We start from the raw sequence: 576,716 nt of genomic DNA, 5'->3' as shown, positions 1-576,716 counted from the left end.
AGGGCTATAAAGGTTAATTTTCTTATTTAACCCATATCCACGTGAAAAAGTCCTCCTTTTATTTGGAGAACTATGATAAAATCATTACTTACATGCCCACAAGCTATTGCCCACAGGAGAGAAAAATTTACAGTTCGCGCGAACACACTAGTTCTCCTGTGGGCAATAGTTAACAGCTTGTGGGCATGTAAGTAATGATTTTATCACAGTTCTCCAAATAAAAGAAGGACCTTTTCACGTGGATAAGGGTTAAATAAGAAAATTAACCTTTATAGCCCTTAACTCTTGTGTATGTCTACAGGAAAGACGTAACACAGTTTTCTGTTTGACCCATAAACATGAAACAAAAAGCCGCTCCCATACAATCAGTACCGCTCTCATTTTAAAAGGCCGCTGCTCAAATTAGATGCATCTTTGTAGAAACATTTATGTAACCATAGAGAAAAAAATACATAGAGTGGTCACTCCATACATCAGTTTTAGTACCAAATGACTATTATTTTCGTAGTCGACATTTCGCATCGAGGAGCGGAATTTGTATATTTGCGGGCATCCATTTTTTGGTACAACCAAAAAAATAACATGGCTACCTACACCCATGTCACCAGAGTCAAACGAATTGACGCAACAAGTCAAATGTGTTGACATTTCACCGCACCTTTTGTCGCAGACGTATTTATTAACAAATGTCAACATCTTAATAAAATAAATTTATATAACAAGACAAACGATTTTGTAAAGCCGCACCTCTACCGACAACCGCGAATTCTTTTGGAGAAACATACGTTAACATCCACAGCATTTTGTGACACTCGTTTAAAACATTCAAAACTCATCCCTAAACATTACCAATTAAGGTAGTTTTTTAAACAATGCGATCGGTTAAAAATACGAGCTCTGATGTTAGTCACTATGATCTGTGATGCAACTGCAAGCGAGCGCTTAAACTCTTACGTTCAGTTCGATGATCTTACAAAAATGAATCTTATTGTGCACGTCTTATAATTGAATTTACAATGGAACATAAAGTTGATATAACCTTATGAAAATTATTGAACTGATCATGCAAACTTGACATTATTGGACATACAAATAACATGGCATAACATTTGTATGGATCGTAAAGCACTCAAGCTTTTATTTGACGAGCACGTGTCCGTCAATAATTGAATTTGACGTTTCACTCTCCATTTAAAATAACAAACATTCCAATCATATTATAAAGTCTCTTAGAGTTTATGTAGGTACATTTATAAGTAGTTACATAATATTTCCTGTGCGTGGAACTCCATAACTATATTTAAGTACCTACTTAGGGTTAGTTCTACCAACCACCTTAATTTGATAAAAAACACTCAATTTTACGTATTCCATTGTTTAATTAAAATAATGAACTCAAAAAATGCACAGATTATCACGCAATATAAACAATTATACTTTCAACAATCCCTACTATGGCCGACATATTAATAGTATCCGCAATTCGGACCGTATCTTGCAAAGGTTTTTTTTTTTACAAAAAAGTGATTTAAATTTTCCAAAGTTTTAACAATGATTAGGCGGTTTGGAGCAACCGACCCTTGGCGTTTGAAAGCTGCTCTAACGATTTTGATAAAAGTTGTAATTGAAGGCTTGTGTAAACAGTTTTCTTGAAAAAATATTGCTTGTTTTGAATGTTCACGTAGTAAGAAAAAAATACTTTTTCTGCTTTTTCTCGCTAAACTACCTCCTGTTGTTCAGATTTTACATAAAATAATTGTAAATTGGATTACTAACAAACTTCATTATATCTCAAAGGAACACCGCTAAAACCCACTTAGTAGGTAAGCTACCATGACGACAAAGAAACTAAAAGAAGTCATAATTTATACAGAACAAGCAAAATCATGCAATTTATGATACATTCTACGTCTCAGTTAAATATAAACAAAACAACAATAATTGCGGTACAAAATGATACCATAAACTAAACACCTACAAACCATAAACACCCTAGAAACCTAGAAATATAACTTCTTAAGCCCATTGTTGCGTGTGGACAATTATTTTTTACTCCGTGTCATATATGAAGGACAATAAAACTACCATTAGCGGGCCTAGTGTGCTTTTAACAGCCGCCGGACAGCTAGATCAAGAATAATAAAATAAATTGGATAGCTAAATAAAAAACTCACTTACCTAGTAAGCATCATGAAAAACAAGCTAAGAAAACATAATTTAAACAGAACAAGCAAAATCACAGTTTTATACGCAATTTAACAAAAATTATACGTCTCAGTTAAAACTAATAAAAAAAAACAATAATTACGGTACAAAATGATACCATATTTAAACACCTACAAAGTATAAACACCCTAGGAATATTGTAGCGTGTGGACAATTTTTAGGGTTCCGTACCTCAAAAGGAAAAAAAATCTTCAGTTTTTTCCTATCACTCGTGCGTCTGTCTGTCTGTCCGACCATTCCCCCCATTTATCTCTGAAACTTCTGGGTCTAAAATTTTGAAAAAATGCACAATACGGTACTTTACCTATAGATGATCGACACCTATTAAAGAGGTGCAGTCTCACGCTTGAGTTGGACTTATGTACGGAACCCTCGGAACGCGAGTCCGACTACCCGGTTTTTTTACCCCGTGTCATATAAAAGGACAATAAAACGACAAATTTAACTACCATTAGTGGGCCTAGCGTGCTTTTTACAGCCACCGGACAGCGATATCAAGAATAATAAAATAAATAAAGTGTTTAAAGTGAGTGAAAAAGATTCTTGTGATAATTGCGAAGGGAAGATTATGAGTTAAATAATGAAGTATAATTTTATTCAGAGTGAGCTATGCAGGTGTCATGAGAAGTCAGTGGCATATGACATTACTCATTAAAATTTTAATGTAATGAATACAAAACTTTTTTTACTCGGCTAGGCGGCTGATTATGCATGTTTTGTTACGAGTAGGTACCAACTGCCCGATCCGAACTTTAAGATACGTCAAATAATAGATCTAGAAACGATATGGATTAGATGTGTCAGTGTCAAAAGTGACGCTTTTGTCAGAAGAAACGAATCGGGCCTCTAGGTATCAACTACTCGATACTCGTACCTATTTATGTATCTGAGTGGTATTCTCTGTATTCTTAGCCTCCAAGCCTATGTAGTGACTGTAGTGAGTTAGTGACTCTGCCTACGAAGCAGTAGGTCCCGGGTTCGAATCCTGGTAAGGCCATTAATTTGTGTGTTTATCACAAATATTTTGTTCCTGAGTTATAGATGTTTTCTATGTATAGGTATACCTATGTAAGTATTTATATATAAAAACTATATATCGTCGTGTAGTACCCGCAACATGAGCCTTTTTAAGCTGACTATTGGATTAGGTCGAACGGTGTAAAATTGTTTCATAATAGGTATTTATTTTCTTTTTATGCGTTTACCATTATATTATTGACATAATACAATTGTTATTCTGCAATATTATTACTTAATAAATGAGTTGTGCTGGATGTTGGTGCTCAGAGGCTAGAGAGTTTTTTAAGGAGGTTGGGAACCGGTTGCGAGATAGAGGCCTGGATCCCCGCTCCGGGTCATTCCTGGTGCAGAGGTTGTCCATAGCGATTCAGCGCGGTAATGCGGCAAGCGTTTTGGGCACCTTTGCGCCAGGGATGACGCGGGGTGGGATATTTGACTGACGGGTGACTGTTTTGTTTTTGACTTGTGTGTGTGTTTTTTTTTATGTTATGTAATTTGTAGTTTGTAATTATGTGTTGTTATTAATAGGTTTTGTAGTTTTGTAATTTGGGTGTAGTGTAGTAGTTAAGTTGTATATTACCATTGTGAGTACGCTGTGATAATGATTTGTAATTTATTTTATAAATGAGTTAGTGCAGCTTATAAGTTCCTGCGTACTTGTATAAGTAAGTACGGGTACAAATTAATGTTAGCACACATTAAAACATGCAATGCCGAATGTACTACACCGAGCACTAATTAAAGTACCTATATGTCTAATTTTATATTAAACTTAATAGCGATTGCTTCACCTGTTTATGCAAACTGTGTCTTTGTTTGCACTCTCGGCTCGAATGGCATCGTAAACACCTCGGGACACACATTCGGAAACCTGGCCCATTAGTTGCGCGGACGCAGCGAGTTGCGATCTCGGAAACCAACGTAAGGTGACCTTGGGATCTTGGAGATGATCAAATACAAATTTTCCGTCCGCCTACCTATATACGCACTCGGCGAGTGTGCGCCGTTGTAGTAAGAACTATTATATAATCTGTGGTGGTAGCCTGTAGCCCATCGTCCTGCCTATAGTACCTGCCTGATTAGTAATTATTAAGTTTATTAAAATTTTAATCATTTTCAGCGGTGGTAACGTTGAGCTCTTAAAATCGAACTATGCAAAATCAAAAAACGCAGTTAGGGTAACACCCTTTTTTTAAACTAACTGGTTTTCGTAAAGTATATCGACTTGCATCTTAAATGTGATTGGAATGTTAGCAAATTGCAACTTGCATGCGAGTTCTTCAAATACGAACCGTAATAAGTAATACTCTGGTTGTTTTTCTAATACTACAATAAACTAAGATACGAAGTTTTGATCGTTACCTATACCGGGTGTGGCCTGTAACAGGAGCAAATTAAAACATGGATTATACTCCTTAAACGGTGGCACTTTTGTTCAACAACTTTTAAAAATTATGAAGTATTTAGACTTCCTAATTTTCATACAAAATAAATATTATCTTCAATGGACGCCATCGCCATGCCATATCATTTGTAATTGGCGTTGCTTGTCATGCCTTAAGCATAACAAAATTCGCAATACATTGCGTCTTAGAATAAACTTTAAAGGGTATTAAAAATCAAACCGCAACCTCACTTGCTGAACAAATGTTGGTCAGTATGAGGTGTACAGCCTACTGTTAAATTTTTTGCTCATATTACAAGCCACACCCGGTATGAAGAGTTATACTTGGTCAAGCTGATCTTGTCAGTAGAAAAAGGCGGCAAATTTGAAAAATGTAGGCGCGAAGGGATATCGCGTCATAGAAAATTTGAATTTCGCGCCTTTTTCTACTGACAAGATTTGCTTTTAATAATTTTTTTAATATTTTATAATTTTTGCCTTTTTGGTTAGGAATCGCTTAAATTAAGATAAAAGTGAGTAGTTTTAATGGCATAGTCGGGTGAACAATAGTTTATACTGTTCATACAGATAAGGACTAATGTTAAGTAGAGTCTGCAATTAAACATTGCACTTATTTATGTGAAAATATAATTCTAATCTAGTTCTGATATTACTTAATTAACTGATAATAATTAACGACCAACGAACTAGAAATTTGCGCTGGTGTCATAGCCATTTGATCAATAAAGACTTGAAGTCGGTTTTACTTTTTTTTAAACATTAATTATTCCGTTAAAATTTCTTTGTAGTTTTTACATGTACATATGTAAAATGTATAATTATTGGTGAAATAAAGAATATTTACTTGTTTAAGTTTCGATTGGCGTTTTCTATCAACGATTGTCATCTTGGCTAGGACCCCAGGGCGCGTAGCCAACGTGCCAATCGTTAACGTATCGTAATCTCTCTCTATCACTCTTCCACACTAGTGCGACAGCGACAATTGCGTTTCGTTCGCTACGGAGCGTTAACGATTGCACGTTGGCTACGCACCCGTGCTTTATGCTCGTAAGCGTAAAGCGCCGGGAGCTATTGGCAGTAGCGTCGGCGAGCGCAAGGCCGGAGAGGTCACGCGCCGCACTTGTTCCCACCGGGACATGTACAAGCGTTTACACAGTTTAACAATGGTACCCAGTATTACATCTTATGACAATAGTAGTACTGATGGTACCTACTAGCGTCGGCGAGCGCAAGGCAGAGGAGGTCACGCGCACTTGCTCCAAGCGCAAGCGCTGATGACAAAGTAACAATCATACCCAGTGCCATCTTATTACAAAAGAGGCGTGTTCAGATATTTGTGAGCATCTCGGCCGCTCCGAGATATCTGATGGCGACTCTACTGCGACCACGCTTGTGTAACACGGGTGTTTTGAAGGGGGGAAAAATAAATGAATGAAAACTCCGGCTTGTCTAAAATGGAAACAGCCATGTTAACAAAATAAAATTAAATCAAAATTAAATTAAATAAACTAAATGGAAACCTTGCTGTAGGAAAGCTAGGAGGAGAAACAATTAAACAAATTGATATCTAACAAACTTTATTAACCTAATATTATTATGTAAAAGCTCAGTGGTATAGCTGGGTCGCTTCACAGGTTCATGTTATAAGGTTTACACCAATTAATTAATTACTAAAGACTAAATTTCGAAATACCTAAGTTTTATGCACCAGAACTTTCAAAACTTTAAATTAAATTTTATTAAACCATTTTAAATTTGTAGTTGAGCGCTGATGCTACTCAAAAGTTATGCAACGGACCGACCTCAAAGCTGCTGCTGGAACCGGAGCAGCGGGGAGCGAGCTCGCCTTTCCCCGGGCAGCTGGCTGCTACCCAGGTTGGAGCAGGCCGCTGCAGATGGCGTGGAACAGATCCCACAGCCCCATTTTAAAACTTCAAAAACATCTTCAAAAGAAATATAAAAACATCGAAAGCTTCTAGAAACATCTTGAAACATCTAGAAGCATCGAAAGCTTCTAGAAACATCGAAAGCTTCTGGAAACATCCCGGCTCCTGCAAAGCGAGAAAAGGATATATTAGCCGATGCCCTTTATGGCCGCTAGAGAAAAAATGAAACAATTGGAAATTTAGCTCACCGCACTGGAAGCTGTTAGGACTTCTGGCGGAGCGCTCCCTTCCCTCGAGCAGGAGTCAACTCTGTAAAGAACCAAAACTTGGTTAAGAACAAACCCACAATGTTTCGCGCCATTGTGGAATTGATCACAACTAAATTCCATTTGTACTTACTCAGTGGAACACACCGAAGGACTCGAACTGCTTCCACCATTTTGACCACCATGTGGAATGTGTGGTCTTATCACAAAATAGGGCTCATGCGAGCGTGCGTCCCCGGAGGGGTCCACACATCAAAAGTGCATGTCACCTCAGAATGACCTCCTTATATCTTGAGAACAAAAGGCAAAAAACAAAAGTAGGGTGCCAATCCCTGAAGACACAAATCCTTCGAAATTTCTGAACTGATTAACTTAACAACTCACTCTTGAGCCTAAGAACTATATTTTTATCATTAAATCTAATAATGTTTCATTTCAGAGCCCCTTTGCCAGTCTGTAATTTCTATGTTTTGTTTTACATCAATATTATTCTTTATCTAAAAAAGTCATACCTAAATCATACAAAGTTTTCCTGGAGTGACAACATAAATATCTCAAGTTTTAATTATTTTTACTTATATGACAACCCCGACAACAGATAAGCATCAAAAGGTGCATCTGAATGCAACAGATTGTGCAAAGAAGTGCAATCAATCGAGTTAGTTTGGGATATTGTTAAAAACGTTGAAATAAGAAAAGGAATTCAACCCAAAAAATATTAATTAAAAATCTAAGAAAATGTCTACGTTACACTTGTTCCAACCGGGACAGCCAGTATAGCATAGGATCTAATTGCGTATGAAGCTTTTGCTGATTCGAAGGTGTGTCGTCGGTAGTGAAGTTGGTATATGTAGTTAGTTCGTGTATTTTGAATCTTTATTTGAAGAACTTGTCTTTTTTATGAACCTCTGCGCTAAAAACTTCCGAGTCTTCTTTAGGCTTCTTAAGATGCTTTATTGCATCTTTGTTCCTCCTTTATTATAAACTAATATATGAATATTATGATGATGATTGATAAAAACTACCCTATGTCTTTACTCTCCTTTCTATATCCATACTAAATGTTGTCCAAATCGGTTCAGCGGTTAACCGTGAAAAGACAGGCGCACTTTTGCATTTATAATATTTATTGTTTTATCTAAATACTAGTCACTTCACAGTACAATAATATGAGATCACTAGCGGTTTTTTTATTGACCTTTGTAACAAGTAGTTAGAAAGGGACATAGAAATCGAACTCCTTGAGTCTAAGTCTACTAAGTACATTACACTGCTACCAATATTTATACTGTGTTGTGGGCGCGGCAGATCGAGCGATTACCGTCAGTAGATGGAAGTTTGCCTTTATTAGTAGGTTTATATTTTAGTAATCTGACCGAATTGCTCGAGTTCCACCCGATTTGGCTCTAGTCCTACTAGTATGGCAAAATTAGATTAAATATTAGAAGGTAGTCGTGTTGATATTTGCTAAAATAAAATGTACGTGCATTTTTTATGCAAATTTGTTCTTAAATGTATGTTAAAATGTTGGGAAAATTCACGTAAGGTTTGTGAACAAGATTTTTCTTTGGTAGGTAATATTTAAATGATTTGCCAATGAAACCCGTTTAATGTTTGCCACATACATTTAACACGTTTGGTTGCATGTATTTGTTTTTGGCAAAATATTAAACTTTTTACCAAATATTCTTCTTTGTCGTTCCACTCTTGTCAAAATCGCATACAAAATGACACCAGAGATATATATAACTCCGTATAAGATAAATAAAGTCTAAGAAAAAAACGTGCCTCGGACGGCCAAGGAAAAGTAATACTCGAATAGATGGCGCCATTACCTTTGGCCTATCCTCGGCTAGATGGCGGTAACGACACCGTTTGGTATTTAACAATTTTAACACATATCAGTGAAAGAACATGGGTCAGTATGGAACAATAAAAATTAAGAATCATTTATCCGTAAACATATTTTGATTATTTTATACATTTTCAATTTTATTTTAAGTTTTAATCGTGTGTCGATAGATAGCAGTAAATGTACCGTGACTACAAAATTGTCAATGACAGGACCCCTCTATACTATCTATTCTTTTTGATGACACTTAACGCAAACGCGTACGTTACGTCACGCTATCGAATGTACTATAGCGGTACTGTAGAAATATAACAGGAATGTTGTAAGGGAATTTTAGCGATTAATAGACGACGAGCTTCACAACTCACAAGTCACAGCACGACGCCATATTTATCTGTTGGCTGCCTTCCTGACACATTATTCGTGTGCTAACCCATCCACTGCAGCTTTGACCTAGTCCATCCATCCACCTCATAATATAATTATTTAGGTTTTATAGTAGAAAAAGTATATTTTTATTGGCTCGTAGATAAAATATTGTATACAATAGTGCTATAAGAAATCAAGCTTTTCAGTCTTATATGTACCTAACGTAGGTCTCTCAGCAAGCTTCGTAGCCTTAAACACTATACTCGACTGAAATGCTCCCTATTATATCACGATTGCATAAAATACTATATACTTGCCGCCTTAGTAGAACTATAGTAACCAAAATAGGCACGTTAACATTCAGCTGTTTTACTATAATGGTTTCTATTTCACAAACCTACATGTTATCTATGATAAACCTTATTCGTACTTGACAGTTCATTGAAAACGAGAGTAGTAAATGAAATTCCCATGCCTTTATTAATAGAATTGCGAAAATATAAACAAGATCAAAAAGACCATAAGCGACGTGTTTTCCGTGCTTTAATAGGGCTTTTTGGATACCGCTGGCCGCGCCTAGGCTTTGAACAAGAAAGGTTGCGACAGTGTACTCTGTGAGACCATTCACAATGCACTCAAACGTAGCTCTACAATATATACAGCTTAATCACCGGTCCACCACTAGTATATACTAAGCGAATTTACACTGCATTTCGTAAAAAAACGTCCTAGTGCCAAAACGTATCATTTTCAACCCACTTTCATAGCATGAGAAATGAAACAATTTACTGGAATTTGTTTGTGTGACACACATTTTTTGCTGTCTGTACATCTCATTTACGTTCAATACGCGAGTGACGCCATTCTTAGTGCCCGTAAGGCCCGTCCTTAGATATATGTCTGGAGATATGAAATACCTATTAATTAAATTAGCACGAACAATTTCATGTTCATGTCATGCGCAAAGTGTTCCCGTATGAGTCTATTATCTAAGTCTCTACTTTCCTATAGAAATATCACAAGAATGTTTTAAGCGAATTCTATTGCACACCTAGTTTATACTATACAAATAGTTACGGTTACGGCCTAAAATCGTGTAAATATCTCGAGTGTCGTGTCTACAAATCAGGATTATGTCGTATTTAGGGAGTGTTTGGGCACATAGAACAGTAATTACTATTTATTAGTATATTTAATGCAAATTGTGCGCATTGTGACTGTGACCAATCCACAATGGGCCTCATAACAGTCAAAATTACATAAAGGGTAACATTATGCACTGAGTTTAGACTTAGAAATGTGGACAGACGCAGGAGAAATGCCGCAAGTACAATACCAATGGATTGATGAGGTCCAGAAAGACCTGCATGACATCCAAGCGGCTGAATGGCATCGGATCACACAGGACGGGGACCAATGGTGAAATCTAGTCTCGGAGTAGTATAAGTACCTAGTATAAAATTTTGCCAAGCAATACATTTACGAACTCTGTTGAAACTGAACAGTATTAACACCTTTTAAAGATTTATTTGAAAAAAACACATCTGAATTATGGTTTCAGAATAATTACCTGTATTTCCGTAATAAAAAATAACTAAAACAGATAAATAAATACGAGACAGTGTCAAGTTAAATGTTCCGCCAAAGCGGACTGACGGAGCCATTTCGGGCATTTCGCAATAGCGTTACAGGTTCGATTCCATTGGAATTCACTTGCCTTGCGTGGGCGCAGTTTGGGAGCGCCCTAATGGCCAGCCCTTTCAATCTATCGATCATGGTGGCTATATAGCCATAACCCGTAACGTAAAATCTGTAGTTGTACTTGTTTAATGTTTATGGTTAATACAAAGAGCGTGCGACTTTCAATCCGGGGGTCGCGGGTTCAAACCCCGGCTCGTACCAATGAGTTTTTCGGAACTCGGAACTTATAATCCCAATAAGGCCTAAATAGTTTCCCCTCTGGGTTGGAAGGTCAGATGGCAGTCGCTTTAGTAAAAACTAGTGCCTACGTCAAATCATGGGATTAGTTGTCAAGCGGACCCCAGGCTCCCGAACCGATGTACTAATGCCGGGATAACGCGAAGAAGTAGGTAGTTAATACAAAGAAATAAAAGCGAGTAGGTACCTACAAGTTTTGTATGTACTTACATAAAACTATTTTCTTTGTATGACTACTTTTAGCAACGAAAACCGATAGCAGACTAATTAGTCTGCTATTACTCTTCAGCAGACTAATTACTCTTCTCCAAAAAGCAGCTCCCATACAATTGTATGAGAAGAGTTCGTGTGACTCTTAACTTGTCATTCTTGAATTTTGTATACCTTGTTATAAAGACAAGGTCCATCATATTCATTTAGGTAATGATGCTTTCAACATTCCGGCTATTATAATCATTGACTCGTATATTACCTACTTCGTAAAGGTGGGCGTTACGGGCACTAAGAATGGTGACAGTACAGCGGTGTCACACACACGAATTCGAGCTAATCGTGCAGTAATGCCAAAACGAGATTGGTTGATGAGTTCGCATAAGGGTCTCCCCAAATATATCGACGCGCATTCGGCAAAAGCCGATAGGAAAAAGCTTTATGTCCGCGCGATAAGAGCGAAAAAGTCGTCGTTCGGCTCGGCTCGCATCGGCCGGCGCCGGCCGACGCGTCGTCGGCTTCTTCGCTCTTATTGCGTGGACATAAAGCTTTTTCCTATCGGCTTTTGCCGAATGCGCGTCGATATATTTGGGGAGACCCTAACGCGCGCGGTTGGTTATAACTAGTTTCGTTAGACTGCACGATCGGCTCGAATTCGTGAGTGACACCGCTAAACTAGCACCACTCTAAAGATCGGTTTTTTAGGGTTCCGTACCCAAAGGGTAAAACGGGACCGTATTACTAAGACTTCGCTGTCCGTCCGTCCGTCCGTCCATCTGTCACCAGGCTGTATCTCACGAACCGTGATAGCTAGACAGTTGAAATTTTCACAGATGATGTATGTCTGTTGCCGCTATAACAACAAATACTAAAAACAGAATAAAATAAAGATTTAAGTGGGGCTCCCATACAACAAACGTGATTTTTGACCAAAGTTAAGCAACGTCGGGAGTGGTCAGTACTTGGATGGGTGACCGTTTTTTTTTTGTTTTTTTTTGCATTATGGTACGTAACCCTTCGTGCGCGAGTCCGACTAGCACTTGCCCGGTTTTTTTTCTAGAATAGCGGTGCCATCATATAGCGGCCGTCTTCATACTAAATAATACGATACGGCTAAATGTGGATGTCGTAGTATTTGTATGGAAACGCCCGCTATATGACGGCACCGCTATCCTAGGAAACCAGACCATAAGTGTCCGTATCTTATCTTATCTTATTGTTTTCGGGGGCCCTTGCGGATACACTTCGACCCATAGGGATCTTTTGTGCAGTTACCCCCTAGAAGAGATCCGTCAACTACTCAAGAGCTTTTCCCACCATATCCATGTGTCGGATGATGGAGCTCATGGGTAGCGTTTTAAAGTCCTTTGGTTCCAGGTATCCTGCTCCAAAGTCCTTCATTCTTTGTCTGGCGAGGGCGTGACATTCACACATTAAGTGTCTTACTGTCTCTTCCTCTTCGCCACACATACGACAATCGGTGTTGTCAGAGTGTCCCATCTTGGCCAGAAATCCTTTGACCCTGTAGTGGCCAGTAAACACCCCCGTTATGATTTGGAGTTGTCTTTTGCTAAGTTTCCAAAGCTTTTTGCTCCAGCCGGAGTCTATTCCTTGCATAAAGAGCTTTGCATGCTTTAGACCCGTCAGACTATCCCATTCTTCCTGGTGTTTAGTCTTGGTATGGTCTTTAATAGCCGTTGTGATGGTTCCCTGTGAGAGCCCCACGAATGGTTCCGGACCTATAAGGTTACTTACAGATCCGGCTCTGGCGAGTTCATCTGCATTTTCATTGCCTATGAATCCCTCGTGCCCTGGGATCCATACCAGTTGCACCCTGTTTTGCCTTCCAAGCTGGTTCAGAGCTTGGACGCCATTATATACCAGTCTAGAGTCCACTCTGGGAGCTTCGAGCGCTTTGAGAGCGGCCTGACTGTCGCTGAGTATATAGATATTCTTCCCTTGGGTTCGCCTAACTATATTCTCATGAACACAGGCAATTATAGCGAATGTCTCGGCTTGGAAGACAGTGGCGTAATTGCCCATGCTTATGCTACTACTAAAGTCATTTGCATAAATGCCTGCCCCCGTACCAGATTCTGTCTTAGACCCATCTGTGTACCATATAATGTTGTTTACATCAGAGATTGGTGCTTCAAGACCTTCGGTCCACTCAGCCCTTGTTGGAATTTTAACGTTAAAATTCTTATGGAACACAAACTTGGGTTGCATCTTATCGCAGCCCATGTCCGTAATCCTTTCCATGAAATTGTCGCATTCCATGTTTGTGTGTTTGGTCTTTGGCTTGCTATCGCTCCAGAGTCCTGTTAGGGTCAACCTGTGTAGCGATTTCCGCGCCTCAGATTGTATCACTAGGTGTAGCGGCGAGAGGTCTAGCAGTACCTCCATCGCCGCTGTTGGCGTCGTTCTAAACGCACCAGTAATAGCCATGCATGCCGTTCTTTGTATTTTCATAAGGGCATCCCTGCATGTGCTCTTTAGTGTCCTTGGCCACCATGCCAGGCATCCGTACAAGATGATAGGCCTTACCATCATGGTATAGATCCATCTTAGTACCTTTGGGTTTAGACCCCACGTTTTGCCATAAGCCGATCTACACATTCCAAACACTCTAAGTGCCTTGGTGGTTGTTAGTTCGACATGCTTTCTCCAGTTCAGCTCTTTATCTAGTGTAACGCCTAGATATTTCACTTCATTGGACATTTCCAGTACCCTTCCATAAAGCTTCAGCTGCTTCATGCCATTAAGGGTCTTTTTCCTGGTAAACGGTATTACTACTGTTTTGCCTGGGTTTATGGAGAGTTGATGACAATTGCACCATCTTTCCACTTGCTTCAGTGCTTTATTCATGATTTCCGATACTGTTCCCGGGAATTTCCCGTTTACAAGAATCACTAAATCATCTGCGTACCCTACCGTATGTATTGGGCCTTTGTTTAGTTCTTCCAACAGTGAGTTAACTACCAGACTCCAGAGAGTTGGTGAGAGAACCCCACCCTGTGGACAACCCTTCGTAGCCGTAGCTAATATTTCATCTCCCATAAGGGAGGATTTTATTAGTCGGCTATTTAGCATAGTACCAATCCATCTACAGATTGTTGGTTCTATGCCATGTTTAGATGCTGCAATATTGATTGCCTGATACGTGGTGCGGTCAAATGCCCCCTCCACGTCTATAAAAGTGGCCAGACATAGTTCTTTGTTCTCTATCGCCTGTTCCGCTCTGGTTGTCACCAGGTGTAGTGCCGTTTCAGTCGATTTACCCGGCTGATACGCACACTGCAATTGGTGCAGCGGATGCCTCTTAAGAGGACCATCCCTTATGTGTCTGTCTACCAGTTTCTCCAGTGTTTTGAGGAAAAACGATGACAGACTTATCGGCCTGTATGATTTGGCTTCTGTGTAATCTGCTTTGCCTGGTTTAGGCAAGTACGTTACCTTTACCATCCTCCACACACGCGGTACGTGTCCGAAGGCTATGCACGCTCTGTACAGTCTACCTAAGTGCGGTATTAGTACATTAGCGCCCTCTTGTAGTAGTATGGGGTAGATTCCATCTGGCCCCGGGGCTTTGTATGGTTGAAATGTGGATAGTGCCCATTGTATCTTATCGTGATCTACTACCTTTTTAGACGTGTCCCAGTTGTACCTGGTCGTGCTGATGGATTGTTCCATTGCACCGGTTGCTACATCGTCCGTTACGCTCTGATGTATTATCGAGCCTGGGAAGTGTGTGTCACACATAACTTTGAGGGTTTCTAGCCCCGTTTCAGTCATTCTTCCGTCACTTCTTCTGATGGAAGTGAGTGGAACTGACTTTGTTGCAGCTAGTGCCTTTGTAAGTCTCATGCCTTCCGGTATGGACCTGATTTGATCGCAATGGTTCATCCATGCTTTCCTTTTTGCTTTCCTCACAGCTTTGCTGTATTCCGTGAGTTTTCGCGCGTAATGCTCGAAGTCATTGGTCCTTTTAGCATCATTGAAGACAGCTCTGGTTTCCTTCCGGAGTTTTGCAATCTCCGGGTTCCACCAGGGCACCTTCTTCGCCAGGATTTTCTTTTCCGGGCAGTTGTTTGTCCAAGCTGTATAGACAGCTTGTGCTATTCTGTCTGTTTCAAGTTCTATGTCAATAATAGAGTTTAACTTGCCTTTAGGGTCTCCCAGTTCCACCTCCAGGTCACTTTTGAATGCTAACCAGTTGGTGTTCCTGGGATTCCGTTTGCGTATAGTTTCTAATTGGATTTTAGTCTTATACCTGAAGCATATATATCTGTGGTCCGATAAAGAAATCTCCCCAGAGACATGCCATGAGCTAATCTTATTACTCGCGTTGTTGGACGCTAGCGTTATATCAATAACCTCCCCCCGCCTTGCATTGACGAATGTCGGTTCATTGCCTTTATTTAATAGTTGTAAAGAAGAGCTTACCAGAAAATCCAGTACCTTCTCTCCTCTTCTGTTGACATCCGAGCTCCCCCAGATGACGTGGTGAGCATTTGCATCGCAGCCGATGATCAGGTCGGTGTTCGCCTGGCTGCCGTAAGCAGCGAGATCCCTCAGTTGCCCAGTGATTGGATCCGCTGCCTCGTAGGGAAGGTAGGCTGATGAGATGATTAGTGCCTTACCCCCCCCCCTTGTTTTGGATCTTGACCGTAGTCAGATCCCTGTAACAGAAAGCATGTAGAAGCAGAGCGTCAATGCCATTTTTAACATAGATACATGTCCTCATAGTACTCTCAGGACAAACATATAACAATGTCCCGCCAGTACCGTTTAAGCCTCTTATCTCACCTTTGTAAATGTATGGTTCTTGTATAAGAGCAATATCGAATTTATCGCTTTTTAACAGCTTAGCCAGAAGGGCAGTGGCTGCTTTATTGTGCTGGAGATTAATCTGTACGCACCTTAAGCCCTCCATTGCGGCGTTTATTGTTTGGTGGTGCTGAGATCAGCAGCCACCTCCTGGACCGTGTCGTCGAAGGACATAGGTGACATGGTACCCTCCAGGTAGAGTTCCGCCAGACCACGCAGATCCTCTGAGCCCGCCATCGATGAGATCGGTGACGATGCTCGAGTCATGCGCGGTCCAGCATGGTCCTCTCCTAGCTGCACCATGCCCCCCGCCTCCTCCGGCTGGTCCTCCGCCACCTCCACAGGTGCGTCACCGGCTGGTGGCGCCTCCCGTTCCGGGGCCCCCCCTGTCGCCACAGCGACCGTAGCCTTCTGGGCTACCTCCCCCCCCCTCTCCCCCCTCCCTACACGGCTCGACCTCAGCCACCCCAGGCCCCTGCTCCCGCACTTCCTCCAGAAGCTTGAAGTGGCTGGTGTCGAGCCCCGTGTGCAGAACGTAGTCGGCCTCCTTGATGACGGCGGCCGACACCCGGTCCATCAGTACGATTCGCCTGGTGCTCGGCCCCGACTCCACGGTGTCGACTACCTTCCACTCGCTCGTGCGCAGCCTAGGGTTCCTCCTCTGCAGCACCCTGAGGGCTCTCGCCATGTCCTGAGTGCCATCGACCACCGTTCTCCAGGCCATCTTGACCGGTTTCGGCAGATCTTTGGCACTCACGACCTTCAGGCGCAGCCCGGCAATCTCTCCACCTCCGATTACCGTGCCGAGCCATGCCGCGGATTCCCTCCCCTTGCAGGTGACGTTGAGCGCGCCCCCCACGAGGTTGCCGAGTGTGATGTCGGGCATGGGTTCTTCGGCCTTGTCAAGAAATAGGAGCAGAGCTCCTACGATGGCCGACATATGCTCCTGCACCACTTTCTCGGCAGGAAAGGCCACTGGGACGATGGCCATCTTCTCGCTCGCCGTGACTTCCGCGAACGATCCCCCTACCTTCGCTCTCTTGGAGTCACCGGCGAGCAGAGATGAGTCGCCACTGGCCCCCAGTGACCTCTTATTCTGTGGCCTTCCCGCTCCACTTGTGGAGGGTCCGGCCACCGATTCCGCGTCCGTTCTTAGTCGCGCCTTCGCACGCCTCTTCTGCCTCCTGGACTTAGCGGCTCCTCCACCCGACTGCACGTCCACGCCCTTAGGCATGGCCGCGCTGTCGAGGGCGCCCGGAGCAACGCCAGCAGGATTTGGAAGCGGTGCTCCCGTTTGCCTCTTGCAGTAGGCCATCGTTCCGCTGCCTACTCCTCCGGCACCTGCGCTAGTCGGTCCCCCTGGGGGAACTTGCTCGGCGCGAGTGGTACCTTTGGAGTGGCCTGCTCCACCATGGCCTCTGCCTTTCGCGCCGTGCGCGTCCTCCGTCCTCGCGGACCTCCAAACCTTACCGCTACCTACTCTCGCGTTCCTGTCAGGGACAGGCCCACTAAGAGCTGGTGCAGCAACTTTTGCGCTATGCGCCTTTGCCTCATCCCGTACGGGTCCGGCTTCTCCTCCTTCCGTCGTTTTTGGTATTATGTTGTCCATAAACCACCAGTGAAAATTTCAGCAGCTTGGCTCCCCACCCTCCTCGGAGCCTCACATTTGGGATGCTTTGACGCATCAGGGATACCAAGCTGATATAGCGTCCCAAAGTGCGTTGCCCATGAATCCGCACGGTGCCAAAACCCTAGTCAGCTCCACAGCCGACATGGGAGTCGTGCTCCGCCGATTATGGACCCCTACACCCCAGGACACTCGCCATGTGGCCATCTGACTGGACACAACAGCCGATTGATCTTGACTGGCTAGGTCTAGACCTCCCGTGTGAGATGAATCTAGAGCCAAAGGAACTTCTTCTAACGGGGATAACGACAACAGACCCCCGCTTCGCGCCCGCTCCCAGGATCTCCTTCTCCACCCGTACGGGTCCCCGCGCACGGCACAAACACGCGGGTGGCATTCTACCGCTAATCATCCTTCTTTGTGGATGAGAAGCCCGCTGCGACATGCCACATCATCGCTTACGGCTGATTACGTAGGATATGGATCGTTATTTGCGGCCACCAATCTTCCCGCCCCTGCATGCTCGCCTCCGTCAAAGGAGACGAACCTACAGTGGCCTCTCGATGTTGGCACACAAATACAGATCCATCTGAGGGATAGGGCTAGGTTGGGATTACGTGAAGGGTGTTCTTTGCACTGGTTCACTTACCTGGCCCCGTTGTAGATGAAGTCATACGGATGACATCATCGACTTCCGAGCCCGGCGTTCGATCCGTTGCAAAACTCACCCTGAGATAGTTCAACTGGTTGTTTCCGTTCTGCCTGTTTCTACGGTAGAACCAGGCAGTTAACAGGCAGTAACCTCGGGAAGGAGCACAACCAGTTTTGCCTCGAGGATCTCTGCAACTTGTGCTCCCCCCGAGACCATTCACCATGCCAACTACCGGACAGGTAGCTACCATAGAGGCAGACCCATCGCAAGCAGCGACCGGCCGCAAATTATTCCTTGCATATGGACCCGCCTCCGCCCATAAGTGTCCGTAAGTATTGTCTTTATTCAATTAAGTCAATGCCGGCTATCTATTGCTGGCCTGACACTATCTTTGGAATGACATTACTTGTCATGATATCCCAACTTTCGGTCCAGTCATGACAAACGATATCAAAACAATCTACTTAATCTTCAAATCTACGCATACCATAAAAAACTGAAAGTTCAAGGCTGACAATTAGGTATGAATTAGATTATCAGGTTACAATTATTATACGGATGTCGAATACTGTTGCCAGAGATCGTTATCGAAGTTGCTATTAATGTCAGGGTCTGGATGACGTCCTATCATACTGAATAGTGAGTGGAACTTTAATTCTTACAGTAAACACTTCTGAGCGGCTACCGCGAAAACCGAAATTCGCAAATTGCGGGGATCTTTCTCTTTTACTCCAATGAAGGCGTAATTAGAGTGACAGAGAAAAATCCCCGCAATTTGCGAACTTCGATTTTCGCGGTTATAGCCCTGAACTTTTCTGTTGGACGAATTGTGGTGGACAAAACTTCGTGTAGATTCGTACCGCAGGCGGCACGAAAATTCTATGGCGGTTGAAAGGTTAACAAGCCAATTGACAGTTGATTAATATTAAATCTGGGTAGCCATTACTAAATAGTTGTTGCAGTTAAATATGCCGCCTACCGATAGATCGCAATCGGGCAATGCCCATACTATAATGTCAGGGCCTCCAAGTCCAAACATTCCGCTGTGTACCAAACGTTGACAGGTGGAGTACCTGCTGCATTGATTAAGTGGGTAAGGGCTGATTTATACGATGCGAGAACTCGAATGCGAGTTTCATTACATTGCGGGTTTTGATCGGTCGGTTGAATTGGACGTAACCAACAGTCCGCAATGTAATTAAAATGGCATGCGAGTTCGCGCGCCGTCTAAAGGATAACTCATGTTAGACCGGGCCGTGTCCGGAATCAGCCTTAATTTGAGTGCTTCAGGTATAAGTAGTAAAAGGTAATATTTTTTAAGCACTCTGGGACTAATAAAGACTGAAGATTTGTACTATAAATACCTACATTTTCAGCATCCTGAAACCCTGTGAAGCATCCTATATATTATCCCTCTGGTGTTGCAGGTATCCATGGGTGACTGTAATTACTTGCCATCAGACGATTCGTCTGCTCGTTTGCCTCTTAAATCATAAAAAGATCTCGTAGTTGAGATCTGCACACATGTCAATGGAAAGCCAATAGTTTTCCAGCTATCTGGAGCACATTTCTAGTCATCATCATTACCGATCATTACTTGGACCGCACCGCGGTCGGCGTTTCTTTTCCAACTTTTTATGTGTGAAGTGAAACATCTGGCAGAAAGACTCAACTGCGTTTTTAATGTCGTCCGATTTTTAACCTAAATTGTTAGATTATAAGGTTGAGTTTAGTGGCAATGGAAGGAATAATGTCGAGATGATGTTACCTAATGTGGGCTAAGGTTGACAGGTGTCGATTGTCTTTTGTTATTTTTAATGCAATGCCGTGACGTATACATGCCTACATATGTTAATGTGCTTACTAGGTAGCTTATTTTAGTTTTCCAGAGTACAATATTTATTATTTATTAATGGTTTTAGTATACAAAATCGGCATTATGACTAAACAATGAGGCCGTTTGTGTTTAGCAGTTGTTAAACACTGCGTGAAAATTGGTCTTATTTTACATTATCAAACTGCACAACGGGACTTAATCGCGTATTTAAGTTTTAAAATTTACCTCCGACGTTTCGAGGACGGCGTTGTCCCCGTGGTCTCGGAGAAGACTGGCTCAAGTTGACATCAACATCTTCTAGCCGCGCGAGTTTTTCGAACTACCCGCACTTGGTCTTGTTTATCAGTTTGAACGTTTTGCGCACTAGGGATGTCACTCCCTAATAGTAGTATGATAGTAGTATGGTATGTAGTTTGATAATGTTTAATAATCGTGAAAGTTTAAATCAGTGGTCTTATTTTAGTCGCGTATAAGTTCATTCATAATATAATATTTAAATTGGCCTTATGTCCGTATCCGTACAATATCCATACATATATTATACATACATCATCATCTCAGCCATAAGACGTCCACTGCTGAACATAGGCCTCCCCCTTGGATCTGCATACGTGCCGGTTGGAAGCGATCCGCATCTAGCGTCTTCCGGCGACCTTAACAAGGTCGTCTGTCCATCTTGTGTGTGGACGCCCTACGCTGCGCTTGCTAGTCCGTGGTCTCCTCGAGCACTTTTCGACCCCATACATATATATACATAATATATAAAAAAAATATTATCAGAAATATCAAAGCACACCTGTTTGAATTTGCACGTAAGTATTATAAGTAATCACACAATATTCTCTATGACTGTACCTGTCATCATTTTTCATTTACTACTTGTACCAAAATAAATAAAATCCTTTATTTATTAATTTACCACCTAGTTAACATCATATTAATATTATAAACAAGCACCTGTACTTACTTAATTAATAAAAAACAAATGCATTCAATTAACACTTTTCATAAACGCATTCAAATTTGCATTTATCTCATGAACTTGGAACGTATCAATTTCATTGTTTAATAAAACTTAATTACATTGTTCGACCCGTGGGTTCTCATGGCAATTACTGAACAATAAATGATGCGTCTAGGCAGATTAATATGCCGATTAGCATGAAGGTTGTTCATACAATCGGTAAATTGATTTGGTGTTATGAAATGTGTATTTTGTGTTATTGAGATGGATAATAGGGTGATTAGTGTACAATGTTTGTGTTTATCTGTAGTGTATCTATTGGTTCTGTTGAGCAACCCAAATAAATAGTAACATAGTATGTATGTAGGCCTGTGGTATTTTTTCATCATATGTACTCTTTACCAATGAAGGATTGACTATGAAAATAAACACAACCAGTCACAAATAAAGTCAATATATGTATTAAAAATATATCCCAAACCCTTATATAGGTCGTTATCGCCGCTGGCGGTACAGCGCCATCTTGCGCGATATTTGATAAGCATCTTTATAATTATGAAAGCTATTCGAAGTACGGACGCGAACATTCATTACTGTGGGGCTAGGTCGATTTGTGTAAGGTTGTCCCATAATATTTATTTATAATACAATACACTAATAAAAAAATTATTTGTTGCAGGTAAAGAACGACGGTGACAAGATATACCAATTTATAATTATCAAGATTATAGAGTAAGTTCGATTATCAGTAAAAATAAGTTAGTATGCGACTGTGCGTGCACCACACCCAATTAAAGGTCATCAAACTACATTATTTTCAAACTGATTTTTTTTTTCAAAAAAGTTAAATTGACCGAATCATTATTGAGCCAAAGCAATAGTGATACTGAATTGAACTGAATACTGATTTAGGTACTAGTTAGTTCAGTTTAATACAAAATTAATGTTAAATACATACACAGAATTTGAAGGCGCAGGTCCCACGCGCCGAATCCTGCCCCACAGCCGCAGGCGCACCTCACAGTCGAAATTAGGGTAACAAATGGGCCCAAATCACGGCAATTTGTTAACGGGCCATTATCGCATGAGGGCTTTAATATTTTGTGGGAAACCGGCTTCGCTCCAGTGTATTATTTACAGGTATTGTACAGTCGACGTCAGAGATATGTTTACATTTTTCGCCTTATTACAAGGGAGTGAGGTGCAAAAGTGTAAACATATTTTTTACGTCGACTGTACGCATAGAGATATACTCCATAAGGCCAATAATTTTTTTATAAGGTAACTTCGTAAAATTTTGATGTTAAAAATTAGTGGTTATCGTAGGTATTCACGCCGAAACACAAAATTTTGTCCCTTACCACAAAATATAGTTCCTAATTTCTAACCAGTATCGCCTAATAGCCGTATTCGAACAATGAGATTCGTCAAACACATAATAAATAAAAATAAAATAAAAAATAAAAATAAAAAAGCCTTTAATTCCACACAATATGAAGAAATAACTTAAAAAAAATAACAATATAGCTAACATACCTAATTAAAATTATTGATATTAAAATGAAAAACTTAATTACTATGATTGGTGGACCTCTTCGCGAGTAAAGGCCTCCCCCAGCCTCCGCCATTCTGAGCGGTCCTGCGCTACCTCTTGCCATTTGTGCGGTATGGTGTCGGTGACGTCATCGACCCATCTTGTGATTGGTCTGCCAGGTTTTCTTTTTCCTTGTGGCCCTTTCCAAAGTGTCACACGTTTGGTCCATTTTTGGTCGCTCATTCTCGCTATATGGCCTGCCCATTGCCATTTCATTTTCAGACAGTGTTCTAATGCGTCGATGACTCTCGTTCTCTCTCTTATTTTTGTGTTCCTCACTCTGTCTAGTCTTTTTAAGTTTAGTATGCTTCTTTCTTGGGCTCTTTGGCAAGTTTGAATCTTGTGTCTTATGTCTTTGGTGTAAGTCCAAGTCTGACAGCCGTAGGTCAAGCACGGCAGTAAACTAGTGTCTAGAACCTTTTTCTTTAGACTTATTGGAAGATTGCTTTTTAGGACCTCTTTTAGGCTCCAAAATTTGCTCCATGTTTTTGTTATTCTTCTGTCCAGTTCTTTAACTCCTCTGTTCTTATCGAATGAGATTTCCTTGCCTAAATATATATAGCTCTCTACATATTCTATTTCTTCTGTATCGATATATATTTTGTCTCTTCTTCCGTCAAACACATACTAGATATTAAAACGACATGGATTGGATATGTCAGTGTCAAACAAGTGTCATAAGTGACGTTTTTGTTTGAAGAAACGTCAATTTTGACGCTTGTTTGACACTGACATATCCAATCCATGTCGTTTTAATATCTAGTATGTATTTGACGAATCTCATTATTGGCTGTAAATCTGATCATGACATAAATTTTGGACTGTAAATATTGTAGATTGTTTCATCAATATTCTTAAAATTGAATTAATAATAATAATAACTTTATTATTTCCATTTATTTATTTTTCTTCTTAGGCTAGGTCATTTATAACATGAATATAAAAGTAAAATACAAAAACACATAAAAAACAACAAAAAATAAGTATAAACACATTATAAAAAACCTAACTTTATTATTATTATTAATTCAATTTAGACAAGCAACTGATTGATACTGGTACTTACGCCTAAACAGGGGTCGGAAACCGGTATTTGCTCCATACAAAAATACCGGTATTATTACGTTCGTTTTCGTTCTTTGGTTTATTATTTCATTTTTAATGGCACAATCTAATAATACGAAGTTGTTACCTAAATACATGATTCAGTCCTACGTACAGAGCATAAAATAATTCAAAACATTAGGCTATTTCGGGGTTTAAAAAAAATACCGGTCCCGAGCCCTGCGCCTAAATCATAGTTCTCTTAGCACGATTTCACTATTTAGCATAAGTTTCGGAATTTTCCAAAAAAATAAAAGAAATTAAAGAAATTTTGAAAATGAAATGTTTATAGTCCTATAAAAAACTGACCCTTTTTTTAAGTTGTTAAAACCATAAATCCTCTAATTTCTCTTGTAGAAATTCAGCCGCTGCTATTTATGCAGCCATTACTATTCAATTACTAATAATACATTAAAATCCCATAACCGTTTACATATGTCCGGCGCAATGGTGTTAATACAGTTATAAATTGCCAGTGTGACAAAGGGCAAGGTAAAAGCTACGCATACCGGACGCTGATTCCGATTTAATATTTTATAAAAATTTTGAAATAATAGAAAATGAATTCTTTTTTCTTTCTGACAACTATTGGCCCATAGACAAAAATCTTAAAAGTTAGCAAACAAAACTCAATAGTTTTAATGTGTATTTTTGAATATGTATATGTACATGTACATATGCACATGTAGACGATGTAGTGCATAAATTGTTTTCCATCGTATTTTCTCGGAAACGTTCGTATTTGTCATGCTACTTCAATCCTCAGTACTTTTTGTTCCGAGACTGACTGAAATAGCAAGACTCGTTCGAACGTTTCCGTGAAAATACGATGGAAATTAACTATGCAAACTTGTTATGGCTGCGATATGGCCGGCCGCGGAACCTCCGAAACTTGATACCCTTCGGCCAAAACTCCTGAGCGACTCAATCAATCGGCACCAATCAGTCCTGGCTATTGCGATTACAGTCTACTCATTAGCCATCTCGATCGCACTTATTGGTACACGTGAGATGCGTAGATGTTATCAAAACAAGTTTTTTTTACAAATGGTTAGATCAGAATCGCTTTCCGCCAAATTGTACTGAATTAGGAACCTGTATTGTATGTGTGTCGCGCAGGTCGGCTGAGAGCACAAAACACGTGGTAAACTCGTTTTAAATGGCCCTTCGAGATGCGGTTTTTCGGACAGAATGTATGTGAATGAAGGGCATATGAATATTGAATACCATGAACTCTCTAAATACTTTTTCTTTACAATAGAAACCCCCATATTTTATAGTAGTTAATCTGCTAATTTACAATATCATAACATTAATATAGGTTTTATAAGCCCCCCTTGTTGTTGGGCAGTCGTGTAAAAACCAACAAAATTTGATCCTGACCTACTAATAACAGAAGTCATAAAAAATGAAAAAAAAGAAACACTCCAGAAAAGTTCATAGCACCTCTATTACACCCTGACAGCTAACGCGTTGATGTCGGTGTAAAGATCTATAGATCTTACGCAACCATAATGAATGATCTACTCCAAATTAGATTAAGCGTCTGACAGACAGGCGGTAATCAACCGTTTGTTATTAGATTTCGTAATAATAAAGGTAAACGGATTTTTGAGGTTAAATTTGAGGTAGTTTATTAAAGAAAGGGTCAAGGGCGTTAGTGAAAGAGCTTATTGTTTATGAAGTATTATTACGAATAAACATAGAGTTGGTGGGAACCCAAGGCTAAAAATGCCTAAATTAGAGGACAGTACACCTCGACATTCGTGAAAAGTAGGTACGATGAATTATGTACACTGAAAATCTTTTTTTAAAAGGAACCACAAATAAGTTATTTGTTTTATAAGGGAGCAAAGTTGTTGTTTAACCGCTCGTGCTAATATTGATACCCAAGCAAGCGAAAGATCCCAAATTTGAACCACGAGCGTAGTGGTTCGAAAAATGGAATCTGGGGCGTTGCGAGGGTTTTAAGGCACGAGGGTTAAACAAAATTTGCCCCCGAGTGAAACACAAAATTTTTCACCACACCAACCCGAAGCAAATATTAAATGTAAAATATCAAACAAAATCAAATCCAAATGAATATTATTAAATATGTATCATCCAAAATCATCATTTAAAAGTCAATTCTATTAGCAAACATAAGAAAACACCTCAAAATCTGCATTTGATTACTTTGCCTCACATGTGAATAAAATGCAACTTTGCTATCAGTTTTTGAAGTGCAAAGTAAGCCTGTCTGTCTGTAAATTAATAGTATAGAAAATATCTAAAAGTAAATACTTACTAATCTTAAACACCTGAGTTTTTAAGGTATACTGGATCAAGCAAATCTTGTCAGTAGCAAACGGCGGCAAATTTGAAAAATCGTGGGTTAGCAACACTGTGTTCGAATAATTCGAATATTGCGTGTCATCTGTGTTTTATCTGTGGATCGCGAATGACAGCCATCATCATTGTTTATGTTCGGAATCGATTCTAATTCAAGAGATATTTCTGCTGAGTTACCATTAAATACCAATATATTAAATAAGATTGTGCTTAATCAAAGCTAAGGTACCTACAATGCCTACAGCGCCAACTGAGGAATCTAATAAAATATTAAAATCCAGTAGGACATCTACCTGCTGAAGCAATGATTTTAATCATACATTCTTGTTTAGTGGCATAGTCCACTTCTAATTTTATTTTGAGATCTTTAAATTAGTTAATCATTTTTATCAACAACACACACCGCTTTTAAATTGTCCGTCCATACCTATTAATAACAATTTCAAACATTTTCAATAGAGAATCCGCAACTGACAATTTGAATTGACGTACGTAATAGGGCGCACTCGGCGGAAAAAAAGTTTTGGTTCGATGTACATTGTACATTGCTGCTTTTCTTAGCGCAATACTACTCTTTGAGTGTTGCCCTACTTTAGTTTGCTTTACATTGCTACTGACAAGATTTGCTTGACGCACATATTTAAAATTACGATTTGAAAATTGACAATTCTCAAATCGTGCGTTTCGGAGTCGTCTAAGTATTTTGAGTTGTGAGCCGAGTCCTTTTTCGAGTCTTTACATAGCGACCTATCTCAAATACTTCTAGACACTTGAGTGTAAAGGGGCCTACGGACTATCAGTCCGCCGGACGGTATCGGCCTGTCAGTTGTTCGGAGCTGTCAAAATTTTGTTCTAACTGACAGGCCGATACCGTCCGGCGGACTGATAATCAGTGGGTCCCTTAAGTAGGGCTTTGCCCTATGATAAATAAACTAAAATTATTGACGAAATTATTATCATTGATAATAATTTCGTCAATAATTTTAGTTTATAATTTTAACAAGACATTAAATCAAATAATGAACTCACTACACACTAGTTTTAGTTTAGGTTCTTTGGCATCCCAAGTATGGGCCCGATTCGAATTTTGAAATAGACATCTATTAGATATCTTTTAGAAATCACCAAGATACGATAACGATATGATTAAGATCTAACCTGTCAAATTTGACATTTGCGCGATTCGGGAGATACTCTTGAACGATTTCCACAGGATATGACTTAGAGATCCAATTCACATCTAATAGATCTCTTACTCTATCTAACGTAAAAGTGACATTGGTTGCCCGAATTGCGCTGCAAAAGAGAACTAGTTGATATCTAAACTATAACGTATCTAGAATGGATCTAGTACGTGTCGTCTCTTGTGAATATCTTGAACTTCGAATACGGCAGAGTAAATTCAATAATGAACACACTACACACTAGTTTTAGTTTAGGTTCTTTGACATCCTAAGTAGGTATATTGTTTATAAAACTTTACCTTAAGTAACCAGTGCTAAGAACGCGACCTTCTGACATACTGACACATCTAACTATTGACTCTCACTGTTGACTAGTCTGTGAGTCTGTTTGCTCTCGCTATTGGCTCACGTTCGGTTATTTAGTTGGGTTAGAAATTGTTTGAGCATTGAGTTTCTTAAATCGTTTAAAGCGCGGCTATATGTGAAGGTAACGCACAGAGTCTTACCATATTTTGAAGAGTAGGAAAATAAATAGAATATAGGTACCTATTTATATTGTTCTACTTTTATGTAGGTACTGATCATACCCCAAAGTGATAATGATACCTTAAACTTTAAGGTACACTCGGGGGTACACTTTAAGGCTTAAAGTGTACCCCCGAGTGTACCACAAAATATATGAAAATATTCATTTTAGTAAAATTCCGTGATGATGAAGTAAATACTTCATCATCACGATAAAGTAAATACTTCATCATCTGTAGTTAGTGGAGGATTGTTTTTATTTTTCATAATGATTTCATTATGGACACGTATGGATTGTTTTTATTTTTCATAATGATTTCATTATGGAAAAAAAAACAATCCTCAAGCAGACTTTTCACGCTGATTTTTAGTTAATTAAACAAACTGCTTAAACATTAAACAAGCCGCAACTCGCAACCGTCCAAAGGCTGCGAAGTCCGCTTACGATCAGGCAAGCTGTACAAATGCCTGCGTTGTACATTCAAGATAAATATAAGACAGATACTAATAACGTAGATGCCAAAAAATATGTACGAGTATTAATATAACATTTCCACCATGAATAACCATAATTCTCCTTATTATAACTCCACTTATATTTAATAGATAGAAATAAGCGAAAGCAAACCATTTATCATGTAAACATCACGCGCAAATCAATAACCATATAATTACAACGTTAATAAATACATTAATACTCTCTATTAGTAATTACACCTATAATTAAACGCAATAGAAAACCATCCAAAGATGGCGACGGACATGGTTTCACATCCTCTAGCAAAAATAAGTACATATGTCTTATTAGAATGGAATAAGGTTGCATATTGTATACATATTTTTGACGTTGACATAGCGAAAACAATTAGATAATGAGAGGCGTTATGGCTAGACCAGTAGGTACCTAGTGGTGAGATGGACAGGCCAATTCGATCGTGCACCTGATCTCAAACCAATATTTGAATGATAAGCTCTAACTTGTCCGTACAGTCGCCATCAGATATATCGGAGCTGCCAAGGCGCTCACAAATATCTGAACACGCTTCTATTGTCAAGGCTCTAGAGTGCGTGTTCAGATATTTTTGAGCACCTTGGCAGCTCCGAGATATCTGATGGCGACTGTACATAATTGTTGTAGTTGTAGTGCGAGCGAGACGCCCGCGCGAATGACAGCTAACTAGGGCCCGTTTTTCCAACGCTTGTAACGTGTAATACAAGCGGATGTCACTTTTTGACAGCTTTTGTTTGGAAGGGACTTCCACTTGTATTACAAGTTACAAGCTTTTGAGAAACGGGCCCCTGATATGATTCCAATATCATTAAAGTGCAAGTTCGAATTGACCTGAGAGGTAGTGCAAATGTAGTAAAAGTGTCAATAAATCGTATGCGCTTGCAACCTTTTAGTATTTTTAATGAGGATGATTGGAAATGAGCTGTTTAGGAGTTTCTTCGTAACTTGTCTTTCTTCTTACCCAGAATGGTCTGGAGATGTGGTCTGGAGCCATTTCCAAAGCTAAAAACCCACACGACGGCCATATCTTCCGTTGCAACGTTTCACGCGGCGTAGCATATATTTTGTTTCTTTCTAATTTCCTGGCATTACGCCTCTTAAATAGGATTAGTAGCCCAAACCTGTATCACCCACGGAAGTTACATTTTGGTTACCTGGTGACACTATTTAACCCTTTTGTTTTACGTGTACCATTGGTCGGTTAACCCTTTTGCAAATTTGATTAAATCCGCATATTATTCATATAATCGGCTACTGACCAACTTTCGCTTTCCCCAGTTTGTTTTTAATTTCACAATCTGATAGCATCTATAAAACAATGAACACATTGTTCGGATGTATGGATGCGTAGCGCTGGTCAACACAGCTACATCACTGGCCATCTGGCCTACTGAGAAACCAGTGCCCAGTTTATCAAAAGCTTGTAACTTGTAATACAAGTGGAAGTCCATAAAAACTGACAAAAAGGGACTTCCACTTGTATTACAAGTTAGAAACTTTTGATAAACAGGGCACTGGCTTTTTAATAAATACATCATGCAGATTTTTTTTATTTTTTTTTATTATGCATGGGTTTACTCATGGCCACAGACTAGCCGAGGCGTAGACGTGGCCTACGATGGAGCGAGCTCGCCCAGAAGGTGCCTGTTCACTCTTGATTTGAAGGTTGCCGGGTTATAAGAGCACGGAAATATAGACGCCGGCAAGGAATTCCATTCCTTGGCAGTGCGCATAAGGAAAGTCATGCAGATTTTTTATTTATAAGTATATTTGCGTGGTGTCTTTACCCATCACGGAACCATGCATCTATATTCTATAGTATTCCGTATTTACGTTGGTTATTAATTTATTATTAAATTCAATTACATGTAATATCCATTTATCTTTCTTATTTTATTTAAGATTATCTACTTAACATTTTTATTGTTAACAGTTAAGTTTATTTAAACATTTTCTTAATTAATTAAAATTATTCATAGTTTGAGTAAGTTTACTTTCTTAGTTCTTTATGATATTATTGCGAAACCTGTTTACGATAGGTACTGAGCAGGTAACTAGACCATACTTTTTGCCCATATATAGCTATAGAAGAGAATAAGAGTGACATTCCATTTCCAACTGCAGCTGCAATACTGTTCATTTTACTATGGAAACGCGTCGCTGTCATTGTCAATTTCCATAGAAAATGAACAGTATTGCAGCTGCAGTTGGAAATGGAATGTCACTTTAATAAGTAAGTAACCTACATTAATTGCAAAATTCATGCCCAATTATAAGACCCCCATTCAATAGATTTACCACCATCACGGATCTCAAATAGTAAACTCAAGTAATAGTGTCTGCTTGTCACAGTGACTCATCTGTAGCAACGAAGCTGTGGCATTAATTAAATGTAGTATTTGAGAGCAAATCATGCTCTGATTAGCAACCGGGCACCGGTATGGCGTGCCACTGCGCAGGTGGCTTGCCTTGCTATACTTGCTATACTTAAGTATCGACTTCATTATGAAATCTTATCGAGACGAACTGATATAACTATGTCAACTATTGTTTCCGATCGTGAGTGAAGGTCTCCGTTTCAACTCGGTTAAAAATGCTTTCCGTTTCGGATAAAAAAAATATATGTATATGCGGATTTTCTCTTGTACAGAAGCGGTATCATGGTCGCATTACTTACATATTTGTTAGAACGACAGGCATGGTGACAAATGATAAAGAGCCAACCATAAGCCGGCAGGTCGGATATTCGTTTAGATTTCTTTGTCAATTTAGTTATTGGAAATTTTTAAATATGGCGGAGCAATACATTTATTTATTTAGTTTAAAGTTATGATCGCGAGGGCTACAGCTCACATAGCCACTAGTTTTATTGTGCTTTTTACCAACTTTAGGATACACGCCAGGCCAAAATTATGGAGACAAACTTATTTGAAAATAAAAGACTGTGATTTTCTAAGAATGGAAAAGGATCGCGGCGCTAAAAGGGCATACCTGTGACGCTCGGTAGGTCGGAGGCCGATCGGACGTCCCAGGTACCGCTGGGACGATGCTGTTGAAGCGGACTTGCGCGATCTCCATGCCGATAACTGGCGGGAGATGGCACAGGGCTATATAAACCGCGAAAAGTTCGCTAATTGCGGGGATCTTTCTCTTTTACTCCAATGACGGCGTAATTAGAGTTACAGAGAAAAATCCCCGCAATTTGCGAATTTCGGTTTTCGCGGTAGCCCCTCAGGATCGAGACAACTGGCGTGTACCTACTCGTGTCGGAGGCCAAAACTCATTTTGGGTCGCAGCGCCATTATGTAGACTACCTAGTAGTAGTCAATTTTCTAAGTACATACATACATATTTAGTGGATACATATTTAAATCATACATACAACGCTGGTATGGTATGCCACCGTGCCTCCGCGTAGTATCGTACAGGTGGCTCGGCCTTGCTATACGAGTAACGGCTTTGTTATGAAATCGAGACAAATGTACCTATATCCTCCTAAGGCCCAGCCATACAAATGAAAAACCCATAATTTGCCACAACTGTTTGAACCTTTAGTGCAGGAAATAGAGTTGATTTTGGTTTTGTTTGAAATTTGAACGAAAAAAAACAAATGCGACTCTGTTCCAATTGAATATGATTTAAATTTCATCGAACTGAATAAGTACTTTAGGTAGGACCTTGGGCCTTAAGAGGTTATCTTAGGGCCTGTGGTTGCAACAGTTTGTTTACCGTGGGACTGTAGTAGTCATTTGGGTAAGAATGTACCTATAATATTTATTTACATATGTAGAAGCGACAAACTAATTCCATACAAAACCGTAAAAGCTCCACACGAAGAGTTAATGTGTTAATAGCTATACTTATCAGATTATTCTTCTTCTTCCTCGCGTTATCCCGGCATTTTGCCACGGCTCATGGGAACTTGGGGTCCTTGACAACTAATCCCATGATTTGACGTAGGCACTAGTTTTTACGAAAGCGACTGCCATCTGACCTTCCAACCCAGAAGGGAGACTAGGCCTTATTGGGATTAGTCCGGTTTCCTCACTATCTTTTCCTTCACCGAAAAGCAACTGGTAAATATCAGATGATATTTCGTACATAAGTTCCGAAAAACCCATTGGTACGAGCCGGGGTTTGAACCCGCGACCTCCGGATACTGTTGCGACGTTACCGGTGCAGCACTACTGCAGTCGGTATCGTCATTCATTTTACTAGGTACGTAAATTGACAATAACACCGACGTGTTCAGGCCGCTACTACAGCAGAGTGCAGCTGCGGTCGGAAATGGAACATTACCTTAAGAATAAACAGGTATGTTATAAATAGGTTATGTAGGTACCTACTTGATGTTATTCTGCAGCCTTTGTTTTGAAGACATAATGAATTCAGACATTTTAATGTCGATACAGATTTAATTGTTATGCTAATATCGTAATTACAATGTGGGAATACTTGTTCCAACTGAATGGAATTGTGTTCAACCTTGGTGTGTTATAGTAACTGGCCGTTTTGTGATTTTGCAATATCACAATCGATTGTTCTTAAAGCTCTTCGTTTTTAGGGTTCCGTTACCAAAATGGCAAAAGCGAAACTCTTACAATTTTGTAAATGTGTGTCCGTATGTCACAGTCATTTATTTATCACAAAAACTAATGTTCACTCGTATTATAAACCTAGAATATATTATGCTGAAGCGTTCGACATCAAAATCAAAGTGATACGTTAAGATTTAGTTGGTGGAAAACATTTTCTCCCGAAATAGGTACCAATTGTATGAAAAAGTACCGTTTGTCAGAAGCTAAGATACTTCCCTCTTTACAACAAAGATATTCGAGTTAAATTTGGACCATATTTGTCAGATTTTGGACTATATTTGGGTAATTTGGGTGGTATTACAGTAGCTTAAACTTCCTACAAAAGACATCATGCCATCGCCATCTTTAAAAAAAACCGGGCAAGTGCGAGTCGGACTCGCGCACGAAGGGTTCCGCACCACAATGCAAAAAAAAAACAAAAAAAAGCAAAAAAAAACGGTCACCCATCCAAGTACTGACCCCGCCCGACGTTGCTTAACTTTGGTCAAAAATCACGTTTGTTGTATGGGAGCCCCATTTAAATCTTTATTTTATTCTGTTTTTAGTATTTGTTGTTATAGCGGCAACAGAAATACATAATCTGTGAAAATTTCAACTCTCTAGCTATCACGGTTCGTGAGATACAGCCTGGTGACAGACGGACGGACGGACAGCGAAGTCTTAGTAATAGGGTCCCGTTTTACCCTTTGAGTACGGAACCCTAACAAAGTGCAAACAATTATGACTTGTCTAAATCACCTCCCGCCATTATTCCCACTATCTGCCCATTCAACATCGCATCCGAGCAAGAATAATCGCCCGCTCTCCCATGATCGAGGATCACTAGAGATTTCACACGCTTATAAAACACACACTTACTATACAAACCTCACATCTACTTTCATATGCTTCTTTAATTTACACTCTATCTATTTAATCATACAGCTCTTTTTGGAGTGATGTTTTTGGTTAAGTAGAGAGGTTTTGTAAAGTCGAAGGTGTAAAGGCTGTCGCTCATCCAGGAAGCAGCTAATGTGTTTGAAACATGGTCATTTACTTGCTTAGCTGATAATTTCTTAATGTTCAATTTGCGAATTAATCATTTAGAAACATCTAAAATCACAGTCATTGCGTTTAATATTCATAGTAAGTAATACATTAATGTTTTTCAGTTAATGTTATTTATTGTAAAGAGTTTAGTTTATTTTGTGACACCTACCAACAGGTTGTTAGTTCTTTTCAATGTGTGTGCAAAACGTATACTGCAACTTCGTAAAAACAAATGTTGTATATCAGTAAGAAAATAAATATTATTGCAGATATGAAAGTTACGCAATTTTCCAAATTAACACGTAAAATTTCACAAGAAATAGAAGAAGTTACAATTTTGGAATTATAAAAATTTCATTTTCCGTATTTGAATTTACCTTAAGTATATGAATTTGTTTTCTTACGTCGTATATATCGTATTTTTGTCATGTTCTATTTCCGGTTCATCTGTACGAAACTTTAAAATTGCGTGCCAATCTCACCCCCTCCACGGATCTCACCCTTTGAATAATCGCCCGCGATCCACTCCCGCGCAGCCATTAACAGAACGGTTGCGCGCACGGACGCGGAAAATTATTCGCGCAGCGCTTCCGTCCTCAGGGCAGGCACAAAGCTTAATTGTTTTTTACGAGTAAAATGTTTTTTTTTTAATTTCAGATGCAATTTTCATACAAAATCCTCAATATGATCGCTCTATCGATTTAATTTATATTTTTAGCAGACTTTTCAAGAGATTTCGATTAATTAAAAAATCACCGCGCTAAAAATTAAGCTTGGCCTATTTATTAAAGATTTTTTTTTATGTAGGTACCAGTGGCGGCGCGTCCATAAAAGGCGATTCCCACCGGCTTGCCTGTCTTTGGACGTTTGAGCACAGTTGTAAAGGAAATATGTACCTAAGCCGAATTAGCCCCGGCTTGCCTATGGATATGTTTGACGCGCCGCCACTTATTTAAAGAAATATAGCCGCCGCATATTTTAAAGAAACTAGTGCATTTTTTTAGGTAAGTAGGCGACATTTGTTGAAGTGAAGCTGCTGATAAAAACTTCTCTCTTTGCTTAAGAGGCGTAAATCTAGAAAATTAGAGGGAAGCAAAAGATATGGTACGGCGCACCCCGTGAAAGTTGCGACGGAAGATTTGGCTATACTTCTGCATAACAATTTAATCTACAAACCCCTCGATTATTCTATACTAAAATTACACTGCTATGGTATGCATGGTAACTAAATATCACTGAAAATAAATGAAAATTTGACTTTTTCGTGATTTTTATAACGTTTTATTTTTATCGAGCCCACTTTAACCTTTTCAGGTTTTGAATGGAGTCTGCCATTGCAAATATAGTCTAGTTTGCATGTGAATTTTTCCACTATATTGCCCTCGATTAAAACATTTCAAAAATTCAATATGAAACATTATTAAGTCCGCCTTTTGTACATTGTTGTAAGTTGTATGTATTTTGTACAATAAAGTTTAAATAAATAAATAAAACGACAATTTTGTTTTAGGCATCTTAAAGTTATGCAAGTGACAGCCCTGACGAAACCGCTGCGGGCAGAGATGCGTTCATCAGCAACCGAGATAGCTCGGATACTTCTGTTGTCTAGCCTGAGCGTTTTAATTGAAAGTTCCGTTCAACACAGACCATAAGTATATTAAATATAATTACATATATCACAATTCACATTAAATCATCATTTTATTTTATTTCAACTATTTTATGTCGCACTTAGGGTTAATATTATAGGACAATATTATAGGACAATTTTACACAGATCGACCTAGTCCCACACAGTAAGCTCTTAAGTAAGAATTTCCTGACACAAAATTCCTGATTTCCGAATATTTTTCATGACATTCATATTTTTGACGACGACGGGAAGAATTATTAAATTAAGTAATAAAAATCTATGCTTACAATAATAAAAAAAGTCTATCAATTAAAAAAATTCCTCACATTTTCGTGTTCCGTCCCTAATCCTGACAAAAGGCCAAAATTCCTGACATGTCAGGAAAATTCCTGTCATCTGGTAACCCTAATCGCACTATACGTAACCTGAACTCTGATGCCGATAGGTACTTATAACATAAGTAGGTATAAGGGTAATGTGAGAACAAGACTCCGTGGCTCAGGCTAAGGCAAAGGCACAAAATACATGCAATAGACGTGGACCAAATTGTACGAACGATATAAATTAGCGTCTGATCAAAGGCCACGTGAATCCCGCTAGGAGTTGTTATACAGGGTGTCAAGTAGATGTTTTATTTTATTTTCTTTATTTAGGATTACCAACAGATAATACATCTTACATGCTCTTAAATCAATATAACAATCATGACTGACGCTTATCTAATTATAGGTAACCACAACTTATATAGATACCCCTAGTGTAAAAAAAATCATTCGATAGCGTTACGTGTGTTTGCGTTTGCTATACGTCTATCTTTGTATGGGATTGAGAAGAGCGCAAAGCGGGACGTTTTGGAGACTCAAAATCCCATACAAAATGACACTACGCAATCTCGTACACCTACGTCACTATATCGAACGAAATTTACACTAGGGATAACTGTATGTGTGCAATGTATTAACGCGAAATGTACTAAACATCATCGGTATTTTGTAGCGTGATCGTTAATTATACTATTGCTAATAATATATTAAGTTTCCTTTCAATGATTAAGATCTAGAAATTTTACGTTTTAGTACTTTGACTCGCGATGGAATGGAAAAAGTAACCAAGTGGAAAATTATCAGAGAAAGCCATTTTTTTATTAACGTAGAATATATATTGAATTCCTTATGGTAATTGTTATAGGTTCCCCGGTGTAATTAAAACATATGTTAATTTAATTGTACTTAACAAGGCGTCATTCTAAAGGAATGCATCTAGTTAAGTGTAAAAATATGTATAATAATAATTTATTCTTACCGATAAGTGGTAAGTCGTTGTTTAGCACTGTAATATCATATACAGAAAGTAAACTTGTGAGTATTATTTAAAAAGCAGAATAACATAAAACTTATGATTTACAATCAATGCTTTAAAAAAAAATCTAATGGTAACTAAATATTTGCAAGGACAGACTTCAGCCAAAACTTTAAAAGGTTAATGTTGGCTCTGTAACAAAAAAAAATCACGATAACATGTCTAATTTTTATCTTTTATCAATCGTATTTGTTACTCTGCATATCATAGCAGTATATGTGTTTTTGTACAAAATTAGCTGGTGACATACAATATGTATATCCGAGGGATCGGAAGACCAAAATTTTTAACAGCAGTATAGTATCGAATAGATTTTCAGAGTAATTGAGATTAAACGTAAAAAAACCCACGCGACGGCCATATCTCCGTATCGCAAGATTTTTTATATCTAAAAATTTCTTACTTACTTTTCATAGCCGAGTGTGCCATGATCATGAATTTACTGACACCCCGTATACTAGTTACACTCTTACATACCGGGTGTGGCCTGTAATATGAGCAAAAAATTGAACTGTAGGCTGTACTCCTCATACTGACCAACATTTGTTCAGCAACTTTTAGTAATAACTTATCGTTTGATTTTTAATACACTCTAAAGTTTATTCTAAGACGCAATGTATTGCGAATTTTGTTATGTTTAAGGGATGACAAGCAACGTCAATCACAATGATATGGCGTGGCGATGACGTCCATTGAAGCTAATATTTATTTTGTATGAAAAATAGGAAGTCTAAATACTTCATAATTTTTAAAAGTTGTTGAACAAAAGTGTCACCGTTTGAGGAGTACAATCTATGTTTTAATTATTTGCTCGTCTTACAGGCCACACCCGGTATAACCCTCACACCCCGCAGGCACGATGATCAGTTCACATGTCGCGTCGATAAATCATATCGGCCTAATACTTATTTATCGCATTCCTGCGCGATATAAATCACGAGCGATAATTGTCACGGCCTGGAGCTTAGCTATACTTTAATGGAGGCTTTAAAGAATAGCCCTGTTAGGTCAACTGGGAGTAAATTATGAAGTATTATAAGAGATGTATCGAACAGATTAATGTAGTAGTAGTAGTAAAACACTTTATTGTACAAAAATAAAAACAAAACAGGAAAAATAACATTCGTCATTAGTACAAAGGCGAACTTATCCCTTTAAAGGATCTCTTCCAGTTAACCTTTGAGCAATTGAGGAGAATCGGAGACGGTAGACATCCGTACTGTACCAACAGCAAATGAAAGAAAAAGAAAAAAGAATAATAATAATAAATACGAAAAGTTTCTTTGTTACTTATAATATTAGCAGCTTACCTGCAACAAATATATCCATATATACCCAACTAAATACATATATATTCCTACACTTGTATAATACATATTACACATATACAAAACCTACAATACCGCACACATCCTTTAAATTAAGTTATTCATTTGGCCAAGTGCGAGTTAAATTCTCTGAATCTGACTGTACTGTTTTCAAATCCTTTTAAAATCGACAACATTAAATGAATACCCCTCAAGCTCCATACAAAATCACTGAGGAAAAATGGGCCGTGTCAGGAGGGGAGGAGGTTTTCAGGATGATACTATTGTTAAGAAAAATCTATATTTTTTCTAGATTCCTCAGTGCCGACTGACTAAACAGGCTAGCAATCAGTAGGCGTTACACCATTTTTTATCCAGGAAACCCGCTATTCCCACTGAAGCGCGATAATTAAACGCTCTTTACCAAACACTCATCAATTCTCAACCTTCTCACTTTAACTTAAAGTCCAAATTCCAATATTATTTTCTTGTGAATCCAGAATTCGCACTTAAAAAGTGTATTTCATAATTTAAACTGTGTTACTTAAAATATAAGGTCGATATTACACTGATGAATATTAGAATGCCTAAGCATCGCTGGACCGTGCTGAGTCCGTTCTGAGATCACATTTAATTAGACATAGGTATTGAATACCAGGCTAATAGGTTTTAGTCAACCGTGGCTGTATCGATGGTTATGGAATGTGTTAAATGTGTAGTAATGGTAGGAGAAGTTAATTGTACCTCGTTGTTACGGCGATACTGTGATGCCTTCTTGCCTGAAAATAATAAATGTAACTTTTCGTTAAGCTAAAGTTACTCATTACTAGCCGGAAGACGCTGGATGCTTCCAACCGGCACGTATGGAGGTCCAAGGGGAGGCCTATTTCAGCAGTGGACGTCTTATGGCTGAGATGATGATGATGAAAGTTACTCATTAAATGATGATTGATGGTCCAGCCACCAAGTCAGAAACCTACGCGTCAGAGTCTCAGTCATGTAGACCGTTTTTGAAGTCAAAAATGTACTAAGAGTTTCGTTTTTATATTCCTATATGGTTTACGCCTATTCAAAACGAAGCGGAGTAAGGTTCAAAACAAAACAAACTTACTGCCGTAATCAAACTTCAAGATATATATTCACAAGAGACGACACTTACTAGATCCATTCTAGATACGTTATAGTTTAGGTATCAACTAGTTCTGTTTTGCAGCGCAATTCGGGCAACCAATGTCGCTTTTACGTTAGATAGAGTAAGATATCTATTAGATGTGAATTGGATCTCTAAGTCATATCCTGTGGAAATCGTTCAAGAGTAATATCTCCAGAATCACGCAAATGTCAAATTTGACAGGTTAGATCTTAAACATATCGTTATCGTATTGGTGATGTTTAAAAGAAATCTAATAGATGTCTATTTCAAAATCCGAATCGGGCCCTGAATATTTAATAGTATTAAACATAGTATGTTTTGGAACATTAATTTTACCTACGAGTATTGCTACGAGTACCCATTTTTAATTTTATACTTAGTCGAACCGGTGGACCGTTCTCTATGGCTCGTCCCTGTTTTTACACCATTCTCGTCGAGAATTTCTCGAGCACGTGTGGCCGTGGAAAGTGTTTTCTCCTTATGTAAACCATCGAACTCCGCTATTAGTTGAGATGCATTGGCTCGCCATTACATTGTTAGGGTTGTTCGCGATAGTTTTAAATGTATTGTAAAGTAAAAACTGCTCAAGAAGAGAAAAGCGTGTTGAAAGTGAAAAAAATTACGATATCTGTAAAGTTGCCGGGATATACGTAATAATATCCAGTGTGTATTTTAATAAGTAGTTACAACCGCAAGTTGAAACGAGACAATTTTTTGTATTTCGTATGTAATACTTATGTAATGAACGAGTATATATAGTATGTGTTTATCACATTACTTAACCAATAAAATGGTGGCTATGATTGTAGGCCTAGCACAGGAGGGTCGCGACAGTATCTCGCCTTTTTCTAACTGTATTAATTTAAGAGGGACGAATAGTCTATCACTCGGGCAGAAGTTTACAAGGAAAAATAAAACTCATATTTTTTTAGTTACCTGAACATATGAACATACATCCGGGCCTATACTAAATAGTAAATATTTACCCTAAGAATATACGGTCGTTTCAAAACTACACACTGTCTATTCAAGTAAAGCACACGTTGGCGGCCCTACGCTATATGAAGGCAAAAGTGCATGCGCGCGCATCATTCTCGGGAGAAATGGCGTCGGCGCCGGCGCGGGCGCACCTTTCTTTATGCTAATGTGCCTACGCCAAATTTACACGCGCAAGTATATGCCTAATGCACGCATAAAATGTGGGTGAGATTTTGTATAATTTGATGAGTATATGCAACTAGCTGTTGCCCGCGACTTCGTCCGCGTGGAATCTTATCTTCAACATTTTACATCTTTAGTACCTATAATTTTCATATCCAAGCAGTGTTGAAATTAAGTATGTACTTTTCTGTTTTAGCAAGTTGTATGAAGTTTTAAGTCAAGTGGATTTTGATGTTGGTTGCTGAAATTACTTTTCTTGTATTCTCATAATAGGTAGGTAACCTATGCCCTTATACAAAGATTCAAGTTCCGCATTCCGCACTCACAAAATATCGGATCTCCATACAAACTTTCAACCCCTTTCTCACCACCTTGGGGGATGATTTTCAAAAATGCTTGAATTAGTTTTCATGTTTTTTAATTTATTACCTTTTTTTCCAAAAAGTTAAAGTTCCTAGCTTAAAATTAAATTTACACCCCAAGACGAATTTTCATCCCCTTTTTAGCCCCCTTAGGGATTGAATTTCCAAAAACGTTGCAGTTACTTTTTTTTGTAATCGGCTATTATGTCTTTCTAAGAAGTTTCAAAGCATTTGTAATGGATTCAAACTTTGAACCCCATTTTAACCCTGTTAGGGGATGAATTTTACAAATCGCTGAAATCACTTTTATTGTCTTCTAATAATATACCCAAATAACCCAAACACAAAGATTCAAATCCCGCGCTCGAATAAATGCATGATATCCATACAAACATTCAACCCCGTTTTTACCACCATAGAGGATGAATTTTCAAAAACGCTGAATTTAGTTTTCTTGAATTTTAATATAATACCTTTTTCCAAAGTTTTAAGTTCCTAGCTTCAAATAAAATTTGCACCTGAAGACGAACTTTCATCCCCTTTTTAACCCCCTTAGGGGTTGAATTTCCAAGAACGTTGCAATTACTTTTTTTTGTAATCGGCTATTATGCCTCTCTAAGAATTTTCAAAGCATTTGTAATGGATTTAAACTTTGAAACCCATTTTAACCCTGTTAGGGGATGAATTTTACAAAACGCTGAAATTACTTTTATTGTCTTCTAATAGTATCCCCAAATACAAAGATTCAAGTCCCGCGCTCGAAAAAATGTTTGATATCCATACAAACTTTCAACTCCTTTTTCACCACCTTAGGGGATGAATTTTCAAAAACGCTGAAATGAGTTTTCTTGTATTTTAATTTAAAACGTTTTTACAAAGTTTCAAGTTCCTTGCTTAAAATAAAATTTGCACCCGCAGACGAACTTCCATCCCCTTTTTAACCCCCTTAGGGGTTGAAATTCCAAAAACGTTGCAATCACTTTTTTTTGTAATCGGCTATTATGCCTTTAGTTCTAAGAAGTTTCAAAACCATTTGTAATGGATTCAAACTTTCAACCCCTTTTTAACCCTGTTAGGGGATGAATTTTACAAAACGCTGAAATTACTTTTCCTGTCTTCTAATAATATCCCTAAATACAAAGATTCAAGTCCCACACTCGAAAAAATGTTTGATATCCATACAAACTTTCAACCCCTTTTTCACCACCTTAGGGGTTGAATTTTCAAAAACACTGAAATTAGTTTTCTTGTATTTTAATAATATATCTTTTAACGAAGTTTCAAATTCGTAGCTCAAAAGAAAACTTTAACCCCATACAAACTTTCATCCCCTTTTTAACCCTGTTAGGGGATGAATTTCACAAAACGCTGAAATTACTTTTATTGTCTTCTAATAATATCCCCAAATACAAAGATTCAAGTCCCGCGCTCGAAAAATTTTTTGATATCCATACAAACTTTCAACCCCTTTTTCACCACCTTGGGGGATGAATTTTCTAAAACGCTGAAATTAGTTTTCTTGTCTTTAAATTTCATACTTTTTTACAAAGTTTCAAGTTCCTAACTTAAAATAAAATTTGCACCTGAAGACGAACTTTCATCCCCTTTTTAACCCCCTTAGGGGTTGAATTTCCAAAAACGTTGCAATCGCTTTTTTTGTAATCGGCTATTATGCCTTTCTACGAAGGTTCGAAGCATTTGTAATGGATTAAAATTTTCAACCCCTTTTTAACCCTGTTAGGGGATGAATTTTACAAAACGCTGAAATTACTTTTCCTGTCTTCTAATAATATCCCTAAATACAAAGATTCAAGTCCACCACTTGAAAATTTTTTTGATATCCATACAAACTTTCAACCCCTTTTTCATCACCTTAGGGGATGAATTTTCAAAAACGCTGAAATTAGTTTTCTTGTATTTTAATGATATATCTTTTTACGAAGTTTCAAATTCCTAGCTTAAAAGAAAACTTTAACCCCATACAAACTTTCATCCCCTTTTTAACCCCCTTAGGGGTTGAATTTCTCAAAATCGCTTCTTATCTCTTGTACACTTTATAAATGCCATCTGGTGTGCAAATTTCAACTTTCTGGCTTTTGTAGTTTCGGCTCTGCGTTGATGAATCAGTCAGTCAGTCAGTCAGTCAGTCAGTCAGTCAGTCAGGACACTTGCATTTATATATATAGATTATAATATGTAAATATATTTTTCCTTTTTTATTGTGGGACGTACCACATTATTACAATCTATAAATTGTAAATACAGATGTCAATCACAATGAAAAAATCAACGACGATCAACTCTGGCCAACGTGGGACTCGAACCCACATCCTTGGATTGCCGGTCCAATGCGTTACCAATTCCGCCAGCTGACCTTCCGTCAGTAAATGTGAATTTAGTCATTGCAACTATGACAACGTCACTAGCGACACCTGCATTCTAAAGTTCACAACCTTTGACTACCTCTGAGCCAGAGCTGATCATCGTTGATTTTTTCATTGTGATTGACATCTGTATTTATAATTATTTTTTTTTTATTAGTTAAGTAGTTAAATATGTATTTTTATTTTTCATGTGAGTGTAGAAAATTTTACCCAGTTAAGGTCAATATAGGGAAAGACCGTTTTGTAAAATTTTTAGTTGGGAAATCCGCCATAAGGCTCACTCTTGTAGGTATTTCAATACGCTTCGTTTCCTCTGTGAAGAGTGGTGTGTGGAGTGGAGAATGTGTAATCACAAGAGTTAGGAATTTCGTTTGTTTTAAATAGCAACAAAACAAAAGAAATGCTACTTTATTTGGTTCATGAAAGGTTCAAATTAGATTGCAACGAATATGTACATTCTAATGTCTACCTACATTTATAGTTTTATTTTTAGCATTAGAAAGAACTTCGCTGAAGTAAGCTTGTGGTTCCGTCGAATCCGATACTTTTGGCGGTAATAATTTGAAGTAAATTTCATGTATTGACCATGCTACATTGTATAATTCAACAATTATTTACTAAAGAGCCTAATAAAAACTGCACGCTTGCTTCTGTGGAGTTCTTTCTAATGCTAAAAAAAAACAACTATAGTCTCAGGAGGTTAATCAAAACTTGTCATATAACGTAATTACTTACCGAAATCAGAGAAATTAGTATACTTATACTTAGATTTATGTGATTTGGTGATGTTTTCCTACGAAACTATTACATCTAAGGGTGTGGACAATCACGCACCTTTTCTAACATCGGACGTGTTCTCTCTTCTATAATTACAATTGAAACTGTATTTATTACCATAGAAAGTTACCCGTCCTAAAACATTTAAAATAACTAAGTACTTACATTCACATTCCGAGAAAATTCTTCTAAACAATTTACGTCGAAAGTAACTCTTAGGTATATCTTTATTCAATAAAGGCTACCCCACACTAGCGTCTCCCTAGCGTCGGCGTCTAGTCTCTATGGCTGCTGCTCGACGCAACTTTGGCGCAAAGTACTGCGCCGCGACGCCATTTTCCATAGCGCTGACTAAAGTTCGTTTTTTTAGCATTAGAAATAAGGTAAACAATCTTGATGTGTCTTTTAATTGAAAAACACATTTTAAAAATGAGCTACGGCAAATATGTAACAATTATGAATCTAATACAGTTCTGCTTTCATAAGCAATAATTCATGATTTTTAAAATGTGTTTTTCAATTAAAAGACATGTCAAGATCGCTTACCTTCTTGCAAGTTCTTTCTAATGCTAAAACACCGAACTATAGACGCCGACATCGACACTCAAAAGACGTTAGTGTCGAGTGGACCTACAAGTCCTATAACATTCGAAAGTATTTTATTTTTGATTTCGGTATTAGTCGATAGATTAAAAGGGATTTTCATAAAATGGGGATTAGTATGCAAATGTGATTGCTTCTGGAGATTTTAATTTTAATGTTATGTTGGGAGAGGTCAGTTATTTCCAGTTTTATAACTTGTGTTTTATGTTAGTTAATTTATTCATTTGTATGGTACTGATATTGTGGAGTTTCTGATACTAGAGGATATAAAATGGAGTCTAATAGGTATATTTATGTATCAGTAAAGATATAGTTTTATGTAGTTTTAATAGTGTACATAATATTGTTTTAAACTAAGTTTGAAATACTTAGACGTATATAAATTGTTGATACAACTATGTATTTTCTTATTACTTACGTGTTTTAACGTAGAATCAGAAGTTAAAAACTATACTAGAAGCCCAATTCTGGTTTTAATTTCTTGCTCAGAAACTGTTATGGATTTGACCTGTTGGTTGTCAATAAAGTTTATCAAAGAAGTGTCGCCGCGTTTTAAAAATATTTTATGGGTATGAGGACATTATGAATTCTGTACAAAATTAAATAATAATGTCAAGTTTTTCCTTCAATGGGTACCTAATCACTCTAACATTATTCTCAGATGAGAATGTATTAGTATTAGGCATACTGTTGTACATCAATACATTGAATATTCCAATATTTTCTAATCGTTTAGAGAAAGTTAATCCCAACTAATTGCCCTCCCAGGGTGTGTCGAGAAATATGACCCGGCAATAGATTCCACAGATTTAGAGGCGTCATAATATTTAAGGATACTTGTAAAAGTTTCGTGGGTTGCCGAGCTTAGGTTATTAAAATGATTTATCGTTGTTTATAGCTTCAATTTATTCATATAATTTAATAGAAAATCTATAAGCAGCGGCGTCCATAGAGCTCGTTTAAACTCCTCCTCCTTAGTCGTACACTCTTGTCAGAGTGGTCGTGGTTATGGGTTGTCCTTTTCTATGCTTATTGCGGCTGTTGCGATACTCCTCCATCTCTCTCTGTTTGTGGCACTCCGAGCAGCCTCAGTCCGGGAACATTTCGTCATGGACTTTATGAGATCCGTCCACCTTGTAGGAGATCGGCCTCGAGAACGTTGACCTTCCACTCTACCCTGCACTACCAACCGCTCCATCGACTTTTCGTTTTTTTTTTATTATGAATGGGCTTACTCATGGCCACAGACTAGCCGAGGCGTAGACGTGGCCTACGATGGAGCGAGCTCGCCCAGAGTTGCGTTGCGGATGATATGTCCAAACATTTTCAGTACGCACTTGCACAACGTTTAAACTGGCCTGCCTAATTTTAAGGAAGTGAGCACGTTATAAAATTTTGATTGATACAAATCGTAATACAGAGAAAATTTATCGAATACAAGTTTCAATTTTCTTTTGATACTGACAGATCATATAAGTAGGTACATGACAAATCCAGAGCAAATTCATAACCTGTTATTACGATTAGAATAAGTCTCAAGGTATTTTTCACGAACAGGTACAGTCAGCTGCAGAGAAAAGGTACCACCGCTACATAGAAGTTTGTATGCAGGGGTGGTACCTTTTCTCTGCAGCTGACTGTACATTTGGAGCGCATTCTGGATGTGTGTGTAATGTAGGTAGCTTTAGCATGTCTAAGCAATTATATATGTATACGTTCATAAATAATAATTAGTTCTTTGATCTTTGAAGTAATCGTACATAATAATAAGTAATTACAATGGAATGTTAAGGCTAAGACAAGGAAAATCAAGCTCACCGAATAATCAGTCATCACTACAGAGTCCACTCTAATGTTCTAAATGAAAAACCGATCTAAATAAAGGGTGGTGCCAAAGGTTAATGACACTGTGCGAGCGGGACAGCAATATAATTACGCGCGTGTGATAGAAATAGTAACAGACGGGTCAATATACGAAATTCCTTGTTCTAAGCGTCCTTTCTTTAGTTCAAGATGATTTCGATCATCGGTGGTTTTTACTTTTGTCTGAATTTTGCGATTAATAACCATCATGAAACATGAATAACGCACCACATAAGAGGCTGAGGATACATTATTTGCTATGGATCTCTTCTAGAGCTTGGTCGTCTAACAAAAATGTGTTACTAATAAATACCTGGACCAACTTCAGATCAAGACGTAACACTTGATCTTTCTATCCAGCTTGCTGATCTTTGTATTAATGCCGACATATAATTAGTAGAATTACAGTTATATATTCACTTGACATTGATAATCGCAGAGCATTCTGCGCAGTTAACCAACACATTTATCTAACCTTAAATATACCTTAATCCAACGACATAAGATCTAACAATCGTCAGCGAAGTATGTTTGATAACACCAGCTGTTCACCTCGCATAATGTGTTTGGTGGTCGTTCGTACTGGTCCATGTACGGAGTAATTTTATTTACTTTAAGAAAACGTTTATACGCACGTGTTTTGTGACGATTTCTTGTTAAATTCCAGATGTTTTTATTATAAATATACCAACCCAATTGGATGTATTTTTGCTTACTTAAATCATGATTTAAGTAGAACTGTGACTTATATGTAGCGTACTTATGAAAGGATGACTCACGCTAGACCAAGCCGGAGCCGGGCCAGGGCTTAAAGCGCTTCGTTTTCTATGGAAAGTACCACGTGACGTCGTCAGTAACCACCGATCAGCCGTCATAGAAAATGCCATGTCGGAATTTTGTTAAAACTCCTATTTTCTCATCTTTCTGGATTCTTTGTGTCCGATTTTAGAAGTAAGGGGTCGTCCATGATCACATGTTTTCTGGACGACCCCTTAACACGTTATTAAAGGAACTTTATGTCTCATATATTTTCATCAGTTATCAGAATGTCAAGGGCCTGGGAAGACATTTCTGTCACCTCCGTGCCCTCAGCCATTACGAAACTATGAGCTACTTGCACCATTCCACTAACCCGGGGTTAACCGGTCAAACCTGGAGTTACCATGGTTACCAGTACAACTTTACACTGAGTTAATGGTTTAGCCGGTTAACCTCGGGTTAGTGACGCTTAGATTTACCAACAGTTCTATCAACAGTTGTTTAACTGACGATTTTTTCTTCTCTTCAGATGCTGATAAAATAGCGCAATGGGGCAAGCGGGCAGCCAGCAGCACGCGCCGCTGCGCGCGCACCGTGCGCACACGCTGCCCCACGAACCGCTCCGACACGCGCCGAAGGTAAACATTTTAGATATTTAATGTCGGCTGCATGAATGAATTATTTCAAATGATTTTTCGCCCTAGTTAACCCTAAGCGGTTAAACAAAAAGCATTGTTACTTCAACTTCTGTCAAAAAAATCACGCCCGTTTAAAGGACAACTCACTTTAGACCGGGCCGTGTCCGGGCCGGAGCTTCCGGTGCTTGCTTTTCTATGACACGACAGGTGATCACGTGATGCTTTCCATTTAAAACTATGCACCGGAACTGCCGGAAGCTCCGGGTCGGAACGGCCCGGTCTAACACGAGATCCTTAAAAGGTAGTACTATGTAGATATGTTAGTTAGTGTGGGTCAAATCTTGAAGCTAAATTTGACCCACTTCCCGATTTCCGATTTATCAGAAATTTTGCATACATAAATATATCGGATGACATTATGCAATATTATGATGACATGGAGCAGATCTGGGCTATAACCGCGAAAATCGAAGTTCGCAAATTGCAGGCATTTTTCTCTGTCACTCTTATTACGCCTTCATTGGAGTAAAAGAGAAAGATCCCCCCCCCCTCAATTTTCGAATTTTGGTTTTCGCGGTAGCCCCTCTGATCGAGGAGACAGTAGGTGGCCATGGGAACTCTGAAATAAAACAACGCAAACTAATTTTGTTTGGGGTCGTAAGAATTGTCTCGATGAGTATTAGTTGGGATCCTATCTCATCGCATAATACTTAATTGATTGTCATAATGTAATGTTACGCATAAATCTCTTTACGCATATTTTTTCTCCAGCTGAAACAGAAAGTATTTTCGAAAATATTTTGCATTAGTTTGTGTAGAATAGGGTAGGTTAGGTTAAGTTTGTATTATATTTTTTCAGAAATGTTAATATTTCCAGTACAATAACAATTATGCGAAATGAGTTTTGGGGCATTCCACGAGACTGTCGCTTACATAACGCAATTCTTCTAATACTTCTGGAAATGCTGAGTAAGCGATATTGGGTCAGGTAATATTTCAGGACTTGGCTAACAAATTGGCAGTATATTCTCGAGATTCACGTATTTTATTGAGGTAGCTGCCATACAAGGCAAAAGCGTTATGTAAGCGACAGTCTCGTGGAATGCTCCTTTTATGCGTAACATTACATTAGGACAATCAATTATTATGCGACCCAATATGGACACGTATTAGTTGCCTGTGGAAAGAAAAGTACAGTCAGCTATAAAGTATTGTACCAAAATTTTCATTTTTGACAAAATCTTATTAACCAATCCTTCCAACTTCCAGGTGCTCCCGTCCTTGACAGAGTCGCCGCGGCTGCGCAGTACGGACAACGGCGCCATTTTGCACTCCGGGGGCACCATCAGCGGACGAAGACCGACCTCTGTAGTTCCCGAGACCACCAGGACCTCACATGGGCATGTGGTACGACATTTATTTATCTCATCAATTATTTTATAAACATAAGGAAGAGAAAGATGGCACAACGCAGTAGGACAACGAAGCCATTCATTATTCGGGATAAAAAGAAATCAGTTTTCATCATATTTTCCTTCTCTTTGCATACAATCGTGCATCTGATACTCCCTGTCAGTATCATAACTCTTATCCGATCCTCTGGCTGCTTTATCCGGTTTGCAGTGGCTAGGTACGAGTATACAAGAACCTTTGTGCCCCAGTAGCCATGTTCTACATTTTACGAGCATTACCTACTCCAGATGTCGGTAAACCGCGGCTATTTGGTGGTACAATTGCGGCTCTTCAAGTGACCCAAAAAATTAACACTTGGAGACAAAGTAATATAACAGTTGGCTTTTTTTCTAAAAAGTTTGCCGATTTCTGACCGACACCACTAAAGTATAGCAGCTCTCAATATAATTCTGCCTTCATTATTACACCTACACTCTGTATCACTACAACATTGTCAGGAACAGAAACAGCTGACGAAAAACAATCACTGAAACCAATCCCAAATAAGGCGCTAGCACGCAATGAATTTCGATTATTACAAAAAATCGCCGCTTCCTTCAGTCGCGAGGAAAACGGTTATTAAAGGTGTTAATACTTTTGCGGAAAATATACCTCAACATACTGGTAAATTATATATGTACTTAAAAGAGGCCCAATAGCTACAATAAAGCATTGATATGATAGAGTAGCGACCCGCCCTGGCTTCGAACGGTTTACCTACATAATACCTTAACAAATTATACACCTAAACCTTCCTCAATAATCACTCTATTGATAGGTGAAAACCGCATGAAAATCCGTTCAGGAGATTTCGAGTTTATCGCGAACATACATACACACAAACAGAAAGAAGCGGCGGGGGACTTTGTTTTATAAGGTCTAGTGATACGGGTAGGATACAAAAAAATGTTTTTAAGAATTTTTCAGGTCAGTTGCTTAATTTAGTGCCTAATTATTATAAAGTCATATATTTTTACAAATTGGTTGTATATCTACGAATATAATTTGTATCAAACATCTACCTATCAATATGACCCTACTGAACCTATTTCATATCACAAAGATCTTAATATTTATATAAATAAATGTAATGATAATGATGTTTAATATTTCAGCACTCCAACGCATACCGGTCCCGGTCGGCAGGGGCCACGAGCGACAGCGAACTGCGGGCTCGCGAGAGGGACCCGCTGCATCGCTCTTACACAAATCTCGACCTTAGGCATAACGAGAGTGAGTACCTTATCGATTGACAAGTACATCCTGATCAGCAGCACAAGTGACATCGAGCTTCGGGCCGCTGCATCGCTCTTACACAAATCTCAACCTTAGGCATAACGAGAGTAAGTACATTATCGATTAACAAGTACATCCTGATCAGCAGCACAAGTGGCAGCGAGCTTCGACTCGCTGTACCGTTCTCAACAAATATTGACCTTAGTGATAACGGAAGTAAGTGCATTATCGATTGCTTACTGTGTCCCAGCAGGCACCACAAGCGAAAATTTACAACCAATATGACACCATGGGCACCAGAGTTCCCAGGAACTCTGTGATAAAACAACGCAAACTAATTATGTTTGTGGTTGTTAGAATTACTCGATGAGTATTAGTTGCCTGTGGAAAGAAAAGTACCTACAGCCAATTACAGCGATAAAAGCTTGTATCAATTTTTGTTTGCCAAAAACTTAGTATCTAATAATGGCTAATCAGTAATATCTGTATTTTCAGATGGCGGTTTGAATAAGAGATTCGGCTCCGAGCCTGATCTGCGAGAGGAGGAACCGAAGCAAAAATCCAAGAGACATTTCAGGAAGAAGTACCGAGCACCGCCACCGCCTACCAATGATGTAAGAGAATTTACTTGTCATAACACTGATACTGATCCTGATGATGACTGGTCCTATACTTACTACGTGTCCCACGGAGAGGGGGGGGGGGGTCTTCAGAATACCACATTTGATATTTAATTACACAAACGGGTCTACCGCGATATAATTTAATTGCTTTTACCTTTAATTCCGACGTTTCAGCTGAGTTGCACCAGCTGTGGTCAAGGAGAGACCACTACTGGTGGTGGTGTGGTTTGTGTAATTAAATATGTGTACAAAACGCGAGAGTTTAAAGTGTTATACCACATTTGATCACAAGCGAGGAGGGGTTTAGGTTTTTGTCAGGTAGTCAATAACATCTAGGGAAATCTTGGTCTTTTTCGTGCTGTAAATATTCAAACATGGCAGTTTGATATCTACGGGCGGTCACCGAGGAAAGCGGCTATTGTAAAAAATGGGTCACTTGTAAAAATGGGTCAAAAGTGAGCACAACATACTTGTAGCTACCGAATTGTCAAGTGTAGTGTAGGTAAATAAGAATTGTGATCACTTATATCTACCTAACTAGCCGGCAAATTCAGACTAAATTTGTAAGTCATGGTCTTGTGTCATAAAAGTCATGGTTTCTGGGAATTGAGGGGATAAATCGAAGTAAAATCATAACAGGAGTAAATAAAGCCATCTCAGTGCTCAATAAGCATCGACACAAATGTGATTAATACTTAAATGATAGTAACTTACAAGTTTTTTAATCACACTTAACACTTTCCAGCAGCACCGTGAAGGTTCATCGCCAGATTCCAGCGAAGGGAATGCGAGACCGGAACCCCAAAGGAAGCTCCGGCTCTTCAGGACCAGGCATGAGACCAAGAAGCTCAACCATGAGCCTGAAGTTGCCAGGAACTCGTACACGGCCTACAAGTCCTTGGACGACCAGTCCTTCGAACGACGGTACAGGTCACCCTACAAGGACAAGGAACAACACTTCAAATATCCTGATACTCAAAACATGATTCAGAGTACAGCCTCCTTGAAGAGAGAAGAACATTTACTACAAAAGCAGGATTACAGGAAGAGAATAGACAGAGTCAGCGGATGTAGAGCGAAAACATCCAAGACAAACGACAGCGAAGCATGGAAAACACCGTTGCTAAATAGAAACTTTAGACATTCAGAACGATTTATAAAGGTTGACACAGAACAACCCGTATTAAGGAGAGAAAAGACTTTTGACGCGCTAATCTCGTGTGAGCGAGACAGCGAATCTCCAAGAACAACGCACGAAAGCAGGATGAAAGCTATAGGCGAACAGCTGAAGGGATCCAGACTCCAACCGAGTGAGCCTTTGAGAAAATCTCTTCCTTCACTATTACCTAAAAATAGTGAAGAAAAAGATGACTTTCAAGCGGAACTAAAGAAGGCGACAAGTAGAATAAGAAACGAATTAGGGACTAAAATTAATGTAAGTGAAAATAAAACTAGTCAGAACAAAACGACGCAGAAACCAAACCCAACGAAAATACCGAGCAAAGTCAAAGAGTCTAGTCTTAAAACGAATGTTAGCAAGCCAGAAACTAAAGCAGTTGTTAGTAGAAGACCTCTAACCAGAGCTACTGAAAGTAAAATCAAGTCAACTGTAACTCAGATTAAAGTCAATGGTAAAACGAATGTAATAACACATGGAGATAAAGTGAGTAAAGAGAAAGGTAGAGCGATACCTGACAGAGGGCAGGCGTCTGGGAAAGAGTCAACTCCTGAACACTCACCTACGAGAAAGATCTCTCCGATAAGAAAGATTTCGCCCGCGAGAAATAAGACGTCGAATCATATTATATCCAAGGAAAAGTAAGTACCGAACACCTACCAGAATTCATTAAAACCATTTGCAGAATAGATTCATATTCGGTCGTGTCATATTTTCCATGATCAATTGGTTGTAGATTTAACTACGGTCATTTGATATTAAAGAACTTTTGCAACCGGAAACTCAATCAAAATCTACAGTCATTTTTGCAAGAATACTTTCTTTCATCTCACTCTTTCTTGGTTACAACCAAGAAAGTTATTTGGAATAAATGCCTTATTTATTTACTTCATTACGTAAAAAATGAGTAAGTACAAAAGACGGACTTAATGAATTTACTACACAAGATCGATTTCTGTAAGATTGTTCCATTAAATTTACTGTTACGAATGTAGACTGACCAGCGAGTCTTAACATCAAATTTCTAGTAAATCTCATAAGCACTGTGATATTCCAGGCACACACCAGCTCCCTCAAAACAATTCTACTTCGGCATGATCGAGAGCAAACAGTTCGAGGTCCAAGACCACCTGAAGGACTTCCCCGGCCTCGGCAGCCCCATCATCGAGGAGATCACCAACTTCCACGCCATCGAGCAGAAGCTGCTGGGCTACCATGCGGAGGATGCCGAGTTTGAGGAGTTCAATGCCAAGCTGAAAGAGGACTGTAAGGTTAAGAACTGTGAGTATTTTTTTTATGGTTTGCCTCCTATGCATACGGGAAGATTAATCGCTTGATGGTAAGTCGCCCACGGACACCCAGAACGCAACACCAGAAGGGTAGTAAATGCAATGCTGGCCTTGAAAATGTAAGTACGGTTTTTTCTTGAAGGTTTGAAGACCGTACCGGTCCGGAAATACCGCAGACCACAGTTCATTCCACAGTTTAGCTGTGTGAGGCGGAAAGTTTCTGGATAAAATACAGTTTCTCCAGAAAAACAATAAAGAACTTTCAAAGTGTTGTATTTTTTCTTGTTTCACAGCATTTCACCAAAGGATGTCCCTACAATATTAGCTTAGGAGAAACCTTTGAATACGATTAGCCTTTGATTACGCTTGATACTTTTACAAACTTGTTGACACTCGTAACTTACCTCCTTTACCCTTTTCCAGTGTCTTCAGAATCCGCGCTTTCCTCTGACGCGTCAGACTCGGACGGCTCTCTGGGAATAGCGCTGCGCCTGCGCCCAACGCTGCCTAAGAAACAACGCGCGGTGCCGCGGTTCTCTCCCGCGGCAGCGTGGAGGCAGCTAGCGACGTTGGACGCTCTTCTAGCTTCAGGTAAGACTGCATATGGTAATTTTACTCCATTTTATTTTCGAGTCGATAGTGTCTTTGTGTGACGTCCGTGCCTTTGAACGGACCAATCACGGCACGGGACTACGCTCACCTCGTCTCGCGCACCCCCGCATTTTTGGCATCATTGGTTGCATGAAATAATTGCTCTAAACTCGGTCTAGAGGATTCAGTATTCATTTATTTCTTGCTTCCATGGTACATTTTTAGGTGGTATTTACATTTCTTATGGTATCACATGGACCCTGAATAGGGTGTAGCAAACATAAGTACATACATAATTCAATTAAGTTACAGGTACTTAATACATCTCTAACATAACTCTAGTGGCTTTTACAAACTTATAACTAACTTATCATTATATAGATATTTAGAATATTCCTAGTCTATGGCAAGACCCCTGTTGTATTGTAGGATTCCGTGCCCTCTTCAGACGGGTCGCATAATTGCCCAAATAACAGTGCCGTATGGAGGTATTTGGATGATTCTTCATCATGTTTTCTTTTTAAGCAAGCAAGTTTTGTTAATTGAAAGTCTGGCAGCGAGAGGCATCTCTAAGTTAAGCTCTCCGATTAAGTTGTACTTCATCTGTACTTAACCTAGAATGTTCCGTTCGTGTATCCATTAATAAAGTATTCAGGAGTACATGAAAGAGACATGATTTTACTTTCCAATGGTCTCAACTTTATACCTAAGCCTTTTCACTGCTGAGAAAACCTCGGCAGGGAATTCATTCCACAGCTGGAGCGTATTAACAACTTATTTTTCCGTTCCAAACATGTAGTTATTAGTTTCTAGTTCATAATACACTCTCAATGAAACGACACTATGCTAGCACAGCTTGTTTATTTTAATCTTTCTTTCCAGCTAGTACGGTATTCAATGTATGCGGATATCATTTATCGGCTTTCTGTGTTATATCTTTAAGTTTAGCATTTTCTGTTTGTATTGCTGTTAATGGCCCAAAAAAATACCCTGCATTTTTTTCAACAGAGACCCAACCTCTAGCCGTGGAGACCAAAGTGTCAGCCGACATAACAGCCGAGTCCTCACCGCGGTCTGACCAGTCTGCCGACAAGTCGGGAGATTCCGGCATATCGGGAGACCACGCGCACAGCGATCAGCGGATCGAATCGCCTTCAAGACAAGTAAGAATCTACTACCTTTTGAGTATCACGTCGGTGGTAAACAAGCACACAGCCTGATAGTAAGCAGTCACTGTAGCCTATGAACGCTTGCAAGTCCAGGGGTGTTACATACGCAATTACGCATTGCGAACCTTTTTAGTTAATCCTGTAGGTACACTCCTTTTTTGAAGAACCCCAAACTGTTGTCCCTCGAGGAAACCTCGGCAGGATTGGGCAGGGCTGAAATATATTTAAAAATTGTAGTTAATGTTCTCAAAGATGCCTTTTTTGTGTCAGGAACTCTTTGTTACTATGTGTCGAAGTGAGAAATTTTTTTGTATCCCATTTGTAACAAAATGATATGCTAGTATGTACTAACTTAGCATATCATTTTGTGAAATTCCATAGTATTGGTTTTCACGGTAAAAATGCTAGAACTATTGCTAAAAAGTATCAGGAACTCTAGAACGACGGTGCATGCTAATAGAACTCCAATAAAAACGTGATCTGCTAAACTTTGATATGCCAACTTCACAGACATTGAATTTTGCATATCAGGTTAGATTTATATTATGTTGTGTACAAGAAAAAGTCGATTTTGAATAATTTCAACCCCTTGGTTAAAAAGGGGATGGAAGTTTGTATGTAGTACAGGTTTTATAATTAAAACTTGCTTGCTAGAGTAATTTGAAACAAATTATTATGAACCCTATATTTACCGTATCTTGCTTCAGAATAATCTATGTTCATGTATTACATTATCACAAACACCATACATCACCACGCGTACGAAAACAGCTAATAATTACATAAATGAGAAAGTTCAAAGTTATTTTATTTGTGAGTATAATTAACTGATTACAGTGGCGGAAAATTCCGTACAATAACTTGAATAAATTCCTTACATAGGTAATAACATCCGAAATAGATTTACATCTATACATATACAAGGTACGTATGTACTTTATACATACCTAGTTATCATTAAAAGTGATGTCAAATAAAGTTAAAACAATTATCAAGCATATGCTCAACAACGATTATCAATATGCTTTAATTATTTATGCTTAAATTGACATTGTGATATTCTAAAATGGACAGGCAATTTATTATGATATAAATCTTACTAGCTAAACATAATAATACACTTTTTAATGATTTTTTATTTTGATTGGTTAGTTGCCTATACAAGCCTTTTTTAATAAAATTTAATGAATTGAATGGTAGGTACCATTTATTTCTTGTTTGGAAGTTAAAAAAATATGGAAATTTTGTAGGTCTTTTATTATCATTTCCATATACATTTTAACGCTACGTCTTACGTAGGCGAACAACGCGCGAATGCGGCGCGGCGCGGCGCGGCGAAAGCGGCGAAAGCGGCCGCCGCCGCGCCGCGCCGCGCCGCGCCGCCTGACATTCGCGTGCAAATCGCGCCGCACCGCGTTCGCAACGAGATCGCTTACGTAGGACACTTCTATGGGCATCAAAGGATTGATTTCGCCGCGCCGCGCCGCGCCGCGTTCGCGCGTTGTTCGCCTACGTAAGACGTAGCGTAAGTGTCCAATATATTGTGATAATTTGCTCATTTTCTAAGATGTATTTAACTTAGATTTTTTCTATAAAATTAAATATGTGTCATCATCCCTTATGTTAATAACTTTACAATACAATATAAATACTCTTTATTGCAGACTTTAATACAGAAAACAATATAAAGAATACAAAAATATCAAGAAGAGTTAAACAACAGGCGGTCTTATCGCTAAAAAGCGATATCTTCCAGGAAACCTTTAACTTGACCTTTAACTTTATGTTCTGATAACACAAACATATCGTTTCGTTACATAACTATGGACGTTATCTTTATGTTACATAACGATTGCACCATAGTTACTCCATTGTAAACAAGCGAATATTCTAATCATTAAGATAATGCCCCCTTTAATAATATGACACTATGCCCCAACAGTTCAGTCTTTTGCCGACTTCAACAAGAAGCAGTCATGTCGCAAAAGCTAGCTGTTGTTACCGGCTCCAACAAGGGTATAGGACTAGCCGTGGTCAAGGCCCTCTGTAAGCGCTTCAATGGAACAGTCTACCTCACATCCAGGGACGAAAGCAGAGGCAAGGCAGCAGTAGCAGAACTCAACAAACTCGGACTCAAACCAGCTTATCATCAACTTGATGTCATCGATAGAAAAAGCATAGAAAGATTCAGAGACCACTTCGCCCGCTACCGCTAGCGCAAAGCAGTCACGCTATCTCCGTCTCCGTTGTTATTAAATCAAAACCGTGTAAAAACTGGAATTACCATAGTCGTGTGATATATTGCGTTATAGCCAATAAATCAAGCAATCTAGTGTAAAAAACCGTTTTAAAAAGTGACCTATACTTCTAAAGATATGACGAAAATAATTTCAAATATTGTATTTTAACGTCTGTGCTGTGTAAACGAACCGGTCAGCGGTGAGTCATCCGCATGACGTGCGGACTCACTGCAGCGCGCGGCCGCTGACACATGATCGCAGAGGACATTTCAACACAGGAGCAGCGGACATCAGGTAAAAATGGCTAAGTGCATGAAATGTGATGAAAACATTATTGACAGACTATATCTTACATGCTGCAAGTGCAAAAACCGGTATCATGTAAAATGCACAAAAATCTCTGAAAAACTTTTTAACCTGATGCGTATAAAGGAAACCAATAAATGGACATGCGAAAAATGCCCGAGAGCACTAGAGGACTCCAGCCCAACAGCAACGTTAGCAAAGCCATCAACGTCATCCACACTGGCCCAGTCGAATAACGTACGTAACCGACATACACCTACAAACTATGTAACAGAACGTGTTCAACATACTGTTAATGTTTCGACAGAAAATTCATTTGAATCTCTGCCGTCGGATACTGATAGCGAAGAAGACTCTTCTGCCATTCTCAATAGAAGCTGTCCTGCCGCTGGGCATAACATAAAAGAGGAAATAGAAGAACTTAAACTTATAATCTCTACCCTAGAGACAAAATTAGTATATGCTGAAAATGAAATTGAAAACTTGATACTGGAAAATGGCTCACTTAAAAAACAAATAATGACATATGAAAAGAAAACTGAGAATTTAACACGTATTTGCAAATCGACGCCAGTAAAAAATAAAAAAGGGCAGAAAAGTATAGACGCAACTAGCCTAAACCATACACACATAGAAAAATCAGACACTGAAGTAAGAAGTATGCTCTTAGAAAATAATACTAGTAACACAAAATCAAGAAAGTCACAACCTGATTCTGAGGCAATAGGAATTATGGAAACACAGACACTAGGAAGTACATATCCAACTCAAAATGTCGTACAAGAAGATAATCCTGAAATGCAACGCAGAGTGATAATATTCAGTGACCAGAGCGGCAGAGGAATCCGCAAAGTTCTTCAAGACTCATTAGGTGATGAATATATCGTGACAGCAGTTATCAAACCCGATGCCCCAATCGAACAAGTACTGGTAACAAGTGAAAAACTGTGTAAAAACTTTACAAAATCAGACTATGTCGTGATTTTAGGTGGGTCTAATGATCAGAATCCAATTAGTTTTAAATGTTTCCTGCACAATTATTTATTCTTACTGGAAAAGACAAATGTACTTATTGGAGAAATAGGCTATAATAAGCTTCTAAATGTCCAGAAACAAAATAATTTGTTACGCTTAGTTTGTTCTCAGTTCTCGCATACTTCATTTGTACCATTTGACTACAAGAACTTAACAAATTTTCGCAAACATATTAGTGGAATGTTATTGAGGGAAATACTGCGGATTAACTATAAAAATAAACGGTTAGCCCATATGTGTAGAAGAACACAGAATTACGTAAAAAACCACCAAGCAATTTCATGTCAAAAATTAATTACAGACTACTTTTTAAGCAAAAGTGAATCTAAAAACCAGGAACATAAAGTTACAACTGTTATTAAACGGCAAGTTACCATTCCATACTTATTTAGCAAACTTAAACTCAATAAGACCAAATTAAACAGTAATACGGATGGAGTAACAGACATTCACAATAGTGAAACGAATTTTTTTCGTGGCTAACAAACATACTTACTACAATAATAATGAAAATAATCTTGTGATAATGCACTTTAATACACGAAGCCTTAAATCTAAATCAGACCAGCTAGAATTATTGGTACACGAAAAGAAAGTAGATGTTTGTTGCTTTAGTGAGACTTTTTTGAAGGATAATGAAGTGGCAATTTTGCAATTACAAGGCTACAAAAATGTTGCTCATTTTTGTCGAAAACGGAAAAAGCAGGGCGGTGTTGCAATATATGTGAAACAATCAATCGAAAACTATAGTAAACTGGATTGGGTGGCAGAAATGTCTGTAGAAAGTCATTTTGAATGCTGTGGGGTTGCATTATGTGGTCTCAACTGTATAATTATATGCGTGTACAGAGCACCCAACAGTAAACTAGACATATTTCTCGTGAACATGGAATATCTTCTTAGAAAATTAGCATCAAGATCCAGAAATAGCTACAAAAAAATTTTTATATTAGGTGATTTTAATGTCAATATTCTCGACAAAACTAACAACAGTGAGCTTTTACTCAACGCGTTTCGATCTTATAAGTTACATCCAACAATAACAGAACCTACTAGAATAACAGCGAATTGCCAAACATGCATAGACAATATTTTTACGAATACAAAGCAGTTTAAGGTAGAAGTGTTAGATATCGGTTTATCTGATCATAGTTGTCAAATTATTTCCACCCCATCTGACTTAAGTTTCAAAGAACAGTATTGGTATGTTTACAGAAGAAACCCTGATGCTTACGTGGACATTTTTTTGAAATATATATCACAGATTACGTTTTCCGATATTTATTCTATGAATGATTCCAACAATGCATATAAGGCTTTCATTGATAGGTTTACTCTCATTTATGATCTTTGCATACCATGCAAAAAAATTAGGGTAACACACAAAAGTAAGCTAAATTGGAAAACAAGAGGAATAGTAATAGCTAGTAAACGCAAAAGGCAATTATACTTACAGACAATGCAGACAAATAGCGATACATTTAAAAACAGGTACAAGAAATACTGCCAGATCTTGAAAGCAGTAACAAGGCAATCTAAACGTAATACAAACATAAACTTTATTAGTCAGAGTGAAAACAAAAGCAAAGCAACATGGTCAATTATAAAAAATAACACAACTCAAGTAAGCACTATAAAAGAAACAGTAGAATCCATAAAGAAAGACAACATTGTAATAAATGAACCTATCGAAATAGCAAACACATTTAATAATTATTTCATTAATCTAAATAATAACCATACCTTGAATGACGGGCACACTAACAGACCAATCTCTGAACCATGTTTGACGAGCATTTTTATGACTCCAGCGACCGTCCAAGAAATAATAAACATTACGAAGCAGTTAAAGAATAAAAGAAGTACGGGATATGACCTAATTCCAATGAGGTTAATTAAAGCAAGTGTTGAATATATTGCGCCACCCTTGGTTCATATTATAAACTTAACTTTGGAAAATGGAGTTTTTCCTGATGATTTGAAAAGGGCGCTAATTAAACCCTTGCACAAAAAAGGTTCTAAACAAGACGTCAATAATTATAGACCTGTTGCATTATTACCAAATTTTTCTAAAATATTTGAAAAGGTTATCTTAAGCAGAATACTGTCATTCTTTAAAAAATACAATATATTAAATGAAAATCAGCTAGGATTTCAAAAAGGGAAGAATACTACATTGGCCATATTTAAATTTTTGCAGCAATTGTGGGCAGATATACATAAAAAAACGACGTCTATTGGGCTCTTTATAGACTTATCTAAAGCTTTCGATTGCGTTTGTCATAAAGTACTATTTAGTCAGCTTGAGCATGTTGGAATTCGAGGGCCTGCTTTAAAACTCATTCGAACTTACCTTACGGATAGAACACAAGCAATCGTACTGGACTCATATAATAGAACAACGAAAACAGTGACAAGAGTACAGTCTAATTACGAACATAATCCTCAGGGTGTGCCACAAGGAAGCGTCTTAGGCCCATTATTGTTTTTAGTTTACGTAAACGAGTTTCCCCTAATAATGGACCACTTATGTGTTATGTTCGCAGATGACGCTACTATATTTATTTCTGACAATAAGCTATGCGGCGGTGATATTAGTGACGAGATATATAGGACTGTGAGATTAGTTACACATTGGTTATCAGCTTTAAATTTAAAAGTTAATCTAGAAAAAACGAAAATTATTCAATTTACTAACTACAAGCAGGAGTTGCAAAGTATAAATATTACCATTGACAATAAAACAATTGAGCAAGTTGATAGTACTAATTTTCTAGGAATTACTATAGATGGCAACCTAAATTGGAAATTACATATAGAAAAAATAAACAAAAGAATCGCCAGTAACTGTTATGCAATATCTATCCTAACCAACATTACATCAACAGAGGTTGCCAAGCAAGCATATTACGGTAATATTTATCCATTATTAACCTATGGCATCATATTCTGGGGTAACTCAGTAAATGTCCAATCAACATTTGCTCTCCAAAAAAAGTGTTTGCGAATTATCTTTAAAATGAACACAATGGAATCCCATAGACCTTTCTTTAGAAATTATAGAATATTGACCTTGACATGTATATATATATTGGAAATTTGTTTATTTGTTAAAGAACAAAGTGACATATTTATTAAAAAATGTAATTCTAAGGGAAATATACGATCTCAATACAGATATGACATATGCACAGTCCGTCCGTCAAGTTATATTCTAAAGAAGAGCACTTATGTTAATGGAATAAAAATTTACAATCACTTGCCTGAGAGTATTAAGTCGTTGGATGGAGTTCAATTTAAACGCAAGTTGAAAGATTGGCTGCTGTATAAATGTTATTATGATTTAAATGAATATTTTTTGTAATTTAGACTGACTTTATTTAAGTATTTCTTAGACATTGAATTTAGTTATATAAGATTTATTGTACGCTCGAAATGGGCAAAATTGTTGATACCTTTATAATTTATAACATGTTATACTTTTTACACAATTTTGACAATAAAACATTATCTTATCTTATCTTATCTTACCACATCAAGAAGAATCATGGAGGTATCGATATTTTAGTCAACAACGCAGCCGTCGCTAATAGTGTCGAACTGTATAATAACTACGAGGAATGTAAATATATTGTCGACATCAATTACAAGAGCTTGCTGACCATTCAAGAATTACTGTTCCCACTTATAAGGGATAATGGAAGAATTGTCAACATCTCCAGCGATTGTGGACATTTGTCTAACATTAGAAACAAATACTGGATCGACAGACTATCGAAGAAAGACCTCACAGTTAAGGATGTCAACGAATTCGTCGATTGGTTCTTAGAAGGTGTGAAGAATGGTACATTTAACTATGATGACATTGCTGACGGTGGAACTGTGGCTGCGTACAGAGTTGCAAAAGTTGGTGTTAGTGCATTAACTATTTTGCAGCAGAAGGAATTGGAACCCCGCAATATCTCGGTCAACTCTATGCATCCTGGATTGGTCAGAACTGACATGACGGTCGGCGCAGGATTCTACAGTACCGATGAGGCGGCAGAGACGCCTGTATATTTGGCGCTGGACGCCCCCCAAAGCCTGAAAGGGCAATACGTGTGGTATGACAGGAAGGTGCTAGATTGGTACGACTATAAGGCGGATTGGTTCTTTAAAACTAGCACCTTGAAGTCTTAAAAATACAGAGGTTTAAAAAGATGATGATGAGATGAGCAGTGATGGTGTTTTCGATACATAAATATCTGCACAGGAAATGGTTACCTTAAACTCAGATAACGTTATTCTACAACTTACAACTATGGTCCAAATTCAAGTTGGAGTACCTACCTAAAATTTCATTGCCTAAAATATATTTAATAAGTACCTACATACATAATTATAACATTATCGAAATTAAAATGACTAATTTCAAAAAAGAAATATAGAAAAAGTATTAAGCAAGTTCAATTCAACATTTTTCGTCAATAATCAAGGTTGGTAATTGGACTATAGTTGTGGTTGTTATAGTTACAGGATCTATAGTAATACTAATAACCACTATAACTTGGATCTTTTCAAATCGGGAGTGAATAGACATCTCTCAAGTAGGTAAGCGTGATCCACACCACATCGGCACTTACCATCAGGTGAGATTGTGGCCTAATGCTTTCCTTTATCCAACAATAAAAAGTTATACGAATAACTAAAGTTTCCCGAGTTTACAATGTTTAAATATAATAATATAAAGCAGCTTACCTACACTTTGTTTTTATAAGAATTGTTTTAATTTGTGTAAATAAAGTGTTTTATATTCTGATGTATTTTTCTTATTCTTGCCTTGTAAGGCCCGCCATACGAAAGTTTCCTATTTTTAATTTGAACCTAGTTGTACGAGTATAGTCAGTCGAGATGAACTTTGTTTATTTGAGAAATCAATGAAACAAAAGAAATGGTACTTTATTTGGCATTTGGAAGGTTCTAATTACATTGAAACGGAATGTGTACATTGTAATGCACATCGGACCTCCCGATTCTAGACATTCTGAGTGCTCATTTTTTTTAAACTTCATTGCACTTTTTTACGTGCTAATACTATTTAATGGGTTCCATTGAACAAATAAAGAAAAATGCACAATCCACAGGCTGACTGCTGGGTGTTTAATATATTTCAAGCAAATAAAGTCTAATAATAATTTAATATATGTACCTTCATTTTATTAGAAAATAAAATAATCTTACTTCCTATGGTCAGCCAACCAGGCTCAAGACTTTATGAAAAAAGTAAATAAAATAATTAATGAGCTTAACTTCCAAAAAATGTTTACAAAATGTTTACAGTGACAGCTTCTTCATATAAAAATTAACTATCATAGGAATCATCATTTATTTATTTATTTAAAAAACTTTATTGCACAAAAGAACTTAATGTACAAAAGGCGAACTTAATGCCATGAGCATGGCATGATCATTCAACGCGAGAGATATATGAGTTGCAGAAAAAGTGTTATTTTAATCTTTTGTCCTTACCGTAAGTACCTACTCAACACTTTTTGCTATCGCTTACTACTAAAAAGTATAGTGTCATTCTATGGAACTCGCTATGTAAACAAACCGCCATATTGAAATTAGTAGTAGTAATAGTAGTAATCACTTTATTGCACACATCACAGGTTTACATAATATTTACAGAAATAGAGGTACAAAGGCGAACTAATCCCTGTAAGGGATCTCTTCCAGCTAACCTTCGAGTGAGAGGAGAATTCAAATTAGATAGACAAACTTACGGAATACACAGTAAAATTTTAAAAGTAATTGTCTCTGAATGATGAATTTACTAGTGACTTTTGTTTACAATGTATGTAAACTTTACATAGTTAGCAAGTTCCATAGAATGACACTTTACTAAGAATAATAAGCAAGTGTAAGTAAAGATAGACGTACTGTGATGTGATTCCCCTATACTCATAGTCCCCCAATCTTGGGGGAAAACAAAAATACTTGAGTATAGGTACATACGTAGATTGATTATGGTATATCGTAAATTAGTCTCAGAGTATAAAGTAAAGACTCTAAGGACGAATAATTTCGTACATTAACCCTCCTGCTCCTATTTCTAATTGCCACGCGTATATTAGGGTTGTTGACACATGTTGAATTTTATAACTAAATCTTGTTAAATAGATAGAAAATGAGCAATTTATCACAATACATTAGAAACTTAAAAAATATATGGGAATAATATATATTTTTATTTCCAAATAAGAAAAAAATAATGGTACATACCATTGGATTCCTTATATTTTGTTTAAGATAATATTGTACACTAACAATATAGATAAACGCAATATTTATAAACTGAAATAAATGTCATATACTAAGAAAAAGTGTAAGTGGAGTGGTTCGATTCCAGCCTGGGGCACTGGAGGCCTTGGTCACTTTTTCTTAGTATATGACATTTATTTCAGTTTATAATTGATATAGTAGTGTTTCTACTTGATAAAAACAAATTAAAATATTTTCTGAAAATAATTTAATTTGTTCAAATAATAATTATTTTTTGAACGCAATATTTCACCGACAAAATCACTATTTCATTGTTTTTCATACATCAAAACGGCTTCTAACGTTACATGGTGACGTCACGATGTATTGACATTTTGTTCGGTGTGCGGGTGCCAGAGTTTGACGATCATTTGTGAGTTTTGTATTGCTTTAAGACAATGGGTCCCATACAGACATTTGTTCCTCAAAATAAACCTGATCGATTGATACCATTCATTAAAAAATGTCAAAACCCTATTATATTGCCGCTCCACATGGGTATGTGCCCCTTAAAGCTGGCCATTAGTCGACTGTAACGTCAAGATGTAAAATCAGTCCAAAATAAATTAGTTTAGTATATTAGGCATATTTAAGTATTAAAAACGTTAAAAAGAATTTTGGCCAGCTTTTTGGCGCACATAGGGGTAATGTGCGCGCTCTGCGAGCCGGAGAGCAATTAGGTACTTTTGTTCTTGAGCCTTTGAGACAATCAAAATGCAAATTGCATAGGTGCCCGACACAACCCCAGCCTGGACCCCGCAACAGGACCTCGGTGACAGCAGCTCTGACGGCGTCAGCGGAGCGCCCGCGCCACAGGGCTCCAGCCTGGCCACGTACAGTCCGGGCGCGCAGCCCTTCAGCCTGAGTCTGCCGCGCGACGACAAGGTAGTGGGGTGAGGGGTTCAGTACGCGGGGGTAGGGGAGGTGGGAACTTTGGTTGAACGATAATCTAATACATATGTGAATATATTGATAAAAAGATAAAGATAAAAAATAGTTTATTCAAGTAGGCATATTACAATGCGCTTATGAACGTCAAATAAACCTTTACCGGCTCCAACCGTACACCTCTGCCCCGAGAAGATTTAAATCCCCCCTCAATTGGAGGAGGGTATTGAAGACATAAGGTTTAAATTTAATATACTTTAGTGAAAAACAATCATCTGGGTAAGTTTAAAATACGCACCTAAGTAAGTAGTATCTCAATGAAATGAAGTGATACGTTCAACCAAAGTTACCAATTTTATGACACTAAAATTATTCTAAATTTTGACTAACATTGTAAACTAACAGACTAATACTTGGCCTTAATTACCCTAAACTCTCGCGTACTCGCTGAGGAGGAGTAGAGGCAATTAAAACTCACTACTAACTCTTCATCATCGTACTAACCAAAGTAGCCTTAGAATTTTTCATACTCATTTTAATTTTTTCATTGTTTTAATTTCAAATCATTGTCTGTAAAGTCATCTAAAGCTCACGTACCTTCCGAAAATTTTCTAACATTCAGGATGATTCATCCCAATGAATTGGAGGAAAAAATCTAAAAGTATGAAAGGTACAGAAATTTGTTAATCGCAAAAGCGATCAGCCTCAGAGAGCCTATCGGAAAATATTTAAAATAACTTTTTTTATTTCAATTTTCGTTATCTCCTTAATTTGGTTACGCTACTCCAAATAACAAATTTCATATATTCTCTCATTGCGTTGGCATGAAACATCCCGTATAATTTCTATTTTTGAATTTTATGTAAGTACCTATAGTAAAATTTTAAATAAGTTATTTATTTCCTCGACCGATTCAATACTTTACTATTATACTTCTTTGTTGACTTATACTTCTTGACCACACATTTCTTAAAGTTAATTCCAATCGAACCTTTATTCCTCTTCAGCTCATCATTGCCATTAAGAACACCTCCATTCCCGCATAGTTTAAAGGCATGTCGTGCTTCTACGAATGTTTCCAGGGCAAGCAGATCCAACAAGGCTTCAATAGCCTCCAAAAACTACGGAAATCCGTCTCAGGGGCTTTAGGAGCGGCCTTGGGTTCCAGAAGGTTCGATTTGGAACACGAGCCGATGTTAGAAGAGCCTGAACAGAACTGGTTCTTGACGAAGTCCGCGCCGAATTCGTTGAGCAATCCGTTGCTGTACCAACCGCCAGCGAGAGCGAAGGTTGCTGAAGATGATATTAAAGAGGAGAATTCTACGCCGCCTTCGGAAAAGGTAAGTTTTTATACTTATTATCATCTATCCATCCTTTATGTTCACTTGGGAGCCTTAGAAGGTGTTGGGTTCTCGAAGGTTCGGCTTGGAACACGAGCCGATGTAACAAGAGCCTGAACGTCTTCTTTTTCAAAATGTCTTTCACAGGATCCACTCTTTCCCTTGGTTTGCATTTCTTTTAACCTTTACTAATAATAAAATCTCTTTTCCACCAGGAGGAATCCATAGCCTGGCGGCCTGGCATAAACTACCTCTCCTGGGGCGGACACGTCATGTACCTGCCCCCCGCGCCCTCCGCACCGACGCAGCCTCTGTCCTTGCTGGGCCCTATTGACAGACCTGTCAGGTAACAAAGAACTACTATTTTTCTTGTTAAAAATAAAGAAGAAATAAAAAAAATTGCCTCGGGTGAGACACAAACCAGCGACTCCAAGTTTTTGGCACGAAAACATATATTCAGCCGCTAGTGCCTTATATTAATTATATTATATTATATTAATTAATAACTACAAGTAGGGAAGTGTAAGCAAAACAACCTGTGGAAGGGCGGTGTTCTTTTAACACAAGTATCTTAAATACTTAAAAAGAGGCGCCAGCACAGCTATTGTAAACCTAATATTTTTTACTGAATACAAATATTTTATTTATTTATTTATAACCGTAGCCAAAATCAATTATGGAATTATTCGCTTGCTCAGTCTCGTACGAACAACTTCATGTGGCATAAGGCATATCAATTAGTTTTATTCCATCTAAGATCTAAGTTAACTTTGCTCCGACTTGGCATCGACAAATTACCACCAGCCGCAAAAGTGCGTGACGTGTTTAGACTCTGTCACTTACTAAGTTTGTTGCTCTTAGTCATTAATCTGTGCAGATTTTGCTTAGACGTTCGGTATAATCTCTCGCTCAATAGGCTACCCGTATCTTTCTATAAGTCATCCTCTGCTTTCTACACGGTCGTCAAAGACGCGTTGTCTCCACCGGTGGAGACAGATCAGACACTCCAGATGCAACCCTGTCACTAACTACGATCCTCAGACATGAGGGATCGACCAGAGAGAGATCTTTCTATATGTGTAGCTCAAGGTATGACCTGATACTGTTGTTTTAGGAGTAAATCCAGCGGCTCATTAGAAGTGGCAGCGAGAGCGGCGCGCGCGGCGGCGTTAGCGAGCGAGATGCGCGAACGGGAGCGCTCGGCATCGCCAGAACTCGCACGCGCATTGCCAGCGCGAGTGCAGCCGCAGCCTGAGGTTAGTACATTATTATATTCTAAATCTACGGTCTCCAATAAGCGAAAAGGAGGCAGGAGAGCTGAACCTACCTACCTTGTGCCGTGGAACGTCACGTATCTTTACTATTTCATATATAGTAAATCTCTAATTCATTTCCCGAATCGCGGCGCCAGCCACCATAAGGTACCTTTTGCCGTGGAACGTCACATATCTTTACTATATCGTATCTAGTTAATCTCTAATTCAGTTCCTGAATCGAGCCGTTAGGTTCTATTCTAAACAATAAAGTTATGGCAAGATCAAGCGCCCACACTTGCCCACACCCACTTTTTGGAATTCACCATTTTTTAATGCTGTTATGTAAACTTACAGTAGAAAATTGAATCTAACACCGTAGCCCAGGTGTACCCAAGTGGGTACGATGGGCGCTAATGGGCTACCTTACCAGCTTAGTTACATCTGTTGACTTAGTTGACTGTATGTTATCTGTAGAGTACCTAATATAGCAGTATTACCCTGTAGAGTACCTATTATAGCAGTATTAACATAAATTAAACTGATTGAATTATCAACTTCGCAATTAGCACTAATGATGACATCCCATTGCCCCTAGAGCTTGTTTCGCGTCGTTCAGTTAGGTATACTCGTATATAGGTACCTAACTATCTATTATGTTACGTATGTGTTCTATTGCCTTACGCGTCTTGATCAGTTAATGCACACCGTTAGAGTTATTGTTTTAAGTCACGCAATATCGATCAATCTATGAAAGAAGACGTTACGTTTGACAAGTGTAAGTAATTGCGTCTTCGTAAAATATGAGTTAAATACGTTCTGATTCTAATAATGTACTTGTGTATGTATATGGGTTGAAAGGTTTAATAACACTTTATGTGACTTAGGATCTTTTGTTTTATTCATTCATAGATTTTATAACAAAAGGTTACAAATTTACAAAACCTTATATCGACAGCATATGTTTAAGCTATGAGTTCTTGTGAATGTAAGCAGCCATTAGACGACCAGTCTGGCCTAGTGGGTAGTGACCCTGCCTGTGAAGCCGATGGTCCTGGGTTCAAATCCCAGTAAGGGCATTTGTGTGATGACACAGATATTTGTTCCTGAGTCATGGCTGTTTTCTATGTATTTAAGTACATATATATATTATATATTATATATATCGTTGTCTGAGTACCCACAACACAAGCCTTCTTGAGCTTACTGTGGGACTTAGTCAATCTGTGTAAGAACGTCTTATAATATTTATTATTTTAACTCTCTTGATTGCTAAACCTAATAAGTAGTTGTATGTAGACCAAGCAGTTGTAGAATTCAATTTAATTTTAATGTTTATTAGTCCTAATTAATGACGTGCTGTTATTGGCTTACATAGCCAGGAAAAACGTTGTCTCGCTACCTGACACAGGATGCATAGTCTGTAATAGACTCGCAGGCCGATGATGATGATGATGATGTTGTGCTATGTGTCCAAAAACGCGAAACTTCCACATTCGTTTTCTTTCAATTTCTGTATAAAGAATCTAAACTATCGATACCTTTTGCCGTGGCTTTTACCAAAATATGAGGTCCCTTTGTTTTCTGTAAATTATTCCTGAAATTTCCGAGATTTTTTATAACTTTTTTGTAAACTTTTCACAAACTTGCAAATCTGAATGTAATTATGGAGTATACTGCTTAGGGACCTTAGGTACCTATCTGTTCTACTAACTAAGCTAAAAAACTGTAGGTAGGTTGTATGTCCAAATTTATTCATATTTTTTTTTGTTATCTACTTCAAGACGGAACTGCAACACACAATATCTTAATTAATTATTACCAAAAAACTTTAATTGCGGTACAGATTACCTGAAGCTCAACGACAGTATTCCCACGACACTACATAATACCAACTACATTGTGTAGCCTTCCGTGTGGGTTTTGTGTATAACAGTATTTTGACTTAGCTTCGAGTAATCAGAGCTGGGCACCGGTAATCAAAAAGTTAACTTCGTTAATCGTTAATCCGTTAAATAAAAAGTTAACTTCGTTAAACGTTACCTTTCAAAAGTTTTAACGGAAGTTAAAGTTAATCGTTAATCTTTAACTCGAAATCGTAAATATACGCAATAGGAAATAAAACTAGTAGAAATAATCATAAATTTTGATTTTTATTAAAGACTAATCTACTAATTGACATGGTAATCATTACAAATTAAATAGTAGCATACTTAGCCAATAAAAAAATCATTAATTGCTAGCATCTGCCATAAGGTGCATGTTCCCCTTCATTGACATGAGCATATTAAAATTGTCGTCTGATACCGACGCCCGTTTTGGTGTCAGTAGATACTTAGGTATTAACGATTAACGGATTTAAGGAAAGTTAACGGAAGTTAACAAATCCGTTACAGGTTTTTAAAGTTAACTTAAAAGTTAATCTGTTACCCAAAAACTTAACTTCGTTAATTAGGGGTCATCCATTAATTACGTCACACGAATTTCTAGTTTTTTCGACCCCTCCCCCCCTCCTTGTCACACTTGGTCACATTTGGCAAACCCCTCCCCCCCTCCTTGTCACACTTGGTCACATTTGGCAAACCCCCTCCCTCCCTATTTTTTCTACGAAATCGCCGAATCGAATTAAGTAAGTCCCTAAGTATTATTAATATTTTATCAAAATATTTTTGACGATATAAATATTAGTAATTTTATAATCCAAAACTGCTTAGGAAAGAAAATTAAATGAATAAAAAATGATTATCGTTTTAAAAACTTGTTATTTAAATGTACAGCGAATAAAATAATTTAAATAAATTTTCGGTTACTGATAAAGTTAAAGTGACATCACAAAGTTTGTGTCTCCCCCCTCCCCCATGTCACAATATGTCACATTTTCTTGACCCCCTCCCTCCCCCTACACGTGTGACGTAATTAATGGATGACCCCTTAAGGATTAACGGATCGGACTTCTGTCCAGCTATGCAAGTAATTATAGTTGAGTAGATTGGAGAAATGGTAAGAGTAGGTCGAGTAGCCTTTAGGGCCTTTTCAGAGTCAGAAGTAGAGACTATCAACAACATTATGCATTATTAGCAAGAAAAAATTATGTACTTATGTGTGATGTTAATCTATGAATACATGTTGAATATCTATTTTAACCCTTTTGAATATACATATATCACTTCATTAATTCATAATTAAGCTTTGTCTGTGGATTTATGATTGATTTGGCTTGTTATGAAAAATAACAGCATAAACCGCCCGATTCAAATTTTAAGATACGTCAATTATTATAAATCTAGAAACGATATGGATTAGATGTGTCAGTGTCAAAGGTGACGTTTTTGTTTGAAGAAACGTCACATTGGACAGTGACATATCTAATCCATATCTTTTCTAGATCTATTAACTGATGTATCTTAAAGTTCGAATCGCGCCCAAAGTGCCTGTTACTGCTACGAGTAGTAAATATTTAAATACTGTGGTTTAACGAGTATTTTGAAGTTACACGATCCGACCAGAGCGTCCTTGGTTGACGGAAGTTATTAGACACTGGGGATCGAAGCTTATTTCTGACAGTGAAATATGATGCGATCCTTTTTCGGTGATCATTCAGACGTTTTTTACATCGTTAGTAATTGTAACGCTTCGTACAAAAGACTGCAATGACATCTAATAAAAAATAACATCTTCCTATTTTGTTTCAAAAGGAATAGAATCGCGTTTAAAATATGATTTCATATATGGATCCAATATGGAGTAAGTAAAACTTGGACATAAAAACATAAATATTACTAAAATAAATTAATTATTAATCGTAGACGTTTGGGCCTCTCCGATATACTTTACAAATACCAAATATACAACTAATTAAATTGAACAATAAGTGTATATATGTACTTAGTGCATAATGTTGATTACTTATGCTTAGAGACAAATGCGTAAGAAATAGGTATATTTTATATAATTCCACGACACTCATAACATAGCTACTATATTACGCTGTTGATTTCTCTCTCGATCCAGAAGTCAGATAATCAAACAATTAATACAACAATACATTAATAAGGAAATAAACTAAGACATTCACATGCTTAAGCGAGATAGCATCATCGCATTATGCAAATATGCATCGCGGACGCAAAGCTAGGATCTTAGTGAAGCATACATACATTAACATCATCATAACGACTCTGTCATAAACGTCTTAAATTCGACCCTCTGTCGTAGGACAATAAGATTCAGATTCGAATGCGCGTGAAAATTCCAATGCGGCTTTTCGAAAATTCGCTATACAATGAGACTTAGTGACAAAAAAGTTCAAGCCCTGTGCAACACTGTTTCAAGTCAGACCCTAAGACATTATGGATAAGGGTCATATTGGAATAAACATGTGAATGAAGTTCAAAGAGTATGTTTGTATTCTTAGCAGGACGTTATCCGATTTTGACGAGACGCCAAAAGGCCGGATCCTGTATTAAGTAATTGTTATGCGTTGTGTGTGTTGTTGTTTATGTATAATTTGTTGACGGGAAAACTAAAGGTGTGTTTATCTGAACAAACGTTTTGGGTTCGGTTTCTGCAGGATCCGACATAAAAATCATGTTTCAGGCGAGATTTCGGCTACACTAGTTTATTTTTGGAAGTGTCCGGCCTGACGTTTCAGTTTTGGTTTCTGCCGGCATAAAATTAATGTTTTGGCCGAAACTAGAGCTATAGAGGATGAATGGAAAAGTTCACAGACACTCAAATTTAGACTTTTTGGAACATCAGTCTAAGCGCTCTTAACCAACTCAGCTATCGAAACTTACCAGAAGCGTGCAAATCCTTTTATTCATATAACACTTTATACTCTCGCGTTTTGTACACATATTTAATTACACAAACGGGTCTACCGGTCTACGGGTCTTTCTATTCCTTCCTTTTTGTTTGTCGGTACTTACGCCTTAAAATAGGGAGGCGCCAAGGTTGCAAGATTCGGCGCAACCGAAAATTTCGGCAGCTTTTTTAGCCGAAACCGAACCCTCGGTCGAAACCTGATTTTTATACCAAAACCTGCCAAAATCGAAACTTCGGTTATACACTAAATTATTCATTTAGGATGTAAAAACAAGGTTTAATTGTAAACCTTCAAATGACGTGTACAAAGTGATTCTTTGTTCTTGATTACGCTTTTTATCTCTGTTAATTAAAATAAGGCCGAATGCTGTAACGAATTTAGTATCATTGCACTACTACTACACAATATTGTTAAAACTTAATACAGTGTTAAATTTTGAAACTAAGATGGTTTAGCTACGAAAATGAGATCCTAACATTTTTGTAAAGAAGCCCTTCATCTTTTTTATGGTACAATTCTGTCCGTCTGTCTGTCTGTCACATTGCTATAATTGTACAAACAGCATCACTCCTAACTGTTCAATTGTTCATCGGTGGACCTTATTACAAAAGGCATAAGGTCCATCGATGGATAGTTAACTGGGTGGGCGATGGTACAATAATAGGTACAGTTGCCATCAAATATCTGAGCACGCCTCTATTGTCAAGGCGATAGAGCGCGCGTTCAGATATTGTGAACACCTTGGCCGCTCCGATGTATATGGTGACGACATTACATAGGTAATGAAGTGCCCTGAATATTTCGAAAGGTCAAAGCAAACTCATTACCCATACAGTAATTCCATAACATTCCTTATTCGGTTCCACAATACGTCCAGCAGGCCGGTATGATGGTCGCGGTTATCGATGTAATAGAGCAGCCTTCATTTTTAACACTGAATATGTTTTTTCGATCGCTTCAGTATAGCCAGGCGTGGCTCACTCCGCGATTTAACCGCTTTGCTACAGGTAGCTAAAAGCACATCCGTTCCGCCCCAATTTTGGGGAAAGCCATAAGCCGCGCGTGGCGCTGTCGCCACCTAGCGGCCATATCTGTGCTGATCGTAACAGACGCGTTTTGTTAGAGAGTGAGTCTTCTGTACCTAGTACTATTATTTATTCTGCGGTATAGCGCCCCAATTTCAGCCAGAGTGAGATATCGCCCTGGCCCCAATTTCACCTCGGTGACAGGTGCGACTATTGTAAAACATCACTGTTGCTGACGTCACAGGCATCCATGGGCCACGATTACCACTAACCATCGGGTGGGCTGTATTCCTGTTTGCCACCATCATTGTATTATTTTAAAAAACTTTATTATTTCGGAAAAAAACAGATATCTCTCTTGCGAAGTTGCTGACAATGTGGGAATGTGCGCCAATCAGCAAGACGATCGTCGAGGTCGCATCAAAACCAATTCAAACCCGTAACAATTTGTTGAATCTGAATCGGACTCCTGTTATCTGACTGGTTGGCATTTTAGTTGCTGTAAATTTTAACATAAAGATGAGTCCTATTAACCCACAGAGACAGATAAAAGCAATGTTTATCGCGCTTCCAAGTCGATAATCGCTATATGTATGTATGTACTTCGTTTTTTTTAGCATTAAAAAGGTAAACAATATTTACGTGTAGTTTTATTGCAAAACATTTAAAAAAAAAACAAATTATATAGATGATCATATATGCCATATAATTGTTACCATCGCCCACACTATATTCACTGTCCATCTGTGGACCATATGCCTTTTGTAATAAGGTTCACCGATGGAAGGTTAAGATTAAGGGTGTTACTGTTTGCACGTAATCATCATCAGCATCATCATCTCAGCCATAAGACGTCCACTGCTGAACATAGGCCTCCCCCTTGAATCTCCATACGTGCCGGTTGGAAGCGACCCGCATCCAGCGTCTTCCGGCGACCTTAACAAGGTCGTCTGTCCATCTTGTGGGTTGACGTCCTACGCTGCGCTTGCTAGTCCGTGGTCTCCACTCGAGCACTTTTCGACCCCATCGACCATCTTCTCTGCCGGTGTGCCTGCTCTGTCGGTAACTTTAGTTCGTTTACGGTTCTCCTCATTTCTGATTCGATGATGATGCTTGCACGTAATATTTGCCGTGAATTATTTTTCAATAAAAAGACACGTCAAAATTGTTCACCCTTTGTCTAATGCTACAAAAACTGAAGTACCTACCGTAAAACGGGGTGAGTAGGTTTCGCGGGGAGAGGTGGGTTATGAATGGGGAGAGAAGGTTTGAGAGGGGGGTGAGAAGGGATTTTAAGGCTACTGCTACATAAATAATGTATTCCAATTTAAAATGGAGCTATAGTAATACGCATAATAAAAAAAAATCGATCCAACAATCTTCCAAAATCACCTTTGTATGAAAACCCCTCTCACCCCAAATACGAGGCACTACGGGGTGAGGTGGGTTTTCCTCTTCATCGTCAAAGTTATGAAATATATGGAACCACCCAAAATAAAATAAAAACTAAAATACAAACATTCAGTTCACCATTCAGTTTTCATATGTGAAAATGAAATGTTATCGAGGTTGGAATTTCAGTTTTGACTCTACTCACCCCATTTTATGGTATACCATCATAGGCATCATGTATCAGTTAGCCAAGTAAGTGGACAATGCCGTCCGTCCTTCGAATACTAATCGATCAATGGTCCGCTAAATAGGCACGATTCGAAATGGTCGCGAATCGCGACAAAGAGTCATTAAGTCATTGTCAAGGTGAATCACGAAAACCGGGCAAGTGCGAGTCGGACTCGCGCACGAAGGGTTCCGTACCATAATGAAAAAAAAAACAATGAAAAAGCAAAAAAAAAAACGGTCACCCATGCAAGTACTGACCACTCCCGACGTTGCTTAACTTTGGTCAAAAATCACGTTTGTTGTATGGGAGCCCCATTTAAATCTTTATTTTATTCTGTTTTTAGTATTTGTTGTTATAGCGGCAACAGAAATACATCATCTGTGAAAATTTCAACTGTCTAGCTATCACGGTTCGTGAGATACAGCCTGGTGACAGACGGACGGACGGACGGACAGCGAAGTCTTAGTATTAGGGTCCCGTTTTACCCTTTGGGTACGGACGGAACCCTAAAAAAGTGATGGGAAATACCTACGCGTACTGAGAGCCGGCCGTTTCTGGTGGGAAATAACTACATACATGGGTGTAACATTTCTAGAGACTGTGCTGAAATGGTAGTGTTATCTAAGTGATCTACAATTGAGTTATTATAATCGCAAATCTGGATTAACCCTTTTCCATGCATAGTACGTCCCAATCCGCATTGGGCTAGCGTGGGGACTATAGCCCAAGCCCTCTCGCGCTCGAGAGGAGGCCTGTGCCCAGCAGTGGGACGTATATAGGCTGAGATGATGATGATGATGATGCATATCGTACGATTTATCGACCACATACACGCCACTAGAATTTCAACTTTAGTATTCTGTTTCAAGATTTCTGATTTAATGAAATTCCTACAAATACAGTTTTTAAACCCGCAAAAATATTGTTAATGTTATTTACGAACTAGCTCCTGGCCCGAGACTTTTCCTACATACGAGTATTTAGAATAATGATTTTCCATTGCACTCCATACCACATTTCACCTTTTGCAGGCCGGTAACGCACTTACGACCTCTCGGGTGTTACGGGTGTCCATGGACGACGGTATTTGCTTATCATTACGCAATTTGTATGCCCCATAAAAAATTGTAAGGATGCCAAAGTCATAAACTGAAATTAATGTCATATACTAAGACATTTATGTTATGACATTTATTTCAGTTTATAATTTATATAGTAGTGTTTCTTCTTGATAAAAACAAATTAAAATATTTCCTGGGAAATAATTTAATTTGTTCAAATACTTAATAGTATTGATTGATGCCAAAGTCGTTACCTACCATAGAAAACATTATATTGTAACGCTTCGGGGAGCCCTATAGTGGTATAAAATAAAAGTAATAAAGAAATTTGTATTAACAAGTATATTTACCATTCCGACAAGACATTTAAGGTAATATTATAATAATAGCTAGCTCAGTCGTAACTTAAATAAATGGGTATTAATTTTAGAGCACAGGGGGTGAGTCTGTGTTTCAATAGGCTGGAAGACCTTGGTAACTAGGGGTAAAAAAATATTTAAATATTGGGCGCCTTTATAAAATAATAAAAAACCGTCTGACCTCCAGTTAGATAAGGAATGAGAACCGAGCCCTGCAGCTTCGTGGTGGTGAGCTCAACCACCCCGGTGCCGGTCCATGCTAGTTAAGCCGCCAAGGAAGCACCAGCTTCGCGCGGCCTGGAGCACATCCTCGCCCATGCCGACGCCCTCGACTAACTAGGGTACTGAAGGGGTAAACGAAAACCTCGTCTTGAGATACCTCATCTTAAAAGCCCTGCCTGAAGGCCCTGGAAATAATTTAAAAAACAATAAGTATGTGGCTTTGCCGATTCTCGACGAGAGTTAAAATTCACCAGAACGGTTGAGCAACTTACCCAATGCAGAAAAGAAGCCGGCTTGTAAGTCCGTGCTTTCATGTCGATGCATGGGGCCTTCAGAGGTTATGGTACGAGGAACATAATATTCTCCCTGAAAATAAGTAATAAAACAATAAGCACTGAACACGTCTCGAACAATTTGATACGTAGATCAAGAAAAATACTTACGATTAAGCGGTTTAAGCCGCGATTTAAACAATATGGCTCACTGGCCTTTGAAGAAAACGGATCGACATCCTACTCCATCACATCCGAAATAAAAATGACAGCTGACAGATCAAACCACAGAGGCTTCCACTGCTGCGCCGCGTTTCGTTGCGCGCACGATGTAAATACAGCTTCCAAAACTCGTTTCAATAATAAAAGATACTTAATAATAATTTCCAAAAAGGAAAGAAGAACAGCAATTATACTTTTAATTAGGTTTTAATTTTTGTAAATTAATAAAAGAAAACCTTTTATTTAAAAAAATGCAGATAGCGAGCTACCTCACGCCCTCTGTTGATCAATGCAAGTATTAAAACCAGTATTACCAACGCTCAACGCTAGATGGCCTTTATATTAGAAACGAAATATATTAATGCCTATGAGGCTTTAAAAAAATGTTGTTACAGTACATCCCTCCCCGAATAAAATTTTGACGTAGGCAAAATTTTGAGCTGGTCTCCAGCTCCAAACATCCATCCGCAGAAAGTAAACAATAGTTACCCCGCACAAAATAATAAACTTAATAAAAAACAACCACCCAAATCGAACCCACGCACTAAACCATACTTACTTTATAAGGACTTGACATTCGCAAGTAAAGCTCTAAGCTACATTACTACGAAACGTCGCTTCGCATATATTTCTTGGTGACATAACGAACGGCCCAGGCCGCGGGTTATGCGTCCAAGTGATATAGCGGAAAACGGCATATAGCCAAGTGAAATTTACTATAACTAAGATCGGTGACTGTACTACAACTAATTTAAATATATATACAGCGCGCATATCAGGCCGTGACTGTCAGACGTCACAGGTCTGAACGCGGTAATCAGACAATAACACAACAACAATGATACGTTGACCAGCTGTGTCTGAACGACAAGCAGACGGTAACGTTCGAAACAACACGAGACACAATGAACTCGACTGTACAGGCTCCATTTCAGGCAATGCAAGTCTGTCAGTCTGACACACAAAAATCCGATGTTTACGGACAACGCTTTAAGGCGTGTACCACATAACAACCCCCTAACATCAACATTAACGTTCACGCATATGATTTAAGTCATACCGCAAAGCGTTAACAGAGAAGATGGCACTGCTATTAAGAGCTTGACGGTTTAAAATCCGCCAAAACCCGACCAGCCAGTGCCGATTGGAATGCTGGTTTAAAGCGCCAGCACCCCGGTAAAACACACGAAGAGTCTTTAAATCGTCCTCTTCGCCCACCAACAACAAACAAACCACATGCCTGAGTTACGTTTGCTCAGACACGATCGAAAGGTAATAAGTACGCGTGGTCGAAAGGTAATTTTCCCTTCCGGACACTATGTAGATAAACACCTGCACGAAACACATAAATAAAAACTCCTACCGAACATCAACAAAAAAAAACGCGCAATCACCGATAGTTAACTAATAAGTAAATATTTACTCCATCTAAAGTAACAACAATAAGGAAAAACTCGATTTAAGTCGAGATAATAGATAAGGAAAAGCAGGTAATTAACATAACTCCCGTACGAAACAACTACAATAAGATTCAACCATAAAGACAAACCTCAAAGAAATGAATCCGGATATTGTTAAATGCGCACGTTGGACTAAGTTAAACGATTAAAGAACTAAGAGGTCAACCAGTTATTCAAAACTTAAATGGATGTTACATTTTTTTTAGAATCACCCTGTATGCTCTTCACATGTTTAACTTACTGTGTTAAGGTTCCAAAAGTACTACATATTTAATGTGAATATCTTGTGCCACCATTTAAAAAACCGCAATTCACTATCATTAAGCTAGTAATAATATATTTAAGGTAAAAACAGCACCAAATATGTGACTGACTGTACTTAATTATTCTCCTACACATCTATAGTAAGTAATATTATTTAATATTAAATTAACCACCTTCCGGTACAAACAGTAATAAAACTAATAAATTTAGTACAACATTATAAAAAAATAAACTGCTGACTGTACCTCGTTCACATCAAAAAGACAAATTCATCTTCAACCATTAAGCATAAAAAGAATAGATAAGCTTGCGGTACTATTTGAAAGAAAATTTAGGTATAACTTGCTTGCACTTCACTTCGGTAAAGGAATAAAATAGGTATGGTTAGCATTTTAATAAATAAACTGAATAATGTAACCGGGGATGGTCAAAGAGGTCCTGTGATTTACACAAAATAGCTAAGAAAAGGATCACTCACTGAAAATAATTATCATGAGGTCGCGTGCGTTGCATCTCTATAGGCCAACCGAATCGGACTGCTATCATGGCGCACGCGAGGTGATTGAGTGATTGGTTGAATGAATGTGATGAATGGTGAGTGTATGAAGATAAGGGGGTTCACAGACGTGTGTATGAGGGTGTGTCTACACGTCTGTGTTTGAACTAAGGGCTGTGCTACAGGCTCCCCCTTCGGGCCATGGGGACGTCCTCGCCCATGGGTCGACACACAGGTTGCTTCTTGCGTGGTCTTCCTCTCTTCTTCTAACAGCACCAAATATGTGACTGACTGTACTTAATTATTCTCCTACACATCTATAGTAAGTAATATTATTTAATATTAAATTAACCACCTTCCGGTACAAACAGTAATAAAACTAATAAATTTAGTACAACATTATAAAAAAATAAACTGCTGACTGTACCTCGTTCACATCAAAAAGACAAATTCATCTTCAACCATTAAGCATAAAAAGAATAGATAAGCTTGCGGTACTATTTGAAAGAAAATTTAGGTATAACTTGCTTGCACTTCACTTCGGTAAAGGAATAAAATAGGTATGGTTAGCATTTTAATAAATAAACTGAATAATGTAACCGGGGATGGTCAAAGAGGTCCTGTGATTTACACAAAATAGCTAAGAAAAGGATCACTCACTGAAAATAATTATCATGAGGTCGCGTGCGTTGCATCTCTATAGGCCAACCGAATCGGACTGCTATCATGGCGCACGCGAGGTGATTGAGTGATTGGTTGAATGAATGTGATGAATGGTGAGTGTATGAAGATAAGGGGGTTCACAGACGTGTGTATGAGGGTGTGTCTACACGTCTGTGTTTGAACTAAGGGCTGTGCTACAGGCTCCCCCTTCGGGCCATGGGGACGTCCTCGCCCATGGGTCGACACACAGGTTGCTTCTTGCGTGGTCTTCCTCTCTTCTTCTCACCAGCTGCAGGTGGAGTAGGGGTAGCAGGTGTTCGCTTCGGCGGTCTACCTCTCTTCCTTTGTGGCATGATAGGTTCTGCAGTTTCATCACCACTCTTCTGATGGTATGTAGTCAAGTCTGACACGTGATATTTACCAACAGTTTCACCATTGTTTGTTAACATATAAGTAGTCGGGCTGACTACCTTTGATATAGTATACGGTCCGTCACGTCGGGGCGCAAATTTGCTAGTTATGCCCTTTGTTTGGTTACTTAGGACGTGTGTTTTCAAAAGAACCTTATCGCCAATGTTATAATTTTCATTGGGTCTACGCTTCTGATCTGCGTAGGTCTTCCTGCGTTCCTGTTGTTGAAGATTATGTTCTTGAGCTTGGGCGAGATTATCGCTGAGTCTCAACAGGTAGGGTGTTATCTGAGGTATAAAGTTCTCTGCTTGGATAACTGCCCGCAGGTCGTGTCTATTCTCTACCGGTGATCGCATCTCTCTCCCGAAGGCGAGGTAAGCAGGCGACTTCGCGGTGCTTTGGGTGACAGCGCTATTCATGGCGAAGCGTATAGCAGGTAAGGCGCTCGGCCAGTTAGTATGGTTCCCTTCAACTATGATAGCGAGTTGGCTCTTGAGGTCTCTATTTTTTCTCTCTACTGGGTTTGCTTCTGGATGGTAAAGAGGCGTTAAGTTCTGTTCTACTCCTAGGGTGTGCATGACTTTCTGCATGACTTGTGACACAAATTGTACACCATTGTCCGATATAACTCTCCTGGGAAATCCGTATCTGAGGAAAACTTCTTCAACCAGGGTTTTGGCGCAAACTTCTGCAGTTGCTGTAACTAATGGGAAGAGCTCGACCCACTTAGTCGCAATGTCCTCTATAATAAAAATCCATCGTTCGTCATTCTTTCCAGTAGGTAAAGGTCCAAATAGATCTATCGCTAGTACCTCGAATCTCTGAGCCGGTACAGGCGTTTGCAGTAAGCCTGCAGGTTTCAAGTTGGATGGTTTGTAACGCTGGCACTCATTACAATCTCGTATATATTCAGTTATATATCTCTTCATACCAGGGAAATAATATCTTTGGCTCACCCGTTGGTATGTCCTTTCAACTCCGTTATGTCCAGCCGTAGGAGCATCATGTAATTCCTTTAAAATCTCCTTTCTCATGGACTGTGGTATGACAAGCTGCGGATCGTCGCTCTCGACGTCAGGGTTAAAGTGGTATAGCACTCCCTGTGACATATAATAACCGCGCTCAGTCCAGCGTGTAGCTGCTTCTATGTTGTTGTTTTCGAAGTCTTTGGCGATCTTCCAAATTTCTGGATCTTCTTCTTGAGCTTTCCGTAGGTCAGTAGGAGACACGTGTGGCATATCTACTATGACTGTGCATAAGTTACAGGAATCCTTAGTGGTATCATCACACACAGGTCTGCTCAAGGCGTCAGCAACAACATTCTTATTTCCGGGTTGATATTCAATTTTCAAATTGTAGGCCTGTATCTTCAGAGCCCATCGCGCGAGACGTCCTGTAGGTGTCTTTAGAGTCAGGATCCATCTCAGCGGTTGGTGATCGGTGACGAGGGTGACTTCAGAGCCTTCGATATACCCACGGAACTTGTCAAGGGCCCAAACGGCAGCAAGAGCTTCACGCTCTGTAGTCGAGTAATTCCGTTCGGCGCTCGTGAGTAGTCTGCTCGCATATTCTACGGGTCGCTCGTCATAGCCTTCGCCTTGAAGCAGTACGGCTCCTAAGGCGTATCCACTCGCATCAACTTTTAGAATAAAAGGCAAGGTGTAGTCAACCTGCCGTAAAATTGGTGCAGATGTGAGGCGTTTCTTCAAATCTTTGAAAGCCTTGACTTGATCTTCTCCCCAGATCCAGCTTTGGTTCTTTTTAAGTAACATTGTTAGTGGTCTTGCTATCTTGGCGAAGTCGGGTATAAATTTCCGGAACCAGGAGCAAGTCTGGATGAAGGTCTTCAGATGTTTATCATTATGTGGTTCCTTCATCTCACTAATGGCCTTAGTCTTCTCAATGTCAGGTTGGATTCCATCGGCTGACAGGATGTGTCCGAGGTACTTCACTGATTCACAGGTAAAAGTGCTCTTTTCTCTGTTCACTCGCAGCTTGAAAAGTTTGAGTCTCTCAAATACAGCTTCCATGTCTTGGAGGTGCTTCTCAAAACTATCTGAGAGGATCAGGACGTCATCGAGATAGGCCAGTATTGTTACATTGGGAAGGTTGGAACGAAATCTATCCATTAATCTTTGGAATGTGGATCCAGAGTTTCGCAATCCCATAGGCATTCGCTTAAAGCGGTACGTTCCTAATGGTGTTACAAATGAGGTTTTATCACGATCTTCCATTGCGACTGGTACTTGCCAATATCCAGAGCGAAGGTCTAAGGCAGATATGTATTTGAACTTGCCAGTTCCATGTAGTATATCATCCACTCTCGGCAATGGGTATCGATCGGGCTTGGTCACTGCATTTAATTTTCTGTAGTCGATGCAAACTCTTATAGTGTTGTCTTTCTTCGGGACTAGTACCACAGGTGCAGACCATGGAGACTCGCACTCTTCGATGATGTCGTCTTTCAGCATCTTCTCGAGTTCCACTCGCAGGGCTTCTTTCTTAGGCTCTGGTAATCTGTAAGGTGGTACAGAGATAGGTTGTATATTTTTATTGATCAACTCAATACGATGGACGGGTGCGCCAAAGTTCATATAAAATTGCAAATTCGATTATTGAAACTCCGAAAATGTATCTCATATAATTTTACATCCTAATGATCATTGTACATTTTCATTTTAAACAATACTCATTGGAACTTCGAATTTATTATATTCATAATGTCATTCTACATAAATATCTCTATTACTAAAATTTATGCATATATTATTACTCGACATGTCGATTTTGACATATTTGATTTTATTTATAACAGAATGCACCTGTAGGTCAAGTCAGGTTAAAATCCTGCCAGAAATGCTGCCAGAAAGGTGGGTTAGGTTAGGTTAGAACTGCGACCCTCACAGAACTGAAATGCTGCCAGAAGGGTGGGTTAGGTTAGGTTAGAACTGTAACCCTCACAGAACCGAAATGCTGCCAGACAGGTGGGTTAGGTTAGGTTAGAACTGCGACCCTCACAGAACCGAAATGCTGCCAGAAAGGTGGGTTAGGTTAGGTTAGAACTGTGATCCCCACAGAACCGAAATGCTGCCAGACAGGTGGGTTAGGTTAGAACTGCGACCCTCACAGAACCGAAATGCTGCCAGAATGGTGGGTTAGGTTAGGTTAGAAGTGCGACCCCCACCGAACCGAAATGCTGCCAGAAAGGTGGGTTAGGTTAGGTTAGAACTGCGACCCTCACAGAACCGAAATGCTGCCAGAATGGTGGGTTAGGTTAGGTTAGAACTGCGACCCTCACAGAACCGAAATGCTGCCGGAAAGGTGGGTTAGGTTAGGTTAGAACTGCGACCCTCATAGAACCGAAATGCTGTCAGAATGATGGGTTAGGTTAGGTAAGAACCTCACAGAACCGAAATCCTGTGACCCTCACAGTGAGCGAGCGTAGCGAGAGCAAATGCTCGCCTTAGTCTTCGAGAAATTCTTACAAATAACATTATGGGCACAGATACATTCTCAGTGACAATATTATGAGTAAAAAAAAACGGATTATGTATCGTTATGAATAATGTAGGTAGTAGCACAAAAAACTATTAAAAAAATATATGAGTAACAAGTTTCGGAGAAACGATGATTATGACTACAAAGCGGTATTATTAGAAATATTCGAATAATGAATTGTATATGAGCCAATATGGACCCACGATGGACAGCATAAGTGGTTGGTTCTCCCCCTAAATTGAAAGTATCCCGGTGACGGTTAAGGAGTGAGGACAACTTGTCCCGTTGTTCGTTATTGAGTGTAACACCTTCATTGTCGCGAAGTGTCTGAGGTATCTCAGTAGGTTTGCATGCGGCTATAGCTACAGGTTCATTTTCATAATGCAGTTCATACTGAATGTCAGGTTCACCTCTGAAGCTCCAGGTATGGTTGTCAAAATCAGTCTTTAATCCTGATTTGAATATGAAATCCATGCCTAACAAGGTTTCATTATCAGTAGCTTCGGGGAAGATTATAAAGTTCATAGGTATAGGTTTACCTTTTAACGTGACGATAATGTTTACAGAAAGTATATCTTCTACTTCAGAACGTCCTTTAGCATACTTAATATTCAAAGTGGAAGGGGTAAATGACTCACCACAGTTCTTCATTAGATTGTACAGACTTTCACCTGCAACGCTCCTCTTCGCACCTGTGTCGACGACTGCACGACCTTCGCGTCCGCAGACGGTAATAGGAAGAATAGGTCGTGGCCTGTCGGGTTGCTGTCCCAGTAGAAGGTCGTATTCACTTGGTGTAAATGTAAGTGTATGAATGTGTGTGTATGTCTCGCGTGCGCGCGTATCGACAGGAGGTGTGGTAGACTCCGTCGTAGTGGTTGAGTCTTCAGTCGAGAGTGCGCAGAATGCGACACCACCGCTGCTTCCCGGAGCGCCGGCGTCTTGCTTACATCGCGGGCAGTTGGCGCGTACCACGCCTGGATTTCCACATCCGTAACACGAAAACTTCTCACTTTTTGTATTGTCACTGTTATCGGTAGAAGTAACCGTCGTATCAGAGCGTTTCGCGAGTAACCATTTGCAATTATCTTTATTATGTCCGAATACCTTGCAATAATTGCAGAAACGACTAGATTTTGGTTTCGCGTTGGAATTCGCATCGTTCGGCACTTTATTTTCACTTGTAGCATTTTGTCGCGTAAAGGTTTTCTGTTTTATTTGTTTATTATCGGAAGACGCGGTTTTATTTTCAGAATTCCGGTCGTTATTTCCACTATTTCGGTTGACAGTTCGGCTATTGACAGCGTTGACGTTTGACGCATTCACGGAGGTCGTTCCGTTCTCGTTCACTTCGGCCAGTGAATCTTCGGCTGAACGAGTTTTTCGTAATAAATCGTTGAATGCCTTAACGTCATCGCGGGGAACTCGCTTCCGTATCCGTCGGTTCAGCAGACCGTAGACAATGTCAATTTGAATATTTTCATCGAACGAATATGGCAGCTGAGCTATCAATGCACGAATTTTACATATGAAAATCTCTGTCTTCTCATCGCTTTGTTCTTCGCGAAATATCTCTCGAAATATGAGGAATGGAGCCTTTCGCTTGCCAAATGCATGTTGTAGGTCGGTAATGGCTTCGTTCCACGTTTTGACGGTTTTACGAACGCCATTCCACCATGTTGCCGCGAGTCCGGTGAATAAAAATGACAATCCGCGTAATGCATTTTCATCGGATATCTTAGCACAATCTTTGTATGTTTGGATGCCATCGACAAAAACCTCTAAGGCGTCTTCGACCGAATCTTCAGCTCCGCTAAAGCTGAGTTTGCAACCGGCGAAGTGTCTGTCGCGTTGATACGTTGTGGCTTGGGTTGCCGTCACTAACTTCTCACACAATTCGTTGTGCGATTGTTGCATTTGTTGCAACAAAATGGTTAGGTACTCTTGGGGCATCGTTAAATTAAAAGATGGCTCCGATGTCGCCAATGTCGGGGTCGACGGTGTAGATTTTGCCTTCGCACCGTTTCCCGTGTTTGAATCGGCGGCGGCCATGTCTTTTTTCGGTGGCATTTTGAACGCGATTCCCGTCTAATTGCTATTTCATAACACAATCCGAACGCTGGGCGCCACGTGTAACCGGGGATGGTCAAAGAGGTCCTGTGATTTACACAAAATAGCTAAGAAAAGGATCACTCACTGAAAATAATTATCATGAGGTCGCGTGCGTTGCATCTCTATAGGCCAACCGAATCGGACTGCTATCATGGCGCACGCGAGGTGATTGAGTGATTGGTTGAATGAATGTGATGAATGGTGAGTGTATGAAGATAAGGGGGTTCACAGACGTGTGTATGAGGGTGTGTCTACACGTCTGTGTTTGAACTAAGGGCTGTGCTACAATAATTATATTTGGTAATAAACTCACTAAACAAGGGTAAATAATTCCAACTGACTGTACTTTTAATACATAAGAAACCTCCTACAACAAAACATTCTAAATTAATTAATTATGTTTAACTAATATTTTAACAATTATTTTGCCAACCATGCCAATGAGGATAAATGTACACTAAAATAGGTACAGAAATACTTGTAACACCTGTTCATAACATTCTACTTGAAATTATTTAACTTACTACCTTCATAACTACAAGATAACACTCTCAAAAGTACAAATAAAATATTTAGTTTTAATTACACAGTACCGCAACACTCTAAGATAAATTGATAAGTAATTGTAAGAATACAAGGATGGCTATTGCTTTATAACCTCCATTATACACAACACATGGTACTTAACCGCGTTAACTAACAAAGGAAATAATAAAAAGAATAATGGTCTTCCAGCTTGAACACACTAGAGCCCCACGTTGGGCGCCACTGTAACGGTTCGGGGAGCCCTATAGTGGTATAAAATAAAAGTAATAAAGAAATTTGTATTAACAAGTATATTTACCATTCCGACAAGACATTTAAGGTAATATTATAATAATAGCTAGCTCAGTCGTAACTTAAATAAATGGGTATTAATTTTAGAGCACAGGGGGTGAGTCTGTGTTTCAATAGGCTGGAAGACCTTGGTAACTAGGGGTAAAAAAATATTTAAATATTGGGCGCCTTTATAAAATAATAAAAAACCGTCTGACCTCCAGTTAGATAAGGAATGAGAACCGAGCCCTGCAGCTTCGTGGTGGTGAGCTCAACCACCCCGGTGCCGGTCCATGCTAGTTAAGCCGCCAAGGAAGCACCAGCTTCGCGCGGCCTGGAGCACATCCTCGCCCATGCCGACGCCCTCGACTAACTAGGGTACTGAAGGGGTAAACGAAAACCTCGTCTTGAGATACCTCATCTTAAAAGCCCTGCCTGAAGGCCCTGGAAATAATTTAAAAAACAATAAGTATGTGGCTTTGCCGATTCTCGACGAGAGTTAAAATTCACCAGAACGGTTGAGCAACTTACCCAATGCAGAAAAGAAGCCGGCTTGTAAGTCCGTGCTTTCATGTCGATGCATGGGGCCTTCAGAGGTTATGGTACGAGGAACATAATATTCTCCCTGAAAATAAGTAATAAAACAATAAGCACTGAACACGTCTCGAACAATTTGATACGTAGATCAAGAAAAATACTTACGATTAAGCGGTTTAAGCCGCGATTTAAACAATATGGCTCACTGGCCTTTGAAGAAAACGGATCGACATCCTACTCCATCACATCCGAAATAAAAATGACAGCTGACAGATCAAACCACAGAGGCTTCCACTGCTGCGCCGCGTTTCGTTGCGCGCACGATGTAAATACAGCTTCCAAAACTCGTTTCAATAATAAAAGATACTTAATAATAATTTCCAAAAAGGAAAGAAGAACAGCAATTATACTTTTAATTAGGTTTTAATTTTTGTAAATTAATAAAAGAAAACCTTTTATTTAAAAAAATGCAGATAGCGAGCTAACTCACGCCCTCTGTTGATCAATGCAAGTATTAAAACCAGTATTACCAACGCTCAACGCTAGATGGCCTTTATATTAGAAACGAAATATATTAATGCCTATGAGGCTTTAAAAAAATGTTGTTACAATATGAACATATATTTTTTGTGTTTAATGTTAGTGTTTCTGTTACTAAATCGACATTTTGTTATGGCACGTCATTATTAAATATGAATCTAAAAGCCATTAATAGCTAATGATACACCATCGATCGGTCCATGTAAACAATGCTTGTTTATCCGCACGTTTGCGCATAATTTTATCGACATGACATCAACTGACAGGCCAATTCAAACCACAATGATATCAAAATTACATCTAACTGAAGTCATTCAGTTATCGTGTATTTCGCTCGTACTTGGCCTTGTATTTGGCCGCGAGACGCACGACTAAATAACATGACCACAGAATAAATAATAGTACTACCGTACAGAAAGAAAACTTCCTACAAAACCGAAGTTTGACAGCGCTTCAGGATCGAATCATGCTGTCCCTTTCTAATACATCGCACTATTCCTTTCGGGCCGAAAGCCGAAAGCCGAAAGCCGAAAGTTTCGGCTATTTAGGGTTGTCAAAATTCAAGCATTATCTGTGGTCGTGCAGGCAAAGCGACGTCAAGTTTTGTTAACCATAATCATTGTTCGGAGTAATGCCGAGCCGAACAGAGCCGAGTTTGCCCGAAGGGAGAAGTTTCGCACCCCGACATGATTCAGATATCATTCTGATGTCAGTGTACGTTCGAATTGGCCTGTAGTATAGTTACGTAGTGCCACAAAAACATGCGACATACATTTTCATTAAGATGTGCTACCTTATTACGTAAGCGATCGCTATGAGATGAGACGTCATCAACTCATCACTATGGAAATGTGTCAAAGCATATGTGAAAATTAAATTAAAATGCAAAAAAAACTGTTATAAGTATTTCATAATATGCACACAGTTTTCTACTTAACTAAAAACATTATAATTAAAACACGAGATAACTAAAAACCTGTCTTCGTGTGATCATTAATTATATAATTTAATAAGTTATGCTTCTCTTGACATGGTTATGCTTTAATTTTGAAATTTAAATCCATATAAAATCAAACAAACTTGTATTTAAGTTTAAGTGTAATGTGGAATAATGCATAATTAATAGAATCAGACGTTACCTACTTTGCTGAAACTCATACTAATTAAAACAAACTTTTGCTCTACTGATCAGCGAAGTAATAACATTTTAGTTCTAGTGATGATGATGATGATGATGATGATTTATATGTAAAAGGGTTCACTGGTAGAGAATGCCGTATGACATTAAGTATGCCATTTGTAAGTGTATATTTTTTGGAATAAAACGAATAAAGTTAAAATAATTAAAATAAATTTCATACAAAGCCCGATATCAATAGCGATAGCAATAGCCACACGAAGAACCATTCTGGTGGGGAGCCGCGTCGTCTGCGCGCGCGCATCCCACGTGTCGCACACCTGTCGTGCGCGCACCGCGGCTTACCTGCCTCTATCTCTCGTGTTCTTTTTTCAAACGCGTGCTTTACTTGACTAGCATTGTTTTTTAACCGCGGTTTTGAAGGCGGCTTATTGGCCAGTATTTGGTAAGTTAAGTGGCTATTTTATTTAAAAAAAATAAATTTAATCATTTGCGTGTTTACGTTTTTGCTGATTAGAATCGAGTGGTGTTTACGTGTTTTTTTTTTAATAATATTCTTTGTAAATATTGAAGCTAAATTTGCAAGATTATTTTTGCTAAGTTTGATATGTATAATGTGTTTACGATTATATTTAATAAATACCACTGGCCAGTACTTATACATATTTAGGTGAGTTAAGTGAGTATTAAAAAACATATATATTTCTTATGTCAATACGGTAGGTAATGTTTACGTTTTCTACATTGGAAATCAATTGGTGTTTACGTCAATTGTTTTATTTATATAATAATGTTATTGCTAATATCAAAGCTAGTTCTACGACATCGTTGTTGTTTTTTTTAAGTTTTGTATTTTTACGAAACAATAATGATACTATAATAATTATTACAATAGAGTTTTATTGTAGATAATTTTTATGTGTGCCGATTTAATAAACAGCTAAATTTTGTACTTTCAAATTATAATACAGCAAATTATCTTTTTATCGAGAGACGAATCTTTATTTGCAATTAAAATGAAATGACAGTACTTTTGCTAACTTTCAAGGGCAAGTTAGCAATAAAACCTGCAATAAATTAATTATAAATGCGTTAGTAACTTCTCAGTATTATCTAACTTTATAATTCAACATAAATATTAACTAACGTTTGCGAACAATATAAGCCAACAGAAAAATGTAAGCCGCAGAATTCGTGACTTGGTAATCTTGGGAGATACATATCTAATGGACCTTTGGACATTTTTCACGGCATTTTCCCATGCCTACAAACAACAACAACCTAATATACATAAACATAACTTGGCGTAGGTACAATCAGCATTAATTATCAATATAGTTTTTCAAACAGCTTGGTACGGAGACGGATGTCATCTCAATGACAATTCTGCGAGATTTTGCGTTTTAAATTTATAAACTGTGTGGAGATGGAAATGACATATTATATCTACGTAAAGCTGTTTGAAAAATAATATAGTAGAGGATACAAAACGAGCCTAAAGTATCTTATATAATACCTAGTATTGAAAATGAAAAATACACGGAATACGGCCAAGATAGAAGAAATAGGGTATTATACTGTATTTAAAATAAATTATCTTACACCATGCATGAAATAAAGCACTAGATAATTATTAGAAAAACACAGATAGGAGTTATTTTTAAATACAAATTCTAGTTAATAAATCGGATATAAATATAAAAAAGTAGGAGAGTTGACCGTGACGTCACGATGTAATGTTTCATATAAATTCCATATTAGCAAATCGTTTTGACAGTTCTAAAAAAGTAACTGATTTGACTAGTAGGAAAATACCCTATTATACGTAGTAGTAAGTATACTGTATGTAGGTAGTATGTAGCTTTGGTTGTAATTACTACGAGTAATGTGTATCAAAGTAGCGCCAAATCTGCTAAACCAATTTTGATGACAGAGTAATTGAAAAGAGTAGTTGACGAAGGTTGTATATTTAATCGACTACTTTAAAGTGGTGGTTCTTTACAACAAACTAAAGTTAAAGTTTTTAACCGCTTTACCTGTTACTTAGTAGTCTCAGTAGCTACACCTAACATACATATGCAAATACACTTTATATAATTAAGTAAAAGCGTAGTTTTACTTTCGTAACCGCTTTTTTGTTGTGCATAAGACAGTCACTTTCCAGTTTCAGCGATGTGCAGCTAGCCGTGTAATGGCTCCTCTACACGTTGGCCCAACCTATTGGTCCAATATGTTGGGACAACGTGTAGAGGGGGTATTGGTGTCGGTTGGCTTTTGGCGCGCGGGTTGGCGATGAGTTGGCCGCGGTGTCGGTTTTTCGGCCGCACATCAAAGGGATTGGCCAAGCGATTGCGGTACGCATCTACACGTGGCCCAATCGGCAGTGCGTGCTCGGACGCGGTCGAGGGTGGACCTTCATGCTTTTTGTGTTTTTTTAAATTAAAAATGACGAATACGTGGCCACATGTAGTAGTGTTCCGACCAAGGCACGGCCAACTCATGGGCCAAACGTTGGCGAAGCATTTGGCCAACGTGTAGAGGAGCCATAATGTATGTTGCCATCCTACATACATACAACATAATTATATTTACGTTATATTTACGGCCCGATTCGAACTTTAAGATACGTCCATTAATAGATCTACAAACGATATGGATTAGATATGTCAGTATCAAATTTGACGTCTCTTCAAACAAAAACGTCACTTTTGACACTGACATATCTAATCCATATCGTTTTGATAGGTCTATTAATTGACGTACTTATCTTAAAGTTTGAATCGAGCAGATAGTTTCCATTTTAAAACTAAATTTTGTCTACAGTTTGCCTAACTTTCCACCGATTCGAACAAAGTGAGGGAGTGTCATTATTATAAATTTGACACTCAATGATGACATTACCACATATTGTCATTGCAAATGTCATGCAGTTAGCTAGTTACGTCCGACTCTATGAAACAGATGTGGCTAGTTTACGGAAAAGGGACGTAACCACAAAAACTGATTACTGAAAGTGAAATTTCCTACGAAATACCTATATTAATTTCAGTGATTACTTCTACAACATTGATTTTTAATAAAACATTGAAATAATCCTTGTCATGGCTTATAAAAGCATATTTTACATGTAAAATTAGATGAGTCATTTATTTAATTTAATTCTAAATACAAAATAAATAGTTTTCAAAAATAGTTTGTAATAAAGTAAACAGGATATTACAATCTGAATATTTTGCGATAGTCGCAAAATGATTATACTTTCTCAGAGCTAGACATCCGCGGAATAAAAAACGAGGAAATACTTAACAATCAACTTCCCTGCCGGAACATCAGCGTAAAGAAGCATACAATCAATTTTTACAACGCAGTTGTACAAGGAACGAGTAGCTGTTAGTATTAGTAAGTGGATAGATGCGTTATCACCTGAATCTTAATATATAAATCAATTGTTTTATATAAATACTGACAAACAATACACAGACTAAACTATTGAAGGTAGGATCTGGAATTTGATCCTGAATACAAAATATTTTTTTCTAATGTATATTTCAAATATATGTAGAGCTCCACTAATAAAGGGTTAAATACAATCCCTAATGAGATCAAAATAGGGTTAAAAAAAATTAACGACTTCCTTTTGTACTTAGTTGTAAGCGTAGGCCTATTCATTAAGATGTATTTGGTAACATTACCCCACTTAATTAAAATAACATTATTTATTTATTTCAGCATTAGAATTAGAAAAGAATATACATATTATATGCAGATTTTTTACTGATTTATAACCTATATTTGATAATTTGTTTGTAATCAAAATATTGAAGAGAACCTGTTCTAATAGTTCACGCCTCAAACATCCTTGACCTTATGCAAATCCAGATTCCCGTTTAGTTTATCTAAAAACTTGGTAATATATTACAGATCGAACTTGAGATTATATGACAAAAACTTATACTTTTTATCGGACAGTAAAAAAGTCGACGAACACCGCGTAAGACCCAAGCCAATTTTTGGTATTTTGAATTTAAACTTTCTTTTGCTTCTATAAGAGTTCTTAACTCGAATTTAATTTGTACCTGTACAAGTACGCGGGGACTTACGAGGTTATAAAACAGATCAAAAAACTTTTCCATAAAATATATACAGTGGAACCTGGATAATTGCAATCTCAAGGGACCGGCCATTTTTGGTCAATTAACCAGGTTTTTCATTTAAGCAGGTCGTGTCAATTAACGAGGTTCAAAAAATCGTTGTGTCAATTATAGAGGTTTTCATTAATAGAGGTTACGTTCTGACAAATTTCTTTTATGGAGGTGCAAATAACCTTTGAAAGTAGATTTACACGCTTACGTTCTGAGTTTTTGGTCTATATATTGCTTATTTATGTCTATACTTGTATTTTTACACTACATTAATTACTACTTTATTTTCTTATTAATCATTTCGGTTAAAAAAAATCTAGTATGTTAAATTATTGTACCTGTATTTATTGTTATAACTCCATGAAGATGAACTAAATAATAAAATGAAAACAACAAGGCATATAATACAGTACTTGTCAAAAATCTAGGTCGTCATAATTGTCAAAGGCGACATTTTTTTTTTTTTTATGAAATAGGAGGCAAACGAGCAGACGGATCACCTGGTGGTAAGCGATTACCGCCGCCCATGGACACCCGCAACACCAGAAGAGTTGCAAGCGCGTTGCCGGCCTTTAAGATGGGAGTACGCTCTTTTCTTGAAGGTTTGAAGGTCGTATCGGTCCGGAAATGCCGCAGGCGACAGTTCATTCCACAGTTTGGCTGTGCGAGGCAGGAAGTTTCTGGAGAAACGCACAGTTGAGGACTGCCAACCATCCAAGTGATGAAGATGGTAATGTTGTCGCGTAGGGCGATGGCGAAAAGAAGCGGCAGGGATTAATCCGAACAATTCCTCGGAGCACTCCCCGTTATACATGCGATAGAAAATGCAGAGCGATGCCACATCTCTACGCAGCGCCAAGGAGTCAAGCCGTTCCGAAAGCCGCTGGCAGTCGACAATTCGAGCCGCTCTTCGTTGGATGCGGTCCAGAGGGAGAAGCTGGTATTGGGGTGCCCCTGCCCACAGATGAGAGCAGTATTCCATGTGTGGGCGAACCTGCGCCTTATAAAGCTGTAGGCGCTGGGCCGGTGTGAAATACCGTCTCGATCTGTTGAGCACACCGAGCTTCTTGGAGGCTAATTTAGCCTTACCCTCTAGATGACCGCGGAACTGGACTTCACTCGAAATGTCGACACCAAGGATTCCGATACTGGCTGCGGCACTCAGGGGAGTGCTCTCAAAACGAGGTGACGCGACAAACTCTAACTTTTTTGCGGTAAACGCGCAAACCTGTGTCTTGCTAGGGTTAAAACGGACTAAGTTAAGTCTACCCCATTCAGAGACTTCCTTTAGGGAAGTCTCAATTTCAGACACAAGTTTGTTCCGGCTCTCGTTGACATTTTCCCGAGAGATATTGGTGCGGCCGGTGTAAAAGGCATCACCTGTACTATCATCAGCATAACAATGAATGCCGCTGATTTGCAGCATGTCATTGATGTGCAGAAGGAATAGCGTGGGTGATAGCACACAGCCTTGGGGGACACCAGCATTCACAGACATGGGGTCTGAGCATTCACCGTCAACTACGACCTTTATGCTTCTGTCTGCTAGAAAGCTACTGACCCATACACATAATCTCTCGGGAAGCCCATAGGATGGTAGCTTCGAAAGAAGTGCTTTGTGCCAAACCCGATCGAAGGCCTTCGCAATATCCAAGCTAACAGCCAATGCTTCACCCTTTGTCTCGATCGCCTGTGCCCAACGATGTGTCAAGTAGACTAGAAGATCACCAGCCGAGCGGCCTTTACGGAAACCGTATTGTCGGTCACTAAGCAACTGGTGATCCTCTAAGTACCGAAGGAGCTGGCAGTTGATAATGGACTCCATTATCTTCGAGAAAAGGGAGGTTATAGCGATTGGCCTGTAGTTGGACGGGTTTGAGCGGTCGCCTTTTTTAGGGATCGGGTGCACCAAAGCTGACTTCCATGAGGTTGGGACTATGCCAGAAGTGTAAGAGAGCCGGAAAAGACGCGTTAAGACCGGTGCCAACTCAGGAGCACACATCTTCAGCACAATCGCAGGGATTCCATCAGGCCCACTTGACTTATGAGTGTCGAGGGAAAGAAGTGCTTTACGCACTGAGCTTTGGTTTAACCGGATATCCGGCATACAGCTCTCGCACCGCGGTATGGTCGGCGGCGCGTATCCCCCGTCATCCAAAGTCGAATTGGACGCAAAGAGTTTGCCCAGAAGATCGGCTTTGTCTTTTGCGTCGTGGGCCAATGAATCATTCCCCATGTGCAGAGGCGGAAAAGATGGCGTGCAGAAATTCCCCTGGATAGCTTTGGCCAGAGACCAGAACGCACGAGTTCCCGAAGGGAGGCGCTCTAATTTCTCGCCAATTCTACCAATGTGCAGCGACTTTGCTTTGGCAATAACTCTTTTGAAGGACCTGGAGGCAAAGTTATACTCCTTTTTTAATGCGCTAGTCTTTACATCCCGTACTGCTGCTGCATCTACCCAGGCTTGGTAGCACTCTTGCTTTCGGCGAGAGGCCCTTTTGCAGAAGCGACCAAACCAAGGTTGGGATTTGCCACCAACAGGAACCACAGAGGATGGAATGAAAAGCTCCATTCCCTGCAGCACCACGTCAGCAACAGAATCAGCAACGACATTGGGATCATCCGGCGTGAAGCAAACCTGCCTCCAAGGGTAGGATGCAAAGAAGGAACGCATCCCGTCCCAATCTGCTGACCTGTAGTGCCACACGCGGCGGCTACAAGCAACTCGCCGACGCGGCGGGCACGCGAGTGGCACCGTACTCCGGATCAGGCAATGATCCGACGAACCAAGTGGGGCTTCAACGGATACATTGTAGTCAACCGGATGAGAGGTCAGCAGAAGGTCCAACAGGGAAGGTTCCTGGCCTTCCACATCTGGGATTCGCGTAGGCGCAGTGACCAATTGTGTTAAGCCATGTGCCAGAGCAAAGTTATAAACAGATCTGCCCGCATGATCAGTCTTGCTAGAGCCCAGCCATTCGGCGTTGTGGGCGTTGAAATCACCAAGTATAATGATCTCAGCGGATGGGATCTGTTGCTGCACCGAGTCTGCAGCCGTTTGGATCTGCTCAATGAGTCGGTCAGTTTCGGCATCACCGCTATGGGACCTATATAGGCATGAATAGACACGGGGATGATCATCGTTGTCTATACGCAGCCATAAGGTGGAGAGGTCCCTACCTTCAAGATTGCGGAGGCGGCGAGAACTGATATCGTCTCTAACGTACACGCACACCCCAGCCCTAGGCGAAAAGGAGTGTTCCAGTCCATACCCAGGGTAGGAGAGATAAGATGTGTCCGCTGGAGACGATATCTGCGTCTCGGTCAAAAAGAGCAAGGCCGGCTTAGCTGTCTCGAGGTGTAGATGGACAGCATTAAGGTTGGAATGTAAACCCCTGATGTTGCAGAAGTCCACGGCCAGTGTGGCAGGGGGTGCCGAAGTTGCTTTGCTCTTGCCTCGGGCGGATGGCAGATGATTGAGCGCGGTTTTGCCCCCCCCAGAGTACGACGTGGGGCGGCCTCGGCGTCCACGCTCAGGCATAATGTTACCTGAGCATGGAAGCCCAGTGAGGGGTTCTCCAGCGCTAGCGCAGCTGGTACCCTCCTGGGGTAGCCTCTTTAACTGCGACATCATCATTAAGAGAAGAAAGGGGGGGGAGGGGTTAGAGCTCTGGGAACCTTACTCACCATCAGAAACACAGCACTACATACCTACAGAGTAAGCAGCAGTGCTATTATGGCTGTGGTCTTCTGTAAGGTGGAGGTACTTCCCCAGCTGGGCTGCTCCAGTTTCAAGCGTGATGACATTACGCTGTGCCCTACCTCTCTTGTTGGACGTAGTTTAAGGACATACCCGGGTCCAAACATAGAACATCCCAGACATAGAACTCGGTACTTCGTCCTGCGCGTACGCCGGTCGTCCTTGCACTGTGACGTCATCGGCGCATCTGATGTACAATGTGCACTCCCATGACTTTAGTACAGGGTGACACAAAACAGGTGTCATTGAATGAAGTGCTGAATTCAAAATATGTCGTATTGATATTGACTCGTAGGAGTTACTAAAGAGTAAAAAATAGTAATAAATATTTGCAATCAGTATAACAATTTCAAAAACGAGATTAATTAGAAAAATGTGAGCGCAGATAGTTCTTCTACGGATAAAATTGCTACTTGTCTCTTTTTGTTGTAATTGAAAACGCACTGTACCTAATTAAGTGTTTTGTCACAGAATAAATAATAATACTAGGTACAGAAGACTCACTCTCTAACAAAACGCGTCTGTCACGATCAGCACAGATATGGCCGCTAGGTGGCGACAGCGCCACGCGCGGCTTATGGCAAACCCCAAAATTGGGGTCGAACGGATGTACTTTTAGCTACCTGTAGCAAAGCGACGAAATCGCGGAGTGAACGACGCCTGGTTTTGTCAAGAGCAATGTTTTCTGGCAAGACTCAAATAGATATTCTTTTAATGACAAAACTGACTAAATTTGCTAAATGTATTTTGTTATTAACAGAATCAAAATACGCTAATTCGTCAGAGCATATTATCTACATTTTTCATGTCACCCTGTAAAACGATCATGTCTATATAATATAGTCAACAGTCCTGCCATGATCATAGATCAGACAAGTGATTAACCTTGTCCTAATGTACGGGATATTATTTGTAGTGATATAATATTGTTATATACGTGGGGACAACAATTAAACTTGAACAATGACCAATTAAAATAACATTAGGTTCTACCGAGCCATGCTAAAACTATAGCAGGTAGTCAAAAACTTTGCCATGAACTGAAAATGTCTTTACTTTGCCGACTTTTAGGTTGAACATTTAACAATAAGCGTATTAAATTAGTTAATTAACATACCTAAAATAGTTTGTTAGATTTCTTCTCTTCTGAGAGACAAAACATAATCGCCCAATGTATCTAAGCACCACTTGCACCATCCCACTAACCCGGGGTTAACCCGTTAACCCAGTGTCAAATTGTACTGGTAACCATGGTAACTCCAGGTTTAATCGGTTAACCCCGGGGTTAATGGGATGGTGCAAGTGGTGCTAAGACAATTAAAATCTAACCTGACGCATTGTACAAATAAATCAATAAGGACTAGAATACGTTTTAACCTTCATATGATACTGCATACTTTTTTACAATACCTATTACCTACTGATGGACCAAATCAAACAGAGTTTTTAACCCATAATGACACAAACATATGATGTGATGACACTGATGACGCATTTTAGTTTTTGCGCATTTTTTGCGAATGATCATACAAAACAGTGTTTTACATTTAATTAGGTGGCCATATCTTCTTTTTTAAATGCAACCACTAGTGGGTGAAAATGAAAACGTGGTTGAAAGTTATTCTAGCCAGCGGTCGGCAACCTTTTAGCAGCCAAGGGCCACATAGTAGTTACGGAGGTGACGCGGGCCGTACTTTGTTAATATTTATGACTTTATGAGACATTGTCGTTTGTCACTATTACATACAAAATAGCCAAGGCGGCTCTCGGGTCGCAAGTGACAGATTCACGAGCCGCATGCGGCCCGCGGGCCGCAGGTTGCTGACCGCTGCTCTAAGCCATTATTCAAATGTACCTAGTTTTGTGGAGCTTAGAACTTAACAAAAAAAGTTGTAACTTCTTGTGTAATAAATAACTAAATAAATAAAAAATCTGATCAGGTTACAAGCATCCATTACCTATTTTATATAAGCAATTTTACACAAAACCACGCAATATTTAAAAGATTATTTAAATGAGTTACATCTCGCAGTAACCTTTTGCTAACCAACTGCATAAAATTACCGTTTTAAATACGTTGCATACGTTACGAACAAAGATCATAAGAATCCGCATTGCGAAGAATACTGATTGGGATTCTATTAGTTAATAACGGCGCGATTCGGGAAATTAATTAGAGATTAACTAGATACGATATAGTAAAGATAATCTTTAGGTACTATATCGTACCTATTCATTTCCCAAATCGCGGCGCCATCGCCAGCTGCCATGAGTTACCTTTTTCAGTGAAACGTCACATATCTTTACTATTTCATATCTAGTGAATTTCTAATTAATTTCCCGAATCGAGCCGTAAGTAAATGATAATAAAAACTGGTTCTTCGCGAACACGAACACGTTATTTAATAATTGTGTAAGAAAATAAATACATACTGAGGGCTTACCGCGAACCACGTTCGACGTGTTGCGTCCCTGTCACACTTACGTACGAATTTACAAATGCGACAGAGAGGCAATACGTCGAACGTGGTTCGCGGTAGGCCCTCTGTTTGCGAACTCAGAAGTGTTTTTCGCTGATGGAAAATTTTAGCAATTGTTTTACTAGTAAGTAGTAAGGTAAACGTACTGGTGCTCAACGCGGTCCCAGTACATGTCATCTTGAAACTTAAGTCATTGTAAATAGAGGTGACAGCAAGGTGTCATCTATTGGGCATTACCATGTCGAGCACAAGTACGTTTACCTTAGTAGTAGTGAATTCTGAGCATCACGTACTTTGAGTCCAAATATTATGGAAAATCTTAATTGAAACTTATACATGATACTTCGTACTATGTACTGATAAGTATCATGGTGCTTCTTATTTCCAATATTTTCCTTGATGACTTCATAGTTCATGATAATGTTATTTTATGTCTCAAATGTTGTAAGAAATAGTAGAAGATGGACGCGAAATAAGCACTTAAAATTATTTTAAATTACAACATAATTATATACTATTATTATCGTAACCACTTACTAACTATATGTGCAAATAACTAAACATAACACCACAGACTCGTTAAATAAATAAACAGACCGACTCTCAAACGAACATAGACACCATTACATAAGTATTTGCTATGATTTCATAGTTAACACCGTGATCTTACTCGATACTAAATGATCTTAAGTCACTGTATATATTCAGTTTTCTGCAGAGGGAAAAGCGACCTTAGTGTGAAAACCGCTTACATCTAAGACTGGATGCGATTCGCACGTGTCACGCGTGTGCGAGCGGGATGTCGCTAATATACGCATAGCGTTGTCTCGCTCATACATCGGAGCGACGTGCGAATCGCATCCAGTGATACCCGCCATAAGGTCCATTTTCCCTAAGCGAAGTTATTTTAATACCTTTGGCTTTGGAGCAATATTTTTATTATAATGGGACTTGTAGCATCTTGACACTATTTATAAAACTTACGCAAGATTTGTGTCAATTAGTTTTAAACCTTAAAAGGGCCCCAGGGTACATAATTTTTTCATTTAATGAACCGTTGATCATATTTACCTATAAGAAATTTCCCAAAAACCTTAAAGGGACAATATTTTAGCATTCTTTTTCACTAACCTTAATTTTTTTTTATACGCCCGGTTCATAGGGCACAATTATTTTACTTTCGAAGCGATTCATTTCAAAAATTTTACATACTTAATCACAAAACATTTTTCTTCTTCTTCTTCTTCCAGTGCCATCTCCTACCGGAGGTCGGCTATCATGAGGGCTATACGAACTTTAGACACAGCTGCGTGGAATAATGAGCGTGTGCTCTGTTTGAACCATGTTCGGAGATTTTTGAGCCATGAGTTACGTCTTCGTCCGGATGATCTTTTCCCTTGGATCTTTCCTTGTATAATGAGTTGAAGGAGTTCATACTTCTCGTTTCGCATGATATGACCAAGGTACTGTCTGCAGCTTGCGTTTTTTGACAGTCTTTAACCTTTTGACAGCCACAGACGGCTACGGCCGTCGTCGGTAAGTCTTGCCACGGACGCCAACGACGGCTATAGACGTCAGCTGCAATAGGGACCGCAGGACTGACTCCGTAAAGTTCAATTTCGCTTAAATAATGGCGATCGCCTGGCGTCCGGGGTACGGAATATTCCTTCGCCGTCTGGCGTTCAAAAGGTTAAAACCTCGACCTCTTTATTTACTAAGTGCACTCTTTCGTTAGTTATTCTATCCGTCCATGATATTTTCAGGGTTCTTCTGTACACCCACATTTCGAAAGCCTCCAAGCGTTTACACATATTCTTGGTCAGTGTCCACGATTCTACATAACATTTGTAGAAATCCTAAAACTGTAACTAAGACCTTATTAAATGATACACGGGCGGGATGGTTGCGTTGCCTTTTTGGCTACGAAACCCTAAATCTCACTGTATCTTCTCAAGTCGATAATTTAGTAGGTTCATATAACGTATACTCGTACGTTAGAAGTCCGAAGCGTAAAGTAGTGATAATTAATATAATTATGTGGGAGCATTGAACAAACATCCTTGATATTTAAGAATAACAAGCCGAATACAATACGACCTGTTGTTGATTAGAAAAGACTAAAAGATCTAACAATATCAAAACGAGATTGAAACATCAATTTGTAAAATATCAGCCTTCAGAAATTATAATGTGTAACTATTAATTCGAGTATTCTTTTTACATACATACATATAATCACGCCTATTTCCCGGGGGGGTAGGCAGAGACCACGGATTTCCACTTGCTACGATCCTGACATACCTCTTTCGCTTCCTTCACATTCATAACATAAATTCACATTCATAGTATTCTTTTTATACATAAATTTTCCGCATCATTTGACTCTAGGCAGGCGTGGCTCACTCCGCGATTTCGTCGCTTTGCTACAGGTAGCTAAAAAGTACATCCGTTCCATTCCACACTAATTTTGGTAGCTAGCCATAAGCCGCGCGTGGCGCTGTCGCCACCTAGCGGCCATACCTGTCCTGATAGTAACAGACGCGTTTTGTTAGAGAGTGAGTCTTCTGTACCTAGTACTATTATTTATTTTGTGCTCTAGGCCAAAATATTAACATAACTAATTTAAACGATTGCACCATGCAGAATAATAAAACTTCTTTCTGACATTTAAATAAATTAAACTCCACTTCACAATGTATTGATAAACGATTCATTACAGAAGCGCCGCCAATTAAATTTCGAAATATCTACCGTTAATATATTCATTTTCTAATCGTGCGCACTCATAAAATAACTGACTAGTTATTAATCTTATTTCCAAGACATAAGGTTCAACAATGATAAGTTAAAAGCTTGGCTGTTCAATACAACTTTATAAACTATACGAACGAAATTAAAAAGAACATCAACATAATAAATTCTTTTCTACGAGTATAATAACAACGATTTATGATATAACTGACCATTTATAGGGCCCATGCGCGTTGGAGGGTCTGCCATCGTGTGGCCTAAATCGGAATCATATGTGCACATGTACATTGCCAAAGTAAGTGCTACCATCTACCGTTCTCGTCGGTATGATTCCTTGTGCTTAGTAGGTTCTGCCATCTTGTGGGTTACATCGGTAGCATAAAAGTCACATTTACGCCTCGCGCCAAAAATCTGACGACTCCTATGCTGCCCCCTATAGTTCATGCACGCTCCCTATATGGCCTTTATCAGGCCAATTCGAGTTTTAGTTATTAGATCTGTTTCCAACATGATATTCTGTCAGTGTCAAACAAAAACGTCACTTCTGAAACTGACAGATCAGTAACATATCGGAAACAGATCGAATAGCAAACTCGAATTGGCCTCTATACGTGTCTTGCGGCTAACTTCATTTTGTCGCGCTATCATGATGAAATTAATCAATTGGGTAATTTATCGTTGGAAATATATCTTTAATAGACGCTGTAACATTTTACTATGCTAATTAAATAGGTGAAATGTGCCTCATTAAGACCCTACGGATTGGTGCCGATATCAGCCAAAGTGTGTAGACTTATCGTTTGTGGAAATACCTATAAATCAGGGCTCCAGATAATCTGGATGGAATTTATATTCGATGCACACTCAGCTTTCGCACTTATCTGGGGTGTGTGGAATATAATTTATAGAATGTGGCAACAAGTATATTTTATGTCTGTTATTTTTTACTTTGGCAACAGTATGGCCGAAAAACCTAAAAACAAGTTGTCTTTGGTTAAAATTCTTAGTTTTAACGATTTCCCGCGCTTTCTGACTTCTGATATATCGATAATCGTGCTTATTCTAACGTTGATGATTGTTTTGATCGCGATTTTATTGTTGTTTTATAATAACAAGTTTAAAAACTATAATTTTTTGTTAATATTAATTATTGATCTTGTTATTTTCCGTTTGGTGTTTTACCTGCGCCAACTTAGCTTAAAAACAGGTTGACGGGTACTTCATCAACATCATAATAATTACTGCATATTATGTAATTTTCCAAAGAATCAGACCTTTATATTATAAAATTAATATAAAGATTGAATTTTGACTTAAAAATCAATGCAATCTTTGTCCACTTACCGTAATGTTTGTCTTGTCTCGACGACCGCGACACAAATCGCCGAGTTTGGTTCCAAATCAAAGAGAAAACGACAATATTTACTCTTTACACCAATATTTGGAATTAAACTGGACCATTGAGATTGTTTTGTAAACTGTTTATCATAATAACACTTGAGTATGTGTAACCGTACTGTTTTAACTGACATGTCTAACAGGGGACCTATTTGTCAAGATTAGTTTTTTTGATAATTATAAAAAAATATTTATACTCAAGCAAATGGCCCCTGGTTGTGTAGTGACATGGCTGGCTGTCATGTCTATTGTCAAATTCTCGTATTCATTTATGAGAAAAGTAGAGCCATGTCGGCCACATCGTAGCTGTTATTCTGAAGAGTGTAATGGGCCCTCTGACTCTATGGGCCCATTTCTCGGACGGTATTACGTAGTCTAATATTATTAGTGTGTTGCCATGGTGATAATACCGTTCGAGAAATGGGCCCTATACCGCTCAGTTTAGTATATAATATAATTATAACACTTAACACTAACGAATTTTTGCTAATTTATAGTTTCTTTCCATTTCGTTTCACAAATCATAACCGATAACTAGTTAATGGTGAAGAATTTTCAAAAGTCCCAAAATTTAAAGCTTTTAATTTTTTTTTTTATTGTATATCTTAGCTTAGTCAAGTCTAACTTCAAATCCTTTTAAAAGTTAACTGCCATATCCATTTGTGCTCCTAAACTTCGTTAGCACTAATCTTAGAGCATTTTGTAACTGGAGACGTCATGGCCGTCATTTTCTGTTCGAAACTGTCTGACGATTATTGCGCGGGGGATGTCAAATGTATTGCTATTTCCACATGATTTGTACGTAACGTACAAAGTTTTTCGGCAAAGGGGTAAGCTCTTAAAGGCGACTCCGGTTATTAAATGCTCTAAGGCACCAATACACCTGCCCTTCAACGTAATGGCGCCGTATCTCACGCAGCATCCCGGCCCGAGATTCGCGTGCCTTATCGAGATGCACGTGTGGACGGTAACGTGATTCTACGGTTTGCTTAAATTGTTTTAGCTGTAGCGGAAGAAGTGTAAAAAAAATAAACAAAATAATATGGTGTTTATATTGTTTGAAACTTACCTACTAAATTTACTCCGTTGGCTTAGTAGCCCAATCTGAGTCTTGGCCTCCGACACAAGACAGCAGCGCTACTTTTCTCGGTCCTGTGCGGCTGTGCGCTACTTCCCAATCTCGCCAATTTTTGCGACTAATCTTCTTCTTCGCGCTATCCTGGCATTTTGCCACGGCTCAAGGGAGCCTGGGGTCCGCCTGACAACTAATCCCAAAAATTGACGTAGGCACTAGTATTTTACGAAAGCGACTGCCATCTGACGTACCAACCCAGGGGAAACTAGGCCTCATTGGAATTAGTCCGGTTTCCTCACGATGTTTCAGTTTTTGCTGCTGATACCGGTCTGATGTGACTCACGGGAGTTTAAGGGTAACATTCCATTTCTAACCGCAGCTGCATTACTGTCAATTTTACTATGGAAATTGACAATGACAGCGACGCATTCAGTACCGATAGTGCAGCTGCGGGTAGAAATGGAATGTTACCATTTGGAGTACAAAATAGTTATCGTAACAATCCTGTAAATATTTCAAGGCAAAATATAATAAGTGTATTGTAACTTAAGATATCCGTGACAAATCATGTGACATCACCTTGTGGCGTAGACAAACTCAGACAAAGTAACAAGCATACTGGAACGGCAGAAGCTTGGCCAACCGTTGTGAAAGTGAACAAAAGACGATGAAGTAATTAAAATGTTTTTTGTTACGCCAAGCGAACATACAGTAACAAAAGCACATTCCACATATCTAGGCAGCTACTTAATATTTCACATATTAATGGTATTAACCTAAACTTTTTAACCGCCATAGAATTTTTCATCGAGCGTGCTCGTGTCGTCGGCGGTACGAAATTACACGAAGTTTCGTCATATTCTGTCCCCAATATTTTTTTTTTTTAACAATAACAATATTTTTATTCACAATAAAAGTTTAACAGGCACATTACAGTGAACCCCGCACTAGGCATGGCCTGTGTCGCGGGGGTCATGATCATCGCGAGATACCAATATAATAAACATAAGAATAGGAATTATATTAAACATAAGAATAGGAATTAGGAAAGAAAGAGGAGTGTGAACTTGTGTGTGTGTAAGCTTGTAGTGAGAAGGGAGTGAGAAGTGTGGGAATGAAATCTAAGAATGTAATGACTGCAGAAGTTTGTTAGATTTAAGTGTGTCCGAAAAGCGCTGTGAGAAACTAAAACTGAACTAGATATATTTATTTATTAGATCGCGATGAAATGAGCCCAATTTTGTATATGTTGTATATCATGGCAGTGTACGGCGGTTAAAAGGTTACTAATATGTATATAGATATTCCATTTCATAAATAATTTACCTATATTCCTACCTAAAGCACCATTTCATGTATCTTCTTCAAATGTTATACTCGTAGAGGTCCAGCAAGAAACAGCCGTATTCGAACAATGAGATACGTCAAATACTAGATATTGAAACGATATAGATTAGATATGTCAGTGTCAAACAAGTGTCAAAATTTACATTTCTTCAAACAAAAACGTCACTTTTGACACTTGTTTGACACTGACATATCTAATCCATATCGTTTCAATAGCTAGTATTTGACGTATCTCATTGTTCGAATACGGCTGAAAGGATTTTTTTGAACTCATAAAGGGGTGAAAATGGGTGGAAGTTTTAGGAGCTTCTATAGTAAAATATCAATCACTTGATTACTTTAACATTTGCCTACTCTTCTTCAAGATTTGCTTTTTTTGGCAATTTTCAAGAGATAATAACCTAATATCTCGTACAGTCGCCATCGTCGTAGTCGTAGATATATCGGAGCGGCCAAGGTGTTCACAATATCTGAGCACGCGCTCTAACGCCCTGACAATAGAGGCGTGTTCAGATATTTGTGAGCGTCTTGGCCGTTCCGATATATCTGATGGCGACTGTACCAGAGCGTATACCTACACAACCACTTAGGGCCACTGGCCCCATGCCACTAGCCCGGGATTAACCGGTTAAACCGTTAACCCAGTGTCAAATTGTACTGGTAACCATGGTAACTCCAGGTTTAACCAGTTAACCCCGGGTTAGTGGAATGGTGCAAGTGGCGCTTATAAAAATAACAAATTTATATGAAAAAAAAACAACTCAAGACTGGAATAAATAAACAGAACAATTATCCTGCTATAAATAAAATAATTCATTATTAATAGTTATTCAAAGCAGCCATGGCGTTGATATCCCATTGTGCGCAGGAGTGTCCTTGCTGTTCTATACTGAAAATATTGTTACTTTTGTCATGTCTTTTGTTGAAAAGTTATACATATAAGAGATTTTTTTTAGATAATAAAATAAATTGGCAACTTGGATATTGAAACTCCATCTCAAATGATAAATACAAAAAGAACATTGATAGGATTAATTTGATTTTTTTTTCAAGCCTATTTGAGTGTCCCACTGCTGGGCAAAGGCCTCACCCCTTAATTTCCACGACTCCCGATTTGGTGAATTTGAAATTACTGATGTAAAAATTAAATTAACTTATAAACCCACGAATTCGCTATTTCCTTCATCCTTAGTATGGTATAGGTAAACGTAACTATGAGCGAAAGATTTTGACACCTAGCACATAATGAAATAAACATTAGCTGTATAAATGTCACATCATTATTCTAACTTCGTCTCAAAGATAACATACCAAAACAAATGTATCTATTACTATATGCAAAATAGTTTAGCACTCATATCATGTACAATTTTGCCACTTAACATTCCAATATTTTTCATAGTAGTTCCTAAAAACGCGCACGAACGAATCTATGCCAAGTACATAACCAATATTTATGCTACACACGTCTTCTTGTGACCTTTATTTTGGACCTTAAACTGCTTATAATAGAGGCCCTATTTGCTTATTAAGAACACAATAAGTTATTGACTCTTAAGTAGTGATATTAAGGTTTATATTTGGTTGTTTTAAGGTGTTTGTTCGTTAAGTATATCGACGCACAGCTGTGTAAGCATAGTATTTGCGCGTTGCTTAACTGCTGAACTGTTTTGAAGCAGACTTCGAAACAGAGTTCGATATTTATTTTAAGTATTTTAAAAACACCAGTACCTACTAAAACACACACAGTCCCTAGTAGTTTGTAGCAGTAGTAGTAGTAGTAATCACTTTATTGCACACAACAAAGGTTTACATAACATATAACGTACAGTCAGCAGCAGATATACCTGAGCGGGCAAGGTGTCCAAGAAAACATATACACTTCAATCGTCACAAAAATAAGGACATCTAAGTTGTCATTTTAGCGTAGGCTTTCAGTTCGTCACATATATCTTAACTTCTGAGTTTTTCTTTAACACATACACCCTTATTTAATCACAATGACAATAACGGTTAGAACGTCAGTGGTAACTAAGCACTCAAATTCAAGCTGCTGTCATTAATACCTACAGTCATTGCCAATCACGTACGTCAGCAGCCAGGGTGCCACCAGTTGCTAAGCAGTTGTTATTTCAACGGTAACTAAGCATCAACGTTTTATCTGGTTAACTTTTTAAAAAAATACTGTAGCAGCTACGAATTGACACCTCCTTTCTTAAAGAAGTATTTTATCGTCAAGTGTCAAACTTAGACAATAAATAAGTACTTAGGTTCTACGAGAATGATCGGTTTTTTATTTTAACTGTCATAGGCCGTTCTTCCAAACCGTAGAGCATATTATATTTAATTATAATTATTATAGTTGATATATTTATTTAGCCCGCTTATTGTACTAAAATATACTATATAGTACTAAAATACGATGCTCCGAATCGATCAAAGAAGGAAGGAGAAAATAATAGAATTGAAACTTAACACGTTCACTGTCCCAATCTGACATGTAAACCTTATGGCTTTGTAATGGAGGCTAGCTGTGGCCCCACGTGTGGAGCACGGGCAGTAAAGCATATCCAACTATGACTCCTCTCTTTATTTTGTTGGCTGGACTCATGATCCGCAATCGCAAGAACGGTGCCTCCTCTTCTATAGATGTACCTATGCGATAAAACCATCACTGCCATGCATATACCTACGTAATATGCTAACTGTTGACCATAGGAATGACGAATTTTGTTTTTACAACTTAGCAGAGAGGATAGAGTATACGGAGTTATATACAGTATGTATCAGAACGAAAGGCCAAGAAAGAGACCCATTAATGTTTAGGTCATATACTGAGCAACTTTTAGTATGGGACCAACCCCGAAACCCCGGAAAAAAATTACTCTTCCATAGAAAATTTCAACATCGGACCAGAAAATGTATGAAACTTCCAATTATTTGTCCGCGTTTTCGGGGTTGGTCCCATAGTAAAAGTTGTTCATTATGACCTAAACATTAATGGGTCTCTTTTTTGGTCTTTCGTTCTGATACATACTGTATATCTTTGAACTTATTGTTAGTATAGCCTAGCAGTAAACATCAAATGGCATTCCACACAGGAGTAATCTAAGGAACGCCCACTCCGGGTTCAAACCTACAATGTCCTGTTAGAAAGTCGTACATACGCTACATGTGACATATCTTCAAAAAACATAAACTTATACGAAATTATTATAAAACCACAAATTAATAATAAAAATGAAACCCAAAATAAAAAGCTGTAATCTCTAGGTGCGTCCGACTGAGATTTGAACCCGCGGTCTCTGCTTTGAAAAGCAAACGCCTTAGTAACAAGACCACAACGTGCCTTGACAATTGGCTCTAAATTCAGCTTCAGTTAGCTTTCGCTATGTGTCACTCATTCGTTTTGATGATTCTATTATATAAAAGAAATAGTTTGCAGTAAGTTGACTGACAGGCCCCTGTCAATGGCTGAAGAGCAAAACGTGAGATAGATGTATGTGGTGACAAGACTGTACTGCTTTCGATGATTGTCAAAACGCTTTACCTGAAATTAGCATAGCTATTATTCATTCAATATACGACCATACATGTATGCTTTAAACGTCTATTTTTCCATATTGTTCAGATATATTTGACACGTTGACCGCTTAGATACCAGTGGTTCTTTGACAGCTAAGGTATCAATGATTTGTTGTAAGTGTAGAAATTAATGAATAGCGACTGTTTAGATATTTGTGACATGTTGAGCGCTCACAAGTAAATGCTACCATGACAGTCAACAACTTTTTGACAGTTTAAACGTTAACCTCTCTTTGAGCACCTGGAGTGTATAGCGACTTCTGCTGCTGACTGTACAAGCAAAAGTGAGTAAAACAACATTTATTTATACATTATAGGAGAACAGTAAGAATTTACCAAGTAAGTACAGTCACCTGCAATAATATGTTACTCTTCGAAGGCCGCAAAAATATCTGACACGATCTTATTTGTAGAGCCATAAGAGCGTGTCACATATTTTTGCGGCCTTCGAAGAGTAACAATATTATTGCATGTGACTGTACTCATGTCATATCTCGTTAACAAAGTCATAACGTACATAATTGCCACAACCCGTTAAAAACTGTCACGACATTAATATGTTAGTTAAAACGGCACACGCACGTCTGATAGTCGCAGTTACCGGTTAACAGTGTTAACACGTTCGCCGCGGTCGGTTAAATACCGCTTTAACGGTTGTGTTGCGATTTTGGTTATTGATAATGTTTAAAGCTAGACTAAATCTTGTTAGTTAGAATAGAAAGTACAATTTAGATGATGGCAAGATTATTTAGACGGCTATTTGCGAATATTCACTTTAAATATTTTTGTTTTTTAAATAAAGGTTTATAAACAACTTAACTAGCGACCCGCCCCGGCTTCGCACGGGTTACACACTGCCGTATTCGAACTTCAAGATATTCACAAGAGACGACACGTACTAGATCCATTCTAGATACGTTATAGTTTAGATATCAACTAGTTTTCTTTTGCAGCGCAATTCGGGCAACCAATGTCACTTTTACGTTAGATAGAGTAAGATATCTAATTCACATTGGATCTCTAAGTCATATCCTGTGGAAATCGTTCAAGAGTATCTCCAGAATCGTGCAAATGTCAAATTCGACAGGTTAGATCTTAAACATATCGTTATCGTATCTTGGTGATGTCTAAAAGGTATCTAATAGATGTCTATTTCAAAATCCGAATCGGGCCCACAGAACCTTAACAAATTATACCTAAATAAACAAGAATTGCTCGTTTAAAGGTATAGGTATACACATACATATTATATATATTTCGGGGATCTCGGAAATGGCTCTAATGATTTCAAAATTTGCTACATGGGGGTTTTCGGGGGCGATAAATCGATCTAGTTGGGCCTTATCTCTAGGAAAACGCGCATTTTTGAATTTTAATATGTTTTTCGAGCAAAGCTCAGTCACCCAGATATTCGTGTATTAAATGAAATAATTGTCTAACATATTATTTAGAATAACATATTAACATTGAATAACTTCTAAAACCAACTCACTGTAATTCAAAATGTGATATAATATGATAACACTAATGACCGCACCATGATTAATAGACCCTTAAAGGTTGCTTGCATCACGCAGGATGCACTCGCACAATAATATTACATCCACTGACAATTCTAAACCTTATTGCCATGTATATAAGGTCTACCTATGGTCAGGCAAATGTTGGTACCATCCTACACACATTTAAGAGGAGGCTAACGCTGTAGTTTTTATATTGAACTATTTATACAAGGGTATCTTTGTAAACACTCTACTTTTCATTTCGAAAACGAGGAAAGTAAAATGCTTTTGTTTTTGTTTTTAAACATGGCTAAGTACAATTTTTTACAGTATTTCTTGAGATTACTTTCAACAATTCAGGCAAAAGTAACGTTATTTATGGAATGGGGAGTTAAATATCAGAATGGAAATAGTATAACATTTTGCCATTTGGCATTAAGTCCGCCATTTGTACATTGTTGTATATATTTTGTGCAATAAAGTTTAAATAAATAAATAAATAACAAATCCATTTAAACCCAAATATGTATTACTTATAAAAAAGTTAAAAGTTTTACTTGGAACGTAAAATGCTCTAGTGCAGAAATATATCATTCATGCACACCTTTTAGAACAACAATGACCCTCTTTTTAGACCATGTGTAAAGTTGGCGCGATAGAAGACCAAGCTGACAAGGCAAGGCAATGACAAGGCTTGTGTGGAAATGTCATCATTGATATCATATGTCTATAAAAATATGACTATTAGAGTGACATCTCCTCACTTTGCTTCCACAATTTTCATTTTTTATCAATTGTACTAGATGACACATAACTAAATGCATATTTAGCTGCATATTAAGGTTATAGGTAGGTAAAGCTGTATATTTTAGTATGAATATTTTCAGAGTTTTGAGATAAAAGGTAAAAATCCGCACGACAGCCATATCTTTCGTCACAGGTTTCACGCAGCGACCCATATCTTTTGTCTCCTTCTAAGTTGCTCGCATTACGCCCCCTCTTAAGAGTATTTCCATTATTACGTCCGTGCGAGTAATATCGCATCCTCTGATAACCAAAAACTCATATAATACATATCCGCCACGATTGCAGATTTCGATCACCATTAAGGTATAGGATTTCCTTTATATTAGGTTAATTGGTCTATAGGAAATTAGATTTTACTCATAATAAGAACCTTGTAACATTGAAGATAACGAACTTTATATCGTTTTAATTATGAGGTTTAAAAAGAAAACTCACTCATCATTTAGACACACTGACTGCTGTATTCGAACTTCAAGATATTCACAAGATACGACACGTACTAGATCCATTCTAGATACCTACGTTATAGTTTAGATATCAACTAGTTCTCTTTTGCAGCGCAATTCGGGCAACCAACGTCACTTTTACGTTAGATAGAGTAAGATATCTATTCGATGTGAATTGGATCTCTAAGTCATATCCTGTGGAAATCGTTCAAGAGTATCTCCAGAATCGCGCAAATGTCGAATTTGACAGGTTAGATCTTAAACATATCGTTATCGTATCTTGGTGATATCTAAAAGATTTCTAATAGATATTTATTTCAAAGTCTGAATCGGGTCCTGAGTCTTTAAGATTGAATAGGACCTATTTATAGATATAACAACCTATAAAACAAAGTCCCCCGCCGCGTCTGTCTGTTTGTGTGTTTGTATGTTTGTTCGCGATAAACTCAAAAACTACTGAACCGTATTTTCCTACGGTATAGGACGTTACAGACAGTTTCGGTAATCTTCGCGCCGTTACTCATAACTCATAACCAGATCAAATGCGATGGCCGTTTGTGCGCTATTACTATTACCTGCGAGTGATTCACACCTGCGCTTCCGCTGATTTGAAGACGACTGCCACACAATTCCGTCTTTAGTATTTTCTTATTGTGGAGTTGAGGGTGATGCTACCCGTAGCCGTAGATATTGTCCGCCCTATTTCAAGATGTACAGCTCGTATCAATAATAGCGGGTGAAAAAACCAAAAGAATACCAAAACCAAAACCATTTCAAAACCCAAAACTAAAACCGCACCAAAACCAAAAACCAAAACCAAAAGCCAAAAACCACCACCGCTACTACTACGCTACGGCACACGGTACTACGGTACGGTACGGTGCTACGGTACTTTTGGTACCGCGGGTGCCAAAAGAATCTGGCGCCCTGGAATACTTTTTCGAATCCTCAGGTGACAAGCAAAACTCACTAAATACTAAAAAAATATTAAACAAAAATCAACCTTATTTGAGTACTAATATTGTTTACTATGGCTATGACCTTGTGGTGTTAATAAGTGAGTTTTGCTTGTCACCTGACGAAATAGAGATACCTATTTGCGTTCAAAAATATCTGTTGTCATCCAATAGTTACTGCAATGTACTACAGATTAATTTAGAAATAAGACATGCACAATCAAAATTTTGTCAATATAACCATTAGGCACTGTCATAAGAATTGATCTTTAGGTACTACATTTTTCCAAATAACGGCTAAGTAGGAGAAGATGATTGATGGTCATAATATCGTAATCTTCAATATTTTGCTAAACTACTTTTACCTTTAAATATTTACTCATCTTTTATAGAATATAAATGAATTCCTAGAAATCGACTTTTCAACCGTGAAAACCTTTGTATGGGCGGGCGGCCGCACGCATTAAGGCAACCCACATACGATCCGATAACAATGAAAGCAAAAGCCAGTGGCTCCAAACATTTCTTTGTGCGCCAGCATTCAGAGCGTGAGAGCCGATGCAGAGATAGCAAACCGCCGGTCCAGTATTTTATTCGCGGGTGAGGCAATTCTAAGTGTTATGTGTGAAAAAATCTTTAAAACGAGGATCCAATAATTCCAATTTTGAGTTTTATGTTAACAACGGAAGGTCTGAATTAGAATGATAAGGAAACTAGAGTGTTTGAAAGTCTTCCTAATGTACATTTAGCTTGCAGTGATAGGCAACTTGTGGTCTAGTATTTTTACAAAAATGAAGCAATAAGCTAAGTGTTATGTGTGAAAATGCGAGGCTTCACAATAATGTATTGTGTTGCCCTAGCCTAGTCTATCTTTCACGGAAATAAATTGCGTATCCAAAGGCAGGGATGATTTTGCCTCGTCATTAATGCGGTATCGCAACTATAGCATGTTGTTTCTTGTTCGGACCTTTTCCCCGCCCAGTACGGATATGATGGTCTTATTTGTCTACGTGACAGCGTGATAAAACGGAGTCCGTCTCTTTCTATCCCGCAGAGTTAAAAAGTGACAGTTGTTTTATCACGTGGATAAATGTGGATAAAGCGATCCATAATAGGCTTGCAGGATGATTTTTCCAAGATTTTTCCATTTCCAGTGTTACGAGCTTACGAGTGCCTCTATCCAACGTTTTTTTTCTCTTTCCAGCGTAACGCCCGCAGTCGCAACAAGCGCTTCACCTTCCAGTCAACAGTTCGTCAGCTGGAAAGGCGACGACTGGCAGAAAAGCTGTCCAAGGAGGCAGACCTGAAGGAGCAACAGAGACGCACCGAGCTGGAGGCCATGAGAAGGTAGATCCTAGATTATCATAATATTTGGTTTAAACTTGACTCCAAGCTGGAGACCATGGTGAGGTAAGTCCTCTGTATTACTACTAACCGGTTCAAAACCAGATTCCCTTCGATCATATTCGTTAAAGATTTGATCCTGTTTGGAAGGACCATATCTGGTTGGTACCATATCTGATTCAAAAGAACGTATTTCAACTAATAGATCCGGCTCTAAGGCTCCATAGTCTAAATCTGGTTGGAGGGACCAAAAGTCTTGATCCGGTTTGAAAGACCAATAAGTGGTTCAGGTTAGAGTCAACAGTTCGGCAGCTAGAAAGGCGACGACTGGCAGAAAAGCTGTCCAAGGAGGCAGACTTGAAGGAGCAACAGAGACGCACCGAGCTGGGGGCCATGAGAACGTAGGTTCTAAAAAATATGAGATTATAAAAACCAAAAGAAGAGTCGATCGTGTTTGGAGGATCTAGTTCAAAGGACCATATCTGATTTGAAGAAGTTAAATCTTCTTCGTAGAACCATATCTGGCTTGAAAATCTGGCTCAGCTCAAAGGATCAGGATCATATCGGGTTTGAACAGCCATATCTGGTTCGACCAAATCTGGCTCTACAACAACACTCTTTGAGGAAACATGGACCACCTGGATATATTGTGTAAGCCTAATCCAACCTTTTTAAAGAACTTCTCTTACGCTGACTGTTTCATTCCAGAGTCGAGGAGGAGTTCCAGAGAAAGCGTGCGAGGGAGAAAGCGAACATCAGGCAGCAGCTACGGCTGGTCAGCAGCGGTGCAGCCAGCATGCCGCTCTCCACACACCATGGAAAGGTAAGACATTAGAAATTAATCGTCAATTGGTCCCCAACAGAAGGACACACAGAGGCACATACACATAATGCGAATTTTAATTCGTTTGTGCTGAGCGTTCCGACTGAACATCTAGCGACCTTCACCAAGGAGGAATTTTGGCCGAAGGGTGTCAAGTTTCGGCGGTTCCGCGGCCGGCTCCCTGACACTGCCGGGTTGCGTAATTCATCGCAGCCATAATGTGTTTTGCAGTGTTTAGTTTTAAAATACATATATTTTTATAATATGTATGCTAGTTTTAAGGTATTTATGTATGGGCCACTAGTTGCCTGAAATAAAGATTTTCATTTCATTTCATAAACGTAGATGTTAATATGATGATTACAGGCGCGCGATGAGCCAGACGGCTCATGCCGGGCATCGCCGGCGCCGGAGCGGCCCCGGGACCGGCAGCGACACAGCAACGCGTCCTCAGAAATCAGTGCCAGAAGCAAAAGCACTACTCCAGTAAGTAGCCTGTGTCCAAACCTAAATAACCTTCACAACCCTGGTTTTAGATCAGACGCTGGCGCTTTAGTAATTAGAATTTTAAATCCACGTTTTATGGCTACGTTAGTTCCGTACGCAATTGCCATATTAAGTAAAGAAACGCCACAGGCACAGGGTTGAAAGATAAACTAAGGCAGTGCGCTTAAGACAAAACTCTGACTTAATGACAAACCGATTTTGTACGCACAAATACTAATAGTTAGGGAGGCGAATAGGGGAATTTTCGGCAATACTCGAGCGTGGCAGTTTAAGATATGAGAGATACCTTAGACCTAATAGAACAACCTTGTAAAGTATTTAGCTCTATATGTAGTGACGCGCGCCTAGGATAGACGATCAGATTAGTAAAAAAAAATGGATAGTCTGAAATACTCGAGCGCGTCAGATTAAGATATTGGGGGTTGATTTTAGTGTTTATAGACTAAATTTAACTAATCTGACGATAAGTCCTTGACGCCGCCGAGTTATAGGGTCGCGAACTTGTAAAAAAAAAAACGTTAATCCGGCATTCTCGAGCGCGATTTTTTTATTTTTTATTTTGAAGAATATAATCTAAAACTTACTAAAAATACAAAATCTGCCGGTTTCCGCATGACCGGAAGTGTGGAGGAGCCATTTCGTCTTCCTAAGAACGCGTTGCGGCATATAAGTCGCGAACGATACATTTTACAAAAAAAAAGTTTAAATAAACAAAAAAGGTAATTTTATTTTACACAAAAAAGGTCTCTTTACATAAGAAAGGAAAAAAAAGAAACCAAACCAAACCAAAAAACCTTTTTCGGTCAGATTAAGAGAACCCACCAACATTTTTGTCAGATTAAAAAAATATGCTTTCAGGATACCGAGATAAACCTCCCCTATGAAAATCTGACGCGCTCGAGTATTTCAAAAAAACTTTTTTTTTTTGCATTTTCAAAAATTCATCGTAACTTATCGTCACGCCGAAATCGTCAGTTTTTTTAAAGGAAGCTTCCTTGGGGCCTACTTAACACCCCTTCCGAAAATATGACGCGCTCGAGTAAATTTTTTTTTTTTGCATTTTTGACTACTTTATATGCCTACCCCCACCACGCAAACCGGCAGATTAGTATACCGTTGTTATCAGAGGCACTCGGGGCATACGTAGTAGGAATATCTGACGCGCTCGAGAATGCCCAAGTAACTGTTTTTTTTAACATTTTTGAAAAACTGTACACGCCAAACCCACCGCTAAAATGGTTTTTGCCATACGAGCTTTTCTTTTCGAAATTATTTTATCTTTCGATTTTGATAGGTCTCGACGGCGCCGTTGAATTACGCCATTTAGCTACCTCGCCTCCCTAACTATAATCGGGATTCACCGCTCAGAGGGCCTACCGCGTGTTGCCTCCCTGTCACACTTACGTACGAATTTACAAGTGCGACAGAGAGGCAACACGTCGAACGTGGTTCGCGGTAGGCCCTCAGCCCTCGAGTTATGAATGTGTGCGTGTCGCGCGTAAACAAGAAGATATCGGTGACGGTGTGTTTATGAAGTCACAGTTTTATCTTAGCGCCCCTGCTTCTGCATATTCTGTCAGATATGTGGCAGGTATATTAAAAAAATCGGCCATAAGTGTTAGCTGTAGGTATCCAAGAGAAATATCAACAGTTTCATGTCCTCAGGTCCGCTGCGTGGAGTTATCAGAATGGCGCACAGACAGCGCAGCACGCGTGTACCGCGACTGGGGAGGCTCCGGCGTCGGTCTGCCGGCGCACGCGCACCCGCCCGCCTGCGCGCGCATGCCCATCGCCAGACAAGGTGAGGACTACCTGGGGGAGAGAGATGGATGGATGGAGAGAGAGCTTCGGATTAAGAATGGCGTACGTGACTAGAACCACCTGAGAGAGGTGTCTCTCTATGTAGATGAATGGATAGATGGATCAAGAATAGGCGAACACCAGCTGAGAGGTAGATAGACACAATGGATAGACGCGCCCGCCTACGCGAATACATCGAAATCCCGTCAAGATACTAAAATTTAAAATCTTATACGTATCAAAATATCTTGTTCTCTTTCCAGCACAAGAAGTAGAAGCGTTCAGCGGCTCCCCCCGCTCAGACAACTACCGGCTAGAGTTCGCCCGCGGCCGCTCGCCCCGCTCCCCGCGCACCCCCCGACCCCCTCGGCTTGTATCCACGCGCTCGCCTTCCAGCTCTGGATCAGAACTGTCGCTGAGACAACCTATCAAGATCAGGTGTGTTTTGTCTCTCTCTAAATCTTAGGGAAAGCGTGCGGTCTCAGGTCTTGGTCTTCGGTTTGACGCCATATGCTGTATTTGAAAACACGGTTCATATAAAAAGACAGCATCATTTTCTTAAGAACCAGAGATGTGACTTATTTGAAATAGTTGTATTTAAAATGCAAATACAAAATGCAAAATACCTATTTTGTATTTTGTATTTAAATACCTTTTGAAGAAAACTATTTTGTATTTTATTTTAAATAGTTTTTTGGACCTATTTTCAATTTTCAAAATACAAAATACTTTATAGGTAATGTAGGTAGGAGTTACAATCTCTTCTGATGTTACAATCCTGGGAACTCTCTCATTCTTTTAACATGGAACTGTTGAATCTGTTTAGTAACGTCGCACATGACCATAAGCGTAGCGAGTGGTTAAAAAAGTAGAATCTTGAGGATTACTAGACGCCTTTTTGCCTCCCAGGCTAGAAATGCTTATCATCATCATCATAACTTAAGAGCTTTGCTCTTTTCGGTGGAGCAATCGCCAATCATTTCTTTCTTGTGCCAGTCTTTTAATTTCCACATACGACGCATTATTTTTTATTTGGCTGAGATAAGTGATTCTAGGTCTCCCTTCTTCTCTTGTCTTTTCAATCCTGCCTTCCAGGATAAAAATAGAAATAGAAATGCTTAGAATTACTCAAATATCAGATGTGATGAAACTCATAGCTTAATAAAAAAAATTTGGGTCATGTATGGCAGCGTTACATAACTGATTCCAGTATAAAAGGATCCCCGCCATTTTTGTTACACCTTGTATAATTATTAAATACATATTAATATTAAATCTAGCTCGACGATCTTGCCCAAAGAGCTAATCTAGTTCGGAAATCATATTCCAACTAGATTCCTTACGTTATCATGTATGTCACCAAAAGAAAATCAGAGGGGCTACCGCGAAAACCGAAATTCGCAAATTGCGGGGATTTTTCTCTTTTACTCCAATGAAGGCGTAATTAGAGTGACAGAGAAAAATGCCCGCAATTTCGATTTTCGCGGTTATAGCCCAGCAATGGATGCGGCTATTCTGCTGTCTACTACTGTTGAATTTAACTTTGCATGTTTAAAAATACTCCAAGCTTTAAATTCCTGTAGTCTGTTTTTATAGTGCTACCAGTAATCTATTACCTTCCTAGTTTAGCATGGCTGTTAAGCTTTCGTCTCCTTAATAGTCTTCCAAACTTAAAAGTTTACAATTTAATGATAATTTGTCTACCTAAGTACCTACATGATTAAATTTAATACCGACGTGTCTTATCGGTATAATTCAAAAAGCGGTACCTGAGCTACCCACCAGTACCGTAAACTGGGGCTACTTTGATTCGTGGGGTAGCATTGATCATCGATTTTTAAAGTAGGTACAAGGATTTAGTTTCTGACCGCTTTCCTCGTCTATTTCTGCTAAGCATGCCAACCACATGATAACATTTTAAAGTTCGCGTTAATAAATCAACTCCTTATACTTCAAAACTCGATGATCAATCTTACCCCGGACACAAAGTAGCCCCATTTTACGGTACATAGTTTTACGGATATCATTATATTACAGTTAACCCAGTATTTTGGATTAAAATAGCGCTAATTGTTCTTCTAACCTTATTACAATATAACACGCTTGTGAAGTCGCATACCGACTATTACCTACTACCGACTATTGACATATTACGCGAAAACCTTAGCCTTACTCTGACATTCAAAAGCATGCAAGAGATGTAGATAAAATAGTATTTGTTTGACCGGACTTTAAACTCAAATTACTTAAGTATCGTTAAAGTAAAGATAACATTTAATCATAAATCTATTGGTGACCTGTTTGCATCCATAGGGGTGAGCGGTTAAACCTGATAAGTCGAAATATCCGTACACGGCGGGAAGAAGATGATAAATGGCGGGAAAAAATTAAAGAAATTGGAACATTATGTAATTTTAAGTTCAAATTTCTTCAATAGAATATCTCGAGTTATCAACTTACCGCCGTGTACGGATATTTTTTTATTCAAATAAGAACTCCACGCACGTCACAAATACCTGCAGTTCTAATTTGAATGAAAAAATATCTCGACTTATCGGGTTTTGACCGCCCACCCCTCGTATAGTAAAGGAAAACCTAAAGAAATTGTGAAAAAAGCTAGGTATTTATTAATACAATGAAGATATTAACGTAGTATTTGTCCCAAGGTGGTGACGCGCCCGGCATGTAGCAAATTAACCTAACCCGCCAGGTGAGTGCTTGTAATGCTTACTGTTGTACATATATAATACAAGTAGTTTAGTTTATGTACTTTCCAGATAGGTACTTATAGGCGATACCACGAATATACCTATAACCCGAAAAAAGCGGTTAAACCCCGTAACACAGTCTTAAGTCTATTGTTAGAAGATTTTTCGGGAACTTTCTTTCTCGAAATTATGCATGAACTTTTATTTCAAAATAATTGCGCATGCTATTCCCGCTTCATATAGTTAACTAGCCCCAAGTACCTAGTAATGCTTTCTTAATAATAACACACAAGTGATGATTTTTTTCTATGGGTTAATATTTACTAGATAATATGGGATAAATTCGGACAACCTGAATAACTTTAAATTTAGGCCAAATTAAATATTTAAATATGTCAAAATATCAAATTATAGTGACACAAAATTTGTGCGAATTCATCCTAACACCTAAATTACTTTACAATTATGTTACTAACATATTCTCCACCTATTCTTAGTGACACTAAAGAAGAGGACGAACCAGCAATAGTGCCCACACTACGGCCAGGCCCAGGGCGCGCTACCTTCGCAGTCCGCTGAAATACTTGCTAAAACGGATTCATTTGGCTACGAATTCTGCAGTGACACTAAAGAAGAAACAGCCATAGTGCCCACACTACAGCCAGGCCCAGCTCGTACTACCTTCGCAATCCGCGGAAATACTTATTGAAAGGGGCTCAGTGCCAAATGTGAATAGACATCACCTGAACTAATATGTCCTATGTGAAACGAGCCTATACCTACAGCAACATCAAAACGTAAACACAACCTCCCCTTTTAAAGGTGTCAATAAAGTAAATGACAGAACGTTTAAGGTGTGTACCCACAGTAACACACCTAACTGACCCTCGGTGGTTCTTATATCTTTACAATAAGATCTACAATTCGACAGCAAAGTGGTAAAGTACAGTGACCATCAAATACATCGGGGCGGCCGAAGTGCTCAAAAATATCTGAACATGTACTCTAGCGCCTTGGCAATAGAGGCGTGTTTAGATTTGTATGAGCACCTCGGCCGCTCCGATGTGTCTGATGGCGATTGTACCACAGTGATTTAGGTCAAACACACCCAGCTATTCGAGCTACGAATTTGGGCTTAGCAAACACCTTAATGGCATAACTTTCCGAATATCGAATCTCATTTTAATTTTACAATCGATTTTGAACCTTAGTAGCAGCGTATAAAGTTGATTTTACAAATGTAATCTATTGTGATGTGACTGGTGGAAAATTATGTTATTGTTGAAAGAGTTTTTGTCATTCTCAAATTGTTATTGATTGTGGTATTGCCTTGTGGCTAGTTGGGTTAAATAGACTATTGTGGGTTAGAATGACCCTGACCCGTTTAAGGTCATTTCGGGTAAAAAGAGTCATAATTTATGAAAGACGAGATCAAAAGTAATTTAAAAGCTGATTAAAGGTTTTATAAACTATTTTATAATGTGTTGTTTATATTGTCTTCTTGAATATTTTTGAAAATGTTTTATTTAAAAAATGTTGTCTTCCATCGTAAGCGAATAAGAAAGCTTTAATACTGTATAAACTATAATAACTTAATCTAGACTTAGTTTTAAGATCTGGTGCTAATATTCACATTTACCTTCATTAATTGTAATTTTCTTTAAAATTAATAATAAACAATATTAAAATATGTATTAATATTAAACTCGTATCAAAATCTGATATTGTCACTGGTCATTAAACTCGATCTATATTAATACGATATTATAAAAACGTCAGTATAATAATTAAAACCTACCACGCACAGCTAAACTGTGGAATGAACTGTCTGCGGTATTTCCGGACCGACACGACCTTAAAACCTTCAAGAACAGAGCGTACTCCCATCTTAAAAACCGGCAACGCACTTGCAGCCCCTCTGGTGTCCGAGGTGTCCATGGGCGACGGTAATCGCTTACTATCAGGTGATTCGGCTGCTCATTTGCCTCCTAAATCATAAAAAAAAACAAATTTACAGTGAAATTCACTCTAAAGTCTCAAATGACATTTAAAGTTAGGTGTTTTATAATGGCAAGACGGTTAACATTTAATAGTCCGCACTGTTCTAATATACATCGCATAATATAACAAATGTCTCTATTCGCAGCTCTAACCTTTCATGGTCGATCAATCATAGGTACTGCTGTGTAACTTTTAAAAGCTTGTATGAAAACTACAAAAGAAAATAGACTTAATCTTATAATCAGTAAGGTCCGATATTTATCAACGACGGATTAGAGAAATAGGACTAAGAAATATGGAATCTAAAAACGTTAAGTACGTTTAGTAGAATTTGTAATGGCAGTTAATGTAATTTATTTTCATAAAATAGTTATGACCATTGGAAAAAATCGGCTGAGAACTATAATGGTAGTTCGATATTGATCAATTTTGTAGGTCAAAAAACAATGCTTTTCCTATTTTGTTGGACAAATTGAAGCAATCTGACTCGAATCTTGGTATGCGGGATATTTGTACATAAAAAATTAGGTATTTCTCCGATAGTCATAAACTTACTCTAAATCTTTCTATACAGTAGGTGGCAGGCTTGTCATGTAATAGCATAATAAACTACCTAAACCCCGTAATAAATAGCTTTAATAGTAACCCATTAATTAGAGTAAACCCGCCCATCATATGCTCGGAGTAATTAACAATGGAGCCGCCATTAAGAGGCGTTCCCCTCTGTCGAAAATAGGCGGCCAATGGTCAACCACACTGCCCTGCTTATTGTATGTGCAGTACTTGCACGAAAGTCATCGTTTAAATAAAGAACTTATTCAAAGAGAACAAGATAAACAATTGCATGACATTTCCACTGCGATTACTACATATGTTGTTAGCACGGCAGCACATGTCAACCATATGTATGGACTGACGTTTATCTGACATGACGTACCTATACATTTGATGTGCCCCTCCCCCGCAAAAAACGGCAGACTATTTTGTACCGAAAATTTTAGACATGGCGTCTCCGTTGGTTATATCCTCTAAGATCATATGTTATACAGAAAAATAAGAAGGTGTGGCTGAATTGGGTTAACTCGGGCCACTAGATCGATGCGTGGTCAGGCAATAATATGATTAAGCATTAAGTCCGTCTAGGCTAACTTTGTACCGAATTGAATAGAATACCTACAATGAAATGAGTGTCATTATAAACCTCATATTTTCAAAGAAGTTTGACATTAATGATGACATTTTTACACTTTAACATTGCAAATGCCGAGCAGTCCGGCTCTACTGTAGTCATATAAGTAGAAAAAATAGCTGAATAACAAATAGGCTAAGTTTTTTCAGCAAAAATATATGCCTTTTAATCCCGAGATATTTTGTAAGACCTATATAAAAAGTTTAGAGTTACATATAATGAGAAGTGACATTAATAAATTATTTTTCGACCTTCGTTTTGTGATATATCTAACAATCATAAAGGAATATATCACTTGATACAATGTGACAATACACGTTATGGTACTTTCACACAGCTATTATATAACATCAGTGTTATAAAATGTTATTTATATAATATCACCACTGTGTGGTTGCACCATTACAGTTTTCAATTCAGATTATTATTTTATTTAAAGATGACATGAAGCTAGACTTTTTGTTTGATATTAATAATGTAATCCAGAGAACGTAATATACACATTAATATTTACTAATTATACATACATTCCCAATATATTACCCTTATTAAATATAATATAATTCATATAAGAAATAAAGTAATACGGTGCAATATACAAATACAGTAATAAATGTAAGTTATATCACGAAATAAATATATAATTCAATGAATCGCTCAATTTACATAATAATACAATTTAATATAAGATTGTATATAAATAAGCGAACACGTATATGTAGAAATAACATACTTTATGTTCATTTAAGTTGCCCGAGCATGCCATTTTATTGGAAATACTTGTATTTTTTTATAGTTTCTAGTATACCTAATCAGTTTTTCAAAAACTGGCAAATTGTTTCTATGAAACTGACATTATACCTTTGTCATTTTTTTGTGTAACTATGGCATATTCAATTGTGAAAATTTGTATAAAAACTTACCCGCAGTGTGTTACTCGTATTAGTCTTATGAACATCTAGTTAGATACATTATTTACCTTTTATATAAATACTAATATATACTCACATAACATAAGTTTGTATATAAATGAATCAATCGTAACGACGGTGCATGCATATTGTACATAGTTCAGAATGTACCTAGGTAGGTGTACTTAATGGAAGAAATAAACTTTTGTATTTAAGTTGACTTTTTTTTAATAACCAAAGCCGTCAGCTAGGTAACGAAATTACAATTTTGCCCGACGTCCAAGTTCGATTATCGCCCGAGACGCTGAATTTTTGAAGACTTGTAATATTTCAAGAATTTAGTAATAACACTTTTCAAAGTTAATATCCATAAGTTGGGTTGGGTTACGGCCAATTGTCCGCAAAAAAAGCCAATTTTTTTCTAACTGTACCTAATTGCCCTAAATTTTAATATTAAGATATTTTGTTAGTTTTGTTAAAAACACTATTGTAGTTAAATCATTTAGGTACTTACAGACAAGTTCTAAAAAATATTCATATTTTATGAAAGTCTATTCCGCCCATACATTTGCATTACGTTTGACATCCTTTCTTTCGAAAGAGTAAAGGAATTATAAAAGCTGTATAAACCTCGTTTGGAACCCATTAAGCACTATTACCTTCGACCATTAGGAAACATCGGGCAGTGCCCTAAAAACAATAAATAATAAAACAAAACACGACTTAATGTACCAACACTACGTACAACGAAACTTGGGAACTAAGAAAGTCATATAAAGGTCATATAAAACCGTCAATGTACGATTATCAAGTTTCCGCTAGAAAACTACTTCAGGCATGCGCAAAAGACATTAAGTAATATGCTTTTGGAGGGAATTCAGTTTCAGTCGCGGTTTTCAGCGGGATATACATCTATGCGTTGAAAGTTTCCGCAATTCCGTAGTTAAATCAAATAAAAAACGTATTAAACTTTCTAGATTAACATAACAGTGAAGTTGTTAAAAAACAAAATATCACGAACTTAAAACTAAAGAAGTATCTGTGATCTTTTTAAAATTGCAATACCACAGGCTAAAAACCAACGGACATTGAAGTGAACTTTTAAAAATAGAAACACCACAGACTAAAAAACTTGAGCGCGCTCAAATTCACCGTGGCATTTGACGAAGCTCCTATAAGCAGCGGGCCCTGCTTGCTGCAGACAACCAGCTCCCGGCAGTGTCTAGCATGTGCTCACAAAGCTAAACTACGATCTGGGACAGCACCAGAACTTAAGCTAGATCCTTCTATCCTCGCACCAAAGATAAAAGAAGAAGAAAAACAGGTTAAAGAGTCAGAAACGGACGGTCCGGCGGTGTTGGACGTCCGGTCGGAACCGCTGAAGATGGCGGTCATTAAACCGGACAGTGCGGATCGGGAGGCTCTGGAGGATCGGGATCCGAATAACTTGAATACGCATGTGCAGGTAAGTTATCTAAACACCGTTTTTCATAAAATTACCAAATAGGTTTGGTTTTTTTCTATCGCAAAATTGAAGGTAGGCAGGAAGGAAGGATGACCGGTCTGGCCTAGTGAGTAGTGACCCTGCATGTAAAGCCGACGAGCCTGGGTTTGAATCTCGGTAAGAGCATTTATTTATGGACACAAATATTGAGGCTAGGTTGATTTGTGTAAGATGTCCCCAGATATTTATTTATTATTTATGTATTTATTTAATACGAATTTGAGGAATAGGATTTTTTTTTCTGTTTTACAATATTTTAATATTCCAAAACTTATTTGACATTAACAACTGCATTACAAATATTACCTATAGCTAAATTGAAGAATTGAAGTTAGTAAAATAACGTGACAGCGTGATAAAGACGGTTTTTGTCACTTGCAAGCGCATGGCATGATGTTAAAAAGACTGTTATTATATCACGTGGATAATTTATGACTTGCCACAATAATGATCACTTTAAAAAAATATGGTGATATGTACTTCCAAGTTTTGTCATTGCATTGCCAAACTTGAAGAGATGCGAGTTATTTCAGGGACAAAGATGTTTAGTGCGCATAAGATTTGTATTTGTTGTTATTTATTATTTATTGTAATTAGGATAATTTAGTTTTTAAGTTCTAGATAATAAGTTTTCTGCTATGCCCCACCCGGGTTAAATAATATGACGTGTATATTTTGTATACTTATGTTATTTAGCATGAATAAATGAAATGAAATGAAATGAGAGTTAGCTTAGCCGGAGTCCGACTCTACCTATACATATAATTCATAAAAATTATGTAGTGTTAAATTATCAATATGTATATGTACATATACGTCGAATAATTCAAATAAAACGATGTCCAAACAATAACAAAACGTTAAATAAATAAAAAACATATTTTTCTTCGAAGTAAAACGCTTACGTCATTAACAACTTAATTCCACCCTGTCAAGACATGTAATTAATAACCCACCTACATAGAAACACGTCATACAGAGCGCAGGTGTGAATTCTTGAAAACCCCTTTCAGGACAGACTATGAATTATTAAATATTATGTGAATAAGCCCTCGAAATAGATTTCAGCAGACAGAGGTGTTTGTAAAGACGTAGCCAAGTTTGATTATGCGATCAAATTTTATTCTATTTTGGAAAATCAAATTAAAGTAAATAGTACCTATAGTAGTATGTATTTACTTTCTCCTGATTGCATAAAATTTTCCCTTCTCATGTTTATAAGCAGTAGACTTTTTATAAAGTGTTTTCTGTACGGAAATTAATTTGCATGTACCTTCACCAAGCTGTTAGCAAAGGTCAGAGGGCCTACCGCGACATTCGAACGTGTTGCCTCCCTGTCACACTTACGTACGAATTCACAAGTGCGACAGAGAGGCAACACGTCGAACGTGGCTCGCGGTGGGCCCTCTGGACAGAAAGGTCACGTTGAAGCTACATTATGCGTGTTTTTATTGCTGTTTTCTATTTTGGACAGTTGTAGACAACTGTGACAGAGGGGTGAGATTTTTTGACCGATAAAGTCAGACCAAGAATAGTCTGCAGCGGATTTGGTGGCCCACGTAGTGAAAGTGTTATTTTAAACGTCAAACTTCTATGAAATTATGACGTATAAATGACACTTGCACTGCGTGGGCTATCAAATCCGCTGCAGACTTTTTTTGGTCCAACTCTAGTTTATTTATGCCGCAGGCAATGTTAATATTATGTTATTATGAACTCGTATCTTAGGTTAGAATAAAACCTCTTCCTTCAGGTTGACAGCCCGTTATCATCATCATCTACGAATTTAGCACTGTAACATACCTATATGTTGTATTGTCATACTAAATTTCACACAATTTTAGGAAGATTTATTTGATAATAAGTAGTTATATATTTATATACGCCATAAGGTAATCCAGTTTAAAAATTAAGTAGCTACTTATAAGTATTGCAAGTAGATGGAACAAAGGCTACTTGCTCCCACAGACAAAACATCCTCCAGACTGAGCATAGTCGCGCTACCCCCTCTGAAACGCATACGGTAATTTTACTCCATGTTCGAGTCGAAAGTGTCTTTGTGTGACGTCCGTGTCTTTGAACGGACCAATCACGGCAAGGGAGTTCGCTCACCTCGTCCCGCGCACCCCCGCATTTTTGGCATCATCGGTTGCATGAAATAATTGCTCTAAACTCGGTCTAGAGGATACCTAGTCTATGCTTGCTCCTTAAAAATTCCTATTTTCCCTTCAACTGGACTGTAAAAGAACTCGCCGTATTAACAACCCCAATTACTGGCACGCAAAAATGAACAATGGCCACAAAATAAAAAGAAACAAACGACGGTCAAACGTGATAGAGTTCGACCGTAAAAAGTCTGCAGCGATTTTGATAGCCCACGCAGAGTGTCATTATTAAACGTCAAACTTCTATGAAATTATAACGTATACTTAACACTTACACTGCGGCGAGGGCTATCAAATCCACTGCAGACTTAGTTTGGTGCGACTCTACAGATATGGAGGTATTAGTGCATAATTTCCCCAGACCCGACTCCCGACTTCCCGACTTCTGTACCCAGAAGGAGGCGGGGCTATATGCGGTGGCCAAATATTTATTATGTACAGAATAAATTTAAAAGTGGAATAATTACTGTCTTGGGTGAGACTTGAACTCACGGCCTCTGGATCGATACTCCAGCGCTCTGCCATCTGAGCCACCAAGACCTCATCCATAGCCAGCAAATCTTTCCACCATTCACTTACGTTTCTGCTTGTTAGAATTTTTTTATGTATGTTCAACGATTACTTAGCATCTCTTTTTGGTCACTGTGTAACTCATGTCAAGTTCCATCTACAACCAAAACGGCTAAGCGGAATCTCTTGGGAATTTGCGAATAGGTATAGCCGGGGCAGTGGGGAGACATTCTGGCTTCGGGCAAACTCGGCTCCGTTCGGCACAGCATTGCTACGAGCAATTATTAGGGTTGGCACCACTTGACGTCCTTTTGCGTGCACGACCACAGATAAGATAATAACTTGCATTTTGACAACCCTGAATAGCCGCAAGGGATAGTGCCATACATTAGAAAGGGATAGCATGATTCGGCCCTGAATCACTGTCAACCTTCGGTTTTGTGGGAAGTGTCCTTTCTGTACGGTAGTACTATTATTTATTGTGTGGCCAGACGAATGAGAGTAGAGTGACCGTTTATCTTTACTTTACAAAACCGCCTACCCCTCACCCTTACGCACGTCTGTCAAGGGCTCAAAAGACGTATCATTGATTAATTTTCAATCAGTCTAGTTTCAATCCAAGTATGTCATTGTCAAAGAATATTTGATAGCTTTTCAAGGTGCCTCGGCATTAAATACTCGTCCTTCGCCAATGAAATCGCTATTTCCGTACGTGCCAAGGACGCGGTTTTAATTTTACTTCTGTACTTCTTGATTGCATGTTTTCATATGTGTGAATTAATGAGTTACTTTTTCATACTAGTGAAGTGTAGGGCTTTAGGGGCATACCTAATAACAACACAAGAGTGGAGTAAAGAATGAATGCTTTATTGGAAAAATGAAGGCATGCATATACTAGAATTTTATAATAATTATGTTATAAGGTGGTGGTACTAGTGCTCGACATGCTGACAATAGATGACACCCTGTTGTCACCTATAATTGACAATGACTAATGTTTCAAGATGATATGTACTGGGACCGCGTCGAGCACGTACCACCACCTTATCATATGTTAAGGGGTATCCAGACGGGACGGATCAAATCAGTCGATTTGTTCAGGAAAATAATTGGCCAATCTCATCTAGCGTCTACACCGTCTACACGTACACAAAATTAAATCACCAATTTGCATTCTACCACACCTGCTGATGTGATCGGGGAATCAAATTGGTATTTGCGTCCGCACGGCCTGTTCGATCGGAGAATTTCATCAGATTGGCGAAAAATTGCCTCGTCTGGATACAGCTTTACTGCGACTTCTGTGGGAGAAGCAATAGCGGCGGACCGCCATTAAACAAACTGTCATTAAACAAACTGGTGATTTTGAATCCCGTCGACTTATGGAACTAGATATTAGACGGGATGAGCTGAAAGCCCGACCACCAGCGGCTATTAGTTAGGTATTAGGTAGGTATATATAACAATGGTGTCCTTACCTGCCCGTTGTGTGCTCGGGTCTTTGTTAATAAGATCGGCTACGCAAGCCACACCCGGGCGCACGAACGTCTTCAGCAGCGGAGTTAAAACGCAGTCACCGTGGTCGAAATGGGCTGATAGAGGATATAAATAAGTACAGAGAAACACATTATCTTTCATTTTACTTCCTTCCGACATCCGATATCGGATCGGACAATATAACGCTGCGACAGTCGCCCTTCGAACGTAACCTTATGGGTTAGGCACCCGCGCCCGCAGTGTATCGAACTTTTCCACATGGATGACCCATTGTAAAAATAATGCCATAATTTCATGGGGTCACGCGAGCTTCACACGGAACGTGAAGAGAGGCCATTGACTTTTGGTTATCGAATGTGGGACACATTACATTACTGTGATTTGATTGGTCACGGAATTGGTCTGCTTTTGCAAAAAGTATTCAGTCAGATGAGAGTTAAAATGTCCGCTGCCTTTAAACACATTTTTTGCATTTTTCAAAGTGACTTATTAAAAGAGATTTAATAATGAGGTTAGTTTAATATTTTGGGATATTTTTATAGGTACCACCTAGGGGTCCTAGGGGAACCACGTTATTTGTAAAAAAACCGCCTGTTGGTACTAACGGGGTTAGATTATACCTACTTATATATTTTTCTTCTCATCTCGTCTACTTATTACTATGAATAAAATTACGAGTTCGTAGATCAAACTAGAATGACATACTTTTTAATTTTGGACACTGAAAATTCTAAATAAACTATAATAATCATTATGCAACGATTTGATGAACTATAATATTCATTAATCCACAGATAGTATGGGACGACATTATCGGCGAGCCAGAAGGCGCGCGCAGCCCGGAATGCGCATGGAGGCTCAGCAATGCGTGCTTCAAGCATACTCGAAATTGGTGCTACACGATAATGGCTGTGCTTATAGCACCGCCGTGTGCACTAATACTGGGCTGCGGTTTTGCCTGTCTTGCCTTTGAGGTAAGGAACTCATCTAGATAAATCTTTCTCTCTCTTTTTATGTAGCTATTTCTTTTTGTCTCCTTTGTTCTCTGAATGCGCATGGAGGCTCAGCAATGCGTGCTTCAAGCATACGCGGAACTGGTGCTACACGATACTGGCTGTCCTTATAGCTAGGGCTTCCATTCCGTAATTACGTAATTCCGTAATAACGTAATTCCGAATAACTATTGAACTTTAAATAATTACGTAATTAAAAGGAAGAATCCCGTAATTACGGAATTATTAACAATAAAATAATATAATCAGATATGTATGTGCGATATTTTAGCCTGGACTTACATAAAACAACATTTTAAATTAGCGCATTATTATTTGGTGATATTACTACTCGTGGTGGAAGAGTAAGTAGGCTGCTTGACGGTGTTCTGCCTTTTCGCAGAACTATTTTTGGCGGAATTTCATTTGCCAACCAACATTTCGCCGACGTTTCACTTTGACAACTAACGATTAGCAAATTTTTGTATGACAACGTTTCAATTGGTAGAATTATTGTAAAGCAGATTATTATAACGCCTCTAAACTTTTGGGAGTCTTATCATTTGTCAAATCTTTCACTTAGTCGAACAACTCTTGGACGAATAACGTTTCGTTGAAGCTACAGTTCGCTTTTCATACATTAGGCAAGTTACAAATAAGAAAAATATACATACCAAAAAATCAAAAATGGCCGAGTTGTTCGACTTTTTATAATGTATATTTTAATATTTGAAGCCAGTGGCAGCGAGCGAGCAAGACCTTCCTGGGCAGAGCCGACTTGGATATGGTTAGGTTAGAAGACTAAGGCGGGAGCTTTGCTCCCGCCTTAGTCTTCGAGGTTATTTTTTTTTCAACAACCTAAAAAACGTAATTACACAGCAACTTTCGCGTCAAATATCCCAACTTTCGTGTCAAATATCTCGGCCGTTTTTGAGAGAGTATTTGGCAGAGTCTGACCAAATGAAACAATTTGTAGACAATAAACAACTAAGTGTATATTATGCCAACTAAAACATTCTACGACATGAAAGTTGGCATTTTGAAAATTGGCATTATAAAACACAGACCAAACGTTTAGTTGGTAACTGTGCGGTTGGCAAATAATAAAAAAACCATTTGATAAATTGGGAAATAAAAATTCGGCGAAATAAAATTCCGCCAAACGTGAGTTGGGAAGTGATAATCGGCCATACCATTTTCGGCGATAAATAAGAGAACCATACGCAGAACTGGTGCTACACGATACCTGCTGTGCTAATACTGGACTGCGGTTATGCCTGTCTTGCCTTCGAGGTAAGGATGTTTCTGTCTAAGGATAAGTCTGCTGCTGACTCTCTCTGTCTGTCTCTCTCTCTCTCTCTCTCTCTCTCTTTACGCTTAAGTATTTCTCACTCTAAAGCAAGAGACTGCATAGTGCAAACCCAATGCCTGCTTCGAGCATAAGTACTAAGTATAACACCGCCTTGTGTATTGATACTGGGCTGCGGATTCGCATGTTTGGCCTTTGAGGTAATGAAATGAAATGAAATGAAATGAAATGAAATGAAATGAAATGAAATGAAATGAAATGAAATGAAAATGAAATGAAAAATTTATTGATAACAATTGTTACATGTCATTTTTACTAAGTACTAGTATTTGTCTAGTATATTAATGTGCATATACCTGTAAACACAATCCAAATTATATAAATATAAATAAAATTAATTGTTAAAATTAGCAATATAGATGTCTAAATTATTATTAACAATGAGAAATGTAGTCTACTTATATAGTAATATACAAATGTCACGCCTGTAGGTATTAGTTATCAAATTACTAGTGGAATGTCAAAAAACTCACTATAATCGTAAAACATCTTCTCAAGAAGCCACTTTTTTAGTTTAGATTTAAATCCTTCAATGGAAGTTGCATTTCTAATGGAATCGGGTAATCTATTATAGACTGAAGGTCCGAAGCAATAGACCGACTTAGCCGACTTTGCTAATTTGTGTCGCTCTGCTACTAGCCGGTCTCCGTGCTTGTTACTACGCAGTGGATATCTAGAGTTCGTACCCCTGCGTTTGAACCGATCTCGATTGGAGTGTGTAAACACTGCTACTTGCTGTATTAGTATACAGGGTAGGGGTAGAATTTGGAACTCGAGAAATAGCTCCCGGGCTGGAGCGTCGTTCGGTTTACCTGCCATACCACGGAGTGCTCGCTTTTGCATTGAGAAAACGCGATACCAGTCCGCGGCTCTGGCCCAAAGCTCCACACCATACGTCAGCACGGAGTGGACCGTCGCGAAGTAGCATTCTCGCACCGTGGTCCTCCCGGCGGTGCGCGCCAGGCGGCGCAGTGCGAAACAGGCGCGGCCTAGTCGATTACACACCTCGTCTATGTGCCTCTCCCAAGTGAGCGCACTGTCGAGGTGGAACCCGAGCAAGCGTGTGCAGGACACGTGCTGTATAGGGGCATCGTCCGCACACACTTGTAGGTTCTCACTGGGATGGCCGTTGAGTTTTACTGTCATAAAACAGGTCTTATTTTTGTTAAGCGCCAGTCCGTTGGCCTTGAACCACTCATTTAACTGCCGAACAACGTTATTTAGGGCCGTTTCAAGCTCATTTTTCGTGGGCGTACTTACTACCGCAGTGACGTCGTCGGCGTACATGTAAATATCGGCTCCAGTAATTGTAGCTGGTAAGTCGTTAAGTAGTATGCTGAAGAGAGTGTTTGAAAGGCAGGATCCCTGGGGCACCCCCATTAGGTTGTGGCGCTCCGAGGATGTCACGCTGCCGCGTTCTCCAACTACCACTTGTGCCCTCCCGCTCATAAACGAGAGCAACAGTTTTAGAGCTGGGCCTCGAACACCGTAGTAGTCGAGTTTGTCTGCTACGAGCGCGTGGTCGGCGGTGTTGAAGGCGCGTGAAAGGTCGCAGCAGACAATGGCTACGTGACGGCCTGCCTCGCGTGCGCGCAGTGCACAATTGATCACCTCCCGCACGAGATCGGTAGTGGACCGGCCTTGGCGGTACGCGTATTGGCTGTCAGATAGAACATTCCTTGGGAACCAGAATGATAGTAGTCTAATATTTAATCCTACCTCGAAGCACTTGCTAAGAGCCGGTACTAGCGCAATAGGTCGGTACGATTTCGCGTCTTTTTTGTTACCCTTGCCTTTATATAAGGGGCAGATTTTAACTTTTTTCAAGCATGTGGGGTACGAACCTAACCGCATGCAGTTGTTAAACAGTTGTGAGAGCACGAAGCAAATTGCTGGACTAGCTTGTTTAAGGAGGTTCGCGGACAGTCCGTAGACATCGGTGGTATTTTTTGCTGCTATCTTATAGGCCAGTATAACACTTATTTCCGCCGGGCTGAAGGAGGTTAATCTCAATGAGGTGTCGCTATGTAAAGTGCGGGAGGATAAAGAGGTCAGACACTGCGCACGGTCCGCGGTGGGAGCACCGCATGCGGCGCCCGCGGATATGAACTCCTCATTCAGTGCATCGACCAGGTGTTGTTTGGACAAGAATGGGTTACCGTCGCTGTCAGTAAGTAGGTCGGTATAATCTACCCGCTCGCGTGGGAGTCTGGCAATTTCCGTGTTTATAGCTCGCCACATCGCTTTATTTTTATTTGAGCTACTACTAATAATCGAGTTGAAGTACTCCGTTCTCTTGGTCTGTAGTTTTCGGTTGTAGGTATTGAGAATTTTTGTTGAGGCAGTATTTACCTGTGCGTTGCCTGGATCGTTTTTAGCTAAGGTAATAAAATCGAAAACTAGTAATTTTAAGCCGATGAGTTCGGAATCTATCCACGGGCTTTTTTTATGATGTACGGTCACAGTTTTGACTGGCATATGAACATCTTGTAGATAGGTTAAAATGTTGATTATTTTAGTCGCAAACAGCTCGCAGTCGCTTTGGTGTTTGTTTACTAAAATCTGCCAATCTATGGACTCTAGCGAACGAACAAACGAACCAATATTATTACGGCTAAACGCGCGTTTCTTTTCTATCGCTGACCGCGGCTGAGGAGCGGGTTGCGGGACGACTAGGCGCTGCGCCATATGATCGCTGAGATTAGTGATAACGCAGGTCGCGGACACACGGCTGTCCCGGATGTTCGAGTAGGCGTGGTCCAGCAGTGTTGAACTATCGCCATCTACCCTGGTAGCTTTTTTTACGTACTGCCTAAAGTGGTGGGCGGATAGAATGTCCAGGAGATGTTTTTTTACGGTGGTGTTATTAAGAAGGTCGATGTTTATGTCACCCATAATTATTGCAGTTACCTTGTCGTTGTCTATTTTGGTTAACAGCTTTTCGAATAACTTTAAATATTCGTTGTGATTGGTTAAATTGGAGTGGTATATTCCTATCACTAACAAGTCATTGTCTAACAAATGTATCGCGCATATGTCAAATATCTGTTGCCAAATTCGACATGCACAACTGTCAGATTTCGCATCCACGTCAAATCAACAGTTGATTTTATCTGCATACTGAGTGTTGATTCCATCAACGGTGGATAATATCATTTGGTACAACCAAATTAACCAAAACTCCACTCTAAATTAAGGGTGGTTCGGTTTGGTTTGCTTGTCACCCTAACTGTAGATTTTTAATGTCAAATTTTGACATTGTACGTATTCGAGAACTTATGATTTTTCCCACATCAACGGGAGATCAACACGATACGTCAAACGTCGCTTGTCGAATAGGGGTCCTGCTCTTGGGACAGTTCGCAATAGTCGAGCCGGTCTATCGCTTTAATGTGAGGCTTCGCATAAATGCAACTTCCACCGCGCTCTATATTTGGTCTACAAAAATATGACAATAAATCAAAATTAGTTAACGTGACACATTTAATTTCGTGTTCACGCAAAAAATGTTCCGTTATAATTAAGAATTTCTCTATTTATATGAGTCTCTTTTTCTCTCCGTATACTTAGCTATTTTTTTTCTCTCTAAATATGCCCGGAGAATTAGCACCCGCATCATGCATTTTGTTCCAGAATCGTAATATTTAAAAGGATCCTGGAAAATTTTAAACCCTTTCGGACAAATGGGATATCAAGTACCCCAAATACCTATTCGTACTTAGGTACTAAACATTTTGAATATTTGTTAGTGTTACGTTCAACCTTCACATTCTTCTTTTCCAGCAAATCTGGTGTACAGGACCATGCCTACGCTGTGTGAAGATCTACTTCGCATCATTCCGTACCATCGTGCAATCCTGTATGGCAGCCACTGTGGTACCGACTTGTGAGGCCATCGGCCATGTGTGTCGGCATATTCGCGTTAACTTCAGAAAAGAGGCCCCGGATGAGAATGATATGCTAGTCATTTAATTTTAAAACGGACCTAATCGACTTGTACCATTCATTAGCCCATCAGTTAGATTGGGCGGTATATCCGGGATAACTTTAGGAAGTAACTGTCGGGTGAGAAGGAATGCTAGTTGTGTAACTGTCCAATTTAATATCAGACTTAGTTTTTTGATGTCATTCCAAACGATCGAGCAATACAGCATGGCTGCCAACTGTGGTACCAACTTGTGAGGCCATCGGGCATGTTTGTACATATTATACTTATGTTATATACCTATATTCGCGTTAACTTTAGAAAACACATTACCCTCCTTTGCGTCACGCAGTCGGGTAAAAAGGCCCCGAATGAGAAGGATATGCTAGTTTTTTTATTTTAAACGGCCCTACTGACTTGTACTATCCATTAATAGCCCATCGGATACGTTTGTCGGTATATCCGGGTTAACTACAGGAATTAAGTCCCGAATAAAAAAGATATACTACTAAAAAGGCCAGAAAAAACTCCCTTCTGCCTATCTAATTTGGATAACATACGTAATTCTACAGAAGAATGCTTGAGATAGGTACTAAAATGCTGGAGTTCTGGTATTTATTAGGTCAGGGTTTTTATGAAACGTACTACGTGTAGGTACTTTTTGTAGCGTGTCTCTTTGTCTCTTAAGCCCCCTCCAGACTATGCGCGTGAATCGCGGGCGAAGCCGCGAACGCAAGTGTGGCGTCGATTTCGCAGATTGTTCACGCCTTCGCGCCTTGTTCTCCGTTTTTTGTCGGTATTTCGGCCCGCGTCAAAGGAGACGCGAAGCGCGAACTTGCAAGACTCCACATTACACAATATTTTGGCTCCTCTGTGGCAAGATAAATATGAATTATATTATGATTATATTATATTAAGCAGCTATATTTTACGGTTTTACAATAAAACAAAATGGAAAAACAGCTAAATCACGTATGATGCCATAGATAACTAACAGTTAAACTCGATCAGCTGATGCTTTTCCGCCATATTGCCGCAAACCAAAGTGCGAAATCGCCGTGAAGTGTGCGAGTGTGGAGTCTTACGTCAACTTCGCGATATGTTCGCTCCGCGACGTCGCGCCGCGATTCACGCACATAGTCTGGAGGGGGCTTTATATATAAACTTTAGATTTGGTATATGCCGAACGTGCCTTTACGGAATCAAGGAACCATTATGATTTTTTGGTAAAATACGTATGTTTAAGAAGCACATTAAGCTTGTGGCTGTACTGTTTCGATTTTGTACTGAAATATATATTTAATTTTACGTAAATAAATAGGTACTAAGCATAACTATTTAACAATACTATACACGTACACTAACAATAATATATAGACGGTAGGTACCTACTAAAAAATATACTATACGTTTATTTAAATTCAATTAATTAATATTCATTATATTGCGATATATTAATAGTTACTTATCTATATTGTTAAGAGAATCTAATTATTACATTTTCTTATTACATTCCATCGCTTGTTTTATTATTTATTTGATGCTGACTGTACCTATCCATTGCATAACCATCCTCAAGTTTAATGGCCTCTATAAACGTCACCGGTAATCGCATTCGATTTGCAATTACGGCATTTCATCGATCGATTGAATTCTTTGCTCCTACCACAGAATAAATAATAGTACTAAGTACAGACAGAAGACTCACTCTCTAACAAAACGCGTCTGTTACGATCAGCACAGATATGGCCGCTAGGTGGCGACAGCGCCACGCACAGCTTATGGCAAACCCCAAAATTGGGGCCGAACGGATGTACTTTTAGCTACCTGTAGCAAAGCGACGAAACCGCGGAGTGAGACACGCCTGCTCCTAAAGGCCCCTCCAGACTATGCGCGTGAATCGCGGGCGAAGCCGCGAACGCGAATGTGGAGTCGATTTTCGCAGACAGCGAAATCGACTCCACACTCGCGTTCGCGGCTTCGCCCGCGATTCACGCGCATAGTCTGGAGGGGGCTTAATACTTAGCCAGCAATTACCAAAAATCGCATACTATTTGTTGGAAGGTCTGTAGAAGCCTTAACCATTCTCAAGTTTAAAAAGAATTCAATAGCCAGTTCAAGCAGCTATTTGGGCTATCTAATCTGACAGCTGATAAGGTCCTTCACCCCGTATAAAGGGTAGAACGGTGGTAAAACACGCGATTCTTTAATATGGATTTTTTAATTACCTTTGTGACGCTGTGATTCACACCTACAACGGCTACCTACAACTGTTTAAAATGCAGGCTTGCTTTTAAAATAATTAAGCGTCTGTTCAACAGCAACAGTACCACCAAGTACTACCTAGGTAACAATTAATCCTGCTTCTTTGTTACTTATTATAATTTTCTTTATGACACAGTTATCAGCTTTATTATGGCGTGAACTTTTCTCTCAACATATTAACTAAAATATAAATAATGATTAAATGGGAAATAAATATACTAATTTGTAATAATTTTAATCCACTGCCAACCTTTAACAACTCTTTTACATTGATTTTTAACGTCTACTTAAACGCTTCAGTACCCCATCACACTGGCAGGTTGTAAAAAAAAGTATTGGCAGTATGAGAGTAAATGCCCAAACCAATTAAAAATATGTTGTAATAAAAATGTGCAAATTGGCGGGAAACGCGCGAAAATAAATAGAGGTAGAATACTAACATTTGCAACCAAATTCAAATAAATTCATATTTCTTGATGACTTGGTCATTGAAAGTCGGTAATAACTGTAATAAGTGAGTCTATTGTGTCGTGACAATGATAAATGGAAGTTCTAATGATGCTTCGACAAACGCGCCACGGATAAGCAGCAGTGAAACCAATCAAAGAGACCCATTCGTCATTTCGAGGTGTCGCAGGTAATTCAACTAAAAGTAATTGAACTTGAAACTAGTCTATACTTAGCAATATATTGCATGCTTTTATTTACAAGAAATCAACTCTTCTATCATAGTGTTTTAACAAAATGTTTGACCAACTTACTGTAACATATTTTATTCAATCGTTTAGGTACTTACACATTTGACACGAAAGTAAATTTGGCAAAAGTAAAGTGGTTTCCCAGTGCACATGATAAGGTATTTTGATAGCCCACGCAGTGCAAGTCTTATTTATACGTCATAATTTCATAGAAGTTTGACGTTTAAAATAACACTTGCACTGCGTGATGGGCTATCATAATCACTACAGACTTTTCTTGGTCTAACTCTAACAACCATTAAAAAATCAATTTGAATTTGGAATTTATTACGCAAAATACGGCAAGGGTAAACAAATGAATGACTTTTCCCAACGTAGCGTAATTTCCTATGACTCTTTAAGTGGATGTAGTTTCCAAAAGTTGGGATACCTACTTGTGAATTTTGACCGCATAGTAATTGTGCTAGTATCCGTCCAGGCGTCCATGCTCTAGTTTTCGTCCACTTGACGTAATATATTTCATTTTTAATTTGCTACGTACTTGCGAAATATCATTTTTATGTAGATAGATATATTGTGTACATATTAAGGATTGCAATAAGTCCAAATTTATATTATGTTTATAATTGTGTTTATATTCAAATTTCGTCAAGTGGACGAAAACTAGCCCAATGACTTAGAACCATCAGATATCTGGTACCTATATTGTTCTGCTAAATAAAAGAGTAATTCGTTTGTAATTGTAGAAATAATGAAGTAACAGTAAACAACGAAGATACTAATAATGACTCGACTGAAGAAACCGACGTGGAGGAGGTAAGTTTCGTATTTGAAAATTACTACTGGCCACTCCCACCCTGACCAATTTATTTGTCCAGAGTCTCACTCTCTCACTAAACAAAATGTGAGACGCAATACACATTGATGGACAAAGAAATTGGATATGTGGAATACCACCCTTATAAGTCTGTATCTTTAGCTATTTAAGTAAAAGTAAACCAACAACATTTATTGGTTAACCGACCAATTACAAAACCGCCTGGATCAGTCACTGAACGACCTGACTTTAACGAACATTATTTGATCGTGTAATGTTTTCTTCTACCCTCAACTGGCTTAAGGATCAATTTGAGAACATAGTCTAATAAAACATGGTCTTCTCTTCCCAGAGTGACACAGGCGTACGTCACAATAACATGGCCGCTATATATAGCGCTATCGCATATTATCATATAGCGTTGTCGCATGATGACGTAGGCTTGTGTCAGTTAGGTGACCTAGAAAAGACGGGAAGAGAGTACCAGGCGGAGTATATTATTATACCATGATTTGAGAATAGATTTTGTTTACTTTTATTTGAATACCTAAAGATACAGAGATAGGTATACGTATTCTATTCTATCTCTTATGAGTTGAATTAATTTAGTTACATGTATTTTTGTTGTTTTGTGTAGAAATTACTGACGATATACTGTCGAGCAGGCAAGCTAGGAGCCGCCTATTACACCATACAAACCGGAGAGGTGAATAAAATACTTATTACTTCATTTTGACGTAGAAAATCAAAATACAGATAGGCTCTGATCATGATAACTTTGCACAAACTTGGCAGTAGGAACGCATACATATCCTTACGTAGCACTTGGCATGAAAATTTAGCGTGGCCCGACTTTTTAACTATGTGAAGGTAGACAAACTTTTGCTTTTATAATACTAGGCCAGGGGGATTGGCCAAAATGACATTGTTTGATAGAAACTGCCTATCGAAACTTACTTACTACTTAATGAATTAGAGATCAACTTTTCTTTCATCTTTACTAAATATTTCATATCTAGTTAATGTCTAATTCATTTCCCGTTCGAGCCCAATCGAGCCGTTGTAAATAATATATGGAAAATGACGTGATTTCCCGTAGCATCTGTCATCCCGATACATTCTTACTTTTGGTTTGTACGATTGTCACCTTGGCTAGACCCCCAGCCATACTCGAATAATGGAAAATTTCCATATTAAGAAAATTCCTTCGTTCGAACCTTTAGTTTTGGGGTCAGTAGGTGAACGGCTAAGGAACCGTGCGTACCTACTCACGCAATGCTTAATTAAGTTAAGTAAACCACCCTTAGTTTAGCTCAACCCCAGCAAATTCCTTATTACGTCCTAGTTTCAAATCACTTACCTAAGGTGGGATAAGACCGTACCTAATATTATGTTATATTATAAATTGTATAAACATACCTACCTACATTAAGTAAAATGTAAATAGTAATTAAGTAACGAAATGACGTGTAAATGTAGTAGTAGTAGTAGTAATTTATTGTACACAAGACAGGTTTACAAAAATAAATTACAGTAATGGAAGTACAAAGGCGAACTTATCCCTATAAGGGATCTCTTCCAGCTAACCTTCGAATAATGTATATGTTACTTTTACCAATAAATTACTGTATCACTGGATAGACAATCACCGGGGTCAGCCTATCACTTGTATGGAATCTTCATACTGGTTGTCTTGCCCCGTGAAAAATAAACTGTTAGTCTTACCCCACCTTACCTTATACATTTTTTTAAACATAGGCAAAATGGAACAGTACATTGTGTATTCGCATTCACTGCCAACGGTTTCGTAGCGCTACGCTCGTAGCTGATCTTAACGTTTCCCACTTTGTAGAAGAAAGTGACTACTAACAGAGAACCCGCCGAGCGGGTTCCCGGCACTCAATGTGTTAAACGGTAAACACAGGAATTTACGAACCAGTGTGAATTGAAGCCCGAAGCCGAGGCGAGGGCTTAATTAACACGAGTCCTTAATTCCTGTACCGCCCTGAAATACACAATGTTTTTTATCACACTTAATATGAAGAAAAAAAGGGAAATAAAAAATCTACCTAATATCGGAAAACTTTTAACACAGGCTTAACTTTTAAGAACTACGATGACGTTGACAGTTGACATCCGACCCTTAAATTAATCCTTCTTTAGCTTCACATCCTAGAGGAACTACCAGACCGGGCCCCAGAATTCCTCATGTTCCGAAACTTGTTCCGACAAGTCGAACCCTTACAAGTCCTTCTGGATGGACGGACACAAAGTGCCTTCGTCAGCGCTGTAAAGAAGACAGTATTTGCTGGTGGAGAGGAGGGAGGGAAATGCAAGTTGATGTTCCTGGCTTCTAGGGAGTATAGTGAGTATTGAGGGTTGTTCTTGTAGATACGTGTTCAACCAATAGGCAGTTGGCTAACATACTTATTTGTATGAGCATGATGCATATTAGAATCATCTTCTTCTATCTCTGTATCTTTAGTACCTTCTTAAATAAAAGTAAACAAAAAAATTGTATATTTTTAGATAGTTATAACATTTATTGATTAAGCTTAAAATAAATTTAAAAATGGAAAAATTACTGTCTTGGGTGAGACTTGAACTCACGCTAGACCGGGCCGGGGCCGGACCGGAATTTCCGGTCCATCGTCAGAGCCAGAGGCCGTGAGTTCAAGTCTCACCCAAGACAGTAATTTTTCCACTTTTAAATTTATTCTAAGCTTAATAGCATCGTTCGCAGACGTTTCTGCTTGTTTAGAAAATTAAAATTTATTGATTAACCAACCAAATACAAAATCACCTGTATCTGTCACTGAACGACCTGACTGTAACCTACATTCTTTGATCATGTAATGTTTTCATCTACGCTCAACAGGCAAGAAGCTCTTTGAGGGTAGATTTTGTTTACTCTTTTTTAAATACCTAAAGATACAGAATATAAGTACTCATCAGAATTCAAGTTAGTCTAAAACTTTTTAGGCTTCGAAGCATGCAAACGTCGTATCTACCTCCTGTCCCTACCAACTGAACCCAAAAACTGCACCAATGAAGAGAGAACTCTATTCCTTAGAACTGTGATAGATTTCAACCAGACTCAAACAGTCCATGCTTTGGGTGCCCTGCTTAAATATCTAGACCTGAACTGGTCAAATTTGAACCTGGATTTGCAGAGCAAGCCTCAGTTTTTGAGCTTGAGAAGGATTTCTTTGTAAGTAATACCTGATATTTAAAAGTAACACAAAGTGAAATGCAAAAGTGAGATGCATACTACAATATATCCACCTAAAAATGATCCCTTCTCCGTCCGTTTTCTGTTGGTTAGCGATGTTATTTAAAAAGCCCTACATCTACCTACAGACAATTTGCTTATTTCAGTATTATGATCAGGGTCAATTTCTGAACACGATTTTTTTTCTGTCCATGATGAAAATCGCGGCTTAGCATCAGATAATACTTACCATTTTTTTTTTACATAAAGAAGCCACACTTTCACACCGGGTTCCACATGAATTCACTGATTAATTGGTTTTTAGAGTACACTTAAAAATACCTAAAGGCTCAAATTACTACTCCCGTGCCCTGTCCGGAATCTACTTTTGAGCATAATGAAAAATCCTATGAAAAATTCTACATTAGTATCACTAATTTAGTGTCAAATACTTAAAATAGATGATATTTACTATCACTGAGCACATACACTATTAACTTCATTGTGGTAAATAACTCGTGATCGAAGTTTAAATTTTGTCCGAGCGCGCGAGTAAAATTTCGTCGGCAAAACTCAAAGGCCTCTGACAGCCGACGTATGTATCTGAACCGCCTCGTGTCCCGCCTCACCTGTACTGGCAGTATTCGGCTCTTTCTCAAAGCAAGCGGATGTAAGTCAAGCCGCGGCGTGTTCGAGCAAATCGCATAAGTATTTCGGAATCCGGGTGGGCGACAATTTTTTTCTAATTTCGATGCCCCTTATAAATTTTACTGGAACATAGCTTTTCAGTAACAATTGTCATATTTAGGAACCCTTTATGTATCTTTATGTAAGCGATAACATAACAGTTTGGTTAAACACGATTGAAATTTTTGGCGATTTTTTTTATTACGAATTCTAATTTCCGTGCCCTAATTCCCATAGAATATTTACCTAAAACAGCTGATTAAGTGGCACGGGAATTAGAAAGTATTACATTTATTGTCAACAAATTTTTAATTGGGGGCACTGTAAGTTAATTGGCAATGTTTACGTCATATTATTATTACATATATATATATTGGCATTGAATATATATTATATGTAATAATAATATGACGTATATCTTTCTATTTTACATTTAAGGAACTCTCAAAGAATGCACAAAAATCTATGAACGGTTTTTTAGTATAAGTACTATAGTACATACTTACAGGGTGGACCCGAATAACCCGGGCAATTTTAATACGTAAGGTAAGGTGGGGTAAGACGACACTGGGGTAAGACTATCACTTGTATGGAATCCTCGTAATGTTAGTCTTGCGCCACCTTACCTTATTCATTGATCATATTATAACATTAAAATATTATATAAATATAAAACTATTTTTGGAATTATTACATATTATAATACCCGTACCTAAGGTTACATGAAACAAAATGAATCAAATTTACAATGGTTTTTTTTGTAAATTTGACAGCTGACAGCGTAAGCCGTATAAAGTTTTTAAATATATGGGAGACCGAGCTTTGCTCGGAAAACATATACCTACCTTAAAACTCAATGCGCGTTTTCCCAGAGACACCTAGCTAGATCGATTTTTCATCCCAGAAAACGCCCATATATGATCAAATTTCATCGAAATCGTTAGAGCTGTTTCCGAGATCCCCGAAATATATACAAGAATTGCTCGTTTAATAGATTAGTTGTTATAAATTAGCTTTTCTAATAGGTACAAGAAAAATTAAATATATCCTATTCTTACTATATTATAAATGCGAAAGTATCTCTGTCTGTCTGTCTGTTATCTTGTCACGCTTAAGCCGCTGAAACAATATCATCTTGATAATACATATTTGGCATGGAGATAGTTTGAGGCCTGAAGAAGGACAAAGGATCTCGGGGCACGGCAGTGCCGCGGCCAAGTCGAGCAAAACAAAGTGGCACGGCCGTACCATCAAATCTCAATAACATTCTATCTAAATAACATTTAATTTGAGCATGCAGTCTAAGAATTAATACACTTTAAAATCCCTTAGTTTTGTAACTGGTACAATCACTCTCAATCAATATTATTTTAAGGTACTTCTAGCATACCCACAAGTTCCAAATTAGAAACGTAATTAGGTTTTAGCTTTTTAAGCCAATAAAAATCTAATAATACTGCAATATTAGTCACGTTCTAAAGATAACTGCATAATTAAGTTTGTAATCCTATAGAAATATATGCGATAACAACGTTACCTTTTAGTTCTTATAATTAGTAGGGAAAGTAAAGGTACACTACGATGGACGATGTGAGTATGAATAAAGATGTATTATGATATGTATATACATAGTATCAGTATGGTATGGGTATAATTACCCGAAAAGAAGGACAGCCTACAAAAAGAGATGGGATCCTATCAAAAAGAATTCATGTAAAAAGATGCAAATCTCGCAACGCAGTTCTTCTACTCTACTACAAAAAAGTTTTGGGATGTAATGAGAAACCAAGTCAGTTATTTTAGTCAGTGCCATGGGGTATTGTTTTAGCAAGTATTGTTTAGGAAGATTATGATATTTTTGAGAAATTACTTGACCAACCTACACTTTGAAGATTTTCCCGCAGGGCAGGGACACCCCGTATACCTATGTGTAAAGTAAGGCGGGGTAAGACTAACTTAGTTTATTTTGATCAGGGCAAGACTAACAGTATGAGGATTCCATACAAGTGATAGTCTTACCCCGGTGATAGTCTTACCCCACCTTACCTCATATGTGTTCAAACAATTTTTTGGGTTATTAATTTATGAAGGCAGCATATTCGATTTCTTCAGATTAACTTACACAATAACTTCTTCTCAATGTGCCCCTATTTATTTCTTAGTATCATTTCCTATAAGACCATATACCAGATCATACACCTTGTACCTATCTACATGCAGATACATAATGACACTTTTTAATTAATAGTTTTGTATGTAAAGGCGGACAAGTTTACGAAACTACTCAAAGTATTGTTTTGAAATATGTACATTTTACTAAGAAAGAGAGATTAGTTGTCATTCAAATAAAGGAAAGGATTATTCAAATACGTAGTTTTTAGTGTAACGTACTTTCGTAGATTTGTCGTTCGAAACTAAAATTAAAGAAGGTAAATATGTCCGATGCCACTTCAGTGTGGTTGCAGCATATTATTGTAGATTAAAATATACATAAATAATAGTTTTAAGTACCAAAATAAGTTAAGAAAACAATTCCCGTGCCGTGTTCCGTCCTAGTAAAATCTAATTTCCATGGACACACTAATTCCCGTGCCATGACCAAAATTTTAAATTTAAATAACTTTTATAGTTTGATGAATATTTTTATCCCATAAGAAAATTAATATTTATTATATTTTTTATCAAATTCTCAGCATATTTTTTTTGTGTAATGTTGGTATTTCAAAATTCCATGGGAATTAGACAAAAATGCTCGTTTGGTGAAATTGACCCATCAGATCAATTCTGCCAGGCATAACATCAGCCTTAACACTCATTGGAAAATTTATTCTATTAGGTATTTACCTAGGTACTTTATTCTCAGGCATTAAATTACAAATTCAAACTGAATTTGAATGATAATTTGTTAACCCTTAACATGGCAAGACATGAAATAATGTATCCACCTATCACGTGGAATGTTTTTGGGGATAGGAATGAGTAAAAAAGTACTATATTTAAGAAAAAAAAATTAAAAGCATTCTGAAAGTAGGGTTTTCAGGACGTCCGTTAAAACGGACATTGTCACGAACCTTATATATTGATTGCTCCCAAGGTTGTCCTAAAAAACGGACAATGCCGTTATACAGTTTAAAAATATATTTTTTTTTTTAAGAATTACAGGGCAAGAAAATTTAAAATTATTTCAATAACACACTAGTGAATGTTTGGAATTTTTTTTTAATTCGATTATTAAGAAGAAAAAACTTATGGGAAACATTATAATACCATATTTACTTCTAGTGTTGATGTGTAAAACGACCCAAGTAAGATGTATATTAAACAAAAAATATACATTTTAAAGCTACGTATACATGGAAAATAGGCTCATAAAGCTAGTTACACATTACAATTATTGTAAGTAATATTACTTTACGTAAATGACCACACCATTTATCACTATGGTCTCACAGTTCTATGTCTTGCTTGTTTTCTTATTACCCGGACTATCTGGAACCTAAGCTGGTGGTAGAGTGTAGCTGTAGTTCCAGTAAAAGTTTAAATATTTTTCAGTCTCAGTGGCCTCTGGCAACATTTTGGGAATATATGGTTCCTCCTTGGCGAGAACCAGAGTCTTGTCTATGTTATGCTCCCAGACCGCAGGCTTTAGTGGGCGGTGCTTGATATCATCAGCTATAATAATATGTTCTTGTACCCTAGTAGAAATGCTTTGCTTCGTCTGCCCGACATATGAAAGACTAGATTCGAAATTAGCTATTTACTCTCCTGAATTTCGTAGAGATTACATTTATACAGGCCTCAGGAACTGTAGCATCTTCATCATCGACTTGAAATAGGTTTTAACCGTAGGACAATTCAAGACGTGCCAATAATTTGGATACTGAAGCGAGTTATGCGTTTAATGGCGAGGAATTAAATTTTGTAGATGGAGTACTAGAGGACAGGTCGTGTTTAGGTCATCAGGTCGAGTATTATGAACAACTTTTTTCCCACAAGGACCACGTTTGACTTCGAAATAATATTTAAATACAGACAGTGCCATTCACAATGAAGCGCACTAAACTTAAATAGCATGACAATAAGAATAAAAGCACGCGTGTTCATAAATGAACATATATTTGTCAATCATATTTGACATCCTCTTAGAAAGTGACCTGGCTGAAAAAGAGTCAGATTGGGGCAAGGCAGATGTACAATCTGCCTCTAGTAAAATTTCGTCATTGTCGTCTTTTTTGTTATCTCACTCTTCTGAATCAGATGGTGGAGCCACCTTAAATTAAAATATAAAAAAATGTACACATATACTCATGTATAACGTAACTCCAACGCAACAATAGCCTATAAAACGACGATAAATGAAAAAAAAAGTATATACCCTATGTATGGCAATGTCCGTTTTCTGTCACAATCTTGCCTCCGCACAAGCCGGCACTGTCCGTTTTTTAGGACGTGCTAAATGGTACTTTGTTACCAGTACTATCGACAATGTCACAAAAATGGGACAAGATATATTTCGCAATTTTTGACTTAGAATTAATGTATGATTTAATGAGCTTTATATAAAATAACAATGTCTAACTCATCTAGTAATAATGTCAACAGAAAGAAAACTCTTTGGCTATTTACTTTATATTCTATGGCGTCAGGAACATACTCTGTCGCAAATTCAGCGAATTTCAAATTTCAACTGCCGCCTGCGCATCAACCGAATTTTGTCTGATATTGTCTTAAACTAGGAAAAAAAGTACAATTCTCGCACTTTCTTTAACGTACTTTCTTTTCTAGCCTGCACTTAGTGTTTAAACTTGGCGCCAAATTTAGTACCTGTACTAAAAAAGTGACACAAACGCTTTAAGGGTTAACAGTATATGTAAAATAACATTATTCTGAATTTATTTATAGGAAAGACATTGTAACAATTGACGAAGACACATATCGCGGTCTCCAAATATTCAGCACCATTTCCCACCCTAGCAACTTCAAGAAGGGGGTCCAGGGCAGTAACAAGGAGGGGTTGAGTTTATTCTACTTATTTAGCAAATGCTCGAGCAAAGTTGGACAGAAGATGATGAGGTAAAAGGCGGTTTGCATATCCGAACAAAGGGTGACTCACATAGGCGTACCCAACGGTGGGGCAAGGTGGGGCAGTTGCCCCACCCCAGACCAGTCTCTGACCATAAGCTAAGAATTTCTGTTTCAACCGTCCCCTGCCTGTTACAACCTTAGCCTCAGCTACCCTGCTTCTGCCCCACCCCTTAAAAAATGCTGCGTACGCCCATGCTGACTCACGTTAGACCGGGCCGTGTCCGAGCCAGAGTTTCCGGCGCATACTTTTCTATGACAGATGACAGGTGATCACGTGATGCTTTCCATAGAAAACGATGCGGCGGAAGCTCCGGCCCGGACACGGCCCGGTCTAACGTGAGTCATCCTTTAGATGAGCAAGATAACTTATGTGTTTCTAACCAACTACCTACATAATTCTTCAGCAATTTTTATTTAAAACATTCGTCTTTTATGTAGAGTGCTTATGCAGCATCCGACCACCGACTTGGAAACGATAAAGCGTCGTCAGGACGCCGTGGAATTCTTCATGAAGCCACAAAGCGACACCATTATGAGAAATATGTGTTCATCGCTGAGGTTCATCAAGAATGTTAATGTAAGTTACCTTCTTGACCGAGCGAACACGAAACGCAAGCGCGTATCATCTCTGTTTCAGTTTGGGCAGAAATGTTTTCCTTTTGTCCGGTCCAGTTGTTCTCTTCTCTACATAACAGTCTACAGGTGGATCCGATTCTCATCATTTCCAGAGCAGGTTCTATAATATTTTTTTTGTCGTGAGATCTTGTAGAGCCACTAGTATATTTCCGTAAAGAGTAAATACTAATTGTATTGTAAATTATTATTATGAACTGTTTCCAGGGAATCTTGACAAAAATAAAGGAGTTATCTGCCAAACCCTACCAATGGAAGTCGCTCTACAACGTAAGTATAAATAAGTAACCAGTTAAACAACCCTCCTCTCACACTCCTCTTTCTTTCCTAATTCCTATTCTTATGTTTAAAAGAATTATAATTTTTTATCATTGGTATCTCGCGATGATCATGAGATCATGACCCCCGCAATATAGGCCATGCCTAGTGCGGGGTTCACTGTAACGTGCCTGTTAAACTTTTATTGTGAATAAAAATATTGTTATTGTTATCTTCCAGATTATATTATGTATATGTACTTACCTAAATGTTTCGTGTAAAATTTTCAGACTTTGTACAACGCAGTCCTGATCTGTGAGATGTGCGAGAACGCAGGGAAATCGAGCGAGTTCCTTGAACAACTCGCCTCTTTTGACAACAACAAACTTTATGAAGTATGATAAAGTTTTATTGTTATAAAATTAAAATCAACTAGAGCTAGACCAAAGATAAGTCGGCAACGATTTTGGCAGCACACGTAGTGTAAGTGTTATTCATACGTCATAATATCATAGAAGTTTGACTTTTATATAAAATAAAACTTGCACTGCGTGTGCTATCGAAATCGTTGCAGACTTTTCTTGGTCTTACTCTAAATCCCTTAGATACTTTTACCTGAAAATCTTTATAAAGTTGGTCAAGCAGATCTAGTCAGTAGAAACAGACGGCGAATTTGAAAAATGTAGGCGCGAAGGGATATCGTCTCATAGAAAATTTTAATTTCGCGCCTATTTCTACTGACAAGATTTGCTTGACCTTCTATACATATATAATACTTAAGTACCTATATAAACCTTTTTCAGATGGCGTTATACATGAACAGGATAATAGACTTCGATCTATCGAAGACTGAACGAAAGTTCACCGTCAAAGCCGGAGTTGACCAAGAACTTGACATGAGTAGGGTGACTGCTAGATATAGTTATTGACCACCCTTAACAATAAAACTTCTATACATATAAGGTAAACGTCCTGTGCTCAACGCGGTCCCATTACATGTGTTGAAACTTAAGTCATTGTCAATAGAGGTGACGGCAAGGTGGCATCTATTGGGCATGTCGAGCACTAATACGTTTACCTGCCTTACTATGAAGAGGCCATTTACTAAGAAGTGGCCAAAAAATATATAGCAGTCACACTAATTTAATTTTAAGTTTCATTACATTTTTCTGTTCCCTTCTCACCGCGGTTACTTCCCATTGATTTTATGACCCTGGATTTTTTAAAATCTTCTCTTGACTTTCACTTTCAGTATCTTTTGATATCCACTTCATAAAGCGATTGGATTTTTCATACCCGTACAGAAATAGTTAATATTTCTAATTTGTACATTTTGTTTTTCATATTTTAACCTTCCAAACAGAAAAGCAAACCATGGCAAGCCTCCACACCCTAATGTCCGAAACAGCCAAGGTTGAACTAGAGCGACTGCCCCCCTTCGTAGAAGAATGCACTATGTTATACATGCCACATCTAGGCTACCTACTGGGCGTGAAGATCTGGGCTGAGGGACTGACTATGGAAGAAAAACAGCTACCTGATATGAAGTTCATGGTGAAGAGCTTTACCTATTTTGAGGATACTGGGAGGGACAGAGGGCATTAGTTCTTTGTCTGTTCTCTTAGCAGAAGACGGCGGAAAGTGGCGGACTAAAGGACAGATGTAAATACCTCTTAAAAACTTGTCGATGTTTCCTTGAGAGACTTTCGTATGTACTTCAAAGAAGTATACAAGTTCTTTACTAGAGCAACATGACCTATTGTAGAGGAATGCACTATCCTCTACATGCCACATCTAGACTACCTACTAGGGGTCAAGATCTGGACTGAGGGACTGACTATGGAAGAGAAACAACTACCTTAAAACTCACGCTTTTCTCAAGAGTTATGTACTTCAATAAGAGTGTACAATTTCTATCAAATATAGAAAAAAATACAAGTCCAACTGCTTCATTCGACGTATAAATTATCGGCATCAATAAATAAATGGAAACTTTTTTTTCAGTTTCAAAACAATGACTACATTCACTACAAAAGCAAAGGTTGTGAAGGTAAATGTTGAAATCTTTTTTATAGACTATTCTGACCTAACCTACACCGACATTGCAGATACAAAGTGTGAAAGTGCCACTATTGACGTCATAATGCATGTATTTCCAGAACTGGACGTGATGATAGGCGACACGTACCCCGAGATCGTTGCGCATGAAACCCGCATCAAGCTGCGCCTGACCGCTGTGATCCTTGATAATCTCAACACATTAGCGGCTTGCGTAGACGCCTGCGCCGAACTTGATTGGTAAATTCGATAAGTACCTATATACTCATTAGACGAAAAAACTATTACCGCGATTTTCACGATCCGTATGTCAGTCCTAGAAGTACAGTACCACGTGAAACTTACCTACTTACATTTATTCTGATATCAATATTCAACTTGGTATAACTTGGACTTAAGGATGACTCACGCTAGACCGGGCCGAAACTTACTTTTCTGTGACATGACAGGCGATCATGTGAAGCTCCGGCCCGGACACGGCGCGGTCTAACGTGAAACGTGAGTCATCCTTTACATACTTAGATACCTACATTATGAACGACCTAAGGAAAACATTATTTTTATCTACACAAGTGCTCCTAATTCCGCCAGTTTTGCTTTGAAAAAAAAGGTTCAAAAGATTCTACACAAAAATAACCCTGAGACCTTTTCAGCCTCATAGCAATCGCCAAAGTCTCGATAGAGTACAACTTCGTGCGTCCCACCATGTGTCCTGAGAAGATTATTGACATCAAAGATGGCCGGCATCCACTGCACATCCTGACAACAGATAACTTCGTGCCCAATGATGCTCAGGTACCTATTCCTGGAATACGGTTTCACCGCTGCATTATCTTGGTAAAAACGTAGATAATTTCTAGCCCTGACAGTATTATGGCCCTGCACCAACTAGATCTTTCGATTTAGCCCATGGTTGACTGGTAGAGAATGCCTTCTGGCATTAAGTCCGCTATTTGTACCCTTCATGTATTGTGCAATAAAGTTTAAATAAATAAATTGAGAGGTAGACTCGGTAGCTCATGCGGTTAAAACTAACAGGTGCTATTTTGCAGACCAGCGCTGGAGCGTGCGCGAGAATTCTTACGGGGCCTAATGCGAGCGGAAAGTCCGTCTACATGAAGATGATCGGTGAGTATAACCTCCAGAAGACTATAGATTCATGATACAACTGCAATGCCTTGTGATCTACTAAGCTTAAATGGAATTGGGCGGAAAATGTTACCAGCCAGAGTGAAGGCAGGTGGACCAGTGTCAGGGATTGGTTGCCGCTTTCGGATGAAATAAGCGCCGTCCGTTATATAGCTCTTGGCTGGACATTCGGAAGATCGCGGGGCACTTCTGGATGAGACCAGAAGATGTGTAGGTATATACACGAAGAGCGGCTTATATTCAGGAGGCCGATATCCTTAGGAGGCTAAAATGATGATGATAATGATGCCTATGAAAGCATTGCACAACCGTGAACCGCAGGCATGTTGTTACAAATAATGTGTATTATTTCAGGCCTCATCGTATATCTAGCCCACATTGGCAGCTTTGTCCCAGCTCGAACGGCGACCATTGGTATAATCCGCCACATCAGGTCGCGCTTGCAGACCGCGGAATGTGTGGCGACCCACATGTCTGCTTTCCTCATCGACCTCAAACAGGTTTAAACCTTTTACTTTAGATCTTGTTGCAGAACCGTTGCTCGATATACTTAGCAGCATATTTCATCAGTAATTAACATCCCGAAGACAGATTGTGGAAAGTTGCGCATCCAGTAAGGACTTGTGCAAAATCACGCGAGGGTTTTTCGGTTACTTAAAAAAACTGGTCAAGTGCGAGTCGGACTCGCGTTTCAAGGGTTCCGTACATCACACAATTTCCAAAAATTTTTTTGTACGTGAAACGTGACGTGTGTGAAACGTCTTGAAAAACCCGAATGGGTCAATCAAAAACCAGATGTAACATGAAGTTTTCTGGCGTGATGGCTTATATCTCTACATCTCTGAAGATTGAATGCCGAATAATAGTACAAGTGTCCAAATGCGTAGAGCTGAAAACTCGAGCGTCCGACGGGTCGCGCTTCCTACAACTTCCGAAAGTGTTTTAAAAGGCCGAAGAGAGATAATACCTACAGGGTGGCCAAAAAATAAGTGTATTCCCGTAGCCAGAGAGATTTTGGGATTATACTGAGCAACTTTTAGTATGGGACCAACCCCGAAATCGCGAAAAATGAAGTAGGTATCTTCCAATAGAATACGGCCAGCCAAAATGTATGAAACAGCCAAATTTTTCTTCGCGATATCAGGGTTGCACATGCACGTTGGCAACGGGAATGCGCTTAGTTTATTTTTTAGCCACCCTGTATACCTAGTGCTTTTTAAAACACGAAACAATAGTAACCTAATCAATCAGTACAGTCAGCAGCAGAAGTTGCTAAGCGGGCGAGTGGTTTAAAATGATCTGGACGCGACATTATAGTAAAGACAATAAGAGCATGTCAAGGTAATTTTAAACTCCTCGCCCGCTTAGCAACTTCTGCTGTTGACTATACAAGTACCATTGCGGCTATGTGCCAGATACAGCATAGGCACATTTTTTGTCTTCAGTCCGACTCACGCTTGAAGCTAAAGGCACGCCTCTTTGGGACGCTTCGGGCCTTCAGCCTTATGCGAATATCGGCCTAGGGCCTTCGCAATACCTGTCTACATCACGTTTCACTTAAACCATTGCGGCTGTGTCCCTAAAAAAACGTTAACCACATTTTAGTTCTTTAATCCGACTCACGCTTGACTCAGGATTTCTAATAGGTTTTCCTGTCATCTTCAGGTAAAGAACTATTTTGTGTATTTTTTTTCAGAATTTTAGACCCAGTAGTTTCGGAGATAGAGGGGGGGGGAATGGTCATTTTTTGTCTATTTTCTTGAATAACTCCTAAACTTTTTATCGTAAATTTATAAGATTAATATATTTGAGATTCTCAAAATGAGCTCTTTCGTTTGATATGTAACACTATATAGTTTTCAAAACTCTGTTTTTTAATTTTATCGTTTACCCCCCAAAAGTAGCCCCTATGTTTAAAATTCATTTGTTGACGTTACATATCCGTCTTTGGGTCACAGACTTACATATGTGTACCAAATTTCAACTTAATTGGTCCAGTAGTTACGGAGCAAATTGGCTGTGACAGACGGACAGACGGACAGACAGACGCACAAGTGATCCTATAAGGGTTCCGTTTTTTCCTTTTGAGGTACGGAACCCTAAAAAATACGCGCAGATAAACTATTGCGGTATTTCCGGACCGATACGACCTTTAAACCTTCAAGAAAAGAGCGTACTCTCATCTTAAAAGCCGGCAACGCACTTAGGTAGGACAACTCTTCTGGGGTTGCGGGTGTCCATGGGCGGCGGTAATCGCTTACCAATCAGGTGAGCTGTCTGCTCGTTTGCCTCCTATATCATAAAAAAGAACATTTTTGGTCAGAACCTTCTCGTTCTGTTTTCCGAGGGTCGCAAATGACCCACTAGGCATATGAGAAATAACACTACCTTCCTAAGGTATTTAATTAACGTTGCAAAAACGTTAACCCTAACCAATCCTGCAATTCTAGATGGAGCTAGCCCTCCAAGAATCCACCTCCGACTCCCTCATCTTAATAGACGAGTTCGGCAAAGGCACCTCCGAGGTGGACGGCCTGTCGCTACTAGCAGCCTGCCTCAACACGTTCCTGTTCCAAGGAGACGCGTGTCCCCACATCTTCCTGTCCACACACTTCCTCAACATCAGGGAGTATATCGCGGAGACGCCATTGGTCAAGTTTTTAGTAAGAAATATTATCATTTTGTAGTTTTATCATCCGACTGATAGGTTCGGCAAAGGCACCTCCGGGGTCGACGGCCTGTCGCTACTAGCAGCTTGCCTCAACACGTTCCTGTTCCAAGTAGACGCGTGTCCGCACATCTTCCTGTCCACACACTTCCTCAACATCAGGGAGTATATCGTGGAGACGACATTGGTCAAGTTTTTAGTAAGAAATAAGTATTTCTCGTAGTTTTATCATCCAACTGATAGGTTCGGCAAAGGCACCTCCGGGGTCGACGGCCTGTCGCTACTAGCAGCCTGCCTCAACAGTCAACACGTTCCTGTTCTAAGGAGACGCGTGTCCCCACATCTTCCTGACCACACACTTCCTCGACATCAGGGAATATATCGTGGAAACGCCGCTGGTCAAGTTTTTGGTAAGAAATTGCCTTTTAACACAGTTTTATCATCCGACTGATGAGTTCGGCAAAGGCACCTCCAAGGTGGACGGCCTGTCACTACTAGCAGCTTGCCTCAACACGTTCCTGTTGCAAGGAGACGCGTGTCCGCACATCTTCCTGGCCACACATTTTCTCAACATCAGGGAATATATCGTGGAAACGCCGTTCGTCAAGGTTTTGGTAAGATTTTATACTACAACCGGTTTGAAGGGCCGTGAGTTGTGGTCACCTATAAGTGGCTAAGCAACTGTTAATGTTAAAAATTCTTGTTCCATGTATAATGTGTAGATGTATTGTCCGTTATCCGTTGATGATCTTTAAATAAATAAACTGGTCACCTTATGCTAAAACTGAATTCTATTCACCTGTAACAGAATTCATTTTATTATAATGTGGCTAGTTATTGAAGGGTGGCCAGCTATGGACACCTTATTTATGACACCTTATATTTATTTATTTCCCAGCGTTTTGAACACGTAATGGACGGAGATGCCCCGGTATTCCTCTTCAGAGTAACAGAAGGCTGCGTGGACAGCAGCTTCGCCCTTCAAGTCGCCCGAGCCAGCGGAGTAGATGGCAGTGTCCTTGACAGGGCCAGTGAAGTGGCCGTTAGTATAAAGGTATGGCAACACTTTATATGAAATGTTTTTGATGGTATATTCCTGATAAGATCCAATTTCTACTTTCAATAAAGCGGTAGATTTACTTGTCTGAAAAATTTTGGTCCCTAAAAACCAGGGTTCTCATTAGGCTAAGATAGTAACTGAATGTTAAATATCTATCATATCGCTCTTTTGTGATTAACCCTTTAAACTTTTGAACACCAAACGGTGCATCCATTTGCCGTGCCACTGACGCCACGGGGGTAAAATTTAGTTTTGTGAATAAATAATGCCAACCTGGTGTTTTTCAGTAGATTTTCATCAAAAAACGACCGCCGTCAAATGCCGTCTTTGGCGTCGTTGTCACGATTTTGCGTTGACGTCAATTGCCGTCTGTGGCGTACAAAAGGTTAATTTAATACCAGGCCGACAGTTCAAATGACAATCGAATGTCAGTCTTACTCACAGAAAATAGAACACATGTTAGAAGTGCCGTATGGGAGAAATCTATATATATAATTGCAAGTGTCCTGACTAGGGTTACCAGATGACAGGAATTTTCCTGACAAGTCAGGAATTTTGGCCTTTTGTCGAATGGGGACGGAACACGAAAATGTCAGGATTTTTTTTTTTGAATTGATAGACTTATTTATGAAGTACCTTTTTATTTACTTAAATTAATACAAATAATAAATTTAATAACACTTAAATCAATAAAACGCGGCTATCGGCTCAATCAGGTGTGGCCATCGCGTCGTCGCCACCCCGTCGTCGCCAAAAATTTGAATGTCAGGGAAAATATTCGGAAATCAGGAATTTTGTCAGGAAATTCTAAATTTGTATCTGGTAACCCTAGTCCTGACTGACTGACTGATTCATCAACGCAGAGCCGAAACTACAAAATATAGAAAGTTGAAATTTGCACACTAGATTACATTTATAAAGTGAACAAGAGATAAGAAGCGATTTTGAGAAATTCAACCCCTAAGGGGGTTAAAAAGGGGATGAAAGTTTGTATGGGGTTCAAGTTTTATTTTAAGCTAGGAATTTGAAACTTCGTAAAAATATATATTATAAAAATACAAGAAAACTAATTTCAGCGTTTTTGAAAATTCATCCCCTAAGGTGGTGAAAAAGGGGTTGAAAGTTTGTATGGATATCAAAAATTTTTTCCAACGCGGGACTTGAATCTAAGTATTTGGGGATATTATTAGAAGACAGGAAAAATAATTTCAGCGTTTTGTAAAATTCACCCCCTAACAGGGATAAAAAGGGGTTGAAAGTTTAAATCCATCACAAATGCTTTGAAACTTCTTAGAAAGGCATAATAGCCGTTTACAAAAAAAAAGTAATTACAACGTTCTAGGAAATTCAACCCCTAAGGGGGTGAGAAAGGGGTGGAAAGTTTGTATTTAGATCAAATATTTTGCGAGTGCGGAACTTGAATCTTTGTAATAAGGGCATATTATTAGAATACAAGAAAAGTAACTTCAGCGTTTTTAAAAATACATTCCTTAAAAGGGTGTTGAAAAGATGTAAAATGTTGAAGATAAGATTTCACGCGGACGAAGTTGCGGGCAACAGCTAGTACCTATATATTCCTTAGCCTGGTAAAGGGTTAAGTGGCTATTTCACGATCTGTTATTAGGCAAGTCACTTTTTCTCGGGTCAAATAAGGGCATTTATATCACTTATCTCTTCGTGTTCAGAAACGGTAGGCCTATCGTGGTCGCATTTTTATCGCCTGTCATGCCATGCGTCACTTTCACACTTATGGATTTGTTAGAACGGGACAGGCATGGTGACCAATGATAACGAGCCGACCATCATAGCCCTACAGATTATAATTAATAATATGAATAGTGGGTACCAACATTTTGTATGTCTTTTTCAGAACAACGGCCTGCCACCACCAAACAAGAAAATCATGACAAAACTGAAGGCACTCACTGAAATAATAAAATCAGATCTCGCCGAAGACATTTAATAATAAAATTTGCTTATAAACATTGATATCTCGTAGCTTAGCAACTAATAACAATATTGTTATAAAATCTCCAAAATAAAAAATAAAATACGATAATCACATTTATGTACCTTTCATTTCATAATCTTAGTAATATTAAATGCCGAGTCACAATACAATAGCACATTAATAATTTTACAAATACACGTGAGAGCAAACAATCCAAACGGGTCATTTGTATGGGAAATTCATATAAAGTGATCTGTTTATATTGCTCACGAGCGTTTCCACTCTGGAATGCGTAATACTATATTTTAAATAACACTCATTCATTAGTATTATGAAAATACTTATTTTGCTGCCAAAAAGCAGCGTTAATTCGTATCATCGTCTTTTTAAAAGCTATATATTTTTATGAATATATGACGAGTTTTAAAATGACGTTTGTGACGACACTTTTTCTGTGCAATCAACAAAAAAGAGTTGATGTAGTTCCCTAACATTATTGGAAGCTACAGGGCGTTTCTTATCATAGTATTCAGCTCGATATTTTGTAAGCTGCAAGACAATTATACTATACTAGCTACCCGCCCCGGCTTCGCTCGGGTTACACAAAACTTCAACAAATTATACACCTAAACCTTCCTCAAGAATCACTCTATTGATAGGTAAAAGAGCGTACTCTCATCTTAAAGACCCTTCTGGTGTTGCGGGTGTCCATGAGCGGCGGTAATCGCTTACAATCAGGGCCCTATTTCACCAACGTGACAGGTGCGACATTTGTCGACATCACGGTTACTGACGTCACAGGCCTCCATAGGCTACGGTAACCCCTTACCATCAGACGGGGGGGTGTGGTTGTTTGCCACCAACATGTTAATTAAAAAAAACTCCACTATATCACCAGTTAATAAGTACTTAATTTGCGAAGCTAATGACAATTGTCACAAGAAATACGACAATTGTCACATAATTCCAAGTCATTTGCTGTCAAGAATTACCGAAAGTTCATTGAAATCTTGTGACAATTGTCATCATTATGATCATAAACATCACCAGAGAAATACATGTTTTTTTGCCATATAATAAAGTTTTTTTTAAATAATACAATGATGGGGACAAACCGGAATACGGCCCGCCCGATGGTAAGCGATAACCGTAACCCATGGATGTCTGTGACGTCAGCAACTATGAGACTTGTCGAATTGTAGCACCTGTCACGTTGGTGAAATAGGGGCCAGGTGATCCGTCCGCTCATTTGCCTCCTATATCATAAAAAAAAGGTGAACACCTCATGAATATCTGTTCAGTAGTTTGAGTTTATCGCGAACATACATACATACGAACACGAACAGACAGACGCGGCGGGTGATTTTGTTTTATAAGATGTAGTGACAGGACTGTTGCAACGTTGAGTGCTTATGCATTTATATGCATTTTCCTTTGAATTGTTCATGTTATAGAGCTGAGCATGTTGCTTGTCATACAGATCACCGATATAGAACAGGTTTATATGGACTTCATTTGCTGCATGAGTTCTTCGAGAGAGAGCTCCGAGGCGGCCACGGCGCCGCCCGTGCTGGACTCAGGAGTGCTGTTGTCAACCGGTATACTGTAGGCTACCTGCAACACAAGGATACCTCCATTATTACCTTGTTATTTATTAGAAGAAGAAGAATAGAATAGAAAAATTATTGCAAAAACATACAGCACCACACATATAAATTAAAAAAAAAGAGGATCTTATACACTAAACAGTTAAAACTATTAGTAGCTTAACTAACATGCAATAATAGTCGTAGTCTTGATGCTGCTATAGAGGCTACAAATGGACACCACTCAGCATATGCTCTAACATAATATATATGCTACAGCGCTGGTCTTCCGTGGAGCCCAGGGCAAGAAGATAGCTCAGAACAGTAAAGGCAGTGCAAAATGTGATTCAGTACTTAATATTTAACATAAATTAGAAACTTATACAAGAAGAAAAAGAAAAAAACAAATTTGATATGGAAGTATGGAAGTGAAGTGGAAGGTTGGGAATATGTAAATATATATAGAAGAAGTCAGGCAAAGCATGTATTTAGTTAGTATAATATTAAATATAGTGGAGCATATATACATAAAATAGGGAACTCGAATAAATAAAGAATTAGATTTATAATATAACATTTGTGAGAAAGAGAAAATGATTTAACTAAGATGCATGGAACACTAAGAACACGGCAGTTGCAAGCTGAAAAGATATTGTTTAAATTTAAGTTTAAAAGTGTGTAATGTTTTTGAGTTACGTATTGGAGGGGGTATGTTGTTCCAGCATTTCGTGGCAGAATAGCGAAAACTGCCACGAAATGCTGCACAACCACCGTGTCTTGGACAGAGAAGTCGAATGGCATCTCTCATTGGGCGGGAGGAGAACGACAACTTGTTAAAAAGGTATTGGGGCTGTTGAAATTTTACTACACCGAAAAGAAGGGTCGCAAAATGCAACGATCGACGTGCTTCCATTTTCAAAATCTTACCACTGTTAAGATAAGGGGTGACATGAGTACGTGGAGGGATGGGGAAACAGAAACGGGCACAAGCTCACTTGCTCACTATTACTCTATTTTATTTAGTTGCAACGCTTGAAGCCAGCAAAAAGTAGACTTTATCTTACATTTTCACCATTAAAGCACTCGGCGACAGCGATCGGACCTTTTGTTCCCACCTATGGTCAGGCGTGGCTCACTCCGCGATTTCGTCGCTTTGCTACAGGTAGCTATAAGTACGTCCGTTCGACCCCAATTTTGGGGTTTTGCCATAAGCCGCGCGTGGCGCTGTCGCCACCTAGCGGCCATATCTGTGCTGATTGTGATAGACGCGTTTTGTTAGAGAGTGAGTCTTCTGTACCTAGTACTATTATTTATTCTGTGCTATGGTTGCCGCCGCCGCCGTCGCCATTTATTTCAGATACAAAACCTGCGACTCGGTTGCCTCAAGCGTCAGTGTGTCAAGTGATTTAGGGAATACAGTCAGCAACAATAGTTACTAGGCGGGCGAGGTGTTCAAAATGATCTTGACGCGACTTTATTGTTAAGAGAATAAGAGCGCGTCAAGGTAATTTGAACACCTCGCCCGCTTAGCAACTTCTGCTGCTGACTGTAGGTACATATAATGATAACTAGTTGTACATGAGTATCTATGTACTGACCTGTACACCATCAACTAGCTTCAAATTGGACGTATCTTCATCTTCAGGACAATTTTCATCCACCAAACTGATTCCTGGAAAAAACATAGCGATGATTAGTGACTTTATTATTAATACTACTGCAATATTCTGCCGCCAGAGTGCAGCACTGGCGCCTAACCATAGAGTAACTTATACACACTGTGCCTTAACACTGTTTGATGACAAGTTTTCAGAGACAATAAAATATGACATTGATGCATGAAGGGGATTTGTTAACAAGGGCCCTCCGAGAAACGCGAAAATCGAAATTCAGCTATCCGCCTCTTTATCGCTCTAATATGCAAGTGATAGAGAGGTTAGATAACAAAATGTCGACTCTCACGCTTCGCGGTAAACCCCCAGACTGTGATGGATCGTATTATTAGGTTGTTCCATTAAAAATGAAATAATAAACCAAAGAACGAAAAAGAACGTAATAATACCGGTATTTTTGTATGGAGCAAACACCGGTTTCCGACCCCTGGGGGCCTACCGCCAAAACCGAATTCCGCAAATTGCGGGGATCTTTCTCTTTTACCCCAGTGAAGGCGTAATAAGAGTGACAGAGAAAACTGCCCGCAATTTGCGAACTTCGATTTTCGCGGTTGTAGCCCTGGTGACCTACCACGAAGTTTATTTTACACAATGACATCCAAAAAAAACTATAATGTAGATGTTTACCCCATTCGTTGTCAGCATGGACTGGGCCCGCGTCCTCGGTGACCTCAGTGGCGACCTCTACCTGCGGCCGCGCTCGCGCCTCGATCTGCCGCGTGCGACAGTGGTTGTCATCGCATTGCGTGTTCGGCTGAAGATAAATAAAAGAAAAGCTACACTTTTTAGTTGACCAATTCGCAGTGTATCTTTTATATAACAACACTTTCGCTTTTAGTCCAATTTGCTAAACTTCTCTAAATATAAGTCCCGTTCGCAGATTGCCTGTTTTGCAAAATGTCCCATCCGTCCCATCCACATCTTTTTTTTTAATTATGAATGGGCTTACTCATGGCCACAGACTACACACACATCTGATTCAACACACACAGACACATCTCATCATTATCATTGAGACATCTGATTAAATGAAGCCTACCGTGTTTAATGGTTATTTGTTTTACAAGGGGGCAAAGTTGTTGTTTAACCGCTCGTGCTAATGTTGATACCCGAGCAAGCGAAAGATTCCAAAATTGAACCACGAGCGTAGCGAGTGGTTCGAAAAATGGAATCTTGAGCGTTGCGAGGGTTTTAAAGCACGAGGGTTAAACAAAATTTGCCCCCTAGTGAAACACAAAATTTTTCACCACACCAACCCGAAGCAAATATTAAATGTAAAATATCAAACAAAATCATATCCAAATTAATGTTATTAAATATTTTTCATCCAAAATCATCATTTAAAAGTCAATTCTACCAGCAAACATAAGAAAACAATTCAAAATTGATATTTGATTACTTTGCCTCACATGTGAATAAAATGCAACTTTCCTATCCGTTTCTGAAGTGCAAAGTAAGCCTTTCCAAGCTGGTGTGGTGAAAAAAACATTACTCTCCTAGGCATCGTGCAGTCCGGTATAAAAGGACCAATTTTATCAGAGATATAAAAAGGGGCATTATGTAAACGTAACTCACGTTTGAGAGAGAGACATTTAGGAAATCAGAAAAAAAATATGACGAGATAGGCGGCAAATTTAAAAAATGTAGGCGCGGTGAAATTTCAATTTTGCGCCTTTTTCTACTGACAAGATCTGCTTGACCAGCTATAATAGGTATTTTCTGAGCGTATTTTTTTTGGATGAACTAATTTGACAAAGGATTGAAAAAGACGTTTTTCAGACAGACAGGTATCACAGGTATTATCTTATCTTACCTTTAAGCTCATCATGGGGAAGAAGTCTGTAAGAGCGCTGTAACCCAGGTAGTGGCTGACCGTTCCAAACCCTAGTAGCTGCTTCAGTGTGTTTTGTACTGGAACAATTTAAAAAGTAACTTTAAAGCCGTAACACACTATCGCACCGCACCAAGGTCACGGAGCGGTGCGGTAGTGTGTTACTGCTATTATTAAATACAACCCATAGACAAATCTTCATGGAATCTATTAGGCATTAGGCACCTCCAGCCGATCGCTGATCTGCGAAATCGACTCCACACTCGCGTTCGCGGCTTTGCGCCACGATTCGGGCACGAGTATGGAGGGGGCTATAGGGTGACGCAAATGTTTGCGTGTATTGGTTTACTATTTGGTACCTATAGAAGAAAGTAAGCCAATGGGAATCGAGCTCTTTGAATGTTCTATCACCGTATAATACACTTACCAAGGAATCCGGCGACGATGCCCATAGTAGTAGGTAAACTGGCCGCGCACACGCCCTCGCGTTTTAGTGTGCGCTCGTCGATTTTAGACGCCACCACTAGTGGGGGTGCACACTACAACAAAGAACACATTATATTAGGAGTTCTGTAAGTGGGTACCAGACGAGTAAATTTTTCACAATCTGATTAAATTAACAATTTAATTGTGCGGTATGGGCGGAGAAATTATATAAACAATCAAATTACCAATTTAATTTCTGATCTAATTGGTGATTCGATTGTTTCATCTGTAACGGGCCAGAATTAAATTTTGAGTTGAACCCACAGACAAAATATCCTCTAGACTGAGCATAGTCGCGCTACCCCCGCTGCCACGCATACGGCATACGGTAATTTTACTCCATGTTCGAGTCGAAAGTGTCTTTGTGTGACGTCCGTGAACTCGTTCGTCGTTTGAACGGACCAATCACGACACGGGACTTAGCTCACCTCGTCCCGCGCACCCCCTCATTTCTGACAGCATCGGTTGCATGAAATAATTGCTCTAAACTACGTCTAGAGGATTCCTAGTCTATGGTTGAACCGAAATCGTTCAAGAAAACAGGCGTCATTTCGGTGGATGTCAATAATTAAATATTTGTGTAAATTTTCTCATGCTTACTTTCATTACCCAAGACAGCTTCTAAGAAATAGGTTTCCATAATCTGAGACTGCCAGCATTTCTTAGCATAAAGAAAAAAACAGATCAAAATTCGCAATTTTATTTCACAGTAGGTGGTTCCACAAAATATTTCTATGCCTACGAAGAAATATGTTTTGATTAATTTTCGCATACATCTTTGTTATGCTCATTATTAAACATTAGTTTGTCTCTTACTCTTTCGGTGTGAGTCTCATTAGCACGTGCACATTTCTCACTTACCTAATCGGGACTAAAAGCAACTTGTACAATTTGTACAACATAAGCGCTTCCATTTTGGAATGCCTATAACATAACTTGAGTTATAATAACATTGTGTAATATAAGACTCATGACCTTATGAAGTGGTCAGTTTACTTTTTCTACTTCTAACGGATGATAAAAAGTTATTACACAAATTAAATCTCATATTTCAGTACCATGTCGATCAGCTTTATTTATCTGTACAGAGTTCCTTTTCAGCAGTCCCAACTGTCCTTCCAACAAGACGTCCGTGATGGCTTTCTTCGCAAAGATCTGCTGCCTCGCATTCAACTTTCTCAACTCCGTAGCCATCACTTTACCCCACAAGTCAAATTCATCCTCTTCATGCACTGCAGAAGTCTGTAGCACACTTGCTTGCTGTGACTGTTTGTTTGGTGTGGTGGTGCGGTAAATTAATTTCGGAGTTGATTTTTCTGAGGTTTTTGAGGCACGCGGTGGTGGCGGGCTTGGAGTGTCATTTTCCCAGTACTTTACGTCGCTTTCTGGTATTTCTAAGTGTTCCACATCTTCCAAATGGTCTTCCTATAGAAAATAATAAGTTTATTAACAATGGCGAATTAAGGTGACAAAAATCTGGTATATGAATTTCTATAAAATATGAGTACTTTATCATCACTTGAAACTTGAATAATTATGTCTAAATTTATCACTGTTAATTTAAAAAAAATTAAATTCTTGGCTAGTCCTTTTTATAAACTACACTCCAGTCAAAACCTTTTATTAAATATTGACAGTGGCGGATTTGCAGTCTTTGCCGCCCTAGGCCCCAGGCCCTGTAGCCGCCCCTTTCAAGGCACCCATAATATTGACTACATTTTGAGTTATTTCTTGTTACCATCAGCGAATTTTTTGTCACAATTGGGCGCCCCTAAATATCTTGCCGCCCTAGGCCCGGGCCTACTGTGCCTTAGGGTAAATCCGCCACTGAATATTGATGTCTCATACTGATGATATGAATAGTATTGAATAGTATAGTTAATCTTGGTTACAGGAACAATAAAATTGATCATATAACAATCATTATTTATTGGTGCTCTCATTGCCATTATAAACGGTTTTGACTGTACTTAGTACTTTAAAAAAAAACATACCTCTTGGTCGTCAAAGGAGTCAGCCACACTTATTTCCATTTCTTCACATTTCAGCTCATCATAAGTTGCATCGACATCAATTTCGTTTTCCACCTCCTCTGACCCATACACAAATTTCATCTCATTATACCAGTACACATTCGGCGGAGGATCGCCTGGCTTTAGCCTCGCACTATATTTTCTGTAATTCGACCTCAGCGAGTTCAATTTTCTCTTCATATCGTGCAAGCTTGCCGTTGGATAATGCTCTCTGTACTTCTTCAACAATACCAGATAACATTTCTTCTTCATGTTATGGTCACGGTAACTTTCGCATTTCGTATTCCATAGCGTCGGTAGCAGTTTGTAATGTTTTATGAATTCAATAGTGAATTGTCTGTCCTTTTTCGTTGCACTAGTCATTATTAAGTTTTCGATTTGAAACTTTTTGGAAGTTCAAATATGCGGCGGGTTAGGGATCGAGTAGACAGCTAAACACCATCAATATGATTCAATCAATATAACCATCAACTTATCATCAATCTTCGTTGGCATTCCAATCGTAAAATGGCGATCGCGTCAATTTTATATCACTTCATCGAAACAACGATGTTCGGGGATGTATTTATCACACTTTTTTTCACTTGTTTTTAGTAGCCCAAAAACGATTTAACACATTTTTTTTTTTACTTTTATTGTGTTGATAATTTATTGACAATATTTATACTGGGTCAAGCAAATCTTGTCAGTAGCAAACGGCGGCAAATTTGAAAAATCGCGGGTTAGCAACACTGTGTTCGAATAATTCGAAAATTGCGTGTCATCTGTGTTTTATCTGTGGAATGTGGATCGCGAATGACAGCCATCATCTTGTTTGTTTACAAATGGTTTACAATGTTTACATTCTGAATCGATTCTATTTCAAGAGATATTTCTGCTGTGTCACCATTAAATACCAATATATTAAATAAGACTGTGCTTAATTAATGCTAAGGTGCCTACAATAATGCCTACAGTGCCAACTGAGAAATCTAATAAAATATGAAAATCCAGTATGACATCTACCTGCTGAAGCAATGATTTTATTCATACATTCTTGTTTAACGGCATAGTCCATTTACAATTTTATTTTGAGATCTTCAAATTAGTTAATCATTTTTATAAACATCACACACCGCTTTTAAATTGTCCGTCCATACGTAATTAATAACCATTTCAAACATTTTCAATAGAGAATCCGCGAGTGACAATTTGAATTGACGTACGTGACAAGGCGCGCTCAGCGGAAAAAAATGTTTTGGTTCGATGTACATTGTACATTGCTGCTTTTCTTAGCGCAATACTACTCTTTGAGTGTTGCCCTACTTTAGTTTGCTTTACATTGCTACTGACAAGATTTGCTTGACGCACTATATGTATGTATTTATCGTCCATACTTTCGTGTGATGAGTTGACGTCGAAAATATTTTTCTTCTGACGTTTAAATGCGCAGTGTTGCCAGTTTTGAAAATAATAATATATGTCTGAGTTTCCATTTGCAAAGATAGGTAGAATGTTATGGAAACCAATTTGTCAGTCAGTAAGAATCAGGAAAGCTATACTCATCCTTTTCTTTTGGGTGCTAGTACTAGTGTAAGACAAAGATAGTATGATTCATTCTGTCTATGATCGAAATGAGACAGTCCTTGTCCAAACTGTGTTATAGAGTTAATGGTTAGACAGACAAAATGGTTAGACCTTAGAGCATTTATACTTGGTCAAGCAAATCTTGTCAGTAGAAAAAGGCGCGAAATTCAAATTTTCTATGGGACGATAACCCTTCGCGCCTACATTTTTCAAATTTGCCGCCTTTTTCTACTGACAAGATCTGCTTGACGCAGTATAATAAATGCTGTATAGTTCAATTTATTTGTTAATGAGATGAATTTAATTAAAACTTTGAACGCAATTAACTATCATAAAAATCAATTAATAATATGACTTCAACACTTATCTTGTAACTCGTTACGACAAAGGAAATGATTTATATTATAAATCCTTTAAATTTTATTAAATTAACATGATTATTTAGACGACGCCAAAAAATGTGTTCATCAATGATGATTGATGAATTAACCACATTAATTAAATTAAACGTTTTCCAGTTTTGTCTTTGTGTGTCATCACACTCATCACACACAGACACAAAACTGGAAAACGTTTAATCTAATTAATGTGCTTAATTAGTACTTGCACATGTAATGTTTGCACATGTGTCCTTAATTAGTAATTGTCCAACCAATTTCTAGTAAACGGCAGTAAAAAGTAGTTAAGGTAAGGTATATTCGGGTAATTACGAATGTCGAAAACCGTTGGATAATTCCGAAAACGGACTCTTATTATGATGGAATTTTGGGTCATTTTCATCTGATTTTCGGAATTATCCGACATACGAAATTACCCGAATACACCTTACTAAAGAATGCCCAAGCCGGACGAGGCAACGTGGCCCCTTTGAAGCAAGTAACTAAAAGCTCAGTATACTTGTGTTACCAAAAGTGGTCAAGTTATTGATTTGTACATAACAGCACCACATACTATTTTTTGTCAATGCACACTCAAATCGCTTGGCCCACTCGCTTTTTTATACTTTTGTTTACACAAATACACAATATATGCGCCATAAACTGAGCAAGTGTCTCATACGCGCTTAGTGTGAAATAAAACTTTAAATTACTCACAGCAAAACAGGCGGTCACTCCAGGTACAATAAACTGTATATGCCCCGACACAGCATTCTCACTGACTCCGCTTTCAAACCATTTCTGGTTGAGCTCGTTGCAGGCTGTGTTGATGGCCATTCGGGCCTCGAAGTTGTCCACGCAGCTGAGGACCAGATCCACGGGGCCCCCGGTCAAACTGCCAGTGCTGTAAACAAAATATATAAGTTTTTTAATTACTCTTACTTTGGGAATCAGCAACGGAACACAGGTGGCACATTACTTTTGACTGTCTTTTTAGGGTTCCGTACCCAAAGGGTAAAACGGGACCCTATTACTAAGACTTCGCTGTTCGTCCGTCCGTCCGTCCGTCCGTCCGTCCGTCCGTCCGTCCGTCCGTCCGTCCGCCCGTCCGTCCGTCCGTCCGTCCGTCTGTCACCAGGCTGTATCTCACGAACCGTGATAGCTAGACAGTTAAAATTTTCACAGATGATTTATTTCTGTTGCCGCTATAACAACAAATACTAAAAACAGAATAAAATAAAGATTTAAATGGGGCTCCCATACAACAAACGTGATTTTTGACCAAAGTTAAGCAACGTCGGGAGTGGTCAGTACTTGGATGGGTGACCGTTTTTTTTGCTTTTTTTTGCATTATTGTACGGAACCCTTCGTGCGCGAGTCCGACTCGCACTTGCCCGGTTTTTTCATTGTTTATAAAATTGAACGGCCCTAAACATAATGCAATAAAACATTTTGTAATCCAGTTTCCATTCCAGTAAGTACAACAATATTTAATACAAAAACAGTAAGAAAATAATAGTCAAAAATTTTGCATTAACTACCTTCGGCATCATAACATTAGGTCTAGGTATAGTAATACTAATAAAAGAAATGAACATTATTTACACTTTTTAAAAATAATAGTTAAGGTCTACCTAATAGCATCACAGAACTTCTGGAAATTCTCCACCATTGTGATATTGTAGTTGTACGCATCAATGGCGACATCAGGGTTAATATTCTGCAGTGTGGCGGCGGCCGCAGCTACCTTGCTGAGCCCGGCTTGGTGCGGTTGGAAGAAGAGCCGGTTCATGTTCGCCAGCTCTACTTTGTCATAGTCAAAAAGGATTAACTGAAAGAAGAAGGAAACACTTGCGTCAACTGCATCAGTTTTATTAAAGGTTTATTTCTGAGTAATTGCTGCCCCAAATTAAGACAATTAGCTCAAAGAAATAAAAAAAATAATTGAGAAAAAGTTGTCATTCAAACAACTCAATTTGCTCAAAAATTCAAAGTTTTATATTATATAGTCCAGCTCATGAATACATAGTATTCCTGCTTTTTCTTAATACAAAAATAATACACTTGTTTACATTATAAGCCCTTTAAGTAACTACCATGACTAGAAACAATTACAACCTACCAAAATAACCACACAACCAAGCTGGAAGAGTTTGTAAAAACAAATAAATGTACCTTCCCAATGCCACAACGGGTGAGCATCTCTGCAGTGACACTGCCGACACCACCAACACCGACTACTGCCACTGACAGCTCACGGATCTTCTCGTAGTTGTCCACTATACCCATCCTCTTTAATGCCATGAGACGACTGAAACATTTGATATTAACATCTACAACGTTCCTACACATTACTTAAGAGAGGAAACCAGAGGTTCTACCACAAAACACGATGGATGTGTTGCATCTCTGTCGCACTGTCAACATGTCAAAGAGTGACTAGTAAATTTGAAAAAATACACTATAAACTCAATAGTACGAAAAGGAATTCGAACCCACAACATCCAATTGAGAACCTTTTGATGTCACAATATTTAAATTTTATTGCCATGTATAGATTGGATTTTTATATTGTAATAGCCGAGTCGATTCCTGTTGTGGTAATTAAAAAAGTCACGTCAAGGGACAGAACACTTCTGAGGGATAGTTTCGTTTTGGTTTAATGCATTCAAAACTTAGTAAACAGATTTTGGAGTGACCTAAACAAGAGTCATTTTTTAAACATGTTCTAATAAACATTCACCATTGTAACAACGGATGATAAGAAAGATCAAATTAAATACTGGTTAGAAGACGAATAAATTAATTGTTAATGGGTTATAAAACGTATAACTGGCGAAATACCTGTAGGGATTAGAATCCACAACTTCGGACGACATAACGTCAATTTTCTGCCGCACTGGGCCCGCGCTTCCTTGGATGGCCGCTAGTTTGGCCTCCAACTCTTGCACTTTCTTCTGTAATTCTTCGACAGTAGACATTTTTCTGTGAAATATCCTGAATTTAGCAGAAAATCTATCGAGACTATCGAGAGCAACTACCCAGCTGGCTAGCTGAGTTGTCAAGTGAAGTGTCAAGTTGACGTTTTATTTGCCACGGAATACAATGCGTTCAGCTTACAAAGTTGTTTTACTGCGCTACATTCAGTAAGCAAAAAAAAGTTTCGTTATTACAGCTTGGCAAGCCATTTCCGTCAGTGAAAAAAGGCGGCAAATTAATAAAAACTAATTAATTTGAATTTCGGGCCTTTATCTACTGACAAAGTCGAGTCAAGAGTATGGAATACTATAAATTGCTATAAATAATATAGTCGGTCAAACCAATTTGTCACAAACGCGCGGATTTCAATATTTGTATGAAAGTTCGACACTCCTTAACCCATTTTTTTGTAGAATAAGGCGGCATATTTAAAAAAATGTAAGGGTGAAGGTCAGTGGCGGATTTGCAGTGTTTGCCGCCCTAGGCCCCAAACCTTGTAGCCGCCCCTTTCTCAGCATCAGCACCCATCATATATTGACTAAGTACATTTAGATCAGGCAACGAAAAGATATGTTATAGAGGGAAATGCTAGGGACACATTTTTTACTTAGGAACTTTTTTGGACTCGTTAGGAGTTGAACATATCAAACGTTTGAAGGTCACATTTTTCGGTTTTTCGCTTATTATATCTCAGAAACTATACGTCCTATGTGACATGATCATAGGAACATAGGTTTTACGAAAAAAATAAGCATATACTTATTCATTTTAAGTGACAGTTTTACCAATAACATTGACTTTTTATGTACCTACAAAAACATTCAAAAAAACTAAAAAAAAACATAAGAAAAACAATTATTTTGCCTATTTTCTTGAATAACTGCTAAATTATTTAGCCTAAAATTATAAAATTGAGATTGTTACAATGAGCTCTTTGATTTGATATGTAACACGATATAGTTTGAATAACTTTATTTTTAAATTTTCTCATTTACTTACCCCCCAAAAATGGCCGCCATATTTAAAATTCATTTATTTACGTTACACGTCCATCTTTGGGTCACAAACTTACATATGTGTGCCAAATTTCAACTTAATTGGTCCAGCAGTTTCGGAGACAATAGGCTGTGACAGACAGTATAAGGGTTCCGTTTTTTCCTTTTGAGGTACGGAACCCTATAAACGATGAACAAGGCGCGAAGGCGTCAACAATATGCGAAATCGACGCCACACTCGCGTTCGCGGCTTTGCGCCGCGATTCGCGCACAAAAGTGCCCTCTAGATATCGTAAAAATTGTAGCTTGTAGCAAATTTAACCAACTTTCATTTTATATAATGATCATGTCGTTAGAACGCATAGTTTCGGAGATATAAGCGAAAAACTGAAAAATGTGACCTTCAAACCTCTCTCTTCCCCCGGCTCAAGGGCTACGGCCGGGGACTTTTGATATGTTCACCTCCTAGATAGTGGAAATACAGTTAGGTACAAAGTCAAAAATTGTGTTTCAAGCATTTCCCTCTGTAGGTACCTTTTTGAAAATTCGTTGACTGGTCTAATTTTGAGTTATTTTTTGTTATCATCAGCGAATTTTTTGTCACAATTTGCCGCCCCTAATATCTCGCCGCCCTAGGCCCGGGCCTACTGTGCCTTATATGGGAAATCCGCCACTGATGAAGGTTTTGATATTCCAAATTTAGTGTTTTCTACTGGCAATTTTTTGGATAATATACCTATATATACCGATAGTTTTGAAGTTATTTAAGAAAGAAAATTATTCATATTCATTCCTGAAAAAAAAAACCTTTTAAACAATCATGTCATCAATTCTATAGTATTTGCTTGATTTGAAGAAACCATAGTATCGTCTCCTAATATAGAATTACTTGGCATTACATCGCCCCTAACAGGAAAGAACTCTAACCGTTTTATCTTTGGTATGGCTTCATTCACGCATCGCCCAATAAAGAATGTCGGTACTTAAGACCCTTAGCCAAATTTGACTAAAAAGGCACCTATATAGCTCTAGATATAAATAAGTTTGTGTGTAACTTAATTTATATCAACAATTTAGGATATCCCTGCCGCCTCTTTCCGCCATCGCTCATCGCGGCCAAATTTCCATCTTCACCACTTAGATGGTTTTGGCACTCGACAGTCCTCAACTGTGTGTTTCTTCAGAAACTTCCTGCCTCTCACAGCAACTGTGGTATGAACTGTCGCCTGCGGTATTTCCCGACCGGTACGACCTTAATTCAACCTTCATGAAAAGAGCGTACTCTCATCTTAAATCCCGGCAACGCACTTACAACCAGACTGGTTTTGCATGCTCGTTTGGCTCCATTATCTTAAAAAAAAAATCTTAACATTTTAAGTAGTAGTTTTTAGTAGTTATCTAAAAAAAATTAATAGGTATGGAAAACCTCCGAAATTTGAAACAACGATACAGATCTATAATACATACTTACATATTCATTCCATTCCATAAATATTTTACAATCACAAAGACTGCTAATTGAGTATAAGTACCCAAACCAGACCCAAACCGATTTTTATTCTGCAAAGCAGAACTTTTCCACCAAGCGTTTATTATTAATTTAATTATAACATCAATATAATAATTAATCGGTGGTCCGATCAGCGCCCATTCATATCAAAAAAGTAGAGCCTTAGTAGACTCTATGTGTTTGTCCAATTAATGAGCCTGGCAGTCAGTAACCGCTCGCCTTGGTCACCGGTCGTTCAAACGCGCGTAATTTAAAAAAAAAGTTTTAAAAAATACAAAGAAAAAGAAAACAATAAACTTCGCCTAGTTTTGTTTCCTGATTTGGTGTATCAAAATGAGTGATGTGAAATTCAATGAAAGTTAAGTTCTATAATAAGTGACAAAGTTTTTAAAACTTTACAGAAAATATACACCGGCAAAAGTAAGTTTGTTTTAAAACTTTTGTTTATCTTGTTTTGATAGCAAGGCTAGTTATACATTCGTGAAACCTGTTTCGCTTCTCTGTTGAAATCCGGACTGCATCTGTTGATTCTGTGGAAAGTTTGAGGTTACCAATATTTTTTTCGACATAAATGTGTGACATTAATAAGGTGCAGCGCGTAGGTATGTGTACCTAAATAAAATATAATGAAAAATCCATACAATTTGAACCGATTTCAGCTCTCGATCATTGTGAATTGGTAATGCCTAATGTAATTGGGTTAAAAAATCTGATAACCAAAATCCAGCTATTTATAACTACATTCTACAGAATAATTTACAAGAGTCAGGCAAGTAGCAGTTAATTACAAATAAATAAAATAAATATTAAGGAACATGTTACACAGCCTAGCCACAAACTAAGCAAAGCTTGTACTATATGGGGTGCTTGGCGTTGGCGTTGGCGACGATACACATACTTAAAACACTCATAACTCGGGAACAAATAGTTATGCTCATAATCATGTCATGATGTTAATAATTTTAAAAATCGTGTTGTAAAGTTAAATGCAATAATAGTATTCAATCAACTGAGATACAGATGTGAAAGTTGCAGTAAAAGTTTCCAAAAAGTTGGAAAAATCTCGGAAATTTCAAATCAAAGAAATTCTTAATTTTATAAATGAATTTTTTTGATTTCCATACAAGAGTAATTATGCACTTGCCTATAGTTTAGGCATCCAATCCATAGACTTGTAATTGTCGCGCTCGCAATTCTATGATCCAACCATACCGATACGGACGAATAAAATTACAGGATACTATAATCCAATTAAAAGTAAATAAAATATAATAACTCATCGCTCATAACTCATAACTTCCTTAATTATGTTTAATGAGGAAATAAAGAGATGAATTTCACGTTATTTCAAAATAGGTAGGTATAGTTCTTAGTTTCGTTTCTGTTTCAGATATAGTCTGGCTACTGAAATTTTACCTAAATTATTGGCGGGAAATTCAAAAAATCTTGGGCTGGTCACACTTTGTGTAGTAGGAATTATAGTTTTGATACTAGACAATATCTTTGATATTCTGTGCACAAATAAGGTACCTAAGGAAATAAGCTAAATAAACGTTTAAGTGCACTCAAAGTCAGCTCACATAATTTCTACCACTATTTAAAGTACAGTCAACGACAAACACACATGTTTACGTTCCAATATTTAGATTTTATAGATATTTTTCAGAACTTTTAATTTATCCGTTTCTTTATACACTTGTCCTATTTATGAGATTCAGGCATTAATAAATTCACGTACTTAATCAAAGTAATCGGCAAATGTTAGAACTAGTACTTAAAGTATCAAAATATTTATAGAGCACCAACCTCGTATTTTGTTTACATTTGGTTAGAAGTTGTAAACATTGCACTTTTTCATTATACAACGCTACACGTCGACTTCGCACATTGTCGTAATTATTTACGAGCTTAAATAATAGTTTGTGAACCTCACTCAGCATAGAAATTATTAATATTATTTAAAATAAACCCCATAAAAACCGCAAACAATTTGAATGAATGACATAAATCGACAACTGACTTTTAGCTTTTTTTCAAATCATAGACAATTGGTGATACAACAACGAAATATCTGTCAACAATTTTTGGCTAGCCAGACTCTAGTTATAAAATTAGAGCGCAGGTAACTTATACGGTGAAGGCTAGGTTCGTTCGCTAATTGCAAGTGTGAAACCACCTTTAGGGTTAAAGTTTACATCCTGTAATAAAAGACAAGGAACTGTTTTAAGTATATTGCTGACAATAATCTCTTTGTTCACTAATTCGTTGCCAATTACCTAATCTCTTAAGCGATTGTGAAAAAGACACCGTAACTAAACGGACCAAAAATGTTGGGGACACTTTTTTCTCAGTAAAAACGCAAAAAGCTCGTGATTCGCAGTAGAAATACTAGAAATAATATAAAAATTCAAAGGAGTATGTGAAGTCCCCAATCCGCATTGGGCTAGCGTGGGGACTGTAGCCCATCAAGCCGTCTTGCGCATGAGAGGAGGCCTGTGCCCAGCTGAGCAATGGGACGTACGAGGATATAGGCTTAATTATTATTATTATTTATTAAATATAAATGCCCAAGGGCGCAAAGTCACCACGAACTGGTGCTATCATACCAGTTGGCAGTTCTGATGTGACGTCGGAAATTTTCCAAAATGAAAGTTTCCATATATTCCTCTGATATTTTCCTGAAATTTTCGATTTTTTTTTTCAACTTTTTTGAAACTTTCATATCAAATATACGTGGGTACCTACATCAACCTAAGAAAACGTCAAACTCAAACTAAGAAAAGGTTTCGTCGTGCTTCGGACCTCTGATGCTTTCTTTTGTTTTTTTACCTTTTTAACTTTATGATCTAAAAACCTGTTTCTCCTCCTAGTACAGAAGAATGGAGCGGCCGGGGACCAGCGGTGAGCGAACGCCTCTAGTGCAGCCAACGTATGTCTTCGAGTCCAGCATAACGCGGCGCTACCGCAAGCGGCTGAGGAATTGCCAGTGCGCCATCTGTGTCTCTTTACTGTGAGTTATTAATATAAGAACACCATATTACCTAGCACAGCTAAACTGTGGAATTAAATTCATACAAGTCTATCAATAAACTATCTATCGCTTTCACCATATTTATTACGGTCATCTGTCGCGTTTTGATGTGCTACGCCATCGCCAGAACAGATCAGACGATTGTGAAGGCGCCATTCCTACGCTGTTCTTACGCGTCAGATACGTCTCTTTTGATAGGTAAGTACCTTCGAGAGGCAAAGAGTAAATATATTTGGAAAGGGGTGGTGCGTTATTTTTGCGTTTTATCGCATATCGCATGTGTCGTCCCATCGTCAACGCTGCGTCGTTTTTCATACCTACTCGTATATTTTTATGACATGCCACATCGCCCACATCACATCAAATGCGTTGCGACGACGCGACGCAACGCAACGCCCGAACGCTGCGAACGCACTTCTTGTGCCTGGCTCTTTGGGCGCTTATATACTGTACCGTGGACACCCACGTCAATAACCGCCACAGTAAAGCAGAATACCTAAATGTATAATATTGCATTTAATGACTACATTTCTCCACAGAGTCCTCCTCAGCATCATTCTCCTCGTCACCGTCTCCTACAACCTGGCCGACGACTTCAACGGCGACGACCTTGACAATAACACCATTCTGCCGATCGTCATCCCTGTAGCCAACGGCTCCAACCTGAATATGGTTGGCAATCTGACGAGTTCGGGCAATAGGACGGCGTATAATCTGACGAGTTCGGGCACCAGAACGGCGTATAATCTGACGAGTTCGGGCAACAGAACGGCGTATAATCTGACGTCGATAGAACCTAATTTACTGCCGATTATGAACAAGAAATGGCCATTAGAAGGTCAGTATTGCTTTTTGTCTCCAGTTTTCCCAGCATTAACATTAATACATTAACTTTCTTCCGATCCATAAAGTCCAATGGTTCTAATTTGAATGTTATGGCAACAACACTGTATGACTGTTTTCTGCATTGAGTCTAAAGCACAAACTGCGGCCAGAAAGCTGGGCGTCCTAAATAAGGTGAAGCGATACTTCACACCTGGACAGCTTCTAACACTTTACAAAGCTCAAGTCCGGTCGTGTATGGAGTATTGCAGCCACCTGTGGGATGGCTCAGCTAAATACCAACTCGCCGCTTTGGACTCAGTGGAGCGCAGAGCCAGGAGGATGATTGGCGACAAGAAGCTAACGGCTAAGCTTCAGTCTTTGGCCCATCGGCGGAAAGTCGCCAGCCTGTCGGTATTCTACAGGTTGCACTTCGGGGAGTGTGCCCAAGAGCTACACGAGCTTATTCCACCGTCCCCATTCTACCATCGGACTTTTAGACGCACGGCCGGTTTCCATCCTTACTTGGTAGATATTCCACCAATTCGCACGAAGCGCTTTGCTTCTACTTTCCTTATGCGCACTGCCAAGGAATGGAATTCCTTGCCGGCGTCTATATTTCCGTGTTCTTATAACCCGGCAACCTTCAAATCAAGAGTGAACAGGCACCTTCTGGGCGAGCTCGCTCCATCGTAGGCCACGTCTACGCCTCGGCTAGTCTGTGGCCATGAGTAAGCCCATTCATAATAAAAAAAAAAAAAAAAATTATGTTTTGTTTTCTGTATTGAGGTGTGCAATAAAAAGGTAGGTATTTTGTATTGTATTGTAAACTGAAGTCGATACAAAACCAATTTTAATGACGATTATGAACAAAAAAGGCCTTGGAAAGGTGAGTAACCTATGTCTAAATAATTCATCTCAGTTTTATAGGCATGTTTTTTAGGTGCGTTAGGTAAGTTGAGATTAAAATAACACCATCCTCCCGATTGTAGTCTCTGAGGCCTATGGCTTCAGCCAATATGGTTGTTAATCTGACACATAAGTATATGACATATCAGGTTGGCAATCTGATACTGGAGTCAGTTATGTAACGCTGCCATACATGACCCAAAAATTTTTTATTAAGCTATGAGCTTCATCACATCTGATATTTGAGTAATTCTAAGCATTTCTAGCCTGAAGTGGGGGGGAGGGTGGGGTACAAAGACGGCCGCCATCCGTCATCTTTAAAAAAAATCTACTCTGATCCTGGTGGGTACTAGGGCAAGTTTGGTATCATTTTCGTATAAACCAAAGACGTAGAATTCATTGCTGATATTTGTTTTTTCAATTTCATAGTAATTTTACAAGAAAAACGTAAAAAGGTGAAAAATTTGGTTGGAGATTTTTGCTACGCGGAGCCGAAACTACAAAAGATAGAAAGTTGAAATTTGCACACTAGATTACATTTATAAAGTGTACAAGAGATAAGAAGCGATTTTGAGAAATTCAACCCCTAAGGGGGTTAAAAAGGGGATGAAAGTTTGTATGGGGTTCAAGTTTTATTTTAAGCTAGGAATTTGAAACTTCGTAAAACGATATATTATTAAAATACAAGAAAACTGATTTCAGCGTTTTTGAAAATTCATCCCCTAAGGTGGTGAAAAAGGAGTTGTAAGTTTGTATGGATATCAAAAAAATTTTCGAACGCGGGACTTGAATCTTTGTATTTGGGGATATTATTAAAAGACAGGAAAAGTAATTTCAGCGTTTTGTAAAATTCATCCCCTAACAGGGTTAAAAAGGGGTTTAAAGTTTGAATCCATTACAAATCCGAGTAGACACACATTTCTTATTGGCTCCCAGGCTTGAAATGCTTAGAATTACTCAAGGAACATATGTGATGAAGCTCATAGCTTAATAAAAAATTTTTGGGTCAACTTTATAACTGCTTCCGCTATGACGAACTATGGCAATAGAACGTTTTATAATCTGACGTCGATAGAACAAAATTTATTGCTGATTCTGAAAAAGAAATAGCCCTTAGAAGGTACCTTAGCAGGTTTCTTATTGCAAATAAAATAGATGAAATTCCATCCGATGGCCAACAGTTAAAATATGTGTTGTTTTGTATTTCTGTAATGCTATTACATATATTACTTATTCTGTGATTTCTGTTAAAAGGATGGTAAGTACGTACCTACATTTACGAGTGTAAATGTCGTTTACATTTTACATGACACTTTATGACTGGCACCTATAAACATACCTACTCGTAATTATATTGCAATTTATTTAATGACAAATAAGATCATTTAATTGTTTAGAATAGCCTTCAAAATTATAAAATTCACCTCATTCATTATGATAGAATTTTTGCGGTTAAAGAAAACACTTAAATATACTTTAACTGGACAATCTTTAATGTTTTTTCCACAAATTTGATGACTGCTACGGAATTTAGTTTTTAATTGTTGATTATAGAACCTGTCTTGAGAGAACCTCTATCTGAACTAGTTTGGTTTGGCGCCTTGACCCTATGAAGTGACGTTCATGTATTTTAGTTTATTTTATGATTCCGTCCGAAGCCGAACCCGCAAGGCCGCATTTCAATTACGTACTTATCTCTTTTTTAATACCCACATCTGCAATTCTGAGTAGAAAATGATATCTTAAGTTCTTATAGTAGGAGATCCGGTATATATGGTCGACCTTCACCGGTACGTCTGACGGATGAAACGTATAGGTATTTTATGAAAAAAAAAATATTCCTGAACACAGTTAAATAGGGTTGCCTAAAGAAATATGTTAAAAGCTATTTTTAAATAATTATAAAAACATCTTCAAATTTCCCGACTTTCCCGAAACCGACTTGTCTGGCGAACGAAATAAGTTCCAATGGAAAGTATACAACTTATACAACATGAATCATCTAGGTTGCCTATTTTCTCGTAGTAAGTCCGCTGTACAAACGTAAGTACGTACCTAAATAAAATCTTATGGGGCGAAGATTTCAACTCGACCTGTCTCCACAGAAACCCCTTCACCTCCCTGGCCAAGCACACCCCCCGCCGCCAACATATCTGACGCCGTATCCCGTGGCAACGCTGCGCTGGCGGCGCAACAGCGCGCCGAAGCGGCCCGTACGGCGCTAGGCCGCAACACGCCGGCGCACCGCGCGCAGCGCGCCGCAGCGACCGCTGCTGACGTCAAACCGCTGGCTGATGCTGCGTATGCGGCTGAGGAGGCTACTAAAGTGCTTGTTAACGGGTAATAATCTTATAATCCGAATACTTAGCTTGACTCTTAAATGAAGACACACTCATCATTATATTCATTATCCTACTGAGTTATATTCAAATTAAGCAATACTTTAAGATATGTATTTCTAAGCATATGAACTGACCAATATTAACATACAATATAACTTATAAGTGACAGCTAGTGACTGCACTGTAATGCCTAACATTTGCACTTTAGCTTATATTTGCACTTTGTAGAATAGGGTTGTGTTGTGAATGTTTAAGTATTTGTGTTGTTTATGTCTTTTGTGTCATATCCACTGATCTGTATTTAATTTTGTAATTATTTGTTACCGCTTCGCGATAAGAACTCTTAAATTTAAAGACTATGGCCCAATTTGAACAATGCTACTAACTTTTATCTTCTGTAAAGTGATATTTTTTCAACCAAAAACGTCACTTTTGACACTGACAGACCGTAGCCGTGACATACGGCTTCAACCAATAGGTGTGGTTGTTAATCTGACACTTGACATATCAGGTTGGCAATCTGACGAGCTCTGGCAATAGAACTTTTTATAATCTGACGTCGATAGAACGAAATTTTTTGCCGATTCTGATAAAGAAATGGTCCTTAGAGGGTAGGCAGGTACCTAAGTATTGCTTATAGCAAACAAAATATACTTGGTCAAGCAGATCTTGTCAGTTAGAAAAAGGCGGCAAATTTGAAAAATGTAGGCGCGAAAGGATATCGTCTCCTAGAAAATTTGAATTTCGCGCCTTTTTCTACTGACAAGATTTGCTTGACCATCTAGATAATTTTTTACCGATGGTCAGTGTCAAAAGTGACGTTTTTGGTTGAAGAAATATCACTTTTAACACTGACATCTTAGAAGCATTGTTCGAATTGGGCCGTAGGCTATTCACACACGCCGGATATCGATTCAAAGTAGGTACTTTACCTATATGTGATCCCGCGCTACCGCACTAAGCATAAGAGCAGTAACTCATTTTGAAATCTCTTTTAATTGTAGAACATATCGTACAAGTACAAGGTAACATACCTACAATTGAATGCGCTTAAAGCGGCAGTGTGTGAATATCCTAAGTCGCAAATAATAATAAAGCTGGAAACAAATTATCGGACGCGGCTGACGGACGCGGCTGACGGGCGCGACATAAAAGTGTGCACAGTGTTCGGGACGTGGCTTTCGGCTGACAGGAACATCCAGCGCGCCAGATTTCTGTCGGATGTCCGAAGGCTCAAGGTCACGTCCACGGCTTACCTCCGATAGTTTGCACAGTTTAGTGTATATTCATTATCTAGATAGGTATAAGTCGCGGCTGTGAGCCGCGTCCGTCAGCCGCGTCCGATAATTTGTTATGTAATTATTCAAAGATTTTACTGAGGTTTTGTTGTTAAACCATTGGCTTCTAATTAATACACATTTCGTATTGTTATGCACTGGATGATTTTTCATACCTTTTCCCACACCTCCACTTTGCTTTCCTTTTCCTGCACAGCTGAGAATTAAACTTAAGATAGTACTTAACTTAAGATGAAGATTGTCGTTGACAATTTAACCAACCCTTCTACTCGTACTTACTTAAATGGTTGGCGCGATGACCCAAAATGAGTCTTGGCCTCCAACACAAGAGCACGCCACTTTGATCGGTCAGGAGCGGTATCCCGCCAGCTTTCGCCGACTCCGAGCTCACGGAGATCTGCCTCCACTCTATCTGTCCAACGGTATTTAGGACGACCAACAGGACGGCGTCCATTTGGTCGACCCAAGTAGGCCTTTTTGGCTGCCCGATCTTCACCCATCCTTTTGCGTGCGATGCGTTTTGGTTTTGGCTTCTACTCGTAATCAGATATTATATTATGTAGCTACAAATGTGCACGTTAGGAATAATTCAAATGGTAAATTTCATTCCGCACACAAACCGATATTTTCCCATTAGGCAAAATATTTTAGAAACAATTCGCAGCACCAATTTGTAGCACCGTGTGCCGAACGTCTAAAGGTCGGTAATTAAATAAAAATAAAAATAAATAAATATTATAGGACATTTTTTACACAAATTGACTAAGCCCCACGGTAAGCTCACGGCACGGTAATTACCTTCTGGAAGTAAGTATTAAGCTACTATAGCTTTCGTGACTAACAAAGTAAACAAATTCTACCTCTAGTAAACAAAATCATCGTAGTAAAAGGACCACTTACTGTGATATAACTGATCTAGTTTAGTATTGTAATTGATTGTCTCCAATTGGTATAATCGGAACGGAAGTCGGCCATCGCCGATAGATAAAGGATATGCCTACTATATAACATGTCATGTAGCTTAACGTATAAGTTGAGTAAGTTGACGTACTCTCACTGCCCTATTCGAACTTTAAGATACGTCAGCTAATAGATCTTGGGTGCGAGAGATGGGTGCTGAACTGAGACAGGGGCGGCTACAGGGCCTGGGGCCTAGGGCCGCAAAGACTGCAAATCCGCCACTGCCAATGTCTTTCAATAAAACGTTACCGTATTAATCCTAAGATAGCTTCTACCAAAGTAAACAGAAGTCAGCGTATCGTGAAATGTGATAGGTGTAACCTGACCCCGGCGACCACGCAACTTGACGCTGTTCGGCTTCATTTGGCTAACTGCTACCATGTGACTCAAATTGACAAGGTAAATGAACCATACATTTGTTATTGGTAAAACTTATATTTGACTTCCTATTTATAACAAACTTGTTCCGTTGGAAATAACCAATAATGTCCATAGCCTACGAATTCTAAAAGGACCTGTTTCGATATAACGCAGCCTCAGTGAATTTAAGATTTTTAGAATGGCTATCTCAAAATATCTAGCAACGTGACAGACAGACGGATGGACGGACGGACAGACAGAGTTGCATCAAAATTATTATTATTACACACAAGTTTTTATCAAAAATTAGATTTAAATACTAAACGCCTGTCTGTTTACCGACGCAAATGCACGCCCGCATAATTATTCAAGTTTAGAAAATCTAAACTTGGCTCGGTTCTCAGATGCAGTGAAAGCTATGCCAGAGTTATACACATGTAGAATCAATACTAAATTTAAAATGGATTTTTATAGCTCAAATATTGTCGATGTAGTAATAGGAATTGACAGTACCGAACCAATAACCAATTTCAACCGTTGCCTGTGGACCTTACCGAATCTCAGGCGTCTATCAAAGCCGATCAATTACCCCGGAGAAACTAAAGAAAGGCTTATGGTCTAGAGATGCTTAGGGCATCAAAACATCTTAATCCGACACTAAATAATAGTCATAAAACAGCCCCATAGGTACATATAGGCGTAGCGCCAAGCCTCGTTCACACTCCAATTGGCTGAGCCGTATCGGGTTTCGCGGGCTATACAGATCCGTTACCAACGGGGAAGTCTAGCGTTTCGATCGGCCACACTGGTTAACAAATGACAATCGATATTTTATGGCGCTAATGTTTGATTAGCCAATTTACTACCTACTACTTACCTAATCCAATGATCATGATTTTGTACCAATTTGTAAAAGCCAGACCAGATCGGTTGGACAAATTAGAGCAATCTAATTGCCAATTCTGTAGGTACTTATCTAGGATGTAAAAACATTTTTGGTATTAGATATTGAAAGTTTCAACACGAAACACGAGATTTTTTGCGGTATGATTAGCGCCTGACGAAAAACATTAGCAAACTGTGAGGTTAATGTTTTTTTTATCATACAAAACCGAGTCTAAAGATTTTTTCTACTGTAAACTGTAATGATTGAATTAAGATTTCGTATACCAAACTAATTGGGTACTTTTCATATATGGGCTCAAACTCTTTTTGGTATCTTTGGCTGTCACTATCTATTTGATGCTAACTGTACTTCCTGAAATGATAATGTTTGATGATGTTTTTTCTCGTTACTTATCGTATATATCCACTCACATGATTGCTATTTTTCAGTGACCTCTATTATTATGTGAAAATAAGGGTGACAGCTCGCAACTACAGTTGCATGAATCATGACATGATTGCTATTTTTCAGTGCCCTCTATTATTATGTGAAAATAAGGGTGACAGCTCGCAACTACAGTTGCATGAATCATGTGAGTGGATATGTTGGTATTGGGATGGTTTGGTGTGCTAAATGACATATATGAGTGAGTGCAAGTTATCCGAGGGCGATGTCGTGGACAGGGCGAAGTGGATAAGGTTAAGCGAGAAAGCTGACCCCGCCACCATGTGGGATGTGGGATAGATATCTAGGAGAAGAGAGAGTTATATATTGCAGCAATCAGAAAATAAATTATAGTTTGTGTAAGGACTGTCTCATTTCAATCATAGACAGAGAGAATCATACTATCTTTGTCTTACACTAGTACAGTCGTCATCAGATATATCGGAGCGGCCAAGGTGTTCACAATATCTGAACACGCACTCTAGCGCTTTGACGATAGAGGGGTGCTCAGATATTTGTGAGCGCCTTGACCGCTCCGATATATCTTATGGCAACTGTACTAGTAACCAAAAGAAAAGGATGAGCATAGTTTTCCTGGTTCTTACTGACTGACAATAGTTATTTGTACAACAAGAGATCAAAGTTTGATATTTCTTCGAGTGCTTATTTTAAGTCCCGTGCAAGCGAAAGATTCTATAATATAGAATCTTGAGCGTAGTAAGGGATTCAAAAGCGCACGAGATGTAAATAACTTTGATCTCGTGTAGTACACAAAATTTTTCACCCTAAGCAGTGAGAACATACCTAGAGGGACAGAGATAATAGAACCCAAGTATATCGAACTTGTATTAGACCCCGCATGTTGAAATGACATTTGACTATAAAAGTCACTTGAATGACATTTTGTCTCACTCAGTGAGCAAAATGCGATTTTGCTCACTCATACTGTCTCACTAAGTGAGCAAAATGCGATTTTGCTCACTGAGTGTGACAAAATGACCCAGTGAGCAAAATCGCATTTTGCTCACTGTTTTTAAGAAGCAAAGTACCCTTGTTCGATCTGCTGAGGTGAAAATTATATTCCTTTCAGCACTCCACATCGCGGTGGCAGCATCGGCCGCGGTCCGGCCACCAACGGCCACTTCCAAGAGCCACCTTACTGCAGAGACACCACTCCTGTGTGCCCTGCCAGCAAGTTCAGAAGCCAAGATGGAAGCTGTAATAATCTAGCTAATCCACTACGATGGGGTGTGTCTAGGACACCTTTCAGGAGGGTGTTGCCGGCAGATTATGGAGATGGTACATTTTTTTAATTTCTTTAAATCAACTTCCCTTTTAAGTGAGTTAACCACAGTTCTTTTCAAATTTTGCAGTAGGTACATAGTGTACCTACCTACGGAAGGCTAGTTTGTGAGGGACTTTCTCAGGAAGTCAGGAATATAGATTGTGATCCTTGCTCTGAATCGTACCAGATTCATCGGAATCTTCTGTCAATTTAGCGTAGTAATATTGATTTTCTACTCCTTCCAATACTGCCAATAAGAAACACTGGAAAAATCATTCTATTGTTTACCGTATTTTTGTGAGACAATTTCTACATTCTAACTGGTTTACAGTATTAGCTGTTACATTGCAACTGCTATGCGTGGTGCAATAATAACATAACAATTATGAGGAAGTTAGATTTTTCACGACGATCTAAATGTTCATAATGTTATACCTATAATTACAATTTCAGGCATCAGCTCTCCACGGAGAGGTGTCAACGGAACCGCTCTCCCAAGCGCCCGAGATGTCAGCCTCACGGTCCACAGGCCTAGCTACGCACATGACATCTCGTTCACCGTGATGCTAGCTGTCTGGGGGCAGTTCATAGACCATGATATAACCGCCACTGCTCTCAGCAAAGGTATGTGTAACGAAATCACTACATTTTATAAAACAACTAGTGACCCGCCCCGCCTTCGCACGGGTGGAAACTTAACAATTTTTATACGTAAACCTTCCTCAATAATCGCTCTATTGATGGGTAATAAGTTTTGGCAAAAATTTCATTTTTGGTACAAGCTTTTATCGCCGACTGTACTTTTTTTTCCCACAGGCAACTAATACTCATCGAGACAATTCTAAAAACCCCAAACACAATTAGGTTTCGTTGTTTTATCACATAGGTAGTTCCTATGGCCACCTCCTGTCTTCATCATCAGATCAGCTCGATGACACCATAATATTGCATTGTTACCCGACTTACGTATGTATGCAAAATTTCAGCTCAATCGGAAACCAGGAAGTGGATCAAATTTAACTTGCAAGATTTGATTACACACAGACAACGGTCAGGTGAAACTAAAAAAAAATAAAAGCTTGTAAAAACCGCAGTTTTCACCGATCAATAGAGTGCTACTTGAGGAAGGTTTAATGTATAATTTGCAGAGGTCGGCGAGTGTGAGTGGCAAACAGCTATTATGGCAAACAGCTCACCATAGATTAGTATATGTTATTAACCAGCTCACTCTCTCCGACCTCTCATAATTTATTAACCCGTGCGAAGCCGGGCCGGTCGCTAGTTAAAAAATAAAAACAGAGCTTAGACAACTTAAATAGAGTTTAGAGTTAGACCAAGATAAGTCTGCAGTGGTTTTGATAGCCCACGCAGTGCAAGTGTTATTTACACATCATTTCATAGAAGTTTGACGTTTAAAAAAATTACACTTGCACTGTGTGGGCTATCTTAATCGCTGCAGACTTTTCTCGGTCTGACTCTATACAGAGTGTTAGGTACATCGTTAGCCAAATTAAAACGGTTAGCCAAATTAAATAGGTTGAGTTGGTTTGCTATCTTCTTACGCGTAGAAAATGGTTTTTTTTTACTACTGCGCAAGTAAAAATTTGAAATTTACGAAAAACTGGCATAGAGCTGAAAAAAACAGTGCGCAAAATTAAAAAAAAAATTCTAAGCCCGAGAAGATAGCAAATGACTCCACCTATCTGCCGTTTTAATTTGGCAAACGATTTACCAAACACCCTGTACTTATAACTCCAGGTGAAAACGGCACGGCGCTTTCTTGCTGCGACCCGTCGCAGCCCCCGCACCCCGCCTGCTTCCCCGTGCCCCTGGACGTGGAGGACCCTTTCTACCAGGATTACCACGTCACCTGCATGGAGTTCGTGCGTTCAGCACCAGCGCCTACTTGCCATTTCGGTGAGTTTGCTGTTACGAAAATGTCAGGCGTTTTATTTTTCCTTATTGAAACCGTGATTCATTGTATTGCCACATGTATGTAGGCAGGCGTGGCTCACTCCACGATTTCGTCGCTTTGCTACAGGTAGCTAAAAGTACATCCGTTCGGCCCCAATTTTGGGGTTTGCTATGGCGGCTTATGAGCCGCGCGTGGCGCTGTCGTCACCTAGCGGCCATATCTGTGCTGATCATAACAGACGCGTATTGTTAAGGAGTGAGTTTTCTGTACCTAGTACTATTATTTATTCTGTGATGTATATATATATATATAGTCCTCCTCATCGTTTTCGATGACGGCGACCCTAAATAAATATCATGGACGTTGTCTGGCGTGAGCTCTTATGTGGCTGGCCAGGATATTCTTTTGCACGTGTGACAATAAAGTTGGCCAGCTTCGTTGAGCGTGTACACGTAGGAGGGTTTAGGTCTCTCTTTTCGTAATTGGCGTTTTGTGTCTAAGCTTGTGAGGCGGTTATCCTCGAATATTTCTGCGGCGGTTATTCTGTGATGTAGGCGAGAAGCGTAGAGGAGTACAAAATATAGTGGCTGCAAAATCATGAGCGGTTATGAACATTGAATTATAGATACAGCAAGCAAGCAATCGTTAGGTTCATCGGACGGTTTTCGACACTTTCATCTTGAAATTTTTCGTCTACAATAAATTTGACTCTTAAGTAATCTAAGTTAGCAATTCATTTTTATTTGTTGGTTACCTTACCCTAAAATTGAAACCTAAAAAAAGCTACAAAGGAAACTGTCGTGTATAAAAAATATGCATTGTCGTATATAAAAAATGATATCGTTGTGTATAGGAAATAATAAGGTTTTTAAAATGATTAAATAATTAATGGAAATAGTGCCTCGGATAAGATCCGCAGTGAAACATTGGACTATTGGAGTGCAAGGGTCCTCTTGTTACTCTAACCTGGTTAATGGGAACTTGATAGGATATTGAAAAGATAAGACCAAATATATGACATGCAATTTAATACAATTCGCTAACTACTACAATGCACTCCGCTTTAGGGCGGGCGCTGCTCAGAATACAATCGGTTTCTCTAAACTGTCGGCGGTTATGGGATGACACTATAGTAAACCTTAATCTACGATCGCGAGAGGGACGAGACGCGGGGTTTTGGCCAAAACCTGGGATAAAAGTCTAGTGCACTCACGGGTACCGAACGTAGCTATCATCTACAGGCCCGCTGGTATTTAACGCAGCAGGCGGATCGCTGACGGTGGGCGACGGGCGTTCCTCAAGCTCCGGCTTTGGCAAGCCCGGGCGAGAACAACCCGCGGCGCTCAGGAGTTCCACAAGAAGAACCCGCGCGATGAGACCTTGGGGTCGTCGGACCGCGGCAAGGCTGTCCGACACACGGCTCGCGGGTCAAGGCCGTGCCCTACGGCTTGATGGTGGCGCCAACGTGTCGCGCCTCGGAGTCGACAGGCCACGCAAGTGAAAGGAGAGGCCTGTGTGAAGCACCTCGGGATCGCCAGGCGGCACGCAGTCCACAGGCCTTGGAAACTGCGCCCTGCGGTGGAAACCAGCGTCCCCACGACGCTCAGCACATCAGGGAGCGCGCAACGGCGCTCGGAGCAACACGACCGTCGGCCATGCTTGCGCTCGCCGGCGGCACGGAAAGCACTCGGTGGGCTACGCCCTTTTCGCGCACAACACACACACACACGGCGCACTTTACATATATCCCAATCTTCCACCGGCCAGGGCAGGCGGCGGAAGGGGGCGAGGCGGTTTATTTCGATATTCAATTAGGAGCTGTATAAATGCTAGCGTGCCCCAGTACCAACTCCCATCCATTGTCGATTCTAGCAAAATCCACAGCCCTCCGTTTCGATCCATATCGACGCATCAAACGTCAAACCAACTTAAACCTTTTCCAAATCATATGACTCTCGAAAAAATATCAATGCTCAATAATACTTGTAATATTTTAAGTGGTTAATAATAATTACTAATAATTATATTTTTATCGTACGTTTTCTACCTTGTTTCATTCAGAATACCTTCTTTCCGATGCGGTAACTAAACGCATAGTCTACTCTCTGACAGTTCTCCTGTCAAAATTTCAACCTTTTCACACCTTCATATTCACTATTTATGTTTCATAAAAATTCCGAAAATGATTCTAAAATACTAATTAAATTAGGAAGTGACCTATTTGAGCAGTTGGGGTAGACTAGGAGGATCATTTTGATATGCATGAAGCCAGGTTTGGTTCAATAACCTCCGCGCAATTTAGGTGACAAGTTCCGTTCAAGTGGCATACTCTTTAGACTTGTTTCTTCGAAACCAGCTAACCAGGAGGCAGGATATGCCAACCAACCTACAGCTGATAAGGTACATTATAGTTTTACCTAAGTGTCATACTCTGGTGTATGTTATTTTGTTGGAAATGCGACAGTCATGTTGTACCGGTTATCTTGTATGGAAAAACATGTATTTATCCTAGGCAAATACGTAGCATCGCTACAATATCCCCTCTCTCGGCAAAGAGGTTAAGCGCCGCTTAACCGAGGCAGCCGGGGTAACCGGAGAAAAAAAAATCTCTTCCCAAAAAATCATCTGGTCCAGTAGGACGTTAACTATACATGCGGACATATACATGCGCTCCATATTTATTATCGTTTGACACTAAACCTAGATTTATTTATTTAGTATGCTACTTAATATTTATCTTTAATTTACCTATGTTATGTTCTAAAACTATAACGTAGACGTATACCTCTTAACACTATGCTGTGGTCAGATCATGACTATCACGTGTTTCACATTAGAAATCACAGCGTGTGGCCACCACACTGTGGTTTCTGCTACTCAACTAAAAAATATAACCTAGATTTCCTTTGAAATAGTCTTAAGTTGTATAATGTAGTCGCTATAGTTAATAATGAGCTAACTCTCATTTTGAGGCTAATTGATATCTTTTAATGCTAACAAGAATATTAGTTATCTTTGATTAGGCTAATTTATTCTAATTAATTAGTATATTACATGTATTTTTATTCCTAATGTAATGCTACCTATTGATATACTAATAGTTATGTTTTACTATAGCATGCTCTGCTATGCCTATATTCCTACAAATACAAAGCTACTAGTACCCTAATATAATGTGGTTACTAGTTGGTAGTTTTTATTTATTACTTATACTAGCAATAGTGGAAGTTACTTGTAACCCGCACTTAAATCAAACTCCAATATGCAGCCAATGGGCTTGCATTAATTGAAAAAGAAAAAACTTGGTTTTCTTTTCCATGTCCTACTTAGTGTATTATATCCACCATAATTGAGTCACCCTGGGCCCTTAGGGTATGTAGTTACTTATAAAATTTGATTTCCTAGGAAATGCTTGGAACAAATGTTGACCAGTTGGGTCAAAGAAGCATGTATGCTTGAAAAAAAAAGAATGGGCTAAATCTTAGTATGCCCTAATAATATAAAATAAATTGTTACGTGTGACATACACCTTGTGGGACTTTAATTATGTCCTTGACATGATACTTTCCAATTTTACCCGTGTCTATCTCCTGAAGATCATATACGACATCCGAATGCTTCTTAATGACTTTGCATTTCAGGAAGCGCGGTGCCAATTTTGCGGAGAAGAAGTGTGCTGCATTTGACTGTACAAAATTACGCCTCCATACGATATCGCCTACGCTTAGCCGTAGTTCCTTACGGCGCAGGTTATATCGTACCGCGTTTTGTTTGTACGCTTTGGTCAAAGCATCAGTGACGCGCTGGAAGATATCTGCCATCTCGTTGAGAGCAGTTGCTCTGTCGGACCGGTTGGAAATTTGGAGGTCGTCTAACGAATTTGGAATACCGCCCCTAATGGAATGCAGCATGCCATCCGTCATCATCTCTCGCCCCTTTGCCAACAAGAATGGTGTATGCCCCGTTACAATATTAATAGTGCTATTCAAAGATAGCTGGATTTGCGGTAGGTACTTGGACCAGTTCCTTTGGTCTTGTCCTACTAAAATAGCTAGGCAGGTCTCAATAGTTTGATTAAAGCGTTCTACTGTATTAGATTGAGGTGCGTAATATGCGTTATAAAATATCCTTGGTATTGAGTGTGTGGCACAGAAATCTTTAAATTGTTTACTTTGGAATATTGTTGCGTTGTCGCAGATTAAAACACATGGGATTCCCTCTTTATTTAAAATTTCTGATTCTATAAATGTAGTTACTGTTTTAGTTGTTGCAGTTCTAAGTGGGTGAATCCAACAATATTTTGTAAATACATCAACTATAGATAGTATGTAGACGTGACCAGAATATGATTGTACTAAAGGACCTATTAGGTCGATAGATAGAGTGTGTATAGGTTTATTAACCTTTTTCTGGTTTGTCATGTGCCCATGTGGAGGCTGATTTGAGTGTTTGTATGCTTTACACTTCTCACACGTGGCCACATAATTTTTCACGTCTGCATACATGCCTTTCCAAAAATAGTTTTCTTTAATTTTTGATAAAGTTTTAAATGTGCCAGGATGTACTGTTAGTTTTTCATGATTTTCTTTAATGCATTCTGGTATTAATTCTCTAGGCAAAACTATTTTCCAATTATTTTCGGTTTGTAAATTTGATATTGGTTTTGAATATCTAAATAGTACTTTATTTTTTATTTGATAGTTTTTATGAAATACTGGGTTTGTTTCTACATTTTTAAATAATTTATTATACCAATTATCTTTAGAACTGCAACCTCCTTCGAATATTACTGCCTCAATACGTGACAAAACGTCTGGAACTACGTGCATGGAGCCTTTTTTATGTCTAATTTCAAAGTCAAAACAAGATAACTGCATTGCCCATCGCGCCAAACGACCTGAAGGGTTGTTTAGCGTTTTGAGCCATTTTAGCGACATATGGTCGGTGACCACCACAAAGCGGCTACCTTCTATGTACGGTCTAAAATGATTTATTGAGTCCACTAATGCTAGGAGTTCACGTTCGGTTGTGCTGTAATTTCGTTCGGTTTTCGTAAGCAACCTAGAATAAAAAGCTACAGGGTGTTCTATACCGCTCAATTCCTGAATAAGTACGCTCCCGATGCCGACGCTTGATGCATCTGAATGGATCTGGAATGGTTTGGAAAAATCAGGGCAGGCGAGCACCGGAGCCTGGGTGAGGGCTTCTTTAAGCGCTAGGAATGACCTCTCTGCTTCCACTGTCCAGTCTACGGTGTCTTCCCTTCTTCTTGCCAATTAAAGCTGTCATCGGGGCTATGATAGTTGAAAAATTTGCCACGAATCGTCGGTAATAAGAACAGAGCCCTATAAATGCGCGTAGTTGTTTAGCGGTTGTTGGGCGCGGGAAGTTTTTAATGCTATCTAGCTTTTGTGGATCTGTTAGTAGACCTTGTGAACCGACTATGTATCCAAGGTACCTAAGCTCTGACTTACAAAATTCGCACTTACTAAAATTTATAGTTAGACCTGCCTTGCTTAAAGCTTGAAAAACGTCATTTAAAATAACGATATGCTCTTCAAACGAATTGGTGGCTATGAGAAGGTCGTCACAATATGCAAATATCTTCTCGCCGTATTTATGGTGAAAAAGAGAGTCTACCAAACGTTGTAATTCACAGCCCGCGTTCGAGATACCGAACGGGACGCGTTTAAATTCAAATAGTCCGCGGTTTGGTACCACAAATGCACATTTTTGACATGACGTGCCGGAGCCTTCGACGTTGTCGGAGTCACATAAAGAAATTTGCCAGTAAGCCGCCGACAAGTCGATTGAGCTTAAATAACGTGTGCCACGTAAATTATCCAAAATTGAATTAATGTATGGTACAGGATATGAGTCCTTGACTGTGACGTCGTTAAGTTTCCTGGCGTCTAAACAAAATCTCCAGGAACCGTCTTTTTTTGGGGTCATAACAACGGGGTTAGACCATGGTGATTTAGATGGTGCTATCACGCCCAGCTGAAGCATCCGGTCTACTTCGTCATTTAAAGCCTTCAGTTTAACCGGTGAAAGCGGATAATATCGTTGTTTTATTGGTGGCCCCGTTGTTGTGATCTTGTGCTCTACTAGAGATGTTTTACCCAGACCTCGCTCCTCTGTACTGATTGACTTAAATTCATTTATTACTTTGTCCAATTGAATTGATTCGAGAGGAGAGAGATCATGTTTTGGCACTATGGCACATAATGTTTTTAGTGACTCCGGCCTAAGTGATGTTTTCCTTTTTAGAAGGTGAATATCTTTTAATTTAAAAATATCTATTAATTCTAGTGTTAATATAGAATCCATGCCAAAAATGAAGTCATCAGATACTTCTGGGATTACCATAAACATGATATTATAAAGCATCCCTCTGAAATTGATTGGTAATAGGATTTTACCTATGACCTCAACGACAGAACGGTTTGCACAAGTCGCAGTTGTAGTGTAATCTATCAAATTAAATCCTAAGTTTAAGAAATGTTTATGGTAATTGTTCCCTATTATACTTAAATTTGCTCCTGAGTCCATTAGACCTGTATATATTCGCTCTCGTACCTCAAAATCAATGTAAATTCGGTTATCTCCTTCAACCGCCTTTACACCAGGAGTCACCGCACCTAAATATAGTGTGTTTGATATTGTTTTGATGGCTCCTGGTCTATCTAGTTTTTTTTGGACATTGTCTGCTTCCGGCGCTGGTCTGCCCTTGGCAGGATTACATTTGTGGCAAGTGCTTGTAAGCACATTTTTCTGACCGCACTGAAAGCAAACAATGCCTGGAATAGTGCGGCATTGTTGGTATGAATGTCCCGATTTTTTACATTTTTTACAAGTAAGTTGGTTGTTTTTATTATTTACCTGTCTTTGTGTATTATTGCTCTTGAAATTTCTCTGATTATAAGTTTTAATTTCGTTAATTTGTTTTATTTGTTTTGTTGTTTTGGAATTATTTGTAGACCCAGGTAAGCCTGAATAAGCTTCAAAACGTTTGCCTATAGCAATAAGATTTTGGATGCTATTCGAGTCGTCGACAGCCAACAGGTGTCCATATGATGGCAAAATGTTATGTTTAATTATCTGCAGTAAGGTTGTTTCTGATAATTTTGTTGTGAGCCGCGCATTCATAGTTTGCATCTCCAATATGTAAAAATGTAATGACTGGCCTGGTGATTGTCGGTGTTCTCGAATAGTTTTTTCTAAAGTATAATCATTGTCTATCGATGTAAAAAACGATCTGAAAAGATCTTGCAATTCCGACAACGAGGAGACTCCGTCGCGTATGTGCCTATAGTAATCTAAGGCTTTACCGCTTAGTAAATCTGCAAAACATTTAAGCACTTTGCGCTCCGGAGTGTCTCGGCTACGTCTGTAGTCATCAATCCTAAGGAAGAAGTCGGTGACATCTGAGTCACCTGAAAATTTCAAATTCCACGACCGCAAATGGTCCTCGCGCAATACATGCACGATGCGTTCTGTACTGCCTGTAGTCCCCGTCGTAGGGGTTGTAGTGACTGCCCCTGTTAAGGTTGAGTTGGTTTGACGGACAAGGCCCGGAGCCCCCAAATATGGTAAAATAGACTCTAGTGGTTTTGGCGTGGATGGGCCGGGTAGGTGGGCGTCTGCAGCAGCACCCCGCGGTCGTGTATTGACATACGAAGGATTGAATCCTGTTAATTCACGAGTAGTGGTGGGGGGTTTGCCTTCCCTCTCACCTGTGTCATGGAATTCGTCCCCTTCCTCCTCCGACATGTCGGTAAGATTGCTGCTTTACTTGTGTCAGGGTGTGCACCTAAGTATTATAAGCTAATAACACTTCGGTAGATATATGAAGTATTGAAGTAAACTACCACTATGCTCTCGACTGGAGCGTGGTAGAAAAAATAATTTGTGGCTAAGCACTATGCTAACTATTCATAGTGTAGCCTAATAATAATTACAATAAATAATAAATTTGCTACTCTGTCACAAGTAAAGTTACAAATTAAATGGTATTGTATTTTTTTAAGACCAATAATTGCATTTAATTCTTTTTTTTTTAACTGATACTAATTTTATACATTTATCTTATCGCTCTCCCAAGCTCACAGCAACCAGGTTGATATTTAAAACTTTTTTTCGGGCGCCATTGTCGTGTATAAAAAATATGCATTGTCGTATATAAAAAATGATATCGTTGTGTATAGGAAATAATAAGGTTTTTAAAATGATTAAATAATTAATGGAAATAGTGCCTCGGATAAGATCCGCAGTGAAACATTGGACTATTGGAGTGCAAGGGTCCTCTTGTTACTCTAACCTGGTTAATGGGAACTTGATAGGATATTGAAAAGATAAGACCAAATATATGACATGCAATTTAATACAATTCGCTAACTACTACAATGCACTCCGCTTTAGGGCGGGCGCTGCTCAGAATACAATCGGTTTCTCTAAACTGTCGGCGGTTATGGGATGACACTATAGTAAACCTTAATCTACGATCGCGAGAGGGACGAGACGCGGGGTTTTGGCCAAAACCTGGGATAAAAGTCTAGTGCACTCACGGGTACCGAACGTAGCTATCATCTACAGGCCCGCTGGTATTTAACGCAGCAGGCGGATCGCTGACGGTGGGCGACGGGCGTTCCTCAAGCTCCGGCTTTGGCAAGCCCGGGCGAGAACAACCCGCGGCGCTCAGGAGTTCCACAAGAAGAACCCGCGCGATGAGACCTTGGGGTCGTCGGACCGCGGCAAGGCTGTCCGACACACGGCTCGCGGGTCAAGGCCGTGCCCTACGGCTTGATGGTGGCGCCAACGTGTCGCGCCTCGGAGTCGACAGGCCACGCAAGTGAAAGGAGAGGCCTGTGTGAAGCACCTCGGGATCGCCAGGCGGCACGCAGTCCACAGGCCTTGGAAACTGCGCCCTGCGGTGGAAACCAGCGTCCCCACGACGCTCAGCACATCAGGGAGCGCGCAACGGCGCTCGGAGCAACACGACCGTCGGCCATGCTTGCGCTCGCCGGCGGCACGGAAAGCACTCGGTGGGCTACGCCCTTTTCGCGCACAACACACACACACACGGCGCACTTTACATATATCCCAATCTTCCACCGGCCAGGGCAGGCGGCGGAAGGGGGCGAGGCGGTTTATTTCGATATTCAATTAGGAGCTGTATAAATGCTAGCGTGCCCCAGTACCAACTCCCATCCATTGTCGATTCTAGCAAAATCCACAGCCCTCCGTTTCGATCCATATCGACGCATCAAACGTCAAACCAACTTAAACCTTTTCCAAATCATATGACTCTCGAAAAAATATCAATGCTCAATAATACTTGTAATATTTTAAGTGGTTAATAATAATTACTAATAATTATATTTTTATCGTACGTTTTCTACCTTGTTTCATTCAGAATACCTTCTTTCCGATGCGGTAACTAAACGCATAGTCTACTCTCTGACAGTTCTCCTGTCAAAATTTCAACCTTTTCACACCTTCATATTCACTATTTATGTTTCATAAAAATTCCGAAAATGATTCTAAAATACTAATTAAATTAGGAAGTGACCTATTTGAGCAGTTGGGGTAGACTAGGAGGATCATTTTGATATGCATGAAGCCAGGTTTGGTTCAATAACCTCCGCGCAATTTAGGTGACAAGTTCCGTTCAAGTGGCATACTCTTTAGACTTGTTTCTTCGAAACCAGCTAACCAGGAGGCAGGATATGCCAACCAACCTACAGCTGATAAGGTACATTATAGTTTTACCTAAGTGTCATACTCTGGTGTATGTTATTTTGTTGGAAATGCGACAGTCATGTTGTACCGGTTATCTTGTATGGAAAAACATGTATTTATCCTAGGCAAATACGTAGCATCGCTACAAAACTTAACCAACAAAACTTTTATTAATGTAGCTAGTAAAGTAAAAGCAGTGGCGGATTTGCCCTAAGGCCAAGTAGGCCCGGGCCTAGGGCGGCAAGATATTAAGGGGCGGCAAATTGTGACAAAAAATTCGCTGATGATAACAGGAAAAAACTCAAAATGTGGTCAATATGATGGGTGCCGAGAAAGGGGCGGCTACAGGGCCTAGGGCCTAGGGCGGCAAAGACTGCAAATCCGCCACGAAGTGTAAAAGTAAGTACACAGATAAGAATTCGCATTGTTATTATCAATATTCGTTTATTATTGTCCATTATCAGCCGTTCGACATTTTCTCGTTTTGTTTATCGTGTGTTGTAAAATTTTTGCAATGTAATCAATATCTTCGGTAGTATAGTGGTAAGTATCCCCGCCTGTCACGCGGGAGACCGGGGATCGATTCCCCGCCGGAGAGATTCTTTTTTTTGTAAGTACCTTTCTTATCTTTTACTAACCTTTTTCCAACCTGTGTGTGACAGTTGTTCTGTGCTGTCCCCTACCGCGGTTCACGTCCCTTATAGTTATACACGTTAGTCTTTTTTTGAGACTAACATTTAATTACACGTACTGCACATACATATACCTAGCAGTAATCTAGGGTGATGCAACTTTTTTATGCTGTTTTCTGTGCCTTTTTTCAAAGGACGGACGTCTAGTATTTAAAGTTGGCTAGAAGAAAAGTTGTACACTTACACTACACACTTACACTTACTTACACTTGAAGATGTATAGTTCGTTTTTTTTAGTATTAGAAATAAGGTAAACAATCTTGATGTGTCTTTTAATTGAAAAACACATTTAAAAAATAAGTTACGGCAAATATGTAACAATTATGAATCTAATACGATCATTTGTATTCTTCTGCTTTCATAAGTAATCGTTTTTGATTTTTAAAAAGCATTTTTCAATTAAAAGACATGTTAAGATCGCTTACCTTCTTGCAAGTTCTTTCTAATGCTAAAAAATAAATAAATATTATTAAATAAATATTATAGGACATTCTTATACAGATTGACTAAGTCCCACAGTAAGCTCAAGAAGGCTTGTGTTGTGGGTACTCAGACAACGAAATATATAATATATAAATATGTACTTAAATACATAGAAAACAACCATGACTCAGGAACAAATATCTGTACCATCACACAAATAAATGCCCTTACTGGGATTCGAACCCAGGACCATCGGCTTCACAGGCAGGGTCACTATATTACATACCCACTAGGCCAGACTGGTCGTCAAAAAAAAAACGAACTATAGATGGGAAAAATACATGTTTGGTAAATTAAAATACCACATCTGGCTTTTAAGAGTTGAAAAGGCTAATGTAACCGGAGCAAGGACTGGCACAAAAAATGATTCACCAAATCTACTCATTCCAGGTCCGCGAGAACAAATGAACCAAGCTACAGCCTACCTCGACGCCTCCACAGTCTACGGGTACTCACCGACCCGCGCCGCTCAACTCAGGACCTTCTCTGGAGGGCTACTGCGGATGCTGGTCGTGGAGGGAAGGGAGCTGCTGCCGCAGTCCATGGATCCTAACGATGGGTGTAATACGGAGGAGATGAACGCGAAGGGGCGGTACTGTTTTGAGACTGGTAAGACATTTTTTTTTGGGAAAAATAGGAATATTTTATTTTCAATGAAAGACTGTCAGGATACAAAATTAAAACTAAAGTTATAACTAGAAATAAAATGAAAGAATTCACTGCATTCGCTCGATATACATTTAGGTACCTACTGCTGAAAAAATACCTCATCGTGACGATTAATCCTATTATACGGCACCGTTTTCAACTACATATATTCTTTGTTTCTATACTGGTTAGGCCCACTTGCACCATTCCACTAACCCGGGGTTATCCGGTTAAACCTGGCGTTACCATGGTTACCAGTACAAATTGACACTAGGTTAAACGGTTTAACCGCTTAATCCCGGGTTAGTGGAATGATGCAAGTGGGCCTAAGACATTGAAATAATATTCCCGTCTCTAAGGCCCACTTGCACCATCCTACTAACCCGGGTTTAAGTCGTTAATCTATTAACCCAGTGACAAATTGTACGCTTAACCATGGTAATTCCAGGTTTAACTGCTTAACCCCGGGTTATTGGAATGGTGCAAGTGGGCCTAATATGTTTGGCACTGCTTAATGTGCTCATGTGCTGAACAAAGAGTTGTCATATCTTGCGGTCCTGTTTTCAATGATCCTCCACAATCTTGGCTACATTTTCAGAGCTTTCTTACTTTCAACAACTTTTGGAATTCCTCGTCCTTAAATGAAATTAGCCATATAGGCAAAATGGGCCAAATTCATAGTATCTGTTAGAAATGCTGCTTTACCGACCCCCTAAGCGTCTAATGACATTCCTGTCCATTTATGAACTTTATTATTAGGTACATATGAATCTCATCTGCCGTAATCTTTCAGCTAATATTTGTTTCCTTCAAATTTCCAGGGGACGACCGAGCCAACGAGAACCTCCACCTCACCACCATGCACCTGCTGTGGGCGCGCCAGCACAACCGCGTCGCCCGGGTCCTCGCGACCCTCAACCCGCGCTGGGATGACGAGCGTCTCTACCAGGAAGCTAGGAAGATTGTGGGCGCTCAGATGCAGCATATCAGCTATAATGAGTTCCTGCCATTAGTTTTAGGTAAGTGTAATTTTCAAAGATCCAGGAAACATACCAAATACTCATTCTTATATTAGCCGAAATCCTCTCGACCCTCAATCGACTAAATTCATTGCACCTCAGTAGTCAGTAATATATCGTGAATTGCATGACGGTGACCATTGTCCACCCGATATAATAAATTCCTGTAGTAGAAAATTTGCAGCTTTAACTCCTCCTAAAGCTCGTCTAAGCGTCAGCGCGTATTTGACTAAAAGACTTGCAATATTCTCCAAGTATCCTTCTTTCAGGTAACGATGTGATGTGGGCCCTAAACCTGTCCCTACTGCCGACGGGTCATTCCAACTCATACAGCCCTCGTGTGGATGCTTCTATGGCTAACCACTTCTCGGCAGCGGCCTTCAGATTCGCCCACACTTTGCTACCGGTAAGTGTATGGTAGTGTATGGGTAGTATGGGTTTATGATGATGTTCGAATATTAAAGAATGTTTCACACTATACCGGGCCGAGGCGTCCGACATGTCTTTTTCTATGACGGCTGATAGGCGATCACGTGGTGCTTTCCATAGAATACGAAGCGCAGGAAACTCCGGCCCGGGCCCGACCTGGTCTAGCGTGAGTCATCCTTCAGATTATACCAAGAATATTTATTGGGATTCCACTGTAAGGTACTTCTTTTCTCAGTCTCATCCTCCCCCTATCGCCTCCCGCATTAGATTTCAATAATTAAGACGACTTGTGCACATTCTAGTCATTCTAGCTTTACTGGGTCACTCTAATTAGTGCACTTGCAAAAGGTTGCGGTCGAGCAAGACCGCAAACTGGCGCCCCCTATTGTAGCTTCCAAGAACCACATTTTCCTGGCTTGAGAAAGAGACTGGCTCAGCTGGACTCAGCTGGAAAGCGCTGGAAGTAGCCGCTCAAAATCGCGACAAATTGAGAATTCTTCTGCGAGCCCTATGTCGCTCCTCTACGCGATGGGCCAGCGCCGGCCACTCCAAGGGACGCATTTATGCGTTAGGGGGAGCAAGTGATATTGCTATCTCATTCTACCGCATGGCTGCGTCCCTTGGAGTGGCCGGCGCTGGCCCATCGTGTAGAGGTGCCAAGAGATAACAGATGCATCATCATCATCACGTATTCCAGGGTTTAATCCACTCGTTCGACGCGGACACTGGCTCGGTAGACTACATCCACCTCCACGAGATGCTGTTTAACCCATACATGCTGTACCGGGAGACTGGAGCGCGGAAATCGGTCTATTCCGCCATGAACACGCCGGTACACGGAGTAGACCCTCATGTCACTGATGAGGTGAGCATTACTGGAAACCAGGAGATTGCTTGGTTTGGTTGAACCAAGGAATTGCTACAAACACATTTAATTTATAACAAGAAGTTAGGCGCCAAACTATCATTAAGTATGTCGGAATACTCGGAATACCTACCTACTCAGAATAATCGAAATGTAAGTTTTCCACGAAGTTTATCTGATAATTTAACCAATTTTGGACACCAATATCCGCACCGCAGGTCCAACTAGATAAAGACGGAATAATCGGTCACAGTACTCACAGACCACAGAACAACATAGACCTAATACAGTCCGTGAGATCTTAGAAGAACCTTCGGGTCTCGGCTATAATCGGATGTAATCGTGTAATAGAAAATGACAGTTTCAATTACTTTGGTTGACGAATTAGTGGCAGTCCAACACCCAAAGAGTGCAGTCGTTTTTCGCGTCTTGAACTATATAGAGCAGTTAATACCACCATAATATATTCGTTATTATTTCATTAGATATTTAAAAAAATTGATTTTAATGGAGACACGTTTCAAAAAGGGTATATCTGTAAATAGTCAATCGCGGGAAATTGTATATAATGTATATAAATATTTTGCGATGGAAGCGGCAACTTTTAAGAAGAGCGATAATTGTAAATATTTTAATAAACTTCAAGACCGGGTGATAGAAGCAACAGGCATTTCCAAAAGTACTTTAAAAAGAATTTTAAACGAAGCCAACCAAAAATCTCCATCTATGCCTTTTGAAACGCCACAGAGAAAGAGACCGAAAAAAGATTATTTATTAAATTTAGATAGTTTTGATTACGACGTAATCAGGAGAATGGTATATGACTTTCATTATAGATTCAAAGAACTCCCTAATTTGAAAAATTTGCGATTGAAATTAATAGAAGCGATAAATTTCAAGGGTTCTACGTCCACGCTACGAAAAATTTTACGAAAATTGGGATTTCGGTATTGCAAAACCAAAGATAACCGAAAAACTTTAATGGAAAAACATGATGTGCGACTTAAAAGGACACAATTTTTATCTAAAATAAAAAAATGTAGAGAAGAAGGAAAAGAAATAGTCTATATGGATGAATCGTACATACACACCTCGCACGTTAATGGCAAAGGCTGGTCAGACTCGAGCAACGCAGGGATTAAAAAACCAATTTCCAAAGGGCAACGTTTTATTATAGCTCATATGCCGGCAGTGAAAATGGTTTTATACCTGGTGCGTTGCTTATGTACAAATCTACGGACACAACGGGAGATTATCATAAGGAGATGAACAGCGAAAACTACGAGAAATGGCTTAAAAATCAGCTCATTCCAAATTTGCCGCAAAACTCCGTGCTAGTAGTTGATAATGCCCCATATCACAACAAACATACCGAAAAGATGCCAAATTCTAATACCCGGAAACAAGATATGATAGATTGGTTGAAAACTCGCAACATTCCAGTAAACACCCGACTAAACAAACCCGATATTTACGAAATTATCTCAAAACACAAACCAGAACATATTCAATATTCAATAGATAAAATAATGGCTGAACATGGTCATTCTGTTCTGCGTCTGCGGTTACCTCCATATCACCCAGATTTTAACCCTATCGAAAATATATGGGCTCAAATAAAACAATATGTAGCCCAGCGTAATGTTGATATGAACATGACAAGCATCAGGAATCTTCTCCAAGAAAAGGTTAATATGATCGGTCCGGAAGACTGGCGAAAAGTTTGTCAGCACGCAGTTAAATGTGAAGAAAATTTCCGTAAATACGAAAATAGAATTGATAACTAAAGTGACCAATTTATAATTGATACACATGACTCCGATAGTGATGATGATAGGCTCACACCCTAGCATTAAAAATGGTAATATTAACGCAATTTTCTAATCTTGAAGTTTTACTTTTATATTATAAATTCAAATCTACTTCTCCTTCTTCTTGGTCGTGACCTCATGACTGAGGGACGTGACTTTATTGGGCTATTCTTTCTGTCACTGCTCTCCAGGCCGTTCGATCTTCAGCCATTTGTATAGTTGCCTGGAGTGAAGTCCTGGTATAACGTCTTGGACCACATCTGTCCATCTTCTGGGTGCACGCCCTCTACTCATTCATCCATCGACACTCCAAGCACGTCTTTTAATGCGTGTGCGTGCCACGTCTGATTGTATGATCGAAGAAAATCCAATATGCGATAGGTATTCTCAGCTCTATATAATTTCTTCCAGAAGCGATACATGGTGAGATGACATTCTGTTTTCAAATTTACCTCCGGTCGAAATTCAAATTCTGATTCCATTTTATTTAAATTATGACAATAAGTCTAATCGCAATATAGTTATCTAGCGAAATTTAATTTAAGTGCCTTTAGATTAGGGTTTATTTTATGTTGATGCTAATTGTCCACTTAACTTTTTACGATAACTTCAAAAAGTTTTATCAGCTATTAAGAAAGCAGAACAGCAGTATCACCTTCGTACGTTACCGCCGATAACCGAAGTCTTTTTCTAAATTACGAAGGTTCTTCTAAGATCTCACGTACAGTCAGCAGCAGAAGTCGCTATACACTCCAGGTGCTCAAAGAGAGGTAAACGTTTAAACTGTCAAAAAGTTGTTGACTGTCATGGTAGCATTTACTTGTGAGCGCTAAACATGTCACAAATATCTTAACAGTCGCTATTCATTAATTTCTACACTTACAACAAATCATTGATACCTTAGCTGTCAAAAAACCACTGGTATCTAAGCGGTCAACGTGTCAAATATATCTGACCAATATGGAAAAATAGACGTTAAAAGCATACATGTATGGTCGTATATTGAATGAATAATAGCTATGCTAATTTCAGGTAAAGCGTTTTGACAATCATCGAAAGCAGTACAGTCTTGTCATCACATACATCTATCTCACGTTTTGCCCTTCAACCATTGACAGGGGCCTGTCAGTCAACTTACTGCAAACTATTTCTTTTATTTAATAGAATCATCAAAACGAATGAGTGACACATAGCGAAAGCTAACTGAAGCCGAATTTAGAGCCAATTGTCAAGGCACGTTGTGGTCTTGTTACTAAGGCGTTTGCTTTTCAAAGCAGAGACCGCGGGTTCAAATCTCAGTCGGACGCACCTATAGAGATTACAGCTTTTTTTTTGGGTTTCATTTTTATTATTAATTTGTGGTTTTATAATAATTTCGCATAATTTTATATGTTTTTTGAAGATATGTCACATGTAGCGTATGTACGACTTTCTAACAGGACATTGTAGGTTTGAACCCGGAGTGGGCGTTCCTTAGATTACTCCTGTGCGGAATGCCATTTGATGTTTACTGCTAGGTTATACTAACAATAAGTTCAAAGATATACAGTATGTATCAGAACGAAAGACCAAAAAAGAGACCCATTAATGTTTAGGTCATACTGAACAACTTTTACTATGGGACCAACCCCGAAAACGCGGAAAAATAATTGGAAGTTTCATACATTTTCTGGTCCGATGTTGAAATTTTCTATGGGAGAGTAATTTTTTTCCGGGGTTTCGGGGTTGGTCCCATAGTAAAAGTTGCTCAGTATGACCTAAACATTAATGGGTCTTGTTCTTGGCCTTTCGTTCTGATACGTACTGTATATAACTCCGTATACTCTATCCTCTCTGCTAAGTTGTAAAAACAAAATTCGTCATTCCTATGGTCAACAGTTAGCATATTACGTAGGTATATGCATGGCAGTGGTGGTTTTATCGCATAGGTACATCTATAGAAGAGGAGGCACCGTTCTTGCGATTGCGGATCATGAGTCCAGCCAACAAAATATAGAGAGGAGTCATAGTTGGATATGCTTTACTGCCCGTGCTCCTCACGTGGGGCCACGGCTAGCCTCCATTACAAAGCCATAAGGTTTACATGTCAGATTGGGACAGTGAACGTGTTAAGTTTCAATTATATTATTTTCTCCTTCCTTCTTTGATCGATTCGGAGCATCGTATTTTAGTACTATATCAGTATATTTTAGTACAATAAGCGGGCTAAATAAATATATTAACTATAATAATTATAATTAAATATAATATGCTCTACGGTTTGGAAGAACGGCCGCCTATGACAGTTAAAATAAAAAACCGATCATTCTCGTAGAACCTAAGTACTTATTTATTGTCTAAGTTTGACACTTGACGATAAAATACTTCTTTAAGAAAGGAGGTGTCAATTCGTACGGGCTACAGTATTTTTTTAAAAAGTTAACCAGATAAAACGTTGATGCTTAGTTACCGTTGAAATAACAACTGCTTAGCAACTGGTGGCACCCTGGCTGCTGACGTACGTGATTGGCAGTGAGTGTAGGTATTAATGACAGCAGCTTGAATTTGAGTGCTTAGTTACCACTGACATTCTAACCGTTATTGTCATTGTGATTAAATAAGGGTGTATGTGTTAAAGAAAACCTCAGAAGTTAAGATATATGTGACGAACTGAAAGCCTACGCTAAAATGACAACTTAGATGTCCTTATTTTTGGGACGATTGAAGTGTATATGTTTTCTTGGACACCTTGCCCGCTCAGGTATATCTGCTGCTGACTGTACTGTACGTGCATATTATGCATAAAGTTCAATTTCAGTTTTGACACTTCGGTGACGTGGCATCCGAGTGACAGCTTTTGTGTTTGACACAGCGTAGAAAAGGTTAAAAAACTTGGCACCCATTAATATTTCGAGTATTTTGTCGGTGAAGTCGCTATTAAATTTAACTTCGATTTGATATCAACTCAGTCTCCACAATTTTTGATGCTATTTTTAACTTGATTTCAGCTAAGTAACCACCTCTTCGAGCGCCCCACCACCAACACGACCCTCACCAACTCCTCCCTCCCCGCGCACCCCTGCGGCCTCGACCTCGTCTCCCTCAACATACAACGAGGGAGGGACCACGGGCTACCATCATATCCAGCTTGGAGGGAGCATTGTGGGTTCAAGAGGCCTAGAAATTTTGGGGAGTTAAAAGGAGTTCTGAATGAAGTATCTTGGACACGAATCAGTACCATTTACAGGTAAGACAGAATTTCTTTAAAAACCTTCCTGTGAATCTGACTACGTCTGTTTTAACATAATACAATGAGGGAGGGACCACGGGCTACCCCATATCCGGCCTGGAAGGAGCATTGTGGATTTAAACGACCGAAAAGCTTCGGGGAGTTAAAAGCAGTGCTGAATGAGGTGTCTTGGACACGAATCAGTACAGGTATGAATTCTTTAAGAAGACAGAATTTCTTTAAACTCCTACCTGTAGTTCTGACTTCATCTGTCTTAACTCAACATACAAAGAGGAAGGGACCACGGGTTACGCATATCCGGCCTGGAGGGAACATTGTGGATTCAAGAGGCCTAATAGGAGCTTTGGAGAGTTGAAAGGAATGCTGCATGGGGTGTCTTGGACACGAATCAGTACCATTTACAGGTAAGACAGAATTTCTTTAAAAACCTTCCTGTGTCTACGTCTGGCTCATCATAATACAACGAGGGAGGGATCACGGGCTACCCCCATATCCAGCCTGGAGGGACTATTGTGGATTCAAGAGGCCTAGAAATTTTGGGGAATTGAAAGGAGTTCTGAATGAAGTATCTTGGACACGAATCTGTACAATTTACAGTTAAGACAGAATTTCTTTAAAAACCTTCCTGTTGATCTGACTACGTCTGTCTTAACATTATACAACGAGGGAGGGATCACGGCCTACCCCATATCCAAGAGGCCTAATAGGAGCTTTGGAGAGTTGAAAGGAGTGCTGCATGGGCTACGTCTGTCTTAACATAATACAACCAGGGAGGGATCACGGGCTACCCCAGATTCAAGAGGCCTAATAGGAGCTTTGGAGAGTTGAAAGGAGTGCTGTATGGGGTGTCTTGGACACGAATCAGTACCATATACAGGTACCTATGAATTCTTTAAGAAAACAGATATTTTTTAAACTCCTACCTGTGGTCCTGACTACGTCTGTCTTAACAAAATACAATGAGGGAGGGACCACGGGCTACCCCCATATCCGGCCTGGAGGGAGCATTGTGGATTTAAACTACCGAAAATCTTCGGAGAATTGAAAGCTAGGAGTGCTGAATGAGGTGTCTTGGACACGAATCAGTACAGGTATGAAATCTTTAAGAAGACAGAATTTCTTTAAACTCCTTCCTGTGGTTCTGACTTCGTCTGTCTCAACATACAAAGGGGGAGAGATTCCGACCTTATGCCATACGCTTATGTAAGTCATCTTTGGAGTTACAAAGCTTCCATAGGCTCTGTTTACGATTACTACAAGACAGGCTATGCGCTTGTTTGCTTCCCTTCTTCTTCTTCTTCCCAAATACCTAAGCAATTATAACATATCTAATTCACAACTTTTTTTTAAATCATTTATTTACATACAATATATACACAGTGGTACTACTAAACGAAATTAATAACTAGCGCCCCTGAGGCATTGTACCAAGGATGCTGGCGGCATTTCCTCGTTGTATCGCAATGCTGATACGTTGTGCGAGGTAGCCGCCAGCTCTTCGGTCACCAGACGCTTCGCGATTTCTGCGAACAAATTATACGCGCTGGGACCCCATGGACTTTCAACTCCAATTTTCAATTTCAACACTTCAGATCATTGCAGAATCTTTTTCCGTAACCTAAAATTTATATTTAGCTGAAAACTGAAGAAAACAAACCGCCAATGCAAATGACTCCCGGATGTATGAGTTGTGTTTACATACAAAGGTTCCCCGAATCGTGTGCCCTACTGCCCAACATCCTAAATAAAACGAAACGCTCATGCGTCACCTGTGGGCGTACCCCGAAGCACGTTCGTGCCTCTCTGTCGCACTTGTAAATTCGTACGTAAGTACAGGGAGGCAACATGTCGTACGTGGTTTGCGGTAGGCCCTGTAATAGATGGTCGGGCTTATCAACGTGAAAGCGTGATATGGCAGCATCTGGCTTTCTCAGTAACGCAGTGTTAGAAAGTGATGGCAGTTCTATCGTGTAGATAAGTGTGTCCATCATGCGGCTGGACGGTTAACCTATTTATGGTCTGCCTGTCTGTCTGATGGCGCATCTCGCAAGTAAAATTAGCGTTCAGACACGATATTTATTGATGTAAAAAATTTTGTATTTCGTGCTTTAAGCCGGTTATCCAGAAATATAGTCACTATACTCCTTACTAAAGGATATTTGTGGCAGAAACATTATTTTCTGCACAAAATGTAGGTAGGTATCATCATCATCTCCTAGCCGTTTTCGGCTACAGCGACTGCTTTTCTACCGCTGAGAGCGTCGCTGGTGCTTTTGCAATTTAATTACATGCTAAGCTATACAGTGACATAGACAAAATCAATCATTCATTCATTCATGTTTTCAATTCAAATTGGTATATGTTTTGACAGAATAAATCTTATCCATTCACTTACCAAAATAGAGTTAGACCACAGATTATATAAAGTTCTTGTTAGACGTTAGACCAAGACAAGTACCTATGCTACGATTTTGATAGCCCACGCAGTGCAAGTGTTATTTTAAACGTCAAACGTCTATAAAATTATGACGTAAGTATATATATAACTGCGTGGACTATCAATCGCTGCAGTCCTAACTCTAGCACGGTACGTAGCACACGCAGTGCAAGTGTTATTTTAAACGTCAAACTTCTATGAAATTATTTGCACTCATACTTTACCGTGCCTATACGGAATTCAAAACATGTCCAATAATAACCACAATTCGTCAGTCCCATTGGGTCTATTTTCGGTGAGGTCATCGACATGACACTTACATTAATAACGGACAAAGGACAAACTTACGCATTCAGCTATATTTTACACCACATTTCAAACACAACAATTAATAGACTTTAACACAAAGCAGTTAGGGCTAGTTTTCAATGCCTGAGGGCCTACCGCTAACATCGAAGTACGCAAATTGCGGGGATCTTTCTCTGTCACTCTAATTACGCCTTAATTGGGGTAAAAGAGAAGAGTTCGCGGTATGTCCTCTGAACTTTGAATTAGCAACATGGACCTAATTAGCAAAGATAGAGCACGATAAGGAATTATGTCACGACGAGTCACGAGTAGCCCCCCCTTTCCCCTCTCCTCCGAGTCAACGGCAATTATAACTTTGTCACATTATAGTTTCTAGACCAGCGTTTCCTGAACTACATTTAAATGATACAATAAATGTTTTAACAGTTTTTTATCATTTAATTTATTTCATTCATTCAACAGCTTGTGTTATCCGGCTCGAAGGACCATTGTATGCAAATTCGTATTAGTAATAATTCACTCATGAAGTACCCAGTGATTATTCACTGTTGAAATTTCACTTTTTTGTTCATTCACTTTCTCGTGGAGATTCGGAGAATTTATTCATCGTCATGTAGCATGGAGAAAAAACCGTGTTCTTCGTTTTTTTTCCTGGAATTTAAAAAGATTTGTAGAGCGAGGTGGGAGTAACAATGGATACACGGAACATGATATGATTTAAACATGTATTTACATGTCTGAGGATACAAATTTAATTAATTACTAACATACCTGTTTCGACAATGGTTAATTATTAGTTAAACCTACTTAGATTATAGGTACTGCTTGTTTTAATAAACATTTTCGCGGAGTTTAGGCGTAATCTTTGTAATTATCCATTGATATGTGCTATGTGCTATTAGGTTACCGATTTAATCAAATGGGGTTACCTTTTGAATAAGGATTTCGAAATCAAATTGAATGGGTTTTGATGGGCAAAGAGTTTCCATAAAAAACCCTTTGATAGGGATAAAGGGCCAGTCTTAAGCAGTATCAATGTGTTTCATAATAATATATCTTACTGAAAACTGAAAATTCAATAGTAGGTAATAATGCGCTACAATGTACCGGCTACATACTCAAACTCGATACATACTAAACTCGACGTTTTTTGCTTAATGTAAATTCAAATTCAAATTCCAAATTATTTATTTCATGTGATTTAGGTACACACATAGCAATACACAACAATAAACAATAAACTTACAATGAGCGTTTTCCAAAAAAAGTGTACATTTTATTCATGTCTTCAAAATATTGACTTCTTGGGCTCATTTTACTCAGAATCATTTGTACAGTCGACGTCAAAGAGAAATTTACAGCCAAAGTAACAAAAAAATGTTTACACGACCTAAATGCTATGACAATAAAGTCGTGTAAATAATTGTTTGTAACGTTAGTCGTAAAGATCTCTTTGACGTCGACTGTACATTCACGCCTCATACATGAAAAAATGTGTCCAAAAATTTCCTTTCCAGATCGTCACATTCTTGTATGAATTTTTTTTTATTTGTATGGACGTAACGCACTAGAAATTTTTTTTTTCATACAAAATTTGGGACACTTTTTTCATGTATGAGGCGTGAATGTACAAATGATTCTGAGTAAAATGAGCCAAAGAAGTCAATATTTTCAAGACATGAATGAAATGTACACTTTTTTTGGAAAACGCTCAAATGATTATTCTAGAACCTTTGCAACTAATTCCTTTCTATTGTTAATTGCAGCCACGTAGACGACATAGATCTCTACACTGGTGCTTTAGCCGAAGAGCCAAACGGGAGGCTCCTCGGACCAACCCTGACCTGCCTCATCGCTGATCAGTTCTTGAGGATCAAGATTGGAGACCGGTTTTGGTATGAGACTGAAGATGAGGCTGCTGGCTTTACCATTGGTAAGTATCATAATATTCATAATTCTTATAAAGATTACGCTGACTAATAATACTATCTAATACTATTAGCTCAATAGTGGGACCGGATTTTTGCACTAAAAGTTTTGATAATTCTAAAGTTGAAAAAGTGATACTTATCTGATATGGGACATATTTTTAAGCATATTTGCAATATATGATGAAAAGTTAGAACGAGCGTTAGGTATAAATTAGGTATTAATATATTTTTAGTAATGATTTTTTAATATTGAATTAAAGTGCAATGTTTAAGTTCCATTGTTTATAATATGTATGACGCTATATAATGTAAAATTATTAGAAATTTTTTTAACGTGCTTCTTTGTCAAACTACAATTAGCTTATTATTTTGTCGATATTGAATTAAAGTTTAATAAATCCACAACAACATATCTAAATTTTTAAGTTAATAGGCAAGCTAAAAAGCTAGAAGAATAAGATATATGCTTTAGAATTAATATGCGTTTTTTGTCCTATAAGATCTAATATTGAATTAGAGTCTGTAAAAATAAGTCTATTACTATAAAATAATATACGCAGCCATATTATGGAAAGTAAGAAATTTCTGTGTGTAGCTTGCATTGTAATAGTAAAATCTAGTTAAAAAGGCGCGAAATTCATACATACGCCGCGCTGGTCCGTCAGTCGCCGGCGCGGCGCTCGAGAGCCTATCATAGCCTACCTATACCTCGCCCCTCGCCCCACCTCCCGCTCAGTAACACTGTCTGTCTTTTCTTATCATTCATTTGTTTGTTTACCGTGCACATATACAAATTAGATGCGGACATTACGTGAAATTAAAATATCTTATTACGTAAAAATACCTACAGCTGGTCAATCAGATCTTGTCAGTAGAAAGAGGCGGCAAATTTGAAAAATGTATTCGCGAAGGGATATCGTCCCATAGAAAATTTGAATTTCGCGCCTTTTTTTAGTGACAAGATTTGCTGGACCAGCTATATTTCATTATCTTGACTAATATTGTAATAAAAATGTACAAGATATTCACAACTATTTTTTACTATACATATTTTGTCAAAGGACTGTCTCATTTCAAACATAGACAGGGAGAATCATCATACTATCTTTGACTTACACTAGTACTAGCACCCAAAAGAAAAGGATGAATATAGTTTTTTGTTTTTATTTACTGACAAATTGGTTTGACCAACTATACCTATTTCTGGTTCCTATTGTCATGTCCTGTCCTATTCAACGTCAATATCATAATATGTATATTATAAACCAACTGCTCAATATTACACGGTATACATCCTGAATATACAATAAGGTAAGTGGCCTCACTTACCTTATTGTATATTCCGTGTGGGCCGTATATGACTATATACAGCTAATACAGCCCACCTTAAATTAAAATGTTTTTTTTTTTAATAAACAGAATATGAAGTATGAAAAACTCACTCAAATAGGTTTCTCATTTATTTAAGTTTCTTCATTATACCAAAATAGTTATAAAAATATTACGATACTCTTGGAAAATATACCTTTTATAAAAGTCCTATTATGGGCCTTATTGAACACTACCAGTGTATTACTTAATCCCGCAAAAAATAATCATTTTGACAGTAGGTAATAACAGATTTTATTGTTTTTAACTTAAGAGTTATACATATACAAATGACAATATTTGATACTTCATAACAGGAGGATTTATTTATAATAAGTGAAAATAATTATTTTGGGTCTTAATAACTAAAGATATAAAAATTGTCTAGTTTACGCGAAAATAGTAGGTAACTAAACATAAATCTTTATTAGTTACAGTAGTCTCATCTTTTAACATCTGGGGGCACGGCAGTGCCCCCGCCAAGACGAGAAAAGCGCAAGGGCACTATCTACCTTTTCTCGAAGCGCTTCGTCGTTTTTTGGAACCCTCATAACTTGGGGTTGGATTATACCAGATAAACAAAGTTCTCGGACTTATTAAGCATATCAATTGCATGGCTCTTATACTTTAGATTTTATTCATATCTAAAAACTTCGATTTCGTCACTGACTCACTCACTTGATGATCATCAATACCGGGTACTTCCTGAAGTCCTCTAAGAAGCTGAAATTTGGTATGTAAGATAGTTTTAGTACACAAACAACAAATAAATTCAAAAAAATTTTATCCCTAAGGGGATGAAGATGGGGTTTAATTTTGTATGGGAAATCAATAATCGCTGAACCGATTTAGTTGAAATTTTGTATGTAGATAGGTATTGTTATGGGGAAGGATATAGAATAGATTTCAACCTCAAAGTTTACCCTTACGGGGTGAAGGCAGATTTCAAACCCCAAAGTTTACCCTTACGGGGTGAAGGGTTTATATGGGGAATCAGTAAGAAGTACATTGTGTAACAGATGCCCCCAGATACTTATTTCAGGATTTTTAATAGTAAATTACCCCCAACCCTTTAAATTAGGGGATGGAAGATTGTCATAAACAACTTACAAAAAGAAGTGAAATCCCATCAAAAACATTTTGATGTAAAATGTTGCCCAAACGAAACCATAAAGCTCGCACTGTCAAAAAGTTATCAGATCTCTTGCCAAGCTTCTAACTCTACAAGCCCTCTAACTTTACTAGCTCTACACCAAAAGTGTGTGGCTTGGCCGTTTCGTTTCTACAAGAACTATTGTATGTAAGTATAATACAAAAACCGCCCAAATGCGAGACGCACTCGCGTTCCAAATACATTACACAATTTTTAACAATATATTTTTTTTAGAGAAAAGTGAGTAAAATGTCTTTAAAAAACCCGTAAGGATCGGAAAACTAGGTACTTAAGTCCGACTCACGCTTGACTGCACATTTCTAAAAGGTATTCCTGTCATCTATAGGAAAAGAACTAATAAATAAATAAATAAATAAATATTATAGGACATTTCTTACTTCTTATTAGGATTCTTACACAGATTGACTAAGTCCCACAGTAAGCTCAAGAAGGCTTGTATTGTGGGTACTCAGACAACGACATATATAATATACAAATACTTAAATACATAGAAAACACCCGTATTTTCTATGTGTTTAAGTATTTGTCATTTTTTGCGTATTTTCTTAAATAACTTCTAAACTATTTATTTTAAAATTATGAAAAAATATATCTGAGATTCTTACAATGAGCCCCTTCATTTGATATATATATATTTTTTAATTTATTGAACAATAAGCTAAACAAAGTACATTATTATTACAAGACCCATCGTGGGCAAAACCTTGAGGAGGTTTGTATGCCGATGGGGAGTTCGAGAAAATAACATGACAATATACATATCTATCTTATACTAATTAAAATTCTAACAAAATTCTCTTATATTAATTCTTATTCTAATTCTCTTATATTAATTATAACAAGATATAGTTTTTTTTTCTTCTATTTATCATTCATCTCAAAAGTGACGCCTTTATTTGAATTTCTATTATTTACTTTACATGTATGTCCTTGGGCTATAGACTTACATGTGTATACCAAATTTCAACTTATTGGTGCAGTAGTTGCGGAGCAAATAGGCTGTGACAGACGGACAGCCAGACACACGAGTGATCCTATAAGGGTTCAGTATTTTTCCTTTTGAGGTACGGAAAAAAATAATGAATTTAATAAATTTTTCACCTTATGCCCATGTGGCGGTAGCGAAACAGCCAAGCCACATATTTTGACTAAGGTGTAGAGTTAGTGAAGTTAGGGCTTGTAGAGTTTGAAGCTTGGCTCGACAAGACTGTGCCTCCAGTGTAAAAGGGTTAATCTCAAAAAATGAAATTTTTCAGTATGGCCGAAAAACGTTTCACACCGTGTTTTCTCTGCATTGTTTCTAAAAAAAATTGGTTTTTGTTTTTAGTTTAGATAGTTTAAGTCGTGAATTATAATTTGTCATTTAAATTAATCTGACTTATGTGAAAGTAACGGAAATATTGGCTTTTAAAAACAACTTAAATCCCTTTTCACAAAAATTATGAATGTGTGAAAAGGTTAAACTGCACTTTCTCTAGTGTTGCTAAAATCTTTTTGAACTTTTGTATTGTGTAAAGAAACCATTTTGGGAACTAAATATTGCATTTTTTGTAGATTGATGGTAAAAAAGACAAACCAAAAAGAATAATATCAATGTAATTAAAGAGTGACTTAATATATTTAATTACTCTGTTGAAATTGTTAATGGTTACTGAACCATTCACAATTTCAACAAAGTAATGTTGTACTATAGTAGTGTTGTACTGACAACAGGGCAGTTGTACTTGTTTGTCTTACTTTACTAACAAAGATGGGGCTTTGTTTTTTTTTTTTTATTGTTGCACAATTATTTTATAATCAGCCTTTTAGATGTCTTTACTTCTACAGGACTTTCTTTTTGTTATTTGACTTCCACCGTTTTGCACAACATTGACCAACTAAAAAAAATATATGGAAAGGAATCTAAGTGAACATTAACCATCATCATTAACTCAATTTAGCGAAACTAGATGGTGAAAAACGGTCAAAGTAAATTATTTATACCCCTTTACACATAATGACGTCTTAAAAAATGTTTGTGAATAATAAAAAAACTTAAGTTTTACCGTCATTCACGAACTAGACTCGGTAGTTGAGATAGATCTAAGTGAATTTTGATTTTTTTACACCTAATGTTTCTTGAAATGTATTTTATTCACTAAGATTAAACTTTACTTTAACCATCGTTCGTAACACGATTCTTAAGTTACAAATTTTTTAAACGAGATTATATAAAAATAAATCGTTTTGAACATAATGGTTGTGATTTTTGGAAAAGTTTAATCGCTTTGCACAATCGATATCTCAGCAATTAGAAGTCATAGGGCAGTGGGTGTCAGCACAAAAGATGTAGTTTCATGAAATAAACCTTTTACTGGCAAAATTTGTAATTTGGCCAAACTCGAGTTTAACCCTTTTACACTGGAGGCACAGATTAGAGATCTGACAACTTTTTGATAGTGCGAGTAGTGGTTTCGTCTTGGCAACAATTTACATGAAAATGTGTTTGGTGGGATAATTTTTTACAGTATAAATATTTATTCGTAACAGTAAGTATTATCTTTTAACATAATTTTTACAGTACATCTGGTGCTACATTACGACACCGGTGCTATAATAAGCACATTAAAACACTCCCGTTGGCCGTGTTTTAAAATTCGTCACTCGTTGCAAAATATCTATTTTTCGCACTTCTATCGTAAATACCTACCTATGTATTAACAAAAAAAAGTCACTTGTAAATAGTACAAGGCAGTACCTTTAAAAAGTATAAGTGCCTCAATGTTATTAGACTTTTTGATTCTTTAAAACGTCTTTAGGTCAATAAAGCAAGTGAAACATTATTAGAGTTAGACCAAGAAAAGTCTGCAGCAATTTTGACAGCCCACGCAGTGCAAGTGTTATTTATAAGTCATAATTTCATAGAAGTTTCTTCAAATCGACCTTATTAATAAGAGATTAAAAATATTCAAAATTTACTTAAAATATTTTAATCTAATATTTCATCTCATACGTTCAATAAGGCCCGGGACTGGACCTTTTTACCTGCACTGACAGTGGGCCTTCTAAGCAACAAGTAGAAATTCAGAATAATTGGGAATAATAGGGAGCAACTGCTACTTTTGAATGCTGGGCCTTGTTACCCGCCGGGCCTCATATGCCTGCACCTCACCTACTTTATTTATTTGTTTTACAAGGGGAAAAGTTGTTTATTAACCGCTCGTGCATTTTTTTATTAAATAGGAGGCAAACGAGCAGGTGGATCACCTGGTGGTTAGCGATTACCGCCGGCCATGGACACCCGCAACACCAGAAGGGTTGCAAGCGCGTTGCCGACCTTTAAGATGGGGGTCTTTGAAGGTTTGAAGGTCGTATCGGACAGTTCATTCCACAGTTTGGCTGTGCGAGGCAGGAAATACATTCACAAATTCAAACATTCTAAAATTGAACCACGAGCGTAGCGAGTGGTTCGTAAAGTTGAACCTTGAGGGTAGTGAAGGTTTCAAGGGACGAAGGTTAAATAAAATTTTCACCACATCAGCTCGTAAAGGCCCTCTTGATTGTTCGAAACGGATAAGAAAAGTGGCATTTAATTTGATGCAAATTTTGAGTTGTTTCCGTAGGTAAATAGGATCAGTTGGTTGGTAATATTGACGTTAAAATGATAAATATTGAATAACGTTAGTTTGAAATTGATTTTATAATAAAGTAAATATTATCGGAGATGATCGCTCTTCAAAAATATATGTCGCTAGTCATTTATAACCTAAAAGCGCCAAATTACGCAAAATTATATTGAAATGACACCTGTGTATTGAATTTGAAGAATATTTTAACAAGGGTAGTTATCTGTATGACAATGCACCTAAAATAATTTTCAAATGTATCTATTATTTCATTTATTTCTATACTTAACACGATAACGAATTCTACGTATACGAAACCGCGGGCAATCCCTAGTACATATAGAAATAAATAAGGGAAGGTAAGTTTCCATTAGTGTACTGTGTAAAATAACTATTTACCATTGATAATAATTTTATAAACGCTTTGCGTATTTTTAAGGGCACCGCGCTAACCGCTAGCCCGCGACCGTCGATCGCTGCCCCCTGCCACGGCGCACAGCGCGGCGCACAGCGCGGCGCGCGAAAACGCCGTGCGTTTGAAATGTAACTTAATATAAGCTCGGAATGCATACTTACGTATCAGTATTTAGTGTCGCCGTGATTTTATATTTCTAATCTTTTGTGTGAGAAGTAAGATCTTTATTATGACCGTGTAATATTAACTCTACAAACTTTAATTCAATATTGGCTATACTGCTTAACCAGAAATCAATATCTAGACAAGCACATTGTCTACATTTCTAACTTTTTACATGTATACTAAGTTGATAGATAATATCGTAATTTTGCAATATCAGCTACTCTAATTCTGTATTTGCATAATAATTCGTGTTTTTACGTTCACCAGAAAGCAGCTGTTCCAGATTTCTAAAAACCGAATATTGTGAATAAATTAAAGTGTTATTGAATATGTTAAAGTTTTTTGTAACTTTAATTTTATATTTACATAGTTATTTAGCAAAAATTGAAATATTTAAATATGGCCGAACGCTCCACCTAAAATTTTCTAACTTTTTACATGAATGTTATTTAACATGCTTCCAATAACATATCAAAAAAGAAAAAACTTTAATGTTATCAAAACCCATTTTTGTTCCACCGCTGGTCTATATATACTTAACTTACTTCTATGACTACGCCTGAAGTTACAAAAGGAGTTATGGCGTTAAGAGCGCCTTTGATAGGCCATAGATATTTAGTACTCCGGGATCAATAAGAAATGTCGGTAGCACATTATAGTTTAGAGCAAGAGAACTCGTTATACGAAGTCGCTTCAGGCGATACATTTTCAATACTTTTCTTGAATTAAAAGACTAATTTAATTACCAGATAAAGATAAAGTGCAAAATTAATTCAAATTTACTTTCTTCCAGAGCAACTAACAGAAATCCGGAAGACAACCTTAGCAGGTGTAATCTGTGCGAACGAACAACTACTGGCCCAGGCGCAGCCGCGGGTCATGGAGCTGGTGGGGGAAACTAATCCACTTGTGGCCTGTACAGAACTTCCACAACCTGCTTGGGACCCGTGGAAAGAATAGTTTGATATTAAGAAAAGCATATTATGTTCGGTATGTGTTACTCGAAAAGTTTACAGTGGACGCCGATAACCCAAAAGACTAAGTTTATTCCAGATGGTATTTCGATTAAAAAATGCGTTATCAAAGTGATTAAAATTTCGCTATTTTAATAAATTTCGTAATTTTCTGTATGAAAATTATACCTCCGCTCAGTCACTTTTCTTAAACACCGCATTAGATGGCGCTACGGTAATAAGTAGTGACATTGGGCAAAATGGGCAGTGTTTTTTTGTCCAATCAGGCATCAGAATTATGGCTAAAGCGTTTATAATGTAGACTTTATAGAATCACAGCACAGTTACGGTGGCCAGACGATTTCAGATGGCCAGAATATTTTTTGGGAAGTCTCGATTTTTAACCATGGCATTTGGTCCTGCCCTAAATTGGGAAAGTCGATTTCTAGGTCCTACATCTGGACCGGATGACTAGGTCCATGATTTTACTGGGTTCATCCACTAAACCTCACTTCATTTCTTCATCATCTAATTTATGTTCAAATAGAAGTTATTATAAAAACGTTATATTTATTTGGACTCGACCTTCCTCGTCCGCATTCCATTTTGCACTGCAACACTGTGGTACTGTCTTTTTGTAATGTTAGGTGTTTGACAATAAAGGCGTGGCTACTTGGCGTCAAGCCATTTTATTATGAGGAAGCCGATAAAATGACGACATGATGTAAAGGTACAGATTACCAGTTCGACGGATGATATCAGCCTGTCAGTTGTTCGGAGCTGTCAAATTTTGCGTTTAACTGACAGGTTGATATCGTCCGGCGAACTGGTAATCAGTTGGGCCCCTTTATAAACTGATGATTTGTATTGTCAGCCATTAGATGGAGCCCATCTAAACTAGCTTAACTAGAGCAAAGCGAGGGAGTGCGGTCATTATAAATGCTGATGCCATAGAACGAAGACTACTATCAGGTGTGAAGTAATCTAAAATAATGAAGCCGCGAATTGGACAACAGAAGCATATGCCGCTGCATTTATAGCTGTATAGCCATGCGCGTATCCAAAATCAAAATCATTTTATGAGAATCAGTTACTAATAAAGCTGTTAGGTACTCCGCGTTACACCTAAAATCAATTAAGAAATTAATTTTATTGATTTGGTTTGTTTTTATATTTGACATGGTTTAATATTGTATATTGTATCTTTAGTTTTAGTATTAAGAAATGTGAATAAAATATGTGACGTTTTCATCCAAAAGGTACCAAATTGTCGGTTGTCGATAAGGTTGATTTCTAATTGAAGCTATATAATATGGATATGAAATAGCGCCATATAGACAACTGACAATAGGGTAGTTGTTTGGTTGAAAATAGCACATATTACGAGCTCTCCCGACTAATCGTATTAAAATTTTATAAATAGTAAATATTCAAATAGTAGTCTAATGAGGCTTGAATTACGGTACGCTGTAATATGTAACTATAAAATGTTGTAATTTATGTTACTTAAGAAATTAATATTAGTTACGAAAATCAAATCGAATTTGTATCCTATCAAATTATGTTCCTAAAGATAGAGTATTTGACAAAATACTTACTCAAAAGAGAACTCACATGTTTAATAGATTAATAGTTACACCGTTCCTATTTTAGTAAATAAAACCTTTTAATTTTGACAGACAGAGTTTTTCTACATATCTTTTCCACGATCCTCTCTGAACAGCCCGCTATCCCTTTAAAGGGTTTTCAAGGGGTTTTTCGAAAGACTATTCTTTTCAGAGCCGTTGTTCCCCAAAACCCGTTTTTACCCGTTTATAGGGGTAAACCGTTAACTTATAGACATTCTTATATGAACGAAAAGTTTTGCCTAGTGTGCCTGTCGCGGTCAATTTCGTTTCAAAACCCTTTAGTTAAAATAAGTAACCCTCCCTCATCATCCCTCTCTTATTATATTTATTATATTGGCAAAAATATCAATCTAAATTGATCAAAACACCAACCTGACTCACTGTTGCCATCTCCTATAAGGCATAAGGTGGGAAGCCGGTGACCTTGCCACCACTTCTACAACCACAATTTCAAAACACGAGCGAAATTCAACTTTACACATATATTAATAGGTACTAGGATACATTTTAGAAACGGTAAAATTAAGTTGGTGAATTTGTATATGGAACACTTATGTCATGGACTGGACAAAAGAATTTTCAATGAGACATGTAAAATCAGGGATGCCACCTTAGTGGTTTTACCACTAAATTTAGGGGGAAATAAACCAGCTAGGGGTTTTTTTAGGGGCTAAATATTATTAGTGGTTTTTTTAGGTTTTTTTTTTAGAATAGAAAAGTGCGGCAAATTTGAAAAAATGTAGGCGCGAAGGGATATATCTAGAGATGCACCGGATATCCGGTTACTATCCGGTATCCGGCCTATCCGGCCATTATTTTACTATCCGGCCGGATACCGGATAGTGACCTTCTATCCGGCCGGATACCGGATAGTAACATTGCTTGATTTCGGAGTAAACAAATTGGATTTAAGAAACAGACACGGTCATAATCGTACTTGTTTATTATTTTAAAAGAATTTAATCATTCCACTGACTTGCACGCGCACTTATTTCGAACCTAGAAATGAGTCCGCGCGAACGTTTACTAGGAAACAGGTCAAACCTGCAGAATGCGCACCTGAAAAACCGAAATGTAGGTATAGTTCAGCCGGCCGAATATCCGGCGGCCGGATACCGGATATTCGGCCAGTGTCCATGCCGGATATCCGGTATCCGGTATCCGGCCAAACAACTATCCGTTGCATCTCTAGATATATCGTCTCACAGAAAATTTGAATTTCGCGCCTTTTTCTACTGACAAGATTTTCTTGACTGTAATGTATAACGTTCATATGTATGATCATTAAAATGTCGAATCGGTTGAAAATCATAATAATGTTCTAAATTTGGAAAATCTATAATAATTTCTTTTATTTTTTATTTAGTGGGTTTTCCAAAATAATAGTACAGTTTTAGGGGTTTTTAAGTTGAGCTCAGGGGTAAAAAAAAATTGGAGTTGGCAACCCTGTGTAAAATGTCAGGGAAGTTTAGAAGCTTATTGAAGTGTAGCCATGGGATGGACTTTTTTGGTAAAATTGTCTACGAATTTGGAAAGCGTGTGTGTAGTGTGTACTTGTGGTTAAATTGGGCAGCCTTTATTAACCAAATGGAAGGTCTCCGTTACAGTTCTGTTTGTCTGTCCAGATGTTCTCTTTTACACATCTCATTTCTCAAGCGATTCTCGAAAAATATTGGCTCACAGACCATAGCCTAAAGTCTATTTCAATAGAACTTGCTAACTATGTAAACAAACAACGTAACTTTGTTTTATCACAGTTTCTCTTTAAATTTTCACACCACCTCATCAAATACCATTGAAACCATACACATATACACTATTGAAACGGTCCGTTCCGTAAAATACATAAATATATAACTGTATCTTGGATATTTAATTAAAAGTTTAAAATGGTTTCATAAGTTAGGTTATTAGGACCAGATGGAATTACGGTTTTGTTTCTTTTCAATTCTACAATTGTCTATGATGGGTAGTGTTGTGACTAAAGTTTGTGATATAAACCCGCTACACACTACCCAACCCACGCTCTGTACCTACCGCCTCGGTTATAAAATACATAAATACATCATTTTTAAGTACTTATTTGTCTTCAGATCGTGATTAAACAAATTAAAAATAAGTAATTACTTGTTTTTTACTTTTGGTATTTTATTATTCGATATGGTTTGACATTAGTAAAGTAGTAAGTAGGAGTCTTGCCCATCGCTAGTAAATTCATCATTCAGAGACAATTTCAATATGGCGGTTTGTTTACATAGTTAGCAAGTTCTATTGAAATAGACTTTAGATAAGATAAGATAAAATTTATTTCACAATTTTTTCGCGGTTTCGGGGTTGATCCAAATGGTCCAATAGAAAGTTGCTCAGTATGACCAATTTATATATTCACCCTGTAAATTATTGCAGGTGACTAAATAAACATCCTGTAGTATATTAATAATCTAGTTTTAAAGAGTCGTCAAAACACATGTGACATCCATAGGCTACGACGACCACAGTGACAACGGACAGGAGGTATGATTTTTGCCACAAACGGCACAAACGTTATATAAAAACACCCCTTTTATTTGCGCGAAACGCTGAGGTCATTTACCTCATAATAAGATAATAATTATTATGTGTATTAGGTACACTTTACCCTACCTACCTCATTAACCGACTTCCAAATCCCAAAGGAGGAGGTTATCAATTCGGTTGTATGTTTTTTATTTTTAACCGACTTCCAAATCCCAAAGGAGGAGGTTATCAATTCGGTTGTATGTTTTTTTTTTATTTTTTATTTTTTTTTATTTTTTATGTTTGTTACTCCATATCTCCGTCATTACTGGACCGATTTTGAAAATTTTTTTTTTGATTGTATGTATATGCATACAGATTGGTCCCGTTTTTGTCAAAATCCAGTTCTGATGATGGGATCCATGAGGAATCGACGGAACTCCTCAAATCTTAAAGGCATACATTTTTGTGTTTTTATCAACAAATCAAGCATATACATTCAAAAACGTGACATTTGATGAAGTGGAACTGCTGATGATGATCAGAACGGAACTCCTCAACGACGCATAGTTCACCTTTGGCGATTTGTCCTCTTCGTTATGTTTGTTAAGCAAGTTAAGTTTTTAAGCCACAATTTTATCAAGCTTGAGTTCTGATGATGGGATCCATGAGAAATCGAGGGAACTCCTCAAATTTTAAAGGCATGCGTATAGAGATTTTTGTATTTTCATCAGAAAATCAAGCATTTTCATTAAAACTGTCGCATTTGATGAAGTGGAACTGCTGATGATGATCAGAACGGAACTCTTCGACGACGCATAGTTCACGTTTGGCGATTTGTCCTCTTCGTTATGTTTGTTAAGAAAGTTTAGTTTTTAAGCCACATTTCTGTCAAGCTCGAGTTCTGATGATGGGATCCATAAGGAATCGAGGGAACTCCTCAAATCTTAAAGGCATACGTATAGAATTTTTTGTATTTTCATCATAAAATCAAGCATTTACATTAAAAACTGTCGCATTTGATGAAGTGGAACTGCTGATGATGATCAGAACAGAACTCTTCAACGACGCATAGTACATGTTTGGTGATTTCGAATTTCGATTTTGACTTGGACTGGGACCCGGACTCATACCCGGATCCGGTTCGGACCCGGACTCGGACCCGGACTCGGACCCGGACTCGGACCCGGACTCGGACCCGGACCCGGACTTGGACCGGGACTCGGACCCGGACTCTGACTCAGAGACCCGGACTTTGACCCGGAAAACCACTATGATACCTAAACTAAATAAACCACTATGATTACCTACCATAAAATGTGGGTATGATGATGCCAAACCCCTCCCGCTCAAACTCCCGTACACCGCACCGCATGCGCCGTTAAGTGGGTTAGGTTAGGTTTGAACTGCGATCCTCACAGAACCGAACAAAAGTGGGTTAGGTTTGGTTAGAACTGCGAGTCTTACAGAAACGAAATGCTACTAGAAAAGTGGGTTTGATTAGGTTCGAACTGCGATCCTCACAGAACCGAACTGCTATCAGAGAAGTGGGTTAGGTTAGGCTAGATAACTACGACCCTTACGGAAACGAAATGCTACTAGAAAGTAGGTACTGGTTTTACCTCCTTTTCTACATAGTGCACCATCTACCATAATCTTTCACCGGGCCCCATAGAAGTCGGTTTTTTTTTCTTAAAAATTTTTTTTTTTACTTTTTAATTTTTTTTTTATGTTTGTTACTCCATATCTCCGTCATTACTGGACCGATTTTGAAAATTATTTTTTTGATTGTATTTATATGCATACAGATTGGTCCCGTTTTTGTCAAAATCCAGTTCTGATGATGGGATCTATGAGGAATCGACGGAACTCCTCAAATCTTAAAGGCATACATATGGTGATTTTTGTGTTTTTATCAACAAATCAAGCATATACATTCAAAAACGTGACATTTGATGAAGTGGAACTGCTGATGATGATCAGAACGGAACTCTTCAACGACGCATAGTTCACCTTTGGCGATTTGTCCTCTTCGTTATGTTTGTTAAGCAAGTTAAGTTTTTAAGCCACAATTTTGTCAAGCTTGAGTTCTGATGATGGGATCCATGAGAAATCGAGGGAACTCCTCAAATTTTAAAGGCATGCGTATAGAGATTTTTATATTTTCATCAGAAAATCAAGCATTTTCATTAAAAACTGTCGCATTTGATGAAGTGGAACTGCTGATGATGATCAGAACGGAACTCTTCAACGACGCATAGTTCACATTTGGCGATTTGTCCTCTTCGTTATGTTTGTTAAGCAAGTTTAGTTTTTAAGCCACATTTCTGTCAAGCTCGAGTTCTGATGATGGGATCCATAAGGAATCGAGGGAACTCCTCAAATCTTAAAGGCATACGTATAGAATTTTTTGTATTTTCATCATAAAATCAAGCATTTACATTAAAAACTGTCGCATTTGATGAAGTGGAACTGCTGATGATGATGATCAGAACAGAACTCTTCAACGACGCATAGTACATGTTTGGTGATTTCGAATTTCGATTTTGACTTGGACTGGGACCCGGACTCATACCCGGATCCGGTTCGGACCCGGACTCGGACTCGGACTCGGACCCGGACTTGGACCCGGACTCGGACCCGGACTCGGACCCGGACCCGGACCCGGACTCGGACCCGGACCCGGACTCGGACCGGGACTCGGACCCGGACTCTCACTCAGAGACCCGGACCTTGACCCGGAAAACCACTATGATACCTAAACTAAATAAATCACTATGATACCTAAACTAAATAAACCACTATGATTACCTACCATAAAATGTGGGTATGATGATGCCAAACCCCTCCCGCTCAAACTCCCGTACACCGCACCGCATGCGTCACACATCACAGAACCGGACAAAAGTGGGTTAGGTTTGGTTAGAACTGCGAGTCTTACAGAAACGAAATGCTACTAGAAAAGTGGGTTTGATTAGGTTCGAACTGCGATCCTTACAGAATAAGAATAAGAATAAGAATAAGAATTATTTATTGCCACACACATACAAGAAAACAAAGACGATAAAAACAAAACAAACAAAATAATTGGCCAAGCACGAAGTCAAGACTACGGTGTTCAGAGCACCGTACGACACATCCCTAGGTGGTTTTAAGTTTGGATACTAATACTAATTTATCCCATAAGTACATTTTACTGACTAGGAAATAAGAAGGTAATGTCTGGGAGCTCTGGGACCTTGGAGTTTGGACTTTTATTAAAGTCCTCTGGGCTAGTATAGGTAATGTAGAAGTTACAAAGCTTCTACCTTAGATATATTTTTTAGAGATTAAAGATTTAATTTACCACCTTGTCGGGTTGATTGTATATCCATACCAAATTACAGCTTTCTAACACTAACAATCAACCTCATCTTGGAGGTGAAAAGAGGAAAAATCGTAAGTCCCATTTCGGCCAACCGAAATCAAGAACGTTTATATAATATAGGCCTAATACCGTTTATCTAAAACGTTTGGTGAAGGCACATTTCTAGTAGAAACAAATTATTATGAATTTCTCTGTAATTTGTACAAACCATTTCGTAAACTGACATTCCGCTAAACTGTTGTTTTTACATCTTACTAGCATCCATAACATATTGAAGTATGATATTCTTCCACTTGTCTGAACATTTTCATTACTATTGATTCTTTTTTGTGAGAATGGCTTTTTCTGCCACGGCACTTTGCCAATTATTGATTCTTTCAAACACCAAAATAGTTGACAATTTAATATACGTCAGAGTTGACAGGCAACTTCGAGCATGAAAAACTAAATCCTTCAAAAATACTGGGTATACATACAACCTCATAATCTTTGATATAGTCGCAATTGTTGCATTTTAAACTTGTAGACTGGGCAGGCACGACTCAAAAAGGAATAATACAGTGAACGCATATATTAGTATGGAAGTATTCTGTCCGCTCAATTATGACCCAACGTAAACTCCCTCAAGGTAGGCGGTACTAACAAACTATTCGATTGGCAACCTCAGTTCGACCGAGATGACAGTCAGTGACGGATGGCTAAATTGATTTATAAAAACAACTTTTTATTTGTAATTAAAAATGTCTTCATGTGTCGTGAAGTGGTGCAGAAGTTATTTTAGTTCATACCAAGGACAGTGGAATCACTTTTCACTTATAGTAAACAGATAACTACAGTAAAATTTGGAATAAACATGACGATTTGTTTTCAATACTACCGTGCTAATCTAAAACGTAACAACTGCATACGACTTTCATAACAACATACGACTTTTTAAATTGCGAGGATAATAGGGATGGTGTTATGCCAAATGAAGTAGACTATTTTATTAACTTGTGTTTGGTTTCTAGATATTTTCTATATAATTATAAATGTAGTAATAAATTCCTTCTTACAGATTTGTATTTTCCTTTTTTTATTTCATGAGAGGTAGCTATAAAAAAAACTACCTAGTTATTTCAAATTAATAATAAAATTTGGTATTGTCATTTTACATTACTTTCCATTCATATTCCCACAAGATGCTATTCGCAGATAACTATGGAAAAAAGCTGTCTAATTAGAGAGACATGAAATTGAGTGGATGCCTGGCAAGATATGTAGAATATGTTCTATTCATGAGATATAACCCGTGAGATAATCATACCCGGTCTCCTATATGTAGATACATTTTTTCTATCACGCTTTCACTGAATTAATTTAACAAATACACACATTATCTGAAAATTTTGATCATTTGAATCCACCCTCTACTGTCACATATAGTTTTAGTAGGTTCTCTCTCAAGCCATTTCCGTCAGTAGAAAAGAGCGGCAAATTTAGAAAATGTAAGCGAGCGAACGGGTGTGGTCCCATACAAAATTTTAATTTTGCACCTTTTTCTACTGACAAACTTGCTAAAAGATAAAAAGATAAAAAATAGTTTATTCAAGTAGGCATATTACAATGCGCTTATGAACGTCAAATAAATTTACCGGCTATATACATATAAAATATTGAAACTGAAAGTAGGGATTTATTGTGACTCCGCCTGTTCAAATATTTTTGGCCCGATTCGTGTACCCATGTCAATTTTGCAGACTGTATAGCCAGTCCGATTTCTAAGATCAAGTTCGCCATACATTTACTATGGCATACTTGATCTTAGAAAAACGGACAGACTATACCTGAACGTGACTTATACAAAATACTTATTATAGCGGAATACATTTATAGAACAATGATATATTATATTTACTTATGTTGAGGTTAGTCTGTCATGTCATGACAACATTTTAACTAGTTATCTTTTAATCTGCATTAAATTATTATACGTGAATTATTTGACTGGTTCTTCACTGTATGGCATAAACCTATCCCTGTCCAAGTCATATTCTAATCAAATATGAACCGCGAACTCTCAGCGGCCAGTACGTACAGCAAGAAGGTTATTAGCGGATTAATGTCGCTGATTGGTAGTTATTGACATTATATGCATTTCATCTACACTTAGCTATGTACCATTAGTGTAATAAAGATGACTCTTATTTTGTATACCAGCTTTGATTACAGGCTCTGTAAACGCGTCGTCTTATTTGAATGTAGGCGTAATTGTGTATGTGTGCTAATTTGGCCCGAGAATTTGAACGGTAATGTTCCTAAAGGCGGTATCCTGGTTATACCGGGTGTGGCCTGTAATAAGAGCAAAATATTAAACTGTAGGCTGTACTCCTCATACTGATCAACATTTCTTCAGCAACTTTTAAAAAATAACTTGTGGTTTGATTTTGAATACACTTTAAAGTTTATTCTAAGGCGCAATGTATTGCGAATTTTGTTATGTTTAAGGCGTGACAAGCAACGTCAATCACAATGATATGGCGTGGCGATGGCATCCATTGAAGGTAATATTTATTTTGTATGAAAAATAGGGAGTCTAAATACTTCATCATTTTTTAAAGTTGTTGAACAAAAGTGTCACCGTTTGAGGAGTATAATCTATGTTTTAATTATTTGCTCGTGTTACAGGCCACACCCGGTATATGATCGCAGGAATAATATTACAATTAAGTCTGTGAATCGGCATTTCTCGGTTTTTGACGTTAGGCTTGTTTCTGACTCAAAATATAATTAACGTAAAGTATTAATCATGTTTCATATATAAGTCACAGAAATAAGTACCTAATAATAAATGTCTAAGTTTTAGTACAAGTAGGGTAACTGCGTCAGGTTGCCGTCCAGTACCTGTTTCCGTCCACTTGGCGGAGTTGCTACAAAGAATTGCGTATAATTTGAATATAAACCTAACTTACCGGACAATTTTGGACTTATTGTACATCAGTTTTTAAAAGCAAAAATATTTTAGTAGAACTGGAATTCATGAGTACCAAATCTTAACTGACATTTTTGTCACTCAAACAAGTTTGATCAAGATCGGCTTACTTTATATTTTCCAAAAACTGTGAAATGTGAATTTTAATTTTTTTTTCGTAACAGAACAGTATCTAGTTGCTGCTCTCACCGATCGGTTCAAAAATATACATACTTTATACAATAAATACATAAATCTAATGGTACTTAATGAAAAGGAATAGGTACTGGGCCCGTAGCCAAATTACATTCGCTCCGTATCGATTCGATCTCTACGTTCGCGAGCGACTGGTCGATAATGTTTATAATAACCTAGCCAAGAGGCAATCTTTTTAGTTATCGCATATTCGACGGGCCAAGTCGATAAAAATTAATTTTAGTCTGTGGTTCTCGTTCAAAACTGTCAAGAAACGTCAGCTGTCAAGAGTGTCAAGTGAACAGCGAATCTAATTTTGGAGAAAATAATTGTTTTATCGGTAAGCAAATGAAATATTTTGGCATTTGTTTAACTTAGTTAATTACAATTTCGTGATAAAATAACTCTATATAGTGTAATAGTTGAAGAGTGCGTTGTTAATTGCATATAATTTTGACCTAAGTTTAACAATTTCAGACAGCCGTCGTCACCGCAGCCCCAATCAAGGCGGCGGCGCAGCCAGAGCGGGCAAGAGCGGGCTCCGCGGGCTCTTCTTCCACGCTGAGAAGTCCTCGCCAAGTTGGCACGAACAGTCAAAGCTGCCGCTGCAATGACGCCTTCATGGCAGTTACCAGTGCTAAGGACGTGCACTGCTGGCTTACTTGACCAGAAGAGACAATACTTTAAGTGTTAGTAATGATTCAAACCGTGAAGTGAAATTGTGAACAGGTTTGCCCGAATCAGTGTAACCTCAGTGAACTCATTTACTTCATAGACTTCAAACATTTTCGAAATTAACAAAAGTCAAGCGAACATTGAATACATAGATGTTATGCATTAGATAAGATAAAAGCTGCCTGTGAAACCAAAACCAATGAATCATATTATTACTTAATATTATTTTTTAATTACCTACCATCTTTGCTTTGAATGGAAATTTGGGAAGGGAATCTCACCCGCTAAGCTACTGGCTATTCATATTTAACCTTTTGTATGCTCCTGTCAACAATTTGTAATTTATATATCAATCATAATTAAATAAAATAAGTTGAATATAGGTAAGTACATGGGAGCAGATCTGCTCCTAAGCATACCAAAGGTTAAGGTGGTAACCACCATAAATAAATGAATGAAACAATGATTGGGTTAAAAGTTAATTTATTTTATTGGAAATCTATTAATGAAAGATACAGCAGGTATTTTTTGCCGGCAGCATAAAATCAGTAGCCAAGCATTCTTTTCTTGTTTGCACATATATTATGTAGTGTTTTAAAATAGTAAAACAACACTCAATATATTTTTGTGGTTGTACATGTGTCATAGTTTCTTCCCTTGACCCTGGCTTTGGAGCACCATAAATATGTCAAGGCTGCAATGAATATCCAAGTCACCTGAAACAAAATGAATGCTTAGTTTTTCAAAAAACTCTGTAACATTTGGTTATAATATTTATCTATTCTCTACCAGTCATATGACAAAAAAAAACTAAATGTTTTGTGTAAGTACATATATTTTTATATAGTGTGTAGGTACAGTCAGCTGCAGAGAAAAGGTACCACCGCTACATAGAAGTTTGTATGCAGGAGTGGTACCATTTCTCTGCAGCTGACTGTACCTGCGCCTGCCAAAAGAAGTCATATACAATATGTTTCATAATATGAAAAGTTTCATTAATATGGTTGATAATTTATATGCATAACAACAGCCGGTCTGGCCTAGTGGGTAGTGACTAGTGACCCTGCCGGTTAATCTGATATTAATCCTGAGTTTGAATCCCCGGTAAGGAAATTTGTTTGTGTAATGAGCACAGATATTTTGTACCTGAGTCATGGGTGTTGTCTATGTATTTAAGTATAGTTTGGCAAAGGACTGTCTCATTTCAAACAAAGACAGAGAGAATCATACTAGCTTTGTCATATACTAGTACTAGCACCCAAAAGTATGAGTATAGTTTTCCTGGTTCTTACTGAGTGACAAATTGGTTTGACCATCTATATATAGTTATCTAAGTACCCTAAGTACCCACAACACAAGTCTTCTTGAGCTTACTGTACAGTTCGACAAGAAATTGTAGAAATCAAAAAGTAGCAACACTGTAGTCTCGTCTCTTTCAAATCAATTTAAGAAAATGGGATGACACTACAATATTGCTAGTCGTTAGTGACCTTGCCTATGAAGGTTATGGTTTTGCTTCCCGGGAAGGGCATTTATTTGTGTGAAGAACATTTGTTCCCGAGTCTTTATCTATATTTGTAAAGCCTTTACCTATATACCTTTGCCTTTACACAATCAATTCACTTTCCTATTGAGAAACAAGTGCTTGCCTGTGTGCATATGGGTACCAAATTTAATCTACACCATTCATCGGTTTATATTTGAAGACGTAACAGGAACACATAAGAAGTTATTTTAGCATCAATTACATATTTTATATACTTATTAGGTATGTGGGGATAAGTTATTGGCTCACTCTTACCTTTGCAGGGACGTTGTTTCGTGTTGCATTTGTGGGTGCATAATCCATTTTTCCATGACACTGTCAATATAGATAGGTAGATATTCAGCGCCTCGGTCACATTGGATCCTTTGGGTGAAATGCTGCGTACGGCCCACTATCCTTTGATCTGACCCCGTAGCATAAAGCCACCAGCCACCAGCTAAGGGCAGTCCTTTCCTAAGCAGTTCCAATAGGCGATTTTTCAGACGGCGCCTGCGTCTAAGCGAGACTTCCGCGTTGTTCGCCGCCCACAATAATGTTAAAGTATGCTTTTTACTACAAATTCTAATTTACAAACACTATTATACGGCATTTTCTTGTGCTTCGATAAGTTATCTGCAAGGGGATAGCTCTCGCTACGTATCGACACCTAGGAGGCGATAACGATTCGATTTCGCATGTCAAAAGTGTCACTCGGCTAGGCAATGTATGACAGATATCGAATTCCAGTAACGAAAGTTTTGCGTTTCGTTACAACATTGCAACTTGGCTAACATTTTTGTATTCGTTAATATTTTTCGACAAACTCATCTACGGTACCTGTCATTCCCATACATTTTTTATCGATTCGTTAGCGATATCTTTTTTCGAAATGCGTTTTGGCTAGGCCCCCTGTTTCGACGAATCAGATACTCTCAGTAAAATCTATAGGTAGATGACGCCATAGCTGTTAATAAATATTGAATGACTTTATTATCTCTATTCTATCGCTTTACTAACTCTATGTGCTCTAATGTGAAAAAAAAACACAACGACAGTGAAGAACGGAATTCTTAATTTAAATTTGAACTGATAAACTCCAATAATAAATATGATTCTTACTGAGCACACTGCGATAGTCCATTGGTTGGAAAGCCCGTTCGAAATTTAAACTTATTTGCTTTACAATAAGGTTGCATTTTGCAGATCTTTTACCCTCTCATACTTATAGTAGGCTATTCAGAAAAAAAAATGAAATATCTCACAAAAGTAAGTAAGTAGAATTAAACTTTGTATCAAAGACATAAGTCATAAATTTCAATGTCAAAGTTTTAAGTAAGGATCTTTCTTACTAAATTACTTCTTAATATGAATGACCAGTGTAAGCATCAGTTAGCTAGCCCTAAGCAACCAAAGATCAGGCTGCAGTTTAAAAACTAATAAAGTTAGAGTTAACCTGATAATTTTCCCGCCGTCTCCATACTCGTTTTAGTTGGTTATTGACTGGTCAGCTGCCTGTTAGCTATAGTTTTCCCGAAAATCGCCAGGACAGAGGTGAAAATTTTTGTATGAAAACTTGCAACTTTAAATGCATTTTTTATCGAAACTATTGCATTCTAAAATGAAGTCAAAATCAGTCCATCGACTCAATTTTTTGCAAGCTTTCTAATGGTACCTCACACGATTCTTACAATTGAAAATAAAATTCAGCCTACCCCTCTTAACCCCTAAATTTTCCCCTAAAATCAGAAATAAGCAGTTTCGATTTATTCACAGTGTTAGTGATGGTACTTGCCATAACTATTCCAAATTTCAGGTACCTACATCAAACGGTCTTTGAGAAAAACGCATTTAACCGATTTGCAAGACCGAAGTGATCCCATAAGAGCACCGTGAACAAAGTTTTGTACGGTGCTCTAAAAATTCACATATTGAACAATAAGTACGTGTTGAACCAGCAACAATGAAATTAACATAGATTGACATTAATCGTTCTTATGTTATAAAACTTACACATAAACAACCAATAGTGTGACAATAGGGATGGACTCAGCATTTGCTGTGTTACAGACTAGCTGTCACAGCGCTGGTTAAGTTAGGCTAGAACTACGACCCTTACGGAAACGAAATGCTACTAGAAAGTACTGATTTTACCTCCTTTTCTACACCATCTACCATAATCTTTCACCGGGCCCCATAGAAGTCGGTTTTTTTTTCTTAAAAATTATTTAATTGACAAATTAACAACAAACAACAAAATGAACAATGATAAAATTAATAAATGATTAGATTTTTCAAGTTCTCGTGTTCGATTAGGTATTATTTAACAGAGATAGAACAGTTCTAGAAGAAAAACACGTTTGGGCGCGCCGGTGTTGCCAGCCTAACTTTGGAAAAATCGCAACTTATTAATATTGGCCTTGGAACTAGGGAATGCAAATCGGTTATTTTTTGTATGGAAATAACGGTTCGGTTAATAACCGATTATTTCGTCGTTCTTGTGGCCTTTTTATTATAGTCGAAATATGGCAAATTATTTCATTAAAAGGCATTTTTTCCTCGATAATTTCTACAAATTTTGTAGTTTTAGCTTATTTATTGTTTTTATAATTGAATAATAATGACATTCGTATCGTATGTCTTCACGTTTCTTTAGTTTTTAGCTATATGTATAAATAGTCTATTTACTTTAGCCACGTAATCGTATTGCAACTACCACCCGTGTTTATAATTAAAACGATTAATTAAGTCTACGCACCCAGTCACGAAGTGGCGCCAAAATATTTACAACCACATAATTATATATCCAAGTAATCCAAGCCAGCTGTCAACCAGTCTAATTCATTGCTATACTACCGCTTATTATATGCCAAACGTCTAAATTTGAATTTAGTCTAACTCCATCTTTATCGCTCTTACTACATTGGAGTGACAGAGAGACCTATACAATATCAATTTTCAATTTGCGGTTTCCAGTTGGCAACCCTGAATTACGCGTTCGGGAACTTTCGAGAAATTATAAAAAAAATCAAAACACCTCGTATGTACGAAACGTGAGGGGTAACGCACAAACATATTGTTTATATTCAGCTACAAGTAGCCTAAGCAAATTAGAAAAATCTGCGGAAATAATTCGTGTAGTTTTGAAAATTGGTACAGGTATACCTTGTGGTGTCCAGATAAACATACTAAAAGTCCTCGAGGGTAGAGGGTGTGCTGGGGGTGTAGAGGGGGGTTGAAGGTACTTTTTTTCATATTTTTGCTCATATCTCGAATATCTGTACGAATAGCATTATAATTACTTAAGACAAAAGTTTTAACATAAAATTTACTACAAATTTGGTTTGTTTATTTTTACTCTGCGATCAATACTTTAGGGGCTACAGGCTGTTAAAGTTAAATAAGTAATAAAAAATAGACGGTTTAAGAAAACGTCGTTTTTTTGTAATTGTTCATCACAAATAAAAAAATTAGCTTAGAGTAAGCAAGCTAAGCAACCTGCTGATAAAATATAAAAAATAGGCCATATGCATGTCGGGCCATGCCCAGTGTAGGGTTCCGTAGTTACCCGTCTGTCAAAATAGACTATTTGCCATAACTCAAAAACAGTTGTACCGATTAGGTTCGCTGTATTTTTTCTTGAAAGTATTTACTAAGTTATGTTTTCACGATTTTTTTCATATTTTTTGGACCCATGGTTCAAAAGTTAGAGGAACTAAGGTGTAAATCACAACTTTTTTTCTTTCAGATCGATTATTTCCGAAAATGTTAAGTTGATCAAAAAATGGTTCTTGAAGACCCTTATTCGTTTTAAAAGACCTATCCAACGACACCCCACACTATAGGGTGGAAGCGAAAAAAAATTTCATCCCCACTTTAATGTAGGGCAACCACCATCAAAAATTATTTTTCTAGTTTTCGTGTTTAAATTTGACACGAATATATAAATCAGTTACGCTGACAAAGTTGTAAAATATAAATTAGAAAAAATATTTTTTTAGGGTGACATTAAAAAGGGGATGAAATTTTTTTTCGCTTCCACCCTATAGTGTGGGGTGTCGTTGGATAGGTCTTTTAAAACGAATACGGGTCTTTGAGAACCATTTTTTGATCTGCTTAATATTTTCGGAAATAATCGATCTGAAAGAAAAAAAGTTGTGTTTTCCACTTTAGTTCCCCTAACATTTGAACCATGGGTCTAAAAAATATGAAAATAATCGTGAAAGTAAAGCTTAGTAAAGACTTTTAGAAAAAAATATAGCAAACCTAATCGATTAAGCAGTTTTTGAGTTTTTGCAAATAGTCTATTTTGACGGGCGGGTAACTACGGAACCCTACACTGAGCATAACCCGACATGCTCTTGGCCGGTTTTTTTATATTTTATCAGCAGGTTATTTAGCTTGCTTATTCTCAATTAAAATTTTTATTTATGATGAACAATTATGAAAATACGACGTTTTTTTAAACCGTCTATTTTTTATCTCTTATTTAAATTTAACAGCCTGTAGCTCCTAAAGTATTGATCGCAGAGTAAAAATAAACATAACCAAATTTGTAGTAAATTGTATGTTAAAACTTTTGTCTGAAGTAATTATAATGCAATTCGTACACATTTTCGAGATATGAGCAAAAATATGAAAAAAGGTACCTTCAACCCCCCTCTACACCCCCAGCACACCCCCTACCCTCGAGGACTTTTAGTATGTTTATCTAGACACCACAAGGTATACCTGTACCAATTTTCAAAACTACACGAATTATTTCCGCAGCTTGCCCAAATTCGGCTTAATTTGACGTGGCTAAAGGGAATTTAAACTTTATATGAAACGATATTGAGTTCATTCTGCACTGTTCGATGTGTTTTATCAAGATGTGACCCCAACACGTGAATTTTTATCATTCATTATTTATTTACATGTGGTTTGTCGTCATATTAAAGCATCACATTGCTTTACCCTTTACCAACAAAACCCAGAAATGTTTTTTTTTAATCTAACACATATTATCCCGACTTATACCGATTTTTCATCTTCATAAGAATTGAAAAATTAAAAAGAAATGAAAAATGATTTAATTGGGTATCAAAAATACAGCTTATTACATAATTACATAGTAGTAGTATGTATAGTTGGTCAAGCAAATCTTGTCAGTAGAAAAATGTAGACGCAAAAGGGATATCGTCTCATAGAAAATTTGAATTTTGCGCCTTATTCTACTAAAAATATTTGTTTGACCATCTATAATCACTCTATTGTACACAACACAGGTTTACAAAAAACCGGGCAAGTGCGAGTCGGACTCGCGCACGAAGGGTTCCGTACCATAATGCAAAAAAAAAACGGAAAAAATGAAAAAAGAAAAACGGTCACCCATCCAAGTACTGACCACGCCCGACGTTGCTTATAGTTCGTTTTTTTAGCATTAGAAAGAACTTCGCAGAAGTAAGCTTGTGGTTCCAAATCCGGCACTTTTAGCGGTAATAATTTGAAGTAAATTATATGTACTAACCGTGCTACATTAGATAATTCAATAATTATTAACAATTAAAGAGCCTGATAAAAACTGTACGCTTACTTCTGTGGAGTTCTTTCTAATGCTAAAAAAAACGAACTATATGTAGCTTTGGTCAAAAATCACGTTTGTTGTATGGGAGCCCCACTTAAATCTATATTTTATTCTGTTTTTAGTATTTGTTGTTATAGCGGCAACAGAAATACATCATCTGTGAAAATTTCAACTGTCTAGCTATCACGGTTCGTGAGATACAGCCTGGTGACAGACGGACGGACGGACGGACGGACGGACAGCGAAGTCTTAGTAATAGGGTCCCGTTGTACCCTTTGGGTACGGAACCCTAATAAAGAGTAGGTACCTATTATATTTTTAGGAGTATTCTATTGTTAGACAGCCTAGAAATAGTGTCCTGAGCCCTAAACTAGGTAAACCTGTCTTATAAAGTTTGTAAGTTTGTTAGTAGGTAGGTATGTATATTGTACATTTTATTAAATTGTAATCATTACAACCGTTCTGCTTCTGGAAATAGTTTACAAATAAGTAGCTGCATAATTAACTCACCTACCTTAGGCACTAGTACTATCAATCAACTATCTATATATCTAATTATCATTAAACATTCTAAATTAAACTTTCTATTAACAGTCATAACAAAACATTACTAATTTAGCCCGTCTATATTGAAAAACTACAATTAACTAAAATTATCTATCACAATCAAACAACGTTAGCTTTGCTCTTACACGAAAACTAGCAACACTCCAAATATCATAGCAATAAAAGATAGATTCGCATATTTCTACTCCGTTAACGACATCTTTGACCGCAAAAAGGAATAGCACTAGGAAAGATCAGTCTAGCAAATTTCAACATCATTCTACAATCAAAAATGAGCCCTAATACATTAAATTAAAGTTTAAATTCATTTGTGAGTGCAGGTGTCTTTGAACTCGGTACACCGTTGGGAATGGGGACCCGCATGCGCGGCATCACGTTTCTTGTACACGTGACAGTGGCCGAGCACGTGTCCCGGTCGGCGGTGTTGCCAGTGTAGTGACGTTTATCGTAATTTCTAGAATATTTACTTTGTGATAATGTAGGTACGTTTAATTGTTTATTTGATAGTACATACCTACTTGTATAAGAAATGATAAATATAACGTTATAATCCTAAGCAGTTATTACTAAGGCTACGTTCACACGGCGACTATTCGATTCGATATTTTCTCGCATACGGTTTTATCGTATACGGGACGTCTGTTCACACGGCGCAAGATCCATTCGGTTTTTCTCGTATACGGTATTGCCGTATACGTGACAACCTCTCACATGGCGTCTATTCGATGCAATTACCTGCCGCCACACCACCAGTCGTTGAGTGCACGCACGCTGACATGGATCCCCGTATTCCATTTCTTTTATATGTTTATTTATTATTATTACCTGTTAAACAGTCTCTGGCGCAGTGGTCGTCACGTGTTGAAGATCTTGTGGTCAAATAAATCTGATGTCTTCTGAATATCACGTTGTTTTATTTTAGTAATCGACAATAAAAAATCATGTAGAAACTTGTATAAATAAAATTGTAAAATAAAATAAAATTGTGCAGCTAGTGGGCGGAAGCCATTTTTGCAAGAGATTTGCGCCCCCGTGCGCGTCTCGTATAAGAGAAACCAGTTTATCCGTGTGAACGACTCAACGTAAACGTAAGCGCCACTGAGTATCGCATTCGATAAAATCGTTTCGAGAATCTCGCATTCCCGGTGGCAAGACCCTACGGTATACGGTAAAAAATATGTCTCGAATACGAGATTTTCTCGTATTGACGCCGTGTGAACGATTTTCAGGTTACCATACAAATTTTGCTGTCACTACGATATTCGATAAAATCTCGTGTACGGTATACGAGAAAAATTACGCCGTGTGAACGTAGCCTAAGGGTTGACATACTTATGTCTTTCAAATGTTACTTTCTGGTGCGCTATTACAAATATTTTCCTTTTGATGAGCTAAAGTAGTATAAGTTACCTACGTAGATGTTCTATTATTTACATATTTTGTATTAATACTGACTAAACAAAATCTTGTTTTATTTTGTTATGATACTGGTGGCAAACAAGCACACAACCATTTTACGCTAATCAATTGCCGTGGTCTATAGACGCTTTCAACTCCATAGGTTTCACATATGCATTGCCGACCCTTAATATAGAAACCTATAGGTAAATAAATACCTACATTTTCAAGAATCACATACCATCACAAATTGAGGAAACCCCCATCAGTCTTTGTCTCAATTGGAAAAAAATATCCCCATCAGTAAACCGCTAATTAGGATGTCCATGGTAATAGCCTCGCAACCTGGTAACTCGAACAGAAACGTGCCGCCAAGCCCAGCGCACAAGTCGGACGCTTCGCGAAACATCGGCAGTGCTCGATTTCTCTCGAGCATTCTACCACCTTCCGTTCATCGCACTATCTGTGCCAACGACACATGCCGCTGTGACAACGGAAATTTAACCTTATCACAGAGTAACAAGGATTGTTTTGCCCGCATTAAGTTATCGATTTGCAAAAATAAAACCAAGTTTACAGTGGAGTATGAACATCGTATTTGCATGGTATTTGCCCTTTCTAGATCTTTCTTTTACATCACATGGAAGGATTATCGTACACATGCGTTGTGTAGTACTTACTTGGATAGGTGGTAGGTATGTGATTGTGCGTCTAGTTTACCGTGTTTGTCATTAATTCATTATCATTACGACGATAACGAGTGACATTGATGCGCACGCATTAGATTGAATTCACGCATAAACAGATTGTGACGATATCTTGGATAGATAGATAACAAAACATACAAACTTATACTTACTGCTGTCGCTGCCGTTGCCATGATTCTAATATTTACTCTAAGTTCGTTTGTAATTATCTCGAAGGTACATTATTTAATGACAACACCCGCTATTCAAATATTTTGCATGTGTTAAAATCGCGAATTCCGGCGGATTAATTGCGTTATTAGTTGGTAACATTGTCCTAATTTTAAAGCTTTTCAGACTACTTTCAACCAGTTTCAGCCGTTCGGTTTGAAGGGTGACTACAATATTAATAGTTTATTTTTAACAATTACTTAGCTGAATTAGAACCACATATAACATAATAAAGTTTCCTCATAATGCGTGGCGGGAAAACTAATTAGGATCCAGTTGAAATGGAATTTCCAATGATTGGCTACTGTAGTTTGGTCCATAAGATAACTTCCTTCTCTTCTGAGTCATGTTTCTCGTTAAGATTCATCCGTTATCCGGAAATTTACTGGTGGCACTGGTGCATCAGACGTCACGAAAACGTAGATAACCACGGGAAATACCTTTCCTCTAACTAATATTGCCACATATAAAACTACCTTCCTAAAATAAGCTCAGTTACACTACGTTACACTACACCTACACGTCCATGAATATAAGTACTGACACTAGTCATCTTCTCCTAAACTTCCTAACCGCTCGACCTTGACCCTGCAGCCGTTGCAGCGTTGCTCACCATCAAATGAATTAATTAGCACCAATATGTAACATTTTGCATATCTGGTAGAATAACGTGAAGACTGAAAAAAAACACTTTTTAAATAACTTTCAAGGACTCATTTACTGAACTTATTGAGAGTTTAAACTCTCAATATTATGATTATTTTATAGATAAGCTTTTCTTAATAATGTGTGTTGTGTTGCTAAAAGTAGTTAAACCTTGGCGCTCAGTTATATTTTAATTAAATTATATAAAACATGTCTGCATCCATTTCTCCAGTAGGCCTTGCGGGGGCGTGCGTATTTTTGCCGCGTGACGTCAGTGGGATGCGCGCGCCTCGGCTTTACATGTTTCTGTGTTAGCAAATAAATTGGCGACATATGTTATTTTATTATCGTATCGACCGTATCGTAAAGACGTAAACATTATTGGAAGATGCACAAAACAACTGCCCGTTTAGTTTATCTGGGTTGCGCCTTGAAAAATGTAGCGGCAAAGCGATGTGATAGTTTATCTTTATCCCTTATCTTGGCATCGTAACACCCGTGATACATGGAACTTAAAAAAATCTAGCAGTTTCACTTTATTACCTAACAGAATAATTCTGCCATCAATATGTCGAGCTACCCTCCTTACTTATAGAAAAAAATAATTGACACGGGTGTCATTGTAAATTAATTAGTAATAATCAACATGGCGCTGCGGAAACAATAGATTTCGGTTCGTACTGGAAGTTTTGCAATTATTTCTTATGTTAGTATATATTTTTCCATAATCTACATTTTGATATCTTTACTGTCTCTTAGTGCATACATATTTACAATGCCTTCAAATTTAAAAACATTTAATACACAGAACCTTACATGAAACTGTTACGTATTATATTTGATACACTGCCAAGAACTCAGAAATGTACATATCGAAAGGATTGTATTGCATTTAATACATTGCCAAGTTATCGTCAAAATAGTTTAACATGATTTTGTATTTTTTATTATTTTTGTGGGGTTACAAAACATGCTTCAATTATTTAATATTAGTTGTCGTTTTATTTAGTTATTAAACTTTGATTTTTTTAAGGACTAGATGTTATTTAACTATATATTCGTACGCTGTAGCATTATTGCTACGCCGTAGCCCGTAGCACGGAAAAATATGTGTATGGCAAAAAATGGTCCCAAAGTAAAAAAAATGTATTTTTTTTAAATTTTAATTATTTGTTTACTTTTCATATTTTACTCAACTTTTTGCTGACGACTTTTTTGAAACTTTACGGGATCAAATTTTCCGCCCATGTGATCAGGTATTCGTAGATATAATTAATTTTTACAGGTTTAATAGTCATCTGATGCTTTAGATTGCGTTTAATTAGCAGTAAATGCTAATTTCTGTTGCATTACATGTTTTATTTTTATTAAAATCTTCATTTTTCTTCTAAAAAGTAGGTAACTATTTTGTCGAGTTATTGGCATTGTATCAAATATGATACATATGATTTTCCAAAACTGGAAAATCCTGGATTTTTTTCCTTATTTTTTAATAGCCTAGTATGCTCAATAGGTGACAAAAAACTAAAAAAATTACTATATTTAAGATATTTTGAGCCTTGCCAAGATAAGGGTTATACGGAAATGAAACTTACGACTTTCACCTTGTAATTTCATAGGTACCTACACTTTGAAAGTTTCATACATATACAACACAACCGACAATGTACATACATACATATTTGATGTTAAAGCGCCAAGGCTTTTAAATTCGGGTCGTGCCAACGCCAACATGATTATTGTAAAAACAAGATTTAATATGCTACGTCATTTCAAAAGGAAATTGGTTATTTTACTAACTAAAAAGCGGCAATATTATTTCCGCATCATACCATTACATTAAATTTGTTATGTTGGCAGCGGGTCGGTAATCAAAATAGAGAATCTATTTTCAAAACAACCAATTTAATCTGTTGGCATTGAGTATGCTAAAATTACTATGGATTCCAGGTTATTGAGAAATGAAAATATTAGTTTTTTTCATCTTTTCGTTTATTAGTCAATTTTAACAGCAATTTTAAGTGGTAAGTCATGTCATTTTTCACAATGTTCATTCATCCATAGCAAAACACTTTAATATAAATTACGAGGAAACTCAGTACAAATAATAGAAAAGTACGTACTCGTACCATGGCAGCTTTACCACTAAACCTACAACTTACAATCACTGTCAGCAAATGTATTTACAATACAAAATATTTACAACCTAAGTAATTTAAATACAAACACAAGTAAATTAAATCAGTCACTACGCCACTTTGTACTAAAACGGACAAAGGGCGTCCACACACACTTTCTTAAACCACTCGGACTAACAAAAAACAGTTGATCCAAGTAAAACGTTACTGTTTCGCCTAGTGAGTAGAGATTTCACAGGAATGTCCTATGACGATGTTTGAGCATACACAAGTGGACTCTTTCAAGTTGGCACTTAGAAACTGCTAAGGCTCAGTTCTTGCCCAAATTCACTGTCCACGAGATACACTAAAATCTGAACCAATTAGAAATCTTCCGGTCAATTCAGTTAGGAAGCGTGTCTGCTAGGATCTCCTTCACTCCTGAACTTAACCGGTCAGGGAACTTGATGTCGAACGCCACCAGCAGATCTCCTTTCCGTGTAGGCTCCTTGGGGAATGGTAGGCCGTAGTTGGGGAACCTCTTCACTGTGTGGGGTTTGACAACCTCGCCCTGCAGGTTGACTGTTAGCTTCTCTCCGCTCATGGTTGGAACTTCAATGATTGTGCCGCACAGAGCCTGTAACAAAGGAAAAAGAAAGGTTAGTCTATTGAACAATAACAGATGATGACACCTATTCATGAAGTTATATTTTCAAAACAATGGAAGTTAACTAGTGAATGATGGTGATCTTAAATTGTTTGAATTTGAATATGACTCATTAAATCAACAAATGAAAGATTCAAATTAGATGTAAATAAGAATGTCATAGACAACAAAATAGTTTACTGACCTGTTTGAGTGAGATCTTGGCTGTATGTCTGATGTCACTGCCTTCTCGCTTGAACAGGGGGTTGGGCTTGTCTCTGATGATGAACACGATGTCTGCAGGGATCTTGTTCCTGCCTTGGTCACCCTCCTTCTGGAACGTGATCTTGGTGCCGGCCTTCCAACCAGGTTTAACATGGATGGTTAACACTTTGTCCTCCTTCTTTGACGTGCCATCTGGCTGGATGACGCGGCGGGAGATCTTCATCTTCTTCACGCAACCGCGGGCGATGTCTTCCAAGGAAACGTACAGGTCGTGCTCGATGGGCGGATCCTGAGTTTTCTCCTTCCGGCTCGGCGAGCCGTGGAAGTTGAAGCTGTGGCTGCGGAAGGCCCCGCCGGGTCCGCCGGGGCGCTGCCCGCCCATGCCCATGTTCGCGAACGGGTCCATGTCGACGTCCATCATGTCACGCTCGAAGAAATTGCCGCCGCCGCCGCCGCCGTTCAGGTCGAAGAACGCTTGGAACGGGCTCGCCGAACCGAAGAACTGCGCGAACGTGGCCTTCGGGTCGCCGTGGAACGTGTACGAGAAGGACTGGCCGCCACCTGGCCCGTTCTGTGCCCCCATTCCGCCCTTGAGACCCTCCTCGCCATGGGCGTCGTAGATCTCTCTCTTCTTCTTGTCCGAGAGCACCTCGTAGGCCTCCGCGACCTCCTTGAACCGCTCCTCGGCCCCGGCGTTCTTGTTCTTGTCCGGATGGTACTTGAGCGCTAGCTTACGGTACGCTTTCTTTATCTCGTCATCGCTCGCTCCCTTCGATATTCCCAGAATTTTATAGTAATCCTTTCCCATTTCTGAATGCTTACACCTGCAACAAAACGGTAACTATTAGCCTCCGCACGACTGACACCTTTTTTGGGTACGTACACCGATGATTCGCGCAATGTAAATTATTGCTAGTTTTTTTTGGCATGCGATAAATCCGACAATATTTCCAATTTACTAAATGAAAATTGACAATCTGAGACACTTACCTATATTATACGGTCTAATTACAAAATCCAATAGCAGTCTTGAACAAAATTATGTAAAATATTCACTTTTCTCACGCACTTCACAACTCACAGTTCACACGTTCAAATTCACAAATGAATGAAACGTAGCGCCGCCGTCGCGCCAAGTTATATACATTAAAACGTCTAGAACGTTCTGGGGCCTTCATTCGACGCGAAAAGGAGACAAAACATTAGCGTGCATACAGCTTCTGCTCGAGTTAAAAAGAGATACATATAAATTTAGCAGTTCAAATACTAAATAGTCCACGAGTTTCGAGTCGCGTGTGGGAATGTTCTCGCTGTGTTGATAACAAAACGTGACCTCTCCAAGACATTCTGACCAATCAGTGTTGTTTGCGCACTGACGGTCATCCAATCATGATTCAAACATGCAAATTAGTCGTGTTCAGTCAATAATTGTGTGTAATAGAAAATAGTCCATATTGTAATAAAAGAAAATGTACAGTCGAGTTCACAAACACTACAAGCGAACGTTCCAAAAATATATTTTCGCCCATGCAAATTTTGAGTTGTTTGCTCATTTGTCATGTTAGCCTAGCTGATAGAATTGACTTTTAAATGATGCTTTTGGATGATAAATATTTCATAACGTTCATTTGGATTTGATTTGGTTTCATCTTGTTAAATGTTTTACATTTGGTATTTTCCTTGCGTTGATGTGGTGAAATTTTTTGTGTTTTACTCGGTGGCAAAATTTGTATAGCCCTCGTGCCTTGAATGAAACCCTCGCAACGCTCAAGATTCCATTTTTCGACCACTCGCTACGGTCGTGGTCCAATTTTGGAATGTTTTGCTTGCTCGTACCGTACCCGAGATACCCGTAAACAGGAAAATAGATAAATTTATGATCCCCCCACCCCTTAAGTCAATTTAGCATCAAAAATTCGATTGGCTCCCCTTCCTAAATTAATCTGTGAGTCAAAAGGAGTTGTGTGCAAAAGGAAGTTCCATCGTCATCACTCCCCGTAAATCGCACTTTTTTGTCGTGAACACTACGAACTATAACATCTCGTCCATCTACCTATCACTCAGGTTCAATTTTGGTTCCGGTTCCGTTTTTGGTTTCGATTCCGATAAACTAAACTGAAAACATCTGTTTCCGTTTTCGGTTCCGATAAATCCAAATCCGTTACATCCTAGTGTTAATTAGTGTGTAATATTTAATTGTAAAACATGCTGTGTACACTTGTTTCGTGCCAGATTTAAGCCATAATGTGCAATTGTATTACCCACGTGCCATATCTGTTTAGTGTTCATAATAAAGTTAAAAAAAACGGTTATTCACAACTACAATCAACGATGGCACAAAACAGATATCTGTTTTGTGACGATGGCCACTCACAGAGGATTATAGACGATTATGGTCTCAACACTATCGTGCATGCCTGTACTCGCCCATTATGGGCCAATGTGTAGACAAGCGTGGCGCGCAAGTACGTTGGGTTGGTACGCATGTCAACTCTACACAATCGCCATCACCAACGAGTGTTCTCGCGCGGCCATCGCCTGGCAGCCGTTGAGTAGTGAAAGCGTCGGTAAATTTGTGTTTACGCGACTAAAATGGTGTGGACGAATGAAGAAACGGCTCTATTCATTGAAATGTACCAAAACGAGCCATGCATTTGGAATCCCAAACACCAGCATCACAAGGATAAAACAAAGGTACCTATCTAATTTTAAGTAAAAACAATTATAAATAATAATAGATTTTGATTAAGTAGTTTCGTAAGTACTAAAATTGAATTACCAAAAGTCCCCAATTGGCAAATAAAAACACTATTCATATTTTAACATTATACCTATTCATGACACAGGCGCAATGACAGCTGAGCAGTGTTGCCAGCGCAACGCAAGCTGTTACATTATTGCACTTGTTCTTTGTAATCTGTTTGTACCAGTTTGTACACTGAATGAATAAATAAATTCATACTCTTCTTGGAACCATCCTTACTAATATTAGATAGAGTCTGTTCGGAAAGAGAATGAATGGGGCCCAAGCCCAATACATTCCACGACTCTTCTGTTTCCGCACGGAGTCTACTAATTATACTAAGTTAAAGAGTTATACCAAACTAAGTTAGCAGTGATTTTGATAACCCAGGCTGTGCAAGTGTTACTATTTTAAACTTCAAACTTCTATGAAATAGGCTATCAAAAATAATCAAAATCGCTGCCAACTTAGCTTGGTCTTACTTCAGTTATTACTAATTCATTAAACAGAAGTAAGACCAAGCTAACTCTGCAGCGATCGATTCCTTGTGTCAAAAAACCGACAACTTCGCGATTGCGCACCACGGTAGACAACTGATGGCCAGTCGTCCACCATTGTATTGTATACCATTGCCTTCTGTGCATAATGGCGATGGCTTATCATGGACCATCCTTGACCACTGTGTTCTGGGGCGTTACCTATTCATCATCATCATCTCAGCCATAAGACGTCCACTGCTGAACATAGGCCTCCCCCATACCTACCTATTAGGTGTGGTCAATTTTCAACTATAGTTTGGCAAGCCGTTTTAATTTACGTTTTTTTTTATTTCAGGTGTATGATGCATGGCTACGCATTGCAAATGCTATGGGAGTAGAAGACGTGGTTGAGTTAAAAAAGAAAAAGGAATCTCTCATGACGGCTTTTCGATCAAACCACAAGAAAGTCATTGCATCTCGCATATCTGGCGAAGAAATATACAAACCCACATGGGTCTTTTACGATGCTGTGGCGACTTTTTTGGCAGATGTATACGATGGCAAGCACACACTTACTTCAGATGAACGTGTAAGTAAAACAAGTTTTACAAGTGTTAATTATTTAAGTCAATTATAATCTAAACTTTGCACATCTTTGTGATCTTACGTTAGAACTATCAAGACTCCCCCTTGTAAAAAAAAAAATACATGGTAGACCCCTTTCCCCCCTAAATCGTCTTCAATGGCGCCTTTGCAGTGGACGGATGCCATGACCGTGTAGTAGGCGTTTTAGTGATTATTTTGATAGTCCGTGAGGACCGTGACTGACAACCAACTGACGACGCTAAGGTAAAGCTCTGCGTAGGTGGCCCCACTAGCACATACAGTAAACAAACCTCATTGACATTATCAATGATACATCATGCGTCACTAGGTCAATCACACGGCCTACAGAGAAACACGACAATCGAAAGTTCGGTTTCTGGCTCCACCACTCTTGCTTCGGTCGATAGAGAGGCAGATACAGAAACTTCGATTTTCACATTTCGCGGTAGGCCACCTATAAACAAACCGCCTTGATGCATCAATGTCATAGTGAAAACTTGTCAAAAACTGTTTAAGGCCTAGTATGTATAAATTACTCTATGGTTTACTAAACAAATGAGTGCTACACTCTGGCGGCAGAACATTGCAGTAATACACCCTATTGAACAAAAACGGTATAAAAGTACCTATTTTATGTTTCAGATTGAACCTAATGGCAACAGCGAAGGTGACGGTGATACAACAATAAGAGCTTTGCACAAACGTCCCAATAGTTTTATCAACAATGTTCTTAAAAATTATTCTAGCCCTGTCCGAAAATTCTCTTCAGAACCTCCAGAAAAGCGCAAAAATTTAGAAACTCCTATTAGCAAGTCCAGTAAAATACGAAGTCACGATGAGAGAAATAATACTGACACTACCCTTAAACAAACGGACGAATTTCAGATATATGGGTTGTATGTTGCTAGCCAGTTGAATTCGCTTTCCGAGAAACAAAGCCTTATAGCCAGAGAAAAAATCCAGTCAATATTAACTCAATGCAGATTGGAAGATTTAAGGAAGAGAAAAAAAATACAATCAAGTAAAAACGGGAATAGTTTTCACTCAGAGGATGGAATAAAAAACGTACAGTTTGTTTTATGTGAAGGGAGTGATAATGATAAATACAAAAGTAAATTTTCATCCACAAATCTAAATTCTGCAAATCATTTAGAAGTTGAAACTGACATACTAGAAGATAACTTTATAATGCATGTTGAAGATATAAAGGGCGAAGGAAACGATGACGAAGAGCAACGCACCGACAGTGACGAATAAACAAGAGTAACAAAGTATGTACTTCATGAAATTTCGATTTCCTGAAATTACGCTGGATTATTGTCTGGGTTTTTGGGTCAGTTTTGACGCTAACTCGAACGCTGAATGTACAAAATGTTCTAGTTTTGATTAACAACAGTATTGCAACAATATTAATTTGTTATTGAGTGCTTTCATAATTTTTTATTAAGAATAAAAACCACACAATGGGATCTTTGGCTTTGAATTCTTTTATATTGATTAAATCTAGAAAATAAACCTGTAATACAATATATACTAACGCCATCTTCCCGGAGGCATTGACAACATTTTGTAATAATATGTATGCAAAAGTCAAATAAGCTTAAAATGCAAAAGGTACCTTAAATCGTATTTTAGTTATTTACTGATATTTTAGAAACAATAATACCTAGAGTTAGACTTCCTGATTGCGCACCACGATAGACAACTGATGGCCAGTCGCCAGAGTCGTCCGCCATTGTGTACCATTGCCCCCTATACACAATGGCGATGGCTTGTCATGGACATAGACATAATATATATATAGACGGTGTCTCAGCGAGCTGTCACTGTTGCCACTTTTGTTTAGTGTACGATTAACAATGAGGCCCACGTTGCTGTAGCCATGTCGATAAAGTCATATCGATAAACTATCGACATTTCTTGCAATTTTAATTTTACTTCAAAGGCTTAACGATACCTAAAATGACCAAAAACGCTTTTATTCTTTATTGTGGTTATCAGATCACAATTTTATAGTCCCGCCCCAGCAGCGCACCAAGGGAAAGTTCAGATATTTAATTAAAATACATAAATACCTCCTAAAATAGGTGTTCCGCAATAATTGAATTATATTATTATATTATAATATATTCATTATCCATTAGCATTTCAATTATGTTTATATTTAACGAAGATATTGAAGCTTCAATTAATCGCTATTTCGTTCCGCTGTGTAGCGTTTATCGATATATAACATGATTAAAATCGACTTTTCCCATCCCTAAAAGAGCACACATATACGCTTTTACGCACACATACACAGCCTGGGCGCATCAAGAAAGGCAACACTTGATTTGAAGTCCACCTTGTCAACAGTATGGTTGTCCTTTTTTGACAAACGGCATTTTAAAAGAGCGAGGAGAGAGAAATGATACTAGTTGCTGCGTCGTGAAAGAGAACAGAAAAGGTTGGGCCCTTGGTCATGGACGATTCTTTCTTGACCACTGTGTATGGCCTACCGCGAAAACCGAAATTCGTAAATTGCGGCGATCTTTCTCTTTTACTCCAATAAAGTAACTCCAAAACTCCACATCCACCGATGACCACGATCCTTAGTCATGAGGGAGCGACCACAGAGAGAGAGCCCTGGGGTCTGGTAAATTTTCTATGAAATTAAAACGTTGATCTAAACTAATATTATATTTTATTTTTATTTTTTTTATTATGAATGGGCTTACTCATGGCATTTTCTAAATATGGTGCAAGTATTAAGATGTCTTATTCCATTTATCTGTCATCAACGTGTCTTTGTGACAGCAAAGAAACATTGCCATAATATTTAAGTGGACGACAAATTATTGCGCTGCAGTTAGCTTTCTCTAGTTTCTCTGCAGGCTAACTCTATTATATAATCAAGTCGACTTTTCATGAAATAGAAGTTTGAATTTCATTGATTATTTTTTAAATATTGAAACTTAATTAGATTTATTTATAATAGCAACACAGATAATCTGTCAGTAACACGTCAAAGTCGTCAATTAGTCGGCTGTCAACTGTCAATCAGTGAAAAAAATAGCTTGTGTTTATTGTATCGGGCGTGTTGTTTTTTCTCGAATAAGTATAAAAAAACACAGAGAAATCAGTAAAATACATTTATTTATCTGGTGAGTCTTAGGAACAGTGCGTGGCGGCAACCTTTGTAGTCGATGTCGTAGTATTTCTCGTAGAAATCCTGAACTAGCTCCTCGACCTGCGAACAATGATGTCGAACGATATTTTACTAACAAAATGTGCTGTTTGCGGAGAAAATGCTAACGAACCTTACATAGAATGCTGCGAGTGCGACGCTAGTTTATGTACGAGCTGTTTCGCCACAGGACAAGAGGTGGGTGGACACAAAAATAACCACAAATACGCGGTGAGGAAAAACGACTTTCCGCTTTTCGACAATTGCAACTGGTCGTCTAAAGAAGAATGTAAGCTGTTGTCAGCCTTATCAACGTACGGGTACGGTAATTGGGAGGAGATATCGAAAATGGTGCACAGTAGATCGAAATTGGAATGTCACGAGCATTACAAGAAATACTACATAGAGAATGTGCAGTATAAAGAGCTAAAATTGTTGCCAGAGACTGAACAGTCTCTATTTCCTAAGATAGTGACACCATATTTGTACAGTGTGGATATTAGCACTAATCCACCGAGGAATAATCAGGGGGACCAGCATTTAGCTGGTTATAATGCATACCGGTCTGAATTCGAGCTCAGCTATGACCATAATGCGGAAAGCATATTCAACATCGAAGACGCTTATTCCGATGATGAGAATGATGAATGTATGGATGCTCTAAAAGTGTCTTTAGTAAGTGCTTTAAACACTAGGTTAAGAGAAAGGCAGAGACGGTATGAAATAATTCAAAATCATGGCTTGATCATGCCAAATAAACTGATATCATGGGTGCAGAAATTTGATAGAATTCTAACACGGCATAAGTCTGAACGACTCTTGGCATTCATGCAGTTTATGACAGGTATGCAGTTTGATGCGTTTATGGAGTCACTTAGTGTGGAAGCTGAGATATTACAACGGATAACTAAACTAATAGAGTACAGAAAGAACGGGATTAGGACACTGTACTGCGCAGGATTGTATAAAGAATTAAAGAAGGAACATGACGTAGTGATGAAAGAACAAAAATACAATACTATGATAATGCAAAGGAAGTTTGAGAGCCAATCACCAGTGAAAATGAGTGGCAAAGTTTGTTTCACAAAAGATTTGCAGGTCAAAAAGTACAAGCGGCAAATGAATCCGTTGGAAATAATCGATTTACCAGGATTCATTCACCTATCAGACTCGGAAAAGACCTTATGTTCAAATTTAAGGTTAATTCCAAGGAACTATTTGGAAATCAAGGAACAACTGATTGCGGAGAACAATAAGTTAGGGTACCTGAGATTGTTGGACGCTAGACGGATAGTGAAGATCGATGTAAACAAGACTAGGAAGATATATGATTATCTTATTACCGAAGGCTTTATTTATAAACCATTGTGAATAAATATATTCTTTTATTTGCATAATCCTTCCTACTTAAGATAAGAGTTCAGTAACCTTTTCAACCTGAGAGCTCTAATACGGTTTGTACCTGTACTATACTGTCTATCAACCACTCACATGATTGATATTTTTCAGTGACCTCTATTATTATGTGAAAATAAGAGTGACAGCTTGCAACTACAGTTGCATGAATCATGTGAGTGTTTATACTATACTCCACAGTTTTTTCTAGTTTGGAACTTGTCCTGTAATAAGTTTATGTTGAAAATAAAAAACTCAAAAAATGTACTTTCAAACTCTTAACACTTTCGCAACCGGGCAAAATACGGCGCACTACCCCAGAAACCGATCGTCTATATCTGCGTACAAAACAACCCGCTGGGCGGGTTGTCCGGCATCTGAGCAAGCATTACGAGTGCCTACCAGGCGGGTTCTCGGTAGTCAAAGTGTTGCAAGAGCACGGTAATAAAATGCTACTTTATTTACTGTACAACTATTACTTTAGAAAGATAAAAAAAACCGGGCAAGTGCGAGTCGGACTCGCGCACGAAGCGTTCCGTACCATAATGCAAAAAAAAAAACAAAAAAAAAAGCAAAAAAAACGGTCACCCATCCAAGTACTGACCACTCCCGACATTGCTTAACTTTGGTCAAAAATCACGTTTGTTGTATGGGAGCCCCATTTAAATCTTTATTTTATTCTGTTTTTAGTATTTGTTGTTATAGCGGCAACAGAAATACATCATCTGTGAAAATTTCAACTGTCCAGCTATCACGGTTCGTGAGATACAGCCTGGTGACAGACGGACGGACGGACAGCGAAGTCTTAGTAATAGGGTCCCGTTTTACCCTTTGGGTACGGAACCCTAAAAACGAATATTGCAGTACAATTAATTTGAGTTTCTGCCAATTTTCATAAACAAGCTCTTGTGAATCACTCCGAATCTACTATAAAGCCTATAAAGCCATATCAAATACCAGTCATACTCACTTTGAATCCAAACTTCTGGTAGAGGAAGATGGAAGGGTTCGTCGGCGAGACGTGCAGTGTGACATCCTTGCCTGTGCATGTCTGTAACATATGTATTTAGTTAATCTCAATGTATTGTACTAGTTGCTTGTAACTGTCAATTATGGTGGTAGGAATTTAAACATGGTGGTAATAATAAAATAGGAAATATTAGGCAAAGCTCTGTGTAGGTGGCACCTTTGTGGCACATACAGTAAACTACCTCTACCCAACCTCTACCTTCCATACAGTAAACAAACCACATTGACATATCACACGTCACGTCAATCACATAGCCAACCGCGAAACAAGAAAATCGAAATTTCGTTATCTACTCTCTCTGTCACTCTTGCATATTCGAGCGATAAAGGGGCAGATAGCTAAATTTCGATTTTTGCGTTTACCTACCCTTGTTAACAAACCGCCTTGATGCATCAATGTCATATTTTATTGTCTGTGAAAACTTGTCAAAAAACAGTTTAAGGCACAGTATGTATAAGTTAGTCTATGAATTTACTGTGTCGGTAGTGCTGCACTCTGGCGGCAGAACATAGCAGTAATATCCCCTATTATTCTCTTTGGTAAGAAAGCTAATATTGACAAAAATGTGCATGATAAAGGCCCGACTGAGACACCATGATAAAGGCTTGGCCACATACAGAGCGCGACGCAGCGCCGCGTCCGCGCCGCGTCCACGCCGCGCGACCGCGGCACATGCTAACAGGTTACCGACGTCAAACAGACTGCGTCCCGCCGGTATCACGCCCCGCGCCGCGCGGCCCCTTGCGTCCGCGCGGCGCGTGCGCAGCGCTGCGCCGAGCGAACGCGGCGGCCCGCCGCGTCGCGCAAGGTCACATCAGTAGGATTCGACGTTAGGCAGCGAGCGGTGCGCCGCGTTCACGCGCGCCTTGAGGGCGTGTTGAGAGCGTGAGGCCGGCGCGATCGGCGCGCGCCCTGTTTGACCAGGCATCATGCGGCGCTGCGTCGCGCTCTGTGTGTGGCCAAGCCTTAAAAGTAGAAAAATGTCCTCTGTTGGACATGGGCCTTCCCAAAGAATCACCACTACTACCAGCCGTGTGCTGTCTTTATCCAAGGGATCTTGACTAGAGAAAGCTCCTTATACAGGTTTTCTATACAAATACAGCACTGAAAACTGAAACAGGTAATTCCCGGTTCTGGCCATGCAAACTCAGTAGGTACTATAAGCATTCTCTAATCTTGATAAGTCCACCGGTCCAACTTAGGGCTTCTCTAGACCCAGCTGCCATCTTTTCTACAAACGTCTCACTGCCAGTTAAGTGTGGTCACTCACACTATTAACCGATTCGTTGCGTGTTCCATTGTTGAAAACTTTTGGCTGTGGCGCGGAACAATCATTTCATGACACGGCATCAGCCATGTCATGCGCCATAGAATATGATGACACTCCTCCCGTGTCATACGCCACACGTAAAAAACATTGATGACACGGCAGGCGTGGCATCAGCCGTGACATCAGCCCCGAATCGGTTAACTGTCCATAGGTGGACCTTATGCCTGTTGTAATAAGGTCCACCGATGGGCAGTTAACATCACTGTTTCTACCAACCTGCAGCAAGTGATATAACATGAAGGTAGCAATGCCGGCTCTCCTCCACTCAGGCCGCACTAATATGAAGGAGATGTAGGCCACGTCCGCTGGTACTAAGAAAGTACTGTTAAATGTGTCCATAGGTCGACCTTATGCCTGTTGTAATAAGGTCCACCGATGGACAGTTAACATCGCTGTTTGTACCAACCTGCAGCAAGTGATATAACATATGACGGTAGCAATGCCGGCTCTCCTCCACTCAGGCCGTACTAATATGAAGGAGATGTAGGCCACGTCCGCTGGTACTAAGAAAGTACAGTTAACTGTCCATAGGTGGACCTTATGCCTGTTGTAATAAGGTCCACCGATGGACAGTTAACATCGCTGTTTGTACCAACCTGCAGCAAGTGATATAACATGACGGTAGCAATGCCGGCTCTCCTCCACTCAGGCCGTACTAATATGAAGGAGATGTAGGCCACGTCCGCTGGTACTAAGAAAGTACAGTTAACTGTCCATAGGTCGACCTTATGCCTGTTGTAATAAGGTCCACCGATGGACAGTTAACATCGCTGTTTGTACCAACCTGCAGCAAGTGATATAACATGACGGTAGCAATGCCGGCTCTCCTCCACTCAGGCCGTACTAATATGAAGGAGATGTAGGCCACGTCCGCTGGTACTAAGAAAGTACAGTTAACTGTCCATAGGTCGACCTTATGCCTGTTGTAATAAGGTCCACCGATGGACAGTTAACATCGCTGTTTGTACCAACCTGCAGCAAGTGATATAACATGAAGGTAGCAATGCCGGCTCTCCTCCACTCAGGCCGCACTAAAATGAAGGAGATGTAGGCCACGTCCGCTGGTACTAAGAAAGTACAGTTAACTGTCCATAGGTGGACCTTATGCCTGTTGTAATAAGGTCCACCGATGGACAGTTAACATTGCTGTTTGTACCAACCTGCAGCAAGTGATATAACATGAAGGTAGCAATGCCGGCTCTCCTCCACTCAGGCCGTACTAATATGAAGGAGATGTAGGCCACGTCCGCTGGTACTAAGAAAGCGCAGCCGATGATAAGTCGCTTGTACGTCACTACGCAGCTGAATTCAGGATATTCCAGCGCCTCGGTCACTGAAAAAAATAACTTGATATAAATTCATATTTCATTCATTCATTCGTTCATTCAACACTGTATGGTGGTTATTATATTACACTGGATGCGATCGGGCGTCGCTTCGATGTTTGAGCGAGACAAGGCTATGCGCGTACGTGTCATAACGACGGTTACTATATCTGCGAATTTTTTTAATCTGATTATTAAAATCCCGAAATATTTATTTGACCGAAGGCCCTTTTTCTCAAAACCGTTGAATTTTTTAGGTCACCAATCTAACCTTACCTAACCCAATTGTTTCTACGGGAAGCCATTTTGAAAAATGTAGAGAATTTTACGGTTTTAGAAGAAAACGCGTTCGGTCTAATGAAAATTTGGCAAATGAAACATCGAGCAAACATATTTCGAAGTTGAAATATGTTACCAGTGTACTAGCGTCAGTAATAGGTAACTATTTATTAATACGTGGTAATGTATGACTTTATATGGACTATGTCACTCACAGTCTATGCCGGGCCAGAAGAACTGCGCGCACAGATTGTTGACGGCTGCTATGTGGTGTGGACGCAGCGGACGCCCGTAGGTATAGTCTATAGACGCGACCGTCAGTTTGTAATGTATGACTATATGGACTATGTCACTCACAGTCTATGCCGGGCCAGAAGAACTGCGCGCACAGGTTGTTGACAGCTGCTATGTGGTGTGGATGCACGTAGGTATAGTCTATAGACGCGAGCGTCAGTTTGTAATGTATGACTTTATATAAACTATGTCACTCACAGTCTATGCCGGGCCAGAAGAACTGCGCGCACAGATTGTTGACGGCTGCTATGTGGTGTGGACGCACGTAGGAATAGTCTATGGACGCGTGCGGCGGAAGTTTGTAATCTGGAACGTTTCTGAAACAAGCAAAACGTTTTATAAACTTAAACCTTGAATAATTTTACGGTTGAGACTCACTTGCTATAGCATGTCTCACAACAATTTAAAATCAAAATTTTAAACTTTTTAACCATTATTATATAGTACTAGCTTTTGCCCGTGACTTCGTCTGCGTGGAATTAGTACCAGCAGTCAGAGTAAGTACAGCGCCTGGATAAAGTCTAATGGCAATAATTCAATTTGAGCATATGCTTACATCAATTATCAGACAATTCAGTAATTATTTCAATCCGAACCCCTGTTCACCCCTTTCGTCATAAAAACCATCCTATGTCCTTCCCCGGAACTGAAACTATCTCTATGCCAAATTTCAACAAAATCTCTGTCTCTCACAAACACACTTTCACATTTTATAATTTGAAATATGGATCTGTAAAGCAAGTTACGAGTTAAAAAATCCTACCTGTTGGCTTTTGTAAGCAGTTCATCAGTAACTCGTAACCACAAGGGCTTGGTTTCACAGTCCCTCCTTATGTAAGGTTTGAGCAAAGCGTTGGTGTAAGTGGAGCGGAACGGCGAAGGCTCGATGTAGGAGAGCACGGTTACGGCGTAGGTTGTCTCCAGGTGGAGGTCATAAAGAGTAGAATAGTCTTTTGGCAAGTCTCGAGCGATCGAGGTCTTGTATTCTGTACATCTTTCACCCTTTTGACAGACCACTCGTAAATTTTGTTGTAGTTATTGCAAAAACAACCACCGACGGTTAGTTAGTGATACTGTTAATATAGATTTCTGTTGAATACAACACTTTTGCACTAAGTTTTCTGTGTCAGACTCTAAAACACTTATTTATAAAGAAAAATCCTACCTGTTGGCTTTTGTGAGCAGTTCATCAGTAACTCGTAACCACAAGGGCTTGCTTTCACAGTCCCTCCTTATGTAAGGTTTGAGCAGAGCGTTGGTGTAAGCGGAGCGGAACGGCGAAGGCTCGATGTGGGAGAGGACGGTCACGGCGTAGGTTGTGTCGAGGATGGTGTCGCATAGATTGTGGAGGTATTAAAAAGTAGAATAGTCTTTTGAGACGTCTCGAGCGATCGAGGTCTTGTATTCTGTACATCTTTCACCCTTTTGACAGACCACTCGTAAATTTTGTTGCAGTTATTGCAAAAACAACCACCGACGGTTAGTTAGTGATGCTGTTAATATAGAGTTCTGTTGAATACAACACTTTTGCACTAAGTTTTCTGTGTCAGACTCTAAAACACTTATTTATAAAGAAAAATCCCACCTGTTGGCTTTTGTGAGCAGTTCATCAGTAACTCGTAACCACAAGGGCTTGCTTTCACAGTCCCTCCTTATGTAAGGTTTGAGCAAAGCGTTGGTGTAAGCGGAGCGGAACGGAGAAGGCTCGATGTGGGACAGTACGGTCACGGCGTAGGTTGTGTCCAGGATGGTGCCGCATAGGTTGTCGTGGAGATACTGGAATAAAAAGAAAATTAAAAACAAGATTTTTTTTTGTGCCAACGGGGAAGGCAAATGGCAATTGACTCTGTTTATGGCATTGGTGAATGACATACAAAAAAGTATCATCGTCGAGCGCGCCAACTACTTTTAGCTTTTACTGGCCTTTCCCATTAATATTGTGGTTTGTAATAATAATAAACAAGGAAAACTTAACCAAACTAAAGTTGTAAAATAAACTCCTTTTACAATGTCGGTTAAAATTGTATAGTCTAATTAGCTTAGATAAATATGTTTGACCAATCGATCTTGACTTGAGTTAGAAGTTCAGAAAAGGGTATCGAATATCATATTTAAATGTTCTTGTTTGTGTACGAGGTCTCTGATCGGGGCGAGCCACTGTATGTATGTCTGTACTGTACGTACCGATCTCTGGAACCTGTCGAGCACTCGTTCCACGCTGGTGACGGCTTGAACCTCTTCTGGCACTTGGCCTGACAGCACTTTGACAGCCCTGTAATAATGAATGAGACGTTAGGCAATTTATCTGCTGAGTCTGTTTGGAAAGAGGTGTCGAATTTATTGACCCTTGGATCCCATCCATTCCACGACTTTTCCCTTTCCGCACAGATTCTATATTTGTGTAATTAGGTCAGATCTGTCAGTGGGGAGACACTCCTGACTTCAGGCAAGCTCGGCTCCGTTCGGCTCAACATTGCTCCGAGCAATTATTAGGGTTGACACAACTTGCGTTGCATTGCGTGCACGACACGATAAGATAATTACTTGAATTTTGACAACCCTAAATAGCCGAAAGGGATTGTGCCGTAAGTTAGAAAGGGATATCATGATTCGACCCTGAATCGCTGTCAACTTCGGTTTTGTAGGAAGCGTCTTTTTTGTACGGTAATAGTACTACTGCTTATTCTGTGCTATTGGAACTGTCATATTCTGTCTATAACTGTCATATATATAAATTTTTATTAATCGCTTTAGTAATTGCAGCGTCGTTAAGGGCCCCCCCACATCTAGCGTCTTTCGAGCGTCGGCGTCTGGTCAGCGCTATGGAAAATGACGTCGCTGCGCAGTTGCGTCGACGTTGCGTCGAGCAGCGGCCATAGAGTTGTAGACGCCGACGCTCGAAAGACGCTAGATGTGGGGGGGCCCTACTAATAAGCGCCGACTGCCATAAGGTATCTTTACCCGTAGAACGTCACATATTAGGATCTCGATTATAATAGTCTTACTTGTCCATATCGAAGACAGGCAGCCTCTTATGCCTTTTGAGGCGGCGCAGCGCCAATTTGGCCCTTAGCCTGTGGAGATGGGCCCTTTTCCTAGGGTCCTTCACTTTGGGGATCAGGTTCTCGACTTGTTTGAGCAGTTGGACCTCTTCATATTGTGTCAGCTCGACTAGATCTTTTTGTACCTGAAATTGGAGAAAAACCTTGATTGTCATGTGATCAGGGCGCGTAGCCAACGTGCCAATCGTTAACGCGCCGTTGCGTATCGTAGTTATTTCTCTCTAATACTCTTCCCCACTAGCGCGACAGTGACAGTTGCGTTTCGTTCTAAACTTCGTAACTACAGAGCGTTAACGATTGCACGGTGGCTACGCACCCAGGTGTCCGGAATTATTCTGGATCTGGACGTCCCGACTTTAAGCTATGGAATCTGGTCATAACCCCAAAATTGGGATATGTAATTTGGGATTTTTTTATGTGTTCTGAATTTTCACTCGGAAATATTGGAATCTCCAATTCGAATAACGTTTCTTTTTTAATTTATTAAGCCGCAGTTAATTTCTAAAATTCCTTTATTTCACATATTAGTAAATTTGATCAAATATGTTCTGGGGCATAAGGGCCAACCCATACTAGCGTCTTTTGAGCGTCGGCGTCTAGCCAGCGCCATGGAAAATGGCGTCACCGCGCAGTTGCGCCAACGTTCCGTCAAAGAGAATTAATTTTGTCTATGGTTGCTCGGGAGACGCCAGTGTGGAGAGGCTCTAAATAAACTTACCTCATATTTTTCCTGTTCGACCCACGGTAACTCCAGGCTGTTCGGCTCTTTGGAAAACATCGACTCTCTCGTCAATTCTCGCTTCTCCTCAACCTTAAACATATAAAATGCTATTTACAGTCAAGTTCAATGTAATACACCACAAACAATGCAATGCGGTGGTGTTGCTTGTGTCCATGGGCGACGATGACCGCTTCCCATCAGGCGGCTGGTCTGCTCGTTTGCTGACTATTACATAAAAAAAATGCGGTGAATGCCTTTTCTTTTTGACAGAAACTTCTTATTTCATTTTTTTTTAAGAGTGGATCCTTTTCCTGAAATTGCATTCAAGCCGGTTGAAGTATTTAGTAGATGGCGCTAGCATATAGCTTGCCCTGTCAATTCCTAGAATTGTGTCAAGTTTGTTTTTAAAGGAATTTTATGCCCTGGATGCCAGGTTTTTCTAGCAAGAACTATTATAAGCCTTGCCTCTTCTTCTCGGGTTTTTCTTAAGACTCAGGTGGCTCGGGTATGTGGGGAGACGCTGCGAGAGTCCGAATTGTAGTAGATTGTCTAAAGAACTATTGTAAACCTACCATCTTCTTCTCGGGTTTGTCTTCAGGCTCGGGTGGCTCGGGTTGCGGCTCGGGTCTCTGTGGGGAGATGCTGCGAGAGTCGTAGTAGATTGTCTAAAGAACCTACCTTCTTTTTCTCGGGTTTTTCGTCAGGCTCGGGTTGCGGCTCGGATCTGTGTGGGGAGACGCTGCAAGAGTCCGAATCGTAGTACAGTGTCTGATGTACTATTTTGAACCTACCTTCTTTTTCTCGGGTTTTTCCTCAGGCTCGGGTGGCTCGGGTTGCGGCTCGGGTCTGTGTGGGGAGGCGCTGCGAGAGTCCGAATCGTAGTAGATCGTCTGGTGCACGGGCGGAGAGTGCACGCTGGATGAATCGCTCTGGAAATACTTATAGGAAATCGATATTAAACTTTCGTGAGACATATTTTAAATTGTTTATACGACAACGGTTTCACTCACTTGAATTTTTAGTCGCTATTGGCGACATGTTTCGGGCCCGTCGGGGGTCCTTCCTCAGGCTCGAGTGCTCGCGGCGGCTGCAAACGGTCGACAGAGCACCTGTCTTCTTGCCTTTCATTAAGGGGGTAACGGATAGAATTGGACGCCTATTACGCCGGAGGTTTAGCATTAGGACAATCTTCCGTCCCCATACCAAGGTCAGACAGATGCTGCGTTCTCCAAAGGACAAGGACCCGCTGGGGAACCCGGGGGTATACGAGATACCTTGTGACTGTGGTAGGGCGTACGTGGGTGAGACTGGAAGGAATGTCTCCACGAGGTTGTCGGAACACATACGCAGCGTAAAGAACATGGATACCAGGAATTCAGCGGGGGCAGAGCACGCGTACGATACAGGCGCGTCCCATTTCATTCGATTCGATAGAGCGAGATTACTAGCACGGGAGAAATGTTTTGTGCCGCGTAAGATTCGCGAGGCGATTGAAATTGGACGCCGACCTAATTTCAATCGAGACGGAGGCTGGATGTTGCCACCTGCATGGAAGCCTATAATTCCTGGTATCAGGCGGGAAGTGCGTTGTGACGATCGCGTGGACATAGTGAGTGCAGTGTGCTTGATGCCGGTCGATGCAGCCGCCCTACCAGACCTCGACCTGACAACTCCGGCCGCGGAGTGCACCGCGCCCCCGCCCCCCGCCCCCGCTCTGTCCGCGCGCGCAGGGAGCGGCGAGGCGGGCGGCGCGATCAGTGCACGAGTTGCAGCCGCCGCGAGCACGAGCGCCTGAGGAAGGACCCCCGACGGGCCCGAAACATGTCGCCAATAGCGACTAAAAATTCAAGTGAGTGAAACCGTTGTCGTATAAACCACTTATAGGAAAATTGTATATTTGATTTTACGAAAAGTTTCAAAAACTTTGCAATTGCAAATTGGGATAATTTCCCCATACAACGAAATTGAGAGAAATGTCACCTTTTCAAAAAAGGTATTTTTGTATATAAACCGAGGTAATTGTGTACCTATCTGTACCGATCTAGGTAAGTACATACATAAAATTTTACCAAGGTACTCTTTTGCACCTTTACCAAACTATTCTTACCGGGAGTACGTAGCGCGGCACGAAGTCGAACCGCGCGTCGTCCGAGCACGATCCTTCGGCACCCTCCTCCACCACCGATTGTCTGCTACAAACAAAATTAATACACGGTGTAACATGACGAAACCGAATAATTTCAACAGCGTATTCCTGATCATATTTAGAGACAAAAATGTCCTATAAACTTTTTGAAATTCGCCTAGTTTCAGAGTTAATACCAATAAAAAAAAAACATGTTTTTATTGTTATATAGTGCAAAACGCAATTTAATGGCGATGTTGGTGCTATGGGACGTAGTCTAAATATCCTTATTGATAGATGTCAAAAAGTGACAAGTAACACTTTGCAAAAAGTAGGTTTAACGAAAAAAAAATGTTATAATCAATTTTAAGTGACAAGTTTACCAATAACATTTATTGTTTATGTACAAATACATACAAAATTTGAAAAAACATAACAAAAAAAAAAAATTTGGCGAAATTGACCTAAACTCATATTACATTTTTTCCTTCTTTTGACCACAGAAATGCGTGGTTAAAGTTATTCGGTTTCCTCATGTTACACCGTGTATACGATGTTATCCCACTCAGCGTCACTTGCACCATCCCACTAACCCGGTTAAACCTGGATTACCATAGTTCCAAGTACAATTTGTCACGGGGTTAACGGTTTAATTAACCGGTTAACCTTGGGTTAGTGGGATGGTGCAAGGGGCGCTTACATGTTATGTTAACCCTAAAAACTGTGATTACCTGCTTGAACACGGTACTTTTGTCAAGGTAAGTATTTTTTGTATCTACAGTCAGCAGCAGAAGTTGCTAAGGGGACGACGTGTTCAAAATTACCTTAACTCGCTCTTATTCTCTATAGTCCATCTTTATATATAAGTTAATGGCTATACTCTAAGGTAAATTCACATCTGAGAATGGGATCTAAGGCCCCCCCCACATCTAGCGTCTTTCGAGCGTCGGCGTCCGTCGGCGTCTGGTCAGCGCTATGGAAAATGACGTCGCTGCGCAGTTGCGTCGACGCTGCGTCGACGTTGCGTCGAGCAGCGGCCATAGAATTGTAGACGCCGACGCTCGAAAGACGCCAGATGTGGGGGGGGGGGGGGGGCCCTAACCTGGAGTCTGCTTCAAGTTGGTCGTAGAAACTGGTCCCGTAGTCGAGGTCTAACTTGCGTTGCTTGGCCGGCCTCTCGATGATCAACTGAGGTTCCTCGGTTCTTAGGTATTCTTTATAGCCTAGAACAAAAAAATGGGAAAAGTTAGATATACATTGCATATTGCATACCATCGGCCAATGTTCGATAGTTTGCCGCGCAATATGGAGACAGGCCTATATAAGACTTCGTACCCATTTCGATGACCTTCTCGGAGAACACATTGATGTCGAGCGCCACCTGTCCCCGAGGCCGGCCTTTTGGCTTGTCTCTCGCAATCTCTTGGACTGGAAATATGAAAAAGTCATAAATTAAAAAAAAGGAGCTTTGTTCTCATTATGCATTATCAATAGAGAAAAGTAACATGAAAAAACCGGCCAAGTGCGACTCGGACTCGCGCACGAAGGGTTCCGTATCATTACGCAAAAAACGACAAAAAAAACCCTTCTTGTACGGAGCCCCATGCACTTAATAGTACATTATTGTCGAGGCTCGGAAGTAGCTACTTGCAGGCTGAGGATTCGTATTAAACGGACGACCTTGGGAGTCCGTTTAAGTGAATCCGAAGCCAGCAAGTAGCCTTCCAGCCGAGTCATATATAGTGCTTTTCTCAAAAATGGTGCAAGAAATATAAATATCATAGAAATATTTTACAGAAGCAACGTTCTCGTATATATTTTCACAGAATAAAAGTAGAAACAATTGAAAAAATTAGCTTTGCCGCCTTTTTATTTTTTAAATAAAAAAATAGAACTGTATTTTTCTGCTAAAAATACGCCAACCTATTTGAGACAACTAAATAGTTGCGGTAATAATCATCTGTTTGGCTGTTTAATGGGCCTGTGCCTTCATTCGATATGGCCATTTCAACTTTTAAAAAGTTTGGAACTCGACAAATAATGGAATTTGTATTCAACATTGCAGTCCCAAAATCGAGACTGCAATGTAATTAACTTTTTAATTTTTGACTGACCATAAACTACGCGCTTCGCGACCTATGTTTTAGACGGCAAAGTCGACTTTGCCGTCCATTTTTGAGAAAATATTTATTATATTCTGTTTTTAGTATTTATTGTTATAGCGGCAACAGCAATTCAGCATTTATGACAATTTCCACTGCCTAGCTATCACGGTTAATGACATACAGCCTGGTGACAGACAGACAGACAGACGGACAGCGGATTCTTAGTAATAGGGTCCCGTTTTTACCCTTTGGATACGGAACCCTAAAAAAGATACTAGGTGAAAAAGTATGTTTTGTTATCATTATCAGCAGAGAAAAGTGTCATGGACTCATGGTAAAAAGGACAAGTTTTGGAAGACTCCTGCCAGATTCTGGCTAGGATTCTAAGGGTAATTTATGAAAATTATGAATAAGTGTGAATCTTACTGATATGTGAAGCGACAGCTGGCGAGAATGAATGCTGTAGCTGCCACCAGCCCGTCTCTCCCAATATAGTTGAGCCGGAGCGGAAGATTATGTTGCTGTACACTGAGAGACAGCCCGCTATAGTGCCTACCCAGTTCTTCTTTTGTTTGCTGGAAACAGAGACTATTTATAGTCTGTAACTTTAGATATTTAAATAATAATAACAGACAATTTCTAAATTTCCGGGTAATTATTACATTTCTAATTACAAAAACGCCGGGATCTATCACTGAAAGACCTGACTTTAACCTACATTATTTGATCATGTGATGTTTTCATCTACCCTTAACTGGCTTAAGGAGCCATTTGAGGGTAGATTTTGTTTACTTTTATTTAAATACCTAAAGATAAAGAGTATAGTGTAAGAATTTTTTTTAATATTCTACATATAATCAGGCACGCAGTTGTGACAACTGATATTGCCTGTATCCAGTAATCATTGACAAGTAGATGTATAGATGTGCTTGTCTAATTTATTTTTAATTTCAATTCAATGATCAATTCATTCGTTCCCCCACATATGTCCATGCGGAATCGGCATAATTTGATATGATCTGATGCGTCTACAGCATTCTCGCTCTAATTGGACATAAAGCTTTTCCTATCGGCATTTGCCGAATGCGCATCAATATATCTGGGGAGACCTTTAATCACTCTTGCATATTCAAGCGATTGCAAAAAAAGTAGACAAATTAATGATTAATGAAAGAAAGTATGTTATACTTACATAAAATAAAAAAAAAAAATAAAAAAGCCCTTTATTCATTGTAAAAAGTTTACATAAAAAATTTTAAAAATAAAACTAAGACTTATATAATATGTGTTTTACTAATGAATCCCTAGTGGGTAAAGGCCTTACAATTGTGGATCAAATAATAGGCTCCAGTTGCGGTCAATGAAGGAGCAGATGTGAGTCTTGTAATGGAAGAATCCATGGTTGCTGATGCCGTATGCATTGGTAGTGAGATGGTGCAGCGTTAGCAGGATTACACTCACCCTGAAGAATAAATTAAATAAGTAAACATAAAAACTAGAGATGCAAGTGACACAGAGTTAAAAATGGTTTATTCCGATCATGCCAAACCAAGTTGGAATAGAAAAACACTTGTAAATATCCTTACCACGGAAATCTGTTCCTTGAAAACACTTCTTTTTTATTTGGAGAGCATTCCTTACATGTGAAATCGAAGAATACATCGCAAGCCAAGTCCCCGGGAGTCCCTTGCCGCCTCAAACAAGTCAAATGTACGAAACATATACAGGTATCACAGATTAGACCGGGTCGGTATTGCTTGTTTTCAGGCTCGTTACAATACTTGCAAATTGTCGTCATTGTTCATGAAACACTAGAATAAAGTTAGTTAATTTGATTTGTTATGAATGAATGAATGAATGAATAATATTTATTTCAGGACTAGTCCCATATTATGTTAGTAACAAGTTTGGTACATACTTAAATTTAGTGTTAGTGCAAAACAACATAAATAAAATTTATAATCTATAATAATAATAATCTACCTACGTGGAGTTATGTTATGTTTACTACGTTATGTTTCGCGACGATGTAAGATGATATTGTTTTGGTGTTCAATAACATAACAGTCATAACCTCAAAATCAATCTGTCAATGTCATTGTCACTGACACTTGCGTTTCGATAGTGCATCACTGAATATTTTTGGTACAAATCATGGATTTTTAAAAATAGAGTAGTAAAATAAACGGACATAATATAGTCTGGCAAACACAACTTGTCAGTCAGTAAGAACCAGGAAAATTATACTCATCCCTTTCTTTTGTACTTTAGTAATGTCATACTGTCTTTGTCTTACGCTAGCCATACTATTAGTTTTCTTCGTTCTCACATGGTTCTCACTGAGTATTATATTCTTTGGTTCTCACTTAATGACAAATTGTGTTTCCCAGACTATGTTTAATCCTTTTTCTGTGGTTGTCACATACTGATTTTCAAAAACTTCTTTTTATCGATCGCTACAAAGTCTAACTTGGTCTAATTCTAAGAACTTTAAAAATAAAACACCAAATTAAAATAATTATTTATTAACAGTCTATTTCGCAGCGTCCCTAAACTCGCTGATCCATTTCTTGATATTATCCTTGTGGCTGTTGCGCGTGATCTTCACCGTATCAGGGTCCAGAGGGTTGGCGGGCATGAGGTCCAAATGGTGAGCTCCGTTGAAGATGATCACCGCTTGCACTGAGTCACTGACGCTGTTGAGGATGCCACCTAGAAAAAAAAAAATATTTAGGTTCTCTTCATAGTGGATGCGGATTTTCACGCGGCTGTGGAGAGTGGAGAGTGCCAATCAAAAGCGGACTGCTGAGGTCCCCTACAGTTTAAGCATGCTCCATATAATGTCCTGCAGACTTAAGATTATGTATGTTCCATAATTTCCATATAATGTCCTGCAAATGTAAGATTATATAGGTATGTATTGGCGAAATTCTATGGGCTAAAACATATTTGCCGTCGGAATATCTCTGCATGGAATTGCTAAATTTCCATGGAAAATTTTGTAAATTTGCCACATAGCTGTATGGGGAACAAAATATTCCATTTCCAGCATATGAAATTTATTTTTTGTGAAACTTTCCTGAAATCTCTTAGGTATTTACCTCCAGCCCAAGGATCCATCAGCCCATTACTGAACACGATATTGGACGCGGCCTGAATCCTGTCGCCGCCGTACTCGATCTTCGCGAGCTGCTCCTTAGGGTACACCTTGAACTTGTCGTAGCACTCTTTGGAGTAGGCCGTGAAGTTCCATGGAACAGGCTCGAACATGTCGTGCTCGCCGGTGGTGCACATTGGCATCACCATTTCTGTGCAGGCCTGGGAAGAGGTTATAATTTTTGAAATAAAGAAAAAATAGAGAAAATTTCTAACATGATTTTCGAATTCTGCTAGCGTCCGCAGTCTGCTAGTGTCATTTTCTGGACAAATATTCTCTTGAGCAATGAGGCGTGTGTTCAGCAGTGGGACGTACCTACTTATAGGACGGCGATGATGATCAATGCTAGAGTCAGACCAAGATAACTCTGCAGCGGTTTTAATAGCCAGTGGCGTAGCTAGAGGATATGGCGCCAGGGGCAGGTACCAAATTTGCGCCCCCCCCCCCCCACACAAACGAAATGAACTACAAAAGGGTTACTTTTTTTAAATTAAAATTTACTTTTAATTTAGACAATACAGTGTATATGTGTTTTTTTAATACATCGGCACGCACATTTAATAATACGGCGGCGTGGCTCACTCCGCGATGTCGTCGCTTTGCTACAGGCAGTTAAAAGTCCATCCGTTCGACCCCAATTTTGGGGTTTGCCATAAGCCGCGCGTGGCGCTGTCGCCACCTAGCGGCCATATCTGCGCTGATCGTGACAGACGCGTTTTGTTAGAGAGTGAGTCTTCTGTACCTAGTACTATTATTTATTCTGTGACATCGGTGGGTAACATGTTTACGACCCACCTGATGGTAAGTGGTCACCGCATCATATGGACGTCTACACTCCAAAAGAGTTACAAGCGCGTTGCCGACCATTTTAAAACTTATGCACTTTTTTGGAGATCTCCATACTGTAGCCTCTCGAGAAAAAGGAACTTAATCAATTTATTGTGGAATGAGCTCCCTTTTTTCGACAAATTTCCTCCCGACCACTGTGGAAGGAATTCCTCTTAAACCGCACAGTACGCGACCATTTAGGTTCTAGGGTGTGAGGATAAACACTCTGCCTATCCTAATACGGCGAGCGGTGCAGTGATGGCAAGCTGTCACCGTTGGCAACTAGGCAGCATGTCAAACAATTCTTCAGACAACAGCTCATTGTACTTACCTACGAGCGGTAGAGAACATCCTGTATACAGGGTGGCTAAAAAATAACTGCATTCCCGTTGCCAGGGAGGTTCTGGGATTATAATGAGCAACTTTTACTATGGGACCAACCCCTCAGTCGCGAAAAAAAAATTTGGCTGGTTCATACATTTTGGTTGGTCCATTTTCTATGGGAGGGTAAACTTTTTTTTTGAGATTTCGGGGTTGGTCCCGTAGTAAAAGTTGCTCAGTATAATCCCAAAACCTCCCTGGCAACGGGAATGTAGTTATTTTTAACCAGCCTATATAGGAATCCCCGTACCTACTGTCGTCCGATAGACAACATGTCACAGATATGCAGCAGCAGGTATTGGAGTAGGTTCCGTCTACTACGGCTCATATATATGCGCCTGCCGGACAAAGGGCTAGCGATCCATTTGCATAGGTAGTCTCTTGGACTGTCCATAAGATGGTAACTTCCCGACAGGAGACCCCTGAGGGAAAAGACGCGCTAACACGGAACACAGCTCTGAACTCTCTGAAGCACTCGGCCCGCTCGCCTTATAAAATGAAAGCATAGCAACTCCTACCGAATATCCCTCTGCTTGATAGAAGTTTCTGGCATAGAGTATTCGCACTGCGGGATGGTGGGCGGTAGGGCGCTACCGTCGTCTTTTAAGGTCGAGTTCTAGGCAAAAAAGAGTACCTAAAAGATCGGCTTTCTCTTTGCTTTTCTGAGCTGTGGGCCAGATTACCAGGATGAGAGGTAGTCTTTTGCCCATTTTGGCGCCCCCCCCTTGGACGGCGAGCGGGGCACTTGCCCCCTCCAACCCCCCCCTAGTTACGCCTCTGTTAATAGCACAGATGTGCAAGTGTTATTTTGAACGTAAAATTCTACGAAATTATGAAGTTTCTGCTATAAAAATCGTTGCAGAGTAATCCTGGCCTGACTCTAGTCTCTGAATTTTTCTTCCAAAAGTTCATGATGTACCTGATAGTCCCAACCGGAAGCGTCCAAATTACCGTAGTCACTTCCTTTTTTGTAGTCAACACATTTACTCTTGCCGTCGTAGTTGGTGAACACTTGCAGCATCTTGCCGATTCCCTGAGAAGAGTGATGAAGAATTGTCAATTATATTTATACAGTACATATGGTGCTACTTATAGCCCTAGTACGGTAACTAGCACAATACGTGCCTATGTCGAAAATTTAAAGAATAGGTACTGTAAAACGTCCGAAAAGGTAATTCGCAACTCGTGTTGATTTAAAACACTCCCTTCGGTCGTGTTTCAATTTATCGCCACCCGTTGTGAATTTCCTACTTTTCGCACTCATATCGCAATGTAGGTACCTACTACAGTGGATATATTGTGCGCTTGGGATTGGGATTGTTCTTTTATTTATTATAATTCAGACCAATACGTATCAAATATATAGTGACATCCACAATAGCTAAATATATCGTAATACATTGGAAATAAGGACTACTTTAGCCATCACTATCTCTTTGATGCTGAATGTACCAGGCATGACCTAGCATGAGTGGCATGTCTCTTTGTAGGCATCTCTAACAAGGCCGGTCCTGTAGACCTGTAGAGGAGTTTCTACATCAAACTGGAGAGAGAGTGAAGTGGAAGAGATAGATGATGGGGCATTTCAAAGCAAATGTTCTTTACCTCTAGCAAGGCCTGTCCTTTCAACGTCTGATTCAGGTACTGGCAGACAACCCTGACTGGCTCAGCCGGCAGTGGAAGTAGGAAATCCGATGCGAACGGGTAGTTGACCATAGCCAACGTTTCATACATCGAGCGAAGGAAGTCGATGAGTTGTTGGACCTCAGTCGCGTTGCGGACTGGGTCGCAGAGCTTCCAGTTCTTCTGGAGCCATTCGGAGCTATTGGCGGTGGTGGAGAAATTTCTGAAAATTTAAGTGGGAAATGTATTTTAGGGGCTAACTAACAAGAGCTTATAGACTGTCGAATCGAGTAAATGTGATTTTAATAGGCCCTAAATCCTTAATAGGTATTTTAGTCCAAAATGTTCGTCTGCATTACGCACTTCCAGTAGGTAATGAATGAAATGCATTATGCAACCATTGAAATCTTCTCGCTACCTATCATCAAACCCCGTCGCCTCAATTTTATGAGAACCAGATGCGCTTGACGCTTACTGGAATTATCCTGACGCATACTGGGATTGTCCTGCTTGTCTTAAACTGGCACTATTGGTACAGATTAAGTTTATACTACACAGAACTACAGAGTCTACGATAACTGCGAATGACGAAAATAAAAAGTTCATAGTCTGTCTCGAATACGCAAGAACAGTAAAGAGGCAAATAACGAAATTTTAGTTTTCGGTGTCCGCGATAGCACCTTAGAATATTCACTGTTATTTTGTATTGACTTAGCTTTTGTGTTAATTAACTAGTGTATTTGTTAGAAGCAGAACTTATGTGTGCGGTCTCACTTTGAATGTAAGCGTCAATAACATACAGTTCAAATAAAATCTTAATGTACAAACACAGATGATACAACGGTATCATGTATAGCGTTTTGTCACTATGAGCATAACACACGATATCGTTAGGGTTCCTGTTGTTTAAAATGAGATACTCGTCGATGGAATGTTTCTCTCCACAAAATGACCCAAGAGGCCTTAATTTTTTTAACACAAGTCGGACGAGCAAATGTATTACGATCTATCTCAGAATCACAACCACAGAATAAATAATAGTACTAGGTACAGAAGACTCACTCTCTAACAAAACGCGTCTGTTACGATCAGCACAGATATGGCCGCTAGGTGGCGACAGCGCCACGCGCGGCTTATGGCAAACCCCAAAATTGGGGCCGAATGGATGCACTTTTAGCTACCTGTAGCAAAGCGACGAAATCGCGGAGTGAGCCACGCCTGTCACAACCTATGGTAAGTGGTATGCTAAGAGAGGTGTATAGGTCATGTTCTCACGTCGTGTCAATCTGTCTTACCTTAACGCAGCCCAAGAAGTCTTAATATTCTGAACACAAGTATCTCCAGCAATATTAAAGGATGACGTCACAATGCGATGGAAGGCCTCGCAAGGCACCATGCCAGGGAACATGTGGATAGGTGCGGAGGCAGCGATGGCGCCGGTGACCATGTGCGGGTACTTCATACGGAAGTAGGCTGCGAGCATGCCGCCGTATGATCCTGGAAAAGATATATACAGTAGAGTCCGGTTATAACGACGCGCAAGGGACCGCTGATATTACGTCGTACTAACCGGACGTCGCACTAAACGGACTGCCAATTTAAATAAATTTTTTTAACAAAATTATTACATCATTTTGTATTTATTAATACATATGCGATAATCAAAGAAAAAAAAAACATTTCAATTAAAGTATTTATTTATGTACGTTAGTATTACACAAAAGCGGTGTGGAAGCGGTGGTGGCCGAGTGGATATGACTTCCGACTTTCGATCCGGAGGTCGCGGGTTCAAATCCTGGCTCGTACCAATGAGTTTTTCGGAACGTATGTACGAAATATCATTTGATATTTACCACTAGCTTTTCGGTGAAGGAAAACATCGTGAGGAAACCTGCATACATCTGCGAAGAAATTCAAAGGTGTATGTGAAGTCCCCAATCCGCATTGGGCTAGCGTGGGGACTATAGCCCAAGCCCTGTCGCGCATGAGAGGAGGCCTGTGCCCAGCAGTGGGACGTATATAGGCTGATTATTATTATTTTAGTATTACAACCCTTTGTTTCGATGGAGAGACTTTTGTGTGTTTAGAAGAAGGTACTCTTGTAGGCAACGCGTAAGAATCATCACCCGCAAATTACTCGAATCCCGTAAAATAAAAAGTCGTCATTCTTGGGAATCTAATCAAGATGACAATCGTACATCGACAATCAAAAAAGTCAAAAAATATTTCAATTTTCACTCAAGCTTATCGCTGACTGTGTACTTTTTTTTAACAAGCAACTTATACTCAATTGAGACAATTCTCACAATCTCAAACTCAATTAGGATGCGTGTTGTGACACAGTTCCTATGGCCACTGGCCACCTCCTGAGTCCATCATCAGATTAGCTCGTAGGTACTGAAATATTGCATTGTCACCCAACTTACATGGGAATTGGTTTTAATTTATTTGCAAGATTACGAAAAGTCGCATGACTATTTCATCTTGCTGCGTATAGGCAAAGGGGGGAGAGGAGTTGAGTGCGCGGGACGGAGTAAGTTTCTTACCAACAATTTATTTGTAAAAACTACGTCGCTCGTCGTTGTAACCGGACTTGACGGACGGATTTTGTGTCAATTTCCGTCGTTAAAAGCGGCCGGTCGTTATAAGCGGAGTCGTTCTAAACGGTTGTACTTTCATTGTAGCTTGTACTAAAACCAAACAAGTGCCTATACTTACGTCACAATAAGCGGTTGGTTGTTATATGCGAAGTCGTACTAACCGGACTCTACTGTATATGTACCTATAGTGATGTGAAAAAAAAAGTTATTGTCCTTAACTATAGCGTTTTTCCTGTTGCTTGGGGTTCGCTTTGGTAACCTCATTGCAATCTTCCTAGCGTTGTCCGTTGCCCCGGCATTATTACACGGCTCGCTCGGGAAGCCGGATCCTAGGTTCACCTATGTCCATGTCTATATTCCCGGGGATATCTAGACTTTATTAGACTTTCACACTGTCACTACAAACTACGTACAGTAAGTGTAAAAATATGGGTGTACAAATCATCTCTAAAATATGTCCCATAGCTCTTAATATGTCAGCGAATTAAGAGCTATGGGGCATATTTTTGAGTAAATTGTTTACACCCATATTTTTATTCTTGACTGTTAATTTGGTCCGGCTCAATTACTGGGTCTCAAGCACCTAAGTACTCGCGACTAATATGTTATTTCAACGCATCCAGTTACGGGTGGGTTATCAGTCAAACCCGGAGATTGCTGACCTCTGATCCCTATTGTGAGGGTTCACTAGCCTGCCCTGAACTAAAATGTTATTAAATCGCACAAACTAAAATACGAGTTCAATCGGTCAATTCATATCATTATCAGTAATCATCCTGTTTACATGGCTATGCAAGTTGTAGAAAACATATCAAAGTTTCAAAAAATTTCCCCAAATCTGTGAAACTTCATAAAATGTACGGGATGTTTCCCAGATATGTATATGACAGGTTTTTTAGAAAATTTCCGCAATCCTGAAAATTTACATTTTACATATACAGGGGGGGCAAAAATTAAGTGAAGCGAAAAATCTTTACCCTCCCATGGAAAATGGACCAACCAAAATGTATGAAACAGCCAAATTTTTTTTTCACGGTTTCGGGGTTGATACTTACTTAGTAAAAATTGCGCAGTATAATTCCAAAACCTCCCTGACAACGGGAATGCACTTATTTTTTTGGCTACTCTGTACATTTTGTAGGTATTAATATGACAAATCGGTCGGACAATTGAGGCAATTGGAATTGAAAATTTAATAACAAGTTTAATTGGCCATGATTTAGTGTAATACAAGATGTTTTAATTTACTTAGTTGCTAAGTCGCTATTATAATTCTTAGCAAATTATAGTCAACGAAATAATTATGTCCCACGAGTAGGTAGCAGTAGGTATATTGCAATAGCAGCTTTATTATCAACAGTGTTCATTTATTGAGTCATTATCGCAAGTAAATACCACATACCAGGGAAAAACTGCAATATTAATGGTGCAAATATGTAAATCATTATATTATTATTTATTTCATATTTTATTGACAGTAAAAATAGGAATACAAATTGCGTTTTAGGCATTATCTACGAGTACTAGTAAGTGTCAATTATAGGGCAAAACAGTTTTTTTTAAGTGGTTATGGTACATATGTACAATATATGTGGGTATCCATCAGAGAAGTGTCCTTATGATTAATGTGTACCTATTCATTTGCGTTCCATGCTTCTCTGATGGAATGACATATACCTATGTATGTATTTAGAAAGGTATTTTTAATTTTTTTAATGCACAAAGCCGTGATGAGTGAGGTATGCCTTTGTCCAGCAGCGGAACACAATACTTAAGTGATATTGTTTATTCCTGACAAAGGAATTACAAATGAGGGCAAAGGTACACACAATTTAAGATCAATGAAAATAGGTCACTGTATGGACATTAGATTTTATTTGGTGGCCCATGAGGGGAATAATGTATGATTAACCAACATCTGTTTACGGAAAAAGTAATATGTACATAATTATAATGCGGGTTAAAAGTACATAATACATATAATGCGGTACATAATGAGAGTATGTTGGATAGTTGGTTGGAGGAGAACAATATGATAAACTAACGATTTTTAGGGTTCCGTACCCAAAGGGTAAAACGGGACCCTATTACTAAGACTTCGCTGTCCGTCCGTCCGTCCGTCCGTCCGTCTGTCACCAGGCTGTATCTCACGAACCGTGATAGCTAGACAGTTGAAATTTTCACAGATGATGTATTTCTGTTGCCGCTATAACAACAAATACTAAAAACAGAATAAAATAAAGATTTAAATGGGGCTCCCATACAACAAACGTGATTTTTGACCAAAGTTAAGCAACGTCGGGAGTGGTCAGTACTTGGATGGGTGACCGTTTTTTTTTTGCATTATGGTAAGGAACCCTTCGTGCGCGAGTCCGACTCGCACTTGCCCGGTTTTTCTTCGTAAAGAAGTCATAAGTTCTGTGTTTAGTTAAATAGTTATGTTACCTCCAAAAGCGATGACAGGATATTTGGGCACCAGCTGATAATCTTGAAGATAGTCTAGAAGGTCGGCATAGTCGGCCAGAGCTTGGGCAGACGTCAGGTAGCCGATGTGCTCGTTGTCCAGAGATTTGTTGCCGAATGGCATCGACGCTCCATAGTATCTGTGATAATAAAAAAATAAAATAAAATGCATTTATTTCAGACGAAACGGTCCATATTTTCTTAGTACATCTTAACAATTAAAACTTATAGCTAAGGTTAACTTAAAAATAAACTTAGATAACTATCTTAGGTACTAAAGAGCCGTCACGGCGCAACGCTAGCGCAGTGTCGCGTGGAAACCGTCCACATGAGTAACATGTTTTTCATTCATACATTGAGTCAAGCACCCACCCACTGCTATTATCTAGTCCAATTTGGTACATCCAAAGACGTAGTCAACAGTGTTGTCATTCTAATTGTAGTGCATTAAGTGCATCCTTGCAAAATATTAGGGTTTAAGAAGAAAGGGGACGGCCGCTTCTCCATACAAACGTACTCCATTTTCCTCTCTGAATATTGACAATATGGAAAATCATAATTTGATGTATATTAACCATAGCTATGCCCCAACGTTTGACTTTTTTCGATTTATGTGTCTGTAAGATCGTTTTCTTTTGTCAATAAAAAATATTCTATTCTATTCTATTCTATTTTTGATTACTTATTGTAAAAATTAGGAGCGAAAAACGGTTTTCATCTAGGTACAAATTTTTAAATGCCTCTAACTATACTTATAAATAATAATAATAAAAAAAACTCTAACATATTAGGGGCATAGCTGTGGTTGGCATACAACAAATTGTGTCAAAATATTTTCAAAAATGTTAATATCCAGAGAGGAAAATGAGGACTAAGTTATAATGTAAAGGCGATTTCGCGCGGGTACTCCACTTTCGTCTTAACCACCTAAGGCCCAAGGTCCTACCTATAGTACCTCTTCAGTTCGATGAAATTTAAATCCTATTCAATTGGAACAGACTCGCTTTTGCATTGTTTTTGTTTTTTGTTTTGTTTAAAAACTCCTAAGGGGTCATCCATTAATTACGTCACACGAATTTCTAGGTTTTTTGACCCCTCCCCCCTCCTTGTCACACTTGGTCGCATTTGGCAAACCCCTCCCCCCTAGTGTGACGTCACATTTTTTTCTACGAAATCGCCAAAAGTAAGTAATATTTTATCAAAATATTTTTGACGATATAAATATTAGTAATATTATAACCTAAAACTGCTTAGGAAAGAAAATTAAACGAATAAAAACGATTATCGTTTTAAAAACTTGTTATTTAAATGTACAGCGAATAAAATAATTTAAATAAATTTTCGGTTAGTGATGAAATTAAAGTGACATCACAAAGTTTGTGTCTCCCCCCTCCCCCATGTCACAATATGTCACATTTTCTTGACCCCCTCCCTCCCTAAACGTGTGATGTAATTAATGGATGACCCCTGAGGCCCAGCCCTATAGGTAACTGAAAACTCCAAATTTTGCCATTGAAATCTGAACCTATAGTGTAGCAAATAGAGTTGATTTAAGCAGAAGATCCCACTGACCTGTGTTCAGCAAAAACAATCTTGGCCTTGAACTCCTCCGCGATGTCCCACATGAATCCCGTGTGCTTCGCGAACAGCTCGATCTGACCCTGGACCAATTAAATAATCATTATCTCAGGTCATCACATCTAGAGTCAGACCGAGAAAAGTCTGCAGCGATTTTGATAGCCCACACAGTGCAAGTGTCATTTTAAACGTCAAATTTCTATGAAATTACGACGTATAAATAACACTTGCACTCCATGGGCTATCAAAAATTGCTGGAGACTTTTCCTGGTGTAACTTTACAAGATGCAGTATGTAATAAAAAAAACATTTATTTGCGACCAACATTATAAAACATCGCGGTCATAAAAAAAATCTCACAAAATGTATTTACAAAAGTTGACTTCTATCTATAGGTCAGATGAACTAGGGGCCCTAGCCAAAACCTAGTTCCCCCGCCACGACTGTCTGTTTGCGTGTTTGTATGTTCGCGACAAACTCAAAAACTACTGAACGGATTTTCATGCGGTTTTCAGCTATCGATAGAGTGATTCTTGAGGAAGGTTTAAGTGTATTTGTTAACCCGTGCGAAGCCGGGACGAGTCACTAATTAATATTAGGTGTATATTTGCAATAAAGTTTACAGGGCGGACGAATTTTACACATATAAACATAATATATATCCAGTTACCTCTCGAACGGCATTGGATTCCTTTCCTTATCAATACTTATCGAACGTAAATAGTCAGTAAGTGTCTATTGAAGAATATAATAATATGTCAGACCTACTAATAACCAATAACATTTACTTTGTAGTAATATGATTTATTAGCAAAAACAAAAGTATTAACAAAATAATTAAACTAAACATTAAAATTAAAACTAAAACTAAACTATGCTCAAATTTAAAGCGTTATATCATTTGTATACTGTAATATTTACTTACTATTTACAGCCAAAAATCTAAATGAAAACTTTAAAACGGCAACACTATAAAGAGAACTACTTGTAAAATACTTCTACTAAACAAATAATTTGCTTTTCATTTAAAACGATAAAATTGAGATAAAAGTAGGTCTAGGTACACTGGTATACAAACGGAGATGATTATTTTAATTATAATAAGTAATAATAACTAGGTAAAGTAGGTATATACCTACTCCGAAGAACCATTAGATTTAAAATCAAAAACTAATTCATTAGTTAATTTTTAGGGTTTTGTACCCAAAGGGTAAAAACGGGACCCTATTACTAAGACTCCACTGTCCCTCTGTCTGTCACTAGGCTGTAACTGTATCTTATGAACCATGATGTTGTGTGTCGTGACAGTTGAAATTTTCACAGGTGATATATTTCTGTTGCCGCTATAACTACAAATACTAAAAAGTACGGAACCCTCGATGGGCGACTCCGACTCGCACTTTTCCGGTTTTTAATTCTAAGTTATAAGTCGTCAGTGAAAATGCTAGGTAGGTAGCACTTTATTTTAACAGAAATATATCATCTGTAAACATTTCAATCACGATACAGTCTGGTTCATGAGATACAGCCTGGTGACAGACAGACCGACAGAGAGCGGAGTCTTAGTAATAGGGTCCCTTGGGTACGGAACCATAACAACAAGAAAAAGCTCACCTCATTCCCAGTGTAAAAGAAAATCGGCCCCCCCTCCTTATCCCAATGCTCTTCATTCACCAGATACTTAATCTGAAACTCCTCACTCCTCTGGAACCCGAAATGGTCTAACGGCACTTTGAACCAGTTCGTGGTATATTTGTATTCAGATTTGACTATATTTAGGGTCAGGAGGAAGGTTATTGTTATTCGCCACATGATGGCACGTCTTTAGTGTGCGGCGGTTGGAACTATTGTGATTGGGACGGTATCTGTGGTCGGGTTATGTTTTTGTACAGTGGGTCGCGCAAGTGTTTGGTGAGTGACATAATATTTCATAGAATAAATTTATGCCGCATTCTTGTAGTTTTTTTCATGCTCATGAACATCTATGGTATCGCCTTGGGTCGTCCCATTCGTTTTTCGTCAAGTTCTTAAATTAGTCCTATTCTGCTTTCGTCACTCATTCTACATTCGTTACAATAGTCGGTGGCTTTCAATGTGGAATGAGTGACGAAAGTAGAATAGGACTAATTTAAGAACTTGACGAAAAACGAATGGAACGACCCAAGACGATACCCTACCTATTTACTGCCGTAATCGTTTATAACATTGATATGTTCTTTTTCTATTTTTTTTTATCAAAGCCAAGCTTGTGCCTAATCATGAGCTTGAGAGCCTATTCTGATGACTCTAAATACAATAACAGTGCCTTGATAGTAATTGTTGGTATTTGTGCTTGTGTAAAAAGCTTCAATGTGTGGAGTCCCTAAAGATTTTCCATGCTCACATTGCGAGAATCAAGAGTTTCAAAACGTGGAAAGTCGGTCTGGCGTCTGGCTACAAGGAATGAAAATGAAGATTTGAAGTATTTAGTATCAGTTGATTCGCCAAAGCTGGACAGTCTTTATTCAGTAATAATTTCGCACCAGCTCTTATGAATTTAAATCCTCCTTCCTTCTTCCTTCCCTTCCTCCTCCTCCTCCTCCTCCTTCCTTTCCTCCTTCCTCCTTATCCTTTTTTTTTCTTAGTCCTTTTTATTTACTTTACCTTACCAATTCTGCGCACGACTGTCTGTCATCGGCTCATCGCTTATCGCGGCTCACTTGACCCCTTCGCAGCAGGATGTTCGCGATTGTACTCCATTGCTTTTGCGCATCTCGTTGCGTCTTCTTTCTTCCACTGCTATTTACATCTAGCCATCCCTTTCTGTCACAAGTGTCACAACTATTAATTTGGTGATTAGAAAACTACCCGATGTTTACGTGTTTCTTGGTGAACTGTGCCGTTGTAAAGTCAACCTTATGGTGTGTTAATACAGTTCAATCTTGTATCAAACGCAACGAGACGCGATTGAGCAGTACGGCAGTTCATATTATTTTTGTGTTATGCTTAAAATAAGAAATTCAACAGGGCGATTCGAATTTAGCAATTTATTATGATTTTGAAGTGGTTTTGATACGATCTTGACGATTGTCTTAGCGATACACACATCATTTTGCATGCAGTCATGCACCAATCGGCGTGAGTGGTCTTCAAGGTATTATCAAAATCCGATCAAAACCGTAACTAGTTATTAATCTGAATTGGGCTCCTGCTAAGTGTCAAAGGGTCATATTGTAAATTAACCCAGTTGAGGTGTTTTTTCAGTTCAATAAGACTTATTTTCGTATGGTGTTCTTAGAGAAATAAGCCCTTTTGAAAAGACTCTCCTGTTTTTTTCAAAATAAATTAAGGTGCAGGGGGCAATTTCGACCGCGTGGTAATTTCAAGTAATCGAAATATCTTCCGTGTTTTACGTTATTAACTAGAGTGCCATATATATATATCAATAGCGAAAAATATGTGTTGTGTGTGACTCGCTAGTTAATAATGTAAAACATGGAAGACTTTCGATTAGTTGCAATTATCCCGTAGTCGAAATTGCCCCTCTGCATCTTAATATCTATCCCCCTGCATAGTTTGGTCATTTCTGTAATCAGCATTAGCAAATTACCACTAGCTACGTAATTGACATTAACATTTAATTAAATTAAAATTAAATAAGATAAAACAGTATAAAATTTGATTTATTATCATGACAAATTCCTAACAATATTTTGTTATATATATATATATATATATATATAATTATAACTAGAGCGAATGAAAAGTTGTTTTATTTTATATATTATAAATTAAACCCGCATATACCATAGGTACTTGCTAGTACCATGACGTAATAAGTAGGTAAGCTATATTATAATTTACAATGTAATTTACCTAATAGTTAGGTACAACACATACCTAAGTGATAATAACTAACTATTTTATCGCACGTGTGCACTAGAAACAATGTATATTTATTTAACGATTTTAAAAGGTAATAAAATTATACACATGTTGTCGTTTATGTTTTTTCTCTATCTGTTCAATAATTATTAAATATAATATTTATGGCCATTCCGTGGGAATGACCCGAGGCAAACGAGCAGACGAATCGCCTGATGGTAAGCGATTACCGTCGCCCATGGACGCCCGCAACACTATAAGTGCGTTTCCGGAATTTGAGGTGGGACTACTACGCTCTTTTCTTCTCTTCTCTCTTTTCTTTTCTCTTCTCTCTAGGAACTGATTTCAATATGAATATGACATGACGCCTGACGCAACGTCTTTCATCTAAGCATAGAGAAATATAATTAAGGAAAGAGTGCTACATCATACATCAGTTTTGATACCAAATCCAGTGGCGTGCCTAGGGTTTCGGAGTAAGGCAAGCCGAAAGATATGTTTTCGTAATAAATGTCCAATCTCACTCTTTGGACTCAAATGAATTTGTTAGCGTATCGCGGCGAGCTATCATAGCGCACAGCACAGGGCATACTAGGTACTACCATAACTACTAGATAGAATTTTACAAACATATCAGAGGGCCCACAAGGTGGACTGATGACCTGGTGAAGGTCGCGGGAGTCCGCTGGATGCGGGTGGCGCAAGACCGGTCATTGTGGCACTCATTGGGGGAGGCCTATGTCCAGCAGTGGACGTCCTCTGGCTGATATGATGATGATGATGATGATGATGATGATCAGAGGGCCTACCGCTTACACTGAAATTTGCAAATTGCATGCTTCTTTCTCTGTCACTCTAATTACGCCTTAATTGGAGTAAACCAACAATCCTTGTGTTTTGTAAACGGCCGTACAAAATTTTCTCTTATAATGCGACTGACTTATCTGAGAATAGACAAGTCGGGTGTTGGTTTTGATTTTTACCTTGCTTTCGTTGAGTAATACGTGGACGCATCTCATACCGTCACAAGGAACAACTTCATCCATTGTTAACACTTATAAACGTCACAACAAACGAACAAATCCACATTCACTACTTAATTCAAATTCACTTAAATAAATTGACCTTTCGTTACTTTCGACTCGACTAAATAATAATACACTTGAAGTAAACGCGTGCCCGTGTGAACTTATGCAGCTAACTTCGCACCAAAAGCTCGGCTTAAATCGCCTTATAAAATTGCTATACATACCAACAAATAATTACATCGTTCTATGGCGTTTGTAGGCTTAGACCGCCTAGAGCGGGACGAAAAAGCAAGCTCGCACTCGTCGGCTTGCAACCGCAATCCGACGAGTGCGAGCAGGATAGCTAAATTCTCAGCAGATATTCATCCTACGCCTGATTTCTTTCGCGCGGAGGAGGCGCCACGGCAAAATTTTGCAACACGCTGGCGCCGCGGTCCGCGCGCTGTGGCTTGAATTTAATAATACGGGTTCATTTGGCGCGCGGTTTAAAAATAATCTATATTGATTATTGATCTTATCACTACGTAATTTCGGTAAGGCAACTAAGGCAAGCCCGGCTTTTGGGCTTGTATGGAAGTACCGCCACTGACCAAATCACGAGTTATTTTCGTAGTTCGACATCTATAGTTCGTATTTTTAGCATTAGAAAAAAGATAGGTAAACAATCTTGACGTGTCTTTTTTGAAAAACGCATTTTAAAATCTAAAACGCGATTTATAAAAAGCGTTTTTCAATTAAAAGACACGTCAGGATCGCATAGGTTAGTCTTTTTCTAATGCTAAAGAAAACGATACAGCGTCACGTAGAGAATTCGTCAGTACTGCTGCTCCCCCCTGCACCTATTTGCTCCTAAGGGATTTGATGCAAAATTTTTTCAGGAGTTATGATTTTTTTTACAATGGCTGATACCCTTTAACTATCTTCATAATTTGTCACGAGAATTGTCCAAAGATTTTTTTGTGTAAGTCAATAGATGGCATGACCACTGTTACCAGCTCTCTTGGTTACTAGCTGGTGGACGTTAGTGGTCTCACTGCCACCAATCCAATCATCTCCATATACGGCACGTGTTGTCCTTGGACGCTGTGATGATGGCGTCCCCGGCGTAGGAATAGGCGCAGGAGAAGATTTCACCCTCGTGGCCGGACAGCACCTGGGAACAAGTGTTACGTTTAGGCCTTGATCAGACGCCTGCGACCGTCGTCGAGAAGACGTGCGGAAATCAACCAAATTGGTTTTATTTATAATCCACAACGTACGTACGCGGAAGGCGCAGCGTGGGTAGACCCCACAAGGTAGACGATGACCTGGTAGGTCGCGGGAGTCCGTTGGATGCGGGTGACGCAGGAGCGGTCATTGTGGCACTCTTTGGGGGAGGCCTATGTCCAGCAATGGACGTCCTCTGGCTGATATGATGATGATAATCCACAACTCTTCACCTCCGCGTATGAAGGCAGTTTCTTACATTTAATCGAGCTTAATGTATAGAACGGTTTAGAAAAGAAATGCCGCTTGCTGTTCGGTGCAAGCTGGCGTCTGGTTCGTGGCCTTTTCGCATGAGAGGATTTTCATCCCTTGGTTGGCAATTCCTATTTAATAAATGATGCAATAAGAAGCATCATTTATTAAATAGGAATTGCCGATAAAGACCATAATGCGATTCCATTTTGGCATTTTATATACGTACAGTTTTGTGATTTGTGAAGCTGGTTTTTTTTTGTAAAAATTTACATGACTATTGTATATGCATGAGCAATCCTAAAAGTACAAAAGGATATTATTTATGTCACCGTGACATCACCACTGAGTCAACAACCCAAAGTGGTCCAAAACTAGACCACTTTTCGCGTCCAACCACTTATGCTAACGTTACTAACGTTTGTCACATTATTATGTTGTGAGTATGACGTGCCGCGGGTCCAATTTAGATAATCTATTTATATACCTACTATGAATCTGATTATACTCTGTATTTTTAGGTACTTATATAAAAGTAAACAAATCATTTGGACATTTTCGGGTAGTATTGATTAACCAACCAAATACAAAACCGCCTGGGCCTGTCACTGAACGACCTAACTTTAAAAGTGATACATCACACTATCGCACCACACCGCGACCTTGGTGCGTCGCACCCATATGTGAGAGGGAGAAAGAGATATCTGTTTCTCGTTCTCGCTTATGCGTGCGACGCACCAAGGTCGCGGTGCGGTGCGATAGTGTGTTACGGCCTTAACCTTCATGATTTGATCATGTAATGTTTTCATTTACCCTCAAATGGCTTCTTAAGCCAGCAGATTTTGTTTACTCTTTCAAATACCTAAAGATACAGACTATATAAGTACAGTTGTACAATGTGGCTATTATGTGTGGTTCAGGGTACCTGTCTGCAGTTTCCAGTTGAGGAGTTCCAGATCCGAGCGCTGCGGTCAGCTGATGCGGTCAGTAGGCAACCTCCGGCGGGACTGAAGCATACCTGGCATGCAACACACCAAGTTAAGGCCCATTTAAACGCATATGCAGAAAATAGTACACTTTTCTCATAGAGTGGAAGGTCGGGTCATGCTCTTGACGGTCGATCGGTGAACCTTTAACCTTTTGTAAAGGTCCACAGTTGGACAGCTAAGAGTGTTGCTGTTTGGACAAAGAAGGTTTTTGCTAACGGCTGCTTGGAATAGCTACCTTTTGTAAGTATGTACTATTGAAACGGTATATAGAACAGTATAGTAAAAACTAGTTCTGACCTTGGACACCTCATCACGATGACCCTTCATGATCGCCAGCTCCTTAAAGTCGCCCTTAACATCGTAGATTCTTGCCGAACAGTCACTAGAGGATGTAGCCATTCGCTGTCCCGCCCAGTCGAAGCATATGTCCAAAACCTAGCAAATTGACGAAGAGTTATCAAACAAGAGATTTACTGTAGTTAGTAAGAAAGCTGATTCATCTAGTTTGTATAGCCGGCTGTACACTCTCGCCGAGACACCCCAAGACAGGCCGAGAACGAGTGTGTACCTACTGCTCCCTTCTCGTCTCACTCTTACTCGTCTCGCGCCTCTCCGATTGGATCGGAGCGGTGTCGAGACTCAGCGAGAGGCTCTCGACGAGTGTGTACAGCCCGCATAAAGACTCGACTGAGGTCTTACTCCTAACATGACACAATATTGACCGTTCTGCACAACCCGTATCCGTCCTGTATCCCAGGACCCACGATACCCGCCCAATCGTAGAGTTCGTATTTATCTTTCGACCTGATCTCGACCTCGCTGCTGGAGAGGAATGATACTCGCTCACTCCACTCGTCACTCCAAATCCTAAAAGGGGTATTTCCTGGCCATTACAGGGTCAAAGGAATTCTGGCCAAGATGGGACACTCTGACAACACCTTTGATTGTCGTATGTGTGGTGAAGAGGAAGACAGTAAACTACCCATGAGCTCCATCATCCGGAGATGGCGGAAAAAGCTCTTGAGTAGTTGACGGATCGTTCCTTAAGGGGTATTGCACAAAAGATCTCTATGGGTCGAAGTGTATCCGCAAGGGCCCCCGAAAACCATAAGATAAGATAAAATAAGATACCTCGTCGCTGTGTGTAGAGATGGTCGCGAGGCAGGAGCTTTGGCGAGCGTCCCAGAGTCTCGCGCTGCCGTCCAAGGAAGAAGATCCCACGAGAGAGCTGTCCCAGTTGAACTGGACATTGGAAATTTCTCCCTCGTGCCCGGAGAGGACTGATACTCGGCTGTCAAGAAAAAGGATAGGTTAGGATTACAGGTGTGTAATCAGATATATCGGAGAGGCCCAGTTGCTCACAAATATCTGAACACGCCTCTATTGTCAAGGCGCTACAATCTATAACAATATCTCCACACATATTTTTGATCGCCTCGGCCGCTCCGATATATTTGATAGCGTCTGTGCAAGTTGTGGAAAGTTTCAGGTTACTCTGACAACTTTATCAACTGGACGTAAATAAGAATCTGGCCACACTAAGCTTTCATGCAAAATACGATACCTACATCAAGTATGGTTCTTCTATAATGTATAATATTTCTATAATTATCATTCTCACTGCCAAGTTAGTGCAAACTTAGCATGGTAGGAGTTTTGTATGTTTCATTGTCAACATTTAAAATTATGAAAAGAAAACAATTGAAGAAAATACGCAACAAATCTGATAAAACCTTTTAAATCGACCAGCAAACTTCTTAAACGGGAAACAGCAAACTTCTTATGGCTCCTCTACACGATGGGCCAACGCCGGCCACTCCAAGGGACGCATTTGTGCGTTAGAGGGAGCAAGTGATATTGCTATCTCATTCTACCGCATGGCTGCGTCCCTTGGAGTGGCCGGCGTTGGCCCATCGTGTAGAGGAGCCATTAAACGAGAAACCAACTGAAACTGAGTATTGAGACATACTTACTCCTTCATCCTAGTATCCCACATGGAGATGGTGCCATCAAAGGACCCTGTGATGAGCCGTCGCCCTTCATTAGGGTCAAACTGTAGCGCAATGACCTCGGCCGTGTGTCCAGTGTACGTGTGGAGTTCATCCCCTGCAAACATAACCCCCTTATTCATAAACGTTTACTAAAGTTGACAAGCCGATAATAATCGTTCGTCCCTTTCCGTCATACTAATACGTCGGAAAGGGACGAATGGTTATTATCGGCTTGTCAACTTTAGTAAACGTTTATGAATAAGGGCTGATTTAGACGGCGCGCGAACTTGCATGCGATTTTAGTTACATTGCGGACTGTTGGTTACGTCGAATTCAACCGACCGATCAAAACCCGCAATGAAAGTCGCATGCGAGTTCTCGCACCGTCTCATTAATGAGCTCTAATGAGGGAGGTAAATGTATTATTATGTCAGACGCTAGTGCAGAAGAGGCTAAGTCAGGCTAAGCGGGCTACGTGACCAAGATCCATACAAGATCCAAGTCACACGCTATTATATTTCTCATAATAATAAATTCAGATCGGTTTAGACACCTTAGCTATTTCTGCAGATGGCTGTACAGTAGTAACCGATAGTAAAAGAAATATAAACAAACTAACCAAATTATCCTTTCAAGCGCCTCATAATATTGAATAACAAAAATCCTAACGACACTATTGCTAAATAAAAACAAGCAGGCCTATAAAACTGAATTTTAACACAGAATAAAACGTTTTGATCTTGACAACGCCACCTGGTATCAAAAAGTGACGTACGCTTTTATGTGTGTGTGTGACATACACGATAATCGCAAACGAGATACGCCTGCTGGAATTATTTTGACCCTTTTGTTGAACATAGGTCAGTTTTATAAACAAAGATTTCAAAGGTAAAGATAGGCCGTTCATCTAGACACGCGGCAGCGTGTCAAGCCAAGTTCAAGCAAAGGAACTGGCTAGCCAGCGCCAAGTGTAATATTACACGAACCACTTGGTGCCACTTTTGACCCTTCTATAACTCAAAACATCTTTGACGTAAACACATAAAACTACGTGTGTTTAATTATATCCATAAGGATATCTAGAAGCCCAAATTTCATGAAGCTAGCTCAAACGGTTATAAAGGTATGAAGGTCAAAAAGTCGTAAATTTTAAGACTGACTTATGACTTATAGTACCTAAACCTAACCTACTTCCAGATGACCTAGAAGGATGAAATTTGGAATCCAGCTTGGTTATTGTGTGTAACCGTAGGAAAAAATCTAAAAATAAGATAAAGTTAAAAAATAGGGGGGGTCCCCATACAAAAAAACCACTTTTTATTGGGACTGACATATAAGTACCTAAACCTAACCTACTTCCAGATGACCTAGAAGGATGAAATTTGGAATCCAGCTCGGTTATTGTGTGTAACCGTAGGGAAAAATCTAAAAATAAAATAAAGTTTAAAAATAGGGGGGGTCCCCATACAAAAAAAACCATTTTTTATTGGGACTGACATATAAGTACCTAAACCTAACCTACTTCTAGATGACCTAGAAGGATGAAATTTGGAATCCAGCTCGGTTATTGTGTGTAAGCGTAGGAAAAAATCTAAAAATAAAAAAAAGTTAAAAAATAGGGGGGGTCCCCATACAAAAAAATATTTTTTTATTGAAGCGTTGGAACCGTTACAAGCAGATATTTGAAACTACCCCAATATATGTATTATTATATTTGCTATATTAAAATAAAGTTTAGTCAAAAAATAAGTGGTGTCCCCATACAAAAAACTTGTAATACGCTCTAAACAACCGGCCAACGGTGTGTCGTCGGCGGCGTGCGGCACCACATAATTATACAAAGAACAGAAGTAAAAACCATACAGCGGAAACACAAGAAAAAACATTAAATCTCAATACCTGCCTAGTTTTCTTTACAAAAAGTATTGATATCCCACCAAAAACATAAATGTAAAAAAGGTGAGCCAAGTTCAATACAAAAATTATGCTTGGCTGTGGGGCTCGCCGCAAAAAGAATGGAGATCTAAATGAGTGCCACTGCCAAGTTCTATGCAAAATCCAAATATGTATTTATAGGAACAAAATAACACTATAAACAAGTATTAAACTCTATTTCTTTGCTTTATTGGATACCTATAACAATTGCTGTTATTTAAAAAAATGTGAGATCTTAAAGTAGGTTAGATTTGGCTTGGCCAGGTTTTATCAGAATTACAATATATATAAAATGATTGATATAATGAAAACTGGCCAAGTCAAATCTAACCTACTTTAAGATCTCACATTTTTTTAAATAACAGCAACTGTTATAGGTATCCAATAAAGCAAATAAATAGAGTTTAATACTTGTTTATAATGTTATTTTGTTCCTATAAATACATATTTGGATTTTGCATAGAACTTGGCAGTGGCACTCATTTAGATCTCCATTCTTTTTGCGGCGAGCCCCACAGCCAAGCATAATTTTTGTATTGAACTTGACTCACCTTTTTTACATTTATGTTTTTGGTGGGATATAATTCCAACCGAACATTCTCCACCATTCCTGTGCCCGTCTTTACGGAGTAATATATAAGATGTTTATATAAAGGAAATTTACCGGTTCTGACGTCGTAAAGCTTGGCGGTATTGTCCATGGAGCCGGTGGCCGCATGGTCCCCTTTAGGGCTGAACTGTGCCGCCACCACCTCTCCGTTGTGGCCCCAGAGCGTGGCCAGACACTCCCCGGTGGACGGCTCCCAGATTTTTGCCGATTTGTCGAAGGAGCCGGTTATGACCCGGTCACTAGAAAATATAGAAACCGCTTTTTGTGTCACATACTCCGCTTTATAAAAAAGTAGTACTTAGTAGTAGTAGTTGTCAAGCGAACCCTAGGCTCCCATGAGCCGTGGCAAAATGCCGGAATAACGCGAGGAAAAAGGAGAAGACTCCGCTTTATAAAAGAATAAAAAAATGCTTAGGAGTACACAGTAGGTAGGGATGCTCTTTAGCAAGAATGTGTCAACCCATATTAATTTTGCAATAAGATGTCAACTTTAAGCGTCAATTTTTTGGGGTGACATTCTATCGCAAAATGAATGCGGATTGACACATTTTTGCCAGACAGCCAATAGTCTGGCAACATTTAATCGGTGTGAACTTTGTATGCCTTGGACAAAGAGCATTTTGACTGGATTTAGCCGATTCTTCGTTTAAACTTCGATAAACGTGCCGAAAATCTTCGTTTATTTGCCTAATAGTGTGATAATTTTCCAAGCCGGAAAGTTAATGCGACGGAGTAAAAGGCGACGTTCTAGGATCTACCGCGAAGCACGTTCGACGTGTTGCAACTCAGTCGCTCTTGTAAATCGGTACGTAAGTGTGACAGGGAGGCAACACGTCTAACGTGGTTCACGGTAGGCGTTCTGATGTCCGGTCATCGTTGCCAACTCGCTCCGTCCACGTTGTACTCCTTGTGGCTCCTCTACACGATGGGCCAACGCCGGCCACTCCAAGAAACGCAGCCATGCGGTAGAATGAGATAGCAATATCACTTGCTCCTTCTAACGCATAAATGCGTCCCATGGAGTGGCCGGCGTTGGCCCATCGTGTAGAGGAGCCATTACATGAACAGTCTGGGAGTCATTGTTGGTATTGCTTGTTTTATGGTGTAAGATAAAACTCACCAAGCAGGAAAGTTGAATGAGACAGAGTATACGACGTTTTGATGTCCAGTCAACGTTGCCAGCTCGCTGCCTGACTCCACGTCCCACACCTTACACGTGCGGTCGTAGCTTCCTGACAGACAGCTGGAAATGGAGGTGATATGACAATTAGCTGACAGGTGAGAACAGGTCACGAGTAGCTGACGGGTCAAACAGAAAACTGTGTTACGTCTTTCCTTTAGACATACACAAGAGTTAAGGAACAAAAGAAAAATGTACAGTTCGCGCGAACACACTAGTTTTCTCTCCTGTGGGCAATAGTTAACAGCTTGTGGGCATGTAAGTAATGATTTTATCATAGTTCTCTAAATAAAAGGTCCTTTTCACGTGGATAGGGGTTAAATAAGAAAATTAACCTTTATATATAATAGCCCTTAACTCTTGTGTATGTCTACAGGAAAGACGTAACAGTTTTCTGTTTGACCCTGACATTTGAGGTCAAGTCAAACGAAACGATGATACGATGGATTGCCGATGGCGGGACGGTGACAACCCTAATTGTTTTTTAGGGTTCCGTACCTCAAAAGGAAAGAACTGAACCCTTATAGGATGACTTTGTTGTCCGTATGTCTGTCATGACTCGAGAACCCGTGGCGAAATCGAGTTGAAATTAAAACCATATTTAGTCAGGTCTACAGTCCCTTGAAGCTGTGGAAAAATCAAACTTTTAAGTTAATGGTGACATCATTTTGATACTAGCGAGTTAGCTTGGTCTGACTCTATTTATAACGCTTCGCCAACGCTTGGCCCATGAGTTGGCCTTGCCTTGGTCGGAACGCTACTACACGTGGCCACGTATTCGTCATTTTTAATTTAAAAAAACACAAAAAGCATGAACTTCTACCCTCGACCGCGTCCGAGCACGCACTGCCGATTGGGCCTAGTAGATGCGTACCGCAATCGCTTGGCCAATCCCTTTAGGCTCCTCTTCACGTTGGGCCAACGCCAACGCCAACGAGGGACGCATTTATGCGTTAGAGGGAGCAAGTGATATTGCTATCTCATTCTACCGCATGGCTGTGTCCCTCGTTGGCGTTGGCGTTGGCCCAACGTGAAGAGGAGCCTTTTGATGTGCGGCCGAAAAACCGACACCGCGGCCAACTCATCGCCATCCCGAGCGCCGAAAGCCAACCGACACCAATACCCCCTTTACATGTTGTCCCAACATATTGGACCAATAGGTTGGGCCAACGTGTAGAGGAGGCATTACGTGCCGCTTGAACGATTAAATGCCTTATAGACCACGTTGGCATTGACACGTATAATAAATACGCGGTACGTATCTAAATATGTGTGCATGTACCTATGCTAGTGCTAAAGTGCATACTGGTATAGCATACTAAATAATCATGTGAATGAATTAATGCACTAGACATTTTACCCACTTTAATTAAATATACAACTTTACCAGGCGTGGCTCACTCCGCGATTTCGTCGCTTTGCTACAGGTAGCTAAAAGTACATCCGTTCGACTCCAATTTTGGGGTTTGCCATAAGCCGCTCGTGGCGCTGTCGCCACCTAGCGGCCATGTCTGTGCTGATCGTGACAGACGCGTTTTGTTAGAGAGTGAGTCTTCTGTACCTAAGGTTGCCTCCAGAAACTCGCGAACTAAATTGACAGGTCAATGTGCACAAATGATACCACAGTTTGGCCAGTGCTGTTTATATCGATATTTTCTAAAAAGTTTGAATTAGAGAATATCGCGAGAATTCACCGCTAGCGGCGCTACTGTTGCGCGGTCAGTTAAAATGTATCTTTAAGTAATTTAAATTATTTTACAAATGTTAATTGGTATTTCGAAAATTGTGCATTTTTATAGTAATAGATACAAGAATATTGGATAAACATATTGTAGGTAATGAAATAAATATTTTCTTATATTTATTTTATTTTATTTGTTAGGAAAACTTACAGCTAGAGTAACAAGTTGTAGGTGATAACATAGAAACAGTGATTTTGGCTCTAAATACAAATAATGCCGACTCAGACGGGCAAATAAGATAAAATTTCTCATTTATTTTGTGTGGTGTGGACGTAAAAATTAAATCGTCTCGGTGATCCCTATTGCCTCGATTGTAAAGAAGACCAGTCCCTAAACTGGACATTCAAGTTGACAATTAGGTCAGAATTTAAATACAGTTAGACCAAAAAAAGTCTGCAGTGATTTTAATAGCCCACGCAGTGCAAGTATTATTTTAAACGTCAAAATTCTATGAAATTATGACGTATTAAATAACAGGTTCACTGAGTGGGCCATCAAAATCGCTGCAGAATTTTCTTGGTCTAACTTTAATTATCGATCAATCTCATCTACAGGTCACATTGTATAAAATTAAATCACTAATTTTAGATTTATGGCGACAACCGCGAGCTCTTGATATAAACAACTTGCCCCCAAACCTGCATATTAAGAGACAACAGGAGTGGTCATATCTCCATACAAACGTACTCGACTGTTTCCTCCGTGGGTTTTGATGCTAGAGCAATGATTTTTTCAACACCGATTAATATTGTCAATATCTGTGTCGGACCATTTTGCTTTTTTTGATATTTTTGTTTTTTAAGGCGCTAGAGCCTTTCAGAAATGGCCAAAATGGTCTCATTGACTATGCCGCAATGAGAGGCGTAGTATTCAAAACTGATATCAATTAGCCAAAAAAGCAAAACGGTCCGGCACAGATAATTTTCGCCTTGTCCTTATCGCATTAGTTTTAGGAGCCGCTTCCGTTAGCGAGATGGGTATATTTAAATAAAATATTTAAAACTCAGATCCTGTTTCGTCTTAGCATTGAAACTTGTCAGTTTCACATCCGCACCTCCTGATTTGATTGGTAACGTCACAATCTTACAAATGATTCAACACCACTTTTCGCGTCACATTCATACAAATCGAAATCGTTTGTGACCCCCTTATAATTATCACATGGGTAGGTAGTAAGTGCATCTTACTTATCGATATCATTTTATCGACATATACCCCTGACTATTTTTTCTTTGCTATTCCTGGTATCATTTTATTTGTCAAACTCATGTAAATTTAGTTCGCGAGTTTCTGGAGGCAACATTATTTATTCTGTGACTTTACTAACTTTGATTGATTGTACCTACCCATCTCGTAAGGTATTTAATATCCTTCACTAAATACTGTATATTTTAAGTAAAGATAATGGATAATTGCATTTCACGATCCATTTTGACTGTTGCATAATTATGTCACAAATATTACAACTTACGGAAGCCAAAGTTACGATTCTATATAATGTAGAAAAATAGCCGTACCTATAATACATCAAGTACATAAAACTGACACAGAAGTAACAAAAATAGAAAAAGATACAAAATTAATCGATCTTATCGCCAAAGAGCATTAATTCTTCGTCTAGATATTTTTGGGTACTAATAAATAAAGAAAACAGCGCAAAGGTATGAAATATAGACTCGGTAGAGGTAGGTAGGTTTGGGTAGGTACCCAAATTATTTAAAAAAAAGTACTTAGCGAGTTAGAAAATACTAAGACCACATATAGCAGCGGCACGCACCCATACAGCATACAGATAAGGTCTCAGATGTAAAAATAGACTAGACACCTACCTCAAAACCAATAAGCACTAACTAATCTACAACCTCTTTTGTAGATACTACGCTTCGACAAGTTAGTGAACTAGAAATCGTGAGACAGACGGACGGGAAGCGAAATCTAGGTTGCGATGCGACAGAATAGGTCTTCGTACCGATAGTTTTCTAGATAACATTGCTATAGTTTTAATTGGTATTTATTGAGTTCACATACTTTAGTCGCGGTCTTGACGTCTGATTAAAAATAAGAATCCTAATGATTAATCATGAATCGGAAAAATAATGACGGTTTTATTCTAGGTACTTAATGTACCAACTTTCACACGAAAATCGACTGCAAACATGATTAAAAAACTCATAGGTAGGTACATCATAATTAATAGGTATAATCTACTTCTTACCGTTCGCCAGTCTTGTCAAAAGCCACGTTGGTCAGAGGGAGTACGTGGGTCATCAACGTCTTGTATATGTAGAACCTGTAAACAGCGATGTTAAGAAAGAATTTTGTTATATTGTATCAAAATAGGAACAAAAGCATGAGGGACCGGCTTTCCATTAACTATTTTAGGACGAATTATTTGTTATCTTATCTATATGTCGGCAGCCGATCGTAAGATCAGGCATATCGTGAAACATGAAAATCTTTGACTCGTTCCCTGAGTCGACGGAGCCCCGCTACGCGGGGCTTCTATTTCTGGGGAGTTTGCCCTTCGGGCATCTGAAGCAACCTAACGAACCTATCCTGCCTATAATAAGTATATTGGTTTAATGTGACTATCGTCAAAAATTTACACAGCAACATTATGATCTGCCTGATCTTACGATCTAGGTATTTCAAGCATACGCCAAGATGACCTGTCTGTAGCGAGCTCCTCCCAACGCTCAGGGTTGATGTTCCAAGCGCAGTGGCGGATTTGCCCTAAGGCCCATTAGGCCCGGGCCTAGGGCCTGACAAAAAATTCGCAGATGATAATAAGAAAACTCAAAATGTAGTCAATATGATAGGTGCTAAGGAAGGAGCGGCTACAGGGCCTGTGGCCGAGGACGGCAAAGACTGCAAATCCGTCAATGTGCAAGCGGTCATCAAGAAAGACCCAGATGACAACGGGACAAAACAAGAGTGCCAAATAGCGATCCAAAAGACTCGAGCCCTGCTAGCTCTTTTTAGGGTTCCGTACCCAAAGGGTAAAACGGGACCCTATTATTATTAGGGTTCCGTACCCAAAGGGTAAAACGGGACCCTATTATTAAGACTCTGCTGTCCGTCCGTCCGTCCGTCCGTCTGTCACCAGGCTGTATCTCACGAACCGTGGTAGCTAGACAGTTGAAATTTTCACAGATGATGTATTTCTGTTGCCGCTATAACAATAAATACTAAAAACAGAATAAAATAAAGATTTAAGTGGGGCTCCCATACAACAAACGTGATTTTTGACCGAAGTTAAGCAACGTCGGACGGGGTCAGTACTTGGATGGGTGACCGTTTTTTTCCTTTTATTGCATTATGGTACGGAACCCTCCGTGCGCGAGTCCGACTCGCACTTGCCCGGTTTTTAGAGCTCGCCTCATCTCTTGACGTCTAAAAGGCTAATAGGCTATTTTACTAATGAAATAAAAAAGGCTTTTAGCCTTTTAGACGTCAAGAGATGATCCGAAGCGAGCCCTAAAAAAAGCTCACAGGGCTCGAGTCTTTTGGATCACTAGTTCCAAATCGATCCAACCGTGAAGTCAAAGGTATAAACCTCTTCCCCGCCGGCCCTTCGTGTTCCACTCTCTTCTTCAGCGTGGTCAGGCATTGTATCAATTGGTCCTTAACGTCCTCAGTGAGGAGAATCTCATGTGCGTATAGTTCCTTGGCTATTGCGGGGATGTCGCTTCTGGAAGATAAATGTACCATCACGATTGATGAGCCATTTAGGGTCCCCCCACATCCAGCGTCTTTCGAGCGTCGGCGTCTACCACAGCGTCTACAATTCTATGGCCGCTGCTCGACGCAACGTCGACGCAACTGCGCAGCGACGTCATTTTCCATAGCGCTGACCAGACGCCGACGCTCGAAAGACGCTAGATGTGGGGGGGGGGGGCTTAGGGTTATAGCTAAATTGGTTGTTACTGACGCTATGGAATGTCTTATTTAGCTATTTAGAGATTTATGTTTAATTTATATGTGTACAAAACGCGAGAGTTTAAAGTGTTATAATTTAGCTAGTTCGCTAATATGGCTCAACAATCGCGGAGCGTGATTGTACAGGGGGATTAGGTTTTAGGTTTAATTATTACAAGCTCTTATTTAACCTGTAATGTAGGTATGTATGTATGTTTAGGTCAAATTTCGCTAGCTATAGTTTGTTAAAGGACCGACTCATTTCAATATATAATTGTAACTTGTCATGGCGATAAAAAATTCGAACCCGAGAAAGTTGAAAGAAAAATGCATTTCTACAGTCCTGAGAAAGTTTTAATAAAAATGGATTTCCACTACCCACGTAAGAAAGTAATACCTATTGTTACTAAATAATACCTATGGTTAGATATAGTATTAGGTATATTTACTTGCTGTTCAAATCCAGGAGGTCAATTTCTCTGTTCTTCACAATGCCTTTTTGAGAATACTCTAAAATCAGCCCCGGCGGATGATAGCGCATATGTATTTTTAATAATTTCATAATTAGTTAAAAATAGTCTAAAATAACATTTCAATATGTGATATACGATTAAAGTTTTCTCTAAAACACTGTCAGGATTTTGTCAATAACCGTCGTCATGGCAACCATTTTGTTTTTAAACGCCATAGATATTGACGAATCACAAAGAGGTTAAGTGTGATAGAGTTAGACCAAGAAAAGTCTGCAGCGATTTTGATAGCCCACGCAGTGCGAGTGTTATTTTAAACATCAAACTTCTATGAAATTATGACGTATAAATAACACTTGCACTGCGTGGGCTATCAAAAGCGCTGCAGACTTTTCTTGGTCTAAAGCTCTATTGGTATAGGTATCGGAGGAAGAATACACAGAAGATACATAAGTAGAGTACAGTCGCCATCAGATAATATCGGAGCGTCCAAGGCGCTCACAAATATCTGAACACGCCTCTATTGTCAAGGCGTTAGAGTGCGTGTTCAGATATTTTTGAGCACGTTGGCCGCTCCGATATATCTGGTGGCGACTGTACTTACTAATTGCAAAAAAACGTGGGTACTTAATGAATTAACGAATGAGTGAATGTAATGGCTTCTCTACACGATGGGCCAACGCCGGCCAATCCAAGGGACGCATTTATACGTTAGAGGGAGCAAGTGTGATATTGCTATCTGATTCTACCGCATGGCTGCGTCCCTTGGAGTGGCCGGCGCTGGCCCATCGTGTAGAGGAGCCATAATGTAAGTGTACGATTTTTGGGCAATTATTTTACAGTGTTGTCGAATTTTTATTTTCGCCAGATTTCGATTAAATTTGGCGGATAGAGTTCCCTATTCTATATACACAAACTGTCATTTCACCATATCTCCTAAAAAATCAGTGCTTAGTTACGAAAATTTTCGTTTAAATTGTTTTAGAAAATTACACATTGTTTTCGGGACAACTATTGATTTCGTATTTATTCCGCCCATTCATGAAAATTATATCCAAATCGAACAAAATAATATTCGGTCGGAGTTGTTATTTCCAATCTTGCAGTTGGCTATAGAAATTACTGATCGGTAACAAAACTAAATATACTTATATATAATCGTCGGGTGACAAGCAAAAGTCACTAACTAACATAATTGAAATTATTGGACAATAAACCGTGTTACAAGTGTAATAAAGTGCATTGTTACTTTAATTTTTTGATAGTACTTAGTGAGTTTTGCTTGTCAGCCGACGTAATATAATACCAACTAATATAATATAGTACATATAATATAAGTATATTTTTAGCGTGACCTCAACCCTGGTGCCAATACCTGTAGCTACGTCTCTCTATTGTTTCACGTGTTATGCTGTTATGGTAATTAGAAATCTCACAGCAAAGTGTTACATGATGGTAATTGTTTTGAAGAAAACCCGTTATGACTGTTAACATGGTTTTTATTCTTTCATGTCGTGCCACAACTGTATTTAAGAATTCATTCATTTCATGTAAAATACTTTCATTGTACAGTCGCCTTTATAATGGCTCCTCTTCACGATGGGCCAACGCCGGCCACTCCAAGGGACGCATTTATTGGTAGACCACTTTCTTGGCTGACCGTACCTACACCTTAGTCGCGTAATTATGTATGCTTTTATTAAAGTGCCTGAATTCATTCATTCACTTCATTCTAAAGACTGTATCGTTAAGTATAAATACAACTTTAAAGAGGTCTAATTCGATTAAAACATATACGTTCTGAATTCAAACTGATGTCAATTTATACTCTTGAATATCGGCTTTGACTTATAATATTTCATTTTCCTATTAGTCGCTCTAATCTGAATATGCGAGGACTTTCAGCAGAAAAACGGAAATCAATAGTGGACAAATGGTGTTCTATAAAAGGGATCACTTACAGGAAGCTAGCTAAACTGGAAAACGTTAGTGTTGGTGCAGTCCAAAATGCGATCAAAAAGTTCGGCGGAGAGTATACTTTCGCCGATAAACCGAAATCAGGCCGGAAACCAGGACCTTCAAACCGCGATTTGGATAGAAAGATTGTAAAGGCATACAAAACCAATAAGGAGGTGTCTGTACGTGATTTAGCAAAAAAATAGGTACGTCTGTTGGTATGGTCCAACGTGCCAAGCAAAGAAACAATTTAAAGACTTACAAAAAGCAAAGGCAGCCTAAACGAAGCCAAAAACAAGAAAGCTCAGTAAAATCAAGAGTCCGAAAACTATATGATACTATTCTGTCCAAGAAAAATATGTGTGTTATAATGGATGATGAAACATACGTGAAGTTAGATTATAAATCACTGCCGGGACCACAGTATTACACAGTTCGTGATAGATCTGTTATTAGTGACTCTGAGAAGTCAATTTTCACGGAAAAATTTGGCAAAAAAGTTATGGTTTGGCAGGCGATCTGCGAGTGTGGCCTAAAATCGACGCCATTTTTACAACCTCTACGATGACGGCAGATATCTACGTAAAGGAATGCCTTAACAAACGTCTTCTACCTATGATTAAAAAGCACAGTGATCGAACTCTATTTTGGCCCGATTTGGCATCTTGCCACTATGGGTCCAAGGCTATGCAGTGGTACAAAGAGAATAATATCAACTTTGTACCTAAAACTAAGAACCCACCGAATTGCCCAAATCTCAGGCCTATTGAACGTTTTTGGGCTATAATTAAGGCTAAACTGCGAAAATATGGCCGATCTACAGAATCAGAAACAAAATTTCGTCGAGATTGGAATAGGTTGACAAAAACGTTTAACCAAGATGCTGTCCGATCCCTGATGTCGACGTTCAGACAAAAAGTCAGAAAATTGGCTAAAAATCAATAATTCTATTGTGCTAAAACAATTTAATTTAGTTATGGCATTATACAACGCAGTTTAGCACTTTTATTTTATTTATAAATATATGCAATTATAAAAAAAAACCCTGGTTTCTTTGTATTTATACTTAACGATACAGTCTTTATCACTACCGCAAATCCTGAAACTAAGTAAGTATAGCAATCCAGGCAACCCAGGTAACCAAAAGTCCACAAAAGGCTGTGCTAGCTCATCTCACGGGTACACAGACAGATGAAAGAGACCCATTACTGTGCTTTGTACCAGATCTGGGACGGGGCACAGACATAATGTTTACTAGACCACACACAATAGGGATGTTTCCTGTACTTAAAATAAATTATTTCAAACCGTGCACGAAATAAAGCACCAGATAATTATTAGATAAATAATAGATAGCAGCTATTTTTAAACACAATTTGTATTTAATAAAGCGGATTGAAATATAAAAAGTAGCTGAGTTGACCGTGACGTCACTACATTCGTTTTCATATAAATTTTATATTAGCAAATCGTTTTGACAGTTCTAAAAAAGAAGCTGATTTGACTAGTAGGATGTAGCCTATTCGACAGAACGGGTACGGATACCTGCGAAGTATCTACAGCCCATATAACCATTCCAGTCGCAGAATCATCAAAGTGGTAACTAAATGTCAGATGTGTCGTAACAGAGTCCACACAATGTGTCTAGAATTGTTTCGAAACAAAGTGTCGTCGCCGTGTGTACACTTTTCCGTAACAAGGTGTCGACACATTTGTGTGCACTTTGCGTGCGGTTTGCGACTAAATCTGACAGCAAATTTGTGACAGCAAATGTCAATATAAAATACCTCTTGAAAACCAAGGTTTGTCAAACTACTATTAGTGTCTCGTGTGCTCGTAAGTAATTCTAGTAAGTCATCATGGGCGATGCAAATGATAATAATCGACCAAAACCATATAAACACCCAACACCCGTCAACCTTTTACAGAAAAGTTTTTAAAGAAATGCAATAAGCTACTTAGGTCAGCCAACGAATGCTCCAAAAAGTTGTAGAGGGAAATGCTCGGAACACAATTTTTGACTCTGTAACTTGGTTTGGACAAGTTAGGAGGTGAACATATCAAAAGTCCCCGGCCGTAGCCCTTGAGCGGGGGAAGAGAGGGGGCTTTGAAGGTCCCATTTTCCGGTTTTTCGATTATATCTCGGAAACTATGCATCTTAGCGACATGGCCACTTATACAAAATGCAAGTTAATTTAATTTGTTACAAGTTTATTCCGTCAATTTTTTCGATATGTTGAATAGTTTTTGAGATATCCGCTCTTGAAAGTTTATTTAGGGCTCTCAATTTTATCTTGATATATCTACATCAGTGAAGGTGCAAGGCCGTGTATGGTATCGTTTTCGTATAAATCTGGGTTGCTGAATCCATTTAAGGTATCACATTGACACCATTCCACAAAATAAAAAAATATCTTTTTAGGGTTCCGTACCTCAAAAGCAAAAAACGGAATCCTTATAGGATCACTCGTGCGTCTGTATGTCTGTCTGTCTGAATACACAAAATAGTTCTTTACCTATAGATGACAGGAAAACCTATTAGAAATGTGCAGTCAAGCGCGAGTCGGACTTAATGTACGGAACCCTTAATACGCGAGTCCGACTCGCACTTGGCCGGTTTATTTTAAACTCCTCTTGACGCTTAACCGCTGAATCGATTTCGTTGAAATTTGGTATAGAAATAGTTTGCGTCCCGGAACAGGACATAGGATAGATCTTATAACCAAAATCATCTTTTGAAGGTGTGAAAAGTGGCGTGGAAATTTGTACGGGAAATCAATAACCGCTGAACTGATTTATATTAAATTTGGGATGGTCTACATCTTTGATTTAGTTAAAAATGATAAAAAAAACATGACTTCAAACCTAAACTTAAACAGTATTAACTTCAAGAAGTCAATTCTGAATTCCTCTCCCTACACCTCATTTCACACCTTTAAAGGATGATTTTTGAGATAACTTATTATGTCCTGTCTCGGGACTCAATATACAGGGTGGAAAGGCACGACGATCCTTTCCGCAAAAGGCGGATTGTTAAGCCTAAGCTCTACATTTTCTCCATAGAAACTATGTTAATATGGGCGTTTCTAAATTATGGCCTTTTAAACATCCATGCAAAAAACTACTTTGTTCTAACCCTAACAGGTGACAAGGTCAATGAACTTACTAGTAAACAATCTGTATACGACACGAAATTGTACTAATTCGTTGCCATCCAACTATTCTTAGGTCTGCTTACAACACGGTAAGAATCGTTGCAGGATTTTCGCTTTCTTAGTGGTTCCACTTGTTCAATACTTGAATGAAGTAGTTATGTTATTCCTTAATATTAATAATACTAACCACAACATTGTTTACAACGACAGTTTAAATTGTGACATTGACAACCACTCAAAAGTACGCAATCGTCTTATAAATATCTCTGGTCTCCTTGACTGATAAAAAGGTTTTAGTTCCTTAACACGTTTCACAAAATTATTTTCGAATAATTGGAAACTATCTAAAATAATACAAAAATACAAGTAGTTGTTTGATAGACCAAATGAATTTGCAAAAATGAAATATCTACTAAGAATACATTAAGAATAAATAGGTACTTCTTAAATACCTAACTAACAAACCTTCTTGCGTGGTAGGAAATAGACAAGACGTCTGATGTTTGAAATTAAATTGTCATTGAACTTTACTTATCTAATGTCATATTCTTCAATTAAAAATACCGTTGTTAGATGCTCGTGGTTATTTAAATTTGTGGGACTGTGTAAAAGATATGGTGTACCGAACGGAATGTGAAACTGCGAACGAAATGAGACATTAAAGGCTAATTGCTGCTTTTGACAATCTGCGGAGGAAAAATGAGGAACATTATCAAATATCTACTACAAAACTCTTCTCTTTCTTCTTCAATGAAAATGACACGTGGGCAATGTGCGCGGGCTCGGGTGCGGGCTGTGGCGTACATTATAAGACACGGAGGTACATTTAAAAACCGTATGTGAAGAGAAGATAGTGTTAAATATTGGCAAAAAGTAACTATCTAAGGAAGTAATAAAATTGTTTGTAATATTTTTGCATTCATTTGATTTATTTGTCATTTATGCGTCATTCATACATCATTGCGATTCTGTCAACGATCGGAAAAAAGCGTAAAGTCCCGAGCTTTCCCGACGGAGATCCTTAACCTAGCCGTCATGTGCACATGCTATAGGGTTATCACCACAGTTAAAAAGTAGAAAATTTGGATTTTTAATTTTTTACTCAATTAACGATTCTTACCATTACCAATCTGCTCTGTATCACTTAAACGACCTAATACTTCCGGGAAGGATCGTCGTGCCTTTCCACCCTGTATATGTGTACTAAATTTAAATTAAAACTGTTCAGCAGTTTAAGCGTGAAGAGGAGTTTAAAAGAAAGTATATGTTTTTACTTTGGAATGGTGTCAATGTGATACCATAACTAAATTTGGTACTGCGAATTTATACGAAAACGATACCAAACATGGCCTCGTAGCTTTAATGTTGTAGAAGTCAAAATAAAATTGAGAGCCCTAAATTCTTATTACTTGACCAAACTTGTGTAGAAGGAAAAGGAAAAATAAAAGTCTTCGGCAGGAATATAAGACACAGATATAATTTTTTTTTTGCGTTACTATTTCAATCATCAAATATAAAAATACCTTGATTATATTATTCTAGTGAGATCCTCACAGATAAACAAAAACATTTACTTAAAAAATTACAAGGTCGAAATGTCACGGAACTTGTGAGAGTAATATGTGAAAAATAAAAACTTTTATGACAAAAAATCTGGACACAATTTAAGAAGCATCCCATTGCGTCGAGGAATCATCTGTATCTTTGCTTGTTTCATTACCTCCTCGCTTCTTTTTTTGTCCTTTGTATTCTGTAGCAATTTGTTAGATCTGAAAATAAAGATAACTTGCGTCGTCACGGATGTCGATTTATAGGTTTTAGGGAGTGCAGAATTCGAAAACGATGATCATTTTATAATCCAAGATGGCGGCTACGTATTTTGTCATAAAAGTCGTCATGAATATCGTTTTATAGGTTTTAGGAAGTGCCGATTTCGAAAATGATGACCAGTTTGGAATCCAAGATGTGTGCCGTGCACTTTGTCATATAAGTCGTCATGGATATCGTTTTATAGGTTTTAGGGAGTGCAGAATTCGAAAATGATGACCATTTTGGATTCCAAGATGTCTGCCGTGCACTTTGTCATATAAGCCGTCATAGATGTTGATTTATAGGTGTTAGGAAGAGCAGATTTCGAAAATGATGACCATGACCAACAAAACGACATCCATGTCGACTTTTAACATAGTGCATGGCCGCCATTTTGGATTCCAAAATGGTCATCATTTTCGAAATCAGGGCCCCCTAAAACCTATAAAACGACACCCATGAGAACTTTTATGACATAGTGCATGACCGCCATTTTGGATTCCAAAATGGTCATCATTTTCGAAATCAGGGCCCCCTAAAACCTATAAAACGACACCCATGACAACTTTTATGACATAGTGCATGGCCGCCATTTTGGATTCCAAAATGGCCATCATTTTCGAAATCTGCGTCCCCTAAAACCTATAAAACGACATCCATGACGACTTTTATGACATAGTGCATGGCCGCCATCTTGGAATCCAAAATGGTCATTGTTTTCGAAATCTGCGCTCCCTAAAACCTATAAAACGACACCCATGACGACTTTTATGACATAGTGCATGGCCACCATTTTGGAATCCAAAATGGTCATCATTTACTAAATCTGCGCCCCCCAAAACCTATAAAACGATACCCATGACAACTTTTATGACAGTGCATGGCCGCCATTTCAGATTTCAAAATGGTCATCATTTTCTAAATCGGGGCCCCCTAAAACCTATAAAACGATATCCATGACGACTTTTATGACATAGTGCATGGCCGCCATTTTGGAATCGAAAATGGTTATCGTTTTCGAAATCTGCGCCCCCCAAAACCTATAAAACGACACCCATGATGACTTTCATGACATAGTGCATGGCCGCCATTCTGGATTCCAAAATGGTCATCATTTACTAAATCTGCGCCCCCCAAAACCTATAAAACGATACCCATGACAACTTTTATGACAGTGCATGGCCGCCATTTCAGATTTCAAAATGGTCATCATTTTCTAAATCGGGGCCCCCTAAAACCTATAAAACGACATCCATGACGATTTTTATGACATAGTGCATGGCCGCCATCTTGGAATCCAAAATGGTCATCGTTTTCGAAATCTGCGCCCCCTAAAACCTATAAAACGACACCCATGACGACTTTTATGACATAGTGCATGGCCGCCATCTTGGAATCCAAAATGGTCATCGTTTTCGAAATCTGCGCCCCCTAAAACCTATAAAACGACACCCATGACGACTTTTATGACATAGTGCATGGCCACCATTTTGGAATCCAAAATGGTCATCATTTTGTAAATCTGCGCCCCCCAAAACCTATAAAACGACATCCATGACGACTTTTATGACATAGTGCATGGCCGCCATTTTGGAATCGAAAATGGTTATCGTTTTCGAAATCTGCGCCCCCCAAAACCTATAAAACGACACCCATGACGACTTTTATGACATAGTGCATGGCCGCGATTTTGGATTTCAAAATGGTCATCATTTTCTAAATCGGGGCCCCCTAAAACCCATAAAACGACATCCATGACGACTTTTATGACATAGTGCATGGCCGCCATTTTGGAATCGAAAATGGTTATCATTTTCGAAATCTCCGCCCCCCCAAAACCTATAAAACGACACCCATGACGACTTTTATGACATAGTGCATGGCCGCCATTCTGGATTCCAAAATGGTCATCATTTTCGAAAGCGGGGCCCCCTAAAACCTATAAAACGACATCCATGACGACTTTTATGACATAGTGCATGGCCGCCATCTTAGAATCCAAAATGGTCATCGTTTTCGAAATCTGCGCCCCTTAAAACCTATAAAACGACACCCATGACGACTTTTATGACATAGTGCATGGCCGCCATTTTGGATTTAAAATGGTCATCATTTTCTAAATCGGGGCCCCCTAAAACCTATAAAACGACATCCATGACGACTTTTATGACATAGCGCATGGCCGCCATCTTGGAATCCAAAATGGTCATCATTTTTGAAATCTGCGCCTCCTAAAACCTATAAAACGACACCCATGACGACTTTTATGGCATAGTGCATGGCCGCCATTTTGGATTCCAAAATGGTCATCATTTTCAAAATTGGGGCCCCCTAAAACGTATAAAACGACATCCATGACGACTTTTATGACACAGTGCATGGCCGCCATTTTGGATTCCAAAATGGTCATCATTTTCGAAATCGGCACTCCCTAAAACCTATAAATCGACACCCATCTCGACTTTTATGACAAAGTGTTTGGCTACCATCTGCATGCAAGACATTTCTATTATTTTTACGTACAAAAATGGCCCCCTGTCAACTTCCAACCGAGATTTAATCGATAATTTATTCGATTAATGTTCAGATTCATTCAAATTCAATCTATGTTAGGTCGACTAACCTAATCGTGATTAAAATTTGAGGATTAACTTTTTTTATTCCATTAATTAGCGCCACTTGCACCATTCCACTAACCCGGGGTTAACTGGTTAAACCTGGAGTTACCATGGTTACCAGTACAATTTGATACTGGGTTAACGGTTTAACCGCTTAACCCAGGGTTAGTGGGACGGTGCAAGTGGGCCTTAATCGAATAAACAGTTAATCTATTAAGTCCCATCTCTGACCACGTCATTTTTACACTTTGAGAATATCTGAAAACAAATGAACACAAGGAGCCATTTTGCAAATCGAGTAACTTTGTTATTACTTTTGACAGCGCGTGTCATGTGTCTACACAGAGTCGACACAAAGTCGAAACATTTGCGACTACTTTGTGACTGCAATATTTCGCAGCCTTAAACCATATTTATACATCATAATTAACAAGTTTCGTAGTATGTAAAGCGTTATTTCTGTTATCTAAGTATAGTATACGCATCGAAGTACTAAAAATGCATCAAATAATATATTTATGAACACAAGCACTGAGAAGTAAACAATTTCATTTCCGGCTAAACTAAAACAATGTGGTGGCGCGTTGATTATATTACACTTAGTTTATCAAATCACTCGAGCAGTTTAATTCCCCATAATAATTTAAGTCCTATTGTAATATAAATGCAAACAATATATAATTACGTCTTGTAATCCGTTTTAGAGATGGCGTATTAATGTCACTTATTTTTATTTAACTATTTTTCCATCTGACAGTTTCCATTTGACAGGAACAAAATGAACGAATGAACGAATGATTTTGGCATAAAGTAGTCGCAAACTAGTAACAATGTGTGCACACGGCGACCACACTTTATGTCACTTTGTGTCATGTGTCGACCCTTCCCCATTTCTGGTAACTGTGTCGACACGGCGACGACTCTGCGACTGGAATTGTGACCGAAACAGACGGTGTCGACACAAGATGTGTCTACACCGCGTCGTAACGGCGACTGGAAATGGTTGTATGGGAGGCGCTATCAGATATATTGGGGTGGTAAGGACCCATTACTATGCTTTGTGCCAGATCTGGGATGGGAGGGATACATGCTCTATTATCCTCTTGGGGTTCAATGTCCTAATACTAGTACAAATTACCTACAATGTTTAAATCTTAATGAAATGGAATAGAGTTTCTTTTATTTCGTTTCGTTCGTATTTTAAAACAAAACAAATTCAACTCTATTTTCTAATACCGTTGATTCAAATTCGATTACCAATTTTCCTTGTATGGTGGCCCGCTAGAGGAACACTGGAAGAATATGTTCAAAATTTCTTAGAAGATATAACCAAACGGAGTAGTCATTAACAGACGTTCCCCTCTATCGAAAATAGGCAGCCAATGGTCATACACACTGTATGGACTGACATTTATCTGACATGGCTATTTTTACGTTACCAATACATTTGACGTGTGCCTCCCCCGCAAAAATCGGCAGATTCTTTTGTACCAAAAATTACAGACGCCTTTGTCTCCGTTTGGGTATATCTTCTAAGACTTAAATAGGTAAGCAAGTAAATTGTGTTTGTTTATTTTCAGATCTTGGTTACGCGTGGTACCTACTATAAGTTGCACGACTTGCACGATCTACTGAAACATGTCTGTGTCGTGTCGCCCATGTCGAACCAAGCTGTTACATCTTAGATGCGAAAAACATACGGCACTAAGAAAAACATGGGGATTTACGTTGTTTTACAAGTAAAGCGGTTAGTGCTAATCTTGGAAGGGCTAAGTAAGACGTCTTGGCTAAGGTTTTTCAGGATCTGGGCTAATAAACGAGCCACCAAAAGCCCTAGCCAAGATGACAAACGTACGTCGACAAACGCTAAATGAAAAAAATAAAAACGAAAAAAAAAATATTCTGTTTTTACGTAGTGATGCCCCGAATAGTGAATTTGGCCGAATACCGAATATTCGGCCCCCCTCTCGGCCGAATACTGAATATTCGGCATGACATGCGTAAATTTTGAGTTACAATTATTACGAAAACTGTTCGCCAACAAAGCACAACGTTTGCTAAGATATATTTTTATGTTGAACAGAAGTAATGCATGTAGTTAGAGTCAATAAAATCAGCCCATGATAAAAATAAAATATTTTGGAACAAACAAATGCTCAGAAACCAGCCTTCGTATTTAACCACTTTCCAAGAACACATTTTAATATTAAATATACCTAGTTTTTGGTTATTTTTTTGTGAATTTTTTCTTTTTAGGTAGGTGCAACAGATATTCGAAAAAAAAAAGCAAAAAGCAAAGCAAAAAACAGGCAAAAAGTAGCAAAAAAAAGCAAAAAAAAAAAGCAAAGCAAACAAAAAAAAAGCAAAGCAACAAAAAAAAAAGTAAGCAGGCAAAGTGGCCGAATAAGCCGAATACCGAATAGTTGCCGAATATTCGTGGCATCTCTAGTTTTTAGTACCTACCTATAGCGGCAATAGAAATACATCACCTCAGAAAATTTCAACTGTCTAGCTATATCAAGTTTCATTAGTTACAGCCTGGTGACAGACAGTCGGACGGCCAGACGGACAGACGGACAGACGGACAGACGGACAGACGGACAGACGGACAGACGGACAGACGGATAGACGGACAGACGGACAGACGGCCAATCGGACAGACGGACAGCGAAGTCTTAGTAATAGGTGTCCGGTTTTACGCTTTGGGTACGGAACCCTAAAAAGGTATCAGGACGACGGATGCTACGAAAAATCACGTGACTATTTCGTATGGAAACAGCCATACATTATTCAAGTTTCGATTAGCACATTTTCTATCGTCGATTGTTATCTTGGCTAGCCCTCCAGGAAGTTTCTTTGTTAGCCATGTAGCTATAACATAAATAACATCTTCCCTTACCTTTCCCGATACCCAACTCAAAATTTTTAGATGACTTCTAAGTACCTAGTTCGTTGAGGTTTCTAAAAAACCCTGACACTAACCAAGTCCCCCCGCAATCCTGACAAAGGACCAAAAATCCTGACATGCCAGGAGAAATCCTGACGTATGGAAACCCTGGCTACCTACAATAATATGTCCTCTAAATCTTGGCATTACACCAAACCGGTCTCATACAGCCATTCATTCACTATCAGCCATAGACTAGGAATCCTGTAGACCGAGTTTAGAGCAATTATTTCATGCAACCGATGATGCCAAAAATGCGGGGGTGCGCGGGACGAGGTGAGCGGAGTCCCGTGCCGTGATTGGTCCGTTCAAAGATACGGACGTAAAGACACTTTCGACATGAACATGGAGTAAAATTACCGTATGCGTGGCAGAGGGGGTAGCGCGACTAAGCTCAGTCTGGTGGATGTCTTGTCTGTGCTATCAGCTAAACCTAGGGCCCCTAGGGCTGCTAAATAAGTTTGTGTAATTTGTGTTGTATGTGTTATTTTGTACTCAATTAAGATGTTTAACAAATGTGTATTTCTTCTTCTTCTTCTTCTAAATGTTTCATACGTACGTTGTTTTATTTATTTAATATGCAGTTAACTGTTTGAACAAAACCTCGCTGTTCAAATTACCTAATTATAGTTTTTATAAATTATATTCACCTCAAACAATTTTGACAACACATCTTTCCCCACCCAAACAAAATGTTGTTTATACTTCCAGTCACACTTCAATACAACTAAACAAACTACAAGACTCGTTTTATTGACATTTTGCTACGAGTTTCCATGGCTACCCACACTTTGGCAACACAGTTGCAAAATGAATTGGTTTTCTGTCTTCTCTCGATTTTTCTCTCAAAATTCGCCAATCCCTATAAACTATTTCTTGATCTAAAGCTCATGGTATGTTCTTCCGGCCAAACAGGTATTGCAGAACCACATTCATATACACTCAACAACGCCTTTCTTACGAAGGTTAAAGGTTGAATATCGCTTAGTTCTTGAACTTTGTTAACTTTGTGAAGGTAGCGATTGACCAAGTTATTCAAGCGCTCGGTAAAGCCTTCATTTGAGGATTATAAGGTTGTTTTTTGCATGGATTTCAGTCTTATGGTGTTAGGTCCTTGACCGCGGTAAACTATAGGTGCGCGCGCAGTGTACCGCGCGACAGGTGCGCGGGAGCACGCACTTTCTGTTTTGTTACGTTTCGTTACGTCAATAGTTTCGTTGTGTCAGTTTTGTCACGGAAAGTGGGTTTTTTTGGTTACGAGTGATCCTGTGACAAGATTATGTGTGTCTAGTTGAATTTAGATTATTTATTAATAATTTTGAAATTAGTATGTGTGCGTCTAACTAGTTTGAAGTGTGTTGTTTCTTGTTGGATTTAAGTGATATGGGATTTTGATTGGATTACTTAATTGAAGTAAGTTGATTCGATTTTAATTCGTTATTGCGGTTTTAGTTAGACTTAGTGATAAATATAGTAACTTATTAAACTTCATTGGCACAGTTGGCAATGAATGTGTTCAATGTTTTTATCAAAAAATATGTCTGTTTCTAGACGTCTAGACTATCTTGTTGGATTTAGGTACAAGACATGTTATCCTTTTCAGGTTTAAAATACGCACATACAATAGGTACTTAGGGGCTGTCCATAAATTACGTCATCGATTTTTGACCCCCCCCCCTATAATCATCCAAAAATCATGCTTCAAATTACCCCATTTCCTCCTACTTCATGCTACCGTCATCTGATGTCCAGACCCCCCCCCTAATTTGAAATGACGTAATTTATGAATAGCCCCTTAGTTGGCCTATGTTATTACCTATAAAGTTTGTTTAATATCTGCCTATGATGTTATCTTGAAACGGAATAGAAGTAAATGTATTAATCTTGATATAATCTGGTCTTGTAATTTGCAGTCTTGGTAAATTATGTAAATTTGTTGTGTCCGCTAATGATTAATGAATCTAATGAACAGATTAACTTACATTACATACCTACACCTGCATTACTTGTTCAATTATACTTAGGTAATGAATGCAAGTATAGTAACAACACCAGTCATGGGACATTTAAGAGGAAATTTGGAGTATTTATGATATTTCCCTTATACATGTAAATGGTCTACCGCTTAGCGTGTTAAAAGATGAAAGTCCTATCCGTCTTTCATGTTTTAGGCGTGTTGTATGAAAGATACAGCAATTCCACATATGTATTTAACAAATTAAAACTATGCTTTTTTTCTCCAGTCATGGACACCAAAGCTCCAGTAATGGGCCCCCGGTAATGGACGTGGATCCAGTAATGGGCCCCCTATAATGGACATTGCTCTATCAGTATAAAATATTGAAATGGGGAATAAGTTACGACAAAAAAATCAATTTTTGGTATAAGCTTTTATCGCTGAATGTATTTTTCTTTCCACAGCCAATTATTATTGTATTAGATCCATCGAGACAATTCTAATATACCCAAACACAATTAGTTAGGGTTTATTGCGATAAAGTTCCCATGGCCACCTCCTGTCTCCATCATCAGATTAGGTCCATGTTATCATAATATTGCATTATCATCCGATTTGCATACTTAATTACGTACTTACACAAAATTTCAACTGAATCGGAAATCGAAAAGTGGCTCAAATTCAGCTACCAAGATTGGACCCACACAAACTAACAGGGCGAGTTAAATAAAAGTTTGGAAAAACGATATTAATTTATCCGAAGTCCGAGAATACCTCCTGATTGACATATTTCGTAACTACATTTTACTTCTGTATTGTTTAAACATGAAATTATGGCATGGCAAACATCATTCTGTCAATTGTCCCATCATAGGAGGTACGCAGTTTTACAGCTCCTATAATGGGATTGGGCCAAATACCACTATTTTTTTACATCTGTGGAGTCACAACATAGTGTGTTGTATACCTTATCTCATGGTAAATTCAATTAACAACACACATTCTAGTTTTCATCAAGTATTAATTAATTGAAATTTAATAAATTAACTCACCTCTCTTAGCGAAGTTGTTAAGAATTCCTAGTGGTATTTTTTTTCAGTGACACGACAACTTTTGGGTTGACGCCAATTTCTTAAAAAGCAACCAAATTTAATGAAACTTCAAACTGAAACAGCTCTAGGACTCTTATTTATGATAATATACAGCCAGTGTTTATAAACTACTTTTAGATACTTATTTTAGAGGAATTATGTTTTTTTGTCCCATTACTGGATCCACGCCCATTATAGGGTATACTACTATAGATACTTACAAAAACTACATTGGTTTTTAAGTAAATCAACAAACATAAGCCTGTCGTGTATTTACTCTTTATTACGTATAATTGAATTTATAAAAATTGGTCGGTGTGTCATCTTTTAGCAATATTTTTAATCTGTGTGCGATTTTGAAAATTTTGAAGTTACCTAAAATGGCTAAAAACTCATAAGTAGTAGGATAAGAGACGTACATTTAGTTGAATTTGCCTTATTTACTTAATTACTGGCCTAATGCTAGTCAGTGTTTGTCCTATCGGAAACATTACCTAGGGGGTGGCCATATGAAAAATAAAATATATCCTGTCAAAAGTCCGGATGTACTTAACCTTAAAAATCCTGAAATTTATCTGGATGGTCATATCTCCAAACCCCATTGGGTATCATTAATATATGACTTCGCAACTGTTGTAGCTGTAGTTACAATACAACTCAAAACTATTAGCTAGTTTCTAGTTGTTTGTTGAGGTTTCTAAAGACCCTGACACATTCGTGAAATCCCTGCAATCCTGACAAAGGACCACAAATCCTGACATGTCAGGGGAAATCCTGACGTATGGCAACCTTACACACTCATTTTATTCATGATACTTACCTAAATAATTATTATAAAAATATGATTCACCATAGACTTGAAATTACAGTTTTCTTTGTTAAATGTTGAATAAAGAAATCTAGCTTTAGAATAATTGGATCTTTCCTCATCTTTGTTTAGTAATGTAATTAGTTAATTGAAGGTTAAGACATTTGATATCTCACCAAGTTGCATTCACTTTTTACCTAGATACTTTTTTATTTTGCCACTTTGTCGACGTAATTACTTGAACTATGGTAACGCTAACGATCAGTGAAACCAAAGTCATATATAACTTCGTATAAGATGAATAAAGTCTAAGAAAAAAACGTGCCTCGGAAATCAAGAAAAAGTCATTCTCGGATAGATGGCGCACACACCTTTGACCATGGCGTGACGACACCGTTTCATATTTAACAATTTTAACACATAGATATCAGGGAATGAACATGGGTCAAAATGATATAATAATAATAAAATAATTTATCTATATACATATACACATTTTTTTGATAATTTTATACGTCTTCATTTTGAGTTTTAGTCGTGTGTCGACGATGGCAGTAATTTTACAGTGACTACAAAATTTACTATGACGGAACCCCTCTATACTATCTATTCTCTTTGGTAAAACTATAAGGTCTCCCAGTTGACTAAAGAACCCTAAAGAAGACAGTGTTTCTCAAACATAAACCAACGCACCTGTTTTCTCCCATAACCATAACGCACTTCGCACAGCACAGCCTAGCATAACTAATGCATTCGTTGCATCGTAACCGTAGCTACACCTGCGTTATGTGGGTGATTCAACTTTTGCCTGTCACTCGTTGCTATGGTTACGGTATTCTTGGTCACTCTCAAAATCGTTTCTTTAAAATAACCAAACATACCAGGACCTGCGCATGTGAAAAAATCAATTTCCTGACATGTCAGTGGATATCCTGACGCATGGCAAGCCTAAATCACACTATTTTTACTAATATAAATAAAGTGCGATGATAACAAAAAGATAATCATGGGATTAGTTGTCAAGCGGACCCCAGGTTCTCATGAGCCGTGGCGAAATGCCGGGATAACGCGAGGAAGAAGAAGAAGAAGAAGATAACAAAAAGATAGAAGATCAATTTTGATATCATGTTATGAACTTCTAATCGCCTTTTGGGGTACTAATAGTGTGTTAAGTTTTTCATTTCTGTACCTAAAGATAAGTATTCTATTACATATTAATATACTTCTAAAAGTTCTAAATAATCTCTGTCTCGATAATATAATTTAGAGTCTGTCTAAGGACTCGAAGGTATAAGGACTCTAAGGTTATTTTGCACCGATTTGAAAATACAAAATAGTCATAATCATAATGTAAGGGTTCTCATAGAAATTTTACATTACCAAACTTAGTCATGGTCATTCAAAGTGCTAAACGGGGGGACTTAGTCGTCAAAAATCGGTTAAAAAGTACTATATATATATACGAGTAATATAATTTGTGTTTCAATATTTATTTTCACATATATTATGCCTGTACTATACTATAAGTATAAGTAATAGTCTATTACTGTAGGTGCTAAATAAGCATGACTATATGTGTCTAAGTAGTTAAACATCGGCATAAATTTGAAATCTTATCAGAGCAAATACACACAGTTTCACTATCAAGATCGTTGCGTGGGCGCACTTATGTCAGTTACGCCGCTAATTGTTCCACATTCGCAATTAATATCATTCTTAGCTATTTGATACAATGCAGTTTGTACACGTAATAAACTAGACGGACGTAATTAATAGACATAATGAATGTGTTGCGGTAATAAGAAATAAGTAAATTAGCCATGATGAGCTATTTAAACAGAGAGCGTAGACTGCCATACGTCAGGATGTCCTCTCACATATCAGGATTATTGATCCATTGTCAGGATTGCGGGGGAACTTGGAGAAAGTCAGGGTTTTTTACTAGCAATAACTATAAGCTAGTTAAAAGCCCACCCGGTATTTTAGGAGAAATGTGCCATCCAGGAAATGTCAAGATTTTTAGGGTTTTGTCCGGCCGGAGGTACATATAAATTTTTTTCATATGACAATTTCTAAACCAAGATGAACGTTTGCTCACATTATTTACGTTTCTTACGTTAAAAAATCAATACTTACGTCACTCAGACTAACTACGAGTATATAGTTGAAAATCATCAACATCGATGTATTCGATGTGTACCAAAGTGTACAAAGGGCTGTTTAGTATTGATTGGACATGCGCAGGCGCGGATCGATCACCGTTCCGGTCGCCGCGCGCCCATAATGACAGGTTCGGCTCCCTGCTACTGTTGCAATCGGAAACGAGTTCTTTGTAAGAAGCGATCATTTGTCGATTCACACGTTTCCCTGCAGGAGTACCTATTTCGAAGTGATAAAATAACCGCTTTTTAACACAGTGCAATTCTGACAAAGGACCAAAAATCCTGACATTCCAGGAGAAACCTTGACGTATGGCAACCCTAATCCTGGCGAACCATTATTTGCCGATTCACACGTATTTCGAAGTGATAAAATAACCGCTTTTTAACACAGTGCAATTCTGACAAAGGACCAAAAATCCTGACATGTCAGGGGAAACCCTGTATGGCAACATTGGCAACCCTAATCCTGACGAACCAGCTAAGATGATAATCGTTAGTATTCATCAACAGGTCGATCAAAATGAATACATAATTAAGGGGACAGTTAGAATTGGTTAGTGGTAGAATTGGTTAAGGTTATAAAATAACAAACTGTATTAACAACAGCATTAAGGTAGTTTTAATAGCACGGACCGACAAGAAATTGTAGTGTCGTCCCTTTCAAATCAATCTAAGAAAATGGGACGACACTACGATGTTGCCACTTTTTAATTTCTACAATTTCTTGCCGGTCCGTGCTATTAAAACTACCTTAATGCAGTTGTTAATACAGTTGTTATTTTATAACCATAATCCCATCACGTACCTTATGTACGTGTCCCACAGACCGTGTCCTTAAACGTCATTATACTTCAGTTAATTAAAAAACATGATTACTATGTTACTAACGTAAACAATAAGAGAAACTCGTCATTAACCAGGCTGTGTACATATTTATGAATCGCACACAAGCACAGACAATCGCCTGGGAACCGGAACGGGCATAGGGTCAACACACGCCAGGTATCTATAACGACCACGTTCTATACTCCTATTATACATGTGAAGCTTGCTTATTACTCTTAGTAGGTAGCACCAGGCGTGGCTCACTCCGCGATTTCGTCGCTTTGCTACAGGTAGCTAAAAGTACATCCGTTCCACACCAATTTTGGGGAAAGCCAGTTGCGCGTGGCGCTGTCGCCACCTATCGGCCATATCTGTGCTGATCGTAACAGACGCGTTTTGTTAGAGAGTGAGTCTTCTGTACCTAGTACTATTATTTATTCTGTGGTAGCACGAGCCAGCTGAGTAAGGGCTGCATAGCAGATGTCTTGATCTCTTTAAGCTGTCACAAACTGCTGTATATTTGCTGCAGCAACGTTGCTACTTGCTACAGCAATTATACCACCAAAAGGGGCCCAAAATGATTGAGACAAAGGCTGTAAATTAGCTGGTTTAACGCTGAAAGCGCCGCCTTAAGGACGAATGAACGCTGTTCTGATGCTGACATTAAACAATCATCGAAATTAAACTTTCGTGAGACATTTTTAAAATGTCTGTTTAGACACAAGTGGAACAATTAGCGGCGTAACTGACATAACAACAACAGTTTCACTCACACGCGCCTGAGGAAGGACCAAAAAAAATCGAGTGAAAACATTGTCGTCTATACAGTTTCTGACATTAATACTTGGCTCTTTTAAGGCCGAGCCACACCGGCTTGCGTGTGCGTGACGTGCGCGTGTGCGTGCGCTAAAATGTTGGAGCCGCAGACGCACACGTCACGCAAGCGGTGTGCCATCTCTCATAAGGATCTGTATACTACAACGCCGCGTCGCACGCGCATGTGCACGTCACGCACACGCAGCCGGTGTGCACAGGCCTTTATACGGAACAAAGGCCTTTTTACAGGTACTTATATGGAATAATTTAATTCTGAAATAAATGATATATTATTATTATTATTTGTATGTCTTTTCCATATCTCGGGACCATGGGGTCCCGGACCTTTGGGAGGCGTACGTGGGGCCGAAGCCAACAGCGCAGAGGCCCTTTAAGACACTTTAATCTAAAAGCAAGGGATACACGTGGCGGATACCATCCCCGAACGCACAATGTGATACATCCGGAGATGGTCCCCGCCAGGTGCAAAGACTATTGCAGTGCAGCACTTTTGTGCTGCGATGGGAACTAAGGTCATGGGCTATAGATTTGAAAGTTGGATGGACTGGATAATGGGCTATGGGAGAGACTAGCGGACACCTGCCGTGACAATCAGTCTCAAAATTGTATCAGACAGGTGGTGACTCGCCAACTCATTGAGTGGGCCCCGCAATGGCCGCACGCACAGTGCGACAACAGGGCAACACTTTGGAGTGGCTGTGAGGTTGTCGAGAGGTGAGTCTGCGGTAGCCAGATCCCGGTAATCCGTTCAGCAGGCCGCCGGCGTTATGACATTTTACACTTCCAACCTGGAGCATAGGTCCCGCTCTTGCGACTCCACTCTGGCCGGCCAATCAAGGCAAGCACAGAGGCGAGGGCCAGATGACAGGGCCCTCTGGAATAGGGGTCCGCGGTGTCGCCACTCACCGTCAGCTCGTCACAAGCTGCCCCCGCGGGGTTATTATTATTATTATTATACAGCTTATACCCAGCTAAAGGTGATTTCCAAATTGGCTTTGAGGAGTACAATACACACGCAACTGGCTATTACTTATACTAAAGATGGACGGTACATATCTTTGTAACTACGCAATTAAATACTAACACTCCTAAATAAATAATGATGATGACTTGATGAGTCACCGCCTTCCTACGAGTACCTATATATTTTGTATACTCGTCAATGGTCAGTGACGGCAGTGACACATTATGTTCTATTATTTAGAGTCTGACCAAGAATAGTCTGCAGCGGATTTGATAGCCCACGCAATGCGAGTGTTATTTTAAATGTCAAAATTCTAACTAACAACCCGAAGTGGATTTTGGCCTAATAATTCTTTTGTTTTGCAGACCCGAAGATGTCCGCCGCGGGGGTGGTAAACAAGGCCTTTGACGCAGGCGACGATGGCTTCCAAACCATCGACCTGCGACCGCGCCGAGAGGACGCACAGGCTACAATGGTAAGCGGATGAGGATGTAGAAAAGAAGTATTTAAAAAAGTAGGCTTAGGTTAGGTTAGAATTGCAACCTCCCACAGAAAAGAAGTGTTTATAGAAAAGAAAGTCTAAGTTAGGTTAGAATTGAATCCCCTCACAGAAAAGAACTGTTTAAAAAAAAAGTAGGTTTAGGTTATGTTAGAATACCTATGTTATAAAGTTACAAAAACCCCTTAATTAAATCTACTCTTTTTTTAATAAAAAAGTATCTACCAATTTAAAAACACTTCCCTTAAAAATAACCTTTTTTTCAAAATACGAATACCTGGCCACTCTCGATTTCCTTTTAAAAGCCATAAATACAGGGTGATTCAGGAGACATGAGCAGGACTAACACTGCGCATTTCGTAAATTATAAGCAACTGTTTCATATCAGTATTAGTGAGGTTAACGTTAATTTTCTAGTCGTGTTGAAAAAAAAAAGTTATAAATTTATTTACGACATGCATGGTCACCCTAAAATTAGAATACTAAACTACCAATATTCTGTGTCAAATTGAATATCATCACTCTCATCACGATCTGGTTACTTTTGAAAAGTCGTATGTCACTCAAGTTTGACAGTTTATTTTCTTCGTAATCAAAATGCTGTCATTACGGGTAAAGAGGTTTTATGTTTATTAATTAGGTCTTGTAGGGTGACCATGATTGTTGAGAATTAAAAATGCCCTCACCAAAAAGTTACAAAATAGGAAAAAAGTGTTGTTGTTTCTCCTAAATACGACGGTGATCGATCAATTATCAGTTACTGAGTATGCAGGATTAATCCTGCTCACGTCTCATGAATCACCCTGTATGGCGCGAATTTAATTTCGTTCGATATTTAAATTAAAGTCACGTTTGGCACGTTCGAGGCAGCTATTATCATCGCTGCGAGCGTTCAAGCGTTAGACCAAACGCAATATGATGTGACCTCTCTTCTCGCGTACTTACTATGAATCTTGATACGCTATTTATAATAGTTGCTAGAGGCAAAATGCGCGCTTTCATTATGTAAGCCATGTGAATAGAGCAGTAGTACATGCCGAATACAGATTAAAAACGAGAGTAGCTTGATATCAATCAGTTACTTTCCAAAACTCCTATCTCTGTCCATGATATCAATACAAAAAGTACCTTATACACTAAAGAACAAAGTTTATATTCCAGTGATAGAAAAGATAGATATGACGTTTGAATAAGAACAGCCGGCCTAGCCAAGGTTACAATCGCTATCGCTTCGACAACGAAAAGCATTATGTCTCTCTATCACTCTTCCATATTAGTGCGGCAGTGACAGTTGCGTTTCGATCGCTACGGAGCGTAAGCGATCGGCATCTTGGCTACGCGGCCAGTATTATTGCGTGTAGTTTCGTAAGGAGAAAGCATTGTGATGTCATTTAGTACACAATGAAATTGTGTTTGAACAAAATGCATTTAGTTACGGGTGGGTTTTGAAAATGAGTCTTTTGTTACCTTGTTTTTAATGCACTGCACGAGTAAGCTATGTAGATACCTATAAATACATATGTAGCTATAAAAAAGGTGAGATAAATAATAATTATAGGAGAGAGCATAGATAGAGCTCGCCTAATCTAACTTGCACCAATTTGAACAGCGCAAAGTGAAGCGGGCTTTCGGAATTTTAGGAAGGTTACTAGTATTTAGTTACTATATTTAAGTTCAAAAAATTGAAATTGGTACTAAATTTTAGCATTAAGAGCCAACAGGAGTGGTAATTTCTCCATACAAACGTACTCCTCGTTTTCCTCCGTGGTTTTTGAAGCTAGAGCAATGATTTTTTCAACACAGATTAATATTGTCAATATCTGTGTCGGACCGTTTTGCTTTTTTTGATATTTTAGTTTTTTAAGGCGCTAGAGCCCTTCAAAAATGGCCAAAATGGCCTAATTGACTATGCCGCAATGAGAGGCGTGGCATTCAAAACTGATATCAATTAGCCAAAAAAGCAAAACGGTCCGACACAGATAATTTCATAATCATTTAGATTTCCAAATTTGGTTACGATTGGTTAAGTTTTGGAGGAGGAAACAGAGGAGTACAAAACCTCGATTTTTGAGATTTTTACGCAGGATTTTTCGCCTTGTCCTTATCGCACTACTTTTAGGTGCCGCTTCCGTTAGCGAGACGGGTATATTTACCTAAAATATTTAAAACTCAGCTCCTGTTTCGTCTTAATTACAAATTTTTAGTTTACTAGCGACCGAGTGCAAAAGTGGCATGTAAAACTTCACATTTTCATAGGGGTTTTACGGTGAATACGGTTCAAGAAGACGGTGCAGCTTGGGTTAACTCTATTCTTTTTCTTTTCATTTTGTCGATATTAGAAGTTAATAAATCATTATATCTCTAATATTGTTATTATTGATAAGGGGTCATCCATTAATTACGTCACACGTTTAAGGGGGAGGGAGGGGGTCAAGAAAATGTGACATATTGTGACATGGGGGAGGGGGGAGACACAAACTTTGTGACGTCACTTTAACTTCATCAGTAACCGAAAATTTATTAAAATTATTTAGTTCGCTGTACATTTAAATAACAAGTTTTTTAAAACGAAAATAGTTTTTAATCGTTTAATTTTCTTTCCTAAGAGGTTTTGGGTTATAAAATTACTAATATTTATATCGTCAAAAATATTTTGATAAAATATTAATAATACTTAGGTATTTACTTAATTCGATTTGGCGATTTCGTAGATTTCGGTTTGCCAAATGTGACCAAGTGTGACAAGGGGGGGGGGGGGGAGGGGTCAAAAAACCTAATAGAAATTGGTGTGACGTAATTAATGGATGACCCCTAACACATAACATAACATTATTGGTACTTAATTATCTTATTTATTATACCGGGTGTGGCCAGTAATATGAGCAAAAAATTAAACTGTAGGCTGTACTCTTCATGTTGACCAACATTTGTTCAGCGACTTTTAAAAATAACTTGTGGTTTGATTTTTAATACACTTTAAAGTTTATTCTAAGACGCAATGTATTGCGAATTTTGTTATGTTTAAGGCGTGACAAGCAACGTCAATCACAATGATATGGCGTGGCGATGGCGTCCATTGAAGATAATATTTATTTTGTATGAAAAATAGGGAGTCTTTATACTTCATAATTTTTAAATGTTGTTGAACAAAAGTGTCACCGTTTGAGGAGTACAATCTATGTTTGAATTATTTGCTCGTGTTACAGGCCACACCCGGTATATAGTTGTCTGTTATTACGTCTTGCCACTATCAAAAAGTCGTGCGATTTTTCATTCCCATTGGTACGTGAAAGATAATTTCAGCGGCTGAATCAACATCTTCGGTAGTATAGTGGTAAGTATCCCCGCCTGTCACGCGGGAGACCGGGGTTCGATTCCCCGCCGGAGAGATTCTTTTTGCCGTTTAGTTTTATATAAAAACCTAATCAGAATAATTTCATAACTATATAAGCTAATTTTCACCCGCGACTTCGTCTGCGTAGAAGTCGATAAAAAACTTTATCAATCTTTTATAGTTTGTATGTTTCTCGCGTTTTGGCGTGATGACAAATTATGTATTAATCCTCGTCCCTTAAAATGCTCAAAATTTCAATTTTTAAAACACTTGCTACGCTCGTGGTTCAGTTTTGGAATATTCCGCTTGCGGATATCAATATTTGCACGAAGTATTAAACAACTTTATTTCCTTATCACTATATAATAAGTTAATAACGCCATTTTCCCCCAATAAGATTTAAAAAATTAAAAATTAACCATCTCAAATATCCCCCTCAAGTACCCCCCCCCCCACCCTAAGTTATAGGTTAGAAATTGTAAAGTTCTCTAATATCGATACAGGGGGCATATGATGTGTAACCTAGATGGTAGGTTATCGACGTGATAACGACATGATAGGGCAAAAGTCAGAGATTGATACTCTATCCCGTCCTTATCACACGATAACAGTGTCCAATATACTTCCTTTCAATGACTCGGTGACAGCATGGTTGCATTTTTATATATCACCTGTCACTTTCGCACTTATATACTCGTACTTGTTAGAACGTGACAGGCATGGTGACAGGCGATAAAAATGCGACCGCGCTCAGCCCGGGCTTAGGGGCCCACTGATTAACATGCCACCGGACGATATCGGCCTGTCAGTTAGAACAAAATTTTGACAGTTCCGAACAACTGACAGGACGATATACCGTCCGGCGGACTGTTAATCAGTGGGCCCCTAAGCAGTGGCGAGATACTCCTGACTTCGGTCGAACTCGGCTCCGTTCGGCTCAGCATTGCTCCGAGCAATTATTAGGGTTGCCATCACTTGACTTCCTTGCTGGTGCACGACCACAGATAAGATAATCACATGAATTTTGACAACCCTAAATAGCCGAAAGGGATAGTGCCATATGTTAGAAAGGGATATCATGATTCGACCCTGAACAGCTGTCAAACGTCGGGTTTGTAGGAAGTGTCCTTTCTGTACGGTAGTACTATTATTTCTTCTGTGCCCTAAGAGCCACTTGAATCGCGTTCAATGTGACCGCCTTATTCTGTCAATCTTCAAAAACTTATTGACGGAAACTGAACTACATATGACAGGCAAATTTCCGTACAGCTCACATTGGTCAATCGTGAAAGCCGGCGTTGCACAAGCGGCCTTATAGAACTTCCTATTGCACATCCGAACGCATCGTCGCCTTCACTGCACTGTTGGATAGGTACTATAGTTGGTCAAACCAATTTGCCAGTTAGTAAGAACCAGGAAAACTGTACTCATCCTTTTCTTTTGGGTACTGGTACTAGTGTAAGACAAAGATAGTATGGTTCTCTCGGTCTATGATTGAAATAAGACAGTTCTTTGACAAACTATACCTTAAGATACTAGTGCTACTGTAAAATGTAGACCGCGCGAACTCCCATGCCTCCGCCATTTAGAAAAAATCCGAAAGCGGAATTAACAAAAATCCATATCATAATTGAACTTGCTCGTCAAATTTCACGAGAATCGGTTAAGAAATGCGATCTCCCATCCAATGTGACGATTATGTAAATAAGAATTGTAAGATATACAGGATGTAACAATAATAGCGGGGATTCGTTTAAGGGCATTCGGTATCGTGTTTTCATTAGGCAGGTGGATGAAAAATATTTTTGACTTGAAACTATTTTTGTTCTATGTGGCAGGCCGTCCAAGTTGGTCAACCCTCCATACAAAAGTCAAAAATTATTCGCGTCAAAAAAATTGACCGTACACTACAAAAAAACAGATCCTGATGAATTCAGAACGTTCCTATACCTTTTAAGTCTGTTAAAAAGTAAGTACACCAATATTAAAACAAAACTCAAGTCTCCTTATACCCTAGATTCCCTAGAAAACCAGAAAGCAACCAAATAATCCTTATATCAACCCTCAGTTGATATACTTTACGGGTTCACCGCTCGGGTTCACTTCAGTATCCCTCGAGGGTTCGGTGCGGTCGCTCGTTCCGGACGCTCAGCGAGCTGAAACTTTTACGCGAACGGTTTGTGTTCGAAATTTGAAATTTGTGGATGATATTGGAGATTTGAAAATGGTAATTGTATTTTTGTAGAATTTATTGTGTTTTTTTTATTACCATGATATTTTCAAAACGGAAACGCGTTGCTGAAAATAACGAATTTAGTAAATGCTACTAATAATAAATCTAAATTGCTTTAATAAGAATAATTTAAAATTATTCTTGTGATTTTTCAGTGTTTATTATTTAAAAAAAGACCCTAAAGTGGTATATGTTCCCTTACGATTCGGTCAAAATTCTGTAACTTATGGGTACTAAATGTGGTTTTTTTGCAAAGGTGTTTCTTTTTTGGGTAGGATCGGAGATTCTAAAGCGGACAATTTATTTATCATAGTTTATCTGAAAGAAGGTAATTATAAATTTATTGCAAGAGTTTGCTTAATATTTAGCAGAATTTTATAAATTCCTATTAATATTTTAACAATAAAAGTTTGGGTTTATAACTTTTTCATATTATCATTCTAATAAGAAATTAAAGTATGTTGATAAATTTTATTACCAATCGAGAAATCTAATTCTACACATCTCATAATGCCCGTAAGTTTTTCGCCCTTTATTTACTTACACAAATTTAGCGTCATTTATATTTTACTGTAGGTAAATAGTTTCGTAGCTTGCAAGTTCCATCAGATTACAAAAACAATCAAACTTTGGTCGTTTCGTGAGGCCATTCGGGTCATTACCATTACCATTAGGTTCTTCTGAACCAATAGGAGAAAATATTACGTAAGTACATATAGGTACCTATACCTATATATTTTTTGCGACGAGAATTTGTTCGATCGATGAAGAAACATTGTTATTTTAAATTTAAATAAATGAGCGTAAAGACAAATTCAAAGATTTTTGGTAAATTCTATAATAAAATAGAGTTCTAATAGAATGAGTGTAATAAAAAAGAAATTCCACAAAACGTTGTTGAAGTTTTAATAGTCATTTAAATTATAGTTAAGTTGTACTTATGTAGTTATAAAATTAAGTTGTATTTTTTTTGTTATAATTAAGAAGTTTAAAAACTATAAGTACCCCATTCGAACTACACCCTGTATAATACGTAATTTTATATGACCTTTTGTAAAATTAATTTAAATTAAAGGGCGTTTAGGTAATAATATAATATATTATATAACGTATTATCAAAACATTTGTTTGTTTTACCTACGGACAAAAAAGTAATGCCACTGGCAAAAATATCAATGCGATTGCCATCTGCCATCGATATGACCTTGAGAATTTGTCACGCGACAAATCCATTTGTATCATGAACATGAACCCCCAATTTTGTTATGTTGTACCGTTGCAAGGCTTTGCATATTTACTATACCTATAATCTGTAGGTACCCCTATACTGCAAAACGTAAGGGGAAGGGGTATCCAGACGGGACTGACGAAATCAGTCGATTTGTTCAGGAAAATAATTGGTCAATCTCATCTAGCGTCCACACGTACACAAATTAAATCACCAATTTGCATTCTACTATGAAAATTGGCATTTTTGTGTCCGCACCTACTGATGTGATCGGGGAATCAAATTGGTATTTGCGTCCGCACGGCCCTGTTCGATCGGAGAATTTCATCAGATTGGCGAAAAATTGTCTCGTCTGGATACAACTGTAAATATAAGACCAAAAAAAGTAAGAAAATATTGCCACTTTTTACTAGAGCGTCTTGTATTTATATAAAAATAAGTAAATACGAGTATTAGTAATTTTTTAAATCGCAGGAGTAAAATTACTAATAAAAGTAATAAATAATTATCTTAGCGTGATTATTTATCAAAATTCAAAAGGAATTTATTATTTTACAAACAAATTATTCCAGTAGCAACATTACAGTGTTACTTTTTCTGGTCTTTAATTTTTGACGACCGCGCGGTCTGGCCTAGTGGGTATATAGTGACTGCCTGCTAAGCCGATGGTCCTGGGTTCGAATCCCAGTAAGGGCATTTATTTGTGTGATGAACACTAATATTTGTTCCTGAGTCATGGGTGTTTTCTATGTATATAAGTATGTATATCGTCGCCTAGCACCCATAGTACAAGCTTTGCTTAGTTTGGGGCTAGGTTGATCTGTGTAAGATGTCCCCAATATTTATTTATTATTTACTATAATTTAATTACGTTTTGCACTTTAGTGTACATTACATTTAATTCGATAGCGTGACGTGACGTGTGCCGTACGCGTTAGCGTTAAGTCATTTTGTAAGGGATTTTGAGTTTCCAAAACATCCCGCTTGGCGCGCTGTTCTAAATCCCATGCAAAGATAGACATAACGCAAACGCGAACGCTCGTCATGCTATCGAATGTGGTATTAGCAAATAAAATAAGTAGTACTTAGTTCATTAAGAGCTCTACATCTCATTTTCCGAACAATTACTATAGCCATGTTCTTTTCATGTACCTACACTTCATATAGGTATTTAACATGATACTCTATCTAAAATTACCATCGGTCAATACACCAAACCCAATAATATCTAGTTCCACTCAACTATTCTAGGCTGAACATAAATAATGGACAATCAATAAGCTTACAAAAGCCACCTACATAATTACAATAGCAATATAAAAGCTATTTTAACAAAGCTTAGCAAGTTATATCTAATATATTACATACAGTTGGAATTTAACAAATTTAATATCTGGGAGACCGATTTTACTCGGAAAATATATTAAAACAAAAATGCGCATTTTCCCAGATATAAGACATAGCTAGATCGATTTTTCTCCCCCGAAAACCCCCATATACCAAATTTCAACGAAATCGTTAGAGTCGTTTCCGAGATCCCCGAAATATATAAATAAATAGGTATTATCTGGGAGACCAAGCTCGGAAAATATGTAAAAACTCAAAAATGCGGGTTTTCCCAGCAGAGATAGCTAGACGGATTTTTCGCCCTCAAAATCGTTAGAGCCGTTGTTGCGGAGGGTGAGTTTATGAATATAATTTAGTAATTATAAGATACTTTACTTAACTTAAAGTACCCATTTTTAACCGACTTCCAAATCTCAAAGAAGGAGGTTATCAATTCGGTTGTATGTTTTTTTTTTATTTTTTTTTTTTATGTTTGTTACTCCATATCTCCGTCATTACTAGATCGATTTTGAAAATTCTTTTTTTGATTGAATGTATATGCATACAGATTGGTCCCGTTTTTGTCAAAACCCAGTTCTGATGATGGGATCCATGAGGAATCGAGGGAACTCCTCAAATCTTAAAGGCATACATATAGTGATTTTTGGGTTTTTATCAACAAATCAAGCACATACACCCAAAAAAGTGACATTTGATGAAGTGGAACTGCTGATGATGATCAGAACGGAACTCTTTAACGACGCATAGTTCACGGTTGGCGATTTGTCCTCTTCATTATGTTTGTTAAGCAAGTTAAGTTTTTAAGCCACATTTTTGTCAAGCTCGAGTTCTGATGATGGGATCCATGAGGAATCAAGGGAACTCCTCAAATCTTAAAGGCATGCGTATAGAGATTTTTGTATTTACATCAGAAAATCAAGCATTTTCATTAAAAACTGTTGCATTTGATGAAGTGGAACTGCTGATGATGATCAGAACTGAACTCTTCAACGACGCATAGTTCACGGTTGGCGATTTGTCCTCGTCGTTATGTTTGTTAAGCAAGTTAAGTTTTTAAGCCACATTTTTGTCAAGCTCGAGTTCTGATGATGGGATCCACGAGGAATCAAGGGAACTCCTCAAATCTTAAAGGCATGCGTATAGAGATTTTTGTATTTACATAAAAAAATCAAGCATTTTCATTAAAAACTGTTGCATTTGATGAAGTGGAACTGCTGATGATGATCAGAACAGAACTCTTAAACGACGCATAGTTCACGTTTGGCGATTTTTCCTTTTCGTTATGTTCGTTAAGCAAGTTAAGTTTTTAAGCCACATTTTTGTCAAGCTCGAGTTCTGATGATGGGATCCATAAGGAATCGAGGGAACTCCTCAAATATTAAAGGCATACGTATAGATTTTTTTGTATTTTCATCATAAAATCAAGCATTTACATTAAAAACTGTCGCATTTGATGAAGTGGAACTGCTGATGATGACCAGAACAGAACTCTTCAATGACGCATGGTACACGTTTGGTGATTACGAATTTCGATTTTGACTTGGACTGGGACCCGGACTCGGACTCATACCCGGATCCGGACCCGGACCCGGTCTCGGACCCGGACACGGACCCGGACTCGAACCCGGACTCGGACCCGGACTCGGACCCGGACTCGGACCCGGACTCGGACCCGGACTCGGACCCGGACTCGGACCCGGACTCGGACCCAGACCTTGACCCAGAAAACCACTATGATACCTTAACTAAATAAACAACTATGATTATATACCTATCATAAAATTAATGTAGGTATAAAGTACGATGATGCCAATCTTACTAGCCCCTCCCGCTTAAACCCCCGTACACCGCACGGCATGCGCCATTAAGTGGGTTAGGTTAGGTTTGAACTGCGATCCTCACAGAACCGAACAAGGATTAGGTTAGGTTAGAACTGCGAGCCTTACAGAAACGATATGCTACTTGAAAAGTGGGTTTGATTAGGTTCGAACTGCGATCCGCACAGAACCGAACTGCTATCTGAGGAGTGGGTTAGGTTAGGCTAGAACTACGACCCTCATGGCTCCTCTTCACGATGGGCCAACGCCGGCCACTCCAAGGGACGCATTTATGCGTTAGAGGGAGCAAGTGATATTGCTATCTCATTCTACCGCATGGCTGCGTCCCTTGGAGTGGCTGGCGTTGGCCCATCCTGTAGAGGAGCCATTATACAGAAGCGAAATGCTAGTAGAAAAGTGGGTGGTTTTACCTCCTTTTCTACATAGTGTACCATCTACAATAATCTTTCATCGACCCCCATGAAAGTCGGTTTTTTTTTCTTAAAAATTATCATAGTACAACCAGATCTTGTTTTATTTCCAAGTTAATGTTCTGTTTTGTGTGACCATTCTTATTCGAACGATAGAGAGGCCAATAGACGAACGAACGTAGTGTAGCGCTAGGCCCACTTATTTTGAGGTCACACCTCACCGCCAAAATTGCAAACCTCATCCGGTTTTAGCGAGAGGCTTCCGCGAAAGTGAGAGTATTGCACAACGTTCCGGTGTGTGACGCAATGACCTTACCGTGACATTAAGTTTTAGGGACCGAATTACGCCAGTATTACAGATTTAGACAGATATTAAAATAAGTAAAAAATATGTATAGTCAAGTGTAAAAATATGGGTGTAGACAACTTACTCAAAAATATGACCCATAGTTCATAACTCGCTAACATAAGAACTATAGGTCATATTTTTGAGTATGATTTCAAATCATTGATTTGTATACTTACCCATATTTTTACAATTGATTCTGGGTTTTTGTAGTTTGACCTATTGCGCTCTTATGCACACAGAATAATTAGATTAATTAGGTAATAGTATTATTAAGTCGAAAGATAGGATATTTATTCTATTTCGAATGTATTTTTTGTAATTTAAATTAATATCTTGCACCCAAGCTCGAAACATAAAGATATGGTCAGGTATGTTTGTGCGCTTTACTTAAGGGACCCACTGATTAACAGTCCGCCGGACGGTATCGGTCTGTCAGTTAGAACAAAATTTTGACAGTTCTGAACAACTGACAGGCCGATACCGTCCGGCGGACTGTTAATCAGTGGGCCCCTTAGACTCGACTCTGATGAGCCTGTACGATAATGACTGTAGAAGACTGTAGAGTAGACCAAGAAATATCTGCAACGATTTTGACAGCACACGCACAGCAAGTGTTATTTCTACGTCAAAATTTTATAGAAGTTTGACGTTAAATATAACAGTTGCATTGCGTATGTTGTCAAAATCGCTGCAGACTTTTCGTGGTCTAACTCTATAATAATTATAAACTTTGTGTTTATTACGTGTAATTTATAAAATGTAAATATAATTCACATTGTCATGACAAGATTTAACTATCTGACGAACACACCGAAATCGGCAAAAAAGCTCGCTGCCGAAGTTGCTCTTTGTCGTAATAAATCGCATTTACATCAGCAAATAAACAAAGTCGCAATACAAGAAGACAGTCGTGAGGGCCCTGTGAGGGCCTCATTATGGAACTAGGTTGAACGGCAAAAGCACACGTGGCTTCTGAATAAAAATATAGTTGGAGGGGAGTTTGTTTGCGAAAAATACAAGCGTCTGAGTTTCTACCGCGAAACACTAAAATCGGAATTTCGTTAACTGCCTCTCTATCGTAAAAATATGGAAGAACAATAGAGAGGCATGATACTAAATTTCGATTTTGTTCTTCGCGGTAGGCCCTCTGTCTGTCTCTCAAACGTGAGGGCACGATTTTATCTCATTCTATGAATTTTCATGGCTCTTTTTCAAAAATTACCTACCTTTGCTAATAGAAACTTTTATGCATTTATTAAACTTTTAAGAGGATGAATTTTTCAATCACTCTTCTAAATAATGAAAAACAACAGCAAAATAGGTTACTTACATACATACAGGATATTGTGCGAGGTGATTAGGAGGGTCATACCATACTGAACAACTTTTTTCTAAATATTTTTGTGATTTCGGAGTTGGTCCCATAGATCACCTCGCACAATATGGCTAACGGTCCAAAAATGACCCTGTATTCCTACAATTAGTACTTAATAAGTCGTAACTAAAATTCAGTGTTAGGTAGTTCAAAAAGTCAATAAACAGTTATAAATACTTTTGTTTCTTATCAAGGGTGGGCAATGCCCTTTGTACCTGTAATGGAACCCTCGCCATTGATCACAGACGTCATGGTATCAATTTGACTTGATGGGAAAAGTCGAGTAGCCTACGCGGCCATAATTCTACCAATAATAGGAGTTTGTCATAAAGGGCTTGTTACACTTAATAGTACAATAAAGGGCCGGAACAATTACCGCCGATATTTGACGTTGGACAATGATTTACTGGCGATATTCCTATTGCAGCAAACATGCGAGTCGAGGGCTTAGCTAACTAGTATGCCTACGTATAATTTACGCGACACAGTACAGTAAGGTACTTTTTTGAGTTTTTTAAAAGCCTTCAAGATCCAATTTGAACACAGCCCATTTTAACTAAAAGGCGGATTGACGGAACACATAAGAGAATCGAGGTACTCGTAGGTACTTTTGTATGGGAAGCGCGACCATTTACTTCAGTTGCGCTTACAGTTACAAACATGACAGTGTAAAATTGTATTAAAAATATTTTCAAAATTTAGGGTACATATATAATAAAGTAGTACACGTAAAATTGAGCCTATGTTTGGTAAACTTAATGCTCTTTGTAAACGGTTCAGTCCGGTTCGGTGTCCGTGTGTGTTTAGTCTGTGACTTCGAGCAACGCCGGCTTCCGACACATCAAAGGTCTGTGAGTTTGAAAGTTGGAATGAAGCGCCCTTGATTGTTATTGGGGTCATGTTACTCTGGTTTGCTCTTGCACTCGCGTCGCCGGCTCGCGTAGCAATACCACGTCTGCGCGGACGGTGTGGGAGTTTCCTCCTTCAGAATGAATCAGTGGCAGATTTTTTAATAGTCCTCAATCTTCGAGGAATGCGTACAATCCAGATATATGGGAGCGGACAAGGTGCTCCAAAATATCTGAATATTATTGAACTTACCGCAGCGCTGAGCTATATCTCTTGGTGTAATCATATACATATAATAAAGTACCTAGATTCAAAGATTGATTATTGGATTGGATGTGATTGAATATAAGTAGATTCATCAAATCTAAAACAAAGATATACGACTTTTATTTATCAAAAAAACGCCATGTTAATATGTACCGTGGCCCCACAAGATAATTCCATATTTGAGCCAGGCGTATGCACAAGCATAATAAGCGCGTTTAACATTGTTATTTCATTCATATTCTTAGCGGAAGCAGTTATAAAGTTGACCCAAAAATTTTTTATTAAGCTATGAGCTTCATCACATATGTTCCTTGAGTAATTCTAAGCATTTCAAGCCTGGGAGGCAATAAGAAATGTGTGTCTACTCGGATTTGTAATGGATTCAAACTTTCAACCCCTTTTTAACCCTGTTAGGGGATGAATTTTACAAAACGCTGAAATTACTTTTCCTGTCTTTTAATAATATCCCCAAATACAAAGATTCAAGTCCCGCGTTCGAAATTTTTTTTGATATCCATACATACAAACTTTCAACTCCTTTTTCACCACCTTAGGGGATGAATTTTCAAAAACGCTGAAATTAGTTTTCTTGTATTTTAATAATATATCGTTTTACGAAGTTTCAAATTCCTAGCTTAAAATAAAACTTGAACCCCATACAAACTTTCATCCCCTTTTTAACCCCCTTAGGGGTTGAATTTCTCAAAATCGCTTCTTATCTCTTGTACACTTTATAAATGTAATCTAGTGTGCAAATTTCAACTTTCTATCTTTTGTAGTTTCGGCTCCGCGTAGCAAAAATCTCCAACCAAATTTTTCACCTTTTTACGTTTTTCTTGTAAAATTACTATGAAATTGAAAAAACAAATATCAGCAATGAATTCTACGTCTTTGGTTTATACGAAAATGATACCAAACTTGCCCTAGTACCCACCAGGATCAGAGTAGATTTTTTTTAAAGATGACGGATGGCGGCCGTCTTTGTACCCCACCCTCCCCCCCACTTCAGGCTAGAAATGCTTAGAATTACTCAAATATCAGATGTGATGAAGCTCATAGCTTAATAAAAATTTTTTGGGTCATGTATGGCAGCGTTACATAACTGACTCCAGTATCTAGTTCAGCCCTTATCAGCTTCTTATATGGCAATAGATACTTACAAACATAACATCAATCAAGGGAATGTGTTTATGTTCCCCTACCACGGGTGTTTCGATAGATCAACTGCAGTAATTAATTAGATAAAGACGTATGCTGAGCTTATCTTGTTGACTCAGGGTAACTGGTTTGGGGATTGTTCATACTGATGATATGGATTGTAGGAAGCTTGTTGTACCTATATGTCGGCGGCCGATCGTAATGTTCCTGTGTATTGTTTTGAGGATAGTCACATTAAACCAATATATAGGTAAGATAGGTTCTTTAGGTTGCTTCAAATGGCCGAAGGGCAAACTACTGTGCTAAACTCTGTCGACTCAGGGAACGAGTCAAAGATTTTCACGTTTCATGATATGCTTAGGATTTCCCGATATGCCTGATCTTACGATCGGCCGCCGACATATATATTACTATGCTACTTCTCGCCCGCGGCTTTCTTCGCGTCGAAGTAATTAGAGTTAGACCAAGATAAGTCTGCAACGATTTTGATAGCATTCGCAGTGCAAGTGTTATTTATTCGTCATCATTTTATCCGCAGGACGTCTGCAAGGAAAAAAAGTCAAAAACCAACCCTTCTATGTCTGGTTCACGGTTGGTGAGGAGGAAGAAAATTCTTATTGATATTTATATTGATTTATATTGATTTTTTAAATGTATTATTTTGTGTTAATAAATATATGAAAAAAAAAAAATTTGGGGTCCGTCAAATGTTCTGTCACCGGAATGACGAAAAATGATGAAAAACGATTTCCCATTTAGGTACAAGAAACGAAACTATAAAGTTTCTCCGTGTCACTCCGTCTGTGTTGAAAGAATATGTGACGTTCTGAATCAAAAGGTACGACATTGTCGCTTGCCATAGAACTCTCTAACAGGTTTTATTTGTATAAAGCTACAAGCAAAATTCGTCTTTAAGCGACAAAGTGGTACCTTCTGATTGAGAACGTCACATATGATTAGAATTTTTTTAATTATCTAAATCATACACACGAGTGCCTTACACACGAGTGCCTGACCATCAATACCATATACGACTAAGTAGACACTTCCCAGTCCATACACGCATAAATGACAAAATCTGGTCCCGTATAGAGCAAGTCACGTACAATGGTCATACAAAGAGACCATCTGTTTTCATTGGTAGCGCGATTTAGTGATTGGGCTAGCCAGTATAAAGTGATCTTGACATATTCAATAACTATTGGAAATAGCTGGGTTGCATGCTCGCATACTTACTATTCGACCTAGAAAATGCTCCCGGGAACGAATATGTATCTCGAGAATCGAGAATTCTCGGTTATGGGACAGATTTTGTATAAAAAACCAGTACCTGGAACACACTTCGACCTTAAGGGGTCCACAGATTACGAGTTCGCCGGACAATATCAGCCTGTCAGTTAATCGCAAAAGGTGACAGCTCCGACCAACTGACAGGCTGATATTGTCCGGCGAACTGGTAATCTGTGGGCACCTTTATATCCTTGAAATATACGTTTTCGAAGTGCCATTTTACAGTGTGAGTGTGAATGATGTTAAAGAATCGCTGGTGGCCTAGCGTAAGAGCGTGCGACTTTCAATCCGCAGGTCGCGGGTTCAAACCCCGGCTCGTACCAATTAGTTTTTCGGAACTTAGGTACGAAATATCATTTGACTAGCTGTTGCCCGCGACTTCGTCCGCGTGGAATCTTATCTTCAACATTTTACATCTTTAGTACCTATAATTTTCATATCCAAGCAATGTTGAAATTAAGTACTTTTCTTTTTTAGCAAGTTGTATGAAGTTTTAAGTCAAGTGGATTTTGATGTTGGTTGCTGAAATTACTTTTCTTGTATTCTCATAATAGGTACCTATGCCCTTACACAAAGATTCAAGTTCCGCATTCCGCACTCACAAAATATCTGATCTCCATACAAACTTTCAACCCCTTTCTCACCACCTTGGGGAATGATTTTCAAAAATGCTTGAATTAATTTTCATGTTTATCAATTATATTACCTTTTTTTTCCAAAAAGTTAAAGTTCCTAGCTTAAAATTAAATTTACACCCCAAGACGAATTTTCATCCCCTTTTTAGCCCCCTTAGGGATTGAATTTCCAAAAACGTTGCAATTACTTTTTTTGTAATCGGCTATTATGTTTTTCTAAGAAGTTTCAAAGCATTTGTAATGGATTCAAACTTTAAACCCCATTTTAACCCTGTTAGGGGATGAATTTCACAAATCGCTGAAATCACTTTTATTGTCTTCTAATAATATCCCCAAATACAAAGATTAAAATCCCGCGCTCGAAAAAATGCATGATATCCATACAAACTTTCAACCCCTTTTTCACCACCTTAGGGGATGAATTTTCAAAAACGCTGAAATGAGTTTTCTTGTATTTTAATTTAAAACGTTATTACAAAGTTTCAAGTTCCTTGCTTAAAATAAAATTTGCACCCGCAGACGAACTTCCATTCCCTTTTTAACCCCCTTAGGGGTTGAAATTCCAAAAACGTTGCAATCACTTTTTTTTGTAATCGGCTATTATGCCTTTCTAAGAAGTTTCAAAACCATTTGTAATGGATTCAAACTTTCAACCCCTTTTTAACCCTGTTAGGGGATGAATTTTACAAAACGCTGAAATTACTTTTCTCGTCTTCTAATAATATCCCTAAATTCAAGTCCCACACTCGAACAAATGTTTGATATCCATACAAACTTTCAACCCCTTTTTCACTACCTTAGGGGTTGAATTTTCAAAATCGCTGAAATTAGTTTTCTTGTATTTTAATAATATATCTTTTAACGAAGTTTCAAATTCGTAGCTCAAAAGAAAAACTTTAACCCCATACAAACTTTCATCCCCTTTTTAACCCTGTTAGGGGATGAATTATACAAAACGCTGAAATTACTTTTATTGTCTTCTAATAATATCCCCAAATAGAAAGATTGAAGTCCCGCGCTCGAAAAATTTTTTGACATCCATACAAACTTTCAACCCCTTTTTCACCATCTTGGGGGATGAATTTTCTAAAACGCTGAAATTAGTTTTCTTGTATTTGAATTTGGTACTTATTTACAAAGTTTCAAGTTCCTAGCTTAAAATAAAATTTGCACCCGAAGACGAACTTTCAGCCCCTTTTTAACCCCCTTAGGGGTTGATTTTCCAAAAACGTTGCAATCACTTTTTTTTGTAATGGGCTATTATGCCTTTCTAAGAAGTTTCAAAGCATTTATAATGGATTAAAATTTTCAACCCCTTTTTAACCCTGTTAGGGGATGAATTTTACAAAACCCTGAAATTACTTTTCTCGTCTTCTAATAATATCCCTAAATACAAAGTTTCAACTCAACCACTCGAAAAAAAATTTGATTTCCATACAAACTTTCAACCCCTTTTTCACCACCTTAGGGGATGAATTTTCAAAAACGCTGAAATTAGTTTTCTTGTATTTTAATAATATATCTTTTTACGAAGTTTCAAATTCCTAGCTTAAAAGAAAACTTTAACCCCATACAAACTTTCATCCCCTTTTTAACCCCCTTAGGGGTTGAATTTCTCAAAATCGCTTCTTATCTCTTGTACACTTTATAAATGCAATCTGGTGTGCAAATTTCAACTTTCTGGCTTTTGTAGTTTCGGCTCTGCGTTGATGAATCAGTCAGTCAGTCAGTCAGGACACTTGCATTTATATATATAGATATTTACCAGTTGCTTTTCGGTGAAGGAATACATCGTGAGGAAACCGGATTAATCCCAATAAGGCCTAGTTTCCCCTCTGGGCTGGAAAGTCAGATGGCAGTCGCTTTCGTAAAACTAGTACCTACGTCAAATCATGGGATTAGTAGTCAAGCGGACGCCGGCTCCCATGAGCCGTGGCAAAATGCCGGGATATCGCGAGGAAGAAGAAGTGTGACTGACGTTATATAACAGCTTTTAGAAGTGTCTTGCGGCCTCACCAATGCTCGGCAAGCATTTAGATTGCCTCGTGTTCAACATTTTCAATGGTTGTCATACAAAGCCGCTCAACAGCTGATATCCTGCGCTTTGTGCGCGCACGCATGCGTTCGAATCTAAGTTCATCTTGCATTATATATGTAGGTACACCTAAGGCATTCTGTAAGATAAATCGGCCTTATACACGGTGTAACATGAGGAAACCGAATAATTTTAACAGCAAATTCCTGATCATATTTAGAGACAAAAATTTCCTATAAACTTTTTTGAAATTCTCCTAGTTTCAGAGTTAATACCAATTAAAATATAAAAAAAAAATTATTGTTACATAGTGCAAAACGCCTTTTTTATGGCGATGTTGCTCCTATGGGACGTAGTCTAAATATCCTTATTGATAGATGTTAAAAAGTGACAAGTAACACTTTGCAAAAAGTAGGTTTTACGAAAAAAAATGTAAAAATCAATTTTAAGTGACAAGTTTACGTGTGACAAAATAACGTTTATTTTTTATGTACAAACACCTACATTCAAAAAATTGAAAAAATAAAAGAACAAAAGCTTTTTTTTTGGCGGAGTTGACCTAAACTCATATTACATTTTTTCCTCCTTTTGACCTCAGAAATGCCTGGTTAAAATTATTCGGTTTCCTCATGTTACACCGTGTAGATACAGTTTTATGCTTAAAATACTTACTTGTTACTCCTTAGGGCAGCAGTTTCATGTAAAAAAATATAATTTTGAATTATCTAAAACATAATATACAGTAATATTTATAGTTATAAGTAACTTATTGTACTTGTACTCGTATTGTGTATCATCTTTGTAATGCTTGAAATGATTGTAATGCCTGTTCTAAGATCAACAAGTTCGCCATACATTTACTATGGCGTAGGTACTTGATCTTAGAAAATGGACGGACTTAATTATACTAGGACTGTCTTAGTTTATAATTTATTATAAATGACTTCAATATTGACAATATTTATTCCAGTCCTAGTTAACAGTATTCATCAGATCACTGTTATCCTTTAACCCTATAGTTAGACCTAATTTAGTATCGTTTCGCCCCGGGTTTGTCGGTGTTCATAAAAGGCGCAGTGATCTGCACATTCTGCGATGCACATGCACTTGCCCATTCACACGAGAACTTCCGTAAAACAATACCTGCGCTCTTAGAGTATTCATCCTGCACTATGTCATTATATTAACCTACATATATCTATATAGTTTTTCAGAATAAAATCCTTTTCAGAAGGCCAATAAAAAGTTGATAATTTATGAAATAACATAGACTTTAATAATTTTATTTCTTAGTTGCCTAGGTTTTTCTTAACATACTAGCTGTTGCCCGCGACTTCGTCCGCGTGGAATCTTATCTTCAACATTTTACATCTTTAGTACTATCATTTTCATATCCAAGCAATGTTGAAATTAAGTACTTTCTTTTTTAGCAAGTTGTATGAAGTTTTAAGTCAAGTGAATTTTGATGTTGGTTGCTGAAATTACTTTTCTTGTATTCTCATAATAGGTGCCTATGCCCTTATACAAAGATTCAAGTTCCGCACTCACAAAATATCTGATCTTCATACAAACTTTCAACCCCTTTCTCACCACCTTGGGGGATGATTTTCAAAAATGCTTGAATTAGTTTTTATGTTTTTTAATTTAATACCTTTTTTTGCAAATAGTTCAAGTTAACCCGCTATCTCCCAAATTATTTACGTCCACCTTGGAACAGGCCTTCCGTAAGCTGGCGACCGAATGGGAAGATAGGGGCGTTGAAGTCGGCGGCAGACGGTTAACAAACCTTCGCTTTGCTGACGACATCGTCCTTTTCTCAGCGTCGGCTACAGAACTCGAAAGCATGCTCCAACAACTGAGCACGGTAAGCCTTGAGATCGGACTGCAAATGAACATGTCAAAGATCAAACTAATGACAAACGGCGCCAAACGTAGGATTCAAGTAGACGGCGGAGGAATTGAATATGTCCATGAGTACATTTACTTGGGCCAAATAGTCTCTTTCCAGGCACGTCAAGACAAGGAGGTCGCAAGACGTACCGAAAATGCCTGGAAGAGCTATTGGTCCATGAAAGAATACATGAAGGGAGACCTTCCTATATCGCTGAAACGCAAACTCATGGATATGTGTATTCTTCCGATCCTAACCTACGGCGCTCAGACTTGGTCTTTGACTAATGCTCAAAAGCTTTCCCTCAAGGTTTGCCAGAGGGCGATGGAGCGCAGTATTCTTGGTGTCAAATTGACTGACAGAATCAGAAATTCCATCTTGCGCTCCAAAACCAAAGTAGCCGACGTAGCCCTGACAGCCGCCAAGCTTTAATGGGACTGGGCCGGACACATCTGCCGTATGCCAAACGACTTGTGGGCCAAGAAAACTACCGAGTGGACACCAAACATAGTGCGGCGTCACGGCAGACCTAGAAGGAGGTGGCGGCCCGATCTCGACGTCTTTCGGAAAGATTGGCCCAATATTGCCATAGAACGAGACGCGTGGAAGAAAGAGAGGGAGGCCTTTGCCCAGCAGTGGGACACAACAGGCTAACAAAAAAAAAATTAAATTTACACCCCAAGACGAACTTTCATCCCCTTTTTAACCCCCTTAGGGGTTGAATTTCCAAGAACGTTGCAATTACTTTTTTTTGTAATCGGCTATTATGCCTTTCTAAGAAGTTTCAAAACCATTTGTATTGGAATCAAACTTTCAACCCCTTTTTAACCTAGTTAGGGGATGAATTTTACAAAACGCTGAAATTACTTTTCCTGTCTTCTAATAATATCCCTAAATACAAAGATTCGTGTCCCACACTCGAAAAAATGTTTGATATCCATACAAACTTTCAACCCCTTTTTCATCACCTTAGGGGATGAATTTTCAAAAACGCTGAAATCAGTTTTCTTGTATTTTAATGATATATCTTTTAACGAAGTTACAAATTTTTAGCTTAAAAGAAAACTTAAACCCCATACAAAATTTCATCCCCTTTTTAACCCCGTTAGGGGATGAATTTTACAAAACAATGAAATTAATTTTATTATCTTCTAATAATATCCCCAAATACAAAGATTCAAGTCCCGCGCTCGAAAAATTTTTTGATATCCATACAAACTTTCAACCCCTTTTTCACCACCTTGTGGGATGAATTTTTTAAAACGCTGAAATTAGTTTTCTTGTATTTTAATTTAATACTTTTTTACAAAGTTTCAAATTCCTAGCTTCAAATAATATTTGCGCCTGAAGACGAACTTTCATCCCCTTTTTAACCCCCTTAGGGGTTGAATTTCCAAAAACGTTGCAATTACTTTTTTTTTGTAATCGGCTATTATGTCTTTCTAAGAAATTTCAAAACCATTTGTATTGGAATCAAACTTTCAACCCCTTTTTAACCTTGTTAGGGGATGAATTTTACAAAACGCTGAAAATACTTTTCCTGTCTTCTAATAATATCCCTAAATACAAAGATTCAAGTCCCACACTCGAAAAAATGTTTGATATCCATACAAATATTCTACCCCTTTTTCACCACCTTAGGGGATGAATTTTCAAAAACGCTAAAATCAGTTTTCTTGTATTTTAATGATATATCTTTTTACGAAGATTCAAATTCCTAGCTTAAAAGAAAACTTGAACCCCATACAAACTTTCATCCCCTTTTTAACCCCCTTAGGGGATGAATTTTTAAAAATCCTTTCTTAGTGGACCCCTAGGCCTTATAAGGAATCTAGTTGCCAAATTTGGACTTTCTAGTCCCTGCGGTTTGGGCTGTGCGTTGATTTAAGTCAGTCAGTCAGTCAGTCAGTCAGGTCTTTCACGTTTATATATATAGATTAGAGGTCTTAATATTCTATAACCTAGTTAAGTATTAGGAACTCTTAAAAGTTTTGCATTTTAAAAACGCTTTGCCTTAACGGATTTTTAAATAAACAAAGAATTCTTTCTGTAGCGATTACACATATACATAACGATGGCGGATGGTGGAAGGGCATTTAGACGGGTCTCTATTGTTTCCCAAATAGTTTTAAGTCATAATGTATTGTTTGTCCAAATTTTCGTTAGTCATAATTGTTTTTCCCAGAAACGCGTAACTTTTCAGGATTGCCATAAAACAAACCTAACCTAACCTAACCTATCTACAGCATAACCTTACGAAAATCCTAAAAAGTTAACGGTTTCAGTTTTATGACTAACGATAATATGACAAACAATACATTATGACTTAAAACCTTAGGGGAAACAAAGGGACCCCCAGTTAGACTCCTGTTGTAGATTTTCAGAGTTGGTACCATCAATGGAGTAATGGCCATTCCGTTCTTCTCTCTGCGACGGTTTTGAGCTCCTGGTACGTCACTACGTTGATTTTCTCTTTGGCCTGGTCTAAATACTCAGTCTTAGTCGCCTCTCTTTTTTTCTATTCTTCCTTCAATAATAAACTTTATGTAAGTATCGTGACGTAGCAGGTGCCCCAACATGTTTCCCCTTCTGTTTTCAATTGTTCCCAGCAGACATATCTTCTCACGTACTAAATCTAATACTTCCATATTTGTTTTCCTCTCTTTCCAGTTACCTTACCTTATTAAGTTATATATCTTGTCGACAGCGTGAATCAGAACTCGAACCCGAACGGCAGACAGAATCCGGGCCCGAGCTGCGGTGCGGCTGGGGCGCGCTGCGACCGTGCTGGCTGCAGCGCTTCAGGACCGCCAAATGGGCGCTTTTCTGGCTCTGCTGGGCCGGCGCAGTTCAGGGTGAGTGCTTAGAGCTACATTACTAGTATAGTTACTTAAAAACCCGATCGGCAGACAGAATCCGGGCCCGAGCTGCGGTGCGGCTGGGGCGCGCTGCGACCGTGCTGGCTGCAGCGCTTCAGGTCGCCAAATGGGCGCTTTTCTGGCTCTGCTGGGCCGGCGCAGTTCAGGGTGAGTGCTTACAGCTACATTACTAGTATAGTTACTTAAAAACCCGATCGGCAGACAGAATCCGGGCCCGAGCTGCGGTGCGGCTGGGGCGCGCTGCGACCGTGCTGGCTGCAATGCTTCAGGACCGCTAAATGGGCGCTTTTCTGGCTCTGCTGGGCCGGCGCAGTCCAGGGTGAGTGTTGATAACCTCATTACTAGTGGTTGCTTAAGAACCCGAACGGCAGATAGAATCCGGGCCCGAGCTGCGGTGCGGCTGGGGCGCGCTGCGACCGTGCTGGCTACAGCGCTTCAGGACCGCCAAATGGGCACTTTTCTGGCTCTGCTGGGCCGACGCAGTTCAGGGTAAGTGCTTAGAGGCCCATTACTAGTAGTTACTTAAGAACCCGAACGGCAGACAGAATCCGGGCCCGAGCTGCGGTGCGGCTGGGGCGCGCTGCGACCGTGCTGGCTGCAACGCTTCAGGACCGCCAAATGGGCGCTTTTCTGGCTCTGCTGGGCCGGCGCAGTCCAGGGTGAGTGTTGATAACCTCATTACTAGTGGTTGCTTAAGAACCCGAACGGCAGACAGAATCCGGGCCCGAGCTGCGGTGCGGCTGGGGCGCGCTGCGACCGTGCTGGCTACAGCGCTTCAGGACCGCCAAATGGGCACTTTTCTGGCTCTGCTGGGCCGACGCAGTTCAGGGTAAGTGCTTAGAGGCCCATTACTAGTAGTTACTTAAGAACCCGAACGGCAGACAGAATCCGGGCCCGAGCTGCGGTGCGGCTGGGGCGCGCTGCGACCGTGCTGGCTACAGCGCTTCAGAACCGCCAAATGGGCACTTTTCTGGCTCTGCTGGGCCGGCGCTGTTCAGGGTGAGTGCTCAGAGCCTCATTACTAGTAGTTACTTAAGAACCCGAACGGCAGACAGAATCCGGGCCCGAGCTGCGGTGCGGCTGGGCCGCGCTGCGCCCATGCTTGCTGCAGCGCTTCAGGACCGCCAAATGGGCGCTTTTCTGGCTCTGCTGGGCCGGCGCTGTTCAGGGTGAGTGCTCAGAGCCCCATTACTAGTAGTTACTTAAGAACCCGAACGGCAGACAGAATCCGGGCCCGAGCTGCGGTGCGGCTGGGCCGCGCTGCGCCCATGCTGGCTGCAGCGCTTCAGGACCGCCAAATGGGCGCTTTTCTGGCTCTGCTGGGCCGGCGCTGTTCAGGGTGAGTGCTCAGAGCTCCATTACTAGTAGTTACTTAAGAACCCGGACGGCAGACAGTATCCGGATCCGGGCCTGAACTGCGGTGCGGCTGTTGTTATTGTTGAAAAGAAATTTAGTCCTCCAGTCAGTACGACAATTCTATGTGACGTTTTCAATCAGAAGGTACCACATTGTCGGTTGTCGATAACGTTGATTTCAAATTGAAGCTATTTATATGGAGATAGCGCCTTATTGACAATCACGATTTCGGGGTTGGTCTCATAGTAAAAGTTGCTCAGTATAATCCCAAAACCTCCCTGGCAACGGGAATGGAGTTATTTTTTAAGCCACCCTGTATAGTAATTTTACCGAGTAAAATATGCTTCTACACATGTATTGACATTATTTAAATTTTTCATAATCATAGTCATGTTAGGTATAGTGCGATGAAAGCAATAAACGATACTGTCACGCGGGCTTAAGTCACGACAAAAATTCCTATTATCTATTTAACTATGAACCTTATTTCATACACTATAAGGTATAATTTACCAACATTTAGTGAAATAGGAGGATTTCGTACGATTTTCATGTAACGCTGTGATACTTTATGTACTACGTATTTTACAGAATTGTTTTATTAAAGAAGAGACTCTAATGAGTAGGAATTAAAGTTAACTTTCCAAATGAAAGTCAGAGCTACATACGAGTTTTAGGAAGTAGATTATATTTGCGTTTCACAGACATCACGCAATGCATAAAATCGAATATGTTTAATCGTAATAACTATTGGCAAATCCAATAGGTATATTGAAGGTTTTTGATGCACGAAATGTGTCACTGTGTCATACGGAAATGCTTCTAAAGTTGTTTACGACAGCGGAGACTATTTTACCCAGTGCACTAGGGCAGCGGACGGCAACCAGAGGCCCGCGGGCCGCATGCGGCCCGCGAACCTCTCCCTTGCGGCCCGCGAGCCTCCCGGGCTACTTTTTATGTAGGTAATATTGACAAATGACAATGTCTGATAAAATCATAAATATTAACAAAGTGCGGCCCGCGCCCACTTCGTTAACTGCTATGTGGCCCTTGGCTGCTAAAAGGTTGCCGACCGCTGCACTAGGGTAACGGACACTTAGGCTATGCACATCACTTCGAGGTTTACACTATAAACTTGCGGGCCAATTCGAGTTTTAGTTTTTAGATCTAATTCCGACACGATATTGATCTGTCACTGTCAAAAGTAATTACTTATGACACTGAAGATCAGTATCGTATCGGAGTCAGATCTATAATAGATAACTAAGACTCGAATTGGCCTGTTAAACAGCACGGAGAATTTCATACATTCACCCGCTTTTTTGAAATTTTTCCGCCTTTTCTACTGACAAAGTGGGCCTGGGTAGGTACTTAGGTTAAGATCTCACATCAAATTTATAAGTACCTACCCATAGACTAGGAATCCTCTAGACCGATGCAAGCGATGATGCCAAAAATGCGGGGGTGCGCGGGACGAGGTGAGCGAAGTCCCGTGCTGTGATTGGTCCGTTCAAAGACACGGACATCACACAAAGACATTTTCGACTCGAACATGGAGTAAAATTACCCTATGCGTGGCAGAGGGGGTAGCGCGACTATGCTCAGTCTAGAGGATGTTTTGTCTGTGTAAGTACCTAATGTTCGCACCAAAGCCACGAAACAGCGCGAACATTCGTAACTCTTGAACAAACGTTGTAATTAAATGATGGCGTTAATTAGTTCCTTAAAACACCGTAAGGTCTGCACGGTAACTGGATTTGGTAGGGTTTGATGTTTGAATTAGGAGTGGTGCGCGTAAAAAGCGGAAGCGTTTCAAACACTCTTTCTACCGTGACTAAAAATACTTATAGTCCGTTTTTTTTAGCATTAGAAAGAACTTCGCAGAAGTTCGCTTGTGGTTCTAAATCTGGCACTTTTAGCGGTAACAATTTGAAGTAAATTATATGTATTGACCATGCTACATTAGCTAATTCAATAATTATTAACAATTAACGAGCCTCATAGAAACTGTACGCTTGCTTCTGCGGAGTTCTTTCTAATGCTAAAAAAAACGAACTATAGAGACCGTTTAAGACAACTTTGCATTGATTTGAATAGAATGTGAGGGAGTGTCATTATAAAATCATATTTTCCTAGAAATTCGATATTAATGATGACTTCACCACGCAGAGTTATGAGTATTTTAGTCTCACTAAAGAGCATAGATATTTACATACATACGAGTATACAGGGTGTGGCCTGTAATAAGAGCAAAAAATCAAACTGGAGATTCCTTGGAGTACCCAAAGTTACCACCAAGTGGTCCCGATGGTTCAAAATTCTTAATTTAGGAGAAATTTTAATTTAAAGTCAAGTTTAGCAAGCAATGGATTTTAACATTGCGTTACGGTCGCTTAACTGTCGTAAGATGTCATGGTACCGGAACGTCTTGGTACGAGCCTTTTAGTACAAGTTATTTTAAAAATGAATACAGAGAAAAGTAGCTCTTATTATTAGGAAGTCAGAACTCATTCAATATGCAATGGCACGTTATGTTTTGTTGACAAACTCGAAATACTTTTTTTTGCTATGTAATCGAAATAGTTTATAAAATAATTTATTTTCGTAATAAAAACCTCCATAAAACACTTAACTTCATTACCTACCTATTTGAAAAATACTTTGAACTTTGTCAATATTGACAACTGTCAAGCGAATGCACAACAACTATTTATGTAATCCAATCTTGTTTATGATGGAATTACATGATTGAACGGTGGAGCCAGAAGTTCAAACCAAGCTGTTGCACCGCAAACGATTTCCCGATCGGAGGCAGACTGACAGTGTCATCGTCAACGTTGAACGTCGTGCCACGTTTGCAAGACAATGAGCCTGTCCGGGGCCCGGGACGGCGGTGCAGCCTCGGTCAGCATGTAGGCGGTGATATGCGAGTCAGCGTGGCGTTATACTAAAGAATAGTCCGCAATTTCGACAACCACCAGTACCAAAAACAGAACTATGAGTATTCTATGGATCTGTCACAGAAGTCGTATTAGAGGAGAAAAAGTACCTACCTGATTCATAACAGAGTCATTTGAAAGAATAAGGATACCTAATGATACATCGTATTATTGAAAAAGAAAAAATGCAATTTATCGGCCAAGATTATGAAAGGAAACTGAAAAGTGTTTGTTATTAATTTGTTAGTTGTGAAATGTAAGTAGGTACTTGTGTTATGTAGTTGTTCAAGATTAATAAACTCAGTAACTATACGTTTTTGTTTATTATTTTTCCATGTGATGTAATTATTTACATGAAGCAATAGGCGTAGCTAAGAGTGGTATTCCATCCGTCCAAATTTTTGTCATTTTGTCTCACTCTGCCATTAAGCAAAATGTGAGACAAAATACACATTGGACAGGTCGAATACCACCCTTACACGTGGCCAAAATGATCTTAGAGTCAGTCCAAGTCTGCAGCGGATTTGATAGCCCACGCAGTGCAAGTGTCATTTATACGTCATATTTAGGAGTGACTCTACACGCTCGGCGAGAGAGTCTCGGGCGAGAAGCTGTCGACGATAGCACACCATGTACACACTCGTTGAATCATTCACACCGCGTGACCGCGAAGGCCGCCACGATGGACATAGAAACTGTTGGCCTCTGTGCTGCTAGCTACTATAATCATAATTAATCATTTAGGCCTATAACATAAAAAAATATTTATGTTTCAAATTTTTTGGGTTCCATACGACTGGCTCTATTTGGTAAAATTTTAAAAACTGCAATTTAGTCTCGTTGGACCACATTTTGACGGCTGATCACCAAAACGTCTTTGGAGCATTCCACGGGCTGTCCCGTACAAACGCATTTTATTTCCTGTGTTGCGACTTTTTTTTCGGCATTTAAAGTAGCCAATTATTTTTCTGTGCTTAATTTTGACCATTTGTCATAGCAATGGAAAATCTTGTACCTGCAAATCTTCAGAAAATCGCGTTTGTACGGGACAAATGGTAGACAATTTCGTGGAATGCTCCCTTTACAGAAACACACCGGGTAATTATTGATAATAATATTTAACATACGTAATTTGCATTTGTGATGTCTAGCCCCAATTTGGTCGTAGGTTTTGGTCAGGTAGTTACACAAATCTGTTTTAACAATGAGTGTGTACATGCCCTGCCCCGCTGCCCTCGCGAGAGCAGCGAGACCCTTTGACTCGGCCGGAAAAAGCCGACTACATGACAATCGGAGAACGGCGAGACGAGACAAGGAAGACCGAGACAAGACGAGAGCAGTCTGTAGTCTGTACACTCGCTCCCGGCCTGTCTCGGGGTGTCTCGGCGAGAGTGTACAGCCGGCATAAGCGTGAGCGAGTTTACAAAAGTTATGCAAAAGAGTTTGTTTAAAGTAAAGGGCAACGAGACGGTAAAGATAGAGTCGGACCAAAAATGTCTGCAGTGCTGCAACTATTCTTGGTCTGACTCTAGCGACAACAGGATCAGTGTGTCCCTTTCTATTATTGCCAGTTCACAGAAATAATAAAGACGGTACCTATCTATCTAGTTTAGTTTTTAATTTCAATTTGTATTTCCTATTTTAAGGTTTTAGTTTTGTAGGTTGTTTTAATTTTAGGTTACATTTTATTGTAAGTTTGATATGAATTATGTTTTGGTTTAAATAAAAAAAAATATTCATAATAAAGACAGCATACGTAAAAACAGTTTGTTTAAAGTTAGACCAAGAATAGTCTGCAGCGGATTTAATAGCCCCCGCACTGCAAGTGTTATTTTAAACATCAAACTTCTATGAAATTATGACGTATAAATGACACTTGCATTGCGTGGGCTATAAAATCCACTGCAAACTTTTTTTGGTCCAACTCTGCAACTATTTTCTGCCGGGGTACGTCGCCTCTCAAAATATCATAAATATTGTAATAAACCTCCACAGGGACCTAAACCATGCATTAGATTGTTTAATCTATTCTCTCTTACAACATACATGACAATGTACGTCAAGTTGCAAATTTATCAAAATAAAGCAAACTTAACATATAATAATATTAATTTAGTAAACTAATCAATTATGCACGTGAAATATGAAACATATGGTTTAACGAAACAACAGTAAATGAAAACCGAGCTTTATTGTCAAATCAGAGTTACGAATGTTGCACCGAATGTGATTCTGGTTCTGATCGCAGTTGTACAACCTGATGAATTAGCAGTGAAATTCTTCGTTATTTTTGATAAGGCCCTCCACCCAGTATTGCACATGTTGATGTCGTGTCGGAGCGAAGGCAAACGGAGAACAGGTTGTACCATCGTTCGTAGTCGTTGTCGTGAAAAAGAATCATCCTTTCAAAATTTTAAAAGTGCAAGATATCTCGTGAAGTGGTTATCCATTTAGATTGGCATAATTATTATCATTTATCAGTGATTTTATTGCACAATTTTTGTTGGAACTGCTTAATAAACAGTTCAAGTTACTTATAGCGTTTTAATCATTTCGTCATTTTGTCCGTTAGGCCTATTTGATAAGAAAACTGTTAAGTAATGTTGATTTCCACATTAAGTACTGAACATTAATTGAAAATTGCATACGTTTAAAAAGCAATATTAATACATTTAATAGGATTTTCAATATTATTGAAAACGATCGTAAACGTCAATGTCAAGTATTCCGACTGGACACATAATGTCTGCAGTACATTGCTGGCTCGATTAAGTTTGTTAGAAAATAACAGAAAATTATTTTTTCGTTTTAATTAATTGAAACTATTTGGACTTAATTCCTCATTACTTAAAGGGCGTATATTTAAATTTTTTGCTCTTATTACAAGCCACACCCTGTATAACGTCGGAAACAAACGCCACATTGCAGACTAGCATGGCATGCAATGGGCCCAAGACAGAGCGGTGTTCACAGCGAGCTTGCACTCTTACTTTGAATCTAGCTTGTCGCAGGTATAAACTGATCACATAACAAAATCCAGTAATCACATTTTTGGATATGATTTATAAGAATGCTGGGATTGCTTGTTATAATAGGTAGGGAGGAAATGACGTAAAGGTAAAGCGTTCACGATGCTCACGTATGACGTAAATAGCAGTGTTGGCCGAAATTTTAATGCTTAATGCAATTGAAAATTCTTGACCACTAACCAGTATAAGTTGAACCGTCAACTTTAATCGTCCGTTACAGTTAACGGTTCAATTTGTAATGGTTAATGGTCAATTGCAATTAACGTTCGGCCAACACTGGGAAATAGTATTCAAATATTCCAAATAACCCTTCGCCAGTTACTTGAGCCGTAACATAAAATTAGTATTCGGCAGTTTGCGAAAAGCATAACACAATGAAGACAGAGGTTTACCCAGTTACGCCCAGGTTACGCCGCACTGAGCGAGAAATTTGTGACACAAAATACAGATGAAGTAAGTAACCGTATTTTGAAAATCACATGTATTAAAGCCATTTTAATCATGAAGATCCTGTCTTTTTATCTACTTAAAAAATCTTAATAAGGGAGTCAAATCCAGCCACGACCCCAAAATCATCCAGTATAGCTTTAAGTAGTTATATTTAGCAATGTACAAATTGCAGAACATTCTCAAAAATTCAGTAACATTCTCGGGAATTTCCGGAAACTTACACGAGAATTTAAATTAAATTTTCAATGAGAACATTCCCTAAGAGAATTATCAAAAAAATTACTATTAGTATTATTTTAATAAACTCTTAAATCTAGAATCTAGACAGTCAGTTAAAATAATTGATAACGGCGGTGTCCAGCGACTTCCTGAATAATTTTTATGGTTCGTAAAATTTAAGTTCTGAGAACATTCCGTATGGAAAATTTCGCAACTTTGGAAACTTCTCCTTGGGCCTTGGTGCATTGCTAGGTATATTAATAATCTCAAGTATTATATATATATTATTAATAATAACATGTATTTATTCCCTGAATACGGGGCAAAATGCCGCCTGCCCCGTATTATATCGTAGTGCATTAACACCGTAATTTCCCCCGAGACACGGCGACACCGACACCAGATTAACCTGGGAACCACTGGGCCCTATACACAAGTTACCCTATGACATAAGTTGGGAGCACAGACCAACCCCTATAGACCGAGCTTATAGGACGACTCGCGGTCACCGCACGTATGGTGTATAGGTCAAATATAAGATTGCTCGCGCGCCACTCCGATCAGTTGCGCCCAAGATTACGACCTGTTAGCAGTGTGCACGAGTCTCAGAAAATAAATCGTAAACTATTTAATTTATTGGGAAATCATGTGATATTGCAGCATAAAATGGTGTGGCAAGTCATTTAAGACTTCTACTTACAAAATAGATGGAATAACATCCCACGGGAAAGTAAAATTCATTATTTCATTGAATAATGTTTCTTGTCCGCGGGGTTCATTTTATACTGGTCACTAAGCAGAGGCGCAGTAGTCCGTCCCTTTTCGTCAACTTGAAAATGCAATGTGCTATCCCTTTCCCTTTCGACTAGTGATGTGACGATGATGGTTTCGTCAGTTGCGGAAACTTCGTGCTTCGTCATGCATGCCGTATTGTACCATTTTAGACATAATATGTAGGTAATATGTTTTTAGAATCCTCTAGGCCAGCGGAGCCGCATGTTATAAGATGGACCTGATGATGAAAGACGTGCGAGGGAACTCGGTGTTGGTTTGTAATAGACATATGTTGTATGAGTTTTTTAGAATCCTCTAGGTGAGCAGTTAGGTCTCACGTCACGAGATTGACCTGATGATGAACTTCAAAGAAGTGCGAGGGAACTCGGTGTTGGTTTGTAATAGACATATGTTGTATGGGTTTTTTAGAATCCTCTAGGTGAGTAGTTAGGTCTCATGTCACGAGATTGACCTGATGATGAACTTCAAAGAAGTGCGAGGGAACTCGGTGTTGGTTTGTGATAGATATATGTTGTATGGGTTTTTTAGAATCCTCTAGGTGAGCAGTTAGGTCTCATGTCACGAGATTGACCTGATGATGAACTTCAAAGAAGTGCGAGGGAACTCGGTGTTGGTTTGTGATAGACATATGTTGTATGGGTTTTTTAGAATCCTCTAGGTGAGCAGTTAGGTCTCATGTCACGAGATGGACCTGGTGATGAACTTCAAAGAAGTGCGAGAGAACTCGGAGTTGATTTGTAATAGGCATATGTTATTGGTCCATTTGAATATGTTTTCAATAAAATCTTCTATGACCTTAATAAAAGGGACAAAAAAAATGTATGATATTTTGGCGACACTTTTTTTCTCGTATCGAAAGAGATTGCGATTCTGAGTGGAAATAATATAAAATTTCTAAACTTTAAAATTCAAGTTCTGGGTACTTTAAACAGAAATGCCCTAATATGTTAAGTAAAATTTTCAGGTACTTTGTTAAATTACTTAATGAAATATTAAATTATTCAATATAATTATTAAGTAAGTTTACTCTAAGTATACTAAATTGGTAACAATTTTACCACAATAAATTTCGGTATCACTAGTAGCAGTACCCACTAACTGTAATGAACATGTCCCATCCCTACGCTTACACGTATCAGCGCGCCATGTTTGAAACGACCAATCGCAACGCCGTGAGCACCCCTCCCGCACCTCACAGTTTGGTGATTTGCGTCGGGAACAAAATGGCCAATATTAGGTTTCTAGAGGCGGTGTTCTGTGGTTGGGAGCCACTGTAGCTGTCCTATAAATAAATAAATAATATATAAATGTTATAGGACATTCTTACACAGATTAAGTCCCACAGTAAGCTCAAGAAGGCTCAACTCAGACAACGATATATATGTATAATATATAATTATATGTACATAGAAAACAACCATGACTCAGGAACAAATATCTGTGTCATCACACATAAATGCCCTTACTGGGATTCGAACCCAGGACCATCGGCTTCACAGACAGGGTCACTACCCACTAGGCCAGACTGGCCGTCCTATGAAAGATATCAATCCCAAGGTATCTTAATTGGACGCTATTAAATTCTATATTTTACAGCAGCGGTCGGCAACCTTTTAGCAGCCAAGGGCCACATAGCAGTTAACGAAGTAGCCGCGGACCGCACTTTGTTAATATTTATCACTTTTATCAGACATTGTCATTTATCAATATTACATCCTCTACTAAATACTTAGCCAGGGAGGCTCGCGGGCCGCAAGTGAGAGGTTCGCGGGCCGCTGGTTGCCGAGCGCTGTTCTACAGCAATGAATTAAATCAGATTCCTGTACAATTTATCCGTGTAATCATTAACTAAAAGGTTTTTTCAAGTTTCACTTTATGATGATGACCCCGGTACCTAATGAATTTTTTAAAATTTACCGAGCAGTTACTGCAAGTGCAAACATTGCGAGATACGAGCTTTTTATAGTAACTGCCAACAAGCTTTGACAGTTATTTTAAAAAGCTCGGATCTCGTAACTTGTGCGTTGCTCTACTTATTGCGGGGTGAATTATTTTCTATGGATACATATTATATACATATTATAAGTACATATTTTAAATAGCAATCGTTGTGAACATGCGTAGGCATGTAGGTATATATATTATTTATCTCGCGTAAAGAATATTTATTTACGATCATTGTACATTAAGCCTTAATTTACATGGCATAAGGTGTTTAATTGAACAATATTTGCAACGGATGTAGATTATTTTAAAACTAATAATTTCAAACTTGCGTGTGTCTCAGGCGTGAAGACTGAATATTCATTGTCTTCGCGCAATTGATTCGTTTCGTAATTTTCTTTTTAATTACATGCATACCTTTTGCATGTTAAAATATTGCATATTTTTAATAACGGAGTAGACGACCGCGCTGAAACCGCCTTTCCATACAAACACTACGAAATAATAGGTACTGGATATTTACATTTTTTAAATATTTTGACACAATTTGATGTAGGTACAATATCAACCACAGCTATGCCCCTTCATTTATTTTTTTTTTCAATTTTTTATTGTTATAACCGTTAGGACCATTTAAAAATTTGTAGGTTATAATAATCCAAAAAGTCCTTAAGTACTCTTACAATAATAAAAAAATCTAAAAAAAACTAACGAAAAGGCTATTATGGTTAATGTTCCAAATGAATGCAAGTAGGTAAGACTCCGTTAATTAAAAAAAAAACTTCTGCTTTTCCTCTTTTACTTCGTCTATTCCTTTAACATAGGTACATCACTATATGCGGCACTTTCCTAATTTCATCTCCAAATGTGACGTTCTCAATCAAAATGTACCATATTGTCGCTTGCCATAGGACGCTCTGACAGTTTATTTGTATAAAGATACAAGCAAACTTCGTCTTTATGGTAAACGACAAAGTGGTACCTTTTCATTGAGAACGTCGCAAATGAAGAAAATATCCGGCATTCGTGCACCTCCGTAAACCCGTGATTTGTGGCGCCCTCTTTGCTGAGTTTTATATCGGGTCTGTACCCACCGCACGGCTTCAAGCGGCAACGGTGCAAGACGTAAAATTTGCCGCGCGTGCACCTCTAGTACACCCATGATTGTGGTGCTCTCCTTACTGTGGTTTTTACATGGCACCTAACATCAACTAGACCAGATTCCCACGATACCTACTTTAATTCTGGATGCCGTGGTTTCGCCCTTCAGGATATTGAAGACACTATATAGAGTCAATATCTAGAACAGTATATACATAGGTACTTACTAAGTTCTACAGTCGAGATAATGTATCAATTGTGTATGTTATGACTAATAATTATATAATCAACTAGCGACCCGCCCCGGTTTCGCACGGGTTCACAAATAAAAAAAAATTGATAGGTGAAAACCACATGAAAATCCGTTCAGTAGTTTTAGAGTTTATCGCGAACAAACACACAGCCAAACGCGGCGCGGGACTTTGTTTTATTTTATAAGGTGTAGTGATATCGTGACATTTTCACAAGGCACCGCGAACCACTGTCGACATGATGCTTCTCTGTCGCACTTGTAAATTCGTACGTCGCACTTGTAAAAGTGTGACAGGGTCGTCAGATGTCACGTCACACGTCGAATGCGGTTCGCGGTAGGCCCTCTGTACGGTCGGTGCTAACCCGGCTAATAATGATGCCGCATAATCATACAGGATGATTTATTCACTTTTATATTAAGACTAAAAATGCAATGAAGGCATTTATTCGGTACTTTATAGCGATTTATAAGCGGCTTTCGTACAGTTTGCATATTTTTGCGGTAAATGCAGTTTAAGGAACGCGTTAGATGTTTCAATTAAGCGGATAATATTTCTGTTTCTGAGTATATCTTTGGTAGCGTAGCTAATAGTGGTGTCGAATGTATTGGTTTATGAAGTTTGTATAGACATTAGTTATAGGAAACATGTACCGTTTGTGCCCAAATAAACATTAAAAAAGGCCGTTCCCGTACCCAAATGAAATCTACAATCGAGGCTCCCCTCACGCCACCCGTCCCGCCCCTAGATACAATGACGATACAACAGCGCCACGCAAGAAGTAGCGACTTGAAATGAACTAACAGGACACTGATTTGTAAAACGTATTACTTAATACTGAAAAAGCATGCTGCATCTCATAGATGGCGTTAAAAGTTAAAATGGAAAAATAAATGAAACATAGTGTAAATTAAATATTCATTTTAATGAAGTCAACTCTTATTTCAATAATATTTAATTATAAGGGTAAATACAGTTTATATTTAAACAAATTAATTACTGCAAGTTTTCTATAATATCATTATTTATTAGGTATACTGTGCAGGTATATCATCGATATTTATTAAAAAAAACCGGGCAGGTGCGAGTCGGACTCGCGCACGAAGGGTTCCGTACCATAATGCAAAAAAAAAAACAAAAAAAAAGCAAAAAAACGGTCACCCATCCAAGTACTGACCACTCCCGACATTGCTTAACTTTGGTCAAAAATCACGTTTGTTGTATGGGAGCCCCATTTAAATCTTTATTTTATTCTGTTTTTAGTATTTGTTGTTATAGCGGCAACAGAAATACATCATCTGTGAAAATTTCAACTGTCTAGCTATCACGGTTCGTGAGATACAGCCTGGTGACAGACGGACGGACGGACGGACAGCGAAGTCTTAGTAATAGGGTCCCGTTTTACCCTTTGGGTACGGAACCCTAAAAAGTTAGGGCATACCGATACAAGTGCGAAAAATAGGTAATTCGCACATGTATCGTACAACGTTTTACAGTACATAATATGGCCCTTTAAATTTTCGACATAGTTACGTAATGTGCTAATTATCGCACTAATGCGGTAAAGCAGCACCATATTGTAATAGTAAGGTGTATTCGGGTAATACCGAATGTCGGATAATTCCGAAATTCAGATGAAAATCACCCTTAATTCCATCATAATAAAAGTCTCTTTTCGGAACTATCCGACAGTTTTCGACATTCGGAATTACCCGAGTAAACCTTACCTACATTACGTTTACAAGTGCGGCAAATAGGAAATTCGAAACGAGTGGCGTTTTGAATCGACACGAGTTGCGAATTACCTATTCGCATATGTATCGTACAACGTTTTACAGTACCTACATACATATGGCCCCTTGAATTTTCGACATAGTCACGTAATTGCTAATTATCGCACTAGTGCTGTAAAATAGCACCATATGACTGTAAATCAAATTTATTCATTTTACAGAGTTCCATAGGTTCGTCGAATCACTCAAGAGGAACTTTTTTCTCAGGAACGTGTAGAGGTCTCAAATTGAAATTATATCAAATAGGTACTCGGATCTACTCTATTGTCAAATATATTAGCTTTTTTTCTCGTATATCGCAAAAATCCGAATTAATATCAAAATACCGGTATTAATATTGAAATCCCGGGATTGACATGCAATATCGGAAATCAATCCCGGGATTGAGAATGATCCGATATTGCATGCCCTAAACAAGTTTCAACCTATCAACGAATAATAAATCCCGGGAACCGGATATTTCGATATTGATCCTTCTCAATACCGAAAATGGAATCTTGAGCTTTGCAAGGGTTTCAAGGCACGAGGGTTAAACAAACCACTTCACAACTTGAAATCAATTTTACCTACTCACATGCAATTTTGCACATTTATTCATAAATTAACGTTTAAAAACCGGCATTTTTGTGACTGACTGACTAATAGATCAAAAACCTAACCCACTTCCAGCTGACCTAGAAACTTGAAATTTGACACCAAGGTAGACTATTAGGAGTTTATAAAGGGAACAATCTAAAAACTGAAAATTATTGATAATTTGATGAAGAAAAACACATATATCGATAATAGGCTAGATGACTAATTTTCATTTATGGTATCAATCGATCAGGTATGTCTTTAGGATCAAAAGTCTATATGGTATCCATTGCATTAAAGGAATACAAAAGTTAGAAATGATAGTCAAAGTCCGACAGTCGTACTTCACTCGCGAAACGCCCCGAACAAAACGTCAAGGTCACAGAGAGTCCATCTTGAAGTATGAACAAAACAAGAAAATTGCGATTTTGTCTGTGAAATATTGCGTTTATGTATATAGTTTCCATACAATTTTTTATTGGATAAAATGTGAGGAATCGAATGGTATCCTTATTTTTGTAGTTTTTGGAAGTTGAAAAGAACTTTAAGTTGAAACTTTCAGGCGTTGTACTTTTGTATTATTTCCATATATTTTTTTAATATCCACAATATTGTGATAAATTGCTCATTTGCTATGTATTTTACTAGATTTTGTTGTAAAATTCAACATGTGTCATCATCCCTATTAATTTAGACTTATGGATCAAAAACCTAACCTTCTTGATATTTGGCAGGTAGACCATTAGGAGTATACTCGTATAGAGGAAAAAATCTGAAAACTGAAAATTATTGATAATTTGATGTAAAAAATCATATATTCATAATTATTCGATTAATTAAGTACCTAAGACTTACCAAAAACCTAACCCACTTTTAGATAACCTAGAAACTTGATATTTGGCATGAAGGTAGACTAAAAGGCGTATAAAAAAAGAAAATATTGAAAACTGAAATTTTTTGACAGTTGACCGCGCGTTAGCGAGGGTCTCGTTTTCAGCACAACTGCTTTTATGATTAACACTAGTAATTTCTTACTTTTTGTACAAAAGTAATGATTTCCCAACAAAAACATAAATGTGAAATGAGAGCCAAGTTCAATTATGCCCATGTTTTACTTCTCCAACCAACTGCATTTCTTGAATACCGCATCCTAACGCTACGTCTTACGTAGGCGAACAACGCGCGAACGCGGCGCGGCGCGGCGCGGCGAAATCAATCCTTTGATGCCCATAGAAGTGTCCTACGTAAGCGATCTCGTTGCGAACGCGGTGCGGCGCGATTTGCACGCGAATGTCAGGCGGCGCGCCGCGCCGCGTTCGCGCGTTGTTCGCCTACGTAAGACGTAGCGTAAGGGTCCATGATTGCAAATCGATTGTAATTTTGTAAAAAAATTACTAATTGCAACAATTCTTCGACCGACGGTTTTGTCAGGAAGCTCTTCTTCCAAATCGAACGATATTTGTAACTGAAAATAAAATATATTGTAAGTGTTAGCATTTACAATTTGTCACATCATGTACAGTCGACGTCAAAGATTTATAATAAGGTGAAAAATGTATACATATATCATAATCACCTACCTCATGGGTATCTTCTTCCTCTAATAGACTAGGAACCCGATAAGTGTCATCCACCTGTGCAATGCGTGGGTTCAAAATGTTTGAGCTGGTCGCCTCACTGTCAAAACCAAAATTAAATAAATGTATGATGTTTTACAGCACATATGGACTTTACCGCACTAGTGCGATAATGCACACACACATTACGTATGTATGTCAAATATTTAAAGGGCTATATGTACTGTAAAACGTTGTACGATACATGTGAGAATAGGTAATACGCAACTATAATTTTCGGTGGAAGTTTGCATGGTAATATTGGTAATGTACATCATATATTTTTTTTTGTTTTATCATTCTCTTATTTTAGAAGTTAAGGGGTGGGGACACATTTTACCACTTTGGAGGTGTCTCTCGCGCAATAAAAAATCGGTCAACACGCTCAAGAAAAGTAAATCATTTACTATTGTGTAGGGTAGTATAATATAAAATAACTATCAGTTCATTAAAAAAAAACGTAAAAGAATAACGAAAGTACGGACAATCGGTAAATCCCGGGATTTTAATTTCCGGGACTTACTCATGCAACCCTATTACATTTTATCAGTGTACATTTTTAGGGTTCCGTACCCAAAGGGTAAAAACGGGACCCTATTACTAAGACTTCGCTGTCCGTCCGTCCGTCTGTCATCAGGCTGTATCTCATGAACCGTGGTAGCTAGACAGTTGAAATTTTCACAGATGATTGAATTTCAATCGCCGCTATAACAACAAATACTAATAACAGAATAAAATTAATAGTTATACAACAAACGTGATTTTTGCCGTTCTTTGCGTAATGGTACGGAACCCTGCGTGTGCGAGTCCAACTTGCACTTGGCCGGTTTTTTTAAAATTAAGTACCTCTTGGAGAATATCAAATAACTGATGAGGGCAATGTATCTCGTACGATATTATTGATTGGCGACATTTTATTTAGTTTTCGGCGAACATTTGCTAAGTAGGTAGTACTAATAGCCATCTAGGAAAATAAGTACGAAATATGTCCAAATAATTGAGACTATCAATTTAAAGCATAAAAAGATATAAGCATCTGCACTGATAGGAAAACAGTAGGTATCCAACTAAGGTCTTTTCGTACGCCGCCGCTGTGAGTAGGTAGGTATTTATCGCAACGCACGAAGTTACGCGCGACACAGGTACCTACAAATGTGACGTTATCTATGAAAAGGGACCTTATTGTCGATGGCGCTTCCGCCATTATTAACGATGCTCTGATATAAATACCACGCCGCGCGACGCAGTGCGTCGTAAGCGCCATAGACAATAAGGTCCCTTTTCATAGATAATGCCACAATTAGAATTCATAGATAATGCCACAATTAGAATTAGAACTTACTCGTTATTTTGACTGACTTTCAACTTTGATGAAATCGGAGATTCCATTTCCATATTTTGCAGTCTGTAATTAAAGATAAATTGTAGTATATAGTGAATTGTGTTACGTAGGTAGGGCTAAAAAGCACAAGTCAAATAATTATACTCACTCGATGTAGTCTAAAGATATAGTATCATCTTCGGCTGTGAAATTATCCAATTTTCTTCTTTTCCTAGAAAGACAAAAAAGCAAAAAGTTTAGACGCATGACAAATCACGAGCTGAGGTTCAAACCCTCGATAGGTGGATGGATTGCTAGAACGCTTTATGCGTGTAATTGTGTGCGTTACATGTATTACTGTGTGCTCGTATTTATAGGAAGGCCCACTACACCGCAACCGCGTAACTACGACTCACGGACACGCACACATAGACGGCAATGTTTTCTGCTTTGCCGTGGCGCTAGTGCCGCGTGGTGTAAACGTCGCGAATCGCAATATCCTTTTAAGCTATTTGGATGATGACTTGATGACAGTGTTTAACCGGTAGATGGAGCGATTATTAAATTTTAGAATGTTTTAAGTTATATGGATTACTAATTAGTACGATCAAGTATATATTAAATTAAGTAATAATTACTTATTTCACTGTGTAATAAATATACATTTTTACTTACGTTTGTTCCATTGTTTGTTGGAATCTTCTGAGTTGTCTTTTTCGAGATGTCTTCTTTTTAATGAGTTGCTTGTTACCCATTATAGGTTTTGGTGCACACGGTATACACACAACACACACTAGCCACAACTAGCTAGCTAGCTAGGTGCTAGGACACACAACACAGAACAGTTTTTATAACTAAATCTTATATTTGTTTTGGGGACACGTAGTACAGGTCCGTCTGGCACGAGCGCTCAGCCATCACTGTCTCATTTCGAAAGACGGACGGAGATAGAGCATGCAGGCCGAAGTCAATATTTTGTTACGATAGAATTAGTTGATGTTTATTTATTTTAAAAATATTGCCTCTAATTATCGTTTTTCTAAAGCTGTCAAATTATTGTTATAGTTATGATTGATTTTTCTCCTTTTTTTGTTTTATAGTGTCACATAGTAAAGAAACAAGTAAAGTTGGAGTATAAATTCGAATTGGAGGTTACTTTGGGAATAAATTGTATCGAGCGAAGTGTTATGAATCGTGTATCGAAAGCTGTGTTATTAAAGATAATATAATCAAGAATTATATATATTTTTCCCACGTCTACAAATATCAACGTTTCTTAGAAAAATAGGATAACAATTGGGGTATTTTTACATTTCTGGCTCAGGGAACGGGGTAACTAATCAAAATAGGGTAAAGTGAGTTAAGTGAGTGTGAATCAAAAATTACATTAGGTATATTAGGTATACAAATTAACAATAATATTTAGTAATGTAATTTTTTTGTTATAATTATTAATCTGAGAGAGTACGAGAACGCGTCATATTTACCGTAAAAGTATAGAATTTGTAACATAACTTTGCCCACCGAGTCACAGGTCAGTAAAAGCGAAATAGGTAGCTTAAACGTAATTACAGATACTCTTTCTTCACTTTCTTCAGAAACTTTTAAGTTATTTTGCTTTTATTGAACTGTGACGCAGTGGGCAAAGTTATGTTAAAGGGCAAAGTTTTATACTTTTACGTATTGTTCAGTGAGTGCCGTGTTCCTCAAATATTTCTATAAGTATTTCTTACAAGAAACACCAGGAATATTTATTTCCTAAACCTGTCATTCATCCCTATTCTAAACCACACACTAGCAACAGGTAAACCAATTTGGCTCCCGTGGGAATGTAATTTTCGGCACCATTTGAGCCTTTGCCAGCACTGGAAGGGTTAATGCAATTTACACCGACGTTTGGTAATGTTCTGATATTGAGAATGCCCTTAATTTGCCATGGGTTCTTAGTGTTCCTTAGCTAAGGTAGCTGTGTATCTCTATAGTTAGAAACTAAACGATATAGCTACTTAGGAACCTATAATTAAATTTGAAAAATAAAATGTATTTTATAAGCCACTAATTAGTTTCGTAAGTAGCTAAAATCCCAAGATTTTTTTAGGGGGAACATTTTAACTAAATTCATAGTTTTTGTTGCAAACATTTTAAATGTTCGTGTCTCAATGTAGAACCTTTTTAAGTAGCATCTAGAATCTAGATTATTTGAAAAATATAATATCACTACACCTTATAAAACAAAGTCCCCCGCTGCGTCTATCCGTTTGTGTGTATGTATGTTCGCGATAAACTCAAAAACTACCCACGGTATGGATTTTCATGCGGTTTTCACTTATCAATAGAGAGTGATTCTTGAGGAAGGTTTAGGTTACGTTTTGTGTAACCCGTGCAAAGCGGGGGCGGGTCGCTAGTATTTTTTCACGCCACTGTTCGGAAATGTAGCAATAGATGGTCTAAAACCAAGCTGGAAAGTAGGCAATAGCTGTAGCACCTGAACCACCACTACTACAATGTTTCATTGTTATCATCATCTGTCATTGGTGACAGTTCGCTACAGCAATGAGTATCATTTAAAACATAAAAAAACAATAAAAGGTCTTTTTTGCGCAACTTTTTCCTTCATAAATAAAATTAGGTTATTTATAGAACCAATTTCTTGTTAAAAAAAAGAAAAGACAATACCATTCACTTCATTTTTTTTAACAATTATCCATTCAGTTCACGCTTAAGGCGTTTTTGACTTTTGTAGCTGTTTGTGTTTTTTTTAGCAAAAACGCTTCTAATTTTAGAGTCGGTTTGAAGCAAATAACAGAAAAACGCCTCTTAAAAGTGGTAAAAAAAGTAAAAACGGCGAGATCTGAAAATACTTACAGAATTGGATAGTGTAAATTGTGTTTGACTAAAAAATATAAGAAACGCGTATCTACGCTCGCTATAAAAATGAGTCCTTAAGCCAAGCGCGCACCACGATTTTTTGTCGCGCGATAATTTAGTCGCAGAAATGTAACGTATGGGTTTATATGGCGGTGCGCGCATATGCGACAAAAAAATCGCAGCGATTTTAAAATTGTGATTTGTTACATTTTTCCGCGACAGCGCGCGACGCGATTGTCGCAAAGTGAATTGCAGCATACGAAGCTGTATGGCCCCGCGCGCACTGCGATAATAAAATCGCAGCCGGGACCTCAGTCGGCATTTCGCTCTCCAAGCGTCAACATATCGGAACCTGCTTCTCCAATGGAGTTACAAGATGAGATGCTAGGTGTTGACCGTTTAATTATAGAAATAGAAGGAGATCACCTTTGTGGTATAAATACTCAGTCATACAGCGATTGCATATTGTTTCACGACAAGCGACTGGTACGACATCCATGTCGAGAATGAACAAATCGTCGACTTTTTCATCGCAGTGCGCGCACTGAAATTTCTGCGATAAATTACAGCGCGATTCTAAAATCGTGTCGCAAAAATTAAAATCGTGGTGCGCGCTTGGCGTTATAGTGAAGAAAATGTTATTCTTACGCTGACGCCTACCGAAATTCAAGAGACAGTACAGGCAGTGGCTAGTAATTTGCTACCAGAGAAATCGCGGGCTAGTACTTATAGTTATGCAAATGTTTTCTTATTTCCTGGCAGTAGTCGTGAAAAGCACTATGTAATGCCTCGGCCGGAAACGCTAAAGATGGACTCGTATTATTCGAGGGCCTCCACTAACGTGTCGGCCCTCGAACTCACTCGTCCATCTTTTAGCGGTTTTCCGTCCTCTCCTACAATGCACTATAAATTGCAAGGTCCTATCTTTTACGGTTAATTGCTTTTGCGATGTCTGCCCTTAAGGGACTATTCTATATTTGTACAGTTTACATTTGGTATTTACCCGGAGATGTATTATCTCATAATTATTAACTGAGCAAATAAGATAACCGCTACATCATTGTGTTGCGTTAATCTGAGATTAAAGCAGTAAACGAATAAAATTATACTGTAGACTTAGCTAAGCGGAACACGCTCAAACCTCGTGATATTTTAACTAACTAACTATAATACAGATAGAGTCAGACCGACAAAGTCCGCGACAAATTATTATAGCCCGCGCACTGCAAGTGTTACTTCTACGAAATTATGATGTATAAATAACACTTGCACTGCGTGGGCTATCAAAATCGCGGCTGACTTTTCTTGGTCTGGCTCAGTTTTGACATATTTTTTACTCTGACAAGATTTTATTGGTTTTTCGCCATGTTGCGGATTTTTAGTAGTACAGGTCAATGTAGTAGGTAGCTACTTACTTATTTATTGACGTTGAAAGTAATTGAATGTTAATGGTATTACCAATGAAAAAAGTTTTAACAATTTTAACATTAATTAAGATGAAAAAAAACCATTTTGAATTGGTACAATAATACATTTACATCAATAAACGGACAAAGGTACTTTCCAATGTAAAATGTTTTTCAATCAATCAGTCAGTAAATAAATTACATAGTAACATTCTGGTTTTTTTTTGTATTGGTGTTCAACTCTTGCGGGCTTACAGGTGGCCCCAAAACGCTCACAAGATAGTACAACATAAAATTACCATATAAACAATGTCAACTTACCTATGATTCGGTCAAATTGTGTTTTTTGAAAAACTAATTATAGCCAGCATTCTATGAATGTAGTATGATACCTTTGGGTATGGTGCTTTACGCACACTAGCGTCCCTCCCCCTCCCCCTGACGCAACCCCCCCTTTTAGCTTGAAATATGTCCCGGTTGAGAGTGTTTTTTGTTTTTTGGGGAAAGTATACAATATAGGAAGAAAGTGTCAATGAAAGAAATGTTCCCTATTAAATTCTTAACAAAAAAGGTTATATTCATTTTTTGATACAACGCACCATATTGATGTTTTAGCTAGATGAACTTCGAAAAAATTTTACCGTTGAAAAACTTGTTGAAGTTCAATTTAACATAGTACGTGACAGTACTGAAAGAAATCTTCACGAAGAATAAGCTTGCAAGCTTATTCTCCGTATTAGTTTTATTTCAGTACTATCACGTACTAACTTATATTGAACTTCAACAAGTTAATACATGAATATGGTGAGTCTTACCAAAAAGTTGTATATAACCTTTTTTGTTTAAAATTTATTAAGGATGATTTCTTACCTTGACACTTTTTTCCTAACTCTAATACTTTTCTCAAAAATAAAATATAACCGTAAACCGGGACATATTTCAAGCTAAAAGGGGAGGTTGCGTCAGGGGGAGGGGGAGGGACGCTAGTGTGCGTAAAGCACCATACCCAAAGGTATCATACTACATTCATTGAATGCTGGCTATAGTTTGTTTTTCTTGCCCATACATTAGAACATAATTTAACCGAATCACTAATAAATAAATTGAATAACACAATTATATAAAATTAAATTATACCAAATTACAATTGAATAAATGTGAAATTACAATTGAATTAAATTATGTCAAATAACAGAAGAACAAATATTGAATTACGTCAAATTAAACTGAATTATACAATTAAATTAAAATAAATGTCAATATAACAACGCAAGCACATAATTATCGGACTAAAAGGTTTGCAAAATGAACTATTTTTGTTCTTAAATGGTATTATGCGTTACGCTGACTCAAAATTTATTTAGAATCCTTATTTAGTATAATACTTACTGATAAGATAACTTACGCGGGTTGTAATTTAAATTTCCGTCATTTTCTCGCTCACCTAAAGGTGATAAAGAATTCACGTATTTAATTAATCCCGACCTCCGTCACGTCACGGGAACTTTTTAATTAATTCTAACGTGACGTAATTACCACGTAGAAGTTTGATTACCTTGCATAGATTACCTTCAAATAGATCTCGTACCTATTGATTTTGAGAAGTCGGAGAGAGTGACATTTAGGTGATGACTGCAGCAGCGTTACAGTTGCAACGTTACTGCGGCAACGTTGACGCCATTACGACTCCTTTTATGATATGGGAGGCAAATGAGCAAACGTATCGCCTGTTGATAAGTAATTACAGTCGCCATCGGATATATCGGAGCGGCCAAGGTGTTCACAATATCTGAACACGCACTCTAACGCCTTGACAATAGAGCCGTGTTCAGATATTTGTGAGCACCTTGGCCGCTCCCATATATCTGAAGGCGACTGTACAATAGCCCATGCACACCTGTAACCCCTCCGGTGTAACTGTAGGTAGGGTATACCGTATACTATAGGTACATATATAATACCGCTAATTGGCACCTTCAACTTTATTTTAAAAGGGGGCAAAAGCAAAATTGTGGTTTTCATGTTGAATTTTTACACGTTTTAATTAAAGGCAAATGACATGAAGTAAAGAACACAAGGAAAGTAGAAAATATTTGCTAGGGCAGACCCTAAACAAAACCTTAAAATATTCGTCTATTACCAACCTGTCAACCGGACATTTCACCCAGTTCGACGGTTAGTACTTTTTTTTCCAACGTTGTCTCTATAGAAAAAAAACATGTCTAATATTCATTTATTTTCAGATGTATATCGTTATCTTGCGTTATCGTTATGTTAATAGTAAAATTATTATTTTTAGTATAATTTAGCTGGTTATCACAATGTTTCGTTATCTAATTTCCTTGGCTTCACACCTCTAAAGAGACCCACAGATTATCAGTTCGCCGGACGATATCAGCCTGTCAGTTGTTCGGAGCTGTCAAATTTTGCGTTTAACTCAAGGCCCCTACCTTTATTGTTCTATTTGACGGCGCAGCAACTAGCATCATTTCTCTCTCCTCGCTCTTTTAAAATGCCATTTGTCAAAAAAGGACAACTATACTGTTGACAAGATGGACTTCAAATCCAAGTGGCCCCTTTTTAGGCGACCCAGGTTGTGCATGTTTGCGTAAAAACGTATATGTGTGCTCTTTTAGGGATGTGAAAAGTCGATTTTAATCATGTTATATATCGATAAACGCTACACAGCGGAACGAAATAGCGATTAATTGAAGCTTCAATATCTTCGTTAAACATAAACATAACTGAAATGCTAATGGATAATGAATATATTATAATGTAATAAAATAATTCAATTATTGCGGACCACTTATTTTAATGGGTATTTATGTATTTTAATTAAATATCTGAACTTTCCCTTGGTTCTCTCCTGGGGCGTGACTACAAAATTGTGATCTGATAACCACAATAAAGAAAAAAAGCGTTTTTGTTCATTTTAGGTATAGTTAAACCTTTGAAGTAAAATTAAAATTGCAAGAAATGTCGGTAGTTTATCGATATGACTTTATCGACATGGCTACAGCAAAGTGGGTCGCTTTGTTAATCGTACACTAAACAAAAAGTGGTCCCACTGACAGCTCGCTTGGAAGGCATCTGTATATATTCTTATATCTATGGTTTAACTGACAGGCTGATATCGTCCGGCGAACTGGTAATCAGTGGGCCCCTTAAATGCTCCGTCTAGTAATGCTAATCTTAGCTCACAGGTAACAAGCCAATGCCACGGATACCAGATCTTATTATCTGTGTTTGTCTTGGCTTTATGCAAATGGAAATTATTCTTGCGGAAAATTCTGTTGCTAAACAACTAGAAAGTTTTATGCATTTTATTATTAATCTACAACTTACATGCACAAGTTATTTGTATTAAGTGGTATCCAGACGGGTCTGATGAAATCAGTCGATTTGTTCAGGAAAATAATTGGTCAATCTCATCTAGCGTCCACACGTACACAAATTAAATCACCAATTTGCATTCTACTTACTATGAAAATTGGCATTTTTGTGTCCGCACCTGCTGATGTGATCGGGGAATCAAATTGGTATTTGCGTCCGCACGGCCCTGTTCGATCGGAGAATTTCATCAGATTGGCGAAAAATTGTCTCGTCTAGATACAGCTTTAATCGCGAACCGTCTGGTTGACGTAAGGACGTAACTGGTGACCGAAGAGCTGCAAGCTGGCGGCTTCTTCGCACAACGTTACGATACAACCAGGAAATGCCGCTGATTACCAGTTCGCCGGACGATATCAGAGGGCCTACCGCGAACCACGTTCGACGTGTTGCCTCGCTGTCACACTTACGTACGAATTTACAAGTGGAACAGAGAGGCAACACGTCGAATGTGGTTCGCGGTAGGCCCTCAGCCTGGATGGCAGTTCCGAACACAGACAAGTTCCGAACAACTGACAGTTCAATTAAGACAATCGACACGAGTTGCGACGTTTTCGCACGTGTATTGTACAACGTTTTACAGTAAAACATTTAAAGAGTTATCCTTTCAATTTTAGACATACGCACGTGCTTATAGTGCTAATAGTTACCGCACTAAGGGGGTAAATTAAAATTAGCACGCTATGTACCTACGAATATTAATTTTACCTGACCAACGTAACGCCATTAGCCTTAAACTTTCTCCAACAAAGTAAAACCGCGTATAAAACTTAAGCCCTCTGAAATTAATTATTCCCGGTCCGCAACTTTAAAATATGGCCGAAGTTAGACACTAGCGCCACCTGTTGTCCGGTAGCGGAACTTTTACGAAACGCAGTAAAAAGCATCGCTTTCAAGCGTTCTTACTGCGTTTTTCGTCCGGGTAGGTTTCTTCAGAGTCTTCAGACTTAAGTGCTAGGCTTTTTATGAGTGAAAGGGTTATGAGTTTAGTTTGCCTTAGGGTTCCGTCCTTTTTTATTTAAATGCTTTATCTAGGATGATTTTGTTTGCTTATGAATAAATTGTGATATAGAGAAAAAATATGCGATTATTGCGATAGTTTGATGAGTTTGAAGAAGTCGTCGACGAGTGCAAAAAGAGTACAGTCGACGTAAAATATATGTTTACATTTTTCGCCTTATTACAAAGGAGTAAGGTGCAAAAGTATAAGCATATCTTTGACGACGATTTTACTATTATGTCAGGACTACTACTACTACTAAAGCAAGGACGGTCAGCACGAAGAATTTAATATTTCGTCGCCGGCTTCATTGCTGTCGGAGTCCATGATGCCGGCGGTCAATGCCAAAGCGGGCGGGACCAGCAATATAATAATAATATATACGTCACCCTAGGCCCGTAAGTGGGACTTTCTTCCCGCTACGCGAGAAGAACATCTCACTTCCTGGCCAATGCAAGACGTAAAACTTTAGACAGACCACGGGCGGTAATTCGTAAAGCCCCAGATCGAATATTTATGGCCCTTACTTTCGGTTCGGGCCACAAACACCTGCGATCTGGAGCATTTACGAATTCACCTCTCTAATAGTATGTAATGTACTATAATATGCGCGTGCGATTGACATATATGAAATGGCGGGTCAATATACGAAGTTCTTCGTGCTTAACGGCCTTACTTTAGTGGTTCCGGGTATCTACTTAGTGCTTAAGTGTCGCGAGTGTCCCATCTATCACGCACCAGGTGCAGCAAGTTGGCTGACTCCAGTGTTGCCAACTTGGCATAAATGATGCCAGATCTGGCATATTTTCACTCGCTTTGGCACCAACATTTTCCATTTAGCATCTGGCATAATTTTTAGCATAATTTAGTCTAAGCCAAGTTTTCACCAACTTGGCAACAACAATATGCGCCATCGCCTTATGTGGTTCATATTTTCATAAGAATTTAGACTTTTGGGGGCGGATGGACGTCGACGGACTAAATACGTATATTTTTTTAAATATACTGCCGAACAACAGCAGTCTCGTAACCGTCATAACTATACTGTAGTCTGTCAAGCCATTTCCGTTAGTAAACAAAAGCGGCAAATTAAAAAAAAAGTAGGCGCGAAGGATTATCAATTTATCATCCCATAGAAAATTTGAAATTGCGCCTTTTTTTCGGAAAAAATACTGTGTTTTTACTGAATATTTTTAGACACCACATTATTTTAAGTGTGTATTTTCAAATGACATTTTAGCATTATTTTTAGCATGTTTCAAAAAACTTTGGCATAATTCTGGCATAATCTAGACATTAGTCTAGCATCTTTTCAAAATCCGAGTTGGCATCATTGGCTGACTCACTTTGCAGTTTGTGAGTAATTTGCGTGCCTAAGTATACTTGGTGATAGAGGTAAAGCAGAGACGCTTTCGAGATAGATTTTCGTATATTGACCCACCTGTTGCTATCTCTATTATGTAATTATGTGGCTGTCCTGCTCATGATGCCGGTGGTCAACGTCACTGAGCAAGTTTGATAGCAATATACTCGTAATTGTGCGCGTGCAAAATAATCCAGTAACTTTGTCTAAAGGTAGCCAAGTACAGCTGTCTCGGCGCCCAATACGAATTCGTTGCATTTGGCGTCGAGACACTTGGTTCGTGGGGCAGAGGCGCACACATGCTCCTTAAGGAGCTTGGGAAAAGGTTGAGGGAGGCAACGGGTGACCCCCGCGCGGGCAACTTTCTCGCACAGCGAATTGCCATCGCAATCCAACGCGGGAACGCTGCCTGCGTGTTGGGCACCCGCCCGAGGGCACCAAATTTTGATAGGTATTTTTAATTTTTAGTTTTAATTATTTTAATTGTAGTTAGTTTTAGTTTTATATTCCTATTTATGTATTTTAGTAATTTATGTAATTTAATATTTCTTATAATGTTGTACATACATGATTGTTAGTAACTTTGTCGAATTTCGTAACCTGGCTCTTTTACGTCAAATCCGGTAGTTCTGATTTTTTGCAGACTTGTTTATGATGTTGGCCCAATGAATAATCCAAGTTTGTGACTTCGAGCGCCAAACGCAACTTTGTCAAAAATCGAATAAACCGCAATTTTTTTTAGATTTGAGCGATTATAACCCTAAAGTACTAGTTTTTGATAGTAACTTCCTAGGGCGTTTTTAAAGTAGATTAAATTTACTACAATAAGACACTAGAATTGTCTCTTTACATCTAATATTTTCCGAGATAAAGCCTTTCAAAATTTTATATTTAAATTTTTATATTTTTAAATATTTTTTCAAAATAGGCACTCATTATTTTTTTTATGGAAAATAAATATTTTGTAGAACGTGCCGGTGATGAATTCTATATAAATTACCTACCTAACCCTTATATTATAGCTAAGAACTGATGTAAAATTATAAAATTTTGAAAGGCTTTATCTCGGAAAATATTAGATGTACAGAGACAATTCTAGTGTCTTACTGTAGCAAATTTAGTCTACTTTAAAAGCGCCCTAGGAAGTTACTATCAAAAACTAGTACTTTAGGGTTATAAACGCCCAAATCTAAAAAAAATGCGGTTTATTCGATTTTTGACAAAGTTGCGTTCGGCGCACGAGGTCACAAACTTGGATTATTCATTGGGCCAACATCATAAACAAGCTTGCAAAAAATCAGAACTACCGGATTTGACGCAAACGCAAAATGTATAATTTTACTGTATTAAAAGGCTATTTGAATTAAACGGATCCCCATTATTTTTGTTACATACTGTACACAAACAAATTGAAAAACAAAATTACTGATAAGCAAGTATCAGTGCTTATTTTTATTTTTAAATCTAATCACGTCTAAATCATCGTTAACTTAAAGCTCCGACCCACCAAACAATCGCCTAACTTCGTTAACATGCAAATGAGTTAATTATTTGTACAACGGACAAGACAATACACAGATACTCGTAGCAGGGGCCTAAACAATGGGAGGCCTATTGAACAGTTAACTGATATTGGGGTTTGAAAATTCTGTTAAAGTACCTTATTGATGTAATAGTGTTTTGATTTTGTATCAAGCAGAAACGTCTGTTACGGTAGATATCGCTCTACGGCTCATATAAGGTGGAGATATTCGCTGTATTGGGTAAGGTCTTGGTAACTCAGATGGAAGGGTACTGGGCTCGGGATCCGGTGATCGTGGGTTAAAATCCCACCCAAGCCAGTGAATTTTTCCACTTTCAAATTGTTTCTAAGTTGAATAGTGTTTGAGTTTAAACTTCATCATCATCATCATAATTTAAGAGCATGGCTCTTATCGGTGGAGTATACGCCAGTTTTCGCGGTCCTCGGCCAGGTTCTTTAGAAGTTTAAACTTGGGTGAGCCTATAAATAATCAGGCCTATAGAACTCTCCTCATGACCTCGGATTTATAGAAGAAGAAGTAGAAGGTGCAAAGACCAGTAGGCTGTCACATGCTCTGACAGACGCCGCCGCCGCTGCGCTCGACAAAAATTCCTTTCTCTCGTAAAACCATCGAGTTTTATTTATATTTATGTATATACTTTTAAAATGTCACAAAACATAATAGAAGCAGGGGACTAACAATAGCAATCCAACGGAACCCTAGAAATGGTAAACATCTCTTAATTTCGATTTACCTCGTTAAAGTGACATTCCATTTCCAACTGCAGCTGTAATACTGTTCATTTTCTATGGCAATTGACAATGACAACGACGCGTTTCCATAATAAAATGAACAGTATTGCAGCTGCAGTTGGAAATGGAATGTCACTCTTACTCTAAAATAAGGCTTTTAAAAACTTCTCAGCTGTAAATAGTGTAAATGCATCAGGAGCATACCTTAATAAAAGTTTTATTTTATTTTTATTTTGCTACATGCGATTGCAACTGAACCAAACAGCAAAGTGCTTACACACGTTTGAGTTTAGAAAATGAGCTCCATTAATCAAAGCCTCGCTAACGAGATTTCGTTTCAGGTCTCGAGTGTTGCTAACTCGATTGCCTCCTGCTTGCCTGTTTTCAGTTGGCTGCCTAATGAAAAGGTTGCTATTTTGTAAAAAGTTTTGTCAAAAATTCTCTTCTCTTCTTTGACGTATCCTCATGGCTGAGGGACGTGACGAATGTGGACACTTTTCACCAGCGCTCTCCAAGCCGCTCAGTCTTGGGCCCAGTGCATGCTAGCCTGCAATGTGGCGTTTGTCTCTGACGTTGTTCTATCCGCCCAACGCGTGGCCATACGTCCACCCCTACGCTTCCTTGCCATGCGGCCAGTAATAAGGAGCTTTTCAAAAATTCAACAGTCATATCTACTTCGCATGCGCGCGACTTAAATAAAAAACTTGTAAAAAGTAAAACAGTCTAGCTTGACCATAATATTGACGAACCGCCATTGGTTGAATACAGAGATTAATAAATGTTCCGTGAACAAAGTTTAGCACGGAACACTAAAAATCAAACTAGAGATTAAATTTTTTAACAAAACCTTCCCAAATCACCGAACATGCACAAACGGTTAAGCTACAAAACTCAGTAAATCTCATCCGTGTTATTTTCAAACCGGTAAACATTGTCCATAACACGCACTCCGATCCCATAATGTTACAACTCCACTTTTAAAAACACTCTAATTTCAGCCTTAAAGTAAAGAGCGACGTTTGCTTTTCCAATGACGATACGTTGTTATATTTTTCCAATCATAACTTTTAAAAAGTCACCAGTACCATCTATACATTGTTGAGATTTAAACTTACAGCAGAAGACGTATGGTTGCTTTTCGTTTGGCGTTCATAGCATGAAGCCTTGCTACATTTTTCCAATCATAATTTTCAAAAGGTAATATCCACCATTCTGCTATTGTTGAAAATTGGACTTAGTTTAAAGGGCTGAAAGTTTGTTTCGGTTTGGTGGTGATAGGAGGCTGCAAGTGACACTTTAAAATGGAGTAATCAGCTATCGGGGGGTGCAGCGAAGTAGAACATGGCTTATTTGTTTCCACTCTATTTTTACGGGATTTTTAATAGAAATAAGCTGCTTGTGGATTGGAAAAAACAAAAGAAACATCTTTAAATAAGTATAAGCACCCGGCTAATTCTTTTGATTAAAATATTTAAATAAAACAAAAAATATGTAAGTAGGTATGTTTAACTCAATTTTTGCTCTGCCAGCTGTAGACCGTGTGAACCCGCATGGCTTTACCATTTTGGAAAATTTCCAAAACGGAATTGACAAAAAATACTTAAGGAGACTGCTTACCAAACTTAACGAAAATCGGATGAGAAACGGGACCTGTAGATGGGGAAAGCTGGATGGACAGAAATGCGAAATATTGTTTTCCTAGGCTGAAACGGAGACCTTCACATTCGCTTGGTAAGTAAAATAGGATTCTGTTTACCCTGTTATCAAGTCTTGAAAATATGTTTAAAGTAAGTACAATGTGTACTTATAGTTACTATTTATATTTTAAATCTGTATTCCTAAAATTAAACCTACCTTTTCAAAAAAGATGTAAAATGTATTGAAACTTATTAATTATTTCACGTTTGTCATACATAGTTATAATAAAAAATCTAAATCAATTTATTATTCTACCTAAATGTATCGTACTACTTAAATTCTATTTCAAGCAGGAAGTACTTGATATCAATATGATGTAATATTTAGGTACTCATATAGTTTTCTAAATCCAATTCAGAACAGGAAACACTTGATATCAATATGACGCCTCGAATTCAAAGAAAAGTTCGCCTCTCAATAGATCACACAATTTTATCCAACTAGATACTTCACACCACTCTATCACAAATTATACCTGATCAGTGATCGTATTAAGTACTATCATGCTCACATTTAAGAGGGGACCAAGGCAATATTGTATGTTTTTATACTTGTTTTTTTTTGTATTAAATTTTTACACGTTACAATCAAGGGCAAATACTATGAAAAAATTCACACGTAAACTGGACTACCGTAAAAGTATAAAACTTTGCCCTTAACATAACTTTGCCCACCGCGTCACAGTTCAGTAAAAGCGAAAAAACTTAAAAGTATTTACAGAAATACAGATACACTTTCTTCACTTTCTTTAGTGTATCTTAACTACTTCTAAGTTTTTACTGAACTGTGACGCGGTGGGCAAAGTTACCTATGTTAAAGGGCAACATTTTATACCTTTACGGTATATTTGCAAGAGCAAACTCTTACGAAAACCTTAAAAGAATAAAGTTGTCTTGGTAAACCCGAGCGACGACCTTATCTTCCATCGCAAATTTCGCGCGGCGCACATATCTTTTGTCTCCTTCTTACTTCCTGTCTTTGCGCCCCCTCTTAAGAACGTTGCTATTAGTACCCCAATAAGATCCAATATTCCCTAAAATGTAACAAATCGAATTACCCCATATTGCTACTTGCTTTTACACTTGGGTAACCACGCCTTCGACGTACTTGTCAATCGGATTCCAATATCTCTTATCTTATCAAAAACCAGTTCAAAATACCACCGTAACACTAGGACATAAAGTTGGATTTAAACTAGCGTATTGGCAAGATATGACATAGCTAAAATGATCAGTCGTTATATTCGATTAGAATAGTTTTCGAAAACTCGCATCTACTTCTACGTCGCTGTTTAAATCTCAACCTTAAAAAAGGTTAGTAAGGTTTAAATTTCCTTGAACTTTATAGTTATATAATGATGTTTTGGGGTAGTTATCGATAATTGTACTAAGGGGTAGTACACTTGGTAGCAAATTAAACGATACTGCGAATTAACTTGGCCATTGAGCCGGCGGAATGATGCGGTAAGTATCACTAAGTGCCAGTTGCACCAACTACATTTGACAGACTGGTCAACGTCAGCCGGCGCGCCCCGGCGCTTTACTATGAAACTTTCTATATATAAAAATTTAGCAAACTCTTTAACGATACGAACAGTTTGGTGCAACCGACCCTTAAAGTGATGCATGTGAACAGTCAGCAGCAGAAAATGCTAAGCGGGCGAGGTGTTCGATATGATCTTGACACGACTTTATTATTAAGAGTTTTTAGACTTTTTAGTTAAAATCTTAATGTTAGTAAGTCTCACAACAGTTTAAATTCGATTATTCAATAACACTAAGCCTTTACTGTCTGCTAAATAAAATCTAAATAATAACATAAAACTTTGTTAACTTTAGCGATGTGAAAACTTGAAAATTAGTTTGTAAATAAAATAAATATGTGTCCGTACCTCATAGATGAGACAGAGCAACATTTATTAACTTCCAGTGTACCTACTTGAATGTTTAAAAAACGTCGCAGTGAAGGACAGTATAACTTATTTTCTTATGAAAACTTGTTAGATAAGCGGGTTCAGTGTACGGGGTATACAGGCCAAAAAAAATGCAATTTTGATTTGTCAAAACAAAGATTCAAATTAGAATGGAACAGGAGACCTTTTTATAGGTCTCTGGGAGGCTAGAGGATAATTTTTTTTTTTAATGTAATAGTCAGCAAACGAGCAGACGAGCCGCCTGATTATTATCTCCATACTTGTTTAACTTGCGTGTGTTCTTCCATTTTACTTCATTTGTTCCCTTCTGCACTGTAGGATTTGGAGCAAATTTGGCTATATTTTTTTAGATACGTAGGTATATTTAATAAAATTCCTAAAATATAACTTTGAAGTACATAATTTACTGTATTATACTTATTTTCACGTAATAATTTATGTGCAAGAACAATTAATATTCTGCAGGAGGATTCTTGCTACGCATAGAAACTTAGAAAACGTCCCATGGAAATGCCTAAAAATCCTCAAAAATAATACCTAAAATTTTAAATCAAGATCTGTGGACATTTCGCGAATCCCATCCTGTATAATTTCCTGGTATAAAAATACTCAGAAAGTTAAAAGTTTATATCAATGAATGGGATTTGGACAGTAGCTAGGCGACGCCTCGTTATTTCTTCCTTAATTCCTGTTTGAGTTTATATTTCTTAGTTAAACTTTCACTTTATTTATTTTCTTTTTTAGGGTTCCGTACCCAAAGGGTAAAACGGGACCCTATTACTAAGACTCTGCTGTCCGTCCGTCCGTCCGTCTGTCACCAGGCTGTATCTCACGAACCGTGATAGCTAGACAGTTGAAATTCTCACAGATGATGTATTTCTGTTGCCGCTATAACAACAAATACTAAAAACAGAATAAAATAAAGGTTTAAGTGGGGCTCCCATACAACAAACGTGATTTTTGACCAAAGTTAAGCAACGTCGGGCGGGGTCAGTACCAGGATGGGTGACCGTTTTTTTTGCCTTTTTTGCATTATGGTACGGAACCCTTCATGCGCGAGTCCGACTCGCACTTGACCGGTTTTTATCTAGTTATAAATAGGTATTAGAATATTTTAGGGAGATACTGTTCGATATTGATATTTTGTGTCGTCTGTAATATTGTATAAATGATTGTTCCTAATGTGTTCCTAATACATACATTCTTATTAATTTATAGTTAGATACAAAAATCAACCTGGTCACATAGCTCATAAAGAAGGTATTTATGGCTCGGTACTAGACGACGATATAAAAATAATGTACTTAGATAAAATCTTAATCACGTAGAAAGTATCCAATAACTCATGGTTAACAAATTAACGCTCTTGCCCGTATTTCAACTTGGGATATGTATTCTTTGTAGGTATATTAAAAAAATTGCCAAAAACAATAATTTAGACTGAGTTTTAACCAAATGCCATCAAAATTTAAATCCTTGCGAACTAAACTTGTCCAGAATGTTACCTATTTACCTGATACAAGATTTGAATGAGTTTCTTCTCATGAAAATCAAATATTTTCTCGAGCAGAAAGTTGGACTTTACTTGTCTGTGCTTTTATGAGCCCCGAGGTGCACAGAATAGCCGCTTAGAAAACGAAAAAACACCGTTATTAATATTAATAACGAGAAAAGTCCCGTTATCCCCTAGAATCCAAACTAATGGGGTATTAGTGGACAAATTTGCCCCTCGTGCAGTAAAGGATCTAATGTATGTTTCGTAGTTTTGTATACTTTTTTGTGTAAGCTGGCTGTGTCTTTTTGTGGCAAGCTTTTTTAAAATGGGTCCGCATTAAAAAAAAACCGGCCGAGTGCGAGTCGGACTCGCGTTCCAAGGGTTCCGTACATTGCTCAAATTTTACCAATATATTTTTTATATATATGTGAAACGCGAGTGAATTGCCTTTAAAAAACCCGTAGGGGTCGGATCAAACACTAAGTAATTGGTCCGACTCACGCTTGACTACATATTTCTAATAGGTTTTCCTGTCATCTATAGGTAAAGACCTATTTTATGTATTTTTTTCAAAATTTTAGACCCAGTAGTTTTGGAGATAAAGGAGGGGGGAATGGTCATTTTTTATCTATTTTCTTGTATTACTTCTAAACTGTTTATTCTAAAATTATAAAAAAAATATGTTTGAGATTCTCACATTGAGCTCTTTCATTTGATATGTAACACGATATAGTTTGAAAAACTTTATTTTTTGATTTTCTCATTTATCCCCCAAAAGTGGCCCCCATGTTTAAAATTCATTTGTTTACGATACATGTCCGTCTTTGGGTCACAAACTTACATATCTGTACCAAATTTCAACTTAATTGGTCCAGTAGTTTCGGAGAAAATAGGCTGTGACAGACGGACAGACAGACAGACAGACGCACGAGTGATCCTATAAGGGTTCCGTTTTTTTCCTTTTGAGGTACGGAACCGTGTTTTGAAATAATTTAAATTAGTATTTCTACTTTGAATCAGGACTGAGGTCTTTCGATTAATAACAAAACTTCAAAAATAATTTATTCAAGTAGGCTTAATAATAAATTAATAAGCACTTTTGGCATGTCATACAAAGTATACGTAAATATAAATACAAGACAACCGGTCTGGCCTAGTGGGTAGTGACAGTGACCCTGCCTGCGAAGCCGATGGTCCTGGGTTCGAATCCCGGTAAGGGAATTTATTTGTGTGATGAACACAGATATTTGTTCCTGAGTCATGGTTGTTTTCTATGTATATAATATGAGAGCGCTGGTGGCCTAGCGGTAAGAGCGTGCGACTTGCAATCCGGGGGTCGCGGGTTCAAACCCCGGCTCGTACCAATGAGTTTTTCGGAACTTATGTAAAATATCATTTGATATTTACCAGTCGCTTTTCGGTGAAGGAAAACATCGTCAGGAAACCTGCATACATCTGCGAAGAAATTCAAAGGTGTATGTGAAGTCCCCAATCCGCATTGGGCTAGCGTGGGGACTATAGCCCAAGCCCTCTCGCGCTCGAGAGGAGGCCTGTGCCCAGCAGTGGGACGTATATAGGCTGAGATGATGATGATGATGAAGTATGTATTTACTATTTATCTATATAGTATGTTTATATCGTCATAGTACAAGCTATGCTTAGTTTGGGGCTAGGTCGATCTGTGTAAAGGCTCCTCTTCACGTTGGGCCAACGCCAACGCCAACGAGGGACGCATTTATGCGTTAGAGGGAGCAAGTGATATTGCTATCTCATTCTACCGCATGGCTGCGTCCCTCGTTGGCGTTGGCATTGGCCCAACGTGAAGAGGAGCCTTATAAGATGTCTCAAAAAAAAATGTCTCCCAAGTTTTTTCCCATTTCGTTACTTTGCTTAGGCTTAGGCTTTGTAATACGGTGGTACGGATGGGTGGTACGAAAATTGTATGGAAATATTGGGACACTTTTCGCCTTTCACCTATGGTCAAAGGATTTTTTTTAAATGACCCATCGATTGGATTGAGTTATAAAATTCAAAATACTAGGAATATTTAACTAAAGTCCGGTATAATTAAAATAGTAATTTATTTATATCAAAATCTCCTTGATTGTTCTAAATTTTCCTAAAGTGGTATGGGGAAGGACAGAGATCTATACGATAAGTTTTATAAAATACTATAATTACCGCAATTAAATGCCAGTTAAGAAAATATGAATAAATATATTTCAATTTCTTACCCAATTCCATTTACTTAAACTATGACTAGTCAAAATCTCAATTATTTCCTACTCCTTATGTTTCCAGAAAGAGTAACAATACTTTAGCTCTATAGGTTGTCCCGTTCTCTCCCCAGAATTCCAAGTCAGGGTGACAGAGCGAGATAGATTAATCACTGGATATTGCGTTTAGTAAATCACTGCCCTTATTAATTTTGGTGTCTTATGGGGGTCCGGGGCACACAGGGCCTTGTTTAATAATAAGTATGGTAATTCGTCAATTACAGGTCACTGTTTAATAACTGGCCACCTTATACTAAAAATGAATTCTATTCTTTATTCTTTACATATTCACCTATAAACAGAATTCATTTTGGTATAAAGTGGCTGGTTATTGAAGGGCGGCTAGTTAATGAAACCTTACCTATACCTATTATAGGTGAATAGAATTCATTTTTAGTATAAGGTGGCCAGTTATTAACTGGTGGCCAGTAATTGAGTTACTTATGCATTTATTTTAATATTCCGAGTGACTTACTGAATAAGAGGAATTTAAGACCAAATTAGTACACTAATAAAATATAAGTTATATTTAAATAGAAATTGTTTTACTGGAAACCTCAAAATCGGTTGTGATTTAAAGGCAATTTAAATTAAATATATTTAATAAATAATTGTCTTAATCTTATATTTAGGCTAGTATTTTAGTCCTTTAGTTACAACAGTAACCTAAATATTTTTAGGAAAACATCCTATTATTAAATAAAATGCGCTTTTTCAGGCGGAAAACTTTTAAAAATTGCACAGTATTATGCATTGTATTTATGAGCTTTTCCAAAGCTCTCAGCTACTCAAACAAGAATATACCTGAACCCATAGCAGATAAATTTTATTAACACTACTGCCTCGCTTGGGGGCTATAAATCTCACTCCCGTGGGCACGGTGCGGTAGGGTGATGTGAACATTTCCTTTTAAAAGCCAGAGGAAAGTTTTTGTTATCAAACTGGTAAACAGAATGATTTTGTAACAACTGTCCATACTCAGACAGGTACCTAGATAAATATGTAGGTTATTTGAATTACTTTTCGGCCTATATGGGCCCTTCCGATATTATTAAAAACTACAATCCGAAATTACGAGAAAGGTTATTGGTATGCGCTCCAAAAGTGACGCACACTCAACACGTTAAAACAATTTCAATGTCCGGCGGGCCAAATCTTATTTTCATAATATTAGACCTCCAAAATAAAATTATCCGTTAAAAAATAAGAGGTGGCCATATTGGAGGCACCTTACGAAATATTGTCCAATAGGGTCTCTATTGTTTCCCAAATAGTTTTAAGTCATAATGTATTGTTTGTCCGAATTTTCGTTAGTCATAATTGGTTTTTCTCAGAAACGCGTAACTTTTCAGGTTTGCATTAAAACAAACCTAACCTAACCTAACCTATCTACAGCATAACCTTACGAAAATCCTGAAAAGTTAACGGTTTCAGTTACTAAGGATAATATGACAAACAATACATTATGACTTAAAACTTTATGGGAAACAAAGGGACCCCTGTCCAATATGCCCCCAGTGACCGGTGCGGTAAGCGAAGCGGTGGTGGCCCAGTGGATATGACGTCCGACTTTCAATCCGGAGGTCGCGGGTTCAAATCCTGGCTCGTACCAACGAGTTCTTCGGAACTTATGTACGAAATATCATTTGATATTTACCACTACAATCCGCATGGGGCTAGCGTGGGGACTATAGCCCAAGCCCTCAGGCGCATGAGAGGAGGCCTGTGCCCAGCAGTGGGACGTATATAGGTTGAATTATTTTTATATTATGCCCCCAGTGTGCCCCTCGCGCCCGTGACTCAGCATGCGGTTGGGGCATAACTGGAATTTCTGATCCGCTTTGCCCCACTCGCAAATTGATATTGTTCCCGATGTATTGTCTGCTGGGAATAAATAAACATGCGGTCTCAGCGTTGGATATTGATGCTCTTTTGTTTCTGTAAGGGGCGGCAGTCTTTTGCAATAATAAAATAGATAAATAATATGGCGCCTAAAGGCTAATGCACATATACGTGCGCGTTGTAATATACAGATCCATATAAGAGACGGCATACCGCTTGCGTGACGTGTGCGTGTGCGAGAATTTAGAGCACGCGCACGTGCACCCGGTGTATAGTGTTCAGTTTTATTTTTATGACATCTATATGCGTATGTTCATCATCATCACAATTATTATTTTGTATAAAGAAGAACAGAAAACTATCTGTATGTACAAAACGGAAATCACATTGTTTCTTACATGTAAAATTAATTTAAGCGTGTTAAAATAATAGAGAGCCAAAAACGTGTTTGTTCTTGTTTTTTTTTCTGTATGCAAACATTTTATTTCTAGCTGTAAAACAATTTAATTTAAATATCTATAGGAAATCACCTCTACCTCCTACCTACGACTATTGATTCGATTTTCAACATTGTCTCTTTTTCTTATCCTCCTAAGTCCCTGCGTACAATTTTTTGTACATATTCCAAAATCTATTTTGAGCTTTTATTGTGTAACTAAGGGTTCAAATTTCAAAAACAAAACAATTGCTTCTGGGTCTCAGGAGGTTATATTTATTTTTTCAGTGAATGAGCTCGTAATTCTACAAGACCTCATTTCAAGCAATTTCATATTCATATTCGGTCACGTTTTTTGTCCTATTATGCGTTGCCACGATCTTGTATACGGATGAAGATCCCTCCTGTATATTATCATATTGTCGATAAATAACGTCCAATGTATTCAAATTAGACTTATTTTCGGTATTCTAATGTAATTTACATTTTTATATTCATGCAATTACTCGGAGTTTGGAGTACAATTGTTTTTATTTGCGTCCGAATTGTATCGATTTTAGAATAAGAATAATTTTATACGTTAGTGGTCGTCAAATATTATTACTGATTTTCAGTTCATTATTATTGATTATACACACACGGGGTCACATTGATGTCATGGAGAAATTAAAAGTGGAAAATGAATTAACGAAAAGTAATTTTATTAGGTATTAATTGTAAGAATTTCTTTTAGTTCTTTGTAGTTTTTATCTGAATCACTTGGTTGAGATTTTTTTGCTACAATGTAAATTCCTCACTACGATGTGTGACATATTTACCTATGTATTACATATTTTAATACACATAAAACTTACCTAACAAACATATAATTATATTTGTGAAAACTGTACCTACTATAAAATTAAATTTTTAATCGGAAATTATTGATTCAAAATATACAAAATCATTCAATGTCATCTCTTTGTTACAAATTCACATGACCGGATGTTTGTTCCGGTACATTGATGACTGTTATAAAAACATTAAAATAAAATTCATATAAACAAAATATATTTGTATCTGAAGATCTAAATCTATGTAATCTGTGTCAAAAATTGCGGAAATTATTATTGTTAAAAACGTTGTTAGAATACATATTATACCTATAAATATTTTGGAGTGTAGGTAAAATATTATAGGTACCTACATAGGTACTCTTTAAAAATTAATACATATATGCAAAAAAGTATGGTAACACCTACTTAAATATTTACAGAATTATCAAACTGATATTAGGAATGGCATGAGATTTCACCACAAAATTTTGATTCACGGGACTCATAAAGAGTTACAATTTTTGCCGTAGGATAACTCCCGAAATAACTACCTGACTGAAAACTGGCGCATTAACTCAAATTATTCTCATAATTAACTCAAACCCATTTAAAACTGCGATAATTCTATCAACTATTTTGAAACTGCGTTTTGCATTTAACATTTCCACCAGACTATCACATTACCAATTTCGTATGAAATTTTTCTGGAAATGACGGGTCTATTTTAATAGCTCGGTGTGATATTCTGTTTTGAAATTTGTTAAGGTTTTGATTTTGTTATGGTATGATCTTGACACGACTCCCAGTGCATTTTGAGCGCATCAGTGCGAGCGATCGTCAAGGCAGTATCAGAACTAAATGAAAACCTTAGCAAATAGGGAATATTACCTACGCAAAACTCTGCTATGAATGACATGACTGACGTTTATCTGACATGGCTATTTGTACGTTACGTACAAATCGTGTACTAACATTTGACGTGCGGTGCCCCTCCCCCGCAAAAATCGGCAGAATGTTTTGTACGGGAAATGACAGCCAAGGCGTCTCCATCAGTAACTAAATGCTCTAATATCTAACGCGACCTAACGACAGGCCTCCCCAGTTTTTTCACACTAATCAGTGTGAGCTTATAGTTCGTTTTTTTTTAGCATTAGAAATAAGGTCAACAATCTCGATGTGTCTTTTAATTGAAAAACACATTTTAAAAATAAGTTACGGCAAATATGTAACAATTATGAATCTAATACGATCATTTATATTGTTTTGCTTTCATAAGTAATAGTTTTTGATTTTTAAATAGCGTTTTTCAATTAAAAGACATGTCAAGATCCCTTACCTTCTTGCAAATTCTTTCTAATGGAAAAAAAACGAACTATAGGTATCGTCAGGGTCGTGTCGAAACAATCTCATAATTTTAACAAATGATTAACGCAGAATCGGCCCGCCCCCGCCTGTCATTTGAAACTTTAATAACTGCAAAAGCCGGGTTATTTTTAACCCGTGTTCGGATGTCGGAAGCAATTGCAGGATTGATGGACAAAACAAGTAGGTAGTGATTTTTCAAGAGCATAAAATGTTAGCTTTTGGATACACACTACCTATTTGTTTTTATGTTATTTCACTTTTAAGCGGCGATTGCTTTTAGTTTCAGCAAATGGTTTTTATCCCACGATTGAAATCAAAGAAATACACTCGTGAACGGAATAGCCTCTATCAAATCAAAATAAAATATCATTTATTATCAGGCAACTAAGGCCCATAGATACATACCTTACAAACTAACATACATAAGTACAATAGTAAAATCTTACAAGCTAAAAAAACCGGGCAAGTGCGAGTCGGACTCGCGCACGAAGGGTTCCGTACCATAAAGAAAAAAAAAAACAAAAAAAGGAAAAAAAAAAACGGTCACCCGTCCAAGTACTGACCACTCCCGACGTTGCTTAACTTTGGTCAAAAATCACGTTTGTTGTATGGAAGCCCCATTTAAATCTTTATTTTATTCTGTTTTTAGTATTTGTTGTTATAGCGGCAACAGAAATACATCATCTGTGAAAATTTCAACTGTCTAGCTATCACGGTTCGTGAGATACAACGTGGTGACAGACGGATGGACGGACGGACAGCGAAGTCTTAGTAATAGGGTCCCGTTTTACCCTTTGGGTACGGAACCCTAAAAATATTTCTATGACGGAATTAGCAACATTGACCTAAGATTAATAAGAAAACCAAGAGAAATCTATAAGAAATCAATCTCCAATATCAAATGACGAATGACTAAAGAAATCCGATCCACCTAAAACCAAACCGACTTAACTGCCATTTTCTTGTCATTCTAAATTGAACCTTCTGTCGTTTCAGGTATGGTGGTGAATGGGTTCGTGAACGTGGTGATCACGACGATTGAGAAGAGGTTCGGACTGAGGTCTATGCAGACGGGAGTTATAGCTGGAGGGTAAGGTTTACGAACTGGGCCACTTGCACCATCCTAATAACCCGGGGTTAACCGGTTAAACCAGGAGTTGCCATGGTTAGCCATACAATTTGACACTATGTTAACAGTTTAACCGCTTAACCCCGGGTTAGTGGAATGGTGCAAGTGGGCCTAAATGATTTAAAATGGTAGGTGAAAAAAATGCTAAATGCCAACTTGCATGTACTAGTTGTAGTACAGTTTACAAATACCGGACAAGTGCGAGTCGGACTCGCCCACCGAGGGTTCGTTACTTTTTAGTATTTGCTGTTATAGCGGCAACAGAAATACATCATCTGTGAAAATTTCATCTGTCTAGCTATCACGGTTCTTGCGATACCGCCTGGTGACAGACAGACAGACAGTGGAGTCTTAGTAATAGGGTCCCGCTTTTACCCCTTGGGTACGGAACCCTAAAAACTAAATGTAGTTATCTTGTGCAACAAGAGAGCAAAGTTAGGTTTTACTTGCTTACTACAACATGTAAGATGAATCTCACTAAATACAGCTCCTGGGACAGGGACCGCAGGGACCCACACCCATACCTTATACCGGGTGTGACCTGTAACACGAGCAAATAATTAAAACATAGATTGTACTCCTCAAACGGTGACACTTGTGTTCAACAACTTAAAAATTATGAAGTATTTAGACTCCTTATTTTTCATACAAAATAAATATTATCTTCAATGGACGCCATCGCCACGCCATATTATTGTGATTGACGTTGCTTGTCACGCCTTAAACATAACAAAATTCGCAATACATTGCGTCTTAGAATGAACTTTAAAGTGTATTAAAAATCAAACCACAAGTTATTTTTAAAAATCGCTTTACAAATGTTGGTCAGTATGAGGAGTACAGCCTACAGTAAAATTTTTTGCTCATATTTCAGGCCACACGCGGTAGATGTGAACGTAATTACAGTGTATTACAACGTTTGTATTTACCTATGTGCATGTTCTAACAAAACTTATATTTCCAGGTATGACATGGCATCCTTCATCTGCCTGGCCCCAGTCACTTACCTGGGCGGGCGGCAGGGCGCCTCGAAGCCCCGCTGGCTGGGCTGGGGCGCCCTAATCATGGGCGCTGGCTCGCTCATGTTCGCCCTACCACACTTCCTGGTGCCGCCCTATAGGGCCGCCCATAGGGAGCAATTGGACGTCTGTCATGGGAACAGTACCGTGGTAAGTTTCTAAAAGCCAATCCACGCACACATACGCACGCAAGCACGCACGCACGCACGCACGAACGAACGCAACACGCACGCACACACGTAACACGCACGCACACGAACCATCACGGACTAGATCCCAATTTAAAATCCGTAACCCTACCTTATTTTTTCTTTTTTTTACCCTAGTAGTTATACACCACTAAACCACTTAATACAATGTGTTACCATCAAAAGAACCATTTATCAAGTCTTCTTTTTTTGACAGTCTTCCTACCTCTGCGAAGAAAACGGACCATCTGAAGGCGGGTCCTGGGCGGTGGCCATCTTCGTTCTGGCTCAACTGCTGCACGGCGCTGGTGCCACGCCACTCTTCACTCTGGGAGTTACTTACATTGATGAGAACGTTTCGAAGAAGATGTCATCGGTGTATCTTGGTGAGTGAGATTTCTTGAATCTCCTTTCCTGCACAGTCATCATATCTCTTCGAGGATTCAGGATCATCTGAAGGTGGATCCTGGGCGGTAGCCATCTTCGTTCTGGCTCAACTGTTTCACGGCGCTGGTGCCACGCCACTCTTCACAGTCTTCACTCTAGGAGTAACTTACATTGATGAGAATGTTTTGAAGAAAATGTCATCGGTGTATCTTGGTGAGTGAGAAATGCCATTGATGTACATATAATAGAATACAGAGCGGTTATTCGAGGCAAAACAAAAGGAGAAAACCACACCTAACATAACATATAAGCCAAATGGTCCCGACTAACATGATGCTAGCCTGGCTGGGCTAGCGCTCTGGTCTTCCATTGGGGCCATGGTCTTGTGCGGCACGATGTGTAACACAATATATAAAACAAATAATAAAACACATGTATATGTATAATATAGTCTGCATTTATTATGTGATAGATGATGGTAACTGTAAATTGCACAGCTAGCTGCAAAGATGCTAGGAGGTAAAACATTTCTGCATCTGTCTTAAGAACTTCGAAAGTTTCTTTAACCGCCTCCGCCTTTTGGGTTTAGTTGTTTTATGGTTGTTTTGTAATTTTATTTATTTATTGAAAACACGTTTACATGACATTACAGTGTATAACTAATGCGCCATGAAAGTAGTAACATTTAAATTACAGTATACATACATAAGATTGACTAAATTATTACAGTTGAACAACGACTATCATCCATCCTCTCGCAATACCTCAAACATTCACTGCACACAGTCGTCCATCGCCACGCAAACATATCGCAGTCAGTAGCTGATGTCAGAAGCGCATTCAACAATGTGAGAGCACGAACAAGTGGCGAGTTTTTACGCGACACAGTGCGAGCCGCAGGCACTGCCAATAAGTCACGTCGGCGGGGCCTGAGAGCTATCCTGGGAACGTCGGGGACAAACAGACGTACCAAACGGCAGACCAGCTCTGGGCAGTCTGACTCGCCGCGCAGGACCCGCAAAGCCGTAGTCAATAAAGAAAAGTTTCGCCTGACCTCTAACGAGTTATAACCGAGGGTCCCTAACAAGTATTTGGTTGGGTACAGAAATGGGTAATACCCGTACAATTTCTTGTACAAGAATCTTAAAAAAGCTTTTTGAACCTTTTCAAGTAACAAGGCATATGTTGACTCGTGTGGGTGCCACACGACCGACGATGCCTCCAACTTACTTCTAACCAAGGCGTTATAAACCAGTTTCAGTGCTAATGGCTCTTTAAAGTCGCGCATGTTGCGAATTAGAAAGCCTAGTCTTCGATAGCAGTTCGTAGCAAGTGACGACAGGTGCTCGTGAAACGTGAGGCGCATATCGAAGACAACTCCAAGATCCTTAACCGTGGAGACCCGAGTTATGGGCTCGGGTCCCAGCACGTAATTCGCAATTATAGGAGAACGCGCACGGCTGAAACTACAAACACAGCACTTGGCAGAGTTAAAAAGGAGTTTGTTTTCCACACTCCATCGGTAGACCAAGTTGATATCACTTTGCAATGACTCACAATCAGTTCTCTGCTCCACACCGTACACTAACTTCAGATCGTCAGCATAAAGGAGACATTGAGACGACTTGAGAACCGACTGGATGTCATTGATCATTATTCCGAACAGGAAAGGTCCTAATATGGAGCCCTGACTGACCCCAGATCGAGTGTGATATGGAGCCGAGACGAAGCATCCATGCCGAACATATTGCTGCCGATCACGTAGATAGTTTGCGAAAAAAGACATCAACCTGGGAGAGAAGCCAATTCCACCCAGTTTTTTCAGCAACACATCATTATCTACGCGATCGAAAGCTTTCCTAAAATCGAAATAAATGACATCAACTTGGATGCCTCTATCAAGATGTTCAGATATCATATCTACTAAGATGAGGAGATTTGTATTTACGGAACGATTAGGTCTAAAACCATGTTGAGCGTCACACAAAAACGGCCTCACTTGTGCTGATAGGGTCCGATGGAGTATGGATTCAAATAGTTTAGCCAGTGTGGGAAGAACGGCTATCGGCCTGTAACTTTCTGCCGCAGAGGTGTCGCCCCCTTTTGGGATTGGTCTTACTCTGGACATCTTCCAACGGCTAGGATACACTCCCGCGGTGAGTGCCAAGTTAAATATGTATTGTAAAGGTATTTTCAGGCTCTGGGCACATCCCTTTACAATATACGCCGGTATGTTGTCAGGCCCCACGGAGCAGTTGGATTTGAGCCGTTTTATTGCTGTCTCCACCTCCCCTATTGATATTGTGTCGATATGGATGCGGTTGGCATCAACATCACCACTCTGATCCCCTACCACATTAGGGTCTAGCTGTGGAACATCAGGCAGAAACACTCCTGAAAAGTAATCGGCAAACGCACCAGCCGCCTCGGTTCCAGTAAATTGTTTCCCATCGAAAGTAACACTGGCTACAAACCCACCTTTTGCCTTGAGACTGTCAAGGTATTGCCAAAACACGCGAGGATCTTCTTTTACCTTACGCTGGATCCGATCAAGGTAGCCATCGTAAGCAGACGCTATACGTTTCCTCACCGCAGACCTTAGTTTCGAGAATTCATTGTACACATCTCTATTCTTGGTAGCCTTCCATTCTCGATGAAGTTTACTTTTTTGTTTTAGGTCATTAATAAGCTCTGCAGTGTACCAAACGGGGTAGCGTCTACTAGGCCTCCGGGATCTAACACGCTTCGGTATAGACAGATCAAATATCCCATACAACGTGTCATACAAGATATCGACAGCATTGTCGACATCCCTAGAATCGAGAACTTCTTGCCAGCACACATCTGACATTAATTTGTAGACAAGCTCATAGTTGCCTTTGGAGAAGTTCCAGTCCCGTGTCACGTCCACGTTGCTGGGATCCAATCGTTCAGTTGGGGCTCTGCATGCAAAACCATCGGCTGAAATCGAGATCTCTAGAGGAGGATGATACGCATCTGAATTCGGAACCAGCCCACCCTCGGTCGTCTCTAAGACTAAAGTGTCAGAGATGCGCTCTGACACCAGTACGACGTCCAACTTACCACCATGTGCATTCAAAACCTCATTCCTCTCTTTCAATCCACAAACGGCTAAGAAATAACAATAATAGCTCAGAATATTTTGTGACGAATAAACTAGGTTTAAATTTAAATCACCGACAATTAGCACTACCCCTTTCAATGTGTCCATCACTGATTCTAGTTTTTGGAACCACGTCGTGTAAATTCCATCTGTTGAGCCGGGAGGGATGTAGACTACGCAAATATAATACTTCACTTGATCAATAACGAATGATGCCCACAAGTCCTCACCACTTTGCGTCTCTAGATACATATCGTAATCAGCAAATAATCAGCAAACAAACAGGGATACAATAACTTGGAGTGACAAAAATACTTACTGTTCCTTGTTATATCCATTTTAAATAATACACAACCGTTGACCATATCCATCGCACACATTTAATTCATATTAAAAGCTCAAAGCATTATCCTAAAGACGCCTCATAACCATAACCATAACGGTCCATAACGCACGCACTGCGAGCAGTGAACACAGGAACGCACTCAGATCGCTGTTACACAGGGGTGATAAGTGGCATGGAGTACTCGTACGTTTGTGGCATGAGTAAACTTTAAATGGGTATTTATATTAATTTTGTGAAGGGTGCTAGGATGAAGTGAGACATTTTTTTAAAGGAAAAATTTATTTGTAGAAACCCGTCTTATTTTAAGCAGATTTATAGTCCGGTTACGAGTTAAACTAACGTTCAGGAAATTTTCCATTTCGAATTTACATGAAGATCTTAGGATGTTTTTTATTAAGGGCGTGTTACCACACAAACAATCATCAAACTGATCAATTTTAAACATGCCGGTGGCAACTGTTATCCCGTAGACAACTATAATTTTGACTATAAGCTTTTATTTAACTTGCCCTGTTAGTTAGTTATTTTGTTAGTGTGGGTCAAATCTTAGAAGCTAAATTTAACTCACTTCCCGATTTCCGATTCATAATGTAAAACGAAACACAATTCAATTTTATGATGTCATGGAGCTGATCTGATGATGGGCACAGAAGGTGGCCATGGGAATTCTGTGATAAAACAACGCAAACTAATTTTGTTTGGGGATGTTACAATCGTCTCAATAAGTATTAGTTGCCTATGGAAAGAAAAGAACAGTCAGCGGTAATAGCACAAGCTACAAACCAAAAATTTTATTTATGCCATAAACTTATTTTCGTATCAACAAAGTTTGAAAAATCTGCCGTGACGTTCATGATTACATTCTCCTTAGATCAAGGAGGTATTCACACTTCACATTGGAAAGGAATCCGTAATTCGCTGCGGTGTGCGTGCGAGACATCGCTATACGATACTATAATACGTGCACTATTTCGCTCACACACCGCGGCATCAGTATGAAAACCTTGTTAGTATGAGTCTATTAATAGTGGCATAAATGCAGTGTTGGTCAATAGGAAGGTGCATTGATTGACGGCTGTGACTCTAATCGCCGTGCAAGCGGATGTGCATCCACTGCTTTGTTTTTAGGGTTGGCGACCTCGATATATATTATTGTTGTATTATAAGTCGTAAATATTGCAGTCCCAGCAGGTTTCATAGCTCAACCAATTAGATATAGCATATTGTATTACTCGTACCTATGAAAGCAATACACATAATGATTGATGATTATATTCCAATTTAATAAAAAATAAACCATATGGTCGACAATTTTCGTCTGAAATAAGACAGCAAATTAAAAAAAAAAGCTATTTTATTTTTCCTACGATCACGTTAGGATTTATTTGCTATAATACCCTACTTCCGTACGTAGGTATGTAAGAATAAATGTTTCATAAAGGTAAAATTATAAAATTTTACAAAGCATACTTAAACTTTGTCTATACAGAGGCAAAGAGGTATAAGTTCGCCTTTGCAATTTTTATTTATTTTGCTATGAGGTAATTTAAATAAAGTGTAACAACAAAGTGTTATAAAAGACGAGCTATCATTATAAAAAGACAGTTAAGTTTTTCTGGAGTAAATAAATTGTAAAGTATAAATCATCTTCATGGCATTGACAACCCTGAACGTTAAACATTGGCGGTGTCACCATTCCTAATTGTAGTGGAATTAAGTCAGACCCTGAAGACCGCACCAAAACGTCTATTTCAGAATACGTCCCGCTGTAAATAATGATCAACTACCGTATTCGAACTTCAAGATATCCACAAGAGACGACACGTACTAGATCCATTCTAGACACGTTATAGTTTATATATCAACTAGTTCTCTTTTGCAGCGCAATTCGGGCAACCAATGTCACTTTTACGTTAGATAGACTATTAGATGTGAATTTGATCTCTAAGTCATATTTTGTGGAAATCGTTCAAGAGTATCTCCAGAATCGCGCAAATGTCAAATTTGACAGGTTAGATCTTAAACATATCGTTATCGTATCTTGGTGATGTTTAATAGATGTCTATTTCAAAGTCCGAATCGGGCCCCACGTATCCATGCCGTCAATAAATATATTTAATTCAAAACTAGCAGACGTATTCTAATTACTTCGTTGTAAAATCTCACCTTTAAATAATAGCTTTTCTATGTTTTAGTTTATGGTGCATGTTAAAACGTTTAAGGGTCGCACTGTTAAACCTAGTAAACAGAAACGATGTACCGTCACGTCAACTGGGGTGAATACAAAACTTAAAATGTGATTCCTGACAATTTCTTAAAGAATACTCACACGAAATGTATAATTCGATTGAAAATAATAGTAGATTTGGTGTGATACAATTTGTGTGGGCAATAATTAAGAAATAGGTAAATCAAATTTTAAGTTTAGTCCCTATTCACCCCAGGCGTTCCTAGTCACCCCGGTTGACGGTATGTACATTAGAAGCCCGATTTCTTGGTATCTAACTCCAGAGATATTTGTAGTCTAAGCTTCGTCAAAAATAAACTCTACTCTTCACACACTAAGAGCGTCTAAATGCATGTCGCACATCAGGGATGTTGCGGATGCGAGATTTTTTGACATCCGCGGATGCGGATGCGGATGCGGATATTTAAAGCCTCACATCAGCGGTTGTGGATGCGGATGCGGATGTCAAGATTTGGTACTTAAAAAACGTCAAATATTATATTTATAGCATTTTTTATTTAAAAAAACTAAACGTTTAGGATTTAAGCAAGAATATAGGTGCGTTTTATTTAGTAAACAGTAACTTGGCCGAATTTTCGGGATCTAGACGATTTCGTTATACATAATGACGAAATTACCTAGCCCTTGCGCCGGCGGCGCCGCCGCTAATACGTCCCTGTTACCGACTTGGTCGACGTCCGCATCATGCGGATGCTCCGCATCGATTTTATGCGGATGCGGATGCAGATGCGGATGTTGAAAATAATGCGAATGTTCCGCGGATGCGGATGCGAATATCCGCAACATCCCTGTCGCACATTCACCCCGCGTCACACCTAAAAGGCGTTCCATTACTAGCGTGGCACCATTCATGGTGGAGGGCCCTCTAGTTCGAGGATCGAGAGTGCGGGTTGGTTGCCCACTACAAGATATACCTACAGCCATATTCGAACTTTAAGATACCTCAAATAATAGATATGGAAACGATATAGATTAGATATGTCAGTGTCAAACAAGTGTCAAAAGTGACGTCTAATAAAACGAGTGGCGATAAATTAAAACACGACCGAAGGGAGTGTTTTAAATCGACACGAGTTGCGAATTATCTATTCGCACGTGTATCGTACTACGTTTTACAGTACATATGGCCCTTTAAACTTTTGACATCGCACGAAAAGTGCTATTTTACGCACTAGTGCGGAAAAATAGGACCATATGTACTGTAATAGTACATTTCGATGCTAGTGCGGAAGGTATGTCATTACTTCACGAGTACCGAGATATCTTGCCACGAGCCGCAGGCGAGTGGCAAGACTCGGGACGAGTGAAGAATGACATTTCCGCACGTGTATCGAACGACGTTTTTTAATACAGTTGCGAAAAAATAAGAAAAACATTGTTAATCGTACACTAAACAAAAGTGGTAACAGTGACAGCTGGGTTAGACGTCGTCTTTAAGTATATTATATCTATGGGCGTTTGGCAGCTATTCCGTTCCATTCAGTCAACTTATTAAGAACGGAATTTTCAATATTGAATATTAAAAAATAAACGTGTTATAATGATGAAGAGGTAAGTAATTAAATATGAAATATGTAATATTTTTCGTATTCTTACATTAACGGTAGGTTTTTATGCTGATTACGACGTTTAAGGTGGTTCGCTTTTCATACAAAATTCAATCAAAGCTCATTAAGTAACTACACACTATTAGTACATAAATATTTCCGCATTTATCTTCCTTCGAATATTCGTTTGCGCGAAATTAACAGGAAAACAATGTTTCATACAGAAATCATGCAAAAATCATAGTTAAATCTTCATCAATTTTACGTATGTGTGTGTCACAAATGTCGTGTACAGATACATTTGCGACGTTGCCATACCATTTCCGACGTTGCCGGGCTGACCACGGCGCGAATTTGGAGTGCCGTCATGTTTAGTGCAATTTTGTTGACACTTGACGTTTGACAGGTACTTAATTGACCTAAGCGAGAATAAGTACCCGAAGTTCGTCAGCTTAGCTAAGAACTATCATGGCGTGTTATGCAAACAGTCGCTTTTTTGCTTACAAACGAAAGATTCCCGGTTCGATCCCCAGTCATTGTATGCTGGAACATAACTTTTTGTATTTTTGTTACATCTAAATTTCGTATTGTTTTTTTATTTTTATTTAATTTTTCTTATCATCATAAATCGATTGATTAAGTATGGGCTACACGTATTCGTTTATTTTTGACAAAGAAAATTAGAAATTATACTCTACCTAATCTCTCTTATTTTTACAATCAGGACATCTTCACTGCAATAAAAAAGAAATGTATAAAATTTCCTGTGGTTAAAAATAATGGATTTTGTCTATGAATGAAAAACACAATTATTACTATAGTTTGTTTTTTTTAGCATTAGAAATAAGGTAAACAATCTTGACGTGTCTTTTAATTGAAAAACACATTTTAAAAATAAGTTACGGCAAATATGTAACAATTATAAATCAAATACGATCATTTATATTCTTCTGCTTTCATAAGTAATAGTTTTTGATTTTTAAAAAGCGTTTAAATCTGTGTGCCTAGCCAAGATGCCAGTCGTTCGCTCCGTAGCGAACGTTAGGGTAATACCTCTCTCTATCACTCTGCCATATTAATGCGACAGACACGGCTGCGCTTCGGTCGCTACGGAGCGTAAACCATTGGCATCTTGGCTAGGCACCCTGGTCATCTGGAAAGCGAAACACATACGGAACGCGTTTCTATTACTCAATACAGTGGCCAGCTGCAGATTCGGCGGTAATCTTAACTATACCTAAATCTGGGTGCCTAGCCAAGATGCCAGTCGTTCGCTCCGTAGCGAACGTTAGGGTAATACCTCTCTCTATCACTCTGTCATATTAATGCGACAGACACGGTTGCGCTTCGTTTGCTACGGAGCGTACACCATTGGCATCCTGGGTAGGCACCCTGGTCATCTGGAAAGCGAAACACATACGGAACGCGTTTCTATTACCCAATACAGTGGCCAGCTGCAGATTCGGTTTTAAAGTTAACTATACCTAAACCTGGGTGCCTAGCCACGATGCAGGCTAGTAGAGTTCTCTTTCACCTTCAGCAGAACCGGGAGATCCAAACCTACCTACTTTTCATCTAATAATCTAAAGAATCAGTGCATGATTCAAACTTTACCGGTCGCCGTGGTAAGACCTAGGATTTACCATATCGGTGTTGGTAAAAGCCCAAAGTAAACTAGTAAGATTTAACATTTCGGGCTTTTACCGATCGGCATCGGTAAAACCTAGGTTTTACCGGTAAATCCTAGGTTTTGCCGTACTTCGGGCTTTTACAGTAACATATATATAATAATTGCTCGTTTAAAGGTAAGATAACACAAAGGAGAAACAAAAAGAAATTACCTACTCGCACCAGTCTTGAACCCCAATCCTCTTGCACGTATTTCCACGAACATACCGTTACGCTATTGCAACATACTTACGTTGTGTGAAATTGTCTACTACAAGGATCACGGAAACACTGTTTGCATGTGTGAGTAATAGTAGGAAAAAGCGTGACAGCAACACTCCGTCGAATTAAAAAGGTGGTTTTTGCACAATGAAGTATTCAATGTTTATTTTAATAGTTCAATATTTATTTAAAGAGTGCGCGAAACATACTTTTAAGTATACAAATACCATGACCATTTTACAAAAAAATAAAACCTGAAATTTTGCAAAAGTGGTGCCATCTAGCGAGAGTTAAGTTTTGAGTAACCTAGGCGAACCACCTTAAAGGAAACTAATATTAACACTCATCAATAAGTAGTCGTGAATTGGAACAAGTATAAATTTTAAAAAATTGGAAAAGTAAAAAGCACTAGTTCGAGATAACCAACTTTCCGCACGCTAAACAGCTACGTAAAGTAGCACTTTTTGAGCAACTGTATTAAAAAATAAGTTTCTTAACCTTTTCCCTAGGTAGAAATTGTAACAACCTGGTATAACTAGTTCGGCTAGTGGTACAAACTGGTACACTTTTTTTTAACTTAACCCAACAGCTATTCTACTTAATATTCAAGTTTCATCATCCGTATATCCAAACATACAAAATTTTCACATTTCAAAAGTATATTCCTGCTCAAGTCACCTACAATTCCTGTGCCTTATCTAAAATTGTTTGGTGTACCGCCAAATTGTGTCTGGATCCAGACATCTAGCCAATAGATCCTAATCCAATACTTTGTTTTCCTAACTCAGATTTATTTTTGACATTTTAGAACAACTTTTTTTTAAATTAGTAATACTTACTTACTTACTGCCGTGGCGCAGCGACCCGAAGTGGATCTTGGCCTCTGACACTAAGGAACGCCTATGCTTCTCTGTCTAGCGCCGTTTGCTCAAATTACATAAATACGTTCATAAAGTAATTAAAACAAAAATAATAAATATGTAAAATTTAGAACCATTAATAGGTATTATGTTTCCACAAGTCGACTACTTAACTAAAGCATAATAAAAGCACAATTTGCTCGCTCAAAATCAAATGCTATTTTCCCGAACGAGATTCGAAGTTTAACAATCTGTGGCAATGTTGTCGTTATTTTAATGACACTTGCTCACTTTGTTCTATTAGAACCGGTGCAAAGTTAGGTTAGACGGACCAAGAAATTCAGTGGGTACATGTGAGCTGTCAGTGGCGGATTTGCCATAAGGCCCAGTAGGCCCGGGCCTAGAGCGGCAAGATATTAGGGCTCCTCTACACGATGGGCCAACGCCGGCCACTCCAAGCGATGTATGCGTTAGAGGGAGCAAGTGATATTGCTATCTCATTCTACCGCATGGCTGTGTCCCTTGGAGTGGCCGGCGCTGGCCCATCGTGTAGAGGAGCCATTAGGGGCGGCAGCAAGGCGACAGTCTATAGATGGGTGCTGAGAAAGGGTTGGCTAGTTACTACAAGGCCTGGGGCCTATGGCGGCTAGCACTGCAAATTCGCCACTGTGAGCAGTGAGTAACATTACGGCTCGATTCGGGAAATCAATTAGAGACTCACTAGATATGAAATAGTAAAGATATGTGACGTTCCACTGCAAAAGGTACCTTATGGCGGCTGGCGCCGCGATTCGGGAAATGAATTAGTGATTCACTAGATTTGAATTAGTGAAGATATGTGACGTTCCACGGAAAAAGGTACCTTATGGCGGCCGGCGCTTACGTCGCATAGCGCCGCAATAATATTGGAGCGGCGTTAATAATAGCGTAAGCGCCAGCCGCCATAAAGTATCTTTACCCGTGGGACGTCACATATCTTTACTATATCGTATCTAGTTAATCTCTAATTCATTTCCCGAATCGCGCCGATAATGTCCAATCAATATCAAATGTTGTAAGTTGTAATGCTGTTCCATACAATGTGATTGTTGGCGCTGCCAACAGATGGACGCCGTTTGTTCTACATTATTATTCATATCCATACATTATTCATTGCGATTCATACCGTTTGTCATTTTAGTGGGAATTCTAATCATTAGACGGAAATGTGGGGGTATATTATTGCAAGCTATTGTTTAATTCACTGGTTTAGTACATAATGTAGCCCGTGTAGGTACATAATATTTAAGTTGGGTTACGAGCGCTACGAACGCTACGCGCCGTAGCATAGTGAGCACAAATGTTTATGTTCTGTTGGTCTAACTAAATAAATTATAGTTTTAAGTTATTTTATGTGCTAATAAATCATTCTTATTCTTATTCAAATTACGTATTAAAATATTTTCTGCATTAAGCAATAAATTAAGGAAACTGCAGCAGTGAAAGGGTAGATATATTTATTGAATCAAATGCATGACGACAGTTTTTTCTTTTTATTTAATTTAATTTGTCAAAACATGCAAAGAATTATCAAAAAGATATAAAGTAGACAATTACGAATGTATATATCTTATCTTCACACCTAAACATTATTGCTTCAGCACACATCATTCGTCGGGTGACAAGCAAAAGTCACTAAGTACTATCAAAAAATTAAAGTAATAATGCACTTTATTACACTTGTAACACGGTTTCATCATCATCATCATCTCAGCCATAAGACGTCCACTGCTGAACATAGGCCTCCCCCTTTATTTAACACGGTTTATTGTCCAATAATTTCAATGATGTTAGTTAGTGACTTTTGCTTGTCACCCGACGATATGTCAAATTCATTTTGTTGACCCTATATTTATTACTCTTCATTTTCCGTTTTTCATGTTACGGCAGAATTACTTAGGCCTAATAACTTGCACCATTCCACTAACCTGGGGTTAACCGGTTAAACCTGGAGGTACCATGATTACCAGTACAATTTGACACTGGGTTAACGGTTTAACCGCTTAGCCGCGGGTTATTGAGATGGTGCAAGTGGGCCTTACTAATATAAAAATCAAGACAACTTAAAGAGTCATAGCAAAAAAGCCCGAAATAAAAGCACAGCAAAGCTTTCGCGACACCACGAGCTTATCTTAACCCCCGGCTTTTAGCTGTAAAAACATGATCCGTTCCGTTTCGCGCCATTTGAGACGTTCGCTGCTTAGGTACTAGCCACCGGCGGTTAGGACGGAGTCATTGTTTTCAAAATATACTGGGCTATAAACCGCGAAAATCGAAGTTCGCAAATTGCGGGGATTTTTCTCTGTCACTCTAATTACGCCTTCGTTGGAGTAAAAGAAAAAGATCCCCGCAATTTGCGAATTTCGGTTTTCGCAGTAGCCGCTCTGATCATGGAATTCAGGATTCGATTTTGCTATTGGTATATATATGTTACCTTAAAAACCCGTTTTCCTTTGCTAAAACTACATTTCCGAAACAACTTAGTGCAAATTAGATTTTAGTCAAATTTTAAAATTAAATTTTAAAATTAAATAAAATGTTTTTCAGTCAAAACTTGTTTTCGCAAAGTGCCTTGTGATAAAAAATAGTTTTGTTAACCTAATGGCTCCTCTACACGATGGGCCAGCGCCGGCCACTCCAAGGGACGCATTTATGCGTTAGAGGGAGCAAGTGGTATTGCTATCTCATTCTACCGCATGGCTGCGTCCCTTGGAGTGGCCGGCGCTGGTCCATCGTGTAGAGGAGCCATAACACGCTCCTCTTCGTTTCGCTCGTCGTCGCACCCTGTGTCTATTGTTGGTGGCAGCAGGTAAAACGCGTTTTCACTAAAAACGGAGTTTTAAGGTGGCATAGGAATATATTATATGGAAATACGCAGCCTATTTAGTGTAACGTATAGATTAATTAGTAAATAGGTACGTAATGATCTATGATTTTACGAGTGCACGAGTAACGTACATGTACATAATGTAGGTACATGAGCGTCAGTTATCTGCTAGAAAAAATAAAAAAGCGGCCAAGTGCGAGTTGGACTCGCCCATGAAGGGTTCCGTACCAGCGAGTAACATAATAAAATTGCGGTTTACGATTTATGACGTTTAAAAAAAAACTACTTACTAGATCTCGTTCAAAACAATTTTCGGTAGAAGTTTGCATGGTTACATTATATATTTTTTTTAGTTATATCATTCTCTTATTTTAGAAGTTACAGGGAGGGGGGGGGTCACATTTTACCACTTTGGAAGTGTCTCTCGCGCAAATTATTCACTTTAGAAATAAAATACATTAGAAAGAAAGAAAGAAAGAAATAATTTTATTCGTAAGCACAAACACAAAATAAAAACTTATACTAAACAGAGAAACATAAAAAAGAGAAAGTGCCACGAAATGGTCTCACCTCAGCATGTTGCTGGCGACTTCCAGCGCTGATCTTCCGATAAGACCATCCGGTGAAACAATCACGACAGGTAACATGAATAACAAGAGAATTAACAACAAAATTAATACATACACAAGACAAAGATAGTAATAAGAATACAAAAGACAAAGATAGCAATTAGTCAAGAATACATTACAATAAATTACTATGTATAGTTTTACTACGTACAATACAGCTGTTACATTATCAGGTCAAACTCATCTTGGCCGTACATTACGCCTGACATTACATCTAGCGCCATGCGGCAGCTGCGCAAACTAAACTAAAATGACAAATAAAACAGGTCGATTTGTTACGAACAAAAGCAGTTTAAGCAATATTTTATCGATCTTACAGATTTAACTACATATAGAGAGTCACAAGAGGGCGAGAATAACATTTTTAAAAGTAATGTGCCATGGCAATGCAGAGGGAACGTAATCTAAGTGGTAAGTAAAAGCAGTAACTACAGGCAGCTTGTATCGTGTAAGCAGGTTTCCTGGCTAAGTTGGTGGCTAAGCATGTACTGTTTAAGCTTCGTTTTAAAAGTATGAATACTTTGCAGGTTCCTCATTGGCGGTGGCACGTTATTCCAACATTTTGAGGCAGTATAGCGATAGCTGCCCCGGAAAGCTGCCGAAGCGTGGCGTGGCGTCAACAATTGAATCCCACATTTACGGCGGTCGCGGAGCGTGATGCAAGATAACTTGTTAAAAAGATATGCAGGGGTTTTATACTTCAGAACTCCGAAGAGCAAACAAGCCAAATGAAGTTTACGACGGTGCTGCATTTTGAGGATCTTATGACTATTAAGAAACGGAGTGACGTGGGCTCTCAAAGGAATATTAAAACAGAAGCGAGCACAGGCATTTTGAACACGTTGTATGAGTCTTTTTGTTTTGGCAAGTAGCCTAGGCCCAGTTACAACATCCATATAATTAAGTTTTGATAGTACAAGTGACTCGATCAGTTGAATGCGCAAGGTTTCGCTTAGGTATGGCCGAATTTTATATAGCACCTTAAGCTTATAGAAGCAACTTCTTACAGCCTCTGCGGTATGCTTTTCATACCGAAGTCCACAATCCATTAATAGGCCCAGGTTTCGTGCTTCATACACCCTCTCAATTGGTTCATTCATTAACATAACATCTACTGAATTACTGACACCAGCCAGTTGGTGCTTGCTGCCAAAGACAAGGTACTTTGTTTTATTCGGGTTAAGCAGTAGGCAATTTTTTGTAGCCCAGGTTGCTATACTTGTGAGGTCTTGATTAAGTTTCTCTATGGCAGTGTCAACTTCCGATGGCTTACATGATATGTAGACCTGTATGTCGTCTGCATATATGTGGTATTTGCAATGCTTAATGTGAGACACAATATCAGCAGAATAAAGTATAAAAAGGAGCGGGCCAAGTACCGATCCTTGAGGGACTCCTCTAGTAAGCTCGGCTTTTTCTGAAAAAAGGGAGGAACCATCATCAAGGCACACTTTAACTATCTGCGACCGATTGCTGAGGTAACTTTGGAACCACTTTATAGTTTTCTGGTCAAAACCATAGTAGGTTAACTTAGATAATAGTAGATTTATATTTAAGCAATCGAAAGCCCTCGAGAAATCAAGGAGCACTAAAAGAGTGCACATGCCTTTATCCTGAGCATCCAAAATGTTGTCAGAAACATCAAGTAAAGCGGCTGTAGTGCTACGTCCTTTCCGAAAACCCGATTGGACATCCGGCAAAATGTTGTTGGTTTCTAGGTAGGTGGTCAACTGAGCACAGACAACTTTCTCCATTATTTTAGACATACAAGGTAGTATGCTAATTGGCCTAAGGTCCTTAATCACAGATGGGTTAGCTATTTTAGGCAAGGGATTTACAATTGCTAACTTCCAGATATCCGGAAAGGTGGATGAAAGGATAGAGGTATTAATTAAACTAGTAATAATATCAATTGTGTAAGGCAGCGTTAAAATAAGCATATTTAAATTTATCCCATCAGCACCCTCCGCATTAGATTTTAAACTTCTAATTATTTTAGTAATTTCATTAGAATTAATTGTATTTAAATGGAAAACTGTGTCACTGTACTTATGGAACTCAAAATAAGTTAGCTGTGACAACGCTACATCTGAAGTTCCTGGCAGATCGAGAAAATGTTTATTTAAGGTACATGGGTTATTGAAAAGTGAAGGTAATTCATTATTCTTACTAGGCAATATTGTGGATTTAAGGTTTTTCCATAAAGTTTTTGGGTTATTTATTTTATTGTTTATATTTTGTTTAAAATAAGCCACTTTTTCACAATATAGAGCCTTATTCACAACAGATTTCAAGTCCTTGTAGTATTTTTTTTTTACATCATTCTGGTTCTTGTGAAAGTCTGATGCAGCGTCGTCACGCAACCGCATCATTAACTTGACAGTATCAGTAATCCAAGGGTAGGATTGTACTTTTACTAAGGATGTTTTTAGAGGGGCATGTACATCAAATATACTAAGCACTTGTTGGTTGAATGCTGTTACCATGTCATTGACACTGCCAAGATTTGATATTAAGTCCCACTTCACGTCCCGCAGGTCCACATCTAAGTCTTTGTCACAGATTTCCTTAAAAGGTCTGTAGGTAATGTGATAAGGCTTTAATTTCTCACGCTTGACATTGAAGTTGCAAACCACAAGGCAGTGACCATACAGGGAACCCACATGATCAATGGTAGTGTTTTTTGCCTGCATGTCTGAACACACAATATCGATCAGCGTTTGGCTGGTGTCAGTAAAATGTGTAGGCTGAGACACCAATTGAAATAGTCCAAAACTGGTAACAAAATTATGGAATTGAGTGCATTTTGTGTCAGAGCTGTTCAATAGATTTACATTAAAATCACCCAGTATTACTATGTTATCATAATTGCGAATTGAACTTATTGAGTCACTTACAGCATCTAAAAATAGTTGTAGGTCCATCCAAGGTGGTCTGTATGCCGTTCCAATTGCCAGCTTCTTGCCGTTGAGAGTAAACGTGATCCACATCTGCTCCACCAGCTTATGCAACGGGTCAACGGGGTGAGGCCAGGTCCGAGCTTTGAGATTACGCTTAATATAAAAGCCTACGCCTCCACCGCGCGACCGGTCACCCTGCGGCCTAGGAATATGCCGGAAACTATATCCAGGAAGTGTCGGCGCCCGCCCTTCTTCGCCCGCCCTTAACCATGATTCGTTGATCGCCAACACATCAACATCCTGCCGAGTAGCAGCCGCTATGAAATTGTCATGATTTGTGCCAAGAGAACCTGCATTGTACAAACCTATTTTAAGTGTTTTATTTACTATTATAGTTATATAGATATACCTCAGACCAGACCGACCACCTGACAGATGACGTTACCTTAACAAAACGGATTTTAGTAACAGAACCAGTGTCGCATAGATACCAGAGCCTGCAGATTATGAACAACTTTGTATAGAAGCTAAAATTGACCGAAATAAACAAACTGCCATTGCCGTGCCATAGTGTCCAAAAAGATATGCTACCTACGCTGCCCGCCCAGACCTCAGACGGAGCTGACTCCAAAAACACGATGCAGGTCTGTGTCAGAGCGAATGGAGAAAGCTGACTTTCCCTCTCCTTGACGGGCATAGATTCGGCCTCGCCTTGTCCACGAGAACCTCCACTGATGTTCCCTGCACAGCTCTCGAACTTTGTGGAACAAGAGGCGATTCGTGCGTGTGAGGCGCTCGTTGATGAAGACGCGACGCGGAGGGCCTGGCAGGTTGTCGTCAGAGAAAGTGAAATTTCGCCGAACGCGGGCGGCCTGCAGCAGTTCGTCCCGCAGCTGTCGCTGCGCCAGCCTAACGACGACGCGACGCGGCCGGCCTCCGGCCTCACTGTCGGCCCCTTCCCCGGCCCGGCCCACCGCCCCGACTCGCTCGGCGAACACCACGTCACGCTGCTCCAAGGTGACACCCAACCTGGCCGCGAGGACGGTGACGGTGTGGACGACGTTTTCTCCCTTCGCCTCAGGAACGTGGCCAATGTCAAGGTCGGAGAGTAACGCGTCCTGGTCGCGGTCATTCAGCTCCAGCTGAAGGCGTGCCACCGTCTGCTGCAGCTCTTCCGCTGCTCCTGGCTGCAGTCTGCCATCCAGCTCGCTGCTGGCGGAGTCCACGGGCCGCTCCTCCAAGCGCCTGACCTTCTCCTCCAGGACATCTAGTCGGCCAGTGAGACGACCGAGGAGATCGTTGAAGCGCGCCATCTCTTGGCGCAGGCCCACAACCTCGTCGCGCACGGATCCGAAGTCCGCGCGTAGCAAGCGCAGCTGTTCAGCGACTTCATGCTGTTGCTCCAGCGGCGTCTCGTCCTCGCTGGCCCCACTCGGCTTCACCGGCGTATTGTCGGAGTTGTCACGCCGAGGGGTCGTCGCTTTGCACGCCGGACATGCCCAAGTGCTCGCGACGCGCGCATTCTGGCCCATGCCAACACAAGCCTTGTGGTATGTCATGCCGCAGCCGCACTTAGCGACACCTGTCGCTCCAAGGGGTTTACCACAAGCCGCCGCGCAGACAACCATTTCTCTCACTTGATTGCGATCGCAAGATGTTTAAAAAGTTCGCACAGGGGCCGCTAGATGGCGTTAATATTAAATCCTGAGTCTATAATTTATATCAAAAAGATAAATAATTAGTCCGAACTAAGGTGGTGTTATTAAAAGTTTGCAAATGACTGCCACAGTATCAATTGTATACGTATATATAAAAAGAAATAAAATATAAAGGTTTCAGCCGAATATGTCTTAATTGCCACCTACCCACCACACACAAAAAGTAACATACAGTAATCAATCCCTATCAATTTCACAACCACAGGTGCGCGCTGGCCGCGCACACTCACACAAGTTAAGGGAACACAGATGAACACACCGATAATTGCTGATGCAGATAAATCTCACTAATACTTTTATAAGGTAAGGAAGTACCGCGAGCGTGACAGTGTGTGTTACCGTCCGTGACGTCACTTCAGTCATTAGAAACCTCAATATCATTTTTGAAGACCGATACCCCACACGTATGGGTTTACTGAAAAAAAATTGTTTAAGTTTCAGTTCAAAGTATGGGGGACCCCCAAAATTTATAGTTTTTTTCTATTTTTGTGTGAAAATCTTAACGCGTTTCACAGAATACATCTACTTACCAAGTTTCAACAGTATAGTTCTTATAGTTTCGGAAAAAAGTGGCTGTGACATACGGACGGACAGACAGACAGACAGACAGATAGACAGACAGACATGACGAATCTATAAGGGTTCCGTTTTTTGCCATTTAGCTACGGAACCCTAAAAAGGCACTTCTTAACCAGGTACCTACCTATACTAAGTGAATTACTGTAATTTCCTATTTATTTCAGGTGTGTACTACACAATGGCGGTGGTGGGCCCAGCGCTGGGCTACGTGGTGGGCGGGCAGATGCTCAAGATCTATACAGATTTCGTTACTGTGGACTCCGAAGCGTAAGTAATAGCATGAATGGGTCGATTTTGATTTTATTCTCGTTTCTTTTAGAAAAAAATATTTTTCACCTGTCGTTCTTAATTATCACCACTGTAAAAAATCCGGTACAGATGGTAGTGCATAATTATTTTCCATCGTATTTTCACGGAAACGTACAAACGTGTCTTGCTATTTCAGTCAGTGTTGGTACATAAAAGTACTGAGGTTGACTGAAGTAGCATGGCAAATAATACCATGGACTAACCGAACGTTTCTGAGAAAATACGATGGAAAACAATTATGCACTACATCTGTAGGTCCGAGTACTTCTTATCATACTCAGTTGAAAAAAAAACCGGGCAAGTGCGAGTCGGACTCGCGCACGAAGGGTTCCGTACCATAGTGAAAAAAAGGCAAAAAAAACGGTCACCCATCCAAGTACTGACCCCGCCCGACGATGCTTAACTTCGGTCAAAAATCACGTTTGTTGTATGGGAGCCTCACTTAAATCTTTATTTTATTCTGTTTTTAGTATTTGTTGTTATAGCGGCAATAGAAATACATCATCTGTGAAAATTTAAACTGTCTGGCTATCACGGTTCGTGAGATACAGCCTGGTGACAGACGGACGGACAGACAGCAGAGTCGTAGTAATAGGGTCCCGTTTTACCCTTTGGGTACGGAACCCTAAAAATAGGTAATACGTGATGTAGGTACCTATGGAAAACGGAAAAAATCTAATAAAATTACACTGCATAACTAACCTAAGATAAAATTAATAATGCAAGAACCTTTTAAAACAAGATTACAAAGACAGATTTATTCGTTAGAAAATTATATTTCCCTTAGAAACATATTACACGATCCCTAATTTTTCTGCCTCTTTCTTCTGAACACACTAATAGGCTACATTCCTTCTAGTCAAATCAGCTTCTTTTTTCGAACTGTCAAAACGATTTAGTGACGGACGTCACGGCAAACTCACCTACTTTTTATATTTCAATCCTATCTAGACACGCGGCAGCGTGTCAAGCCAAGTTCAAGCAAAGGAACTGGCTAGCCAGCGCCGAGTGTAATATTACACGAACCACTTGGTGCCACTTTTGACCCTTCTATAACTCAAAACATCTTTGACGTAAACACATAAAACTACGTGTGTTTAATTATATCCATAAGGATATCTAGAAGCCCAAATTTCATGAAGCTAGCTCAAACGGTTATAAAGGTATGAAGGTCAAAAAGTCGTAAATTTTAAGACTGACTTATGACTTATAGTACCTAAACCTAACCTACTTCCAGATGACCTAGAAGGATGAAATTTGGAATCCAGCTTGGTTATTGTGTGTAACCGTAGGAAAAAATCTAAAAATAAAATAAAGTTAAAAAATAGGGGGGGTCCCCATACAAAAAAACCACTTTTTATTGGGACTGACATATAAGTACCTAAACCTAACCTACTTCCAGATGACCTAGAAGGATGAAATTTGGAATCCAGCTCGGTTATTGTGTGTAACCGTAGGAAAAAATCTAAAAATAAAATAAAGTTTAAAAATAGGGGGGGTCCCCATACAAAAAAAAACATATTTTATTGGGACTGACATATAAGTACCTAAACCTAACCTACTTCCAGATGACCTAGAAGGATGAAATTTGGAATCCAGCTCGGTTATTGTGTGTAAGCGTAGGAAAAAATCTAAAAATAAAAAAAAGATAAAAAATAGGGGGGGTCCCCATACAAAAAAAAATTTTTTATTGTAGCGTTGGAACCGTTACAAGCAGATATTTGAAACTACCCCAATATATGTATTATTATATTTGCTATATTAAAATAAAGTTTAGTCAAAAAATAAGTGGTGTCCCCATACAAAAAACTTGTAATACCTTGACAGACTTGATACCAGCTGCCTGTAGTTTGTTATTTTACTTATGCTTACCTCAAGTGTTTTGTTCCTTTGGCCTGACAAGGGTTCATCATTCCTTATACGCCATACTTAGTAGAGTGCTGTTATGTTAGTATTTCGTACATTTTCGTAAATTCGTCATTCTACAATGCTGTTTTGCTAATAAGCTAATCTTACAAGATTTTTTAACGTAGATTTAATGAACGCTCGATATTGGTTTGGTCTGACATTGTTTTTTAGTTAGTGTAGCCACCGTTGGCGCTAGTAGTATATACAGCTGTAATGCTCAGCCAAGATATGGTCGGACCGGATCGATACAGCGATTTAGAGCACGATGCTTGTTTTATGTATTAATTAATCTTAATTGTCTTCGAGCAACACCGGCTTCCGACACGTCGGAAGGGAGGGGCCCAAGCGATATCTCACCGTACAAATCATTCTGCCATTTTTCGCGGGGGGAAGGTGCACACAGTCGCACTTCTCACACACTTACATACAAAATCCAATCAAAGGCCCTACCGCGAACCACGTTCGACGTGTTGCCTCTCTATGGCACTTGTAAATTCATACGTAAGTGTGACAGGGAGGCAACACGTCGAACGTGGTTTGCGGTAGGCCCTCTGTAATGACGACACAAATACATAGAAAATGACACACGTCAAAGACAAATCTTGCAAACCTCGATCTCTTTTTGTGTACGGACGAGTGACTAGTGTCACAACACGTACACTAACACATTTTCTTTGAAGTATGTCATTGTATTCTGAGAGATGAGAAGTCGGATTTGTCGCTCGACCGATCCGCAATTTGTACTGAGCGAGTAAAATCGATAAATCCAACAATTACTTGAGACTAAAATATAATAATTGTATTTAAATGTAATTAAACGTATGATATGTAAAAAAAAATATTACATGTGAAATGTAACACTTTCTTTTTGTAAATTTGATATCCCCGACCTCTTTTTATAACAAAAAAACCGAGCAAACAGGCATTTTTGTGCAGCAGTGTTCACGCGCGCGTCTGGACTCAGTCTAGTGAAAAATCCAAGTGCAACTAGTTTTATTACCCGCGCTAGATTTTATTGACGCGCTAATCTTGTACCTCGGCAGAGGGGAAATAGTGCGAATGCCGCCTCCCTTCCGTGTTGCTCGAAGTTAATTGTAAATAGTCATTATGTTGTATCTTCTTGCTGTGTAACTTTTTTTTCTTATTTAATTAACTGTTGACTGTATGTTATTTCTGTCTTTTTTCTTCTTGTTTGTTACCTTCCGTGATTCTTCTCACTTGATGGTCTCATCGGAAGATCAGCGCTGGAAGCCACCAGCAACATGCTGAGATGGGGCCATTTCGTGGCACTTTAATCTTATTTTGTGTTTTCTTTTATACTATGTACTGTTCCGATTGTTTGTGCTTACGAATAAATCTATTCTATTCTATTCTATTCTATTCTAATACGCTCTAAACAACCGGCCAACGGTGTGTCGTCGGCGGCGCGCGGCACCACATAATTATACAAAGAACAGAAGTAAAAACCATACAGCGGAAACACAAGAAAAAACATTAAATCTCAATACCTGCCTAGTTTTCTTTACAAAAAGTATTGATATCCCACCAAAAACATAAATGTAAAAAAGGAGAGCCAAGTTCAATACAAAAATTATGCTTGGCTGTGGGGCTCGCCGCAAAAAGAATGGAGATCTAAATGAGTGCCACTGCCAAGTTCTATACAAAATCCAAATATGTATTTATAGGAACAAAATAACATTATAAACAAGTATTAAACTCTATTTCTTTGCTTTATTGGATACCTATAACAATTGCTGTTATTTAAAAAAATGTGAGATCTTAAAGTAGGTTAGATTTGGCTTGGCCAGGTTTTATCAGAATTACAATATATATAAAATGATTGATATAATGAAAACTGGCCAAGTCAAATCTAACCTACTTTAAGATCTCACATTTTTTTAAATAACAGCAATTGTTATAGGTATCCAATAAAGCAAAGAAATAGAGTTTAATACTTGTTTATAATGTTATTTTGTTCCTATAAATACATATTTGGATTTTGCATAGAACTTGGCAGTGGCACTCATTTAGATCTCCATTCTTTTTGCGGCGAGCCCCACAGCCAAGCATAATTTTTGTATTGAACTTGGCTCTCCTTTTTTACATTTATGTTTTTGGTGGGATTTATTAAATACAAATTGTGTTTCAAAATAGCTGCTATCTGTGTTTCTAATAATTATCTGGTGCTATATTTCGTGCACGGTTTGAAATAATTTATTTTAAGTAGGTACAGGAAACATCCCTATTGACGACAGGGGCCCAGTAATACGTAGAAGTGAGAAGTGACAGTGTGTAACGTATAGCTGCGTCCTTGTCGTCAGTTACTGAATTATAGCCGGTCAAACCAGTTTGTCAGTAGCCAAATGCGCGAAATTAAAATTATCTATGGGACGATTACCCTTAGCGCGAACATTTTTTTAATCTGCTCTTTTTCTACTGACGGAAATGACTTGACAGACTATTCTAATTAAGGTGTATGAAGCGCTTAAGTTAAAGAGTCTGTTGAAATTGAGAACTGTACCTACGATTAAAAAAAATATCGTTACCACAGACACGCGTTATACTTTTAATATCTCATCTGACACCGGCACAGGCGGGCTTCATTCAGCCAAGTAGCTCTCGCTTTCATCCTATTGTGTTGCCAGCCAAATTAATTTCAGTTTCCAGCTCAGATTTCGCGGGAATATGATTTTCCGACTTTTGAACTGCAGTTTTGTGGTATCGTTTTAATATGCGTGGGTGAAGCTGTATAAGTGTTTGTTCGGGTCTTTTGTGGAGTTATAACGATTTTTAGCTCCGGGCTATCGGAAGAGGGGTTTTGTGCGTATGGTTGTTAGTGCGGTTTGGAACCCAGAGTTCGTTTAAAGGGACAATTTTATTATCGTAGCAAACGAGCGTAAGGCTCGTCTGCTGCCTTTTATCAGTTAGACCAGGTATACGTACAGTGTGTACCGTAATATACAGCTCAAAACGTCGCTGTGCGTGCAATAGTCGCCATGTGTTTTTAACCTACTTTACAGGAGACACAAAAAACTGTTTATTTCGATAACTATTGAACATATACAAATCATAATTTTTATGATAAAAGTATTTGCACTTTAACATATATTACGGAATTACCTGAAATGATATTTTAGTTTCAATAGTGTGAAAAAAATCTTTTCTTATAAATATGTTACATAGCGATTTTTGTTAGAGTCGTAAAAACCGCTAAGTGACTTAACCTGTACATGGCTAGTTTTAATTATTAAGAACCTTATACAATTTGTGTGCTTTATCGTCACATGGCTATTTAATAAAATGATGGGGGTGTTCAATAAAACAGAAAAAAAACTATTAAGTCGATATAATGGAAATTTAATTATGATTGAATAGTCTACGTACTTTTTTATTATAACTAGATATCACTACATATTAATATTTCCTTGCTTGTAGGCAACACAACGGTCACTTGACTGCGGTATTTACGTGGCTTGCAAATTAAAATTTTGTGGTCTTCTAATAATTTTTTAAACTTCTTACTCCCAACCCAACAGCATACGAAATAAAGAATTCAAACGACTCTTCTACATATATTCTGGTACTTATTATTTTCCTTTGAAAAGGCATGAATAATATAATTATGTATTTGTCTGATGTTTACTACTTTTTTTTCATTTATTATCTATGTTACAATATTAAACACGACACGATATTGCCTAGCCGAGTTGAAAATAAACAATTGTCTTTATATTAAGTTAAGATATTGACCCTGCCTGTGAAGGCGCTGTTCCTGGGTTCGAATCCCAGTAAGGGCATTTATTTGTGTGATGACAAAGATATTTGTTTCTGAGGTGTGGCTTGGTCATGGTTGTTTTCTATGTATTTAAGTATTTATATATTATATATATCGTTGTCTGAGTACTCACAACACAAGCCTTCTCGAGCTTACTGTTGAACTTAGTCAATCTGTGTAAGAATGTCCTATAATATAATATGAAAAAAAAAATATTTAAGTAGGTAATGCATAAATGCATGTTCATGTTATAAAGTACATTGCGCTAACTTTATTACATTTTTTTTATCAGAGATAAATCACAATTAAGTACATACCGGCACGTATGGAGATCCAAGGGGGAGGCCTATGTTCAGCAGTGGACGTCTTATGGCTGAGATGATGATGATGAAGTACATAATATTTTGAACCAAAAGCATCGGTAAACCAGAATCGTTTGTTTCGATACTCCATTCGACAGTACTTAAATAATGAAATATACAATAGGCAATACATATTTCTATTTTTTATGTAATTTTTCATTCACTTGTTACCTTTAAGTAAAACTGCCAATAACTTGTAACGAAAACTCACAAAACTCAATTATTTCTACACACACGTAATAACATACGGCAGACTGGATACTGGATTGCTATAAGAAAATTCCGCCATGTGTCGTAAAACGCACGGTCTGGAAACACAGCATCGACTCCAACTAGTACAAAAATTATCGCTATGTGCGAGAAACTACATATCGGGCGCAAGCGCATCTAATAATTTTTCAGTAAACTTGTAGAAAATATCGCTATGTGTCAAGAATGACATAGCGAGCGCACGTCTGTAATTGCTGTTCAACTACGCTAATGTAGTTATGTGATTTATTCCAGTTAGCGATTATAGGAAGAGCATTCATTGTATGGGCGTCACATACCTACATTTGTTAAATCCTTAAATATTTAAATAAGCTCAACGCTGTTTTTGGAGCATATGCGTATGGAAATAAGGTTCAAAATGGCATTAAAACCTAAAAATCGACAAAAATCACATAGCGACTTTTGTAGGCACAGCGACGAAAATATTTGTATTATTTTTATGTTCAAATATAGTTTGTTTTATAGGTAACCAAAAGTTATGTGTAAAGTACCTAATTGAACACATACACTAATTAGTTGAATTACTAATTAAATTTCCAAACTCTTTTAGGATGCACTGGCAGTTGATCAGAGCTGAGATTCACTTAAAAGTGAGACTTATAAACGGGACGAATTGTATGTAAATTATATAATTAGTGTCACGTTTCATTACTTGAGTCTATTAGTTTATCCCAGAGCCCGATTCAGATTTAATAATTTGTTATGATTTTAAACTGGTTTTGATACGACATTGACGAGCATCTTGGTGATTGGCCCACATCTCACGCACGACTTTCACTTCATTCCGCATGCACCAATCCGTGTAAGAAATTTTCAAGGTCTCAAAATAAGATCAAAACCATGACAAGTTCTGACATCTGAACTGGGCTACCGCTCTTTCTTTAGTTAGGGTTTTCTTTTACATATTATTTTTTGCAATCAACGTCAAATCTGGTCACTAGTAAACGCGTCAAACCGTAAGCCAACAAACCCTAACCCTTACAACATCTGACTAGTTCCATTTTGTCGTCAAAGATCATAACAAAACAAAAAGAACAATTATAATAGAACAATACTGAAGTGTGCGTTTCCCGTTTAGCATTTGAAGGGTTCTATTATTTCAATTCATTTTAGACGCCCTTTATTTTGCTGAGAGCTCACGAGTTAGAAATACATTGAATTGTTCGTCTACAGCAGCGGTCGGCAACCTTTTACTTAACAGCCAAGGGCCACATAGCAGTTTACGAAGTGGACGCGGGCCGCACTTTGTTAATATTTATGACTTTATACAGACATTGTCATTTGTCAATAATACAAAATAGCCAGGGAGGCTCGGGGGCCGCAAGTGAGAGGTTCGCGGGCCACTGGTTGCCAACCGCTGGTCTACAGTCTACATCTACACTATCGCTAGATAGCTCGATAGATATGATTAATGCAAATAGTAGAAACTTAGTGGGACTATTACAACTGTCAGATTTCGAATCCACATCAAATCAACAGTTGATTTTATTGCATACTGAGTCTTGATTCCATCAACGGTGGATAATATCATTTGGTACAACCAAAACTCAACTCTAAACTAAGAGTGGTTCGGTTTGGTTTGCTTGTCACCCTAACTGTGGATTGTTAATGTCAAATTTTGACATTGTAATACGTATTCGAGAACTTATGATTTTTCCCACATCAACGGGAGATCAACACGAAACGTCAAATGTCGCTTGTCGAATAGGGGTCCAGGACACTAGCGTTGAGAAAAAATGCCAATAGAAACTTAAATAATGTGTGGAAATTTTCACGAAACTTTTCGTACATACATTTTATCTTTTCGATACAAAGACTTGATGCTTGGGCATTTTCTACACATGTTTTTCTCCATAGCAACTATTTTTCCACATAGCTCCTGCCGGCCTAGCCAAGGTTACAATCGCTATCGCTTCGACAACGAAAAGCATTATGTCTCTCTATCACTCTTCTATATTAGTGCGACAGTGACAGTTGCGTTTCGATCGCTACGGAGCGTAAGCGATCGGCATCTTGGCTACGCGGCCAGGCCGAAATAACTCTTTTCGCAAAGAGCGGTTCTGTCGACAATAACTAGCTCGTATCGAAAATAAAATATTCATTTGACAGAAACTTATTTCATTTATGTTGAAATATATTACGTAAAAAAAAATTACTACTATTTTACAAGCTTTCATTTAGTTTCACCTGACCGTTGTCCTGTCTGTCTGTAATCAAATCTTGCAAGTTAAATTTGATCCACTTCCCGGTTTCCGATTGAGCTGAAATTTTGCATGCATGCATAAATCGCATGACAATGCAATATTATGGTACAATCGAGCTGATCTGACGATGGAGACAGGAGGTGGCCATAGGAACTCTGTGATGAAACAATGCAACCTAATTGTAGTGTTAGGGGTTTTTAGAATTGTCTCGAGTATTAGTTGTCTGTCGTAAGAAAAGTACAGTCAGCGATAAAAGCTTGTACCAAAAATGAAATTTATGCCAAAAACTTATTTTATTGACTATGCACCTTTTATGTTTTTGATGAGGTTGACAACATTATTGCAGTATCACTCTTTCACTCGATTATTTTATTCAATTGATTAATAGGGAAAGATTTAGGGTCAGCTGCACCAACCAAAGTTAACAGACCGATCAACGTCACGCAGTATTAGAGACCGATGAAAGTCATGAAACTTCCCATACATTAAAATTTAGTGAACGCTTTAACGGTCACAGAACGTTTTGGTTCGAAAGACCCTTAGAGATACCTAGTTGTATTTGGACTTCACTATTTCACAGGTCAGCGTGGAACTAGATTTCTAGCCCTTTTTAGTTTTTGTTCAAATTCCATTACATATTAACCACTCTAATGTAATCTATGTTTGCTCGCATGCGACTCATTTAGCTATCCAATAATCAACGCCAAGTGTACGTCAAACATCTGAGCGTCTGCATCTCGATTGCTGAGCAAACCGCATACGCGCGGAAGTACTCAAGTTGAGCGACTACACGCTCAGTGTGCGTTGAGTAATTGAGCATTGAGTGCATCAGTAATTTGTGGTTAGTTTCATTCGTTTGGGAAAAAACCTTAAACTGTCTAAATGTGAAGCGCACTTATACAGTTTTAATACAAGCTTAGCAGTCGGCCGTAACATTTTATTTATGGTCAGAAAAAAAAAGTTTAAACAAAGTCTATTAAGGTAAACGGCCCCAAGTTCGTGTTAGTACGTTATTTCGTTAGTTTTGTTTCTGGCGCAAATAATAAGGAATTCAAATATTTTTTATTCAAATTATACATATGAAAAAAATCTGTAATATTTAATCTCTTCAATAAAATAATAACCAATATTTTAGTGATTAAACTGAGAATAATACGACGGTCGAAACTGTCAGACGGCCGCGAACAGCTGTGTTGTATGCGTGCACTTTTTTTAGGCGTAAGGTGCGCGCTCTCACTTGTTAAGCTTATAGGAAGGAATAAAGCTAAACCCATTCGAATAAAAGTTTTTGAGAGTGTTTCTGTGGGTTCCTTAGTAATTGATTTGATAAGAAAAAAGATTGAATATATGCATAGAAATAACTTAAAATTGCAATAAATCGACTCACTAAATAGCGGTCATTTTATTTTTTGTGTGTCTCGTCTCCTATTTCGTGCCACTCACGAATCAAGGATTTTCTAGATACATTTTGAGTGCTTGTTTTTAAATATAACAACGAAGATAATTAAAAAAATAAATTAGGAAACAATTAATGTATTTCATGAAGTTTCGTATGAGCGAAATTCGGTATATGTTTTTTTCACTAGAATTCTCATAAAACGAGTTTGAATGTGACCCGAGTTAAAAATTTTAAGGTATATTCCACGTATATTCTCATATTAACTACTAGCACAATCTTATTTATTATTAAATTTATTTGATTTATTTTTGTGTATGTTTAAATTTAACGTATAAGATAGTAAATTATTTTTTGTAAACAATTTTTATTTTTAGTTATTTTTTAAATATTTAAAAACGTTTTTTTTCATTTTTTTTTATTTATATAGTTTGGCTTTTAATCAAGTATTAAAGTACCCATATGATTTACAAAGTCTTAATTCAACCATTAAAGTCGACGAGTACAAAAAACTTTAAGCTTCCAATTATTCGTAAGTATGTAAGACCGTTAATTATTTAAAATGATTATCCGCATATTATCACCAATTTCTCTAAGAAAACTTTATCCCGAAACAGGGGACACGAATTCACGAACTTAGGAGCTGACCTAAATTTGTATCACGAAATGGGAGCCAAATAAGAGGTTCACGAAAAAATTCATATAAAAAAAAGTTTCAACTAAAACCCTACAGTTTATACATTAAATGATTAACAAATAACATATATAACTTATTCAAAAGCTTTCAAGGTATTGATATGCTTAGTAATATTTAAAAAAATATACAAACTCTCAACTCACTCTCAAGAGCCTTAACCTGCCGAAACAGGGGCCCTTTACCTTAATTGTATGCTTTTATGCCACCAGTTAAATAATGTATAGGTGGCTCTTTGAGCTGTAACTTAGACATAGCCAATCCCCGGCCCTGCCATTTTAAAAATAAGTAATTCAAATAACAATCCACAAAAAAATGTATAAGTATAGAGTTAGTACAAGATAAGTCTGCAACGATTTTGATAGCACACGCAGTACAAGTGTTATTTTAAAGGTCAAACTTCTATGAAATTATGACGTATAAATAACACACTTGTACTAGCTGCGAGTGCTCAAAATCGTTGCAGACTTATCTTGGTCTAATTCTATAGACAATAGATAGAGTATAAATTATCGAAGCTGCTCACCAAATTTCATAGTAAATTATTTCGTTCGTCGATCATAGGTACTTATCTATCAAGTATATATACTACTCACCAGAATTCCATTTAGTAGGCATCTCAATTTTATTCCTTCAGTAATTGTTGAAAATTTTTCATTTCCAGTCTCGGCATAACTCCAGTGAGCTCCGTGTGGATCGGCGCGTGGTGGATCGGGTTTCTGTTATCAGCACTTCTCTGCCTTATAGTGGCAGTTCCACTGTTGGCTTTCCCCTACGAGCTCCCAGGTAACTGTGATAGGTTATAGAAAAAAACGCCCACACTTCTAGTCCGTCCGATCTCATCCATTTACCAGTTACCACACTAGCTGACTAACAACAGCTTTAAAGCAGAGGGGCTACCGCGAAAACCGAAATTCGCAAATTGCGGGGATCTTTCTCTTTTACTCCAATGAAGGCGTAATTAGAGTGACAGAGAAAAATGCCCGCAATTTGCGAACTTCGATTTTCGCGGTTACAGCCCTGGTGTCTACATGCCCTGTTTACATACATACCATGGCCCACACTGTTATTAACTGTCCATCGGTAAACCTTATTACAAAAGGCATAAGGTCCACCGATGGACAGTTAAGACTGTTGCTGTTGGTACAAGACAGGTATTTGATAATGTATACTAGCAAATTAAAGCATCAAGGCTACATTCGTGATCACCATATAAGTCAAAAGACATCCACTAGGCATAATTCCTAGACTCTCCGCACCACCAATCATGTGCCGCCCAATGGTTCCATGCGATTTACATATTACATATTTAAAGGGCCCATATATTGGTATAGGTATACTGAACCCTACAAACCTACAAAGTTGTAGGCTACCTTCTCTGGCTACGTCCTCCGGTTACAGAGCACCGAAACAGTAACGGCAGCGATACATTAGGGTCAGGGATCTAAATCCATTTAATTTTTGGACAATAGTTGCCTGAACTGCGTTCGAGCGCCAAACTACCTCGGCAGAAATGAGTGCCTTTCATCCCTTGGTTAACAATGTACTCTTTTTATCTTCTAGGTGCCGAAGAAATCCGCAACTCCAAAGTCTCCGAAGCTCACGACTCGGCCTCCAAATCTGCCGCCTTCAGCTCTCTCCGAGAACTGCCTCGAGCGGCCACGGCGCTGCTCCGGAACCCCACGTTCTTGTTCCTGAACCTGGCGGGAGCCAGTGAGGGCATGCTGATCTCAGGATTCGCCGCGTTTCTGCCCAAGCTGATTGAGAACCAGTTCGCGGTTAGCGCGTCAGAAGCTGCTCTGTTGCTAGGTAAGCAGGTTTGTTCTGATTATACCTTCACGATTTTTCCACATTATTAAATTGTACAACGGGACTATCGCGTATTTAAGTTTTAAGATTTACCTCCGACGTTTCGAGGACGGCGTTGTCCCTGTTGCCTCGGAGAAGACTGGCTAAAGTTCTCCCGTTGTAGATCTCATTAAGGTTTAGAATTGACTGAAAGTGATGACGGATATTATCTACTCGGTAAAACTGCTGCAAGATTGACTGGCATATAATTATAGGGTTATCACATTTAGGGCAGCAAAACAAAATGAAGGATGGATGTTTTAAATGGAAAACGTTTTATAAGTTACATTTGTAGGTAAATCCATCTACTTAGAACTGTTATTAAGTACTTAGGTACATGTAAAAAGTAACGTGCCTCTATGTCTTCATCTTTTTGCTTTAAATGAGGATGGAGCCATGTGTTTTTTTTGTCTCGTATTCTCGAAAAACCATGATTTTGCTTCTATAATCGCTGTTTCGCTCCCTTTGGTTTTACGTATCTTGGAAACATTCCTTAAACTAGGTACCTCTACTAAAAACAATTTCTAACATTAGAATCCTTTTTGCAGGTGTTATCACAGTCCCTGCTGGCGGAGGTGGAACATTCCTCGGAGGCTGGCTGGTCAAACGCTGGAACCTCGCTTGTGCCGGCATCATCAAGCTATGCGTGGCCGCAACGTTGGTCGCTGCTGCCTTCACATTTAGCTTCGTGTTGACGTGTGACGACTATCCCTTTGCTGGGGTCACTGTGGCATATAACTCTCCTAGTGTGGCTGGGTAGGTTATTTGAAATGTTTATTGGGTTTCATTTCACGTAGACATTGTTGCTTACATCAATTGGATTATATTGGTAACAAAATTGGTTGCTACAAAAACAGCTGACAAACTGAACAAGTTACATGGTAAACGAAGCAAGAAGCTATTTCGTCACAGGGGAGATGGTCCTCTTAGCATTGTTTTGCAATCCATCTAGGAGAAGGATACCAAAATAAAACCCGGAATGGAGTTTCCGTAAGGCGCTAGTAGGGTCCAACCTGAAATATGCGACAGATTCCTGCAGCTGACCTGTCTCCACACGTATTGGCTCGCCTTTCCTGTGGCATAAGACAGTGAAGCCGAGAGGGTAATGCAGGTGCTGGGCATCCCTGCGTTTCCTTAATTCCGTCCCAGGCAGTGTAATGTATGTTACACCATAAATCGTCTGCAATAGACTTAAAGGCCAATGATGATGGTGACATGGTAAAAAATAATGTTTAATTAAACATAACTTAATTTTTTTACTAGTTGTTAGTTAATATACTTATCTAAATCTATACATCTTATAAAACAAAGTCCGCCGCCGTGTCTGTCTGTTTGTATGTTCGCGATACACTCAAAAACTACTGAACGGATTTTCATGCGGTTTTCATCTATCAATAAAGTGATTCTTGAGGAAGGTTATAATAGGTACCTACATAATTTGTTTAGGTTTCCCCGTGCAAAGCAGGGGCGGGTCGCTAGTTCTTCTTAAAAATAATTGATTCATCAACAGTTTCTTGTGATCATAATCACGGCGATGTACCTTATATTTAGCTATTATAAAAATACTTCTCCAGGATACCACCATTAGATCCTGACCTGATGCAAAACAACAGTTAAGAACATAAAGTTAAAAGTAAAAAAAATCCCTTAAAACCCTTAACCCTTTTAAAGTTTCAAACAAAAGAGAATTTCCCAAATTTCTTCTTCCGTCGAACACTCGCTAAACATCCGAACATAATTATGAAATTTGAATGTAATAATTCCCCAGCTCGGACCGATTGTCCGCGGCCTGCAACGCCAACTGCGGGTGCTCCGGCGCGGCGTTCGCGCCCGTCTGCGGCGCCGACGGCGTCGTCTACTACTCGCCCTGCCACGCCGGCTGCAGCCAGGGCGTGCTGGCCGGGGTCGCTCAGCTATACAGCGACTGTGCTTGCATTGGCAATGGGACTTCCTTGTACAGTATTCCAGGTAGGTTTACTAGAAACACCTACTTTAAAAGTTATTCAGCTCTGATTAGTCGTCGTTCGAAAGACTGCAAGTGCTGTCTGCGGCGCTGACGACATCGTCTACTACTCGCCCTGTCACTCCGGCTGCAGCCAGGGAGTGCTGGCACCGCTAAAGGCAATGGGACTTCCTTGTACAGTGTTCCATGTAGTCTAAAAGGAGTGGACTCTAGGCCTAATCTTCGTAATTTCAGCCAATAGGTAACTTAAGCGTTGACGGTTGACTCCTAGTGGATGAAAAACTAATTGAAACATGTTTGACATGTCAGTTGTCAGGCAATGACAGAAAATGAGCCTACACCTACGCCTCCTTCTCCTGTGTGACCTTCCGTCACACAAAATAAAACACCCGATGAAATTTTTATATCTATCATTCCATCTACATAACTCTTAAGAATAGGAGTTTCCAATAAACTTTGAATCGAGGGCTACGGCCAGGCCTTTGGCTAACGGGGCAGAACCGTAGCTAGGAAACTCTTGCTTAAAGGCAAAATACTTTAGCACCCGTTGTCTTTGTTTTAGAAGAATTTGTGGACTGTTATCTCAAGAACATTTTATTTGTATTCCCCAGATTCGAACGTGTCAGTCCCGTACGAAGCCATCAACAGTATCTGCAGCTCGTCCTGCCCGTATCTGTGGCTGTTCGTGTTCCTTTCTTTCTGCGTCATGCTGTTCACGTTCATAGCTACCATGCCTGCTCTTTCTGCCACACTGAGGTACCTACCTACATTATTGTTATAAGTACTCTTAACATTTTGAACTTAGCTTTATGACCGCAAAAGACGCTCACACAGGCCATACTCGCACACGGTAAGCCATACCCTCCACAACGCCATAATGTGTAAACATGTCAAGATTTACAAATCCTCTAATGCATCATGCTGCAAAATATGTTTATGCAAATTAACCTATACTTGTATGTAATCGTAAATCAAATGTCTTTGTATTCCCCAACAGAATAAACAAAAAAACAGGTTAATAACGTTTCATCGGGCTTATTCTACTCGTATGGAATTGATCAACAAAAACCATCTGGCAATTACAGATGTAGTGCATAATTATTTTCCATCGTATTTTCACGGAAACGTACGAACGTGTCTTGCTATTTCAATCAGTCTCGATATAAAAAGTACTGAGGTTGACAAGTATGACACATACGAACGTTTCCGGGAAAATACGATGGAAAACAATTATCCACTACATCTGTACAAGCGTGTTCTGTTTTTCTTTTGATCAGATTGACTTTTTTTGTAACGTAACTGTAAAGCACACTGTTCAAGGATAAGCTAATAGTTTTTGCCACATTCACAGATGCGTACGCGAAGACCAGCGTTCATTCGCCCTCGGGATCCAATGGATCAAGGTCCGTCTGCTCGGCACCATCCCGGCTCCACTACTGTTCGGATTCCTCATCGACCTGTCGTGTTCGCTGTGGGCGCGGACCTGCGACCGCTCTGGGGCTTGCTTGCTTTATGATAACTACAATATGAGCAGGTTGGTAACCAGCGTTTAATAGTGTCTTTTGGATAGTATGAGGTAGTTCTAAAGGGGGCCACAGATTCATCAGGCGTCATCATCATCATCATCTCAGCCATAAGACGTCCACTGCTGAACATAGGCCTCCCCCTTGGACCTCCATACGTGCCGGTTGGAAGCGACCCGCATCCAGCGTCTTCCGGCGACCTTAACAAGGTCGTCTGTCCACCTTGTGGGTGGACGTCCTACGCTGCGCTTGCTAGTCCGTGGTCTCCACTCGAGCACTTTTCGACCCCATCGGCCATCTTCTCTGCGTACAATGTGGCCTGCCCATTGCCACTTCAGCTTGCTAATCCGGTGGGCTATGTCGGTGACTTTAGTTCGTCTTCGGATCTCCTCATTTCTGATTCGATCACGTAGAGAAACTCTGAGCATAGCCCTCTCCATAGCTCGTTGAGCGACTTTGAGTTTTGAAATGACGCCGATAGTGAAAGACCACGTTTCGGAGCCGTAAGTCATCACTGGTAACACATATTTATTAAAGACTTTCGTCTTGCATTTCGTCTTTCATAGGCGTACCCAGCATTTTTTTAAGGGTGGGGCAGATAGGGTTACGTGCCTTAATTGTTCCTAAAATTTTTTAGCTTCTCGTCAGACCACAGACCAGGGTGGGGCAAGTTGCCCCACTTGCCCCACCGTGCGTACGCCTATGCACAGATTACCAGTTCGTCGGACGATATCAGCCTGTCAGTTGTTCGGAACTGTCACCTTTTGAGATTAACTCATCATCATCATTATCGTCATCTCAGCCATAAGACGTCCACTGCTGAACATAGGCCTCCCCCGTGACCTCCATTCGATGATTAACTGACAGGCTGATATCTTCGCGCAACTCTTTTAACCCTCCTAACCCCTCTGACACACTATTCGTGAACTTGCGGAAAAATTCGTATAAAAATCAGTATGACTTTGCTTAATCTTTTGCAAGTGGTATTCAGGCGTAAGTATTCCTACTTCAAATAAAACACTTCAATGTAAGTGCTACGCCCTTATTAAAAAGATTTCTTTATATTCCAGGTACATGCTAGCCCTAGCCCTCCTAGGCAAGCTCTGTTCTCTTCTCTTCTTCTTCCTAGCCTGGTGGTTCTACAGACCGCCGGGCGGCAAGACCGGCAACGCCGTCGTACCTTCAGTAGACCTCGTCGTCTGCGCCGAGAAGACCAACGGAGTTGCCAACGGTAATGTTGCCAACAATGTTGCCAACGGGGATAAAGTGGGGAACGGGTATTGTAACGCGGCGTTAGAGTGTAGTGAGCATTTGTAAGATATTTGTAAAGGACTTTTTTAAGTAGTCTGGCCTGGTATGGGCGTTAAGATATTCTGATTTTGGCACCCCTTTATACGGATTACGGATAGCCTTAGTGCTATTTTATACTGAATTTACATGCTCGTACTGAATTTATATAGGTAATGAAGGAATTATCATAATTTCCTCGAAACCCAAAAAAAAACCATTAAACTTTGCTGGAATATAGAATTTTGCGTTTTTTTAAATATTGAACATACCTATGAATGTTATCTTCGAGGGGTTGCTAGATTTAGATTTGCCTTGGCAAACAAGGTACATTTATTACATAAAATACCTAATACTTAGGTATCCAGTATTTTATATTTAGGTAACCAGGTGAATGGTAATTTTACCCATTTCCTTCCTCCTCCTTCCTCATCCTCCTTCCTTCCCATCTCTCATCTTCATCTTTCTTTCTTTTCTCATCTTCCTTCTTGTTCATCCTTTCGTTTTAAGTAGCTTTGCTCGGAAGTCGGTATAATTAGTCAATTTTATCGATAAGTGGTAACAGTTCTATTTATTGTTAAAAGGTTTTTGATTACTTGGTACTTACCAATTGTATCTACCATGATTACCAAAAGGTTCATACCTAAATTAAAACTAAATACCATTCGCAAATTGTATTATACGTTAGTACCCTTTAGAAACTGATAAAAATGTGGGTAGTTTTAAAATAAAAAGATTAAAGCACTATAGACCAGTCAAATCTTACAAAAAAATCTCCTAAAAAAACAATGCGTGATGTAGTTCTGTATTTTTTATATATTGTTTGGAGTCCTTGGAGGAATGTGAGACTATGTTTTGCAAGCAAAAAAAAGTTGTGCTCTCTGTGTAATTTGCGAAAAACTGCAAAAATTTCAGACTTTTTTCAGAATTTACAGATTTATTGTAAAACTATGGGTTTTTGGTCAAAACTTGCTATGTAATGTTGAAAGTATATTAAATTTGGAAAAATTTAAGCCCATAAACAGTGGCTTATGTCAAATAGTTCTTGAAATATGGGGCTTTAAAAAAAGGGTATTTTTTCCTTGAAATGAAATTACAAGTTTTTCCTATATTTTAAGACAAATATCGGCACAACCGCTCATGCTATGATATATATTGCAATGAATAAAGTTATAGAAAATTTAATTACCTTTCATTTAAGTGCTAGAAAAAGTCAGTAAGTCTTACAGTACTGAAGTTATCGTAAAAAAATGAAATTGCTATAATGGGGAAGGCAACTGATGTATTGTTTAAGGCATTGTCAAAATCCCTTCAAAAGGCAGTACCATCGTCGAGAGCGCAATATTTATTTATTTATTTATTTATTTATTTATTTATTTATTTATTATTCGGAGAACCAACAGCTATCAATTGTACAATAGATATGTATATAGATAACAGAAAGCCAATTATAGGTTCCCGCCAATAGCAACAGGTTAACAAACAAATGGTGGTTATTAGCACTAAATTTTACAACGTGTTACCACTAATATTCTAAAATACGTATACTTATTATATTATTCTAAAATACAAAGCAATACTCTTTATGGTACATACTGAACTAGGAAAACAAAACTTATTAATAATATACATCTATCGATACAGTAATATGCTATCGCATACGACTCGCTCACTTAAATAATTTGTCTGTCAGAATACGTCTTATAGTTGTGATGTTGCTATTAAAAACGTCAATATCACGCTCTTTCGATAGTTCATTTAGACTTTTACCAGCTCGTAATAGAAAGCTATTCTTTCTATAATTTCGCGATGAAAATGGTATTGAGAGGGGAGGGAAGTATCTTTTAGACCTAGATGGAATATTGAAGGAGAGCTTAGCGAGCAATTCAGGACAATCAATGTTACCATTTAAAATTTTAAGTATATAAGTAATATCTGCAATCTGTCGACGTTTATGTAATGGAACAAGATGATGTTTTTTACAGATACTGTCATAATTTGACGAATTATAAGGAGTTTTCAATTTAAAACAGAGATATTTTACAAACTTTTTCTGTATACGTTCAATTCTGTTAACATAAATATTATAACATGGGTTCCAAATTTGAGACGCATATTCAAGTTTGCTTCTTACATATGTACAATAAAGAACTTTAATGGTTTTAATTTGGGTAAAATGTAAGGAGCTACGCATTATAAATCCCAATACCTTAGTAGCACTAGTTACTATATTATCTATATGTGCGTCAAATAATAGCTTTGAATCATGGGTGACTCCCAGGTCCTTCATATATGGCACAGTTTTGAGCACATGATTATTAAGCTTATATGTAGTTGGAATTGCATTTTGTTGTCTCGTGAAGGTTAATGTAAAACATTTAGATACATTGAGGTCTAATTTATTGGTCTGACAATATGCAACGAGACGCGTAAGGTCATCTTGTAAAAGAGCAGAATCATCTAATGAATTTACTTTGGTAAAAATTTTCATGTCGTCAGCAAAACAAAGCAATTTAGAAAAATGGAAACAATCACTGATGTCATTTACAAATATATTAAAAAGCAAAGGCCCCAGCAACGATCCTTGCGGAACGCCACTGGGAACAGTTACCCAGCCAGACATATAGTTGTTAATGACGACAGCTTGCGACCTGTTATTAATATAAGACGTGAACCAGCGCAACAGATCACCGTGAATACCCATATTATTTAACTTAGTGATTAGCAATTTATGGTCAATTCTATCGAACGCTTTACTATAGTCTGTATATACTACATCTACTTGACTACCTTCAGACATGACTTTAGTTACATAATCATTATACATATAATATAAGACGTGAACCAGCGCAACAGATCACCGTGAATACCCATATTATTTAACTTAGTGATTAGCAATTTATGGTCAATTCTATCGAACGCTTTACTATAGTCTGTATATACTACATCTACTTGACTACCTTCAGACATGACTTTAGTTACATAATCATTAATCATTACAATATACGATTATCTTTTACCGGTTTTCCCCGATAGCAGTAGAGCGACGTCGGAGATCAACCATTTTTAAAATGCACCCCTCTCTTAAGCACTTCAATTCAGTAATGAAATCAAGACACAATCTGTAGTTTGGCTTGTTTCTCGGCTCCATTTTTTGCTTGTAGCCATAGATCCCACGATGCCGATTCCGATTTAACAATTTGTTATGATTTTGAACTTGTTTTCATACGACCGACCTTGACGGTAATAATTATAGTTCACGGCAATTGGCGTGGTGTTGGATAAACACACTGAAAGTCATGTCACTAGTATCTAGCTCGCGCTCGCTTATTGGTGCTCTTGAGTGAACTCTGAGTCGTGGTAATACAAGATCACGATAATATCCTAACCGTATCATAAAGATTCATCAGAATCAGCTACCATTACCCACTCTAGGTAAACGTTTAGTTATAGGGCATGTATGTGACTCAGTCTTGTCATGTAACCAGTATATCAAAACTTCTTCAATGGTTTACCGAATTTACACAATAAATTACAAATTCATTTCCAATGGTTGTTAAGGCTGAAATGAATGTGGTGCTACTGCTCAGAGAGTTGTCAATCCACGGGTTGTAACTAGCAATACCTCTTTCACTAGTAGTATTTACTGTATAAAATAAATGTATTTATAGTAAAAAATAAAAATAATTGGAAAGTAAATGGGTCAATTTATCAATAGAAAACAAGTAATTGTGTGGTTTTATGAAACCACGATACAAGTGAAACTTTTTTCGGATTGTAGAGTAGATATAGGCATTTAACTAAAAATATTCGGAAATTTATCGGATTTAGGGTGTTCAAAACGGGTTTTTTAATCTTAACTTAATTAATATTCTCTTTAATTATCTTATAAAAGCTCGCCCAACGCCAATTACGCCAGTTACTCAACATGATGCTGTAGTTCATTATTAATATCGCTTATACGAGTCAAGTCAAGGGCTAAAGAAACCGGTATGTAAGCTTACCGATATGAAACAAATGTATGCGATCCGCCCGGCTTGGCACATCATGTTAACACACACTTATCTATACTTTCCTACGTGTTTCGTTCAGTTCTTTTTCTATAAATGATTTGGTTTGTCAGTTTATACACCTATCTAGTAAAGACTAGTAGTAACAGGATATTGCCAGTTAAGACCCGTGGATTATAACACAAACGTATACCTAGAGTGGGTAATGGTAACTGATTCTGATGTATCAATTTGTTATGGTTAGGATTTTATCGTGATCTTGTATTACCATTACCACGACTCAGAGTACACTCAAGAGCACCAATAAGCGAGCGCAAGCTAGATACTAATGACATGACTTCCAGTAATTTCAGTGTGTTTCACCAAAACCACGCCGATTACCGTGAACTATTGTCAAGGTCAGTCGTATTAAAACAAGTTCAAAACCATAACAAATTGTAAAATCAGAATTGGCATCATGAAATCTACGGCTACAACCAAAAAGTGGGGCCGAGAAACAAGCCAAACTACAGATTGTGTCTTGATTTCATTACTGAATGAATGAAGTGCTTAAGAGGTGAGTGGCGTGAGTGCATTTTAAAAATGGTTGATCTCTGACGTCGCTCTCGACAATGGTACTGCCTTTTGAAGGGATTTTTATAATGCCTAAAACAATACATTAGTTGCCTTCCCCATTATAGCAATTTCATTTTTTTACGATAACTTCAGTACTGTAAGACTTACTGACTTTTTCTAGCACTTAAATGAAAGGTAATTAAATTTGCTATAACTTTCATTGCCATATATATCATAGCATGAGCGGTTGTGCCGATATTTGTCTTAAAATATAGGAAAAACTTGTAATTTCATTCCAAGGAAAAAAAATACCCTTTTTTTAAAGCCCCATATCTCAAGAACTATTTGACATACGGCGCTGTTTGTGGGCTTAAATTGTTCCAAATTTAATATTCTTTCAACATTACATAGCAAGTTTTGACCAAAAACCCATAATTTTATGATGAAACTGTAAAATCTGAAAAAAGTCCGAAATTTTTGCAGTTTTTCGCAAATTACGCAGAGAGCACAACTTTTTTTTGCTTGCAAAACATAGTCTCACATTCCTCTAAGGACTATAAACAATATACAAAAAATACAGAACTACATCACGCATTGTTTTTTTATTGTAAGATTTGACCGGTGTACTATACCGACGTCATTTATAATAATGTTTTGATCGTAGTGATTCGCCGTAAAAAACGATCAATTAAGCAAGTAAATCACGCACATGGAAATCTAACGAAAACTAGAACTTCCACATTTTGAACTACTAAAACAGATGTTCCGGTTACGTTTTACGATTTTTACTGTTACCGATTTAGAACTACCCTCGATTTACCTAAGTTATTTTAACGCGTGTACATTAATCATTCCAAACATTCTTAGGTACCTCTTGACTTGTCAGTACAGAATCGGGCACCCCCGCACCCACACCAACCAGTCTCACACCGATTTCTTACTGCCAAGTCAGGAAATGCCCTTAGTTAATGCAAAGATTGATTGATTGTAATGAAATAAAGGCCAAGCCATATTCGTGCTTATAATTTGATTAAGGCTCATTTAGACCATGCGAGAACTCGCATGCGAATTTCATTACATTGCGGGTTTTAATCGGTCGGTTGAAATAGACGTAACTAACAATCCGCAATGTAGGTAACTAAAATCGCATGCCAGTTCGCGCGCCGTCTAAACCAGCCCTTATGTAAATGGCGCTGTGCAGCTCCGTATCTATATTATGGTATATTAACCAAGTTACCTACTGCAAAACATAGCGCCGTGGCGTATTGGCAAGGTGCGAAGTCGGTGGAGGGAGAAGTGGCGCTGATTGTCACGTATGATCAGGAATTTCGCACATTAATGTTAGCGGCAGCCGTTTGAACTAATTTTACTCCATAAGTTTTATCTTAGAAAATCCCACAAAAGGAGGGCAGCACCAGTCGTGCACCTAGCGCATAGCGCCATCTTCTTCATCTGTCAAACCGGGGTACGATTTTTTTAAACTTTACCGATTTTATACAATCAATGAATATTTGGTTAAGGCCTGTTTTAATTGTAAAGTATCTGTGATGTGTAGTTTTAACGATATTTATGTAACAGTTCATATTACTTTAGGGATTTTAAAGTTGTATTATATTTGATTATTAATTAACACCTTAAGTGTTTTCTAAGAGTTAATAGATAATCGAACTTGGTTAGCCGTATGTGAAGATATTTCTTCATAAAATCTACCGCTAAAGTCTGTCTGTCTAGCAATAGCGGTTTTTTCAACACAGGTTTCCCGAGACTACAAGCAAAATTTTTTGACCTTAAACCCCCTCCAGACTATGCGCGTGAATCGCGGGCGAAGCCGCGAACGCGAGTGTGGAGTCGATTTCGCTGTCTGCGAAAATCGACGCCACACTCACGTTCGCGGCTTCGCGCCGCGATTCGCGCACGAGTGTGGAGGAGGCTTTAAACACAACCGAGTTCGTTTCTCTATTAATTCCTTTGATCGCCAAGAACGCCTATACACGCGCACGAAAAACGCCATGACGTGCGCATCGTGCGCGTGAATTAACGGATAAATTCTGTAATAATGCAAATATGTTTATGTAATTTTATATTATTATTCTAGTCCTTATCTACTACTAAGTTCTGATTTTAAATAGATTTTTAATCGAACATAATAATGACGTCCTACCGTTTTATTCATTTCGGCGGATTGCGTGCGGTGTTAAAGCAAATTTTTGCCATTTTTGGAGAACGGGCCTGGCAATCAAAGGGATGTAAAACACAAAGTAATCCAAATTTTGCCGCGCGAAACAAAAAAAATTTATCTTAAGGTAAATAACTAGACTAGAAAAGTACAATGTGTAATGGCACAATTTTAATATATTTAATCGGATTTATATGTAATTATTTGGCCACTTATTTATTAAGGTTTATTGTTATTTTACGATATAATTGTTGCACGACTTATGAGCATATAACATTGCATTGTCATAGCATTTATAGTATTGAATGCAAATAGGTGTAGTGCCATTGAAATCATTGAAGATTTTCAGTGTAGAAAGAAATTAAAACTTTAATGTTTTTAAATAAAATGTAATTAATCATGTCATGTGCTCATAGGACGTGTCGTGTGTTGTGTTGTACAATAGTTGTTATGGGGATTGTACATTTTGGTTGAAGACTGATCGTTTGTTAGTGTCGCGTAGTCACTCTAGATTTGCTGGTAAATGCAATAGGTTATTGGGAACTTAATATTAATGTCGTAACGAAATCAAAGATTCAGAGAGCCGTGTAAATTTACCTTAACCGATTCGGGGCTGATGACACGCCTGCCGTGTCATCAATGTTTTTACGTGTGGCGTATGACACGGGAGGAGTGTCATCATATTCTATGCGCATGGCATTGCTGCCGTGTCATGAAATTATTGTTCCGCGCCACAGCCAAAAGTTTTCGAAAATGGAACACGCAACGAATCGGTTAATTGTATATTTATCCTTTGAACGCCACGCCTATTGTGCGCGACGCGTCATTATGAACCTTGTAAGAATGCACGAAGGTTGATATTAGGCTGCAGACGCGCGCGTTAGTTGACGTCCTATGGCTCGGCGACGTCATTACGCGATTGGCGATGGCGGCAGCGACAAACATGGGTGGGAACGAAAGGTCCTATCGCTGTGTCTCGCTCCAACCTATAGTTATCGCTGCCGCCGTCGCAAGTCGCGCAATGTTAGGCGGTTAAAGGACATATGATTAGCCGAAAAGTATGAAAGGGTAGATTTTTCTCGCGATTCCGAGGTTGGCCCCATAGTAAAAGTTGTTCAGTATGACAGCGTATTCAGCCCTCAAAGGCAACAAAAACACCATGTATTTTGGCATGGCGTTCAAAGGGTTAAATCAGGATAACATCGCAATTAAATCCGGTGTTTGATATTTGTATTACCTAAGTGACTTGAGAATTTCTTTCGTAATATATCCTCAAGATATTGTGTTCAAGCGACCACGTTTGATACATTTTATTACACGATCGTACCATATCGGCAGTCTTATGCGTAGGTAAGACGATTTCGAAATTGTACAATTTTTACACTGTAAATTATTATTAATGAATGAAATAAATTATTTCCGAAAAAATAAACTTTTACTTACACCTTTTTTTTTTCCTCTTTTTTATTACCTACCAGCCCAAAACTAATATTTAGGTAATAGTTATTAGTTTATAGGTTGACTGATAGATAAGGTATCCCTGCATTAATTCTGGGAAAAACTGTCGTATGAAGTTTTTCCTTGGACGCCAAAAGCGCTTTATTAAAGCGCTTTTGGCGTCCAATAAATAAAACGCCAATAGCGTTGAGTTATATTAAGAAATAAAACAAAGGACTATAAAATATCATTATAATATATTCTAACATCATAAAAGTATAACTTAACAAATGCATTGAAAATTCAAACGTATACGTGCATATACTTACTTAAAATATTACTGTATTCAGTGCCAATCATTGACTTACATACACAGACAAAACATCTTTCAGACTGAGCATAGTCGCGCTACTCCCTCTGCCACGCATACGGTAATTTTACTCCATGTTCGAGTCGAAAGTGTCTTTGTGGGACTTGCGCACCCCCGCATTTTTGGCATCATCGGTTGCATGAAATAATTGCTCTAAACTCGTTCTAGAAGAGTCCTAGTCTATGCTTACATATTACCTCGTACAGACGGGCCTTGCGGCCTACGGACGCTAAGAATGGTGCCAATACAGCGGTGTCACGCACACGAATTCGAGCCAATCGTGCAGTCCAAGGCCACAACGCGATTGGTTGATGAGTTCGCATCACGCGCGCGATTGGCCGCAACTAGTTAGACTGTACCATTGGCTCGAATTCGTGTGTGAAACCGCCGAACTAGCACCATTGTTAGTGCCCTTAAGGCCCGTCTTTATATAAGTCAATGGTGGCATTGGTTCAGAGCCGCATTGGCGAGGCGTGCAGCGCGTCGTTGAACGACCAAGCGATTGGAGCGTACCGCGAACACCGTAGTTCGCAAATTCCGGGCATGTTTCCCTGTTACTCTAACTACCCTTTAATTGGAGTAAAATAGAAAGATGCCCGCAATCTGCGAACTTCGGTGTTCGCGGTATGTTCTCTGGGGTCGCTCGCATACCTACGTTTGCATTTGTTTTTGAAAAATCGTACCGCTTATTTAGATCATAATTTGGTTACTAAAATGTGAACAGCAATCTAGAGGCTTTCCTTTAGTAACTTCATTGATTCGAAACCCGATTTCTTGACTTTCGCTCGATAGAAAAAAATCATGTCTATAATGCATGATAAAAATTTTGTTATATTTTTTACATAATAGTTAAAAATATGCAAATGGCTTCTAATAATACGCACTTTTCAGTAAGTTTTAAAAGAAAGTGCGTATTTTAAGAAGCAATTTTCATATTGTTACAAATCGTCGGGTGACAAGCAAAAGTCACTAACTAACACCCTTGAAATTATTGGACAATAAACCGTGTTACAAGTGTAATAAAGTGCATTGTTACTTTAATTTTTTGATAGTACTTAGTGACCTTTGCTTGTCACCTGACGAAATAGACCCTATTACGTTCGTGATTTTTGCTCAGTAACATTTTACAGAGCATTTTTCACATCCATTGTGGATTTGTGACAGAAACGAAACTCCTATACCTGCAAATCTTGCAAATGTACAGTTAAATAACTTAATTTCCTACCCATTTATATGAAATTCGCTAGAGATCTCATACTGTTACTGTAACAAGGTACAAAACGGATACGAAATTAATTTCTCTGTCTGCACAACGGCAGAAAATTTCGCAGAATGCTCCTAAGCACCTCTTGCACCATTCCACTAACCCCGGGAACCCGGGTTGAACCTGGAGTTACCATGGTTACCAGCACTTTGACACTAAATTAATGATTTAACCGCTTAACCTCGGGTTAGTGACATGTTGCAAGTGACCCTTAGGGCCACTTGCACCATCCCACTAGCCCGCGGTTAACTCGTTAAGAAGTTAACCCAATGTCAAATATTGTACTGGTAACCATGGTAACTCCAGGTTTAACCGGTTAACCCTGGGTTAGTGGGATGGTGCCAGTGATCCTTAATCGTAAATATAGTTTGACCTTGGGACGTTGCAGCCAGACTTTAGAAGAACTTGACTCCCTGGTTATCGTCGAATTCCATCAGCTCACACTTGCCCTTGGCCTCGAGGGTCTTCAGCGCTTTAATTAGGATCGTCATGTCCAGGCCGTGAAACTCTGGAATATTATACAAACAATTTAATAATATTAACAAACGTTCATTGTCATTAAAAAACAGAAACAAAAACCGGGCAAGTGCGAGTCTGACTCGCGCACGAAGGGTTCCGTACCATAAAGCAAAAAAAAACGGTCACCCATCCGCGTACGATCCGGGTGCGTATCGATGGCTATAAACATTTTTATTATAATATCAGTTGCAATAACGTTTATTTAGTATAATTAATAAATGATATAACAACACTTAATATATTTTCATATGATATAAATTATCATTTTATATAAAGATTAATTGATCTAATAACATTTAGCATAACATTCTTCAAGTATAATGCATATTTTCTATACTGAATTTATGATATAAAGTTATTTCATCTAAAGTAGAATTGCTGATATAATGTATTAGATATATAATTCCACATTCGTTATTACACACTAGAAAAAACGACTATTTCTACATATAACGAACTGCTATTTATAACTAGGTAGGTAATAAGATTAAGAACTGCGACCCCTACACAAAACCAACCGCTACCAGAATACTAGGTTAGGTTAGGTTAAGAACTGCGACCCCTACACTAAACGAACCGCTACCAGAAAAGTAGGTTAGGTTAGGTTAGATTTGCGTCCATTACACAAAACAAACCATTACCTAATCTGCGTTAAACATTTACATATGTCGTCATAAAAATACCTTTACTATATTATTATACCGAATAATGCTTATATAATAATACTTGTATAATAAATGAGCATTATATCACATGATCGTTATAATAAATGAGTGTTATATCAAAAGATAATTATACAAAATGATATGAAGCATTTAAATAATATACCAAATGTATATTACACAAAATGAGTTATTATATTTTCTGAAATTATATTAAATGTTGTTATATCTACAGAAAATATATTAATTATTTTTATATCGATCATTACACACCCAAGTACTGACCCCTCCCGACGTTTGCTTAACTTTGGTCAAAAATCACGTTTGTTGTATGGGAGCCCCATTTAAATCTTTATTTTATTGTGTTTTTAGTATTTGTTGTTATAGCGGCAACAGAAATACATCATCTGTGAAAATTTCAACTGTCTAGACGGTTCGTGAGATACAGCCTGGTGACAGACGGACGGACGGACGGACGGACGGACGGACGGGCGGACGGACGGACGGGCGGACGGACGGACGGACGGACAGCGAAGTCTTAGTAATAGGGTCCCGTTTTACCCTTTGGGTACGGAACCCTAAAAACAGGAACAACAAATACGAACCTGCTCGTCAAATTTTAAGAATTTCAAGAAATTTTTAATTCGTTGAGAATTTGACATGTAGACACAGATTTTTTATACATATTTCAAATTAACCTTAATACTAACTAATAAAGTTTACCATTGCGTGTTAAATAAGTCCATATCTGGGAGAGCGAGCTTTGCTCGGAAAACATAAAAACTCAAAAATGCGTGTTTTCTCAGAGATAAGACCTAGCTAGATCGATTTATCGCTCCCGAAAACCCCCATATAACAAATTTTATCAATATCGCTAGAGCCGTTTCAGAGATCCCCGAAATATACATAAAACAAAAAATACAAAAATATAAAATATAAGTATATAATACATAAAATAATAAAAGAATTGCCCGTTTAAAGGTTTCACATTAATCGTGGCTGTCAAAAGGTACAGTACACTCTTTTAACCAGTTTAAACACATTCACTGCCCGCGACCCGCTAGGCGGGTTCTCTGTTCGTAGGCGCTTTTCGCTACATACGGTTTTCCCCGTGTTATCGGCTACGCTCGTAGCGCGTAGCTCGCGCTGGCACTGAATGTGTGTTAATATATTTGAAACCCCGGACCCGGGACCCGGGCATTTGGACCCGGGTATGTTCTTAAACTGCGTCCAAGACCACATTCGGTGTACTCGACTGCGATCGCCAACCCGCCTGCCAAGCGTGGCGATTATGGCATTCACCCCCGAAAAAAGGGGCAGGCCTATGTTCAGCAGTGGACGTCTTATGGCTGAGATGATGATGATGATGATATTTGAAACAAACAGTTTTAACTTTACAAGCGGGCCACTAACCTTCATCAACAGTATTCTCTCCCTCCCGCAGCTCAAACAGCGTACACACAGAATTATTCATCCCGTTGCTGCTCGCCCAGCTATACACCATATTGCCCCACTCATCCAGCGAGTGCCAATACACCTCCCACACATTCTTGCTCTTATCCAGCGGCGCGGCTTGCCCCATCTTCCCCATATACTCTAGGACAACTAAAATGGACTCCTGCGACAGTTTCCGGTTGATAGATTGATTGTTAAACAGTGGACTGTTCTGGGCTTCTCTTATGTCTATGGTGGATTGTTTTGTAGTTTTGAGGTAGTCCGCTATGAGGTGCTGCCATGCTTCGAGCTGTTTAGCTCTGGTCTCCGAGTGTGGTTGAATCCTGGAAAATAAACACTTGTTAGAAATAAATATGAAATGAAGCTACAAAAAATATTCGTGTTGTATTTCATGACAACATAATCATAAAACAATAGGGATGTTTCCTCTACTTAAAATAAATTATTTCACACCGTGCACGAAATAAAAAGCCCCGGATAATTATTAGAAAAACATAAATAGCAGTCATTTTTAAACACAATTTCTATTTAATAATTGGGATTGAAAAATATAAAGTTGGTGAGTTGACCATGATGTCACTAATTATACTCGTTTTCATATAAATTCTATATTTAGTAAATCGTTTTGACAGTTCCAAAAATAAAACCTGATTTGACTAATAGAAAAGTTTTGCCTATTGATTTATTATTTATTTATTTATTATTATTCAAATGAATAGAGAATGATGAATAAAGAGAATAAGTAATAATAATAAGTAAATACTCAATGGAGAAATTTGACACAGCGCTAGAGATAGTTATAGACTACATTATATTACATTATATTTGTTTTATTCATCTCATTGGGGGAAGGAAGGGAAACGTCAGTAACTAAATACAGCTAGTAAATTGTAGTTCAGTTTATAACCAAATAAAATTTCTAAACTAATCCTCATTCCTCTGATACTTACACCTTCGTTTTTCAACCATTCTTCATAAATCTTTATCAGTTTCTTTTCTGTCTTCTTCCTTTTTCTCAAAACCCTTGGCAGTTTTGGTTCTAAGTCAGTCACGGATGCCGTGAATGGTATCATATTCTCACCGACTTGGATGAAGTATTCGTAGTCTACAATTAATTGAGGTGTAAAGGCTATCATTACGGAGCAGTCTTTAGCTACGGCAGATATTAGGGCTTTGTGTAATGGCTCAATTTTTTCAAGAAATTTTTGCTGCTCAACTTCACAATGAAGACTGCTTTCCGGATCAATTTGTTCTAATAATGATGACACATAGTCTATGGACATGTATTTCAAGTTTTTTGTTGATAAAGTCAGTTCTTCCGCTAGCCTTTGCAGTCGTAGTATTTTAAACAATAATGTTTCCTTATTGAGGTTGGAAGTAATGTCGCAATTTATATTCTTTTTGGTAAAAGTGACGTCATCTGAGTCATTGTCTATTTGAGTATGTTTATTCTCATAAAGTAAAGTTTCTATTATAAAGCCAAAGAATGCATTGGTTGATTTAAAAATGTGCATTTTCTTTATAATTTCTTTAAATTGGTCTTTGTTTGGCATATTGAAAATGATTTGGCCATTTTTAAATATTTTGAAGTTGTTTTGTGGGTTTTCTGACAAATGAAACAAGGCAGATTTCATTCTATCCTTGTTACCAGAAAACAAATCAAGCGGACAGTATTTACTGATGTCAGAAATTTCATTTTTTTGTAGTTTCAAATATTGTTTTAAACAATAATAGCATTTTCCATAGTCTTTAAAGCACGGTGCCATAAATCCTTCCTTTGGTTTTATTTCTATACAGTAATTAACACCGTTTGGATTCAAAATTGTTAAGTTCTTTGTCTTAATACCATAAGAACTTATATGTGATTTAAATAGCCTTTCAGTCGGTCTAAATGGTCTTAAATCATTGATTAGAACTGGTAATGCTTCTGTAGGTATTTCTATTATTTCAAGTTGGCAATCAGATGCATTGGATAGCAAAGGATTCATAATCAAATTGACAAAATCTAGTGACATTCGTATCTCATTTATATCGCCGGTATCTTCATCTTCTTTGATAAGCCGGAGCACATACGTCGAACATGGGTTTTCTTCTTGAATTGCAATCACTATGTGAGCATTTCCCTCATTGATATACCTCCAAGATTTCCCCAAAATCGACATTGTATGTCGAAACAAAATGACTAGTTTTGCGAATACAAAGGAGTTTATTTACTTACGTAAAAAAGGGAGGAAAGTTGTACTGCCAAGGCCAAGATATCTCTGACATTATTATGCCTTTTTACACTTTTACAACTATCAGTTTGTAAATATAATTAAAGCTTAGAATAAAATTAGCTAAGTAATAAAATTTTCACACAGCTTCAGCTGAATATGACAGTTCGTATGACATCAGATCGCGCTATTTGAGTAAGACACAAAACTAATTTATTTTCAACATTTTAAAACCTACCTCAAACCATCGAATCGGTATTTTGGTATTTATGGAACGCACATCCCTACCCAAGTCTGTAGTCTATGACGTGTTTTGACGTTTGTCATTAAAAAACGTCGCTGTTTTGCGGTATCGAACAGCAAATAATATTTTTTATTAACAGAAAACCTAATAAACAATCAACTAGACACCATTGATATGTACTTACTTTCCACACATTGATTTATTAATAAGTTTCACTAGCTATAACAATGATAACGCTTAATAGAAAATTAAAAAAGGAACATACGGAGCCCACGAACGGTATTAAGGTGGATACGAACAAAAGGATATCCGTTAGAGACAAGTTGTTAGTGAAAGAGGTTCAGGAGATAGAGGAGAACCTCCCTGGGACGTGTTCTGTGCAGTTTGAGGACCCGAACGTGCTCAGCGAGTTCACATTGACAGTGGCCCCTGATGAAGGTTTTTGGCAAGGGGGCAAGTTTAAATTCAGTGTTTTTGTCACTGAAGACTATAATATGGCAGTAAGTTTACCCATTTCCATGTTACTTTACATTTATTTTGCAATTATTTTCAAGGCTTCTGTACATTTCTCAATACCTATTGTACTATTTATCAGGATCTCACAGTTAAAATGGTCATTTACCCTTTTAGTGTGATAGATATCATACTGATGCTGTATGATAAGTAATGCAGCGTTAATAATGCTAAAATTTCCTTTGAAATTGTAATATTGATTAAATACTTTTCTTTACAATAAAAAAGTAAGAGTTAAAGGTAAAGTAAAAGGATTAAGTCTAATCCTTTTTTTTTACCTTATGTAGTTGTTGTTGTAGTTGTTTCTTATAATGTATTATTCAAAATCTGAGCTTAAAACAATGTTAAAAAAACTTATCCATAGTAATGACTGTAAATATGGGATTAAAATATTTGCATGTTTTTTTTTTCAGCCTCCAAAAGTCAAATGTCTAACTCGGTTGTGGCACCCGAACATAAATGTGGATGGAGACATCTGCTTGTCCCTGCTGCGGCAGACCTCGATTGATGAGCACGGCTGGGCGCCCACTCGGAGACTCAAGGATGTGGTGTGGGGCCTCAACTCTTTATTTACTGTAAGCATCATTTATTTATTTATATGAGCCTAAAGACTATTTTTTTATTCGGTAGACTTAAATGACATTTCATACTATGAAATACAGTGAAACCTGGATAAGTGAGACTTCAACGGACGAGCAGATTTGTCTCACTTAAAGAGGTATTCCACTTACCCAGGCTCTCAGTTAGCCAGGTACAAATAAATTTCTGTCTCATTTACAGAGGGTCCCATTAATAGAGGTGAAAATAGAGGATATATCTCTGTTATAGAGGTGGTTAATAAGGTATTTAGTAATTATCTTTAAATGCTTAGGTAAAATAATTCTTGTGTCTAAATATTTTTTAAGTCTGTTTAAATATTTCTTTGAATTTATTTCGAATTATTTTACAAAGGATATTTTTTTTCAATTAAATTTAATACGGACTTAATTGCATCTTAGAAATTTATTAAATGAAAATTTGTTTCTTCTTGTTACTTATCAAGATTTCAGCTTTCGTTTCAATAGTTTTAACGACATGTAGTACCTATTTAAACGAAACTTGAAGTCGTTTAGACACAATTAAGCAAATGTGTAATTTGTAGATACACTAAGAGTTAGTAAGAATACGGAAATAGATGAATAAAGTCCAAGTTAGAGAGGTCATAGATTGACGTTATCTCAGATACAGAGGTAATTCGTATAAAATTTTAAAAACAATTCGGAAAATGTAATCTTATAAATATTTGAATTTAATTGAATTGAAATAGCCTTTATTTCAGATAAGTATTTTGTAGTACATTTCATTTTGTTGTTAACATATATATATATCTAATCTAAATTTATATCTGTATGCCTTTTGTAGGCAAAGGCCTCCCCTAACTCTTTCCATTTATCCCTATCCTTTGCTATTGTAGTCCAGCAACCTCCTGCTGCGCTCTTAATCTCATCATCCCATCTTCTTGTTGGCCGGCCACGCTTCCTTTTTTTGTCTCCAGTAAACCAGTACATTATTGCTTTAGACCACTTTTCTCTCCCTCTAATTGTGTGACCTGCCCATTTCCATTTTAACTTCTTAATTGTTGTAGTAATATCTTTTGTTTTAGTACATTTCTTTATATCTATATTTCTAACTTTATCCGATAGTCGCTTTCCCATCATACTTCTCTCCATAGCGTTTTGACAAACTTCTAGCTTTTTGTAGTGGGATTTGTTTAGTGCCCATGTTTGGCAACCATAAGTTAGAACAGGAAGTATACAGGAATCTTATAAATATAGTCTCAGTAAAAGAGGTAAAATACACTCTCTGTCTCAATTATAGAGGTAAATGTGATATAAAATCACAACAACTAATCCCAGTTATAGAGGTTCGTTTTATCTCACTAATAAAGGTAATTCAGTGCTAAAGTGTCGGGACCGCGCCATGAGTCCCAGCTATAGAGGTTTCTCACTTAAAAATAAAATAAAATAAGCCTTTATTGCTGTGAAACATAATAATAATATAAGTATTCTCCACTGTATTCACAATAGCTCCTATGCCAGCTGGGACCGATTTACGGGTATCTATTTGTACCCGTGGATGGGTTCTAGCTGGTGTATTACATAACATCAAACTTGTCTTAAAGGGCCTCTGTGCTGTTGGCTTCGGCCCCACGCATGCCTCCCAAAGGTCGGGGACCCCATGGTCCCCATGGTCCCGAGATATGGAAAGACATACATATAAGTATTAAGTTGCACTATGTTTCTTTTATACTACACTATATATTATATATCTAATTCCTTAACTAAGTGAATCAGCATCCGGTTTTCGCTTCTTCCTTTTTACAGCTTGTCTTTCGACATAGGCCTCCTCTAAACCTTTCCATTTTATCCTGTCTTTTGCAGCTTGTCTCCATGTAGGGCCAGCTATCTTTCTTATGTCGTCTTCTCAACGTTTAAATTGTCCTCCTTCTTTTCTTGTCCCGTCCCTCGGGTACCATTCCGTTATTATTTTTGTCCACTTTTCTGTTCTTTCCCTTAACATATGCCCTGTCCATCTCCATTTTAATCGTTTGTAAACATATTGGATGTTTTTGAATTTAGTTTTATTCTTTATAATTTGTAGACTAATCTTATCTCTGCGTTTTACTCCTAGAACACTTCTCTCCATTCCGTTTTGACACACTTTTATTTTGTTTAGTTGTTGTTCGGTTCGGTTCGGTTCTCACTTATCCAGGTCCCACTTAACCAGGTTTCACTGTATATGAAAAGAAGGAAAACATCGTGAGGAAATCGGACTAATCCCAATAACGCCTAGTTTACCCTCTGGGTTGTCAGATGGCAGTCGTTTTCGTAAAAACTAGTGCCTATGTCAAATCGTAGGATTAGTTGTCAATCGGACCCCAGGCTCATGAGCTGTGGCGAAATGCCGGGATATCACGAGGAAGAAGAAGAAATCTTATTTTATGATTTTATGTTCATACTAGAAAATGTCATTTTAGTCTACCAAATAAAAAATTAGTCTTTAGAGTGTCCCATTGCTGGGCAATGGTCTCCCTCCACCCAGTGGCGGATTTGCCCTCCTAAGGCACAGTAGGCCCAGGCCTAGGGCGGCTAGATATTTAGGGGGAAATAAAATGTAGTCAATATTATGGGTGCCTTGAAAGGGGCGGCTACAGGGCCTGGGGCCTAGGGCGGCAAAGACTGCAAATCCGCCACTGCCTCCACTCTTTCCACGTATCCCGGTCTTGAACCGCCTCCCACCAGTTCTTGTCAAAGGCATCGAGGTCATCTCACCAATGCTGACGATGTTTGCCTCGAGTTCGATTTTGTTAGTATCATAGAATGAGAATCATCATCATCATCATCATCATCTCAGCCATAAGACGACCACTGCTGAATGAGAATATATATATGGGTCGATCAACTATTTCTTGTTGTTATTCTGTCCCATCAGCCAGGAGACAATAGTAGCATAGTTTCTTGGAAGAGCTGCTGTACCATGTTCTACAGACGTGCTTAGTAGACTATGTCCCATTATGGAAAGGCCTTATAACTACCAAAAAATTCAAGTTTGGTTCATTTAAATACGAAATAATTTGTATTTTAAGAGTGACCCAGGAGACCGTAACCATGGCAACTAGTGACAAGAAAAAGTTGATTCACCCATATAACGAGGAGCAGATAAATTAATGTTAATCCATGAATGGCACAGCTAAACGATAGAATTCATAAAATATTAATTATAGGAATGTAGGTTGACTGCGACACTTTTCCAATTCCAATCTGACTGACGGTTCCACTCAGGATGTCATCTCATTTCGGGCTGTCCTCAGAATCAGCCAGGAACCAATCCATTAAAGAAGCTGTTCGGGTCATTCATATAAAAGTCACTGTATCGCAGTCAAACACACTCAAGCATAGACTATTTCAATACTTGACATTCCATCAAACGCAGCCGTCATACATTCATTATGACGGTCTGCGACACGGCCATTCTGACCTTTCACACGTCCTCGTGGGAAGAATACTATCCAAGTCTAAACTCCACAGGAATAACAAGTCCACTCGGCTATCCTGACCACAATCATAAGTGCAAACAGACTTTACATACGTTTGCTCGATCAAGTTCATTCGAATTTTATTTATGAATATAAGAATTTCAAAGCCGAAACAAGTTCAAGTGCAAGTTCGCAATAACCTTATTTGCTTAGGGCTTTATTATCAGCAAAAATGGAACAGGTTGTTCGACTAGTAGTATTCTGTCTGCGTCATTGGCTAAACCACCAATGACAAACCACAACATAATGTCTACGCCTCGGCTAGTCTGTGGCCATGAGTAAGCCCATTCATAATAAAAAAAAAAAAAAAAAAATGCGTAACCCGCAATCTGCATCATTGGCTAAACCACCAATGACAAACCACAACATAATGCGTAACCCGCAATCTGCATGATTGGCTAAACCACCAATGAAAAACCACAACATATTGCGTAACCCGCAATCTGCATCATTGGCTAAACCACCAATGAAAAACCACAACATATTGCATAACCCGCAATCTGCATTATTGGCTAAACTACCAATGATAAACCACAACATAATGCGTAACCCGCAATCTGCATCATTGGCTAAACCACCAATGAAAAACCACAACATATTGCGTAACCCGCAATCTGCATCATTGGCTAAACCACCGATGAAAAACCACAACATATTGCATTACCCGCAATCTGCATCATTGGCTAAACCACCAATGACAAACCACAACATAATGCGTAACCCGCAATCTGCATCATTGGCTAAACCACCAATGAAAAACCACAACATATTGCGTGACCCGCAATCTGCATCATTGGCTAAACCATCAATGAAAAACCACAACATATTGCGTAACCCGCAATCTGCATCATTGGCTAAACCACCAATGAAAAACCACAACATATTGCATAACCCGCAATCTGCATCATTGGCTAAACCACCAATGACAAACCACAACATAATGCGTAACCCGCAATCTGCATCATTGGCTAAACCACCAATGAAAAACCACAACATATTGCGTGACCCGCAATCTGCATCATTGGCTAAACCACCAATGAAAAACCACAACATATTGCGTAACCCGCAATCTGCATCATTGGCTAAACCACCAATGAAAAACCACAACATATTGCATAACCCGCAATCTGCATCATTGGCTAAACCACCAATGACAAACCACAACATAATGCGTAACCCGCAATCTGCATCATTGGCTAAACCACCAATGAAAAACCACAGATGTACTACTAGTAGGTATCATTCGCGTGAGAATATTAAACATTTTATCAACTTATTAATTAATGATTTATTAATGATTCGAACTCATCATTGCGAACTTGCTCTAGATTGCATTATCAATTATCATCGTCTAGATTAGTTGGAAGTAAAAGTTTTGGCACATTCGTATTTTCCCTATCCAATCGTGAGCATACTTGTAGGTACCTACTGTAGGTAGGTAAGCATGAATTGTTTCGATGTGTATCTATCACCTTTCACCACCTTTCTGGGATCAAAATTAAAATGAAGTTAAAATTGCTCAGTCGGTCCTTATCTTACATCCTCGGTCCTTAAAATAAAATCGATTTCGCAGCGACTATTACATCACCTCACCATTCCACCCACCGTTCGTTATTTTTTTATAACCATTAACGAAAAGAAAACAATCGTACAAAACACTTATGCTGGCCTACTGTCAGAAAATATTTTTCATAAATAAATAATTAACATAAATAAATAAACTTGGGCTTTGTATAAGTAATTGCATCAATATAACACTTTAAACTCTCGCGTTTTGTACACATATTCAATTACACAAACGGGTCTACCGCGATATAATTTCATTGTTTTTACCTTTAATTCCGACGTTTCAGCTGAGTTGCATCAGCTGTGGTCACGGAAAGACTGACGTCCCAACAAATGTCAACGGAGATATTAATAAAACAACACTAAACTACCCGAAATTAGTTTATAAAAATGTTCGGGGTAGACAAAGAAATTGCAGCTACCCGTTAAAGTTTAATGTTTATTGTTTTCTCCATTAAGACTGTATACACGCCGTTATCTAAAGTAGCAAGTCTTTTACGCAGCCCAAAGGATGTCATTCCGTACCAGAATCCGGGTGTCTACAAGATAGAATGCAGTTGTGGAAGTGCGTACATTGGCCAAACAAAGCGCAGTATTCAAGAGAGGGTAAAGGAACACATAGCAGCTGTTAAAAATCGCCATGTAAACAAATCCGCAATAGCTGAGCACTTGCTGACAACAGGAACGAATCACTGGATTGAGCTACATAAACCCAAAGTCCTCTCCAACGAGCGACACTATTATCCGCGGATCGTGAGAGAGGCGATTGAAATCAAAAAACACCCTAAAAATTTCAATCGAGAGGACGGTTACAAATTATCGTCTACTTGGGGACCAGTGATTCAAATGTTGAAACCAGCAGATATATCTTCGGACCAGTGTACGGATACTGTGAGTGTTGTGTGTCGTGCCGTGGACAATAAACATTAAACTTTAACGGGTAGCTGCAATTTCTTTGTCTACCCCGAACATTTTTATAAACTAATTTCGGGTAGTTTAGTGTTGTTTTATTAATATCTCCGTTGACATTTGTTGGGACGTCAGTCTTTCCGTGACCACAGCTGATGCAACTCAGCTGAAACGTCGGAATTAAAGGTAAAAACAATGAAATTATATCGCGGTAGACCCGTTTGTGTAATTGAATAATTGCATCAAAGCAATACAGTATTGTACAGTACATCCCACTTCTGATAACGAGGAGCAGATAAATTAATGTTAATCCATGAATGGCACAGCTAAACGATAGAATTCATAAAATATTAATTATAGGAATGTGGCGAGGTTGACTGCGACACTTTTCCAATTCCAATCTGACTGACGGTTCCACTCAGGATGTCATCTCATTTCGGGCTGTCCTCAGAATCAGCCAGGAACCAATCCATTAAAGAAGCTGTTCGGGTCATTCATATAAAAGTCACTGTATCGCAGTCAAACACACTCAAGCATAGACTATTTCAATACTTGACATTCCATCAAACGCAGCCGTCATACATTCATTATGACGGTCTGCGACATATAAATAAATAAATAAATATTATAGGACAATTTTATACAGATCGACCTAGTCCCACAGTAAGCTCAATAAGGCTTGTGTTGTGTACACATATGTATAAATACTTATATACGTCACATGACTGCGTCCACTGATCTGCACCATGGATGTCTCCACAGGTATAAGCTGCCTATTGAAAGAAAAGTACAGTCAGCGATAAAAGCTTGTATCGAAAATTTTCGATATTTCTGACAAAAAACTTATTTTAATTTCAGGATCTCCTAAACTTTGAAGACCCTCTCAACATCGAAGCGGCCGAGATGTACAAGAAAAACAAAATCGAGTTTCAAGCGAAAGTTCAGGAGTACATATCAGGAGCTAAAGGCAAGAGATGAAATTCGGTTTCACCGTACAGCGTCCTTAGGAATCTTTGTACATTATTCATCGTTTTTATCTACCATTATTTTGTAGGTAAATATATAATACTCCAAAAGTGATAAATCTATATTTAAATAATTCACATTTATAATAATGATGGTGGTTTGTAGCTGTGATTTTATATGGTTGTGTTTATTTGGTTTGGTTGTTCAATTTAGATTTAGCCAAATATTTTGAAATATCAAAAGGCGTAGCAACACGAAAGTAATTTAAATTGGAACGAAATATGACGCCGTAATTTTATTAACCAATTGACCATGTCATATCGCGTACCTGTCACACACACGCCAACATAATTGATACAATCATGGTAGAGTTAAACCAAGAAAAGTCTGCAGAGATTTTGACAGCACATGTGCACTGCGTGCAGTGCAGGTGTTATTTTAAACGTCAAACTTCTATGAAATTATGACGTATAACTAACACTGGCACTGCATGTGCTGTCAAAATCTCTGCAGACTTTTCTTGGTCTAACTTTAACAAATTGTCAGGTGACAAGCAAAACTCACTAAATTAGTTACTAAAAAAAAATTAAACAAAAATCGACCTTCTTATAGTACTAATATGGTTCACTATGGCTATGAACTCGTGATGGTAATTAGCGAGTTTTGCTTGTCACCTCACGAAATATAAATAAACCTTACTTACTTGATACATTGCACTTTGACAGACTTCATTTAATTATATTATAAACACTCTTGGAATTATGAGCAATTACTCGTCTAGTCATTCAAGATTTGATAATTATACCGAATTATCGTTAATATCAGACTTATTTGAGCATATACTAATAAGTGAGGTATGTACATATTTTTTACTTTTCTTTACAAAGTTTAACTTTTCAGATAAACCACGAACAATTTCGTACATTGACCCCACCGATTCCTATCTCTATCGCACGTGCATAATTTTACTGCTGTGCCACTGTGCGAGCGGGACAGCAATATAATTAAGCCTGTGCAATAGAGATAGGAAATGGCGGGTTAATGTTAGAAATTCTTCATGCTTTGCGACCTTATTTTACCTATAAAATCACATGCTACAGTATAATGTTATTCTATGGAACTTGCTAACTATGTCAACAAAAGTCACTAGTAAATTCATCATTCAGAGACAATTTCAATATGGCGGTTTGTTTACATAGTTAGCAAGTTCCATAGAATGACACTACACTGTCGAGTCATACAAAAGGAAGCTGTGAGTCCGCAATAATGCAATAATAGGTGTTTGAATCGTGTGGCCATTGATACGCGTGTTCCAAATCGATTAAATAGAATTTTATAATAAATGAAATATGCACGCTCTATTGTTGTTTTAATTGAAAATGAGCTATTTTTGTCATTTTCCATGGCAATGTTAATGTTTTCCTATATTTCCTATGTTTATACAGTAGTTTCCACTGGAAGATAAAAATTGGTTCGGCGAGGTATTAACATTTTCGACGCCATGTCAAACACAAAAGCCGTCACTCGGACGCCACGTCACCGAAGCGTCAAAACTGAAATTGAACTTTATGCAAATGCACGTAGGTCTGTGTTGCTCTGTGGTCTGTGACGGATTAATCGGTTTTTGGCGTTGGAAATCGCTATTTACCTACCTATTATTTTTTGATAAAAAATAAATGCATTTGTCTTCTCAACTAACTTTAGATATACTTGGTCAAGCAAATCATGTCAGTAGAAAAAGGCGGCAAATTTAAAAATATGTAGGCGCGAAGGATTATCTTCTCATAGAAAATTTGAATTTCGCGCCTTTTTCTACTGACAAGATTTGCTTGACCAAGTATAGTAACCAAGGTGTAAAATAAAACAAAGAAAGCAAATGAATGCTCTTTATTAATTACATTAATACTGGAGCACCATACGAATTAGTATAAATTTAAATATAATAAATAGTAAAAATTGTATACAATAAATAGCTTAACAAAGTAACAAAACTGTCGTAACAAAACTCCTTCATGACTAGACTTTGATGATGATGATGATGAATGACACTTGGAAATATCACTTTGAACCTCTTTCTGGCAACCCTGATTAGAAAAGTCCGAATTGGTTATGTCAAATTTTATTCGTACTCCGAGTATGAGTTTACCGTTTCAGCCTATGGTGTTATATTTTGGGGTAATCATCTCGGCGTGAAATAGTGTAAAATTAATATACAGAGGCTGAAAAACAACAACAAACGCTTGTTTTCTAGATTTATACCTAAATTTGAAGCCCTTTTGCCTCGACTCATAGGAGGTATAAGGCATAAAGGTATATACATACATAAGTATTTGATTTGATGTTGTTCCTTATCCTGTGTATAACCCTTTTTTTATGTTAAGGCTAACGCCATTCGTTACCATTGGCATCTAAACTATAGCATTAAAAGGTAATTTTTTCGTCTTTAGTACGAGTATATCCTATATGCCGCTGTACTTAAGTCACGCAACTTCTTACATCATGTGACTTGATATACGAAGTCCCGCGACTCTCGTCAAGTCGTGCTAAACTAAAGTTTTCCTTTGACCGCTAGCCTTAACAGTACAGACTTAAGTTGATGCTAGTGGGCCTAGTGGCTCTGGAAGTTGGTCTGCAACTCTTCTTGGATGCTGTTGGATCGCATGAGCCGCCGCGCCTGTCCGAAGGCCGAAGACACGGTCGCAGACATGTCCACTTGAGCTGCTTCGGCGGCCTTCCTCTCGTGGTACTGGTCGGAAAATTCCTGGAAACAAGATGTTGCATATTAATAGTAGAATAGAATATGTTGCCTAGTCTTTCCTGATTTGCATCTGATAGAACAAACAAATCCGCATAAGGCCGTTAACCGTATGACTGCTGGTGCCGGGCGCCCAGTTTCCAGTACAAAATTACGTGTTCTTGGTAGTGAATGTGTTAATTGACGCACGCGGCTAGGTACCCAATATTCGTGTATACCGACAAGTTTCACGATCAAGCGCCGCGCACGATAGAAATACGTTCAAAGGGTTTTGTGAGGAATTAACCGTTTCGGTGCGGATGGCACGACAGGCGTGCCATCATATTCTATGGCGTAAGGCATACCTGTCGTGTCATGAAATAATTGTTCGTCGCCACAGCCAAAAGTTTTCGAAGATGGAAGACGCAACGAAGTGGTTAACTGAAAAGATTCCGAAGTGTCTAGACCAAGACGCATTAATCTGTTCATGTACCTTTAGTCTGTTGCCTAAGAACACTGCTCTCTCCCGCTTCTTGTTCATGAAGTCTGACTGCGTTAACCAACGGTGCTCGTGGCATTCTTCGGCCGTGGGCCGCTTTAGTGGGACCTTCTTGAAGAGGAACATCAGGAACCTGGTCGCCTCCTGTTGACGTCAAAATGATGTTGAAACAATTGTCAAAATAATATTGTGGCCTAATTTTCTAGTAAGTGTTAAGTAACATGACATTGACATTTGATAAGTGGCTTATTGTATTGTAAAAACTAAGCATGATGGTCGACGTATGTTCAGCAGCGCATGTTATGGTTTTTAAGATGGTGGAGATGTGTTCTTATATATACCTAGAACTACTCGAAACCTAGGTTGAAGATGCCCCGTCATGTCTCATGTCATACCGTCAAGAGGCATTCAAACTGATTTCTGTACGAAACCACAAGCTGTTTTTGAAACTAATTACACCACCTAGTACGCAAAATAGTACTGCTTGGTTATCAATATAATTACCTGTGTGATCTCCTTGTATAGGTGCTCAAACCGATACCGCACGAAGGCGATGTTCTGTTTGGTCTCCGCGTCGTCAACCCCTCGGAATGGTGAGACTCCGGACAGCATGATGTACGTGAGGACACCCAGAGACCAGATGTCTGTCTGGGGGTACGCTGGCTCGTCCGTGACGATCTCAGGTGCTGGAATAGTGCGAAAGTTTTACACGTAAGTCTTCGTTAGGTACATAATTAAAAAGATAACTTAAAACCGTTAAACTTAGCTAGTGTGGCTTTACCTATTTCTTGCCAGTAGATAACGTAGATACTCGAAAGTTTGGTAACGAATTAACGATTTTTAATTAAGCGTCTCATTACCTGTTAGTGTAAGGAGTAGGTATAAGACGTAACTAAGCTATATAAGCATCCAAAACACAAGTAGGATTAGTAACTTACCTTTGTAATCCAAATCTCCGACCTGCGGCACGCTCGTGCCAAGCTTCGTAACTTTATGCGCTGAGCCAAAATCGATCAATTTCACCTGGATGGATCTGACTGACGCCATGACTACGTTATCAGGCTGCAGGTCTAAGTGGCAGTACCCCCTCCAGTGCAAGTACTGTAGACCGTCGAGAATCTGTGTCACTATAGTAGCTACCATCTGTTCAGAATAATCGTGTCTGCTAGATAAATAGGTGAGGATGTCAGCGCCTTGGAGTTTCTCCATAATAAAAGCTGCTACAGGCGAACCAGGCGCTTGGTAAGCGGCTAAAAGGTTCGATATTCTTTCGTGCCTTAATCGTCTTAGGCATTCGAATTCCCTCTTAATTAGGACCTCTGTTTCTGGTTTGTATTCTAGAATTTTGGCGACTACTACGCTGTCGTTGCGTTTGTCGACGCCTTTGACTACCATTGAGAACTTTCCGCGCCAGAGTTCAGATATAAAGCTGTAGCGTTCAGTGAAGGTATCAGAGGATTCCCATTCAATAGGATTCTCCTCAGTATCGTAAGTGAGCTTAGGCCTATCTTCGTCCAGAACCACTTCTTGTCCGGACTCTGTGATCTGCTGTAAATGCCTCATGGCTTTTGTGACTTCGATTTTAGGCGCGCCCGCTTCCATTGTCTTGACTAAGTTGGTCGGAATTCCTTTCTCGCTCCAACCGATTCTATTTTTAGATGACAAACGGAATTGGTAGCTGGTGTCCGGTTTAAGGTCTCTGAGGACGTAGAATTCGTGGTCTATGTTGGAAGCTACGTCACGCCATTCAATGCTGTCGCCCTCTTTGTACTGTAATTCGTAACAAATGACTGGAGAGTTGCCGTCGTATTTAGGCTGCTTCCATCGGAGTAGGACCTCAGTGTCTGAAACATCAGCTGCTGTAGGACTGTCTGGAGCATCTGGGGTTGTCGCTTCCACGATTCTGGTCCTAGCGACTGTCTGTCCAACCTTATTCCTAGCGACAACCTTATAGAAGCCGATATCGTGGTGCATGGCGGGTTCGAACTTAATGGTGGAGCGACCCTCTTCGTCTTGCTCTATCTTGATGCGGTTGCCTTCGGCGATGACCATGTCGTTCTTGAACCATTGGACGCTTGGCTTCGGATCACCGACGGCGAAGCACGAGAACTGAGCGGGTTCTCCATCCCTAGAAAAAGAAAGCAAACCATTATAACTTCTTAAACGGACAAGTACATTCTGATTTGCCACTTATTTCTGGAGAAAGTCTATAAATTTTCCTTATTTATGGCAAGTAGTTGTTGTAAAGGATAGTGAACAGTCCTACTCAGTGTAGTTTTTGATACACACTTGCCTATGTAGGATACGGTGCGGTTACAAGTACATTGTAACTTTTTTACACACCATAACTTCTTGAGTTGCTGAATGGTGAGCGACTATAATCAGTGTAGTATTTGATGCATCCTTACCTGATAGGTAAGATTTGAGGTTTCTCCCTAAAGAACGGCAGTTGTCCGTCCTTCTTGGACTCCATGAAGTCTTGGGCCTCCGCATAGCTGTCCAGTCTCGTGCCGAGCTCGTGTCGCAGTCGTCGAATGGTGTAGGACTCGGTGTCGTAGTTGTAACTTACTTACACACCATGCTGTGTTGCAAGCGAATAGTAACCAACTCAAATGAGTGTAGTATTTCATGCATCCTCACCTGATAGGCAATATTTGCGGTTTCTCCCTAAAGAACGGCAGTTGTCCGTCCTTCTTGGACTCCATGAAGGCTTGGGCCTCCGCATAGCTGTCCAGTCTCGTGCCGAGCTCGTGTCGCAGTCGCCGGATGGTGTAGGACTCGGTGCCGTAGTTGTTGATGCGCTCGCGGCATTCGTCGTCTATCTCCTCGTCCATGATGTCCGTGAAGCGACGGCGCTCACGGATGATGGGCGTCTGTAGAGGAAATTTAATTAATGAGAAAAGGTGCTTCCATGGCTACTATGTTCAATAGGCATAAGTACACATAATTTACCTTATGCTTATGGCACAATTGGGTCGTATATCGAGTTGGTACCCGAATGCAAAATATGAGGTTGCCAGACAACCGGCACATTGTTTTCATGCGGCGAATAATCTAGTGTAAATTGCACTATTAGCTTAATTAAGCGTAATAAGACAGTTGATTTCAAACATAGATATCTCACCCTGGGATCGTAAGAGTCGTTGACACTGAGATTGTACGCAACCGAGCGGTTGCAGGCGACCTTCATGTACTCGCGTAGACGAACCGGGAAGCTGACGTCACGCAGTTGCAGCAGGTACGTGTCTGGCCCATTCTGGTAGCTGTTGCACAAAATAAAAGTTCACTAAGGTGTCACTGGCCTAAGTGTGTACAAGTTTAATCTATTAAGCGACAAAACTGAAGTTCGTGACTTTGTCCAGTTACTGAACACATATAATCTTAAGTGCCTTGTAAATGAACCTACTCGTGTTACTAACCACAGCAGTACCTGTATAGATAATATAGTTAGCAATTTAGAACTTAGTAATGTAACCGTTGTTGACCTCGCCATCTCTGATCATACACTACAGTATGCCACTTTTCCATCGCCGTTACAAAGGCGTTCTGCGACTTTTTATAAATGGACTAGGCATCTAAGTGAATATAACCTAGACAGACTTCTATTGAGCCTACAAAACACTTCGTGGATTCCTGTGTATAAAGAAAAAGATGTTGATTCGGGATTTAATATGTTTCATGACATAATAATGATGAATTTCAATAAATATGTACCAACTTCTAAAATTAAATTGAAAACTTGTGGTAAGGAAGACAGAGGATGGCTGACAAGGGGTATAAAAATATCGTGTAAAAGAAAAAGAGAATTATTTATCATGACTAAAAGCAACTCAGATGATAACTTGTTAAACCATTACAAATCGTATTGTACCTTGCTAAAACAAATTATTACTTTTGCCCGAAAGAAATACACTGAGAAAAAAATTTCAGCTTCCAATAATAAAGTGTATGATACTTGGAAGGTAATAAATGACAATATTAAAGGATGTAGGCCGTACAATATAACTGATTTGATAGGTTTGTCTGATGGTGTAGAAGTAGCAAATTCTGCAAGTGATGCTGCAAACATGTTTAATAATTACTTTAAATCCATTGGACAACTAAATTCAACTAATCCTTCAGACAATGCAGGTGCAGTCTTGCCCCCTTTTGAAACCACCACATTGTTTTCATTTCCAGCTAGCAAAAGTGAGTTAAAGAAAATTGTTGTGGGACTAAAAAATAAAAAATCATCTGGTTTTGATGACATTCCGTCAGGTGTTATAAAGTATATTGCCGACTCCATATTAAAACCCCTCTTGCACTTAGTAAATCTCTCTTTGGCTGAAGGAAAGTTCCCAACTAGGCTCAAGAAAGCTAACATAAAGCCCATACTTAAGCAGGATGATAAGTTATGTGTAAAAAACTACAGGCCGATCTCTCTCTTAACGATGTTCTCAAAGATTTTTGAAAAGATTATGGCTAATCGTCTATATGCTTATCTGGTTTCAAACAAAATTTTGGCTCCAGAACAATTTGGATTTCAAAAGGGAGTTTCTACTTCTGATGCACTGTTTGAAATGTCTGACTATGTCTATGAAGCACTGAATCGGCAAGAAAATGTTGTTGCCATTTTGTTAGATTTATCTAAAGCTTTTGACCATGTAAATCATATCATAATGCTAGATATCTTAAATCGCTACGGCATTAGAGGTATAACAAACAAATGGTTTGAATCCTACTTGAAGCAAAGGGAACAATGTGTCTCGGTATCAACCTTGAATCATAAAACTCGTACTATATTGAATATTAAATCTGATAACTCATATATTGAATCTGGTGTGCCCCAAGGGAGCATACTGGGGCCCATCTTGTTCCTTTTGTACGTAAATTACTTGCCACAGCTATTATCAAACAAAATAATTATGTTTGCTGACGACATTTCCATGTTATTTAAATTCAAGAAAAATGAAACTGAAGGCCTTAATAGTTTAATTACAAATAACTTGTCTATTGTTGTAAATTGGTTAAGTATGCTCAATCTAACTACAAATATTAAAAAAACTAAATGTATGCACTTTAGAAACATAAGAACTGGAAGTGTTAGGCTAGACATAAAATCAAATAGCTTGTCTGTTCTGGCTACAAATGAAACTAAATTCCTGGGTATATATGTGGATGAAAACCTAAATTGGAAAAAACATGTTGACTTTCTCTGCAACAAACTTAGTAGCTTCGCTTTTGCTCTGAAAGGCTTGAAAAATATTTCTACAGAAAAAGCAGCTTTGCAGGTGTCAGATTTAATTTAATATTATCGTTGATAAAATAGGAAATAAAGATGTAAGGCAGTATTTAATTAAGACTAGTTAATTATTGCTCAAAGTAATGTATTTATTATAGCGACAACTACAAGGTTTAGAATATGAAAAATGGTAGACATTATTTAAGTAATATATTTATGTAAGCAGATTGTAAGTAAAAGTATATTGTAGATTTACGGAACAATTAATCGGCTTTATTATCACATCATTCACAAAAATATTATTTTATGCGTAATAAATATTGGTGGCTTAATAGTTAGTACTGGCTACCTTAACGTACACACTTGGCATAGTTTAAAATAGTAATAAAGATCGAGCAATAAGCCACATGATGTATTACACCGTAATCAGTTGGAATATACGTTACATAGTAACTATTAAAAACTCATCAAAGGGTTATATTCACATTAAAGATTGTAACGTACATACCATCAGATTATAACACAAAGAAAACATACAGAAATTTATAACAAGTCATAAATTCACAATTAAATAAAATTGACACTTAACTTCGTTCGTCGTCGTAGCTCTCCAACTGAGAAGTGACCCACAACTGTCAGACACCCGCTTATATTCGATTAGACTTCACCCCTTCTACCACTTCTTGGTGGGAATAACAAGTAAGATGTTTCCTGCACATCCGGTTATTATAATAATTCAATTCAACAAATGTATTTGCTGCATTTAGTTTAATTTATTATAGAATAATTAACGCAAACTAATACAAATTTAATATCATGGCTTATTATTATAAAATACTTTATTTACCTTACTTATGTTCTGACAGTTATGGTCAAGAAATATACATGGAGGGTAGTTGTGTTATTGAACAGCAGTTCTAACTTATTATTTCGATATAAGTACGTATTAGCTTAGCAAAAGTGAACCATCTCGTAAAAATGTAAGTGTGATCTTTGTTTTTATACTACGTATCTCACACGGCCATACTGACAGGTGCTTCGTTCTCGAAGTACCTTATTTCTATATTTATTATTATTTATTTATTATATTAAACTTAGTATATGCAATGACTATTTTTTATTAGTCAGATACTATATCACATATCACATTAATCAAGTGAGAGCTCGAAGGCTCGGCAGCAATTATCCTACTTACAATCACCATACTACTGTTTCACTTATCACATCAAGTGAGCCTCAGTAGCATGTATCACCCTAGGTTGGCTACTGGTCCACTTATAACATCAAGTGGGGCACACAGGCTCTGCAGCAGGTCCCTATATTGCTACTTTTTCACTTACATCAAGCGAGAGCTCGCAGGCTCGGCAGCAATTATCCTACTTACAATCACCATGCTACGGGCACTTATCACATCAAGTCAGCCTCGGTAGCATGTATCGCCCTGAATTGGCTACTGGTCCACCTATAACATCAAGTGGGGCACACAGGCTCTGCAGCAGGTCCCTATATTGCTACTTTTTCACTTACATCAAGCGAGAGCTCGCAGGCTCGGCAGCAATTATCCTACTTACAATCACCATGCTACGGGCACTTATCACATCAAGTCAGCCTCGGTAGCATGTATCGCCCTGAGTTGGCTACTGGTCCACCTATAACATCAAGTGGGGCACACAGGCTCTGCAGCAGGTCCCTATATTGCTACTTTTTCACTTACATCAAGCGAGAGCTCGCAGGCTCGGCAGCAATTATTAATCGGTTATTATTTTGTCAAATAAGCTTTTTAACTACACTGGAATGATGTACACTGGAAGTTCTCAATCGATCGATAATCAACTTATGTCTCATTCACATAAGTAAACTTTATAAACTTTTCTTTTTTTCTTTTTTCTTTTTTAATACATAAGTTACCTTAAGTATATAAAACTTCTTAATCCTAATAATTTTATAAATTAACCCGAATCGTTTAACAGAAATAAACATTTTTCATTTTTTTTTTTCGTTCTTTTCTTTTTTTTTTTTTTTTCATTCCATTAGAACTTCCTACGTTGGGCACTCCCATGAATTATATAAACCTAATGTAACAGAATTTTAAACTCCGTTCGGCCATCCCACAAAACAACTATTTTAAAAGTCAGTGATCAGTATTATCTATAATGTATTCAATATGTATAGATCTATCTTTTATTTAGCTGAAGCTTCGGTGGCAAAATAAAAATGTGGTTACAAATAATAGGCAACGTATTTCTTTTTATGAAATGGTATTTTGGAGCTTTCATCGTAACTGTCCTTAAACCGCAGGAGATAACGCGATATTCTTCTAGTTGAATCTTAACTTATCGTACAAAGGCGGATTCATCTTACAAAAGTTGTTCTCTAGGATGGGTCTAGGATGTTTTGGGCTTCTGGGTAGGACACAATTAATTCGAAGACATATTATTTATATCAGTCATGCTTCATTATGGCAATAGGTTAGGTATAAATAAAAATAAAAATTGATGTTTGCTAAATACTATAGAATCAGGATTATACGATTCGTTTTATTCCTGAACAGCTCACTCATAGCAACAAGTGGCACCAAAAGGTTAATTCACCTATCTACCTTCCACTTGGCTTTATCAGTATTCCGGTGGTCTTATGTTTTCTTGTATGTACCAAAATTAAAACAAACATTAAAATGAACCAGAAGATCATAGGTACAAAATTGCCATTGTTATAGGCATTTTATTACCGCAGCATATTTAATTACCGCCAGACCAGGTAAATGGTGGTACATATACCCAAGGGCTTATGCGAGTTTACTACGAGAACTGGTAAAGTATATAACAGTTTAAAATATCGTATATACATGGTGTTCACAAGGAATGCGAAAGACCTTAACCACGCATTTCTGAGGTCAAAAGAGAGAAAATAATGTAATATGCGTATATGTCAATTTCGCCAAAAAAAAATAATTTTTTTTTTTTATGTACTTGTACATAAAAAGTATATGTTATTGGTAAACATGTCACTTAAAATACATTTTTACAAATGTTTTTTTTTTCGTAAATCATAGTTGTTGCAAAGTGTTACTTGTTACTTTTTGACATCTATCGATAAGGATATTTAGACTACGTCCCATAGTAGTAACATCGTCATCAAAAAGAAAACTAGTTTTTTTTTAATTTTTTTTTTTTTGTATTTGTATTAAATGAACTCTGAAACTAGGCGAATTTCAAAAAGGTTTAAAGGACTTTGTCTCTAAATATAATCAGGAATACGCTGCTAAAACTATTCGGCCCCCTCATGTTACACCGTGTATATATTTTTTATATTCCTTACAGGTAGGGTTGCCAACCGTACTATATTATATCGTATTGTACTATATTTTGGCTCTTTGTACTATATACTTTTGGAAAAATATATAGTACGCTAAAATACTATATTTCCGATTAAAAGTATATTACACTCATGTTTAGTATTTTATCTAAAAGTACTATTTTTTTTTTTGAAATGTACTATATTTTTGATGCCTTATTCTGGAAAATACTATATTCCACCAAAAAAAAGTTGGCAACCCAGTTACAGGTCACCTAGATGAATTGTCCTAAAGGAATACGTTTACTTTGTACCTACACATTTTTGTACTCTATGTTGTATATTTACCCCTTTTTTTTTTGTAAAGTATTTTTATCACCAAGAGAATATGTGCTTTTTATTTACTGACTAATTTGCATGTGCAAAAATCTTTCAACTTCACGGTTTCAAAACATAATTTATTAACACGGGACTTGAATTACCTCTGATTACCACAAGAACAATACTGACTAGTCTACTATTTTGTATGACGTAATTGTCTAAGGTTGTCACTGAGATATCCTTTTTTTTTTTAGTCATTTAATATCCATCAATCAGTAAATTTATCAAATTGGATGCATACTTTCAAAAACGCTTTTATGCCAAACGCGTATTACTATCTGTACACAGAACTCGCAATAAGCACTGTAGGTGCAAAATTGTAAATAGCCGTTATTACTATTTATGCAAGTATCACGACTACCACCGACTGTTTTAATATCGATAAGCTCACGAGGGGCTTGTAACTGAAAACCAAAAGCGTGTTGACTTTATCCTTTACAGTTTTAAAACGACCTGACAGTTTAATATTGTTTACTGTTTTATACTTATTGAAATAGTTCCTTGATAAGATCCTGATCGGTGAGATAGAATCTTTAAGATATGTGCCTTCGATATCAGACTATTGAACCTAAGTAACTGGTATTATATAAATATTTATTCGTATCAATCGTAACAAAAATAAGAAATAATGTGACTAATAAAATTCAAAGGACGTATAAGGGTATTTCCACTTAACTGTATACCGTTAACGGCCGGTTAGGAAAAGTCACAAATCTGACGACAAATATCATAACCGCGACAATTAAATTAAGTATCAAATTCGTAACTAAACCGACAGCTGAACGTGACTTGATAAACGTACCTAACTTAAGACACGCGGTAAGTTACAATTAAAATGCCCATTGTTATTAACCGCCTAAAATTTCCAACGTAGTCTTTAATGCAGACCTCAAAATCTTATAATGAGATTCGAGTTGTAGCTAACTGATCACGATTAAAATATTTATCCAGGCCATAAATAACGTTATTCCAACGTTTGGAAACTTATTCAAACTAAACTGCTTTTCTAAAATCCAATTTCACAAATAGCTTCTTTTTTTTTTTATTATTATTCGATTCAGTCATTAACTAAGTCGTCATTTAGAATAGTATAGATTAGAAAATATTTATTTATGCGTCATTATGGTTACATAACAGGTTATGAAAAGGACAGACGTTTACGTTTATCTAACTCTGTAACTATTCGATGTGATTCGATATCTAAACATACCTATACAGTCCTATTTTTAAGTGTAACCAAATTTTAACATACCAGAAACAACATCATTCATCAGTCATCCTTCCAGACAGGCGCCACTCCGCAGCGTCTCACAGGTGCGGCAGTTTCTGTTTCGCGAAGTACTTTTGAGCTGCTTGCTGCGGTTCTCCATAAAAAGCATCATGCTTAGTATACCAAATATCTTGTTTCACCTGGGGTTTTCACTGAAAGTGAAACACCAGTGTCCTTGTGTCCAGGATAGCGCGGCTTACAGTGTCTGTTTGGAGTTGGATGGCGTCCCGCTGTTGACTAGCATAAGCAGTCCTTATACTCGTACTGCTCCTGAAACATTAGTTTTGTAGGCATAGAATGTGTGTAATATCATCCCACTTCTGATGTCAGATTTAATTTAATATTATCGTTGATAAAATAGGAAATAAAGATGTAAGGCAGTATTTAATTAAGACTAGTTAATTATTGCTCAAAGTAATGTATTTATTATAGCGACAACTACAAGGTTTAGAATATGAAAAATGGTAGACATTATTTAAGTAATATATTTATGTAAGCAGATTGTAAGTAAAAGTATATTGTAGATTTACGGAACAATTAATCGGCTTTATTATCACATCATTCACAAAAATATTATTTTATGCGTAATAAATATTGGTGGCTTAATAGTTAGTACTGGCTACCTTAACGTACACACTTGGCATAGTTTAAAATAGTAATAAAGATCGAGCAATAAGCCACATGATGTATTACACCGTAATCAGTTGGAATATACGTTACATAGTAACTATTAAAAACTCATCAAAGGGTTATATTCACATTAAAGATTGTAACGTACATACCATCAGATTATAACACAAAGAAAACATACAGAAATTTATAACAAGTCATAAATTCACAATTAAATAAAATTGACACTTAACTTCGTTCGTCGTCGTAGCTCTCCAACTGAGAAGTGACCCACAACTGTCAGACACCCGCTTATATTCGATTAGACTTCACCCCTTCTACCACTTCTTGGTGGGAATAACAAGTAAGATGTTTCCTGCACATCCGGTTATTATAATAATTCAATTCAACAAATGTATTTGCTGCATTTAGTTTAATTTATTATAGAATAATTAACGCAAACTAATACAAATTTAATATCATGGCTTATTATTATAAAATACTTTATTTACCTTACTTATGTTCTGACAGTTATGGTCAAGAAATATACATGGAGGGTAGTTGTGTTATTGAACAGCAGTTCTAACTTATTATTTCGATATAAGTACGTATTAGCTTAGCAAAAGTGAACCATCTCGTAAAAATGTAAGTGTGATCTTTGTTTTTATACTACGTATCTCACACAGGCGTATCATGCATTTTTCCAATCACACGTCCTCTATGGATTAGCCGTATGGGGTAGTTGTACCGAAGTCCATCGTCTGTTTATACTACAAAAGAGATGTGTACGTATTTTAGTTGGCAGCAAATCAAATCGAGAGTCGTGCAGAGCCTCTTTTAAAAAATTAGGTTTGCCCACTCTTTCTGCACTGTATATAATAGAGCTCTGCAAACTAGTTCGCCGGCATGTAAATAAATTTCCTGCAAAAAATAACTTTAATAGCGACAGACTAAACTCAATGTTTGCTCACGACATCCGGGCTCCTGTTGCTACGACAGCAATCTTCCAGCGTAGCACTATCTATGTTGCTGCTAAAGTGTTTAATACGTTGCCCGTAGAAATTAAGTCACTCGATGACTTGAAATTTGTGACAGCACTTAAAAAATTTGTCATTGAGTTATGCCCCTAAGTGAGAGCTTAAGTGAATATTATAAATTATAATATAAACGGTTAGTTAATAAGTAGGTATGTAAGTAAATATATAGCTACACCCACTGGGTAAAATTGTATTGATTCTCACTGTATTGCCTAACATCAACATGTACACATACAATTTATGGCTTATGAATAAAAAAAAAAAGTCATATTGAGGCGGATGCCTCAAAAACTCCATCCAACAAACATCCATGAAATAGCAAAAGCTCACGGTTAACGCAATTTAATAGAAGAAGACGAAGAATGATTTCATTTTTCTTATTTTTAAACTAGTTTAAAATAGTTTTAAATTCATCCAAGCAGAACCAAAACTTTAATTCGTGTTTTTTTTTACCATCAGCATTTTAGAGTAGTATGTACCTGGTTAAAATCGTGGGTTACAACGGTAAAAAGCGACTTAAAATAAAAAATGAGAATAATACTTACTGGCTCTCGGAAGTGGCGGTGACCTCCCAGTCGGGATGCTCCCATTGCTTGAACTTGAGGTCCCACGGGCTGCCGCCGCGGTCGCGTGACGAGGGCTCCGGCGTGCCTAAAAACATTGATCACATCAAGACAACATAGAAGAGTTTAATGTTCCGGAGTGTAAATTGGTATACCTTATTGCGGGGAAATTAGGTATACTGAAGGACAGTTGCAGTTTTAGTTTCTATTTTATGAAATTGTTGATGTATTCTTATTATTTTTGCTTGTATGTAAATGTAAATGTTGACGTGTAAAAGTGCCCTTGTGGCCTATTTGCTGAATAAAGTTTTTCTTTGGGAGCCAAAATGTAAAAATTTCTAAGAGGGGGCATACGAGAAAGAAGACGTGACGCTGTTTTTTAAAACTTCCGATAAAGCTAAGAAGCCGATATTTGGTTTGTCAACTTAAGTTTAAATTCAACCGTATATAATATAGGTTTCTGAAGGTTATTAAGGTGGGAGCTCCCATACAAAGCGTCAAGTCCCTGACAAAGTACTTAAACCTTATTATGAAATGCCCCATAGGTTAGATTGGGTCCCTCAAAAAGATGTTAAACATAGCATATTGGATGCCAAGCTGGGTTTTTTAGTTGAGTTGACGTTAGTGCAGTACCTTCAGGAGTGTAGATCTCCCCGGGCGGGTAGACCATTTTGGACGGGTGTTCGAAGGCGCCACTCAGTGGTTTACGTCTGAACCAGTTGCGGCAATGAGCGTTGCTTGTCCAGTCCCTGTAGAGAAAGATAATTTTAACATGTCTTTAAAGGTGGAAGAGTTAGTTAATCCCATATTCCGTTTGAAATACCCGTATAACTAGCCTTTTAACACCTACTTACTACCGTTTGCCGATGGAGCATGGGTGTGGAAAATTCTACTTCCTGTACTACCATACTAGATTAGTTTGGTAGCTATAATTTTTGGTGACCTCGAGCCACCTTAAATGCTCCATTCATATTTATTCATTCGTATAACAATATACATTGTGACGGTACCTATACATTTACAATATACATTTTGACGGTACCTAAATGATGTATGTACTTGACCTCTAGCTCTAACCTGTGAATCTAATTGCACAAGCTTAATGTAGTTCTCCAACCGATTAGTGTTAAAGATGTATTCGTTCCGGACGCTTTAACGCTGATTTAGACGGCGCGCGAACTCGCATGCGATTTTAGTTACATCGCGGACTGTTGGTTACGTCTAATTCAGCCGACCGATCAAAAACCGCAATGTAATGAAACTCGCCATCGTCTAAATGACCCCTTATTAGGCTCCCATGAGCCAAGAATGGCTGAGGGTGTTCTTGAGTCCTTAGTGAGATCTTACCTGTATAAGTTGTAGTAGTTCCTCAGCCGATCCGTGCTGATGATGTGTTCGTCCGATCGGATCCGGTCGGCTCCGGTCAGCCAGGGGTGATTCAGGGCAGCGTTCACGTCCATCCTGTCCTCCCAGCGGTATACCAGCAGCTTTGAGATAAAGTCTCGGCATTCCGAGCTGAAAAAAAAACAAAAGGTCATTGGCCGTTTTTGACCCGCTTTATGAATTTTCGCGTACAGAGACCAAACTAGTTTTAAAATAGAGAATTTAATCTCACTTTTCTAAATATGTAATTCTTTTTTATGTATCACCCGGCAGTAAAAAGTTATTCAACAGTACGAGATAGTGTTATTAATGTTTAGTGTAGTAGTAGAGATACCCCAATAGCTTGCGGAGTCTGTCGTTATGTCATGAATCCCGTCAGCAGTTGTGAGTTACGGTAATGAAAAATTAGCACCATTTAAAATACAGAAGAAAAGGTCCTACTCTGGATTTCTTAGCAACTGGTATACCTGAGTTTCGACCACCATTCCTCGTCATGCCAGTCCCATTTCCCGTCTCGAATCCTGGTGAGGGTTTCACGGTCGTTGATTCCTCTGAATGGAGAGTGGCCACTCAGCAGGATATAAGTGATGATGCCTGTGCTCCACATATCGGCGTTGTATGAGACGCCTTCGCCGTTGGCGACCTGTGGGCAAAAAATGTCATATCAGGCTAAAAGCTGACCGAAAATTCCACTATTGTTGATATAAACTCTGCTGTTTTAATACTTTGTGAAAATATATGATATACCACAAATAGCTTGGTGTAAAAAACCGGACAAGTGCGAGTCGGACTCGCCAACCGAGAGTTCCCTACTTTTTAGGATTTATTTGTTGTAATAGCGGCTACACAAATACATCATCTGTGAAAAATTTAAACGGGTCACGAGATACAGCCTGGTGAAAGATAGACAGACGGACAGTGGAGTCTGGTCCCGTTTTTACCTTTTGGGTACGGTACCCTAAAAATCATAGCCGCAGTCTCAAACGTTCGTGCCTACAATAGAATACAATACAAATCCTCTTTATTGCACAACCTCAATAAAAACATTTATAGAGAGACATACATAATACATGAAGACAGAGGCAACAAAAGGCGGTCTTATCGCTAAAGTGAGATTTCTTCCAGATAACCTATTTAGTGTATTAAATCGTACCTCAGGTGCAACGTATTCGGGGAAGCCGTAATCCAGCGACGCCAACTTGTTGAACATGATTTTGCGCGAGAGGCCGAAGTCGCAGATCTTTAGCTGATCGGAACCAACGTGAGACAGAAGGAGCTCTCCAATCTGGAAACAGATCGCACAAAAACGTAAAGTAAAATCTACAATCGGTAGGTACTATTGAGGCTATTCATTTATTCTAGTTTATCTATTCAGTACTCGGTAAGCAATTCAGAGTTTGAGAGAGCGAAAATTGTGTACCTATAGGTACTATTTCAGAAAGTTGATGGGTGCTTGGTTACAGGTGCTTTATTTGGCTTTGAAATTTAACACTCCCAAAGTTATTTTGGTCATATCAAAATTCTTAAGATTAATTTCGCCTAGCCTAGGCCTAAAACTCAAAATTCACAAGTTTATACTACAATATGCAAATACCTAGTTTCGTAAAGATGATTGTAAATTAGGACTTGAACCGTGAATGGTTCATATTCTATCGGCCCTATTCGAACTTTATGATACGTCAGCTAATAGATCTTGAAACGATATGGATTAGATATGTCAGTGTCAAATGTGATGTTTCTTCAAAGAAAAATGTCACTTTTGACACTGACACATCTATTCCATATCGTTTCAAGATATATTAGCTGACGTATCTTAAAGTTCGAATAGGGCAGTATATATTCTTATTCTAGGTTTCTCTCATGCATAGTAAAATCCACTTCAACCTCGCTTAGGATGGCTTAGTATGCTATGATAAAATCAATCTGCACTTACCGTGAGACCCAAATGAGCGATGCTGTTATCATGCATGTACTTGAGTCCTCTGAGCAGCTGCCTGATGTAGCCGGCGATGTCGCTCTCCGTGTAACCAGTGCTGCGGAGCAGTCTGCAACAACACATTCATTTGTTTGTGATATTCTGAATAAGAAGGCTTTAAAACTTCGCCCTACGACCTGTGAGCCCTTCTAATCGCGGAGAGAAACTGGGAGAGTCGCTTCAGCATCTCTATAAAAGTCAAGTTTTGGCAAGGTGCTTTGTGGCTCTTGGACGATATTTTTTACCAATTGAAAACCTGTTCTAAATTGGCGTAGCGCAAGGCGCGCGCTAGAATTAGATAAGAATCGTGAAGAGGTATGAGATGGTTATCATTGTCATAGTTCATAACCTCACTCTCCTCACGGACTAACCTGTCTCTGACGAGTTCGCCGCCGCCAGCCAGCTCCGTCACCAGCGCCAGTGTGTGGTCATGCTCATAAGCATCGTGTAGACGGATGAGGTGGTTATCATTAAGCTGGTTCATGATCTCGAGCTCATTCTTCATGAACGGCTTCAGGGCGGAGTGGCCGTGCATGATCTTGGCGGCGTAGTTGCGACCTGTGGAAAAGTATGATTAGATAGATTTCACTGGATTTCTCGCTCCCACTCATGCTTCCCTCTGATGCTATTCATTCCGACTTAGTGTAGCCAAAAACAATGGAATGCTCAGCATAAACGACTGAGGTTTCACTAGGATATAAATTATTAAGTTGTTTTGTCTAATTTCAATTACCAAATAATATTTTATCAAGTTCTGTGTTCATTTTCAGTATTGACCACGCATAACGGGGTCACGACCTCTCACTGAAGTAAACTATAAAATTTCTGCTTTGCATCACCTATGTGGAAAAAGCCATAGATTGAGCTTACCAGTGAGTCTCTCAGCAGCGTGGTACACAACACCCTGCACGCCACGACCCAACTCATCGCCAAGATCGTAGAAGTCTCCAAACGGCTTCGTCGATGGCTTGATGCGGGGCGGATGCTCGCGGATTCTTGGAGAAAAAACCGGAAAAATTTGAGGTGTGCATATAAAATCACGTTGTGTTGTGAATGACGTTGTGAATGGGCTTTAGGCTAAACCATACACTTAATATCTTGACTATCAAAAAGCTCTGCAAGCCCCGAAAGGTAGATCGACTGTAGACTAATTTAAAATGTGTTGGAGCGGATTTAATCTAATTACCTACTCGTCATTTTCACACCGTCATCCACATTGATAAGTTGATAACTGACCATTCGTTAACTTTACCACCAAAGACCAGTGCTCAATTTAGAATGTTGATATTAGTGTAGGTACCAGCCATATAGAACGCTATCGAACGATCCCCTGAGGGCCTACCGCGAACCACGTTCGACGTGTTGCCTTCCTGTTACACTTACGTACGAATTTACAAGTGCGACAAAAAGGGAATACGTCGAACGTGGTTCGCGGTAGGCCCTCAGGATCAGAAGGCTGATAGTTACCTGTTAGAATATTCATGCTCCTCCTCTTCAACATACAGCATGGCGGACGAGCTTACGGAGCCGGCCACGTTGCGCGCAGATATGGAGTACAGACCCTCGTCCTTGAGGATCACGTCGTTGATCACCAGGATCGTGGTGTCGGGCTCGATGAATTTCATCTGATGAAAGAAATATATAATTCTTCATTGGAATACTCATCCGTTGATTTATCTAAGGTTACAGCCAAAACTACGTCTTCCATGGGACGTAATCCTTACCCTCTTCACAATAATCGCAAGCTGTCTTAAGCCAATTGTCTATGCTATTCTCTGTGATCTTGACTAGATTGTCTGTCAACTTTATGGCTTCCTTCTGTTGAGCTTGTCTTAGCAGCATCATATTGTACAACGTACCTTGATCCTAGAGCTTTCTGCGAGCGGCTGCCAGTCCTTGTACCACTTGATGTCAGGGTAAGGTACTCCAGTGACCCTAGCCTCGATCCTGGCGCTGCGGCGTTGCAGCGCAACGGTTTCTTCAGGGCGTTTGATGAAGGTGGGGTACTCGGCCAGTTGGAGACGGACTCGCTGGCGGGTCTGTCCGTGCTCGTTGGTGGCTACGGCTTCGTAATAGCCCTCGTCGCGTTCCAGCATCCTAGAGGTAAAGGGACAGGATTAATAAGCATGGCTTATAAAAGTAGTGGAGAAAACCATGTTCCAGATTTAAATCCAGCCAGGTATCTAGAAAGCAACAGATGCCAATGTCAAGGGCACTTTAACAAGCTATTCTGAGTCTTTAAGTCACGATGATTAAAAGTTACGGGCCAATTTAAGATAAGGAGAACAATAAAAAAAGTCGAACAATTTGTCTCTCGCTTAACTTATTCATCATCTTTATCTGATAGTATTCGGGAGTTGCCTAACTTAAAGAATCCTAAATTATTATCATCTTCTGTATAACCAGTAATCCTGCTATAGAAGAATAAGGAGCAATTTTAATTAACTTACTTATTGATAAACAATGTAGCCTGCCCGTTCCTCGTATAACTCCAATCGAACCGTCCTCCAATCTCAATCGGTTCATCATTGAAGTAATACGTCATCGTCGGCTTCGGGTACCCATACACGAACCAGAACAGATTAACATTATGTCCCTTCACACCATACTGGCAATCATGTTCCTGTCTAAGGAACCTCGGTGCTTGAGCGTAACCGTCATGCGGCGGTCTTTCAATATCAAAGTCCTTAGGGAAGTATGGAGAAGTTTCTGGTCTGAAGTCAATGCCGGGTTCAAGATAAGGAATGAACTTAGGTGGGTCAGGTTCGAGTTTAGCGCGATGGGTGACAGCGTAGGGCGAGGGGTCGGAGACGCCGTATTTGTTTTCGACGCGGATCCGAAACTTGTAGTCGCGGAAGGGCTCGAGGTTGCTGATGTCGCAGACGCATGAGCGGAGGCCGGTGCGGGCGGTGAACCAGTCGCCGTCCGGCTGCTCGCACATTTCCACCTGAGGACACATTCATCTTTTATGTTTTTATCTTCTTTTATTAAGTTAATAAAAGAAGAAGATAGTACTATTTAGACGATGCGAGAACTCGCACGCGAGTTTCATTACATTGCGGGTTTTGATCGGTCGGTTGAATTGGACGTAATCAACAGTCCGCAATGTAGATAAAAAAGCATGCGAGTTCGCGCGCCGTCTAAATCTGCCCTAAATTGAGGAGTACATCGAACAACTTGTAATAAGTATTATTTACGAGTAATAAAAATAGGCTAGCTGACATAGGTTATAGCGATATAATCTATTAGATAGAGATACACTGAAAGGGAGCGAACTAAAGGATGAAGGATTATAGATGTCCTCTCATTGAAAGTGTTTTTTTCTTTAAGGTTTTCTTTTGTTTAAAGTTTGGTTTGCTGTGCATCGACATTATTCACCTTTCTAATCAGAAATAACCTAGGTACACTTCCTCTTCTATATACAACTGTACTCAGGTAACCTGCGTACAGTCGCCATCAGATATTTCGGAGCGGCCAAGGTGTTCACAAATATCTGAACACGCCTCTATTGTCAGGGCGTTAGAGTGCGTGTTCAGATACTGTGAACACCTTGGCCGCTCCGATATATCTGATGGCGACTGTACATATGTAGTGCATAATTATTTTCTCGGAATCGTTCGTATTTAGTCATGTTACATCAGTCAATCTCAGTACTTTTTGTACCGAGACTGACTGAAATAGCAAGATACGTTCGTACGTTTCAGTGAAAATAGGATGGAAAATAATTATACACATCTGTAATTGATCACATTCAGTATAAGATTAGAGCCGGCTGGTTTTTGCGGGCTGGAAGGTATTGTACTGGTATCTTACCTGGTAGGTGACAGGGAACCGCGGTCCGTGCGGGATGGAAGGCTTCCACGACAACGTCAGTCGTCGGTCAGTCATGCGAGAGATGATCGGCTTGTCGGCCAGCGGCATGGGAACGCCGGTCTTCTTCATCTTGTCGAAGTCTGAGTACTGGTCGGAGATGGGCTTCTTGCTCTGACGGGGCTCCAAGGCTGTTAACAGCACAAGAAGACACATTATTATTCTAGCGGTAGAAAGTCGTAGAATACCTACAGGTACTTTAATACAAAACCGGAGATAAATAAAAGATTGAAGGACCGATAACCGTTTGTCTTATAATTCTATCCGTAGAGAAAAAAAAGGAGATACGATTCAAAACTTATCAAAAATCGATGAAATCCTCGGGTAGCCCCATAAAGTATCAGTGTAAGAAGCAGCATTTTCACTTTTCTCTTGGAATCTTTCTAAGATAGCTACTTATGAATCAGATCTTTTTAATTATAAGCGAATGACATCCCATTATAATAAGGATTGAAGATGCGACAGTTGGGGTGACCCCGTCGCTTGAGTTAAGTGATATCTTGTAAGTCGAGATTTCTTATGTACGTAATATGTGAGAGGTAACGGTGGAGGTCAATGTTATTAGTGAGCTCTTTAGTAGGTTTATGAGAAATAACATGTGATGATACTGCTAAGCCCAAAGGTAAACTTACTGTCATAAGATAGCTGGGCGGTACAAGAGTCCTCCCCATGCGGGTTGAAAATACGACACTTGTAAGTGCCCACGTCGCTGGGCTCAACACCACTGATGGTCAGACGGAGTAGGCCGGTGGTTTCCTTGTCCATACGGATGCGCTCGCAAGGGAACAGCTTTTCATCATTGCGGAACCTGGAAGCAAATCTTCAGTTAATTTTGGAATTTGATTTTTTGAGGTTATAAGGCTAAGGATAGCACTGATACTTGATATCTAGTTATGAAAACAGGGTGCATCGTGGTGCGGGGGAGCGTCGTGGCCGGGGGTGCTTCGTGGTAGAATGTTCGCGATCCCATGATGCCTCACCAAACTGCATATTGTGGGAAACGCTGGTGTGGGTCCTCCCCATCTTTCTCAATGGAAAAAGCCGGGAGGTCTCGCCACATACACCTCAAAATGGGCCCTCTTTAGGCCATGGGAACTATGCGTATCAGCATTCCCACACCGACAAAAGAAAGTTCATCATCATCATCATATCAGCCTTTTATCGCCCACTGCTGAGCATAGGCCTCTCTTCGAGTACCTACGCCACTTATCCCGGTCCCGAGCCAATCTCATCCAGAAGTGACCGCAGTCTTCCGGATGTCGTCCACCCAACGCGCTAACGGATGCCAGGCACTCCTTTCGTCTGTAAGCGGCCAGCATTCCGTTAACATTTTGGCCCACCTACCATCACTCTGCCTGGCAACATGTCCCGCCCAGCTCCACTTGAATTTGGTAATGGCGTATCCGACGTAAAAAGGAAAGAAAAGGAAGTTAGTTATGAAAAACTGTTCAGCTCACCATTCGACGTCAGGATCTGGGGTGCCAGTAGCACAGGCTGTGAACTTGGCGCCCATGCCGCGGAATACCTCGCAGTCACCAATCTTCTTTAAGAACGCTGGTGGCTCAATCTTCTGCCTCTTGCCACTGGAAGTAAATAAATATGGAAAATTATATTCAAGAACTGCTGAAGGTAAGAATCTTCTACTGTCTGGCCGCTGGCTTACGAGGTTATATAGATCTAATCAAAAAGCTTCCAAATTACTTCATTCAATCACTAGCTCCTAACCTGGTCTCCTCTCATATTCATATTCATATTCGTATATTCATAATAATTCATATTACATGTCGTTTTTCATAATTACATTAAAAAATTAAAAATAAATAAATATTAACAATTAAGTTAATTAAGATTAGCATAAAAAAATACAATGTCAAGTCGAAATAAATGTACATATACCTACAGTTACATTAGGTACCTACTTACTTATTAACAAAATCTGCAAAACTGTAGAAAGTGTGCTCGATAAGCCATCGTTTTAACCTGGATTTAAAACTGTTTAGTGACGGCGCTTCTGTGACGTGTGGTGGCAGACGGTTGTAAACTGCCGGACCCATTACGTGTGTAATTTTTTCGGATTATCTCTCCTCTTGGATACTAATAAATGTACATTAGACCTTTACCTTTAATTATGCTTAAAGAGATATGTTTTGTCAACAACTTCCACTTCAAAAGCCACTTCACTCGACACCTTATCCTTCTTCGCGACACACTTGAATATATCCTAGCTCCAGATTCCTCATATAGAGACAGCGAGCCGCCGTCTCGCTTCATGTGGTACTTCTCAAGCTTATAGGACAGTTCTTGTACCAAATATCAAGCAGTTAAGGTGAAGGAATACTTACATCTTATCCACAACAAGCAAGAGCAGCTAAAGCAGCTTGTTGCACTTCTAAGGCAAGTTGTGTGACAACGCCTCTCCTTCCGTTCTTCGCAACACACTTGAACGTCCCAGAACCCCCAAGTTTCAGATTCCTCACATAGAGACAGCGAGCATTGCCGTCTCGCTTCATGTGGTACCTACTTCTCAAACTTATAGGACTGTTCTTGTACCAAATATCAAGCAATCAAAGTAAAAGTATACTTACATCTTATCCACAACTTCAAGAGCAGCTTCACACGACGCCTCTCCCTCCCTGTTCTTCGCGACACACTTGAACGTCCCGGAATCAACCAGCTCAAGATTCCTCACATAGAGACAGCGAGCATCGTCGTCTCGCTTCATATGGTACTTCTCAAACTCATAGAACAGACGATTCTTGTACCAAATATCAAGCAGTCAAGATGTTGTGTACTTACATCTTATCCACAACTTCAAGAGCAGCTTCACACGACGCCTCTCCCTCCCTGTTCTTCGCGACACACTTGAACGTCCCTGAATCAGCCAGCTCAAGATTCCTCACATAGAGACAGCGAGCATCCTCGTCTCGCTTCATATGGTACATCTCTAACTCATAGAACAGACGATTCTTGTACCAAATATCAAGCAGTCAAGATGTTGTATACTTACATCTTATCCACAACTTCAAGAGCAGCTTCACACGACGCCTCTCCCTCCCTGTTCTTCGCGACACACTTGAACGTCCCGGAATCAGCCAGCTCAAGATTCCTCACATAGAGACAGCAGGCATCACCGTCTCGCTTTATGTGGTATTTCTCGGACTCGTAGATGGGAGATCCGTTCTTGTACCAAGTGATTTCTGGGGCTGGAACGCCGGTCACGCGCGCGGGGAATTTCGCGTCGAACGTTGGGAGCTGTAGAAGGATATTGTGTTAATTTTAATGAATCTATGCCTCAGAATACCACAACGAAGTTTGGTAAGAAGATGTTAGATTGCAAACTAACGATTTCACAATCTAACGGTGTCATTGCAGCAACAGCCTACAGACTAAATAATATCAGTGGAAGTCTTTTCACTGATATTATTTAGAAATAATTCATAGTAAGTTTTTATACGACAAAGCCTAATATTGATTGCAGGGTATCGTCTTAGGTCGTCCCATTCGTTTTTCGTCAAGTTCTTAAATTAGTCCTATTCTGCTTTCGTCACTCATTCTACATTGAAAGCCACCGACGACTGTGACGAATGTAGAATGAGTGACGAAAGCAGAATAGGACTAATTTAAGAACTTGACGAAAAACGAATGGGACGACCCAAGACGATACCGATTGCAGATAGGATATTTATAGGATTATGACAGAATTCATAACCAAACAATCGGGGTTGATATTTAGAGTAATCTTAGTAGTGAATAATAAAATCATAGCGATGCATCATTAAGTTAGAAATATAATATAGGTGCCTATGTTATGTAGTTTAGTATTGCGTACCTATCCGATGAGATGTATTATTAACGTATTTTTATTTAGATGAAAGAAGCAGTGTAGAGAGCAGACATACTAAACTTCAATCTATAACCATAAATAGCCTGGCGAATATTCATAATCAGTCATGAAAGCAGTGATCACTCTTTTTTTCCTTCCGTGATAAGTAAGAGTTCCAACTAAAATAAAAAGTTTCTCGTACGTAAGAATAAAAGACCTAACGTCAAATTCAACGACACATAAGTGACACTAATGAACAGTTCTCTCGTTAATAAAAGAGTCCCCACGCCAGCTAAGTGCGGGTTGCGGACTCAAGAGAAACTGTATAAACTACCTGACCTGTTTTATATCGGCGAACTTCTGCGATAAGTTAAGTGGCTGGAAAACATACATTAATTTGTTATTTGTGCCTACATATATATTCTTGGCGTAAATTTAACGCCTTTGATCCCAATTTCGAAAATCTTCTTTAAGACTGATAAGTGTCTTTGATTTTTTGGTTCATCTAAGTATATAGAGAAATATAGCGTGACCATAGCACATGACACTAGTACTTGAAGCTATTTTATAACATACACTCACAGCTTTTTGATTACTGTACAATTTGTTATTAAGTTCAAACAGATGATTCAGATATGTACAAAGCTTTGTAGACAATTCGGCTTTAAATTCTTATAAAATTCAAACTACACGTCAGTAATCTTCTAGCATTTTGGTGGCTTCATAATTGACGTAAAAAAATCCGCATAGACAATTTCAATTGAAAACCTTTATTGAATCTAAATTGCCTTTAGTTGCCCATTTTTAGGGTTCCGTACCCAAAGGGTAAAACGGGACCCTATTACTAAGACTCCGCTGTTCGTCCGTCTGTCACCAGGCTGTATCTCACGAACCGTGATAGCTAGACAGTTGAAATTTTCACAGATAATGTATTTCTTTTGCCGCTATAACAACAAATACTAAAAAGTACGGAGCCCTCGGTGGGCGAGTCCGACTCCGGTTTTTTACTTAAATACCACCCAAACGCTACCAGATCACCTTTTAACCAAATTAAGATTAGCACTATGACACTAACCTGCTGCAAGTCTGTGAACTTCTGTGAGAATCTAGGCGGCTGGTAGACTTTGCGAACATCGATTTTGCCTTGCGTGGTATCTTCGCCCAGGGGGTTGACGAGCTTCACTGAGTACACGCCAGCGTCAGGGAGCTCCATGGATGAGATCTCTAGACCGACCTGAAGAAAAAAGTTAGAATTAATAAACAAGTAAAAGATATACATGTACCAATGTATCTTCGATCACGGTTTCGCCACGTTTTCAGACTAGTTAACTTTCATCAAGAGTAGACTTGTCTAAGTGGCCCTAAGTCCCACACAAAGCTCTCACCAAGGTATAATATAATGGTATAATGTACCTAAGTATACGAAGGTTACGTTAATGCTGTAGGTTTAAGCCTTCTTTTAGGTCTATAAACCAAGTAACTAGTTACTATTACAACTATATAATGACCACTTACTCGTTTTCCATCACAAGTGAGCTGAATCTTTTCACTAGGCTTCAAAGGTACACCATCTTTCATCCACGTGACTTCAGGAATAGGGTTGCCAACGAAGGGCGCGCTGATGCTGAAGGGCTGGCCCTCCTCGGCGGTCACGTCGCGCAGACCGTGGATGAACTGCGGCCGCTCTTGTGGGGACGAGTCGTCTTGGCGGCCTACGTGGGAATGAGGAATTGATTACGTGGATATACTAATACAATAATCAGATATGCTAAAAAAGAAGCGTAGAAATTAATCAAAGGAAACGGCTCCACATTTTTCGTTAGTATTCTAAAAACAGATGTAGGACAAACAGACGTTTTTACCTAAACCACTAAACGGCAAGAATTGTAAAGTTGCGCATATTCATGCCTTCAAATTGATTAAGAGATATCGACAACTCTGTTAAGAACTTATACCTAATAGTGTGAATCCTAAAAGGTATTTAGCATCCGATATATTCGGTTAAAGCTATTGTGCGCGATTGTCATCCTTCAAACTAATAAAGAGACAGAGAAATCTGTAAGAAAAACATAAGAAGAAGTTGCCTTCAAGTGTCTGCTGGTATGAGATATTCGAGAGTATATTCTGCTAACTTACTGGCAACAGTAAGTTTCGCGTTGCTGGCAGATTCGCCCTGATCATTGACAGCGATGACACCATAGTCGCCGCCATCTTCAGCGGTAGCCTTGTCGATCAACAGGGCGTGGGTGCCATCCGGCTGCGCCACGATTTTGACGTGGGTACCGTCTGGGACGATCTCTTTGCCGTTGTGGGTCCTGAGAAAAAAGACAAGTATATTGAAGAAGCAATAACTGCCAAATAAGGTTTAATATTCAATATACTTTAAGGTACATGTTATATAGGCGAAGTGAGAAAGACGCATGAAAGACAAGTAATTGGGAAAGAACTCGCTCAGATCAGACTGAGTATGTAGGTTTAAGACCTGGTGAAGGAATGTTTTTTATTTGTATTTATGGTGATCACTTACCATTTGATGGTTGGTGGCGGATGTCCTAGGACTTTAACTTCCATCCTCACAGGGAAGCCTTCGATAACCTTCGTCGGTTGCAACTCCGCAATGAACGCTGGCTTCTTCTCCTTTTGTGCAACCTTAAAAGAAGGAATTGTCCATTAAACATAAGAGGATAATATTTTGTCAATTTTGGCAGGTGCACACTTTACGGCGAATATTAGTTACAAATGGAGGTCGATTCTGAAATACATAGCTTGACAAGTTCGGCTGTAAGAAGAACCCTTAAACTTGGAGAATGTGATGATTAGAAGAAAAGGACCACGTCTAAGTAAAAATATTTAATTGCTATTGCTTTCGTTCGTGCATCACAAAATCCATCCACAATCTCAAGATAGAAAAAATAATAAATAATTTGAACGATAGCCCAAATGCAGGTAAACTCAGGAAATTTTAGAACCCGTTTTGTAAAGTTGTAATTCCATTTGTTTAAATCCAAATAACGTTTCCAATATCGTTATACAATGGAATCTATCCTTTCCTTGCATCCATGCCCAATGCCGATTTTTTAAAGGTTTATCAAAATTCGCCGTATTCACAATCATCAGGACTTCTGGCGGTCATACTTACTACCAGAAACACAACACTAAATATGACAAAGTTGCAGGCATCAGTAAAAGATACCTATGGTACCTCGACTACCGCCTTGGAACTGATCTCTCCAAAAATGTTGGTGACAGTTAGGCTGTAGATGCCAGCATCTTGTAAGTCGCAGCTGTCAGCTACAACCAGACCGATAATACCGTGATTCTGCCCAATTTTACCCTGCAGGTCGAAGTTTACTGATAAAGTTCCCAGCCAGAAAAAAGTTGCGTAAGAATGTTGGTACCCCTCAAATTTATTCTTAAGACAATTATCATACACCTTCTTTATTCCACTAATCTGACGAAACGATTATTTTGCCATTGCCTGCCACAGTGCATGCCACAGACGACCAGATTAACTAAATCTACGACTTGGAGAATCACCAAGCTTAGCTTGAATTAGTAACTGTAAAATTATTGCAGACGCAACCGTTTAAGGTTAAGAGCTGGCTTTAACCAGTTACGATGCTTAACAGTTACTACCTTTAATCCAATCCAGTTGTTTTTAAAGACACTCACCTCAACGACGTTTATTATCAGCAGTTAGGCCATTGATATCGGTAACCTCAGAATCATAAGTATAAATGGAGCGTTCTTTACCTAGAGTCCTGGCTGTTTGGACAAAATTTTAGCTAACAAAGATGCTACCATTTCAGTGGTTTCACCTGATGCTTACCTCAACTTTGGCCTTGGAACTGATGTCTCCAAGCTTATTGGTGACAGTGAGGCTGTATACTCCAGCATCTTCAGGCTTGCAGCTGTCCACGACCAATCCGATTATGCCTCCTGGCTGGTTGATGAAGTTGATCGCTTGAGATGGACGGATCGGGTGACCTGAAACCAGGAAAATGAATTCACGTGTGCTAAAAAAGTTAATATTGAGATGAGAGATTATTGGACATACATTCTAGGCTCACTCTCACTGGGTTATAATTATTTCTTTAATACACTGGGTAAGAACACTTTTACTTGGCCATTTCAGATCGTCACCTGCTCTTAATTTTTTTCTAAAACAACTAGCTGGCAATATTTTGATCGAAGCTGTATTTTTCGAAGTAAAACCATGGAATATCATCAGGCCTAAATTAGTTCCTAGCATTTTGAAAAAAGCTTTCGTTTGCGATATGCTGATGCAATAATCTTTCTACTAAGAGCATCATTGACATAGATATCTAAGGACTGGCCTAATAATAATGAGGCATGACAGGGGCCAGTACAGCGGTGTGACACCGCTACAACGCGATTGGTTGACGAGTTCGCATCATTCGCGCGATTGGTTGATGAGTTCGCATCAGACTGCACGATTGGCTGGAATTCCCAACACCGACACCGCTGAACTAGTACCATTTTTAGTGCCCGCAAGGCCAGTCCTCAGATGTATACGTCACTGAAGAGCATAATACATACTAAATACTAACCATCCTTGAACCATTTGACTTCGGGTGCAGGGAAGGCCATGACGCGCGCCTCCAGCTTCAGCGGCTGTCCGGCCACCGCCTTCACGTCTTCCAGCTCCTTGCTGAATGAGGGCTTGCGGGGCGTCGCTGCAACATAATGGTAAGATTGGTCTAATGGTAAAATTCCATTTCTAACCGCAGCTGCACTACCGGTACTGAACGCGTCGCTGTCATTGTCAATTTCCAAAGTAAAATGAACAGTAGTGCAGTTGTCGTTGGAAATGGACTGTCACCTTAATGGTAACCAAAGATCATATTATTTCGCTGTAATACCCTTGTGTTAGGTAGTGGGCTGCTTATAACTTTACTAACTACCTACTATCAATAGTGTATTGACATTTATAAAATATCGCATTGTAAGTTCAATGCAATAGTGGCGCGTCCCCCATGTGACGTCTAGTCCTCTGTTTCAAATCCAATTCGTGTCGTTTTTTTATAGCTGTTCTATAGTTCGTTTTTTTAGCATTAGATAGAAGGTAAGCGATCTTGACATGTCTTTTAATTCAAAAACGCTTTTTACACATCAGTAACTATTACTTTATGAAAGCAGAAGAATATAAATGATCGTATTGATTCATAATTGTTACATATTTGCCGTGACTTACCTATTTTTAAAACAGTCAATTCAAGAAAAGAGAATCGCGAAAATGGACCTGGATTTCTCCAGGAGGACGCGTTAAAAATGAAATCGACTTCATCCTAACCAACCAGCCCAAAAACTTTCAAGATACAGGCGTTGTGAACAACATCAATTTCCATTCAAATCATAGGATGGTGCGAGCTAAGTTGAAAGTGAAACCTCAAAAGAAACCAAGACCAAATCCTAACCCTAAACTGCTAAAGATATGTGGCAACGCTTTCGAAGAAATTGATAAAATTAGCAAGGATACCTTGAGCAACTTCAACATGGAAACAAAGAATCTAAGCGTCCAAGAGAAATACAACCTTTGGGAAAGGAAAATAAAACAAACAACACAAAAGCTTACAAGAACAAATAACAAATTGGAAAAGGAAATAACTGACTACACAAGAAAATTAATTGAAAAAAGAGCAAATCTTATAAAGGAAACTAGAAAGAGTAGACAAACCAGGAAGCACATAGCGGCACTAAGTAAACTAATAAAAGTAAATTTACGAAAAGATAGGAAAAAATACAGAGAACGTGTCATAGGGGAGCACGTGAGCAAAACTGGAGGTATTAAAAAGGCATGGAAAGAATTGGACAACATAAAAAGTTGGATCAGTAAAGTAAACAATCGCATGGATGGTTGTGAAACAAGGAGACAAAATATACTAGAAGTAGCGACAATGTTTTACAGGGACCTTTACGAAACCAGAGAGCAACAGAATACAATAAATTTGGAACAAGGCGAGGAGGAGGAAATACCAACCATACTAGAAGCCGAAGTCGACCGGGCTATCACCTCCCAAAAAAAGGAGAAATCTCCTGGACCAGATGGTATAACTAATGAGCTCATTATCGCTACTAAAGGCGTTACGGTTCCAGTACTAACATCTCTCTTCAACGAAATTATCTCTAAAGAAATAATACCTACCCAATGGACTACTTCAAACATTATATTGTTGTTCAAAAAAGGCGACCCGTATAACATAAACAACTATAGACCTATCAGTCTGATGTCAAATGTCTATAAAATATTTGCGAAAACGATATTATACAGACTAACACACATACTTGATGAAAATCAACCAGAGGAACAGGCCGGGTTCAGACGCGATTTCTCAGTGCTGGACCACATATTCACAGTACGGCAACTAACTGAAAAATGCAAAGAGTACCAAGTCCCACTTTACATAGCTTATGTTGACTACAGCAAAGCCTTCGACTCGCTCATACATAACAAAATTTGGGAAGCCCTGAAGGAGCAAGGTGTATTGCCGAAGTACATCAGGATAATAAGAAATATATATGAAGCAAGCACTGCTAGAATACAGCTAGAAAGTAAGGGAGAAGAGATCAAAATAAACAAAGGAGTACGACAAGGGGATCCTCTTTCTCCAAAAATATTCTCTGCAGTGCTTGAGGGAATATTTCGTAATCTTAAATGGGATGGGAATCCCAAATACGGACTTAAAATTAATGGTACTACCCTTACACATTTACGATTTGCAGATGATCTAGTGCTGATAGCAAAAACAGCTGAAGACCTGCAAAATATGCTAAAGGAACTAGCTTGCGAGAGCGAGGCTATGGGGCTTCGAATGAATGCAGAAAAAACAAAAACAATGACCAACTCCAAAAAGACACCTATAGTGGTAAATGAAGAAACCATTGAGTATGTCGATGAATATATATATTTGGGACAAACAATATCCATGGATAACCAGATGGAGAAAGAGATTGCTAGAAGAACAACAAACGCATGGAAACGGTACTGGTCACTGAGAGAAGTAATGAAGAATAAGGAAATTAATATAGCCACGAAGAGGAAGCTATTTAATACATGCATTTTACCAGTCTTAACCTATGGCAGCCAAACTTGGACTTTAACTAAGAGCAACCTAAACAAACTACAAGTATGTCAAAGGTCCATGGAAAGAAGTATTATTGGAGTTAAATTGAGAGATAGAATTAGAAATAAGTTGATTAGATCTAAAACACGTGTAGAGGATGTAACCATTAAAGTTAAATCACTCAAATGGAGGTGGACAGGACATATGATCAGAGGCAAAGAGAAATGGAGCAAGAGAATTATATGGTGGTTCCTGAAAGATAGAAAAAGAAAACAAGCACCACCAAAAATGAGATGGGAAGACGAAATTGTAAAATTCGCAGGGAGACAGTGGACTAGACTAGCGAGAGACAGGGAAAAATGGAAAGGGATGGAAGAGGCCTTTGCCAAACGGCACGGCATACAGACCAAACCGATGTTGTCTGAAATAGTAATAAGTTAAATTATATATTTTGATAACTTATGTACAATAATATGTAAACTCTTACCCCCTTATTCATAAACGTTTACTAAAGTTGACAAGCCGATAATAATCGTTTGTCCCTTTCCATCATACCAATACGTTGGAAAGGGACAAACGATTATTATCAGCTTGTTAACTTTAGTAAACGTTTATGAATAAGGGGGTTAAACTGTAATTTGTCTGAATAAAAGGCTTATATTATACCTATTTTTAAAACGTGTTTTTCAATTAAAAGTCACATCAATATTGTTTACCTCTTCTTCTAATGCTAAAAAACAATCTATAAATAACTACTTGATTGCTTTACCACTTCGCTCTGTTCATACATTTAGGTTTCTGGTTTATTGTAATCTTTAGGATTTAACTTACGATTAACAGCGACAGCACACAGTGAAGAGTCGTCACCATTAGGGTTGGAGATCACTAGTTTGTAGGCTCCGCAGTCCGCTGGGGTCACCTGGTCGATGGTCAGTTTGACCGTACCGTCGGGTAAGGCGACTTGCTTAATGCGGGAGTCGGAGGGAGACAGCTCAATGCCATCTTTGAACCTGTAAGAGCAAATTGCAAAATGTGTTAATAAACACAAGTTGACAAAATTTACGAAATTCCTGAAATGGTTGTTGTCAAAATTGTCTTAAATCAGACCATGGCCAGCGAATCTATGACACAAGTTTAAATTTTATTTGTTTATGTATATGAGAACAATCAAATTTGAACATACAACTTAGACTTGGGTTCCAGAGGATCGTCTTCGTCGACTTCCTTCTGCTTTTTGAGTTCTGATACGACTGTGCGAGATGGCAGTGGGTGGATGAGCAAGCAGTGGAAATATGGCTGACACTCAGCTTGGACTTGAGTCCTAAAGGCTCGCTTTCGTCAACGGCGTTCTGCCTTTCGAACTTATGAGCAAACTCTGACACGTGCGACATAACAGAGGGTCTACCGCGAACCACGTTCGATGTGTTACCTCCCTGTCACACTTACGTACGAATTTACAAGTGCGACAGAGAAGCAACACGTCGAACGTGGTTCGCGGTAGACCCTCAGATTTCTAAACATTTACCACTCACCATTTGGCCGTAGGAATAGGGCTGCCATCCAGTTTGGCTTTGAGTTCTAGAGGCTCGCCTTCGTCCACATCCTTCTGCCTTTCCAGTCTATGTGCGAACCCTGGCGCGGACTGTGCGAGGGAGATAGGAGCTTCGCAGAACGCTTCACCCGCTAAGCTTACGGCGCGGACTTTGTACTGGATAAAGGAAAATGGATATCATTATTTCACTAGTACTAACATAACATACTTGAGTGATCATCGAAATACCGTATTTAATTGCAATAAGGTATGTTCTAAACTAAAAGACAGCTATGATTTATGCTCTCATAATTTTCTAACGTGGGATTTACAATCTACCCTTGATTCCACCCTTCTGGTGAATTCATCCCGTAACACGTGAAACACATTTCATAAAACTTGTAATATACCTACTCTTTATAAGCTTCGTCAGGCGTGGCTCACTCCGCGATTTCGTCGCTTTGCTACAGGTAGCTAAATAAAAAGTACATCCGTTCGACCCCAATTTTGGGGTTCGCCGTAAGCCGCGCGTGGCGCTGTCGCCACCTAGCGGCCATATCTGTCCTGATCGTAACAGACGCGTTTTGTTAGAGAGTGAGTCTTCTGTACCTACTACTATTATATACGGTGGCTTCGTATAATACGGTAGGGTAGAGCTACTCATTATCGTATCGTATACTGATTCGTAAAATGGTGTTATCCTCTATTGATGAGCATCTGAAGGTACTTTTTTGTAGGTATTCAAGACCTGCCGACCTAGCCAAGGTTACAATCGCTATCGCTTCGACAACGAAAAGCTTTATGTCTCTCTATTACACTTCCTTATTAGTGCGACAGTGACAGTTGCGTTTCGATCGCTACGGAGCGTAAGCGATTGGCATCTTGGCTACGCGGCCAGTTCAATCGAATTATGCGAATAGCTTGATACCAGAGTTGTCCAAGTGATGTGACTTAATCCGATGCATTCTTTAGATATGACTTCTTTTATTATTCTTACCTTTCCAGAATCACTAGAATCAAAGTCCTTAATCTCCAACTCGCTATCCACTTGTCCCCCAACCTCCGTGGTGATCGTATGCCTCTCATCATTCTTGATCTCCTGGCCGTCCTTGAACCAGTGGACTTCGGGTTTAGGCACGCCGTCGCAGCGGACCTTGAGGGTCACGGTTTCGTGGTCTTTGACCGTTTGTTTTTGGAGGGGCTTGGTGAAGATGGGCTCTCCGGCTGGATAGAGATAAATTAATTATTTAGAAGAAGAAGAAATACATTTATTTTAACGTCACAACATAGTACATGAAAAAAAAAAGAAACGTATGCAGACATAAAAGGGATTAGGACGCTAACATAGGATCCCCACTCAGCATGATGCCGCGGCAGACCGTGGCGCTGGTTTTCTTTGGGGACCTGACTTAATCTAAAATTGATGGCGACACGTACGCCACAACGAAACACAAATAAATTATTTACATTGATTTAAAAAAAACATAAACATTATTATTATTCATATAGCAAGGAAAACATAGAAAATTAATACACAAGTAAAAACCAGAAAAGAAAAGAACATTTGATAGGATTTGTGGAAAATGTTCAGCCGGCGATAAAGCGACTAGCGATTGATTATTTTCTCAGGTAGGTACAGACTACGTAGATAAAAAACTGTAACGACAAAGAAGGAAAAGAAAATATATACTGTAAAAAAGAGAGCAGACTGTTCACACTTCCAGTAGGCAACCTAAGCATTTTTTCTAAGAGTAAAATTTTGGTCCTTAATGTTAAAAACTCTGTCGCCGCTATGTATCAACTACTAATTATTACTCGCTTGTCGTTTCATCACCACTGATGGTTGGTAATCTGCATACATATAGCGAAGAAAGTGCCAACTTTAATGTAGGGCATAAGGATTCTTCTTACTGCTTTCTAATGAGTGTTTACCATCTATTGGTCAATTTGGATAGTGTATATTCTTTATAAAGAATATCCCATTTGACCACATGGGATACATGTTGTTCTACGAATATCAATCAGTTGGGCTAATTTGTTATTAATATACTTACTGTGCACAGTAAGGGTAGCGTGTGCGGCTGTCTCTCCGAACTCGTTGGTAGCAGTCAACGTATATTTACCGGCATCGGCCACTCCAACCTAAATAAATAATTACGCTTTTAATATTAATTAAAACCATTTATAAGCTATAGGTAAAAACTCGGCACAAGATATCCCAAAATAATAAATAGTTAAGGTTTTTGGCCAAGATGGGACTAGTGGGACTAAACTAACGGATATAAAAAATGATGTATCGATGGAGACAATAGAATAGATAAAGATATAGTGAATAATCCTTTACCATCGTATTTCTACCACTGATTCTGAGTTATATAATACATGGATTTTGGTGGTCCGCGTAATTGCGTAAGTAATAATGGGTCAGATCCTGATTGGCCGAGGTGTAGGTATCCAAGGATCCCCGAATAAGATGTCACAATTAAAAAAGAGTATGTAGAAGAATTTGCATACCTTCTTGATTGTAAGCTGGAAGTTCTCGGTGAAACGATCTTCAACGATATCGATGTTCTTAACGGATGGCAGGATTACGACACCATCTTTGCTCCTGTAGGTAATGAACAAACAACTTTAGAGAACGTTGTATATCTAAGTCTTAAGATTAAAAAAGTTTTACTTTGGCTGACAAAAATATTCAAATGCAACAGTGTTTATTTTTATTTTTTCATGTTTATCTTGATAGTTTCTACTAAGATCTGCATTCTGCCTATCCCAATAGCCACGATATTTACTAATTTGTGAAGGAAACGTATATACCTAAAATAGTCATAGGTCATAATTCCTCACCATTTAACCTCAGCAATAGGGTTGGCATGGATGCAAGCGACGAATGTGATCTGCTCGAAGGGCGTAGTGGTGATGTCCTTGAGACCCTCGATCTCAGGGCGCAGCAAGATGTCCAGCCGCGCTGAGCTCTCGCCAACGCCGTACTGGTTTTTAGCTTGGATGGTGTAGACGCCGGTGTCGGAGTGGCGACCTGGGGAGGATAATTAAATCGATAATTATATGACGTCAAGGGAAAGATAATGGTTCCACCCAAATCAAACATTTAAGAGAATTAAAGCTAATCAAAAATACAAAGCAAGGAACTATGAAACATTCCATTCAATAAAATTTAGCGAATGTTTAAATGGTGACAGACGGTTTGGTGCAACCAACCATTATTCTGCCAGGCTGGAAGGGTCTTTCTAGTTAGAAGCACCAGATAAAGCACTAGGCAACGAGAGAGTCAGAAAAGTCTGGTTAAAATCCAATGTCTCAACAAAAACTATTTTAAACAAGACTTGGTTACACAATACTTTTTATATAATTATTTTCCCTGCACCTGAATGTTAGGAATGAATGTTGATGGACGGAGAGCGGATGGTAGACCCAAAAAACGATGGATGGATTGTATGAAAGAGGATATAAGAAAGAAAGGAGTGAGTGCTGTGGTGACGAAAGACAGAGGAGAATGGAAAATAAAACCATGTTGTGCCGACCCCACGTAACGTGGGATAAGGGCAGGGAGAAGAAGATTTTCTCTGCACCACCTACACCATATTTTAATGGTCTTGTCTCCGCTACCCAAAGATTGTTTGGACTTAAGGAGTATCCAGACTAGTGAATTTTTCACCAATCTGATTAAATTACCCGATCTAATCAGGACCGAATTCAACCGCCGATAATGACCAATATTATTGATAAAATGAGATGCGGACGCAAAAATATCATTTGTGACGCCAGTATTTTCGTTCTGGGGCATTTTTTCAATTTATGGCTCTAATATATCACCATAAATCTAAAATTGGTGATTGACGCCAATTTCATTTGGATCTGGATACCGCTGTAATCGTAAACTGTGTGAAGTATGCAATAAAGAATATTGTATTGTAATACTAACCAGTGGGTATAGAAAGAGTGAACGTGCACTCCTTCAGTCCATGCTCGGTTTCCTTTGCATCAGCGGTGGTTTTTATTGTAGCATCAGGGGTAAGTTCCACGCCGTTCAGCAGCCAGGACACATGAGGTTGTGGATCGGCTGTGCAGACAGCCTTCATGGTGACCGGTTCGCGTTGCATCACACGCTGGGCTTCGAGGGGCGTCGTGAAGATCGGCTTGCGGAATTCGCTGACAGCTGTTGAAAGTAACATATTAGGGATTTAGATAACTATAGATCGTGTCATTCACGAAGACGCGTGCCTTGACTTGTATTGCCATATAAAAGGTTAGATTTGACGAATCTGCGCGTCATCGTAAAAGATACGAACTATATTTGTTTTATTGGTATCGTCAATATATTCACGCGTAATAGGATTCTTATGGCCGAGTAGTAAAGGATGATTGATATCTTTTTTTATTGTTGAATACCTACCATGTGTCATAAAATTATACGATTTTTAAAATAAAATCCACAATAGTATAAATTAAGTTTTACTGTAACAAAAAATCCCGAGTCTCCAATCAATATTATCGCATAAAAGTTTTTTATGAACAATTTTACAAAGACTATATTTCATTTCGTACTTACAAGCAACAGATAATTCAGCCTTCAGCACCTTCTTGCCAACGTCGTTGCTAATCTCACACTGCCATTTGCCACCGTCAGACATGAGTAGACTGTCGATCTCGAGTTTGTAGACGTCCCCTTCGTTGGAGATGTGGACTCGCTTGCAGGGCTTCACTTCTTTGCCGTCGTGGAGCCAACGCACTGCGTGACAAAAGTTTTGAGTATTCTGAGTAAATCCATGTTTAATCATGATCAACAAAGAAACTTGAATTAATTGAAATGATCTGCTTAATTTAATTTAAAGCGTCAATTTTAAATAAAAAGCATTTAAAAAATAGGTAACTTGTTCAATCCCTCGTAAAAACTTCTAACTCCCTCTGCACGTATATTTTCTGCACGTATATTTTGTATGCAGCAATACCATCAATATGCACACACATTATTGTAAAAATTTAACGTCGCAAAATTTTAGGTAAGAAATTACATCCAAACTAGATTTCACCCGACAAAAATCTTGACTGTTTATCTACAAGATTTCATCTCATAACTAAAGAGTTCTACACGTGTGTTGACTCGTACAACACATGATACAGTATTGACAAAATAGAGTGATATAAAATCTTACCAGTAGGTTTGGGTACTCCAGTGGCCGTGACTGAATAGCTTAGAGGGAGAGACTCGTACACGCTCTGGTCTTTGAAGTTGCTATCTTTGACTATGGGGGGCGCTGGAAGACAGAATAATAAGCATTAGTTGATGTAGTGAAAGTTTGGAGTGGAGGGAATTTGTTCGAAAATTTTATTCATTGTAAAGGACGAATCAATCTAGATTGATTTGCAAATCAGGTAAGGATATAATTTAGTCGCAGGAGGTTTGAGAATATTTAATTTACTTAGAAAAAACAATAATTAAAGGATCAAATTTAAATATCACAAATGAAATTCATGAGGGGGAACAAAAGTATTTAAGAGATAATCAGAAAACGAAAGAAAGTGAAATAGGGGTAATAATAATGTAATACAAAAAGAAACCTGAAAATAAACAGTGAAATAATTTGTACAATAGCCTATGCTGTAGTTTAATAAGATAAACATCGCCGCGAGACCCAAAGCTAGAAAAGCTCCCAAAAAGAGAAAATAAAACATTATTTACAGTAACCCACATGTATCGCTTATATACAGCAGTTATTAAATAAATGTAAAACTTACCAAACGTGTAAATGGTGTAGATTGTACAGAGTGTAGTGAGTTACGTACCTTGAGAGAAGGAATCCTGGCTTAACTTACAAGCGTTAAATTCAAAAGCGAACACCATGCTACAGGAAATAAATGTTTACCTGAATGATGATCAGAGTTCCATAGCATGGAACCCTGGAGTTTCCGGAGTCTAATACCGCCGGCGCAGCGAACTCCAATTATTAGTATGCCAGAAGGGAATGTTATTACGCATGCGTGCTAAAACAGACATACGACAATGCATTAGTACAATACACTAATCATGTTGGACGAAACGTGACTTTGATCTGCCATTTTCACGACAACCACTGATTTATTGAACTGTAGGATCTACAAAAAATGGCGGGGTCCTCCCCCTCCCCTAACACTTGTAATAGGATTATGAGAATGACAGATCTTCAAATAAAGCAATGTCTACTGTAGCTGGTGTTTTATAAGCTTTGATAAATATTTGTTAAACTCCCTAACATAGCGTAGCATTTGATAATATTTTGTCTAATATCCTCATTTTTTACCTTTTTCATCTTCCTGATTAAGTATATCGTCTAGTATACTTCTTTGCCGTTGACTACGTCTCAAAAGTGCTTCTAGTTCGTCGTCTTCCTCTTCTACGGCGTGAAGATTTGGAACATGCTTTTTCTTCCTTTCAAAACTAGTTTCTGTTACGTTTTTCGTTAAGTTATCTAAGTTCTTCAAGGGCGCAAGAACTAGTTCCTCCATTATCCTACTTTTGACGTCTTCAATTTTATTTTCAATGTTTCTACATTCATCATCCAACTCCCTCGAAATCTTAATTAGTCTTTCTGTTATATCATTTTCGTAGACTTTTTGTGAAGTTTCCTTGACGACAAAGGATTCTTCCCCATCATCAGTGAAATAATCTTCTTGGAACGATGATTGGCGTACGTATGAATCTTTGCTGAAAACTTTTCTAGTTTCATCGATATCGAATATGGATTTAGAAAGGTCTTCGATTGAAATTTCTCTGGACAGTGGTTCATTTTGCCAACTAGTATCATCTTCTGAGACCGATCTAACAGACATGGTCCGATATGATTCATGTCTGCCTCTAACGGAGCTATTCTCACATTCTGAATCTGTTGCTGGTTCTTCAATGATACCATAAACGCCTCTACGTACATGATCCGGAATTGTGAACTGACCAAGTTCAGTTAAAAAGTAACTGTGACTAGCAATCTCTTCTACTTCTAAAGATGTTTTATGTGGTTTGTTAGGGGGTATAATCCTTCTGCTAAAGTCGTCATCATCGTAATATACTGCACTGGATGTCATTTTGTGTAACGTTCGAGTTTCAGCTGGACCTAACAGTTAAGATATTATTATGTGTGGTATGCTCTAATAATACTTTTTCTAAAGCCATGCAGTGAAATGCAATATGTACTTAGATAAAATGTGTTGAATACTTGTCAAACTACATAATTATTTTGTAATTATTGTGATTCCTTTAAGAGATTGAAATTTCTGTATTTCTTCACAAGCCAATTAAGCATAGGTAATTTATATTTTGACGATGTTTCATTCAATTATATTTTTTTAATATATAAATTTCAATCTCGTTAAACAAATGTTTGTTTTTGGTGTTTTATGAACAACTGTAAAAGCTAACGAATCGAATTAAAAAATGAACTATGAAGTTAGAAATAGGAAGAGAAGGTAGGAAGCCCCATACTGACCTGTAATGATCGCGCCGTGAGACCTGGTGCTACTGACTTTAGACATAATTATACTGCCATCATCGCCGCTCTTGAAGGTTGTTACTGTTTCGAACACGCGGCCTAGAGAAGAACCACACTTGTGTTGTTAGAACACAGATTAAACGCATGCAACATTGTCATATCCAACAAAAAGTACCCAGTTTCTATAAAATAAAAATTACATGCATGAATTAAGGTATTTTCACTGGATATGTAATGCAAAAGGTGATTGAAGCTGTTTGGAGAAATAAGCTATAGTCTTGAATGTACCTTCAATTTCTGCACTCAAAGGTTCTTGAGCGGATTCCTTTCTAGCTTTTTTGGGAGTCACAAATTCTTCTTCCACGGGGATTTCTTCTATGATTTCAGGCTTGGTGACTTCTTTCTTACCAACTTCGCTCTCTTCCACCTCTTCAATGATCGGCTGTTTTTCTTTTTCATTGTGGTTTTCATCCCAGAATGATTTTTCCTCGGCAACTTCAGGTTCTGTAACCGATTTCTTAGCTTTCTCTGGTTTCGAATCATCGAGATCTTTAGCTTTAGATTTTTTAGCTTTAGCACCATCATCCTCATCCCAGAAGGATTTCTCCTCTGCAATTTCGGGTTCTGTTGCTGATTTCTTAGCTTTCTCTGGTTTTGAATCATCGACTTCTTTGGCACCTGGTTTTTTAGCTTTAGCACCATCATCCTCATCCCAGAATGATTTCTCCTCGGCAACTTCGGGTTCTGTTGCTGATTTCTTAGCTTTCTCTGGTTTTGAATCATCGACTTCCTTAGCACCTGGTTTTTTAGCTTTAGCACCATCGTCCTCGTCCCAGAATGATTTTTCCTCGGCAACTTCGGGTTCTGTTGCAGATTTCTTAGCTTTCTCTGGTTTTGAATCATCGACTTCCTTAGCACCTGGTTTTTTAGCTTTAGCACCATCATCCTCATCCCAGAAAGATTTCTCCTCAGCAACTTCAGGTTCCGTTACCGATTTCTTAGCTTTCTCTGGTTTTGAATCATCGACTTCTTTAGCTCCTGGTTTTTTAGCTTTAGCACCATCATCTTCATCCCAGAATGATTTCTCCTCAGCCGTTTCTGCTTTTGTTTTATCTTTTACTGCCGCCTGTTTTTCAGCCACATCTTCTTCCAAGAGAGCTTGTTTCGTTTCTTCTTCTAATTCATTTTCGATAATTTCCTTTGATAGCCTCGTATGTATTAATTTTGCTATTGGACATGAATAAAATGGTTATGATAAAATAGGGTAACATACAATTGGGACAAGGACGTCACAAATGTCTATGGTTGGTGATGGGTAAAACGCAAGACTGAACGATATTATCAAACCAAATTAATCTTAGAGAAAATAATTTCTTCACACTTAACTAAAATACATAATGCTTGACGATATCGCTCAATTTGAAGTCTATAATGTTCATATAGGTGCAAGAGCAAATCCAGTCACGTGGATGCTTTAACTCTCTACCAATTACATATGGTACTACACCACAAACTAACTCGTGCAGTAATGCAACTTCGACTAAACTGCAATTCAATCTATGTTAATACTCAAACTACTGTACCTACGTAAGATTTGTCCTGTGAGCCAATGTTGATACATTACCAGTGTTGTGGTGTCTATGTGTGCGTGTGAATGGACCTCAGTCTTGATATGTGGGCATTATACCATTCTGAACCACCTTACTTTAATTTTGTTTTGATACTTTTTTAATAAATTATATCATCAAATCCTATTGAGGCTTCTTAATAGTATTTTCAAAGTTTAAAGGCTCAATTTTGAAATATTTTTACTATAGACAACCATTTGCAGTTGCTTTTCCAATTACATCTACAGTCCAAAAAGGGTCCCTATCTCATCCAACCAAAAATTTGACTTCAAATTCATTTAATAATAACTTCATTTGGATTTTAAACCCTAACTCTTGTCAATAGAGTTGCTATTCAAATATACTCACTGTGTATAGTGACTGTGCTCTTGGACGATACGTCGCCCATCTCGTTCTCTGCCCTCACTTCATACTCGCCGCCATCTTCTTCTTTCACAAGAGTCACTGTCAGATTGTAGTTTTCCAATCTGTAAAGAATATGATTTTTTTCCATAAAAAACCATTGCTTGACGAAAGGCAAAAGCACTTGTTAGTTTTTAAGTCCTTATTACTTTAAGAACAGAAAAATGTTCGATATTTGTTGAAAATAATGATCATGTTTCAAACAAAAGTACATCAATGGGTCTTGTCAAAAGTAGATCTATGCAAATTTTAGGATATTACAAGATCTCAATGTAAACGTGGTCTGTTAGTCATGGTTCAGTAGTCTTCGATTCGATTTAGCCTCTATGTCCACGGTATTTTAGCATCTGGGTTTCCCTGAAAGTTGCCTTACCTCTGGGTATCCATCTTGATCTCAACTCACATCTTTGGAGCACTTTAACTTAAGCTCAGGGCAGCCCTCCACCTCGACTTTTAGCTTCATAGTCTAACCCAGGTTCAATTTTGGTGATGCAAATTGGAAGTTGTCTTACCTCTGGGTATCCCTCTCGATCCTGATCCTCGCGTCAGTGGTGATCTCCTTGCCGTCCTTGTACCACTTGACCGTCGGCTCAGGGCAGCCCTCTACCTCGACCTCGAGCTTTAGGGTCTGGCCTTTGTCCACCGTCATGTCCACGAGGCTCTTGGTGATACGGGGCTTCCCTGAAAGACGGCATTTATGAATAACGATTTGAAAAACTTTCATAAAGATATTCTTTTCTAGTTTGATTTGTCTTAATTAACTTATCTGTTCCAGATACTTTTAAATATTGACTCTTTTTCATAAATATTCTGTAGTAGAAGAAGTGCCGAGGGTAGGTAAGAATAATATTTTATTCGAGTGGGTTTCATGCTCAAATACCTGTGTGGATTCGTATTTTATCTTTAACATTTTTTTACAATTTTAAACTGTTACTTCTATTTTATCTAATCACCGCAAAAGTCAAGAAATTAGCTCAAAGATCAAAATATTTACCTAGCAACTCTTAGCACTGCAAATAGTATATTGGAAGGATTGTCCACTACAATCAGTTGACCATTTTGTAAGCCTGATTACAACAAGGTAAATTCTAGTCGTTTACTCTTCAGAATAACACAAAAAAACTCACTCTTCACGGTAAACGTCGCCTGGCAGGAATCCTCGCCCAGATCATTGGAAACCCTGCAAGTGTACTGTCCCGAGAGCTCTGAAGTCACCTCCTTCAGAATCAGCTTGTGCGTGCTGCCATTGTCCACGCGGCTGTATATGGATTTCTTCTCGGAGATTTCTACGTCACCTCGGTACCTGGAGAATAATTGGGTGATCAGAATTGGACAAGTGAAAAGGTGTTTGATAATCCTTACCATACAGGATTTATAAATTGAAATGTTTTTCTATACGATAGAAATTGCCGTGATCTGTCCTTATGTCTACGGCTCATGGGAGCCTGGGGTCCGCTTCGCAACAAATCTCAAAGAACACTAGTTATACGACTAGTTTTTATGAAAGCGTCTGTGACTTCTGAACTTCCAAGCCGGAGAGGAAATTTCCGGTTTCCTCACGATGTTTTCCTTCACCGAATAGCAATAGTTAATAAGGTAAGATAAATAAGGTTCCGAAAAACTCATTGGTACCTGCCGGGGTTTGAACCCGCGACCTCTGGACTGAAAGTCGCACGCTCTTACCGCTAGCCCACCAGCGCTTAGGCTCTTTGTGACTGGGATCCAACCGGTCTATTTACCATGCGTCCTTGGCGTATCCACGTAACGACATTTGACTGACACAAGAGCATTAGCTTCCAAGGTATATTAATCATGTTTATCAAACAAAACTTACCATTTAACTTGAGGCTCAGGATACGCCACCACATCGACAGTCAACTCCACATTGGCGGCGCCTTCAGCCGCCACTGTGTCCTTGAGTTTCTGCGTGAAGATGGGAGCGCCGCGCACGCGCAGGCTGCATTCGTCCGTGGCTGTGCCGTGGACGTTGCGCACCTGGGAAAAAATAGAATATTTAGAAGATTCAGGATGATTTTTCCTTTTATCTATTTGATTTTATTTTGCGTTACTAATCGATGATATTCGTTTCTGACTCATTTTTGAGCCCCTTGCCTGCCTACAATTTCCAATACACTTCGCGTCGGTGTGGGACAACAACAACACGGTACTTAGACGGTTTTGTGGAATCCTCCTAATATTGGACTGGATTCATATGGCATTCACATGGAAAATGCGCGGATAGATTATAAACATCTATCACGAAATATTCGACACATTAGCTGTAACATCTTGTGCGTACTAAGGGGTCGCGTCATGAAAAAGGTTGAAAAACACTGCATTAGATGATTAATCCAGATAGCATACTCGTAATGTTGCAATGTTTTCCATACCTACCTAATTTTAGAGTAAAACTATAATCGGCTTTAAAAAAACATAATATATCGTCACATCACATGACACACTGCTGGAAAAGCTTAAAGAATTTATCTTCAGAAAAATCATAACCTCGTAAGTCCCCGTGTACTTGCACAAGTTCAAATTAAATTCGAATTTTTGAACTCACAGTAGGGGCATTTCACGCCAAGCGGGCAGCGAAAAAAGTGTCAGGTCATAGAATTTGCTGAAATTTGGAATAATTATACTACTCGATATTCTAAAAATACGCATTCTTTTAGTTTATTTTTTATTTGGCACCGTTTCCGGTTTGGAAGCATTTAAAAAATGGACGAAAATTGAGGAGAGCATTTTACAAAAGCTGATGCAGCTATTATTTAATAAACTGAAAAATAAGTTTAATATTGGTTTGTATACAATTTTAATTGCTTTATCTTGCAGTTATAACAATTTTGATATTTTTTAATTTTTTCATACAAAAAACCGGAAATGAAAATTTCAAGTCAAATTTATATAAAGTTCGGTATTTTTGAAATTTTTTATTTTTGCCTCAAAATGTAGCTTATAGTCCATCAAAAATACATGGAAAGTTTGAGAGTGGGATCTGCATTAGTTTCGGAGATACATGAACTAAAGTGCAAACGTGCCGGTCTGAGCGTCGTACTGGCGATTCCTTAGAGTGACGGCACCAATCATGGACATGTTAAGCGCACTAAATTAGAATTTCGTTTAAAAATGGGATGTTTTTTGACGATACAAAAATGGTGATTTTTTTTTCGGCACTTAAATACATGAGGAACATTTAAACAAAACCAAAAATTCTGTATGTTTAATACATAATTAATAAAAAATATATAAATTGAAATTTACGAAATCACCATTGATGGACATCAAAAATTCAGTAATGGACACCCAGTCATGGACATGGACCCAATTATGAACATCCATTAATGGACACTTTTGTATTGAACACATAAATGAAACAAATAATGTCACAAATCAACTTTTATTAACGCTATTTGAACTTTCATTTAGATTTCTAAGTTATACTATAAGAGTTCTAGGACTAATCCGGTTGCCGGCTGCATGAAACAAACCTGATCAAAAAATAGAATATACCTACCCTGTAGAGGTACCTGACATTTAGTACCTTCCAACGCACTTGGTCGGCCTAGGCTTAACCTGGCAGATTTTGTACAAATGGCAAAAACGTTGGACAAAAAAACATCAAAAAAATACCTCATCGAAAAATGGAATTAAACTTGTATGGTAGGATACCTGACCTTGGGGACAGTAAAAAAAAAAGTGGTCGGCCTCACCTTAACCTGACAGCTTTTGCAGTCCGACCAAATTTATAAAAAAAAAACATGAAAAAGACCTATCGAAAAATCGTATGAAACTTGTATGGTACGATAGCTGCCTTTGAGGACAGTAAAACAAAATGGTCGGCCAAATCCTGTATTGGCCGGCCGATTGGCGATTGGGTCGATCAAATTTGTGGTACCACGTGAGAGCTACAATTTACCTCATCAAGAAATAGAATTGGCAGTTTTTGCTGCCAGGCTACGAGTTTTTGCAGTCCAACCAAATTCCCAGCAAACATTTTAAGTATTTTTTCCTAGGCTCGAAGAAGATTTTTCCAATTTAAGTGAAAATGACGTCCTAAGTCACCAATTATTTTACGTATTGTACACTTTTACTTCCAAGTCAAAATATAGGGATAATAAAACGTAAATTTCACTTCATAAATACACCATGAAGTCAGGGACTTAGGGGTTGAAAATAAGGCAAAATATTAGGTAAAATTAACCTTAAACCCTGACCAATAGGTCAAATCTACTAATAAGGTATTTTAGGTGTATTTGCGACGTAATTATTACTTATACGGGGACTATGAAGTCACGGACTTAATGGTTGAAAATAAGTCCTATTACTAGGTAAAATTAACTTCGTACCCTGACCAATAGGTCAAATATACTAATAAGGCCTTTTAGGTGTATATGCGACGTAATTATTTCTTAAACGGAGACCATGAAGTCAGGGACTTTATGGTTGAAAATCTGTCGAAATATTAGGTAATATTAACTTCGAACCCTGACCAATAGGTCAAATGTACTAATAAGGCATTTTAGGTGTATATGCGACGTAATTATTTCATATACGGGGACCATGAAGTCAGGGACTTAATGGTTGAAAATAAGTCGAAATATTAGGTAAAATTAACTGCAAAGTCTGACCAATAGGTCAAATGTACTAATAAGACATTTTAGGTGTATTTGCGACGTAATTATTTCTTATACGGAGACCTTTAGGTCGTCGATTTTATGTCGATTTAGCTACTAATTTTAGGTAAATGTTACTTAAAATAGATACCAAATTGCGACCATATAGTTAAAATCACTTGTAAAGTACTATCAATACCATAAGGTTGTGCCGCCATTTTCTTTCATTATAACGAGATGCTAAATATGAAATTGCATAACTTAAGTTGTTATATCTTGAATGGTGCCATCGCACGGTACTTCATTGTGCTAATATTCAAAATAAAACAATATTTTTGATCAAGTCAATACACTCACACACACAAATATTCAATTACAACACTCAATTACAAGCAAATATATGCATTTTGATTTTATAAAATGTTGAAAACTTAAATATTTCAAAAGCCCATCGATAGTTTTGTATGTAAACCTAACATACTGCACGAAAAAATTTTCTGTGCACTAGATTTCATCGTTCTTCATCAGCGTAATCGGCCTAAATTATTTTACATGACTTAGTGGCCGCCATTATCATTGCACAACTTAAAGTTGTTTTCTTGTTAGACATTTTGTTTCTGAGTGAAAAGAATATATAAGCGTAAAATGTTTGTGTCTCTTTTTCTCTTCATCGCGTCTCATCTAAATATTGCCTCGCAGAGTAATTAGATGGATAAAAATATGTCGCCATCACGTCTAAAGGTGGTAAAGAATACCAAATTAGTACATTTTCACTACGCGGCACGTCGTGGCGACGTCGAATCCACGTCGGAAACATGACCTAGTGTTGACCTAATGGTTGTAATCACTAATTTACCGTCAATAAATACGTCGCCGGCACGTGCGTTTTTTCCCCATTTATGTCGCCGGCACGTGCCCACGACGTCGATTCGACGTGCCTCATTTTGGTCTCCTAAATTGTGCGACCTAAAATAGGTGCCTTTTTCGGAATATCGACCAAAAATGTTTGCTGGGTTTGTGGTACCACGTGACAGCTACAATTTACCTATAGGATGAAAAAAACGGATTATAATAGCTAAAATAAACCTATTGACGTATGGCTTGGTCGGCCTCACCTTAGCCTGGCAGTTTTTGCAGTTCGACCAAATTTGTGGTACCACGTGACAGCTACAATCCCTACAATTTACCTCATCGAAAAATAGAATGAAAAAAACAGATTATCTTAGCTAAAATAAACCTGTTGACGTGTCTTGGTCGGTCTCACCATAACCAGTCAGTTTTTGCAGTCCGACCACAGTTTTAAAAAAATCATCAAAAAAATCTTATCGAAAAATCGTATGAAACTTGTATGGTACGATAGCTGCCTTTGAGGACAGTAAAAAAAATGGTCGGCCAAATCCTGTATTGGCCGGCCGATTGGCGATTGGGTCGATCAAATTTGTGGTACCACGTGAGAGCTACAATTTACCTCATCAAGAAATAGAATTGGCAGTTTTTGCTGCCAGGCTACGAGTTTTTGCAGTCCAACCAAATTTGTGGTACCACGTGACAGCTATAATTTACCTTGTCGAAAAATAGGATGAAAAAAACGGATTATAATAGCTAAAATAAACCTGTTGACGTATGGTTTGGTCGGCCTCACCTTAGCCTGGCAGTTTTTGCAGTCCGACCAAATTTGTGGTACCACGTGACAGCTATTATTTGCCTCATCGAAAAATAGGATGAATAAAAAACGGATTATAATAGCAAAATAAACCTGTTGACGTATGGCTTGGTCGGCCTCGCCTTAGCCTGGCAGTTTTTGCAGTCCGACCACATTTATCCATCCATCTAAGACAAAACAAAGAGCCCAATTATGGACAACTAAAAATACCCAGTTATGGACATCGTCTATTATTGGAAAATAAAGAGCAATCACAAAATCAACCCAACTCAAATGTTTAGTGCAATAAATTAAATAATTTAACACAATAAACTAAAAAAGTAATAAAAAGCTTAAGCTTGGACACTTGTCCATTACTGAATTTCATAAAATATCGAATCCAGTAATGAACAAACCCCACAAAAAACTTATTGCTGTGATTGGACATATTCAACTTAGCTCAATTTACTTGCAATATAGTATTATTCAGTAAAAATAACATTAAATCTCATTACAACATAACACAAGATAACACCATGCACAAATATGTACTCACCTTCTTAACGATTTCAACAACAATAACGGATTTTTATGACCACCGCCCGCAACGAGATTTTACTTCGCAGCCATCTTAGAACAAAACGGCTGATTTTGGTGACATGTGTCAAAATGACAGCTCAAACGTCTATTGGTTATGCTTTAGTGTTGCCAGTTGAAAAATGTTGGGACAGTTGCTTAATAAATTCAATCAACGTAAAAAATGTCCATAATTGGTGCCGTGTCCATTACTGGTGCCGTCACCCTAGTTACCCAGTCAAATAAAGGTTTTGACCCTGGAATGACAAATAATAAGCTGGAAACTCGTATAACTACACCTTCGTTTCGGCGGTCTTTAAATTACGATAAAAGTCATAGAAAACCTCGTGTTCGCACCGGAGTTTATTCAAGGTCAAAGGTCACAAAATTGCTTTATCACGAATATCAAGGTTTCTATAGCTCCAATTATGTTTTTATATAAATGAAGATTGTAGAGCATACAATTTGTGACAAGTCATATTTCGGGCATTTTTTCAGATCCTCAACCGTTTTGTAGGAATTGTCGGATATAGACGGCATAGAACGCGTAGCGGTCAGCCATACGCTCCGTAATGCAAGTTTACCGTGAATTCCGGTGAATAATAACTTCTATGAAGTTATTTATTTCATAAGATGCTATTTACGGATCATACGCTGATTTTAGAACAAAAGTTGTCTCTTCTGTGGACAATAGTTAACAGCTTTTGTGCATTTATGCATTCATTTTATGAAATAGGCTAATATGTAAAAGAAGTAGTTCATTAGGATTAATTAGAAAATTAGGGTTTGTTGCCTCTAGTGTCCACAGAAAAGAGGTAAAGTTGAAGTACAAATAATACAAGTACACATTTCCACAATATTTTATTTAACTGGCGATGGAAATAAGTATCTTTTCGATCTGTCTTCAACATTTGCAAACGTTGACTATTTGTTGGTTTTACATTGAGTTAAAATTTGGCATATTTATGAAAAACCAATGACAATGCAATATTTCAATGACATTACTTCATAAGTTAAAATAAAGTCGCTTCCCGTTGTTTGTCCCTGTGTATTTTAAATAGACAGAGTGATTCAAGAGGACGGTTTATGTATAATTTTATTAACCCGTGCGAAGCTGGTCATTTTTAATGTATAAATAAGAATATATAATGACATCAGCCCATCATCATGGCCATAAAATATATTCGCAGAATTGAGCAGATAACTGAAAAAAGTACAGTCCGCGATAAAAGCTTCATCAAAATCAAATCAAATCACACAAGCTGTTAACTATTGTCCACAGGAGAGACAACTTTTGTTCTAAAATAAGCGTATGATCCGTAAATAGCATCTTATGAAATACTTAAATAACTTTATAGAAGTTATTATTAACCGGAATTCACGGTGAACTTGCATTACGGAGCGTATGGCTGACCGCTACGCGTTTTGCGCCGTCTATATCAGAATTATCCGACAATTCCTACAAAACGGTTGAGGATCGGGAAAAATGCCCTGAACATGATTTGTCTCAAATTGTATGCTCTACAATCTTCATTAATATGTAAACATCGTTGGAGGTATAGAAACCTTGATATTTGTGATAAAGCAATTTTTGTGACCTTTGACCTTGAATAAACTCCGGCGCGAACACGAGGTTTTCTATGACTTTTATCGTAATTTAAAGACCGCCGAAATGAAGGTGTGGTTATACGAGTTTCCAGCTTATTATTTGTCATTCCAGGGACAAAACCTTTATTTGACTGGGTAACTAAGGAATCGCCAGTACGACGCTCAGACCGGCACGTTTGCACTTTAGTTCATGTATCTCCGAAACTAATGCAGATCCCACTCTCAAACTTTCCATGTATTTTTGATGGACTATAAGCTACATTTTGAGGCAAAAATAAAAAATTTCAAAAATACCGAACTTTATATAAATTTGACTTGAAATTTTCATTTCCGGTTTTTTGTATGAAAAAATTAAAAAATATCAAAATTGTTATAACTGCAAGATAAAGCAATTAAAATTGTATACAAACCAATATTAAACTTATTTTTCAGTTTATTAAATAATAGCTGCATCAGCTTTTGTAAAATGCTCTCCTCAATTTTCGTCCATTTTTTAAATGCTTCCAAACCGGAAACGGTGCCAAATAAAAAAAAACTAAAAAAATGCGTATTTTTATAATATCGAGTAGTATAATTATTCCAAATTTCAGCAAATTCTATGACCTGACACTTTTTTCGCTGCCCGCTTGGCGTGAAATGCCCCAGTATAGAAATAAAAGAAAGTTCCAAATTCAAAAAAGCCAAAGTTTCCCTGGGTCTTCCGATGATAAAGAAGGTTACCTACCTCACAAGAGTATTCTGCAGAATCGGATCTGGCAGCCGAGGTTATCACAAGACTGTGCGCAGACCCTGATGATGAGAACTTCACAGTCGAAGACTCCTGCAGTTCTACGTTGTTCTTGAACCTGCACACATTACATTTTTATGAATATTTAGTTAGAGTACAGTCAGCAGCAGAAGTTGCTAAGCGGGCTAGATGTTCAAAATTACCTTGATACGCTCGTATTCTCTTGATATGAGAGGTTATATATCTATAAGGCAAAATGTTGTTTCCAGGACAAAAAATAAATTCCTAAATATGCACACAAATCAAAGGCCGCGCACAATAAAAAAAATAGTCAATTCTTTTTGACAGAATAATATGATCGTAGAGACATTAAATTTTGAATTTGTTTAGATAAGAACCATACACATTCAATTTCTGAATTCAGATGTGTTTGCGGGCAATTTGTATTTAATGTCAGTAGGCATCTCACGCGCAGAATTAAGTGCGATTAAGATGCCTCATGACTAGCGTATCATTGCATCTTATGCCACCATTCAGCGTGAGCGATTAAGGTCATATCAAAACCAGATGAAAACCTTAAGAAATTGTTAAATTAGAATCCTCCTCCTCAGTCGTTCATTCTTGACAGAGTGGTCGTGGTTGTATGATGAGACGTATCTATCGTGGATAAAGCAGCCATCGCAATGCGCCTCCACTTGCCAAGGTCTTCAGCGTTACGGGAACATTGGACTATGGTGGTTTGTGTCGCAGATTTTATCAGGTCTGTCCAGCCCGTAGGTGACCGACCTTGTCGATCGTCCTTGGACAACGAGACGTTCCATGGAGTTTTGGTTTCGTGTAACGTGCCCGTAGTATTTGAGGATTCGTATTTGAACAGTCGACGATAATCTCTCCTTCACTTTGAGTTCTTCCAAGATCGAAACATTAGTCCGAAACTCAAGGAATTCGCAGTATTTAAATTAGAATAGGACTTGCTGTTGTGGCCACTTACCATTTAACTTCCGGCGCTGGTTCAGCTTCGGTCTCAATTTTGAAGGTAACGGTTTCCTTCTCGTCACAGGTCTTGGTCTCGCCGAGTTTCTTGGTGATCTTGGGCGCGGATGTGACGTGCCATTGCCAGAAGTCACTGCATTGGTTCACTTCGTTCCTAGAATTGAGAAGTTTTATTTGGTTGCAGATTGATCCATGGAAGAATTGATGATGGTTTATCAAGAGAAAAAAGTGCTAGCGATAATCTTTAAGTTTTTAACATGGTTTATATTTTGTATTTAGGTATATGATAGTCTTTCATTCTAATGAAAGTGGATCATTAGTTTTGCTTGTTCGAGTGTCGTTATTTTGGAAACCTGCATGCCCTACCACGCACGGTTATTAGCTAAGTTATAACTTATAACTTAAAGGTATCTAGTTTCCAATTTACACAGGTCTTTACACGGGATTTCCTATCTATAAATGAAGACCAGGAATTGAATTTTGATCTGAGAAATAGATAAATAAATCTTACTTAGCAACGACTGAGTAGGAGCCACTATCAGTCAGCTTGGTATCCTTAATGGTGATCTTGTAGACCTCATCAGACACCTTGACGATCTCGATGCGCTCTGAGCTCTTGATCTCCACACCGTCCTTATAGAAGGACACTTCTGGGGCCGGGGTGCCTTCGATTTCGATGGTCACTGTGTGGGTGGCAGATACCTGGAGAATAATAGTGTTTCGTGAAGTGATAGTTTCGTAATCAAATAGCTTCTGTACTAACATATAATCACGCCTTTTTCCCGGAGGGGTAGGCAGAGACCACGGATTTCCACTTGCTACGATCCTGAGATAGGTTAGGTACATCTCTTTCGCTTCCTTCACTTTCATAACATTCCTCGTACACGACCGCCGGTTTAGGGTGCTCTTGACCTGGCCTTTCTTTAGTATTTCCCCGATCTGATCAGAGAAAGTCCGCCAAGGTCTACCTCTTCCAACTCCCGCTTCTACTTCTCCCTGGCCTCCCTTGGCAATGATTACATGAATATAAATATGATGTTCCTTACCGAGCAAGACTGATTCTCGATCTTCTTCTTGATCTTAGGCGCACCCTTGACGACAAGGTGCAGCGTGGCAGTATCTTCTCCAAGCTCGTTGGAGGCGATCACGTGGTACGTGCCGGCATCTTCGCTCGTCACGTTCTTGATCACAATGGACATGGTCTCCTCGTCTTCGTAGAGGAACCTGTTAACGTTGAATACGTTGGATAAGTTCACTATCAAAGTATGCTGCAATAACATGTAATCTAGGAAAGTTCACTCCAGAACAGATAGAGATCCCGAAACAAAAATTTCTATAAAATACAATTGCAAGATTGTAAAATCATTAGGGCTGATTAGACGGCGCGCGAACTCGCATGCGATTTTAGTTACATTGCTGACTGTTGGTTATGTCCAATTCAACCGACCGATCAAAACCCGCAATGTATTGAAACTCGCATGCGAGTTCTCGCATCGTCTAAAAGAACCCTTATTCGTACTTCTCGCGTTCGTTTATTGCAACGGGGAAGATCAGCAAAAACTTAGATGGTGTTCTGCTGGATTCTATACGATAACAAAAAAAAAAGATAGAAGTACTGAACTAGTAATGCAAATGGATTGTGTTTCCTACTTACTTGTGCCTAGCATCAGCTTCCACGACTTTTCCTTCCTTCTTGAACACGATCTCAGGCTTGGGATAGCCCTTGCATGTGAGCTCTATCATGGCGGACGCTCCTATTGATACGATGGCCTCTTTGTGTTCGATCACGAGTTTAGGCTTCTCTGGCTCACGGTGGAGCACGGTCACGGCACCTATTGAGGAAACCGATGGTATTTAATCATGTTTAAGCATGAAGGCCCATGGGGCAGAAAGGTTCTTGAGTGGCGAGGAAAAGACCCACAAAGATGGTCCGACGATATGGTTAAGGTTGCGTGGAGCCGATGGATGACAGCGGCGCAAGACCGGTCTATGTCCAGCAGTGGACGTCTTTCGGCTGATATGATGATGATGATACATGAAAGCTAAAACAGTGCCATGACAAAAGGTATGAATATCTTCATATTCTCTATATTGAAATCGGCTTGAAATAAAGTTGGCTCGAAGTTGATCACGCTTGTAATTATGTGTAAAGATCGTTATCAGATCGTAATTACTCGTATCACTTAGGATGTGGTTCCGGAGCTATTGCGGTGTGATAACCGCCTATAGCGTAGCAAATATTCTATATCTGGAAACGGATGTTTTCAGACCGTCAGTTTACTATTCTTCGTTTTCTAAGTATATGCTTTATAATATTATTCATTCCTCATACCCTGGACTGTAAGTTCAGCGGAACAGGAGATATTGCCGGTAGAGGTCTTGGCTACGCAGGTGTAAAGTCCAGCGTCTTCTGGCTTCACATGCTGGAACACCAGTGCGAGAGAATCCTCGTCGTCTCCCAGCAACACCTGGAGAAGAAAAAAGACATACATTTTAAGACACGTAAATCATTACATGTCCACAAGATGTTAACTATTTTCCACAGGAGAGAAAACCTGTGTGTTTGTCAGAACCCTACAGTTTTATCTTCTGTGTACAACAGTTAACAGCTTGTGAGCACGAAGTGTGTAGCTATATTATTTTTCTATTCGAATGAGCCGGAAAGCGGCAACTTCGTTTAGCGCAGGGGGCCGAAAGTTGACGGCTTCCGACTAAAAAAAATAAGTATATACCTTGAATCTCTCTTCAGGATCGAAATCCACTCCGTCTCGCTTCCATGTAAAGGTTGGTTTCTCTCCTTTGGTCAAAAGCCCTTCACCACCTGGCGCCAGTTCGAAAAATATGTTCTTGTCATCTGAAAAAGAATACATAAAATAAGTCTCAATATTTTTAAAGTTAATTATTATATTATACATCATATCCTTTATATTATCTCTTCCAGTTAACCTTGTATACTTCAACTATAGCAGTATACTTGATGCTTGATAGGTAGCCTGACATTGAACGTAAATTAAGTACCTACATCTTCATTGAGAAATTACACATTTTACAAAAATATGTTCTTAGTTTTTACATTCGAATCTCATTCATATACCTATATTAGATTTTGTTGTAGAAGCATTAAGACAAGCTACAAATCCCCATTCCAGTCATCATAGTCGTTACCAACTATTAAATAGTTGACGAAAATCAACAAGTGTCTAAATTCGGCGTCTTGTATATTTATAGTCCAGACTCATAATTCTCATAAATTGCTGGAAGCCGTCCAAACATCGTAAGAAATTAAGACTTACGGTGATTACAGCCTCAGTAGAGCATTCTTCATAGATGTTCATAGCGCGGCAGGAGTAGACACCAGCGTCAGAAGGAACCACGTCAACAATGACCAGCATGGATAATCCCTTCTCAGCGCGGGTGCGGATGATGAAAACGAACTCGGAGACTATAGTGATGATATTCCACGACAGAAGCTGAGAAAAGGATATAATATGGACTTACCAACGACAGTAACTTTGGCCTCAGTGGAGCATTCGCCATAAATGTTCATGGCACGGCAGGAGTAGATGCCAGCATCTGAAGGGACGACGTCAGCGATGACCAGTTCGAAGAAGCCCTTCTCAGCGCGGGTGCGGATGATAGAGACGCGGTCAGAATCAGAAGTTGCCTTGATTTCTTTGCCGTCGCGGAAGCTGGACAAGACAATAAAGAGTATGTTTAGCATTAAGAAAAACGCACCAATAAATCAGTGGCAATCAATCAACGCCAATTATTATTGGACATAATTATGTAGATTATAATGCCATTTTGAAATACGACTATATGTGCTATTAAGTCTGGGCTACAATGCTTTTTGACTAGTCAGTAGTCAGAATTTAAAATGTTAGTCGGAAAAGAGGATTGGTTTTTACGGGTGCAAAATATTATAAAAAAAACTTAACCACTTCTGGGTGCAACGAACTGACTTTAAAACTGGCTAAGTATGTATAGCAGATAGCTTGGAACTGAATTATTGATTCCTAAATTTTAGCACCAGGTTTACATTCCGAAAATTTAAAAGGTATTTATTATCACCCCTGACACAGTCGTAATTCTTTGACTGGAGGGTCTGACCCTGTATTGTATATGATACAAACTTGAACTTTTTTTCTATTTGTCAAAAGATAGGTACTTACAACTTGACTTCCGGGTTGGGGTCTCCCTTGACCTTGACCATGAAGCGCAGATACGTGTTCTCCATGATCTCAGTATCTTTCAGCGCCACGATGAAGTACGGAGCATTCAGAGCGTTGCGCTCTCTGCGTTCCTCATCTGTCACTGTATTTGCAAAATATTTATTAGTAGGACGAAAAAACAGCACGAATTTTATTCGCGCTCTCAAAAATTGTGTGGTAAAATGAATAGTGGATAAATTACCTGAGTATTTGATTCTAGAATGTAATCCAATCCAAAAATAAGAGCTCAGCAAGAAAATTATTGCACTAATCTCTCGAACTATAGGTACCACAAATACAAAAACTGTGTCCTCAACTGTAGATAAATTCTTAGCTAGTGGAACAATACCGAAACACAAGATATTCAAAATGTTGACTCTAATGAAGTTACTTAGGTAGGTACGTATTTAAAACATAATATAACAAGACATAATTATACTATACTTAATTTCTGGCCATAGTGAAGCCAAATTAACTAAGAACAGAAGCAGTGTCGTGTCCGTCGCAGGTGCCTGTTTAGTTAAACTAGTAAACATAGTTTTTAAAACTTTCATAAGTGCCGGCAACATTCATGCAAACAACATCTAAATACTCCGATGGAAATACAGGAAAATTATAATAGTTTACAGATTCTAAATACTTGTTATACGCGTACGATGTCTTATTTGGATGTATTGCGATGGCAACATGCAAAGATATGAATGAAGTTTGAAAAATAGTCACATATTGAAAAATTTTGTCCTTAAATTTTAGTTGGTTTGATCAAATTGATAAGGGATGTCGATCAGCAAATTGTTCGTGGTAAATATTGTTATAACGCTAGAATAATCCTTAGTAAAAGTGCAATTATTGAAATGTGTGCGGTGTTGTATAATTATGAATGTGCTGTGTTGTGTAAATGTTTTGTCTTTGTATAGAAGAGTATTTTAGCGTCATGTTACGTATTTTAATTTTATTCTATCAGGTACCTATCGTTTTTGCTCTGAAATATTTTTCTAATCAATATGCATTATTGGTATCAATCGTCATAAAATTACCTTATCAACTTGCTCAAACCCATCGAAAAGAATCAAAACTTACACTGAGATACGACCAACTGCGCCGTGCAGTGCGAGTTTCCCTTAGCGTTTTCCGCCCTCGCAGTATACGTCCCCGAATCATCTTCCATACAATGCAGAATCTCCAGCTTATGGTCGTAGGCTTCATTGGTGATGTTCACTCGGTCCATGAGGCGGTCCGTCAAAGGCTTGTTGTCCTTTAGCCAAGTGATTTTGACAGCTTCGGAAGAACGGAGCGAGCATTCGAAGGAGGCATTTTCGCCGGCTGAGGACAGAGAATGGTTAGGAGAGTCCGTACGGGATTGTCGATCACGAACACCATCAGGTTGATATGTATTTACATGTACGTTCACTACACTTATCATCAATTCATAGGTGTTCATAGATATCTGAATACGAGTCCTGTTTTTGAGGTGTTATACCGTTTTCAGACCTCTTTGAGCAACCTTGCTTATCATGACAAATTAAATAGTCATTTCTTTGTAACCTTAACTTGTAAAATATGTTAAGACTATGCTTCTAAAAAAATCTGTTTGAAATGAATGTCATTTTTTTTTTCAGAACCGTACGGACTCTTAAAAAGAAGAAGACTACGCTACGAAGCGTTAGTAAATATGTTGTGTATGTTAGTATCTAGAAGCGTATGTACAAGCACTAACTGTGTGTCTACCATTGACGTGTGCATACTACTTACGCTCAATATTCTGGCCTTCCAAAGTCTTGGTGAATACCGGTTTTCCGTCCTGAGATTCGGACTTGGTTACCCTGGTTGACTTGAGTTCCCCGGTGCTTATGCTGCCATTGGCGATCTTGGAGTATTTGCTTTCGCCGTTTCTGGCGGTTTCGTAGCTGGACTCGATGGAAGTTTCAGTCCTGCTGCTGCCATTGCCTAGGCCGTATTTGGCAGCGATACTGTCGAGTTTGCTGGTGGACTCGGACTCGATCTCATATTTGCTTCCTTCGGTGCTATATTTGCTTCCTTCGGCGCTATATTTGCTTCCTTCGGCGCTATATTTGCTTCCTTCGACGCTATATTTTCTTCCTTCTGTGCCATATTTGCTTCCTTCGACGCTATATTTTCTTCCTTCGACGCCATATTTGCTTCCTTCAATGGAGCTGGTTTTGCTTCCTTCGACGCCATATTTGGTTCCTTCAATGGAGCTGGTTTTGCTTCCTTCAATGGAGCTGGTTTTACTTCCTTCGACCCCATATTTGCTTCCTTCAATGGAGCTGGAATACTTGGAAGACTCGTAGCGGGTGCTGCCCTCGATGGAGCCGCTTTCGCGACGAGAGTAGCCGGAGCTCTCGTAGGAGGAGGATTCGTAGCGACCTCCACTTGATAGCTTGCGGGAGCTGCTGGAGTATTCTGAAATAAATTGATATTAATTAGTTTCCTTTGCTAAAATTAATAATATCTGAAACAAAATAATTAATAAATAAGTCTGCTGGTCTTGACTTCAAAAGATTGAACACAAGAATTAAGAGCACACATATACATGTTAATTAAGTCAACCCACCTCCAGACAGCCGCGAACTGCGGGTATATCTCGACATTTCGTCTTCTTCTACAGTTTGACCGTTTGAGTTGCCTTCTGCAGTAAAAGTAACGCCACCGGTGGCGTTTACTTCTGCCTTACTCTCAACAGTAGTTCCTTCTTTTACACTCTCTTGAGCGGCAGTTTTCTCTTCCGATCTTTGTTCGGATTGTATTACCTCTCTCTTACTCTCTACAGTAGCTCCTTCTTGTACACTACCTCGAATAGATTTCTCTTCTGATTTTTCTTCAGATTGTGCAGAAGTTTTTTGGACGGATTCTTGTGATTTTTGCTTTGATGATATTACAGATTTCTTAACAAGATGACTAGATGATGTTGTTTTTTGTTCATCTGTGGTCGCTTGTAATGATGTTTTCTCAGCGCTAGCTTGCGCTGAGTGTTTTTCGACAACCGATTCTTGTGACGATCTTCGCTCAGAGGAAACTACTGACTCTTGTGATGATTTGCGTTCAGCAGAAACTACTGATTCCTGTGATGATTTTCGCTCAGCAGCAGACCTTTCTGAAGTTTTTTGTGACGTAGAGGTAAGTGAAGATTTTCTTTCAACAACAGTTGCCTCTGCTGACGTCTGGTCGACTCTGGAAGCTTCTACTGACGAAACTGATGACTTTTGTTCGACAGATGATGATTGAGCAGATTGTTTCTCAGAGCTCGCCTCGTATGAAGAGTGAACAGTTGAACTTTGAACTACAGTTTCGTGTGAACTCTCTTCAAGTGATGTCACGCGTACAGAGGATTTCGAAGTGACTGATGATTCAACACTTTCTTCTATAATCTCTGCCTTACCCGCCTTCTTAGCAGTTTTAACTGACTCACTAACTTTAGAACTTTCGTGGCTCACAGATGATTTAGTTTCTAAACCTGATGTGAGTTCACTTTGTGCGCTGGTGATTTCTTGTACTTCACTGAGGAGTTCACTGGTTTCGGTCTTTGAAAGTTTTTTGGCTTCCTCGCTTTCTAAAGATGCCTTTCTCTTGGATTTTAGTTGTTGCAGAGATTGCTCTCTTGTGAGGACTTCTTCAACTTCTATATCTTCAACCTTCTGCTTTTCAGCTTCAACTTTGGATCGTTTTTCTTGGACCTCAGCTGCTTTTGCGTCTTCTGCGTGCTCTCGCTTTTTCTTCTTCTCTTCTGCTGGCTCTGGAGAAACCGCTTGTGGGGAAGCTGCTTCCGGAGAAGCTACTTCTGCTGGAGTAGCTGCTTCTGGTGTTAATAGTTGTAAGTCATCAGCCGCGTGCTCGGCTAATGCAACTGAAAAAGAACAAATATACAGTAAATAAATACGTTACAGCTACAGCTAAACTTGATCCCAACGAAGGTATTTATAGGTTTGACGTACCTTTAAAAACTAAATAGAGTCATGTGGAAAAAGAAGAGTCATAACATGTATTGGATACATTTCACGATTTTTCTCTTTCCGTACAGACTCTACCTACAGATGTAAAAGTACTCGGTGTTGAAAAAATTATATTCAGCATTAAAAATTACCTATGCAAAAATTTACGAAAATTATTGACTCAATGATTCATGCTCCAAGAAAAGTTAATTAGAGCAGTCTGATACCAATGCTATTATAACAAAGTTTATTATATTCGGGGACTTACCGACGTCGCTGATATTCTGCAAGATCTCCTTCAGCCAGTTGTGCTTGACCTGTTCTTTGTGGGCCGCTAAAGTCACGGAGAGCGGGGGCGATTTCTGGTGGAGCTTAAATTTAAGCGGTTCAGTTGAAAGGTCGTCTACCTCGACTTCTGGTAGCTGGAAATATCATCATCACAATTTATTCAATGTAGCCATAATAATGTAGGTACAAAGGTGTTTAAAGTCTAATCTGCAAAAAACATGGACCCTATTACCACCTTACTCATAAACGCGCTACAAACGTCAATTAGCTAATAATCGTTTGTCCTTATCTGCCATTGTGACTTATGTATTTGTAAGAAAGGGATAAAACATAATTTAACGAAATCAGACCGGTAACATTTTATGAATAAAAGAGTTACGGGTGAAGCAATTTCCATTTAACATACATACAGAAGATTAAATGGAGATAACAAAAAGTGACGAAGATATAAGTATAAAGAATCGTATACAAACCAAAATAGATATTTGGTAATTCAATGTGGTTCAAAATAGTGGTTCAAGATAGAAATGAGATTTTTTATTTTTATTTTTATTTTTATTTATTATAATGTCACTTACAGTATACACTAAACATGACACATAGGAATATAAGCATGAAATTGAATTATACATAACTATAATAAATTATTAACAAAAACAAACAGTAAGTCAAAAACTTAAATAATATTATTATCTAGTCAGTACTAATGGTGCTCGGGGCGACTATAGCCTCGAGGTAGCGCCCGGCTGTGGCTAAGAATCTCGGTTCAGGAGTCGAAAATAAGTCCAATGAATCGTCTTGGGTCAATATGGCGTTAATAAGCTTTAGAGCTCGGTAGAGAGGTGAGTGCGAATTCGACTTACTGGTGTTTGGGAGGTTGAGTAAGGGTAGTTTACGAGGACGGAGATTGTGCCTTGAAACAGGTGGAACGTTGAAAGATACCTGCGCTAAGAGGTAGCTGTTCTTTGTCTGGCCTCGTAGTAAACGAAGCAAGAACCGTACCAAGGCTACATTTCTTCGAGCTTCGAGTGTCTGGTATCCCACCATACCCAATACGTACGGGGTTGGATACAGATACGGATAGTAAAAATACATTTTCTTAAACAAGTATCTCGCGAAGGATTTTTGCACTTTTTCGACTGTTAGGACATATTTGTCTTCATGAGGATTCCATACAATGGCGTTACAATCTAGTTTGCTTCTAACATATGAATAGTACAACAGATTCAGAGTTCGTCTATTTGAAAAGTGCTTGGTCTGCCGCTTAACAAAACCCATACGTTTTTGGGCCTCTTTGCAGGTTTGAAGAACCTGGTGATGAAATGTCATCTGTGGATCAAACCAAGTGCCTAAGTCTTTCACTAAGGCAGCTCGCCTTATCTTTTCACCCCAGATTATTGACTTTCCCACCACAAACGAGGATTACGAGAGTGATATAACTGGAAAGTTGGCGTTGATCCAATTGCGGTTAAATTATAAAACATATGTACTCGTATTGGTATTGAAGGTTTATAGCTTTGGACGCAATTATATTTCATCACAATGAAATTTGTGAAGTTCACGATAGTTATACAGTTTATACACAAAGTAGCTTTGGTTTGGTTAAGTGGTGTATAAATTAGCAGATGGCAAGAATTTAGCCTCGAATCGAAGATATTCATTTTATTTGAGCTCATGATGAGTCATGAGCTTGGATGAGTCGAATGCTGTGTTTAAAATAGCATGAGAGTTAACGTACTCTTAACGAGAATTCAATTTATTATTACTCTATACTTAGTAAGATTGAATATTTAAAACAGATCACCACTAAAATGTTGAACACTATACGTTATTAGTGCTCGACAAACTTGTAAAAAGTAGATAAAAAACTAAAAAAAATATATTAGGATAGGCTTCACAATTGAGATCCTCTTGAACTTGACCATACAGCCAAACCAGTGAATAAAAAGTATATCGATCTTGTAAATGTTATCACAACAACCTGACATCAATCGGATTCAGAAAGAAGAAAACTTACTAACCTTGACAATATCCTTAAGCACAAACACAGATCTATCATCCGAGACCCTCTTGACTTTGCAGATGAGGATCCTAGCCTTGAAGAGGAAGAGGTAGCGCTCCTTATGCTTGCCCTCGGAGTCGGTGACGGTGAACCAGTCGTGGGTGAGAAGCCGGCCGAGCTTGAAGATATTACCACGGTAACCTGGAACAGCGGTTTTAAATTAATAAAGAAGCAATTAGAGGTCCCAAAAGTTTAACCTAAAAAAAGCTGTTTTACTACCGATCTTTTTACTTATTTTGCGTTATGATTAATTCAAACTTTAAAAAAAATATTGATCAAGATTTTAAAACAATATGAAAATCGATAGAAATTAGCGTTATCGGTAAAACTAAGAAATAAACAAGCAAAGTAAAAAGTTTTCTAATTAATAAATGTTAAAATAGATCTGATAACGCTGGAGTCTTTTTGGATCTTTAATGAAGTTTAGTGCGATTTTACTCGTTTTTCTTTCTTAACGCTACATTTGGCAAATTTATTAAGAATTCAATTTGGATTTCCTAATTCCCATTGTGCTTTTAGTTAATATCACATCTGAGAATCTACATTATCTTCACATGGTAAGAATTGTTTTAATAGTGTACCTTCGATGCTCGCAATAAACTTGTTGTCGGTGGCGCGGTTGGGAACACCAAGGAAGAGTTCTAGAGCTTTCTGGAGGTCCGTGCAATCTTCGCCGAGGCGTTTGGAGTATTTCACTAGTTCCTGGAATAAGAAGATTTTATGATTCAGTGTCTGAAGATCAACGAACTATATATTAAATGGGTACTCGTTTTTCACAAAGACGTAAATTAGAGGCCAACTTCTTTCAATAACTTTAGATGTGGCTGTAGGTTGGTTGATCATCGTTCTATGACGATAATTATAGTTATATATTTTTTTGTATTCTATGTCATATGAATCTCTTTTAAGATCGGTGCCATTAATCCGCGGCATACTGTACCTATAACGTACATCGTAGTACATAAACAACCAGTAAGATTGGCTCAATAGATGATAAAAAATTATTTAACATTTAAGTTCACACAGAGTTCCCGAAATAGGCAGTACTAGTTATATTTCAGAACTTCATAATTATGCTTGCAAAACAACTAACTATCCTCTCACTTCCTCTTTATTTCACTAATCCCACTGATAAAAATAAGCTACGCCTCTGACCAACCTCGCCCTATTTCAAGCCATAACTTCTCATTATATCTCTAAAACTACGACTCAAATCCATTTCCATATATCCTGGATCAAATTTAATCCACGGACTATAGCGTATGGATCGTTAATATGGAGATTTGTGGCCATTACAATAGGTCAACGACTTGGTTACGCTCTGGTATGCAATTTGGCAGTGTTTGTTGACAAATTATGAACAAGGTGTTACAGGCCAGATGTTTAGTCATTATTTTAGCTGACGCTGCTAAGGAATGTACATTTGTCTACCGCATAGGATGAACAAGAGATGATGATATTGCGGATATATTGAGCGATCTTAAGTTTTAAATTGATAGTGTACCTACAATCAGCATCAGCAGCAGCAAAAATATATAGAGTGTGTATAGCTACCTATATATATTCGTATTCGTAAAGTATTTTTTAAATTTAAATTTATGTTTTTGGTGTATACGAGTATGAAATAGATCGCAAGCCGATCAAAATTCTGTTGCCAAATGACTTTATTTTCGTAAGTTTAGAATAATTTTAAATAAATATTGGGAGGAAGCTTTTCAATAAAACGAAACAATATATCAAGGTATCACTGTTTTAAACGTGATCTGCCAAATTAGTACCTACAGTCACCTGCAAAATAATGATATTTGCCACGATCTTATTAATAGAGCGTGTCACATATTTTTGCGGCCTTCGAGGAGTAACATACTATTGCAGGTGATTATTATATTGGCAGCGCAAACTTATGGCAACGTGAAAACAGAAGCATTCCTTACAATTGTTTACCATCGTTATTTCGTACTTAGTATTTATTTATATATACGTAGAAAACCTATTTATAATAAGTCATCAGTTGTGCACGAGTCGTCCGATTTGATGAGGTGTCGGGTGCATCGTTAATTCATCATCATCATCATCTCAGCCTATATACGTCCCACTGCTGGGCACAGGCCTCCTCTCGAGCGCGAGAGGGCTTGGGCTATAGTCCCCACGCTAGCCCAATGCGGATTGGGGACTTCACATACACCTTTGAATTTCTTCGCAGATGTATGCAGGTTTCCTCACGATGTTTTCCTTCACCGAAAAGCGACTGGTAAATATCAAATGATATTTCGTACATAAGTTCCGAAAAACTCATTGGTACGAGCCGGGGTTTGAACCCGCGACCTCCGGATTGCAAGTCGCACGCTCTTACCGCTAGGCCACCAGCGCTCGCATCGTTAATTATAATGTCAAAACTGTATCGTATATTATCGTGCCAGAATACTGTGAAATTTGCACTATGTTCAACACCTGTAGATAAATCATCAGGTTAGACATTACAATTAAAAGAGACAAACGCAGTTATAACTTCTGTCTAGCGTATTACTGAATCGCAATTAAAAAGGGATTGAGATAGCTGTCAATCCATATTGATTTAGACGTAAGTGTATGGAAATCTGTCATTTCTAATCCCTTTCTGATCGCGGCATGATAATAATAAGTTCTGTCCGGTACGTCTAAAACTAAAATCATCTAGGTAAACCAAAATACCTACGGGAACAAATGAAACATTCATGAAAATAAAGCGCAAGATTTAAGAATTTATTTCTTCATGTATGTCACAAAGTAAGTACAGTCAGCAGCAGAAGTTGCTAAGCGGGCGAGGTGCTCAAAATGATCATGACGCGACTTTATTGTTAAGAGAATAGGAGCGTGTCAAGGTAATTTTGAACACTTCGCCCGCCTAGCAACTTCTGCTGCTGACTGTACATACCTATAGCATTGTGGACAGTTAACAACATTTAATTGTTAATGTTTATAACACTACCACATAACACATGTCGCGCGAGTGACTAAAAACAAGTGAGTCTAAACCGTAAAATTATTCAATGTTTATAACACTATTCCAATCTTAGAGAAATTGAGGGAACTCTTTGAATATGTATAAATGTTATTGCGCCTAGTTTGTTTATTTTCTTTGTTACTCTTGCCCTCCAAATGGCAATAACTCAGATATCAATCATCATTTGATGGAACTACTAACGAATATCCAAATAAGAACAACATTTTTAATCGGAATATATAATTGCGATGAGATTTTAATGAGATACTAGAATGTTATATGAAGTCCATTATTATATTAATTTTTTAAACAGCAAACTATACGAACCTTAAGAAGAAGCTGGTAGTCGTTGATCCGCTGTATCGGTAGCTTCAGATGCTCGGTGATGCCCTTGTCGTCACCGAGGTCGTCAGCTAAATCCTGAAAAACGGACAGTTATCATTAGGAAAAAAAATGTTTATTGCAAAAAAAAAAAACGAAAACCCACAGTATAATAAGTACAGTATGTATTTTTAGAGTAAGTGAGTTGACGAAGCCTGTTGTGGATTTTATCGCTGTAGTTTTTTGTGACGATGCCTGTAGCTGATTGTAAATTTGTGTTTACCTGACGAAGCCTGCGTTGCGGATATAAAAGTTTGGCCTCTGAATAAAGGTTCATGTATAAGTACAGTATTGATTACAAACATTCAAGTACAAAATAGCATAATATTAACAAATAGCTCGGTTATCATTAGAAATAGTAGATAGCTAAAATGTCATGTAAAATTTAATCCATTCATGTGACAGAAATAAAGAATTTGGTTGACATTTTGAAGTTGCAGCGACAATCAATGACCCTCAAAACATAATCCATGGAAAGCAAAAGATAACGACATTCATAAATCATAAGGTATACATCTAAATAACTCTTAGAAAATTTAAATTTTCAGTTCAATTCCGTGTTTTCAAACTTTCTAAGTACATACACCACCTGAATACTTTTATTAACTTCACTCCGCTCAAACATATTGGAGTACCTACCACCTTACAACTCTTAGGTAATAATCGAGTTTTTGTTTTCGAGTGGTTTATATTTCGTAATTGTCAATTAGTTTACCTTAAACATAAATTCTACACTCAAACGCTGGTAACACCATTAATATTACAAAATTTAGATCATCCATCTGTTCCTAAAATATTAATCGAATAGCCAACAGAACCTTGACAAAGAGCACCGGATGTCGTCGTAATTTCTGGGCCATCACCACATTTCTTAACAGTATTTTATAAATTATATCGATGTTAAAAATAAACCAAATATTTACATGGCCACTGGCTATTAATAAAAATCAAAACAAGAGTTAACCTATAGCCATGAAAAAATGTTGTTTTAAAAGCAAATAGGAACGTTTATTTTGGAAAACAGCTATTATTTAATAGCATACGAGGTTTAAGGCCTGTGCACACCGGCTGCGTGTGCGTGACGTAGGTACACGTGTGCGGGCGGAGTTGTAGTGTACAGGTCCTTATGAGAGACGGCACACCGCTTGCGTGACGTGTGCGTGTGCGGCTCCAACATTTTAGCGCACGCGCACGTGCACGTCACGCACACGCAAGCCACACATACACAGGCCTGTATTGTAAGGTTTCGAATTTGACAGCGGTAATCATTATTGTTTGTCAAATGTAGTCGTTTGACATTTTAGTTAAGAGTACCACAAAATATATAGCGCCGTATTGCGTCATTTATTCTGTGCCCGGGGTTAACCAGTAAACCTGGAGTTACCATGGTTACCAGTAAAATTTGACACTGGGTTACCTAACCGGTTAATCCCGGGTTAGTGGAAAGTGGGCCTAAACTATCGGTAACGTTACGTGATACGTTAGTTTTGCCAACAATGAAACATGCAATTTCGAAATAGTTTTTTTTTTATTATGAAACGATAACAAAATGTATGAGTATTTATTCCTATAACACACAAGAGCAGTACAGAGGACGTTCCAATGAAAGATTCAAATATAATACAGCTGGCATGAAATCGTAGGCGAGATGCATCACAAGCGCTCAAAATATCCTATTATTTGCGGAGCATACATTCATGAAAGCTGTTTTCTGTGAATACCTACTGTGATTAAATTCGGATTGAATCTGGACTTAAACACTGTTTACATAACACACACAATATCACCACTTGAGTGAAGTGGAACTGCTAAAGAAAACCAGAAAATTATGGCACGCTAGATTGCTTGTGCAGTAGGTTATTACAGTGAAACCTGGATAAGTGGGATCTCAAGGGACGAGCAAATTTGTCTCACTTAAAGAGGTTTTCCAGTTACCCAGGCTCCCAGTTAGCCCTAGGTTCCATTAATAGAGGTGAGAATAGAGTATATTTCAGTTATAGAGGTGGTTAATAAGGTATTTAATAAGTAATTATCTTTAAAAATAAATAAGGTAAAATAATCCTTGTCCCTAAATATTTTTAAGGCTAATATTTCTTTGAATTTATTTTGAACGATTCTCCAAAGGATAGATATTTCAAAATTAAATTAAATTTGATACGGACTTCATTGCGTATGTAAATTAATTTTTTCGTGTTACTTATCAAAATTTCAGCTTTCGTTTCGATAGTTTTAACTATTTACATAAATTAACTAAATGAAACTTGAAGTTGTTTAGACACAATCAGGCAAATGCGGAATTTGTCGATAGTAGTTAGTAAGAATACGGAAATTGTTCAATGAAGTCCAAGTTAGAGAGGCCATAGATTGCCGTTATCTCAGATACAGAAGTCAATTCCCTATAAAATTCTAAAAAACAATTAGGAAAATGTAATCTTATAAATATAGTCTCAGTAAAGGAGGTAAAATACACTCTATGTCACAATTATAGAGGTAAATGTGACTATGAAATCACAACAACGAATCCCACTTATAGAGGTTCGTTTTATCTCAGTAACAGAGGTAATTGCTAAAGTGTCGGGACCGCACCATGAGTCCCAGCTATAGAGGTTTCTCACTTATCCAGGTCCCACTTAACCAGGTTTCACTGTATTTATGAATATTATTTTACGTTTATCATCTTCTGTAAGCCCCCGACGCGATGTCATTCCATCATTTGGTAGGGATAAATTAGTTAAGAGCGAATTAAAGGATGTAGAACTTAAAGATGTCCTTCTGTTCTGCAGGATAACACGAAGATTTCAGATCAGAAATTATTGTTTTATTTTTTAATTTTTTGAGGAGAATAGTGCGGAAATGCCGCCGGGACAGTAACCTGCAGCTCTAACTTCAAGGCATTGGGCTGAAAGAATGCAACAAGCGATCGACAACCCGTCTGTTTCCTGCCGGGTGCCCCTACACTACATCCATCTACATCTACATCTACGCACTCATATTAATGCCCCAGACACCCTTAGTAATTTCTTCATTCTTTGGAGTCCGTGGAGTCCGTGCTCTAGATATTCCCGCCTAAATATCATGTCGATGGGCGTGTTAGTGTTATATTAGTTAACTGAACCAACATTCGTCGGATGTCGGTGTAATTGCTTGGCTCCCGACCAGCCGATCGATCGGGTGTCGCAATTTCGCTTTCGTTTTCTTTTATTGATGTTTATGTTTTATCATTGTCTGTCATTATTGCACGTAGGTTTTTGTAGTATTCTGCAAGCAGAATTGAGTTTAAACTTGTTAAAGGATTTGATTTATATTTAGATTAGTGTTAAAAACTTTAATGCATCTTTGACCATGTTCCTTGAAATTGCCACAGAATAAGTAATAGTATTAACGTCATGTAAACTAAGGTAGGTACCGTATCATTAAAAATCAGCCAGGTGTTATTATCGTAATTTCACAGCTTTTTGAAACAGTGCTGCGAGATATATTGATTGTGGTGGTGACAAGTTTCTTCCTATCTTCTTCTTCCTCGCGTTATCCCGACATTTCGCCACGGCTCATGAGAGCCTGGGGTCCGCTTGTCAACTAATCCCATGATTTGACGTAGGCAACTAGTTTTTACGAAAGCGACTGCCATCTGACCTTCCAACCCAGAGGGTAAACTAGGCCTTATTGGGACTAGTCCGGTTTCCTCACGATGTTTTCCTTCACCGAAAAGCGACTGGTAAATATCAAATGATATTTCGTACATAAGTTCCGAAAAACTCATTGGTACGAGCCGGGATTTGAACCCGCGACCTCCAGATTGCAAGTCGCACGCTCTCACCGCTAGGCCACCAGCGCTTTTTTACAACAACAAGTTACAACAAGTTTCTTCCTATATTAGATTATAAATAAAACTGAAGTAAGTAATATTATGCAATCTGTTGATACCGTGTGAGTCACGTGTAGGTAGATTATTGTTTGCCGCACATCACGCACATATGTTTTTCGGCAGTGTTTACTTAAACTGATGACGCAAATCTGGGATGATATTATGAGTGAATTGCAAAAAAATGTAATTGACCGCAGTTAAGAAGCTGTGATTAGTCTTAAATTAATTTATGCATTTGTGTTACGAAAACTAACAATGTAAATTATATTGTATTGTGTTTATTGTACTTAATTCGCACACATATAAGTATATAGCATACGCTAACACGCTTTCATGCATCTAACTTAAATAGAAATGGCTTAAATGTCGTAACGCAATGGAACCAATTAACTTTAGACTAATTACAGGTGCTTAACCTATGTATATATTTTTTGCAATTCACTCTAATAGAGAAAGCTTAAGAGATTTGGTAGTAGATTTATATTAGGTACCTATATCGTTTCCTGGAGCTTGAGATACTTACATGTACATACATGTGAAACGACTACTTTTAGTAAATGAACAGTAAATTTAGATGGATTAAAGTTCATACTTTCGTCTTCTATATTTCTTCGGTCGATTTAAAAGACACATCCTGTTTAAAATGTTACTAAATAAGACGGCATTAAGTATCAGATATAATTTGTAATAACTAATATGTTATGTTATGTTGAAGGATGTTATTTTATATGCATTTGAATTACTTACGAGATATTTGTATACCGGAAAATATAATTAACGATATACTTACTAGTAATAATGTCTAGTCACTAAAGTTTGATTTTAGATTTTCTGAACGCGTTCAGGTACGCGGTTGTTGTATGTTTGTTTATACATGTATGTATTTATGTATACCTAGGTTTTATCATTTTGAAATTCAGAATCTGATGTCGTTCATAGGAAGAATAGTTAGAAGGTATTCACCGCTAGTAGTAAAGTGGTGCTTAAAACAGTGTATTTTAGATTTAAAGCATGAAACATAACTCGACAGATCGCCGAAACGAATAATCTGTGCGAAAAGCTACAAAATGCTCGTAAAGCGTGCTGGCCGCGGTTCGTACGCACGTTTATAGATCACCTTGACATGATGGAAGCTCGTGCTATCGCGTAGTTAATTAGACGAATAACAAACATATGAAACTTCAATACTGATAACAAGTAGGTAAGGACAGGTATTTTGAAGTAGGTACTAAAAGCCATAGAAAATTCAGTTTTAAATCATAATTTTAAAGAAGAAATAGACCTTAAGAAGATAGTGAAAGTAAAGATACAAGAAGACAAATGTAAGACAAAAGTAATCCTTAAAATAAAGAGAGAAAGTGGGTCAAGGTCATCAGAAAAATCTTTGAAAGATCCGGCGGGAAACTTGCAAGAACCATGCGAAAACGCCCACACAATGACTAGAAATAAACCCAGACGTAATGGTAACATTACACCGCGTAACATTGAAATAGAACAAGTTATGAACTAAGATGTGTTTTTAAGGCTTTCACGGCAAATAGCTCGGGAATGGGGGTGTGCACTTTAGACTTTCACTCTCCACTTTTCTCGCGACGCCGAACACTTTCAAGCTTAAAAATGAACTTAGAGCATACCTGGGGGGAGAAAGGGGGGTAACACACAATCACAGACACACACTTCACTCGTCGAGTGGTCGAAGGTCGCTCGCTGGAGCGAGGCGATCGCGGGAACGGTGTCGTAGCGACTGGTCGGCTCCTGGATTCGCTGCGGCGCGACTAAAGATAGAATGAGCATTTCTCCTGTGACGTGTGCAAGGTCGCAAAACAAACCTTGGCGCATCCTTGCGGGTTTGGTTGTTCAAAATTTTGACATACGGAAAACGATGATGTTTTATGCAAACACGGAGGGTTTCTTAATCAAGGGTTAAATTGACCCAACTAACGTAAGCTGTTAAAAGAAACTTGTTTTCATGCTGTTACAGTGATGCAAGCTTCCTTCTTTATTTTGTTATTTTGGAACTGTTAAAACTTAAATAATGATTGTTTAGGTTTTACCAAAAAGTACGTTGATTTTAATACTGTTGTCAGTTATCATCATCGTCATCAGTATTTAAGAGCTAGCTATGCTTGTGTCAGTGGAGTAATCGCCACTCTTCTTTTTGCCAGTAACAAATTTAATTGATCGCTTGAGTAGAAAAATAACATATCAGGAAAACAGTCATTCATTTTAGTTAACTGTCAACCGCCTCGTCAATCTGGTCATTCATTAGGTAAGCGGTTCTCAATCTTTTTTTTTGACGGAACCCTTTTGGAAAGCAAAATACTTGATGGAACCCTACAATAAAACAATAGTTTTTAGAAGTGTGTTTTTTGCATAGTAAAATTTTTCGAGGCGACTAAAGCATAGTGTTCTAAATTCTTGCGGAACCCCTGCAGGGGTGTCGCGGAACCCTAGGGTTCCGCGGAATACACTTAGAGAATGGCTGCATTAGGTTATTGGTAGCGTAGTAACAGTATATCCCTCTTAGGCTGCCAATTGCATCTGTTGTAATTTTGATTCTCTATTTCTACCTCACTGGACAGGCAGCCTTAGAGGTAATATTACTAACTAATCTTCACCGAGACTGGAAGCGCGACGGTGACATAGTTGTATATTCCACATTTTCTAGGCTCAGAGCAGACATCAAGGCTCGTATCGCAGCAGCTTACGAGAGTTATATTAGCAATATACAAGCTAAACTTAAGGCCAACCCTCGCTCTTTCTGGCAACATATCGGTAGTCTGAAAGCTAAGGGTGGTTTCGAGGCCCAAGTCACCCACGAGGGGAATGAATGCCAGGGGAGGGATGCGGCTCAGGCTTTTGCGGACTTCTTCTCATCTGTCTTCTTGCCAAATGAACCTCATTTGAACTATCGGAATGTTATTCATGAGGATCGCAGTCACAATTCTCATTATGTCCATATTACCCGGATTACTCCGCTGGATCTCGAAGTTTCATTGAAGCATCTAAAGCCTCGGTGCTCCCCAGGGCCTGACAATCTCCCGGCATATATATTAAAAGGTTGCAAGGAATGGCTCATTGCCCCTCTAGTGCACATATTTAACTTAGCCTTAGGTACCGGGGAGTATCCAAGCCAATGGAAAGTCACGCGAGTAAGGCCGATTCCGAAAGTAAATAATTCAACTCGTGTTGAGGATCATCGACCTATAGCAATCCTGTCATCGATAGCCAAGCTTTTTGAGTCTATCATAATTAGACTAGTAGCCCCGCAAATTAAGCCCTTTCTTTGTGACTCTCAACACGGTTTTAGGGCAAGGCGATCAGTCGAAACAAATTTGTTAACCTTGGCTGATACTATTTCAGATCATTTAGACAAAGGCATACAGGTAGACGTGCTTTATTTCGACTTTAAAAAAGCCTTCGACCGAGTGGATAACGACGTGTTATTGAACAAGCTGTGCAAAATTGGATTTTCCCCCCAGCTGCTTCGTTTTTTCGCTAGCTACTTGCGCGACAGGCTACAGTACGTGCAGCACGGATGCTTTGTATCCAAGAGCTTTCAGACTATGTCCGGGGTCAGCCAGGGTTCCATTCTGGGGCCATTGCTTTTTGGAATCATGGTCGATGACTTACCATCTGTTCTTGGCTCTGCTAGAAGCTTGCTGTATGCCGATGACCTCAAAATTGTTTACGGTATCCAAGACATATCAGACTGTTTATCTCTCCAGGAAGATGTAAACAGAGTTCATCTGTGGAGTATCGAAAATAAATTGACTTTTAATTCAACAAAGTGTGCGGTCATGACGTTTAGTAGAGCTCGCAATCCACTTCTATACGACTATATCCTGGACTCAGAGACTATATCCCGTGTCAATTCTATTCGAGATCTAGGCGTTCTTCTCGATCCCCACCTAAACTTTCATGACCACATGTTGTCATTGGCGCGTGACTGCTACAAGAGGTTAGGGTTTGTAATCAGGAATTCTAGGGATTTTCATGACCCAGGTACCGTGAAGCTCCTGTACAGTGCCCTAGTAAGAAGCAAACTCGAGTCCGCCTCCATTGTTTGGAACCCCTATGAGGCATCTTATGTCTTACTTCTGGAGAGAGTGCAAAAGGTATTCCTACGGTTCCTCTATAAAAAAATGTATGGGTACTATCCGTTCTTATACCCAACCAAATTTTTGTTAGGAATACTGGGTCTCAACTCTCTGGAGGCAAGACGTAACTATGCACTTCTCACTACTGCTTGCAGTATCCTGCGCGGGGAGTCGGACTGTATTGAGCTGGTGGGGCAGCTGGTACGTCTGTACGTTCCTTCACGGACCAGAATCGAGTTCAGACCTCGTGACCGTTGTCTCCTGGCAGTCCCGGCTTCCCGAACTGTATCACGTAGGAACTCCCCTCTGGTTCGTTCTTTGCTCCTTTTGAATGCGCTCCTCGCATCGGCCTCTCAGTGTGATTTGTTTGCAAGCAGACTGGTGGTTGTGCGTGTTGAATGTTTGAGGTTCTGTGAGAAGATGGATGCACGTCCTTCTACTGTTTAAAATGTGTTAATTTATGTTTTTGTAACTTGTGATGAATTGTATACATATTGTATTCTTCTTCTTTAATCTTTAAGTTAGCAGTGCTTTGGTATTTTTTACTGTTATGCTGTTTAACTTGTTTTGAAATAAATAAATAAATAAATAAATTACCATAATAAATAACGGTACTAGGTACAGAAGACTCACTCTCTAACAAAACGCGTCTGTTACGATCAGCATAGATATGGCCGCTAGGTGGCGACAGCGCCACGCGCGGCTTATGCTTTCCCCAAAATTGGGGTGGAACGGATTACGGATGTACTTTCAGCTACGCAAAGCGACGAAATCGCGGAGTGAGCCACAACAATTTTCAACTTGCTGAGACATTGATAGTGCCATACAAGCGGATAATTATCTCAGATTTTTTTATTTTAGTAAAAATAATATACTTAAAGGTAAAATTTGTCTTAGAAGTTCTACCGAACTACAGATAACGCCGAATGCGTGAACATTAAAAATAACCGGAAAACGTATTTAGAGAATAGTGACTAATATTTTTTTATAAGGGCTTTTCTATTTTACTTTGGCGATACACAACGAAAAAATGCGCGTTCACGTGTATTTTCAACATTGACTCAACATCCGTAACGAATATCACGAATATGCCAACCGCTGTTCTACTCATTCCCATTCAAAACAACACACGTGAGAATCTCGAAAACTCGAAAAGGGCCACGCACCTTTCAGGCCCCCTCCCCCACATCTGGCGTCTTTCGAGCGTCGGCGTCTGTCGGCGTCGGTCCAGCGCTATGGAAAATGACGTCGCTGCGCAGTTGCGTCGACGCTGCGTCGATGTTGCGTCGACGTCGGCCATAGAATTGTAGACGCCGGCGCTCGAAAGACGCCAGATGTGTGGGGGCCCTCAAGGGTTTCGGCGGTTGCTTTGTCAATGTGATGGGATTGATTTAAAGGGATTTTTGAGGATTTTATTATACATTACGTGGTCGTGATGCTGCGTTATCCACGATAGATATACGTCTCATCATACAACCACGACCACTCTGTCAAGAGTGAACCACTGAGGAGGAGTGATTCGTGATTCTTTAAAGTATACTTTATATGGCGTTATTCATAAACGCGTTACTAACCTGAATTAGCTATGTATCGTTTGTCTTTATCTGCCATTTTGACTGTATTTGTAAGAAAGGGATAAAATGTAATTTTAACTGAATCAGGTCCGTAAAGTTTTATGAATAAGGGGGTACCTAATAAGTTACGCTCGCTACCAATGTAGGTATGTACAGATAGGAAGTATCATCATATTTACTTCATAAAAACTGCGATATGACTTTCCTCGGAACTCAAACGATCTTCATACTACATAGGAGCATTCCATGAAATTGTCTACCGTTTGTTCCGTACAAAGTGTAGTTGGTTAAACCAATTTGTCAGTCAGTAAGAACCAGGAAAACTATAAGTACATACTCATCCTTATCTTTTGAGTACTAGTACTATGTATAGGAGTTTCTATGACAAAAGGTCAGAAATATGCACAGAAAAATAAACGATGAAGAAAAAGTTGTAATATATGAAATAAAATGCGTTTGTACAGGACAGACCGCGGAATGTTCCATAGCTTCTGATTCAGTTTAGCGATTTCAGCGTAAAAAGGTACCTAACAGACTGACTGATAGACAGAGATATTTTCACACTTCTAATATTAGTGCCGATTACGCAATCTACAAAATTATAAATCAAATTTGGCACAAATAACGCTTTACGAAAATATCATGTTATTCAGAATTAGTTACTAAATTGTTTTTTAGTCCATCTTTAATTTACTCGTCATTATTGTCAACCTGACTAATGAAAACAACACTTACTTATGCCCGATACAGCTTATTTTAATCCCTCTTAATTTTATGAGACATTCACTGAATCTACCTTATTGTCTTGCTGTTGTAATATAATAAAGGTAATGTGTATTTTGTATGTAGCGAAAGAAATCAGAGCATCGTTGGAGTTTATTATCTTCTGGGCATTGCAGACTGTATGTAACAATATGATAAATTAAGACTGAAAAGATCCTGCAACGTAATGCAATCCGTTTTTGCAACGTATAGGTAATAATGTTTTGGTGGAGATAAACTGCCAGTAAATTTACTAAATAACGTAATAGTGGGGATTCTTTACCAATAATGATTACAAGAAACTTTAGAAAACATTAGAACCTATGTTCTGTCAAGCAAGAAGACTAAATGTAATGCTTATACGAGTATACAGGTTCTAACAAAAATAGTGGGAATCCGTGTCTTGATTAGGAGAAAGTTTAAGATTTTTTTTTGCCATTTATGAACATGGAGGGTTGACCGGCTTGGACGACTAGCCCCATAGATTTTTTCTTGCGTAAAGTTGTCAATTGGCTGTATTGGCGTATTCCATAGTAAAAGAAGAGAGTTTTCTCTCGACATATAAGTATGTCACAAATGTTGGCTCTTCTTTGAAATTTCTCACTGACCTTGCCAACAACAACAACTCATTAGGACAGTTACCAACATTACTGTTTACAGTATTTGTCCCTACTTATTTCTTAAATTTGTACTGGTTGTCTTTGTATGTGTACTTGTTTGTCTTTGTACCTTTATTGTTTGTGCTGTCGTAATATGGGTATCTTGTTCGAAATAAAAACATTAAATTTATTTACACTAGCACTTTAAATTTTAAACTATAATATACACGGTACACTACTTATATTAAAAAAAATCGGCGTTAGCATCGAAAGCTGCAAGAATAGGTTGGTGAAGACGTCAGTTTGAATCTGGCCTCACTCACTTATTCTCTATTATCTAAGTATACACGGTGTAACATGAGGAAACGACATCTATTCCGGTTAATATTTTGAATTTATTAACGCTAGTTTTATATAACGTCTACGTTTTTACAGAGATAATATTCAGAATCAACCAGTAATAGCAATTTTGAAAATACCTATACCTACTTATAGGTTAACAAGCAACGTCGGCCAAAACTATCACAAGTAATTAAGACTCAAACGAGTCCAAGGTTTTCGAAAATCATCCTCGTCTCGATTCCAGTATTCCACGAACTGCAACCAAGCCAAGAGCGCGCTAATATTATCGTGTTTACGCGCGGGCGATTGCCCCCGATATGATCACGTATGACGTGAGACTATAGGGCTGCTGCGGATGCTATGCTAAATTATATGTATCTTCCATTATCCAAATTAAGTATTTTAATATAATAAATATAGTATTTTTATGTCATAAGCGCTGGTGGTCTAGCGGTAAGAGCGTGCGACTTTCAATCCGGAGGTTGCGTGTTCAAACCCCGGCTCGTACAAATGAGATTTTCGGAACTTATGTACGAAATATCATTTGATATTTACCAGTCGCTTTTCGGTGAAGGAAAACATCGTGAGGAAACCGAACTAATCCCGATAAGGCCTAGTTTACCCTCGGGTTGAATGGTCAGATGGCAGTCGCTTTCGTAAAAACTAGTGCCTACGCCAATTCTCGGGATTAGTTGCGAAGCAGACCCTAGGCTTCCATGAGCCGTGGCAAAATACCGGGATAACACGAGGAAAATGATGATCCAAATGTATTTTATCAAATCTCGATTCTGCTTGCAGTCCAGAAACTAATTATCAGAATGGTTTCTAGTGTACAAATATATTAATTTAAGGTCAATGGGGCTAATTCCGTCATAGGAACCGACGAAGGTCGAGGAGATCGTAAAGTATGTACGAGTCAAGTCCGGATTCATCCTGAGGGTCGTGAAGTTGGAATCTCGACACAGTGTGAATTTTAATTCTTTTGTGCTGAGCGTTCCGACTGAACATCTAGCGGAGGAGGAGGAGCTTCACCACAGAGAAGTTTTGGCCGAAGGGTGTCAAGTTCCGGCGGTTCCGCGGCCGGCTGCGGCTGCGGGGTTGCGAACTGCATCGCAGCCATAATTGTGTTTTTTTAGTTTTAAGATATTTAACGTTTTTCTCGAACAACGAACAACATTGATAATTTCGTCAGCAAAGCAGCGATTGATTTTAGTTTCAGCAATCAATAGCAAATGGTTTTATTAACCTACGATTGAAAATCAATGAAAATATACGCTAGTGGACGGAATAGTCCCTATGACGGAATTAGCCACATTGACTTTAATGTGTCCGAGTCTCAGGAAACTTTTTATTAAAGTTGATATATCAACGGAAATATTATGCGCCTAAAGACGTTTTTGCTTTTGCAAGTTATAAACCTTCAAAAAAGGGCTCCAGGTGTTATCACCTGGAAAAAACATATTGAGGCAGGCATGTCCTCTGACATCCCTGACAGCCGTCATTTGCCGCGGCATTACAACTATTCTAGTGTTGGCCCGGTGCCGGCCCGGCGCCCGCGCTTGTCTATACCACTATCCGAATGCATGCCACATTTCTACAGTCCTATCATAAAAACAAAGACGTATTCGAAACTGATTTCTAACGACCTGATTTTAAAGTTCATATTACGAACTATGATAACGCGTATCACATTTGTAAAGTCGAAAACAAGGGTATTCGAAATAAAGTTTTAATTCATAAACAAAGGCGTTGTAAACAAATCTCTAATAGGATGCTTCTAAAACCTAATTTTGATAATTTTATCTGAACACGCATGCCAGATTTGAAAAGTCCTAACTCGAAAACAATGTTATTCGAAACTGATTTCTAATGAGTTCATTTTAAAGTTTAAATTTGCGTTGACTGTGTTGGATCTGAATATGTATGCTAGATTTATAAAGTCTTAAGTCACAAAAAATTAAAGGTGCTCTTATTAAAATTTATAAAGGTTGTTTCAAGGTTCAAAGTCAAAAATTGTGATTGGATCAAGAAATCAGGTTTGTGAAGTATTATTACTGATTTCTAAATTTGAGCATTTTGTGTTTTGGATTAACAATTTTTTACTAAATTAAAATTAGGTAGACTATGACATAGATCGCAAATTTAAATGCATCTACTAAGGACTTTTGTCCAACCCATAGCGACATCTCTGAAAACACAACGGAACTACCAATACAAATCTATTTTCATGATAAGCTGAAATTTGTTACAGCGAATTCAGTTCAGTGGTTCGGATATTTTTATATGCTGTGTCTCGATCACGCTAGATGGCGCTATGAATACGTTCATGTATTTGAAATAAAGCAACACTTGTTTTGTAGATGGCAGCACGACAGCATTTCTAATTTTAACCCAATCAAGAACTTTCGTGTCCGTTTTGTTCTTGGTTAGAGTTCCCATTTCACAATTGTAGATGGCGCTGCAATGCTTATCAAGTTAATTTAGTTTACTTACTTTCTATTTGATTACGATACTTTTAATTTAATTATTCTTCTTCTCCGTCGAATTACTCTTGGCAGAGCAGTCGTGGTCACGTTGAACGACGAACGATTCTACACCAGTTCTCCCTGGTAGATGCTTCTCTGGCACATGTGTTAAATGAGGTATTGGTAAGGGCTTTTATATGATCCGTCCAACGCATTGGGGAACGTCCTGTTGACCTACAGCCATTGACCCAGTTATTGAATTTAATTATACTGACCTGGAAGTACTTGGCCACCTCAGGATCGTTGGCGAGCAGATGCTGCGCTCGCGGCTCGTCGCGGCAGTACGCGACGTGCTTGTCGAATTCCCGCTCCATGCGCAAGAGTGCACGGCCCAGCATGCGCGGCTCGCTCGCGTAGTATTTGATGCCTTCTAGGAGTATCCTGGCGGAGAAAATACTTATTAGCATATCACAATACGTGGACAATTCCGTCTAGTGAGAAGCAATAAAATGATGCTAGGATTATTAGGAATAATTATGAGGTGCATGATAAGTTGATAAGGCTACCCTGTAGTTGTACCACCACCAGATGTACCATTTAATCAATTCTTTCTACAGCTACTAAATCCTAACCACCTACGCCATAAGGAATAATCTACCTTCTTGCATCTGTGCATTATAACTAGAGTTTTTATCTACACTGTATGACTTAGGTCATGTCTGTAGATGGTCATACTAAAAATTTAATTAAGCTGTTCTGAAATTAATGAGAAATGAATACCATATACCAATGGCACTATAATATTTAGGTGCAATGAAAACAAAGACAGAAACTGACGTATTATGGAACTCAGCAATCTGCCTGAAGTTGGAGAACAGCAGTTCCCTATTGTCGAGGACTGGTTTGGGTGTAGTCGCTTTGTCCATAGGCCGCATGTACTGGGAGACAACTTGCTGGATGTGAGTATCTTACCAAATTCTGTTGTTTTCAATAAAACGTCGTTTTTTAAGTCATAGTCAGCAAACGAGCAGATAAGTCGCCTGATAGGAAGCAGTGACTGTCGCCCATGGACATGAGCTACGTCGGAGGAGCCACTTAAGCGTTGCGATCCTTGACAATCCTGTATACCTACTTCTTGAAGAACTCCGTGTCATAGCGTAAAGGAAATACCTTAGGAGGTACTTACGTATTATGGAATTCAGCAATCTGCCTGAAGTTGGAGAACAGCAGTTCCCTGTTCTCGAAGACTGGTTTGGGTGTGGTCGCTTTGTCCATAGGGCGCATGTACTGGGAGACAACTTGCTGGATGTCGCGACCGAATTCCTCTTCTGTCTCGATAAGCTCGCGGACCACGGCTCTGGAAAGGAAAATATATATTTTGTATTAGGATTTGATAGTTTACCAAAGCATTGACGTGAGGATCATTAAAAAAATCAGTATTACTTAGACTTCAATCTAACCTACTGCCTTCTCAGTAGACTGAAGCTGATTTTGGGGTCACATAATTGACTGATGCCTTCATGGCGACTATGGGACATATTTATTAGGTTCACATATATTAGTCTTATGGCAGTTAATACAGTGAAACCTGGATAAGTGGGATCTCAAGGGACAATCAAATTTGTCTCACTTAAAGAGGTTTTCTACTTACCCAAGCTCCCAGTTAGCCAGGTACAAATAAATTTCTGTCTCATTTACAAAGGGTTCCATTAATAGAGGTGAGAATAGAGTATATTTCAGTTATAGAGGTGGTTAATAAGGTATTTAGTAATTATCTTCAAAAATAAATGAGGTAAAATAATCCTTGACCCTAAATATTTTTGAAGTATGTTTAAATATTTCTTTGAATTTATTTTGAATGATTCTCCAAAGGATACATAAGTATTTCAAATTTAAATTCAATTTGATACGGACTTCATTGTGTATTAGAAATTTAATAAATGAAAATTATTTTTTTCGTGTTTTTTATCAAAATTTCAGCTTTCGTTTCGATATTTTTAACTACTTACATAAATTAACTAAATCAAACTTGAAGTCGTTTAGACACAATTAGGCAAATGCGGAATTTGTGGATAGACTAAGAGTTAGTAAGAATACGGAAATTGTTCAATGAAGTCCAAGTTAGAGAGGTCATAGATTGACGTTATCTCAGATACAGAAGTTAATTCCCTAAAAAAATGTAATCTTATAAATATAGTCTCAGTTAAAGAGGTAAAATACACTCTCTGTCTCAATTATAGAGGTAAATGTGACTATAAAATCACAACAACGAATCCCAGTTATAGAGGTTCGTTTTATCTCAGTAACAGAGGTAATTCAGTGCTAAAGTGTCGGGACCGCACCATGAGTCCCAGCTATAGAGGTTTCTCACTTATCCAGGTCCCACTTAACCAGGTTTCACTGTATAATGCTAAAATGTAGGTACTTATAATATGATACGAAAACGATAGTGTCCGACCGAAACATGTTTTTTTGCCGAAACCGAAACCGAAACCGAATGTTCGGCTTTGGCTCTAGTTTCGGCCGAAACCGAAACCGAAACTTTTGTAGACTTGATAAAATCGTTGAAAAATGTCATAAAACCGCTTGTGGTTCGTTGGGTGAAGCGTAGAAACTCGCCGCTGGAACGCGCTGGCCGTCGTGCTGTCTCGAAGTCCGCTATACCTCCATTTACCGGTATATGTGTTGTGTGAAATAAAAACACATATGTCTGAGTTTATTTACTGGAGAGTGTTCAGGCAAGTGATAGAGTTAAGCTCTCTGAGTTCTCTGAATATGCTACAAATGGCTCGGGTTTATATAGGAATGGCCGGGCGATTTGTATCTCTGAACTAGTGGATATTATATGCAGAGTGAGTTTTATTTATTTCTGCCAATCTCGTTAATTATAAGCACGTATGAAAGGAGCACGAATCCTAGACTTATAAATAGATACAATATTAAGCACGTATGAAAGGAGCATGAATCCTTGACTTATAACTAGATATAAAACATTCCACGCAATTCATTTGACATAATATACGAGCACAAAGTAAAACATGATATACAAAAGTAAAAATAGCAACCTAAACGTAAAGACTAATTTAACACATGCATGAACCCTAATAGCTATTTACGACAGTCTCCCCCACGTGTGTTAACACCGTCTTCATGCGCGGAGTAAATGGGGATGAGTCTAGAAACTGGGCGGCGGACGTCACCTGCGCGTGTGCGAACAATGGCCATCCAGGCCAGGATATAGCTGGGCGATTACGCCTCTGGGCCACGTTCCTCGTGGCATGGAGCTGTCCGCAATGATGACTACGTACGTCACCTTCATGCAGTCTCTTTACGTTTTCTTAGCGAGCAATACGGCTTTGAAAACCTCGGCGGCAACCAGACTACCAGCGGTGGCGCGAACTAACCGTACATTATCAATGAACGATCGCCACGCGGGTGCGAGTGAGACGGATAAAGGCCTGTCCCAATCGATCCCTGTCCGCCAAACGAAACGCAACATATCGCGATCTTGCTCTATTATTTCGATCTGTAAAAACATCTGTTTGACGTCGGCTAACACCGCGATTTTACTTTCGCGGAAGCGCATTAATACGCCAAAAAGTGACTTTAACAGGTCGGGGCCAGCCAACAGCGCGCTGTTAAGCGAACGTTCGCAAGCTGTGGCGGCCGTGTCCCAAACTAATCGCATTTTGCCGCGTTGCGGGTGAAAAGTTGGGAAATGCGCCAGAGGCCACGTCCGGGGTGCCTCGGGGGGCGGTGGCGAGTCTATTTTCTCCGCGTAACCTTTGTCAAGCAACATACACTTTGCATATTCGGCTTTAAGTTTCGCATCGTGGTCTAGCTTTCGTTCTAGACTGTACGGCCGTTGCAATGCTTGCGCTTGGTTATCGGGGAGTTTCTCGTCATTTGACCGCCAAAGTAAGCCCGAGCGATACCTTTGCTCCCCCGGTATCTTTTCGCAGGTGGCTTCTAGTAAATCTAGCGCACGTTGGTCGGGGTCGACCCGAGGCAACTTTTGCGAAACGCCTAATGATTTTACCTCAGAATGCCGTTTCACAAGTTGTAAGGCCTCGTCGTCCGCGGTATTAGGCTTTGCGTGCCCAACCAATTGTACCGCGGGCGCGATTCTGTCCGCAGTTTCGTGTAGCGTCAAAGTCATTGTCGCGCCTTCGTCAAGTGGCGCGAGGGTTTGGACGGTACCTAACGGTTCCGACACCTCTACAGGCATGACTTTGTGACACGTCTGCGGCAGTCTAACATTGAGTACTGCAGGTGCTGCCGGGACTCTATTACCGCTCGCGGACGCGGCCGCGTTTCGACCGTGTAATAGTTTATTATGTCCGGCTTCGCACTGATTCATGCCACACGCGACATATTGGCACCCATAAGGCTTAGGGTGACTCGCGCCTAAACATCTACAGCACAATTTAGCACCCTTTGCCAAGTCCCATCGCTCAGATATAGTCGCGGCTAGAAATTTCGAACACTCACTAACTTTGTGTTCTTTGCCGTTCTTACATATGGCGCACGCATCGCGCGAGACAGAGACAGACGATGTCTGCTGCCTAGGCTGAGCTCTGGTTGACGCTGGCTTTTTCTTTAAATTACCATCGCGGTGCTTTACGTGAGCTATAGTCGATTTATTAGAATGCGATCTATTAGAATGCGATCTATTTCTCGTATCACGTGTGTATGATTCGCGGGAATCTGACTCCGAATCCGAACTATAGTCGCGAAAGGACGCGGGGGCGCGGGACCCAGTGAGAGCGCCGCTCGATCGACTGGGCTCGCGCACAGAGGAAACCGCGCTTCGTTCACTTCGCAATCCACTAGACGTATCACGGTAGAATGCGGGGGCGCGAGACCCAGAGAGAGCTAGGCTCGATCTTCTAGGTTCGCGCACAGAGGAAACCGCACTCCCTGAACTCCGCGATTCATCAGACGTGTCACGGTAGAACGCGGGGGCGCGAGACCCAGAGAGAGCTTGGCTCGATCTGCTCGGTTCGTGCACAGAGGAAACCGCGTTCACTGCATTCCGTGACCTGTTAGACGGCTTATGTCGGTTTACGTGCTTGGCCGCAGTGCTAATTTCGTTAAGAAACTCGGAAATCGCAACTAACCCGGGTGATTCTACGTTAGACTGCCTATATTTGGCCCATTCATAGCGCACTATCAGATTCAATTTATCCACGATTTTATTCACGAGCTCAGGCGCGTGCAAGTATTTCTCTTGACGCAAGGATCTAATGGTGGCGACGGCATTCGCTACATGCGCGGCGAATGAGGTTATATTAGAATTGTCTTCGGATAAACGCGGCATGCTTTAACGTTATGAATTTCCGTAAGAACAATCTCCTCAGGGTCGCCGAATTGCCGTTCCAGCGCTTCCATTATCTCGTACGGATCCTGAACCGTGTACATTATTGATTTTACGGCCGTCCGAGCTTCGCCCTTAAGTGCGCGCCTAATCCGACTGACGTTATTGACGGCACTAAACATGGGCGACGTATCTTCGAACTCTGCCCTAAATGATATCCACTCGGTGATATCTCCGCCGAATGTAGGCAATTCCGGCGGTTTATGGTACATTGGCGCGTAGGTACCGTGCGGTACCTCTACAATGCGCGGGGGTGGTCTGCTAGCCCGATCGACGGCTGCACGCGGCGGCGGATGCGTTTGCGCGGTCTCTTTCGGCGGCGGGATTTTAACGTTTTCCTTTGCGATCTCGTGCTGTAACCTAGCTTGTCGTTCTACCCAACTTCTAGTCCGTTCTTCGACGGTCGCGTCACTGCTGCCGACAGACTGCGCCTTCAGTTGCGCAACCTGCAGCCGTAAATTTGCAGTGTCGGACTTTGTCTTAGTAGCTTCGACGGTCGCGTCACTGCTGCCGACAGACTGCGCCTTCAATTGCGCAATCTGCAGCCGTACATTTGCAGTGTCGGACTCTGTCTTAGCAACGGCTAGACGGGCTTTACGAACCTCGAGCTCGGCCATTAGCACGGCCAATTTATTATCGCGTTCCCTAACCGATTTGCGACTCCTATGCGAATCGCGATTAGACGGCGCCCGCGACGGCGATGGCGGCGCATCGATGTCTTTATTCACTAGCGTACCTAATCTACTACGATTTACTACCGTGGCATCTAACGTTTCCGAGTGTACCGACTCGTTTCCACCGGTAGTATTCGGGTTGCCACTGGTGCCCTTGCTCCACGTATTAGTCTCGCCGGACGTAGTCTTACCGGACGAGGGGGTAGGGGTGTCCATGTTCGGTGCGGGCGCAGGCGGGCCCTTGGTGCGTGGTCGTAGGCTCCTTGCTTCCTTTTCGGACATCTTTCTGGCTGGAACCACTTCACTTCACTTAACACACGCGGGGGTCCCTAACTTGACCTGCCTATATCTATGACTGACCGTTACTGAGCGCAACGTCAGTGCCCTAAGCGTAGCGTGGATCCCTCGTGGCACTGAATCTCCCGCAATGGCAAAGTGCTATGCCTAGAACGTTCGAAAGCAGTGTGTGGGTATCAACCATGTGACACATGCAACGAAAGTTGCCAGGACACGTGAGCGGAGGACGACCTACGACGCTGCACGGTCCGACCGGCAAGCCGGTAAATGGGTTACGGAAAGGTATTGGGGTTGGGTCTAAGCCGAAGCGAACCTCTAGGCCCAACGCGTCCTTTATTCTGTCTTGCCGTCTGAGTCAAGCAACGTTCGCTTAAAACTCAGCGCGTACTTGTTTCTTTCTTGCCGTCTGAGTTAAGCAATGTCGCTTCAAACTCAGCGCGTACGTTTTTCTATCTTGATTCTGAGTTAAGCTATGTCGCTTGAAACTCAGCGCGTACGTTTTTCTATCTTCATCCGGCTCGAAGGACCAAACTGTGGAGTGTAGACTGTAACTTTTCGTGATGAGGGGTTCGTTGGGTGAAGCGTAGAAACTCGCCGCTGGAACGCGCTGGCCGTCGTGCTGTCTCGAAGTCCGCTATACCTCCATTTACCGGAATATGTGTTGTGTGAAATAAAAACACATATGTCTGAGTTTATTTACTGGAGAGTGTTCAGGCAAGTGATAGAGTTAAGCTCTCTGAGTTCTCTGAATATGCTACAAATGGCTCGTCCCTCGTCTTCCTCAAGCGTCTGCATTAACGACGCTGGGGTGGCCTTTTCTGACTTTTAGTCACTTAGGCGGCGGCTTCCTCAAATGGCTCGGGTTTATATAGGAATGGCCGGGCGATTTGTATCTCTGAACTAGTGGATATTATATGCAGAGTGAGTTTTATTTATTTCTGCCAATCTCGTTAATTATAAGCACGTATGAAAGGAGCACGAATCCTAGACTTATAAATAGATACAATATTAAGCACGTATGAAAGGAGCATGAATCCTAGACTTATAACTAGATATAAAACATTCCACGCAATTCATTTGACATAATATACGAGCACAAAGTAAAACATGATATACAAAAGTAAAAATAGCAACCTAAACGTAAAGACTAATTTAACACATGCATGAACCCTAATAGCTATTTACGACACCGCTTTTATACACATATTATGGGGCTGTCAACACCGAATGTCCTTGAAATTGATGTTACTTAAGGTGGTTCTCCTTGCTCGAATTTCATACAAACTTCTTGGCACCCTAGCTCCTATTATATAGGGTTTCTTCACTTGTATATGTAATGTTTGGGTAGTATATATACTTCAGTCTTCGCTTAACGTAAAAAAATACTAGATTTTGATTAATATTATTAAGAAAAAAGCCTTTGAATATTGGTAAAAATTTGCCCCATTGCTTGTTTGTGTGAGTGATGCTTATAGTGTAGGTGTAATTCTAACATGGCGACTTCATTTGACAAGCAATCATTTTTAATTTATCAAAGGTGTAACAGATGGCACTTTAAAACCGCAACACAGATTACCTGTGTATTTTGTTTTATTTTCACTCAATAGAGGGAGATATATTTAATGCACAAAGCATGTTACGAGTATACTCATTTAAGAGTCTCCTTTCTGATATAATTTCATTCCCAGATTTAATATAACTTAATAATTATTATGATTTTACACAATAAAATACATTTATATAACTATACATTTAATAGAAAGGTCAGTCCAAACAATCATTCGCGTAACGGTCGTCCACCGAAAAGCCTTGTGAATTCTGCTTTCGGTTCGGCAGAAATATAAATGTTCGCTGGAAAAGCCTATATTTATTGTAACAATGATTTTAAAACTAAAATACCTAGCTATATTTTTCTCAAAAATATATAGGTATGTGGAAAAAAATGTCATCTTCTTGTAAATAAACAAGATTCTATATGTTCTACTTATGCATAACAATAACATTAGTAGATTATTAACCAAGTGATCATTTCTTGTTGATATTTTTTCAAAAATGTTGCCTTTCACCCGAGTTAAAACACTCTACTTTTCATTTCGCATATAAGGAAAGTAAAATGCATGTGTTTTTTAACACATTCAACACCAAGAACCCGACTGTCGGGTACACTGTTCGTAGCGACTACGCGCTACATACGGCGAAACCGTGGCTACGCGGTACGAGCGTAACCCGTAGCACTTAGTGGTAATGAATGTGTTAAATAAATTTTTATACTAGGTATTTTTGAGAGTAGGTACTTTCAATTAAATATTTGGCCAAAAGTAATATCGTTATTTATGGAATGGGGAGTCAAATATCAGAATGGAAATTGTATAACAAATCCATTTATACCCAAATTTCAATTCCTTATTGTAAAAATAATAATAAAATCGTACTTGGAATTGGAACCTAAACTGCTCTAGTGCAGAAACGTAGGGTAGACCGGGTGCAATAGTACCACGGGGCAATAGTACCATCGTTATTATCTTCACAATTACAACGAAATATGAATATGTGGGTATATACGATAAAGCCCAATACTTGTCTGGACCCGCTCACTTAGTGTAGTAAATAAAGGTAGTGGACCCCGCAGTAATTCCTCAGCCAGAAAAAGCTTTACAGTATGATAAAGTATCAATAAATAAAAAGTATTGTATAAATTTCCAAAGAACAATAATAATAGTATTTAAGTAAATATACCTAAAGTCTTAAATCGTTAATATCTTTTTACGGAAAATTGCTCCGTTTAAACTTTCTTCTCCGGACATGTTCATGTAACGTATTGCAACAATATATGAAATATCAAAAAAAAATCCCCGCAGAAATACCAATATTAACAAAATATTTTTTTTTGGCGTGGCTTGGACCGGAAAATTGCTCAGTCTAATTTTTTCACTGGAATGCCATTTTATTGCCGATTTATACATAAAAAATGGAAAATCTAAAAAATTTACCACGTAACTATACTTCTTTTCAGAAATTGCCTTTTTACTCGGTGTGGAAAATTTCTCTATCCATTTTATTTATTGAATTAAGTTCACAGTTTTCTTTCCATTCAACTATAAAAACATCCAAAAAAATAACGAGCGTATTCAAAACTAAACATATCGGGAGCAGTGTATAGGACACACCCCGTACACACCCCGCGTGTACAAGGGATGACAGTTCTTTTGGATATTTTGGATTTAAGTATATACGTGACTACTTAGTATATATTTAAAAAGAAATCAGGCTGAGAAATTTTCCACTCTCAGTTTTTTATAGTTCTAAAATACATAAACTTGGGTATGCATTTTTTTTTGGATTTTCTTACACACTACGCCAAATTATATTCTAAGATCATATAAGAAGGAAAAAATGGCAGAGCAACTTTTCCGATGAAAATGAGCGCCAAAAAAGGAATTATCGTAAAAAAAATATTCTCATGTTTGACAAAAGTTTTAGATTTTTTTCTAGTATCAGATACTGATACAAATAACTTATTTGGTAAAATAATTTTGGACGGAGGAATTACTCGGTTCAATATATAAACAGATTTGTATTTTTACGTATAAATACCTAACTTAGGAGTGTTTTTTTTTTGGATATTTATATGTTAGTTTCGGCTCATACTATACAATAACCAAGCAAAATTTCATCGACTGAGAAATTAATGCATGGGTCTCCATACAACAACTTGCTTCGTTTACTACACTACACTAGTCGGCCGCTCGCTGCGACGCGGAACGGAGGTGCGCGGAGACCATTTTTGTTTTCGAGTGATCAAAGTAAGTATTTACGAGAAATATTTTGTCATATTATTCAAAACTAAATAATCCTAGAGTTAGATTGGTATTTGATTATGATTAGTTAGTTATCAAAGTTTCTTTTGTGGGACAGTATGGGGATGAGTTAGGTAAAGGAATTGAAATATAAGTACTTTATGTAATTTTGGGTACTCGGGGGCATTAGTAACTATGTGAGCCGGGGACAATTGCACCGTTACAATTGACACCGCGGTACAAACGACTCCTTAACAACGTTACCAAAAATATTAAAAAAGCATTAGGAGAAACCAAAAATAAAGGAAAAATATGAGACAGAAAAAGCAAAAGGGAAGGGAAAAGGCAAGGTAATAGACAAGGGGAAAGGGACCGGAAAAGGAAAAAATATTCAACGACAAGGAGGATTCTGTAGAAGAATACTATTGCCTAGTCTGTGGTGAGCCTTATAGTATAAGCAGATCCAATGAAACATGGGTGCAATGTGATAATTGTCAATTGTGGGCTCATGAAGAGTGTACTGACCAGGGCCCTATTTCACCAACTACGACAGGTATGGCAATTGTCAAAAAATGACAGACCTCTGTTTCACCACACCGACATTTGTCAGTGACATATGTCGAGTGACAATTGACAAGTGACAGGTGACAGGTGACAATTTCGTAGATTGTTTTGTATAGAATTTCATATAAACATGACAGGTATTTTGGTACAATTGTCCATCTTAAATTTAATGACAATTATTTTGTGAAACAAGGGTAATTATTACTAGTCGATATATTTGTCAATTCTTGACAAGATATCGTTAATTGCTTTCTGTGTACCGTGTTGTCATCACTAACATGATATTGATTGAGATCCCAATCCCACCTAATGCAGCGTACCTACATTATTTGTTCACAAGGCGTGAAAGCATTATTTTTTTGTTACTTTTAAATTATTTTTTCTGCAAATGCAAGTGCAGTGATGTCAAAGTAGAAATCTATTCTTACCCTACTTTATGTATTCCCTTGTATAAGAATGTCACCTGTGTTACTTTCGCGGAGATTCATTTTCTAACCAAAACCCTAACTTTACCGTTAGTGCCCAACTTCGCCCAAGTAAATTATAAAAAAAACAATACCTACCTATTTACCTAAACATACCTAATTTCGCTACCTGTCCCCAACTCAATCAAAACTGTACTGAAACTTATTCCAAATCCAAATCCTAAATGTTGAAGTACTAAACGCCTTCGTAGGCAACAATTACTATTTATAGTGTTATTATGATTTCATGCTTGTTAAGAAGAATTTAAAAGCGATTTTTATTTGTACCCTAAAGGCGAATTTAGGGTACAAAGTTTGTTTTGCCAACGTTTGCCAATAACGGGGTTTGCTAACAACGAAAACACTACAATTGTCACCTAAGCCTGACACAGCTCCGATTTCATGTCAAGAATTACCGACAAATTGACAAACATGTCGACTTATAAAAACTACTCTTGATTCATCAAATCATTGTCATTAAATGAAAGATTGACAATTGTAACTAAAGGCCTGTCAAGTTTATAAGCACTTCTATACAAAAACAGTCTACTAAATTGTCACTTGTCACCTGTCACTTGGCAATTGACACTCGACATATTGTCGTGAATAAAAAATATTAATTTAAAGTGGTGTGACATTGTCATGAATAAAAAATAATAGGGTTTTAAAATGTTTAAATAATTAATGGGAGTGATGCCTCGGATAAGATCCGCAGTAAAACATTGGACTATTGGAGTACAAGGGTCCTCTTGTTATTCTAACCTGGTTAATGGGAACTTGGTAGGATATTGAAAAGATAACACCAAATATCTGACATGCAATTTAATATATCCTGTTAAATAGTTACAAGGCACTCCGCTTTAGGGCGGGTGCTACTCAAAATACAATTTGTTTCTATAAGCCGTTGGCGGCTGTGGGGTGACACTATGGCAATCCTTAATCTACGATCGCGAGACGGGCGAAACGCGGAGTTTTGGCCAAAACCTAAAACGAAAGTCTAGTGCACTCACGGATACCGGGTGTAGCTTTCATCCTGGAACTTAGCGTAGCAGACAGATCGACGTAGATCAGCGGCGGGCGTTCATCGAGCCCCAGCTGTGACAAGCTAAGGCGAGAACAACCCGCGGCGCTCGGACTTTCACGGGAAGGACCCGCGTGAAGACACCTTGGAGTCGTCGGACGGCAGCATAGCCATCCGACACACGGCCTGCAAGTCAAGGCCGCGTCCTACGGCGTAGAGGCAACGCCAGCATGACGCTCAGCAAAATCGGGGACGCGCAACAGCGCGCCAGGGAACACGATCACCAACCGTGCTCATGTCCATCGGCGACACGGGACGCACTAAGTAAATCACGCGCACAATTCACGCACAGCGATATACGCACTTTACAAATCGGTCTCCCACCAGCCGGACCAGGCGGCGGAAGGAGACGAGGCAATCCCTCTTAATCTTTAATTAGAAACCATCTACATCCTAGCGTATTCCCATTCCAAGTCTCAGTGTAAGTGACCGTGACAGTTCGAAATAAAATCCTACCTGTCACATCGCGTTTCGATTCACATCAACACATCAAACGTCAAACCAACTTAAATCTTTTCCAAATCAAATGATTCTCGAAAAATATCAATGCTCATTAATACTTGTAATATTTTAAGTGGTTAATAATAATTTCTAATAATTACATTTATATCGTACGTTTCTACTTTGTTTCCTTTGGAATATATCCTTGCTTATGCCTGAACAAAACGCCTATATTCTTAGCTGTCACCGGGCTGTCACGCTTACGACTACCCAACGAAAGTCTTTTTTATGTTTTTATATAATTTCATAAATGATTCTAAAATACAAATTAAATTAGGATGTGACCTACTCGAGCAGCTAGGGTGGATCACGAGGGTCATTTTGATATGCGTGAAGCCAGGTTTGGTTCAACAACCTCTGCGCAATCTGGGTGACAAGTTCCGTTCGAGTAGCATGCTCTTTGGACTTGTTTCTTCGAAACCAGTTAGCCAGGAGGCAGGATATGCTAATCAACCTACAGCCGAGAAGGTACATTACAGTTTTACATAAGTGTCATACTCTGGTGTATGTTATTCTGTCGAAAATGCGACACTAATGTTGTATAGGTCACGTTGTATGAGGAAGTATATGTTTGGTATAGGAAACCATGTAGCATCGCTACAATATGTCACTGTCGGCTTGGTGAAATAGGGGCCAGGAATTGAGTTACACTTGTCATAATTGTGAGTAGCGATTATCTTACTATGAGATATGTTAGTTTAAGGTTCCTTAAAGAGCATTCGCTCATCAGACACGTAAACGTACATTTATTTATGAATTGGAAAAAAAAACAAAAAACACCTCAAGCAAGCGGTGTGACTTGTCATAACGCACGCACGCATTAACGCAGCTAAGGCTCACTTGCACCATCCTACTAACCCAGGGTTAAGCGGTTAAACCGTCAAACCAGTGTCAAATTGTACTGGTAACCATGATAACTCCAGGTTTAACCGGTTAACCCCGGGTTTGTGGAATGGTGCAAGTGGGCCTAAGAAGTCAATTTTGACTGTCATGATTTGACCCATATATACATATGTATATAATATAATTTACAACGCAGTCGATTGTTATTGGTCAAAAAATTAGAATGTCAGTATTTTTTAAGGCGGGGTTGATTGTAACAGGGGGCAATAGAAAGTAACTATACAGGTTGATTCAGGAGACGTGAGCAGGACTAACACTGCGCATTTCGTAAATTATAAGCAACTGTTTCGTATCAGTATCAGTGAGGTTAACGTAAATTTTCTAGTCTAGTTGAAAAAAAAAAATTATTTACGACATGCATGGTTACCCTAGAATTAGAATACTAATTACAGTTAAGCTCTAAAATAATAAACCTTTATATAATAAACATATTGTTTGGGTTTTATTTACGTTCCAATTTTTGGTACTATTGACCTGCACCGCACGAAGGGTCAATTGTAACACAAGGAATCATTGACCAAAAACGGGGTTTTCTACCATATTCTTACCGTTAACAACAATTACCCTCAAAAATACGTAAATCAATAACCTACTATTTCATATGTAGGTACGTACAGTTTTGGTTCAACTCCTATACATTCTGAACTAGGAACCATTATCCAAAAAATGGTACTATTGCCCCCGGTCTACCCTATCATTTCCTGCACACCTTTTACAACAACAATGACCGTCTTTCATAGCATGCGAAATGAAACGGATATTTCTTGTTTTCTTTGCATTAGCATTTTTCTCTCGATAATTTAATCAATTTGCAACATAAGTATTAGAAGAATCGTCATAAATTCATAAATAACAAAATATAAAAGGACATACATTTATAGAAGGTTTCCCCGCGCGACGTTGCCAATTGGTTTAAAGGGCAACATGCTCGCAACGTTTGGATGTCAATAAGTCGACAATGAAAAATTATAATATAATTTTTGAAATATTATTTCAAATCAATTCAAACTTGATATTTTTGACAGTAATGGGTTACTTACTTAAATAAGAAGGCATATTTCGTCCGGGTCTACTATGGTCAAATGGTCTAGTGGCTTTTAGCTAATGAGTATAAGTCTAATAAGTTGAACAGCATGACAGGGTTCAAACCACGAACAAAGACTCATTTCTTTTTGTATTTATTTTGTTTAATTTTTTGGCTTTTTATGACCTTATTTTTTATCACACGATTATTTTACGATTTTTAATCATTATCAAACGGGACTTACCTAATCGCTTATAATTAAGTTTTTAAAATTTACCTCCGAGTTCCAACGTTCCGACGGCGTAGTCTCCGTGGTTGTCGGGTCGGGCTCTTAGTTCTCTTAGACAACGGGGACGGAAAAGTTGGAGGTACATTTTAAAAACTTAACTAAAACGGTTAAGTACTGTTTTTCTAAATAATAATATAATGTATAGTATTTATTTTAACTCCAAATTAGTTTTAATAGGTATATATATATTAGAAAAGGTGGAAAGGCTGACCATATAGTCATCCAGCGTGGAAATGCACTCAATATCCTTTAGCATTGCATTTTCTAAAAACCTATCTAGATAGAACAACATTAGGTGTTTATGTAAAATGGTAACTATGTATAATTTCAATAAAATGTAGGTAAAGGTATACTTACTTACTTTATAGTTCGTTTTTTTAGCTTTAGAAATAAGGTAAACAATCTTGATGCGTCTTTTAATTGAAAAACACATTTTAAAAATAAGTTACGGCAAATATGTAACAATTATGAATCTAATACGATCATTTATAATCTTCTGCTTTCATAAGTAATAGTTACCGATTTTTTAAAAACGTTTATCTATTAAAAGACATGTCAAGATCGCTTACCTTCTTTGTAGTTCTTTCTAATGCTTAAAAAAACGAACTATAGTTAGGTATAGTTTTTAGGACTGACCAACAATGACTACGATATTTACGATAGGTACAGAAAGTAAGGCTGACTGCTGTATAAACGTAAGGAAACATAATTATAATTATGTACAACAATATATAAGGTATACCTAAATGAACGAGTTCACATCCCATCATAATCACAATATTTTATTGTGTTTAAAGAACGATATATTTTGATTTTTTCTGTTTCTCATTTCTTCCCCAACAATGTGACTCACACGCCAGCTTAGTAGTGTTACGTTACTACTAAGGTAACATTAAAAGCGTTTTTTTAATTTTCGGTACCTAAAATAATTTGCGTCATTTTCAATTGATAATAAGAATAACAATATATAAATTATAAAACTTTTCATAAAATAAAAAAAAAAACAAAAAAAATAAGCACCGTCGTGATTTGAACCCAGAATCATTGTAACTAGCTTAAATTTATTCAAAACAGATGTTGTGGGTGCCACAAGCACATGACAATTTACGTTTCAAAATTCCAGTTGGTTCCAAGTTACTTGTCAATGTCACAAATAAGAATTTAAATTCTAAATTGTTTTTACAAAAAATAAAATTTCATGCGCTGAACTGCGCCCTCTAGGATACTTTATTGTAACATTCCAAATCTACTGACATTTGACACTGACTTTACCCATACAACCATTTCCAGTCGCCGTTACGACGCGGTGTAGACACATCTTGTGTCGACACCGTCTGTTTCGGTCACAATTCCAGTCGCAGAGTCGTCGCCGTGTCGACACAGTTACCAGAAATGGGGAAGGGTCGACACATGACACAAAGTGACATAAAGTGTGGTCGCCGTGTGCACACATTGTTTCGGGTTTGCGACTACTTTATGCCAAAATCATTCGTTCATTCGTTCATTTTGTTCCTGTCAAATGGAAACTGTCAGATGGAAAAATACTTAAATAAAAATAAGTGACATTAATACGCCATCCCTAAAACGGATTACAAGACGTAATTATATATTGTTTGCATTTATATTACAATAGGACTTAAATTATTATGGGGAATTAAACTGCTCGAGTGATTTGATAAACTAAGTGTAATATAATCAACGCGCCACCACATTGTTTTAGTTTAGCCGGAAATGAAATCGTTTACTTCTCAGTGCCTGTGTTCATAAATATATTATTTGATGCATTTTTAGTACTTCGATGCGTATACTATACTTAAATAACAGAAATAACGCTTTACATACTACGAAACTTGTTAATTATGATGTATAAATATGGTTTAAGGCTGAGAAATATTACAGTCACAAAGTAGTCGCAAATGTTTCGACTTTGTGTCGACTCTGTGTAGACACATGACACGCGCTGTCAAAAGTAATAACAAAGTTACTGGATTTGCAAAATGGCTCCTTGTGTTCATTTGTTTTCAGATATTCTCAAAGTATAACAATGCCGTGGTCAGAGATGGGACTAATAGATTAACTGTTTATTCGACTAATTAATGGAATAAAAAAAGTTAATCCTCACATTTTAATCGCGATTAGTTTAGTCGACCTAACATAGATTGAAATTGAATTAATCTGAATATTAATCGAATAAATTATCGATTAAATCTCGATTGAAAGTTGACAGGGGGACATTTTTGTACGTAAATGGAATAGGATTTGCATGTAAATATTTCCCACCTTTTCGGGGCGGGGACAAATTTTGGATGTATTCCCATTTATTCCCCAGGGAACAGATGGAATAGGATTTGAAAGTAAATATTTCCCATTTTTTCCCACCTTATCGGGGTGGGGACAAATGGGAACACACAATTTTCGGATGTAATCCCATTTATCCCCGCAGGGAACAGATGGAATAGGATTTGCATGTAAATATTTCCCATTTTTTCCCCCCTTATCGGGGTGGGGACCAACAATGGGATCACACAATTTTTATATGTAATCCCGTTTATCTCCGCAGGGAAAAGATGGAATAGGATTTGCATGTAAATGTTTTCCATTTTTTCCCACTTTATCGGGGTGGGGACAAATGGGAACACACAATTTTCGGATGTAATCCCATTTATCCTCGCAGGGAACAGATGGAATAGTATTTGCATGTAAATATTTCCCATTTTTTCCACCTTATCGGGGTGGGGACAAATGGGAACACACAATTTTCGGATGTATTCCCATTTATCTCCGTAGGGAACAGATGGAATAGGATTTTCATGTAAATATTTCCCATTTTTTCCCACCTTATCGGGATGGGGACAAATGGGAACACACAATTTTCAGATGTACTCCCTGGCGTGACAATGTGACGTAACGTGACAGGTGCGACATTTCGACAAGTCTCATTGTTGCTGACGTCACAGGCATCCATGGGCTACGGTTATCGCTTACCATCGGGCGGGCCGTATTCCTGTTTGTCCCCATCATTGTATTATTTTTTAAAACTTTATTATATCGGCAAAAACAGGTATTTCTTTTGCGATGTTTATGATGATAATGATGAAAAATGAAAATTGTCACAAGATTTCAAAGAACTTTCGGTAATTCTTGAGTTCTGTGTCGGAATTTTTGTCGTATTTCTTGTGACAAATGTCATTAGCTTCGCAAAATAAGTACTTATTAACTGGCGATATAGTGGAGTTTTTTTTAATTAACATGATGGTGGCAAACAACCACACCGCCCGTCTGATGGTAAGCGATTACCGTAGCCCATGGAGGCCTGTGACGTCAATTACAGTGATGTAGACAATTGTTGGACCTGTCACGTCCTAAAACCTATAAAACGATATTCATGACGACTTTTATAACAAAATGCGTAGCCGCCATCTTGGATTATAAAATGGTCATCATTTTCCAATTCTGCACTCCCTAAAACCTATAAATCGACATCCGTGACGACGCAAGTTATCTTTATTTTCAGATCTAACCAATTGCTACAGAATACAAAGGACAAAAAAAGAAGCAAGGAGGTAATGAAACAAGCAAAAATACTGATGATTCCTCGACGCAATTGGATGATTCTTAAATTGTGTCCAGATTTTCTTGTCATAAAAGTTTTTATTTTTCACATATAACTCACACAAGCTCCGTGACATTTCGACCTTGTAATTTTTTTAATGTTTTTGTTTATATATGCGTATCTCACTAGAATAATATAATCAAGGTATGTCTATGTTTGATGATTGAAATAGTAACTCTAAAAATTATATTTGAGTCTTATATTCCTGCCGAAGACTTTTATTTTTCCTTTTCCTTCTACACAAGTTAGGCCAAGTAATGAGAATTTAGGGCTCTCAATTTTATCTTGACTTCTACATCAGTAAAGCTACGAGGCCATGTTTGGTATCGTTTTCGTATAAATTCACAGTACCAAATTTAGTTATGGTATCACATTGACACCATTCCGAAGTAAAAACATATAAACTTATTAAAATACTTTCTTTTAAACTCCTCTTCACGCTTAAACTGCTGAACAGTTTTAATTTAAAGGTACACATATATTTTGAGTCCCGAGACAGGACATAAGTAATAAGTTACCTCAAAAATCATCCTTTAAAGGTGTGAAATGTGGTGCAGGGGGGAATTCAGAATTGAATTCTTGAAGTTAATACTTACTGTTTAAGTTTAGGTTTGAAGTCATGTTTTTTATCATTTTCAACTAAATCAAAGATGTAGAATTGTAGACCATCCCAAATTTCATATAAATCGGTTCAGCGGTTATTGATTTTCCGTACAAATTTTCACGCCACTTTTCACACCTTCAAAAGATGATTTTGGTTATAAGATCTATCCTATGTCCTGTTCCGGGACGCAAACTATTTCTATACCAAATTTCAACGAAATCGGTTCAGCGGTTAAGCGTCAAGAGGAGTTTAAAAAATACCGGCCAAGTGCGAGCCGGACTCGCGTATTAAGGGTTCCGTACATTAAGTCCGCCTCGCGCTTGGCTGCACATGTCTAATAGGTTTTCCTGTCATCTTAATAATCGTGATAGGTAAAGGACTATTTTGTGTATTTTTTTCAAAATTTAAGACCTAGTAGTTTTGGAGATAAAGGGGGGGGGGCAATGATCATTTTTTGGGTTTAAAAAATCAATTTGTTTACGTTACATGTCCGTCTTTGGGTCCCTAATTTACATATATGTACCAAATTTCAACTTAATTGGTCCAGTAATTTCCGAGAAAATAGGCTGTGACAGACGGAGAGACATACAGACGCACGAGTGATCCTATAAGGGTTCCATTTTTTCCTTTTGAGGTACGGAACCCTTAAAAAAATTTTTTTAATTTTGTGGAACACGGCCTAGCACCTTCACTGATGTAGAAATCAAGATAAAATTGAGAGCCCTAAATAAAGTTTCAAGAGCGGATATCTCAAAAACTATTCAATATATGGAAAAAATTTACGAAATAAACTTATAACAAATTAAATTAACTTTCATTTTGTATAAGTGGCCATGTCGCTACGATGCATAGTTTCCGAGATATAACCGAAAAACCGGAAAATGGGACCTTCAAAGCCCCCTCTCTCCCCCCGCTCAAAGGCTACGGCCGAGGACTTTTGATATGTTCACCTAACTTGTCCAAACCAAGTTAAGGAGTCAAAAATTGTGTTCCGAGCATTTCCCTCTACAACTTTATTGAGCATTCGTTGCCTGACCTAGTAGCGTATTGCATTTCTTTAAAAACTTTTCTGTAAAAGGTTGACGGGTGTTGGATGTTTATATGGTTTTGGTCGATTTTTATCATTCGCATCGCCCATGATGACTTACTAGAATTACTTACGAGCACACGAGACACTAAGGCCTAAGTTACACTTGTAAGTTTTACTTACGTAAGTAGGGACACGGCTATACTACAGAATGAGAGATGCATATCGTTATCTCATTCTAACAAATAGCTTTGTCCCTACTTACGTAAGTAAAACTTACAAGTGTAACTCAGGCCATTATAGTAGTTTGACAAACCTTGGTTTTCAAGAGGTATTTTATATTGACATTTGCTGTCACAAATTGGCTGTCAGATTTAGTCGCAAACCGCACGCAAAGTGCACACAAATGTGTCGACACCTTGTTACGGAAAAGTGTAGACACGGCGACGACACTTTGTTTCGAAACAATTCTAGACACATTGTGTGGACTCTGTTACGACACATCTGACATTTAGTTACCACTTTGATGATTCTGCGACTGGAATGGTTATATGGGTAGGTATGTACAGTACCGGTCAAAAGTTTAAGTTCACTCTGTAAATTCGGTTAAATGAAGCTATAACACAATGTACTAATAAAAGTATTTAATAATCTTTTATTACATAATAAATTAAAGGTAATTCTCTAATTTAAAATCACAATTAAATAAAAAAGATCAGTTTTTGCCAACTTTAGACTCTTCAAAATATCCGCCTTTTGCTTTCAATGCTGCCATACACACTTTCGGCATTCGCGTAATTAGTTTTTGCAGTGTTGATGTCGAAATTTTATTCCAACAAATGTATAGGTATTCCCAAAGCTGTTCTTTATTAGTTGGCCGCATTTTTCTCACACTCCTGTCCAATTCATCCCATAACAACTCAATCGGATTGAGGTCGGGCGATTGAGGAGGCCAATCCATATATTTTAATTCTTTTTGGTTCTCTTTGGATGAAATGTAGTTTTTGCACAACTTCGACGTATGCTTGGGATCGTTGTCTTGTTGGAAAACAAAACCTCTGCCTACAATCCGTTTTCCAGATGGAAAAGCGTGACGTTGCAAAATGTTATGATACATTTTCTTATCCATTATGCCATTGACTCTCACGAGATCACCAACTTTATCACCCGCAAAGCATCCCCAGACCATAACTGATCCTCCACCGTGCTTCACTGTTGGCATCACGCATTGCTTTATCATTCGTTCGCCTACTTGTCGTCGAACATATTGACGACGTCTCCCTCCAAAAATTTCAAACTTCGATTCGTCAGAAAATAAAACTTTAGACCACTGTTCAGACGTCCAGTTTTTGTGTTTCTGGGCCCATTTCAACCTCTTAACTTTATTCTGACTACGTAACAAGGGTTTTTTGGCAGCAATACGACCTTTTAGACCATAGTTTCGCAGACGCCGTTGCACTGTCGAAACCGATACTCGCTGTTCTCGGGTGGCGTTGAGTTCTTCGCAAATTTCTGGAGCAGTTAGAGTACGTTGGCGTTTGCTCTGCACGCAAATAAATTGGTCTTCGCTTTTAGACGTGACTTTTGGCCTACCTGATCGAGATCGACTGCAATTAAGACCGGTTTTTTGTTTTCGTTTCAAAGTACTCACGACAGCGGTTTGAGAAACCTTCATTTTTTCAGCGATTTTCCGCGTCGTGTAGCCCTCATTTGACAGAGTTACAATAACAGCACGAGTTTCGACACTAAAATCGGCTTTGCGACCCATTTTAAATGATTTCTAACTTCACGAAATCTCATAGGAAATACGGAACAAAAATATTAAATGGATCAAATTTTCCGAATAACATAAAACGATTCCTCCAAGAGGTATTTTTATTGTTATTTGGTAGTCGTGGAAACAATTAAACGTTTGAAATTCAAAACATATTCTATATTTGAGCATAATTACATATGATAACCTTATTTCGCAGAGTGAACTTAAACTTTTGACCGGTACTGTAAGTGTGCGTGAATGCAAGAAATTGCAATATTTTGCAGTTGGATTCCGATAATAACGAAATGAGACACTGTTGAGTTAAACATGTCTCGATTTGGATGTAATATTTTTTATAGTTTTCGCACATATCAACACATCTTAATGAAACTTTGTATTTTGGGAGAAATAGTGAAAATCCACAATTCGTGCACAGTGACGCCATCTTTTGGCTGATAATCGGCATCCCATCCCTAGACATCCACCTTAAGCAGTTTTTTTAAGAAAATTACTAAGACCAAGATAATTCTGCAACGATTTTGATAACACACGCAGTGCAAGTGTTATTTTAAACGTCAAAACTTCTATGAAATTATGACGTATCAATAACATTTGCACTAGTTGCACTGCGTATCAAAATCATTGCAGAATTTTCTTGGTCTAACTCTATTCAGTCACCAGTCAAGCTAACATGTAGATACAGGGTCAACCAAAACACCAACCAAAAACGCGAGCGCAGCGAGCGCGAAATATTTTGTTAACAATATCGCAAGGCCAGGTACCGATCTTCACCTGGGCCTAAAAGTCCGAAGTGCCCCAGTGAGGCGAACTTTCATGCGAAGTCAAAGCCGTGCTTCAGGCTTCAGGATAAGTAGTTGAGCACAGACTCCAACCAATGTCCATTGTATAAAAAAGCGAGACCGCAGTTTCGTCGACGTTCGACGTTCGACGAAGCAAAAGTTTTTCGGAACTTATTTACCTACGAAATATCATTTGATATTTACTATTTGCTTTTCGGTGAAGGAAAAACATCGTGAGGAAGCCGGACTAGTCCCGATAAGGCGTAGTTAACACTCTGGGTTTGAAGGTCAGTCTGATGGCAGTCGCTTTCGTAAAAACTAGTGCCTACACCAATTTTTGGGATTAGTTGTCTATTGGACCCCAGGCTCCCATTCCCATTGCCAGGGCACGGCAAAAATTCCGGGATTACGCGAGGAAGATGATGAGTTTTCTTATTATTCTCTTGCCCAGGGCCCAGTAACATGCGACAGTGCTATCTCATTCACTCCGATACAATTAGACAGTGTGCGCGTTATAAGTATTGACAGCCTCTTAAGACTGCGTCGACCTTCCAGTGGCGCCCTCATTAGTGGAATTGTGTTTTATAATAAATCAATTAATTTCTGTACCTATACATGAATCAGTATATGTAGATATTATTATTGTTGTCCTACTTATTCCCCAACTTTTGGTCTTTGTCCGAAGTACCATTTCGTAAGTTTCGGCCCGGCCGAAAGGTTCGGCCGTTTTTTGGCCGAAACCGAAACTACAGCCGAAACATGATTTTTTGGCCGAAACTGGCCGAAACCGAAACCGAAACCGAACCTTCGGTCGGACACTAGTTCATAACCACACTTTATTCTAAAGCTCTTATCTTCCTTAACCTAAACTTGTGATAGGCAGCTTTCCCCTTGGTATTGGATTTCCAGTAAAAACGTTAGTACGTTCCTGTATTGTTGGATATCTGTAAATAGTGGAAATAGTACACCTACTTTACTTACAATCTAATACCTTTAAATGAGAAATTCTTGTACCTATATTTTTTTCTTGTTTATATACTTCCGGGATCTCGGAAACGGCTCTAACGATTTCGATTAAATTTGGTATATGGGGGTTTTTGGTGCCGAAAAATCGATCTAGCTAGGTCTTATTTCTGGAAAATGCACATTTTTGTATTTTTACATATTTTCCAAGCAAAGCTCGGTCTCCCAGATATTAATGTTAAATCGATCCATAATGTTGACATATAAATTGGTTTTATGAATAAAAATGATTATGATCATCCAAAATACCACAAATACTTTGATCATAACTGGACAAATATTAGATAGATAGGGCTCACTACTACCTAGTGACAATAGAAATAGAAGATGTATCACTAGATATAAATATATCTACTGATACATTTTCATAGATTGTCATGACGTCTAACTGATGACGTAGTTTCATGTCATTGACGCCTGTTTACATTTCGAAATAGGGAGAGAGTGGGAGAGATATTTATCGTAGGTAGCTAATAAGTAGCCAATAACTTCGTAGTGTTATGAAATCTCTGACGCTGTGATAACTCAATTATTTTATATTTGTTCTGTTCTATTTTCTACAAATTATGAGTCTTAGGTTATTATCATCATCTCTTAAATTAGATAAGCATGATCAGTGCCAGCCCAATGGCCACTCAAAAGCCCTCACTCAACAGATATTTTATGCACACTGTAATCATAATCATACATCCATCGCTTTCGAGTTTATGTCAGATTGGCAGAGTAAAAATGACTGTACTAAAGTTACCAGAACGCACCTTATCTTCTCAATATGTTGAATTTTCTAATACGAGTATGTACTACTAATAATCAAATGTTACGCGTTGATCTTCACAAAACTCAATATTTTTCGCCGATAGCGGCAAAAAACTCACCCTAATCAATGTTAGAGTTGATACTGTACCCTACGCTTGTCTCTATACTCTGTATCTTTAGGTATTTAAATAAAAGTTGACAAAATCTACCCTCAACTGGCTTACGGAGCCATAGATGAAAACATTACACGAATTACACCATCAAATAATGTAGGTTAAAGTCAGGTCGTTCAGTGACTGATCCAGGCAGTTTTGTAATTGGTCGGTTACCAAATAAATGTTATAACTACCCGAAAATGTGCAAATTGTTTGTTTACTTTTATTTAAATGCCTAAAGATACAGACTAGCTCTAGACGTAACATCATCGTCTTAGCAATAAAGTATAATTTTAATTTATATGGTTTGCGGACCAATTTTTGGAATAACCCACTTCATTTCATGCGCGTCAAATGCAATTTGCAATGCATTATAAATCACAATCTGTCCTATTACCGTCCGAGCACTGCCAAACTGTCCCCACAATGTGTTGGCCATAACTTGTGACATTAACGGAGTGTTAATGTTAAGTGGGTTTTGGACAAATTATTCTTGACACCGCGTGATGTGTGACTAAATAAAGAGTGAGTATATTTAGCATTGTTTTATGTAATTTTGCATGTTGTGACTAGACTTACCTAACATACGATTTGTAATTGCAATGCCCTGAATATGCACTGCAAAATCAAGCCGCACATTTTAACCGAAATAGTACCTATATTAAAAGTGCTAAGCCTAAAGCATGCAAGTCCATTTATCAGTGATGGTGTCCTAACGGCTTGGCCACGACTTTGCGCGACCGACGACGGCGGCGGCGGCAACCATAAGTTGGCGAGCGAGACAGCGTGTCGCAAAGTCGTGGCCGAGCCGTCAAGATCGCTGCCTATCTTTTTTAACCTCCGACGCAAAAAAAGGGTGTTATTAGTACGTTTAACGCCAATGTCTGTCGGTGTGTCTGTAGCATCATAGCTCTCAAACGGATGAACCGATTTCGATGCGGTTATTTTAGGTTTCCTTGCGGTGGTTCTTGTATTATAACTTGCTTGTAAATTTTGGTTTATAAGATTAACGGCCTTTGTAGACTTCTTTTTTGGCCTATTGAGCAGAGTTAGACCTTTTAAAACAATACCGTTAGGTACTCAGGATTATGAAGAAAGACGATTAAGGTGACAATCCATTTCCGACCACAGCTACACTACTGTTCATTTTACTATGGAAATTGACAATGACAGCGACGCGTTCAGTACCAGTAGTGCAGCTTCGGTTAGAAATTGAATGTTACCATTATCTTAAAAAACGTTGTTAAACCAAATGACGGAAATATTATTCAGAATCCAAAAACAAACCCCAAATCTGGATTACATCAATATTAAGGTCAACATCAAACAAATGTGTAAAAAAGTCTTAATTGTCACATCACACGATCGACTTGTGTCAGCCGCTTTGTGCATGGTATGTTGACCGTTTTAAGTCTGCCCCGGTTTGTAATAGCTTTTATAATAAACGTGTGTAATATTTCCGTGTCTTCTTGGAATGGACACAAGCAGTTTAAGCAGAAAATATTGTTGACTGCCAAACAGAAAGCGTTGAGTCTGAATTAACACCAAAAATGACGGGGACGAATGAATGGGTACAAATATGATGACCACCAAAAATACTTTGGTACCCTAAAAAATCTCTCTTACCAAAAACAAAATAATAAACACTAAAACTACAAAAGTGCCAGCTGTTTTAATCACGACTGCACTTCAAATTGTATTCAAACACCAAATATAATGAATGATCACCAAACCTTGAAGAGCAAATTAATGCGATATTTTCACCTAAATGAACCACTATACTGGAATCAGTTATGTAACGCTGCCATACATGACCCAAAAAATTTTTATTAAACTATGAGCTTCATCACATCTGATATTTGAGTAATTCTAAGCATTTCTAGCCTGAAGTGGGGGGGAGGGTGGGGTACAAACACGGCCGCCACCCGTCATCTTTAAAAAAAATCTATTCTGATCCTGGTGGGTACTAGGGCAAGTTTGGTATCATTTTCGTATAAACCAAAGACGTAGAATTCATTGCTGATATTTGTTTTTTTCAGTTTCATAGTAATTTTACAAGAAAAACGTAAAAAGGTGAAAAATTTGGTTGGAGATTTTTGCTACCCGGAGCCGAAACTACAAAAGATAGAAAGTTGAAATTTGCACACTAGATTACATTTATAAAGTGTACAAGAGGTAAGAAGCGATTTTGAGAAATTCAACTCCTAAGGGGGTTAAAAAGGGGATGAAAGTTTGTATGGGGTTCAAGTTTTATTTTAAGCTAGGAATTTGAAACTTCGTAAAACGATATATTATTAAAATACAAGAAAACTAATTTCAGCGTTTTTGAAAATTCATCCCCTAAGGTGGTGAAAAAGGGGTTGAAAGTTTGTATGGACATCAAAAAATTTTTCGAACGCGGGACTTGAATCTTTGTATTTGGGGATATTATTAAAAGACAGGAAAAGTAATTTCAGCGTTTTGTAAAATTCATCCCCTAACAGGGTTAAAAAGGGGTTGAAAGTTTGAATCCATTACAAATCCGAGTAGACACACATTTCTTATTGCCTCCCAGGCTTGAAATGCTTAGAATTACTCAGGGAACATATGTGATGAAGCTCATAGCTTAATAAAAAATTTTTGGGTCAACTTTATAACTGCTTCCGCTACTATGATTACGGATATCATGATTCTAGGGATAAAATCGCGGGCACTCGTGCATAATGTGTTTTTAGTTTTCGTGGAAGATCTTCAACAATCTAATATTTCAAAGTATGATTATTTATATTCCTTGATATTATTTATGATTTTGTACCATCGCCCACACAGTTAACTGACAGCTCGTAAACCTTATCACTAAAGGCATAAGGTCCACCGTTGCTTTTAATTTGATGGCGATGCTTTTGCGATGATGTTGCTGACAGACAGACAGTTGCTGTTCCGTTTATACAGGCGACACGAATCGGCTATAAAATAATTACACGGATGAAAGACCCCATTTGATATTATTTCAGAGAAATTGAATAAAATCGCAATAAAGCTGGCAAAAAGAAATTTATTACGATTGGGATTTTTTCAAGCCGTTAATTTTGTTTTCGCAGTTTTCTGTGTCATTGCTTTATTTTCATTCTATTTTTAAAGATTAACGCTATTCTAATTTCTTATTAGAGGAGTTATCTATGTACTTATTCTTATATAATTACCACTAGCGACATGCTACACGGGTTACACACGGGCTTCGCACGGGTTACACAAAACCTTAACAAATTATACACTTAAACCTCCCTCAAGAATCACTCTATTGATAGGTGAAAACCGCATGAAAATCCAATCACTAGTTTTTGAGTTTATCGCAACCATACACGCGCGTACTCGAGCTACATGATACAGTCGCCATCAGATATATCGGAGCGGTTAAGGCGCTCACAAATATCTGAACACGCCTCTATTGTCAGGGCGTTAGAGTGCATGTTTAGATATAGTGAACACCTCGGCCGCTCCGATATATCTGATGGCGACTGTACATCGCCATTGTTAGTAGCTCGGTACTACTTAAGCTAGCGTGTGTCTTATAATATACCCTCATTTTTTTGTTGTTGTGTAAAAGTCTGTGACAACCCTACTGTATTCTTATGCGGTGTCGGGATTGACGCAAACATCAAAGGCGTCGGTCCACTGTAACTTTTTAGGGTTTCGTACCCAAAGGGTAAAAACGAAAAAAGAAATCCATTATCCGTCTCTCTGTCACCAGGCTGTATCTCATGAACCGTGATTAGACAGCTGATTTTTTTACAGATGATGTATTTCTGTTGCCCCTATTACAACAAATACAAAAATACCGGTCAAGTGCGAGTTGGACTCGCGTTCCAAGGGTTCCGTACATTACCCAACTTATAACAATTCGGTAATCCCTAAAAGTACGGAACCGTCGGTGGGCGAGTCCGACTCGCACTTGTCCGGTTTTTACACTGCGCCACAGCAGTAAGAATACGTACTGTCGCCTTGCGGCCGACGCTGTGGTGTCCCGTTCCGCTGCTCTGGTGTCCCGGAGCACCCTGGCCGGCACCAGGCCCTGTCGAGACCGGATCTCGCCAGCATCCACGTTAAGAATACATACTGTCGCCTTGCTGCCGACGCTGTGGTGTCCCGTTCCGCTGCTCTGGTGTCCCGGAGCACCCTGGCCGGCACCAGGCCCTGTCGAGACCGGATCTCGCCAGCATCCACGTTAAGAATACATACTGTCGCCTTGCTGCCGACGCTGTGGTGTCCCGTTCCGCTGCTCTGGTGTCCCGGAGCACCCTGGCCGGCACCAGGCCCTGTCGAGACCGGATCTCGCCAGCATCCACGTTAAGAATACATACTGTCGCCTTGCGGCCGACGCTGTGGTGTCCCGTTCCGCTGCTCTGGTGTCCCGGAGCACCCTGGCCGGCACCAGGCCCTGCCGAGACCGGATCTCGCCAGCATCCACGTTAAGAATACATACTGTCGCCTTGCTGCCGACGCTGTGGTGTCCCGTTCCGCTGCTCTGGTGTCCCGGAGCACCCTGGCCGGCACCAGGCCCCGCCGAGACCGGATCTCGCCAGCATCCACGTTAAGAATACGTACTGTCGCCTTGCGGCCGACGCTGTGGTGTCCCGTTCCGCTGCTCTGGTGTCCCGGAGCACCCTGGCCGGCACCAGGCCCTGTCGAGACCGGATCTCGCCAGCATCCACGTCTTCCAGCACTCGGACCATCCATCTGGAATAAGAAGAGAACTATCTTAAATATATGGTTTTAACTTTTCTTATGTGCTTAACTCGGGTAAATCCAATCGACCCTCTCACCTCTCTCTCCTTAATACCAAAATGGCATAATCTGACAATTGGTGTTATCCGAGTTTGAAGTTAAGCCAGTCATATGTGTGTGGAGCTCAAAAATCGTTGATTCAAACATCGGTTGCACTGTGCTCTAAAGAGCAGACAGAGACACATACACGTTCCTTCTCGAAAAAAAATAAAAAAGTAGACTAAAATTCAGTCTTTATTCAGTTTTGTCTATTTTGCCGGGGGGGCTTAGACCCCCCAGTCAAACTAAACATAAATATCAGAGAGACCGAGATTTGCTCGGAACACATAAAAACTAAAAATGAGCGTTTTCTCAAAGATAAGACTTAGCTAGATCGATTTTTCGGCTACGAAAAACCCATATACCTAGCAAATTTCATCGAAATCGTTAGAGCCGTTTCCGAGATCCCCGAAATATATAAATGTATACAAGAATTGCTCGTTTAAAGGTATCGATGTAACATAACGGAAAAATATAAAATCAGGAAGGAAAGGAAGAACTTGCGTAGATTTTGAACGTATTCTCTAATTAAATAATAAAGAGTTTTCATGTAAAATGTCGGTCGCTCAACTTTCCCCACACATTTATATTTATTAACACTTTCTTTTATTTCACGACAACAAATCGGGAACTGCCATTCAGACAACGACACATATGCGTCAACGGTACAGATCACCGTGTCTTAGATTCTGTATTAGGTGCATAATATAGCACACACAAATACATTTATAATTGTCCAAGTTCTAAACTGCAAACCGCACTTTTGAATTGCATTTTTCAGTCATCATATCAGCCGAAAGACTGCTGGACATAGGCCTCCCGAATAGGCCATATATCCCTGGGGATCTCTACAACGACCGGTCTTTCGTCGCTCTCATCCATCGGCTCGCTGCGACCTTAACCAGATCGTCGGACCATCTTGTTGTGGGTCTTTTCCTGCTGCGTTTCCGGTTCGCGGTCGCATTTTTCATTGTTAATAAATAAATGTAATTCAAAAACTAAATCCACAACTCCAGGGCTCCAGGATCTTCCGCTGAGAAACACACCAACGGTTTGTGGCCACCATAAACGGTATAACCAGTGTTACACCATACATCGTCTACATTAGACGGAAATGATGATGATGGGCTTTGTTATTTGAAGTTTTATAAAAAAATAGATTGGGAGCAGAGTTGCACGCGTGCTAAGCGTGAGTTTTATCGACTCCATCTAGTGGGCGTCGTCTGTGGTCACCGATCATCAAAAACGAAGTCGAACCAACGCTTCCGTCGCTTCGACACGCGGAAGCTTTTAGCGCTCGTCAAACTTGTGACGTCACTCCATAATTAGGGTTGTCACTTTAATTAATGATGAAAATGTAGGGCAAGTTAAACTACGTCATGAGTTTATAATTAGATTTGTCGCTGTATTACAATTTCTGTAAATAGGTTTATTAGGCATACATCGGACACTTTATGTCTCTGCAATGCTTAACAAGGAAAAAAGATCATAATTATAACTAAAATAAATTGGCAAAATTGGAAATTATAATTCACAATAATACGTAGGCACCTACGTATATTAAAAAAAAACCGTTGCGATTTTGAACAAGTTTTCTTCAAATGTTATTGAACTCTACTAAAAAATTAAAAGCACCTAAGGGGAGAAAATTAATAAAATCGCGGGCGGATATTTTTATTTAAATTAATTAATTAACTCGTAATATTGGTAGGAATCCGTGATTAATTTCAGACATGTTGTACAGCCTGGCAAAAAAGAGTATATATTAAAAAGTGGCAACTCTGTAGTGTCGTCCAGTTCTCTTATATATATTGATTTGAAAGGAACGACACCACGTGTTGCCACTTTTTGATTTCTACTCTTTTTTTGCCAGGCTGTAGGTATATGCCGTGAGTCCTAATAACTTCAATATTATACATAAACAGGTATTGTTTGAAACACAGCCAGAACTGGCGATATTTAAATAGTCTTAAATATATGTCAATAAACGTTTTCTATTCCAAACGACTCGGGAAGTAAGTGGCCATCGCACAAATATTTGCCCTTTCAGCGTGACATGATTCATGCTTAAACATTCTCGCACACTCGTAAATGTCAACTTGTAAAACATTATCTATTTTAGAACGAGTTTAAATGATTTCTGTTGACTTCCTAATTGCATTTGAAAGCTAATTCTCTCAGCCCTGTAAAAGAGATAAAGGAAAATATGTATGTATTATATATATTATAACATTTAATTATTCTAGTAAATAACAGAATCCTAATCTTGTACAACTATCACTAGGAAGTCATCGCTATTTAGAAACTTTAAGAAATAATAATATTCATCTAAAAAATTTATTTTGTTCTAGAAAATGATAAACAGAATTTATGCAATTGACCTATAAATCGAGTATAAATATTATATTTTTGAGTGACAACCCTAGACAGAAGTCAACGACCTCGAGTTCAATAGCTACATTAGCTTTCTGCCGAGATTTTCTTTTGCCATAGTGTATTGCATTGGAACCCAAACACATCCAAAAGATGTAAAGAATCCATAATCCTAAAATAGATATACTGCCGTATTCGAACTTCAAGATATTCACAAGAGACGACACTTATTAGATCCATTCTAGATACGTTATAGTTTAGATATCAACTAGTTCTCTTTTGCAGCGCAATTTGGGCAACCTATGTCACTTTTACGTTAAATAGAGTAAGATATCTATTAGATGTGAATTGGATCTCTAAGTCATATCCCGTGGAAATCGTTCAAGAGTATCTCCAGAATCGCGCAAATGTCAAATTCGACAGGTTAGGTCTTAAACATGTCGTTATCGTATCTTGATGATGTCTAAAAGATATTTAATAGATGTCTATTTCAAAATCCGAATCAGGCCCATATTCTCTTTTAATAGCTAGATTTTACTCAATATGCCAGCCGAAAGACTGACAAAAGCCTAGGCAATGGATTTGGAACTATACATCGACCGGCCGTATGATACGCTACTAAATAACTAAAATAGGACCAATGGGGGGGGGGGGGACTACGTTTTTAACAGTCATAAGGTTAATTGTACTTCATTCCTATTCCATTTAAAAAGAAGCCTTGTATGTAGACTGCTGTCCCTAACATTGATTTACCTATTATTCGTTTTTTTTAGCATTAGAAAGAACTCCGCAGAAGCAAGCGTGCAGTTTTTATCAGGCTTGTTAATTGTTAATAATGATTGAATTATCTAATGTAGCATGGTCAATACATATAATTTACTTCAAATTGTTACCGCTAAAAGTGCCAGATGCCAGAACCACAAGCGAGCTTTTTGCTCTGCAAAAGTTGGAATAGCTCTCGGAAATTTCAAGAATGAAATAAAGGACAATTTGATTTTGAAAATGGAAAATTTCGATTCCCATACAAAAAATAGAGAAGTGTCTGAAATGAATTCATGTGAAACTCGCAGTTTTGAGAAACTTTCCGACGGTACTTAATTTCGCAAAAGAGATCACCGTACCCATAAGTTTTCTCACAAGTACATACTATATTTACATTATTAACAAAACTAGAACATGTTATTTAACATAACAAAAATACCGATTTACAGAAAAACAACACATTGACCGACTTCAATGTTATTATATTAAACTTTAAACTATCAATCTTCTATCAAAAGAGGCTGGCCATAGGATGGTTGCGATTTTATCGTCAATAGTGTCATGCGTTACTCTCACACTAGAGTTATCGTTGTTAAAATGTAACGGAAACGGTGACAGGCGTTAAAACTGTGACCATCATAGTGCTAGTCTATATAACTGTCATCGTCAAGTATTCAATTTACTTCAGTGGACCAAAACTAAAGTGATATTTGAATAAATGCAGTTTTTAGGAATCCCAAGGTCTTTCTAAAATGGTTTCAGATACGAAAAGTTCGCTGAAACGGAATAAAATTCCTGAATTCTCTGAATTTCAGCTATCACAGTAAATCAAATATACTGGGGCGTAGAAATATGACATTCGCATACCAGAGTTACGCAATTTATTATTTTGAAGCTGGGTTGGTCTTGATTTGAAGTGGCTGATCATTAGGAACATTTTTAAAATTTTATGAATACTTTGCCCATGTTGACATACTCTCAGGCCCCTGTTTCACCAACGTGACAGGTGCGGCGAATTGTAAAATCACTGTTGCTGACGTCACAGGCATCCATGGGCTACGGTTACCACTTACCACCGGGCGGGCCGTATTCCTGTTTGCCACCATCATTGTATTATTAAAAAAAACTTTATGATATCGGAAAAAAACAGATATTTCTCTTGCTAAGTTTATGACAATTGTCACAAGAAACACTACAATTGTCACGAAATTCCGACATATAACTCATTACCTGTCAAGAATTACCTACAATTCTTCTAAATCTTTGACAATTGTCAGAAACTTCGCAGGAGAAATATCTGTTTTATTCCGATATAATAAAGTTTTTTTAAATAACACAATGATGGTGGCAAACAGGAATACGGCCCGTCCGATGGTAAGTGGTAATCGTAGCCCATGGATGCCTGTGACGTCAGCAACAGTGATTTTACAATTCGTCGCACCTGTCACCGATGTGAAATTGGGGCCAGATCTTCAGAAAAAAACCTTTAAAAGGTTTAGCTAAATCCTAAAGTGACATGTAGGACGAAGAAGAAAAGAAGTATAATTAAATAATTACAATCTATCCGATATTCGCACATATTATCCGACGGTGGGAGAAGGTAGAGTCATGCCTTTTTGGATGCGAATAAGGAAAACCAGTAAACAATGACATCGACAATGGTACTTTTGTAGAAAATTCGAAAACCCTATAGGCAATCTAATTGTCTGTTGCTTTGCCTTTCGTATAGAAACATGTGAACATGAGCCTTATAACCAACTTACGAGTATCACATATCTTTTTGTTATATCAGTCGAGTCGCCCTATTTGTTAAACCTTCAAATAAAAAATAGGTTTACAATTTATGAAGATATCTTGCCCAAACAGATACCTATGAAGTAAGGTTAAACGCTTATTAATCAACCATAAAAAAGCGGATGTGCGTGCGCCTAGCGCGCCCTTTACGCAACGTTTGGGATGGCAGTTGCGCAGACGCAGCGAGTAGAGCTCTGACCAGTGTAAGGTGACCTGAGGGGCTGCCGCAAAAATTGCGGGGATCTTTCTCTTTTACTCCACTGAAGGCGTAATAAGATTGACAACGAAAAATGCCCGCAATTTGCGAACTTCGATTTCCGCGGTTATAGCCAACAATTACTTTAAATTAAAACCACCAGACCACCACACACCACAGTTGCGTGACCACAGCTGGCGCAACTCAGCTGAAATAATTATTAAAACTAAAATGCAGGATTTTGGCGCAGATAATAATAATTGTCGAGCGTTTGGAATAAGGCAGTGGATGTTGATATTACACCGGCTTCCTTTTGATATCGAATGTGGGACAAGAAACTGGATTGATTTGATAGTGCTTTATGTGAGCCGGAGGCGTTGTTGTGAAAAACACGATTTTTCAACGAGGTCACATGAAAAACGTGCTTTTAAACTTTTTATACCTACACCTAGCAAGTGAAAATCCTCTGTCTCTGCCTACCTCTCCGGAAAATAGGCGTGATTATATGTATGTATGTATGTATGGACGATGCTTTTCATTTGTACGCTATACTTTTGTGACTTTCTGGTATATTTTTGCGACTTTTATGTTACATATTACTATTTAGAATCACGAGCTTCTTCGATTCTGATATGAGAAAAATGTTTCCAATATTTTTATTCTCATTTAGTTAATATTCACAGACTTTGTATGACAAAGAGATAAAGGAGTGAAAATTGTAGGACTATTAAGCTCGTAATAATAAAGTGATAACCGATGTTGCCCCTGGTCGTCTTCGTGACGGCAGTTTCAGGGGCCCATCTAGTCAGCGGCAAGTCACCGCCTGCCGCGATAACTTGTGAAAACATTGTTATGGCAGGTGTCCGTACTAATCCAGTCTTTGTAATAACCCAGTCTCATAGTCCACCCAAACTTCAATCCATAGACCGGTATACTGTTCTCTTTTTCTACAATAGTCCCAATGCCTGCTGATGAGACCGGTTCATGGGTGTTTATTGTTGCACCTGTGAACGGGTTCCAGCAGGCGTTCTACATGACATAAAAGCTCTCTAAGGGGCCTCTACGTGTTGGATCTGTGTCCCCACGCAAGCCTATCAAAAAACCGGGATTATGGGCCCGTGATATCTAAAGTGATAATACTATGAATGAATAAAGATAACATAACATCATTAAGAAATCAGATATTGTTCAGGACAAAAAATATATTTATTTATAATAACGGTAAATACCTATAACTATGATAAAGGTTGCCCAATGCGATAGTGTAGCAAATATTAACCTAGATGCATAAATGCAACAAATTCTAAAAGTATAACTTAATTAATTTAATAACATGTAGAGAATACATTAATAAGTCATATTTATTCATCAAATACAAATCAAAGTCAATCTTAAAATCTACTTAAATAATTTACATACAAGAGTAGAGAATTGAAAACCCAATGTTGAGACATTAACTTAAGAAAAGAAATAAGTTTTAGTACCATATTTCGGGGTCACAAATTTAAAATAAAATAACGGCCCTCTTTTAATACACTCGGTTGGACTAAAAACAGGTCACGCCTTACGAGGTTAAGATGTGTGCATAAATATGTTATCGTGTTTTGACAAAATATATAAAACAACAGAGCGGAGCCAACAAAGTAAGATTTCCAGCTGTTTGAACTAATTACAAGCTTTGTTTACACGCGGGGGATTTATTTTGAGTCGGGTAAATGGAACGTACTACTTAATTAGAGAACTGCGTGGTTAATTTTAAAACTTAATGACTAACTCCAGTGCTTATGGGGCCCACAGATTACCAGTTCGCCGGACGATATCAGCCTGTCAGTTGTTTGAAGCTGTAAAATTTTATGTTTAACTGACAGACTGATATCGTCCGGCAAACTGGTCATCTGTGGGCCCCTTTAGGTATGTATAAAACAGAATGTGCTTTAGTTTCAACTGAAACCGAATCTTCGGCTGAAGTATGTTGAAAGTTTTTTGTCGAAATCTGCCGAAACATTGGTCGGACCCTATTGAAAATACAGTCGCGGCGGGGCTGAAAAATTGGGCAGTTTTAAGCTGCGTGTCCAACTGTCCACCATAGATTATTATTATTATATCGAGGGCCTGTTGTGTCCCACTGCTGGGCAAAGGTCACCTCCGTTTTTTCCATTCTTCCCGGTCTTGAGCAGTATTTGGCCATTCTTTTAAAAAGTAGTCTAGCTCGTGTCGCCATCGCCGACGTGGTCCGCCAAATCCCCGTTTTGGGCGTCAGATTGCACCATAGATAAATGTTAGAATACGTAGCGACGGATATATTCGTTAAAAACCGATAGAATAAATCAATTTACCTTTCCTGGTTCAGCGTGAATCCACTAGCGGCTTAATAGGCAAATATAAAAAACACGAAAGCACTCTCCATGCCAAATGGGTCCACGATCTCGCTAATTCGCAATCCGGAAGACACAATTCAGGCCGACACGAGCTAATGGGTGTAAACCATACTAATTCGTGTACTACATCGCTAATCGCGGATTAGAACTGATTTGGGAGAGTGACAGCACCCATATGGACTATCTTGGCCAATATTCTGAAAGTGATATTTAAGAATTAGTAACGACAGATTTTTGTGCTAAATTAGTAGAGTTAGACCAAGAAGTCTGCAGCGATTTTGATAGCCCACGCAGTGTGAGTGTTATTTTAAGCGTCAACCATCTATGAAATTGTGACGTACTTATACATAACACTTGCATTGCATGGACTATCAAAATCGTTGCAGACTTTTCTTGGACATAACTCTACTATTTATAAAATTTTGTAGTTTTTTTTGGCTAAATGACGAGCTAATGGGCGTAGATCATATTAATGTGTGTAACTACTACATCGCTAATTGCGGATTTAAATGTCCCGTGACAGCACCCATATGGTCCATCTTGGCCAATTTTCAAATATTTATATCGACCGGGACATGAACCGTGATAACCTTTTGTATTGTTTTCGAGCACCCGATATTTCGACCAGTTACATGCATCTTGTTCACGGGTAAGTCTAGTGAAACTACCCGTGTATCATTCAAAACTGCAATTTTCAAATGTAGAATGAAGTACGGGGAATCTCCCGTAGACCACGAAGCACGATCGTTGAAAAGGGTCCGAAACGTAGGGATGTATTTTAAATTAATTCGATATATATAATCCGTTTACATAGTTTTATTTCGACTTGAGCGAAGACAGTAATCCAGATTAATGGCTCCCGATCTCATTTGCGATCCTTTGTACCGGCCGTAAATCTTTTCTCTCATTTACTACCCATTAAGCAATGCTCTAGATCTGCCTGTCCAGGACTAAAGACTGAATACATGGAATTAGCAAGTTCCACTGCTGGAATGTGTTCTTTCTAAACCATAGAAAATATACTAGCAAAAAAACCGGACAAGTGCGGGTCGGACTCCGAGGGTTCCGTACTTTTTCGTATTTGTTGTTATATTACGGTTCATCAGATACAGCATGAGCGATAGACGGACAAACGGACAGACGGACAGACGGACAGACGGACAGTGGAGTCTTAGTAATAGCACAGGCCGGACACGCCATACTTCAAAAATCGTTTTCGTAGGTACCTATATGTGTGAACGGCACGTCTGTACACGCGTCATTGTGTGAGTAAGTCGCTTTAGGATTGACTTGTGTGAAGCACTAGTTAACTTACACTTACATATACATAAATCACTAGACTGGACTTTGCTATAGCAAGCGATACATATAATATGTTCTTAAGTATCGTCTTTCAAGACTGCGCTTTCCAGTCATATGCAATACTTGTTAATTCCTTGACCAGCCTTCACTGATCAAGGCATCAAAAGGAACGCATAAATTTCGCACGCCCGATTCGGACCGTCAGTCGTTTGGCGCCAATTTAAAACACATTTTTTAGGTTAAGTCAGCCATATTGGAATTATGATTTTATTACTGAAAACATTTAATATCAGCATCGATCTGCGGGATCGGGTTAGTTTATTGAATGTTGTCATTTGCTTTGACGTTGATTTTAATTTAGGTTAGTTATTTCGGAAGAGCTGAAAGTAATGCTAAATGTAAATGTAATTTATTAGGTCACCACTTATCTTGGACGATTGGTGAGATGTTACAATGTTGACGACCACTCTCTGGCTTAAAGGAATGGCTGGGTGATACTTATTTGTAACTCAAAATGAAGTAAATAATTTAACTATGTTTTAATCCTACAATTACGCAACAACCTCACGAATCGTCTTATGGTGGTATTTGAACGGCGTTAGCAATTTCACAAGGCTTTTATTATATTTCTCCGCTTAGTTTGTAATGTCCCCTGAAGCAGTCCAGAAGAATAATATATGAAGATAATGTTGTCAAGTGAAATAGAGATCTCAAAATGATTACTTAATTGATCAGCAATTCAACATACTGACGAATGACGAGTTTCTCTATAGGTACTTACACTTTGTGACCTTCGTAGCTATAAACAACAACAATCAGCCGAAGAAATATCTGACATACACTGTGACAATGCTATAAGAAACGGTGTAAATCTACAATTGTATCATTGCTCATATTTAATTACGCAAACGGGTCTACCGCGATATAATTGCATTGTTTTTACCTTAAATTCCGACGTTTCAACTGAGTTGCACCAGCTGTGGTCACGGAAAGACTAACGTTCCAGCAATTGTCAACGGAGATATAAATAAAACAACACTAAACTATCCGAAATTAGTTTATAAGAATATTCGGGGTAGAGAAAGAAATTACAGTTACCCGTTGTGTAATTAAATATGTGTGCAAAACGCGAGAGTTTAAAGTGTTGTATCATTAATTTTGGTCATGCTTCGTACAAAACTTTGTTTACTAAGCACTTATAGGATTACACCAGACCGGTGTTGGACAAAAGACCTCTTGGCGAAGAACTCAGCTCTCCTAATTTATGAACTCGGCACAATTTACGATAGGTACTACTTTTGTAACGGAGCCCTGAAAGCTGCTACAAAATTGAATTAATGGGGTATCATCGTCAGTGTAAAGTGAACGGCGTAAACTGGTCGGTTTATTGTTTTTAAATGCTCGTAAAACAGTCGAGGCTTGTCGTTACTGAAGAGTGGTTTTTAATCGTGTTGTGGCTATGTTACGGTGTATATAGATTAGGGGATTGATTCTAATTTAACAATTTGTTATGGATTTGAACTGGTTTAGATACGATTTTGGCGATTGTCTTGGTGATTTGCGCACATCTCACGAATCACGCACCAATTGCACTTTATTTCTCATGCACCAATTACCGTGAGTAATTTTTTTTACATTTTCATAATGAAATGATTGAATTATAGATTTTCATTGTAATAAGCATTCTGGGAGACCGAACTTTACTCGGAAAACATATACAACTCAAAAATACGAGTTTTCCCAGAAATAAGACTTAGCTAGATCGATTTAGGTATCGCCCCCGAAAACCCCCATATAGCAAATTTCATCGAAATCGTTAGAGCCGTTTCCGAAATCCCCGAAATATATATATAAATAAACAAGGATGCTCGTTTTAAATGTATTAAATTTACAAAACCACAATGAAATTGATGTAAATAGGGATGAATAACTGCTTTAAAAACCGTAACATAGCTGTCATATAAACAAATATACTTACTAATATTTGAAATAAAATGGGTCGCAAATATTAATATGTTCGCAAAATATTTCAAAAAAGCCGATAAACAGTTTGAACTAGATATAAGCGATAAATGATATGATTTAGAAGTGTAGGTTATGGACACAGCGAGAGAAAATAATATAAAATGTGAATAATCGTGTCAGTCGCGTTATATATTATGTAATAGACAGACAAAGCATAGATAAACCATCGAAGTTACTTGGAATTCGTAATATTGAAAAAGTAAAATATGTAGAACATAATATAATAAAAGATTTTTTTAAATACAACCCCTAGTAAACCAGTCAAATCTTACAAAAAAATCTCCTAAAAAAACAATGCGTGATGTAGTTCTGTATTTTTTGTATATTGTTTGGAGTCCTTGGAGGAATGTGAGACTATGTTTTGCAAGCAAAAAAAAGTTGTGCTCTCTGTGTAATTTGCGAAAAACTGCAAAAATTTCAGACTTTTTTCAGAATTTACAGATTTATTGTAAAACTATGGAATTTTGGTCAAAACTTGCTATGTAATGTTGAAAGTATATTAAATTTGGAACAATTTAAGCCCATAAACAGCGCCGTATGTTAAATAGTTCTTGAAATATGGGTCTTTAAAAAAAGGGTATTTTTTTCCTTGGAATGAAATTACAAGTTTTTCCTATATTTTAAGACAAATATCGGCACAACCGCTCATGCTATGATATATATTGCAATGAATAAAGTTATAGCAAATTTAATTACCTTTCATTTAAGTGCCAGAAAAAGTCAGTTAGTCTTACAGTACTGAAGTTATCGTAAAAAAATGAAATTGCTATTATGGGGAAGGCAACTGATGTATTGTTTAAGGCATTGTCAAATTCCTTTCAAAAGGCAGTACCATCGTCGAGAACGCAATATACGATTATCTTTTACCGGTTTTCCCCGATAGCAGTAGAGCGACGTCGGAGATCAACCATTTTTAAAATGCACCCCTCTCTTAAGCACTTCAATTCAGTAATGAAATCAAGACACAATCTGTAATTTGGCTTGTTTCTCGGCTCCATTTTTTGCTTGTAGCCATAGATCCCACGATGCCGATTCCGATTTAACAATTTGTTATGATTTTGAACTTGTTTTCATACGACCGACCTTGACGGTAATAATTATAGTTCACGGCAATTGGCGTGGTGTTGGATAAACACACTGAAAGTCATGTCACTAGTATCTAGCTCGCGCTCGCTTATTGGTGCTCTTGAGTGAACTCTGAGTCGTGGTAATACAAGATCACGATAATATCCTAACCGTAACATAATGATTCAGCAGAATCAGCTACCATTACCCACTCTAGGTAAACGTTTAGTTATAGGGCATGTATGTGACTCAGTCTTGTCATGTAACCAGTATATCAAAACTTCTTCAATGGTTTACCGAATTTACACAATAAATTACAAATTCATTTCCAATGGTTGTTAAGGCTGAAATGAATGTGGTGCTACTGCTCAGAGAGTTGTCAATCCACGGGTTGTACTCAGAGAGTTGTCAATCCACGGGTTGTAACTAGCAATACCTCTTTCACTAGTAGTATTTACTGTATAAAATAAATGTATTTATAGTAAAAAATAAAAATAATTGGAAAGTAAATGGGTCAATTTATCAATAGAAAACAAGTAATTGTGTGGTTTTATGAAACCACGATACAAGTGAAACTTTTTTCGGATTGTAGATATAGGCATTTAACTAAAAATATTCGGAAATTTATCGGATTTAGGGTGTTCAAAACGGGTTTTTTAATCTTAACTTAATTAATATTATCTTTAATTATCTTATAAAAGCTCGCCCAACGCCAATTACGCCAGTTACTCAACATGATGCTGTAGTTCATTACTAATATCGCTTATACGAGTCAAGGGCTAAAGAAACCGGTATGTAAGCTTACCGATATGAAACAAATGTATGCGATCCGCCCGGTTTGGCACATCATGTTAACACACACTTATCTATACTTTCCTACGTGTTTCGTTCCGTTCTTTTTCTATAAATGATTTGGTTTGTCAGTTTATACACCTATCTAGTAAATACTAGTAGTAACAGGATATTGCCAGTTAAGACCCGTGGATTATAACACAAACGTATACCTAGAGTGGGTAATGGTAACTGATTCTGATGTATCAATTTGTTATGGTTAGGATTTTATCGTGATCTTGTATTACCATTACCACGACTCAGAGTACACTCAAGAGCACCAATAAGCGAGCGCAAGCTAGATACTAATGACATGACTTCCAGTAATTTCAGTGTGTTTCACCAACACCACGCCGATTACCGTGAACTATTGTCAAGGTCGGTCGTATTAAAACAAGTTCAAAACCATAACAAATTGTAAAATCAGAATTGGCATCATGAAATCTACGGCTACAACCAAAAAGTGGGGCCGAGAAACAAGCCAAACTACAGATTGTGTCTTGATTTCATTACTGAATGAATGAAGTGCTTAAGAGGTGAGTGGCGTGAGTGCATTTTAAAAATGGTTGATCTCCGACGTCGCTCTACTGCTATCGGGGAAAACCGGTAAAAGATAATCGTAGATTGCGTTCTCGACAATGGTACTGCCTTTTGAAGGGATTTTGATAATGCCTAAAACAATACATTAGTTGCCTTCCCCATTATAGCAATTTCATTTTTTTACGATAACTTCAGTACTGTAAGACTTACTGACTTTTTCTAGCACTTAAATGATAGGTAATTAAATTTGCTATAACTTTCATTGCCAAATATATCATAGCATGAGCGGTTGTGCCGATATTTGTCTTAAAATATAGGAAAAACTTGTAATTTCATTCCAAGGAAAAAAATACCCTTTTTTTAAAGCCCCATATCTCAGGAACTATTTGACATACGGCGCTGTTTGTGGGCTTACATTGTTCTAAATTTAATATTCTTTCAACATTAAATAGCAAGTTTTGACCAAAAACCCATAGTTTTATGATGAAACTGTAAAATCTGAAAAAAGTCCGAAATTTTTGCAGTTTTTCGCAAATTACGCAGAGAGCACAACTTTTTTTTGCTTGCAAAACATAGTCTCACATTCCTCTAAGGACTATAAACAATATACAAAAAATACAGAACTACATCACGCATTGTTTTTTTATTGTAAGATTTGACCGGTGTATAGTGAAAATACGATTTTTTACGATTTTTACGCAGTTGAAGACGCATGCGAAGGATAGTTAAATACCTAATTACCTAAAAGACGATGTTCAATTTCAGAAAGTAAAGAAATACGTCTTGCTAAATCATCCAAAATTGCTTGTTGCTAGGGCTAATTGAATAAAAAAGAATATTTTGAATCTAAGTAAGAGTATGTTTGTTTTAGGTTATCTAAAGATACAATGTATTTCTTGGCTGCTTTTGAATCTTATAACTATGATGTAAATTATAAAAACCGCGAAGACACTGAATATATCATAGTAGGCACTGATAATCATAAATATCTACTATTATACCCGTACTAAGGCATATAAGAGTCTTGATATTAGCTTTTCTTCAATTATAAAATCGTCACAACGACGGGTAAAAAACCTCAATTTTAAAAATACCACCAATATACCCGTCTAGACAATTTGGGACAGATCAGGGTAATTGCACATCCGACATTAGCTGAAGTGGGCGTCACGGCGTGTCCAGAAAGCTAATCCACTTCAGAATTTCGGAGAACCACCCACCATTTCACTCTGACCCCTCTCACCTCCATATCGCCGAAGTCTTCAAACAAAATGTCTCGTCGGGAACACTAATGACTGATTATTCTTAAACTTTATTGAAAGGACTTAAGGTCCACTAGTGGATAGCTAAAATTCTTGGCGTTAGTGTCATATATGACGGCTCATTGTACAATGGTGTCGTAGGATGAATGATCGTGTATATACTGTTTTTGCGAAAACGGGACGATGACCGGGATGATACGTACGATTATTTTTATTTGCACGCTTTAAACAAATGATTTTATCGAGAGGATTATAAATTTCTCGGGTATCTAAATATGCTGTGAAGCCCCATTTTGTTGTGATTTGTCTAGCTATGAATATTTGACACAATATATCGAGTAAATACTTCACAAAATAGTTACCTATATTATTGCCGTTTAATCAACGTCATTAACGTCAACCTCGCTTCCTCAGCAGCTGAAGCTAAGACTTTCTATTTCCTTCGTTATTTACATATATCAATTGACTTAGATATACTTTATTGATAAAAACAAAGAAAGAAATAACCAATCAATTTGATTTTCAGCTTTCTATATAAGGCAAAATCTGTGAGACGGACACAAAGATATTTATACTTATAAAGTGTAATATATATCAAACTTTTGCACTAAACACTTAATAGAACAGTTCAAAGTGAAGTTCGATTAATATCGTAAAAAGAACTACGTTAAAAATAAAAACATAACGATTATTAAACATGAAAGTGAATAATCTAATCACGACGTCCCAATTTCCAAACCAGCAGAACATAATTCCCGATCAATTTCAATTTAATTGTAGACTAGAACACATTCAACCTATATCTTGGGACCTTGGTATTATTTTAACAATTGGGTCATCGAAAATGTACATTATGTAATTGTAATATTATCGGAGTTACATGCGAACTGAGAACACGAGAAATACATTGCGGTAAGTGGAGCAAACATTTGTATCTATCATTTTATTCAGAGTCTATTATTTTTCTGTTATTTTCTCTGGAATTTAGAGACATTGAACTAAATAATTGAATAGTGTTCCATGAGTTATTTTTATTTAAATTTCACTAGACGTTAATATCGTAGAATGAGGTAAGAGAATGGATTGATGATAATTTTTTGTTAAGTTTAAATTAAGCAGAGTTCAAGTCTGGTAAATACAAGTACATCGTCAAATCAAAGAATAGAGCAAAAGTAAAGAGAGTAGATAGTATAGAGGGGTCCTGTCATAGTAAATTTTGTAGTCACCGTAAAATTACTGCCATCTATCGACACACGACTAAAACTCAAAATAAACACGTATACAATTATCAAAAAATGTGTATATGGATAAAACTCATATGAGGTGTAAATTCTAGAATTAGACCAAGACAAGTCTGCAACGATTTTGATAGCACACGCAGTGCAACTGTCGTCATAATTTCATAGAAGTTTGATGTTTAAAATAATACTTGCACTGTGTATGCTAAAATCGTTACAGACTTTTCTTGGTCTTACTCCATAAATTTGTAATGACATTTCCATACATCGGTCTGTCTAAGTCACGACTAATCGGTGCAGATTTTGCTTAGACTGACTAAGTATTCTTACTGCTACGCTACGGGCGCGATAACTTCCCATAATTCTATTTTTGACTTTCAAAGTGTTAGATAGAAGACTTTTTGGCATTAAAAGTGTTAAATCCGAAAGCAAAGCCCATCAAAATTTACCTTTCCTCAGTCTTCCCACTCTTGCCCTTCGGATGGTTCTTCTTCGGCCTGACTGAGGCCTTGTGCTTCGCTGCGCTGGAGTCCAGAAGTTCCACATCCAGGTCCAGGCCAGGGTCGTTCAGGCGCGCCCTGGGAGTTAGAGTGACCAATGTTAGGGAGGGGCTACAATTATGGAGGTGGAAGAATGGATATACAAGGTGAACACAACGGTAATAGTTCAGGGGAATTCTAACCACCTTAGGCCCACTTGCTTCCGTTCCACTAATCCAGTGTTAACTAGTTAAACCTGGAGTTACCATGGTTACCAGTACAATTTGACACTGGATTGACGGTTAAACCGCTTAACCCCGGGTTAGTGGGATGGTTCAAGTGGGCCTTAGACTTTAGACTGATACAAAATTGGGCTAATTTCGCCTCGGTCAGATAAACAAGGTAAAACTTCGTGTAACTTCAACCGCCGGTGACACGAGCACGCTAAAAAAAATTCTATGGCGGTTGAAGTGTTAAAGAAGGATCTCTAAACTTTTTGACCTTTGGCCACGGGAAAGCCTCAAAGTTACGTAAATGTAAGGAAGACCGTCTATAAAGTAAGACCGTCTACAAGCTCTTTCGTCGCTTTTAACTCTTGCGTTTGCACTTGTCCTTCCCCTTCCTATGTAACCTTCTTTATATAGATTGTATACTCTACATAATACATAAAGAAGGTTGGTAGAGCAGAAGGAGTGAAGCTCTTCCTTTCTGACGGTATCTGAGCGGTGTACAATCAGATGCAGAGAGGTGGCCCCCTGGCATACAATCAGTCTATGCAGAGGGGGAGTCACTTCTCTCTACAGCTGACTGTACATATACATATACGAGAGTTCTTGCTCTATGACGGTCTTCCCTGCAATTTTATATACCATCCTTCTCTACATTGAGCTTACAAGACTGATCTAAATTAACTGTCTAAATTAAAATATAATTACCATGACTTTCATGATTCATGGGGACTTTTGGACCGGCTAGGGGATGGGGACTTGGCCTAGTTTAATTTAGTGTCAAAGACTGACAAAAAAAATATAATGATAAAGAGTCAACATTATCATACCATTATATAACTGTGATTTGTCAGATGAGAGCCAAAGCCAAAGCCATACACAGAATTTATTTTTCCCCCTAAAACTACTTGGTATCGTCTAGGGTCGTCCCATTCGTTTTTTGCCACGTTCTTAAATTAGTCCTATTCTACTTTCGTCACCCATTCTACATTCGTCACGTTCGTCGGTGGGCTTTATCATCTTTGGTCATATTTGTTGTTTGCCTTTCTCTTATTCTGACCCATTCCGGTATTCGTCATTATCTTGTTTGGGCATGTTCGATGTTAGTCTATCTCGTCTTCAGTCTCATTCATTATTCGTTATTTTTTCATCGACACGTTCGTTGTTGGTCCCATTCGGTTATTCACAAGTTCTTAATTTGTCTTATTCTGTATTCTGTCATATTCTTCATTCGTCACTTTCGCTGGTAGTCTTTGTCATCTTTGGCCATATTTGTTGATTGTCTTTTTCCCAGTGTGGTTATCAATTTCATCATCCCTTCCCTCCCGTGAGTGTCAAAGAAGTCACCCTGAAGAAGGTTGATAGCAGTTACCAACGCTTTAATCAGTCTGAAACTATCTAAGTAGCCATACTACTGTGCCCTGGTTTAAGACCAGGCACGGCACGACGGAGTAAGCCCCGTGTCCCCGTTTTGGACTATTCCCCTCTACATGTGTATTGTTTAGGATACATTTAATTAATATTTTAAGTATAAGGATTATTGTTTATGGAATCAAAACAAAAAACGAGACAAATAGTGAATGGAACGAATATCGAATGGGACGAATATCCAACGG

General features: G+C 38.6%; 18 protein-coding genes and 3 non-coding genes across 30 annotated transcripts in view; 11 read left to right on the top strand and 10 right to left on the bottom strand.

Moving 5' to 3' along the window:
* LOC134679845 (uncharacterized) overlaps positions 1-126,148 on the top strand; it is a 151,992-nt gene extending 25,844 nt beyond the window's left edge. The window contains exons 2-20 of one of the 4 annotated variants that reach the window (XR_010100402.1): positions 47,849-47,957; positions 49,227-49,364; positions 50,525-50,642; positions 51,141-51,259; positions 52,014-53,086; positions 53,503-53,726; positions 54,158-54,325; positions 55,334-55,488; positions 66,108-66,263; positions 67,349-67,606; positions 67,822-67,952; positions 68,721-68,862; positions 115,855-115,997; positions 116,703-116,817; positions 117,184-117,303; positions 118,990-119,125; positions 119,388-119,562; positions 122,330-124,517; positions 124,883-126,148. Coding sequence is in view for 3 of the 4 variants with exons in the window: in XM_063538747.1 (XP_063394817.1) it covers positions 47,868-47,957; positions 49,227-49,364; positions 50,525-50,642; positions 51,141-51,259; positions 52,014-53,086; positions 53,503-53,726; positions 54,158-54,325; positions 55,334-55,488; positions 66,108-66,263; positions 67,349-67,606; positions 67,822-67,952; positions 68,721-68,862; positions 115,855-115,997; positions 116,703-116,817; positions 117,184-117,303; positions 118,990-119,125; positions 119,388-119,562; positions 122,330-122,411 (3,543 nt within the window). In the remaining variant the exon portion in view is untranslated. Of the gene's footprint in view, positions 1-47,848; positions 47,958-49,226; positions 49,365-50,524; positions 50,643-51,140; positions 51,260-52,013; positions 53,087-53,502; positions 53,727-54,157; positions 54,326-55,333; positions 55,489-66,107; positions 66,264-67,348; positions 67,607-67,821; positions 67,953-68,720; positions 68,863-115,854; positions 115,998-116,702; positions 116,818-117,183; positions 117,304-118,989; positions 119,126-119,387; positions 119,563-121,790; positions 121,835-122,329 lie in introns of all 4 variants that reach the window. The other 3 variants (XM_063538749.1, XM_063538748.1, XM_063538747.1) reach the window with 3 other exon arrangements.
* Trnaa-ggc (transfer RNA alanine (anticodon GGC)) lies at positions 43,237-43,308 on the bottom strand. The gene has a single exon. It is a non-coding gene; the product is annotated as a tRNA-Ala (tRNA).
* On the top strand, positions 57,429-63,386 carry LOC134679857 (carbonyl reductase [NADPH] 1-like). The gene is made up of 2 exons (XM_063538768.1): positions 57,429-57,692; positions 62,610-63,386. The coding sequence occupies exons 1-2, from the start codon at positions 57,471-57,473 to the stop codon at positions 63,252-63,254; spliced, it is 867 nt and encodes a 288-aa protein (XP_063394838.1). The 5' UTR covers positions 57,429-57,470; the 3' UTR covers positions 63,255-63,386.
* A 343-nt stretch (positions 126,149-126,491) lies between the features above and the next one.
* On the top strand, positions 126,492-139,289 carry LOC134680483 (caveolin-3-like). The gene is made up of 3 exons (XM_063539614.1): positions 126,492-127,398; positions 132,404-132,583; positions 137,754-139,289. Exons 1-3 carry the CDS (start codon positions 127,318-127,320, stop codon positions 137,940-137,942), a joined length of 450 nt encoding a protein of 149 aa, XP_063395684.1. The 5' UTR covers positions 126,492-127,317; the 3' UTR covers positions 137,943-139,289.
* A 1,326-nt stretch (positions 139,290-140,615) lies between these two features.
* Positions 140,616-160,467, top strand: LOC134680426 (mutS protein homolog 5-like). Its single transcript, XM_063539557.1, has 21 exons — positions 140,616-140,797; positions 141,605-141,674; positions 142,313-142,381; positions 143,839-144,040; positions 144,658-144,886; positions 150,476-150,646; positions 151,097-151,235; positions 151,499-151,561; positions 151,840-151,944; positions 152,353-152,449; positions 152,913-153,103; positions 153,554-153,599; positions 153,709-153,847; positions 154,261-154,402; positions 154,660-154,735; positions 155,111-155,256; positions 157,207-157,412; positions 157,464-157,623; positions 157,859-158,038; positions 158,323-158,478; positions 160,355-160,467. The coding sequence occupies exons 1-21, from the start codon at positions 140,697-140,699 to the stop codon at positions 160,445-160,447; spliced, it is 2,781 nt and encodes a 926-aa protein (XP_063395627.1). The 5' UTR covers positions 140,616-140,696; the 3' UTR covers positions 160,448-160,467.
* On the bottom strand, positions 160,429-173,065 carry LOC134679827 (ubiquitin-like modifier-activating enzyme 5). Its single transcript, XM_063538726.1, has 9 exons — positions 172,832-173,065; positions 172,163-172,298; positions 171,622-171,818; positions 170,705-170,891; positions 165,953-166,064; positions 165,508-165,605; positions 164,322-164,448; positions 163,620-163,693; positions 160,429-162,049 (listed from the first exon to the last, which is right to left on the bottom strand). Exons 1-9 carry the CDS (start codon positions 172,966-172,968, stop codon positions 161,936-161,938), a joined length of 1,182 nt encoding a protein of 393 aa, XP_063394796.1. The 5' UTR covers positions 172,969-173,065; the 3' UTR covers positions 160,429-161,935.
* On the bottom strand, positions 166,785-168,703 carry LOC134680482 (uncharacterized). The gene is made up of 2 exons (XM_063539613.1): positions 168,006-168,703; positions 166,785-167,436 (listed from the first exon to the last, which is right to left on the bottom strand). The coding sequence occupies exons 1-2, from the start codon at positions 168,405-168,407 to the stop codon at positions 167,056-167,058; spliced, it is 783 nt and encodes a 260-aa protein (XP_063395683.1). The 5' UTR covers positions 168,408-168,703; the 3' UTR covers positions 166,785-167,055.
* A 2,784-nt stretch (positions 173,066-175,849) lies between the features above and the next one.
* On the top strand, positions 175,850-222,523 carry LOC134679826 (peroxidase-like). The gene is made up of 14 exons (XM_063538725.1): positions 175,850-175,895; positions 178,347-178,481; positions 179,042-179,340; positions 182,339-182,573; positions 187,614-187,822; positions 188,262-188,432; positions 189,567-189,725; positions 201,030-201,248; positions 202,109-202,306; positions 202,576-202,712; positions 203,433-203,600; positions 208,399-208,637; positions 213,153-213,319; positions 220,838-222,523. The coding sequence occupies exons 2-14, from the start codon at positions 178,351-178,353 to the stop codon at positions 221,002-221,004; spliced, it is 2,499 nt and encodes an 832-aa protein (XP_063394795.1). The 5' UTR covers positions 175,850-175,895; positions 178,347-178,350; the 3' UTR covers positions 221,005-222,523.
* Positions 199,991-200,062, top strand: Trnad-guc (transfer RNA aspartic acid (anticodon GUC)). Its single transcript has one exon. It is a non-coding gene; the product is annotated as a tRNA-Asp (tRNA).
* A 22,494-nt stretch (positions 222,524-245,017) lies between the features above and the next one.
* LOC134679823 (dnaJ protein homolog 1) lies at positions 245,018-247,059 on the bottom strand. Its single transcript, XM_063538723.1, has 3 exons — positions 246,902-247,059; positions 245,892-246,735; positions 245,018-245,677 (listed from the first exon to the last, which is right to left on the bottom strand). Exons 2-3 carry the CDS (start codon positions 246,717-246,719, stop codon positions 245,444-245,446), a joined length of 1,062 nt encoding a protein of 353 aa, XP_063394793.1. The 5' UTR covers positions 246,720-246,735; positions 246,902-247,059; the 3' UTR covers positions 245,018-245,443.
* A 420-nt stretch (positions 247,060-247,479) lies between these two features.
* On the top strand, positions 247,480-251,225 carry LOC134679825 (uncharacterized). The gene is made up of 3 exons (XM_063538724.1): positions 247,480-248,605; positions 249,489-249,722; positions 250,382-251,225. The coding sequence occupies exons 1-3, from the start codon at positions 248,504-248,506 to the stop codon at positions 250,994-250,996; spliced, it is 951 nt and encodes a 316-aa protein (XP_063394794.1). The 5' UTR covers positions 247,480-248,503; the 3' UTR covers positions 250,997-251,225.
* Positions 251,226-252,856: 1,631 nt separating this feature from the next.
* On the bottom strand, positions 252,857-268,409 carry LOC134679808 (cysteine-rich protein 2-binding protein). 3 transcript variants are annotated; one of them, XM_063538706.1, is made up of 15 exons: positions 268,158-268,409; positions 267,896-268,033; positions 266,998-267,146; positions 265,802-265,894; positions 265,569-265,689; positions 264,449-264,533; positions 263,133-263,279; positions 262,339-262,431; positions 261,564-261,745; positions 260,743-260,830; positions 260,144-260,334; positions 258,757-258,875; positions 257,821-257,993; positions 255,271-255,351; positions 252,857-252,968 (listed from the first exon to the last, which is right to left on the bottom strand). In XM_063538706.1, the coding sequence occupies exons 1-15, from the start codon at positions 268,367-268,369 to the stop codon at positions 252,876-252,878; spliced, it is 1,965 nt and encodes a 654-aa protein (XP_063394776.1). In that variant the 5' UTR covers positions 268,370-268,409; the 3' UTR covers positions 252,857-252,875. The 3 variants fall into 3 exon arrangements, with proteins under 3 accessions (XP_063394776.1, XP_063394773.1, XP_063394775.1); XM_063538703.1 differs by lacking the exons at positions 252,857-252,968; positions 255,271-255,351 and having other exon boundaries at positions 257,725-257,993; positions 263,133-263,270; XM_063538705.1 differs by lacking the exons at positions 252,857-252,968; positions 255,271-255,351 and having other exon boundaries at positions 257,725-257,993; positions 263,133-263,270; positions 264,449-264,530.
* Positions 252,962-254,308, top strand: LOC134679814 (transcriptional adapter 2A). The gene has a single exon (XM_063538714.1). It carries the CDS (start codon positions 252,978-252,980, stop codon positions 254,274-254,276), a length of 1,299 nt encoding a protein of 432 aa, XP_063394784.1. The 5' UTR covers positions 252,962-252,977; the 3' UTR covers positions 254,277-254,308.
* Positions 268,410-269,080: 671 nt separating the features above from the next.
* LOC134679810 (lysosomal Pro-X carboxypeptidase) lies at positions 269,081-281,060 on the bottom strand. Its single transcript, XM_063538710.1, has 8 exons — positions 280,816-281,060; positions 279,196-279,284; positions 277,606-277,763; positions 273,856-274,057; positions 272,543-272,783; positions 271,857-271,970; positions 269,673-269,889; positions 269,081-269,283 (listed from the first exon to the last, which is right to left on the bottom strand). Exons 1-8 carry the CDS (start codon positions 281,011-281,013, stop codon positions 269,105-269,107), a joined length of 1,398 nt encoding a protein of 465 aa, XP_063394780.1. The 5' UTR covers positions 281,014-281,060; the 3' UTR covers positions 269,081-269,104.
* Positions 281,061-285,036: 3,976 nt separating this feature from the next.
* LOC134680481 (dynein assembly factor with WD repeat domains 1) lies at positions 285,037-298,588 on the bottom strand. 2 transcript variants are annotated; one of them, XM_063539611.1, is made up of 10 exons: positions 298,366-298,588; positions 297,534-297,689; positions 296,214-296,288; positions 292,197-292,319; positions 291,131-291,315; positions 288,514-288,646; positions 287,672-287,831; positions 286,838-286,975; positions 286,477-286,569; positions 285,037-285,246 (listed from the first exon to the last, which is right to left on the bottom strand). In XM_063539611.1, the coding sequence occupies exons 1-10, from the start codon at positions 298,476-298,478 to the stop codon at positions 285,142-285,144; spliced, it is 1,281 nt and encodes a 426-aa protein (XP_063395681.1). In that variant the 5' UTR covers positions 298,479-298,588; the 3' UTR covers positions 285,037-285,141. The 2 variants fall into 2 exon arrangements, with proteins under 2 accessions (XP_063395681.1, XP_063395682.1); XM_063539612.1 differs by having other exon boundaries at positions 285,041-285,246; positions 297,555-297,689; positions 298,366-298,587.
* A 13,447-nt stretch (positions 298,589-312,035) lies between these two features.
* LOC134679807 (solute carrier organic anion transporter family member 4A1-like) lies at positions 312,036-424,405 on the top strand. 3 transcript variants are annotated; one of them, XM_063538700.1, is made up of 14 exons: positions 312,036-312,284; positions 319,881-319,990; positions 342,961-343,108; positions 385,684-385,777; positions 386,781-386,985; positions 387,241-387,409; positions 406,282-406,384; positions 417,700-417,821; positions 418,599-418,844; positions 419,432-419,639; positions 420,652-420,851; positions 421,458-421,602; positions 422,198-422,380; positions 423,440-424,405. In XM_063538700.1, exons 2-14 carry the CDS (start codon positions 319,889-319,891, stop codon positions 423,684-423,686), a joined length of 2,172 nt encoding a protein of 723 aa, XP_063394770.1. In that variant the 5' UTR covers positions 312,036-312,284; positions 319,881-319,888; the 3' UTR covers positions 423,687-424,405. The 3 variants fall into 3 exon arrangements, with proteins under 3 accessions (XP_063394770.1, XP_063394772.1, XP_063394771.1); XM_063538702.1 differs by lacking the exons at positions 312,036-312,284; positions 319,881-319,990; positions 342,961-343,108 and adding an exon at positions 343,236-343,279; XM_063538701.1 differs by lacking the exons at positions 312,036-312,284; positions 319,881-319,990; positions 342,961-343,108 and adding an exon at positions 344,345-344,471.
* Trnad-guc (transfer RNA aspartic acid (anticodon GUC)) lies at positions 323,332-323,403 on the top strand. Its single transcript has one exon. It is a non-coding gene; the product is annotated as a tRNA-Asp (tRNA).
* LOC134680220 (uncharacterized) lies at positions 358,297-361,801 on the bottom strand. Its single transcript, XM_063539307.1, has 6 exons — positions 361,198-361,801; positions 360,692-360,754; positions 360,544-360,606; positions 359,166-359,262; positions 358,921-359,050; positions 358,297-358,364 (listed from the first exon to the last, which is right to left on the bottom strand). Exons 1-6 carry the CDS (start codon positions 361,275-361,277, stop codon positions 358,297-358,299), a joined length of 501 nt encoding a protein of 166 aa, XP_063395377.1. The 5' UTR covers positions 361,278-361,801.
* An 8,363-nt stretch (positions 424,406-432,768) lies between the features above and the next one.
* LOC134679815 (vacuolar protein-sorting-associated protein 25) lies at positions 432,769-438,491 on the bottom strand. Of its 2 annotated transcripts, XM_063538717.1 has the most exons (3): positions 438,323-438,491; positions 436,063-436,427; positions 432,769-433,976 (listed from the first exon to the last, which is right to left on the bottom strand). In XM_063538717.1, exons 1-3 carry the CDS (start codon positions 438,370-438,372, stop codon positions 433,864-433,866), a joined length of 528 nt encoding a protein of 175 aa, XP_063394787.1. In that variant the 5' UTR covers positions 438,373-438,491; the 3' UTR covers positions 432,769-433,863. The 2 variants fall into 2 exon arrangements, with proteins under 2 accessions (XP_063394787.1, XP_063394785.1); XM_063538715.1 differs by lacking the exons at positions 432,769-433,976; positions 438,323-438,491 and adding an exon at positions 437,055-438,314 and having other exon boundaries at positions 436,250-436,427.
* A 124-nt stretch (positions 438,492-438,615) lies between these two features.
* On the top strand, positions 438,616-447,949 carry LOC134679820 (NEDD8-conjugating enzyme UBE2F-like). The gene is made up of 3 exons (XM_063538721.1): positions 438,616-439,061; positions 439,488-439,649; positions 446,483-447,949. The coding sequence occupies exons 1-3, from the start codon at positions 438,789-438,791 to the stop codon at positions 446,600-446,602; spliced, it is 555 nt and encodes a 184-aa protein (XP_063394791.1). The 5' UTR covers positions 438,616-438,788; the 3' UTR covers positions 446,603-447,949.
* A 513-nt stretch (positions 447,950-448,462) lies between these two features.
* LOC134680425 (obscurin) lies at positions 448,463-576,195 on the bottom strand. The gene is made up of 66 exons (XM_063539554.1): positions 576,161-576,195; positions 574,844-574,972; positions 558,288-558,541; positions 557,800-557,998; positions 530,307-530,477; positions 529,396-529,561; positions 515,360-515,452; positions 512,631-512,751; positions 512,009-512,190; positions 509,968-510,121; positions 508,325-509,614; positions 508,023-508,173; positions 507,502-507,953; positions 506,830-507,072; positions 505,711-505,852; positions 505,037-505,227; positions 504,271-504,392; positions 503,871-504,006; positions 503,193-503,370; positions 502,585-502,762; positions 502,050-502,240; positions 501,537-501,692; positions 500,543-500,663; positions 493,211-493,371; positions 492,504-492,679; positions 491,889-492,057; positions 491,323-491,441; positions 489,635-490,573; positions 489,344-489,445; positions 488,165-488,971; positions 487,040-487,141; positions 486,436-486,615; positions 485,809-486,042; positions 484,713-484,902; positions 484,380-484,473; positions 483,920-484,007; positions 482,863-483,089; positions 481,867-482,042; positions 481,166-481,344; positions 477,821-477,946; positions 477,079-477,236; positions 475,777-475,898; positions 475,386-475,564; positions 474,765-474,961; positions 474,325-474,483; positions 472,434-472,678; positions 470,884-471,009; positions 470,059-470,234; positions 469,370-469,557; positions 468,007-468,503; positions 467,416-467,653; positions 467,024-467,181; positions 466,427-466,551; positions 465,928-466,114; positions 465,515-465,626; positions 464,735-464,866; positions 464,049-464,224; positions 463,546-463,713; positions 462,832-462,947; positions 462,181-462,286; positions 452,948-453,086; positions 452,464-452,696; positions 450,762-451,951; positions 450,328-450,509; positions 449,818-449,967; positions 448,463-449,351 (listed from the first exon to the last, which is right to left on the bottom strand). Exons 1-66 carry the CDS (start codon positions 576,193-576,195, stop codon positions 449,199-449,201), a joined length of 14,736 nt encoding a protein of 4,911 aa, XP_063395624.1. The 3' UTR covers positions 448,463-449,198.
* Between the last annotated feature and the right edge of the window lie 521 nt (positions 576,196-576,716).

The sequence above is a fragment of the Cydia fagiglandana genome, chromosome 3, assembly GCF_963556715.1.
Source record: "Cydia fagiglandana chromosome 3, ilCydFagi1.1, whole genome shotgun sequence".
In the NCBI taxonomy this organism is placed as follows: domain Eukaryota; kingdom Metazoa; phylum Arthropoda; class Insecta; order Lepidoptera; family Tortricidae; genus Cydia; species Cydia fagiglandana.
This window is presented reverse-complemented; position numbering and strand designations above follow the sequence as displayed.

Excerpts from the sequence above, each read along its gene's own strand:
- LOC134679825 (XM_063538724.1), top strand. The coding sequence starts at position 248,504 with ATGGTGTGGACGAATGAAGAAACGGCTCTATTCATTGAAATGTACCAA. Across the intron at positions 248,606-249,488 it reads ATCACAAGGATAAAACAAAG|GTGTATGATGCATGGCTACG; the intron begins GTACCTATCTAA and ends TTTTTATTTCAG. Across the intron at positions 249,723-250,381 it reads CACTTACTTCAGATGAACGT|ATTGAACCTAATGGCAACAG; the intron begins GTAAGTAAAACA and ends TTTATGTTTCAG.
- LOC134679814 (XM_063538714.1), top strand. The coding sequence starts at position 252,978 with ATGATGTCGAACGATATTTTACTAACAAAATGTGCTGTTTGCGGAGAA.
- LOC134679827 (XM_063538726.1), bottom strand. The coding sequence starts at position 172,968 with ATGTCTACTGTCGAAGAATTACAGAAGAAAGTGCAAGAGTTGGAGGCC. Across the intron at positions 170,892-171,621 it reads AAGTTCTGTGATGCTATTAG|CACTGGCAGTTTGACCGGGG; the intron begins GTAGACCTTAAC and ends TTTTGTTTACAG. Across the intron at positions 166,065-170,704 it reads GAGTGACCGCCTGTTTTGCT|TGTGCACCCCCACTAGTGGT; the intron begins GTGAGTAATTTA and ends TCTTTGTTGTAG.
- LOC134679857 (XM_063538768.1), top strand. The coding sequence starts at position 57,471 with ATGTCGCAAAAGCTAGCTGTTGTTACCGGCTCCAACAAGGGTATAGGA. Across the intron at positions 57,693-62,609 it reads TAGAAAGATTCAGAGACCAC|ATCAAGAAGAATCATGGAGG; the intron begins TTCGCCCGCTAC and ends TTATCTTACCAC.
- LOC134680482 (XM_063539613.1), bottom strand. The coding sequence starts at position 168,407 with ATGACTAGTGCAACGAAAAAGGACAGACAATTCACTATTGAATTCATA. Across the intron at positions 167,437-168,005 it reads ACTCCTTTGACGACCAAGAG|GAAGACCATTTGGAAGATGT; the intron begins GTATGTTTTTTT and ends TATTTTCTATAG.
- LOC134680425 (XM_063539554.1), bottom strand. The coding sequence starts at position 576,195 with ATGCCCAAACAAGATAATGACGAATACCGGAATGG. Across the intron at positions 502,241-502,584 it reads TCGAGAATCAGTCTTGCTCG|GTATCTGCCACCCACACAGT; the intron begins GTAAGGAACATC and ends ATTATTCTCCAG. Across the intron at positions 487,142-488,164 it reads TAATCAGGAAGATGAAAAAG|CGCCCCCCATAGTCAAAGAT; the intron begins GTAAAAAATGAG and ends TCTGTCTTCCAG.
- LOC134679815 (XM_063538715.1), bottom strand. The coding sequence starts at position 438,266 with ATGTCGATTTTGGGGAAATCTTGGAGGTATATCAATGAGGGAAATGCT. Across the intron at positions 436,428-437,054 it reads AATGGTTGAAAAACGAAGGT|GATTCAACCACACTCGGAGA; the intron begins GTAAGTATCAGA and ends TTTATTTTCCAG.
- LOC134679823 (XM_063538723.1), bottom strand. The coding sequence starts at position 246,719 with ATGGGAAAGGATTACTATAAAATTCTGGGAATATCGAAGGGAGCGAGC. Across the intron at positions 245,678-245,891 it reads CCAAGATCTCACTCAAACAG|GCTCTGTGCGGCACAATCAT; the intron begins GTCAGTAAACTA and ends CCTTTGTTACAG.
- LOC134679808 (XM_063538706.1), bottom strand. The coding sequence starts at position 268,369 with ATGACGACAATTTGCAAGTATTGTAACGAGCCTGAAAACAAGCAATAC. Across the intron at positions 262,432-263,132 it reads AAAAACCCGAGAAAAAGAAG|GTTGAGGAGAAGCGAGAATT; the intron begins GTAGGTTCAAAA and ends TATATGTTTAAG. Across the intron at positions 261,746-262,338 it reads TCGAACAGGAAAAATATGAG|GTACAAAAAGATCTAGTCGA; the intron begins GTAAGTTTATTT and ends CTCCAATTTCAG.
- LOC134679820 (XM_063538721.1), top strand. The coding sequence starts at position 438,789 with ATGATAACGCTTAATAGAAAATTAAAAAAGGAACATACGGAGCCCACG. Across the intron at positions 439,062-439,487 it reads CTGAAGACTATAATATGGCA|CCTCCAAAAGTCAAATGTCT; the intron begins GTAAGTTTACCC and ends TTTTTTTTTCAG. Across the intron at positions 439,650-446,482 it reads GCCTCAACTCTTTATTTACT|GATCTCCTAAACTTTGAAGA; the intron begins GTAAGCATCATT and ends TTTTAATTTCAG.
- LOC134679810 (XM_063538710.1), bottom strand. The coding sequence starts at position 281,013 with ATGTGGCGAATAACAATAACCTTCCTCCTGACCCTAAATATAGTCAAA. Across the intron at positions 279,285-280,815 it reads TCTTTTACACTGGGAATGAG|GGTCAGATCGAGCTGTTCGC; the intron begins GTGAGCTTTTTC and ends TAATTGGTCCAG. Across the intron at positions 271,971-272,542 it reads AAGGACAGGCCTTGCTAGAG|GGAATCGGCAAGATGCTGCA; the intron begins GTAAAGAACATT and ends CACTCTTCTCAG.
- LOC134679807 (XM_063538700.1), top strand. The coding sequence starts at position 319,889 with ATGTCCGCCGCGGGGGTGGTAAACAAGGCCTTTGACGCAGGCGACGAT. Across the intron at positions 385,778-386,780 it reads ACGGGAGTTATAGCTGGAGG|GTATGACATGGCATCCTTCA; the intron begins GTAAGGTTTACG and ends TTATATTTCCAG. Across the intron at positions 419,640-420,651 it reads AACTCTCCTAGTGTGGCTGG|CTCGGACCGATTGTCCGCGG; the intron begins GTAGGTTATTTG and ends ATAATTCCCCAG.
- LOC134680426 (XM_063539557.1), top strand. The coding sequence starts at position 140,697 with ATGATAAATGGAAGTTCTAATGATGCTTCGACAAACGCGCCACGGATA. Across the intron at positions 152,450-152,912 it reads TGACCAAGAACTTGACATGA|AAAAGCAAACCATGGCAAGC; the intron begins GTAGGGTGACTG and ends CCTTCCAAACAG. Across the intron at positions 155,257-157,206 it reads TCCTCATCGACCTCAAACAG|ATGGAGCTAGCCCTCCAAGA; the intron begins GTTTAAACCTTT and ends CTGCAATTCTAG.
- LOC134680481 (XM_063539611.1), bottom strand. The coding sequence starts at position 298,478 with ATGAAATTATTAAAAATACATATGCGCTATCATCCGCCGGGGCTGATT. Across the intron at positions 297,690-298,365 it reads CTCCTGGATTTGAACAGCAA|AAGCGACATCCCCGCAATAG; the intron begins GTAAATATACCT and ends TTTATCTTCCAG. Across the intron at positions 287,832-288,513 it reads TGGGATACTAGGATGAAGGA|CCGAGTATCAGTCCTCTCCG; the intron begins GTAAGTATGTCT and ends TTTTCTTGACAG.
- LOC134679826 (XM_063538725.1), top strand. The coding sequence starts at position 178,351 with ATGGAGCGGCCGGGGACCAGCGGTGAGCGAACGCCTCTAGTGCAGCCA. Across the intron at positions 182,574-187,613 it reads ACTAAAGTGCTTGTTAACGG|CACTCCACATCGCGGTGGCA; the intron begins GTAATAATCTTA and ends TATTCCTTTCAG. Across the intron at positions 202,307-202,575 it reads GTTCCTGCCATTAGTTTTAG|GTAACGATGTGATGTGGGCC; the intron begins GTAAGTGTAATT and ends TCCTTCTTTCAG.
- LOC134680483 (XM_063539614.1), top strand. The coding sequence starts at position 127,318 with ATGGCGGTCATTAAACCGGACAGTGCGGATCGGGAGGCTCTGGAGGAT. Across the intron at positions 127,399-132,403 it reads ACTTGAATACGCATGTGCAG|ATAGTATGGGACGACATTAT; the intron begins GTAAGTTATCTA and ends ATTAATCCACAG. Across the intron at positions 132,584-137,753 it reads TTGCCTGTCTTGCCTTTGAG|CAAATCTGGTGTACAGGACC; the intron begins GTAAGGAACTCA and ends CTTCTTTTCCAG.
- LOC134680220 (XM_063539307.1), bottom strand. The coding sequence starts at position 361,277 with ATGGGTAACAAGCAACTCATTAAAAAGAAGACATCTCGAAAAAGACAA. Across the intron at positions 359,051-359,165 it reads AGGAAGAAGATACCCATGAG|TTACAAATATCGTTCGATTT; the intron begins GTAGGTGATTAT and ends TTTTATTTTCAG. Across the intron at positions 358,365-358,920 it reads ACCCTTACGCTACGTCTTAC|TTTTCAGATTTTTTCCTCTA; the intron begins GTAGGCGAACAA and ends AATAATTTTCAG.